This window comes from Ictidomys tridecemlineatus, chromosome 12, assembly GCF_052094955.1.
Source record: "Ictidomys tridecemlineatus isolate mIctTri1 chromosome 12, mIctTri1.hap1, whole genome shotgun sequence".
Lineage (NCBI taxonomy): Eukaryota > Metazoa > Chordata > Mammalia > Rodentia > Sciuridae > Ictidomys > Ictidomys tridecemlineatus.
In genome coordinates, this window is record NC_135488.1 from 78,025,678 (window position 1) to 78,602,393 (window position 576,716).

Below are 576,716 nucleotides of genomic sequence, written 5' to 3' on the forward strand. Positions count from 1 at the left end.
CAAATGTCCTAAGGAAATGAAATCAGTAGGTCAAAGAATTATCTATATTCTCATTTTTATTGCTGCTTTATTCATTATAGCTAGAATATGGAATTAACTTAAGTGTCCATCTGTGGAGAAATGAGTTAAAAAAAAAGATGGTACATATACTCAATGAAATGTTATTCAGCCTTTAAAAAGGATGAAATTTTATCATTTTGACAACATGGGTAAATCTGGAAAACATTATGTTAAGTGAAATAAGCCAGACATAGCACAAGAGCATCTCTTGTTGAGACAAGAGTGCATGTTCTCCCACAAGTAGAATCTAAAAAAAAAAAAAATTGAACCTGTAAAAGCAGAGGCTACAATAGTGATTACCAGGGGCTGGAGGTGGGTATTGGAAGAATGTTGATTAAAGAATATAAAATTTCAGTTAGACACAGGAATAAATTCAAGAAATATATTGTACATGCTGAGCATGGTGGCACATGCCTGTAATATCAGTTTCTTGGGAGGCTGAGGAAGGAGGATTGTAAATTCAAGACCAGCCTGGCAATTTAGTAAGACCCTGTTTCAAAATAAACATTTTAAAATGAGAGATGCAGCTCAGTGGCAGAGTATTTGAGCATGCAAGAAGCCCTGGGTTCAACTCCCAGTACCCCTCTACACACCAAAAAAATTGTACAATATGGTGATTATAGTTAATAAAATGTACTGTATATTGGGGAAATTACTAAGAGAGTAGATTCTAAGTATGTACTTTCAGGAAGAAAAAAAGGAAGGGAATAAGGGAGGGAGGGAGGGAAGAGAGAGAAAAGAAAAAAGAAATAAAGATAATTGTGTAGTAATATATATGTTCATTAACTTGTTTTAGACTTTCTACAATGCATACCTTTTTCAAAACATCATTTCGTACACCATAAACATAAATAATTTTTGTCAATTTTTAAAAATAAGAAGGTAGCCAGGCACAGTGTCATATACCTATTCCAGAAGCTTGGAAGGGTAAAGCAGGAGGATCGCAAGTTTAAAGTCAGCCTCAACAACTTAGCAAGGTCCTAAGCAATCTAGCAAGACTCTGTCTCTAAATAAAATATTAAAAGGGCTGGGAATGTGGCTCAGTGGTTAAGCATCCCTGGGTTCAATCCCTAGTACCAAAAATAAATAAATAAGAAGAAAGAAGAGGAGGTGGCAATGGAGGAGACCACCCAAGAATAAATATCCTCAACAAGAGATGCTCTTGTGCTGTAGCTATACCTCAGCGGTACAGCTCTTGCCTAGCATGTATAACGCCATGGGTTCCATCCTTAGCACTGCCAAAAAGAAAAGAAAGAAGGAAGGAATGAAAGGGAAAGAAAAGAAAAAAAGAGATACTCTGACCAGTGGAGGAGCAAAATTATGGCAAAATCTCACTGGGAGGAGGGAGGCGGGACATGCAAGCTAAATTTGCATCTATCTGATATCTAAATCAAGATGAAACACATTTGGAGATGTCAAGGTAATCACAAAAAGAACTAAAAGTAGGGGCTGGGGATGTGGCTCAAGTGGTAGCGCGCTCACCTGGCGTGCGTGCGGCCTGGGTTCAATCCTCAGCACCGCATACCAACAAAGATGTTGTGTCCGCCGAGAACTAAAAAATAAATATTAAAAATTCTCTCTCTCTCTCTCTCTCTCTCTCTCTCTCTCTCTCTCTCTCTCTCTCTCTCCCCCCCCCTCTCAGACTCTCTCTTTAAAAAAAAAAAAGAACTAAAAGTAGACACTGTTAAAAGAAGTTGCCTCTGGAGAACAAATTAAAGAACACAATGAGAAAGTAATCCGTTAAATCCATAGTATAGGACATTTCGTAGGACAATTGACCTCATTTCTCTAACAAATCAATGGCATGGGAGAAAATGAGAGAACAAATGACATTTAGGAGACAAAACAATCAAATTCAACATGGATACATCACTCAAGATCCTTTATTTGAACAAATTTTTGACAATCAGAAAAATTTTATTATGAACTGGATATAAGATGATGTTAAACTGTTAATTTTTTTGAGATCTAATAATGACACAGTGGTTAGATTTTATAATATCTTTTGTAGTTAGACATGTCGTAAAATATTTCTAGATAAAATAATATGCTGGGATTTGTTGTAAAATAGTATAGCACTAACTCATCCTCCCCCTAAAATAGAGGGAAGCAGAGAAAACATGTTAATTGTGGTAACATGTTAACTGTGGAAGCTGGATGGTGGGTTTCATGGGGTACACAATGCCATTCTCTCTGCTTTTATACAGAGTTTAAATTTTTCCAAAATAAAACACTTGTGTTTTATTGTTTTTGTTTTTCAAAGCAGGGGCCTCTGAGGAGTGGAATGGGATTTGGGAACAGTGGTACCAGCAAGATTATTTTATTTCCTTCAGTAAATATTTCTTGACTCCCTGCAATGTGTGAGGCACTGTTAAGACTCTTGGAACAAGAACAGACAGATCAAAACCACTATTCTCCTGGGGTTCACATTCCAGTTAGGGGAAGGAGACAACCAGCCACAGACATAGTAAGTATAATATCATATGTTATATCCCAGTTCTTTTAACTTTTTATTTTCAGACAGGGTCCTGCTTAGTGCCCCGGCTATCCTCAAATTTTTCAAGTAACTGAAATTACAGGCATTAGCCACAGCCATGGCACCCAGCTTAATAAAGCTCTTTATACCTTTACCAAGCATTTTCACTTTCTTTTTTTTTTAATTTATACCCTACATAACCCAAGTCATTTTTATTTAAAATCATTATTATTCCCACTTGACAGAAAACTAAAACTCTGAAAAAGTAAATGACCTACACCCAGACCCAGAGACAGCATCTGAATTTGAAGTCACATCCTCTGATTATTACTTTTATTACTTTTATTACAGGCATGTGCCACCATGTCCAGCATGGAAGCAGAGAGTAATATTACTATATTACTATTATTACTCCAGATTATTACTTTTATCTGTTGACTCCTGTGTTAGTCAGCTTTCCATCACTGTGACCAGACTACCTGACAACAACAACTTAGAGGAAGAAAGGTTTATTTTGGCTCATGGCTTCAGATTTCTGTCCTTGGTTGGCCACCTCCATTGCTTTGGGCCTGGGGTGAGGCAGAACATCATGGTGGAAGAGTGTGGTGGAGGAAAGTGTCTCCGCTCATGCCAGCCAAAAAGCAGAGAGAGGAGAAGCAAGAGACAATATACAGTCCCCAAGAGCACAACCCCAATGACCTACTGATCATCACCTGCCAATAGTTAGCATCATTCAAATTCTTGTGGAAAAATCTTTTAATTAAAAAATGAAAAAAACATTACTGCTTTTCTAACTCTACTACCTTTCCATAGTTAATTGTTTCCCAGAGTCTTTTTTAATGTAAAAATTAGATTTAGTCAAAGCACTAAAAAAGCTACACCTAGTTAATGAGGTAGTTCAGAAAATCTGAGGAGGAAAAGAAAGTCTCCCACCTAATCAATGTCCAAACACATTTCACAGGGACAATATGTATCCATCATCATTTTTAGTTCCAATGGTTGTCTGTGTAGCTCTAGATAATATACTTACACCTTTATATTCCGATCTTATCACCTACAGATTTCATCTACAGACTTCATCTGTGAAGGGAAGGACTGAATTCATTTGCATTGCCTGAAAGCCCTAGGGTAGGCTCCTCATTAAGTCTGAGGCGGAGATTTGTGTGCTGGAGGTTTCCGGGGACAACTCTGGAGCAGTGATGGTGGCAGGACTGGGCTGCAGGAGGAGCTGACCTGCTGTGCAGTTGAAATAGAATCTTCAGCCCATAGCATGGGAGCTTCAGAGTGGAGAGGGCCCTTCAGAGCAGTCCTGAATTGGGATGCGTAGGCCAAGCTCTTGCACCCCACATTTGACCAGTCATTAGATGCAGTTGGGGGACATAAACTTCAGCAAGGCACCTCTCTTTGAGAACAATTCTAGAAGATCTCAGAGCTAAATTGTCAGGAGCCAGTATTTCTGGCAACTGAAAAATAAGTGTCTTGGCCCTTGTTATGGTTTCAATATGAGGTGTCCTCCAAAAAGCTTGTGTGTGAGACAATGAAGAAAGTTTAGAGGTGAGATGATTGGGTTATGAGACCTGAGCCTAATTAGTGCATTAATCCCCTAATAGAGATTAACTTGGCAGTAACTGTAGGCAGGTAGGATGTGACTGGAGGAGGTAGGTCTCTGGGGGCATGCGTTTGGGGTTTATATTTTGTGAGTTGAGTTTAGTTCTCTCTGCTTCCATGTTCTGCCATGATGTTCTGCCTCATCTCAAACCCCAAGGAATGGAATCAACCACATATGAACTGAGACCTCTGAAACTGTGAGCCCCCAAATAAACTTTTCCTCCTCTAATTGTTCTTGTTCTGTCTTTTGGTAACAGCAACAAAAAAAGCTAACTAATACAGCCCTGAAGTAGGGATCCGAGCAAAGCATTATGGCATCTACCATAGTCCACTCCCACATCTCTGGGATGTGGGTTTCTTTTGGCACTTTGGAGGACCTTGAAAGAATGCTGGGTGACTAAATTACAGACCTTGCCTCTGCAGCTATTCTCAAATCTACCCATGAGACTCACCATTTCTCACCTCTATACCACCAATTTTAGATTCCCCTCACCTTATCTAGTTCCTCTGCTAGTAGAAATGCTTTAATTGGTGTAGGGGGTGCGGAGGGGGTACTGATATTCACCTCTGAGGTATTGCAGTCCCTGATCAAGGCCTTCTCATAGTAGGTTAGTTACATTGTTCACTTACTATCAAAATGGGGCAGGGAAGAAAGAGATGCCCCTATGCATCAGCTGGGTGCCAAACCAGGTCCTTCTTGGCCCCATGTGAAGCAGTAACCTTTTCTTCTCCTGGTATGGGGTCTATTATTCATGGTAGGATGTGGCTCCTTTTCTGGTCTTCCCTCTTTTGCCTTCCACACACTTGCAAGTACCTGTAGGACAGCTCTGTTCCATTGTCACTTGACACTGCAAGTTCAACATCTTCAAAACTAAACTGACTATGTCTTCATCCATAAACCTGCTCTTTGTCCTTCATCCATCCAGCAACTCTTCTGGGAACCCTGCTTTATATTTGGGTCCCTCAATTCCCTCACTAGAGAGAACTGAAGGTTCTGTCAGTTCTGACATCTAGATAACGTTTAAAGTTACCCTCATTCTCCTGTCCCACAGGTGGTATCCTTGTCCAGGACTCATTCTTTCTAACGTGGACTAGTAAAAATTCTCCCCTTTCCTAGTCTTACCCACACTCCCCCCACTAATGGCTCTGAGACTTAGAAGTAGAGGGTACGAGATCAGCCTTGGAAGTGTATTAATTAGGGCCACTTAAAATCAAGAGAGAAAGTTAGGGATGAAGCTCAGTGGCAGAGCCGTTGCCTAGTATGTGCAAGACCCTTGTTTCAATCCCCAGTACCACCAAAATAAATTAATAAATAATAGGATGAAATGTGTGACATTTGCTACTAAACTGAAAGAGAAAAGAGATAAGGACTCTCAGAAGCCTTTAAAAAATAAAACAAAATCCTTTTTTCTCTTTTCTTAACTCTTCTGTTATTTAGACCTCCATGGGTCTAAATATATTATGGTTATTCTGCAATTTTAAGAAATGTGCTTGGGGCCTGGGATTGTGGCTCAGTGATAGAATGCTCACCTAGCACATGCAAGACCCTGGGTTCAATCCTTAGCACCACATAAAATAAAATAAAATGAAGATATTGTGTCAACTACAACTAAAAAATAAATATTAGAAAAAAGAAAAAAGAAACGTGTTTTGTGTGTGTGTACATGGGGGGCAGGGGCTGGTAATTGAACCCAGGGTTTCATGCACTCTGGACAAGCACTCTACCACTGAGCTACGTCCCTAACCTTATTTGTCAATTTTACTTTTTCCACTTTAGAAATTAAATATTGACTTTCTACTACTATGGAAAATGAGGATTTACCATTCTTCCTGTGTTTCCCACACCAAAATAACACATTCTTTCCCCCATCCTCCTGCATAGTCCTATTACAAATGTACCAAGGTAATATTCACAGCCTTCTTTTTTTATTCAATAAATATTTCTTTGAGTTGCTTTGAAATTTTCCAGAGTACACATAATAACACTCCTTAGACCCTTGTGGGTATTGCCATTACCCCACCACTCTGTGGTACTAGGGATTAAACCCAGGGTGTTCTACGACTGAACTGGATTCCCAACCCTTTTTATTTTATTTTGAGGCAGGATTTCATTAAACTGTCCAAGCTGGCATTGAACTTATATCCTCCTGCCTCAGCCTCCCCAGTAGGTGGAATTACAGACATGCACCACCAACACTCAGAAAAGGAGTTGCTTTTTGAGAACATTAGTAGAGTTTCTGGGAAAATAGTAATAAACTCAATAACAAAAACATCAACATTAAATGTAAATTGTTAAATCAGTCTACTGATTTAACTAGTTAATTGTTACTCAAGGTTTATTTATAGAGTAGTTTATGAGCTCTGCATTCTAGTAACTGAGCTAAATACTGGGAAGTAAAGATTAATATGAACTAGTTCTATGCTGCAAGGGGTTAGTCCAATGATATCATGAACTTTCTTAACTATATTTTGCAGTATTCTAGGTCATTTCTAGTTTTCTCGAGAAACTTCTGAATTCATTATTACAGTTAAGAAAACTGACATAAATAGGATTATCTACTATAGTCTATGTTTAATTTTCTCAATGATGGAATCCCTAAGCACCAGCCTCCATAGTCCTTTCTTGCTCTGGCTGGACCTGGATGGCAGGAAGAGGGCAGTGCAAGACAAGTTACTGAGTGTATGACAAAGCCCACCATAAACGGGGACCAGTTTTTGCTAACTCTTATAATATTCCTTTCCTAATAAGTAATACAGTTAAATGGTTGAGAGTAATAAGACTTCTTGCCTAAATGGTATGATTGTTACTTGTACTTTCAACAATCCCACAAGAGAAAAATCAAATCTGCATTATTAATAGTAAGAAATAAACCAAATACCAAGATTTGCATTTATTCCTTGGAAATATGGACCTTATAAGATATATATATATATATATATATATATATATATATATATATATATATTCCAGGCACTGAAAGATGCTGGCATATAAATTATTATATAAATTATTCTTGTATTTTGGGGACTAAGGGAACCTTACTCATCGGTTCACCTTTCACCTAGAATATAGAAGTTGGTTTTGGTTTTAAAGGTGTTTATGCTCTGGGATCTGGGAGAGTATGAGAGAACATTCTGTCTAGATTGCGCCTGTGTGGATAGAGGTGGAGGGGTGTGGAAACTACGTTTATCAACAGGACTCTTAGAACATTATGTGAGCTTTTGGATGGCTGGCCAGCCTCCTAACATGTTTGTGTAGAGAGTTGTTCTCCATGATCTGTTTGACTTCTTTAATCCTCCTGGATTCACTGTTCTTTCCTGTCACTGTTTACTTGCTGACCACTCCAATAATGGCTGTTCTCTGTAAACTCAAGACGGATTTCTTTTGAAAATAACAACCCACTGGGACTTGTTCCAGTCAAACATTCTGAGCCAGCTGTGGGAATTAAGTCTTTGCTGCTCACAGATAAAATGTAATTGAACAAAGACAGACAGGTGTGCTGCTCCTAGAACTCCAACTAGAATGGGAAATGAAGATAATGTGTCAACTTCACAGAGACGATGCCATTGCCATCGTCTCTGTCTCAGATTTATTAATTAGCCCCCAAGAAAGATATCATTCACAAGCTGACCCCTGGCTCGTGGTTGCAGGCTAGCATTTGTGTTGACCTCAGGAATAGATCCTCTTACTGGGAAGACATGGGTCGCTGTTACCATGACAACACAACATGGAAGTCTTTAGGTTCTCTCTGTGTTTTCTCTGAGAAGATAATGATTACTTCTCAGTCCTACCTATGAACTTGGGTTTTGCCTACAAGACCATGAACATCAACCCATAACTCAATCACTACAAGTTTGTCAGTACCAGAAAATTGGGTGGAGATTTAGGTTGCAAACTATGGGAAAACAAGTTTAAAGACATGAAAGCCACAAGAATACAGAACATTAAGCTTAAAACTTGATCACTGGGAGAAAGTCATCCTATTTTAATTAAAAAGGACTTTTACTATTAAAAAATGTGTACAAATTATGTATTCTTACCTTTAAAAGGAATAATGAAAAGTGACTTATGTTTTAAAATCCAGCTCCATCATTAGAGATCCTTTAATGTCATAACCTTGCACCTAATTACTATAATGCACCTGTTGGATCAGGGAAGGATTCAGGGAAAGCAGCTTCAGGCAGGGGCAGAGCAGAGTTTATTTTTAGGGCTCTTGTGAAGCCTTAAATGAAGCCATAGATGAATAAGCAGAAACTTGAAAAGTGCTTGGGAATTAGGCCTTGGGACTGGTGACTGTCCTATGAGGAAGCCCAAGAGAGCTTCCTGGAACATGAAGGACATTTGGCCTAAGCATCCCTGTTGCCTCAGCTGATAGCCAAACAACCAAGAGTCATGACAGTGGGGTAGGCCATCCCAGATCATCCAGTGACCGGTCAACCCACCATTTAACCACAAATGGGTGAGTGGAATCAAGTGAGCTGATTTAGAACAGGGACCCACCCATCTGTTAACATCAACAGATCTATAAAATCATAAGCAGATACTTAGTCAAAAATGGAAAATTTCTCCTGCCAGTGATATGCTTGAAAATGCAATATTGACAATTATAAATACATCATACACTATTTCTATTTCATACATCATACTCTATAATTCTATTTCAAATTATCCCTTTTTTGATAGGGATAATTTGAAATATAATTTTTCAAAATTCCAGTATTTACAGAGTATAAATTATAGTAGTCCTACAAAACAACTGAGAAGTCACATGTATGTACTCCCCCAATATAATACCAATAAGGATAACATGAAAATCACAGAGGGCATTGAGGACAACTTGTAACTATATGTGATTAACTCAAAGTGTATTTAAGATTATCATTTCAAGAAAATCTGAAATGTTCTAAAATTTTATGAGCTACATATGAAATGCATTAGAGGTTTTCTCAAATTTGACAAACCTATACAATTTGCATGGCAATATAGTAAAATGCTGTAAAACTGAAAGACACTTTTAAGCTTTTATCAAATCAAAACAAATTTGTTCAGGCATGGTGGCACAGGTCTATAATCCTACCAGCACAAAAGGCTCAAGGCAGGAGGACCACAAGTTCAAGGCCAGGCTCAGCAGTTCAGCAAGATCTTGCTAAGAGGTAAAGCGCCCCTGGGTTCAATCCCCAGTACCAAAAACATAAAACAAATTTGGACCACATGGAAGAGAAAACATTGGTACTAAGATTACAAAATCTCTGTAGTGCTAATATAAAATTATTGTTTTATGAAGAAGACATCAAAGAAACTGTATCCCAGCAAGTAGGAAAAAAAGTACCAGGGAGATGTGTCAGGCAGATAGTAAAACAATCAAAATATTGTTGTTTTAAATTTGGGAACAATTATGATATCCTGAAAAAAAACAGAAAGTAATTCAAATTGAACATAAGTTGTATTTACTTTGTGCACAAAGAAAAATACATTGTTGAAAATCTAGTTTATACATGTGTATTGTAGGTTTGATAAAACTGAGTACTTCTAGATGTTTATTTTCAAATAATACCGTACAGAAGACCCTGAAAACTCAGGTTCTGGTTTAGAGTTAAGTAGAAATAGTTTATAGAAATAGTTTAATCTTCATGCTCACAGAGGTGAATTACTAAGACAACTTTTGGGACTCAGTATACACAACTTGTAGGTGTTATCGCCCTCACATTGCAAGGAACTTACTGGACAACTCCAGAGGGATCCTGATCTGTCCACTACCTCTATTCCAGGCCTAGACAACAGGCTGCTGTGCCTTCTTTCTCCCTTCATGATCCATCTCCAGGCCCACAGTTCAAAGTCCCTTCTCTAAGACATCACAGTCTTCCCCATCCCCTGACCCATCTGGTCTGGAAAATTCAACTGAAATCTTCCAAATGAGTTCCTATATATAAAAATAAACAAAACTTTCATGCTGGTTAATATTTTCTATCCTCCCTCCCCAATCTACACCCCCCCTATATATACACATTCAATCACTGAGCCACATCCCTAGCCTTATTTCATATTTTATTTAGAGACAGGGTGTCACTGAGTTGCTTAGGGCCTTGTTTTTTCTGAAGCTTGCTTTAAACTCTCCATCCTCCTGCCTTAGCCTCCCTCCCAGGCCACTGGGATTACAGGTATGCACCACCATGCCCGACCAATATATATATATATTTGAAGCATTTTTTTATCTTTTTGATACATTACTGCCTGGGTACTAATGGTATGAGACTGAGCAACAGGACACCTGGCTTCTCATCCTCTCTACCACTAACTAAAATATAAAATATGGGCCTTTTAACTTCTCTAAGCCACCACTCTGCAATCTGCAAAATAAGGAAATCAGACCAGATATATTATGTATAACTGCTAATTACACAAGTAATACATGCATATATTCTCTGTAAAAAAATTTTTAAAATAATGAGGAAACAGAGTCCCTTTAGGACTTCCTCCACCATTTTCCCAATCTAGGACCATGTCCCCACTGTTGCCATCCTGGTATGCCTTCGTCCAGAGTGCTTGCCTTACATCTATGTAAATCCCCACCAGATTTACAATTTTACACATAAATAACTAAGCAGTCTTTGTGCAAAAAGAAAGAATTTAACTTGTGTTTAAATGTCTGTTTTTCCAGATGGGAACATAACACTTTTTAAAATGCAAAATTCACCACGTCTGCTACAAAGAACTCACAACATATAAATGTTAATAAAAGGAGAAATTTCAACATGAGTAACATTTTAAAATCTTTAGTTATATAAAAAGTTTATGAAAAGGAAAACTTTTAGAGGTAGGTATTATGTCACTTAATTATTGGGAATTATTTTTATCATGCCCATTACTAACTCTATTAATAGCCAGATTAGCTTGTCAGGCACACACTGTCCATTGAAGTTTCACTGTGAATAGCAAGCTGTACTTAGGACTGCTTTTTAGGCAAATTAACAATGCTACTTCTTAAAGTCGTCCAATCACTTGGAAAAATGAGAGATTAAAAAGAATAGGCTACTGTCATGACTAACTCTGTGTCAGTTTGGCTAGGCCACAGAGTTCACATATATGGACAAACATTATTCTGGATATTTCTGTATTTTGGATAATATTAAGATTTAAATCAGTGGGTTTTAAGTAAAGTAGATTGTCCTTCATAACGTGGGTGGACGTCATCTAACCAGCTAAGGACTGGATTCAACCATAAGTCTAAACTCTCCTGAGCAAGAGTGAATTCAACAGCAGACCACCTTCAGACTTCATCTATGGTATTAACCCATCCCCAGGTATTCAGCCTGCTGGCCCTGAATGGAACTGAAAAATTCCTATTTCCTAATGACATTGTAGCCATCATAACTTTGCAGCATAATGCATTACTCCTGTGTTTGTGATGATGCTGTATAAACAAACTTCCCATGTTGCAGTTCATACAAAAGTATGGTTTTTACATTACATACACAAATACTTGATGATAAACAACCATGTTACTGATGTCTTACTATACAATAACTTTTTATTATGCTGCTGTGAACATTCATATATGAATTTTGTGGGGCCATATGTCTTCATTTCTTCAGGGTATATGCCCCAGAATGAAATTGCTAAGTCATACAGCACCTCCCTGTTTAACCTCTTGAGGAAATGCCATTTCCAGGAGAGCAACATCATTTTATATTTCCACCAAAAGTATATGAGGGTTCCATTTTCTCCACATCCCCACCAAAACTTATTGTACATCATTGTTATCATAATCATTTCAGTGAGTGTGAAATGTTAACTCTTTGTAGTTTTAATTATCATTCTTCTGATGACTAATGACATCAAACATCTTTTTTTTTTTTTTCGATACTAGGGAGTGAACCCAGAGGCACTTCACCACTGGTGCACATTCCCAGCCCTATTTTGTATTTTATTTAGGAACAGGGTCACTGACTTGCTTAGCGCATTCCTTTTGCTGAGGCTGGCTTTGAACTTGAAATCCTCCTGCCCCAGTGTACCTAGCCACTGGAATTACAGGTGTGTGCCACCTGCCCGGCAAACATCTTTTCATGTGCTTACTGGTCATTTGTAAATCTTCTTTGGAAAACACATCTATTAAGGCCTTTTGCTATTTTTTAATTGGATTGTCTTTATTACTGAGTTGTCATATTCTAGATGCACTGTCTTTATCAGATAAGTTTTGCCAAAATGTCCTTCCATTCTATGGGTTCTCTTCATTTTCTTGATGATGGCCTTTGAAAGACAGAAGTTTTTGTATATTTATTTTTGGGGAGGAGGTCTGCTCTTATTTATTTGCTCCTCTTAAAAATTCCTATTTTTGACTGGCCTCAGAAGTAGCAGTTCTAAAAGAGGACAGCCTGCATCTCTTGACAATCCATCCCTGGCATTTTTCTTTGGCTTTTTTCATTTTCTTGGCCAAAAGTTTAGCATATTGTGCAACCTCTTCCTTATTTTTCTTAGTAGCTGTTTCTTCAGAGCATCATGCCAGCGTTTGTGTTGCAGGACATGGAATAACAAGACATGAGATCTTCAGTGCTTTGGTTTGGAGTTTCTTTCTTATTTAAGATTTTTTATTTTTGTTTCTGTACTGGGCTTTTTTGTTTGTTTGTTTGGTTGGTTGGTTGGTTTTGGAGGGGGTTGGTACTGGGCTTGAACTCAGGAGTGCTTAACCACTGAGCAACATCCCCAGCCCTTTTTTATTTTGAAACAGGGTCTCACTAAGTTGCTTGTAGCCTTGCTAAATTGCTGAGGCTGGCCTCAAACTTGTGATCCTCCTGCCGCAGCTTCCTGAGTTGCTGGGATTATAGGTGTGCATATACCACCATGCCTGACTGTTTAAAGGTTTTCTAACAACATATTGACAGACATCATCTTTGGAGAGTGAAAATTTGTGGATTCTGCTAGCTGTAATGGATCCAAGACAATAAGGCAGAATATTCCTTAAGCCCAGGAATATTCTCCTTTTTTAAACAAATAAACAAGTTGAGAACACTCAAATTGGCATCCACATGCAAACCCAAACAGATTTGAGCCCTCTCTCTCCAGTTCTCCTTGGTCTATAACAGGAATGCCCTTTCTTCAGTAGCAGGCCAACATAACCATGGGTGAAGATACCCTGCCTGGGGAAACCTTGTTTATTGTTCCCTGCACTGAATAGGACCACATAGCCCTTCCATTCTCACCCAGAGCATCAGCAGCAACTTCTGTGATCATATACTAGAAAGTAGCAAGTTTGCTTTCATCATCCACTTTGAGTTTCTGGCTGGGAAGGAGATATTTACCTTCATCATTTTTTTTCTATTTTAATATTTCTATGAAGGGCTATAAAAATATCCAGAAAAATAAATAAACATGATGCAATGAGATCTGTCCTGACATAAAGAACTTCCTTTCACTGCACCGTTTCCCTTCACAGTGGATTTCACATCACAGGAGACAGTGGTGTTGAGCCATTTCCTCTTTTATTACAAGCTGTGGGATTTCTGAATCAGTGTCCTCATTCTCAGTCTTCTCATTTATAAATAAAATTAATTTTCAATACACTGTTTAGAGGAATCATATTTCTTTCTGTTCCACAAAGAGGACTTTTTTATTCCAGAGACCGTAGAGAGGAGCATGGCAACCATCATACCTGTGGGGTCTCTGATGACTGCCCACAAGGTGAACTGAAAAGAAGCCAAATGTTCTTGATTTTGACGACATCTGATTTATTTTCTTTTTCTTTGGTTGCTTGTGCTGTTGGTGTCATGCCTAAGAAACTATTGCCTATTCCAAGGTCACAATTAACATACATTTGTTTTTTCCTAAAAGTTTTGACCTTTTCACTCTGCTAGGTCTCTGATTCATTATAAATTAATTTTTAATAAGGTATGAGGTAGAAGTTCAATTTCATTCTCTTGTGAATAGATATCTACTTGTCCCAACACTATTTGTTTGAACAACTGTTTCCACATCTTGGAAACCTTGTAAAAAAAAAATCAACTAAGCAGGCGGGGGATGTGACTCAGTGGTCGAGTGCCCCTGAGTTCAATCTCTGGTCCCTAACCACCCCAAAAACTCAACTAACCATAAATTAAGAAATTACTTTTGTGTTTTCATTCTGTTGTATTGATTTATATGTATGGACTTTTGCCAGTACCTTGCTGTGTTGATCAGTGTGGCTCTATAATGAATCTTAAAGTCAGGAAGTATGAGTCTTTAAAGTCTTTAAGTTTGGTTCTTTCTCAAGATTGGACATGTGTGAGGTCTTGAGTTCAATCCCCAGCACCATATAAAATAAAAACAGAATAAAAACAAAAAGAAGGGATTGTTTGAGTCCCTTTTATATTCATATGAATTTTAGGATCAGCTTTAATTTCCAATTTTTTATAAGGACAGCTGGGATTTTTATAGGGATTACACAGAGTCTGCAAATAAATTTGCCATTTTAGCAATATTTCTTTTGATCCATGAACATAGATGTTCTTCCATTTGTTTATGCTTTTTTTTTAATCGCTTTCAACAATGTTTTTGGAGCATAAGGTTGCACTTTCTTTGTCAAGTTCATTCCTAAGTATTTGATTCCTTTTGATTCTATTGAGTATGGAATTGTTTTTTTAACATCAATTTGGGGCTGCCAGTGTTCAGAAATACAATATATTTTTGAATATTGATTTAGTATGCTGCAACCTTGCTAAACTTGTTTATTTTTTATTTATTCTTGGGGGGGTTAGTTTTTGTTTTTTTGTTTATTTTGATTTTTGTTCTCAATTCTTGGTGTATTTTATTTTTTTATCCTGTCATGTATTTCTATGACAACTTTCATTTCTGTCTTCTCCCATAGTCACTAGATGAACTTGTTTATTAGCTCTAAGAGTTTTTGTAGATTCTTTTGAATTTTCTACATACAAGATTATGCCACTTTTAAAAGAGATCATTTTACTTCTTTCTTTCCAACTAGATGCCTCATTTCTTTTTCTGCCTAGAACTTGAACCACTAGTACAATGTTGAGCTAAAGGGATGAAAGCAGACATCCCTGTCTTGTTCCTAATCTTAGGGGGAGAACTTTCAGTCTTTCACCATTAAATATGATGTTATCTGTGGGCTTTTTATAGATGCCTTTCATTAGGTTGGGCATATTATTATCATGAAAGGGTGTTGAATTTGTCAAATAAAGAATAACTTGGAGGTGGGGGGGTTGCTGGGGATTGAATTTAGGGACACATAACCATTGAGTCACATCCCCAGCCCTTCTATTTTTTATCTTGAAACAGGGTCTAGCTGAGTTGCTTAGGGCCTTGCTAGGTTGATGAGGCTGGCTTTGAACTTGCAATCTTCCTACCTCAGCCTCTCAAGTCTCTGGGATTACAGGTGTGCCACACTGCACCCAACAAGAATAATTTTTTTTAATCGTTCTTTTTTTTTTTTTACCTTTATTTATTTGTTTTTATGTGGTTCTGAGGATCAAACCTAGGGCCTCAACTGTCCTAGACAAGTGCTGTGTCCCTGAGCCACAACCTCAGCCCAAGAATAACTTTTTAAATTAATCTGAATTATATTTTATTTTAATTTAGATATCACTTAAAGTATAGTTTATAAAATAGCTATATTTATTTATTTATTTCTCTTTCCATATATCTCTAGGCTTACTAAAAAGTGTTTCTCTGGAACTTGGAGAATTCATCAGTTTTAAAACAGTATATGTTAAATCATGTTGGAGTAAGGATACTCAAAGAGTTAAGTAAGTGGGTAAAGAGTCTCAATATCTGCACTCTGGTTCAGAGTAAAATCCATTCTTATGAAACAACTTAACCAATGTTCAGCTTCAGTTTAAATCACTGCAATGGTTTAACCCCAATTAGGATTTCAGAATCATCATTTTAAAACATTTTGTCAAGGACTGAGGTTGTGGCTCAGCAGTAGAGTGCTGAGCCTAGCACATAGGAGGCCCTGGGTTTCATCCTCAGCACCACATAAAAAAATAAGTAAATTAAAGGTATAAAAAAATTGCCAATTATGCCTAGACTGTTGCAGATTCCAAATGTATTTTTTTCTTCATAATTACAACATTTTAAGTCTTAACTTATCTCACAGAAGTATTCTAGACTAATTGTTCCCAGCACAGTATGTTAGGAACTAATGTGTTCAAACACATAACTTGCTAATTGCAATTATGCTTGTTGACTAGCTAGATTCAAAAAACTCACCCAGTAGCATTTTTATCAGCTGGTCACTCCCATCATATTGTAAATATGGCAGCAATAGGTGACTATTTCCACTCATCTCATATTTCACTTTGGTTGGGCAATGAGAGATGTTTGTTTAAGTACCTGGGAAGGTTAGGTGGGAGAAGGAAAGACAGGTAAATATCCCCACAAAGGACAAAACTCAATCACATTATCTCCTGGTTTAGTTATATGAAAACTTCACCTCTCTGATTTCTGTCATTTGGCATGTTTTTTTTTTTTTTTAGAATTTTAATATTTATTTTTTAGTTTTCGGTGGACACAACATCTTTGTTTGTATGTGGTGCTGAGGATTGAACCCGGGCCGCATGCATGCCAGGCAAGCGCGCTACCGCTTGAGCCACATCCCCAGCCCATTGGGCATGTTTTGATGCTAACCATTTAGTATCAGGGATTCTAAAGACAGACAATGGCAAATGTAGCTCAGTAGAATCCTCAATCAGAATTTAGCTAATTTCTAATTTCTGAAACCTCATGTGACTCTGGAGTAGGGACTGTATCTTAGTAACCCCTACACTTCCCAGATGGATACAATCACATTAATGAACAAACAGACAAAAGTTCACCTATTTATATATAACATAAAATAAATAATATTACTAACTCAATAAGAATTGACATTATGAAGCCAGATGCAGTGGTGGGTGCCTATAATCCCAGCTACTTGGAAAGCTAGGTAGGAGGATTTCTTGGGCCCAGGAGTTCAAGGACAAACTAGGTATTAAAGCAAGATCCCATCTCTAAATTAAAAAAAAAAAAAAAATCAGGCTCAGCCCACCCTTCTTGGGACTGAAGGATGTAGCTCAGTAGTAGAGTAGCATGAAAGTGAAAATGCTTAGTAAAGATATAAAGAGCTAGGTGTAGTGGCACACATCTGTAATCTTAGCAACTCAGGAGGCTGAGAAAGGAGGGTTGCAAGTTTGAGGCCAGCCTTAGCACCCTATCTCAAAATAAAAGATAGAAAAAAGGCTAGAATATAGTTGCCAAAGGCCAATGTCTCGGCTTGGCACCAGAATCACGAGCCACCACACAGCTTTGTAGGTTCAAACAGCAATTCTTTATTCCCGCTCTCACACCGCCTCCACACAGGTCCAGGGGCAAACGTGTTCTGCTGTCTGCCCGCACAATTCACCTACTCCACAAGGCTCTCTCCAAATCCCATTTTAATCTCACGAGAACTCAACGGGAACAAGCAGCAGGAACACCCTAATCCCAGCAATAATCTTCAACTTCCAACTTCCCTAAAACCCATTATCTTAAACTGGCAACGCCTTAAACTCAAGGAGCCGGTTACTTCCTCAAACCTGATCAGCTCTAAAACTGGATCCGCCTTGGTCCTTGAGCAAGGTCACCTTATTAAAGCATGCATGCAATGTCCCATCGAATGTCCTCTAAGCAGCATGGGGTACGCTTGGCAAGGAAATTTCGATGCGTCATTCCTACTTGGTAATGGCCCTCAGCATATAGTTCAGTGACAGAACAAACCTGGGTTCAGTCCCCAGTCTTCCCCTTCTCCAAAAAAAGAAAAGAAAAAGGAATAAAAACAGAAATATCAGTTTTAGTGCAAGAATAAACTAAGATGGCTTATCAGTGACATATTTAACTGGACTTCTCTACTACATTAAACAATGTGTGCCCACTCTCCTTCCTTCAATGTTTTGATTAAATTCTATGGGTTACACAAATTGAGTTAAACCAATTTTATGTTTAAGATAATCAAAAACATAATAAATTAATTTTTGCTTAGAGCCTTTAGATAGAAAAGACAAACAATTTAAATGTTAACTTGAAGGAGTGTCTGAACTGATAACTATCTGTTGAGCATTTGTAACTCTGTTGTATGGACATATCAGTAGTACTGGACATTTTGCATTAAAAAAAAAAATGAATTGCTTTCAGATATAAATCCAAAGTTGAGATGTTTAAAAAAGAATTTTAGGTACAGTTACTGCAGACTTTTCCCTTTGTGATGAGTAATATGTTAGATGGAGTTCTAGGAATACCTGAAACCCAATTTTTTCCCCTAGCAGATAACAACTCATGTTAAGTAGGTTTTTTTCTCTAAATATATTCTTCTAGTCTCATCATTCAACATTATCTGCTAAATTTAGCCACAGATGCTTAGGTTACATTTTTTTTCCATAAATGGTGTTCAGCAAAGGCATTCTAAAGTGGGAAGTACACAGTGCACGGTAGAAATAAATCCTGATTTTATTTCTGATTCTCTAACATTAGAGAACTTTTTTTTTTTTTTTAAACTGGGGATTGTACACACGGGTGTTCTCCCACTGAGCTGTTTCCTCAGCCCTTTTTACTTTTTATTTTGAGACAGGGTCTTGCTAAGTTGCTTTAGGGCCTTGCTAAATTGCTAAGGCTGGCATCAAACTTGTGATCCTCCTGTCTCAGCCTCCCGATTTTCTGGGATTACAGGTGTGCACCACAGCACATTGCTGCATTGGGGATCAAGACTTCAACACATGAGCTTTTGGGTAACATTCCAGATCCAAACCAAAACAGGAGCATAGATATTATTTACCCTACACTTGACTTCCAGAAATCTAAACTTTAGGATCTCCAGTAAGTTAGCAATATCTGCATTTGCATAATGCTTCATGGGTTTTAAATAATTTCTATAAATGTTATTCATTTAATCCATATAAATGTTATGTGATGTTACCATTTGTGGAGACAGAACTTCTGAGATGTTAAATGATTTGCTCAAGTTCACACAACTGGTAGAAAAACTAGAATTTAAAGCTCAGATTGAAATCCTATCTTTTATTCCAGGTCCAGCATTTCCCTGTATTGTGATATTATGATAGAGCTAATCTGATGTTTCAAGAAGTTTCTACCCTAATTCCTTTTTTTTCTTTTTCTTTTCTTTTCTTTTCTTTTTTTTTTTTTTGTACCAGGGATTGAATCCAGGGGTGCTTAACTACTGAGCCACATCCCCATCCTTTTTATTTTTTATTTTGAAACAGGGTCTCACTAAGTTACTTAGGACCTTGCTAAATTGCTGAGGCTGGCATTGAACTTGTAATACTCCTGCCTCAGCCTCCTGAGCTGCTGGGATTATAGGCGTGTGTCACCAGCCCTGGCACAAATTCTTAAAATAAGAGTCAAATGGAGGAATCCATTGAAGAGAGTTTGGTTAATTTTTCTGGATTGATTAGAGACCCTGATGACTTATTTTAGTCACTTAAATTTTAAATTATTTAACTTCTTTCTTTAACTGATACTCCATTTATTGATTTATTTGTCTCTCTCTTTTTTAAGTTTTTAAAAAATATTTATTTATTTTTTTTTAGGTGTAGATGGACACAACACAATGCCTTTATTTTTATGTGGTGCTGAGGATCAAACCTGGGTCCCACCTGTGCTAGGTGAGCGCTCTACTGCTGAGCCACAATCCCAGCCCTGTCTCTGTTTTTATCTCTATTAGACAGGTATGTCTTCAATTTAAACATATTATAATATATAACACATCCTGGGTTAATACCAGTTGAGAGAACACAGACTAAAGGAGAAGAACAAATGATAGGTCAGATGACTTTGTGAAACATTAGTTTGACATAGGCCTTGTAAAACATATCTGGGTCAAATTCAGATTTCTAAATGTGGACATCAATTCCCTTATGTGTACAATGGGCTCAGCAATACAATTTTCATATAATTACAGTGATAGTTAACTAAATATATGATGTGTGAGTGATGTATGCTATGTACATAGATATATATTAGAGGTTATCAGAGTAATTGGTACAAAATAAGTGCAGAATAAAGGGCAATTTTACGACTTCGGTTGGGGAGAATTGTAAATAAGTCAGGTTTAGAAGAGATATTAAATATGGCTTACCTCACATTGAAGAGGCTGTAAGTCCAGTAAGCAGCTAATACTAGTTTTACGATTTTTAGGTTCTGGTGTAAGTGTTGATGATCATGGACTTTAGACAATTATTCATTCAACTGAGGATGCATAAACACAGGTCAGAGGACATTTAAATAATTTCCTTAAACAGAAAACAAAATTTAGAGTTTTCTCATGAATGGAGATGCTGCATTTTCAGCTGCAGCCTATTAAATGTTTTATTCCCCAGTTATGTGTTAAGGAGCAAATCCCATGCATGACAGATGGCAGCCCAATTCTGGCTTCTCTAAACTGGTTTTCCTCCTACTCACACCAGCCCAAGATGTGTTGAATCCAGCACTGCCGATGAATCCTGAGCACTAAATACTATTTCACAGTGTGACTCAGTTTCTTCTCTCCTCATCAGTGATACCCAAGCACTGAAAAATGGTCTGAATTCAGAGTCTAGATCCAAAGAAAATTTATATGTAACTTGGTACACAACTGTAGCAGGTTTATGCATGTATAAAAAAGCATAGACAAATGGATAAATCATTTTGATCAGTCATGAAGTCCTTGGCAGCAATTGAGAATTTAAACAGAGTAGTTGAGCTTTAAGTAGTCAACACCCGTTCAGTAAGCAGAAAATCATGGACTAACTTTGGTACCTCTATTTAACTTCCTCCATGTCCAATAATAGCTATTTTGCTTACTAATAACCCTTAAATCCAGGCACTTCTCTCTCTGACTCCACTCCTTGTAAAAGCTAATATCATCTACCCTACATTTAATCTAGACCCTCCCCCATACAGTCTGAGAGATCTTTCAGAATATAGACATGGTCTTGTCACCACTCCATTCCTGCTGCTTAAAAGCCTTCAATGGTTTCCTTTCATTCTTATGACTAAAGTCAAAACACATAGCATAGACTATGAATCATAGTGTTCATAGTCACCACAATGTACCTAGTTTTCAGGGATCTTAGTTACCAACAACAGAAATTTGCTGAGGGCCATTACCAAGTAGGAATGACGCATCGAAATTTCCTTGCCAAGCGTACCCCATGCTGCTTAGAGGACATTTGATGGAACATTGCATGCATGCTTTAATAAGGTGACCTTGCTCAAGGACCAAGGCGGATTCGGGTTTAGAGCTGATCAGGTTTGAGGAAGTAACCGGCTCCTTGAGTTTAAGGCGTTGCCAGTTTAAGATAATGGGTTTTAGGGAAGTTGGAAGTTGAAGATTATTGCTGGGATTAGGGTGTTCCTGCTGCTTGTTCCCGTTGAGTTCTCGTGAGATTAAAATGGGATTTGGAGATAGCCTCGTGGAGTAGGTGGTTTGTGCGGGAGACAGCAGAACGCGTTTGCCCCTGGACCTGTGTGGAGGTGGTGTGAGAGCTGGAATAAAGAATTGCTGTTTGAACCTACAAAGCTGTGAGTGCCTCGTGATTCTGGTGCCAAGCCGAGACATTGGCCTTGGCAGAAATTGACTTTAGTTATTTTAAAAAACAAAGAAATGTATTTAAAAGATACTGCCACAAGAAAGAAATGGTCTCTGACCCATTCAGATAAGAAAGGAAGTTATAAAAGGATATCACCATCAGGGAGACTATGGCCAAGCTGGGGAAATGGATACCACAGCCTGTGCTGCCAACACCCTGGAAAACACTGATAGAGCCACTGCCACACCTGCCAAGACCAAAAGAGAATTTTTTATTGTTGTACTTCTGGCTCCTTATCCAAAGGCTGCATGTGTGTGCACCTGATTGGCTGCGGCTAGGTCATGTGGCCATGGCTCACCACCTGGGTGCTGAGCTGCTATAATAAGAGGCTAGCTGGCCTCCCACCAAAACTCACAGAATGGGGAGTTCCCCAAACACAAGAAGGTGTTTTAAGTACTGAGCAGACACACACACACACACACACACACACAGAAAGGAAGAAAAAATAATTATCCATTATATGCAATGAATCATGATTTGACCCTGTTTTCCCTTCCAGCATCAGCTCCTTCCTCTCTACACCTCAGCAACACTTTTCTCTGTGTAGAATGCTCCTTTCATCACCAGCAGCCATACCTTTCTATGGTCTAGGTCATTGTCAGGTACTGTCTGGAAAAGATATCATATCCATGGATGGGCTCAATTAAGTAGCCATTTACTAAGGCCTGGACATCGTTAAAGAAAGCCAGCCAACTGTGTTAAAGCATCATGAACAAACTTTAGCAGGAAGTCTTTATCAACCTCTCACCTAAAGGAGTAAGGAGATGGTGGTTCCTGGAACCCAGAAAGAACAACTGTTGTCTTTAGCAAAGAAGGCAAGCTAAGCCTGGCAGGGAGGGGGAGAGTAGCCTCCCATCTCCTGTTGGTGCCTCTTATTGGTCAAACCCAGCCTGAGGCCAGAGGGATAGATCAGGATTGAGAAAGATGGAGGGTGGATCTGGAAGGGCTAATGGAAAAAATCCAATGTGGTTGGTGTCCTTTGTTTTAGGTTCATTTCCTTAAAAATATTTTATTCTACTTATAACTTTATGATCATAAGTGCTATAAAAAGTATTATTGTCTATCTTCCCTACTAGATGGTAAATTTCCTGAGGTAAGGGATGGCATCTGTCTTTTCTTACTGAGTTAGGATAGGAGGAATAAAGATAGGAAGAAAGGAGACAGGTGGAAGTAAAAAGAGACTACAGCTATAAATCTCTGATCAGACTTACTCCCAAACTTGCTTTTTTCCTTTCAGACCTGTCACTCCAAAATTTCTTTTTTTTTCCTTCCTCCCTCCTTCCTTCCCTCCCTCCCTCCTTCCTTCCTTCCTTCCTTCCTTCCTTCCTTCCTTCCTTCCTTCCTTCCTTCCTTCCTTTCTTCCTTCCTTCCTTCCTTCCTTTCCTCCCTCTCTCTCTCTCTCTCTCTCTCTCTCTCTATCTTTCTTTCTACCAGGGATTGAAAGCAGGGGCTCTTATCCACTGACCCACATCCACAGCCCTTTTTTGTGTTTTATTTGGACACAGGGTCTTGCTAAATTGCTTAGGGCCTCGCTAAATTGCTAAGGCTGGCTTTCAATTTGCAATTCTCCTGCCTCAGCCACCTGAGCTGCAGAGATTATAGGCCTGCACCACCACATCCAGTTCCAATTTTCTTTTTTTAGTAGTATCAGAGATTGAACCTAGTACCACTGAACTAGATCCCCATCCCTTTTTAATTTTTTAAAATTTATTCTAATTAGTTATACATGACAGTAGAATGCATTTTGACACATTGTACAGAAATGGACTTCTCATTGCTCTGGCTGTACATGGTGCAGAGTCACACTGGTAGTGTAATCAACATGTATATAGGGTAATAATGTCCATCTCATTCTACCATCCTTCCCATCCCCAAAGCCTCTCCCCTCCTCTCACTTTCCTCTGCACAATCCAAAATCCCTTCATTCTTTCCTACCCCCACTCCCATTATGAATCAACATCCACTTTTCAGAGAAAACATTTGGCCACTGGTTTTTTGGGTTTGGCTTATTTTGCTTAGCATGATATTCTCCAGCTCCATATATTCACCTGCAAATGCCTAACCATAACCATAACCCTAACCCTCATCCCCATTTTTTTTCAGTAAATTATTTATTCTAATTTGTTTACATGATGGCAGAGTGCAGTTCATTTCATATTACACATATAGAGCACAATTTTTCAAGTCACTGATTATATACAAAGTATTTCCACACCATTTGTGTCTTCATATATGTACTTAGGATAATGATATCTCATTCTGTACTTAGGATAATGATGTCTCATTCCACCATCATTCCTACCCCCTTGTCCCATCCTTTCCGCTCTCTCCCCTTTGCTCTATCTAAAGTTCCTCCATTCCTCCCATGCCCCCCCATCACCATTATGAGTCAGCATTCTCATATCAAAGAAAACATTTGGCCTTTGGTTGGGGGGATTGGCTTGCTTCACTTAGCATTATATTCTCCAATTTCATCCATGTACCTGCAAATGCCATGATTTTATTCTCTTTTAATGCTGAGTAATGTTCCATTGAACCGTCATCCCTTTTTGAGATAAGGTCTGGCTAAATTGCCCAGGCTGGCCTTGAACTTGAAATCTTCCTGCCTCAGCTCCTGAGTAGCTGGGATTACAGGCCTGAACCACCACACCCAGCTGAAATCTACAAATCTTAAAGTTACTAGATAAAGCAAAGGGAGATGTATTTTAAGAAACCTATCATATGGGATGGGCACATCCCAAATATTATCTAAATAGAAGAGGCAATGTCAACCTGAAGGTCCTGGAAGATGGTCAGACCACCATGAATGTCTTGTGATCATGATCAAAGAACCGAGTTCACCAGGCTGACATCATTCCCATATACTTTTCTGTGCCAATCTTTCACAAATTTTACTTTAAAAAGAAGAACCAGAGTCTCCAAAAGAACTTTGCCACTCTTGAGGTAGCATGAATTCAGCTGACAATGTGTACCTTTACTTTTCACTTTTTCATAAAGCTCTTTCTCTTTGCTAATACCCGATGTGTCCTTAAGTTCTTTTCTGCAATGTGTCAAGAGCGTGGAAGGCCCTCAGTGCCCTTCTTAAACCCCTTATGGTGACATTATCACTGTTTCTTCAGGAACCAGCATAATAACTGATACATAGAAGGGTCTCCATCAGTATTTATTGAGCTAATGAAGCTATCAGCAGTATGGGGCTTTAAACAGGCTAATTCTTATATACATATCTGTAGGACTACCTAAGGGAGACTGAGGCAGGAAGAATTGTTGAGTTTGAGGACAGACTGGGCAATACAGTTAAGATTTGTCTGTTAAAATAAAGAAATAAGTTATAATAATGGCTGCCATGTTTGGTAAGTTAAAAATAGAATTTAATTCTTGGACTTTTAGTAACTAGAATAGGGGTGTAAGGGGGGTCCGGCGGAACGTCGGAGGGAGAGACCACACAAGAGACTTACTCCATGCAATTGGCAAAAGGGGATTTATTGGGGATCCATTCCAGCGCGCTGGGACTCTGTGCCCACTCAAGAAGGGAGAGCAGCCCAGAGCCCAGAGCAAAGGTCAAGCAGAGCTTAAGTACACTTTTTGGAGAGGTTGGTGGGCTTTGCATACATCAGAACAAATCATCATGAGGCGCGGGAAAATTGAACAACAACTCTGAGACGTGATTGGCACATTCATTGGCGGGAACAGGTCCGGTGGGGTGATTGGTGGGTTACACATTCAAACTGATTGGTGAACTGCACAGGGCCCTAGGCTTAATGGCCAGTAGGGCGTTGTTTGAACTAAACAATCTCAGGAATCTGGGTGTAACAGAGGAACTTAATAATACCTGATCTTTTACATTCAAGCTTTCCAGCTTAGAAACTTTACCCTTTCAGGGGAAAATATTCTCCTGCTTCCTTGTGAACCAGATCTTTCTTCTTTATCCATCCCATGAAGGGACTTTCAATTAGAAATTTCTTAGACCCTGACTATATTGAGCTAAAATTCCAACAATTTTACTTTTATTTTGCCCCATTTTTTTCTTGCTCCATCACTAAGTAACATCCTCAGGTTTTGTTTGGTTTTGTACCAGGGATTGAACCCAGGGGTGCTTTACCACTGAGCCACATCCCCAGCCCTTTTTAATATTTTATTTAGAGACAGGGTCTCACTAATTTGCTGAGATTAGCTTTGAACTCGCAATGCCCCTGCCTCAGCATCCTGAGTCTCTGGGATTGCAGGCATGTGCCCACGCTCCTCTCAGTTAACTTTTTTAGTTGCTCTATTTAGAGCTCATTCTGTAGAAAATGTAGAAAGTTAACTTGGGCTTCATGATGACCAGAAAGTCTAAGCCACAGTGCACAATAAACATTTCAATTTAAAGTTTTTTGCTTTTGTGCTATATTAAGATATGCCTTGAAACAGGCACAATGCCATATGGTGAATAACATATGGTACATGACAGTCCCTGTTCATATGGAAAATATGCTAATGATATCCTGTACAGGAAGTAAAAGTGGAACCAGACTTATTTTTTTTTCTAGATAGGTTTATCTGGTATCAGCATTTAAAAATACTGATTTCCAATGTCACCGTGGGAAAAAAATGGAAGCTGAACATAGATGACTGATGTGTGAAGTCAGTTACAAAATAATTCACAGGCTGAAGACAGGTCTAATCCATTCTTTGGGGTATCAGAGACAAGGTAGTGACAAGGCTAATAAGAGACATTTAGAGAAGGCTCTAAGCTCTATCAAGGGAGTCCTTCAAGGATAATCTCTAACCCAGGTCCAAAAAACTTATGAAATCTATAGGAAAGACTCAGCATCCTCAAATGTTACTCTTGTTAGCCTTGTAGATTAAACTTAAATTTTCTGGCTAGGACTCTGTCAGGCCAGTAAATACCACCATTTTATAATATATTTGTAATGTCTCCTTTGACCTACACAATAGTGATCTTAAATATATATATATATATATATATATATATATATATATATACACACATGTTTTTTTTTAAGTTGTACACAGTGCCTTTATTTTTATTTATTTATTTTTATGTGGTGCTGAGAATCGAACCCAGGGCCTTACATACACCAGGTGAGTGCTCTACTGCTGAGCCACAACACAGCCCCACAATAGTGATCTTAAACATATGTAAAAATACCCCAAAGCCTTATTAAAAAAAAAAAAAACAGAGTTGTTTTTAGGCTCTGGTAAAAATAAATAAGTATTATACCTACACGAAAGTCCTATAAGACATTAAAAAGTCTAATTTGGCTGCTCACAATGGTGCATGCCTATAATTCCAGCTACTTGGGAGTCTGGGACAGCAGAAATCTCAAGTTTGAGGCCAGCAGTGAAAACTTAGCAACATCCTTATTAAGTCTCAAAAAAAACTTTTTAAAAGCAGGGTTGGGGATGTATCTCAGTGGTAATGTGCTTGCCTAACATGTACAAGGCCTTGGATTCAATCTCCAGTAACAGAGGTGGGCAGGGGGAAAAATAATAGAAAAGAAAGAAAAAGAACAAAGTTGTATTCAATTAACAAAACAATTTTTTGCTATGTAGGTTTGTCTTACACATTGTGGAATAGCAAGCATCTCTGACCTCTTTTCACTAAATGCCAGAAGTATCCCTCGATCATTTTAACAAACCAAAATGGATCTTCAAGTTTCCAAAATGTCACAAGGGAATATAATGTCTCCGGTGCTGAGAGTGGCTGGGCTGGAGGATTCAGTAATCAGTTCTCTGACTATGATAGTATCACTGTGATATTGACACTCTAAACCTTCTTTTGTTTGGTACAATTCTTTGCAGCAGCTCCAGAAACAAAATCCTTCTAACTTTAAAAAAAAAGAAAAAAAAGCTTATGGAAGGATACTGGAGCAGCTCACCCCGCTGAAGGAACAGCTGAACAAGCAAGCCTAGTGTATGACTTAGGATTAAGTTCCAGTAAACATAATAGGAAACCTAAAATAACAGTGGCTTAAACAAGATAGAATTTTAATTCTCTCTCACACACACTGAGCCTGGGGATAAGAAGTTCAGTGTTGGCATAGCAGTGCTCCTCCTGGAAGTCCTCAGAAACTGAGGCTCATTTTGCTCACAGAACCACCATCTTTACAGTGTGACTCTAGTCGTCAGGGTCCAGGATGGCAGCAGGATACAAGAATGGATGAAGGACAAGAAAAAGGGTGCACATTTGCTACCTGTGGAACGTGGGTTCCAGGACCTCAGATACCTGTAGATGCTGAAGTCCCTTACATAAAATACTGTAATATTTATGCGTAAACTATTCAAATTCTCCTGTATATTTTAAATCACTTATAGTGTGGCTGAAGCTCAATTGTAGAGCACTTGCCTAGCACATGTAAGGCCCTGGGTTCAAACTCCAACACTGGAAAAAACAAAACAAAACAAAAAAAAAACCAGATTACTTATAGTACCTAATTCAATGTAAATGCTGTTTAAATAGGTGTTTTATATAACCACACACACTCACACACAAATATTGTAATAGTTAGGGAGAAAGACAAGTAAAAAGTCTGCGTGTTCAGTACAGAAACAATTTTTCCCTTACATTTAAAAAAAATTAAATATTTTTATTTTTTTATTATCATTATCTTTTAATGTGATGCTGAGGATCAAACCCAGTGCCTCACATGTGCTAGGCAAGTGCCCAGCCCCCTAACTTTTTTTTTTTTTTGTGGTGCTGGGGATTGAACCTAAGGCCTTGTGCATGCGAGGCAAGCACTCTACCTATTGAGCTCTATCCCCAGTGCCCCCTAACATTTTTTATCCATAGTTGGTTGAATTCAGATATGGAGCCCACAGATAGGAAAAGCCAACAGTGCTATCTATTCTAAGGAAATTTCTCAGAAACTGTCACAAGACATTCCATTTATATCTCATTGGCCCAAACTTACTCACGTGGCCATGCCTACCTGCAGGAAGGCTGAAGAGTGCAGTGTTTATGCTGTTTGACTGAGGGACCAGTTGAAAATTCTATTATGAAAAAAAGAAAAGAAAATAGGTATTGGATGACAAACTAATAATCAATGCCCCTTTAAAGAGGAAGGAATCCGAATAGCTGCAGGTCTTAAAAGACAGCATCCTCTGTGCAAATTCAATTTGCTCAGCGCAAGGGGGTTATGACTGTCCTGCTGCAGTCCAGCAACATTCGTGACTGCTCAGCCTTTCTCAGTGTGGTAGGCTGAATAATGGCTCCCCAAACTGTTTCGTCCTAATCCCTGGAACCTGTGAATGTACTACCTTAACTGGTAAAATGGACTTTGAAAATGTGATTAAATTAATGCTCTTGAGATGGGGAGATTGTCTGTGATTATCGGGATGGGCCTAAAGTAATTATAAGAGTCTTTTTGAAAGGGAGACAGAGATCAGAGAGAGAGATGACCATGGAAGCCAGAGGTTGGAGGGATACAAGGGCAGTGTGTTAGTTTTCTATCACTGGGACAAAATACCCTAGAGAATCAACTTAATGGAGAAAATATTTATTCTGGCTCCTGGTTTCAGAGTTTCAACCCATGATTGCTTGGGTCTGTTGCCTTTGAGCCTGTGACGAGGCAGGACATCCTCTTGAGGAGTGTGTGGAGGCTGGAATCCCAATATCCTCTTCAAGGACATGCCCCCAGTACCTAGCTTCCTTGCACTGGGCCCCACCTCCTGAAGCTTCCACACCTCCATATGCTGGGGACCAAATCTTCAACATATCTGGGGACATTCCAGATCCAAACATAACAGGAACTTCTAGAAATTAAAAAAAAAAAAAAAAAAAAAAAAAAAAAACAAGGAAATTGATTCTCCCTTAAAGCCTTCAGAAGGAAGAAACTTTAAGAGATTTTAATTTTACACTTCTGGCAGAGCCAGGAGCTATGAGAAAATATTGTATTGTTTTAAGCCCCATTTGTGGTCATTTGTTACTACAAAGGCAGGATGTCAATACTTGGTAACAGGCTATTTTCTGAGCCTAATTCTAAAATCTTCTCACTATTTTTATGAACTACCCAATAGACTTCCAATAAGTTCCTTTCCCAGTGAAACTAATCAGAGTTGATTTCTATTATCCAACAAAGAACCCAGGCTGGCATGATCATAGGTTGTCCCTCGGGGGTTCACTGATAAGAACACTCAGCACCATCAGCACCTTGGTCTCCATTTGCCTCTCTTGTCACCCCGATGACAGCAAACCTATCTTCAGCTTAGACCACCAGCTGGTTTCTTCGTAAGAGGGCTCAGGCCCTGTGATTGGCAGCCCTACCAAAACCACACAGACTGGGGAGAGGGCAGTTTGCCCAAAGTAATGAGGTAAGTGTTTTTATCAGGGGAAGGAGAAAAACAATACTGGTCAGTCAAAAAACAACATGTTTTTATGAATTTATATTTCTGAGACACAAAAGACATCTCCATATCTGTGAGTTGGGTTGCCAAAACCTAAAACAAAAAGGGGAACGGACCCAGTGCAGTGGTGGCACATCTGTAATCCCAGTGACTCTGGACACCAAGAGACAGTAGGATCCCAAGTTAGAAACCAGTCTGGCAACTTAGCGAGACTATGTCTCAAAATAAATTTTTTTGAAAATGAGCTGGGGATAAAGTTTGGCAGTAAAGTGCCTCTGGGATTAAATTCCCAGTAACTAACACACACACACACACACACACACACACACATACACACACACACACACACACATAGAAAGAGAGACCAATAAGGAACTTTCATTTTAATATAGCTTATTAATTAAATGAATTTGTCTCCTCTTTTTTTTTCCTGAAATTCCACCAAAAAAAAAAAAATGACATAAACCATAAGGGCACATGAGAAACAAACAAACAAAAAAATAATAAAAAAATAAATAGAAAAACCAAATTTCAAAAGCCAGGAAACAAATCAAGGAAAAGCAAATGACATTGCTAAGCAAAGGGAACTAAAATCTAAGCAACTGTAGAGCAGGATATCAAGAAAAAGTGGCCAATTTACCCTGCAGGCATCCAGAAAGGCTGAGGATTTAGAAGCATTATCTATCATGATGAAATGTACCCGAGAACCAACCAAGTCAATGCAGAAGCCATGTCCTTGAACCTCAAAACTATGAGGTAAATAAACCTTTCTCTTTATAAGTTAGTTGCCTCAGGTATTTTGCTATAGTGATGAAAAGCTGACTGATACACTTTTGAAAAATGAATCCCTGCACAATGAGTGGTCTAACCAAAAAGAAGAAAACATGGAAACTGGAAATGTCACACATAAAAGTGGCTTTAGACATTAGTCCTGGAATGACAATCTAGGGAGCAATGATTCCAGAAAGGAGCAGGAGGACAGAGGCCATAAACAGATTATCTGAAATGTTAAATGTAGTATTGGTAATTCATTAAATCTAATGAAACATTCAATTAAATTGATATAAAACTTATTAAGATAGAAATCTAGGCAATTCTTATTTCTAAAGAAAACAAAAGGCTTTACAATGGATCAGTAGTCAAAGTCTACTAGTTGACTTATCAATGACCAAGACTTACATAATAATGTAAATATTAAATATTGAATTAACTAGAAATTAGATTAAAGTTATATTAAGATAATGGGGGACAGAGTATGCATGTATAAGAAATTAACGAATAATGTCTAAACTTTGTAAATGAAGAAATAGCAGTTCATTGATAGGCATTTTCTATAGGAAAAACTGCCAAGGATTTAAAAGCCTGAGGAAAGAAGAGTCCAGAAGTGAGAGGATCTCACTTGTATATATACATATACACAATTAGCTTTGTAGTGCTATTTAATATTGTATATAACTTTGTACAATTTGGATTTTTAAAAAAAGTAGCAAAGCATGATGGCACATGCTTGTTAATACCAGTGACTCAGGAGGCTGAGATAGGAGGATCACAAGTTTGAGGCCAGCCTTAACAACTTAATAAGACCAGCCTCAAAAACAGAGAGAGAGAGAGAGAGAGAGAGAGAGAGAGAGAGAGAGAGAGAATGAGAATGGAATGTAGCTCAGAGGGAGAGTGTTCCTGAGTTCAATCCCCAGTACCCCCCCCAAAAAAATTATGTCAAAAAAAAACACCTGTGAGAATAAATCTAGACATAAATATAAATATTCTCTCCTATTTCCTGTGTGTATAAGTGTATATCCCAAAGATGAAATAGGATTTTAAAATATTTGTTTTTTAAATGTTCATTTATTTCCCACATTTACTATACTATATCTGTTTGGCATTTGACAGCTAAATCAAAAGCCCCCCTCACTCTGCTCTTCTGGGCCAGGTTCACTCAATCACCAATAACATCATGACCTCATTACGTCATCTAGAGACTTCCTTGCTTTGATTCCCCATTTGAGTAATATCCACATTTCACTCGATAAATTACCAGATACACAATATTCTATAAGCAACAAAACAATATTGTATAAATCATTAACAAATATGTATTACAATAAATCTTACAAATTCAAATCTTATTAATCTGGAGTAAACACATTTATAATGTATCTAATAAAATGTATTTTTTGCATGCCTATAATCCCAGCCACTCCGGAGTTTGAGGCAAAAGGATCTGAAGTTCAAAGCCAGCCTCAGCAACTCGGCAAGACTCTAAGCAACTCAACAAGACTGTCTCAAAATTAAAAATGAAAAGGACTGGGGATGTGACTCAGTGGTAAAGTACCCTGGGTTCAATCTAAGGTACCAAAAAAAAAAGAAAAATTATTTTTTGGTAAACAGAACAGTCTGTTAGTGACTTTGTGACAGTAAACATTAACTTAGAAATAAATTAATGAGTATAGGCTCAATATTCACGTATTATATGAATAAAAATTCATCACCAGGCACTCTGAAGGATGGGGTTTCAAAATTGCCTCATGAAATCAATGTATCTAGCCAGTTTAATTTATGGTTCAAGTCAAAATTCATGTCCCTTTCCTGCTAACTCAAATACTTGGGGTAAGGGGAAACAGACTACCTTTATAATTTAAATGATATCTATAATTTTCTTTTAATTTTACAAGTGAAATTAATTTTTCAGTTCAAGGAAGGCAATTATTTATTATATACTGCTCCTTTGCATTCTTCAGACAGGAATCAATAGCTAACATACTAGAAAGCTATTAAAGGACAAATAACAGCTGGCGACTAATATGCCTTCAGGCACAATACAAGATGTTTACAATTGGGCTGGGGTTGTGGCTCAGTGGCAGAGCGCTTGCCTCATACATGTGAGGCACTGGATTTGATTCTCACCACATAAAAATAAATAAACAAAATAAAGGTATTGCATCTATCTATAACTAAAAAATATTTTCAAAAATATTTACAATTTTCTATACAAAGATAAACAGAAACATTTTTACAGGGAAAATAAGAATTAACTTAAAATCACATCTATCCTAGAAAATTCAGACTGTGTCATCATTGAAAATAAATATCACCGTAAACCCAAGAAGGACATAATTTGAAGAGTACAATGAAGTTCCATTTAACACTCACTTGACCGTCTAAATTCCAAGAGTACTTTCTCAGCAAAAAAAATTTTTTTTTAAAAGAAATAGAAGTAATGCAGGCAGTTGTGCTTATTTATTTAGATAAGTTTTATTTTTTTGTGCTGCTAGGGATTGAACCCAGGACCTTGCACATGCTAGGAAAATGCTCTACCCTTGAGCTATACCTCCTTCCCCTATACTTCTTTTAAATTCAATGAGCAACCAGTGGGAGGCAGGTGGGGAGGGAAAGGAGAAATACTGGGGATGATATTGGCCAAATAATATTGTTATATTGTGTGCACGTACAAACATATACAACAAATCCCACCATTATGTACAACTACAATGCACCAATTTAAAAAATTTGGAAAGAGTAATTTTTTAAAAATTCAATGAGCATGTGCCCTTGCCAAAGGATAGGAAAAATCTAAATTGGTCTGTTGATATTGACAGATGTGTGGAAAGAACATGATTTTATTTGAACTGTGTCCTTGACAATAGGCAAAGATGTCAGAAGCATTACTTATGTCACTAGGCCATGAATGGTAAAGCTTCTTTGCTACCTATCAGATCAACAGATAAGCTTAGGGTGTCTAGCCTGAGTGGCAGCCTGATTAGCTCCACCAGTGGCTTTCCAGGTTCTAATCATTAATCTTTTTCAAGGCAGGGCTTTACATTCAAGCTGTTAGAAGAGGGCCAGTTCTTTTTTCCTGCTCCATGAAGAACTTTCCTAGATGGTTATCTCTGTTACATTAATCCAGACAAAGCATGCATTTGGAATGAAAGGAATCTGAATTTAGATAATTTTCCTAACATCTCTGAACTTCACTTTTTATGTCTATAGAATAAGAGAAATAATATCTACATTATGTCTATGAGGCACTACTATGTCTCTACTATAAGGAGTGTATTTATCACAACACATATTATAGAATAAATGCTTAATTTTGGTTTGTGCCCACACTCACTGCCTGACTTCAGAATTGGACTCATAAGTGGGCACTTAGGAGTTCTCTCTGCCAAATTAGATCTCTTGTCGGAGCCAGACAGAATTGGGTTCAAACTTAACTGCCCCCCACATCCTAACTACATGACCTTAGGAAAGTCAGTTAATTTCTCTCAGCCTCTATTTTTCCATTTGTTTTGTTTTGTTTCGATTTTCACTGCTGAAGATTGGAACCAGGGGAGTTCTACTACTGAGCTACGCCCCCAATCCTTTTTATTTTTATCTGGAAACAGGGTCTCAATAGCACCCACCAGCTAGTTTTTCACTGGAAAAATAGAAACATAACACTTTTCCTGTCTACCTTTCCACGATTTTTATGGGATGAAATTGAAACAATATATGTCAAAATGCTTTGTCAGTAACAGAATGCTATAGAAAGGTAAGTTGTTTTATTATTATTGTAGATAATGGAATTTGTATAAACAAGACTTAATTTTGATATTTTTGACACATGGTTTAGGAAAGAAAGAAAGAAATTTTCTCTTTAAAAAAACTAGTTATTACATGGCGAGTTCTTTCTTATTCTGAAGAAATGATAATTAAAATATAACTTCTAGGGATGAGGTTGTAGCTCAGTGGTAGAGTGCTTGCCTAGCATGTGTAAAGCACTGGGTTCAATCCTTAGCATCACATATTAATTAATTAATTAACTAATTAATTAATTAATATTAATTAATTAAAGTGTTGTGTCCATTTAGTCTGCATGTTATGACTGGTAATTTCTTGGATAAATCTCCCTAATTTATTTAGCTCAGTTTTCTTAACTCTACATCAGTCTATATATTTCACTTGATTATTAGGAGGACAAATACAAAAATACAATATCCTTTGAAATACAAATCCTTTGAAAACTTCTCAGATTAGTTATTTTGTCTTTCTTTAGAAATTTGTAAATAATTTGTAAACAATTATTTACAAACATTTGGCAACAACTCTGCAGATGTAGGTACTGAAAGCCTCTTTTAAAATTGCAAGATACGTGAATGTGTTTAATGCCACTCAACTGGACACTTAAAAAATGGTTGGGGGAGCTGATGTAACAGTGCACACCTATAATCCCAGTTACTCTAAAGGCTGAGGCAGGAGGATTGCAAATTTTGTGGCTAGCTTGGGAAACTTAATGAGACATTGCCTCAAAATTTAAAAATAATAATAAGAGCTGGGGATACAGTTCAGTGATAGCGCGCTTGACTAGCACACACCAGGCCCTAGGATCCATCCCCAGTATCAAAGAAAAAAAGTTGGAAGTGTAAATTTTGTGTTATGTAGGTTTTTACCATAATAAAAAAGTTTAAGCATGATACGGAACTAGAAAAAAATCGTAACACTTCCTTGACCATTATTTCTAACAACTTAAGTGATAGAGTGAAACTCAAAATTAAAGTGGTTTTTATTTTTGTTATTGTCATTTTTGTTTGTTTATAGTGCTTGAGATCAAACCCGGGGTTTCATGCATTGTAGATAGGTACTCTAAGCTTCATCCCCAGCTCATCAGTTAAAATGTTTCAAAAGACAAAAAATCAACTTGATCTCACGCAATCATGGAACCAGCCTTGACCTCATATTTCACATCATAGGGGCAGTTGTGTCTTCCTAAGCACTAAAAAGCTTTCTTCCAGAACTATGACTCAACTCTTTATGTTAGTTTCTTATCACAGTGTGTTAGACAAGGCATTTCCACTAAGGAGAATGGTCATGACATATTTAATATACTGTGTTAAAATCTTTTTTTAAAAAATCCATTTTACTTTTAAAAATTTGCTCTCAACTTCAAAAATAATTTTTAAAAGGACAAGTACTGCCAAAGACTACTTTTAATTATAGTAATAAGCAAGGAGCTAATAAGGAGTGTTCAGTTAAAATGGAAGAAAATGATTCTACTTGGCCTTACCTCCACATTCATTCCTAACTTAGCCCAACCATATTCTAATGCAATACATTCAATTTATTCATGGCAAGGTGATAATTAGTATGTAGTTCTAGCAAAATGGGTCTGATTATTTTTTTGATTTGTACCTTCTTTGGTTGGGAATATTGTACTCAATAACTGTATGGTGAATTAAATGACTTGATCAGCCCACACAGCAGAACTAAGTATTTTTAATAGCAAGTTGCCTTTATATGGGCATATTTTTACATTCTAAAATAATGACTCCATTATCCTGGTTACAGTTCAACTTTTTTAAATCTATAAGAAATATGCTGTGGCATGAGTGTGTGGTGATGATTCACAGATTTGAAATAACACCTACTCTCCTTCGATTCTGGCACAAAATGTGTCAGTGAAGCCTGCAATTAGGAAAATTATCCTGAGGCCAAAGGATGGTGACGTCAATCTACACATCCAGATCAGAAATGTGCTCACAAAAATGAATTTAGAAAATAGTTCTACTTTAGTACTGCTTGATGCCTTTGCAGTGTCATCTAAATTTTTGTCATTAATAATAACACTAATAATATCGAGTGAAAAACTGTATAGTTTCTTTTAGTCTTGACAATAGTCCTATTATGGTTCATATTTTATAGATAGAGAGAGGTTAAATAAATTGCCCAAGATCCTACAGCTAGCTAATGGTGAAGCTTAGATTGGAACATGGTCTTCTCAGACTCAATGTTCACTCTTTTGACCAGGAGTAGTTACATAATTTAAAGGGCAAGATTAAGATGTAGGGCCCTTTGTTCAAAGTTACTAACAATTTTGGGACCCAGGATATAGCTCAGTGGTACAGTACCTACCTAGTATACAAGAGATTCAGAGTTTAATCCCCAGAATTGCAAAAAAGAAAAAAATTAATAATTCAAAGACAGCAACAGTGAGGCATTAAACCAGGGATGGAAGACCTTTCTAAGCACCATGCTATTGCACAGGTGGTAGAAGCACGAAGTTGGCCTTGCTCTTAAACAGATTGCTTCCCTTCATCCTGTCCTCATCCCATGCTTCAATCCAATTCAGCAAATATTTTGTCCAAACCACAACTCCACTGTAAAAGATCCTGTGTAGATCCATGAGAGACAGAGGTCCAGCCTAGAGACACACATCTCTTTCAGCCAATCTTTCGACTTGCCATGTTAAACATTATACCTTAAAGTTATATTCAACAATAAAATGTATCCCACAATTTTATGTGAGTTTTGAATATCAAAACTTCACTTTTAATTAGTTCGTTCCTTCTTAAAAACAAAACCAAATGAACCAAACAACAACAAAACACAAAGTTCAGCTTTTGTTCACTGAAGCTTTGAGTATATAACATAGCATGTTATACCGTCTTCTTTCTTGCCGTGACTATTTGCAGCTGCTTCACCATAATGATGGCAGAGGGCTCAGATTCTTGTAATTGTGGGGTCCTGATCAATGAACCCTTTGCTTCTCTGGATCTTCTTTTGAAGATCTTCCCAAAGCTTTCACTTGGCACTTTCATTTGTGGAAAGTCCAAACCTTAGTGGATGGCACGTTCTAAGACAAACATTTTACTATCCAACACATAGCCTGAGAACAAAAGGAGTCTGTTTGTGGTGTGTATAGAGTAATTGTGACAAACAGTTTACATTTCTAGAGAAAGGAATAGGCTCTGTGTGTACATCTGTGGTTGGGGGAATTTGGAGGTAGAGGTCTAGAAAACAGATTTCTGTCCTAGGTGGGACTTTCCAGCTAAATCAATGCCCAGGCTGGACTCTCCTTTCCCTTTCTCTTTTCCCCAGTTGGAGCTTCCTATTTCCCATTGTCACACAGATTTTTACTGTGATTCCCTTTCCCATAAAAAAGAAGAAAAAAAAATTGGTGGTCCCTATTTTTAGTTCCCTCCTACTATGGGATAAGGAGGAAGAATTACAGCCAGCCCCAAACTGAGACTCTTCACACTTCAGGATTTAAATGTAGACTGATAGAATTGATGCCTCCCTACCTCTTATGGATAAAGTTGGATGAAATTATAGACAAACTATAAATCTGCCATGAAAAGGATGTCTAGATGCATCTAAGTATCTAGAATGGGAGTTCTTAATTGTATCAGACCCATTATCCCCTTCACCATCCTGAAATGAAATTTATATGTAATATAGTCTACTTACACATAGGAAAGTTTTCAATTAACATAATGCCTGAGCATAATATGAAGGAGATAGAAAATTAGGTGATATTGGCTAAATTATGTTGTTATATTGTATTTATGTAGATGTATGAATATGTAACACCAAATCCCATCAGTACGTACCATTAAAATGTACCAATAAAAACTGTGAGGAAAAAAAAGAAAATTAGAGTGAGGGTCTGTGTTGAAATAATTATAAATATATTTTTCACCCACATCAATGCCCTGCAGGGCATTTGAAAGTCAGGCAAGACAGTTTTTTTTTGTTGTTGTTGTTGTTGTTCTATTGAGCTGTTCACATCTGTCAATCCTGGTTCCAGCCAGCAAGGGCCAGTCAGCATGCCCTCAATCATGTGATAACCAAAAATGTACCCACAATTACCAAACAACATCTAGAAAGAAGAAATTGTTGCAAGTACTGGTCTGAAAAAGAGTGACTGCCCTATTGGATTCCCTTTGGTTCTCCCTTGTTCAAGATTTCCAGGTAGTTGGGCATGGTGGCACATACCTGTAACTCAAGAGGCTGCAGCAGGAGGATGGCAATTTCAAAGTCAGCCTCAACAACTTAGCAAGGATGTAAGTGACTTAGTCTCCAAATAAAATATTAAAAGGACTGGGAGTGTGGCTCAGTGGTTAAGTACTCCTGGGTTTAATTCCCCATTACCCTCCACCAAAAAATCAACTTCCAGGTAATAAAATAAGATATATTTGCTATCCTCCCAGGGTAACAGCTTCAGGTCTTGGCAAGCCTGAACTCAACAAATATGTATTTTCTATTTGTGTACATCTGTTTTTAGGCCACTAGTTTTAAAAAAGCACACGCATATACATGCACCCCATATTCACTGAGGTCCCTGACCACATGAAATGACGAGGCTTTGTTCAGGGAGTGGCCATGTTATGCACGGACTGATGGTTATGTAGAGTGAGGTAGACAAAGCATTTATTTTGTGCTATATTTAAATTTTAGGGAGGTGGAAATGATGGGTGTGCCAATGTGGGTAGGTTCCTAAGAAGGACTGGCCTTCCACATTTTCTCTTGGTTTTCTCTTGCCTCCAACTTAGACCAGCTAACTTTGACGTTGTATTGTAAATATTTTTCCCCTGGCCAAAGACAGGTAGTCATATCTGCCTTTGTTTCTGCCTGCGAAAGCCAAACAGAGGTACAAAGGGAAAAGAGTCCCCTTACCATCATACCTCTTGACACACACACTCCTAGTAAGGATCTATCAAATATCTTTTACCAGACACTAAAAAAGATACTGAGCATGGCCAAATAGAAAAGGAAGAGTAAAAGGTTGTATGTTCATGGAAACTTTGGTGGGTCACCGGCCAGCATTGATCAGAGGTCAGTCTGTTTCACTGCCAGATGTGTTGACATTTAAATGGAAGAATTCTGAAAAATCCAAGGGAAAACTTAAACAGCAAAATCCCTCTATTATGTTATGATTTGCAACCTAACATTTGACCCTCTGAAATTATTCTCATCCAACACTGTTTACTAGCTTAACACCAAGCACAGGTTCTTATGTTGGCCATTAAGAATAAATTGGGAGCTAGGGATATAGTTCAAGCAGTAGAGTGCTTGCTTAACATGCATTGGGGCCTGGATTCAATTCCTAGCACTGCAAAATAATAATAATAATAATAATAATAATAATAATAATAATAATAATAATAATGAAAACAATGACGATGACAATGATGTGGGTTTGGATTAATGGATGGAAGAGAAAAATGCATTCTATGTGAGGAAAGAAAGCATTCATACATTCTTGTATGCATTCATTTGACTCTATAACCAGTTTAAATTCATTTATATTATTTTGCATGTGCCTTCAGCTACCTTGTCCCTCTGACAATTTGAGATATTCCCTGATTAAACAATGTCCCTTAAAGACAACATTCTTTTTTTTTTTTTTTTTTTTTTTGGTGCTGGGCATTGAACCCAGGGCCTTGTAAGGCAAGCACTCTATCAACTGAGCTATATCCCTAGTCTCCAAAAACAACATTCTTTTTTTAATTTTTAATTTTATTTGTTTTATTTGTTATATATGACACCAGGATACATTACAATTCATATTACACATATAGAGAACAATTTTTCATATCTCAGGTTGTATACAAAGTACAGTCACACCATTTGTGTCTTCATACATGTACTTAGGGTAATGATGTCCATCTCGTTCCATCACCTTTTTTACCCACATGTCCCCTCTCTTTCCCTCCCACCTCTTTGCCCTATCTAGAGTTCACAAAGACAACATTCTTAAAGGCCCTAAACAACTTAGCAAAGCAAGACCCTGTCTCAAAATAAAATAAAAAAGACTATGGATGTAGCTCAGTGGTAAATGCTCCTGGGTTCAATCACCAGTTTAAAAAAGAGATAAAAGAAGGCAACATTCCCTATAGCCCAGGCCTATACCAGTGAAGAGCCAAATTGTACTCCAAGATTCCACTATAAATTTATGAGCATAAACCTCAGGTAGGCCCTTACTATTGCTGGCAAATTCCATTCATCCCTTTCCACTGGATCAGTTTATGATGGATCTACTTTTACTGTCTCCATTATCTCTCTTCTCATTCTCTCCTAAACCTAATAAAGTCAGGTGTCGTACATACCTAATCCACTTCCATTAAAGTGCTCTTATCAAGGCCACCTTGCCTTCACCATTACTACATCCAAGTCTCAGTCTTCATCTTACTTGATCAGTTAGCAGAATATGATCACTCTTTCCTGAATCACTTAACCTTTTTTCCATTTAGCTGTTAGAAGTCCACTTGCCTGATCTAACCCCTCTTAGGTTTCTTTTCCTAGGTCCTCAGTCCTCTTTGTTGAGTGCTCATTATTTCTCTGACCTCCTAAAGTTGGAATGTCCCAAGAGCCAGTCCTTGGACCTCTTCTCTTTTCTATCTTCACTGACTCATTTGGTGATCTGACTGAGTCTCATGGCCTTAACTGATATCTAGTATGTGCTAACGGTGTCCAGCCTGTATTTCTTCCCTGAACTCGAGTCGCAACTCCCTCCTTCCTATTTCCACTTGGATGACTAATAGACATCTCAAAGCTTCCAAGCCCCAAACTGAACTCCTGAACTCCTCTTACCACTGCCCTACCACCAAACCCTGGACCTTTTCTACTCTTCTCCATTTACAAAGATAAAAACCTTGAAGTCACTCTCCATGTGTGTCTTCCTCTCATCCACATCTGCTATGTCAGCAAATCTGTCAGCTCAGCCTTTAATGTATGCCCAGAATCTGACCACCTCTCACCATTTCCACTACTACCACTGCTGTCTCTCACCTACTTTCTCACCTACTTCAAAGATGGTTTCCCAGCTTCCATCTTTGTTCAGATTCTACTTAACGCAATGATCTGGTAAGAAAAATCAGAAAGGGTTACTCTTCTGCTCAAAAGCCCGCCCCCCACCCCAATGACATCTTTAGTAATAAGTCAACTCTGGATGCTCTGCTCACCGCCCACTCCCTCCCAACCACATTCCCTCTTTCCCCTTACAGCTTCCATTCCAACACCACTCTCCCACACTTGGCTGTTCCTTGACCATTCCAGGCTCCTCAGGACCTTTGTGCTAGCGGTTCCTAGGATATTCTTTCCCCAGCCAGGACTCACTCAATTCTTCCCCCAAGTATTACCTTCTGTTACTCATTTAAAATGCAACTCCTGAGCACTTCCTTCCCCTTTTCTTGCTTTATTTTTTCTTGTAAAATGTATTGCCATTTATTAAAACATATATTTATTCTACTTACCTCTCTTCTCTCATTCCCCCAGAATATGAGCTCAACAAGAGTAAGAGTGTTTGCTTTTTTTTTTTTCCTTTTTGTTTTTGATACTAGAGATAGAATACAGGGGTGTTTTATCACAGAACTACATTCCCAGTCCATTTATTTATTTATTTATTTAGTTAGTTAGTTAGTTAGTTTGTTTGTTTATTCATTCATGCATTCATTCATTCATTCTGAGACAGACATTGCTTAGGTTCTTACTAAATTTGTTGAGGCTAGCCTTGAACTTGCAATCTTCCTGCCTCAGTCTCCCATGTGACTGGGATTACACGTGTGTGGAATAGCCCCGTCTACTGTCAGCTGTTTTTGTTGTTTCACCCCAGCACCTGGAAGAGTATCTACATATATAAAGCATCCCATAAATATTATTTGAATAAAAGTATGCCTCTTTCAGGTGAAGCATCAGTTTCAGTGTCGGTGAAATAGAGGTGAACCAAGTTACTTAACACTCTGTACTTTAGGTTCCTCATCTAGAAAATGAGAGTAATAATATATATCACAGAACTATTCTGAGGCTTAAATGACTGAATATTTATGTAGTGCTTAGGATAACACCTGGTGCTTAGGAAGTGCTATATTAAGTTTTTTAGAAAGCCCTATAGATGTATTTATATTTAAAGCATATAGATGTATGATCTTTTTTTTTTTTTTAATTCCTGCCCTCAAGAAGCTCACATAGAATAGAAAGCAAGACATTATCTGCAAAAAAAAAAAGTACTGAGTGTACAGTGGTAGAAAAGATGGGAAGGGTCAACATCCCGTTAGGGTAAAATAAGACTCCTCGGAGTAGCTGATGTTTAATGTGAATCTTGAAGACTGTCAAAGTGGTTAGTAGGCCAAAAAGAAGGGCATTCCAGGCTGAGGACAGGAATAAATGTTTGAATCAGGAGGCTCAGAGGTAAGAATAAATCTGTCCTCCCACCTTCCAGGAAGTGATGATCTGGAGTTGTGCCAAGAAATCCAGCTTGTTTTTCCTATATTATTCTTTAATTTCTTTATTGTGTAAGGAAAGGTGTTGGTAACACTGAATATTAAATTATAATCATTTCACTGTGTAGGAGAAAAGGTTTTGGGGATTTTTACACCCTGGGGAAAGTTTATCCCAATTCGCTTGAAGCATATGGTGAAAAAAACACATAGCTCAAAGTCACCTTAATATCCTTGAAAGACTTTTCAAGTTTCTTAAACTTTTTGATATTTCTAATCTTCTGGTATGATCATTGATAACCATTTAGCTTAAAAGTATATTTGTTTAAAAAGCTTTCTGAGCCAAGGGCAGCGGCACACACCTGTAATCCCAGAAATTTGGAGGCTGAGGCAGGAGGATCACAAGTTCAAGGTCAGCTTCAGCAATTTATTGGAGACCTAAGTGATTTAGCAAGATTTTGTCTCAAAGTGAAAAATAAGGGCTAGGGATGTGGCTCAAGTGGTAGCGCGCTCGCCTGGCATGCGTGCGGTCCGGGTTCGACCCTCAGCACCACATACAAACGAAGATGTTGTGTCCACCAAAAACTGAAAAATAAATATTAAAAATTCTCTCTCTCTCTCTCTCTCTCTCTCTCTCTCTTTAAAAAAAAAGTGCTTTGTTATAATAAAACAGAGATTCAGGAATCAGAATTAAAAAAAAAAAAAAAGAAAAGAAAAATAAGAAGAAAGGGTATATAGCTCTGTGGTTGAGTCCCTCTGGGTTCAATCCCAGTACCAAAGTAAATAATAAAGCTTTCTGAGCTGGGCATAGTGACACATGTCTGTAGTCCCCCCTATTCAGGAGGCTGATATGGGAGACATAGGTAGATGTCCAGATACAACTTCATTCATTTACAATGAGAAATTAAATTCTCACATAGACCAGAATGCTCTCATTTGCATAGTGAGTGCATTTTCTCCTTGAAGTCAAGGCAAAGGGAGACCAATTCATAATTAGAAAGGCATTTCACTAATTTGCTATGAGAAATCTCTGCCGTGGGGATAGAAACTTCAAAGTCTGAATGCACTGGGCATTTTCTCTGTATAGATAACCCAAATATGCTGTCAAATCAGAATCAGAATGTTGCTCAGTAATAAAAGAAAAGGTGAGTAATCAAATATATAGAAATGGACTAAAAGACTCTATGGTAAGCAGAATAAGGCCCTCAATGATGTCCGTGTCTCCATCCCCAGATCCTGTAAATTTGTTGCTTTATGGGACAAAAGGGATTTCTCAAATGTGATTTTATTAGGAATCTTGAGATGGGAAGATTATCCTAGGTCATCAAGTTAGGCCTAAAGAATTACAATCATCTTTATTTTGTTTTTTGTTTTTTTGTTTTCTTTTGCGGGGGAGAGGGGAACCAGGGATTGAATCCAGGGGTGCTTCGCCACTGAGCCACATCCCCAGCCTTTTCTTATATTTTATTAGAGACAGGGTCTCGCTGAATTGCTTAGGGCCTTGCTAAATTGCTGAGGCTGGGTTTAAACTCATGATCTTGGTGCTTCAGCCTCTGAAGTCCTTATAAGAGAGAGGCAAGAAAGTCAAACAAAGGCAGTAGAGGGAGATTTGAAGACAGAAGAGATCAGAGTGATGCCTCAAGGCTCTGTGAGCCCAGATAGTCGGGCAGCCTCTAGAAGCTAAAAAGGGCAAGGAATCTAACCTCCTCTGAAACTTCCAGAAGAAAACAGCATTGCCAACACCTTGATTTTAGCCGGGTGAAATCCATTTAGGTCTCCTGACCCCCAGAACAATAAGAAAATAAACTTGTGTTATTTTAAATCACTAAATTTATGGTAATCCGTTACAGAAGCAAGAGTTAATTAATAGAGCCTGAAACATCTGTTAGGAGTATATTAAACTCTAAGTAATGGAAATTCCTAAATATCAGTAGCTTAAAAATGGTAAGATCTTGTTTGAACAAATTATAATCTATTCTAAAAATAATTTCCAGATTAAACAGTCCAGGATTGGGCTGGAGATATAGCTCAGAGATAGAGCACTTGCCTAACAAGTGCAAAGTCCTGGGTTCAATCCTCAGTGGCACCAAAAAGTAAAATTAGAATATTCAGGACTGATGTGGCAGTTCCAGTCCTTCCCAGGTGCCCAGGCCCCTCCATCTTGTGGCTTTCTCATTCTCAACACATGGTTTTAACCTCATAGTTCAAGATAGTTGCTTAATCTTCAGGCAGAATGCACATTTCTAGGGCCGAGCATAGTGATACATGCCTGTAATCCCAGTGGCTTTGGAAGCTGAGGCAGGAGGATCGCAAATTCAAGGCTAACCTTAGCAACAGTGACGTCCTAAACAACCTGTTGAGACGCTGTCTCAAAATCAAAACTAAAAGGGGTTGGGAATATAGCTCAGTGGTTAAGCTGAGCTGCTCTGCTTTCAATCCCTGGTGCAAAAAACAAAACAAAAAGTACATTTCTAACTATCAGGAAGAAGGAAGAGGTGAAGGAAAACATGCCTTTTCCTTATAAGGACACTTATTAGAAGCTGAACACACCTTGTTTTCTCACATCCATAGACCAGAACTTGGCACACAGTTTAAATAGGTACTGCTAGTTTTGCCCATGTTTCTTTTCTTTTCTTTCTTTTTTTTTAAATTTTTTTGTAGTTGTAGATGGACAGAATGCCTTTATTTTATTATGTGGTGTTGAGGATCAAACTCAGTGCCTCACACATGCTAGGCAAGTGCTCTGCCACTGAGCTATAGCCCCTGCCTCCATATGTTTCTTTATCAGGAATTAAAGACTGACCAGTTCTTTTATTTATATATCTATCTATCTATCTATCTATCTATCTATATATATATATATATATAGATAGAGAGAGAGAGAGAGAGAGATATTAATATATTTTCAATCAAGTTATTGATAATTTAGCCAGGCATGGTGGTGCATGCCTATAATCCCAGTAATTTGGGAGGCTGAGGCAGGAAGATTGCAAATTCCAAGGTCAACCTCAGCAATTTAATGACACCCTATCTCAAAAAAATATTAATAATAAAAAGATCTGGGATTATAGCTCAGTGGTAAAGTACCCCTGGGGTCAACCCGCAATAACTCCACCCTCCACAAAAATTATTTATAATTTAACTCACCTAAGACTCAAGAAAAAAATTTTCAGGAAATTTTGTTTTTCTGCTCTGATCCTCCAGTTTATCCTCAGAAGGCAATCTATTTCCTTACTCCTAAGTCCTTAGAAAGTATTTCTTCATGATATAAAATAGATGATAACCAATTATGAAGGGGAAACATCTGTCATTGAGCTGAGACTATTGCCAACAGAAAAATTTCATTCTCTTGAATAGTGACAGATTATGACAGCCATTCCAATCTTAGAATTGTCTGAAATTCATCACAAATGGGATCACATGTGATATGTAGGGCTGGGGGGATAAGTGGTAGGGTACTTGCCTAACATGTGCAAGCATGTTCAATACCTAACACTGAAAAAAAAGTGATCATGTAGATGGCTGAGTATGAATCCAATACCACCACCTGAAAGATAACTGTGAGCTGGGTGCAGGGGCCATGCCGATGATCCCAGTGACTAGGGAGGCAGAAGCAGGAGGATGGCAAGTTCAGGGTCAGCATCAGCAACAAAGGAATGGTCTGTCTCAAAAAATAAAAAGGGATAGATATGTAGCTCAGTGGTAAAGTACCCTGGGTTCAATTCCAAGTTCCAATAAAAATTAAAATAAATATATCCTTTCAGGGATTCCCCACTACCTTCAGCATGGTCTATACCAGTGGGGTTTTTTTTTTGTTTTTTTTGTTTTTTTTTTTTTAGCAGAGATGAACTATTTATTTAGCTAGAGATGAACAGGAATGGGAGAAGAAAAAGAAGAGAGAGAGAGGAGCCACAAGAAAAGAGACCCTGGATGGAAATTGACCCAGAGGTACCAGACTTTTTCCACATTCCAGAAAGAAATCCAGGACTCTCTCTCCCTTAGATTTATGGACTTACATCATGTTCCCAAGGTCATGCATACACCTACAAGCTTCTTTAAGGATCAACTAACCATTATATGATCTTCTGCTGGTGGCAATAGGCCAGGAAAGGCATAATTACCCGATTACGTAGGTAGGTGCATGCCCTCAATTTGAAACCGTACGGGCATATGACTTCCCCCAAACAGACAAGAACAACTACGCAAAACATCAGGCCCAAAGATCAGGCCCAAAGAGGTATGGCTACCTGCTACTCCAGGTTTTCCTGCCACTGCAAGCTCCACCCCCTTTCCTAACAAAAGGAAAAGGCTTCATCATTTTAGTGCATTTTGACCCCTAGCCCAGCTGCCTACCCGACTCTCACTTTCTCCTTTTCCCTTCAGCTTTGTTGTAAACCTGCGCTAAACACTGTCTCTGCTTTACTGTATATTCTGTGTCTGCACTGAGATTACTGTCTTATCATGGATGATTGCACCCAAGGACCAAGAAACAACTCCTAAAGATTCCACAGTCAACTCTCAATCTGCAGTAACAGTTCTCCATCCGTTAGGCAAAACTTTTATGTACGAAATAATTTTCATCTCCCTACCTCAAAAACAAAGAAAGTTGAGAAACGGTCATAGTCAAGGGAAGTCAAAGGTTCAGGGCTGAGACCCCTGTAACAAAAGATTAACAAAAGAAAAGCAAAACAAATGTATTAAGTGAAAGTTTTAGAAGACATGGGAGGCTCCAGAAATGAAGATCCAAAGACCAAGGAAAAAGGTCTGTTTTTATGTAGAGTCATGCGGAAGTCTGATTAGAAGACAAAGGATGTGAGCTAATGGCAACAAACTGGGTGGAACTTAGCAAGGCCTGTTTGTTCAGTTTCTTCTTGGTATGCCCTTGAGACATTTCTTCACTTCAGCCAGGCACAGGGAAGGACACCTGTCACATGAGAGCTTTCAGGGAAGAAGTAAGCAAAAAGGTCAGAGTGAACTTACTATTTTTGTTTGTTTTTATTTTTATTTATTTATTTATTTATTTTATGGCCTGCTTCAGGGGAGAAAAATGGTGAAGTCAGTTCTAGTTTCCATGGCCTACTTCAAGGGAGAAAGGTCAGAGTGATCGTCCTGCTTCACTTTTCTCAATTTCCAACATGCCATATTTTGAACATCACGTCTTAAGTCCCATCAACTTGAATGTTAATAACAGGGAAACTAGGTGAAGTACACATGGGAACTCTCTGTACCATGTTCAATGTTTCTGTAAAACTGTTCTGTGTGTGTGTATATGTGTGTGTGTGTGTGTGTGTTCCAGTACTGGAGATCAAACCCAGGGCCTTACACATGCTAGACAAGCACTCTACCACTGAGTCATATCCCCAGCCCCAAACCATTCTCAAAAATGGGGTAGATAGAGTACACATAACTGTAATCCCAGTGACTCTGGAGGCTGAGGCAAAAGGATCCCTGGGCAATTTGATAAGAACCAGTTTCAAAATTTAAAAAAAAAAAAAATTAAAAAATGGGGACTGGGATGTGCCCTGGTGGTAGAGCATTCCTGGGTTGTATCCTCAGTACCTAAAAAAAAAAAAAATGGGCAAAACATTTGAACACATATTGCACCAAAAAAAAAAAAGATGTATAAATATGAAAGTATATGCAACATCTTTTGACACAAAATCTTTAGTCATAAGACAAATGCAAATCAAATCACAATACAATACAACTACAGACAATCAGAATGGTTAAAATGCAAAATAAAGTATGGACATAGAGTTCTCAAACACTGATTATGGAAATGCAAAATGATAACAGTTGCTCTAAAAATAGTGTGACAACTTTTATAAAGTTAAACATACACTTTCCCCATAATCTAGCAATTCTGCTACTAGGTATTTAAAAATAATAAAATAGGGGCTGGGAGTGTGGCTCAGCGGTAAAGCACTCACCTCACATGTGGGAGGCCCTGGGTCCTATCCTCAGCACCACATAAAAATAAAATAAAGGTATTGTATCCATCTACAACTAAAAAAATTTAATATATATATATATATATATATATATACACACACATACATACACACATATATATGTTCATATACATATGTTCATAAAATGTAAAATAAAATCATCAACAACAAAAATAACAACAAAATACAATCATTTGGAAATCAATGAAACTTAGGTTATACATGCTGTAATATTGAGGAGTACAGAGTTCTGCTGAAAGCTTGCTCCTTGTCCCCAGTGCCAATCCAGTAATGAAGACATGGTTTTTGAGAAAAAGGGAAAAAAAATTTTATTGCTTTGCTAGCAGAAAAGGAACACAGGGGACTCCTGTCCCAGAGGCTGTGATTCTACCCAATCACAAGTTTCTCTGTTAGAGTTGTAATTCACTTGTTAACTTTGAAGATAGTCCTTTCTGAGATCTTCTGGTGCCATCCCTAAGTCTCAATTACTTCTTTCTTATAGTGGTTGAGTGCTCAAGGACAGATAACTTGCCTAAAATGGGGAAGAAAGGTAATCTTGTTTCCCCCGAGATTAGGGAAGGGGAGAGATTAGGGAGAAGTAGGGAGAGAGGAAGAGAAAGAAACATCCCTGTTTTAAAATAAGTTTTAAGGGCTGAGGTTGTGGCTCAGTGGTATGGTACTCACCTGACATGCATGAGGCACTGGGTTTGATCCTCAGCACCACATAAAAATAAAGATATTGTGTCCATCTAAAAAAGTTTCAGTGGCAGGACATCAAGGGCTATATTCAAAGTATAAAGTGGACCACTATTACAAGAGGATGAAAAATGTATTTTTCTTCTACATTTTTTTTGGTTCAAGCTGCATCAATGTACCAAAAGACAGAGTAATAAGAGAAAAGTATACAAATTTATTTATTTTTAAAATGTTTATTTTTTTAGTTTTAGGTTGACACAATATCTTTATTTTACATTTATGTGGTGCTAAGGATCAAACCCAGTGCCTCATACCTGGTAGATGAGCACTCTACCACTGAGCCACAATCCCAGTCCCACATACAAATTTACTTAAAGTTTTTTTCACGACACAGGAGATTTTGTAAGGAAAAGAGATCTGGAGAACAGATACACCTCAGTGTTTTTATACTGTCTTAAGTCTGATGAAGAGCAGAAAAGTTGCCAGGTGTGGTGGTGCACGCCTATAATCCCAGCAACTCTGGAGGCTGAGGCAGGAGAATCACATATTCAAAGCCAGCCTCAGCAATTCAGTGAGAACCTGTCACAAAATAAAAAATAAGGGTTGAGGTTTTAGGTCAGTGGTAGAGTGGTTGCCTCACACACGTAAGGCACTGAGTTTGATCCTCAGCACCATGTAAAAATAAATAAATAAAATAAAGGTAAAATTAAAAAAGACTGAGTATGTGTCTCAGTGGTTAAGTACCTCTGGGTTTAGTCCTCGGTACCAAAAAAAAAAAGCAAAAAAGTTGTGAGAAAATGCAACAGGATGAAAGGCATATAAACTGAGAGTAGTTAACTGGGGAAAGTTTAGCAAGGCTGCTCTTTGAGGGTCTCCCTCCATCTTCAAAGGTAAGGATGCCCCTTTCCTCTAGGTATAGGGAGAGCATCTCTCACTGGAGGGCCTTATGACTTGCCTCAGGGGAGAGTCCTTCCTGCACCTTCCATTTCTTCAATTCCTTCAGTTTGAAATATGAAGCTGATAAGGCACCATATTTTGGGTTAGCATGTCCTGAACACTGTCAAGGGTAAGATGTCATGATGTCTGCAAACATATTCTGGAATGATTCAGCAAAAGAAAAAAGGGAGGAAGGAGGAGTAAATGTGACAAGATGTTCAAAAGTGGTGAGTCAGGATGAACAGTGTAAGTTCTTCTGTTATTCTTGAAACTGCCCTGTAAGTTTCAACATTGTCAGACCAAAAAAATTATGGGAGAAAGCAAGCTCAGTAATACCATGGTTAAGATGATAGGAATTTCTCTAGAGGTCATTTTTTTTTTTTATTATTTACTTTGCTGAGTGGTGTAAGGCTGGCAAAAGTATTTATGTTGCCTGAGCCCTGAAAATGTGACTGTCTTCATGGAACAGTCTGTTCTCACTGTTTATTAAAAGTCACTCAGGTGGTTCAACTAAATTTAGGATTATGTGTTTGACACCAGTACAACCCAGTTGTAAAAGAAAAGGCTCCGTCAAACAACTTTTTTTATACTCTGTGAGTCCAATGCTCATCTTATTTGTCCAGTTGTTTTGGAATCATGTAGACATTTTTATTCAGGACCAATTTTAAAAGAATTCAGATTAGGCAGTTAATTGTGTTTATTCCAACAGTTCTCCCAGTGCTCAGACATTTCTGGAAATAGCACTTGGGGGCTTCAGAGCCTGTTTACAAACCCCCTAGTAAAATCAGTGTGGCTGCGTTCAAATACATCCATATTTTATTTGGGGCAAAATGAAATCAGAACATATTACCACCCAATTTATTTACCATTCTTTAACTCAAATGGCTGTTGACCTTCTTGAAAAAATCCAATCTACCTTCACAAATTAAAATTTGCCAACATAAAATGTTATTTTTAAAAAAAATCCATGTTTCTAAAACTAAAAAAAAAAAAAACTATTTCAAAATAATATTCCAAAACTATTTTAGGTCAGGAGTTGGCAAACTTCTTGTAAAGGTTCAAATGGTAAATATTTTCAGGATTTGTGGGTCATATTTATTCTGTCACAACTCTGCTGTTGTAGCATGAAAACAGCCAGAGAAAATAATCAAATGAATGCTCTTAGCTATATTGCAAATAATTTTATTTATAAAAGCAGTCTGTGGAACACACTTGCTGACCCCTGATTTAGGTAAAGACAGAATAATTTAAATAAACAACTATTGGGTTACATAATTCTTGGCTTTTTTTTTTTTAAGCAAGAAATTTATTTTTTCTTTTCAGTGCTGGAGACTGAACACAGCACCCTGCACATGCTAGGCAAGCATTGAGTTGCATTAGCAGCTCTTTTTATTTTTTGTTTTGAAACAGGGTCTTACTAAAGTTGCCTGGGCTAGCCTCAAATTTAAGATACTCCTGCTTCAGCCTCCTAAGACACTGAGATTGCACATGTGTACCACCACTACCAGCAAAAATAATGCTTTTTGGGCTGGGGTTGTGGCTCAGGGGTAGAGCCTAGCCTGTGTGAGGCACTAGGTTCAATACTCAGCACTGCGTTTAAATAAATGAATAAAATAATGGTCCATTAAAAATTAAAAAATAATACTACTTTTAAAGCAGATTTAAGCTGCACGTGTTGCTGATGGTGCATGCCTGTTTTGTTTCAGAAAGCTGAGGCAGCAAGATGAAGACTTTGAGCCTAGTCTGGGCAATTGAGTGAGACCCTATCTCAAAATAAAAATACAGGGCTGAGCCAGGCACCATGGCTCATGCTCATGCTTATAATCCCAGCAATTTGATAGCCTGAGGTAGGAGGATAACAAGTTCACACCCAGCCTCAGCAATTTAGCTAGACCCTGTCTCTAATAAAATATTTTTTAAAAGGCTGGGGGTGTTGCTCAGTGGTTAAGTCCCCCTGGGTTCAATCCCTGGTACTAAATAAATAAATGGCTGTGGATATAGTGTTATTGTAAAGTACCCTTGGGTTCAAACTTCACGAATAGGGGGAAGGGCATTGTTTTTGTACTTGCCTAGTACACACACACAAGGACCTGGGTTCCATTCCCAGCTCTGCCCAAAAAAGTGGAGTGGGGTGGTATTGAGAACAGCAGGGTTTTTTTTTTTTTTTTTTTTTTTTTTAAAGAAAGTGTTGTACTGATACTTCTTCTCCCAGAAGGGAAGCAATTACAACACAATTATTGTCTTATCATTCAGTCAGCAGCCAACTATATTCTGATTTTTAAGATGCATCATTAAAATTAAAAGCACAGGGTTTGGGGGTATGGCTCAGTGGGAGAGTGCTTGTGGAGCATGCCTGAAGCCCTGAGTTCTGTGCTCAGCACCACAAAAACATTAAAAATTTATATAGCAGAGGCTGGGGATGTAGCTCAAGCGGTAATCTGAGGTCAGCTCAATTGGTAGTGTTATAGAAAATCTTTGCAATAAAGAAGGGGAACACCCACAAACATGAAACAGCATGCATAATAAATTCAATCTCAAATGATAATGGGACCAAAATTTGTAAGTAAAAAATTTAATTTATCCAAAACATCAAAGAGAACACAAGATAAAAACAATCTGTATAGTATCTCTATTATTGTTTATTAATTTAATTGTCAAATGAAATAAAGCATATTTCCTTGGTATTACCAGATTTTGTTTGTGTGTTTGCTTGCTTGCTTGCTTGTTTTATGGTGCAGTGGACCAAACCCAGGGCCTTCCACATACGAGACCAAGTGCTCTACCACTGAGCTACACCTTAAGCTCCTGACATTAACAGATTTTTCCCTCCTCCCCCCATTAACAGATGTTTTACAAGAAAAAGATTATAGATTTTGGTTTTTCAAAAGCTTGATATTGATCAAAGAAAAATTCTGAGATGTCTTAAATTTAATTGCAAAGCCTGGAGGATGGAGTGAGGAGAGATAAGGGAAGTTAATTGGTTAACAGATAGGAGCCAAAACCAACAAAAGACAGTACCATGTTCTTCAATGTATGTTGAAACCTTGACTCACAACTCCAGGCTGTAGACCACCAGGTTCCACTGCATAGGATTCCAAATAAACTTTCCAGACTATTAACTCCAACCAATCCAAAAACAATAAGGATTTTTCTTTTTGGACTATCCTCCTGTCCCCAAACTTTTCCCACCTCATTTACTCTTATCCATAGCCAACATAGGATCAATGAAATGACTTATGTTTTCCTTCCTCAAATTTTCATTATAAAATTCTTGGGTGTCAGGTCCAACAGACACATTTCCAACTGCTATGTATCTCTGCTGGTGGTGGTTGAGGAACTTGTCCCAGAATGTGGACGTCTTCCTGGCTCTCATCTATAAAGCCTCCATAAACCTCCTGAGAATCATCAGTGTAGAGTTTTGGTTTAATAATATAAAGAATAACAACCAAACAAATGACACTTTTTATAAACTGTAACTTTTCTCTGTACATTTTGTAATATACATTTGAATTAGTGATTACAATTTTCGCATCCTGAAAAGAGATTAAAAAGGGACCTGGACTAACATTTTGTACTTATGGGTTGGTTTGGGGTTTTTTTTTTGTTTTTTGTTTTTCCTTTCTTCTTTTGATGTTTTCCTCCCCACTGTACCAGTGGCTCTCCAATGTGGTCCCTGAACCAGCAGCACCTGGAAACCTGATGGAAATATAAATTCCTGGGCTCCATCCCAGACCTCCTGACTCAGAAACTCTGTGGAGGTGGGGGAGGTGGACAGCCTTCCAGGTGACACGGATGCTCACACAGATTTGCAAACTTCTGGAATAGGCAAGACCTATTGCAGTAGAGAAAGAATCATACTTGGAAATTTGGGTCCCAAAGGCCTATCACCTTCCCATGTTCCACCAGCTCAGATCTAAATGCAAGGAGGGTGAAGGTGGGTTTACAAATGGAATCACATACTCACTCATAACTACTGTTCCTCCTGTCACCCCCAGCTATCACATCCATGCATAGACTTAGCATAGCATTTAAAGTACCTATTCTCCCTCCTTCAGCAAAAACTCAAGCACTGATAATGGAGGTTGGGAACAGGGACAGTTACTGTTTTCATAAGAAGAAATACAGATGCCTAAATTATATCTATGTATCCATTCATGCAATATCTTAGAAATATGTTCTAAGAGATTGCTGTGTTCTTAATACTTCCCCACCAAAGTCATATGTTGAAATAGTGCATCTGTAATTCCAACTACTTTGGAGAAACAGAGGCAGGAGGATGTATCTCCTAGCTTAGCATACACAGGACCCTGGGTTCAATCCCCAGTGCCACAAAAATAAATAAATAGATAGATAGATAGATAGATAGATAGATAGATAAATAAATAAATAAAAGAAAACAAAAAATTGCCTGTAATCTCAGTTTCTCAGGAGACTGAAGCAGGAGGATTGCAAGTTTGAGCCCACTCTGGGCAATTTACCAAGACTGTCTCCAAAAACAAAAAGGAAAATGAAAAGAGCTCAGGGGTAGAGTGCCCCTGGGTTTAATTCCCAGTATCAAAAAAAAAAATCATATGTCGAAATGCAATAGCTAAATAACTAATATGATGGTATTGAGAGGAAGTGATTAAGTGACAAGGGGATTCAGGATCTTGAAGAAAAGCTTGAAGAAGTGGGTTCATCTTCTTCTGCTCTTCACTACATGAGCACACAGTGCTTATTCCTTTTGGTGTTTTTCTTTTTGCCCTTGTTACCTTGTAAGGGTGTAGCAAGGGCCTCACCAGAAACTCAGTGCCAATGTCTTGATCTTGGATTCCTCAGTCTCAGGAACTATGAGAAATAAATTTCTATTATTTTTAAATTACCCAGTCTGTAGTGTTTTGTTGTAACAGCACAAATGGACTAGGACAGAGATTAGAAACTTCGTGTCTAAAGAAGATTCACTTAGAATATGTCCTTGGATAACGATGAGTAATAAAATCTCACTGAAATGACTACACCCACAGAGGTGATAAAAAAAATCTAAATAGGAACAAACATTACTTCTAGTTTCTTCCTGTGTGGCTCTAACTTCTGCTGGGTCAGAGCCTTATAAATTAACAAGACTCTTTATAATAAAGAAAATAAAAATAAAAAAATAAGGACTCCACCAATGTATTTTTTAAAAGTAGTATGTTCACTTTATTGTAATAGGCATTCATTAGTGAAGAGTAGTGACATTTTCTTTTTTTTTTTTTTTTTTTTCATTTTACTGACATCGGGTCAGCTATGCTGTTCAGAGAATGAAACAGCATTATGAGCTAAGATGGGGAGCAGAAGCCTCCAAACAGATGTGGAAACTGAGTTGGTCTTTGAAGTATGGACATTTAGGGAGGAATGAAAATTCCAGGGGGGTCAAACATCATGAGGAATGGTTCAGGAAATGCTAAGCATATTTAAAGAATAATCAATCACACCAATTTACATACAATAGAACATTCACATAGAAAATATTGGAAAATTAAAATAGGTCCAACTGTTTTTTTTTTTTTTTTCTCAATACTAGGGATTGAATCCAGGGGTGCTTTACCATTGAACTACATCCCTAGCCCCTTTTATTTATTTATTTATTTTTTATTTTGAGGCAGGGTCTCCCTAAGTTGTGGAGGGTCATATGAAGTTTCTAAGGCTGAACTTGAACTTGTGATCCTCCTGCCTCAGCCTCCTGAGTCATTGGAATCATAGGTGCCACAGAGCCCAGATAGAGGAGGTCCATCTTACTGCAGTCATAAACCCCAGGCGAAAGAGTTTGACATTCTGAGAGCTATGAAGAATCATTCAAAACTCTAGTGTCATGATGAAAGCAGTGTTTTAGGAAGACTGATTTGACTAAATGTGTAGAGTAAATTATAGTCAGGCTTCTCAATCTGTCATATGCATATGAATTCACCTGGGGATCTTATTAAAATGAAGATTCTGATTCTGTGGGTCTCCCAGCGGCTTAAGAGGCTAAGGCAGAAGATTGTGAATTCAAAGTCAGCCTCAGCAATGGTGAGGCACCAAGCAACTCAGTAAGACCCTGTCTCTAAATAAAATACAAAATAGGGCTGGGGATGTGGATCAGTGGTTGAGTGCCCCTGATTTCAATCCCCTGTACCACTTCCATCCCCCCCCCAAAATGAGAGATATTCTGCATTTCTAACAAGATCCAAATGATGTCCATACTGCTCCTCCCCAGGCCACACTTTGAATAGTCAGAGATTAGAGTATCATCTAACTTCAAGATATCCACTAAGGTATAAAGCTGAAATAGGAAGAGGAAGAGCATCATAGAAAAAAATTTTTTTTCTCCAAATCTCTTATTCTAGTTTGTTTATTTGTAACAAGGAACAGACATTTCTCATTCAATTAGTTTAATAAAATAAATAAATAAATAGCTGAATAAAATTTTAAAAGGATATAAAAATTAGCTGAATAAAATTTAAAAAGCTTATAAAAACAGACACAGGCAAATCTTACAGAAACAAATGCAAAATGTATGTTAGAGTAACGTATGTTGGAAATTCACCAGCACTGCCATATTCATCTTTCTCTTACTATAGGCTTTTGCATCTTTCTGCTTCCTTCTCTTGCTGACTCATCAGTTCACTCATAAGGACTCTGAGTTCTGACTCTGAATGACTTTCAGTTCAATCACCCACCACCACCTTATTATCACCTGAGTCTCAGTTCAGATTCTTAGCAGAGAATCAGATTGGACCAGTTTGGGGGTTGTTCACCACAGTCAAAAGTCCATCTCTGCTTTAGTCATGTTTTACTTGGACACAGAATCTTATATATAGTTTTTCAGGGATTGTGAGTGAAATGAAGGGAGAGAAAGTTGGGCGTGGAAGTCAAACTGGCCAACAGATCTGCTGCTAGGATAACTGGTGGGAGAGACCCTCAGGTTCTGCTGAGGCTGCCATTATTTGTAGAATATATGTCAAGTACTTGCCATGCCCCCAAGACAGGTGATTTTCTGAGCACATGAAAACATAGAAATCAATTCTTTTGGCCTTAAGCTATCCACCACAACTGGACAGTGTGAGTTGCCACAAATTCACTGAGGTTGAAAAAGCGGGTGGTGAGGTCTGAAACCAGCATGGCTGTGTTCTGTCTCCCCTTTCGCATGTCATGAGACTGCAGAATGGACTTCTTCACCCCCACCCCCAAAGGAGGGGCTTTTCAAGAGAATCACTTAGAGAGCTAGATTTGTGGTCCCTGGAATTTGGGAGAACACAGAGAGGGCATCTCACTTTGAAAAGTCTAAACATGAAAGTTTGAGGCTACATTAGTCAGAGATGGCAGAACAGAGTAAAGAAGAGAAGGAAGAAAGAAGAAGAAGAGAGAGATAATGTTAGGAATAAGCTACATTTGCACTGATGTGGAGGTAGGGGGGTTGCCAGAGTTTTAGATCAGGGGGCACAACTCCGGGGAATCCCAACAAACCAGGTCTGACCATTTGCCCTGCAAGAAAACCCAATGGCAAAAGTACTGACAAAGTAAGAAAGGAATTTAATATTCAATATATTCCTACTAATAATACCAAGGAACTAATGTCTTCAAGGATATTGATATGAGCTTCTAGCTCAAATAGAGGAAAGAACAAAAGCAGAGAGCTAGAGTATACATAGTTAAGTAGTCTTGGTCAAGTTGTGGTCTGAGCTCTCTACTTCATGGTTGCCATGTCCTGAGTTGCTTTCCTCGGCCATATCCTTCTGCCATGATGTTTTGCCTCATTTCAGCTCCAGAGCTGTGTTGTCAGCCCACCTTAGACTGAACCTCTGAAACCGCTATAGCTACAGATTCTTTCTCAGACTGCTGGATGGAGGAGGCCTGTGATTTGCTCAGAGTGATGTGAAGATGGGCCAAGATCACATGAGTCTCTCCTAGTCTGTTCACCTATCCATGCTGTCTGGTTCTCTGGATCTAGTCTCCCATCTCCCTGTTATGGGTTGAACTGTATCTCTCAGAAATTCATGTGTTCAGGTCCTCACCTCCAGTACCTCAGAATCCAAGTTAGTTTGGATTGTTGAAGGAGCATTAAAGCCTTAATTAAGAAGTATAGGGTGAGTCCCTCTGCCTTTGTGTTAAGTGTTCTTAGGAAATGGGAAATTTGGGTAAAGAAGGAGACTGTCATGAGATTAGGTGATAGGTGTAAAAACCAAGGGATGCCAGAGATTGCCAGGAAAACCAGAAGCTAGGAAAGAGGACAATGGGGCAGATCTTCCCTCACAAGCCTCAGAAGGAGCCACCCCTGTGATCACTGGATCTTGGTCTTCTTACCTCCAGAAGTGTGAGATAATAAGTTTCAGTTGCTTGAGCCATCTGTCTGCTGGTACTTTGTTATGACAGCCCATCAGTGTTAGGACTCAGTAACTTTTCTCTACAGTGCTTTTTTTTAGTTTTTAGGTTAGTTTTCAGAATCCATTAAACTGTGTCCTTTTACCAATGCTCTTAGGTAGCATTGATGGGGATTTACTCTCAGATTGTTTTATTGTCATCTCCACAGAAACTGCCCACTTACATTTTTAGCACATTCAGCTTTTCAGCTGAATGTGCTAAAAATGTGCACATTGCTACTTCTCAGAGAGGAAATATAATCCAATGCTAAAATCCATTACTAAGTTCTCTTGAGGGTTAATTTAATTTGTTATCAAAGTTTTCCTTATATATCCTTCTGCCATTATTAATAATTTACACCAGTATTTTTTTTAAATATTTATTTTTTTAGTTGTAGTTGGACACAATACCTTTATTCCATTCATTTATTTTTATGTGGTGCTGAGGATCAAACCCAGGGCCCTACACATGCTAGGTGAGCACTCTACTGCTGAGCCCCAATCCCAGCCCCTTTACACCAGTATTAGAAGAACATTTGTGTCTTCTGTGGCTTGATCTCCATTGATTTGGTGTCCTTGCAAATTTTGGAAATATCTTACTTTTTAATTTTTACTTGCAAATCAGTCAACTAATTCACCTGTGGTATCAAAGTGAGAAGTCCACGATAGTTTTATCAGTTTCTGTTTTACCTCATTCCTTGTTATAGCATACAGTAATATAAAAATTTAGAATCTGTATGTAGATACAGATGAATACAATGCCTAGCCTAGGTATAGACATGTAGTAGAATATAAATATACATTTGCCAATTTAAAAAATTGTGGTCTGATTGGTCATTACCTCAGGATGGTCAGGCAGGGCCTTGTTGGGCATAAAAAACTGGTTCCTGCCTGGGGGGTAATTTCTACTCTTGTCACAAAATGTTTATCCATCAGACCTGAAGTTCCTAAAACCCAAAGTGACTACCAGAGAGAATGACTCAGTGAAATGACAAGTTAGAAAGGCAAGATAACATTAATTCCTTCAAGTTTTGGGTGCTACAGCAGTGGGCTGAACTAGAATGTTGTAAAAACTAGCAGTTGCCGATCTCTTGATTTGGTGTCCTTGCAAATTTCTTAATTAGGCTTATCATGGTGTCTCAGCCTTGAAGTTATCCCCACATCTTAAGAGAGTAAGGAAGAGAGATGCATAAAGAATGCACAAGGCTGGGCGTGGTAACTATGCCTATAATCCAGGCTACTCAGGAGGCTGAGGCAGAAGGATCACAAATTTGAAGTCAGCCTCAGCAACTTAGCAAGACCCTGTCTCAAAATAAAAATAAAAAGGAATGGAGATGTACTCAGAGGTAAAGTGCCCCTAGTTTCAACCCCCATTACCAAATAAACACAGTAACCTGAGGTTAACCAATCATTTTTCTACTTTTCTTTCTATTCTCATTTTACAAGGAAAGTAACTTTGAAATGTCCACACTGCTTTATTGTTCTTTGTTTCTGCTTTCTTCAGCTTTTCTCTGCTTATAAAACCAACTGCCTTTGCTTGGCTCCTTAGAACACCCCTTCTCTTTTTTTGGAGTGATGCGTTGCCAGATTCTAGAATCAAAACTGAAGCCAATTTATTTAAAAAATTTTGTCCTTTGATACAGTTAATGACTTGTTAGTTTTGTTGTTATTGTTGTTGTTGTTGTCATTGTTATTGGATTTGATTTTTTTTTCAGTTCTAGGCATTGATCCCAGGGGAGTTCACCATTGAGCTCATCTCTAGCTCTTCTTATTTTATTTCATTTTATCTTACCTTATTTTATTTTTTATGGTACTCGAGGATGAACTCAGGTCTACTTTACCACTGAGCTACACCCACAGCCCTTTTTATGTTTTTCATAGAAAGGGTCTCTCTACATTGCCGAGGGCCTTGCTAAGTTGTTGAAGTGGTCTGGAACTTGTAATAGTCCTGCTTCAGACTCTTGAATCACTGTAATTACAGGTGTGTGCCACTGCACCTAGTTTGTGATTTGTTCGTTTTTCAACTTCTGTGTTTTTCTCAAAATGAAACTGTGCTTCATTTGGGATTTAGGACCCAAAAGAAAGCTCTCTAGAAGCTCCAATGGAGTAGCCCTTTAGAAAAGGATTTATGAATCTAGAAAGAATAAAAGCACAAGAGAAAAAGAGAAGACAAATTTTTCCACTTCTCTAAAAGCCACACAAGATTTCCTGTCAAAAATTTGGGGCAGGCTGGAAGATGGAGGAGTCAGCTGAATAGTATTAAGTACTTTGAGGTCATCAGAAAAAAAAAAAATGTGACTTCAGCAGACTCAATTTAGCTTAGCTTAAGAAGGGACGATAACCATGATCCCGCCTCTACCCTCATCTTCACCATAGAGGTGAAGAGAGAGGACGACCACAAAACCCAAAGGTCTGCCCTCCCCAGCCTGCCCTTGCCTGCCCAGCTTCCTCTGAGCTTCTAAAAGACTCCTTTGTAACCACAGATTCTTATCCCGTTGTTCCCAGCGTGTTACTTTCCATTTTTCATGCTAGCTGTGAAGTTAGTTCACTCAAAACTTTTTTTTTTCTTCTCCGTGTAGAGTCTTCTCTGTGTCTGCACTGTGCAGTATACTCCTTATGGAACTGATACTCAAGTGTTTCTGTGGCAGTGTGGGGCAGTAAGTAATAAAAACTATTAAAATTATTAGAGCCAGGCACAGTGGAGCACACCTGTAATCCCAGTGACACGAGAGGTTGGGTCAGGAGGATCACAAGTTGGAGGCCAGCCTCAGTAATTTAGCAGGACCCTCAGCAATTTAGTGAGACCCTGTCTCAAAATAAAAAAAATAAAAGCGCTAGGGATGTGGCTCAGTGGTTAAGTGTGCCCCTGGGGTCAATCCCTGGTATTACTCTACTACTACTACTAATAATAATAATAAATAAAATGTATTATGTGGTAATAAATGTTATATTAACAAAAGAATGGCAGGAGAAAAGAATTGAGACATGGGAGGGGCAGTGTTGTTAAAACAGGAGACCTCTTTGAGAGGGTGACATTTTGCACCAAGACTTGAAAGAGGTGAAGAATTATGTCATGCAGATATACCTACGGAAAGCACTTCAGACAAAAACAGCACAGTCTTGATAAGGAGCATCCTGGCATACTCAAGAAATGGCAAGGAGTTGGAATAGCAGAAGCACAGGGAGAGGGAGAGTGGGAGGTGAGGTCGGAAGGAGAAGATGGGCCAAATCACTGAGGGCCTTCTAGACTACAGTGAGCACTTTGACTTTTACTCTGAATTAGGTGGAAACCCATCCAGAGGTCAAGAGTGAGACATGAGTGACATGACCTGACTTGTGTTTTAACAGGAAAACTCTGGCTTCTGATTAAGATGATAGGGAGCCAGGAAGAGAGGCCATGCCTGTAATACCAGCTACTGGGGAGGTTAAGGCAGGAGGATTGCAAGTTTGAGGTCAGCCTGGGCAATTTAGTGAGAGACTGTCTTGAAATAAAAAATGAATAGGTCTGGGAAGTAGTTCAGTGGTAAAATCAATGGGTTTTACCTGGATTCAATCCCCAGCATCGCAAAAAAAAAAAAAAGAAAAAGAAAAAGAAAGATGCTAAGGGACAAAATGCAATACTAGCTGAGAGGTTCTAGAAATAACCTGGGTCACAGATGATGAAGGCAGGCAGATGAGGATGGGTGACATAAACAGATTCTAATAAATAACAACCTCCATGCCATAATAAGAGACACAGCACTATGCCTTTAGCTGGCAGTGGGGAAAACAGAAAGAAAAATGAAACATGCATTTGAATATAAATTCAACAAACCTATCATGGGAAATTTGCCTTTTTTTTTTCTTTTTTCTTTTTTTTTGGTACTGGGAATTGAGTCCAAGAATGTTCCATTACTGATTACTGAGCTACATTTCCAGACCATTTTTGGTTTTTAGTTTGAGACAGTGTCTTGTCAATAAGTTGCTGAGGACCTTGCTAAATTGCTAAGGCTGGTCTACAACTTGTGATCCTTCTGCCTCAGCCTCATAAGTTGCTGAATTTGACTATTATTCCATAAATATTTTAAGTTAGATAAATTTATAAGTGCTTTTGAATTTCAGAAACCTTCCAGTATAGACATTCTGTAAATTAGAAGAGCTTTGAAACTCAGATATATGAATTTTGCTGAGCTCCTCAAGGAAAAAAAATGCCCTAGAATAGAAAAACAGGGATTAGTTTTCTTTTTTCAAAAAAAGAGCACACCAAAGATACTAAATGAAAAGAGCTGAAAATATATTGAGATGTCATGTTTGTCAGAGTATCATTTGATAGTTCCAGTAAAGATCGTGTAGCAAAACTCCTTGCTAAATGACACAGACCATTCTCCAATGAGGAAAGGACAATCAGTAGAAATTATCAGGTTTCTTTTTTTAATATTTTTTAGTTATAGACGGATGCAATATCTTTATTTTGTTTATTCATTTTTATGTGGTGCTGAGGTTTGAACCCAGTGCCTCACATGTGTGAGGCAAGCACTCTGCCACTGAGTCACAACCCCAGCCCTTATCAGGGTTTTTAAAAAGCAAAATATAGGGGGTAGGGTTGTGGTCCATGGTAGAGCCTAGCATGTGTGAGGCACTGGGTTCTATTCTCAGCATCACATATAAGTAAATAAATAAAATAAAGGTCCAACAACAACTAAAAAAAATTTTTTTTAAAAAGCAAAATACAATGACGGTAACTTTAAAAGAAGTTAAGAATAGCATATCAGAATGATCTTTCCCTTTTATTATAAAAGAAAGAGAAAAAGTTAAAGAGAGAAAGGAGGACTATAAAAAGATGCTATATATTCATGAAGGAAAATATAATACAAATCTAAGAATAGAGGAAGTAGCAGACACTTTTGAAATGTCATCAAACAGTGCCAATGAATATTTCTGCCAGAGAACAGCATGAGAGAAAATGTTTTATTCAACAATATCCAAGGAAATAAAATTACATTTAAATGGCAGCACCAAAAAAAAAAAATTAATGAAAAACAGAAAGGCAGCTTCTGGGAATAGAAGTGTTATAGTATGTATGTTCTCATAAGTGATTACTAAGATTTTTTTTTTTGGTTTTATTTTCAAAGCTATTTTTATTGAGGTGTAACTTATATCATTCAGTTCACCCCTTTTAGTGTGTAGTTCTATGAATTTTAAGATTTCATCATTTTATACAGCACCGTAATCAAGATAACAGAGCAGCTATCACCCATAAGCCCCCTGACCCTGGCCTATTCCTTGTCAGTTTCTCTTGCCCCTCCAACTATAATGGCCGATCTGTTTTCTGTGCTTTGCAGTTTTTCCTTTTACAGAATATGATACAAATGGAATTATACAGTAGGAACCTTTCCTTCACTTAGCATGTATGTTCAAAGTTCATCCATGTTGTTGTATCAGTTGCTCATTCTTTTTTTTAAATTTATATATATATATATATATATATATATATATATATGTATATATATATATATTCAAAGGACCTTTATTTTATTTATTTATATGTGGTGCTGAGAATCGCGAACCCAGTGCCTCATACAAGCCAGGCAAGTGCTCTACCACTGAGCCACAACCCCAGCCCTGATCATTCTTTTTTTATTGCTGGATAGTAGTCTGTTGTATGGATCACCTTTTCTTTAAATGAAAAAAACAAGTAACTTCAATATAACACTTTATTAAAATTTAATTGAAATGTTTTCCCAACATTTTGAGATACATATAATGAAAGCGGGATATGCACTGAGTTTTGAATTCCTGTATTCCTCTTCTTAACACCAATGTTCCATAGTGTTTCTTTTTTGTCTTGTTTTGTTATTTTACTTTCTTAGTCTTTCTTCCTCCCTACTGAAAGGAAAGCAGGGAACCAGGTGAGAGATGAAAGACAGAGACCAGGCAGAGATATACACGAGAGTTTATTTGTCAGAGCTGACACATAAAGGCCATCTCTCCATAGACAGAGAGAGGCAAAACAGGCTTGGGGTTTGGGACTTTTATGGGGCAGGTTCAGGGATTGGAGCCAGTCCGGTCCTAACATGGGCAGTTAGGGGTGGGGTTGGTTATGAGGGAGTGGTAAGCCTTTCTCAGAAATGCCCTTGGGTGGGAAAGTGAAATTTTTCTTAAAATGGCAGCTATCACTTAAGATGGCCATCCAGATGCTAAGCAAGGACCTTATAACTACAAACTGAAATTTAGAAGGCCAATGACAGTCAGGGAAGTCTTCAGGTGATTACTTAGATATTTAAGAGCTTGATTTTCTCTCTCTCTCTTTAATGGTAGTGGGGTTTTAAATCGGGGCCTAGTGCTGGGGCAGGTGGTGCATGCCTGTAATCCAGCAAATGGGAAATTTGAGGCAGGAGAACCACCAAGTTCAAAGCCAGCCTCAGCAATTTAGGGAGACAATAAGCAATTTAGTGAGACCCTGTCTCAAAATAAAAAAGACTAGAGAAATAGCTCAATGGTAAAGTATCCATGGGTTTAATACCCAGTACCACAAAACCCAAAATAAAAACAGGACCTAGTACTTGCTGAGCAAGCACTTCTCTATTCAGATACATCTCCAACACTGTTTATTTTTTATTTGAGACAGAGTCTTACTTAGTTGCCCAGGCTGGCCTCAATTTTGCCATCTTCCTGCCTCAGCCTCCCAAACAGCTGGGATTACAGGCATGTGCCCCTTCTCCCTGCTAGAGATTGATTCTCAATGGTAAAATGACACAATACAAGCTACAAAGACTTAACAATGAGGTTTTTTTATTTGGCTTTGTTGCCAACAAACTATGATGATTAGCAATGCTATATGTCTTTTAGTCTTTCTTTTTTCCTCATTTTTTCTCCTAAATAATATTAGAGGAAGGCTGTGCACTCCAGAGAGAGAAAGAGATTTTGATAGATTACATACTTTTCTTTGAAAGTTAGGCCAAATACTGACACCACCCTCTTCTCTTCCCCATCAGGTTTGTCTCCCAGCCTCAGGTATATCTGTTGTACATGTGCAGGAGCAGGGGATATTGGGAACTTTCTGTACTTTCCACTCAGTTTTGCTATGAACCTAACATGGATCTGAAAAGTAAAGTTTATTAAAAACAACAGCTGAGCATGTTGGCACACATCTGTAGTCCCAGTGGCTCTGGAGGCTGAGATAAAAGGATAAAAAGTTCAAGACCAGCCTCAGCAACTTAGCGAGGCCCTAAGCAACTTCGTGAGACCCTGTCTCAAAATAAAAACTAAAAAGAGCTGGGATGTAACTCAGTGGCAAATTGCTCCTGGTGATGGTGCATAGCTATAATCCCAGCTACTCCATGTGAGCAAAAATAACCATAACAGGAGCAGACTTCAATGATCAGCATTTGTCTTTATTAAGGAGTAGCAGAATGGCACATTTCCAGGGGAGAAAATGGCAACTGGTTACAAGAGGAGTCTGTTTTTTATAGGTCTTAATGAGAGTTAATCGTAGTAGACTGTTTAGTGTGACTTAATCATTAGAGACTGAGGACGTGCTGGTGGGCAGTCAGGAAACTAGTTGTGCAGGTTAAAAATCTAACTCAGGCCTGTCACATGAGTATCCCAGCATCTGGGGAGGCTGAGACAGAAGAATAGCGAGTTCAAAGCCAGCCTCAGCAATGGAGAGGAGCTAAGCAACTCATTAAAACCCTGTCTCTAAATAAAATACAAAGTAGGGCTGGGAATGTGGCTCAGTGGCTGAGCGCCCCTGAGTTCAATTCCTGGTTACCGCCCCCCCCCCAAAAAAAAAAAATCTAACGCAGGGAAACAGTTGTAAAAGCTTGAAACTGATTGTTACTGGGATGAAAGTCCCAAACCCAGAGCCCGTTGTTTGCCTTCTCCACCCAGGAAACATTGTCACTAGGAAAGGATGAAAGCCCAGAGCCTAGAACCCATTGTTTGCCTTCCCCTCCTCCCCTCCCAGATCACATTGCCCTCCTTTTCTCCCTGGGCTGTCATTCCCCTTTTCTTGGGGGATGTTATTTTCCATATCCTTCACTCCAGAGGCTGAGTCCGAAGGATCATGAGTTCAAAGCCAGCCTGAGCAGGTTAGCCAAATACTGTCACAAAAAATAAGTAAATAAAACAAAATAAGAAGAGCTGGGGATGTAGCTCAGTAGCAGAACTCCCCTGAGTTTGATCCTCAGTACCACAAAAACAAATAGAACTATGCTTACAGGGAGGTTTCCCTGGCCTAACAAAAAGTTATTTTTCAAAATATATATTCTTGGGACTTCCCAAAAAAACTATGGAATTATTTCTGCAGAAATAGGACCTAGGAATCAGTATATCTAATAAGCATCAAGGGAGTTTTTTTAATCTGACCAGTTTGACAGTCATGGCAGCTTGTGGTCAAGGACTCAAATTGTCAGCTCACAGAATGCCAAAGGCCAATGTCTCGGCTTGGCACCAGAATCACGAGCCACCACACACCTTTGTAGGTTCAAACAGCAATTCTTTATTCCTGCTCTCACACCGCCTCCACACAGGTCCAGGGGCAAACGCGTTCTGCCGTCTCCCACACCATTCACCTACTCCACGAGGCTATCTCCAAATCCCATTTTAATCTCACGAGAACTCAACAGGAACAAGCAGCAGGAACACCCTAATCCCAGCAATAATCTTCAATCTCCAACTTCCCTAAAACCCATTATCTTAAACTGGCAACGCCTTAAACTCAAGGAGCCGGTTACTTCCTCAAACCTGATCAGCTCTAAACCCGGATCTGCCTTGGTCCTTGAGCAAGGTCACCTTATTAAAGCATGCATGCAATGTCCCATCGAATGTCCTCTAAGCAGCATGGGGTACGCTTGGCAAGGAAATTTCGATGCGTCAATCCTACTTGGTAATGGCCCTCAGCAACAGAATATTTTACTAGCAGCATTCCTAGAGAGAACTTATTCTAAATGTAGCACCGAAGGGGCAAGAACTTGGAATTCAAAATTTTTCACATAACCTTTCACATTGGAAGTCCACATACCATGCTTCCATCAAAGAAATGTGAATGGAAGGGGTGCACGAGAAGAGATCCATCTTACTTCTGGGAAGAAATTTTAAGAGCCAAGATATAACTTGTTACATTCCCTGTCCCTGCTACGGTGATCATGGAAAAACCCACTGAGATTCCATCAGTCTAGCTCCTTAAGGGACTTTGTGATGAGAACCCCCTGCCCATCTTCAATGGATGTGTAGGATGAGTGAAAAATCAACTCTTAGTGTTTCAAGCCACTAATATTTTGATTTTGAGGTTCTCTGTTATTACAGCATAATCCAGCCTACCCTGACTGATACAGTCTTCAAATTCTACACATTTCTAGGCTTCACCAAAAGACAACAGTATCTCAATTGCCACTCTCAGGAGTTAATATGCATAGGTAAATCTTCTCCTTAGAAAAAGAAAGTTCAAGTTGCCAAATTTAACATCTCCCAATTAAGTATATGCTGACAGATTCTAGACCTTATGCCAGAGCTACCATTTCAAGTTGAAACTCAGAGTTTCTCTTCCTCCCACTCCACAGAGTCTGTGATCTGGAACTTGACAGCACCAATTAGTAGTGGGCTCTGGGAACATAATTTTTCCTGAAATAACTACATGAGAGGATGGGGAATGGCTTTCTCTAAATTTGATGGGTGTAGAACTAGTGCTGTAGTAATTTTGTGTGTCATACTTACTTTGTGTGTGTGTGTGTTGCTGAGTGTTGAACCCAAGGCCTTACATATGATAGGCAAGTACTCTATGTTAGGTCCCTAGACATTAGTAACTTCCAAGAAAAAGAAACTTAAGATACCTTGTTCCTATAACCCCTCCTTCAAGGCCCCTAAATACAAAACTCTGTTGTGGCTCAACCACCTGCACCCAAGGTCATTTCCAGCTTGCTCTTGTTTCTTGTTAAAAAAGATATAAAAACCTCTATTCAAATGACTTTGGCTGCTATGCCTTGCAGAAGAGCAGCCTGGCAATAAACCTTTGCTTGAACTCAGAGATGTGTCTCTCTTGGATATTTGTGCCAACTACTCTAACACTCTACTGCTGAGTTGTGTCCCCAAGCCCCAACCCACACCTTTTTTTTTTTTTTGTATCAGGGATCTAACCCAGGAGTGTGCTACCATTGAGCTACATCCCCAGATCTTTTTTTATTTTTTATTTTTTTATTTTTTAGTTGTAGTTAGACACAATATCTTTGTTTTATTTATTTATATGTGGTGCTGAGGATTGAACCCAGGGCCTCACATGTGCTAGGCGAGTGCTCTACTGCTGAGCCACAACCCTAGCCACCCCCCCCCTTTTTTTTAAAAGACAGAGTAAATTGCTGAGGTTGGCTTCAAACTTGGGATCCTTCTGCCTCAGTTTCCCTGCTGAGATCTACAGGTATGCGCCACTGTGCCTGGTGTCATATTTACTCTTTGGACTCTCAAAAAACTCAAAGAGAGAACTGGCATTAAACGACTAAATTTCTGTCCAAGCTGCAGCTGCTAAAACAAATTCCAACCCTATTTAACCCTTAAGAATCCTTCTAACTGCCTGGCATGGTGACACCCTCCTGTGATCCCAGTGACTCAGGAGGCTGAGGCAGGAGGATTGCAAGTTTGAGGCCAGCTTCAGCAATTTAGTGAGATCCTCCATAACTTAGCAAGACCCTATCTCAAAATAAAAAAGACTGGGAATGTAGCTCAGTGGTAAAGCTCTCCTGGTACCAACCCCTCACAAAACAAACAAACAAAAACCTTCTTAAGTTTGAGTGAAATATAGAGATGATGTACTCTGAACATTAATTTCTGAAAAGTTTAAATCTCAAGGGCAAGTGAATTTGACTTCAGACATGACCTTAATTTGTATGAGGTTTTAATCTGTAGACTTTAAATTTTCCTGGAAGTTTGATCACAAAAGAGATAATCTTCATGTTGACTGCATTTTATTGTTGAAGTATCATGATGGTGCTGGGTAGTCTCATTGCAAGCCTATAATACATGAAATTGGACAATGCTACTGAATACAATTGTTATAGAAAATAAACTAGGGGATGAATTTTTGGTTTTGGAATTTAATTAATTAACTATTTGTGGCAGTTATATAATAAGACCTATTTTATGTCTTCTCCTAGCAGATTCTCTTCCACGCAGAGTTTGATCCTGGAAAGGAGTTTGATTTGGTTTTAAGATTGCATAGTGCCTTAACCATGGTATCATCCTGAAAGGGTAAAGTTTCTAAGCTGGAAAGCTTGAATGTAAAAGATTAGGTATTATTAAATTCCTCTGTTACACCCAGATTCCTGAGATAGTTAAAACAACGCCCTACTGGCCATTCAGCCTAGGGCCCTGAGCAGTTCGTCACAGGGCCTGAACCAATCAGTTTGAATGTGTAACCCGCTTAGGAATGACCAATCACCCCCGCCCAACCTGTTCCCGCCAATGAATGTGCCAATCACGTCTCAGAGTTGTTGTTCAATTTCCCCGCGCCTCATGATGATTTGTTCTGATGTATGCAAAGCCCACCGCCCTCTCCAGAAAGTGTACTTAAGCTCTGCTTGGCCACAGCTCGGGGCTCTGGGCTGCTCTCCCTTCTTGAGTGAGCACGGAGCCTCAGCGCGCTGGAATGGATCCCCAATGAATCCCCTTTTGCCAATTGCATGGAGCCAGTCTCTTGTGTGGTCTCTTTCCCCAACGTTCCGCTGGACCCTTACAATACAAAGGGTTAGAACAATCTAGTACCATCCAATCTTCCCATAGTTCCCTTGTGTCCACCTAAAAAATAGAATCCACAAAGCTTTATCCCAACTTTCTACCAATTTTGAACTGCTGTTCCCAGACAAGCCCTCAATGGTAGAGAGTTTCTCATCCACCAGGTGAGACTCTTTTCTTTGGAAGCACGTTTTAGAGAGAGGGTGGGGGGCAGCTCTGAACAGGAGCTGAGCACGCCCCCTTAGCCTTGAATAATAGGGATGTGTGGAACTGGTGTGCAGAGCAAGTGGTCCTTATCTTCTCTGGGCAAGGAAGTGCCGCTCTGGGATCGGGCGTCACCTAATGGGACTGGGCTGCACCCTGCTGTTGGCTGTAACGCAATCCCTTGCCTTATTTGGGTGGAATAGTCTATGGAATGTCTTCTCTAAATAAATACCGGGTTCAGGGTGCACTCTCTGGCCTCCTGCCTCCCTTGCTCCTCTTGTCCTCCATCTTGGGAACTGAACCCTGAGGTCCTAGAGCCATCCCTTATGCAGAAAAAGGTAGCTTGTGTTTGTATGGTCTTTTCGTTGTCAGCCCAGTTCACTCCGAGTGACTCTGCCACGTGGGATGTGGGCGACATTTTAGTAATTTTTTTTTTTCTCCAGTGGTTTTGGTTTGTTTGGTGCTGTGTATTGAACCCAGGGCCTAGGTGCTTGTAAGCATGCCTTCTATCATGGACTGACACTCCCAGCCCTGTTTTGTTTTGGCTTCCTCTCCTCCTTCTACAAGTCAAATCTTTTATCTTGTGTTCTAGGATAGGTCTATTTGAGGCTCATGCCTTGCTATCTAAACTTGTGACATTGCATGGGGATTTTACGTTTTGCCACTCAGTTGCTCTATTTTTCTGGGAAAATCTGGGGATATTCAAAAACTATGGCACTGTAACTTCCTAGAATTCTTTCTCCGCCCCCTTTCTTTCTTTATGGGTGCTGGGGGTTGAACCCGGGGCCTGGGGTATGCTGTACCACTGAGCTATAACTTTAGCGCTAATTTTGCTTTTTTAAAAATTAATCCACTTATGTAGCAGAGACGATTATGTGCTCACCAAATCCCTTTTCATATTTCTTCTACACTTGCTTGCCCCTCCCCCAATCAAGCTTGTCTGCAAGACGAGTTCTCCCCAGCGAAACATGAGTGGAAGTAACAGGTGTCACTTGGGAGCCGTGGTAGTAAGATTTCTATTTCTTTAGTCTCTCTCTTCCTCTTCAGTGATGAACAGAGTCCAGAGATAGAAGAAGCCTTGATCAAGGAGCCCTGCATGGAGGACAGCAGTCTACAATAGTGTTTACATTAACGGGAAATAAAACTTTTACATGTTAAGTCACTTATCCTTTGGGATTGCTGCCTCAGCATAAACCTAAATTACCCAAACATCTCCCCACCTACTTCCTCTATTAATTATGATCTTTTCATCTCCTTTTCTATAAAAATGTTCAAGTATCTCCTATTCAAAGGGGGGAGTCATCTTCTGATTCTACTGTTACTCAAATTATCATATCTCTTTTCCTCATTTGCTGATACATTTCTGGAAGGAAAAGTCTGTGTGTGGTACCTCCACTTCCATACAATCCAGGCACTCCTTAATTTCTGGAGATCTAGTTACTGATTTTTTTTTTTTTCATCCTTCAGAAACTACTTTCTTTGTTAGATGCAGTGGTGGCACATGACTGTAATCACAGCTACTTAGGAGGCTGAGGCAGGAGGATCACCAATTTGAAGCCAGCCTGGGCAACTTAGGGACACCTTGTCTCAAAATAAAAAAAGTTAAAGGACTGGGATGTAGCTCAGTGGTAGAGAGTTTGTCAAGCATGGGTGAGATCCCAGGTTTAATTCCCAATACTGAAAATAAACAACAACACAACAACAACAACAAACCACTTTATTTCCTTTCTCTTTTCTTTTCTTTTTCTTTCTTTTCTTTTCTTTTTTTTTTTGTACTGGGGATTGAATTCAGGGCTCCTTAACCACTGAGCTACATCCCCAACCCTTTTTAAAAATTTTTAATTTTGAGACAGGTTTTGCTAAGTTTCTTAGGGCCTTGCTAAGTTGCTGAGGCTGGTCTCCAACTTGAAATCTTCCTGACTCAACCTTCTAAGTCACTGAAATTACAGGTGTGCACCACCAAATCCAGTAACCCTATTTTCTTTAAGGAAAGAATCTTTTCTTTAAAAATACCAATGACCTACTACTTGCCAAATCACATCAATTATGTGCAATCTCTCTTCTACCAAGGCTCTAAACTCTGATCAAGTAGTTTGACTTGTTTTTATGAACATAGACTCCTTTGAAAATCAGTGAAAACTATTGATCATACTCCCAGAAAAGTATGTATACATATTTTAAATAAATTTCATAGAATTTTTTTTTTAATCATCAAGCTCCACCAAAGTCCATCCAAATTTTTCTTGAAAATGTCTCTTTCTTTTTTCTTTTTATTGGGTGGGGGTGGGGGTGGGGTGGGAATACCAGGGATTGAATTCAGGGGCACTCGACCACTGAGCCGTATCCCCAGCTCTATTTTGTATTTTATTAAGAGACAGGGTCTCAATGAGTTGCTTAGCGCCTTGCTAAATTGCTGAGGCTGGCTTTGAATTTGTGAAACTCCTACCTCAGCCTCCCCACTGGGATTATAGGCGTGTGCCTCTACATATCTGTTTGTTGAATAAAGAATTCTGTCTGGTCTGAACCTAAGACAGAAACAGAAGATAAAGAGGGTCATTTATCCCTACAAAGTAATTGAGTATTCTTTCAGCTCTCAGTGTGTTTTCCTAAACTGCCCTGAGGTTTTATCTGACCTTTTTTTTTTTTTTCTAATTTCTGTAATGGTTTCTTCCCATCTATTTCCCAATCATCTCTTTCCTCATTTAGTCTTGGAGCAGTTGCTGAGTAATAAACAGCCTTGTATTCCTCTTAGCCTAAACAAAATTATAGCATAACTGAGAAAGGGATATACTCATATTAAAACCTGAGTAATAAAAGAAAAAAGAATATGAACAAGTAGAAAAACAGTGAACTTTATTTGGTGGGGGTGGGGAGGTACTGGAAAGTGAATCCAGGGTGCTTTACCACTGAACTACAATCCCCAGCCCTTCTTATTTTTAATTTTGAGACAAGGTATCACTAAATCACTCAGGCTGGCCTTGAACTTGTGATCCTTCTGCCTTAGCCTCCCCAGTAGCTGGGATTACAGCATTCAAGACCACACCTGTTAAAATGACCTCTTACAGAGATTAATCTGATAACAGTATTTAATACAGGAGGGACTGGTCAAAAGGAGAAGAGTCAAGAGGCTATGTAACAATCCATGCTCTGAATTTGTGAACTACAGAACCAAACTGTTGGAGGAGAACAATAACAAAGGGGTGTAGTGGATGTAAGACATTACATCAGATGCATTGTTTGGATCTCCCTTCCACTGAAAGAAAGCACTTAGCTAATGCCTTTCTGCTGCAACACCTTTGGGATTCACCACAGCAACATTCAAACTGAGTTCATGATCTTCCTAGGCAGTCTCCACCAATAACTGAGCGTGGCAGTATTACCAAGACCATTCTCCCAGTGTAGGACTTCTGTAAGAGGCAATTTTTGTTCCTGAGTCCCTCAATGGGTTGGCTGAAAACTCTGCTAGATCTATATCTGAGTCTGAGGCTCCTCCTGCACAATCCTGTTTTTTCCCTTTTCTTTGTCGGGTATCAGATCAGCGTCCAGGTCTGAAGGCTTTCCTCCCCCTCTTTCCTCCCCTTTCATCCCTCATAGGTGGTGTATTCCCACCACACCGCATCCCCTCATTTCTTATACTTCCAAGTGTGTCTGAGTGTCTGCTTCCTGAAGGGTCTAAATCTATACACTATATATAGAAAAGTCAGATGCATCAGTGGGTCGATTTCCTAGAATCAGTGGTCCTTAGAATAGCCCTTTGCACATTGTGAGACTATAATAAATATTAAGAGACTAATATAAAACATTTGGGAAATATATAAAAATTTTTATATTATAAAATTATACAAGTAAAAATTAAACTATGGGCTTGAATTAATTGTGTTGAGAAAGGGCATATTTTAAGTTAAATTATTTCATGCATTAGAATTTCTTTTTTAAAGAGAGAGAGAATTTTTCAATATTTATTTTTTAGTTTTCGGCAGACGTAACATCTTTGTTTGTATATGGTGCTGAGGATCGAACCTGGGCCACACACATGCCAGGCGAGCGTGCTACCCTTGATCCACATCCCCAGCCCCACATTAGAAAATTTTAAAATGTGGGCTAGAACTGTAGTGGAAGAGCTCTTGCCTAGCATGTGAGAAGCACTGGGTTCATTTCTCAGCACCACATACAAGTAAATAAAATAAAGGCCCACCAACAACTAAAAAAAAAAAAAAAATGCACCAGATGCAGTAGCACGTGTGCACTTGTAAATCCCAGCAACTCCCAAAGCTGAGACAGGTGGGCTACACATTCAAGGTTAGACTCTGTAGTTATTTGGCCATTTCTTTATTTAGAGAGTCCAATTATGTGTATAGATGTGTGTGTGCACTGAGGATTTAACCAGGAACACTTTACTACTGGGCTACATCCCTGGTCCTTTTTATTTTTTTATTATGAGACAGAGTCTCACTAAATTATTAATTACTGAGGATCTTACTGAGGCTGCCCTTGAACTTCAGATTCTTTTGCCTCAGCCTCTTGAGTTGCTGGGATTACAGGAGTGTCCCACCACAATGGCAGAAACACACACACACACACATATATTAGTTGTCAATGGACCTTTATTTAATTGTTTTATTTATATGTGGTACTGAGAATCAAACCCAGTGCCTCACACATGCTAGGCAAGTGCTTGGCCATTGAGCCCCAACCCCAGCCTCATTTTTTTTTTTTTTTTTAAGGAGAACATTTTGATTTCACAACAGAAAGTTGTAATGGGATCAATGGGAGAGACACAGCAGCTCTCAGAGATAAGTGCTGCAAATGGGAGTCAGAATATAAATAAAAATATGTCCTTCAGACAGCAAAAATTCTTGAAACCTCTTTTAAATAGACATTATGCCTTGTTTTCATGAGACACTTCTGAGAAATTGGATAGACATTCCTTTCATGGCAGTGTTGAAAACATGCATGAAGAACTGTCAAGTAATACACCAAGGTGATATTCAGAGTATAACGGAAACACTACATGACAGACCATCTAACACTATCAGCTGAACATAACCATTCTTCCTGTTTTGTTTAATAGGGGAAGTTATTGTATAATGTTAGACACATATTCTGTATGCGTGTCAGGCTGGGGAGATTTGTTGATTGGGTTTTGGTCTCAGTTTCAGTTTTCAGTGCTAGAGTAATTTGGGAATGAAATTTTTGTGCTAAAGTTATACTGAACTAATAAAGAACTATTCAGTTGAAGTCCTGATCATTTTATTTCCACTTTTAACTGTTACTGAATGAATTTTTCTTTTAAGTGAATCTTGGTAGAAATCTGGGTTGAAACATTTCAATGATCTAAATTCAATGTATTGTCTTTCATTGATAAAACATTTACAAACTAATTTCATAGCCTTCCCCTAGCGTGGCTTCTTTTCTGCCAGTTTCTCATCCTGATTGGTTGGTTGATTGATTGCATGTTGATTGCAGTGCTGAGGATCAAATCCAGGGCCTCACACATGCTAGATAAACATTGTACCACTGAGCTATATCCCCACCCCTGTTTCTCATTTTATATGCCTTTCCCTGGAGATTTACTCTTTGTTCTACAAATTCTCAACTTTCTACTTTTTTTTCATATCTTCCACATCTGTTCCACAACTCTCAACTCTCAACCAAAGATGCTGCCTTCTATTTTGTTAAAAAAAAAGAAGACATCAGAAGATGAACATCTTTTGATTGCAAAATCTATGATTCTCCTTGCACCTGGACATTTCTCTTTCTTCCCCCCAGTTTCAATGGCAGGAGTGTCCTTCTTCCTATCATTTTACTCATACTCAAAATCCAGTCCCCCTCTCTCCACATCATCTTTTCCTTTCTAATGACTTATTCTGGTCCAAAACAAACAAGTGCTAGCATGTCTTATCTGTAAAATGCCCTTTTACTTATGTATATTCTTACTTTGCCCTATATTGTATAGTATCTAAGATATATTATATCCTATATTTACTTACATCTCCTTCTTTTGCTTTTCCATACAGAAAAAGTTCTTAAACTAACCTGTCTCTATAAGCCTTTCTAACCAAAAGACTCTAGATTTATTTTATTTTATTTTTTGGTACTGGGGATTGAACCCAGGGGCACTCTACCACTGGGCAACATCCTTAGCTCTTTTTATTTTTATTTTGAGTCAGGGTCTCACTAAGTTGCTGATGCTGCCCATGAGCTTGCAGTCCTCCTGCCTCAGCCTCCTGAGTCTCTGGGATTACAGATATGTGCCACCATGATTTGCAACAAACAAGTCACTCTTGAATCCTCTTCAATACAACTTCCTTGACCCACCATGCCTCTGAAAATGTGCCTGTCTAGGTCACCAATGACCTTTATATTGCTAAATCCATTGGACAGTTTCGATTCTTATATTATTGATTTACCAGCAGTGCCTCTCTCCTCTGAAACATTATTTTCACTGAGCTTTTACAATGCCATTCTGTGCAGAAAAGAGTTAAGATAGCAGACTTGAGATTGCTATGTTTAGAAGAAACTTGATGTTTGGTCCCTGGAAGGAATCTTGGAACTTTGGATTTCAGAAGTGTTACCATTCTTCCATAACTGATAACATAGTTTACTGAAAAAAACAGCCTCTACCTCAGAGCAAAGCCTGTCCAAGGAAGGGACATCACCTTTGTCCTTGGAAAGACCCACAGAGCACTCCTAGGCACATTCCCACCCTGCCAAGTTGTTTATCTACAAATAACTGGAGAGATCTGCTGCGCCAGGTGTCCCTGACTCAGTTAGGCTAGGTAAGGTCCCATAGCATCCCCCTAGCAACCTCCAATCAGCATGAGACAGGGTAAATACCTGGGATGCCAGATGACCCCCAAGTAGTTTATGGTGGTTGATAATATGTTGGGAAACCATGTAGTTCAGCACGAACACCCCTTTTGGCTTAAACCAGTCAGTTCAAACGAATCCCCCTCTTGTAGTAACCAATCACCCCTACCCAACTTGTTCCCGCCAGTGAATGTGCTAATCATGTTTTAGAGTTATTTGATTTTCCCGAGGTGTGTGATGATTTTATAAGAGATGCTGTGATATATGTAGGGGTCCCTGCCTTCTCCAAAGAATGTATAAAACTGCTGCAAACCCTGGGCTCGGGGCCTCTCAGCGTCACCAGTTGCTGTGTGTGCGCATGGAGGACTGAGCTAGCTCGCAATAAACACCTCTTTGCTGTTTGATCGATCTTGGTCTCTGGTGGTCTTTGGGGGGTCCTGAATTCGAGCATAACATTACTGTGCCTAGACTATTTGTACAAATGAAGGGTTGGGGATGTGAGGCCCCTGAGTTCAATTCCTGGTACCCCCCATCCCCCCAAAAAATACAAAAAGGGCTGGGGATGTAGCTCAGTGGTTAAGTGACCTTCGGTTCAATCCCTCATACCAAAAAAACCCAAAACAACAACAACAAAAAGAACCTTCAAACTTGTAATCCCAGTGACTTGGGAAGCTGAGGCAGTAGAATCACATGTTTGAGGCTAGAAACTTAATGAGACCTGCCTTCAGAAACTTAGTGAGACCAGTCTCAAAATAAAAAATAAAAAGACACTAGGGATATAGTTCTGTGGTAAAGTACACCTGAGTTCAATCTCTAGTACCAAAAAATTAATGAATTAATTAATTATATATTTTTAATGGACATTTAAACAATAAAGATATATAGATGCTAAATAAGCATTCAGAAATGATTTTCATGCCAGGTGTGGTGGTGCATGCCTATAATCCCAGCGACTCAGAAGGCTGAGGCAGTAAGATTGCAAGTTCAAAGACAGCCTCAGCAATTTAGTGAAGCCTTCAGCAACTTAGTGGGACTCTGTGAGAAACTAATGTGACTCCATTTAAAAAAACAAAAAAAAAACAAAACAGCAGCTTCTACCTCAAAGCCTGTCCTAAGGAAGGGGGCGTGACCCTTGTCCTTGGAAAAACCCACAGAGCAATCCTAAGCACATACCCAACCTGCTGAGTTGTTTGTCTGTAAATAATAGGAGAGATCTGCTGCACCAGGTGTCCCTGACTCAGTCAGGCTAGGTGAGGACCCATAGCAACCCCCCTAGGAACCTCCAATCAGCATGAGATAGGGAAATACCTGGAATGCCAGATGACCCCCCACTAGTTTATGGTGGTTGATAACATATTGGGAAACCATGTAGTTTAGCACGTACACCCCTCATGGCCTAAACCAATCAGTTCAAACAAATCCCCCTTTTTTACTAACCAATCACCCCTACCCAACTTGTTCCTGCAGATGAATGTGCTAATCAATGTTAAGAATTGTTGTTTGATTTTCCTGCAGTATGGAATGATTTGCTGTGTGATGTTGTGATGCATAGAGTATCCCCCCCAAACCTATAAAATCTCACTGATCAAAGGACCGGGACTCACTCCCTGGAACCGCTGTGTCGGGAATGGTTGTGAGTCCAGGCTCGAGCTTGCAATAAAGACTCTTGTGTGATTGCATCGGATTCGGCTCCTGGAGGTCTACTGGGGTCCCACGAATCTGGCATAACACCTGTCCCAAATTAAAAAATAAAAAGGGCTGGGGATGTGACCAGAGAACTCCTGGGTTCAATCCCCTATACATTATTAGTCATTAGGAAAATGTAAATTAAAATCTCAATGAGATATGAGATACTATTATACTCCCACTAGAATGGCTAAAGTTTAAAGACTGATCAGGCCAAATATGGACAAGTGTGTGAAGCAACTAAAATTCTCAGACGATATTGGCAAAAATGTAAAATAACTACTTTGGAAAACAGTTTATAGTTTCTTAAAGTTGCAGATACACATACTGTATGATTCAGCCATTCTACTCCCAGGATTTTTTTTTTTTTTTTTTTGCATGAACCAAGATGTTTATTGTAATAATATTTTCTTCAAACAAAAACAACATTTAAACAAAAAAGTTGAAACACCTTTATTTACTTCCTTTAGAAAGGGACTGGATAAATAACTGGTTTATTCAAAGAATGGAATACTACTATATAGGTGTTAAAAATTAATGAACTAGGACTGCAATTGTGGCTTGGTGTTAGAGCACTTGCTTAGTACATGTGAGGCACTGGGCTTGGTTCTCAGTAGTACATATAAAATGAAATAAAATAAAAATACTGTGTCCATCTACAACTAATTTTTTTTTAAAAAAATTAATGATTACATTAGCTTCTTTTTATTTTTTTAATGTATTTATTTTAATTAGTTATTCATGACAGTATAATGCATTTATGCACTTTGATATAATATAATTTCTCATTTTTCTGAATGTACATGTTGTCTACTCCTAGGATTTTTACCCAATAGAAAAATAAGGGCTGGAGATGTGGCTCAAGGGGTAGAGCGCTCGCCTGGCATGCGTGTGGCCCAGGTTCGATCCTCAGCACCACATACAAAGATGTTGTGTCCGCCAAAAAAACTAAAAAATAAATAAAATTCTCTCTCTCTCTCTCTCTCTCTCTCTCTCTCTCTCTCTCTCTCTCTCTCTCTCTCTCTTTAAAAAAAAAAAAAGAAAAATAAATATGTATCAGCTTGGCGTGGCAGTGTATGCCTATAATCCCCTCGGCACAGGCACAGGAGGCTGGGATGGCAGAATTGCAGGTTCAAAGCCAGTCTCAGCCTCAGTGAGGCACTAAGCAACTCAGTGAGAGCCTGTCTCTAAATAAAAATACAAAATAGGGTAGGGGATGTGGATCAGTGTTTGAGTGCCCCTGAGTTCAATCCCTGGTACCCCCCACACACAAAAAAAAAGAAAGAAAAATAAACACGTATCTATAAAAAGACTTGTGTATGAATATTCATATCAGCTTTATTTGTGATAGCCAGAAACTGGAAATACCCAACATATGCCACCTCTACTATTTGATATAGTGTCCCCTTTAGTAGCCACTGCTCATGAAAAATGCAGCCATGATGCCAGACTGCTGATACTGTCACTACCACAGATCCAATATCATTCATCACCCCTTCATCTTGGCACCACTTGCTCAGGACTCAAAGTACATGTGGCCTAATCTGGGTCACAAGGCTGTCAGGGGAGTGGGAAGAAGATGAATCACACCCCTTAGGCTTCTGAAGTTAAAGGTAGAAGTCGTTCTACTTTACCAAGACCTAGATAATGGGAGATTTTTGAAATTTGTCAAGTGGGTTCAGAGGCTCAGTAGTAGTGTTTACCTAGCATGTTCAAGGATTGATCACCAGTACCACAAAAATAAATAAATAAATAAAGCTGTAGAGGTGGTGCACACCTGTAATCTCAGTAGTTTGGGAGGCTGAGGCAGAAGGATTGCGAGTTCAAAGTCAGCCTAAGCAATTTAGTGAGTCCCTAATGAATTTAGCAAGACTTTGTTTCTAAATAAAGTGTTATCTATAAGGGCTGGGGATGTGGTTCAGTGGTTAAGCACCTCTTGGTTCAATACCTGGTACCTTCCCCAATTCTGGGGGTGGGGCAGAACCCAACTATAGATGTCCACTATTCTAAGTATTTTGAATAGACCAAGGCACATATATTCTTTGTATAACTAGTTATTGACATAAGAACTGTCTGCAGGGCTCGGGGTATAGCTCAGTGGTATAGCACTTTCCTAATATATGAGGCCCTGAATTCAGTCCTTGGCACTGGAAAAGCAAAACAAAACTGAGTTACTGGGCAGGCATGGTGAGTGTGCCTATAGTCCCAGCACTCAGGCGGCTGAGGTGGGCGGATCACTTGCGCCCAGTAGTTTCATACCAGTCTGGGAAATAAGCCAGACTCTGTCTCAGAATAAATAAATACATAAATAAATCTGACTGACTTGGACATTCAAAGGCAAAACAATAAATCTTCGTCTAGATGTCATATTTCACATAAAATTAACTCAAAATGGATCAATATAAAACATAAACTATAAAATTTTTAGAAAAAAAATTTTTGGAATCTCGGACTAGGCAAAGAGCCCTAGAGGACAACAATTTTCTTCTCCCCTGTGGCACCAAAGATGGAACCCAGGGCCTACTATATGCTAAGCAAAAAGCATTCTCTCACTGACCTAAACCCCAATATTTGACCCCAGATTTTGATACATAAAAGGAAAAATTGATAACTTTGACCTCATCAAAATTCAAAACTTTTGGGGCTGTTGTTGTGGCTCAGTGGTAGAATGCTTGCCTAGCATGTGTGAGGCGATGGGTTTGATTCTCAGCACTGCTTATAAATAAATGAATAAAATAAAGGTCCAACGACGTCTAAAAAAATATTTTAAAAAATTCAAAACTTTTATTCTGCAAAAGAATCTATTAAGAAGATGAAAAGACAAGCTATAGCCAAACATGGTGGCTCATGACTTAAATCACAGCTACTCAGAAAGCTGAGGCAGGAGGCTTGCAAATTCTAGGCCAGCCTGGGCAACTTGGAGGGACCTAGTCTCAAAAAAAAAAAAGAAAAGAAATGAAGAAAGAAAAATGAAAAGATATAAACAGGGAGAAAATATTTGCAAACCACATATTTCACAAAAGAATATTATCTGGATCACATAAAGAACTCTCAAAACTCAATAGTTGTGGTGTGATGGCACTTGGCTATTATCTCAATAACTTGAGAAGCTGAGTCAGGAGGATTATAGATTTGAGGCCAGCCTCAGCAATTTAGTGGGGCCCTAAGCAACCTGTCCCAAAATGAAAAATATAAAGGGCTGAGGATATGGCTCAGTGGTTAAGCACCTGTGGGTTCTATCTTTGGTACCCTGGCACACGCACACACACACACACACACACACACACACACACACAAAATCTCTTCCGATCAGTGTGTTTTAATGCCTTGCACTGAGGCACTAAGAAAGGTAGTTAGGAAAAAAAAGTTAATAGTAAACTACCTCCTCATTTCTTTTTGAGACAGGGTCTTGCTAAATTATTTAGTTTGGCCTCAAACTTACAATTCTCCCTCAACCTTCTGAGTCACTGAGATTACAGGTCTGAGTCACTGCCCCTGTCTTTATGTAAAATTTTAAAGTGTTTGTATTTCTAGCATATAAATCCCTATCTCCTTGAACTTATTTACATTTATTCTCTGTCTTCCCACCCCCACTCCTCTCCTTCCTCCCTCTCTCTTCTCTCTCTCTCTCTCTCTCTCTCTCTCTCTCTCTCACACACACACACACACACACACACACACACACTTGTGTGAATAGGTTGTTGTGTGGAAATTAGGGAAAACAGCCAGGTTCCATGTTAGTGTTGAAATGATGCAGGAACAAGGACAATACACACTTTATGGTAAGATTGTTACTACAGAAATAGCAGAAGCTAGAGTATAAACCTGGGAATGACCATAAAAATGTAAGCCCCCATTCTCCAAAACTGTCTATGAGATGAAACATCGACTTTTTTCTATAGCCTGTAAAAGGGAGTTAACATTAGTTTTATCTGGAGATTTTAGGAAGATCCCAGCTGACATTTAGTTACAATTTAAAAGTTTCTGTTTATGTGTCTGTTAATCTCCTAGACAGTAAACTCCTTGAGGACAAGACTTCTGTCATTCATTTTATGATCTCAAACTTGGCAGTCATACAGTATTTAATAAATGTTTGTTGAATTACTAAATATATAATTCATTTTGGAGAATAAGGAATTTGATATATTGCTTTCTGCAAATTTCAAAAGAGATTCTGCTTTATACAAAGAAACAGATTGTAAATGGTAGCATTTCAAGCATCAGATGTTGTTGAATGTGACTGTCTTTCTGGCTATTGAAATTATTCATGGAGCCAATCCCATTCTCTGTGTATGAGCAAGGCCAGTTCTATTTATATATATAAAACCAGGGGGTAGGTGGAAAAAGTCTACCTCCTCTTTGTACATTAGTTATTATCTCTCCACTGATTCTATTGTTAATAGAACTTCAACTACCATTAAAAAATACAATACATCTCTTTACTATATTTAATTAGGAGAGAAGCTATCACCTCCTACATTATTCACACCAGCTTGTCAAAAAGAAAAAAAAAAAAAACAAAGAGCTTCAGTGGGGCTAAAAGGCTTTTTTGCATTTAAGTGTCAAATAGGTATTTTTTTAAAAAATTAATCACTAAATAAATATAGACTGGTTGGTAGGCATCACTAATCACCTATGTACTTTTGACTTTTTGTTTGTTTTTGTGATGCTGGGGATTGAATCCAAGGTTTTATACACCCTAGGCATAGCGTTTTTCTACTGAGCTAAATCCCCATTCCCACCTATCAGTGTTTTTTTGTTTTGTTTTGTTTTGTTTTTAGTTCTGGGGAATGAACCCAAGGGCTCTTTACCACATAGCTATATCCTCAGCCTTTTTATTTTTTTATTTTGAGACAGGGTCTCAAATTGGCCAGGCTGGCATCAAAACTATGATCCTTCTGCCTCAGCCTTCTGTGTTGCTGGGATTACACTATGTTACATATCATGCCTGCTTATGCCACATGATTTCTAATATTTTAAAGATACACATTCTTTCCTTAAGGGTCTTTCAGTTCCATCCATGGCAGCTGAAGCTAATGCAAAACCCTATTCTGTTGGAATGTCTGGTTAAACATAAAAACAACAAATGAGCCTAGCGTGGTGGCACACACCTATAATCCCAGCGGGTCAGGAGGCTGAAGCAGAAAGATGACAAGTTTAATGCCAGCCTCAGCAACTTAGAAAGGCCCTGTCTCAAAAAATAAAAGGGCTGGGGGTATAAGTCAATGGTTAAGCTCCTGTGGATTCAATTCCTGATACCAAAATAAATAAATTAATTAATTAAAATAAAATGTGAAAAGTTCAATGGTCAAGTTAAACAGAAGATCAGAAATTGCCAAGGCCAATGTCTCGGCTTGGCACCAGAATCACGAGGCACTCACAGCTTTGTAGGTTCAAACAGCAATTCTTTATTCCAGCTCTCACACCGCCTCCACACAGGTCCAGGGGCAAACACGTTCTGCCGTCTCCCGCACCAACAACCTACTCCACGAGGCTCTCTCCAAATCCCATTTTAATCTCAGGAGAACTCAACGGGAACAAGCAGCAGGAACACCCTAATCCCGGCAATAATCTTCAACCGCCAACTTCCCTAAAACCCATTATCTTAAACTGGCAACGCCTTAAACTCAAGGAGCCGGTTACTTCCTCAAACCTGATCAGCTCTAAACCCGAATCCGCCTTGGTCCTTGAGCAAGGTCACCTTATTAAAGCATGCATGCAATGTTCCATCAAATGTCCTCTAAGCAGCATGGGGTACGCTTGGCAAGGAAATTTCGATGCGTCATTCCTACTTGGTAATGGCCCTCAGCATCTCCCCCCTTCTGATTAATTAAACAACAAGCAATGCGGCTTAGGACCGTGCCTGGTAGGTTGTCCAATTCAACATATGGTTCTTACCCGTCATCGGATGAACTGACCTCTAGGCGTCAGTCCCCTGTCTTAGGTTGAATCCACTGCAATCAGATCAACCCGTCGCTGACTACCGGTCCAGCATTCAGCCATGCTTGTGGATAGGCCTAAGCACCAGTGGGGGGGTGAGGTTCTTGCCTCACCTCTGTTGGCCCCCAAATTTAACCTTGGTGCCAGTGGGGGGGTGAGGTTCTTGCCTCACCTCTGTTGGCCCCCAAATTTTAGACCATCACTAGTAGAAGGGAGGAAGATACAGAAATGCCATGACACCAAGCCAATTGACGGCTCCTTTGGAAAAATTGCATCACTGGTGACACCATCAGCAAAGATGTCAGCATTACCACAATTAACATGGGGTGCGCTGGCAAGGAAATTGCATCACTGGTGACACCATCAGCAAAAATATGCCAGCAGTACCACAATTCGCTGCACCAGACGATAGTTCACAATGCATGCAACTGATATATAGTCCAGGCAAGTTCTGCAGGCGGTTCAAATCGGAGGAGTCTATCAATATGTCCATTTCCTCCCAAAGTAAATCAAGTCCTTGATTGAGCATTACTTGTTGAGTTATATTCATTGATGCATCAGTTTATACAGTTTACTGTGGTAGCTATCATAGAAGCTGTAGTTTGGTTTTCTTTGTCTTCACCGGCACTGGGATGGAGATGGGAATTCTGGCAATGATGTTAAAGAGACATTATCCTGAACAGAATTATTAAATATGATGAAAAGGAAAAGTGAAAGTAAACAAACAGATCTGTTAATCACCTTTAAAAACAATAGTAAGCAAACAGATCTATTAACCACCCTTGAAAACAATCATTAACAGCTGTTTACCTAATTAGATTAAACCACTTAAATCACGTGAATAAAAAAAAATTCGGATCCATTTTTTCATGAGCGCTCCTCATATAAAAATATGGACATACACACATACTGACATGCAACACAAAACAGTGCAGACATAACATACAACACATAAGACAATAATAACGGCCTTGTAGCTTTACCTAGGTAAAATCTCCATTGCAATGTTTAAAAACTCCACAGTCAAAAAATTAAAAACAGTCAAAAAACAAAACTGATCAGAAAAACATTAACCTAGGTTTGTATGAGCTCAAAAAATAAAATAGAACTACGATGTGGGAAAAATGCAATAATAAAATAGATATTGAAAAAAAAAAGGCACCGTGGTTAATCACTGTCGCAGATGTAAGAATAGCCAAGCTGGAGCTCTGGATTTCAGCTGTTATGGATTTCAGTCAAATCATCTTCTTTTTCTGTAGAAATTGTTTTGGTTAACCTCTCTGGAATCCAAATCGGCTGCTGTTCTCCCTGTGGGAACACACAAACGGAACCCCGACTCCAGACAATAACTGGGTCGGGACCTTTCCATTGTCCTGTTAGAATATCTTTCCAAAGTACCTTAGGCTTATGTACATTTTTCGGATACATATGTCTTTCCGCAGCACTAAGTCCTGATGAATCCAAATTTAGAAAGTTTAGAGTGAAAAGAGTTATTTTAAGTTTATCTTTGGGGGATATATACCCCTTTCCAATTCCCTCTTTTTGCTTTAATAGGTACGTTTTAATAGTTTGATGAGCTCTTTCAACTATGCCTTGTCCCTGTGGATTGTATGGGATTCCTGTTATATGAGTAATACCAAATGATGAGCAAAATTGTTTAAAAGATTTAGACGTATAACCAGGACCGTTATCAGTTTTTAACTGTTTAGGAACACCCACAGTGGCAAAATTTTGTAAGCAATGAGCTATAACATCTTTAGTTTTTTCTCCAGCATGAAGGGAGCCCATCAAAAATCCGGAAGAAGTATCAACTGTAACATGTAAATATTTTAATTTTCCAAATTCTGGCAAGTGTGTGACGTCCATCTGCCAAATATGGTTAGGTATCAGTCCTCTAGGATTGACTCCAAGATTAACTTGTGGTAAAAAGGTCACACAATTTTGACATTGTTTTATTATATGCCTGGCTTGTTCCTTAGTTATTTTAAAACGCTTTTGTAAAGTATTAGCGTTAACATGAAACCTTTTATGAAAATTTGTAGCTTCTTCTACAGTAGAAAAAATATGTATATCATGTGTAGTTTTATCTGCTAAATCATTGCCCAAACTAAGGGCTCCAGGCAATCCTGTATGTGCCCTGATATGTCCTATGAAGAATGGATCTTTTCTATCCCAGATTAGACTTTGTATAGTGGAAAACAAAGAGAAAACAGTAGAGGAAGGGGAAATCCTACCAGCATCTTCAAGGGATGTTATAGCATTAACTACATACTGGCTATCAGAGAATAAATTAAATACAGAATCTTTGAACATCACAAAAGCTTGTAGAACTGCATTAAGCTCTACCTTTTGAGCTGACTGTTTGGGAACTAAAAATGTAAAAGTTTGATCAGGGGTAACTACTGCAGCTGTACCATTATTAGACCCATCAGTGAATATATTTGGAGCATTCATGATAGGTGTTTTTCTTGTCATTTTAGGAAAAACTACAGGATGCTTAGACCAAAAAGACAACAAAGGATTAGATGGTAAATGATTATCAAATGAAACATTTGATTTACACATGATTATTGCCCAAGTATTTAATTCATTAGCTAACTCATCAATTTGCTCCATAGTATATGGAGTAATAATTTTATTGGGAGAAATTCCAAACACTGTCTTTGCTGCTCTTATACCTTTGAGTATTAATTGTCCTACAGCCTCAGGATACCTAGTAAGAATAGTGTTAGGAGAATAAGATAAATGTATCCACAATAATGGACCTTCCTGCCAAAATACTCCTGTAGGAATATTTCTTGTTGGTAGTACAATAAATAATAAAGGCAAACTTATATCAATTCTATCTAAATGCATATTTTCCATATATGTCTCAATAATTTTTAATGCCTTTCTAGCTTTAGGAGTTAACATTCGGGGTGAATTTGGATCTGATGGACCTTTTAGAATATCAAATAAAGGTCCCAACTCTCCTGTTGGTATGCCTAGATAAGGCCTTATCCAATTTATATCTCCCAACAACTTTTGAAAGTCATTAAGTGATTTGAGTTGATCTACTCGTATTTGAATTTTAGGTGGACGGACCATGGTTGAGGATAATAGAACTCCTAAATAATTAATTGGAAAATTTAATTGTACTTTGTCTATTCCTATCTCTAGATTATAATTTTTTAACAAGTTTGTAAGTGTGGCATAACATTCCAGCAATGTGTTTTTATCTTTATGTGCCAATAATACATCATCCATATAGTGAAATATTTTTAGTTCAGGATTTTGATTTCTAAGTGGCTGGATTGCTTTATTAACATATATTTGACACATAGTTGGACTGTTAGCCATTCCTTGAGGGAGTACTTTCCATTCATATCTCTCATCAGGACCTTCATGATTTAATGCAGGGATAGTAAATGCAAAACGTGGACTATCCTCGGAATGAATTGGAATCGAAAAAAAGCAATCTTTAATGTCTATAGCTAAAACATGCCACGTTTTTGGTAAAGCAGACAATTGAGGAATCCCTGATTGAGCAGGTCCCATAATGACCATTTCATTATTAATTGCTCTTAAATCTTGTAATAATCTCCATTTACCCGATTTCTTTTTGATAACAAAAATGGGAGTATTATGGGGAGATACGGAAGGTTGTAAATGTCCTTCCGCTAATTGTTGTTTGACCAGATCATGGGCTACTTGTATCTTTTCTTTAGTCAGGGGCCACTGAGGAACCCACACTGGTCTTTCTGATTTCCAAGTAATTTTGATTGTCTCAGTGGCCCTTTCTGAAAATCCAACCCATGTCTGTCTGTTCCTTGATCTATTTGAATTGGCGCTGCTATACCTTGTTCTTGTTTTCCTAATCTTTTTTCTTTCCTGATACCTTGTCTAGCCCTAGTAGTGGGCACATTAGGATTGATGTTATTTGTTAACATCAAACCTAGTTGATCTAGGACATCTCGTCCCCATAAATTAATAGGAAGGTGATCCAAAACATATGGCTGTATAGTTCCTTCACATCCTTCAGGATCCTTCCAATCTAATACCATAGCACTTCTATGGGGATTAGTCGCCACTCCTAGGCCTCGAAGCGTTTGAGTGGCTTGTTGTAATGGCCAATGTTTTGGCCATTCTTGAAGAGATATGATGCTAAGGTCAGCACCTGTGTCCAGCAGTCCATTAAAGTCACGACCCTGAATATTTAGTTTTAACATTGGGCGAGAATCTAAATTTAAAGACAACATAGCCCAATCTACACCTGTGGAGCCTAATCCCTTGGAACCTCTTTCTACATTACGACTGGGGAACTTATTATGTAGGCTGGGTATTATTAACAACTGTGCTATTCTATCTCCAGGTGAAATTACTGATATACCTCCTGGAGAACTAGCTATAATTTTTATTTCACCTACATAATCGGGATCAATTACCCCAGGACTTATCATAAGTCCTTTTAATGTAGATGAACTACGTCCCAACAATAAGCCTACTGTTCCTTGGGGAAGAGGTCCTTTTACTCCTGTGGGAATGATTTGAACTCCCATCTCTGGAGTTAATACTGCTCTGGCAGAGGCGCAGATGTCCAACCCTGCGCTCCCTCGGGTTTGTCTGATGAGGGATTTAATGGACAATGTGTCCTGGGCACCACCCTGATGGGGTTTCTGGGTTCCTCCACTGCCCCGTATATTTGTGGTTGTGGGCCCCGGAGCATTGGGCCCCCCGGTCCGTTTTTTGGCAATGAAGCCTGGTGCCTTTCTCCACGATATCGTGGGTAAATACCTGATCCTTGTCCGTTTTTTGATAAGGGAGTACCTTCTATGGTGGTTTGAGAACGGCATTCATTAGCCCAATGTCTCCCTCTACGGCATCGTGGGCAAATACCCGGTATTCTATTCCTTTGATTTCTAGTTTTGTTAAACCCTCCTCTTATGGGGCAACTCCTTTTAAAATGTCCTGTTTGTTCACAATTATAGCATGTTTCTAGCCTGGCATCTAAAGCCTGTTGTACTGCAGCTGCCAAGACTTGCCCTTGTTCATTAACATCTCTACATAATTTAATATATGTGTTTAAATCTTCATGTCTCCATGGTCTAATAACCTCTCTGCAGCAACGATTTGCTTGGTCATAAGCCAGTTGTTTTATTAATGGCATTGCTTGTTCTGTGTCACCAAAAATTTTGGCAGCCGTTTGAATAAGCCTATCTACAAAGTCAGCGTAAGGTTCATTAGGTCTCTGTATTACCTTAGATAGCTGACCTTGTAAATCTCCATGTCCTTGTAAAGTCTTCCATGCCCTAACTGCGTCTGCAGCAATCTGTACATATACAGCAGGATCATATTCCATTTGTTGCCGCTGACCCTCATAAGGTCCCTTTCCTAATAACATTTCAAGACTTCTTTGAGGGTAACCGGCTGCTGCATTTCGCCTAGCTGTCTCCATGCAAAATTCCTCATTGGCAACCTTCCATAACAAATATTGTCCTCCATTTAGCACAGATTTACACATGCTAGCCCAATCTGCTGGCGTCATGTCCAAGTTAGTAATGGACTCCACCATGCTTACCGTGAAGGGGGCTTGAGGACCATAGGTTGTTACAGCCTCCTTTAACTGCTTCACTGTGTTAAATTCTAAAATACGGTGAATTCGCCGCCCTCCTGCCTGTTCAAATACAGGGCATGCTAATCTTTGAGGTCCTGTCTCAGGATCCCATCTATCAACTACGGGGTTTGAGGGCCACTCAGCTGTCTCCATCGGTGGGGCTGTTGGTTGAATTACACCCTCTGGTAAAACGGAGTTAGTGACAGCCTCTTGTTGTGGCCTTTTTTCTAATAACCCCTTTTCCTTTAAATTTTCTCCCTTTCTCTGACTAGCTCGAGAGACCTTCTCTTTTGCTTGACCTAAAATGTCTTCCTCCATGGTCTGAATCTCTAACAATTTACTTAACACTTTTTCGGCTTCTTTTTTAATAATTTCTAATCTTCTATAAAGATAACGCAACCCAATAAGATAACACAAAACAAAACCACAACTGAATGAAACAAAAACTGAATAAAAATTCACTGTATCAATTTTCTCTTTCTCGGGGCTAACAAACTTCAAACCTTGAGCCAACCATTTTTCCCAGTTTGCCTGAGAAATTTCTAGGGATAGGCAGCTTGAAACAAAAACAAAATAAATCAAAACAAGAACACATTGTTTTTTGAAATGGTCACCCATTCTCTCGCCTTCCCTCAGGGGGGAGCGATTTTACTCACCTCCAAATTTCAGACGTTCCGCGTACGGGCCACCAAAATGCCAAGGCCAATGTCTCGGCTTGGCACCAGAATCACGAGGCACTCACAGCTTTGTAGGTTCAAACAGCAATTCTTTATTCCAGCTCTCACACCGCCTCCACACAGGTCCAGGGGCAAACACGTTCTGCCGTCTCCCGCACCAACAACCTACTCCACGAGGCTCTCTCCAAATCCCATTTTAATCTCAGGAGAACTCAACGGGAACAAGCAGCAGGAACACCCTAATCCCGGCAATAATCTTCAACCGCCAACTTCCCTAAAACCCATTATCTTAAACTGGCAACGCCTTAAACTCAAGGAGCCGGTTACTTCCTCAAACCTGATCAGCTCTAAACCCGAATCCGCCTTGGTCCTTGAGCAAGGTCACCTTATTAAAGCATGCATGCAATGTTCCATCAAATGTCCTCTAAGCAGCATGGGGTACGCTTGGCAAGGAAATTTCGATGCGTCATTCCTACTTGGTAATGGCCCTCAGCAAGAAATGGATGAAGAAAGAATTCAAGAATGAGCTCTGCTTCCTGATTGCCAAGTTCTGACCTGCTTTTCTCTACCATTCCCTTCTGTCATGATGTTCTGCTTCATCTCAGTCCCCAAGCAACAAAGTCAGCCATCTATGGACTGAGACCTCTGAAACCATGAGCCCCAAATAAACTTTTCCTCTTCTTAAAAAAAAAAAAAGAAAGAAAGAAAGAAAAAAGAAAGAAAGAAAGAATTCAAGAATAAAAAATAGATATATAATAAAATTATCCAGAATGAGATTGGAAAATGTAACGTAGAGATTAGAATCAGAAGGTACAACATACGCCTAATAAGATCTACAAGGAAAGAACGAGTATAAGAAATATGAAAAGATAGCTCAAAATTTTGCACAACTGAAATGAAATTTGTGGGTGTCTCTGTGTGTATGTGGTACTGGGGTCTAAACCCAGGCCCTTGTACATGTTAGATAAGCACTGTACCAACAAACCCATACTGCACTCCCACTCCCCACATCTGTCTTTTTAAATTTTTGAGACAGCTTCTTGCTAAACTGCCTTAAACCTGGAGTCCTCCTGACTCAGCCTCCTGAGTAGCTGGAATAAGAGGCATGTGCCATTGCAATCAGCTGAATCTTTAGGTTAAAACACCACAAAACCCTTGCAAAATTTTAAAAATCCTATATCTAGCTACAATTTAGTGAAATATCAAAACGTTTAACAAAGCTAGATGTGGTGAAGCATGCCTGTAATCAAAGTGACTCAGAAAGCTGGGGCAGGAGGATCATAAATGGAGGCCAGCCCGGGCAACTTAGCAAGACCTTCTCAAAATAAAAAATAAAAATAGCTGGGGATGTGAATCAGTGATAGAGCGTCCCTGGGTTCAATCCCCAGTACCAGGAAAAAAAAACAAAAAGAAAAAAAAAAAAACCAAACAAACACCACTGTAACTCAGCAGAAGTCTGGATAGTTGATTACAATAGAATGACTCATTAATATTTCTAAAGATTATGCTTCAGGCAACAGAGATTCATCCATTTGCCATTATAGCCTCAGTTCAGGTATATCATATATACAGAAAACTAAGGCAGGAAAAGACAAGACGCTAACAGGCTCTCAGTTTTGTTCATTGCTAGTAAGTGGACCAGTAAGTACATCAAAGGCATACATGTCCAATTGATTATTATTCCTACTAATTCCTTCAGCTTGAGGAGGAGTCTCTCTCTTCAGGATATTTTCTTTGAAGGACCTCTGCATTTTTCTGGTCTTCCAAGAAGGGCATTTTTAGTCTGGTGCCTCTAGTGGTGAGATAAGAAGTCAATGTCTACTCCAGAGTCTGGCTGAAAAGATAATGGGCTGTTATCCTCTGGCAGAGTATCCTGACCCCCAAGAGATTAAAAGTGCTTGGAGCTGGACTGAGAGGTGAAAACCCATACTGGGTTAATCTCCAGTGATAAGCAGACCAAGTCATAAAAAACCCTTACTGGGTTAGTCTCCAGTGATAAGCAGACCAAGTCATAAAAAGAAACCTATGACCTCCCAACTTTCTCACCTGAAAGCATTTCTTCTTCTTCTAAAATTATTATTATTTTGAATACTGGTGGTTGAACTCAGGGGCATTCAACCACTGTGCCACATCCCCAGACCTATTCTGTATTATATTTAGAGACAGGGTCTCACTGAGCAAAAGCACCTTGCTTTTGCTGAGGCTGGCTTTGAACACACAATCCTCCTGCCTCAGCCTCCAGAGCTGCTGGGATTACAGGCATGCAACACCGTGCCTGGCTAAAATTATTTTATTTATTTGTTTATATGTGTTGCTAAGGATCGAATCCAGTGCCTCACACATGCTAGGGACACTCTGCCACTAAGCTACAGCCCCAGCCTACCTGGGGGCATTTCAGTAGTATTTTATCAGATATATGTATTACAATAATGCTTTCTTTAATGTACACTTTAAATATTTTTTTATTTTTTTATTATTTTTATTGGTTACACATGACAGTAAAATGATCTTGACATTTCATATACTTTATATATTTTTTAAAATATATTTTTTAGTTGGGCTGGGGATGTGGCTCAAGTGGTAGCGCGCTCGCCTGGCATGTGTGTGGCCTGGGTTCGATCCTCAGCACCACATACAAACAAAGGTGTTGTGTCCGCCGAAGACTAAAAAAAATAAATGTTAAAAATTCTCTCTCTCTCTCTCTCTCTCTCTCTTAAAAAAATACATATTTTTTAGTTGTCAATGGACCATTAGTTTATTTATTCATTTATACATGGTGCTGAGAATCAAACCCAGTGCCTCACATGTGCTAGGCAAGTACTCTACCACTGAGCCACAACCCCAGCCCATATATGTTTAAATTTTTAATTGTTTTTAACCTTTTCAGTTCAGATGTTTGCTTTAGGGAGCTTTACATCACCTGGAATTCCTTTGAAATCTTAATCCAAACATTCCTGTTCTTTTTGATCCCTTGCTCAAATGACTTCTCTCACTGTCCTTGTACCTTCTCAGGACCTAAACCCTTCATTTCTTAGCTTTCTTTTTTTCAGCCTTCTGCTCTCTTTACTTAGACTTCAACCAACTTACACTTTAACCACTCCATTCCAAATAACTTATCTTTAGAGAACTCAATGAGATAATATAGCTAAAGCACTGGCCTAGAAAAGTGTTCATTAAATGGTAGCTAATATAAACATAGATAAAATTCTCTTCCTTCTTTGTCATTCTATTATACCAGCCATATATGTCTATTATACCAGACATTTATGTCATACAATTCTGGGCAGTTGAATATTATTGGAGAATATCACTCAATTGTGCAAACAGATGACAGTAAACTCATGCTTCTCTCCTTAACAGCCAAGTAATCTTTATCTTTCTCTAATCAGTATTTTGAATTTTGAGAGCACTCTAAGCTTTCTCCAATCTTTTTAAATCTTCCCATCTCTTCCTAATTCTTATTCTCTTTTCATAGGGGGAAAAAATGAAGAAAGAAAGAAACTATCAGGGAACTTCTTCAACTTCAGCACCAAATCTGCAAAAGTTTCATGCGTTTGCACCTATCCTTCCCTGTTTTCCTCCTGTGACAATGAAAGCACAGTCTGGTTTACTGTTAAAAGCCTGACTCCTATTTTCTCCCACTCTGTCATCCACATCCACATACCTTCAATGGCTCTCCCCTTTGGCTTCTTCTTACCTATATTTTAAAATATCTAAATAGACTGCATCTTAGAAAATCCTTCTTTTTATTCCATTACTTTGTTATCTCTCCCTTATTATTCCCACCCCATTAAAAAAAAAAAAGTTTGTCTATATTTGCTGCCTCTAATCTATTCACTTCCCATTGTCCTTTGCCATTGTAATCAGATTTCCATTCCTACATTTCATGGAAACTCGCTGCTTTATCAATAAACCCTTTATTCAGTAAAGCCTTCTCAGGTTTCATTTCAATTGACCTGCCAGCCACATCTGGTAGAATGGATCACTTCCTCCTTTTGAAACTCAATGGTTTTAGTAATGGCCATTCACTTAGAATACCTCATACTTTTCTGCTTCTAGTGAGTGATTATTTTTCCTTATGGTCTTTTCCACTTTTCTCTGTCCATCTTTATGGTTATGGGGATTGAGCCTAGGGGTGCTCTTACACAGAGTTACAAACCCAGCCTTTTTATTTTATTTTTTAAAATCTTGAGACAGGTTCTCACTAAATTGCCCAGACTGGCCTTGAACCTGCAATCTTTCTGCTTCGGCCTCCAGAGTCATTGGAATTACAGTCCTGAGCTACAATACCTGACTTTTCTCTGTCCAAGAGGTCCATCAAGGGCCCATTATTTTCATACTTTCCTCATTTCCCTCCTACCCACCTATATGTTGATTCATATCCCAATTTAGATCATCCTCCTGATGTGTTTTTCAACTTGACACTTATCCACCCTTACGCTTTCTGCCTCCAAAGCTGTTTCTGCTGTGTTCTCTCAGTGAAGAACTTCAGATCTACCCAACTTCCCAAGCCAGATAGCATCATACATCACATCATTTCTTGTTTTCTTTCACTCTTCACATTCAATCAACTAACAAGCCTAGGCCATTCTGCTTGAAATAGCTCTCAAATAACTTCAGCTGACATCCAAGCCATCATTCATTGTGTCATCTTCTTAAGGGGTCCTCCAGTTTTCAATCTTGTTTGTTCCAAACCATTCTCCAAGGAAATGAGAGTGATTCTTCAAAAATGTAATTATTGTTATTATTATTATTTTTTTTTGTACTGGGTATTGAACCCAGGGATGCTTTACCACTGAACTACCCCCCCAGTTCTTTTTATTTTTTAATTTTGAGATAGGGTCTCCCTCAGTTGCTTAAGGCCCGGCTAAACTGCTGAGGCTGGTCTTGAATTTGGGATACTCCTACCTCAGCCTCCAGAGCTGCTGAGATTTCTGGTGGGCGCCAACGCACCAACCAAAAATGTAAATTTTAGCACTAACCAAAAATGCAAATTTTATCACGCCACCTGTATTCTTAACATCTTTCACAAGTTTCTTGTCTTCAGGATAAAGCTCTAAATTCTCCAGCATTTCCTTCTCTGTCTTGTTTCTTCACTCCCCTCTTTTCATACAATCGTCAGCTGGTTTGAATTTCTTTGAATTCCTAGAATACACGCTTGTAGCCTTAGAGCTGTTCTCTCAGCCTAAATATACATTCTCTTTCCTTGTTTTTCTAACCAACTTGCAGTCAACCCTCACAGTTTAACTAAAATATCACTTCCAGGAAACCTGTTACTGATCCAGAGGCATTCTATACCCATCTAAAGACTAAGAGCATTGTCTTGTAATCCTCTATAGTCTATGTCTGCCCTGACTTTAAGTTCCTAAAGGGCAGAAACCAGGTGCCCTTAAACTTTCCATCTTAAGAACCTAAGAAAGCGTTTGGCACACAAAATAGTTCAATTTATATTTGTTGAATAACTTCTTCGGAATGAGGTTGCCAGGTGAATACGAGAAAGGTGGAAACTTAAAAGGGACAGAGTGAAATATTTGTAAGGAAAAGTGGAATAATACGGGGCCCATAGGTTTTTCCATAAACTCTTTTCCTCTAGAAGCTACCCATCCTGCTTCAACGTGGGGATCAAGGCCAATTACTTCGCCTGAGGCCACGGCAACTACAGGCGTCCGAGGCCTGCGGTGGGGAGCGTGCCGTCCCAGACAGGGGAGGACAATAGCTTGGAATTCGGCCTCGTGTTTCCGGTGGGGCAGCCTCCCGCTAGGCGGGTGGAGCCCGCGGGTGGGGGCTCCGAGCCCGGCCCACGGCGAGGAAGCGCGGCTCCCAGCGCTCCCGCTGCCACCTCCACACACGCCGTCGCCCCGCCCCGCCCCGCCCCGGAAGTGACTTGAGGCCCGTCCGGAACCTCTGGGCCTGGCGGCTGCAGCGTCACCAGCGGAGCCGGTGCGGGGCGGGCAGAGCGGCCGCTGCCGCCGCCAACGAACCGGGGACCGCGCGGGGCCCAGCAGCACACCGGCCAGGGGAGGGGGCCCAGCGGTCGGGCCGAGAGCGACGGGCCGCCGGCGGCCGCGGGGCGACGACGACGCGGAGGAGGCGGAGCCCGGAGAGGGGTGGGGGCCGGGGAGGGATAGGGTGGGAGGGGGTGGGGGGGTGTCCCTGGGCTCATGGAGCCGGTCGAGCGGGCGGGAGGCGGGGATCCCCCGGAGCCCGGCGGGCGTCCCGTGCAGGGCCTGCGGGGCTTCGTCCCGCAAAAGGAGATCGTGTACAACAAGCTGCTGCCTTACGCCGAGCGGCTGGACGCCGAGTCCGACTTGCAACTGGCCCAGATAAAAAGCAACCTGGGCCGGGCCGTGCAGCTCCAAGAGCTTTGGCCCGGGGGCCTCTTCTGGACCAGGAAACTCTCCACGTAAGTGGGCACGGGTCTGAAGCAACGGCTGGAGGGGTGTTAACGGGGGATGGGCTCTTTGTCCGGATGGCTTAACCCACAACTCTGTCCTGGCTGGCGCTGCCCCCTTGCAAGTGTTCGCAGGGTCGTGACAGAAGCCTGTGAAGCACTGAAGCCTCCTCCTTCCTGCCCACTTTGCCCGGGGACCTCTCGGGTCCTCAGCAGCCCTCTTCGTCCTTACCAGCTACTACTCCCCAAGCGTTCGTCGGGTTGTTTCTTAAGACTTGCGGGGCCCTGGGGAAGAAGGAGAGAGAAGAGCGGTCCCCAAAGGTCTTCCTTGGAGATTTGCGCGAGGGAGAGACTGGGCAGAGAGGATTTGTCTTTGGGGAACTTTGACTTCCCCACTTCTCCCTGTTTCCTCTGGTTCTTTCTTCCCCGATGATCCCGCCTCTTCACCTCTCCGTTAAGTTTCTACTAACTTTGTGAATGGGAAGGAAGCCACAGGGAGACTTCTGGTTTCTGTTTGTTTTGTAGATTTGATTGAAAAGATAAAATCAGCCCTCAGCTCATTCTTGGACTGTAGAGTAGACGTTTATGTTGAGAATGTTGTCTTAGAATCTAAGGAAAGTGTGTTGCTTCTGTTGTGACATTTCCTTTGGCGAGACGTTTACTATTCGCAGGAAAACAGTGAAGAGTGCCGACAGGATGTCCTGGAAGTTATTAGTATGAGGTATATGTGAGTTTTTGAGTCGTTAGGTGAACATTGATTACCCAAGTCGGTTTGAGGAGTACTCTTGTTTTGTATAAACCAACTGTAAACTAGTGTCACAGTAATGGGGGGGGTAGAGGTATTGGGGCAGTGGGTAGAGACTATTTGCTAGATAGTCATCTGCACTGTCAGCCTTTTATAAAAGAATTTTGCTGTATCTTGTTGGTTGACTGCAGGTAAAGTCTGTTACATTGTATGTTCATTGCATGTGGTTACAGATGGCTGAACACACAGGACATAAGTCACTTGTTCAGTGTTTACCCAAATCTGCTGAGTGAACTGGGTGATGACTCAGGGTTTTGTAATGTAATAGTATTAAATATATTCCTCACAGGATGATTCTTATCTGCCAGTTTTTAGGAGGCCTCTGACAAATTTCTCATCACCTCTGACCGGTTGATGGGAGTAATTACCTTTTTAATTGAAAAAGAGGCAAAACTAAGACTCTTAATTTGCCCTCCTCAAAGAGTGGCCATAAAATTTTGAAGTTAACAGCTCTTCTTTTGTCTGTAGTATAAAGAAGTTTGTGGTGTTAGGATCCAAGGGAGAAAGGGCTGGGGAGAGGAAGGCACCAGAGAGAAAAGAACAACTTTTAGTCAAAACAGAATATTTTATAAATGACTAAAATTCACTTTTTGAAGTAAGCCTCCTAGGTGTTTGTGTTAATTAGACATAGTAAAAATAAAATTTACATTGTTAGTTCCAGAAATTCCCTATTTAAGTCACTTGGTGTACACTTGCCATAGAATACCATTTTTAGGGACTAGAACAGCTCTTTTTAGGTGCACAATATATAAATATACTAGTATGGGACTGGAGTTGTAGATCAATGGTGGAGTGCTTGCCTGGCATGTCTGGGGCACTGGGTTCAATCCTTAGTACCGCGTAAAAATAAATAAATAAAGGCATTTTGTCCATCCTACAACTTAAAATTAAAGAAAATAAAGTAAAAATAAATATGCCAGTGTGTGAGGGCTCGTTTTGTTTGGGTGCATGAACCTAGAATTTAATTTACACAGGCGCAGTAAAATATTTTCTAAAGTATTTTATTTTTAATGAATTTGATACATTGGCACCAATAGTTTATTTTTATGTGGTACTGAGGATCAAACCCAGTGCCTCACATGTTGTAGGCCAGCACTCTGCCCTGGCACTAATAGTTTTGTTACTGTTTGGCTCATTAGATAAAAGTAGTTACTTAGGAAGGACTAAAAAATACAGTGGAGACAATGCTTGATGTTTAGGTCAGGGTTGTAATTAAATGGCTTAATACCTCTGAACCCATAATGTCTTATATATGTAAAGTGTAAGAAGTGCTGTCAGGTAGAATCTAATTTTGGAATTGTGATTAAATGCTGGAAACTGATTCTTGGGACTGCACTATGAAAATTTGAACTCGAAGGCCATATTATGATGTTGGGTGTGTTTTTCTCCTAAATCATGTTAAGATGACTGTGTATTGTGCATATTTTTTAAAGCATCATGTTGCATAAGTTAAAACCTAAATAATGTCAAAATGTGGTGATGGCTGAGTAGTGATCATAAGTCCTAAGAATGGAAAGCAGTAATGCAATTAAAGCCTAGTTTCTCCCACTGGCTTTGGGACTGTGGAACAATTATTTAATCATGTATTTCAGTGTTCTTGTGAATGAAATAAGGGTGTTGGACTAAATAATCCCTACGAATCATTCTTATTCTGTTGTTTTATGATTTTATTATTATTTTACACTTTTTAGTTTCCTATAAGCCGGTGTGTATTTTTCTATAAAGATTGAGCAGTTTGTAAAGTACTTGAAATTGTTACATAGATAAGTACATTCCTAAAGAAGACCAGAGTATGAAGGTCATTTAGGCACTGGGACTGTATCCCCTAGTGGAACTGTACAACCCTAATCATGGGTATCATAGGTGTGTTTGAAGCCAAATTCTGATTGAAATGCTGCTACACTTTTGGGCTTGGGACATCTACATTTGGCCCCCCTTTTCACTTTTTATTTCTTTTTAGTAAATTAAATCTGTTCTGAGATTTGCATGTCTATTTAGCATCTTTGACCAAAAGTGGTTTCTGTGTCTTTTTATTTTTTTGTGTCACTACAGATCAAACCTAGGGCCTCACACATATTAGACAAGTGCTCTACCAGTGAGTGAACTACATTCCTAGCCCTGTATTTTGAGGGGCTGGAATTATAGCTCAGTGGTACAGTGCTTGCCTGGCACGTGTGAGGTACTGGGTTTGATCCTCAGCATCACATAGAAATAAAAGAATAAAATAAAGGTATTGTGTTATTTACAATTAAAAATATTTTTAAATTTTTATTTTTAAATTTTGAGACAGGATGTCACTTAGTTGCTGAGGCTGGCCTCCAATTTGTGGTCTTCCTTTCTGCCTTCAGTGTCCTGAGTTGCTGGGTTTGTACCACCATGCCTGGTGCCTAGGTAATTTTAAAATTGGTCCTGGGATGTAATACAAACTCTTACAGACAATTTAAAGTTTTGGAACTTCCTGTTCCAGGGAGATTTTGTGATAGAACAGGGCAGTTTTAAGAATGGAACAAACAAATTAGAGAGGTTAAGGAAAATAAATAAATTGGAGAAAGTAAGGCCAAAATAGTGGTCTTTGGAAAATGGCAGTGTAGACAGATTATGGATTTAGATAACTTGTGTGGCCCAGGTAGAGAATGAAGAGAGTTGAATAAAGAACTTGAGGAGCTGGGGTTGTGGCTCAGCAGTAGAGCACTTGCCTAGCATGTGCGTGCCCTGGGTTGGATCCTTAGTACCACATAAAAGTAAATACAGGTATTGTGTCCAATTACAACTAAAAAAAAAACTTGAAATGTGTTTTTGCTCTTGACCTTCTGGGCATTACATAAGAAGCAGTGAAGTCTGGAAAACCTCAGTTTATCTAAACCTGGCATTGCCACCAAGATTCTCATCTTGGTCTTATTTGACCTCTTTTTCTGATTGAATGCTGCTACACTTTTGGGCTTGGGACATTTGTAGATGTTCTCCTTTTGAAGGCAAAGTTGAGATGACTAGTGAGTTTTCAAATTTAATATTTACTAGTGGGGTATTTTATGAAAACAATTTTAAAATGGGAGATGGGATTCCTCAAGCAGATTAAAATGGCTTGTTTTTCTTTTTAACACTTCATTGATAATAGAATCCCTTACAAGCTTACCCCATCGATGATAATTTCTTGCTTTTGTGCTTTAGAATTTTGATTTTAGTTAGGTAATATTGTATGGTACAAAGCAAATTTAAATACCTTTTCTGTCATAGTGACAAAAGTTCTGAGTTTTTTTTTTTTTTTTTTTTTTTTTTTGCTACTGGGGATTGAACCAAGGGGTATTCAACCACTGAATCACATCTCCAGCCCTTCTTGAGATAGGGTCTCACTAAGTTACTTAGGGCCTTGCTAAATTGCTCATACTGACCTCAAACTTGGCAATAGGTCCCTCTTCAGCCTCCAGAATCCCTAGGATTATAGGCAAGTACCACCACACCTGGTTTATATTCTGTATTGTTTTATGATTAAATGAGTGTGGAATCATTTCATTTTCTGATTTGTGGCTCCCTTTTAGGTTGAAGAGACAGTTTAATTGTTGTAACATTATGTAGTCTTCCCAGACAGATTATTTTAGTCAAAGCCACATAATGCATTTAAGAAATTTTAAGCTGGGCACAGTGGTGCATGCCTGTAATACCTCAGGGATTGGGAGACTGAGACAGAAGGATCACAGTTTTGAAGCCAGCCTTAACAACTTATTGAGGCTATAATCAACCTAGTAAAATCCTGTCTCAAAATAAAAAATAAGGGGCTGGGGATGTGGCTCAAGCGGTAGCGCGCTCGCCTGGCATGCGTGCGGCCCAGGTTCGATCCTCGGCACCACATACAAGGATGTTGTGTCCGCCGAGAACTAAATAAATAAATATTGAAATTCTCTCTCTCTTTAAAAAAATAAAGAGAGAGACTGTGGCCCAGTGGTTAAGCACCCTGGGGTTCAATCCCTGATACCAATTAAAAAAAAGTTTAGTAGAAGTATTGTTATGAAATATACTGACCTTTTCTTGTGAAAAGTAATAAGTGACTGCAGGAGCATCTGAATTCAGATCATCTAGAAAGCAGGAAATGCTAACTGCTGAATCTCTATTATCTATTAATGTGAGATACTTAATAATTTTTGGGTTTTTTTTTTTTGGTACCAAAGATTGAATTCAGGCTTAGGGCCTCACTAAGTTGCTGAGGCTGGCTTTGAACTTGCCATTCTCCTTGCCTTAGCCTCCTGAATCATGGAATTACAGGCCTGTGCCACCATGTCCAGCACTTAATAATTAATGAGTATCTAATGTGTAAGTACTAAAAGTACACCATAAACACAAGTGCTTTCTATTTGCAAAATAATCTCAAATCTTGACAAATTACCACCTTCATCAATCAACCAGTTAGAAGCTTGGGCACGGTGGTACACACTTATAATCCTAGGCAGGAGGATCACAAGTTCTAAGCCAACCTCAGCAATTTATCAGGACCCTGAGTAACTTTGCAAGACCCTCTCTCAAAAGAGAAATTGAAAGGCCTGGGGATGTGGCCCAGTGGTAAAAGTGCCCCTGGGTTCAACCCCCCCTCCCCCCCCCAAAAAGAGAACCAGTTAGAGAAAGTAGATGAGATGCGTTTTTGTTACTAAATGATTACAATTCAATAGAAACCAAAATTATTTCTTAGAGTAGTTTTAGGTTCACATCAAAATTGAATGGGAAAGTGGAGTTCTCATATAACTTCTGTCTCCCACACTTGTTCACATTTGAATTTTCATAGCACTGTCAAACATCCATACACTTTTTTTTTTTTTTTTTTGTGGTGCTGGGGATTAAACTCAGGGATTTGCACATGCTAGGCAGGCACTCTATTACTGAGCTTCATCCCCAGACCTTTTTCTTTTACTTTGAGACAAGATCTCACTTAGTTGCCCTGGCTGGCCTATAGCTTACAGTCCACTGATTTAGCCTCCTGGCTGTTTGTGGCAGAACTTCCTTTGCCAGTAAATATGTGTTTGTAATTTGAACAGTTTGCTGATTTAAGAATTTTTTAACTTAAAACATTTATTATAGAAAATACCAAACATACTGAGAATGACTAATATAATGAACCTCATCACTCATCTTACACAGTTATCAACTCATGGTAAATTGTTCCTTTCATGCCCCCTTTGTAGTTCTTTTTTTTGGGTGGGGGGTACCAGGGATTTGAACCCAGGGATGCTTAACCACTGAGCCACATCTTTAGCCCCCCTCCCCCCAATTTTTTTTTAATTTTGAGACAGGATCTCACTAAGTTGTTTGGGCCTCTGTATGTTACTGAGGCTGGCTTTGAATCCTCCTGTCTCAGGCTCCTGAGCCACTGGGATTACAAGTGTGCGCCACTGCACCCAACCTTTCTCCGTAGCTGTGAAGCATATTATTATTATTTTTTTTTTAAAGAGAGAGTGAGAGAGGAGAGAGAGAGAGAGAGAGAGAGAGAGAGAATTTTTAATATTTATTTTTTAGTTCTCGGCGGACACAACATCTTTGTTGGAATGTGGTGCTGAGGATCGAGCCCGGGCTGCACGCATGCCAGGCGAGCGCGCTACCTGTTGAGCCACATCCCCAGCACCCATGAAGCATATTATTTCATTTGTAAACATTTTTAGTGTCTTTAAGGGGAAAGGAATTAAAATAAAAACAAAAATCAATACCTAAAATAAATCTTAAAAAAAAAAACCAGTTCATTGTCAACTTTGAATGGTTTCAGGAAGTTCTGCTTCTTTGAAAATTCAGAGGTAAAAAACACAACATTTTCATCTATTTACAATGCTTTAAGGTTTACTACAGTTGAATCACATGGGTAGGGAGTTTAAAAAAAAACAGCAGCTCGTTAATGATCGTTTTCATACAGTTTCTTTTACTCTTTAATACTGGAGATTTAGACTTAATCTTGGGATAGCAAGTGCTCTGTTGAGGGGATTGCCATTTGGAAAATGAATATACTGAGACTCATAGGTTATTACATAGTAGAGGAACTTTTTTTTTTTTTTTTTAAGTGCCTTACAGAGGGTAGACACAGTTTTTGGCATTTGGTGCATATAAGTAAAAAATTTCTGCCCTCAAGAAGTTCCAGTGTACTCATTGTGTTCATTTATCTTTGTTTAGAATAGACCAGGTAAAGTGGTAGCCCCTTAAGAATTTTAGAGGAGGAAAATAGGATTTCCCCTACCCCCAACCTCCAACCCCCCACTTCGGGGTGGTGGTGGTGATTGAATCCAGGTGTGCTTTTCCCCAATTGGCTTTTTTTTTTTTTTTTTGAGGTGGTGGGGGCTTGAATCTGTCATCTTCTGCTTTAGTCTCCTGAGGCGTTCACCAGGCTTACAGGTCTGATAACTGTGCATGACTTAAATTCTAAATGTATTATGTATTTAAAAATTTGCATTCTGACCAGTGGGTTTTTGTTGTTGTTGTTGTTGATTTTGTTTTGTTTTTGCAGTGCTGAGGATTCAACCTAGGGCCTCTTGCATGGGCATGGCGGGGCAAGTGCTCTGCCACTGAGCCACATCCTCAAACATTTTTTTTTTTTCTTTTTAGAGAGGGGCGGAGGGAGGGAGAGAATTTTTTTTAATATTTACTTTTTAGTTTTCGACAGACACAACATCTTTGTTGTTTGTATGTGGTGCTGAGGATCGAACCAGGGCCGCACACATGCCAGGGGAGCGCGCTACCGCTTGAGCCACATCCCCAGCCCCATCCTCAAACCTTGACCAGTGTGTTTTAATGCTTTGTGTTGAGGCACTAGGAAAGGAACTTAGAAAATAATAAATTATCATTTGATGATCTGAGAACTTAAAGTCACTTTAAACACTCCCCCCCAAGTGTTCTTTGCTTCATGTTGTGTTGTAAAATAACATTGTAATTAAAATACATGTTATTAAGTGGATGCAAATTTTTATTTACTTTTATTAGTGGATGCAAATTTTTATTTACTTTTATTAGTAAATACTAATAAAAGTAAATAAAAATTTGCATCCAGGGATGTAAAAAAATACAATAAAGTATTTTTATGGATGCTTATTTATTAGTAATACATCTTCTAAAATAGTTTTGAAACTTTTCTCTTAAGTGAGATTTTTTCCCCTCCTTTAAATATAGAATCCAAATATGTTTTCCTTTAACCTTTGTATAAAATTAGTGTCTAAACAACAAACTGAGAACATGGTAATAAAAGCAACACTACACAAATAAAAGGAGCAGCAGAAATTACAAGAAGATAAGATCTGATTGTTGAGACCCCTGCTGAAGTGTGAAAAGCAACACATAAGTTTTACCATTTGCAATCTTGAGGTTGACTACTTCCATATTCAGCCTATGTGGAGTATTTATTCCCTTTCAGTGCACTCTCTTGATCCCTTGTTCATGCTTTTGTATTGTTTCTACGCATATTCCTTTCTGTATTGAGTTTTTTTCACCTGTTCAACCTTCTACCCCTAGCATTTAATAGTTGGGTATGCATTCATAGATACTCATTAATATTAGAATTACCTTTTAAGAGAGAGAGAGAATTTTTTAATATTTATTTTTTTAAGTTTTCGGTGGACACAACATCTTTATTTTTATGTGGTGCTGAGGATCAAACCCAGCATCCCGCATTTGATAGGCGAGCGCGCTACCATTTGAGCCACATCCCCAGCCCAACCTTTTTTCTTTATAAACTAAAACATTACAAAAATCTAAGAAATTGTTAATTTTGTATTCAAAATGAAGAAAGTGAATCTCAGGGATTGATTTTAATATCAAAAGAAAGGAAATGTATAAGATATGTAACCAAAGGACTGGAGGGAATGAACATTTTGGTCAAGAAAGAGATTAGTGTGTTTTATAATCCAAAACTGGAATTTAGCAAAATAGATTATGCAAGTATTTTACTTTAAAATAAATCTATAATAGTTGTTGTGGTGAAGGATTTAGTGTTAGAAAATTTAGCTGTAGTTATAATTTTTTGATAGGTAAACCATTATGTATTAGTAATGCTAATTTGGCTTTTTTTTATATAATATCTGGCTCTTAAATATTTGAGATTAAAGATAAAGATTTTTCCTTTCTAAGAAAAAAATTAACACTATTAACACAGCATGGAATGGGTATAAAATAGTACTGTATTGCAGACAAGTTGAAGATTGCTTAAGAATTATTAAAAATATTTTATAATCTTCTGTTTTCTAATGGCAGGCAGTCTAAATGGAATATAGAATAGAACATACGTGGGTGTTTCTTTTTCTGGTGATTTTCTTTTTTAAGCAAATTATAAAGTAGAAGGTTTTAGAGCAAGAAATCTTATTAGTGCAGTCTTTTTCTTGTGAGTGTGTATATTTGGACTTATAGTTTTTTTCTTTGTTACTGTATTAATATGACGAATGGATTGGGAAATTTTGGCAGATTCCTGAATAGTTCACTTGGGATAGTTGGTGTTCTGAGGGAAGTGGATTACTTCTAGAGACCCTAATTAATAAAACATCAAATATCTGTAAACATTCAACAAATGGAGTTGCCTCTTTTGTATAAGGCAGGGGAAAAGTTACCATGTAACTGATCCAGAAATGATTTAGACAGGTGATTTTTTAAAAAATCATATTTAAAGGCAGAATTATCTTAAGAACTTTTCACTTTTTTGGGAGGGAGTTGTAATCTTTCATCTGCACATAATTCTTGAAATAATGAGTCATGACCAAGTAAGTTGGTAAATAAGTTTGATTTTTTATTTTAACCACTTCTTGTTTTGGGTGAAGTAGACTAGGATTATTAGAGTTCATTCAGCAATAATAAAGATGACTGTTCATCTCCTTTGTTTTAGTTTTATATGGGTATGTGTGTGTACCAGATTATATTTGTTACTGTGGATTGTGACCAAAAAAAATTTTTTAAAGCCACAGATGTAATGGGTGTCTTGCTGTAATTAAAAGTAATCACCTGGTACTTGTTGAGATACAAGAGATGAAAATGCAGGTTTAAAATGCAGTTTAAAAATATCAGTAACCTGAGGGTTAGAGCATTAGTGAAATGTTGAATGAGTGACATAGCTAGCACCTACCATATACTGAGAGGTCTTAGTGTGGCAGCACTATGCTAAGTGCTTTGCATTCATTATTTCATTTAATTCTCACAAACAAGCCTATGAACTATAGATATATTATTCAAACTTTACCTTTGAAGAAATGAGGCTTAATGAAGGTGTCTTGAGTCTGCTTGGGCTACTCTCAGTATCATACATGGAGTGTAATCCCAGCTTAAACAACTTTTATTTCTTCCTGGAGGTCTGAAATCTTGAGATTGTAGTGTCAGCATGGATGAGTTCTGACCTAGTGGGGAAGGGAGCTTTTTCTGACTACATTAATCCCAAGACTGATTACCTCACCAGAGTCTAGTCTCAGAATACTTTGATGTTGGGAATTAGTATTTCAACATATGGGGAGGTAGTGCATAAGCATTCAATGATTAGTAGAGGCTTTTTAAAAATGTGTAGTTTACTTGATGACTACAGAGATCTTGCTCTTAACTACTGTGTTGGTTTTCAGAAAAAAGTTTTCTGGCTATGTAGCCTGGGAATTCCACCCAGGGGAAGGATCACAGTTAGCCTTCAGGTAGGATTTAGTTAGGTAAGGAGGAACTCAAAAGAAAGCCATTTAATTTGGGGGCACAGAGATGAATGGGCAAATTGATATGACTGTACTCAAAGCATTATTGAAATAATCAGTTACCTGTCTCTCTAAGGTATATGCTCTAGGGTCATTTGTTATTTGTTTTTATGTTCCCTTTGCCTGATGCCATGTCTAGCTCATAAATGACACAAGAAAAGCATTTCAAGAAGTTATTTCCTTTATCCATTCCTCAAGAGAGAAACAACTGGGAAAAGAATAATGACATTACTATTATGTATTAATTGTAGGTGACTTTATTAATCTAGAAATAGGGTCAATTTAAAATAGTCACAGAGTATAACTCTGTACTATAGATACTCTGGTAGTCCAGTGAGTTTTGTGCAGCCTGTGGTGGTTGGAGATAAAGAGAAATATATACCTTTGGTCTCTTTGTCCATTTGGAGTCATCATTATAAAGATAGTGGGCTGGGTGCTGTGGTGCAAGCCTAAAATCCCAGTGTCTTGGGAGTCTGAGGCAGGAGGATCCTGAGTTCAAAGCCAGCCTCAGCAAAAAAGCTCTAAACAACTCAGTGATACCCAGTCTCTAAATAATATATAAATTAGAGCTAGGGATGTGGTTCAGTGGTTCAGTGTCCCTGAGTTCAACCCCCCCCCCAAAAAAAAAAAGATAATAGTTGATAATAGTTGGTTTTAGGCATTTGGGAAATCTTTTTTTTTTTTTTTTGGTAATTGTATGGACAGCATACCTTTATTTTATTATTATGCGGTGCTAAGGATTGAACCCAGTGCCTCATGCATGCTAGGCATGCGCTCTGCCACTGAGCTATAGCTCCAGTCCGGAAATCTATTTTTGAAATTAGTTGGTTTAATGTGTTCAAATATTTACTGTTGGTTTGAATTCTTTTTTTGAAAATTAGTCCTATTGAGCTGTTTGTAATTATAGAAGCCAGTATATTCCTGAAAACACACTGGTACCACCTTTGGTCATTTGGAAAAAGTGTCTCAAATGTTCACTTGGTTTCATTTCTGATTAGAGCTGTGGGTTCAGTAGGTGTGTAGAAGCATGGTCCCTTATACCAAGTAGCTCTCAGTTACCAAAGGAAACAACATAATGTGTGCATACAAAACTATAATATGAAGTAGAACATGAAAAATAGTTATTTGGTATAACTTATTGTGGGGCTAAGAGGACAGAGATAGTGCTTTTGTTTGGGAATGGAGGGAGACTATGAAGGAGGGATTTGTTGAAGGACAGATAGGCTTCTAAGGATATGAACAGATAATTCACATGAAAATAATTATATAATGAGCAAACTTCTTAAAATTATTTAGGCTTATAATTAATTAAAGAAATAGGAATTGGGGGCTGGGGATGTGGCTCAAGCGGTAGCGTGCTCGCCTGGCATGCGTGCGACCCAGGTTCTATCCTCAGCCCCACATACAAACAAAGATGTTGTGTCCGCCGAAAACTAAACAATAAATATTAAAATTTAAAAAAAAAGAAATAGGAATTGAATTGGATGTGGTAGTACACAGTTATAATCCCAGCAACTCAAAGAGGCTGAGGCTGGAGGAATCCAAGTTTGATGCTAGTCTGGGCAACTTGGTAAGACCCTGTCTCAAAGTCAAAAATAAAACAAGAGTCGGGGCTGCTGGGGTTGTGACTCAGTGGTAGAGTGCTTGCCTAGCACATGTGAGGCCCTGGGTTTGATCCTCTGAACCAAATATAAATAAATAAAATAAAGGTCCATTGACAACTAAAAAAATACTAAAAGAAAAAAAAATATTAAAAAAAAAATAAAACAGGCTGGAGATGTATTTAGCTCGGTGGTAAAGTGTCCTTGGATTCAATCCCCAATACCAAAAAAAAAAAAAAAAAAAAGAAAAGAAAAAAGGAAAATACTAATTGAAATGGATTATATTAATATTACATTTTTTAATGATTTTCATGGACTTTAAAAAACATATGTTGTGTTCTAATCCATCTGGGGAACTTATGAAAAACTGGTAATCAGAGCCCCACTCCAGTAATAGCTATTATTTTTCATACATTCATTAGTTGTCTCTGTTTTCATAGCCATATGAAGGAACCTGGGTATTACAGACACACAGAAAATTAAATGACTTTCCCAGTGAATTGACATAGAGTAGTTTGAATTCTCAGCAAATAAAAATGTAGAACCATGCTGTTCCAGATTGCTTGGATACTGTGTTGAAATCAATAAATATCCTATCCAGGGGCTGGAGGTGGGGCTGGGGCTCAGTAGCAGAGCACTTGCCTAGCATGTGTGAGGTACTGGGTTCAATCCTTAGCACCGCATACAAAAATAAATAAAATAAAGGCATGCTGTCCATCTATAACTACAAAAAAAAAAAAAAGAATCCTATTCAGAGTTGATTATAATGTTGGGAGTTGCAAAGCAAGTTTGAATGAAAACATAGGATACTCTTGTTTTTTTCTTTTCTTTTTTTCCCTTTTTAGTACTAGGGATTGAACCCAGGGATGATTTTCCAAGGAACTAACTGAAAGAGGAGAGATGGGCTTACTGAGTAAACCCTTACTATGAGATAATTATGTGTAATTATATGTATTATATGTAATAGTGAGGGTCTTGTTCCTGGAATAAAATCAAAATCAAAGTAATTTATTTTTTATTCTCTAGTTTTTCCCTGCTACTTTTGGCTCTCTCCCTTTTATATATATATTTTGTTTGTTTGTTTGTTTGGTGGACCCTTGGAAAGAGAAGGAAAAGACTGGAACTGATACAGGTACAGGAACGTGTATATTTATTTGCTTTGAGTATGAAGACTGGTGAGTTGAAGTGAGTATATGAAATTATTTGGGGTTTTGTTTTGTTTTTTGTTTTTTTTTGTTTTTTTTTGGTGGTACTGGGGACTGAATCCAGGGCCTTGAGCATGCGAGGCAAGCACTCTACTATCTGAGCTATATCCCCAGCCACTTGCTTATAAATTTCATGGGTCATGGGCTCAGTTGTAGAGTACTTGCTAGTGTGAGTCACTGGGTTTTATCCTTAGCTCCACATATAAATAAATAAATAAATAAACAGACAGATAGATAAAGAAATAAAGGTGTTGTGTCCAACTACAGCTAAAAATTCATGGGTCATGGTATCTCTTCTTATTGTATAATACTTGTCATTTAGCACTAGCCATGAGCTATTAAAGGACAATTTATTTTATTTCATTTTATTTGTGGTACTCAGGGCCTCACACATGATAGGCAAGTACTATACCACTGAGTTTTTTTTTTTAAATTTATTTATTTAGTTGTAGATGGACACAATACCTTTATTTTATTTATTTATTTCTGTATGGCGCTTAGGATGGATTTCAGTGTCTCATCCGTGCTAGATGAACACTTTACCACTGAGCTACAACCCTAGCCCACCACCGAGCTTTTTAAATTTTATTTTGAGACAGGATCTCATTGAGTTGCCTAGGCTGATCTCAAACCTCCAGTCCTCCTGCTTTGGCCTCCTGAGTAGCTGAGATTATTAGGTGTGGCCCACAGCCTGGCTATAAGAGACATTTTAAAATGTCCTTAATATTACTATTTATTCAAAATGTTTTTATTCTAGTAAGACTTTATTGTTTTAACATGTAACTCTTGCATTAGATAAGTTGCTAGTTAATCTTTTTAAAAAAATATTTCTTTAGTTGTCAATGGACCTTTTTAAAATTTATTTCTATGTGGTACTGAGAATTGAACCCAGTGCCTCACATGTGCTAGGCAAGCGCTCTACCACTGAGCTACAACTCCAGCTCTTCTTCTTATCTTAAAAGACCCATTTATTCATTTTACTTTTATGTCAGTACTTTTTTGAGGTTTTTTTTTTTTAAATAACGTCATTATGTTTTTTGGTGGTCGTAAACTGAACTTTTTTTTTTTTTAATATTTATTGTTTAGTTTTCAGCAGACACATCTTTGTTTGTATGTGGTGCTGAGGATCAAACCCAGGCCGCACACATGCCAGGTGATCGTGCTACCACTTGAGCCACCTCCCTAGCCCCTTTTTTTGAGCTTTTGAAGAAAAAAAAAAAAGTCTTTGGGTTGTATTTTTTTTTTTTTGAGAGAGAGAATTTTAAATTTATTTTTTAGTTTTCGGCAGACACAACATCTTTGTTGGTATGTGGTGCTGAGGATCAAGCCAGGGCCGCGCGCATGCCAGGCGAGCGCGCTACGGCTTGAGCCACATTCCCAGCCCCTTTGGGTTGTATTTTGAGTAATGCTTGAGAAAAGAACTGCTTGCTGGTTGGTGAGGAATTAGGGGAAATAAAAGGTTTCTGAGGAATTCCCCAATGTTTAGCTTTTTTTCAGCAGCTCTAGTCCTTCAAGGAATACACCCCCCACCCTTAATTTCTTTTATAGTATCAAAATTTGGGTTATGTTAATTTTGTGTCTCCAGTGTGACAAAGGTGTCTGTCTATTGCAATAGAGCAATATTGTAGCTAAGTTATAAAGCAGTGTTGATCTAATTTTTTCATAAAAGTATTTATAGGGGAGAGTATAACTATAGGGGCATCTGGAATCTTGGCAAGATTTGAAGTAGTTACTAAATTAGGGAATATTTCTTTGAACTCTCCTGATTCATCTTTGTGCCAATTTTTTCCTTTTAATTTAAGACAACCTTTTTTTTTTTTTTGTAGATGGACACAATACCTTTATTTTATTGATTTATTTCTGTGTGGTACTGAGGATCGAATCCAGTTCCTCACAAGTGCTTGGCCACTGAGCCACAACCATAGCCCTGTCTGTGCCAGTTTTTAAGAATAGCTTTTGAATGATTCTTTCAGCTCTAATTTTAGAATAAAATCAAAGGTTGGGGGAGGCTTCAGGAAGTTACTACTGTGTTTATATAGCAGCCTCAAGTATCATTGGTAACCCTGGGATTGAGATTTTTAATATAATGTCTTTTCTAATCCATATGCTTTACTTGTATAGGGTGGTTAAGAAACTTTTATAGTAATAATAGGCAAAGTCGAAATGATCTGCAGTCTCATTGTTCTTCCCCATATAATGTTCAGTCTCTTAGGAACTAAGGTGAGATGATGGGATTATTCCTGGAACCACAGAAAAGAGCTGGAAAAAATTTAGAATTGTTTGAGAAAATAAGAAAGACAGAGTTCTCTGAGTGGACCAGAAATTTTGAGTTGTTTCTGGAAGATAGAAATGCACTAAGGTGCCCTAACTTTCAAAATTAGGCATAGTTTTAATTTGATTTTTAACTGTTGGGGGAGTACTAAAGATCATGTGAGGAATAGTAATGTTCTCATTTCTTTTTCTTTTTTTAAAGAGAGAGAGAGAATTTTAGTATTTATTTTTTAGTTTTCGGCAGACACAACATCTTTGTTTGTATGTGGTGCTGAGGATCGAACCCGGGCCGCACGCGTGCCGGGCGAGCGTGCTACTGCTTGAGCCACATCCCCAGCCCTGTTCTCATTTCTTTTGACTTGTGTGTATTTGTAAAACAACCCTCCTCAAAGGGATATGAATTTAAATATGCAGTGATTCGTTCTAAATAAATTTGAGTTTAATAACTTTTGACTCCTTAAATATTCTATGAGCACTCATTGAATTTTGAAACACCTTTTTCTTAAATTTGCTTATGTTTGGTACTTTTGCTTACATTGTTTCTCTAAAAGTTAAAAATTTGCAAATGTATGTTTTTGAGGTAAAATGCTCAATTGTTTTTGGTAGTAATTATAATTGAATTAATGCTTGGAAACATAACTGTATGTTCTGTAATTTGCTATGTTGTTTCAAGATTCTAAGCAGACCATATCCATTCTTGCTTATTTTAATTTAATTAATTTTTTACAGTACTGGTGTTTAAACCCAGGGTTTTTGAATGCTAGGCAAGTGCTCTACCAGTGAACTACATCCCCAGTCCTTGTTATTTTATTTTGAGACAGAGTTTCATTAAGCTGTCTATACTAGCTTTGAATTTGTGATCTTTCTGTCCCAGCCTCACAAGTAGTTGGGATTACAGGAGAATGCTACCACACTGGGCTAGCATATCTTTTTATTTTTTTTGTTACTGGGGTTAAAGTTGGGTGTGCTTTACCATTGTGCTATATCACCCAGCCCTTTTTTATTTTGAGAAGGTCTCACAAAGTTGTTGAGGCTGTACTTGAATTTGGAATCATCCTGTCTCAGATGCCTGAGTTGCTGGGGTTATAAGCACACACCACCACACCCAGTTTATCATATCCATTTCTAAAACAAAGTGAATAGTACAGTAAACTGGATTCGTACTTTTGTATTTTTTATCTTTAATTATGTTGTAATATGCTGTTTTTAAGTAGTTTCAGGGACTTACAACTGAAGACCAGTTATGAAGACCAGTTATCATAACAATAAGACAGTATAGTTTTAATTGGCCATCAAGTATTGATGAGAACAGGTTTATTATAAACCCTTTGCTGTTAAAATACTTATTTGGTAATCTCTTGAAGTACAGAATAATTCGTTGCTGCATAATGATTAGAATGAAATAATGCTTAAATCAGAGATACTTGAAATTAAGATGTCACTACACCTTTTATGTGTTTGTGGTTAAAAAAAAACCCACATAATATAAATATACCCTCTTAACAATTTTTAAGTGTATGGTACAGTATTGTTAGCTCTATGTTTGTAAACAAGTCTCTAAAATTTTTTAATCTTGCATGACTAAAACTCTATACCAGTTGAATAACAACTATTCCCCTCTTGGCAAATTCCGTTCTAGTTTCTGTTTCTGAATTTGATTGCTTTAGGTACCTCATATAAACGTAGTATTTGTCTTTTGTAAGTGGTTGACTTAACTTCATTCCGGGTTCATCCATGTTATATGACAGAATTTCCTTCTTAACCTGAACAATCCATTGTATATCACATTTTCTTTAATCATTCACCACTGTATAGACAATTTAATTGCTTACACATCTTAACTAATATAGATTATGTAACGAGGAACACAAACATCATTATTTGGCTTATCTTTTCTTGCAGATATATTCGACTTTATGGGAGAAAATTTAGCAAAGAAGATCATGTTCTTTTTATTAAGTTATTGTATGAACTGGTATCAATTCCCAAACTGGAAATCAGCATGATGCAGGGATTTGCCCGTCTCTTGATCAACTTGTTAAAGTAAGTTCATTTTCTATGATTTCTGCTAAGAGTTTAATTTTTGTTTGTTTTTCTTTTTGAGGTTTCAGGAAATGAGAGCCACTTTGGGAAAAGATCACAGAAAACATTAGCATAGATTTAATTTTGTGTATCAATTAACCTTTTAAATAAAAATTTTTATCTCCATGAATTCTTCTTTTCCATAGCACACATTCAAGTTTATATTGTGTGATTCTTTCATTTATCCTAATTATTTCCCCATATTGGTTATAATTTCCTGGAAGACAGGGGCCATTATGTTCTTTGACAATCCAAGATCACACAGCACAGTGTTGCAAACATTAAGTACCCCATAAATAGTGTGATAAAATAGGAAATTTGTTTGTAATAGTGGTGGCGTAAATTTAAATGCCCCTTTTAATCTAGTCCTTTTTGAGCAGCAGCAAGAATCTGGTGTATTGTTCTATTATTATGTTCTGCCAGTGAGTGTCTGAATGGGGAAAAGCAAAAGCTACTGTGATTAACTGTGCTTTTTATGTAGTATGTGACACACACACACACACACACACACACACACACACACAAACATGTTTTTTCTCTTTTTGACTAGGAAAAAGGAACTTCTTTCAAGAGATGATTTGGAGTTACCTTGGAGACCACTTTATGACATGGTAGAAAGAATATTATATTCCAAGACAGAGCACCTGGGATTAAATTGGTTTCCTAAGTAAGTATTTCTGATAAAGTACTTCTTGGGGGGGGCACTTGACTTGAGGGGATTGATCATGATTGAAGAATATTGGATCTCTTGAAATAAGCAATCAAATACACATTTTAATATGCTCATTTTAATGTAACTTGACTCCTTAGAAAATTCATTGCCTTCTTGAAATTATCTGAAAGCACACCTCTCAAGGCTTTCCCACCAAGATACCTTTGACATCCAGTGTCACATAATAACCAAAGAAAATAAGAGCCTGTTGCAGTGGGATAGGCCTGTAATCCAGCAACTTTGGAGGCTGAGGAAGGAGGATTGCAAATTTTTTTTTTTTTTTTTTTGTAGACCTGGAGACTTTTTTTTCCTTTCTTTTTTTAGAGAGAGAGAGAGAGAATTTTAATATTTAGTTTTTAGTTTTCAGCAGACACAACATCTTTGTTTGTATGTGGTGCTGAGGATCGAACCCGCGCCGCATGCATGCCAGGCAAGCGCACTACCGCTTGAGCCACATCCCCAGCCCCTGAGGATTGCAAATTTAAAGCTAGTCTCTGCAACTTAGGGAGACCCTGTCACAAAATAAAAATAGAAAGGACTGGAGGTGTAGATGAGTGGTAGAGCACCCCTGGGGTCTATCCCCAGTACCACAAAAGAAAGAAGATTGTAAAATGTGCATTACTTCTAATGATACAAATTAGATTTCAAGAAATATCTCTTTCTTTCCTTTCTTTCCTGGCGATTTAACTCAGGAGGGCTCTATCACTGAGCCATACCCCCAACTTTTTTATTTTTGAGACCGGTTTTTGCCAGCTTGCTCAGGCTGGACTTGTGGTCCTCCTGCCTCAGCCTCCTGAGTTGCTGAGATTGCAGATGTGCCACTATACCTGGCTTTAGCATTTTTCATTATATATCCGGGTGTGTGTATTTCTTTCTTTCTTTCTTTTTTGGTTGGGTGTTTTTTTTGGGGGGGAATCTTTTCTTTTTTGGAACTGAGTGTTGTATTGAACCCGGGGCTTTTGTGTATGTGAGGCAGGCGCTTTGCCACTGAGCCAAGGCCTCCATGTGTTTTAATTCTTCTAGTAAAAAGGATGCTTCAAGAAGATTCTTTGCATATTCCAGAGCACTCATATTTCTAAAGACATACACTCCTAGTTAAAGAATGTCAGTTTGAGTGGTTGACTGTTTTTAAAATCTAAACACAGACCAGTCTAACTGCACAGACCTTGGTTTATACCATTTCCTGGTAATATTCAGAATTGTTACTGATTATTGGCTTCTGGGACATATGTTCCAACTCTTTAAGACTTCTGCTTTTTGTAAGTTTTGTATTTTATTTTGAATGTACAGAGTACAATATAATCACCTGTCCTTTTAGGTTAATAGTGATTCAGACTTGACTGCTTAATGTCATTTCTCTTTGTTAATAGGGGTTCAGTTGTGACATAGCCCATAATTTTCTCAATTTTAACATTTTTGGATTTAAATGCTCTCAAATATGTGATTAGGTTTATTTTTAGGGACTTTTTTTCTCCACTTTTTTAATAGCTATTGCCTTTCTTTATCTAAACTGTCTAGAATTATTTGTCATATGCTTAAGTACTCATTACCTGAAGAGTACCATTTTATGTCTATTAATTTTTTTCTCTTTTATTTTTTGGTACTAGAGATTGAATCTAGGGTCCCTTAATTACTGAGCCACATCCCCAGCCCTTGTTTTTTTTTGGGAGACAGGATCTCACTAAGTTGTTGAGGGCCTTGCTAAGTTGCTGAGGCTAGTTTTGAACCTGCAGTCCTCCATCCCCCATTACAGGCATGTGCCACCATGCCCAGCATCTTTTTTCTCTTGTCTTTAAATATGTATTCCTGTAGTTTATTTCTCAGTCTTAGACATGTAGCCTCATTATTTCCTGTAGTCTCCTTAGTTAATTTCATTTAAACCAGGATGAACCCCCAGTTCCTTACCATAGACTTTTTAAAAAATGACTGCAGATGGTAGATTATAAAAGATTTTCAGTTCATGGACAAGTGGTGAAAAATGAAATGATATAAATAGAAAGGGTTAAAAAATGACTATAGGTGATCCTGAACTTTGGCCCTAGCTGGATTTTGGACAGTGGTCTCAAGAAGAGTGATCAGAATCATTTATTTTCTGAAGGTTTTATATGTTAAAACAAGGAAACTTTATTGCAACCATAAAGGTAATAAAACTCATCATGAAACTGATACAAGGTGTAAAATATGCTTTTATAAATTTTGCTATGCAAACTCAAAATTTAATATAAAAGCATTATAAAGATTGGTTTTGAGGGGCTGGGGTTAATAAGTCAGTGGTAGAGTGCTTGCCTAGCATGTGTGAGGCATTGGGTTTGATTCTTAGCACCACATATAAATAAATAAAATAAAATTAGGTCCATAAACAACAAAAATTTTTAAAAATTCCTTTTGAATACTCTTTCCCTCAAGGAGGATGGCATGAATTGGCTTGATTAAGCCTTCTTTAAATATGAGTTCAAAGAATTTATGATTGGCATACTACTTCATGGATTTCAGGGACCTTAGCACTGTATTCAAATCAGTTATCTTTCTGAAACTTTTCTGGCTTATTTTTTTTTGACTGCCTCTGAAAGTCATTAGTGAGAGGTAAGGGCATTCAGTTGGTTTGATGCTTTCTTGTCCTTCAGTATGTCCTGTTCTTAAAACATCCCATGCAAGCATTATCCTTTTGTCTTGCCTCTTCTTATAAGAGGCAGCTTCTTCTTACAAGGTTCTGGGTGAGCACTAATAAATATCTGGCTTTCTTCTTCAATAGTCCCAACTGTTTTGCCACAACATTTTCTGTTAGTGCCTGTTGGTTGGTACTTTTCATTTTCTAACCCTGAAATTTTGATGTCTTGCTTATGGTGTCTGAAGCATCAAATTGTCCTTGCTCTTATGGAAACCTTTCTGCTTTAAAATTTCACCACAAACACACACACACACACACACACACACACACACACACTCTCTCTCTCTCTCTCTCTCTCTCTCTCTCTCTCTCTCTCTCTCTCTCTCTCTCCCCCTCCCCCCCTCCTCCCTTTCCTCCCTCCCTCCCTCCCTCCCTCCTTCCCTCCCTCCCTCCCTTCCTTTGTATTGGAATTTGAACCCAGCAGTTTGCTCTGCCTCTGACTTACATCCCTGGCCCTTTTTATTTTTTATTTTGATATGGTTTTGCTAGTTGCCCAAGCTGACCTGGAACTTGTGATCTTCCTGCCTCAGCCTCCAAAGATATGGGTCATCATATCTGGCTGCTCTTAGCATTGTATTTTTTGGTACTTGGGATTGAAACCAGAGATGCTTAACCACTGAACCACAACCTCAGCCTTTTTTTTTTTTTTTTGAGATAAGGTCTCATCAAGTTGCTTTTAAAGCCTTTCTAAGTTGCTGAGGTTGGCCTTGAATTTTCATCCTCCTGCCTTAGCCTCCTGAATTGCTGGGATTACAGATGCTTATCACTGCGCCTGGTGCTCTTAGTATTCTTAGTATTTTAAAGAAACACTGTGGTTCTGCTGAAATCTTTAATTGATTTAAATAAGTAACTCAACTCTGATTGATTCACCACTCCATTGTTGTATATTTTTAATTATTTAAAATAAAATTTATAAATGATATAATTTTTAATAGCTATTTCCTTTCATTATCTAGAACTGTCTAGAATTATTTGTCATATGCTTAAGTACTCATTACCTGAAGAATACCATTTTATGTCTCTATTAATTATTTTCTCTTGTATTTTTTGGTACTAGAGAGTGAATCTAGGGTCCTTTAATCACTGAACCACATCCTTAGCCCTTGGGAGTGTAGTAGTGTAGTTCAGTATAGGTTGTGTGGTTATTAGCACTTACCAGGGCATGGATTTAGTCCCCAGCACCTAATAATAATAATATCACTACTATTATTATTTTAACCTACCTATGCTCATTATGTCTATTCAGTGGCAAATATTATTATTTTTATTATTAAACCTAAAAAGAGAAATAATAGGAAAGTAGTTCATTATAAAACATTTATGTCTCATCATGCACATGCATATTGTGTCATTACCTAAAAAGACACAATATAGTATTCATATTTTGCATCTACTTAATCTGAATATGTTTGGATATTTTTCTAAAATGCTTTCTAGACAAGTGCTCTAACACAGACCCCAACCCTCACCCCTACCCCCACACCATGGTACTGGGAATTGAACCTGGGACAACCTAAGGCCTCATCCAAAATACTAGCCAAGTGTTTTACCACTGAACTACACCTTCATTCCCTTCCCCACACTCCCAAGTACATTCTACATGTGGTTTAGGGACTCAACTAATTTTTGTTACCTTTTATCTTGGATTCAAATAATCAAAAATTTCTGCCTCATTCTTCAGTCCTTATTATTGGTTTCAGTACTCTTTGCCTTATCTTACTTTTAATTTGTAAGACCCAGACCTTCTCATTTCCAATCCAGTAGTCTTTTCTTTGTATCAGTGCTTCTTCGCATTTTCACTAACACCCTCTTCATGTCCCTAAGATATTAACTAAAGAGGTCCTGGAATGAGATATTTCTTGGAAGTTTCATGTATTCTCTTAAATGTTCATATCTGCAGTAGGTTTATTAGGTAATGTTTTTATAAGCAAACATTTCTCTGTATATCTATGACTAAAATTGATGTTCTAGGAAGATGAGCTATATTGTTCCAGTGGTGTGAAGTATTTCACACAGGGCTGTGTACCTTCACTATATAGAGTATATGTTATGAAGTACAGCATCATTGCTTGAGTCTTTTCTTTGAAGTGATAAGTTGTTCAAGTTTAAAGGGTTCAGAAAGAATACTGGTAATCTCCCAGAAACTCAGAAGCTGAGACAGGAGGATTCAAGTTCAAAGCTAGCCTTTGCAAAAGCAAGGTGCTAAGCAATGCAGTGAAAATCTGACTCTAAATAAAATACAAAAATGGGCATGCCCCTGAGTTCAATCCACAATACCTGCCCCCCAATTAAAAAAAAAATTATTGGGAATCTGAAACTACTTTTAAGAGGACTTGGTGAGAAGCTGCACTATAAGAAAAAATTAGAAATTTAGTGTCTCTGTATATAAGTTTAAAAATAGGCTAAGCATTGTGTGCACATCTGTAATCCCAGTGACTTGGGAGGTGGAAACAGAAGGATCAAAGTCCAAGCTAGCCTGGGCAAAATAGTGAGAACCTGTCTCCACACACAAAAAAAGAATATGGTACTTAAAAACATTTTGCAAGATTGTGATTTTCTGTAATTATTTTCTCTAATTTTCTTTAGTCCTTTTACTGTTATACTTTTGTTTTATTTTGAAAGTAACACCTTTATTTCTATTCAGATTAATCTGTATATAATTATAAAAATTCAGTTTGAAAGATTTTCACAGTGTTTTGGTACTTGGTCTTTCTTTATCACACTTGCCTTGAATTGAGGATTCCAGTAGTCTTTGAAGAAGTGGGAAGCCATACAGTGACACTTTCTTTCTCACTCCTCCAAGCAATCCTTTGTTCTCTGAATTTCTAATAATTTTTTATTTGCGTTTCTGCTTAACGTTCTGTTTCATGCATTAATACAGCAGTGCTTTAAATTTACAATCACTGGATAAAATTACTCTTTACAGACATTTTGTTTCCAAAACCCCTTAGCTTAAAAAGAGCCACTTACATGGCATGCTTATTTGTACTGGTATTTTTGTTTTGAGTATTTTCATCTTAGATGTATTCTGACACATTTTACAACAGTTTTGTCAGCTGACTGCATGTTTTCATACTATTTTTAGAATACTATTTTTATAATCTAACTGAAAGATTGCTTCATTTGTTAATTATTTGTCTTTCAAATCTAAAAGGCGTATCTTTTATGTGTTTGTCTTTTCTGAAATGACTGCTTAGCGTGCCATGCATTTGGAACAAAGGTTAACTTCTTTTTCTCTGCTCTTCTCCTTTTCCCTTCCCTTCTTTTCTTCTCCCAGGCTCTTTTTCTCTCCCTTCTATTTTTTTTTCTCTCTGTCTCAAGGGCAAAAGACCTTTTTCTTCACTCATCTATTTTTGCTTCTTACTGGAGAAAGAAGTCATCAGGGTTTTTAATTTGATAGAAAAAGCAGAATTGGAAAGGAGATAAGTAACTATGAACTTGACACTAGCAATATAACAAATGATTATTGTTTACATCATAAAAAATAAAAGCACAAATTGAAAGTTAGAAATATAGGAAGCACACACATTGTGTAGAGTATTGCTGCTAACAAAATGTATGGGAATTATACTTAGATCAATTTTTACAAATGGGTGCAGGTAACTCTTGTTGTTTTAAATATTATTATTTTGGTAGGATATTGCATATTGATATTTTAAATATTATTATTATTTTGGTAGGATATTGAATATTGATAGGGTCACTTTGTCACTGAACTATATTCCCAGCCCTTTTTATATTTTATTTAGAGACAGGATCTCCCTGAGTTGCTTAGGGCCTTAGCCTCCTGAATCTTTGGGATTATGAGCATGTATCCAGCAGTAAATATTGATTATTAATATGGTATTTGCAATGTTTGGGGATTTTTTTTTTAAAATGGTAGTTGTAGGGATTGAACCCAGGGCCCCACATGTACCAGGCAGTTACTCTTATCACTGAGCTAATTCCCCAGTCCCTGCAGTGATTTTTTAAAAAAAATATTTATTTATTATTTTAGTTTTCGGTGGACACAACATCTTTATTTTTTATGTGGTGCTGAGGATCGAATCCAGTGCCCTGCGCATGACAGGCGAGCGCGCTACCGCTTGAGCCACATCCCCAGCCCACCCTGCAGTGATTTTTTTAATACATTGTTTGAGAAACATTCTGTTTACTTAAAAAGAAGTTTTTTTTTTTTTTTTTTGCAGTATTAGGGATTAAACCTATTTCCACGCAAATGCTAGGCATGTGCTTTATAACTAAGTTGTATTCTGAGCCCTTTTTATTTTTATTTTTACATTTTTGAGAGAGAGTATTCCTCAGTTGGCTAGGCTGACTTCAAACTTTTGATCCTCTTGCTTCTGTCTCCAAAGTAGTTGGAATTAGAGAAGTGGAACACCATGCCTAACTGTATAAATGATTTTTTTAATGATTTTTAATATGATATGTTGTGTCTGTGGTACAGTGATGTTTTTTAAATAACTGTTTCTTTCTTATGGTTTTTAGAATTAAACTTAGTAGGCAAATGCTCTACAATTGAGTTATGTATCTAACCCTAAAAAAACTTATTTTAGGGAGAAAAAAGAATAAAAAACTTAGTAATTATTAGTTGTTATAATCAGGTTTATCATCACTTAGAGTAGTTATAAATGGTCTTTTTACAAATGGTAAGGATTACTATAGTTTTCTGCGTTTGCCATAGAGAGGTACTTTTCTCTAATTTTAATGAAAAAACAGTGCTCGCTTCATCAATGATAAAGATGTTATTTGTAACTTTGTTTATGGTGTAATTACCTTGACTTTAATTTTGTATGAAACGACTACTTGGTCATTTAACTGAGTAATATAAGATTTTGAAAGATTGGGTAGATGGAAAATATTTAACTGATTTGTGGCAGGTTTTGTTTATATTTAGAGAAAGTAAAACTGACTCCAACTCCTATGTGCTTGCATAAAAAGAAAGAATACTGTATAGGCAATTCCAATTAAATTATGAGGAGATTAAGGCAGAGAAATGCAGAATGCTGTTGATATAGTTTCCCATTCATTTATGAAAAAGTAAACATTATTCTGAAATCCTTTTTTTAATGTGTGGTACTAAGAATTGAACCCAGGGTTTAATTCCCAGTCCTTTTTAAATTTTTTTTTTTGAGACAGAGGGTCTCTAAGTTGCTGAGGCTGGCCTGGAATTTGCAGTCCTCCTGTCTCAACTTCCCAAGTCGCTGGGATCACAGGTGTGTACCACCACATCTGGCCTGAGGTCAAATTTTAGTTTAAACAAAGCTGCAAGTATTTCTGGCTATGAGCAGTTCAGTTTATTCTCCTATTATTTACTATACATTTCTTTGGTTTAGAGGTGAATATTGTCATGATAGTTAAATAAAACCATGGAGATGAGACTCAAAACTCAAATTTATATAAAATTCACTACATCAATAACTGGAGGCTAAGGTGATTGATTGTCTTCACGTTTCTTTGCTACATAGTTAGCATTTATTAGTGTGTCATAAGGAATGTCATCGTAAGGAGAAATTGCAATCCAGAGAGAATGAACTCAAGTCAATGGTCGAAACTGGAATAAGAACTCATTTTCTGCCCCAATAATACAGTAGCATTTGAAGAATTTCCCATTTTGATGTGATTTCCTAAATCATTAATTAATAGCCACTCAGAGGTGATAGAATCAATGTAAAAACAAAATGAGCACAAAATTTCAATTCTTAAAGACATCGAGAATGCAGTTTATTTTAGCTAAATATGAAGCAGTAATTGTTAACATTTATTGTGTTTAATTCTGGGTCACTTAATAACTGACTTATATATTATCTTATTAAATTTTTGTAAAAGTTCTATGAGAGGTAGGTATTGTTGCTCATTGATGGAAAAACTGTGCTATAATATTGTACTACTAGGAAGTAGAAGAATTTGTATTCATATTCAGATCTGTCTAACGTAAGCCCAAACTGTGAACCATTATATGATATTCTTTTCAACTTAACATGCCATTTCTAGGAGAAATTGGAGTATGAGAAAATCCATCCAAAGCTTAGTCACTCTGTAGATCCCTTTTGATTAAAAAAAGAGTGTTCTGAATTGTTATCACTTTAGTATTATAAATACTAAATCACTTTAGTATTATAAATTTCCAACAATTACAAAGTATGTAGTGATTATTCACTCCCTCTAAAACTTAATGAAATATAGTCTAGTAGCATCTAGCCTTAACCTTTTATTTTATTTTTAAACAGAAACATTGTTCCCTTCATCTTGAGAGATTACAAGAATCACAAAAGGTCACTATACAGATATCACAGGTTAGAGAGATTGTACCCTTTTCTGGATAAAGAGCATAAATCCAATGGTACAGGCCTTATGTATAAGAAGGGGTTGAAATCAGCCTTATTTAGGTGAATTAAATCACATTCCCACCAACCCTAGTCCTCATAATAAGTGAAGTGACGATACCAAGTGTTAATTAACTAGCGAAAACTTGTAGCTGTGCAGCCTTTTATGACTTGCTTTCTAGAATCAGTTTTGACATTAAGTCAAAATTCGTTGGTGTAGGAAGTTACTTAGAAGCAACAGGTTTTTGGGGTTACACTGTCTCAAACCAGTTGTCACAGAAGGAGTGTTAAAAAAATGTTAGTGGGAACACAAACATTAGGAAGTGGTAGAATTGTGTATCTTCAGCTTAATTCTCTGGAAAGATAGTTTATCATTTTAGAATTATTTTTTCAAAATCTGCATTTAAATTGGCCTATTATTTAGTTTGGAACTATAGATGGCTCTTCAAACCTTGCCTGTTTATTCTAAAATTTGTTCCTAAATTGTTCTTCAGTCTAAACTAAAAGAAGACCCAAGATCTGTGCTATTTGTTGTCTTGATAGAAAATATTTATTGAATATTGTAAATAAATGGATAAGCATAAATGTGTATAAATATATGAATAGACAGTCTTGTTATAAGCACCTTGGAAACGTTTAAGTAAAAATCAGAGCCGTGGTCTTCAGGGAGCTTTTAAGTTCAGTTGAGAGAAGTTTGCCCATTTTTTAACCTGGCAAACTTAGATTTTTTTCTAAACTGTGTTTCTGACTTGCTTAGATTTTTTTTTTTTCTTGTTGTTTTATTATTTGTTTTTGCTTTGTTTTCCCTGCAAGAAAGTAGAGATCCTAGCTCTCTGTTGATCAGAAAAAGTGCTTCATGATGGCTTTCTGGTCATGTGGCTCTCTTTAATTTAGAAGTCAACTCATGATTATCTCCTGGTTTCCTCTTCATTTAATTTTTCCGAGTAGTTTTAAAATTAAAATGATTCTTATTGCTCCCAAATAAAGAGATTATAGTTTTCTGTATTGGTAGTATAATATTGGTTATGCATGCTGAGTCTGTTATTCCTTGGAACTAGTTTCTTTGTAGTTTAGTTCTTTAGCTTTCAGAGAAGTTAAACTTTTGGACTAGGGAATTCAAAGAAGGTTAATGAGACTGTTAGGTGGAAACACTGCCTGAACATTACCCTTTTCCTCCATATATATACATATTTTTTTTTGTTTGTTTGAGATTTGAGAACTTTATTTTTACTCATACCTACCATCCTATAAGCAATCACATTTATTTTAAAATTTCAGTTCAAAATTACCTACTGTCCCTGTTTGGCTTGTTTGCAATGTGACTTCTTTTGACTATATTTCTAGCTAATATTTAAAATTTTCCACTCTGGTCATGTATTTAAATTAGTATACATTGACCTTTTCATTAAAACAGAAATGTTCATTTTAAGTTTATATGCTAATTTGTTTTGATATTCCCTTGAGGTTATGAAATGTTGAAAAATAAGTTCCAGCTTTTCATTTTACTCATCTAACTTTGCTAGTAGCTGGTCAAAGAGATGGCTGCTGTTTTTGATAATTGTTGCTGGCAATAAAGTGCCTTGGAGGATTATAGAACTCTTATTAACTGATTACAAAATTTATTTCTGGCAGTTGCTCATAGAAGCTTACCAGATTTGGTATGTCTGCTGTTTGTATTTTGATGTACATGCAGCATAATAAAAATTGAAGTTTCAAGTCACTGAGCACACTTCATGTGTTGATAAGTATGATCATTGCTCCCTATTTTGTAAAGATTGAAAATAATTTGGCCTTTTTCCAGTGTAATGTTTTCTTTGTAGCAGAGAAGGAGCAAAATGAGGGCAGAGGAAATAGTAGATTAGGAGTTTAGGTAGTTAATCCTTGCAGTTCTATTGTAAGAAAGAGAAGGGTTAGTTATTACATGTAAACAAATAATAGCTGAATATATGAACATGTCTTAGAAATTGCTTAATACTATTAATGTTCTTTAAAATAGCCCAATCTAATTTATCAAATGGCTTTTTCCTCCTCCAGTTCTGTAGAAAATGTTCTCAAAACACTCGTGAAAAGCTGCCGACCGTAAGTAGCTTCTCAATTTATAAAGCCTCTTGTGTCTGTGGGCCTTCCCCCAACTTTAGTATGTTTTGAAGAGAAAATTAAAGGTATAAATAGTTTCCAACTTTGTGATGTTAGTCACCTAATGTAGCATATCATTCCCAGCTCTTGAACTGAATTTTTCATGTTTTATTTATAAATTTAGAAAATTTTAAGTTACCCGTTATAAAGAATACTGTAATTTATATATAGCTATCTTTATTTGAAAGGTTTTCCTAAAGTATCATTTGTTATTCAGATCAGAATATTTTCTAAAATGAGCACTGTAGATATTACATTAAAATGTTGTGACAAGAATGTAGTCTAATTTTTTCCTAACTATGTTCTGTTTCAGAATATTTAATTCTGAATTCTTACATTCTTATGATAAATGTCCTATATTATGATTAAAAAATGAATATGGATAGAATTTAAGTCAAATCCAATTTTAGGTATTTGATCTATATTCTTGTTTTCTTCTGATGGTGGTGCTAGGGATGGAACCTAGTACTTCATTCATCTGAGCATACAGTCTACCACTGAGCCACATCCCCAGTCCTGAACTATATTTTTCTTATCCAGCCATTCTAAGGCTTTTTTTCTTGCTATAGATACAGTGGTAGTGCAGATATTTATCACTGACCTGTTATACTACTTAGTCTTGCGCAGATGTATTTTCAGCGAATGTAATGTCTCCCTCATAAGAGGCTTAAGATCTAACCTAAGTCACAAGCCCCCAATGAGCAGTGACATTTTTTAGGCAGTTACCATATTAGCCTACATTTCCTCACTGAAACTTAACTATTACCAAGGTACATACTTGTTCTTGGGTAATTTATAGAACTCCCAGTTTTTTTATTTTGGATTATTAGATTTATATATGAAATTCTTGAAGGTGAAACATAGTGTTTATTTTTTGTTTTGTTTTAACCCATTACACAGGACCTGGCACATAATGCTTGGTGAACTCAACAGAAATATTACTAGAAATGTAATTCACATAAAAGATTGAAGTATGATTCACATTAACACAGGTTTAGGAAAATATAGCAGGATTCATAGTATGTTGGGTAAGCCAAAAATATAAGTAGATCTGCAGGATTTTCCCAATTTCCTTGGGTAGAATTCATATTTCTCAGACATTATTTCTTTTTTTAAACCTCTTAAGTTGAATGGGCAACCATATATGTGTCATCTTTAGCCATTTACCTTAATATTGTACGTATATGCACACTTGAGAGTTTAATTTTGTTACATATCTACCCCAGGGATGCTTCTGGCCATGTCACATAATTGCAGAATATTAGAATCTTTAGTACCAGATTCTTAGTCCAGTCTTCTGGTACACAGAAGGATTTAGCAGTTCCATGAGGGTAAAAAGTGTCCAGAGATTCATCCAAAGGGGTCAAAAGTCCGGATGTGGTAGCCCACACATGTAGTAATATCGGTGACTCAGGAGGCTGAGGCAGGAGGATCAGAAGTTAGAGGCTAGCTTCAGCAACTTAGTGGAACCCTGTCTCAAAATAAGATAAAAGGCTAAAGATGTAGCTCAGAGGTAAAGCATCCCTTTGTTCAATTTCCAGTATCAAACAAATAAACAAGAATAACAAAGGATCCCAGAGATCTCTAGACTGATTCCAATTTTACTCACTTACTGATTTCCATTTCTTATGTAGAATGGGCTCATATAAGACATTTTTAAAATTACTAGTACATAGGACAAAGAAAAAAAAAAAAAACAACCATGCTTAATTTTGTGGGTGATTGAAGGGTTTTTAATCTAATTTTGCCAACTTCACAGAAGTTTTTTAAAGATTTTTTGACAAAAGAGAATTTACTTTATCCCAGGTGTATTAGGATATATATATATATATATATATATATATATATATTATTTTTTGTAAAAATGTGTGTTTTTGTGGGCTATCTTGACATTTGTGGTATGTGATATACTTTATAAAATCCACAACCCTCCTTTTTGTGGTGCTAGAGATTGAACCCAGGTGCTCTACATCTGAGCTAAACATCTCATCTCTTCCTTCCCGTTTTTGGTCAGTCATGAATTGATGTTGTAGAGTTTTTAGCCAATGATCAGACACATGAAAACTTTCTTTTTTATTAGGTATTTTCCAGCAGATGCAACAGCAGAAATGCTAGAGGAATGGCGGCCTTTAATGTGTCCTTTTGATGTAACGATGCAAAAGGCCATCACTTATTTTGAAATATTTCTTCCTACCTCCCTCCCTCCAGAACTTCATCATAAAGGTTTTAAGTAAGTATATACGTATATTAACAAATTCAGTAACATAGCAGGAAATACACATATGAACAACCTAGTAAAGCAGTAAGTTTAAATTTGCAAACTCATCCATTATGTTTATTATACTTGAAGTGTGTGAAGGCTAAAACAGTTGAACAGAAGATCGTAAATAAAGAGAAAATAAGGTTGTGTGACAAGCCAAATAAGAACGAGGGCTTTAGGAAATTAGGAAAGAAAGGAAAAGAGAATAGTAAGAACAAATAGTAACCGGAAGACATTAATGGACAAAGTCAGGGGAGAGAAAGAAAATTGGAAACAGCTATTAGGAGTTGACAGTAATAATTTAACAGTACAACAGATGTGTTAATAGATGAGATCACATTTTATAGCATAAATTAGGAAGGGAATATTCAGACAAGAAATATTCCATTATTTTGTTAAGTTTGTAACTTTCAGTATTATTTTTTCTAGGTTGTGTAGTTATCAGTAAGAATAATAGATTTAAAAAATACAATGGATACCTGGCTTTGAACCACTTTCTATAATCACTTGCTATTCATAACAACATTTTTCTTCTTCAGACTTTGGTTTGATGAATTAATTGGCCTTTGGGTTTCAGTGCAAAATCTCCCACAGTGGGAGGGGGTGAGTATCCTGTTTTTCTTGTTTTTTTATGTTTTTATTTGGAGATAAATAGATCACTTGACAAATAACTTCAGTTTGTTAGAATTTCGATTAGCAATGTTATGATCAATTCTTTTTTCATTTTATTTACTATTTTTCTAATAAAAGTAAACATCTGCTTATCAATATCTAGGAGTATATATTACAAAATGCATAAAGTATAAAAATATTTTCTTTGTAACCTACACTAGATAGTGCTGGACACATGATGGATTTTTTTTAAAAAACATTTTATTGGATTAAAATTTCCTTTTCTGTTTTGTATTGTTGATGATGTTTTGTCATTTTTTTTTTAGAAACATTTTAGATGCCAAATGAGTGACATAAATCAGAACTTAAATTTGGAGATTTTTTTTAAAAAATCTGTCAAATTATCCTAATGACTGCTAGTAAGAACAAATGATTAAGGGGCAGGACTATGATATTTTAAAGCAGCAAGAAATACTCTCCTTAACTTTGTTTTGTTTTGTTTATTTTCAGCAACTGGTAAATCTCTTTGCTCGATTGGCTACAGATAATATAGGGTACATAGATTGGGATCCATATGTACCAAAGGTAATTAAGAACATTTTAACATATATACAACAGCACTGACAATCAACTTTGTATTGTAAAGGAGAAGTGTTTTTTGTATACTAATGCCCAGTGGCACATAAATTTTTTTTTTTTTGGCTCTTAGTAAAAATAGAGATGAGCCAATCTTTTCAGTAAGCAACTGAAACATCAGGGTATCAAGAGTACATGATTTTTGTCTTTGCTATAAGGACATGAACTATAAGTTTCAGAGTGAGTATAGAAGTACTAAGTATATTAAGGGTGTCATGGATTCATACCTTTGAAAGCAAATTTTGGGCATTATATTTGATTACTACTATTAAGGGGTTACACACTTTTTAAATCACAATATATATTTTTCTATAGTAAACTAAGGTAGAGTGTCTCTAGGTTCAGGTGTTTCTTAATATTGCATCTTTGATATTTCACCTGTAGAATTACTTCTGGAACATTAGTAGGACTAGAGATAAGACATCCAGGTGTTTTTGATGTATACACTGATGTTAGAACAGGACTGGAAGTAAGAGAAAGGCTGTGGTTGCCTTGGTTTGTTCTTTCTCTTGCCTTTGGCTATTAAAACTAATTGAAAGGAGAAATACTTCCCCCCCACCTTTGGGCATCCATCAACGAAGATATAGATTTAAAACATAAATTTAATTGCATTACAATGAAATTATTGTGTGACTGATTAAAATACAAATACTTAAGGGAAAAATGAAGCTAGCATTAAAATTTTGAAATAGGAAAGTAATTGGCTAGAGATACTTAAATTTTAGTTGGTGGTGTTGTGCATCCTGGGCGTGGAACAGGAGCATAGGAATGATAATTTGTGTATGTGTAGAGAGAGGCAGGTGGGTAAAAAATTTTCATGTCTAACCACATATTGTTTTGCCTTTTTATGTTGAACTATAAATCTCATTAATTTTGGGAGACATGGACACAGCTGATTATCATCCTTGTGCCTGTGACCTATGTCATATGGTGTATCTATTAATATTTATGTATTGTTTTTTAAAATTAAAGCAAATGACTAAACAATTATAATGTTGCTTAAAGACCTCCAAGATGAGATGAGAGTATACTCAATATCACTAATGTATAGCACTAAGCTATTTAAGAAATTAATTTTGATACCTTAAGTTTTTATTCTTAATTCTTATCCTTTAAAAAAAAACTTTCCTTTTTTTTTTTTAAAGATATTTACAAGAATTTTGAGAAGTTTGAACCTCCCAGTCGGAAGCAGTCAAGTGTTAGTTCCAAGATTTTTAACAAATGCTTATGATATAGGCCATGCTGTGATATGGATCACTGCCATGATGGTTTGTAATAAATAAATTTGTCATCTCTATTTTGCCTTAACCATACAAAAAATTGAAGTTCATGTTTGTAGTTTGGTTGGTCACTTGAATCTTGGATATATTGTTTCTTGCTTGCTTGTTTTCATGTTCTGAGGATTGAACCCGGGGCCTGGGGCTTGCTAAGATTCTTGGATATTTTCTTATGTTGTTCATTTCTGATGATGTTCATGTATATGAGATCTAGAATGTAGTCATAATCCACCATTTGTAAATCTTCTTAACCAATGCATCTTACAAATAGGATGAAAAGTTTTGAGGAATTCAAAATGTCAAACATTTTTCACAGATGTGGAACCAGACTCAGATAAGATACTCTCCCAAGATAGGATTATAACACAGAACTGACCAGAAATCCCATTATTCTTTCATTGTTAATATTCACATAAATTTTTATTGAAAACAAAATTTTACAATTATCTTAGTGAAGGGAAAAGTATGAAGGATCAATTGATTGTCATCATTGAAGAAAATAAAAAATATGTCATAAGTTTAGATTTTGGTGTCATCTCAGGAATGCAGTTTTAGAACAACTATGATTTTCTGACGTTGATAAATTGCTTCTAGAGCTCTCTCCTTGAATTGTTCTGTTAGACATCATTTTTGTGGAAAAGACCAAGTGATTGTTACAAGCTTATAGCAAGAAATTCAAACTCCCCGTTGTTCTTACCATTTTATTGTTAAGAAGAGAAATCCCATTTTCCTAACATTCAGTAAGAGATGAATACAACAACTACATGTTTGCTTACTATCTTATATAAGCAATAAGGTGAAACTCACTTTTTGGGAGCCACAGAACTAGATGGTGATTAATGTAAGCCTTGAGTTCATTTTGCTCTGCCTTCCCACACAGTTCTCATTGGTGGCTACATTTTGTGTTAAATATAAAAATAAAATTAAAAAAAAAAAAAACTGGTCATGGTGACACATTCCTATCATCCCAGCTGCTAGGGAGACTGAGGCAGAAGAATTGTTTGAGACCAGCCTGAGCAACAATAGCAAGACCTATCTCAAAATAAATTTTCAAAGGGTTCTGAGGATGTAGCTTGGTGGTAGAGTGCTGGCCTACCTGGGTTCAGTTCCCATTACTGGAAAAACAGCCCCAGCAATAAAATCTATAATGCTAATTATTGCCAGAAGTTTGCAGATTTTTGCATTTTGCTATAAAATTATTATGGTCTCTGGCCTATTCTAGATACTGGATTTAGAAACATGAACATGGATTTCATTTAGCAGCTAGTCATGTTTCTAATATAATTTGACATTTTAGTTTACTTTTGTGCTGTGTCTTGAAAGGTCACCACAAGACAAAGATTTTAAGTTCAAATTGTAGTTCTCTATCAACTTGATAGAAGAAAGCTATCTTTTTTCCCCTCATTTTCCTTCTAATTTATGTTGTTTGATTGTTTGTTTTGGTAATAGATTGAAAAATAAAAATAATTTTCTTATTTGAGTAAAAAATAGGGCCCAATATAACAAGTTTGGACATTTTAAAGCTTTGGAAGTAATCATAAAATATATAACTACATTTATGTAAAGCATCCCTTACCATTCCAAAGGATGAGGAATTCACTTAATGATTCATTTAAGAAATGCCTTAGGTGCTTCATATTAGCCATCATTAGTTATTTTTGGATAATGATCTTAGTAATAAATTTTAGTATGCATGTTATTTTACTTCAGAACTCTAAAATATATTATTAAGTTGAAAAATATACTTTCCCCCCCAAGTGTTTAATTTAGTTGCTTTTATTTTTAGTAGAATGTTTTAAATTGCATTCGATTCATTGGGGAATTGTTTTGATCCTTATTTAGAGATAGAATTGATTTTTGTCATCAGTGTGAAGGTGAACCACATTATAGATTTGTATATAGGCCTGGGCCTGTTGACCCTGTCTCCTTTTTTTGCAGTGTAATGTAGATATTGACATTTTTATTCTTTTATTTGAACAGGGTGGACCAAGTAAGCTAGTGCAAAAACACTTAGCTGGTTTGTTTAACAGCATCACATCTTTTTACCATCCTTCAAATAATGGGCGCTGGCTGGTGAGTATGTTCAATTTGATCTATAGTATTTAAAAAATTTAAAAATATGGTCATACTTAACTATTGCCTAGTAAGTCATTACTTTCATAGAACATACAGAAATAAGACATACTGCTATGGGTTACTGATGACAAACTGCCATATTTTGCAAAAGACAATAACAAAAATGCCATAGGATCGTCTTTTCTATTTTATCATGTCAGCAGATTTTTTTTTTCTTTTTTACTTCCTTAAAATGGCTTTTTATGCAACAGAAAATTTATGTGGTACTAGAAATTCTTAAAACTAGAATTTGAAACTCATTTGTATTTTATTTATTTGGTACTTGAGAATTGAGCAAGGGACCTTTTTATTTTTATTTGGAGACAGGATCTCGCTAAAATTACTGAGGTTCTTACTAAATGCTGAGACTGGCCTCAAATCCGTTGAGTCACTGGGATAACAGGCATGCACCACCATGCTTGGCAAAACTCATTTTTTATTAATTGTTCTCAATATTTAATTAATAGTGTTTAATTCTGTACAGTTTTGCAGTAATCTTTATATTTAGAGCTGTTATTTCAAAAATCCTTTCTTGAGTGGATAGAGAAGAGCCATAAATATCTACAAGAGAAAGTTGCATCTACCTAGAACTTTTTGTTTCTTTGTTCCCAGAACAAGTTAATGAAACTACTTCAGCGATTGCCAAACAGTGTTGTTAGAAGATTGCATCGTGAAAGATACAAGAAGCCCTCTTGGTTAACTCCTGTGCCTGATAGCCATAAGCTTACTGATCAAGATGTTACAGACTTTGTACAATGCATTATTCAGCCTGTTCTTTTGGCTATGTTTAGCAAAACTGGTAGTCTAGAAGCAGCCCAGGCTCTGCAGAATCTTGCACTCATGAGACCTGAGTTAGTAATACCCCCTGTGCTTGAAAGGTAAGTGCTATACCTGTTTAGTGGAAGGTTCAACTATAGCTCTTAGTCTTGTTATCTGTTCCTTTTCCTTTCTCTGGAATCTGTTTTGCATTTTCAGGGCTTTTATCTATTTTTAGAGGAGAAACAAGAGGTTTTAACATGATTCGTAACTTGATAAAGATTTATTAGGGAGAAAAAAATGAAAGGGAAATGAATAGTGTAAGTATTTTGGATATCTACATATGATAGTTACCAGTTTTTTTTTTTCATAAATTAAGATCTATTTTTTTCCTTCAAAATGTGTCACTGAGTATTGAGAATGTGAGAATGTGGCAGTGAATCAGTGATGATAGGAAAATTTCATTATCTTAATTATTTTCATGTATTGTATAATCTTTGGTGTATTGTATTTATAGTATAAATTTGATTGCATTCATTTTATTTTGTGTGTTAAAACAGTATCTTAAGTAGCTCTCTAATTGCCTAGTTACTCTCACAAACTAGGAGTAGTGTATCCTAAGAAGGAGATGTAGTTTTTTGAGTGTTCAAGAAATTATTACTTCAGCTTTCTATTAAGCATCGTCTTTTTCTGCTGCCTGAACTTGAACCTTACTGTTTTTCTCTAAAAGGTAAAAGGAAACATGTTAGTTTTTGGATCCCAGAGTGATCTACAATTGAATTTCATAAGAATTTATGTAGGGGTCCTTAGTGAAGGAATCCAGACCACAGTCTATTTGAACCTACTGTTGAGTCAGGATATGTAATATAGTCACAGTTACTTAAACACACTATTTAAGATATTTACCAAAATGTGGCTCCATTACCTATACATTTCAGTTGCTTTATGATGCAGTTTCACCCTGTTTTCATTGCAATGAATATTCAAGTTAGGTTGTACCTTACTTTCTCAGCCTCATTTCTTTGGAAGTGCTGGGAGTGTAACTGAGAGCCCCCACCCAAATACATTCTAGGCAAACACTGTACCACTCACCTGGTGTACATGTCTTAGAACAATGAAACTCTTGAACTCATAGAAGATAATTAGTAAATGGTATAGAGAAGGTGACAATTTCCCCTATCTTCAGTTCACAGTGTCTTTTGCTCCTTGATCTCTACTGGGTAATAGAAGCTAACAGTTATGGTAGGTTCATTGATGTTCCCTAGGGAGGAGGGACTTCAGCTATTTTCATACCTGAAATTTTGGAGGAGGATTTCAGTGTTTTTTACTTTTCCTTTTTTTTTGGTACCCAGGCTTGAACTCAGGGGTACTCTACCACTGAGCCACATCCCCAGCCCTATTTTGTGTTTTATTAGAGACCAGGTCTCACTGAGTTGTTTAGTGCCTTGCCGTTACTGAGGCTGGCTTTGAACTCGCTATCCTCCTCTCAGCCTCCTGAGCTGCTGGGATTAAGGTGTGTGCCACCGCACTCGGCTTACCTTATTTATTTTTGGACTGAGTAATTATGAATAATGAGATAAAGTATTTTGTAGAAGGAACAAACTTTATAAACAAAATTGTGTACATTGGTCACATCTTTCTTCTTTAGTTCTCAATGTTTGGATAAATTTAATATATTGAGCAATATTGTGTGTTTAGCCAAAATGTCATTTTTTTGAGACTTTGAACTGTAATTCTGTGCTGTGTTGTGACATGACTTATTTTTAGTTTTTTTTCCTTTTATAAATGCAGAACTTAAAATAAAGCTGTAAGCCCCACATGGTAGTGTACACTTTAGAGTTTTGCATTTCCAAAGATTCTTTAGTGTAATGTGCTTCCTTCATTTTTTACAATAGGACATAGGTTTTTTATTTTTTTTTAAATCTTAGTTATAAATTTCCTTCCTTTCTCCACATAATACATAATGAAATTTCCCATATAAGTGGAATTTAAAATAACTATATTTTGGATACCCCTGCCTTCTTAAAATAGATTGATATTGTTAGCTTTTAAATATTTCGTGACCATTTGTCTTTTTTTTTAATTAAATCTTTGTTATCAATTCATTAGTTACCTTGTTATTCACATTTGTCTTTGTCTTATTCCCCACAGTTCTCTCCCTCTAGTGCCAGTAATATTATCATGTTTTGTATAACTGATTTGTGATTTTAAGCCTTTTTAAAAAGAGCAGGTTACATTTCAGTGAGATTGTATTTCCTATAAAAATGATGAGTGGGTATTTGTAACTTATTCCTGTATTTTAATTTATTATTATTATTATTATTATTATTTGGTACTGGAGTGAATCCAGGGGCACTCAACCATTGAGCCACATCCCCAGCCCTTTTTTGTATTTTATTTAAAAACAGGGTCTCAACTGAGTTACTTAGGACCTTGCTAAGTTGCCTCAACCTCCTGAGCCACTTGAATTATAAGCGTGTCCCACTATACTCAGTTTCTAATTTATTATTCTTAGTTGAACCATTAGGTTAGTATAATGTGGATTAAGGTGGATAAAATAACTCAAGTCCATTAGTTTATTCTCTTCTTCATGTAGAATTTGCATGGATAGAGATGACAATAATAGGGGATTGGAAAAAGATGAACCAGACTATACTTTTTTGTGCATGTACTTTTCCTTTATATGTGTGATTCTATTAACATTGACGGCAAATTTTCACTCAAGATACTCTGTTGATTTATTTTTTACATCACAATGCAGTATATGAATTTAGTATATTTAATGTTGTAAAATTCTGTTTTCAAACTGTAGAACATATCCTGCATTAGAGACATTAACAGAACCTCACCAGCTCACAGCTACTTTAAGTTGTGTAATTGGAGTAGCCCGAAGTTTGGTATCAGGGGGCAGATGGTTTCCTGAAGGTCCAACACATATGCTACCTCTGTTGATGAGAGCATTGCCTGGGGTGGATCCAAATGACTTTAGTAAATGCATGGTGAGCATATTGATGATTTTTTTTGATTCTGTGTTTATATTTTGTAAAAGAACATCTTGAATTTAAAATCTGAAGTTCTTTATAACACCATTCATCATAAAATCTGTTAATGATAACAGCATTACATATGTTGGTGCCTAAGTTTAGATTTATGAGAAATTGTTGTAGCTTATACCTTCCTTTGTTACGTAATTTCCCATAACCTATATATATTTAATGATAGTAAGAGGGTTTTTTTTTTTTTAATTTTTGTTTGTTTGTTTGTTTGTTGTTTTTGTGGTGCTGGGAATTGCATCCATCCCCAGCCCTGATCATATGATTTTTTAAAAAAATTTTTTAGTTATATATGACAGAATGTATTTTGGCCAACTACACATATATAAAGAATAACTTATTCTATTAAGTTCCCACTATTGTGGTGATCATAATGATGTTTTAAAGCTCATTAGGTATTTACTATTTTTCCTTAAACAGATATTTTTAAAACTACCCCATGTTTTGATCATTTACCTTTTCCTTCATCTATCAGCATAAAGGGAATGTGAAGAAATATGCCAACTTCTGCTTATATACAGCTAGTGTCATTTTTCTCATTTTCCCTTTCTGGTTTTCTAGGTTCTGAATGAGCATTTTATTTTTACCCTTAGTTAAAATAGTATTACACTTGAGGTGGAAAACTAAGCAACTTTTCAGTAACAAAAGATTGGAGAACTTTGTGCCTAAACCTAATAAGTAACTATATGGAAAATAAATTTAGTACAACTTCATTATTGAAGTGACAGCCAGTTAAGTTTTGGGTACTTAAAAATGTGAAATTCTAAGGGAAAAATATTCAGAAAGATTGTTTCAGTATTTCCCTCAAGATAATTTTGGAGAGGTGAGCATGCTTGAAGTGAAATAAAATTATATGATTAATGTTGAAAATTTTTTGCATCTTCCCACAGATCACATTCCAGTTTATAGCAACATTTTCTACTCTGGTGCCTTTAGTAGATTGTTCATCTGTACTGCAGGAAAGGGATGACCTAACAGAAGTAAGGATGCTGTCTGGTTAAAAATTATTAAATTCATTTTTAATTCTTAAAGCATGTGCGTTCTTAATGTATATTAGATAGTTTTAAAACAAACTTGGATAACTCTACAAAAGTTTCATTTACTAGAATGGTATAAATAAAATGCCAGACTATCACTGGGTAAGATAGTCTATGTAGCACCTACCATAGGAAGTGGGTCAAAGTTTTTTCTATCAACCTAGGAATAAACTTTCCCAGTATTGGCATCTAATGAAAAGAGACTTTGTGGGGAGGGTTATGGTGTTTTTTTTTTCATAACTATTTTCTGTATTATAATCATGTTAATACTTGATTTGCTTCATTTGGATATCAAGTAGTGAGACACCATTCTTTTTATACTAGCAGTTTTAACTCATTGGTAATAAAGTTGACTACTTTTTTAAAAAAATATTTATTTTTTAGTCATAGTTGAACACAGTTCCTTTATTTCACTTAGTTTTATGTGGTGCCAAGGATCAAACCCAGGGCCTCGAGTGTGCTAAGTGAGCACTCTACTGCTGAGCCACAATCCCAGCCCTTATGTTGTTTTTGACCCTTGTAAAATGTGTTAATTACCTTTTGTTTGGTTCCTAGAAAGTAGTGGATTGAGTTGTTCTAAATTGATGTGTGATTATGGTATTGTTTCTCACAGTATCCAACACAATAATTCAGTGTTAAATCTGTTTTAGGCCATAATTGGGTTTTGTTAGTTCAGAGAAAAAAAAAAATCAAAGGCTATTTGTAATCTCTCTCCACATTTGGGTGTTACAGGTGGAACGAGAACTATGTTCCGCCACAGCTGAATTTGAAGATTTCGTCTTGCAGTTTATGGACAGGTGAGCACCAGCTAATAGCTGAGGCTTGTCTTTCTTTGGATATTTGGAAAATAGCTGTTCTACCCTAGACAGAAATTTCTCCCTATCACTTGAAAAGTGATAGATATTTAATTTGTTTAAAAAAAAAAGAAGCTTATCTAACTATCATCAAATGTTAAACCAGGTTTTAGTTGCTAAAATTATATTTTGTATGGATTATTTAGATGCTTTGGACTTATAGAAAGTAGTACATTGGAGCAAACAAGAGAAGAGACCGAAACTGAGAAAATGACTCACTTGGAGAGTTTGGTTGAATTAGGTCTGTCTTCTACGTTTAGCACAATCCTCACACAATGTTCCAAAGAAATATTTATGGTAAGAAGATTATTTTTTTAGTTTTATTTGATGTTTTAGAATTGAGTGTCAGTTATTTTAAGTGTATATACCATGCCAGATCCCTTTCTATACTAAGGTTTAAAAAACCTATACAGTTGGTCCTTAATATTCACAAATTTTCAATTTGCAAATCTTCCCACTTGCTTAACTTTGTGACCCCCAAATCAATGCTTTTGTGAGAACTGGTGTAGAATGACCAAAAAAATTTGAATTAATTCATACACGGTCCTGGCCTAAGGTTGAACAAGGCCACACTTTACATTCTTTTTCCATTCTTCTAACATAAACAGGTGTCCTTTAAACTTTTTAGTGCCATATTGGTTTGCATTTTCATTAGTGATTTTGCTGTTTTAAAATGTTAAAATGGCCAGGTATGGTGGCATACCCCTGTAATCTCAGCAACTTAGAGAGACCTTGTCTCAAAAAGTTAAAAGGGCCAGGGATACAGATCAGTAGTACAGTGCCCCTGGGTTCAGTCCCCAGCATGGCAGGGATGGTTAAAAATGGTTCCCAAGAATGTAATGCTTAACTAAGGTCTAGTATTCCTAAGCCTAAGAGTTGTGCTGTGCCTAATGGGAAAAAAATAGGCATGAGTTTTATAGTTGTTAACTGTGAGTTCAATGTTAATGAATCAAAAATAAGTATTAAATGAGTGTCCATAAACAGATACACATCAAACAGGTTTATGTACTGATCACTTGACAAAAATGTTGTGACCAGAGGCTCACAACAACCTAATGCTATATTTCTCTTAGAAGTATTCCCAGCAACTTTACAGAACATAACTACCATGAATAATGAGAAATGACTATGTTGTAAAAATTTACAATTAAATATAATTAGAAGAGAAGTTTTGGGAATTATTTATGCCATCACATGATCGAAATCATATCCTTTGAATAAATGGGGGGTGGTGGTAACTGGGGATTGAACTCAGGGCATTCGACCACTGTGCCACATACCCAGCCCTATTTTGTATTTTATTTAGAGACAGGGTCTCAGTGAGTTGCTCAGAACCTCACTAAGTTGCTGAGCCTGGCTTTGAATTTGAGATCCTCCTGCCTCAGCCTCCCAGGCTGCTGAGATCTAAGGGTATGACCTGGCCTTTGAGTAAATTTTGACAAATTAGAAACAGTTGTCCCCATAAGGCATTTGATATTTGATACTGGTTGGTACCTAAATTTTTACAGTGTGGCCTTTAAGAATACTCTTTATGGGGCTGGGGTTGTGGCTCAGAGGTAGAGTGCTTGCCTAGCATGTGTGAGGCAGTGAGTTCGATTCTTAGCACATAAATAAATTAAATAAAGGCCCACCAATAACTTAAATAAAGACCATTCTTTATTTGTACCTCTTTTTTTTTTTCCCTCTGAGATTATCACTGTTTAACATGTTCATCCTGGCTCAGAGCCAACTGCCATCCAACTGCATGGTTACTAAGATTATGTTAGTATAAAGAAATGAACATAAATCATCTCTTGTTTAACAGAGTAAAAGTTGTTTATAGTTTTCAGCATTGTTAATCCAAGTTTAGAACTCATTTCTTCATTTAGCCAACAAGTACAAATTCTGTAACATGATTATAAAATTAAACAGGCAGCTTGAAGTCTTTTTAAAGCAGGGTTAGTTTTATAGTTGTTAGAAGGACAAATTTTAAGTGTTAAAATACTCCAGAAATTTCCACTTTTTGGGTTAACTGTGGTAATTAAACAGCATTTGCTGCTATTAGCTACTGTTTTGTTCATAGGGTTTTTGTAGCAAGTAAAATATTATTCCTTAAATGTTTTGTTCAAGTTAGGATTGTCTTCACAGATTGTTCTTAGACCTGAATGTAACATTATTAAGCAAATTGTATAAAATCAGATGGCTACTTGCTTACTTGTTATTTTTAGTATATTTATCATTTTCTTTTATATTCCATAAGATGTTTAATTTTCTTAAAAATGATGATTAGGCATTTTCATTTTTTTAATATATCTTAACAGGTGGCCCTTCAGAAGGTTTTTAATTTTTCTATTTCACATATATTTGAAACAAGAGTGGCAGGCCGCATGGTGGCAGACATGTGCCGTGCTGCTGTAAAGGTGAGTTTAGTTATTTTGAACTAATGAATTAATGTCTCAATAATCAACAAGTTTGTGTGGTTAATTATTTCAGAAGTGCTTGTATTGAAAATACATAGTGTGTCAGTAGCTGCTTACAGCCCCCCTTCGCCACTAAAAACAATGCTAGTGTATATTTTGTGACTGTTAAATGTTTGCCTTTCATAAAAGTTATTTTTGCAAATATGTTTTCAGTGCTGCCCAGAAGAAGCTTTGAAGCTATTTGTTCCCCACTGCTGTAGTGTTATAACTCAACTTACAATGAGTAAGTCATAAAATTAATATTCTATGTCTTTACAAGTCCAGATATATTTTTTTCTTCAGTTTTAGAACTCTGTTAATGAAAATATATTCCTTGAACCTCTGCAGCATTTTACTCTCTTTATTTTGGGGAAGGAATTGCCTCCCCCAAAATGACTCATCCTTGTTGGCAGGTAGCTTAGCAGTTGTACTCTATTTAATTAATATTTATTACTTTGTTAAAATATCACTTATTCTTTGAGAGAGAGAGAGAGGCAGAATTCTTGTTTGGTATGTGTATTTTTCTCAAGTTTATTTTCCACCTCCTGAGTTGCTATGGCAGGCCTCAAACTTGAGATCTTCCTTCATCAGCCTTTGAAGTCACTGGGATTATAAGTGTGTGCTACTGCACTGGCTAATTGAAATATTGTAAAATTATTTAGTCATATGCATATTTTTTTCATCTGATAGTATTTTGCTATTTTAGATGATGATGTGTTGAATGAAGAAGAGCTAGATAAGGAGTTACTATGGAATCTTCAACTTTTATCAGAGGTATTGTAAGTTTTTGGAAGAACACATTAACATGCTTTTAAGCCCTTTCTGAAAAATTGATTTTAAAATGTGGAAAGCCAAAAGTTTGAAGTTTTTTGATATAGCTTGAAAAAGTCAGAACTCTCCTTTTATCAAAGAAGTGTACATTTTTTATTACTATTGCAATAGTACTAATAACCTATTTGAGTTTTTATTGATTAACTCTGGTGTGAACAACTCATTAATTGAAAAGTTTTTTGGAATCATTCAGATATAAAATTTGGCCATCAGTCAAATTTCAGTTTCCATTATGAGACAGTTCAACAGTTTAAGTTTCATCTCTTAAAAGATAGATACCCATTCTTTTTTCTTTTCCCATTTCCCCTTTTCATTTTTCTCTTTTCATCCTCCCTTTCTTCTTTCTCTCCTTCCCTTCTTTGTGGTACTAGGGATAAAAGCCAGGGCATTATATATTCCAAACAAGTACTCTACCTCTAAGCTACATCCCCAGCCTGAGATAGACCCTTTTGAAAGGAATATTATTTTGGCACATGAAAGCCTAAGCTCAGAAAATGTGTTTTAATGTCCAAAGAGAATTAAATTATTAGAATACAGTTAAAATGGCAATTCTAAATTAAACTCATTTTTAAGAAGCACCATTTTAAGGCTACTTTAGTGGCCAAGCACTGAACTTTGCATTAATTATTGGTTGTTGATCTTTTAACTAAAATATCTTCAACTCTTCCCCCCCCCTTATTTTTAGATCACCCGAGTGGATGGGAAGAAGTTGCTTCTTTATAGGGAGCAGCTTGTAAAGATTCTCCAAAGAACCTTACATTTAACCTGTAAGCAGGGTTACACTCTGTCTTGTAACCTTTTGCATCATCTTCTTCGTTCTACTACACTTATTTACCCTACAGAATACTGCAGTGTACCAGGTGGCTTTGACAAACCTCCTTCTGAATACTTTCCTATCAAGGCAAGCATTTTAAATAATTTAGGATATAAGAATAAATTGGCTTCATTTCCTGACCAATTCAAAATGTGTTTCTTTTCTTGTATATAGATATATCAGTTTTTTGTTTTAAAATAAATTATTAAAACTATTATTATAATGTATTAAACTTGTGTCTCACTTCAAATAGAGCTAAAACTCTAGTTTTCTGTTTATACATAAAACAACTTGGTTTGCCATGTATAATTCTGTGTAATTTTGTTGTTTCACTAACTAACTGCACATAAACTTGCTGTCACTCTTTTAATATAATGTTAAGTGGCTCTTCGAGGTGAATTTTCTTTTTAAATGGTACTGAGTATTGAACTTAGGGCCCGTTGCATGCTAGGCAAGCGCTCTGTCACTGAGCTTACAGCTTTTTAAATACTTAATTTATGTATTAATAAATAAATTTTGTGGCTCTGGGGATTGAACTTCGACCTTGAGCATGGTAGCACTCTACCACTGAACTCTACTTCAGGCTTTCGCAAATCTTTCATTTTGTGAGGGTGAGGGTGGATAGTAGGGATTGAATTCAAGAGCACTCTACCACTGAGTTACCTCCCCAGCCCTTTCATTTTTTGAGATGGGGCTCTTCTGAGATTTACAGTCCTGCTATCTCAGCCTCCCAAGTAGCTAGGATTATAGATGTGTGACATCATGGCCAACCCCTAGCTCCCAGTCCTTTTAAACTTTTTTTGGGACAGCCTCTTACTAAGTTGCCAAAGCCGGCCTCAAATTTGTGATTTTTCTTCCTCAGCCTCCTGAATCACTGGGATTACAGGTGGGTGGGTGCCACCACACCAGCCCTGTGATCCGTTTTTTTGTTTTTTTTTTTTTACAAGTGGTAATGAAAGTGTGATACAAGGTTTGCGATGTTTACGGTGATATGCCACTCTCTTGGCATATTATTTGGTTAGGTTTGGATTATTTCTTTGAAGCCCTTTAAATCATATTTAGACATGTTTATTTTCAGCTTCTCAAGGTAATTAAGAAATGTTCTTTTCTAGGATTGGGGTAAGCCTGGGGACTTGTGGAATCTAGGAATTCAGTGGCATGTTCCATCTTCAGAGGAAGTTTCTTTTGCCTTCTATTTGTTGGACTCCTTTCTTCAGCCTGAGCTCGACAAACTTCAGCGTTGTGGGGATGGAGAACTTGAAATGTCTAGGTTGGCTTTCTTTTATAATCAATCAGTATCATTTAATTGCGATCTAAAAGAATCTTTATGCTTTTCTCTTTTCTGTGGTCATATCTGATGTATTTATATTCACTGTTTTGAAAACTGCCATAAATGTACTTAAAAAAACATTTGAAATAGTGTGGTACAACAAAGTTGAGCAAGATTTAAATATTTTAAAAAGAAAACTCAGGTTTTTTTCATCCTAATTTGTAGTAGAAACTGTTTTTTGTTTAGCAATTTGACTTCTTTCTTTTGAAAGTGTGTAGATATATACCTTTGAAAGAAAAGTCCCTTTTTCCTTGACTGAGTTTAGATTTTGTTATTTCTTTTTAGTAATTTACATTGTTGATGTTAATGTTATTTAGACAAATATTTCTGTGATTTTTTTTTTTTTCTTGTATAGGTGTTTAACAAGAAATAGTTACTTTGAGACCATTAGACTTTAATAGTCTAAATCTTTGAAAGGTTTTTTCTTGGGGGGTACTTGAGATGGAATCCAGAGGTGCTTTGCCTCTGAACCACATTCCCAGCCCTCTTTATATTTAAATGGAGACAGGATCTAACTGAGTTGCTTAGCTCCTCAAGGCCCTGGGTTCAATTATCAGTCCCCAGAATGGGGTGGGGGGTGGTAAGGATTAAGCTGGAAGATCTGCAGTGCTGTTTACCCCTATTATATAGTAGTGGTTAAAAGAGGTGATTAAAATTAAGAGTCACTACACTAAGGACAGTTTCACTTGTTACTATTTAGAGCCTGTTTAAATGCAGGTGGGTCTAGTATTAACAATAAATATATTTAATTGTCCAATATTATTTGAAACAGAATTTTTTGGAGGATCAAACCCAGGGCCTTGTGCTCTCTAGGTAATGCTCTGCCACTGATGTACATCTGCGGCTTTAATTATCCTATACCTTTAGTTAAGTTGGTAAACTGAAGATGTAATTTTATATATCCCCTTTTGATAAAGTTTGTATGTTTTAAGACTCTAGAAGTCTTAATGAGAATTTTGGAATCTTCTAAAACATGATAATATTTTTTTCCTCTTATCTAGAGATGATATTCTACAGAGTCTGACTATAGTGCACAACTGTTTAATTGGCTCAGGGAACCTCCTACCTCCACTGAAAGGAGATCCAGTTACTAATTTGTAAGTAAAAATAACTATTTATTTAATACTGTTTTTCCATTTGGCATACATTTTAAGTTTGAGTCACTTAATGACCTACTGATGGTGTATTATTGCTATTGTTCCTGTATTACTTTAACCTTTTTTATTCGTAATTGTTAGGTCAACAATATCTAAGTCATAATTTAGGTCTCTTTTAAAGCCTTTATTTAGATTTTTATAATGATATCAAAAGAACAACTGGATGTGAGTGAGTTAAAAAGTATCGGTGTGAGCTGGGTGTGGCATCGCATGAATATAATCCCAACAGCTTGGAGGCTGAAGCAGGAGTATTGCAAGTTTGATGCCAGCCTGGGCTTAGTGAGACCTTGTCTCAAAAATAAAAAGGGCTGGGACTAAAGCTCAGGCCTAAAGTATCCCTGGGTTCTATTCCTCGTACTGGCAAAAAAAAAAAAAAAGAAAGAAAGAAAGAGTGGATATACTCGGTTCATCTGTTAGTTTACTGAGTTACTAAGTAAATACTCTTTCTCTAAAGTGGGGGAGGGAGGATGCTTCTTTCTTTTGCCTATAGTCAACATTGCTTTAGAATTTTATAGCACAAAAATACATGGAATGTTTTTAATAAAAATTTCTTCAGTATTATGAATTTGAACTCTGATTTTAATTGCTTTTCAGCATTCTACTATTATGAATTTCTCAATTCATTCTTCATGCTACCATTTAAGCTGAAAAAACTGAGTTAGAATGCAATCAGGATGTGATAGCTTAAGTTTTAGAAGTAGATAATTACTAGTTTCAGTAATCTAAAGATCTTCATTTTTCAACATCTTATTACTGAGCAAGGTTGAAAATCACATTAAAAGGGGTAAATAACTCTTCAGAATACACAAGGGAGAAGTATTTGCTGATTTTGCAACAAAAATCTTAAAAAAGCTTCAAGGAGCTGTTTAAAAATATAGTTTACTTGTCTTTTTCATATTTTGTATAGACATTTTTTAGAGTCATAATCTCTACTGCTGATCATTCCTGGTTTCTATAATTCCCATTCATGACACTCTGAAAACTTTGTATGCACAGCCATTAAACTTTTTAGATTATTTATTAAGTTTAAGAAGATGTAGGGTCATTTTAGGTTAAGGAAAATTGTTTTAAGTTTGCCTAGGAATTTTTTCAGATTCTTAAAATAACTTTTGGGTTTTATGAGTTTTATAATTGAAATTATATATATAATTTATTGTTTATAATTGAGATTATATATAAAACTTTATTTTTAAAAATAGATTGATTTTTAAAAATATTTCAAAAATAAGAGGCCTATAGACATTTCTTTGATCCTCCCTTTTCATTCCCCTTGATGATCTTAGTGTAAAAATAATAACTTAATCATTTTATGGCATGTAAAAAGTTAATTTAGTAACAAATTTAGTATATCAGTGAATTGAGTTCTATATGAAATTATTGACGGTGAGAATCATGGTCATTTAAACCAATAATATATGTAAGAGGAAAAGCACGTATCTTCTGGGGTAGAAAATTTTTAGTTTTGAATGATCATCAGGATGCAATTGCAAAAGGGTCAGCCAAAGATATTTATAGGTTTTCCTTGTTATTAGGATATTAGGTCTATTAGGATATTGGTCTATTTATGTCATGTGCACTATAATAGTGAGCAAAAGTGAAAAATCTGTGTCCTTTTAAGTAAGTGTTCATTATGACAGAAGTTCATGTATTTGATTATTTGTTATAAAGCCAATTAGATTTTTTATATAATGAAATCCATTTTCAATAAGGAAAAGACTATATCCTGAAAATTTTAAATACCATAGAATAAATAGTCCATATTACTATTCATTATAAGCTATGAAATTGTTACTATATCTTAAACAGTTTTCCCAAAAAAGTTGAAAAGGAAAGATAAATTTAAATGGAAAATTTTTGTGTTTTAAAATCTTCTGTAATATAATGAAATCATATTAAATATTCAATAACATAAATAATATTATATTTAAATGCATTTTAAAATAAAAAATATAAAATATTTTCTAAACTTCAATATTTATAAGTTATCAACTAATATATATTGTTAAGGTTTTTTTGTAGTTACTTTATGTAGGCTAATTATGTAAAGTAGAATGTAAAATAAACAATCCTGTCTTTTCATTTGAATTGCCAAAAGAGGGAGTTTATAAAGTCTTCCTTTAACTTTTAAGTAGGTCTTAACAGAATTCTTTCCATTTTATAGTTTGTGTCCTATATATAACATTTTAACTTTTTTTTTTTGAAGAAGTTTCATAAAAATAGCCTTTAAAATTTCTAAAATGCTTATTCTACTATAGTTTAATACTTGGTAAAAACCTACTGTCTAGCTTTATTTGAAAAAAAAATCTAATAAAATAAGTGATCACTTCATTGTTCCATGATATAAAATTACACTGCTTGGTGGGAAGAAAGAATATGTGTAGTATAATTCATAGATTTTCCACAGGTCAGTTTAAAACAGAAGAGAAGACTTGACTGAGGACATTACTTACTCCATAGGAACAGAGGACAATTGTGCTAGATGGGAGAGCAGAGGATGCATATTTGTTATGAATGCTAAAGTGTAATGCCTGAGATGCCTAAGAAAATACCTCGTTAATGACAACTTGATTGTGGAATTATGAGATGCTATTCGTCTTCTGAAAAATTAGATCAGTTTTGAGAAGTACATAGCACTCAAGTATTTTTTTTTATTTAAACATTTATCATTTAAGTTTTAGTTGGGTAAAATATTCTAACTTCTATAATTACTGTCAGTCAGATTAGTCAGTATTGTTTGCCTTCTGTATGTATTTGTAGTATACTCGTTGTCTTCTGGGAAATTACAGTAATGATAAGGTAGAAGCTTAGTTTACTTTTGGGTAAATCTAATTTTCGTTCCTAATATATAAGTATGTGGTGTGGTCTTAATCTCCTTGTTAGGGAGATTACTACTAAATTTGAAAACCTATTTTATGTGCTTGTGTGATTGGAAACTGACAAAAAATTAAAAGCTAAATCCTGAGTATAAAAGCGAATGACCTACCTAATGGTGTCCTCATTGTAATTTTGGGTCTTTAGCAGTGTAGAGTTACTAAATTCTTGTTCTTACTATAAACTTACAGTGTTGTCAAGTATGGGTATAACAAGGATCTTGAGAGTAATCAAGGGTAAAATTTTTTAGTTTAGTATACCTTAATTTAAATTTTTAACAGTTTTGTTAGATACTGTAGGTTGCTGAATTAATTTTAAAGTGGAATCTCCCTATTTTGCTCTTGGAACTTTCAGTTAATTTTTTTAAGAGAATTGTTAGGGGTATAATTTATACTCATGGTTCTACCTTTGTAGTTGTGGAAGTTGGATCATGTCTTTCCAGGGTAAATATAGGAGTTTTAGACACTTGCCTTTAATTCTGAAATTGTCATTTTCTCCTTTTTCAGTCCACTCTTGTTTAATCTCTTGAGGCCTAATCAGCTATCACAGCAATACACAGAACTAACATCTTAAAAAAACAGGGTTACTCAAGGTAGAGGAGTTACCATTTTCATCTCAAAATACATCTTTACTTTGTGCCCCCTTTTCTCTGATAGATCTATTAAATCATTCTTAGTTAAATTATTCTTAGGCTCTCAGTTTTACTAATTTTTCACTAAAAATAAATAAATAAATAAATAAAATTCTTAGGTCTAAGAGTGAGACCAATTCATTGATATGTGAAAGGATGTGTTGCTTTTGCAATGAGGGGCAGGGCTAGCTAACCTCTCTTGGCACCTCCAGGAAACTACCCAGCTCTGCTGGGGAAGCTGCACACAGAAAAGGAAACAGTTACTACTCCACGGTGAGTAACCCTGTTTTCTGCTTATTTCACCTTCTGACTGTTTTCATTGATTTTTTAAAAAAGCTTTGTGTGTCAGATGTGGAAATAGTTTCTATTTTGAGAGTAATTTTAAATCTTCTAGTATAAAAAGTTTCTCATTCCTTAACAACCCTTTGTTCACATGGTAGAGTAAGAACCAATTGTGTTTATGGCAGTGATTGATGCTCAGGATTGAATTGGGAACAGAACACAGAAATAGGCCAACAGAGGCTTGTGAGATACTTGTATCTTTAAAGGGGGGAAAAATCCTGTTAGTGAATTGGTTTTATATCTTTAGTTTGTTTTCATTTGGTAAGGGAGGGATATTTGGGGAAGGGTAAGATGTTCTTAAACTTAGAAACAGGAAAAATTTTATATTATTGCATATAGCTGTTAACACGCCAATTTACTTAATCTTTATTTGTGTTTTTTATTTGTATTATGTAATTTGCTTTTGTGATTAGTTGATCCTTCCTTTTTTTACCATGCTCTCTTTCTCACCAGTGATTATTCTACTCTAACCAAATCTAAAGAAGATTGCCATCTAGTGATACAAATAACACAATAGTGGAAAATTCATAAGTCTTTTAAGTGATTCAAACATTTTAATCCATATTGTTATAAATTGGGTGGTCTGCTACTGTCTAGGAGCTGTGAAACTGGTTTAATATTATTATTGTGTAGATGGTATTATTTATAGTATTTTACCTTGGAGTTATTTTTTAGAATTTTGTTTAGTTCAAGAGGTCAAATGATAGTAGTTTGAAGACGTATGATGGTATTTGACTTAAATTATAGATGCTACTATACCTTTCAATCAGAACATAGATCTGCTCTCCAGCAGTCTGTTCAGCTAAGAATATATACATAAGTGATAAGAGTAGTTTTATTTTTATTTTATTTATTTTATTTGTGATGTTGGAGATCAAACCCAGGGCTTCAAACATGATAGACAAGGGCCATACCACATACTAGATCCCTATTCCTAAAACAGTTTTAAATATCAGTGAGTACATTCTAGGTGCATGTTGACTTCTAGGGCAGCCACAAAGAAAGAGAGAGAGGGAGGGAGGGAAGAATATATATGTATATATACAAATTTTTCATATATTTCTTGGGTAATAGAGATTTCTTCTACAAAATTATTTGATTAAAGATCAGAAGAAATATTTAATGTAAATATCTATTTATACTTACTAACAAATGTTTGCTATAAAACATGCCAATGCAGTTGGTGTTTAATTAATTTGGGGTAGATAAGGAGATCAAATTAAAACTGAATCTTAGATAAATTGGCATCAAAGTAACTTGTGGTAGATGAGGGAATTATTGAAATATATATCTGAACATATTATCTATAACTATAAATTTCAGGTTTTTAAAGCAGAGGAAGTAAATATTTTAAAGTCATGTACAAGGTGCTATCTTTTGAAAATAGCATAAATGAAAATTTCTTGAAATTTTCTGATTGGAAGTTAATTCAAAGCGATATGTAGATTAAAGAAATTAGCATTAGGCCTCTTAGATGAAACTTGTTTTGAATGTGATTACAGTATTGGAGCCAGAAATACACTTCACATGTTTTTATTGTATGCATTTCAAGTGATAATATTAATGATAATCTTGTTTGATATAGAAAAAAATTTGGAGACTAATGTACTATAGATTGCTTTTTATTCTTATTTGTAAGAATAATGGGACTGATTAAAATTCATGCTTGATTCAGTTACCTATGGTATTAGGTATAATGCTGGGTGAGATAGACTTGTATTTCTATTTTAGAAAATCATTTAGGTTTGTAGCAGCAGTGAAGAGGCATCCATGACAGTTTGTGCTCTAGCAGGAAAGAGGAGCATTTACTCTGAGCACAGATCTTTTCTCTTAGATAGTGAAATCTAATTTCAGTAGACTTGAAGTTCATTGTAAAAGAAACTGATTTTACCTTTTAGTAGATAGATTTTAGATATATTTTTGGATTATATTTACAAGATGCTTAATTTTGCAAGTTGCCAGAGATTGAAACTTCTTAGAAGTTTAGTAAATTTGAACGTAAAAGTCTCAGAAAAGCAAATTAGCATATTTTACAATAAAGTATTAGTGAACTTTGAAGTGAATTAGAGAAAAAGAAGCCATTCTTTGTTTTACTCTGTAGTTTGGTTTTGAAACCTGGGAAGGTGTTACTGCTATCCTAGGCACCAGATTATGTGAGGAACATATTTAAATAACTGTCATTTATGTAATCATAACGTTTTTAAAATAGAGAGAACTCATAACTCATTTAATTTTAATACTTTGGCGGGGGTATGTTGGGTGTATTTTCATGTTAAGAGCTGCACAATTCATTGATGATGAATAATGATAATATAATTTCTATTTATTAATTAGCCTTGTATTGGACCTGCTCTCTTCATGCTTCTTTGGTGTTCATATCCATGTTCCTCCTTTTAGAAAGCATCATCTTAGTTTAAACCCAGCTATTAGATTGAATCTTATTATTTTGAAATAAAATGTTGAAAATGGAAGTATACTGTTCATTGATGAAAACATATATTTCAGATGCATAGATTCTTATTCTCTGTTCACATACACAAAAGGTGACTTTTAACCTTTTAATGATTTGACTAGCTGCGTCTGGTTTTGATAACATTCTTTGTGGGAGATCTTTAGGAAATGCAGTATTTTTATATGTCAGTTTCTTAAAAAGCAGTAGCATTTCACTGTAGATATTAGGACATATCCATTTTTGCTAGTTTTAAAAGGGAGATAATAAGTATATAAAATTTTTCTGCTATATGTATATACTGGAATAAAATTTTGAGTTTTAACCATTATTATATAATTAATAAAGCCAAAATTTCTTTGTATAAATGTTTATCATCATCAGATTTAAGCTTTTACATTTGAATATTGAATTAATGATATTCTGTTCCTTTTGGGAGATGAATTTTTTACCCTGAAGACACTAAGTTTACATTTTCTTTAATATGGTTCTTACTGAAGTAGACAGCATTACTCTTCAGAAGTTCAAAGAGTTGAAATATTAAAGACTGGAAGTCTTTGTGTTAAAAGATCATTATCTTTCTGTTAATTTAAATATTTTAGTGATGAGACTTTTCCCCTTTCATCTCTTGTATTGGTATTATCAATAAATGGAAGCACTCTTGTTTCTATACAGGGTACCAAGTATGGTGTCCTTGGAGGAGACGAAGTTGTACACTGGACTTGAATATGGTATGTGAGCCCTAATCTGAGTGAAAATGTGAGAACTATTTTTGTCTATTAGGATTAAAATTGAATAGTTTTGTAATTTTGATTTTCTTAAACTTTCTTTGATTCATAAAATGAATGAATTTCACAGTAATCATTTTTGGGTGAAAATGGAAAATTATATAAACAATAATTCATAAAAGATAGAAAATATGTGTTAGTAAATATGAATACTTTTTGAGCAGACAGGCATGTTTTCCTATATCAGACGGTTTACTTATGTTTAAAATTCTTCTTGAGACTGATACACTTGATGTAAATGATAACATTATGACCCTTATTTTCTAATAATCTTTGTATCTTTCTGTCAAAGTAAATTACATTTTTATTTTACGTGTATGTCATTCTGGGGAACAAACCCAGGGCCTTGTGCATGTTAAGTCAAGTGCTCTACCAGAAGCTACACCTCCAAATGTTAGATTTTTTATTAATACATATGTGAAACTGGGCTGGGGATGTAACTCTGTGGTAGAGTGTTTGCTTAGTATGTTCAAGACTCTAGATTCAAGCCACAGTGCCTAATTTTTCCCCTGAAATAAAGAATAGACTAAATATTTTATGTGTTAATAGTCTGAATCCAACATTAACAGAAATTTAGCACACTTCTGTACAGGTAGATTATTACTAGAATCATTTACATACATTAATTGATAAAATAAATTTGCTTGATTTGGGGTCAAGAAATTCTGTACATTTGTGTTTTCTAGTTAGTGATTAGAGCATTGGAAATACACACAGAGATGTGTCTTTCCTTTTCCATCTTGCTTTCTTCACCTTCCCACTAACAAAGTTTTATAAGCTAGTCATATTATGATATGTGGAATGTTCTATAATGTACAGGGGATTAAACCTGGGGCATTCCACCACTGAACTATACACTCAGCCCGTTTTATTTTTATTTTGAGACAGGGTCTTGCTGATTTTCAGAAGCTGACCTTGAACTTGTTATCCTCCTGCCTGAGCCTCCCAGGTTTAAACATGGCGGTTTTGAAAGTTATTCAGTGTCATGACTAGTCATTAATCCAACTGTGATAAAAAGCACAACCATTTGGATTTTGCCTGAGTTTATATTCATTTCCTTTCTCTGTGCTTCTCCCTCCTTTTTTTCTAGTTTCTCTCCCTGCCACCCCAGTACTGGGGATTAAAACCAAACAAAGTCCTAGCATGTTAGATAAATGCTGTGCCACTGACCTATATCTGTCAGCCTTTTTGTATTATTTTATTTTCAAACAAGGTGATCCTTCTGCCTCAGCCTCTCTAGTAAGCTAGCATTATAGGTGTGGGCCACCATGCCCAGCTTTATACCTTAACACAAACTGTTGATATGAAATTCAGTAGTCTGAGGAACATTCTAAAGATCCTTCTCTTGTTTTTAAAAAAACAGATCTATCCAGAGAGAACCACCGAGAAGCCATTGCTAGGGTCATAAGGAAACTTCTTAGTAAGTATATATATGTATATATATATAATATATGTGTATATTCCATTTATCCATACTAATAGATGTTTATGAATTTAATTCTATAGCATTTGCTTTTGTTTAACATATTATTTTAAACTGTGAGCATATTGGGCAGTGTTTTCTTCCTGAATCAATGGATTGGGGTTCTTCTAGTAATTTAAAATATTTTAACCAAATATTTTTCTTTTCCCTTTGTAGACCACATACTTGATAATTCAGAAGATGATACCAAGTCATTATTTCTAATCATAAAGGTATGTTTTCCATATTATAGTTCTATAATTAATATGATCATGCCTACCTTCATGATTTGTAAATAAAATTTGAAATTCTTTTGACACAGATTGTTGGAGACCTTTTACAATTCCAAGGATCTCACAAGCATGAATTTGACTCTAGATGGAAAAGTTTTAACTTAGTAAAGAAATCAATGGAAAATCGGGTCAGTATTTTCACCTAAAAGTCTGAGTAAAATTTTTTTTTTTTTTTAAGAGATGCTTACAAGCCCTAATTTGTGTATTTTTATTTATCATACAGAAGTTGTTTCCCCTAGAAGTAAAAATGGATTTAAAATATTGCATAAAGGATAAAAACATTATGGTACAGATCACATGAATCCTAAAAAATAGTGTATTTTACTAATTCAGAATCATCTGTCAATTTCCATGATGGTGAACTCTCCATAGGAATTTGGACAACAGCATTTGGGCTGTCTTGTGAGAATGTAAAGAAATAAAAAACTAGGAGGAATTGTCCACAGGCATGAACTTTGTGTAATCTGAGGAAGATACATCTTGTGTTGTATTTGAGCTCCAGTAGAAGTTATTATAAGCTTCTCTGGGAGCACAGAAGAAAGAGAACCTAGGTGGAAAACTGTTCATAGCAATGTTCTTCTATAGGAGACTTTTACTGAAGTTGAATCTATAAAGCTTGTATATTAATTGTTCTAGCTGTTGTAGACAAGCAAATGTTCTTCCAAGAACTACGTTCCTAACCCTAAAAGTTCTTTAACTATCTAATTTTAATATTAAAGAGATCAATATTCAGTTCACTGAATATTGGAAAGCTCTGCAACCTCAGTGAAAAGTAAATACTAAGAGATTGAGAGTAGAAACTGAGAGTACAGTTGAATCATAGGCAAGATGAAAAAACAGAGTCTGTATCTAGTCACTGGTATTAGGATGGAGATAAGTGTGTTTTGAAAAAGATAGAATTATGGGTACTTTAATGTGGTAAAGCTATGAGTAATAATCTGAGTCTAAAGTGTCTTATCTTTGGTGACTGGGTGGAAGATTGTGTGGGCAAAAGCTTACATGATGATTTTTAGAAATATAAAAGATATATTCCATAGTATACCTATGCACTTAACAAGAAGGGCTATTCATAGATATTAATAGAATTGAGCAATTTTCTTGAAAGGCTGCTTTTGAACTTTCAGTATTTAAATGAATAAGGATCAACTCTTGTTCTCCCATGCATGGGTTCTCATTAATAAATGGTCAGAAATAAGCAGCCTATTTAAAAGGGAGAGATTTTTATTAGCCATAAAATTAATTGAGATAATATATATAAAAGCCTAATGACTTTTTTTTATTTTTTTTTGGTGGTGCTACGGGTTGAACTAGGGGCATAGCACATGCTAGGCATGCTCTCTACCAGAGCCACATCCCTAGCCCCAGGCCTAATTACTTTTGAATGAAAGAAATACCTTTACCAAGCACCTGGCTACCCATGGAACTTTTTTTCAAACTAAGTTTTTTTTTTAAGTATTCAGAGGAATTCATTGTTGAAGTCATTTAGGAAAAAATGTTCAAGTGTTTACTACTTTATTTTCTAGCTTCATGGGAAAAAACAACATATCAGAGCACTATTGATTGACAGAGTAATGTTACAGCATGAGGTAAATATCTTTTTCAGTCATGACTTTTTAAAATGCCAGTTTTCCAGATAAATATTTAGTTGTGATTTTCATAATTAAGTGAACTTTCAGTAAATGTTTCAAGATCTGAATTACATTGTTGTTTTCTTAGCTACGAACACTAACTGTTGAGGGTTGTGAGTACAAAAAGATACATCAAGATATGATCAGAGATCTTCTCCGATTATCTACAAGTTCATATAGTCAGGTAAGGCTTATCCAAATACTCTGCCTCATTCACATTCTCAGTTTACTATATGGAATTGGAATATCCCTATTTCAACAATTGAGTTTAAAAATTTTCCCACAGGCAACTACCAAGAAGTTAGAAAACCATAACTGATCTTTAGACTCCCTGAAATTCATTGTTATTGAAAATACTTTTAAAATTCCAAGTATTTTCAAACTTTATGGGTTTTTTTTTTTTTGTGTGTGTGTGTGTGTGTGTTATTGTTTTTGTCCGGGGAGAATGTACCAGGGATTGAATTCAGGGCCACTTGACCATTGAGCCCTATTTTGTATTTTATTTAGAGACAGGGTCTCACTGAATTGCTTAGCACCTTGCTTTTGCTGAGGCTGGTTTTGAACACACAATCCTCCTGCCTCAGCCTCCCGAGTCCCTGGAATTATAGGCTTGCGCCACTGTGCCCAGCTTAAGCTTTTTTTTTTTTTCTTTTTTTTAAAGTAAAACATTACTTGTACTGTTGGTAATTAATTGCTTCTCAAAAAAATTTTTTTAAAATTTAAGATTGTATAGCATGAGATTGCTTAATTAGGTTTTGAAAGCTACTGTATAAAGGCCATATAATTCCTCCTCAGCATTATACTTGTGTTTCAGGGAGCCACTATCAGGAGACTTGAGGGTCAATTCTTTAAGCATAGGACCAAGAAATACCTCCAAGCACAAAAACTAGAAAAAGCAGAGCGATTCATGTACAATGAGCTGTTCTATCCCTGTAAAGTAATATAGATTAGGTGACTAGTTTTTCACAGATCCTTCTAAAATAATGTTTAAAGAATTTGAAATATATAGAACGTGTTTATTTTATTTTGATCACTTATCTATTACTATTGAACTAGACCCATAGGTTACAATATTTTACTGAATATTTGGGTTCAAAATGTATGAAGCTTATACTTAAGGTTTGCATTGAGAAGTTTGCAAGTTCTTTGTTTCTTTTGCACTTATGCTTCTCCTAGAAAAAGTCTTAATTTTCCTGTGTGGACAAAAGAGAAAATCTGACACTGCTTATGTAGAGTGACTCAGAATAAAATGTTTGTTAGTTTGCTGCTTAATTTTAGCCATATTTTTAGCTATGTTACTTAACGAATGATTATTGGTCTCATTCATTCTCCCCTTTATCAAACTATTTATAACAGTACAAATCTTTTAAACCATGAATGTGGTTGATGGTAATGTACTTTTCTTTTGGTAATCATTTACTTGGTTTTTTTTTTGGAGGGGGGCGGTGTATGTACTTCAACATTTTTCTATTAGTTAGACACAAAAATTATCACTTTGGTTTTGATAATTCAGTTGGAATCTTTTGTAGTTTATCTATGTTCTTTGCTTTTAATACTTCCTTCAGGTCAGAAATAAGGCTCAGCAAACATTTTTTGCTGCTTTAGGAGCATATAACTTCTGTTGCAGAGATATTATTCCCTTGGTTTTGGAGTTTTTACGTCCTGACAGACAAGATGTCACACAACAGCAATTTAAGGTACAGGATTTTATGTTTTTGTTTTCCTTAGCAGAATTTCAACTATAGAGAAAGCGAAAAGAATTTTCCATGTATGCACCATTTAGATTCTATATTTGGGGGCTAGGGATGTCATTCAGTGGTAGAGTGTATACCTGGCATCCATGAAGCCCTTGGTTTGATCCCCAGCTCTGCAAAACAAAAGCCAGTTCTATATTTAAATTTTATATTTGCTTTATCACATATTTACCCACCTACTATCTTATTTTTTGACATATTTCAAAGTAAGACTCTGGTACAATTCACCTTTTAAATAGTTACAATCTCATTTTTTCTTCCTAATTATTTACTTATTTATCTATGATTGTAATCAGTATTATCATGGAGAAAATATAGGATGCAGACTTTTTTGAGTAAAACATATGAATGGTAGTGATTGAGTTGACTAGCTGAACCATGGGAAAGGTGGATGAAAAACTACCAAGTTGAGAGTAGCAACCGAGTGAGTTTATCTGACTAGAGCAGAGAAAGAAGGAAATAACATAAGGCAAATATTACATCTCAGAGACGAAGTAGAATCTAGATAAGATACATTGATTTCTTATAAGAGAGAAATGGATTGATTGTTACTTAGGAGAGAGAATGGATAGGACTTGGTGAATTAATATGAGGGTACTAAAAAGGAAGTGTCAATTCTGGATTGTGTAACTGGTTATTTGGCATATCAGAGAGGGAGAAAGAAACAGACTCGATATTGAATTAGTATGTTTAATTTGGTTCCTACTAACTAAGAGGCAATATCAAGAAGGAGTTAGACATCTGAGTTTAAAGATAACATTTCCATATATGCTGATGAGAACCTAGAAATAGAATGAGAAGAGGACCAAGGGGTGTGTACTGAGAAGCTCTTTTAGATGCCAAGTAGAACAGGTACCTGTAGTCCCAGCTCCTCAGGAGGTTTAGGTGAGAGGATCACTTGAGCTTATGAATTTAAGCCCAGCCTATACATCATAGTTAAATACTATGCAAAAAAAAAAAAAAACTGTTGGAAGCCAAGAGCTTGAGATGGAGAAGTCAGAAAATTATCATGAAATGAGGAAGAATCACAGAATGCAGAGAGATCTTTCCAGAAGAATGACTCAGTAACAACAGCTTCCTAAAGTGAATTAAGATGAGCACTAAACATTCTAAACATGTTCCTTGAAGTTATATTGTAAGGCACTGATCATCAAATAGCCCAGTGTCAGTTACTACACTGCTTTTGTAAATAAAGTTTTATTGGAACACAACCATGTCCATTCGTTTTTGTATTATGTGTAGCTACTTTTATGCTGTAGTGACAGAGATGATAAGTTGTGACAGAGGCCCTGTAACAGAAGTTTGCTGATCCCCAATATTGAATGTTGTAGAAAATCCGACTCTTTGGATAGTATATGGCCGCATTTATTCAGAACAGTATATATGGACAAAATTTGAGAGGTGAAATGAGATCCACATTGAAAAATATCTATTAGGTCAGCAAATTTGAGGTTATCAGTGACCTTAGGAAGAACTTGTAGAAGAATGAAATACGGGGCAGGTAAGAAAGGAGATTGGAATCAAATTATAGTGAATGTTTTGTAAATAAAATGTTTTGATACTAATAACTCTTTTTTTATGGAAAAAGGGGCATCTTAGAAAGGGTACCCTCTAAATAAATTGGACATTATGGCATAGGCCTGTGATCTTAAGTACTCGGGAATCACTTGAGCCCATGGGTTTGGGATCAGCCTGGGCAGTATAGTCAGACCTCATCTTAAAAAAAAAAAAAAGAAAGAAAAAAGAAAAGAAAGTGTAGTTGCTGCCATCAGATTCATTCTGTTATTGGATTTTTATGAGTAAAATGTTTATACTATAATTAGCCAAGTTTTTATATACCTAGTAAAATACTTGCCAACTGGGCTTTAATTACTTTTAATAAATTATTTCAAGGCTTATGCCCTAAGATACTGAATGGCACATTTCATGGCCTTTATGAAATAGTAAAAGAATATTAGAACGGAATCTGTGTTCTTAGAAACAGCCATATATTTCTGTATTACCTTATTAATAGTCATTCTTTCAGCAAACCCTCTATTAAATGACTTAGAGAAGGTATTAGTGGATAACACTAATTCAGGTTCTAAAAGTAACATGTTAAATTAGTGAACCTATTTTATGAACCAATATCAAGCATTTAATCATTGTAAATTTAAAAACAACATGAATATGTGTTTGTTGCTACTGAATAATGTCTTTTCTTTTCCATATAAATTTAATTTTTCCTACAGGGTGCTTTGTATTGTCTCCTTGGAAATCACAGTGGTGTGTGTTTGGCAAACCTTCATGATTGGGACTGTATTGTGCAGACGTGGCCAGCAATTGTTTCTTCAGGGCTTAGCCAAGCAATGTCACTAGAAAAGCCATCAATTGTGAGACTGTTTGATGATCTTGCAGAAAAGATTCACAGGCAATATGAAACAATTGGCTTGGACTTCACAGTAAGCAAAAACATTTTTTTCATTTGAGTGTTTTTTTGTTTTGTTTTGTTTTTAAGCTGAAGTTTTATTTAAAACATAAAGAATTGCTTCCTGAAAATGCTGATGAATTAAGTAAAAGGATACAGTACTCTCTTCCTACAAGTTAGCCAACTTATCCAAGTACAGGGTAATATACAGCACTTAATGTTGGTAGAATTTCATAGTAGTGTAGTGTTACAAAATCGTCTGTCTAGATTATGAAGAGATTCTCAAGTGTGCGATGCATAGTTTTGGGTTACCACCTTTACTGAGCAAGAACAAGGGATCCTGCTTCTTGGCCATAACCAAATCCCTCAGAGCCAAAGTTCTTGACATAGCATCTTTTTTTGTGTGTGTGTGCATAGCATCCTTTGCAGTAGATTTCACTTTCTTTCTCAGAGTTATTGATTTAAAACTCTTCTCACATTGGGCACATTGAAAATATTTTTTGTGCTAGGGCTTTCCAGCTCCAGTTATCTTCTTGGCGGCATAAACAGAATCCCCACATCCTGAACACTTCCCAGCACCTCAATATTTCAGATCAGATTAGAAGTGTTTGGATTTGTTGTAGACCTGTGAGGTTGAACACTCTGTAGCTAGATGCCCAGCCTCTTACCGCCATTCATGTTGAGTGTGCCAGTGCCCTGGCTGTAACCGTATCCTTTTGGCCCATACTTTTTTCCATAGCAGGATTTGCAGTACATCTCATGAATTGACACTGTTATGTATTCTAAATTTTTCCTGCAAATCATGCACAGAAAGCAGCAGCTATGGAAGCTCCTCTCATCACACTGCACTTCTTCAGCATGGTACAGAGCCCTCCCACAGGCCCCATACTTATTTCCACCTCCCCAGACAGGCATTTCTAATTGGAGGTAGGTGCAAACATGTGTGGATGGGAGTCTTTCATTTGAGTTTAATGGAAAGACTGCCATATTAAATAAATGCCTTTTATTTTTCAGATATATTTTCAGCAATAATATTAGTGGCTTTTGCAGTGACTTTTTTCTTTGTGAGCTGGGGGAAACAAAGGGGATTGAACTCAGATGCAGTTGACCACTGGACCATCCCCAGTTCCTTTTATATTTTTATTTTTAGAGACAGGGTCTCATTAATTTGCCTAGGGCATCACTAAGTTTCTGAGGCTGGCTTTGAACTTTTGATCCTCCTGCCTCAGTCTCCTGAGTAGCTAGGAGTATAGGCATGTGCCACTGTACCCAGCTGCAGCGATTTTAAAAAAGACATTTGTTTTCTGTTTCCATTTTGTGGTTTTAGTGATCATTACTGTAAATAACAAGGTAGAATAGCAAGTTTGAGCATGTACAGGAGAGGGCCAGGCCATTTTTTACCAAAAGGCAACTGTGGATTATTACATTGTTGTGTTCTCTGTTATTTTGTGTGTGTTCATAGCCTCGTTTTTTCAAAAAGTTGATTATATTATAGGAGATTGGTCATATCTAATGTAGTAAAAGATTGGCCTCTGGGTTCATAATTTATAGTGCGGGATTTTTTTTTTTAAATAAAATAGTTTATTCCTTTATTTTGTTGGAAATGTGGAGGGGGTTGTTTTTTGGGTTTTTTTTTAGTTTTATGGATTTTATTTTTTTAAATACACGACAGCGGAATGCATTATAATTCTTATTATACATATAACATACAAACAGATGAAAAATTTTGGTATATTTGTAATAAGAATTGTAATGCAAAAAAAAGTACATGTATAAAGGCATGAATTGGCATGAACATACTCTATATAGTGTGGGGTATTAAAATTGAATGATTTTGAAATAGGTAAGAATACAAAGATATATAAAATTTATATAAAGAATATAAAAATAGGTAAGAATATAAAGTTCATTAGTGTGCAAATGTAGAGATGTAGCAGATCATATTAAGAACTTCTCAAATGCCATAGGCATACCCCCTCAGAATGTAAGGGTGAATTAAAGAAAGTTGAAAGTAGTTGAATCCCCCTTTCCTAAGGTGATTATGATTCACATCCCTTCCCACTGCTTTAAATGTATTTCATTTTGATCACTCATTCTTGCTATTTGCAATTTTTACTAGATTGTGGTTTTTATTTTTTTTTATTTTTTAAATTTTTCTTTTAGTTGTCAATGGACTCATTTATTATGCAGTGCTGAAAATTGAACCCAGTGCCTCATACTTGCTGAGGCAAGTACTCTACCACTGAGCCACACGCCCACCCCTATGCTTTTTAAAAAATTTTAAATTGAAATATAAGTCACGGGCCATAAAATTTACCTTTAGTAGTTATCTTATTCATATATGTTCATAAAAGTGTATTCACACAGTCATATAACTGTTATTGCTCCAGTTCTAGAAGATTTCATCCTCCAAAAAGAAGCCTGAACTCAATAATAATCACTTCCTATTCCCCTACACCACTAACCCTTGGAAATCACTACTCTACTTTCTATCTCCCTATGAATTTGCCCATTAATAGATACTTCAGGACTGGGGTTGTAGCTTAGTAATAGAGCACTTGCCTAGTACCTGTGAGGTGCTGGGTCCAATCCTCAGCACCACATATAAATAAATAAATAAAGGTATTGTGTCCATCTACAACTGAAAATATTTTTTTAAAAACAGATACTTCAGGGGCTGGGGTTGTGGCTCAGCAGTAGAGCACTTGCCTCACATGTGTGAGGCACTAGATTCTATCCTCAACACCACATAAAAACAAATAAACAAAGATATAAAAATAGATACTTCATATAAATGGAATCATAAAATGTTACTTATTTTGCTTAGCATAACATTTTTAAGGTTCATCCATGTTGTATGTAACAGAATTCTCTTTTTTCCCCAATAAGATTCCAAAGTCATGTGTTGCAATAGCAGAATTACTTCAACAGTCACCGAATCCTTCTATCAACCAGATATCACTTAGCCCAGAAAAAATTAAGGAAGGGCTTAAACGCCAACAAGAAAAGAATGCTGATGCTCTAAGGTAATTGATGAATGGTCTGATAAGATAGATGATATGTTTACATGACTTTTGAGAAAATACAAAAGAGTTGGGAAATAATTAATTCAAAGAGCTCTAATTTTTATTTTTAATCTATGGAGATTGAAAATTAGCATCATAAAAATAAAGGTTAATTGTATTCCTAAGTTGAAGTTCAACATATGTATTGCTTAATAGCTCTTAACAATAATTTGTTTTTTATCACATTTAGTATCAGAGTAATTTTGCACTTTTGAAAGTAGAGTAGTTTGATAACATTTAAGCAGGAGCCTTTCTAACTTGATTTTGGCTATGCCTTGGAATTAGTATATGATTATGCCTATATACTTTTTTTTAAATAGACAAGTATCATTTTTTAAAAAAGCATTTTTTTTGAGTTGTAAATGTTCAGAATGCCTTTTGTTGTTGTTGTTGTTTTTTAAATGTGATGTTGAGGATCGAACCCAGTGCCTCACAGATGCTCTGCCACTGAGTTACAGCCCCAACCGCCTATATACTTTTTGAGACAGGGTCTGTCTATGTTGCTCAAGCTGCCCTTTTACTCCTGAGCTCAAGTGATTCTCCTGCCTCAGCTTCTCTTGAGTACTAGAACTAATAGGTACACACCTCTGTTCTGGCTTTTTTTTTCTAAAATGTCTTTAGAAACTCTTATAGCCTATCTAATTTCAGATAGCCAACATAACATATATGATAGACCATTCCTAATTGGATGCTAGTTATATATTTACTTTTCACTTCAGAATGTCTGCTCAGAAACAATTGTTATTCTCTGTACCCAGCCCTTCTTGTTCTCCCAGTCTGTTTTTATTTGGCTGGCTTCTTACTAGGCCTTTTTACAATCTGGTGTTGGGAAATATAATAAGGATGATTTTGGTTAGAATTTGAGTTTATTTGATGTTTTTCTTAGTATTGTAGTAAAACAATACCTCACCTGAATTTTATTTTATTAAGGAACTATGAGAATTTGGTAAACACTTTACTGGATGGTGTGGAACAAAGAAATCTGTAAGTACAAAAAGCCCCCCTCTCCACACTTTGTAACATGGTGCTAGCAATCGTACTTAGAACCTTGTGTGTGCCAGACAAGCTTTCTACCATTGAGCTATGTCCCCAGCCCTAAAAAAAAAAGATCAAGACATTTATCTTAGATTATAGAGAATTTCTACATGGAAGACTGTGAATGACTATGTCACCAAAAAATCATACTCTGAATTGTATGTTTAGAAGAAAACTAAGAGGGAAAGGGATGGAGGAGAGGTTTGGGGTTAATGATGGCATTATTGTTCTTTGGTATTTTAATTCTTGAGAAACTTAAATATTTATATTGCAAATACCAATATTTTTTATGAGTAATGTGCTTTTTGACTTGTCCCCCTTTTAAGGCCCTGGAAATTTGAACATATAGGCATTGGACTTCTGTCTCTACTCTTGAGAGATGATCGAGTATTGCCTCTTCGTGCCATACGGTTTTTTGTTGAGAATCTCAACCATGATGCGATTGTAGTTCGAAAGGTAAATACTTTTTTTAGCTACTATATTGGGTGTGAGAATATTTATCTCATTGAAGCATATACATACCCTATAAACACACTGAAGATTATTAACTTGAAATCTCTCTTTGTTGATTCAGAGACAATAGCAATTCATTCAGTAAATATGAGGGCATGTTCAGGCATTCTACATTCAATGCTGAAGATACAGTAGGGAAAATGTTTGTAGGCTAATCAGAAAGACTGACTTTGAAAATTTAGAAAATTAGGTTTGCACAAGGGGAAAATATACAGCATAACTTTTTTTATTTTGCTCTCAAAGTATTAGAGGCTTAAAGAAGGGTACTATCTAGTATATTGGAGAAAAATTCTTAAAAAGATGCTTAGGCTGAGATGTGAAAAATGAGCAGATAGTGCCGAACAAAGAAAAGGTTGAAGTTCTAAAGAACTAGCGTTAAGATTGAAGAATGGCAGCTGCCAATGACTCATTCCCAGTGAGATTTCACATTCTTATCATCTGTCATTGGCGAAAGTGTTTTTGTAAGAAATAAAATCCAGCATCTGCTTTGGGTAAAGCAGTCAGTCTTTTAAGAGGTTTTAAAATTTTTGATTCTTGTATGGCACTTGTTTTCTAGATGGCTATCTCAGCTGTTACTGGAATTCTCAAGCAGCTAAAGAGAACACACAAAAAGTTAACTATCAACCCTTATGAAATCAGTAAGTATTACCAAAAATAATTAGTAGTGCTTTTCAATAAAATTTTTCTTGATGTATAAATTATGGTTCTTGGTCTTAAGTATTGTTCTATAGATATTAACACAGAGTATGAAAACAGTGACGGTATGAGACAGTATGAGAATAGTGACAGTAAAATCTAGGGATAACATAAGTAATTACAAAAGTAGATTGACTCTGTATCTTCACTTTGTTTTTATTTTTGTTGTGCTAGGGGTTGAACCTAGGGAAGTTCTCTATCACTGAACCACACCCCCAACCCTTTGTTTTCTTAATGTAGGTATCTCTAAGATTCATACTTGGGCTAATATACACCGTCTACATTTATTATTTTTTTTCACTCACAGAACAATTATACTAATTATTTACTCAGCTGTATTTCAGAAAATTAAAATAGCTATTATCACTTCATTAAAGGTTTTTCTTTGAGTGATGAGATTAGGGACAAATTTGATTTTTTTTTTTTTTTCTTTATACCTTATTGTATCATCAATATGTTTCAAAAGAAAACCTTTCTTTATCCTGATAAATGAACCAATCATTGTTTAAAACATTGCATTTAATCACCACATCTCCTTTGTTTATTTCTAAATTAGAGCATAGATTGAGAAAAAAGCTTAAAATTTTTTCCTGTTTATGAAGGACATTCACTGGGATAACTGACAATTTCAATAATATATGTTGCTAAAATGATTGTATAGGATCAGTGTTAACTATTTATTTTGGAAGATTTGTTTAGGCTAGGTAAATGAATATTCTTATTTATAGTACACACAGAAATACCTTGTAGGTAAAGGGACAATATGTCTACAGTTTCAACTAAAATTGTTCCCCCAATTTGTGTATATATGTGAAGAGAAAGAGAATGTCAAAATTTGAGGTATATGAGTGAAGGATATGTGGGGATTTCTTAAGGTCTGCACATTTAAAATTAATTCAAAGCTAAAATTTTTAACAAAATTAATCCCTCTAATTTTGCTGATAGGAAGAAGTTTGTTGCATAATTCTTCCCCCAAATAAGTATTCTAAAATCATTTAGTGGATAATCATATCTTTTTTCCTCTGGTTTAAGTTACTCCTTTAATTGTTCATTTATATGTAGGGTTTTTTTTTTTGTTGTTGAGAAAATTTTATTAGATGGTGCCTTGTTATAAAGACAAGAGTTATAGTAGCACTATTGATTTGAAAATTGAAAATAATTTTATAAACATTATTTGGGCAGAGGGGATTACCAGGGAAAACCCAGGGGTGTGTAACTGTTGAGCCACATCCCCAGCCCTTTTTATATTTTTATTTAGAGGCAAGATCTTGCTAAGTTGCTTAGGGCCTCGCTAAATAGCTGAGGCATGCTTGGAACTCACAATTCTTGTGCCCCAGCCTCCCAAGCTGCTGGAATTACAGGCATATGCTACCACGCCTAGCTGTGTATAAACGTTTTAAATCAAATTTGATTGTTTTTTGTTTTTTTAGGTGGATATCCTAAACCCACCCAAATTCTTGCTGGTGATAGGCCTGATAATCATTGGCTGCATTATAATAGCAAAAGTATACCAAAAACTAAAAAAGAATGGGAGTCAAGTTGCTTTGTTGAAAAAACTCACTGGGGATACTATACTTGGCCAAAGTAAGTTCTAACTTAGCATATACCTCATCATTAAAAAGCTTTTTATCAGAGTTGGATGTCTATGGAGGTTCAGAGACACTTGAAGGTTTTTCTACTTCCCTCTTCCTCTCTTTCCTTTGCTCTGCCAGTGTGTGTCTCATTCTTGCCTCTTTCCTTGTATTAAAAGTCCTAGCCTTACTTATTTTCTCTTTTTTTTTTAATAGGAAGTATCATGCTCCAAACATTCCTTATTTTAATTATTTGTTTTTATGTGGTGCTGAGGATCAAACCCAGTGCCTCACACATGCCAGGAAAGCGCTCCACCACTGAAGTATAACCCAGCCCAAGTCCTAGCCTTTCTTAATACCATAATTATATTGCAAAAGAGTTTATTAATAGCTGCTTTAATGGCTGGGGATGTGGTTCAAGCGGTAGCGCGCTCGCCTGGCATGCGTATGGCCCGGGTTCGATTCTCAGTACCACATACAAACAAAGATGTTGTGTCCGCCGAAAACTTAAAAAAAAAAAAAAAAAAAGAGCTGCTTTAAATATATTCCTATTTGTAATATGTCCACATGTAAATCAGACCATAAAAATACTTCACTATTGATTCCATTAATTTATATCAGTCAAGAACACAATGATATGATAGATTTTTTAGACGGAGACTTTTTGGCAGGGGAGAGTGGTGTACCCAGGATTGAACTTGGGACACTTGGCCACTGAGCCACATCCACACTGACTTTTTTGAAATTTTATTTACGGACAGAGTCTCTTTTTTGTTGTTGTTGTTTAGTGCCTCTCTTTGTCTCAGGCTGTCTTTGAACTCTCACTCTTCCTGCCTCAGCCTTCGGAGCCACTGGGATTACAGGCATGTGCCACCATGCCCAGCTTCAACTGAGACTTTCATTGACATTCATAACTTGAAACTTAACATCACTTAGACTTTATTAAAAGTTCCTGCTAATATTTTTCATCTGTGTTCTAATTTTTTTCCTCTATATATTACAAATATAAACTCTTACTGTGTAGGAATATGGTTGTTTATGCTGGTGTGGAAGAGCAACCTAAGCTTGGCAGAAGCAGGGAGGAAATGACAGAGGTAAGCATTCATTTCACCATGATTTCAAAAGATTCACATCTTACTGTCAGTAAGATTTATTTCAATCCCAGTTCAGATCATTTTTACTAGCTTAGGTATCTCAGTGAATGTGTACTACTGTCCCAACACCTGTTACTGCCAATTTATACAGGTCTCAATGTATCTAAGGCTACTCTGAATTTAGCATTCTGCTTAGCACTCCCTTGGGTGCTGCTTTTGTATAGTTAGCTGCTAGTTCTTATCAGTTTTGTCTGATGCATAGTTTTTTGTTTTTTCCCTCTATAATGGGATTTTACTCAGCTTTAAAAAGGAAAGGAATTCCAATCATTTTAAATAAACTATAAATAAAAACCATAAAATAATAAGACCAAAACTTAATTTTCTTTATAGAGAGTACCAGTACCAGTGAAATTCATAGAGTGGTGATTTCAGGGGCTTGGTAGAGTAGAAAATGAGTTGGTAAAAGGGTATAGAGCTCCAAGATGAAAAGACTTTGGGACATTTGTTGCACAATAATGTGAATGACCACCGAACTATACACTTAAACATTTATGATGATAATTTCGTTATTTGTATTTTATAAATTGTTTTTTAAAAATATAGTTCACAGTGATAAATCATATTTCTGAGGTTTTTCTATTTTATTTATTTATCTGGTGTGAAACTTCTGGGGCTAAGTGAGGTGGGCCTTTTTGGCTAAAAGATCGTCTGCACTCATAAGGCCTTTCTCCAGCAGAATTCTGTGCTTAATGAAGCTGGAATTGATACAAGCTTTTTGAAGTCAAAGACACTTGCTGATTTTTAACCATATTGCATATAAATGATGGGTACTGAGTAAATAGATGCTCATAGATTAAAGCCAAAACTACTTATTCTTCCTTGAACTTGTTACATTATCACATTGAGAAATAATGAGTTTTAAGTTTATGTCTTCCTAATAATAGTGATCTAATTTAGCTGATTCTGAAGAAAGTTTTCCTTTTAATTTTTGGTGTCATGCAAATACAGGCAACATAATTAAGCTTTCATTTCTCAAGCAGAATGTTTGTTGGTTTAATTCACAGAATGAGATATGATACCCAGACTCAAAGACATCAAGAAAAACTTCCACCTATTCTTAAGGATGTAGCAATTTTAGAAGGGAGGTATTTATTTTGGTTCTAGAAAACATAGTTTTTGTGAGAACTAAAAATTCTTCAGAACAAAATAACAGCCTTCCATTGAATCAAAATCTTACAATTTAAAAAAGTTTTCAGAATCATGTTTTTAAATAGATTTTAATTCCTGAACATTATTCTTTTTTTTTTAACTTTATAGGCAGAACAGATTATATTTGATCATTTTTCTGATCCTAAATTTGTTGAACAGTTAATTACTTTTCTATCTTTAGAAGACAGAAAAGGAAAAGATAAGTTTAATCCCCGACGTTTTTGCCTCTTTAAGGTAACTATATTATTTATATATTCTCTTCTTAAAGTTCAGTGACTGTTTTGTTTCTAGGTTTATAAGGTTTAAATATTGGATCAAAGTTTGAATTTAGCCATCTGTCTTCATAAACATGGCACTGGAATTTATATTAATCATTGATCTTGGCTTAACTTCAAGATTTTTATTTTAATGAATGAAGGAAACTTTTTAGTGTTGTAATGAACACTAGAAGCAAAAGTAATACTATGCATTTTATTCTTTTTGGGGGGTGTGTAATATTTTTTAAACAAAAGATTATTAATATCTTATTTAGTTACATTTTAATGTGATAGGTAAAATGGCAGCCTTATCATTTTAACTCAGACATTGTTAAAGCAGTTCTAAAGGGGAGAATGCTTAGAATCTGAAGCACAATTATGTAAAAAATAATAATCACTTGACTCTAAATTAAGGAAGAATTACCTAATTACTGAATTTTCTTTGTTTTTGTAGGGTATATTTAGAAATTTTGATGATGCCTTTCTGCCAGTTTTGAAGCCCCATTTAGAACGTTTGGTTGCAGATTCTCATGAAAGTACCCAGCGATGTGTTGCAGAAATTATAGCTGGTTTAATCCGAGGTTCTAAGCATTGGACATTTGAAAAGGTGATGTAATTTTATAGTATATGTTTATATAGAATTCTTACCACAATTGTTATTGATACCTAAAAGTGAAATGATATTTATCCATAAAATGTGGTATATATTGGTTTGAGCATGTGCTAAAAACTTTCGATCAATAGACAACATTCAATTGTCATTAAAAATTGGAGTTATTTGCTAAAATAGTGGAGAAGGAGAGTCAGGATATATCATAGAAAAAGAAAAGAATTCTGGTTTCTCTTAAAAGTAGGAAAATCTTGGAGACTGTTCATATTATTGTATTTCCATCATTTTAGCTAGTGCTGCATATGGGCTTCTCCTTTCATGAAGCCTCTCTTGCCTCCCAAATCCTTTCTGTAAGCATCTTTGCTCCTCTGTATTACCCTTCCCAAATTGCTAACAGTTTGAGTTGGAACTCCTTTTTTAGAGTATCACTCTTTTAATTGTAAGAGTTAGTAGCACACCCTGCCCTAAGATTAATTGGTTAAGAAAATGCACTAGACTAAAAAGAACATGGTCAAATATAAAGAATGCTTAAATATGAGATAGGCCACTGTTTCTTCAAAGAGAACATATTTGTTTGGGGTCATCTTTAGGAGTGTTAAACATGTTGCACATGTCTTTGTCCTATGTTTACTAGAGCACTTTGTGGTGGGGGGAGGGACAAGGCAGTACTATGGATTGGACCTATGGTCCAAGCCCTTTCTGTTTTTAAATTTTCAGACAGGGTGTCTCTAAGTTGTCCAGGCTGACCTTGCGCTTGTGATCCTCTTGCCTCAGCCTCCCAAGTTGCTGGGATTATAAACATGCACCACCATGTCCAGTTTGAGCCACTTTTGAGTTACCTATTTTCCAAATCACATCTCATCCTTCTTTTTAAAAAACTGCCTGATGCTTTTAGCAGAAATTTTATCTCAAACCCTCCCTTCCTGTTTGTCTTAAAAAACAAACAAACAGAAAAATACAACTTTTTAGTCCAGCCAGACATGGTGGCACATGCTTGTAATCTCAGTGACTTGAGAGGATGAGGCAGGAGGATTATAAATTTGAGGTCAGCCTCAACAAATTTAGTGATGCTGTAAGCAAATTGGTGAGACCCTGTTTCAAAATAAAAAGGGCTGGCTATCTCAGTAATAGACGCATCCCTAGTTTCAATACTCTATACTACAAATAATTTTTTAAAAAATAATAAATAATTAAATAAAGTCCAGTGAACTTGCAGCATGGGCATCATTTGGGAACTTGTTAGAAAAGGAAGATCTCAGCCCCTCACCCCCAGATTAATCATAATCTGCATTTTTATCAAGACACAGTTGGGATTCTCATTAACTTTTGAGAAGCACACACATATATATTCAGTCTCTGTACAACGAAACTGTTTTTAAAAGGCTATTTATGATAAATACTTGCAATTTGAAGATTATACCCCAGGCTAAATCCTAAATTATATCAAAATGTCATTGCCTTCTATTTTAAGATTCAGTCAAATGGCCTTGATAAACATATAAAAGTTAAAAATTGTGATTTTATTTAGTCCAGTGTACTGTTACTAAAAAGTTTAAGAGGACCCCCTCCACCTATTCTCTGAGAAACAAATGTACATCATAAACATGACACAGTCCCTGACTTTTAGAATCTTATCCAGAAGGGGAAAGATACGTAAATAAGTATGTTGCATATAGTGTGGTAAATGTAACATGAGATAGTCTTGGTTTAGGCCTGGAGTGGAGTTTTGGCATCACTATTAAGGCTCCCTTTCACTTTATTTTTTATTTTTGTGATTTATTTGTTTATTTTATTAGTTTATACTATTTACACACACATAACAGCAGGATTCATTTTGACATAATTATAAATGCATGGGATATAATTTGCTCCAAATAAAGTCCCCAGTATTTGCCCTTACCCTCCGCTTCTTCCCTCCCCTTGTTTCCTTTTCTCAACTCTACTGATCTATTTATTTACCTTTTTGTGTGTGGGGGGGGGTAAAATTAGTATCTTGTGGATATACATAATGATAAGTATAGTATATTCATATATGCACATTGGGAAGTTAGGTCAGATTCATTCCACTGTTTTTCCCTTGTTCTGTCTCCACCCTCCTCCTCAATCCCCGTCTTCTTCTACCTGATCTTTTATTTTCATCCCACCCTCCTCACCCACCCCATTTTTTTCCCCTGTATTTTTCCTTCTAAAAAGAGGACTGCTCAGTAGGACAGATTTTATAAGGAACCATATGAAGTTTCTCCTCTTTTTCCTGTATAGTGTTTTGGGGAGAAATTTTGACCTGTACCTAAATATATACAATGAGAAAATGCTGAATTGCTTTCTTGGATTATTTGTATTTTCTAGAAAGTAATTTAAATGATCTATCAGTTTGTGCATTTCCAGGAAGAGTTATTTAAGAAAAATGTTCTGAGTATTGCTCACTTTTACCCGTGTGTTTTGTTTTGAGTAGGTGGAGAAGCTTTGGGAGCTTCTGTGCCCTCTGCTTAGAACAGCTTTGTCCAACATTACAGTAGAAACTTATAATGACTGGGGAACTTGCATAGCAACATCCTGTGTAAGTTCTCCTGCTTCCTTGTCATGCTTGCATAACTGCTCAGATTTTTTATGCCCTGTGTCTAAATGTAAACCTCATTATGCCACTTGAATCTTAAATCTTGTTCATAGGTTTCTCATCCTCCAAAGGATTTTGATATCTTCTCTACTTATAGTATTTTTATTACAGTGCTGGGTTGGAACCCAGGCTTTTGTGCATGCTAGACAAGTGCTGTACCATTGACCTATCTCCCTGGCCATTTTTGTTTTTTAACATTTTGAGACAGGGTCTCACTAGTTTGCCCAAGCTGGCCTTGAATTTGCAATCCTCTTGCCTCTGCCTCCTAACAGCTGGGTGGCACTCCACCCAGCAGAATGCGTTTTTAATTTGTCAAGTCAAATCACATATTTGAAATGTAGTTGATATATACTAAAATTCACACACTACAAGGTTATAGGTATTATTTTTGACTCCACGTATGTTCATAGCTCAGCACACTTCAATTTAAGGACAATCCATGTACCTAAAAATTTGTCCCTATTAACATGAGCTATGAGAAGAACTACATTTGTTTGTTTGTTTGTTTTAATGGACAGCATGCCTTTATTTTTATTTTTATTCTAATTTGTTATATATAACAGCAGAACGCATTACAATGCATATTTATGTGTAGAGCACAATTTTTCATATCTCTGGTTGGTTGTACACAAAGTAGAGTCACACCATTCGTGTCTTCATACATGTACAAAGGGTAATGATGTCCATCTCATTCCACCGACTGTCCTACCCTTATGCCACCTCCCTTCTCCTCCCTCCCCTTTAGCTTGAGTTTATTTTATTTGCTTATTTTTATGTGGTGCTGAGGATCAATCCCACTGCCTCACATGTGCAAGGCAAGCACTCTGCCACTGAGCTACAGCCCCAGCCGCAGCCCTAGCCCCTACATTTGTATTTGACTGATCAGTTTTAGTTTTAATCCTGTATATTTATGCATTTTTAATATTTCTAAAATAACTAGATACAATTTATTTATAAAATTATAGGTCCTGTGTTTAATTATTACTTTATATCTTCTACACAGGAAAGCAGAGATCCTCGGAAACTTCACTGGCTTTTTGAGCTCTTATTGGAATCACCATTGAGTGGTGAAGGAGGATCCTTTGTAGATGCATGGTAAATAAAAAGAAGACTTAGTTAATACCAAAGATTTTGTGTTAGTGAATTGTCTATGGTCCTAAGTAGTAGAAGAAGTAATTACTTTCTTCTGGATGACAGTGTGATACAGTTCATCATAACTTGTAATACTTACTTAATCTATTTCTCAGTTAGGAACAAGTAGGAAAAATGTAGGCAACCCAAGCATTTCCAGTGTATGGCAGATATAGCCTCTCACTGTCATATCTTCTAATAAGATTGTTTTTTTTTCCTTGACAGTTACTAACTTCTTTATCACATCTTATTTTTCACTTCTCTTGTTAAGAAAAACATAAAGAAAAGTGGCTGAGGATGTAGCTTAGTGGTAGAGTGCTTTCCTAACTGCGCAAGTTCAATCCCTAGCACTGTAAACATAATAAATAAATAAAAATAAAGAAGAGAGTAATCGGGGCTTGAATTGTAGCTCAGTGATAGAGCACTTGACTCGCACGCATGAGACCCTGGGTTCAATCCTCAGCACCACATAAAATAAATAAACATAAAGATATTGTATTCATCTACAATTTTTTTAAAAAAGAGAGTAATCATGCCAGGCACAGTGGTACATGCCTGTAATCCTAGTGAACTAGGGAGAGTGAGGCAGGAGGGTCATAAGTTTAAAGCCAGCCTAAACAATTTAGTGAGACCCTGTCTCAAAAAGTAAAAAGGGCTGGGGATGTGGCTCAGTAGTTAAGTACCCCTGGAGCCCCCACCCTCCATAAAACTGTACAATTTGGTAGGCCATGTGAAACTGGAGAAAGATAGTTGACAATAGAAAAAAAAAAAAGTCAACAAATCTCATTAAAACAAAGAATAGATATTTGGTTTGTGAAAAACCTTGAATGATAATTCTTTTTTCCAGTAGTACAGAGGATTGAACCCAGAGGCACTTTACCACTGAGGTACATCCTAGTGCTCATGCGCTCTCCCCCCCTCTTTTTGTCTTGAGATAGATTATGCTAAATTGCCCAGGCTAGCTCTTCATACAATCCTTCAGCCTCAGCCTCCTAAATAGCTAGGATTACAGGCATGGACCACCATGCCCAGCTTGAATTCTAATTTTTAAAGATTCTCCAGGGGGTTGTTTTTTGTTTGTATTTCTTTTTGTTTTTATACCAGGGATTGAACCAAGGGCACTTCCACAGAGCTACAATCCTGGCCCTTTTTTTATATAGAGACAGGTCTTGCTGAGTTGCTTAGAGCCTTACTAAGTGTTGAGGCTGACTTTGAATTTGCAGTTCTCCTGCCTCAGCCTCCCAAGCTGCAGGCTTTACGGGCATGTGGCACCACGCCCAGTCAAGAGTTTTTTTTCCCCAGTTGTATAGTAGAGGAAATTAAATGTGATATAGAAAAAAATGATGTAGGCAATGTAAAAATAACAACAACAAAAAAAAACTTCATAAAGATGGCATTTTTGAACTATAGATTTGTCATTATCTATTAAGTGATTACATGGAAGGAGTTTTATGTGAAATTCAGACATTGTTTATCTATATTGTTGGTACGTAAATGCAGAAAGGGGCAGTAACACAATGCTTCTCTCCTTTAATTTTAGTCGACTTTATGTACTACAAGGTGGCCTTGCCCAGCAAGAGTGGAGAGTGCCTGAATTATTGCACAGACTACTGAAGTACTTGGAACCCAAACTCACCCAGGTTTACAAAAATGTCAGGGAAAGAATAGGGAGGTAGGTATTATTTTCTCAGTGGTACAGCATTACTCCTGAGTTCTTTTTGTTAAGTTTTAGTATCTAACAATACATGCTCATTATTTCCTGGTGAGTTTCATTGTTTCTTCTTCCTCAAATTTTATTTACTATTTATGTTGTGGGAAACAAGACAAAGCACTCTTGAATATAAACTAGGAAGGCAGTCTGATCAGAGGCCAAAGGTCTACAATCACAGTACCCTGTGTTACACATAGAGACAATCTGAGACGATCTCCAGGAATTATCTTGGGAAAATTAATTTGGTTGGGTCACAATTTTTGAACATCAGTTTGTTAATATGGGATGTCTTATTATTATGTAATTCATTTAACAGTGTGCTGACCTACATATTCATGATAGATGTTTCTTTGCCAAATACTGCGCCAACAACATCCCCTTGTATTCCTGAGTTTACTGCTCGAATTTTAGAGAAATTAAAACCGCTTATGGATGTGGATGAAGAAATTCAGAACCATGTTATGGAAGAAAATGGAATTGGTGAAGAAGATGAACGAACTCAGGGCATTAAACTCTTAAAAACTAGTGAGTAGCTAAAGTTTCTAGAAATTCATTTGAAAACACATTTATTTTGATTCTCCTTTGGAATTTTTCCCCACTATTTTTTATTTGCTAAAATATGCATGGTGTGAAATTTATGTATTTAAGCATACATTGGCATGAAGTGTATTCACACTGTTGTGTAACTATCATCACTGTCTGTCTCCACAGTGCTTTTTATTATGTAAAACTGAAACTGAGTTCCCATTTAAAAAAAAAAATAGCTTCTCATTCTTCCTCCCGTAACTCCTACCCACCATCATTTTACTCTGTCTCTATGAGTTTGCCTTATGCTAGGTAGCTCATATCATACAATATTAAATCAGACAATATTGGTTCTTTTAGATCTGGTGTATTTCATGTTACACAGTATTTTATGGTTAATCCATGTTGTAGCATGAATTGGATTCCTACTATTTTCTTCATACATTTGTCTGTTAATAGGAATATGGATTGTTTTCTACCTTTAACTATCATGAGTAATGTTACTTTCAGTGTTGGTATGTAACTATCTTTGTTAGTTTCTGCTTTCAGTTTTTTTGAGGGCATACCTAAAAGTGGAATTACTGGACTTTATGATACTACTGTTTATCTCTTTGAATGTCAAACTGCTTTCTACAACAGCTGTACCATTTCACTTTGCAGTCATCAAATGCACAAGGGTTCTGATTTCTCCATATCCTTGCTAACACTTGTTATTTTCTGGGTTTGTCTAGACCCCTCTGCCCACTTTTCTATATAGCCATAATAATGGGAACAAAGTGATATCTATCATCTTTTCTAGTTTTGATTTACATTTACCTAATAAGTGATGTTGAACATCATTTTCTGTATTTATTGGCCATTTGTATATTTTTTTTTTGGAGGAATGTTAGCTCATGTTCTTTGCCCACTTTTAGGTTGTTTTGTTACTGGTTGCTATTTACCTGTAGGGTGTTTTTTTTTTTTTTTTTTTTTTTTTGTGTGTGTGTGTGTGTGTGTGTGTGTGTGTGTGTGTGTGTGGTGCTGGGGATTGAACCCAGAGCATTGTGCATGTGAGGCAAGCACTCTACCAACTGAGCTATATGCCCAGCCCTTACCTGTAGTTTTTTCCTTTGTTGTTTTAGGTGCTGGGAAATGATCCTAGGAACAGTTGACCACTGAGCTAGCCTGTCCTTTTTTATTTTTTATTCTGAGATTGTCTCACTAAATTGATGAGGCTGAAATCTTTCTGCTTCTGAGTTGCTGGGATGTACAGACAGGCATGCACCACCATACCCAGCATTTTGTACTTCTTTTAATTCTGGATATCAGTACTTTATTGGGTAGACAGTTAATAAATACTGTGTTTCTTTTTCTTTTTGGTACCAAGGGTTGAATCTAAGGGCACTTGACCACTGAGCATTATCTCCTTTTTATTTTTTATTTTGACACAGGTCTCACTAAATTGCTTAGGGCCTTGTTCAATTGCTGAGGCTGGCTTTGAACTTGCAGTCCTCCTGCCTCAGCCTCCCTAGCTGCTGGGATTGGTGTTTTTTGTTTTTTGGTTTTTTTTTTTTAACTCTCTTGGTAATGTCCTTTGTTGCACAGAGTTCAGGGTTTTTGTTTTGATTTGATACCACGGATTACACCTAGAATCCTTTAGCCACTGACCAACACCCCCCAGCCCTTTTTATTTTTTCAGGCAGGGTCTTACTAAGTTGTTTAGGGCCTCACTAAGTTGCTAAGGCTGGCTTTGAACTAGCAATTCTCCTGCGCACCCTACTAGATTGCTGAGATTATTAGGTGTGTGCCATGTATCAGGCACAAAAGTTCAGTTTTGATAAGTTCTAATTTATCTGCTTTTTCTTTTGTTTCCTGGGACAACAAGGCCAAAGATAGTTTTGGTTCTTCAGGGTTGTCTTTTGGTTTTGTACCTAAAATACTATCAAGGATTCTTAGGATAAGCCACTTGGTCATTATTTTATCCACTTTAGGATTCTTAAATGCTAGTTTTAATATATTCTGTGTTTGGGTTGTTAATAATTTGTAGATTGTTTCATTCTCTCTTGAGGAATTGTGTCAGTATGCTGGATTGGTTGATGGTCTTTATTATGGGTTGTTATACTCCTGATCATATGTGATCTCTTTCATAACATGAAAGAGTTGTGGGTGTGGACATGTAGTACAGTGGTAGAGCGTTTGCCTAGCATGTATGAGGCACTGGGCTCAACATCACATAAAAATAAACAAGTAAAATAAAGTTATCGTGTGCTTCTAGAACTAAAGAGTTGTCAGAGTGACCATTTGACATTAGCATTAAAATATCACTTACTTTGTGGTCTCTAATTTGATTATAATGACTGATTCTGCATGTTTATTTCCAAATAGTATTGAAGTGGCTGATGGCAAGTGCAGGCAGATCCTTCTCTACAGCAGTCACAGAACAACTTCAGCTTCTGCCATTGTTTTTTAAGGTAAGGTTATGGTTGAAATCAGTACATCCCTTTTGACCTGCAAAAGGAAGCATGGGAGAGTGAGGTTGGGGAGAAAGGTGATTTGAATCAATTTGAAACTTGTGAAAGACTTAAATCATTACATAATTACTAGTACTCATATCTTACCTGGGTATAATAATATTGAGGATGAGAATCTTCTTTTGTCCATCATGGTAAATGGGGCCTGAGATATAAAGTACCACAGCAGTTTGTTTTACAGATAGATGAGTTGTATAGCGTTTGAACATAGAGGCATTTAAAAGAAACTTGCTGCTTATTAAACTGTAGGAGGACCACATGAGTAATTTGAAAGGAGATCAGAATTTTCATTTTGAACATGTTTGAGATGTTTATTTTGTGATGATGCTTGTAAGTGAAGATAATGTTTGGGCACTTAGAGTTCAGGTATAAACATAGTTGTAGCTCAATGGAAGAGCACTTACCTAGCATATGTGAGGCACTGGGTTTGATTCTCAGCACCATATACAAATAAATAAAATAAACAACTAGCTGTCCATCAACAACTAAAAACTATTTAATCAATCAATTAATCCATCCATCCATTACACTGAATGAGATATCGACTAATTGGTGTAAATGGAAAAAAGAAGGTCAAAGATGGAATGAGTCTTCACAGACAAACATGGAGAAAGTTCAATTTAAGTATGCCCCATAACTTATTTAAAAATCAGTTATGCTTGTGTGATTATGGGTAGCCAACATATATTTCAGAGGAGAGACCAGTGAATGATAGCTTAACACATGGCTTCTCCCCCCGCTTTTTTTTTTTTAATGTAAATGAGTTTAAGGAAATTTTCAGTAATTATATATAAACTTCCTTCTCTCTCTCTGTCTCTTTTGGGGCAGCGGGAGTACCAGGTATTGAACTCAGGGGCACTCAACCACAGAGCCACATCCCCAGCCCTATTTTGTATTTTATTTAGAAACAGGGTCTCACTGAGTTGCTTAGTGCCTTGCCATTGCTGAGGCTGGCTTTAAACTGAAGATTCTCCTGTCTCAGTCTTCCAAGCTGCTGGGATTATAGCTGTTGTGCCACTGCACCTGGCCAGCCGGACTGCCTGCCCCTCTTTCCCTCCCTCCCTCCCTTTTTCCCTCCCCCCCTTTATAAAAATTAAATGTTTATTAAAGGAAAATTTGGAAAGCTGAAGGGGAAAAATAAATAAACCACCATTTATCATTAATTATTCCCCTACATTTTTTTTAAACTTATTGTTATTTTATAGAAGTAATATATGCTACTGGGCATGGGGGCATGTGCTTGTAATCCCAGCAGCTCAGGAGGCTGAGGCAAGAGGATAGAGAGTTCAAAACCAGCCTGAGCGAAAGCGAGGCACTAAGCAACTCAGTGAGACCTATCTTTAAATAAAATACAAAATAGGGCTGGGGGTGTGACTTATTGGTCGAGTACCCTTGAGTTTAATCCCAGTACCCCCCCAAAGTAGTGCATTCTTATTTTAAAAAGTCTAGAATGTAAAGATGGGCCAAACTCTTTAAATTGTGTGTCTATACCTCAAAGAAAGCTGATACGCAATTTTTTATTTGTATTTCTCCAGATGCTATTTTTGTATACAGTTTTTTTAAAAATAAGATCATGCAGTTGTTCTTTAGCTTCCCTTTTTTTGTACCTAAACTATATAGTATATGCTTTCCCAGATGAATAAGTAGATATTTTATACTTTCTTATGTAGCTCATAAAACTTAATACCCAGTTTACCCTAAAGTAGTTTGTACTTGGTTTTATTGCTGTTACTCACTACGTAGGCAGCCAGAGGTGGAGAGTGTAGTTTTTAACAGCATGAACTCTGGACCCAGGCAGACTTGGCTGATGAATTAATTCTGTAACCATAAGAAAGTAACTTAATCCCTCAGAACATTTTTTTCTGCTCATATGTAAAAAGGGAGTAATAAAAATCACTCACCTCCTAGGGGTGTTATGAAAATTAAGTGAGTTTGTAATAAGTATTCCTCACTATCCAAATTGAGAAGTGAGTGGCAGAATTAAATAACAGGAGTGCCATGTCATCTCAATTTTCTGTTCCTTGCATTGCTGTTAGCAAATGCCAAAGAGTTCAGATGAAATATGATAGTGCACTAATCTGTTGGATCTAAACAAAGAGTAAGGGGTACCTAGGTGTGCAAAGTATTTAAGAGTTGTGTCAGGCACAAGATTAACATGAGAGTGCTCTTATTGGTTAGTGATTTGAAATAAATGACTTTTTACATAATATGGGTGCTATACTTTTATTTTTGGAAGATAAGTCACCATAAGTGAAAACATGATACCAATTCCATTTTGACAAACTATTGTAAGAAACATGGTACATAGGCTGTTTTATTTAAAATGTTTATTTCATCCCAGATAAAGCAGTTTTATATTCATCAAAATCAAGAAATCTTTGAAATACGTATATATCAAAGTAAAAGTTTGAATATTTTTTCCATTTTTATTTTAAAACCTTTATATATCTTAAGATTTTAACAAAAAAGATTTTGTAAACAAAAATAGTTGTGAGATCCTTGGCTTTGGGGTGTGTAGACTTTTTGATTGTGACCTGCAAGTTACTGAACTTATAAGACTGTCTTTTAATTTTTAAAGTGATAATATTAGTATCCCTCATAGAATTGTTACAGGATGAAGTGAAATAATTCCTATAAAGCTCAGTTTGAAGTACATACTTATATTGCTATGTCAGTATTATTTAACTGAATCTTAATTTGATTCCCAGTACCACAAAAGAAAAAAAATTTCCTCTACTGTAGAATAATAGTTTTGCATATGTCAGATGTAGAAAAAAAATTGCAAATATTGTGATAATTGGTGTACAGTTACTTTTCATGGATAGCATTTCTTTGGGAAAATTATTTTGCCCAAAAGTTATAGAAAAAGAGCCTGTAATCCTTTGTTAGCTAAATGGGCCTTAGTTTCTTAGGGCTAACAGTTTACCATCATTTTTTGGTTATGGATTCCCCCCCCCCCCATGGTACTGGGATTAAACCATTACCAGAATCAGTGCTCTACTACTGAGATATACCCCCCCAGCCATTTAAAATTTTGAAACAGGCTCTTGCTTTATTACCCAGACTGGCCTCAGACTTGCAGTTCTCCAGTGTCATTTATTTTGTAAGTTTTAAATAATTTGACGTTCCAAACTTTTGCTAGTTCAAAAATTTTTTTTAAATAGCTTTTGGTTTTTTTATCACTTTTATATTTTTATTGCTTACATTTGTATTTGCTTTTTATTTTATACCAGCTAAGTATCCCTAGTTTGAAAACCAAAAATGTTCCCAAATCCAAAACTTTTTTGAGTTGTCACAAGTGGAAAATTTCACGTGACCTCATGTGTTGATGGGTCAAAGACAGGCACATAGTTTATTCAGCATCCTCAAAGGAAGCAGCTCTTTCAGCTGCTATAGCCAAACTTCATTTCATGGCAAGGCATTATTTAAAATATTGTGTAAATTACCCTGGGCTATGTGTATATGAGGTATAGTTTAAACAAAAATGAATTTCATACTTATACTTGGGTTCCATCTCCAGGATAACACATAATGTTTATGTAGATATTCCAAAATTTTAAAACATTTCAGGCCCCAAGCATATCACAAAAGTGATACTCCACATGTATAAAGTATTTTTGACCTCCACTTTTTTCCATTGATCTCTCTTCCTCTGCCAATTACTGAGGTTTTCTCTGGTAATATCTTGATATCTAGTTCACATTTATCTGTTCTTCCTCTCACCTTTCTCAAAATTAGTATATTGTTCAAAATGTCTTCACATTTACTGTTTTTAAATACTATAGTATGAAGATATATATAAATGGTACAGCAATTGTTTATAAGAACTTGTATTCCCATGCCCCTTTCCTCTTCTACTAGTCTTTGGAGTCACCACTTTTAAGCCTTTGTGCACTTGTCTGTAAAGAAGTACTCTTACTGCTTTTTTCTTGATTAACCAAATTAAGACATGATGGTGTGGTTGAATTACAAGCATGTTATATGTTTCCTTGTCAAAATCTTATTTATTTATTTTTTGCTTTTTTGGGGGGAGTGGTACTGGGGATTAAATTCAAGGGCACTCAATCATTGAGCCACATCCCCAGCCCTATTTTGTATTTTATTTAGAGACAGGGTCTCATTGAGAGGCTTAGTGCCTCACTTTTGCTGAGGCTGACTTTGAATTCTCCATCCTCCTGCCTTAGCTTCTCAAAGTGTTGGGATTACATGTGTGGGCCACCTTGCCTGGCTTTTATATGTGGTGCTGAGGATCTAACCCAGTGCCTCACACATGATACACAAGTGTTCTACCACTGAGCTACAACCTCAGCCCCTTAAGGTGCTTTTTATTTGCTGTTTTTAAAATTTGTTTTAGGGATAACTTCTTCAGTAACTGATATTAAAGAATATACTTCTGGAGAACATAGCATCCCTATTTGTTTTGTACTATATACTGTTTAATGCCATTTTTATATTATATATGGTTTTTTTGTTTGTTTGTTTGTTTGTTTGTTTTGGGTGGTGCTCAGTATCAAATCTGGATCTCATATATGGTAGGGAAGCACTTATCCAGCTACTGTCCTCAGCCCAAATCCCTTATATTTTGAGGGATATTTTAAAAATATGGCTTTAAAGTTTTATTTAGTTCTTATTTGTCTAGGAAAGCCTTGTTTTAATAAAATTGATTTCCAAACCCTGTACAAATTGTCATAGTGGATTCATATATTTAGGATTGTTCCTAGACTGCCTTCACAGGATTTTTGCTGAAGGCAGGCCAAGAGTGGTCAGATAGCAGTGGTGGGAAATGAAGAATGTGATCGGATGTGGGTGGGGGTTCTTAATTAGTGGGAGTCTGCTAAAATTAGACACTGTAGACCAGAAAGTGGAGACCATGGATCGAGCCTATTCAGAAAGAGGGATTCAAAGAGCCTAAAACTTGTCAAGGAGAGGCTTCCTACATGGTCAAATTTCTGTTTGTTATAGACATGCAAAAAAATTTGATAATACTGAACTTTGCCTGTTTCTCCTAAATTGATATAATCCATGGTATGTTTGAAAATTTATTTCTTTTCACAAATTAAAATCATAGTGTATAATTTTTCACCCATCCTAATTGTGAAAAAAATCCAGTGTTGGTTACCAAATGGTGTGAATCTCTGAAGAAATCAGCAATAAAGAAGGGCATGGAGCAATGTCTAGCAAAAGCACACGCAATGCATTTTCATCATTTCTGATGACAATGAATTTCTATCCCTCTATACAAAGGTGTACCAATAAAGATGTGAAATGACTAGGCACAAAGACATGGTAAAAAGTCTGGAAACAGTTCTAGTGTCTATTGCCTCTGGATAGGACCTGGTGAAATGAACTTTTAGGTGGACACAATATCTTATGTGGTGCTAAGGATCGAACCCAGTGCCTCGTGTACTCGGCAAGCACTCTACCACTGAGCCACAATCCCAGCCCGTGGAATATCCTTTTGTTTAGATATCCTACAATTTGAATCATTCCATAGCAATAGGAATAAATACACAGAATAGTAATTTTTAATAATACAGAAAATCAGGTATGGTTTCTAAATATAGAACAACTAGGTCTTAGAGAAATGACTCATTTCATGTTTGGAGCAAGAAATGCACATGGTAAATCTAGGTCATCTTGCTATATCAGAAACCAAGATTCTTGTATTAAGGACTCAAGACCCAATTTGAGGTTTTTGATAGTGAAAAGGGAAATGAGCACCAGTATACAGAGTAACTAAAGTGAACTAAAGCCATCAAATTTATTGAAATTAATTGATTCATAATACTTTTTTTTAAAACCGATGTTCACATTTGTAGGACAAATAGGAAATAATTATTCAGAATAAGGGAAACCTTTTCTATTTATGTGTGTTTTAGATAATAAGGAGGAATGACTATCACCATTTTGCAAACCTATACTTCTTTTATAATGGTTCATCACAAAAAGAAAATTAAATATCTGTGAAGAAACATTGCTTAATGTTGTGCCCAAACTTCAATAAAGTCAAACGTCAAGATCCAGTGGGTCATTTACAGGACTTATTAGAGCCAGCATGTGCCAATACGGGAGTACAGTTAGAGAAGGCCACAGTGGGATAAATTACAAAACAGGATATCAAGAAATTTTAAATGAGAGCTTTAAAACATTTCAGCTAGCCAGGAACAGTGGCACATAACCTGCAATCCCAGCAAAGAGGGAGGCTGAGGCAGGAGGGTCGTAAGTTTAAGGCCAGCCTCAGCAACTTAGAGAGATCCTGACTTAAAAATAAAAAGTAGAAAGAACTGGGGATATAGATATATAAAAAGAACCTCTGGGTTCAAAACTATCCCTCTCCCAACCCCCAGAAAAAAAATCCAGCTAAATACAGTGTGTGACCAATGGTTCCAGAAAGCCAATTGTAATAACATTGATACTACAATGGGGTGTGCGTGGGGAGGGGGAGGTAGTTTGACCACTACCAAATATTTTATAAACAGTTTTATGTATGATTATGTACTTAACAGGTCTCTTTTTTACAGAGATGTTTCAGAGATAACATAATGAAATATTTATGGGTGAAGAATATCTGGGGTTTGCATCACATAATTTACTTGGGAGAAGGAGAGCCAGAGAGAAGGAAAAAATGAAAAAAAAAAAAAGATTAGTCATGAGTTTGTCTTTGTTGAAATAATTAGTTTATGGGGAGTTCATTATACTAGTGGGGAGTTCATTATACTAGTCTCTTTAGTTTTGGTTTGGGTATGTTTGAAATTTTTCCATAGAAGTTGTTAAAAGTAAAATGTAATTTTGGTATATAGAATGCCCTTGTTTTTATTGGCAGTTATTGTTCAATTTATGTTGTTATTGTTGTTCTCTAGATTGCCCCGGTGGAAAATGACAATAGCTATGATGAACTGAAAAGAGATGCAAAACTTTGTTTATCACTAATGTCTCAGGGGTTGCTTTACCCTCATCAAGTGCCTTTGGTACTTCAGGTGCTAAACCAAGTAAGACTGTTTAACTATAATATTCATATCTTTTGGTTAGGATCCTAGTTTACCATTCCAGTATCAGCTGTAGTATACACAGTAACTTATTTTTTTTTCCTTTCATTTTGATTTTCATTTTAGTACAAGAAGCAATATGTATTGACCAAAGAAACAAATCTGTATTCTATACCTAGCTCTGCCATCAACTTCTTTTACCTTGGTCAAATCACACAAGCCAAAAATTACCTTTATACACAAAGAACTAATTATTGAACTTCATTGAATATGAAATGTTTGTGAGGAATGGGAGTAGTGATTCCCTTTTGCCATTTCCCCTTTATTTTATTCACTTTTATTTCTTGGTCTATGCTAGAGACCTATAGTGGTTGGATATATTTCTGGCTGCAATTAGTATACTGTATGTTCAGTTTTGTCTGGGGTAATATATGTGTTATATAATATAGAAATGAACATGCTCTTAGTTTTTAGATTTTTAGTTTAATTGCCACTGAAAAATATTTCAACAGACTAAAATGGTCCATAATTTTTGTAGTGGAATTTAGTTGTTCTTAATCTTATTTGCTTTTAGATGCTAACTGCCACTGAGAGTAAAATAATGTGCATTTCTTAGAAGAATTTATAGTCATTAATTGTAAATAATTCTCCTAAAATTGACTTATACCTTTGTGTTCATTTGCTGTTACTCAGTCATCATACATTCTGAATAACTACCTGAAATAGAACAACTTTTTATACAGAAGGAAATATTAGATAAACTTGCCTAACTATACTGTGAAAGTAGAATTAAATTAGAATATTATGTTATTTATAGGCATCCCTTACTCCTGTTAGTACTACTATCATTATTTATATGTTTTTCTCACTCACAGACAGCAAGAAGCAGTTCTTGGCATGCGAGATATACAGTACTGACCTACCTCCAGACCATGGTGTTTTATAACCTCTTTATTTTCCTAAACAATGAAGATGCAGTTAAAGACATCAGGTGGCTTGTTATAAACCTTTTGGAGGATGAGCAATTAGAGGTAAAATTTATGTTACAACCAATTAAAATTAACCCATCATGGTCTTTCTTTGCAGAAATATTTGTACCTTATAAGATATAAATTATTAAAAGTAACTTGAATTTTAAAAGATCTATGTGAGTACTCTTAATTGATTAGTAACCTAATCATGATTTTCTGTGGTTCAAATGGGAAAATAAAATACTGGACATACTTTTAATGTGTCTTCTCTTTGGAACTGTGCAAATAATATTTGCAAACTGCAGCGTTTTCTATGTATTAGGGAATGATAATCACCCCACATAGTGATTTTTAAGAGATTAATGGAAACATGCATGAAAGCAATTTGAAGAGAGTACAAGTCTGCACTTTCACTGTCAAGTGTGTTGTTGTCCAGTAAACTGAAGATAGAACTGCTATCCTTTTTTGGTTTTTCTTTGATAAAGACATTCAAGTCAACTTTTATGGTGAGGTTATATTAATGTTTGGTATAAAAAGATAGTTTTAGTTCAAATAATCTAATATAAGGAAAGCATCTTGTAATAAGTGTGGACACTTTTGGGGGCTAATGTACCTCAGAGGTAAAGTGCTTGCCTACTAGCATGCCCAAGACCCTGGATTCAACCCTTAATACCACCCAAAAAAAGAGGGAAAATATGTATATACATACATATACACGGAGTGTGTGTGTGTGTATGTGTGTGTATTCATTTCTTGAGGAAAATGTAATTGAATTTTTGTGAAAATTTTACTTCTTTTATGGACTTAAAACAGTAGTATACTTTATTTTATATATTTATTTTTGAGCACTCAGAATAGATTATATCCATAAGTGCTTAGAGCCACTGGCACCAAGGCCAAATTTGGGGCCAACAGAGGTGAGGTAAAGAACCTCACCCCCCACACACACTGGTGCAAAGGCCTATCCACAAGTATGGCTGTATGCTGAACCAGTAATCAATGATGGGTATGATCCAATTGCAATGATACAACCTAAGACAGGAGACTGATGCCTTGAGGTCAGCTTATCCGATGACAGGTAAGGACCATATGTAGAATTGGACAACCTAAGACAGGCACGGTTCCTTAACTACGTGCTTGGTATTTAATTAAACAGAAGGGGGTAGATGCTGAGAGCCATAGCTGGCATTTTTGCCAGAATGGAGTGGTGAGAGGTGATGCCAGCAAGCCATTGAGATGATGATGGTTATGTTAAGCTGTGTATTCAATTGTATATTAGACCCCTGCTGCGCTGGCTACTTTGGAGTTCTCTAGGGGATTCCCGGGGAGTTTGAGTTGGTTGGGGAAGTGCTGGAGGAGGGATTTTCCAGTTGGTGTGGAAGGCTGCGTGTGTGGTGTTCCAGGGAGTTCGGAAATAAAGTTTTTTCCTGCTTGAGTGGCTCGTGATTTGTGCCCAGCCAGACTGCGGCAGATAAGAAAATGGGAATGGAAATTTCTCTACCTCCCTAAATGAGCCCAACTAGCTTTCTTATCTTTTGGGAATGCATGTTGTTTAGTCTAAGAAACTAACAGACTGGTTATAATAATGCTGAGAGGTTTCAATGAAAATATTTAAATTTATATAATGTTTTTTTTTTCCCCTTATGTTTTTTAAAAAAGTTAAGTTAAAGGAATGGAAATGAAAAATTAGAAATCTCAAGTTCTTTCATAACTTCAGTTTTGTTGTTATTGTTTTTGGTACCAAGGATTGAACTCTGAGGGGGCACTCAACCAAGGAGCCACATCCCCAGCCCTATTTTGTATTTTGTTTAGAGACAGGGTCTTACTGAGTTGCTTAGAGCCTCACTTTTGCTGAGGCTGGCTTTGAACTCTGTCTGTCCATTGCCTTAGTCTCCAGAGCCACTGGAATTACAGGAGTGTGCCACCATGCCTGGCATAACTTCAGATTTTAGAGTATGTATTAATCAACATTCTGTCATATTAACAAATACCCAAAACAATGGACTTATCAAGATAAAGTTTTGTTTTGACTTACTGTCTTAGAGGTTTCTTTCAGTCCATGATCTGTTGGCCCTGTTGCTTTAGGCCTCTGGCAGGGCAGTACATCATGGAAGAAATGTGGTAGAGCAAAACTACTAATCTCATCTTTACAAAGTGAAAAAAAGAAGGAGCTTAAGTCCCACTATGTCCCCTGTACATCTCCAGTGTGTGTGTGTGTGTGTGTGTGTGTGTGTGTGTGTGTGTGTGTGTCTCTCTCTCTCTCTCTCTCCTTCCTTCCCTTCCTTCCCTTCCTTCTTCCCTCCCCACGGAGCCACACCCCCATCCCTTTTTGTTTTGAGTCAGGGCCTTGCTAAATTGTTGAGGCTGCCTTTGAACTCAGGATCCTCCTGCCTCAGACTCCCGAGTCTCTGGGATTACAGGCATGTGCCACTGTGCCTGGCAGTGTCAACCTTTTTTTTTTTCCCCCTAAATTTTATTTGATCTAATTAGTTACACATAACAGTAGAATTCATTTTGACACATTATAGGTAAATGGAGTGTAGCTTCTGGTTCTTCTGGTTGTATATAAGTTACACAGATCATGTAATCATATATGTACATAGGGTAATAATGTCTTGTTCATTCTACAATCATTCCTACCTCCATGGCCCCTCCTTTCCCTCCACTTTCCTCTGTCTAGTCCAAAATACCTCTGTTCTCTGCTCCGTTGTGAATTAGCATCTGCACATCAGGGAAAATATTGAGTGCCAGGCTTTTAATATGTGGGCTTTTGGGGGACATTTAAGATCCAAACTGTAGCAGAACACTTGCATTAAAATTTACTGTTTTTTGCAAGTTTCTATTAGAACATTCTTATTATATACATTTTACTTTTTTTATATAGTAGGCTTTTTAAACATATTTCTTAAATAAGCACAACCATGACATTTATTAAAGCCATATATATATGTTTAAAGCAACTGTGATCCTAAATAGCAGTGGTAATTAGCTAATCCTATTCATGATAGTATTGAGAAAAAAAACTTTATAATAATCTGACTGTAAAATGACTTCTGGCTGGGGGCGCATATGAGGGGATTGAACCCAGGGGTGCTTTACCAGTGAACTATACTTCAGCCCCTTTTAAAATTTTTTTGAGACAGTGTCTCACTAAGTTGCTTATATTGACCTAGAATTTTAGATCCTCCTGCCTGAGCTTCACAAATCAATGAGATTACAGGCATCCACCACTACACCCAACTATGACAAATATCTTTTTGAAGAAAAATCTTACTGAATTTAAAGGAAAATTTTTAGAAGTGGAGGGACATTTCCTATATTTAAGGCTAAGTAAGGGGTCTAGAGATATGTAATTCGGTGGAGCGTTTGCCTAGCATGTAGAAGGCCCTGGGTTTGATTTCCCCAGCCCTGCCAAAAAAAAAAAAAGAAGAAAGGTAAATAAATTCTTTTTCCTCACCTTATAAAATTAATTGTATATACACGGTGAACTCTGGACAGAGCACCCCAGAAGTATACCCTACTACTAAGAAAGAGAATAATTCTGGTGGAGGTATTGAGATAATTTATTAGTATCTTGGAAGAAAAGAAAAAGAAGTTAGAATGTCTCGCTACAGTATATTCTAGATATAGTAAAAATGCATGCCCACTTCCCGTGTGTGTGTGTGTGTGTTTGTGTGTGTGTGTGTGTGTGTGTGTGTGTGTGTGTGTGTCTATCTCTGCTGGGATTAAACCCAGAAATTGATTGTTAAACACTTTGATGAAATTTCTATCAAGAAACTTCCAAAGAGAATATGCAAAATTTGCATAAGAGTTCCAGGGAAGGTCCCCACCCCAGGTCCCATATTTCCCCTTTGTTCTCTATTGTTCCTTCAGGCTTAGAATCTCAGTTCTAATATAAATTATTATTCCTACAGGTTCGAGAAATGGCTGCTACCACCTTAAGTGGTCTGTTACAGTGTAACTTCCTTACCATGGACAGTCCTATGCAGATTCATTTTGAGCAACTTTGCAAAACAAAACTACCTAAGAAAAGAAAGCGAGACCCTGGTTCTGTAGGAGATACCATTCCTTCTGCAGGTAATGTTGCTGGTATAAAACACCCATACCCTTTTGGAAGTTAACCAGACTTAAACTTGTATGTGCCCAGGTTTTTGCTAATACTGGGAATAGTTATCCCTGGCATGTAAAAGCTAAAATTGAGATAGCTATAAAGAAAACTGTACATGGCTACATAAAACTCTTTTAATAAATGAAGTCTACAACATAGATTGTACTTAAAACACACTGAAGTGACTGTGACACTACTAAGAGAATCTTAAAGGATCACCATTGTATATGCAGACCATTAAAATGTCCTTATTAGCATAGTTATACTTAACTAATCATTTATTGAAAGAATGAGAAGAGTCATTACTGGAGTTTTCAACATAATTAATATAAAGAAACCAAATGAGAATAACATATAACTACCATGTAATGTTTAAAGAGAAATTTACATGTAAAGAAGCATCTGACCTTTCCACTGCTAACAAGAATAGAAAATACATGGGAAGATTAGTAAGTAGGAAATTAATTGAATTTGTGGGAAGTGCTTGGAATAGGCAGCTATTAAGTACTGAGTATATTAATAATGTCATATAGTTAATAGCAAATTTTAGTAAAGTACCATTAGTCTACTTTGTTTGCTTGAAGTCTATTATTTAATAATGAAGTACCAAACTCTTTTATATCAAATGGCATTGTTTATGTTTATTTCAAAGTCTCTTTTTGTTATCTATACTTAACTGTCCATGTTTCGTGTACACACACACAATATGCTTACAAAAACGTGTACATGCAGCTTTGTTAAGTAACCATGAGCTTTGAGTGGTGATGCACAGCCATAATCCCAGCAACTCAGGAGGCTGACAGGCAGGAGGATTCCAATTTAAGTCCAGCTTTTGCAGGTTTATGAGATTCTTTCTCAAAATAAAAAATAAAAAGGGCTGAGGAGGTAGTTTAGTGGTAGAACTCCCTTAGGTTCAATGCCCAGTTCTCCCCTCTAAAAAAAGGGGAAAAAATTATGGTAATTTAGGGCTGGGTTGTAACATTTTGGTAGAGTGCTTGTCTAGCATGTGCAAGGCCCTTGGTTCCATCCCCAGTGCCCCCCCCCCCAAAAAAAAGGTAATTTGAATTGTGTATGTGCTTGAAGATTCATTTTAAATGCAGAAATTCACACATTGAAAACATTTAGCATAATTTCATTTCATTGTAATGAACGCTATAAGGCCATACATATTTGCCATATATATTGTTGTTTTCTTTGCAGAGTTGGTGAAACGCCATGCTGGGGTGCTAGGACTTGGTGCGTGTGTTCTTTCAAGCCCTTACAATGTTCCCACCTGGATGCCCCAGCTACTTATGAATCTCAGTGCACATTTGAATGATCCTCAGCCTATTGAGGTACGATTAGTTATTCCTTGTTTGTTTGCATGTATGATATTGATGTTTTATAAGAAACCATTTGTATTTATAATTTTCTATGTACCCTGAACTTGCTGCTTTGATACAACTACTGCCTCTGCCAGGACTAAGTCTGCTTTTCATTAATTATTAAACTCTTGCAGAGACTTCAATCCCATGTTTATTTGAGATCTTTATATAGCAAGAAAATTACTGTAGCTTCTGCCCTTCAGTGGAAGTAGAGTATTGTCAGTATTGTCGGGATAGTTCAATTTTATCCTTCTATTTTTCTAACATATCTGGAAAATATCTCACAGGAAGCTAATGTTAAATATGAGATAGTGGTGGTATTATATAGTATTGAACAGCTCTGTTCCTAGACTTAACAATTCAAAATACAAACGATTTAGTCTTTCTCAACCTTTATAAATAGATTTAAGTGTGTACTGAAACTGGTCTAATAGTGTTAAGTTCCAGTGGGTTGTCCTAAAGTGAAGTTAGTAATTCTACAGATGTGTAATGATTTTGGAAAACAAGATTGGCTTGTTTTTGTAGCATTATGTCACAATTTATGAGATCTGGAATCAGCTATGGATTATTACTTAGCTAAAGGTACAGTGCATACAACCCTGGTTGTTCGGAGATGTTAAAATGTATGATGTGGGTTGCCTTCTCTACAGATGACTGTAAAAAAGACCTTATCCAATTTTCGAAGGACACACCATGACAACTGGCAAGAACACAAACAGCAATTCACTGATGACCAACTGCTTGTTCTCACGGATCTCCTTGTGTCACCATGCTATTATGCATAGGAGGTAAGTCAGCAAAGTTCTGAATTCAAAGATGGTGAAATCCTCAGGCAAATGTCATTCTTTGGTGACTGAGAGGTGGATATTTTTATGTATGTGTTCTTAAATTTTTGCTGACATTCTTATATTTGTTTAGATAAAGTTGGGGAGTATTTGTTTTTAAACATGGCTTTTGGGATTGGGGTTGTAGCTCAGTGTCAGAGCACATAGCTTAGCATTTACAAGGCCCTGGGTTCAGTCCCCAGAACTAAAATAAACATACAAACATGGCTTTTGCTATGGCCACTGGAACTAAGTTCCCAAAGGATTTTCCCTTCATGGCTTATTTTTTTAAACGTTAAGCAGAAAATTGATGTGACTGCTTTTGGACCTTTGTAAATGAGTATTTTTAGTAGCATGGGAAGAGTAAGGTAAAAGAAATCTTGTTTTTTTGCCTCTTGTATGGAGGTATGGATGTTCTAGGTTGCCCTGAGCACTATGGATTCTACAGAGTTGTGAGAATATTTATCTGGATTCTGAAGTATTTATTACTTATTCTTTAGGAAGGAATGGTCCAGAAGCCTTTTATTGGGATAGGAAAAATAAAATATAATTTATTGGGTTTTTAGGGTTGAGTGTCTTGTTACCTAATTGAAATTTTTTCCTTCCTGATACAGATGACTAGTCCTCACTTCAGGCTCTTTTCATCAAAAACTCCAGATCCTCAGGTACCATCTGTGGTGGCTCTCTGCAGATTTAAAACTCTGCCTTTGTTGAGCTCTCATAATTTTGATGATTTCCATGTTTGGTCTCATTAGTCTGTGTCCACAGGTTCTCAGCTGCCATTTGGTTTCTTGATTTGTCCATAGTGTTTCCAGAATATACTTTTTGTTTGAGGCATCTGACAAAGTCACAAAGTCTCAGACTAGAAATTATTACCCAGTACGAACATGGCATCTAAGGCCAGACAGTCTAGGAACTCATTAAGAAAAAAAAAATTCTTTTTTTTTTTGAATGGAGAAAACCCATCATTAATACAAGTCCTGTCATTTCACTCATCTCAAATTATTTTGAGTTTTCCCAAATGGCTGTTGGATGGTAGTAGGGCAGTGGGCCATAAATCTGAAGCCTTGAGAGCCTTGGAGAGCCAGAAGAGGAAAGGAAAAGAGGAGGGCAACTCTTGAACCTTACCGATGACTGATGAATTGCTGGACCAAGTCACAGAAGCAAAGTCTGTTTCCCAGACTGGAGTTTTTGGTGCTGAATAGAGCCAGTTGCTGAAAGAAAAAAAAATGGGGGTTTGTTGAATAAATTTTTGATTGATTGTTGTGTGTGTATACAATGTGTGATTTTGAAAATAAACAGCAACAACAGTAAACATCCTGACTGGTTGGTTTTTACCTATATTCTTTACAAATATTGTTTGACCCACTTTGAAAACTGTTATATTTCACCTAATGGAAGACTGCTGTGTTTGTGGAAAATCTGTGATTTTTTTTCTTTTATTTTCTGCAGAATCGTTGAGACTAATAAGGCTTGGTATTTAATTGACTTGTTTAATATATGTTACATAGATGTAAAAGATTGTATAAACTATAGCGATAGCATTGGCAAGACTTTGTACAGATGCAGCCTTTCACACGACACCATTGTGTAGTTAATTTGTAAAGATTCACATGTAGCTCTTTATTATAGTGATTTGGGGCTTTTGTACCCATTGAATGCCTTTTTTTTTTTTTTAAGTTATTTTCTTCATGTTACAAAAGCTGAAATGTGGGATTTTTTTTAGTTCATTTATCATTAGAATGTCTGAATTTTTATGTAACTTGTGTGTGCATCCCAAATTGCTAACACATGTTTGCCTATAACAGATTTATAGAGTGCAAGATATCTTCTAGATTGAAATAATTCACAAGTTGGTGAATGTCATAACACACCCTGTACAGTCTTCCTTAAAGGAACACCACAACATTTTTTAGTATCTACCTGCTGAATGACTCAATCTAAGCACAGCAGTGGTCCTGGTACAGTATTTAAGTGTCAGCATACACAGGCGTAATCCCTGTATAGAGTAGTGCCAAACTGATTATTTCAATTGTGTAACTAGTTAAAACCCAATAAATGTATTGTTTTTAACACCTGGCTTTTGTCTTCATTAACAGGAGAAGACAGTTCTATAGGCAGTGGCTCTTGTGGATTCCTATTGCCGTCCCAGATTTGGATCTAGAATTCATTCCCTCTGACCAAAATGAATTCAAATTATGCCCTGTATAGTCCAGTAGCTTCTAGCCACATGTTTCTTTACATTTAATCAAATGAGAAATTCATTTTCTCAGTTTCAACTAGGGACATTTTAAGCACTTTTTAGCTACATGGCTAGTGGTTGTTACCACATTGAGTAGCACAGATGAACTTTTCCATCATCACTAAAATTTCTGTTGAATAGCACTAACCTAGAAGATTTTTTTCTCAAATCAATATGCCTGCCTAAGAATCATGAGGGAATTTTGTTAAAATGTAAATTCTTATTGTTTCCACTTCATGGTATCAATGTCTGTAAGACCTTACATTGTATTTTGACCAGTTTAGCTTTTTTAACTTAAAACTATATGAAATTATACTTCAGCAGTGGTTCATAAGTGGAAACTAATTTTAAAAAAGATACTGGGTGCCCTAGTATGTTTCTCAACTAAAATCCCTCTGGAGGGGGCTCAGGCATCATCTTTTTAAAGCTCTGATGATTCAGTTTTGCAGCCGGGATTGAGACCACTGATAAAAACCTTTAAATCTCACTGTAGACTTAAAACAGGGTACCTTAGCCTGAGTAATATGATCCCCAGGTGACTCCAGGTTTGGATGCTGCTTATTATCTTGATATTTTCCCCTGTATTATAATGCAAATTTTCTATCAGTGGCCTCAGGAATGAAAGGAGGAAGGGAAGAATGTGATGGCTGATGTTGTCTAAAGTAGTTCTTAAAATGGGACTGGAAGCAGGCATGGAAAAGAGTGTAGGTTTCTATAAGCTTCATGAGAAGGAAAGGAGAAAACCTCTTAGAGGTTGTAATTTTTTTTTGAGAGAGAGAATGTTTTAATATTTATTTTTTAGTTTTGGGTGGGTACAGCATCTTTGTATGTGGTGCTGAGGATCGAACCTGGGCCGCACACATGCCAGGCAAGCGCACTACCGCTTGAGCCACATCCCCAGCCCCTTAATCTTAGGTTTTGAATACATCCTATGCAAAACAAATTGTGTTTCAGAATTTAGGAGGGAATTTTACTCACCCGACTTTTTGGTACTGGGGATTGAGCTCAGAAGCACTCAACCACTAAGCCACATCCCCAGCCCTATTTTGTATTTTATGTAGAGAAAAGTTTTCACTGAGTTGCTTAGTGTCTCACTGTTGGGAAGGCTGGTTTTGAACTCACAATCCTGCCTAAGCCTCCCTAGCCACTGGGATTACAGGTGGGTGCCACTACTCCTAGCTACTCAACATTTATTTATTTTGGTGGTGGTGCTGGGGATTGAACCCAGGGCCTTTGAATGCAAGGCAAGCACTCATATGAGCTATATCTCCAGCCTACCACCTATTCTTCTTGTTATTGTTGTTTAAATATTTTTAGTTGTAGATGGACATAGTAACTTTATTTGTTTATTTGTATGTGGTGCTGAGGATTGAACCTAGGGCCTCACACATGTGCAAGGCAAGCATCTACCACTGAGCTACAACCCAGTCCCTCACCTGTTCTTTTAATGCAAATGACTAATAATTCAGGTGCCACTGTGTACAGTACATGAGAAAAATGTTTTCGAATATACGAAATACTCAGCATTGCCAAGCTCTTTAATGTTGTTGGTGGTGTTGTACCGGGGAATGAACCCAAAGATTCTTAATCACTGACCTACATCCCCAGTCCTTTTTATTTTGATAACAGGGTCTGTCACTAAGTTGCTGAGCTGAGGCTGGCCTCAAACCTGTGGTCCTCCTGCCTCAGTCTCCTAAATCACTCGGGTTACAGGCGTGCTCTACCACATCTGGCAATTTGGGTGATTAGTGTGGTCAGAGACCAATGAGAATTTTGTTTTATTGGAAATATTTTTTCTTCTTCTACGTAGCCATATTTTTAAGTGCTTTTATGGACTTTTGTCTTAATATATCATGATTGCTTCTGAGTATTCCCCTATTGAACATCAAGGTTGTTTTCTGTTCCAATTGCATTGTGATGCTCATTTCCATACCTCTATACCTTAAACCTTTTGTTGGAGCAATTCCAAGGAGTCAGATTTTTAGGTCAAAATCTAAACATTTAATGGCTTTTATTTGTTTTCTTCAAGTGGACATGTATCAATTTGCATTGTAATTATAGTTTGTATTGGAAGGCTGGTGCCACTGCAGATTGGTAGCCCATTTGTGTTCTAACATTATTATTTGCAGGTTTCCCATTTTTTGACTACTAAGACAGTGTTCTCTCCAGGCTTAGCACACTTCACTTACAGATTTTGTATGTATTCTTATGTTAGGTTTAGCCTTGCTTACAGTTCTGGAACTTTGGTGGGTCTTAATTTCCTCTTTTACATCTTTAGAATGTTTCATAAGATGTGAAACACCCCCCCACCCCATTGAGATCCTTTCTTCCATAGGTGTGACCCATGGCAGCAATCCAACCTGAACCAATTGTAACCTTCTCCTCTCATAAGGCCAAATGTCTAGAAATGAGCTGGCAAGATTTAATTCATTAAGAGGCATGTAACTGATCAGAATATCTTCTCTAAATGCCAGCTCCACTCTAGAAGCTAATGAGTCTTTTTTTTTTTAAGAGTGAGAGAGAGAGAAGGAGAGAGAGAATTTTTAATATTTTTATTTTTTTTTAGTTCTCGGCAGATACAACATCTTTGTTTGTATGTGTTGCTGAGGATAGAACCCTGGCCACACACATGCCAGGCGAGCGCGCTACCGCTTGAGCCACATCCCCAGCAATGGGTCTATTTTTTTTTTTTTTTAAAGAGAGAGAGAGAGAGAACCTTAATATTTATTTTTTAGTTATCGGCGGACACAACATCTTTGTATGTGGTGCTGAGGATCGAACCTGGGCCGCACGCATGCCAGGTGAGTGCACTACCGCTTGAGCAACATCCCCAGCCCCAATGGGTCTTTTTTTTTTTAATTATTTTTTAGTTGTAGTTGTCAATACCTTTATTTATTTATTTATTTATTTATTTATTTATTTATTTGTTGCTGAGGATAGAACCCAGGGCCTTGAATGCGCTAGGTGAGTGCTCTACCTCTGAACCACAACCCCAGCCAGCTAATGGGTCTTTTTGATTTTTTTCCTAGGGCTCAAAGTCACCAATACCAACAACATGTTAGGCTGTTACATTGTATCTTGAGCATAGTGGCACATGCTTGTAATCCCAGCAGCTGGGAGGTTGAGGCAGAAGGATCACAAGTTCAAAGCCAATCTCAGCAACTAGGCCAGGCCATAAGTAATTTAGCCAGACTTTGTCTCAAAATATAAAAAGGACTGGGGCTGGAGCTCAGTGGTTCAGCACACCTGGGTTCACTCCCTTGTACCAAAAGAACAATTACATTGCAAGTGTTTGGGAGAATGAAGCTTTTTTTTTTTTTAATTTATTTTTTATTTTGGGGGTACTAGAAATTGAAATCCAGGGCCCTTTACCACTGAACTACAAACCCAGTGCTTGTTATTTTGAAACTGGGTCATGCTAAATTGCTGAGGCTGGCTTTGAATTTGGGATCCTCCTCCTGAGCAGCTGGATTACAGGTGTGTGCCGCCATACCTGGCTGAAGTGTGGTCTATGTATAAACCATTTGGAACATTTTCTTAAAGTTATTTATAAACAATTCTATTGCATAGTCAACCACTGGACAAAATAACCTACTTTATACATTATTCAGCCCTCTAGTGTGTTCTTAACAAAATAGTACAGGGAATTGGGAAAGAAATTTGCATAAATCAAAATCTTTGGTATTTGTTGGTTATGATCCTTAGAAAAACTGTTAGCCAAAATGGAGATTGCGCTAGCAACATTCCAACTAAGTATTTCCCCTGAATGCAGTAAACGTTCCTGTTTTCTGGTCCCAGGTGAAGGAAAGGGCAAATGGTATCCCTGAGGAGGTTAGAGAAATAGTAAACTCATTATGAATTATTTTGCAAGTTGTGTAGACTTACGAGAATGGGAAGATGGCAGTTTTTTGTTCTTACCAAAATAAGCCTAGCTGGATACATTGCATTGTTGCTTTTAAAGATTTTTTTTTTTACATTTTATGATAGTATTAAACAATAAATATCCCATGATTTCTTATTTATTTCCATGGTTTTTTTCCCCCTAGTTGTTGTTCTTCCCCTTGTTAAGTTTCTTCAGTAAATTCATTGATATCTTGAGAGACTTAGGCAAGTTAGAGTTGGTTTGATTTAAATTCTGTTATAATGACTATAAATTCTATGCCGCCAGCCAGGCATAGTGGCACACCTGTAATCCAAGCGACTCGGGAGGCTGAGGCAAGAGGATCGCAGGTTCGAGGCCAGTCTCAGCAATTTAGCGAGATCCTGTCTCAAAAAATAAAACGGTCAGGGAATGCGTCTTAGTGGTCAAGTGGCCCCGAGTTCCATCCCCTGTACCAAAATAAATTCTATGCCGCAAAGTTTCAAATTGGACACCTCCGCGGATCTTGTCTAGGAAGAAAAAATACTGCAGCATATGGAGAAGCTAGACAGGCTGGCTTGAACGCACAGGGACTTGGGGAGGTGGGCGGCGGGCACGGTAGGAATCCCTGGAACCCTGCTGCACTCCAGTCCGTCCTCTAAGGCGAGCCCCTTGCTCTCCCCCTCCTTCCCACTTCGCTTGCCCCTTTTCTGCGCTCTACTTCAGCCTCTGCCTATGGCGGAATCCAGGCTCCCCCCACGGCAAAACGGCGAGCAGAAAAGGGATTCTGGCTCAGAGTTGGGCGGCGGGAGCGGGCGGCCTCGGGGCACAAGGAGACCCGCGCGGGGGACAGGCGGGGCTCGGCCTGAGTGTCGGACCGAGGGGGTGGCGCCCTCCGCGTCTCCGTGACTGCGCCTCCGCGCCCCCGTCTCGCCGAGGCTCCCAGGATGCGCGGAGGCGGCGGCGATGGCGATGATTCCTCCAGCCCTGCATCATCCAGGGTGCCGGGCGGAGCTGGGGTCCCGGCTGCGAGATGGAGGAGGAGGGGAGGCGCTGCGGCCACCCGGCAGGTGAGAGGTCGCTCTTTGGAGGAGGACGAGCCACCCGGACTGGGGAGGCCAGGCCTCCAGGAGGCCAGGCGGGTGAAGGAGCAGCGCGGCCGTGCTGGGCCAGGCCGAGCCGCCCGGCGCACCTGTGCTGGTGCGGCCTTGGGAAAAGCCTTCTCTCCTGTCCTTCCCAGCTCCCAGGCTCTGCTGGGCCGGTAGAAACCCCAAGCTACTGCAGGTGCCCGGACTTAGCCCTCCTCATTACACCAACCTTCAGCTGATTCTTCTACAAGCGTCTTTGGATAGGCTTAGGCCCTCTTTACCATCATCTCTCCCACAATTCAAGATTCCTCACCCATCTCCTGTCCCTGGTCGGCGCCACCCTCCCCTCTCCCGGGTCTCCCACTCCACTTGTTCTCAGGCTGGGATCCTGCCTCAGCCTTCCCATTATTCCCAGCAAGTGACCCAGATCTGACCTTCCCTACCCCATCAGGTGCTCAGGGCTTCAAAAGGTACTTCATCTGGGTAAAAGAGGCAGAGATTTGAAATGATTCAAATCTAGCCTGAATCTTAGTGACCTTGGGCAAGTTATCTAACCTCCTTGAGGTTTTTCTGATCAATACAAATACAATGAGCATATTAAATTTAGTATGTCTCTGTGAGGGTTAGGTGCTGAAAATACCTGCCTTGAGGGAACTTAAGACATTATGAGAGAGAAAAAAAAAAAAAAACTTAGTTGGAAGAATCCAGATCATGATTTGTAAAGGCAGGTATAAAACACCTTAATGTTTACTAAAAAATTAAAACAGCACACTAGCAAGGATTCTTCATACATTTTAATGAAAAATAATCACCTTGGTGTGATACATTTCAATTTTCTGTCTTACTACTAATTTCTTATGGACTCTCCTCAGTAGTTTAAAAAAAATGCATGTAAATTCATTCTTATTTTGGCTAGTGTGCATACTTAAAACTGTGTCCCAGCTTAAAAATTTTCAGATTCTATGGCTTTAATCACATCTTCCAGGACCTGTTTGTAGTCCCAGGGAGAAAAGAGTAGCTTGGATGCTGGCATTGAAAATAACCTTGGTAACATTTAGGATATTAAACAGATATTGATTTGCTACCCTCCCCAGTTTTGTATTTCTGCCATCATAATTTCGTTCTCATTTTGTGATTTTGGTCTCCTCTTAAAAGTTCTAGGATTAAGTACTAAGACTTTCCCTCCATTTCCTTTATTGCTTCTACAATTCCTCTACCAAAACCTTTTCTTCTGTCTTCTTTTTCACTCTTTTCTCCTCCAAGCCCTTGATTCCTTCTTTTGTTCTAGTTATCCCAGTAAGAGTCATCTGTAATTACTTTATATTGGAACTGTAATCGTTAGGCTTGTCAAAAAGCTATACAGAAGTTTCTATGTATCTAATATAACTATATATAAATATGCATATGCAGATATGTAGCTAGATGTAAAGATAGATGTGTATATTTATGGATGTATTAGAATTTTGTGTTCCAGGAATTTTTCAATTAAGAAGGGATTACAATACCTACTTCATAGGATTATTGTGAGGATGAAATAAAGTTTGATAACTTTTATAAAACTTCTACCATGGAGCCTAGAGTATAATAACCACCCAATAAACTATAGCTACTACCCTTATGACTTGGGGATTCCTCCCTTGATCTCTTTATTCTTTTGTTTAGTATGGTGGTAAAGAATGTGGGACTTGTGGCACAAGTGTGTAATCTCAGCACTCAGGAGGCTGAAGCAGGAGAATCCCAAGTTCAAGGTCAGTCTCTGCAACTTAGTGAGACCCTGTCTTGAAATGAAAAAAAGGACTGGGGATGTAACTCAGTAATTAAGCACCCCTAGGTTCAGTGTTGATACTGAAAAAAAAAAAAGGGCTGGAGATATAGTTCAGTTGGTAGAGTACTTGCCTCACATGTACAAGGCCCTGGGGTTCAATCCCCAGCACCACAAAAAAAACAAAAAACAGGCTTTGAAAAGCAATTGCTTAAGCCAGCTTCAGCAAAAGTGAGGCACTAAGCAACTCAGTGAGACCCTAAATAAAATACAAAATAGGGCTGGAGATATGGCTCAGTGGTCAAGTACCCCTGAGTTCGGTCCCTAGTACCCCCCCAAAAAAGAAGAGCAATTGCTGGGCTGGGATATAGCTCAGTTGGTAGAGTACTTGCCTAGCATGCACAAAGCCCTGGGTTAAAAGCAATTGCTTAGGTTCAAATCCAAACTCTGTTACATTGTTAAATGATATCATCTCTCCTTCAGTTTTCTCACCTGCAAAATGCTGATGTTATACAATTTCAGGATTGTGAGAATTTAAAATTCGTAGTGGAGAGCACTGAGAACAGTGCCTGCACATCATAAGCACTCCGTAAAATAAAAATGCTAATAACAATATTGATGAGTACATTGCCATTATTATTTCCTGACATAGAATTTTTTATTTTTTAATATTAATTGAAAAATTTAAAATTTATTGACAAAACATAACTGCACAAAGTGAAGTTGTTGTTCAGTGCCTACAAATAATCTTTTTTCCTCTTTTATCCTTGAGTAATGTTGGTGCCTCATCATCTCATTTTCCTGAACCCTTTCCTATTATTTCCGGGGTCCTCATAACTTCCATCATTCCACTTCTTCATTATTACCCACTTATTTCTCTGAGCACACCAATTCCAGGTGCTCTAAGTTTCCCAGGCCAAATTCTTGCTTCTGTTTTCATTCTTCTTGATTTGTCTACTTCCCTAGAGGAAACCTTTGGTGGAGGCAGAGGGGTAGCAATAAGACACTAGTATTCTGTTCTTCCTGCCTCTTTAAATGGGCTTCTTCCACTTGCTTTTTCATAAATTAACACTAATCTTCCAATTCAGTTTTTTAAAAGGTTTGAAAAACTTGTAAAATGTTTTATTAGTGCATATCAATTATATAGAATAATGGGTTTCTTTTTTTCTTTTTCTTTTTTTTTATGGTATCGGGACTTGAACTCAGGGGTACTCTGAGTCACTTCCCCAACCCTATTTTGTATTTTATTTAGACACAAGGTCTCATTGAGTTGCTTAGAGCTTCACTGTTGCAGAGGCTGGCTTTGAACTTAACAGTTCTCCTGCCTTAGCCTCCTGAGCTGCTGGGATTACAAGAGGGCACCACTGCACCCAGCAAATAATGAGTTTTTTGGTTTTGTTTCTTTTTTTGTTTTGTGTTTTGTTGTGGTTGTTGTTTTGTACTGGAGATTGAACCCGGGGATGTTTTATCATCGAATGACATCCCCAGTCCTTTTCTGTGAATTTTGAGATATGGTGTCACTAAGTTGCTGAGGCTGGCCTTGAATTTGTAATCCTTCTGCCTCTGGAGTCACTGGGATTATTGGCTAGAGTAATAGGTTTCATTGTGTCATACTTGTATATGAATATCAATTAACAATTTTGAGATGATACTGGCAGTTTAACCCTGGGACACTTAACTGAGCTATATCCCCAGCCCTTTTTATTTATTTTTTATTTTGAGACAGCATCTCACTAAGTTGCTTAGAGCCTCACTAAATTGCTGAGTCTGGCTTTGAACTAGGATTATAAGCATGCACCACCACTCCTGACAATAATTTTTTACAAGCAGCAAAACGTCTTTTTTTTTTACAGGAATGCAGTCTTTAAAGTCTTTAATTGGAAACAATAAGAGCTATCCATTATTATTTAATTCTAATTATCAAGAAATAGGGCTGGGGTTGTGGCTCAGCAGTAGAGAGCTGGCCTGGCACGTGCAAGGCCCTGGGTTTGATCCTCAGTACCACATAAAAATAAATCAATAAGGGCTGGGGTTGTGACTCAGTGGTAGAGCGCTTACCTAGCAAGTGTGAGGCCCTGGGTTCAGTCCTCAGCACCACATAAAAATAAATACAATAAAGGTATTGTGTCCGACTACAACTAAAAAAATCAATATTAAAATATCAATAAAATAAAGATAATATTGTATCCAACTAAAAAATAATTTTTTTTTAAAAAAAAGAAACAAAGGTTCAGGATTTACATTTTTTGTCCCATAGAATATTTTTTTCATACTAGAAATTGAACCCATGGATGTTTAACCATTGAGTCACATCCTCACCCGTTTTTATTTTATTATTATTATTTTTTTATTTTGAGACAGAGTCTCACTAAGTTGCTGAGGATAGCTTTGAACTTGTGATCCTCCTGTCTTAGCCTCCTAAATCCCTGGGATTACAGGTGTGCACCAACACACTCGGCTCCTATAGAACTTTTAAAAAGTTGCAGAAAAGTTGTTTTCACTTTCCAGTGGAGAAATTCACCATTTTGTCATGATCTGCATGCACTACAAGGCATGTAGTGGGAATGTAGAAGAAGCAGTCTTCTCTCTTGAAAGACACCAGTTAGTCATACGGAACTTCCAGAGCTGATGTTTGTCTGGTACTGTTACATGATGAGAGGCTTCTGTTTTGGGTAGAAGCCTCTGCTTGGGGCCCCTGTAACCCCTCACGGACTTGGCCCATTCTTCTGCTCCACCTTGATCCAGTGACTAAAGGGTTGATGACTAGAGGCCTCTGGGGTGTAGCTTGAGCTGGTGGTTAAATATTCTGAACATCAGCTGTGGGCCTCCCCATTGCCATTGGTGGTTCCAACAATGTTGGACCGAAGCAAATGCTTGTTGGTTGGCAAGAATAATGCACTGAACAACTTGGTCTGTTCTGCTGAGAGCATCTTTGGGAGCAGGATGGACACCAGGTCACCACAGGTCTTTGGGACAATGCAGACGATTATGTGAGTGTACATTAGATTTCATTGTACAATAGAAATAAAAGGGGGCAAAGAGAGCAAGGGGCAGTGTCTTTTGTCTTCAGCATGTAGCATAAGGCAGGACGGTGGTATGCATATAATTAGTGTGCATTGAGTGAGTGTGCACTCCTGCTTTGTCAGGAGGATATTCCTGTTGAAATAATAGCAACTCACATTTATCACATTACTTAGAGTTTACAAAGTAGTGTGTGTTCTCTCTCTCTCTCTCTCTCTCTGTGTGTGTCTTTGAGAAGCTATGGATCAAACCCAGGACCTTTTGCATACTTGGCAAGCATAGAACCACATCCCATCTCCCTAAGTGGTTCTTTTTTTTTTTTTTTTTTAAGAGAGAGAGAGACATAAATTTTTAAAATATTTTTTTAATACTTATTTTTTAGTTTTGGGCAGACACAACGTCTTTGTATGTGGTGCTGAGGATCGAACCCGGGCCACATGCACACCAGGCGAGCGCGCTACCGCTTGAGCCACATCCCCAGCCCCCTAAGTGGTTCTTTGAACCACTTTTATTCCACTTCTTAAAAAAACTTTATTCAACTTATATTTTTTATTCCACTATATATTTTAATTTTTATGCCACTGTTATTCCAGATACTCTTTGTTACTTTGATTTTTTTCCCCCTCAGAAATGGAGGGAATTGCCCAAAAAATCTCAATATGGGAAAAGAAAGAAATACTGGAAAATAAAGGATTGTTCCTAGGAAAAGAAAGAGGATTTGTTAGTGATGTACGGGAACCTAAATGTAAGGCCACATCATGCACCAACCTGATCTTATTTAAAGCATATGCTGTTTTTTTTGCCCCAGTCCCTCTGCTGCAAAGACCTCCTTTCCTTCTCCGGAGCCTGGGTCCCACTGCCTGCCCCTCACCTTTCACCCAGTTAGCTTCTACTTACTAAAACTCCCTTTCTTCTTTCCCAGCTTCTCCCTGGTTGGATTAGTTGCCTCTTTTCTCCTTCCATAGCACACTGCAACCACAGTAGGCTGCAGTTACATTGTTAGGTTGATCTTCTACAGCTATGCCATGATTTCTGAAGGAGAGGTTATGTTCATGTATATTTTCAGTGCCTGGCATGGAAATGTTTCCAAAAGTATCATCTGCACAGCCCTCTGTCAGAATATCAAGGGATGAAGCCCAGAATCTGCCCTGTAATGAAAAACTTTTTTCTTTTTTTTTTCTTAGTATTGTGGGTTGAACCCAAAAGCACTTTTCCACTCTTTACCACTGAGCTACATCCCCAGCCTTTTTATTTTTTATTTAAATTGCTGAGGCTAGCCTCAAAGTTGTAATCCTCTTGCCTCAGCTTCCTGAGTTGTTGGGATTACAGGCGTGTGCCACCACTCATTAAACTTTTTAACATGCTCCCCAGGTGATACTTAATCCTATTTGGAAACCACTATGTCATAAAACTAAATTACTTGGATGGATTTATTGGGAGGTGATCATCTCTTTTTCTGTGTTGGACTTTGTGAAGAGAAGCTGCTTTCCATGTATGAGGCCAGGGCTGAGAAATTGTAATGCTTTCATAAATATTAATAATAAGATCGTGTAGTAACCCCTTTCTGTGTCTGGGTGTGCATTTTTGTGTACAGGCTTATCTGTCTTGGGCCTCTTTTGTCACACGTCGCTCATCTGTGAGTTGAGGCTCTGACTGTCTTCCCACTGAGCTTTTTTGGAGAACAGAAGGAAGAGACATTTCTCTCTGAAGATGAACTCAACAGACCCCCTTCAGGATGCCCCCAATGCCACCTGGCTCCACGTGCCTCACCCGCAGGGAGGCAACGACACCTCTCTCCAGGAGGATCTTCAGGACCTCATCCACATGGCCACCTTGGTGACCTGCACTTTTCTGCTTGCCATCATCTTCTGCCTGGGCTCTTACGGCAACTTCATTGTCTTCTTGTCCTTCTTTGACCCAGCCTTCAGAAAATTCAGAACCAATTTTGATTTCATGATCCTGAACCTGTCCTTCTGTGACCTCTTCATCTGCGGGGTGACGGCGCCCATGTTCGCCTTTGTGTTGTTCTTCAGCTCAGCCAGTGGCATCCCGGATGCTTTCTGCTTCGCCTTCCATCTCACCAGTTCCGGCTTCATCATCATGTCCCTCAAGACGGTGGCAGTGATTGCCCTGCACCGCCTCCGCATGGTGCTGGGGAAGCAGCCTGATCGCACAGCCTCCTTTCCTTGCACCTTGCTCCTCACACTGCTTCTCTGGGCCACCAGTTTCACCCTCGCCACCTTGGCGACCCTGAAGACCAATAAATCCCACCTCTGCCTTCCCATGTCCAGTCTGGTGGCTGGAGAAGGGAGAGCCATTCTGTCTCTCTATGTGGTCGACTTCACCTTCTGCATCGCCGTGGTGTCTGTCTCCTACATCATGATTGCACAGACCCTGAGGAAGAATGCACAGGTCAGAAAGTGCCTCCCGGTCATCACAGTGGATGCTTCCAGACCACAGCCTTTCATGGGGGCTCCTGGCAAGGGAGGCGGAGATCCCATCCAGTGCACCGTGCCGGCCCTCTACAGGAACCAGAATTACAACAAACTGCAGCACGTTCCCACGCACGGGTACACCAAGAGTCCCAACCAGCTGCCAACCCCTGCAGCCAGCCGACTCCAGCTGGTATCAGCCATCAACCTCTCCACTGCCAAGGATTCCAAAGCCGTGGTCACCTGCGTGATCATTGTGCTGTCGGTCCTGGTGTGCTGTCTTCCGCTGGGGATTTCCTTGGTGCAGGTGGTCCTGTCCAACAGTGGCAGCTTCATCCTTTACCAGTTTGAACTGTTTGGGTTCACCCTAATATTTTTCAAGTCAGGATTAAACCCTTTCATATATTCTCGGAACAGTGCCGGCCTGAGAAGGAAAGTGCTCTGGTGCCTCCAGTACGTTGGCCTGGGGGTTTTCTGTTGCAAACAGAAGACTCGACTTCGAGCCATGGGAAAAGGGAACCTCGAAGTCAACAGAAACAAATCCTCCCATCATGAAACAAACTCGGCCTACATGTTGTCTCCAAAGCCACAGAAGAAATTTGTGGATCAGGCCTGTGGCCCGAGCCAGTCAAAGGAAAGTGTGGTAAGTCCCAAGATGTCTGCTGGACATCAGCACTGTGGTCAGAGCAGCTCCACCCCCATCAACACTCGGATTGAACCCTACTACAGCATCTATAACAGCAGCCCTTCCCAGGAGGAGAGCAGCCCACGCCACTTGCAGCCAATCAACTCTTTTGGATTTGCAAGCTCCTACATTGCCATGCATTATCACACCACCAACGACCTAATAATGCAGGAGTACGACAGCACTTCAGCTAAGCAGATTCCAGTCCCCTCGGTTTAAAGTCAGGGAGGCCAGAGAATCTTGTGCAAATGTTTTTTTTTTGCCTTCTCACACTGTTTGATTTTTGAGAGCCGCCGCAGAACAAAACTTAAAAGATTCAGCTGAAAAGTTGGCAGTTGGGACTTTTCTTTTGTCTGAAATATTAATGTCTTGATTTGATTTGTAATTTCTTAATATTTTAAGATATGATGTAAAAGTTTATTTAGCTTTTTAACCCGGACCTGTTACCCAGTCTTTTGTGCTGAACCTTTAAATAGAGGCCAGGAATGGTGATGATATGTTCAAGTAGGAAATTGACTGACTGGTTGTAATTCTCTGAGTCAGTATTATGGGTCTACAAAGATATTGCTGGATTTTGTTTTTTTATTTTATTTTGGTGCTGGGGATTGAACCCAGGCCCTTGCACATGCTAAGCATGAACTGTAGCACTGAGCTGCACTCTCAGCTCTAGATATGGATTAAAAAAAAAATAGACGAACTTGAAGGTATGAGTTGATTTTTTTGTTTAGTTTGGTTTTTGTTTTCTTGGTATGGGGGACTGGACTCAGAATTACTCTGTCTCTGAGCTACATCCTTAACCCTTTTTATTTTTTATTTTCAGACAGGGTCTTGCTAAGTTGCTAAGTTGCTGGCCTCCAACTTGTGATCCTTCTGCCTCAGTCTCCTGAAGGTGTTATTCTTTTAAGAATGTAAAATTTGATTCTTTGAAGTCCTGAAATAGGGATTAATACACTTTTTGGTAAGCAGGTTTATTTGAATAAAAATAACATTGTTAAAACAAAAAAAATTCACAAATATGTTACCTATATTTTTGTCCTTCTCAAAAATTCACACACAAGCATTAGGTACTTTCCTTTTATAAAACAGTCAACTAAGAAGTTAGTGTATGATTATTGCCATTTCTTATTAGAGACATTATTATTCTGTGTCAATTGAGGTAGCTGTATAGTTCTTTAAATTTTTTATTTTTTGGTACTGGAAATTTAACCCAGGGTACTTTACCATTGAGCTACATCTTCAGCCCTTTTTACTTTATTTTTATTGAGACAGTGTTTCACTAATTTTTTGAGGGTCTGACTAAGTTGCTGAAGCTGGCCTCAAACTTGTTATCCTCCTGTCTCAGCCTCCCCAGTTGCTGGGATTATAGGTATGCACCACCGCCTCTGGCTGTATAGTTCTTTTCAAAAGAAAGATATTTTAGCTTGTTACAAGTGAATTACTATATTTTGGAACGATCTTATCCAAGAATCCTAGTGCATGGGGCCTGCCCCTATAGTATAGGCATTGTTCTTGGAGAGGGTTGTTAGGTGGGAGGCAGTGTGAACTATTGTGTCATTCATTAGGCCATCTTGGCATAGAGATGGGATTGGGAGGTTTTCCTACAGTGTAAGAATATTTATTAAGTACCTGTCAGTATTCAAGTAACTACTTAGAAATAACTCCTTTTTCTTTATTTTTATATCATTGTGGTAGAAAAATTATCAAGGTGATATATTTTCAAACTGTTTTATTTTTCCTCCCACTATTTTTTTTTTTTTTTGCCAAATGGGGATTGAACCCACGGCCTTGTACACACTAGCAGCCACTAAGCAACATCCCCGATACCCCACTCTTTTTTTTTTTTTTTTTTGAGCCAGAGTCTCTCACTAAATTGCCCAAGCTGGCCTCAAACTTGTGGTCCCCCTGCCTTGGCCTCCCAGTAGCTGGGATTACAAGAGTATGCCCCATGACTCCCAGAACCTTAACCTGGAAACTAGATTAAGTATCTCTGTACCTGAAACCAATTTTATTCTATACTCTGTGATTCTTACGATAACAATGTGAACTCACATTTTTATGTAAAATATTTTCATTATACAGTCAGTACTTGACCTCACTGGAATTTTGGGACTCAACTATTAGACTCAAGCATCACACTACAAAACCTATCTTTATAAGATGTTGTATTCAAGAATTACTGTTGCACATTGGGAATTACTTTGTTCTTTTGAATGAAAGACAGTCCATGCATAGCGCCCCTCCCTGAGCCTGTTCCTAAGTAGAGGTCCTGGGAGACCTGGGACAGAGAGTAGATTTTCAACTAGCGTTCACTTCCACCTCATCTAGTGCCTCACACCCTCCAGTATTTACCCGGTCATTTCTATTTCTGAGATTTAAGTATGAACTATAGGATTTATTTGGTTTTTAAATTCACCTTTCAGAACTGACTACCCTACCTACTCCTTTTCTCTCTTCCTCCCTCCCTTCTCTTCCTTTCTTCCTTTGGTTTTCCTATCGAATTTTATAACAGAAGATAACATATTCACTCTCTCACCATTTTTTTTTGGGGGGGGGACGGTAATTGAATGCTATTTTTGGAAGTCACTATTACCTATTTCAATTGTGCTTTTATATTTTAATACAATACTGTATTTATTTATTAATACTCCCATGAGATAGGTTAATATATACCTCTTTTTAACATCCTCTTCCAAGACAATTTGAAGGACTGTGTCAAATTAAGAATCAGAGCTTTGTCTTAAGTCAGAAGCTAGTGGTCCAATCAACCAAACACCTTTATAATTCATAACATAAGTTGAGAAGATCCTTCCCACTTTTTTAAGGTATATGTTTTTGGACAGGCATTTCAAATGTGATTTCATAAAAGGGTATAACAAAAGCAATTTCTATGTATAAAATTTTAAATGTCAGATTTCCTGTGTGACCTTTGAGTTTGAGATGTTTTGACCAGCATGGGGCCCATCTTTGGGAAGTAAAAATTATAGCATAAAGAGAACTAAGCATGTGAATATAAGGTATTCAGTTCTTTATGCTCTTCAAGAAATTATTGATTTAATTTGCATGAAATACATAATGAGCTAGATTCTTAGCTCCTCTTCACGTCTATATCTTAAGTAGATATAGATATTTAGACAGAACTTGTCTCTACATAAGTTATGTATGTCTATCTATACCTATTTAGTAGTAACTAGGTATAGATAGACATCTATAACGTGTCTCTTTATAAGGGCTAAAATGAGAACTAAGAGTAATGAGAATTCAATTGAATATGATTAACTTGCAGGGTATATTAACTAGTTCTCTTGATGCTTTACTGTGATGCAAAGTATGTGAGGTCTTTAAAACATTTTATAATAACTGTTCTTATGTTAACCATTAGGCCAGATTTGTATTTCTGATGCTTTTAATGTACTTTTAAAATAAAGTTTGGAAAATAAAAATATTGAAAATCCTAACATTTTGAACATCATGTTTCAATATGATGACTTTCCTGTTCAGACATTTAAAAACCATGAGAGCATGGCAGTTGGCATGTTTTGTTTTGTTGCTACTGGGGATTGAACCCAGGGGCACTTGACTACTGAGCTACATCCCCAGTCCTTTCAATTTTTTATTTCAATACAGGGCCTCACTACACTGCTGAGGCTGGCATTAGACTTAATGATCCTCCTGCCTCAGCTTCCTGAGTCTCTGTTATTACAGGCGTGCACCACCACACCAGGCTGAATACCCTGGTTTTTTAAAAATGATTCTCCATAATCTGGAGTCTCCTCTTCCCAGACTGCCCTCTGTTCACCGTTCAGGGGCCATGTGTACCTGGAGACTGCAGAGGGATCTTTGACTCTCCCAGAGACACTCACTTTTTCTCTTTATTCACCTAAAGCAGTTGCTTTTCTTTTTCATTAAGGAAAAGATTTCTGGGAGCCTCTTAAAAGAGATCTGCTCCGTGCTCTCCTACTGAAGTGGAGGAAGGGAAACAAAGGTTAGTTAGACACCAAGCCCTGTGGAGTGGTGAGGGGAGAGGCTCTACTGTCAGGGAGGGAGCCTTTAGAGAGGCCAGGCCTAGACCACCCGGAGGACTCTGCTTCTGCGGTTGACTGGAGAATGTGCTCCGTGTGCATCAGCCCAGTGTTGAGAATGTGCTCGAAGCTGTGAGGGGCAAGAGAGCCCACGTTACCTCCCAGAATGGCCACTTGAAGTTTGATGAGTTTATTTTGAGGTGATGGAGAAAGAAAAGAAGGAACTGAGAGGAGAATATCTCTTCCTTTCTGCCCCCAGCCCCAAAGATGAATCTGTACATTGAGAAGCAGATGCTGGCAGTGATTATGTCGATACTGAGTCTCTGGGCTTTCAATACCAGCATCAGTGAATGTATATCTCGAATGTGTACCTCTAGTCTGACCTCTCCCTCGACTCCACGCTGGTGTGTCCAATTGCCTATTTAACATCTCTGCTTGGATCTCCAATAGGCCTCTCAAAATGTAACAGACATGAAACTGAACTTTTGGTTCAATACGACTCCCCACCAAACTTTCTCCTCCCTCTATTTTGTCACCTCAGTAAAGGACACACAGATACACAGGAGCACAGCTCAATTTGGTGTCCTTGACTCCTTTCTTTCTCCTGCATACTGCATCCCATCTGTTTGACAAATGCTGAATCACCTCACAAACATACTCTGAATCCAGCTATTTCTCCTTTCTTCCCTCCCCACGCCTTCTGGTCCATGTCTCCAAACTCTCTCACCTGGACTTTTAAACTGGTCTCACAACAATGTCCCAGCCTTTCTTTTTTTTTGTGTGTGTGTGTTATGGTCTCTTGCCTATGTCACAGCGATCCTCTTAAAGACATAAATGTCACTCTCCTGTTTATAGCCTTCTGGTGGCTTTCCCGTTGACCCCACTTAGTACAAACTTTGAAGTGCTTGCCATGGCCTGTGTTGCCCTAATCATCTGGTCTCTGGTTTCCTCTCTCTGTCCATTTCCTTTCTTTCACACCCTGCCCAACATGTTCAGGCTGCATACGCTTTTGGGCCATTTCTCACATGCCTCAATTTTATCCCATGTCCGGGACTTCCCGCAAAAATCCTTCACCTGGAATGATATTCCCCAGGGGCCTTTCCTAGTCCCCTATTTGTCGGAGACCAGCTCCAACAGGGGGTCTCAGGAGACGAACGGATGGTGAGGAGTCGGCGAAAGAGGGGGTGGAGAAACAACACAGACACCAAAGTGAAGGTGTTGATCCCCCTCTTTACTTGTGAAGTTGATCATATATACTTTTAATTTTGGCAGGCTTACAGTACTTTGTGGTTACAAAACAGGAATCATTATTCAAACAAAACAAAATATTACGTAGCTACAATTAGAATAGAAGAATGTATCTTGGCTTATGCATAAGCAAGCATTTGTACTTTCAGTTCGCATTTTGCTTTGAGCAGTTTCTGCTTAGTTAACTTTTAATAATAGTTACAAATGTCCCAAACTATTGGCCTATACCTTGACTATTCTTTCTTGACTTACTGACTGGAACCGGTGCCATGGTTACGGCAAGGGGTTGACTTGTTATTACTTTTAATCAAACAAAAGTAAGAGCACAAACCATTGTGCACAGGAACAAGAACAAGTTGCCCAGTACTAAGCACTAATCTATCTTCTTAACATTAATTTTTCTTCTCTAGATTTTAATTTAATTTCTCAAAAACTTCCTTGACAGGAATACAGGGAGTTTTTCTTTAGACATTAACAATTTACACTCCACAGCTGAATCATTGCATTTAGAGCAAACAGATCTATGCTTTAGAAGTAGTTACATTAATTGGGAAAGTCATGATTTTTCCTTTATACTTAATGGTCATATGAGAAATCAAAACTATACTTATTAAAGGAATACAAAAACAAATCAGCCCATTCCCAGAAACATACTGCGCTCCTCCAGAGGATGGACGCCTTGCGCCATCCACCTCAGTAGGGCCTTGCCATTGCCTGAGTCAGGGGAGGGGCGCAGCACCTATTCAGTGTGGCTCTCTGTTCCGTCAGTCTCTCTCTCCACCTCACCTGATTTTTCCATAGTCCTGATTTGTTTCCTGACATTATGTTACTGTGTTGGTCTGCTCAGGTTGCCATGTACCATAGACTGGGTGACTTACACAACAAAAATTTATTTTCTCCTGGTCTGGAAGCTGGAAGTCCAAGATCAAGGTACTATCAGGGCTGATTCCTGATGAAGCTTTCTTTCTGACTTTTAGGTGACTGCCATCTTGCTAGATGGCTTCACATGGCAGAGAGGGAGGAAGCCAGCTCTTTTGTGTCTTCTTTTATAAGGGCACTCATCCCATCATGAGGGCCCCACCCTTATGACCTCATTTAACCTTAATTGCCTTCTTAAAGGCTCTCTCTCCAAATATAGTCACATCAGGAGTTACAACTTGAAAATATGAGTGTGGAGGAACACAGTTCAGTCCTCAACTGTTGTATAGAATTGCTTACTCGCTGTCTCCTCGCTAGAATCAAGCTCTACTGGGCAAAGACTGTCTATTTTTGTTCAGCATCATATCCTTAGTACCTTGCAGCCCTAGTGGGCTGTTGAATAAATGAGTCAAACAATAAATGAATGAGTGAATGAAGCCTGAAAGTTCTGTTGACACATCTGTTTCTGGCTGGCTTACAATTTCCCCATGTTTGGTATTTTCTTTATCCTTCTCTATTTTCCCAGAGTGACTGTCAGTCAGCAGGGTGACCGATGTCCTGATGTAGGAGGACTACAGGGTCCTGTTCCTGGCTCTTCACTCAGAGAACTGTTCTCCAGCTCTGAGGGCTGCCAGACAACCTGTGTTCGTTCACCCTGAAATTCCTTAGCTCGTGATGGTGCCTGAAGTTATTGAAGATGAAACAAAATCCTTCTGCACCCACGAAGGAATTGCAGAAGAGAAGAGATAATCGGTTCTGGAGGGAGATTGGAGAGGGATACTACCAATTACTATAAAATATACCACAATTTGAAAAAAGGTGAAGATTTAGGGAAATTTTACTTTCCACAAGAAATAGTTAATAGGCAGTCTCTTTGGGTCCAATGCCTTTGAGATGAATTTTACCAAAGTATCACTTCATTACTCACAGACAACTCAGTCACCTTTACTTCCCCTCACCCAAATAAAGCAGAGTCTCAACACCCTTGTCTAGTGTTGAGCTAGTTCATGGGTTTCTCTGTGTTCAGTTATGTGAAGGTTTGCTCTTTCGACATGGTGCTGCTCCTTCAGCTCCCTGTAGCGTGCTGACGAGGGGGGGATCTTCCTGTTGACTCTCCGTGTGGGAATCTTGATTTTCATGCCAAGTCTGGTGTTCTGCAGAATGCAGCTTGTTCAGATGCCAGGGAGGCCTTACAAAACTGAGCAATTCACAAAGAGTGCTCTATGCCTGTCTCCTGCGGCCAACGTACTAGGGGAGGTTTCATAACCTGTGTCAGTGCTGTAGAATATTTTCCACAAGCAGAGTATCTGGATTATTTGTTTGGCTGTAGGAACAGCATATGTCAAAGAAATTGTAAAAGCTAATATTATTAATATGAATGAGGAAAGATAAAGGAAGTTTTTTATTTTTTTAGGAGTTCGGAGTACCTCTGAATTGGAGTATTTTCAGTTCTTAGAGTAGGGAAAATACAACAGAGGAAAGAATACACCCACTGCACTCTTTTGGTAGGCAACTACAAAGGCTGAATGTAGCTCGGTGGTAGAGCGCTTGCCCAGTATGTGAGGCCGTGGGTCCATCTGCAGCCACATACACACATATACATGGGTATATGGAACCCCAAGAAAATGGCTGTAAAACAGGGAAAAAAATTACATGAAGACAAAACAAATTGATAAAAAAATTCTGTTCCTTTTCTTTTCTGAGCCATTGTAAAACTGCAGGAAATTTTTTCCCCCTCAAACTACCAAGCACAGCCCCCCAAAAGTGTTAATCTTCAGGTGAAGTGGCACCCACCTATAATCCCAGTGACTCAGGAGGCTGAGACAGGAGAATCTCAAGTTTGATGCCAGCAACTTAGCGATAACTTGTCTCAAAATAAAAAGTTCTGGGGTTGTGGCTCAGTGGTAAAGCACCCCTGTGCTCAATTCCAGTTACCTCTTCTTCACCGCCCCCCCAAAAAAGTGGTATTTCATAAAAATAACATACTAGAGAAAAATGACTCTCATATATATATATATATTTCTCTTGCCAGGACAAAATTAATTTCCCTCATTTTACAGGCCCTGTTGTTGAGCTTGTCTGTGTGTTCTCTCAGGTGGGAGGTGATAACAGAGTGGTTCCTGGGGCAGGAGATGTTTCTATAAATAAAAAGCACTGTAGCATAAGTTATGAATATAGACTCTGGAATCTGAATGGAGAAAAGTGTTGGCTCAGCCACTTGTAGTTAGCTCAACCCTGAGTCTCATTTTGCTTCTCTGTGGTTAAAGACATAAGTATACCTCATAAGATTGTCATTGTAGGCTATATGGTGGTTAGCCTAGTGCCTGGTACTTAATTGATGTTCAGTATGTGATAGCTGTCATTTTTGTGATTATAAAAGCACATTCTGGAAGTCACCTGTCATCCTGAAAGTCAGGAAATAATGACCTCTTGGTGTAGCTCAGCAGTACAGTGCTTACCTAGCAGCAAGTTCATTGTTTTGGGCTTTATTACTGAGTGATTTCAGAGAGTAGGTTCAACTTGCTGGGTTTTCAAACACTAAACTGTTGGACTTTTAAATAAGTTTGACTTTTCATATTATGTATTTACTAGATAAAAAACTATTTTAAGAATAAGAAGCTATATAATATTTCTTAAATTCAAGGCAAAGCACACTTTATTCTATTGAAAGGTACTAGAAAGCAGTTTAACAGATTTGAAATATATAGTAGATGATTAGTTGTGAGATTTAACAATATTTTACACTCTTACAAATGTCTTTGGTTATCATTTCCAGAAAATTCTGTCTGATTTACTTGCTTTGGGTGGACATTTTTTGCGTCAGATGTAAAACATACTAAAATGCTTTACAATTTACAAATAAGTGTGGATGTAGGACATGAAAGCCTTATATTTCGTTTATTAATAATTTGATCTTGTTTCTGTTTTTTAAATTTTGAGACTGTCAGACTTACCTTCATTTTCTGTAAATGTTAAAGAGTGGAATTCTAGTCGTCTTCAAACTATAGATTCTTCCAAGAGCTAACCATAAATATATTCTTTTTTCCCGAATCAACGTGAAAAAGTATTGTGAGATACTAAGACCTCAGTGATTGGAGCCATGGTTGGTGAGAATAACCTTTAACCTCTATACCAAAATTCAGATTTGTGTATACCTGATAATGTGTCATCTTAATGCTAATATTTAAAGTGACAATTCCATTTTTCTGGAATGTGACAGGGACATTAGTTAACCTACAATGCTGTAATTTGGTGAAAGTGAAAGATAAAGGAAGGTATCCCCACCAACTCCTTTCTTCTATATATGTAATGCCCTCCTCAGACAATTTTGTGTTTCTGACTCATGAATGACAGCATCAGACCACATTACTATGTGATACTGCGGCTTAATTCTTCTTTAACAGATGGAAAATGAAAATTTATAATATTTTCTTCTCACAACCTACTGGTTCATCTTGCTTGCTTAAACAACCTGCTTTTCAGACTATTTGGCATGGGATAAAGCATCCCCTTCTGGTATAGTGGTTGATGGCTGCTCTACTATGCCTGCCAAACAAGTAAAGAAAAGAAGTGGAGAAACGAATTTTCTCTTAAGCCAGGTCACCATGGCAACATATTTTGAAAACTTTTACCTCAATAGCTCATTGTAATCTACAACATCCTAACTCGTTGAGGCCCTAAGCAATTTAGTGAGATCCTGTCTTAAAATAAAAAAAAGAAAAAGGGCTGGGGATGTGTCTCAGTGGTTATGCACCCTTGGGTTCAATCCCCAGTACCACCACCACCACCAAACCCCCCCCCCCAAATCCATGCATATGAAAGATAATTCTATTTTTACATTTAAATGAAAATATAAGAAACTAGGAATATTCTAGAAATAAAGTTGAAAGTCAGATTTAGGTGGCTAGTATTCATTTTAATTTGAAGCTCCGGTTGCAAATACTAACAATTCAAGATTTGGGCCTTGATTTTGTGGTAAAGAAAAAAGGCTTAAGTCTTTTTATGCTAGTGTTTTGGACCTACTGGGTCAATAATTGAGTCTTATGAAGTACTAGATAGTTTAAATGTGGTCATAAATGAGGCCAGGTCTGTGTATCTGATTAAATGCGAAGGTTATTTCACCAGGGACCGTGCACAGGCGCACTATTCTGGTTTGAGAGAATTTGTTGCCAACATTCCTTTCATCAAGAATACAGACTATGGGGCTGGGGATGTGGCTCAAGCGGTAGCGTGCTCGCCTGGCATGCGTGCGGCCCGGGTTCGATCCTCAGCACCACATACCAACAAAGATGTTGTGTCCGCCAATAACTAAAAAATAAATATTAAAATTAAAAAAAAAAAAAAAAAAAAGAATACAGACTATGGCTAGGCTATAAGCCCCACCTACTGGCATTTTGAGGAAGAGCAGATAAAGCTAAAAGAAAAGTCTTTTAGTCCTAAAGAGTCTGATTTAGTAGATCACCCACTTTAACAGACTTCACCTGGAGAGAGACAATGAGAAGGTTGACTCTCAAAAAACCTCTATTATTTTGAATTAATGACTCCTATTTTAAAGCATCTTTCTTGGTAAGCTATTCCAATACAGTATGTGTGTGTATGTATGTATGTGTGTGTATACATGTGTGTGAGTGTACACACACAAACACACACACACACACATACACAGTAACGGTCAATTTGAATCCTCAACTTGATTGGATTAAGAGATGCAGAAGATTAAAGGCTTTTGAATGTGGCCAGGAGGCTGTGTCTGGGAATGATTGGCTTGTGGAATAGCCAACTGAAATGGAGACACTCCCTAAGCATGGTCCGCACCCTGCAATAGGCTGAAGACTTGTATGGAATAAAAGTTGGAAGAACAGGGAAGCAGAAGCAGATGCAAACTCCTTTCTTGTTGTGGGGGTTCTTGATTGCTGCTTCGATCACCTGAGGAGCTCCTTCAATCTTCCAACTTGGACGCTGCCAGTGATTCTCCAGGGAGTTTCCAGAGCTTTCGTACTTGGACTGGGGAATCATCATTGATCTCTCTTGTTCTGAGGCTTCAGCCTCTTGAACTGCACTGCTACTGGTTCCTCCAGCTCTCCCGCCTGCAAACAGCCATTGTGGACTATCCAGCTTCCGGTTGTGTAAGCCAATCTAATAAATCCCCTTTTTATAATCATACCTCCTGTTGGTTCTATTCCTCTAGAGAACCCGAGAGTTTGGTCTAAATATTCTCAAATTGCTTTCTGGCACTGAACTTTCATAATTCTAATTACCTCCTTCTTGTAGTCTAAATGTGAGGACAATTCTGTTGTTTTAATTCATTGATAATAAGCTGTTTCTGCCACTTGATGTCCACTGAGATGCTGTGATGTGCTGCCTCTTCACATCGACAGGTCATCTGTCCAGGGATGCAACGTTCAAATCTGTGAGTAAAACAAACAAACAAACAAACAACAACAACAACAAACCCCCACAAAAACCCATTCCTCTTTTAAAGTTGATTGAGATACAGTTGGAAAACTGACCAACTTAGTAGCTTTGGTCTTTGATATTATTGTGTTATGGGAGACAAGGGCAGTATTAAGAAGGAAGTTTATCCTTATTAGGAAGTAGTAGGCTAGGCTTTTTCATAAAGTTAGTAACTGGTACCACTTTATTTATTCTTTGAGGTTCTAGGTAATACAATCACTTTAAGAAATAAATATTCTCTCTAAGATGTATTGAAGCCTGAAGAGGCTCCACGGATCTGTCCAGGCTTACATAGTTGTTATGAGAAACATTTGTTCTTTGTTCCAGAGCTCTTAAAACCCTAGTAATTTCCTGAGTGATATGAGTATCTTTTGTTAGTTGGGTGTAGTGGCAGTGCATGCTGTAACCCCAGCTGTTGAGGAAGCTGAGGCAGGAGGATCACAAGTTGGAAAGGAGCCTCAGCAATTTAGTAAGGCCCCAAGCAACTTAGCAAGACCCTCTCTTGAAATAAAAAGGGCTAAGGATGTGACTCAGTAGTTAAGTGCACCTGAGTTCAATTCCTGGTACCAAAAAAAAGTATCTTGTTATTCACAATGAGCTCCCTGGGCTTAAACTAGAGTTTATGCTAATGAGGTGACTTAGAGTGAGACTCAGCCTCTGGATGTCACTGTTCATCAGGGGGTAGGGGAGAGTCTAGAGACTCAGTTCTATAAACATTTGAACTCTTTGAGATCCTGTTTTTGTGGTGCTTGGGTTTGAACCTTGGGACTTGCACATGGTGCATTCCCTCTGAGCAATATATCCATCTCACTCTTTTTTTTTAAATTTTTTTTTTTTTTAAAGAGAGAGATTTTTAAAATACTTTTTTTTTTTTAGTTTTTCGGCGGACACATCTTTATTTGTATGTGGTGCTGAGGATCGAAGTGGGCCGCACCCATGCCAGGCGAGCTCGCTACCGCGTGAGCCACATCCCCAGCCCCTCCACCTCACTCTTGAGGTTTAATAAGCTCCCATATTATTGAACATATAGAGGTTCTTTTTTTTTTTTTTGTACTGGAACTTGAACTCAGGGGCACTCCAGCAGCCACATCCCCAGCCCTTTTTTGTATTTTATTTAGAGACAGGGTCTCACCAAGTTGCTGAGTGCCTCACCCTCGCTGAGGCTGGCTTTTAGACTCTTAATCCCCCTGAGAATTCTGAGCCACTGGGATTGAAGCTGTGCGCCACCTTGCTTGGCCATACAGAGGTTCTGGTAGGGTGCCATACCTAAGAAGGGCATGGAAGCTCTATGTTCTTCTCATCCCCATTCCTTGTTTTAAGTCTCTTCTGTCTGGCTGATCAGAGTGGTATCCTTTAGGACAAACTGGTAAGACAAGTGAGTTCTGTGCACCATTCTAGTGGTTTTTTGAGCCCAAGGAGGGGTCCTGGGAACCTGACGTATGGCTGGTTGGTCAAAAGTGCTGGAGGAACAGACTTGCAACTGGAATCTGAAGTCGGGATAGTCTTGGGGGAAAAGCCTTTTTACTTGTGAGATTTGATGTGAAGTCCTAGTAGAGCTAGAATTGAATGGAATTATTGGATACCTGCTGATGTTGGAGGGGAAAAAAAAAACCCAAACATTCTGGTGACATCAAATGTTTGTTCTATGCTATGTGCAGTTGTTTTATCATAGCTCATACACAGTAAGTTAAAAAGAGAGAATCTATGCATAGGTCTGAATTTAAAGTGCATACTCAGAGGGGGCTGTAGCTCAAGTGACAAAAGTGCTTACCTAGCATGTGTGAGGCACTGGGTTCGATCCTCAACACCACATAAAAATAAACAAAATAAAGGCATTCTGTCCATCTACCAAAAAAAAAAAAAAATTAAAAAAGTGCATGCTTTCTGTATTCTGCTTCCTACTAAAATCTACAAATAATCCTAAAATAGTTAATTTTTAAAAAATATTTATTTTTTAGGTATAGATGGACACAACACAACAATGCCTTTATTTTTATGTGGTGTTGAGGATCCAACCCGGGTCCCGCCCATGCTAGGGGAGCGCTCTACCACTGAACCACAATCCTAGCCCTCCTTAGCCCTTTTTATTTTTGAGGCAGGGTCTTACAAAGTTGTTTAGGGCCTAAGTTGCTGAGGTTGGTCTAGAACTTGCAATCCTCCTGCCTCAGCCTCCTCAGCTGCTGGGATTAGAGGTGTGTGCCATTGTGCCTGGCTTTTTTTTTTTCCCTCCCCTGGTGCTAGGTATTGAACCAAGGTCTGTGCATGCTAAGCAGACACTCTACCACTGAACTAACCCCAGTCTCGTATGCCCACTTTTCTGTCCTTGTTCAGATAGACGTGTTCAAAATATGTGCAATGGGATAAAGAAGAAAAGAAAGGAACTGAATAATCTTCCATTGATTACATGACAACACTGCTTGTGGACATTTTATTTACTTTAAAATAAATATTGTACTATAAAATTGTCCAGACCTAAGATCTGTAGTATACACTAGACAAGTAAAATGGATAGCCAGCACAGTGTGTTTTGTTAGAGTAAATCATTTTAAATCAGGGATTAATCAATTGTCTACACCAGATACTCTGGGAGTAAACACACTCAAGATGAAGAAAGAAATATATAAAAGTTTAGAGAGAGAAGCAACCTATCACAAGTTAAGTTTCTTCAGAGTAACAGTGGTAAAGAAAGCTCACCTGTGAGACTACTGTGTGCCCATTTCTAGTTTAATGCCTGGCAGAGAGCAGCTGTTATATAAAGTTTGTTGAAAGGATTTCAGGCACTAGAATTTACATATTTTACAGGATCTCTCATTTAAACAACCTCCTATATCTTTCTTCATTATCTTTACTTCATTAACTATTTATACATAATTTACATAATAAATCTATTATTTAAAATCTTTTCAGTAAGTACAACCATTATAACATTTGAATAGGCTGGACTCCAACTTGCTTGGATGAGGTTTATTTCAGAATCACATCATCCAAGCAAAGACATAACATAAATCCATTCATAAGACACAACAAAAATGAAAAAAGTGAGACAAATGTCTGCCTTAGAAGTTTATCAATAACCTCTTATATACACATATATATTCACAAAGTGGTTTAGAGTCCTTTTAGATGATCCTTTAGATGAGGTTCAATGGCTGAGAACGCTATAATGAGACACATGGTCAGAAAGAAATCATGACTTTCAATGATCTTTTTTTTTCTTCAGCTTTAATGTCCTTTAGTTGGGGAGAGAAAGAAGTCCATTTTCATCTGCTGTATCTAAGATTTTACAGATCACTGGAGATTCAACCTAAAGAAAAAAAGAACAACAAAGCCATTAAAAAGTTGCATACTTTATTCAGTATTATTTTGCTAAATGAATACATTTGCTAAATGTGTATGAGTCCTTGTTTTGGATAAACCATCCAACATCATACCTACAAAATTAAAACAATTTTTAATCATGTATATAAAATATGAGATAGGAGACAAGGGAGAAAAAGTGTGAAGAACAGGAATAAGAAATCACTAGATCTTATATGTAAAAAATGATAGAATATTATGGAAAAATAATTAGTTGTATTTAAAAGGCAAAGAAAGGGCTGGGGATGTGGCTCAAGCGGTAGCGCGCTCGCCTGGCATGCGTGCGGCCCGGGTTCGATCCTCAGCACCACATACCAACAAAGATGTTGTGTCTGCTGAGAACTAAAAAATAAATATTAAAAAAAAAAATTCTCTCTCTCTCTAAAAAAAAAAAAAAAAAAAAAGAGAGAGAGAGTGAGAAAAAAAAATAAATAAAAGGGAAAGAAAAACGTAACTCAAAAATGGGCCTGATGTTGAAATTATCAGTTATAACAGTTATAAAAAATATGATGAAGCTGGGCATGGTAGTGCATGCGTGTAATCCCAGTGGCTCAGGAGGCTAAGGCAGTAGGATTCCAAGTTTAAAGCCAGCCTTAGCAACTTAGCCAGACCCTGTCTAGAAACAACAACAAAAGGGCTCAGTGGTTAAGTGCCCTAGGTTCAATCCCCTGTACCAAAACAACAACAACAAAAAAACCAAACCTATAACAAACAAAATATGATGACGACAACATTAGAAAAGGCAGATAAAATGTATGACTGAAGGGAATTTCAGCAGATAAAAAGGAAACCATAGAAAAAGAACCAAATGGAAATTTTAGAGATGAAAAATTTATCACAGATGAATTCATTCAATGCACTGGACAGAGTGGGGAAATACGAGGAAATAATTTATAACTTGAGACTGGATAATGGAAGGGACCCCAATTGAGCCAGATATGTATCCCAGTGATTTGAGAGACTAATAGAAGGAGGATTACAAGCTCAAGGCCAGCTTGGGTAACTTAGCAAGATCCTGTCTCAAAACAAAACAAAAACCAGCAAAAGAACTCAGTGGTAGACTGCTGCCTAGTATGTGCTGTCCCGGGTTCAATCCCCAGTACCAGCAAGTCAGCATGGAGGAGGGATTAGAAAGTGGTATTTTTTGGAGAGGGGGATAAGGTGTGTTTAATGGAAAGAGATTGAGAAAATTTTCTTCAGTAACAGATACTGAATTTTTGATTATTTTCTTTTTACTTACCCCAAGAATATACTGACAGGAGTGAGGCTCTAGCATATACACAGTAACAGCATGAGGAGAATCTGATTCTTTACACCTAAAATAGAGAGTACTTTAAGGCACTGCCCAAATGATACAAAATAAGATTGTTTTTTATAGTTATCAACTTAGCCTACAAAGATCTATTCAAGTGAGCCAGCATAATCTCATGCAATTTAAATAATATAACTTAATAATTATTCATAATTATATTTTATATTTATAGAAGACTTTTTAATGTAGGATATAGGTAAAAGAGAAAGGTATAAAGCACGAGTTGATAATTTCAACTTACTTTAGTTTTACAGTCACCTGTCTTGGTTTGTCAGTTATATCACAAATATCCCCATTTCCATAAAAATGTGACACCATCCTAAATTGGAGAAACAAGCTTTATTAAACTAAAAATATCATAATTCAGTAATAGTAATGGGTAAGGAATAACTGTAATGGGTTGGATAAGATGATGGTGATGAGGGTTTTTGGGGTTCTTTCACAGGGACAGTCTTTATATATTTATAAAGAGAATATAAATTAGAGATACTGTACACTGTATTCAATTTGTACAGCATTTCTATATAAATAAATGAGGTGAGATTCCCTTAAAAAAGTTGTTTTAAAAAGTTATCCATTTTCCCAACCAATTATATTGTTTGTTTTGTGGAACAATTGTTTTTACCCTCCATCAAGCTAATCCTGTTGCAATACTGTACTGTAAGAGATAAGTCTAGGTAGGCCAAGCTATAAATCTCAAATGTGCAATATCCCCCAAAAAGCTTTTGATTTTGTTAGTTTTACCTTCCTATACTTCAAAATTTGTTGTACATGATACCATAAAATATTTTCACACAAAACACATATAAGCATAAAACAGACTATTGAGTATGTTAGAATATTTATTTTTAAAAAGATCTTTCTTTTTAAAAAAATTTTTAGAAATTGATGGACTTTTATTTTATTCATATATTTGTATATGGTGCTGAGAATTGAACCCAGTGCCTTACAATGCTAGGCAAGTGCTCTACCACTGAGCCACCACTCCAGCCCCGTTAGAATATTTAAATGACTATATCATAATTTTGCTAACATTGATTTTGGCTTGCCTGAAAAGTCAGCACATTCTGAAAACAATCTCTCAACACCACACCAAGGTATCACCTGAGAAGGACCAAGAATGAGTATTTAAGCCAGAGACAGTGGTGCATGCAGCTTCCCAGCAGCTTGGGAGGCTGAGGTAGGAGGATCACAAGTTTGAAGTCAGCGCTAGCAACTTAAAATAAAATAAAAACAGGGATGGGGATGTAGCTCAGTGGTAGAGCACCTCTGGGTTTGATCCCCAACTTACCCCCCAAAATTTAAAATTTACTGGGCAAGAAACTACAAGAAAAATTAAAGCTTAGTTTTCCTTGGGGGACTGGGGCTATAGCTCAGTTGGTCGAGTGCTTGCCTTCATATACAAGACCCTGGCTTCAATCTCCAGCACCATTAAAAAAACAAAAACTTAGTTTTCCTTGGGAAATGAGATTAATTTATTTGTTATATAAAAATATACCCACATAGCCCAAAAGAGATATGAGATAGTTTTTTAAAAATTTAAAAAAAATTTTTTTAATATTTACTTTTTAGTTTTCGGCGGACACAACATCTTTGTTTGTATGTGGTGCTGAGGATCCAACCCGGGCTGCACACATACCAGGCGAGCGCGCTACCACTTGAGCCACATCCCCAGGCATGAGATAGTTTTAAATACAGCTAGTAATCAATTATTTTCAACCGTTTATGTTACAAAAAGTGCACAACAAAAGGAAATGCCAGAGTATATTTAAATAGAATAACAGAATTAAATAAACATTACCCATGAAAGAGGCAAATGCTTTACATTCTCAGCTCTAATAGAACTGAGCCATTGTCACTAATACCACTGCCAATCATTAGCCTATTACCACCATCACAAAGGCAGTAGCCAAAGTTTACTGCATGCTATTGCCAGGCACTGCCCTTCGCAGGAATTACTTCACTTACATGTCATAAGGATCACATGAGGCAATACCATTAGACAAGAGAAATGAAACTTCTCTTTTTACCTAATTTACCTAAGGTAATAAGTGAAGAGCCAGCCAGCATTTCAGTCCAGGTGGCCAGGCTCCAGAGACTGTGGTCTTACCAATTATACTGTTTTGGTTCTCCAAAAAAAAAGAAAATAATTTAAAAGATGACCCCTGAAAAAACCCTGACCTAGGATCTTGCTTATATGTTTATCAATATTCTGGGTTTTAAAAGTTCTCAGATCCAAAGGCAAATAAAGGTAGTCTTTACCTGACTGTTTGGGTGCCATCGTCCTGAAGATGATATGCTCTAGCAATATTCTTCTTGGCCCACTCAATATGCTCTTCTTGGTTCCATGTCCCCACAACCACCGAGGTTTTCCCACTATCTTTGTCCTAATACATGAAAAAATATTTTTGATAATGCATGCCTGACATCATCACAAAACATTTATGCTGACAACCTGACCCTCTTACAGGGTCTAGTCTTTATTTTCATCTGTACACAGGATATGGGACTTAAATGTAATGATGTTAGTCAAACTCAGTGAGTAGACGTTATCTTCTTCATTCTCTGTTTCTCTGAATAATGACAACTAATTTGTAGTTGGGCTAGATCTAGATGTAGCTGTTTCTAACTCTTACATCTTCTCACTCTTTTCCATCTATCAGTCGTATAAAGTCTTTCCTGGAGATTTTTTTTTGGCATCAGATTCTTTCTTTACATTTTCACTGCTAGCACGCCATCCCCACAACCAAAAGTGTAATCTCTCATTCCTAGATTTCACAACTGCATACTACTATGATTCTTCCCCATCCTGCTTTTATTATTTTTCAAATACTGTGTACTTATATGGATCTTATGTGTACAGTCCTTCTTTATCTTTTCTTCTTCTCCTTCCTATATCTTTGCCTTCCTCTTTTTCTTTCCTTCATATTCTAGGCCAGGCAACAATACACTCCTCATTAGTAGAATGAAAAATCCCTTCAATGGTAAATGAAACAGGCAAGGCCACTGCTTACAATAAGCTAATGAAAAACATAGCTATTATATATTTTATTTTTTTCAGCAACTAGACTTTAAGTTCCTATACAGAGATTAGAGCAGCAAAATGAAGTGTTTAAGAGGTTAGACAGGGAGCAGAATTGCCTGTGTTTGAATTTCAGTTTTACTATTTACTACCTATGTGTTTTTAGGTGAGTTACTAAAGTATATTTTCTGTTTCTTCATCATACCTTTGTTATGAGGATTAAATGAGATAATATGTATTAAGTTCTTAGTGCCCAGCAAAAAATGAACACCATATATTTTTTTGATACTGGGGATTGAACCCAGCGGCACTTTACCACTAAATTTTGAGACAGTGTCTCACTAAGTTGCTGAAGAGCTCACTAAATGGTTGAGGTGGACTTTTTTTTTTTTTTTTTTTTTTGAGAGAGAGAGAGAGAGAGAGAGAGAGAGAGAGAGAGAGAGAGAGAGAGAGAGAGAGAGAGAGAATTTTGATATTTTATTTTTTAGTTTTCAGCAGACACAACATCTTTGTTGGTGTGTGGTGCTGAGGATTGAACCTGGGCTGCACGCATGCCAGGCGAGCGCGCTACTGCTTGAGCCACATCCCCAGCCCTTGAGGCGGACTTTGAACTTGCCATCCTTATGCTTTAGCCTCCTGAATTGCTGGGATTATAGGTGTGTGCTACTGTGCCTGGTGAGCACTGTATTTGTTAGTTACTATTATTTTTCTACCTCCCAAAGCACTGAGCAAAGTCCCTCAGAAAGCTCTAGGTTATATGACCTTGGACAAATTAAGTTTGGTAAAACCTATAGTGCTGTTAAATGTATGTGAAAACCACCATTTTATTGGGAGTGTTAACTGCTGGTCTTCTGGGAAGTATAATTTTTCAGCATGCATGTACATTGCTAGAAATGTGTTTTCTGAATATACAGGCAAAAGTACAGCAACAGAACTATTTAAAAATTTCACTAAATCACTATCACTACAAAAACTGAGAGAACTTAAAGGTCCATCAGTAGGGTCTGGTTAAATACACTGTTAAGCAGAGTCATAATTCTATGTAAGTGCTGAAAAGAATGAGATGTAAAAACATCTCCAAGATGATAAGTGAAAAGAACGAGTACAAAGTAGAAATAAAAAGATCATACCAAAATTTAAGCACTTGCATTTTTTCTTATAGACAGTTAACTATGAAAATGTTAACAGCACTTATTTTTGGGAAGAAGGAGGATGGCAACAAAGAAATTAACTTTTTATTTTTAATTTCTGGCATATACTCCTTTAATTAAAAAAGTCAGAGGGTCATCTGGATTTCAATTGTATGGCACTTCATCCTTTTTCTGTAGTAACAAATGTTTTAGAAAGAAAATATCTGTGAAGAAGTAAGAACAAATGGAAAAAATGCTTAAATGAAACTTCTCAAGTTTAAGTGAAGAAAAAATAGCTTATAAATGCCTCATATGTTTTGGATAATTTTAATGTGGAAGGTGAATTGTATGATCCTTTTTATAATTTTTTTTTTTTTTTTGGTAGCAGGGATTGAGCCTAGGGGCGCTTAACCACGGAACCACATACCCAACCCTTTTTATTTTTTATCTTAAGACAGGGTCTTGCTAAGTTGCTTAGGGCTTTTGCTAAGTTGGTGAGGCTGGCTTTGAACCTACAATCCTCCTGCCTCAGCCTCCCAGCCACTCGGATTATAGGCATGCACCACCATGCTCAGCTTTTCTTGGAATTTAAGATAAGCTTAAAACATCTTGTACAGGAAAATACAATATTTAAAAAATACTAATTATAATCTTTTTCAGGGAATGAAAAAAAGCCTTTAGGAGCAGCCAAGCCAATATTTATTTATTTAGGTACTGGTAATTGAACCCAGAGATGCTTTACCATTGAGCAATATCCCCAGTCTTTTTATTTTTTATTTTGAGACAGGATCTCGCCTAGGTGCTCGGGACTTCCCTCAGTTGCTGAGACTGGCTTTGAACCTGTGATTCTCTTGCCTCAGCTTCCTGAGTTGCTGGAATTACATGTGTGCCCCACTATGACTGGCCCAGTATTTATTTGTTAATTTTTTGTGGCACTGTGGCTTGAACACATGGGCAGGTGCATATTAGGCAAGTGCTCTACCACTGAGTTACTTTTTAATTTTTTATTTTGAGATAGGATCTTCCTAAGTTGCTGAGGCTGGCCTTGAACTTGTGATCATCCTGCCTCAACTTCCCCAGTAGCTGGGACTACAAATGTGTATCACTGTGCCTGGTGTCTTCAATGTTTGCAAGTTACCTTAACAAACAAAATACAACTATCAACAAATAAAATTATTGGAGTTTGAATCTCAGAATTTAAGTAGGTTGGATCAACATGGGAGAATATACTATGTTATTTAGAGAAGAATAAATAATAGGAAGAATAAAAACTTACATATGTACATTTTTTTTTTTTTGGTACCAGGGATTGAACCTGGTACTGAGTCACATCCCTACCCGTTTTTTGTTTTTAAACAGGGTCTCGATAAGTTGCTTATGGCCTTGCTAAATTGCTGAGGCTGACCTCCAACTTGTGATCCTCCTGTCTCAGCCTCCCAAGCCACTGGGATGATAGGTGTGAGCCTATCATCATATGTAAATCTTAAAACACTTTAAATTTAGATGAAATAGTATCTTCTTTTTAGCTGAGAAACTTGCTAAGTTTACCCAATTTTACATATTTATATGTGTGTGTATGTGTAGTTAAGGGATTAAACCCAGGAGTGTTCTTCTGCCTCTGAGTTATATCCCCAACCCTTTTAAAAATTTTATTTGGAGACTGTATCTTGATAATCAGCCCAGGCTTGCCTTGAACTTTTGATCTTCCTGCCTCAGCCTCCTGAGTAGCTACGATTGCAGATATGTGACCCTGCACCTGGCTGATTCTATGGTTAATATACCATTTTGCCATTCATTTTCTTAATTTAAAGGTGAATTATATAAATGATTAATTTTTTGATCAAAGCTAAGAAGGAAAAGACACAACAGCCCATCATTCTACCAGGCTCTTAGTAATATAAATATATGATTAGTTAGTAAGCAGTGTTACTTCAAGATGATTTAGTTACAATTAGGTTTTTTTTTTTTTATTTAACTTTCCAAAATCTGGTAATACTTTGGTTAGTACTTTCCACATTAATATCATCTCACAATTAAAAATAATATCAATTTCCCTCCTTTATTCTTTTCCCCCAACAGCACTAGAGATTCAACCCAGAGAGGCTGTACTGAGCTACATTTTTAGCCCTTTGATTTTGAGACAGGGTCTTACAAGTTGCCCAGGCTGGCCTTAAATTTATGATCCTCCTATCTCAGCTTCCTGAGTGGCTGGGATTACAGGTGTGCATCACTATTCCTTGCCTCTTGTTTTTTTCTACAAAAGATTTTAAAGACTTTAATCCAAGGCTGGAAAATTAGTTTAGGGGCATAGCGCTTGTCTAGCATGCATAAGGCCCTGGGTTCAGTTCCTAACATTAAACAACAACAAAATGTCCTTTAACCTAGTGATAGAATGATATAGAAGTGCTTTTCTATACCTCATGGTACTGATGTACATGTTTTCCATAGCAGAATTCATATTTCCACCAACCAACACCCTAAAAGAAAGAAAACATAGTTTATAAAATGATGCACAGAGAAAGGGGTATTGTGGACTGACTTAACACTACCCATAATAGTGATGAAAATATAGGTAATTTTTTGGGCTGGGGATGTGGCTCAATTGGTAGTGTGCTCGCCTGGCATGTATGTGGCCTGGGTTCGATCCTCAGCACCACATACAAAGAAAGATGTTGCTTCCGCAAAAAATAAAAAATAAATATTAAAAAAAAACTCTCTCTAAAAAAAAAAAAAAAAAAAAGAAAAGAAAATATAGGTAATTTTTATAACCTATAATAGCAATAATATGGTTGAAAATTAGAAATCACCGAGAAATAAGAAAAAATAAATACAAAGAATAAATGCTGCTATGACTTTGTAAATAAGATGAAACAAAAATTCTACTTTTAAATGTATTTCCCTCTGGTGCAGGGGCAAAATTTTACCTTTGTAAAGGAAGATGTTAACTCCAGTTTAAATTGTGATCTCTATATAACCAAAATGTAGGATATAAAATCAACCAGAATCATACATGATTGCCACAGGAAAGGTGGTGTTTTACCGTCAATAAGGAGAATATATTGGTAATGGATTAGATGATAGAAATGTGGAGTATGAGATTCCACAGAGAAAATGTCCATCAGAATTCACCTGAAGATTCTGCCATTCCTGTATAGACATAAACCTCCCCCACCCTGCTTTTTAATTTATATTTTTGGTACCAGGAATAAACCACACCCTGCTGCCATTAAAAAAAAAATTTTTTTTTTGATACCAGCACTTAACCACTCACCACATCCCCAGCTCTTTTTGTATTTTATTTAGAGACACGGTCTCACTGAGTTGCTGTTGCTGAAGCTAGCTTTGAACTTGTGATCCTACTGCCTCAGCCTCTGGAGCCACTGGGATTATATCTATAGATGTGCACCACTGTGCCTCACTGACACAAACCTTTTTGCAGTGTTGCTAGTGACCATTGATTAAATAACTGACAGGTAAAAGTTGTCAGATAAAATTTTAAACTGAAGGTCCACTTCTTACCCCATGAAAGCAGTAAGAACCACTAAGGAACTCTTTTATGAGTTGGTCATCTGTCAGTTTGGATATGTGGGTTGTTCCAACAGTGAGCATTGGCTGAGAGCCAATAGCAATAGGTTTGTGGATCGCTGGAAATCTCTCTTCTTTAGTTGATTGCAGATCTTCCTAAAATTAAGCAGACATGTTTAAGAGATTTTACTCCACATTTAATTTTTCAGTGATAATTTGTTATTTTTAAACTGTAGCACATTTGTAAAATAAGAGTTCTGCTTATTTTAATGTGTTACAAGAAAATGGACTTTGCAACACTTAGTAGTATAGAAAAAGTGCTAAATAAATGTTAGTTTCATCTGCCAGTTAGGAGTATGGAGACCATTCCAAACATAAAGGGATAATTTTCATTTCATATATCTTGTCTCATTATTCTTACTAGGTACTTTGATACTTGGTAGGCTTTGTGTCCATACATTTAGTTTTGGAGAAGCATAAAATAATAATGAACAGGGTTAAGATGAGATGGGTGAGGGCTGGGGTTGTGGCTCAGTGGTAGAGCGCTTGCCTAGCGTGTGTGAGGCCCTGGGTTTGATCTTCAGCACGGCATAAAATAAAATAAAGATATTGTGTCTATCTACAACTAAAAAATAAATATTAAAAAAAAGATGAGATGGGTGAGAATGAATATGAATGTTGGTTACAGATATTCAATATAGTAGATTCTGGTTGTTGCCCCGGAGGAACATGAAATTTAGTAAGAAGACTCAAATGAACTTTGACCAGGATCGAAATATTAAGATTTCATGGGTTGGAGTTGTGGCTCAGTGGTGGAGTGCTTGCCTGGCATGTTTGAGGCCCTGAGTTTAATCCTCAGCACCACATATAAATAAATAAATAAAACAAAAAAATCCATTTACAATTTAAAAAATATTAAAAAAAGATTTCACAAAGATAAAACTTTTGATTAATTCTTGAAACATGAAAAATAATTCATGATTTATGTCTATATCTGTGTATGTGTTTAGTGCCTACATGTACATACATGGGGACTGGAGGAAGAAGTAAAAGCAAAGGTATTTGACTATATTATTTAAAACTCAAGACATAAGCAGGCACTATATTGTGGGTAACTACAGCTCAGAGGTGTGGGCATTATGTTATAGATATTAAGAAAAGATATGCTGTGATCATTTTTAATTTTGGTGCAGAGGACTGAACCCAGGGACTTACTTATGGGAAACACATACTGTACTATTCAGCTCCAGTGCCATGTAATCATATTTTAGGTATTTGATTTATTTTTATTTAATTAAAATGTTTTTTTTTGGTATTGGAAACTGAACCCTGGGGTGCTCTACCACTGAACGACACCCTCAGCCCTTTTTTATTTTTATTTTGAGACAGAGTCTTACTAAATTGCTGAGGTTGGCCTTGAACTTGTGATTCTCCTGCCTCAACTTCCTGAGTCGCTGAGATATAGGAGTGCACCACTGTGTCCAGCTTTATCTATGAAGGCTTTTAAAAAAATTGGTTTTTCTCAACTGACAGATAAAACAACATACATTCAAAGAAAAGTAAATGAGTACTTTTTCCTGTAAGATTAATGATAGTTGGGATTTATGGAACATTTGGACTGGGTTAATTTTAGTATTTACATCACTACAGGAAGGCCAGAAGAGAAAAAGCGCAAAACTTTTAATATAGTACTCCAAATCAAACCAGGAATTAATGTTAAGATCACTTTCCTTTTCCTATCGGATTGACAGTGTTGGTCAGAGTATGTATGATGAAAAAGGTACTCAGGAGGAAGGGATGAAATAGGCCTTTGCTAAATAGTTAAACCACTGTTAAGTACTCATAACATACCTGGCATCTTGCAGGGAGCTGAAAACCCCACTGTAAATAAAACATACTTTCTTTTGCTCTCCAGTTTAATGTAATAACCATATGTAAAACACAAGATTTTGTCATGGAAGTGCTATCAATAAAAGACTGAAAAAATAATAGGCCAATGAAGTATAAAAATTTCTCCCTTCTTGGACTAATCCAATGGAAATCCTGGCTCATTTCTAAAAAAATAGTGTCACTGAAATTACATCTTATATAAGTTTTAAGGTGAAAGGGAAGGAGGGGATGAAGCAATAGTAAAAGGAGAAAAACAGTATCTTCAAAGGCAGGGGGCCAGAAAGAACATGGTCCTTGTAGGAAACTCTAAGTTCTTTAAAACATCTGGGATAAAGCGAATGATGATGAAAGATGGGGCTGAGACCAAATCACAAAAAAAGCATGCATTTTTTGAACAGTGATTTTTATCCTCTGGCATAGATCATGTTAACCACCAAAGATTACATATATAATAAAAGCTCATTTTAGGAAAAGCATTTTCATAAGCTGTGTGGGAAGAATTAGAAAGCGGCTGGGCACAGTGGCTCATACCTATAATCCCAGCAGTTTGGGAAGCTGAGACAGGAGAATTTTGAGTTCAAAGCAGCCTCAGTAAAAGTGAGGTGCTAAATAACTCAGACCCTGTCTCTAAATAAAATACAAAATAGGTCTGGTGATGTGGCTCAGTGGTTGAGTGGCCCTGAATTCAATCACCTGTAACCCCCTTGCCAAAAAAATAACCTAAAACCAAAACAACAACAAAAAAAACAAGAATTAGAAAGGGGATATGTGAGATTGGTTCTAGCCCTAGGAGATGAGGTCCTGAACTACTGAGAGGATTGAATGATAAGAGTTAGAGTTAAAAGAAGAGATGGGTAAGATAAATGACACAAATATTTGACTTGTTCAATATCAGTATGAAAGAGAAAAAAAGATGGAAGATGACTAGAAATTTACATGGCTAGGTCTAGAAGTGAAAAGTGATGAAAACGGAATATAGTGCATCACAAGGGGAAAGCAGCATACAGAAGTGGTTGAAGAACACTGATGAACTAGAGAATAAACAGTGTCAGGAGGTGGACATAGGGTTATGGTCTGTTCTTCTAAGAGGCTTAGCTGAGACAACCACCTACATAATTAAATTAAGTACTTTGAAATTTTAACTACAAAAGAATGTTAAAAATAGTTCCCGAAAAGCATAAGACTTAGGAAAAGAACTGAAATCAATGAAAGGAACTGAAAGTTAAAAATCTGTGCTAAAATATATTGTTTTACAACTATGCTATAAGAATCATCAAAATATTGATATATGTTCTGAAATCTGGAAAAGGAAGCATTGAGAAACTATCATTAGATAATTCTTATACCTCTTTATGTCTCCTAAAAGGCACCCGTAGTATTTCTTCCTGCTGCTCCAACTGTCTCAGAGTGAGGGGTTTAAATGGAGATCCTGGCAGTGATTGGCAAAATATGTCATTCACAGGAGATGCTCTGAACCTGTTCAGTAAGAAGAAAGCATTAAAGCGAAGCACAGAATACTTTAGAGCATGTGTTTAAAATATTAAATGCACATCCTACCTATATTTAGGATGATTGCACAAGAGTGGTGTCAAAATGACAACTTCATATTCACAAGTTGTAACTTCAGCTACTGAAAGAATTTCATGCTTAGATTCAGGATGACATATGTACATCACAGTACTTGATCTGGGCCGGTTCTGTTTCAAACTACAAGGTGTACCATTTCCCATTCCCACAGGATAGTAGGGTGTCATCTGACCTTCGATATTTTTAGTGGGAATCTTAAAAAAACAGAGTATAAAGACTTTTCATTAGAAATTGAGGTGGGGTTGAGGGTGGAAGAAGCACTTATGATTCTAAAAGGAAGAAAACTACATTTTACTTAGAAAGGTAACATTTATTTTCAAGTTCATTCTCTAATGTTTTGATTTTGAAGTTCTTATTTGAGTAAGTGTGTAACTTAATATAGCAAGAAGAAAAATCATTTGATGCTAAAATTAAGATGTTAATTTAATATGCATTTATATAAAGAGCTACAAGATAATATTAATATGAGTTATCCTCAATGATAAGATGTAAGAACTTACTATACTGGGCTGTTTATAGCTTTCACTGAACTCAATAGAGAATGGCTGTTGAGAGTTTAGATTCTACAAGTCTGAAGGTTTATTTATCAAAAACTTGGGTGAAACAGTAAAAATACTTATCTTCTAAAATAGTACTTTAACTCCTAAATTAAATCTATTCAAGTCTAGGAAAAGAAAATTAAGAGAAGACAAGGATTCTTAAAGAGTTATCTCACATGCTTTTTTTCTATAAGAACAAAAGTCTACTATAATGAACTTTTTGTTGTTGTTGTTTTGGGTACCGGGGATTGAACTCAGGGGCACTCGACCACTGAGCTACATGCCCAGCCCTATTTTTTGGATTTTATTTAGAAGCAGGGTCTACGAGGGTTTAGTGCCTCGGTTTTTGCTAAGGCTGGCTTTGAACTCTCAATCCTTCTGTCTCAGCTTCCTGAGCTGCTGGGATTATAGGTGTGGGCTACCGCGGCTGGCAACTTTTTTTTTTTATAGCTTTATTTTATTTATTTATTTTTATGTGGTACTGAGGATTAAACCCAGGGCTTCACATGTGCTACGCAAGTGCTCTACCACTGAGCCACAACCCCAACCCTAATATAATAAACTTTAAAAAGATATTGTTAATAATCTGAGTATGCTCTTAGAGGCAGGAATCTCATCTTGCATCACTTTGTACCATCAGTGCCTCATTCAAAACAGGCAATAAATGTTTCCTGAGAAAAATATTTTGAGAATTTCTCGTATGCTATTGTCTGAAATTAGAATCCTGGGCTTGAAGCTTTAAATTTACTGGCTTATTACTACCATTATGAATTTGATTAAACAAATAAATAATTGTTGGAAAATTAAACATTAGCTTTTGTTACAGGTTTGGCAGTGTTGGGCTTAAAATTGGGGCTCAACTAATATTAGTTTTCTGCCTTTACCCTTTTCTTACTTTTCCTTTATCATTTCATACTTTGAGTTCCATCTTGCTATCCTTCAGAGTCATAGTAAATACATATTTTATCTCAAAGGTAGAATGTCAAATTAAATCTTTTGAAACAGGATTCAAAGAGCACTCCTTGAACCATACGGTATTTAAAAATTGTGTAGCTAATTACAACAAATAAAAAAAAAATAAAAATCATGATTAGGCACTTTGAGGAATCATTCTTTTTAAATAATACTATTTTTTTTGCCATTATTTATTATTCACTTACTTAATAAACCTTTATAAAGTACCTGAAGTATGTGTGACACACTGCTTTGCACTGTGGAGTGAAGAGATTAAAAAAAAAAAACAGTCTCTGCTTTTAAGATGCTTGCTGTCTGGTAGCTTGTTATTTACATATATAGTTTATCTGTTTTATAGGGGGTGAGGAGCAGATGGGAGGAAAAAAATACAAAAGCTGTTACTGTAATTTTTTTGGGTAGTGCAGTGTGTGAACCCAGGGTGCTTTACCACTGGGCTATATCCCCAGTTCTTTTTTATTTCAAGACAGGGTCTCACTAAATTGCTTAAGGCATTGCTAGACTGGCTTGGAACTTGTGAGCCTCTTGCCTCAGTCCTGTGTCATTGGGGATACAGTCTTGTGCCATTGCACCTGGCCTATACTTGTTTTCAATGCTGAGTAGAGGGAACCACTGTTAAGGACTCAAGTGTCATACTGGTATTACAGAATCTTTTCCCAGACACATCATTGATAGATTTACCTATTTTGGTAAGTAAATAGAAGGATTCCAATGTAACTTTTCTCAGAAAAATCAAATATGTTGTATATTTTCTTGTACCTAATCCTTGAGTTATTCCACAGATAAAGACGTAAAGACTGTATTCTAAGGTCACTAAGTTGTATAAATTCATACCTCACAAACAATAAATGTTGAGAGTAAAAAATTAACATTTGTCACTTGCCTCATTGGATTTTTCCTTTTCTTCTGCTTCTCGCTCTGTGGAATAACATAACAGAAAGGTAAATGTAAAGAATGAGCAGTACATACCAATGACTAAGTTTTTAATCAATTTTATAATCTTAAACTTCCTTAAGAAGATCCAAAACATACATATGATTTTGTCTTACTACTTTTAATTTTGGTGGTGCAGGGAATTGCATTCAGATCCTTGCGCATGCTACAGAGTCACCCTACCACTGAGCTACACCCCCAACTACTTTCAGTTTCCTTGAAATAGTTTTTGTGTGAAAGGATAGTCACATTAAATCTTCACAACTTTGCATAGGGAATACTCAATTTCATGAAGAAAATATGGTCAAAATAATATTCTTTTGAAGTATTTTATCTTAGTGAAAAGTTAATTGACCAATCTGAATAATATAGAATAATATATATATTTCAACATTTGAGGAATACATCTATTTCCATGTATAAAAACATTGCTTAAACCAAGGAAAAGACTAACACTAAGATGAATATTCTACTAGATTTTGAAAATTTCATTAATAAGTAGAAAAAAAGCATGTTTGTCAAATTAGAAAATAACAAAAACAAAGACTTCAAAAAAGTTTTCTAAGGGACAGCTCAGAAACATGTTTTAAAATTCACACAGTCTCCAATTAAATCTCTTAAATTTCAATTTGAATGTTAATGTTAAATCAAATTCCAGAATTACTATCAAATCACTGTGTAGAGACCAACCTTTTTCAGATAGAAGGTTCTTAGCCAACATATTCCCAAGGTAGTACTCATGAATATTTATTTTCTATATTAAAAAAAAATACAGTAAGTATTTTACAAATACATTTTTCAGGATACAACTTTAAAACTATCAATTTCATTATGAAACTTCTCATTTATTATGTTGTACACTTTATATTTTGAAGAAAAAATATACCTGGCCAGTTTCTTTCTCTTCATGGTACTGTCGAATGTGTTTTCCATGACATACTTCATAAGTCCAATAAGACTCAATCTAAGAAAGATGAATATATTTAAAAGTATAGAAGTCATATAACTCATTTGAATTACTTTTTATTTTTCTTTTCTTTTTAATTTTTAAATTTTTTTACAGAAATGCAGCACGACTTTTCATTTTTCTGGTCGTATATGATGTAGAGCCACACCATTGGTACCATCATACCAATGGTACAGGGGTAATAAGTCCATCCCATCCCACCCCGCCCACCACCTCTCTGCCCACTCCTCAACCCAAAGTTCCTCCATTCTTCCCTTGTACCTGCCCCCTGCCCCCTTATGGCTCAGCATCCTATAAGAGAAACCATTTGGCCTTTGGTTTTTTGGGATTGGTTTACTTCACTTAGCATGTTTGAATTACTTTTTGATACTTTAAAATGTAGTAGATTTCCCTAAGGATTTATAGTAAAGTTTCATTAAATTACACTTATAATTATGCCTCAAGAAAAATGAAATTTCTGAAACCTATTCATTATTTCCATTGATTAGCTCTATGTAAGAATTATGTAAAGGAAATTGATCTATAATATATCTGAGTCTATAATAACTACCTTGTTTAGGGATAATTTTCTACATGCCTTAAACATAATAATTAGCATTTTAAATTAAAATTCTATTAGGTAAAGAAACTTCCTTTGAACTGAAAAACATTCAAAGTAGTTCGATAAATGATGATTTAATATTGGTATTATTAAGCATCTGCTGCATCTACTGTTATTAGGAATTTAAATGAACAAAATTCTATTTAGCAATAACTCTGATTTGCAACTAACTTAAAATTTGATATAACAAAGTAAAAAGAAATGCAGAAGTAATTTCAGGGGTCTACTGGCTGCTCGAAATTTATTTTCTAGTTATCAAATGAACATAAAATACATACTCTGTAGGAACAACTGCTTTGTTTAAACAGGGGTTCCAAAAGCTCTCTTGGATTAGGGCCTTTATAATCCTTTTCTTCTTCCTAAGAAAGAACTATAGTTTAATACTTACAATTTCCTAGAACTTCAACCAATTCTGCTGTTTGGGTATTAACTCACTGGTTAAATCACAAATGCTTAGAAATAAAAGAAGAAAAAAGTCAAAATCTTTAACAAGATCCTATAGTATGCCACTTCTTTCAAATGAACTGAAGTATAAAGTATGGAGCCACAGAATACCATAGCTTTCATTATTTCAAATTTAAAAAAAGGTTTTTAAGTTATCAGTTTTCTGAATAATTCTTACAAACCTATTTCAGAAATTTTAAGTGCTGTAACTCAAACAAATTCTAGCTATAAAAAAGTTTTAGAATGGTTGAATGTTGTAGGATATACTGGAAAGTTTTAAGATACTTTTTGGTTTCTTATATTTTTACATTTCAGACTTGAATGCCATGTGTATGTGTGTGGTTATGTACGCATATATTTGTGTCTTAAGGACATTTAAAACAAAATTAAACAGGTGTCTTGGACAGATTTCAAATCTGAACCAAACTTAAAAGTACTGAGTTTAATGTTTCTATTTTACAGATTATATAATTGGCTTAATAATTTCATTGAGTGGAAGAATTAAGTTTCAGATTTGTTCAAGGTTCCACAGCTAACTATAGCCTATACCTCAGCCTCCTGGCTCCTAGGCTGGTGTCCTTTCCATTTTACCATGCTGCCTCTCCTGTTTCATCTTGAAAGAAGTCTTTTTTTCCTTTGCCTTGAAGGATGGATAAGAGGCAGTTAGGGCATTTTAGGAGAAAGAAAAGGGAATGAGCTAAGGTAGTGAGAATGCATAAGGTACCTAAAGATTTATTTATAAGAAATTCTTTATAAAACTATCATATATAATATTAAAAATTAAATCTTGTTTTAAAACCCTCATTTCTAGAGAAGAAAGCAAGTGTGGAGTTAAATTTTCATCTAAAACACTAATAATTGACTACTAATTTTTCCAAAATGAATCGCAAAATCAAAGAATTCAGGAATAATAAAAGTGAAAAAGACTTTCATGCTAAAACAGGGTATTACAAATCTCATTACTCTCTTTTAAAGTATGTGGTTACAATGTTTAAATAAATATCTTTGGTAACAGGAATTATCAATCTATTTATAAAAACTTACCTCGTCCCCACTTGTCACAAGGGGAAGTATGCATTTATATTTTTCTTTATGTGCAGTTGTCATGATGACATAATTATCTTCTTTGTACAAAACTCCAGTTGTGGGCTAGAAATAGAATAAAAAATAAACACTACTTTCCCCAGTTAAATTTTATCATATCAAATAGAGCAAAGATTCTTCAAACTAATTTATCATTTCAACAGAAGTTTTTTTTTTTTTTTTTTTTTAAGGGGCACTTGATCAGTGAGCCACATACATCCCCATTCCTTTATTTTTATTACTTTTTATAAATCTTGAGATAGGGTCTCACTAACTTGCTTTGGGCCTTGCTAAGTTGTTGAGGCTATCCTTGAACTTGTGATCTCCTGCCTCAGCCTCTTGGGTCACTGGGGTTACAAGAGTGCACAACTGTGCCTGCTTCAACAGATTTTTAACACACATTTTTCAAAAGCAGGGAAGACAGTCTGACAATGTTAAGATAACAAGATTTATTGTGATATTACATCACAATAGGAAAAAAATTTAGGGCCTCATATATGCTTAGCACATATCAACTACTGAGCTATATCCTGAGCCAAAGACAGAAGCACCATCACTTTATTGTTCCTATCAGCAATTATCATCTGTATCAATTATCATTCTGTATACTCAAAACAATCATTATTACATTCACTTAAAAACTCTCAATTTTGTTGGATGGGATACTTGAATATAATGGAATACAGTATTTTTCATATTTGGAGAATTTACGAATTTATCCATAAAAAAGTTTCTGTAAAAAGAAAATCACTATAGATCCTCTGTGCTGACCTAGCTTTGTGACATACACATCAGGAACCAGCAAACTTCACTTCCTCTGTGAAGAGTCAGCTAATAAATATTTTAGGTTTTGTGGACCATATAGTTTCTTTTGTAACACTGTCACCTCAGCAACAGAGGACATAGACAATGTGTAAACAAATAGGCATGGTTGTGTTCTAATAAAACCTTTTAAGATTAGATGGTGGGACAGTACAATAGCTGTAGTTTTTTGATTCCTGGCACATATCTGTGAAACTGTCCTTAAAGTTTTCTACACTATAAAACCAAACAAATTCACATGGTTCATATGAACTGATATAATTCAAATGAACACTTCAACTAATGTAACTGATGATATTTTACTAAAAAGAAAGTTCAGTCTTCTGGTACATATTCCATTATAATTCAATTCTCTCTTCACTTTTTTCATAGTATGGAGAAACCAATGTACTATTTGGCTCTTCCTAGCAAGGAAAGAACTACTACTTACTAAGTATCTGTTCTTTTCTAGTTTAACAATAACAGCTCTAACCTGTAATAAAACCAGTATAGCTTGGAACCAATGTAATCCTAAACACAAATTCAAATAAGGGCAATGTTTTTCCAAGACAATAAAACAAACGAACAAAGCAACATTAGCTCTATGACATATCATCATCCCTCAGCATTTTGGGGGGGTTTGCTTCCAGAACTAGCCCCCAGACCGAGCCAAATTCACAGAAGTGAAAGTCCTTTGTATAAAATAGCATAATATTTGCACATAACCTCTGAACACCCTCCCTTATATTTCAAATTGTCTCTAAATAACTTATAAAGTAAATAGTTGTTATATTATTTAGGGAATGATAAGAAAAAAAAAGGTCTGCACATTTTCAGTACAGATTTTCCCCTGAATATTTCTGATCCAAGGTTGGCTGATTCTATAGATATAGGATCTGTGACTATACCATTTTAAATGCTTTACATTTATTAATTTGTTAATCCTCAAAACAATCATTATACTCATTTCTACAGAAAATGCCAGAGGCCAGAGCATAAGCAATTTGTCCAAGGTAACTCAGCTAGAAGTAGCAGAGCCCAGAGAACCCAAGTGGGTTGTCTCCACATTCTGTGTGCTTATAACTTTGAACACATTCACATCAGTTTTTATTAACTTTGAAATGATTACTATATGGACTTCTGTTTTATGGTCAAAAATCATTATTTATAGAAGACAATGGAATCAAAGAAATTGGAGAGTTGCAAAGCCAAATTTATGATGAAGGAATCCTCATAAATATTCATTTGGGCCAATAATTTGCTGTTAAGACATAATATTTGCTGGGAATCCTGGCACACACCTGTAATCCCAGTGGCCTGGGAGGCTAAGGCAGAAGGATCGTGAATTCAAAGCCAGCCTTAGCAACTTAGCAAGGCCCTAAGCAACTTAGTGAGACCCTGTATCAAATACAAAAAAAGGGATGGGGATGTAGCTCAGTGGTTTAGTGCTCCTGGGTTCAATCCCTGGTACCAAAAAAAAAAAAAAAAAAAAAAAAGACATAATGTTTATAATGTCTTTTGATGCTTTCCAGATGTATCCAGAATACATGATCAATTGTGGAAAGCATGCTTCCCATTCACTCCGTAGTGGATAGCCTGAGTTTTGTCAAACCATTCATATACAGAAGTGAAGGTGACATCAGTAAGTGACTTAAATGTATGCATGTCTATTTGTGAAGTACCTGCAACTCTGATTTTCACAGCTGAATTCTACAGCAGTATTGACTAGCTTATTAAAATGTTCATCACAATGCTGATAATGGAAAAGAGAACTGCTTTTTTGGAACTCCAGCAAAGAAAGACAATTCTTTTAGTTTTTGTAGTACTGGGGATTGAACCTGGGTCACTATACTCCTGAGTGATTCTTGGTCTTTTTTGTTTTATTTATTGATACTGGGGATGCTACTGGAGATTGAACCCACTGAACTACATCCCAGTCCTTTTTAATTTTGAGACAGGGTCTCACTAGGTTGCTTAGGCCCTCACTAAGTTGCTGAGGTTGGTCGCAAACTTGCTATCCTCTTTTCTCAGCTTCTAGAGTTAATTGGATTGTGCCACCATGCTGGCACCCTATGTTTTTTTTTTTTTGAGAAAGAGTCTTGCTAAGTTGCTGAGACTGAATTTGCAATCCTCTTGCCCCAGCCTCCTGAGTCTCTAGGACTAGAGACTCATGCTCCACTGCACCTGGTTTGGAAGACTTTTTTTTTTTTTTTTTGGTACCAGGGATTGAACCCAGGGGCACTTAACAACTGAGCCACATCCCTAGCCCTTTTCTTATTTTGAGATAGGGTCTCGCAAAGTTGCTGAGGCCGGCTTCGAAATTGCACTCCTCCTCCCTTAGATTCCCGAGTTGCTGTGATTACAGGCATGTGCCAGAAAGGCATTTCTTTCTTTATATATATTTCAGTTGTTGATAGACCTTTGTTTAATTTATTTATATGTGGTGCTGAGAATCGAACCCAGTGCCTCACACATGCCAGGCAAGTGCACTATGGCTGATCCCCAGCCTCAGGAAGACATTTCTTAATGCAACAATTTATCTTTCATTAGTTTAGGAAGGGCTATTTTTCTCTTCAATAATATAGACCAAATGGCAATTCTGCCCCAACACATGTTGCTGAAATGAGTCATATATTCGGATCACAAGGTATACTTTTCATTAGTATCACCCTACTTTTTGGTAATAGAAATTACTGGAAAAAAAACTAAAAAACTAACCTGTGATTTTCTAAGAATTTTTTGATCTACTATTAATATGCCTCCTTATAGCTGGGTGCAGTGGCACATGCCTATAATCCCAGTGACTCAGGAGGCTGAGGTAGGAGGATAGCAAGTTCTGGGATAGCTTCAGCAATTTAGCAAGACCGTGTATTAAAATAAAAAATAAAAAAGGACTGGGAATGTAGCTTAGTGATAAAGCATCACTGGGTTCAATCCCTAACACCTAAATAAATAAAATTTGAAATGTATAGCATTATAGATAGCATAAAACTTTTTTTAATATAACTTAAAAGACATTATTTCAGTGTAAGCGGTAATATCTACTAGTGATTTAATAGAAAGTCAAATTTTAATATGGTGAAATGAATCAAAGAGTGGGGTACTTTAAAGGAACTGAAAAAATATCTTGTCTGGGATAAATTCCTCATGTTTGACATGGTCTGTAAGAATCAAGATTGCTAGAGGATGAGAAGGAAAATTTCTTTCCTGAAATAGGATGTAAAACATAGTCAGTGACACGTCAATATATATAACATGATGTTAACCATGGAGTTTGTCACATTTTTTGCTAGTGCTTGGGAAGGTTTTTCAATAGGAATATGTTCTTTTATACATACACACATATATAAAAACAGTAGAAGTAGAAACTTAGATTTATTTTGTGGTTCAATTTGATGAAATCCATGAATTCTATGAAATAATAAAAAATCGAATACTTTAATGACATAGAGATGACAATTTCAGAAGAAAAATATATACACCAAAAATGGATGATAAAAACTAGTAAGTAAAGAATACCATAATTATTACTTATTACAAACATGAAAAAATTATACCTTTTTGGTGCTTAATACTATTTCTAAGTAAATATGAAAGCAAGAATTATAAAACATTTATTTTGATATATCTGGATGGGAAGATAATTTAAAGCAGATGAGAATTTTAGAGATTAATAAAATAACTTCTAGGGCTGAGGTTGTGGCTCAGTGGTAAAGCACCTGCCTAGCACATATGACACACTGAGTTCAATCGGCAGCACCACATAAAAAATACATAAATAAAATAAAGGTATTGTGTCCATCTACAACTAAAAAACAAAACAAAACAAAAAACAACTTCTAATCCAGTCTCTTCCAATTTCAGATGGTGGAGAGGCAAAGGATCTTACCCTACTTCATACAGCTGCTTAGTTATATATAAATATACAACCAACTGGCTCATTAAAAAAAAATGGCAGTGCCAGGTGAGGAGGGCAGTTGTTTCAACTAAATAGAAGTATTAAAACAATTTAAAAAGACCAATGAAAATGACTCTTAAGGTTTATTTTTGCATGAGGGTCATAGACCTTGTGCCACATCCACAGAAGAATAACTATATTTTTTTTTCAAAATACCTCAGACTTAACCCCAAGTCTTCAAATGTGTCCATCTTAGATTATACCTTATTGCTAGAGAAAAGTAATTAAAAACAAAATTTCAAAATAAAGTTGATAGACATGTGAAACATTGGTATAGCATACACTAAGACCGATCTTTTTCCTTAACTCCTTTTTAGCCAGCAAACACCAGGGCCAGAAAAAAAACTGAATGATAATTTGGTAGTAACTCCTAAAAAGGCTAGATTTAGTCATTAAGTATAGAGGTCAGTAAGTTTTCAGATTTGCATATAAGCGTGCATGCTGTTCTCAATTAAACACAGGTGCAAGAGTAAAAAAGTTAATGACTTTTTAAAAAAACATTTATCACTTATCACTTTCATTCCAAGTGTGCTTTTTGGAATGAAAAGAGAATGGACTAGAGTATTCTTATCCCAATCCTCCGAAGGTTGTATCTGACTTATAACAAAATTTTAAAAAAGTACTTTTAATACTGAATATCTATAGTTTATTGCATTGATACAAAAATAAACCTGACTTTTCAGTTAAATATTTACTAGGTAAATTTGAGAATCATTGGGCTATCAGGACGGAACAGAAGGGTGGAGAAACAAACCAAATGTGAAATACAGTATAAGCAAAAGCGAATATTTGCAAGTAGAAAGCTAAGTGGTTAGAATAATATTTGCCTTGTAAATACTGTCTCCCTGTCCGGTGCTAGGGATTAAACCAACCCGGGGCCTTGTGCATTCTAGGCACACTCCGACTGAGCTCTACTGCCAATTCTTAACTTGGTAAATCTTGTTTTGGTATTATGATACCGCTTAATAATGTCTCAACGAAACAGTAACAGGGTAATATAACAAAACAGTTTCCAAACTTGAATGATTGCAGGTAATTAGAAATAAGATTTTTTTAAACGTTAGAATTAACTACTACACAGTATCACAGGAGCACAAGTTTCATTAGCCTAAGTAGCTACAGGTGAACAGGAAGACCTTCCACTAGCCCCTAAAGGAATTTTCATTCTAGTAGGATTATAATATGTGCTTCACTGGATGAAAATTCATCATAAAATCTCATGAGATCTTAAGTAACAGTTGTAAAACTGCAAGAGGTATTCCACATAGAGGGTTGTTAACATCTCCCAGTCACATGGCCTTTTTAGGAAACAACTTTTAAGGGAGAAGGTTCCTCTGGAGCCGCGCATTTGTGTATGTTTGGGTGTGGAAGCAAGACAGGAAGAACGAAAAGGAGAGGGAATTCGAGTTTGCAGTAGGAATGTGTCGTTAGGGTGGTAATACTGAAGGCTGCTGCTGAAGGAAGAGCTGCAATTGGTTCTCCAAAGGAAAGATGAAGTATGCCTGACGGGATTATAAGAAAGCTTCTTCCACAAGGCGGGAATGTAGGGAAGCAAGGTCTACTGCGGCAGGGTTAAAAAAGGGACAGCAAGTGATTGCTGGATCCTAATGTTAGCATGGAAGGCACCTCCGCATAACGTGCTGAATGAATGAATGGATGGATGAACACGAGGCAGAAGAAACTTGGATTTAGGGAAGGTAAGAGCTTGCAGAAGAGGTTCTGGGAAGGAAAAAGCAAAGGAAATGGATGGGATCTAACCCTTAGCGTCAGAAAGACGAAATGGCTGCGGGATTCGCGACACTGACCAGAGAGAACTCGGTGCCGGGCCAGTTGACTCGGAAAGGGATATCATCGCTGAGCTGGGGAAGCGCTCGGCCGCCGCCGGACGCCTCCAGGAGGCCGCAGAGGACCAGTAACACTGGCCCTCCGGGGACCAGACTCCGCACGCCGCCGCCTCCTTCCTCCATCCTCCGCCGCTTTCTCCAGCCGCCGCCACAACCTCCTCTGCCCAACGAGGAGAAGAGGAGGAGGAGGAGGAGATGGAGGAGGAGGCGGCGGGACTACAAAGCGTCCAGCGAGCCTGGGACCTAACCGCCGCCACGTCTCCTTCCGGAGAGCACGGCAACGCCGCCTCCGCCCCCCGGGCCTCCCGCCACCGTTTCCGGGGCAGGTGGCATATCAACATCCGGGGCCAAGGAGCCATCTGCCTACGGAAGCCGGGACGCCCGTTGCGTTTCTGTGGTTTCCGGCAACTGCAACTTGGTGGTAGGGCTCGAATGCGGTGGGCTTTGGGGACCCGACTCCCGGTGACTTGGTTTCAGACCGGCGTTTCCGGCAAAGAATTGGCCGCACGGCGAGCAGGTGAGTTTTAGTGGCGCCGGCCTCTCCTTCTGGCCTCCTGCGCGACTTTCCAAGTGGGTGGGTGGTGGTTTGGCCCGCACTATTTTGAGTGCGGGAAGAGAGAGCGCCAAACGGGTGCTGTTCCGGAGATGAGAAAATTCTAGGTAGCGACGAGAAGTGGGAGGGACACAGTCATCTGCACTTTGCTTTTCGTTTCTATTTGTATACTCACCTTCTCTCCGCCTCTTCTGCTGTGCGATGTGTTCATCTCAGTACTTAGTAGCTTCTGACCGCGCAGGGCGGTTTTGGGAAACCTGGGATGAGAAAACCTGCTGTCCCCCACGGCAAGAATACCACGGTCCTCCAGAGTTGGCATGGACCGAGACTCTGGTGGGGGAAGGCAGCTAGACATTGCAACCCCTGCATTTTTACCTCACGTGGGGCTCCTCCATTCCAGGATTGAAATGTTATTTTATCATGGAAGTTTCACACATTTCTTTATGGAAGGGGTCAGGGCCAGGTGAATGTGAAGTTATGAGCTAAGTCGCGCCAGACTCATTCTGAAATTAGAAAAAAATGTCTTGGTTTCTTCTATCTCTCTTAAAAAAATGCCATTATCTGTTTTAATTTCCACCATAATAGGTTGTACAGTGTTGGTCATAGACTACTTATCATTCTCAGGCTGGAGAGTGAGAGAAGCTAGACTGTCGTGCTAAATTTGTTAAAGACTGCATGGCCCTCTTCTCAAATTTAAGCCAAATAAAAAAGGAAGAATAGTTCATTTTCATCTCTATAAATTTTCTTTTAACAGAAGGAATCCACAGTATTAAGGGCAGCTTCTGTTGTTCCTGAATCCAAATGTTGTTCATTGATTTGCTTAGCATTTCTTAATGCTAATGTGTGTATGTCAGACCATTGAGACTGGTAAAAATGGCACAGTTCAGCAAGGTAGATTGAACAAATAATTGCAAACTAGTGTGGTAGTAATAAATTAGTTAATCTTTATTTAAGCATTTACTCTGTGCTAAGTACTTAAATAAGAAATTTTTATGTATTATGTCATAACCCTTATGAGGCAGGTACTACTATAAATTATATAGTATAAGGATGTTAGAGTAGAGATTAAAAAAAAGAAAGTGAGAAACTTGTGGTGGTTAGAAAGCCTTCTAGGAGAGATGACCATACAACTGGAGATTTTAAGAATTTATAGGAGTTTGTTAGGCAGATGGGGAAGTACATTTTAAGCATAAGTTGGCCCAGATGGTCCATTAGGGCTTTTTGTTGAGAGAAGGGTGGGTAGGATGGAATCAGCAGCAGGAGACTGGTGCTATAGAGGAAGAGGGGGTCAGTTCAGAGAAGGCTGCTTATGTCTTGGGGAAGTATGTGAGCTTATGTTGAGTACATCAGAACTTTGTAGGGTGGTAGATTTTTTACATTGTAATCACCTGAGGTGACACCTATTTTTCAAATATACAAAGTGTGTAAAGAATAATTCTAAATGAATTAGGTATTTATTTATTTATTTGTTTTTTTGAGTGTTGGGTATCAAACCCAGGGCCTTGTGCAAGTCAAGTGATGTGTCACTGAGCTGTGCCTCTAGCCTGGATTAAATGTTTAAATGCACATTTTTTTTTTTTTTTTTTTGGGTGGTGCTGGGGATTGAACCCAGGGCCTTATGCATCATGCAAGGCAAGCACTGTACCCACTGAGCTACATCCCAAGCTCATAAATGTTTAAATGAATAACAATAACAGGGGGCTGGGGATGTGGCTCAAGCAGTAGCGCGCTCGCCTGGCATGCGTGCGGCCCGGGTTCGATCCTCAGCACCACATACCAACAAAGATGTTGTGTCTGCTGAGAGCTAAAAAATAAATATTAAAAATTCTCTCTCCCTCTCTCTCTCCTCTCTCACTCTCTCTTTAAAAAAAAAAAAAAAAAAAAAAAAAAATAACAATAACAACAACAAAAAAATAGAAAACTTAGGGGAGTATTTGAATGAGCTTGGTGTTTAATGAGATAGGAAGTCCTAAAACCATGAAAGCAAAAAGGTGTTTTTGATTAGTAAAAATGAAAAAAATTGTATGGTCTGTTTTACTCTCTGGGACTGTAGAGATTGAGTCTGCTTTCAGTGGAGTTTATGATTAAGAAGACTTAATGATTTCTGGCATGGATAAATGCCGCAGAGAAAATAGGGTTATGTGAAAGAAAACCTATATAGGAAGTGTTAAAAACTGATTATAAGGGGTTTTGTGGATTTAATTGTGTTCCCCACAAAGATATGTTGAAGTCCTAACCCACAGACCCTCTGTGTGAACTTATTTGGAAACAGGATATAATGGAGATGTAATTCAAGTTAAGATGTGGTCATACTGATATAGGGAGATCCCTAATCCAGTGATTGGTGTCGTTATGAGAAAAATGTAGTCAGGGAGAATGCTGTGTGAAGGGGAAGGCAGAGATTGGAGTGATCCTTCTACAAACCAAGGAACAGGATTGCTAGCAACCACCATACCAGGAAGAGGCAAGGAAGGAACGTCCCCTAGAGCTTTCAGAGACAGTGCATGAGCACATGTGAGAGCATTGCTCTGCATGACAGCTTGATTTCAGATTTCTAGTTTCCAGAACTATGAAAGAATCAATTTCCGTTGTTTTAAGCTATCCAGTTTATGGCAATTTGTTATAGCAGCCTTAGGAATCTAATATGGGGCAAACTTATCATTCAGGAGGCTGGTAGCAGTAGAGATGGAGGAGTGGTCTGATTTGGTATTTTTTTTCATGTAGAATATCTTGAACTTACTGGTAGATTAGATGTGATATGATTTTACAGGGATGAATCAGTGATGATGTCTAGATATCGTTTCATGAGCAACTGGTGTAGCTTACTGAAAGAGGGAAGACTGATAAAAAGAACAGAATGCATTCTGGTAGGAATCAGTGTTTCTTGTTTTACTTTTTATTATGAAATAATTTCAAACTTACATAAAAACTATAAGAATTGTGTAATGAACTCCTAGATTCCCCAGTTGTTAATATTTATCTGATATGTATTTTCTCTTTATTTATACATTAATAATAATAACAGTTTCTGAATCAAGGATCAATTTTAGGTACGTTAAGTTGTACACGTCAGTTAGACATCCAATTTGGTTAAATAACTCTGAAACTCAGTGGGAGGGGAAGTTCAGGCTGAAGTTCTAAATTTAGGGTTATTGGCCTGTAAATATAGTTAAAGCCATGGTACTAACTGAGATCCTCTAGGGGAAAAATGAGGATAAAGAAGGGAAGACAAAGGGAGGTTGAGCAGGAGGATTGTGAGCTCAAAGACAGCCTTAGTAACTTAGTGAGGCCCTAAGTAAATCAATGAGACCTTATCTGTAAATAAAATATATTAAAAAAAAAAAAAAGGACTGGGAATGTGGCTCAGTGATTAAGTGCCCCTGAATTCATTCCCTAATACCAAAAAAGACAGGTGGTGGTGGTGGGGGGGCAGGAGAAGACAGAGGTCATTACATCTCCAAATAGCAATGAAGAATTAACAAATGGACTAAGAAAGTGTGCCCAGTTAAAGCAGAAAGAAACCAGAAAACAGACATTAAGGAAGTCTGGAGAAAGGAATGTTTTAAGGAGGGAGTGAATAGCTAAATGGTTGAGATGTTGCTGAGAAACTGTATTGGGATGTAAGGGATGGTTGAATGTGGCAACATGGAAGAGGAGTACAAGGAAAGGTAGGCCTGATTGAGTAGATTGAAATGGGAGACTTGCTAAGGTCTACATTAATAAAAACCATATGCTTTTGTACTTTGGCAGAGTTGAGAACAGGGCTTCTCAATCTTGGTACTATTGATAGTTTGGGCTGGGTGATCCTTTGTTGTGGAGTATTATCCTGTGTATTTTATGATGTTTAGTAGTATCCTTGGCTTATGTTCAGTAGACGCCAGTAACAACCCTTGGCTCTCCCCAACCCCCCAATTTGTGACACCGAAAATGCAGACATTTCCAAGTGTCCTCATGCTAAATGACCTGGGTCGAGAACTACTGGTTTAGACTCTTAAGTAAAAAACATGAATATTAATGATGAAGTTTTAAATATCAGTGGAACAGGAAAATGTTCAGGGATAAGCAGAGAACCTTTATTTATTTATTTATTTTTGCATTCCAGAACTACAGCTATTCATTACATTTGTAATATAAGTAGTAAATACCTACTTTGCTTTTAATGTAAGTGGTCCTGCATTTCATCTTTAATGGCCATAAGTCACTTAATATTACCCTGCCTTGATGTCATTATTATGTATGTCAGTTATCGTCATAGAGGATTTTGGGTAGAAAGTTGTGGAAGATTGTGCTGAATTTGTATCAATTCAAAAGTTAGCCTTGAATTTGTTATTTTGAAAACATATTACTTTTAGTAGTCTCTTGACTTTTTCATATATATATATATATATATACATATATACATATATATATATGTATATATGGCACAATATACAATTTTAAATTTCATTTAACTTTCTGATTCTTAGATTCTAAATCAATTCCCCTTTATTTGTCAGAGGTACCCTTTTCTCTCAGTGAGGGAGTTGGTCTTTTTTTTTTTTTTAAACCAGGGATTGAACCCAGGGACATTTAATCACTGAGCCACATCCCAAGCCCTTTTTTGTATTTTATTTAGAGACAGGGTCTCATTGAGTTGTTTAGGGCCTTGCTAAGTTTCTGAGGCTAAATTTGAACTTGTGATCCTCCTGCCTCAGCCTCCCAAGCCACTGGGATTAGAGGCATATGCCACTGTACTTAGTTGTGTTGTTTAACTGCAACACTGCAGTTCTGGGCAGAGATCAAGCAAGTTGTAGGTATCATCTAACATATTGTTTGGAGGTACTGTTGTAGATATTAAGGATACTATAAAAGTGATATAGTATAGATTAAGCCTCCCAAATCATTACCAACTAGGCAGGATTATGTATTAGTTACATACAGGAATATAGCCTGTATGTAACTAATTATATTAAAAGGTACAAAGTAAGTATGTTAGAAAGGTACTGTGCAGATAAAGTATTGTGGACATTCATAGGACAAGGTCATTACCTCTGGCAGGGGTGAAAGGTAGAAAGGGTAGAAATCAATAAAATAGTCTTGGCATTTGCATAGGACTTTAACAAATGGTAGCATTTGGTCTTACAGGGCTTCTCCTTTTGATTTCCTTTTTTAGTGTTGTGGTTTTTGTTTCTATGGTTTTTAGTTTCTCGTTTTCATGGATGCCACGTCTTCATGAATTTCTTAGAGGATAACACAACTTTTAAATATTTATCTTCCTCTCTCTCTCTCTCTCTGCTTGCTTGCCACCAGGAGGTGAGCAGTTTTGTTCCACCAGGTACTCTTTGCCATGATGTTCTGCCTCACCACAAGCTCATAGCAATGGGACCAAGTGACTATGAAATCTCTGAAATCATGATCCAAAATAAATCTTTCCTTCTGTTAAAAAAATATTTACTTCTGTTCTCAAAAATAGCTCTAATCCCTTCAGGTCAGTTGTTTGTTTCAATCCTTTTGTGTTTTAAAAGCTTTTCCTTTTTTTTTTTTTTTAAATAATGAGCTTTTCCTAAGTGATCAGAGTTTTAGCTGTAGCTTCACTTTAGGATGCTTTGGGTGAAATGTAAGAAAGGAGTTGCCTTTTCCCTCCTCTCCTTCTACCCTCTACCTAAATACAGAAGGAGAAGGTTTTGTTGTGGAGTATGAGAATGCTCCAATACTTCCTAGGTAGACTGTTAATTTAAACAGCAACAACAACAAAAACGGATGTGATTTTAGCCAAAAGCCAATAATGTTGGTGCTAGACTGTCTATGGGTGATGGAGTGTAGTAAAAGGTTTGTTTGGACATTTTATTTATTTATTTGTTTATTTAATTGTTTTAGAGAGAGAGAGAGAATATGAGAATTTTAATATTTATTTTTTGTTTTAGTTTTCTGTGGACACAACATCTTTGTTTGTATGTGGTGCCGAGGATCAAACCCGGGCCGCACGCCTGCTAGGCGAGCACGCTACCGCCTGAGCCACATCTCTAGCCCCTGTTTGGACATTTTATATAAATATTTTAATTCTGATTTAAGTTCAACAGTCCCTCCTTCTTTCTATTCCTACTGTCTCTAAGGTTGGTACCTCTCAAGACTCTGCTGTCTTAGGGGTCTGTCTCTGAGTCTCTCCTATATTGCTGTAGCCTTCCCACATGTATGTGCATGTGTATTTATTCTGGGTTGCAGTTTTCTTTCCACCAGATTATTTCTCAATGTAATTCCAACTGCATTCTTTCTTTATAGAAGAAAGAATGTTCAGTGGGATTTTGATAGGAAGTAGAGGAAAAATACGAGTGCTTAGTTTGTCTTAAAAAGGAAGTTGTTGAATGAGTACTATTGAGAAAATTGGGCAAAGCATATTTTTGTTTAAACATTTGATTTATATTATGGATGTAGGATGTAGGTATTTAAATTAATCCTTTTATCCTATTTAAAAAAATTTTTAAAATTTTATCCTTTTTTAAAAAGGTGAGACTCTTTGGGGTTAAGACCTACTAGTTAAGGTACAAAATGAAATAACTGCAATGTCTTGTTTATTTAAATTAAAAACCTTAATTCAGTTTTGTTTTCAGTGATTAGCACAGTGCTTGGCATGTTGTATGTATTCAGTTAATGACACTTGTTACGTTTGTTCTACTTAAACTTTTTATCTTTTTCTATCTAAGAAGATGAAAATTAAGTGAGTTAATGTATGTCAAGTGCTTGGAATAGAACATGGCATATATAGTAACTGTTACATAGATTTTAACTGTTATTCTTAACCCAAGAACATCTATTTTTTTTCCTACAAGGTGTTTTCTGATCTTACTTGTTTGAAGTAATAATTTGGTTATCCTCCTTCTTCTTCTTCTTCTTCTTTTTTTGGTACCAGGGATTAAACTCAGGGACACTCAACCACTAAGCCACATCCCCAGCCTTTTTTTGTATTTTATTTAGGGATAGAGTCTCACTGAGTTATTTAGTGCCTCGTCATTGCTGAGGCTTGCTTTGAACTTTCCATCCTCCTGCTTCAGCCTCCCGAGTTGCTGGGATTACAGGCATGTGCCACCGTGTCCGGCATTCTTCTTGTATTTTATATCACATCCTTTATACTAAATAACAGTTATTTGTTTTCTTGTGGGTCTCTCTACCAAATGTGGTTCTTAATAGCCTACCATGCTTATTTTATAAGCCTAATAGTGGCCTACCATGCTTATTTTTTTGGTTGTCTTGTTGACTAGTCAGTCATTCACATATCATTAGTCTCCTTATTTGTGCTGGGTTTTAAAAGATGAGCAGAACTGTGTGGTTAGGGCATGGTACCTAATTTAGGTAGGTGAATGCCAGACTAAAGAATTTGAATTTATTTTGTATGCAGTGAGTAGGTATTTTTGATAACTGACCAGATTAGTTGTTTATTATACAATCCTGAGTGCAGAGTAGAGAATGTACTGGAAAGAGAAAAGAAATTGGAGACAAGGAAAAGAATGTAAGAACTCTTGTTCTTGCTATATTTATTATAAGGTTCCTACAGCATGTAATGTATTTTTTTGGTACCAGGAATTGAGCCCAAGGATGCTTAACCACTGAGCCACATCCTGAGCACCCCTCCACCCATGTTTAAAATTTTTATTTAAAGACAGGGTCTCACTGAGTTGCTTAGGGACTAGCTAATTTGCTGAGGCTGGCCTTGAACTTGCATCCTCCTGCCTCAGCCTCCCAGGCTGCTGGGATCACACACGTGTCCCCATGTCCAGCTAGCAATAACCTTTTACCATCATGTAACTTTCAAGCTGTAAAACAGATAGGCTTCCAGTCTTCCTTACTAACTTCATTTTGACTTCTGTTAAAAACTTGAGAAAAAATAAATTTATTGGAATTTATTTGTGCATTAAAAGATTATGAATGGAATTGGACTTGATAGTGTGTGCCTACAATCCCAGTGATATGGGAGAATGAGGTAGGAGGATTGCAAATTCAGGGCCACTCTAGGCAATTTAGCAAGATCCTTTCTCAAAATAAGAAATAAAATGGGCTTAGCTCACTGATAGAGCACCCTTGTCCTTGTCCACCTGTATACTCTTGGTGGGTATATAAAGTAGTATAGTCATTATGGAGAGTCCTCAAAAATTAAAAATAGAACTACCATATGACTCAGCAATTCTACTTTTGGGTATTTACCCGAACCTAGGCGGTGTTCTAATACTTGCTAAATTGCTTAGACCTCAAACTTTCAATCTTTTTGCCTTAGCCTCCTGAGTCCCTGGGATTACAGGCATGCGCCTCTGAGCTCAACTTCCCCAAAAGACTTGAAATCGGTATGTAGAAGAGATGTCTGCACTCCCATGTTCTTTGAGGCACTATTCACAATAGCTAAGATATGAAACCAACCTAAGTGTCCATCAATAGATAAATGGATAAAAAAAGTGTAGCATACATATGCAATGGAACACTATTTACCCTTAAGAAAAGAAAATTTGTTATTTATAACAACATAGATGGAACTGGAGATCATTATGTTGAATCACATATGCCAGGTCCATAAAGAAAAATGTCATATGTTTTCACTTGTATGTGTAATCTAAAATAATCAAATTCTAAGAAGCAGAGAATAGAATAGTGGTTTCCAGAGGATATCGGGGTGTGATAGTAGTAACAGAGAGATGATGATCAAAGGGTACAAATACTCATTTAGATAAGTGGAATTTTTTTTGATATATATTACATAGCATGGATATGTGTGTGTGTGTGTGTGTGTGTGTGTATGCAGTAAATTATATTTATTGTACATATCCAGATTTCTTTCATCTGTCTGTCCTGTCTTCGTTTCTTTTGTTTAAAATATTTTTTTAGTTGTCAATGGACATTTATTTATTTATTTATGGTGCTGAGGATTGAACCTAGGCCTCACACATGCCAGGCAAGTGCTCGACCACTGAGCCACAACCCCAGCCCTTTCTTTTTTCTTTATTCTTTTTTTGGGGGTGGGGGGTGACTAGGGACTTAATCCAGGGCATTTTCCACTGAGCCACATCCCTCTCCCCCGCTTTTTTTTGGTATCAGGGATTGAACCCAGTGCACTCAACCACTGAGCCACATCCCCAGCCCTGTCTTATATTTTATGTAGAGATAGGGTCTCCCTGAGTTGCTTAGGGCTTTTCTAAGTTGCTGAGGCTGGCTTTGAATTTATGCTTTTCCTGCCTCAGCCTCCTGAGCTGCTGGGATTACAGTAAGTTTCTGTGCTTGTATAGCTCAGCCTCTGTCTGTCAGACATAGAGCTGTGGGTTGAGAGAGTAGGCTAGAGATTGGAATCTATCAAAATAAAAATGGTAATTGAAGCCCAAGATTTGTGTATCCAATAGGGGATAAAGAGTTGTAAATAGAAGTACCATGAAATGTTCTGCCTGATTCGCTTTAGAGGCCTGCTATGCTTGGTCACTAGTGCTTGATGCGTCAGAATGGTAAAAAGGAAGAGAACAGAGATCATTGAATTGAATCAGGAAGTAGTCATTGGAGAGTTGAGACTATAGTGATTGGGTGGAATATGAAAGGACATTCACAGAGTTTACACGAAGTTCAGAGACTACACCACACTCTAGAATCTCACACAAGAGATTTATTGTGGTAACAGGAGGCAAATGGACAAGGCTGCCCCTCCAAGGAAAGCAGCAGCGTGTACACAGCTTTATGGCCTGCAAAAGGAATTTCATAAACTGCTTAGGAGTTTAAGCTGGGTGGGGTTGAAGGTTTAGTGGCACTATTCTTACCAGAAGTTAAGTAGCACTGCTCAGAATCGAAACTTTGGAACCTCTAGATAAAATGGCTCCTGACCTCAAATGGCAAATCTGATGCCAATATTGGTCTAATGCCAATATTGATTTGATGCCAATATTCCTCCCTTTTTGTTTTTATAGATACCAGGGGTGAGGACAATGGTCATTCTTCTGTAGCTTCTTCCTGCTGGTTAGGGGCAAAGAATCTCATTCCTGTAAAGGGGATCAGGGAGGGCTTTAGGTGGGGGCAGAATCTCTCCAAACCACTTAAGAATCCTATCAAAGTATAACAGAGTAAAGTTGGATTGGAGAAGCTTATGAGTTGATAAGGAGTTGGAACACTAGTTAAAATTTTTCTGTGAAAGTAAGAAAGCTGGAATAAGAGAAATTGTTAGGTTAAGAGGAGTTTTTTTTTTTCAATTAAAGAAAGTTTGTTATAGGTAAACCATTTACGAAGAGGCGTTTCAATATAATTAAATAAAACAACCAAAAAAGTGATACTGAAGTATAATATTTTAGAAAGGTAAAATTAATCTTAAGAGTAAAAAAGCCCAGCTGGGCATGTTGATGCATGTCTCTAATACCAGCAACTCTGAGAAACTGAGGCAGGAGGACCACATTTAGAGGTCAGCCTCAGCAATTTAGCAAGGATATCAGCAATTTAGTGAGCCTGTCTCAAAAGGACTAGGGATATAGCTTCATGGTAAAGTGCCTCTGGGTTCAATCCCCAATATTTCCCCCATGCCTCTCACCACCCCCCCCCCCCAAAAAAAAAGATGAGAAGAACTTCCATGTTGCAGAAACCTAATCAGGATGGGGCTTCAATGATCCTAATATAAGCACTATATAGATTTAATGCATTTCTGATAAAAATCCCAATAATATTCCTCTTAGAAATAGAAAAAGCAATCATGAAATTCATCTGGAAAAATAAGAGACCCAGAATAGCTAAAGTAATCCTTAGCAGGAAGACTGAAGCAGGTGGCATCACTATACCAGACCTTAAACTATACTATAGAGCAATAGTAACAAAAACAGCATGGTATTGGCACCAAAGCAGACTGGTAGACCAGTGGTACAGACTTGAGGACACAGAGACTAACCCACAAAACTACAGTTATCTTACATTAGACAGAGATGCCAAAAACACGCATTGGAGAAAAGATAAGCTCTTCAACAGATGATGCTGGGAAAACTGGAAATCCATATACAACAAAATGAAATTAAACCCCTATCTCTCACCATGCACAAAACTCAACTCAAAATGGATCAAGGATTTAGGAATACAACCACACACTCTGTGTCTAATAAAAGAAAATGTAGGCCTTAATCTCCATCTTGTGGATTAGGCCCCAACTTCCTTAATAAGACTCCTGTGGCATAAGAATTAAAATCAAGAATCAATAAATGGGATGGACTCAAACTAAAGTTTCTTCTCAGCAAAAGAAACAGTCTGTGAGGTGGATAGAGAGCCTACATCTTGGGAGCAAATATTTACCCCTCACACATCAGTTAGAGCACTAATCTCTAGGGTATATAAAGAACTCAAAAAGGTAAACAACAAAACAAATAACCCAATGAATAAATGGGTCAAGGACCTGAACAGACACTTTTCAGATGATGATATACAATCAGTCAATCAACAAATATATGAAAAAATGTTCATCATTTCTAGCAATTAGAGAAATGCAAATCAAAACCACTCTAAGATTTCATCTCACTCCAGTCAAAATGGCAGCTATTATGAAGACAAACAACAATAAGTGTTGGGGAGGATGTGGGGGAAAAGGTACACTCATACACTGCTGGTGGGACTGCAAATTGGTGCAGCCAATATGGAAAGCAGTAGGGAGATTTCTTGGAAAATTGGGACTGGAACCACCATTTGACCCAGCTCTCCCTCTCCTTGGTCTATACCCAAAGGACTTGAAAACAGCACACTACAGGGAAACAGCCACATCAATGTTTATAGCAGCACAATTCACAATAGGTAAACTCTGGAACCAACCTAGGTAGCCTTCAATAGATGAATGGATAAAAAAAATGTGGCATATATACACAATGGAGTATTACTCAGCAATAAAAGAGAATACAATCATGGCATTTGCAGGTAAATGGATAGAATTAGAGAGGTTAATGCTAAGTGAAGTTAGCCATTCCCAAAAAAACAAATGCCCAATGTTTTCTTTGAGATAAGGAGGCTGATTCATAGAGGGATAGGGAGTGGGAGCATGGGAGGAATAGACGAACTCTAGATAGGGCAGAGGGGTTGGAGGGGAAGGGAGGGGACATGGGGTTATTAATGATGGTGGAATGTGATGATCTTTATTATCCAAAGTATACATGTATGAAGATATGAATTGGTGTGAATATACTTTGTATATGATCAGAAAATATAAAAAAATAAAAAATAAACAAAACATTGGGGTTTCCTAAATTCAGGGCTCCTCAGCTGAGGAAAAAAAAATCCTAATATAAATGGATCCCAAAAGTAAAATGTTTTCTGTTCAGAGGTATTTGGATTTGGCTGGACTATAAAAACTTCAGAAAGTTATAACTGCCATCTAGGGAGCCCAGAGAACATACACCTGAGTCAGGTGGGTACTGTGTGAATGGACTTTGCTACAAATACTGATGAAACCAATTTTAGAAACTTCAGAAATCTAAATTCACACACTGTACAGAACTTGTGGAAATAATTTACCTGCCGAGCCTTGATAGTACAGAACTTTGAGCCTTGAATCTTATTAAAAGACCCAAAGACCTTGAAATGGCTTCACCTCATGACCAAATCCTGGTTAGAAGAGGATATTCTTGAATGCATGCAGAATGAAATCCCACACAAGCCAAGTGCAGTTGCACATGTCTGTAATCCCAGAGGCCCAGTAGGCAGAGGCAGGAGGATTGCAGGCTCAAGGCTGGCCTTAGTAATTTAGTGAGACCCTGTCTTAAAAAATAAAAAGGTCTGGGGATGTGGCTCAGTACTAACATGCCCCTGGATTCAATCCCCAGTACTCTCCCCTCTCAGAAGCACAAAACAAAAAACTCCCACCTGATGACAGCATCACTTTAAAGTAACAGAGTCATCCCCTGAAACATATCTCTCACTCTCAATATGGCCCACATTCTTTCTTGGATGTGTATTCCTTGCGTAATCCCAAAGGTGTCTCTGTCTTGAGATTGCCACTATTCTTTCTTGGATATGTATCTGCTTCCCTAAATAAACCTCTGTGTTTCTGGAAGAAAAAAAAAGGTAACAGAGTCATGTGTAGACTAGGAAAAAGTAGCTTTTAAGGGTTGTTCTTGGGAAATGTGCACATTTAAATAGTTAGAGATTTCTTGAATTGAAAAAGTATTGTACTTAGAAAGAATTAGATGCTAAAGAACACGTTAACAATTCCTGAAAATAATAGAAAAAAGTATGTAATTATGGACTTCACAAAGAAGCACTGGGGCTGGAGTTGTGGCTCAGTTGTAGAACGCTTGCCTCACATGCATGAGGCTCAGGGTTTGATCCTCAGCATCACATAAAAGAAATAAATAAAAATAAAGCTATTGGGTCCACCTATCACTAAGAAAATTAGAAAAAAAACAAAAAAGCACTGGGCTAATTTCGCAGTACAATTGGGACCTAATCAAAATCCCATGGAAGGGGAACTGGGGTTGTGGCTCAGCAGTGGAGTGCTTACCTTGCACGTGTGAGGCCCTGGGTTCGAGCCTCAGCACCACATAAAAATAAATAAACAAAGGTATTGTGTCCATCTACATTTAAAAACAAAACAAAACAAAAAACCCCGTGGAGGGGCTTCTAGAGCAAATGAAGCAAAAATATATATATATTCAAAATTTCCTGGAAAAACAGTAGTTTGAGGGAATACTTATCATCAACCCAATGAAGATTGTCCTACTGTAGTTCAACACTCAAAGAAATCTTTTATCCCCAATGTCTACTGAACTGAATGCCAAAAGAAGTTTCAGGAAATGTGGAGGAAGTGATATATCATCCAGAAAACTATGTTTTTATTTTCCAAGAAGATGAAATTTCAAGGAGAACCAAAGAGGCCATCCTTGAAAAGATACCACATGTTCTATCAGGATTTATATTTAAGAAGGGAGCTGCAACAGGAATTGCATGGTAGAGATGGGCAGCTCTTCACCCAGGACCCATAAGAACAATATAAGAGCCAGGCTGAGGAGCTGTGGAAACAGTACATACAGGTTGGACATGGATCTCTGGCTTGAGAATTGTTTGCCTAAGGAGTATGCTGCATGTGAAGAGGCAGGACCAAGTTCAGATGTACAGTCCTTATCAGCCAGGAGTATGCAGGAAAAGACTGGAGAGGAGGTGTGGCTCCAGGGTCCAGGGACACATTTGTCAGACTGTTTAGGTCAACTGTCATCCTTTACCATGACCAGAAGAGAATAAGAAGGAGGTGGAGAGGAGGATGATGGGAGCAACTCCTTAGACTGCAGCATTGAATAATGATGAAGACTGAGTCTGAGGGCAGTGGCTCTAGCTTATCTTCCTTAGAACACCCCTTCCTTGGACTCCATCTGAGCTTGGTTCACACCCTAAAAGGTTTGGACAAAGAACTTCCCAGCAAGTCCAGGGCATCCATATCAAAGGCAGGGAACTTGATGTCCCTCCTCATTTTTATTTTCTTGCTTTTTTTCTTTACCTCTTTCCCCTTCTTCCTCCTTGATACAAATAAGAGGTTGGGAAGAATTTGTAGCAGTACTTTATATATCAGATCCATGAGCCTGAGAGCAAGGGCCCTCTTAAGATAATGTAAGCATTAGCCAGTATCTTCCCCTAATACTATCTTCAGAGGAACTCCCTGCAATGAAGTCTTGAAATATATAATGAATATATTGTGGGAGCTCAGAGGACTGGACTGAATATTCCTGATATAAAAAATTTTGCTCTAATTTTCTCCCTGTATGTGGTGGCTGTGACCCACACCCCAAACCCCTTCTCTCTGAAACTGTCCCTTAGGACTTTTACACTAAATTTAGTCTGAGGAGTATTTTTCTTTTTTCTTTTTTTTTTTTGGTAACAGCAATTGAACCCAGGAGCTCTTAACCACTGAGCTACATCCCCAGCCTTTTTTATATTTTATTTAGAGACAGCATCTCACTAAGTTGCTTAGGGTCTCAATAAGGTGCTGAGGCTAGTCTTGAACTTGCAATCCTACTGCCTCAGCCTCTTGAATTGCATGGTAGAGATGGGCAGCTCTTCTCCCAGGACCCATAAGAACAATATAAGAGCTTGAATCTCTGAGGAATATTTGATGGAAGGTAGGGTAGATGCCCTAAGAAAAAATTCAGACTCAGGTATTTCTTTCCCTACTACCTGAAATAAAGAGTTGAACATTCTGAGGGTGGGTAGCAAAAAAATAAATATATATATATATATGCATATTTAACTCTTTGGACTCAAGGAAACTGTTTTTTACTAATTTAAAAAATAGAAATTAAAAAGTTAAAACATGTTTCTAGTTAAAAACATCCAATTTATTTGAACGAGCTCTTCCTTAGGATCAGTGTCTCATGATTCTGGGAACTGCTTTTCCAAGTGATGTCCGAATTTATTCTGGGCAGAATCTTCCAATCCTTTCAGCTGTTCCATGTGAGTGAATGTCACCTTTAGTATTCAGGATAGGAACATACATAGAAACATATAGATGAGTGCACTATTCTGACATTATCAGGTCTGACTTGTATTTATACACCAGTATCACAGTACTTTAATACTTTTGTTTTGCTGGTATTTTAAAAAATCTACCAGAGATCAGTACATTCTTACAATTTCCCTCTCAATATTTCTGTTTTCTTATTTTATTCTCATGAATATTAGCATCATAATAGTTAACATCATTTTTATACAAAACCTATTGAGTTTTGAGTATTTTTCCTAAGTATCTTAGTGAATTTTTATTTATAAGTATTTTTTCTAGGTAAACAATCACTTCCAGGAAATAATGGCATTATTTGTTATACTTCTAATATCTGTTTCTAAATGTGTTGGATGTAATATCCAGAATGATGTTAAGTAGTAATAGCAGTGATAGGTTTTTAATTTCCTTCTGACTTTCAACTTAAGGCTTATAGGATTTGTAACCATGAAAATTATGCCGACTTACATATTTAAAATAAATTATGTCATATTAAGAAAAAAGTTTCTTTTCTAAATGTACTCATACTTTTTTGATTTCTAAAATATAACACCTAGCTAACATTTCTACTCTGAAGAAGAGAACCCTAGTTTCATGTATGTAGTTATGGCAGAATGAAAAAAAAGTTTTGAAATTAAGATTTGAGGGCCATTAAGAGAGACTTGCAGCTATGCTAGGAAGACTTTCATTCTAGATAATTTTGTACCAGAGTTTATAATTCTTCCTAACTTGAAGACTTCAGACCCCAGCTTCTCTCTAATATAGTACTGTTTAACTTCTTCATTTTATTCAGGTTTTTGCCCATCCTAATGAAAATTCCTGGCTCTTTGGAACACAGCCTTACTCTAAATGTTGATGTTATACCATGAATGTGTTCATATACTTTCTAGTCTAACTTCTAACTGAAAGCCTAGAAAAACATGCAATTGGAGATTCCCCCAAATAACCGTTTTTTTTTTGTAACTTATTTGTACATGTTAAATGGTAGAAGAATCACTTTGGTAAGTCCCAAACTCCTTTGGGCCTTGATTTGTTTGTAAAATGAAAAGCTGATTCTCTGTATTGACCTATGATTCTGAGCTGTAGCCTGTGAATCTTGGATAGGCTTATTATATGTGTGGGGATAGAAACATCTGTTGAAATTAACTTTTTTTGTGTAATAATAAGTTATATACTGTTTCACTATACAAAAATGTGAAAGTTTTTTACCTCTTGGAGAAAAGATGCAGGATGTGAAAATGTGGTTTTTAAGTTCATGTGGTTTTTAAAAGAGAGATCTGGATTTCAGCCATTTACTAGCTGTGTAACTGAGTGCAGGTTACTGTAAAAGCTAGCTCAGAGGAGTTATACAAAAAAATGGGACATATTGCCTCCATAAGTAAAGTGCCTACTGCAGTCTATGTATCCTAGATATTAATAAATGCTCGTTTCTTTTCTGTAGCACTAGACATGTGAAATGACTTTAGGAAAATTAAAAATTTAAAATATTAGAAAATATTTAAAATGGTTACTAAGAGACTAATAAATAGAAAAATGGGGAAGGACAATTGTTTGTATTATATAGGACAACAGTAATTTGTGTGAAAAATTTCTGTACTAATTATTAGTCATGTGTAGATTTGAGGAGTTTTATAAAGTTGTCTATTAGATTTAACATGATACTGAAATTCATTTCATGTTGAAAGATTCTATAGACTGTATTGTATTGAGAAAGAAATCTCTTAGAATCTTACAATTAGCTCCTAAATTAGGGATAATTTTATATGAGTTCATAATTTTAAGTATTTTTTTTTCCTATGTGAGTAATAGCACAAACACAGTTGATACTCCTATTTAGGTGACAAGATTCAGGAAAGAAAATAAAGTTGTGTAGCAGATAATCAGGTAATACCATTTAATTTTTTAAACAATTATAATTCCAAAGGCTATTTCAAACATGCAAATTTCATTATATATATGTGTGTATCTGTTTCTGTTAATCTATAATTATCAGCCTATCCCTTTTTTTTCCATTTCAGAATAAGTACAAAATAAATGACATTATTATTAGTGAATGTGATTTGTACTATTATTTTGTACTGTTTAGCTAGCTAAATGAATTATTTTCTATGTAGTGTAATACATTTATTCAAGAAAGGAGAGATACAGCAGACTAAAATTCCAAGGATATTTTTATAATAAAAAAAATGCCAATTTCTTTTGGCCTAAATTTGAAAGTCTCATTTTATACTTGAATAACAAGGAAATTCACACTCAAGGCCAAAATAAAATGTTGTCTGTATTAACATACATTTAAAATTGCACATCATTTTAAGCTTACATATTCTAACCATTGTTATAGAATTATTTTATAGGAACATATTGAAGGTATAGTAATATTTATAATATTTATTGGACTTTTGGCTTAATTCTCTATAACCTCAAGCATAGTATTGTGAAATGAAACAAGATTATTTTACTCTGATACAAACAAGAACTGAACTAAGTCTTTCTATATTTCGCTTCTTTAAAAATATGGAATGCTTCACAAATTTGCCTGTTATTCTTGTGCAGGGGCCATGCAAATCTTCTCTGTATTGTTCCAGTTTTAGTATATGTGCTGCCGAAGGGAGTACTTTGTATGTTTCTAAAGAATTCACTTGTGATGAGCAAGTGTTCAATATCATATAATTAGGAAATCATTATATTATTAAAACTTGAATTTTTTCTTTCTCTGTATGTCAGTCTTCTGAATATATGTTTCAGGACACTTGCACTTAAATTATACATTTAGATGATATCCTGGCTATAACATTAAAAACAATAAGATCTTCAACTAAACAAATTTCCAAAATATTGTCATTGTGTGCTGAAGTTACTCTTTGAAGACTAAATGATCTATTATTTAAATAAGTTAATGATTAGGTCTTTATATGCAACTGAGGTTCTGTTTTTCTTCTAAACGTTCCTTTACTAATTTTTCCAAGGAGAAAAGATGCTCATCTGCATCTTCTGGTACAAGGCTTCTAATAGAATTGGCAAGCTCAAAAAGATACTCTGTATTTCTTCCACTTGGACCAGCTGCATTAAAAATTTGTTCAGCAATGTCTTCCAGAGGGGCAGGACCAAGATAATTAGGATTATCACATGTTCCAATGTATAACAGCACACTGAATGGTTTTGTTGTGGGATCTTTTGGATAAAAAATGACTGTTATGTTTCTGTAGCCTCCTTTCTCTCTGAAGTCAAGGTATGCTTTTACTTCTTCTTCTTTTCCTACTGGCAGTTTGTAAGCAACACCCCAAACACAACCCTGTTGGAAAATAAAAGAACACACTAGTTAGCATTTACAAGCCTAATCAAAATAGGTAAAAATGTGTTATATCTAAGAAAATATCTTGTATAGTAGGCAGAAGAAAATGTAGTTGTTTTGTCTTACTTAGAGTTCATTGAAGAGGTTATACTAAACAATAAAGGAAATCAGCATTTAAAAATCTGAATAATTTCTTTGTATCATAGGCACAACATTTATCACTAAAAACTTTAAATCAGATTTTTTTTTGATCAACTAATGGGACTGAAATGAAAATTTCATGTTTTCATTGGGTCATTAAGAAATTCTATAAAAACATTTGTTTTTTTAATACTGTTTGATTAGAAGTTATAGTTACCAGCTTAAAGCTGTTTTTATAGATGCTTTTCCCTAGTATAAATTAGGAAAGCATTTCCTAGTCTATACCATTATTGATCTGTTATTGGTAGCTGCTTTATTTTTGTATATCAAAGTCCTTTGCAAAATTTAATCTTTAATTCCACAATACAAAATTTTAGATCTGTATGCAAATAAAATGATTAAAAATATTTAAGAAACTGAGAACTATAATTTAAGAGTTCTGACACTTCAAACCTGTTAAAAACACAAGTCTTACTGATAAAATTAGGTAACACAGAAAGTGAGAATTCTTTACTTAGTTCTCTGCTGAAAATATTAGACTTCTAGCAAATGGAAGAGAGACTTCACAGTTATATTTGATTCTTAGTGGTAGTGTGGCTATCTGTGGGCTATCTATTAATGTCAAAGGGGACCACAAAATTCTCAAACTCTTAAAAAAAAAAACTTGCCAGAATGAAAAATGTTACATGTCATTTGGTTGGGCTTTGTTGTTACTTTGCATTCTGCATTCTAACTTTTCCTACTGGCCTAGTTTTCTACAAACATGAAAAACAAAGCCAAATAACTCACAACAAATACAGAAGAGTTCTAGACTTAGTATAGTTTCAATAGTCTGAAAACTATTCATAACATTTAATTATTAGAATTAAAAAACATCTCAACATTTTTACAATTAAAGTCTATATAAAAAGAAATAATTATATCATACCCCAGGATCTTCAACGAGAGTCACAACTCTTCCAGGCTGTTTTGAGAAAGGTTAAAAAAAAAAAAATTTCTGAATCAAATAACCAAACATTAGTGACTTAATGTTGACATGGAATATTTTAACTATATTTACTTTAAGAAGCACTTTTTAAAAATGTGGGTGTTTTTTGTACTAGGGATTGAATCGGTGTGCTTAACCACTGAGCCACATTTCCAGACTCCTTTTGAAATTTTTTATATAGTAACTGGGTCTTCACTATATTGCTGAGACTGGCTTTGATCCTCTAGCCTCAGCCTCCTAAGCCTCTGGGATTATAGGCATTTGCCCCCACACTTTGCAAAACATACTCATTTTTTAAAGATAAAGTTTAAAGTGAGCTAAGTAAGAGAGTCTACCTTTATTCTAAAGTAGAACAGCTTTCTAAAATATTTCCATCAATTTACATGTATTAGTTAAATTCATTTAAAATTAAAGAACAGCAATGATTAAGGCCTATCTAGAATAAAAGGCAAATAGAAGCAGCAATTATAAATAAAAATTCTGGTTTTCCCCTTGAGAAAAACAAGATTTTTAATAGTTTTAGAAAAGAAAAATATAGATAATTCAGGGTGTTTGCCTATACAGAAGTATTTTTCAGACTTTGATCAGATCACTGAAGGATTTGATAGACACGTATTATTGACAGGCCACACCTAGGTCTGAAGCCTGGAGAATGTTCATTTGTAATCCACTTCCCATGTGATTCCAGTGAAATGGTTTTGGGTATATACTTTGAACTACTGCTAACAGGGTATATGTACCATGAGGTATCAAGTGCAAGTAAATGAGTAATTTGCACCTATGAGTTAAGAATTGCCTTTACCTTTCTATTTACGGCAGTAGGTGCTTCAAGGCAGGCATCTGTTTTATATTTCTAAATGAATTTTACATTGCCCTAGTGAGAAGTTAATATTAGAACTGGTCTGCCCAAGGCTTCCATTGTAGCTCAGTGATAGAGAACTTACCTAGCACGTGATGAGGCACTGATTTCGATTCTCAGTACCACATAAAAATAAATAAATTAACAAAAAAAGAACTGATCTATCCATACAGTTTCTCTTATATGGGACAGTTAGACCACCCGTGTTCTAGGCAATTTTATTTTTCCATGTTGGTTTTAACACAGGTCAAGTTATACTCCATGTATGTCTAAATATACTGTCATGCTTATCTAACAAGAAGAAGAAGAAGAACAACAACAACAACAAAAAGCCATAGCTATTGAAAGGGATAAACAGCTAGTAGACTACAAGAAGCAACCCGAGGAGCTATGAAATTAAGAAATGATGGTATTTCAGAAAGATTTTTTTTTTAAAGTAAGCTCCCTGCGCTACCATGTTCCCTATTTAGAGACAGCTCATAAAGTGGGTATTCAGGAGTAGCTTCATAAATAAGGTTTGTTGAGACAGTGAGCAAGACAGACAGACAGACAGACAGACACACACACACACACACACACACACAGACCTGTCACATCAGGGTTTATTGTTGCTGCATTTTCTCTTAGTTTTTATCTCATCTACCAGGTCTAAAGTTTTCTATTATCCACTTCTTATCTTCCTCAGAATGACTAATGTTTTCCTGTGAAACTTTAGTGAGCTTGGGAGATGGATATTTCTAAAAGGCTGTGAAAACCTAAGAAAATTACTGTACCAGAATGAGCTGATGTAAGCTGGAGTAATAAAATTAGTTACTCTGAGGGGAAAAAAAAGCTGGCTTTGTATCATTCCACTTGAAATTGAAATTATATATTATCAAGTCAAAACAAATTTTATTTGTTGTTTCATTTCAGTGGCTGAAAAAGTAATCTTTATTTACAAATTGAAAGCCTTAGAGAAAATCCCGACTTGGAATATTCCATAATTTAAGTCACAAAGGTGATTTAAACCAAAGTAAGCTTTTCTTTTAAAATTTCTTGAGAGCATTATAATTTACATAGTATTTGGGTTCATTGACAAAACAATACACGTAAGGAATTTGATTTCAATCCTAATTCCCCTCTTTTCTTTCTCTCCCTCCTCTCTTTTATTGATCTTCCTTTCACTCCTTTATTTATTTATTTATTTTTGACTAGTATTTCTCCATATATATATACACAGGTATGTTGGTTTTTCTTTATGAAATTCTTACCTAGAGCCAAAGGTTGTCTACTGACATGTTAACATTAGCAAGAAGGCTGAGTTGCAAGCCACAAGTTTCCCTACATGTATGCCTAATGACTGGCACACAGCCTAAATCATTCAGATATTTGTGTCATCTTTGTTCTGTTTGCTTCTTGTCTTTATCCATTTGTATAAAGAATTTGTAATCAAAGGACACATGGGATTTTGAATTATGATTTCTCATTTATTTGTATTTTCCTGTAAGTCTTGTACATTTTAATAGCTGTATAATATTTGCAATAGATGAACTATAAATTAAAAATTATTGTGTTCTTGGAAGTTTAAATTTACTTGTTTTAAATTTACAATAATACAACAATGAGGATGCATATATTGGTGTGACTCATTAAGTACTGTCACATTACTTCTAATTATTTTCAAATTTACAGTGAAATTTTTGATTCTTATTTCCAAGAAATATACCTCTGGAATACAAATCAACATGCCAAATAAGTAGAGAATACTTGAGGGTGAAGATAATATATATCCAAATCTATATCTATTAAATATACAGTAAGAATACTGACTCTTAGGTGGCTAGAAAGATAAAATTCTTGCCAAAAAAAAATGAATCATGATTTATGAATAAGGGCTTAGAGGCAAGAGTAGAACAGGCCAGGGGTTTGACTTTAGCAGAGGGTCCCTCATATATACAAGATGATTCAGAAAGTTGACTATAGAAGTTAGAGGCAGATTTGAAAAGTCAAAGAGCAAAGTTGAGGGCTAGGGATATAACTCGGGTAGGGTGCTTGCCCAGTGTTTATGAGGTCCTATTTTTTTTTTTTTTAAAGTAGAGTTTAAATCAGGGACAATGGAAATAAGCCACTAATATTTGGGAGAAACAGGAAATAAGGAGCTACTAAGGCATTTGAGTAGGAGGTGGCTAGTATGTAACTTTTGTTTCCCTCCAGTCAGTTCTTTACTTGGGTCACAAATGACTTTCTGGCTTTGAATTTTTCAGGGCAGTTAAGTCTACAGGATATAATTAAAGTTCCTTAGCATGATTTAACCACAAACCTCATTTCTTCCCACTTGCCTCCTCAAGATGTACTGAATTATTTAAAACTCTGTAAATGTATTTGCCTAGTGTGTATGAAATGCCCTCTCCCTTCTGTTTACATGGCGTATCTGGCCACTCCCTCCATAAAGTTTTGGCTCAGTTTCTAGGCAAATTTAGAAGCTCCTTCTCAGAATACTCTAAATGCTTCTTTTATTCATTTCTTTTCCAAGTATTTTTGTTTGCACAAGTGTCTCCTACTTATGTAGATACTCAGTTGTAATTGTTGAAAGGAAGACATAGGGTAGCTGAGTAGCTGAAGTTTTGATTTGGATGGTGGTAGGTGGAACAAAAAAACTATAAGAAGTCATTTTAAGGGGCTGGGGTTGTGGCTCAGCGGTAGAGTGCTCGCCTAGCACATGTGAGGCCCTGGGTTCGATCCTCAGCATCACATATAAATAAATAAAATGAAAGTATTGTGTCCAACTACAACTAAAAAATAAATATAAAAAATTGTTAAAAAAAAGAAGTCATTTTAAGGGTAAATATTTGTAATCTTGTGACTATTAGTGAATGATACAGACATGGACTACTGGCACTAATGATAAATTTACTTAAAAATCTTCTAAACCTTGAGCTCTTTGTTGGTAAGATAAATGTTATTGAGAAACAATATATATTTGTAAATTTACTTAAGTGTTTTTTTTGGAAGGTGGGCAATGAAACTGAAGAAAGGGCATGGAGGATGTGAAATGAGGGTCATCATGAGACATATCAAGGGTGTTTTCTTAGGATAATGAGTGGTGTTTCTGATCTAAAAGAAAAGTTGGGGATTTAGTTGAATGTGCACAAGTTTGTCTCACCCATTAAAATTTAGGTTTTTTTTTTTTGAGTTTGTGATACATTCTATTTGTGGGGAAAATGATTTCCCATTTAAAGAAAATCCTTTGGTGAAAAACTGCCAGTTTTATTATATATAAATGAAATTATTAATTAAACTTAAAAATAAATTAATGTTTAATGAAGCTAAAAAGTAAAATTTAACAAAGCAAGTATGTTCAGTATTTTTCCAAAAGATGTCACCTTGTACTATGTATATGTATAAATTAATGATGCCTTTTTTTGAGGACTCTTACTAGGGTAGGTTGTTGTAAAAAATAAAAAAAAAAAGTTTATGTCCTAAATAGTATCTAAATCATTCTAATTTGCTGGATATTTCTCTAGCCATTGTATAACTATCAAACAATTAACATTATATAAGGCCAGAAGTACATTTTAATAAAAAATGTGAAGCAAATTATGCTTTTTTGGGGGGGGCTGTCCTGGGGTTTGAACTCAGGCGCACTTTACCACTGAGCTACATTCCCATACCTTTTAATTTTTTGAAACAGGGTCTCTCTAAATTGCTGAGGGCCTTGTTAAATTGCTGAGGCTGGCCTTGAACTTGTGTTCCTCTTGTGTCAGCCTCCCAAGTCTTGGGGATTATAGGTGTGCACGACCAAGCCCAGTCCTATCTAGTTTTTCAACAGAACACCAGGAAAATACTTTAATTAGCAAGGATGAATTCTTTAAAAGAGGTAAAACTGTTAGCCAATGCAGTTTTCCCCTCTAACTTTCTATATTTCAGTATTTATTATTAGTATTTTCTAAGTACTGGGAATTGAATACAGGAACACTTTTAATACTAAGCTACATCCTCATTCCTTTTATTTTTATTTTGAGACAGGGTCTCACCAAATCGCCCAGGCTGGCCTCCTGCAGCCTCCCAAATTTAGGTGTGTTTGGCTTATTTCAGTAAATTTAAATACAAAGAGATACTGGTTTATATAGTTACTTCAGGTGCATTGGGGCACTCTGGTAATCCAAAGGATTTAGGAGGCTGAGGTAGGAGAACTGCAAGTTGAAGTCCAGCCCCAGCAATTCAGGGAGGCTCTATGCAATATAGCAAGACCCTGCCTCTAAGTAAGTAAGTAAGTAAGTAAGTAAGTAAATAAATAAATAAATAAATAAAAGGGTTGGGGATGCAGCTCAGTGGTAAAGCACCCCTGGGTTCAGTTCCTAGTACCAACCCCACCCCCAAAACCCCAAAACATTACTAGACAGTTTTTTTATTGGGGGCCGGGGAATAGGTAACTAGGGATTGAACTCGGGCACTTGACCACTGAGCCACATCTCTAGCTACTGGGATTTCAGGCCTGTGCCACCTTGCAGGGCTGGACAGTATACATATCTCTGTGTACTATGTAACAAACATATTTTGGTTGAGACCAGAGTAGTAAAATATGCTATTAAAACCACATACAGAACTGGGGTTGTAGTGGTAGAGCGCTTTCCTAGCATGTGTGAGGCACCAGGTTAATAAATGAATCAATTAAATAAAGGTCCATCGACAACTAAAAAAACAAAAAAAACAAAAACAAAACAAAAAAACCCATATAGATACATTTTTTTGGGGGGGGGGTGGTTACTGGGGACTGAACTCAGGGACACTAGACCAGAGCTATATCGCCAGCCCTATTTTGTATGTTATTTAGAGACAGGGTCTCACTGAGTTGCTTAGCATCTAGCTTTTTGTTGAGGCTGACTTAGAATTTGGGATTCTACTTTCTTAGCCTCCCGCCACATAGATACATATTTAAAATTTATTCTTAAAATGAAAGCCCTGGCTAAGGCTTTCTTTTCAGAATGGCAATTTTAAGTGCTCATATAAACTGGAAACTCAAAGGACAATTTATTTAGCTTAGATTTTTTTTTTTAATGTCTTGAATACTGTTGTATAACATTCTTAAAAATACTTAGGTCATGTTTCTCTTGGCCTATAAATGCATTAAGCCACTGTCCTTCTTCAAATTTTTCTGTCCTTGTTCCAGTAGGCTAGTATAGTCTACCTTAGAGCCAAATTCTTATTTTATTTTTTGCAATACTAGTGTCTATTTTATTCTGCTGCCCTTTCTATCCCCCCCTATTTGATTTTAATTCTGTGTCATACAAGCTACTTTAGAATCCTGATTTCTTCCCCTTTCCACACTGCAGTGTTTCTTTGGAATTAACCTTAAACACTTCCTCTGTCAGATTTCCAGTGTTAGATATCATGTTTTTAGGTCAATATTAATTTTTTTAAAACAGTAGTCAAGTTTCAATTCCCAGCACTGCCAAAATCACAGTAGCATCAGCAAACAAAAATATACTCCTTCAAAAGTTAGGAGGCTAACTAAGTAAGTGTCCAAATTATTGGAGTTACAGTTATCACAGATTTAGTTTTATTCATGGATTAGTTTTGTAGCCCATATGCTGTGTAAATAAGCTGTTTCTAATTCTCTGAACACATTGAGTCGAATGTCTTTTTATGACTGACTGAAAAAAAAATCAAAGAAATTTTATTTTATATTTATTATTTATGGGAACTATCATGAAATAAACTTAAATAATGCTGCTTTAGCCCTGTTACTAATATAACAAACAGGGGACTTCATTTAACTTCGGGGTACCTGACATCTAAAATGATCAATAACTTGATACAGTTGTGGAAACCAGTTCTATAATGTTAGGTGTTATAAAAAGAGTTGCAAAGATATTAAAAAAAAACTTAGAAATTACACGCACGTTTAAACTCAAACCAGTGAAAGTCTGGCAAAATGCAGACATGTCAACAAACTTACTGCGAAAAAGCTGAATTTGCGAGTTGATTTTACTATTTCACCTCCATGGTGACATGAAATTTCATTTTCTTGGCACTGTTTTTGTTTTTTTGGCAGAGGCTGCCAAGAAATGGAACCCTCTTGCCAGGCATATCAGGCTAGTGAAAGCTTATGTGCTTGTGCTCATGCTTTTTGTTTCAAGAAAAGAATCGTCAGCATCTTTACGGGCTTCAAAGGAGTGTTCTGGTTTGGAAGAGAAGTAGGGGGCAGGTGGCCAAGGAAGATGCATAGATACAGCAGTTTTACCCCTGACCCACGTGTTCAGCCCTCGGAAAGCTTTTGGATGTGGGTCCCATACAGACCTGCCTGGAGTTGGGGAGCGGTGGTCTGGGGGCTTTGTGGGAACTGACTGGCTTCTCACCTTGCCGGGGACCCCGCGGTGGTCAGTGCTGCCCTGCCAGAAGCGCCTGCTGTAGTTTGTGATGTATCCGACCAGCTTATCCTGATAGGGGAAGTCCACTTTCCAGATCAGGGACCCATAACCAAAAACCCACATCTTGCGGTGGCTCCTGGTGGTGGTAGGGCTGGCAGCGGGAGCGGCAGTGGCCGCGGCCGCCGACCCTCAGCTGCGGTCTTGGCCGCCGCCTGGGACTGCAGCCTACTAGAGGCTAGTAACCGGCTATGCGGTGCGCAGGCGCAGTGACTGCGTTGCAGCTTAGGGTGCAAAGCATACTGGGTTTGTAGTCCGTGGAACGTTTCCTGATTCCGTTTTAGGTGGCATTATTTTTTCCCTGACTCTAGGGGTCCGGAATCATTGGTCTTATGTATATTAAACAATGGATTCTTCTGCAGCCTTTGTAAATCTCCATATTATTCCTCTAGTGCTCCTGTGCAGAGGACTACAATACCCACAATTCCTTTCGGAGATCCATGGCTCTAAAGTTGGAACTGGGAGGGAAGAAGAGAAAAGGCAGGCGTGGTCGGCTTGTCGGGCTTGTCAGATAGGAGGACGTGTACCTGCCCAGAGTCAACACATAGAAAGGCATGCTTTCGTGCTTTGAAAATTGATTCTGCCCATATAACAGCAGCCAGAGTCGCTAAAGCCAGAAATGTAATCCATATTTGACTTTATGAATCTGTAAAAAAGTCTGCCCTTTGCCTTTTAAATGAAAGCAAAAAATTTACAGATGCTTTACACCTGTGAAAAAGCAATGATTTTTTTCCATGCAAGTTGTTTACATATTTAAATTTTACACGAAAGATAACCTTTATCATTTTAGTCTTTCCTGTAGCAAAATGTGGGCTGTTTATGCTCTTTTCTGGGGAGAAATTTTATAGCTTTTATGAGTTTCTTGAAGGGGTTAAGGATACTAAAAAATGTTAAAATCTGGTGGTTAGACTTATGCTTCCAAAATATTTTTTTTAGGAAGAATACTTTGAACTATCATAGAAACCTTACCAAATGACTGCTTTCTTCTTGAGGATTTCTAATTATTTCATTGTCTTTAGTTTTTAGTGTTTAATTAGAGAAGAATGCTGAAACACCCAGGTTCAGAAACTATTTTTTGTGTTCTTAAGAAGTCAGCAGAAGCTACTAAAGAAAAAGAGTAAGAAGTTTTCTTCGTATTTCTCCAAGTCGTAGTTTCATATTGCCTGGAATTTTTCTTTTCCCCATACTCTCCTCTTTTTTTTTTTTTGAAAAAATACAAATATACAAAAAAAAAAAAAAAGAGAGAGAGAAAAACAAGGGCAGTGACGACTATCCAAATACTCTCCATGTAGTTTCAATAATTAACAGTTGACAAGTTTTCTATTTTTTTTTGTTTATTCTTATTTATTTATTTGTGGTACTGGGGCTTGTACTTGGGGCATTCTACCTTTGAGCTATGTCCTCAATTCTTTTATTTTTTTTTATTTTGAGACAGGCTTTCTCTTAAGTTAAACAGTCTGATATTGAATTCATGATCCTTCTACCTCAGCCTCCCAAGTTCCTGGGATTATAGGTGTGCACCACCACACCCTGCTTATATACTTTTTAAAAATTTAAAACATTTGAAGTAAGTTCTTACATTTTATTGCTAACTACTTCTAAATGCATTTTTTAAGAGCAAAGACTCATTTTCCTGATTCACACAATGCCATTATCACACCTAAGAAAATTTATAATTAATGGCATCAAATACCAGTATAATATCTAACTTTCCTTAATTATCTCAAAAATATTTTTTGGGGAAGGGGTTCTTTTTTTTTCCCCTCCAGAAATTCTGAATCCAGTTGAGGTTTTTATTTTTATTTTTTGAACAGTGCTGAGTATCTGACCCAGGACCTTTCACCACCTAGCTACACTCCCAACCTCAGTTGAGGTTTATATATTGCATTTGCTTGACTCTGTACTGTTACCCTGAATAAGGAGGTTTTGAAAAACGAGGAAATATCTTGTAAATAGTTTACTAATATTTAGCTAGTTAGTATAGGAGTCGAAAGGAATGATCCTGCTGTTATAGCACATTTCTTTTGGCCTCTTCTTTCTTTTAGTAGCTAAAAAAATGCCATGTGTATGGGCTCACATCTGTAATTCCTGGAGGCTGAGGCAGGAGGATCACAAGTTCAAAGCCAGCCTCAGCAATTTAGTGAGGCCCTAAGCAACTTAGTGAAACCCTGTCTAAAAATAAAAAATAAAAAAATGGCTGGGGATGTGGCTCAGTGGTTAAGCATCCCTAGGTTCAATCTCTGGTACAATCAAACAAACAAAAAACAAACCTGAAAGAATTATCTAATTTTTATATATTTTTAAAAGATTATCATCTATTTTTTTAATCTGAAAAATATATTTTACAAAATTATTCGGGCTGGGGATGTGGCTCCAGCGTAGCGCGCTTGCCTGGCATGCGTGTGGCCCGGGTTCGATCCTCAGCACCACATACAAACAAAGATGTTGTATCCGCCGAAAACTAAAAAAAAATAAATACTAAAAAAATTCTCTCTCTCCCTTTTTTAAAACAAACAAACAAACAAACAAAACAAAAACAAAATTATTTTGTAACTGAAAGAAAAGCCAGTAAAATTTGGAAAGGGCACCATACTTATTTTTACTGAAATGTTGGAATTTTTTGTTTGTTTGTTTTTTGTGATACTGGGGATTGAACTACTGAGAATGCCTGGCCCTTTTTATTTTGAAATATGGTCTCCTAAATTTTCTAGGTTGGCCTTCAACTTGAAATCCCCCTCTCAGCCTCCCAAGCTGATCCACTAAGATTACAGATGTGTGCCACCACACTTGGCTCCAAATCTGTTTTTAGTGTTTTTTAAATTGTTGTTTGTGTGTGTCTTTATGTATGTGTGTTTTCTACATAAAAAAGTTTTCTTGTATTAAATGAACATTCTTACAAATCGCCATAAGTGTTTAATTTGTTCTTTTTTTTTGTAAAAATTTATTGTAATTGTCTTGGCTAGATGTTATTATCATAGTTTAAAAATATACCTTGTCTCAAGATCCTCCACAGTTAGCTTTAATAACGCATTTTGTCCCATGGTTCCAGATGTGGAACACCTATAAAAACTTAAGATAGGGCTGGGTTGTGGCTCATGTGGTAGAGTGCTCACCTAGCACGTGTGAGGTGTGGGTTCAATCCTCAACACAACATAAAATAAAGATATTGTGTCCACCTAAAACTAAAAATAAATATTAAAAAAAACTTAATATAGAAAATTTAAAAAAGGGCTGGGATGTGACTCAGTGGTTAAGCACCCCTGGGTTCAATCCCTGGTACCAAAGAGAAAACAAAACAATAAACCACTTAAGATATATATAATTACATAATATATAATATAATAATATATAATGACATAACAATATAATTATGATAATGAAAATTATTATTTTATTTATTCATATATATATCTAGATTATGATTTCCCACTTATTTTTATGCACCTGTGTTAATTTTGTTGAAACATTCATAGAATTGAGAACTTGAGGCTTAATGAGATTTAAGCTACTTTAGTAATCTCATTTTCCTATTGTTCTTTTTTAACCTAATCCTTCCAAAGTGAATGAATCATTTCCTTATTCACTGTCCATTACTTACCCTTGCTTATTCATGTCCACATTTTTTGGTTTTACCTTTCCTTCTGCCTAGGAGTATTCTTTTGTCCATTGTCTTCATTTTCAGATTCTTCATATCCTTTAAGGCACAACTCCTGTTGCTACTGAGCTGAAGCAGATTCTGTTTTGATTTCTGTGGCTCTTTATCTGTATTTCTCTTATGATACTTTCCATTTTTGTTCTTTCTTTTTAAAAAACAATTCTTTTTTAAAATTTATTTAAAACTTTAAGACAATTACTTATGGCTTCACTAAATTGCTGAGGTTGACCTCAAACTTTTGATCCTTTTACCTCAGTTCCTGAGTCATTGGGATTAAAGGTACACATTTGCCACCATGCCTGGCTGTCCTTTCCACTTATTTTGGTACCAAGGATTGATCCTATGGGAGCTTAACCACTGAACCACATCCTAAGTCCTATTTATTTATTTATTTTGAGACAGGGTCTCACTAAGTTGCTTAGGGTCTTGCAAAATTGCTGAGACTGGCTTTGAACTTAAGATCCTCCTGTCTTAGCCTCCTGAGCTGCTGGAATTACAGGTGTGTGCCACTGTGCCCTGCTCCACATTCTATCTTGAATCATATATATTTATCATTTCTACTAGGTTGTAAACAACTTGAGATAGAAATTATGTCACTGTTATCTTTATATACTTCTCAGGGCTGATCATCTAGTTGGTGCTTGATATATAACTGGTAGTTGTATAATTAGATGTTCAGTAATAAATGTCTTCACTTATTCCAGTAATGGATCAGTTAATACAATTAGAATAATCCATTGCTAATATTAGCTGTTTAGCCTGCTACAGAATCAACTTCTGCAGTTACAGCTTTGTATTTAAAGTGACCATGGGTTAGTTAAATTTGCTATAGGAAATGTTATGCACTTTCTTTTAACCTCTTTCCTAAAATCTTTCTTTTTTCCTGTATAAATTATGTAGAACATGGTTCTTGAAAATTTTCACCTGTGTTGGGCTAGACATGTTGGCATTTCTTGACCACCTCCTAAGATTATTAGAGACTATAAAGTGATATGGTGGCATAGGCCTATAATCCCTCAACATGGGAGGCTAAGATAGGAGGATCACAGGCTCAAGGCTAGTCTGGCAATTTAGACCCTGTCTGAAAATAAAATAAAAAGGGTTGGGCATGTAACTCAGTGGTAGAGTGCTTGCTTAGCTTAGCCTGTGCAAAGTCATAGTTCAGTACCTTTAAAACTTTTCTTTTTTTTTTTTCACATAAAAAAAAAAGAAAAAATGTTATGGGATTTTTTTGAGAAGGACTACCCCTTAGGAAATAACTGTTTCTCTGAGAATCCTGAATTTAAGCCCAACCTGCTTCCTAGTGTCACTAAAAAATTATTGTTGTGAGAAAGTCATAAACTGTGGTCTTGTGAAAGGTGCTAGACAGGTCTCCTGTGACCTGCTAATCTCTAAGAGTGCAGTGTTGTTTTATTGACCATAGTATTTCTACCTTGTTTTGTAGATTGGTCAAAAGAATGGATGCAGGGGAACTTGAAGTGACCTTTGAAGGGAGATGATGATGAGGGCAATAATGCTTTAAAGAACTTTCTGTGCTAGTTTATGAAAGAAAGCTCAGCTTTTTGTGGCTGTTCTTTGTTTTTTCAGTGTATTTAGTTAGGGGAACTATTTCATAGAGACTGAGAAACCTGAGGAGGACCAGAAGGGCAGGAAAACTAAAAGGACTGCTTTTCTTTGTTTTTCTCAATAAATGCCCTTCACTTTTATTTTTTAAGCTGTTTTAGGTTTAGCTGTTTCCTTTAGAGGAATATGTATAGAAGTTGGGCATAGCTGGTAATTAAGTGGTCCTATCTGCTTAATAGAGCTTACATTTTGATAAGTAGAGTTATTTAGCTCTCTTAACAGCAGTGCTCCAAAGAGTACATTTTGGTGGGATATGAATAGGAGCAGAAGCCTGCTGGAAAAAGCTACAGATACTTCTGGAGGAAGAAGAAAAGAACACTTAAAAGTTTCTTGGTATTTTAAATACTAACAGTTCAAGGAGTACTGATTTGAGAGACTCCTAATTTAGGCTTTAGCATGACAGTAGATTTCTCTGTGGTCTTGTGAAAGGTGCTAGACAGGTCTCCTGTGACCTGCTAATCTCTAAGAGTGCAGTGTTGTTTTATTGACCATAGTATTTCTACCTTGTTTTGTAGATTGGTCAAAAGAATGGATTTTACAGAAGCTTACTCGGACACATGCTCTACAGTTGGACTTGCTGCCAGGGAAGGCAATGTTAAAATCTTAAAGAAACTGCTCAAAAAGGGTCGTAGCATTGATGTTGCTGATAACAGGGGCTGGATGCCAATTCATGAAGCAGCGTATCATAACTCTGTAGAATGTTTACGGATGTTAATTCATGCAGGTAAAGTATATTCAAGTTACCGAATACTGCTTCTACATGCTGGATTAATAAAACACAAAATGATGGCAATACAGGGTAGTATTTGTTTCCTTTTCTATAATTCTAAAATAACTGCTTATCAAGGTTGATAAGAATACCTAGCTTGGATTATGTGAGCATAATGTTCCATCTAGACATCTGTAAATATTGTCCTTTATGTGGCAGTGCTTGTGCCTTGCTTACTTTTATGGAGTATGCTAGGTGATATGGCAGAAATAGTCTTTTTTTTTTTTTTTTCCCTTTGGTTTGGTACCAGGGATTGAACTCAGGGGCACTTAACCACCTACCCACATATCAGTCCTTTAAAATTTTTTTTCTAATATATATGTTTTTAGAGACAGAGTCTCTAAAAAAAATATTAATAACAAAGTTGCTTAGGCCCTTGCTAAGTTGCTGAGACTGAGTTTGAACTTGTGTTCCTCCTTCCTCAGCTGCCCGAGTTCCTGGGATTACAGGCATATGCCACCATACCCGGTTTAGTCTGCTGTTTTAATTTAAGCATTTGGTAGTTACTAATCACATTTTTTTTCCTTCCTTTCCGAACAAAAGGAGTGGTGCAGCTGAATTTGAGGTTGTTTTGTTTGAATTAGTCCTTTTTTTTCCCCCTCCTTTTAAGAAACACTTTTAGTTCTTTAATTTTGGAAAACTTTCCCATTACTTGGGCTTTGTATTTGCAGAGGATATAGTAGGGCATGAATCATGCTCTGTCTTCATGGTGCTTACATTCCTGTCAAGGGAGACAGATAATAAATACCTAACCACTTAAATAAGAATCTTTCAAAAGGTAAAAGTGCTGTGAAGAAAGTAAAATAGTAGTGGGATAGAGAGTAATGTTGTACTTATCTTTACAATGCTGTGTTTAGTAACTCCATGCTTGTAGCTTGGGACCATCTATGGTGGGATTCATTCAGATCAGAGAAGTCAGCTGGTGCTGCCCACTGGGTTTAAATGTTAAATAGCACACTACTAAGTGAAGGGCATGAACTGAAGAAGAGGTTCTGACACTCAGGAGAAGGTGGATGGGAAGAAAACTAATAGTGATTGTACACTGATTTCTAAGTTACTGTATCAGATGCTTGATTTACATTGTTTATCTAGTATATAAATATTTCTGTTAGAGGCCCTATTATACTTATCCTTTTATTTTATGAAAGACCAAGGCTCACAGAAGTCAACTTGGCAAATGTTACCAGTAAACTAAGGTATTTAATAATAAACAAACGTATTTGATTTGAACCCACTTCTGATGTTAACGCTCTTGTTTTTTCCTACTAGATCATACTTCTAACATTTAGTTGAAGAAAACATTTATCATATTGAGTTAATTTAAGCCGAAGTTGAATGTAATACTCCATGTTTTAATACTTACTAAACTATTTACGTTTCTTCCCTGTGTACTTCCAATCAGGTATAATTACTTAAAATTTAGACTTCTGGGATCCATAGCTTATCAGAACTACCAGTCATTACCTTGTGGACAGGAAAGGAGATAATCCTTACTTTTTTTTCAGTAGTGATTTTTTTTCTTTTCTTTTTACTTTTTTTTCTTTTAGAGACTATTTTATACAGGATGATTGTTTAAAGATAATTAGAAAAAGAGACTTTGTGCTTCAAATATCAAAAGCTTAAGATATGTTTGTAAAACCCTGTTTGAAGTTAACTGTAAAGATTGAATTCTCAAATTATCTCTGGTGACAGAGAAAGGCATTGAAAAACCAGCCTCTACCTCAGAGCAAAGCCTGTCCAAGGAAGGGACTTCACCTTTGTCCTTGGAAAGACCCACAGAGCACTCCTAGGCACATTCCCACCCTGCCAAGTTGTTTATCTACAAATAACAGGAGAGATCTGCTGCGCCAGGTGTCCCTGACTCAGTCAGGCTAGGTGGGGATCCATAGCAACCCCGAGCAGCCACCAATCAGCATGAGACAGGGAAATACCTGAGATGCCAGATGACCCTCCCAATAGTTTATGGTGGTTGATAACGTGTTGGGAAACCATGTAGTTCGGCAGGAACACCTCTTTTGGCTTAAACCAATCAGTTCAAACGAATCCCCTCTTGTAGTAACCAATCACCCCTCCCCAACTTGTTCCCGCCAGTGAATGTGCTAATCATGTTTTAGAGGTGTTATTTGATATTCCCACGGTGTGTGATGATTTGCTAAGAGATGCTATGATGTATGTGGGGGGTCCCTGCCTTCTCCAAAGAATGTATAAAACTGCTGCAAACCCTGGGCTCAGGGCCTCTCAGCGTCACCAGTTGCTGAGTGTGCGCGCAGAGGATCGAGCTAGCTCGCAATAAACACCTCTTTGCTGTCTTGGTCTCTGGTGGTCTTTTGGGGGTCCTGAATTCGAGCATAACAGCATGAGTTTGAATGTTCTTTTCTAGCCTAAAAGCTCATTTATAATATAATGTTATATCACTTGCCCACATCAGAATAGTGATGTATATATTACAGATTTTTTTTTCCTTTAGCTACTGAGTGATTTTGGGTATGCTTTCAAATAATGGTGTTTGAATTGGCTGTTCAGATTCATCTGTATTTTCTTTTAGAAATTTTAAGAAACAATTTTATCATCAATGATTATCCTTTTTCTGAGCTTCATATTTTGTAGGGTAAGGTAGCCAAACATAGTTAGCTAGATGAATAGTTATTATAAATGTTTAATACAATTTTTTAGCTCTTTTTGTGTTAGAATTGAATATTATGAATTAAATTTAATTTATGTGTATTATATGCACAGGACTAGAGTAAGGCTATGAAGATAGGAAGTAGGGTTTGTAGAAGGTAGGAAAGCAGCCATATGAATTACTTTAGGAGATGGTAACAATTTGGGGCTCAGTTTTCAATGCATTTGGTTGTTTTTTAATAGCATTCTTAGAGTTGTAACTAATGTCCAGAAATCATCATATTGGGTTATCTGTTTTACCAGCTAGAAAAACTACATTAGAATGAGGCAGAAGGCCTTTTAGTTGCTTTAAAAAAATGTTAATTTTATTTTTAAAATTATTTTAATTATTGTTCTAGACAAGTGCTTTACCACTGAGCCACTCCCTAACAAATACTTTTTATTTAGCAAATAACTCATCTGCTTGTAGTAACTTTTACTTAACTTCATGTTAAATAAGAAAATATGCTGAAATACAAGGAACAGTTGAGAAACTAATGTGACTCCATTTTAAAAAATAAATAAATAACAGCAGCTTCTACCTCAAGGCCTGTCCTAAGGAAAGGGGCGTGACCCTTGTCCTTGGAAAAACCCACAGAGAACTCCTAAGTACATACCCACCCTGCTGAGTTGTTTGTCTGTAAATAACAGGAGAGGTCTGAGGCACTAGGTGTCCCTGACTCAGTTACTAGGTGAGGTCCCATGGCAACCCCCCTAGCAACCTCCAATCAGCGTAAGACAGGGAAAATACCTGGAATGCCAGATGACCCTCAAGTAGTTTATGGTGGTTGTTGGGAAAACCGTGTAGTTTAGCACCTACACCCCCTCGTGGTCTAAACCAATCAATTCAAATGAACTCCCTTCTTGTACTAGCCAATCACTCCTACCCAACTTGTTCCTGCCATTGAATGTGCAGTATGGAATGATTTGCTGTGTGATGTTGTGACGAATAGAGTATCTCCCCAAAACCTATAAAATCTCACTGAACAAAGGACCAGGACTCACTCCCTGGACCGCTGTGTCTGAAGGGTTGTGAGTCCAGGCTCAAGCTTGCAATAAAGACTCTTGTGTGCTTGCATTGGATTCGGCTCCTGGATGTCTACTGGGGTCCCACGAATCTGGTATAACACAGTAACAGAGCTAGAGATGGTTAATGTAAAGCAGAAAGGGGCACACGAGATCAGGAACCACGGAACGAGAATGAGGCACCAAAAGAAGGTTTATTGGGAGGCGTTCCCAGCTGAGATGAGATTCACTGGTCCCGGGAAAAGGTGAGGGCCCAGAAGACAGGCACAGAGGAGGGTGGGGTGGGGGGTTGGGGGGGTTGGCAGGGGAAGGCTATTAATACCTTGGTCTTAGCCACATCATCTTTTCTCCAGAATGTTGCAATAGCATCCTAACAGATTTTCTGTTTCTGCCCTGGCTCTATTCATTCACTATGTCAGAAGGCCCAAGAACCAGGGAAACCATTGTGAATTTAATAGTCTGAGGCCAAAGGCCAGACAGCTAAGGGCCAGGATAGGGGCATGGGTGTAAATCCCAGAGTCTAAAGGCTCAGGAACCAGAAACTCTGATGTCCAAGGGCAGAAGATGGTTACTTAAGATAGGGAGGTTAAGAAGAGAGGAAATTTTCCCTCTGCCTTTTAGTCCTATTGGGCCCACAACAGATTGCATGATTCTTGCCTAATTCTGCACTTAGTCTACTGATTCGAATGCTAATCTCTTTTCAAAACATCCTCACAAATACACCCACTAATTGGTATCATTGGCAGAGTGTTACAGCCTAGTCTTGTCATTGCTGCACAGATGGTTGGCATTGGTCCAGCTTAGATGGACCCAACCCTCAAAGTGTAAGCAAGAAAGATATGCTCATCATGTTTGTCTATCAGGGGAGTCTTTAATTCTCCTACCATTTAAAGTTTCAGTAAGTAGATGAGAAATAGAAACCACTTTGTCTTCCAGTGAGAATAAGTAGAGGTTAAAGTATTAGGAAGTTTGATGAGGGCTGGGGTTGTGGCTAAGTGGTAGAGTGCTTGCCTAGCATGTGTGAGGCACTGGGTTCAATTTTTATCACCACATATAAATAAATAAAACAAAGGTCCATCAACAACTGAAAAAAGTATAATGAGCCATTTCTTTCAAGAAGTTCTCTTGTCAGGTAAGGATGAAATTGAGAGAGTAGTTGATGATGGTCTAGTACAAGTTGGGTAAGATACCTTTGGTAAAATTCACACATTAATTAAGGGAAGCAGTTTTATCATTGGAACTTCCATACCCAATTTAGATTGGGTTCTGAAGACTTTCTTAAAATATTTTGGAGACTTTGTCAAATTGACAATAACTCTTACAATCCATAATATTATAATGATTATAATATTTATTTATTAGTGTCTCACAAAAACTCAGGAAACTAAATATATAATTCTATTGAGCCCCACTGAAGGTTTTGTTTTACTGTTATGGAATCTGAGCTCCAGATAGTCCAAGTAATTTACCGAAAGTGTAGTATAGGTTATAACTGGCAGAACCAGAATTGTAGCCTAAATCTTGTAACTCTTAAGATGTTACCTTTCTGGTCCAGTGTTTTAAAGTTAGCTGAGTATATTTGTTTTTCTATAGGTAAAAATTTTCAAGGTCTCAGGTTAGTAGTAAATTAATTTCAGTATTTCTCATCTTGAATGAGAAATGCCTATTCTTTACTTCACAGATAATTGTATCAGAGGTTTCGTTTCTCTTTCATAGGGTAGGTATGTATGTATATATGTCACTAAGGGTGGCCTGCACTGAAGAGATGGGAATTAGGAGTTGGGGTTGTAGTTCAGTGTCAAGAGTGTTGGTCTAGATGTGTTGAGGCCCTGTTTAATCCCCAACACTGGGTGTGCAGTGTGGTGGAGGGAAGAGGTGGGGATTAAGCTCTATTTCCTTGATGGTGGAACCTCTATGTAAATTATTTGGAATCTTCTGTTTGGGAGATTTAGCTCGTCTCCTTCTGTCTTCCTTTCATCCATCTGTCCGTCCATCAATAAAATGTTATTTGTTTCTCAAATTGTTTCAGCCATTAGATGCCCTATCAGATTGAATCCCATGTCCCTTTGACATGGTTTGATTTTTCTTTTTTTTTTTTTGAGCACTTTTTAATTTTCTGAACCTACAGTATGCACTGGCTCACTTTATATATTCCTTGCCCTAGCCCAAGAATCAAGCATTCTAAGAGACTTGTTTTTTTTTGTTGTTGTTGAATGATATTCAAAACCAAGATCTGTGGACTGGATGTTTTCACTCTTACTGAAGTGTCACTCATTTTGAAACCCTTTCAGTAGACAGAGTTAGAAAATATATTTATAGATATTTATGTATATACATATATATGTAGTTAAACATATAATTGTACATATATAACTATGATTGTATAACTGTACATAATTGTATCTAGCCATCTATACTTATACTGTTTTTTTTTTTTTTTTTTTTTTAAAAGAGAGAGTGAGAGAGAGGGAGAGAGAGAAAGAGAGAATTTTTTAATATTTATTTTTTGGTATTTGGCGGACACAACATCTTTGTTTGTATGTGGTGCTGAGGATTGAACCCGGGCCGCACGCATGCCAGGCAAGCGCGCTACCGCTTGAGCCACATCCCCAGCCCTACTTATATTGTTAAATGGGTTAATCCTGATGTCTAGACCCTAGTATGACATTCTAGGTTCATTTTAGCCTTTGCTTCATAAGCCATTTATTTATTTATTTATTCCATTTTAGTATGCACATACATAGTGGTTTCAGAATTGCTAAATCTCTACATCTACAGGAAACATCTTTATCAAATAGAGAGAGTATAGTGTTATGTATAGTTCCTTTTGTGTCTTTAGTCTTACAGTTTTTAGTCATAACATTATTTCTCAAAATTATGTGGGCCAGCATCTTTTTTCTACCTCCTCAGAATACAATTAAATTTTTATGTTACAATCTGCATTCTATCTTAGTGATACTAGGGTTGGGAATTCTTTTTTTCTTTCTTTTTTTTTAAGAGAGAGTGAGAGAGGGGAGAGAGAGAGAGAGAGAGGAGAAAATTTTTTTTAAATATTTATTTTTTAGTTCTTGGCGGACACAACATCTTTGTTGGTATGTGGTGCTGAGGATTGAACCCGGGCCGCATGCATGCCAGGCGAGCATGCTACCTCGCCTGGCATTGAGCCACATCCCCAGCCCAAGGGTTGGGAATTCTTGACCCAATGACAATAGAAATGAAATCTGGCCAAAGAACATGAACACAAAGGCAGTATGTTGGGGGAGGGGCTTCACCTTGAGGAGAAAGGGAACAGCTCTGATAGATGAAAATCAGGCGGGGCCCCAAATAAAAGTGGGTAAGTGGTTCATGGTAGTGCACATCTGTAACTCCAGCAGTTCAGGAGTCTGAGGCAGGAGGACCCCAAGTTCAAGATCTGCCTTGGCAGCTTAGCAAGAACCTAAGCAACTTGTTAGTAAGGCTCTGCCTCAAAATAAAAGATAAAAAGGACTGGGGATATTGTTCAGTGGTAACATGGATATAGTTCCTGGGTTCAGTCCCAAAAACCAAGGGTTGGGTATGTCTTGCCTTTTATTGAGTTGTTGAGGTAAGGTGGGGAAATATCTTTGGAGGTGTTCTGGTCTCTGTGGTCAATTTGATTAGAATATGAGGGTGGAGAAAGGTATGTTACATAAACTGTTGAAAGAGTGGAGAGAGGCAGGGAAAGATTTCAGTGGGTAACAAGTTTGGATTAAAGTCCTAGAGCCTATATACCCTTTTGTCCCTGACTGTCTCCCTAGGATTTCCTCTTCCACCTACCTCCAGATTGATTAAAAAAAAAAAAATTCTGCCTGCTGTAAATTAGTATACTCTTGTCTTAAAGCATAGTACTTAAATGGTTGAGATTAAATTCCCTTTTTCCCCTAATGGAAGAGAATATGTATCCTTCTTTCTCTAACAGGGACTCCTTTAAAGTTGGTTTACAGGTTTAACTTTCCAATTGTCATCCTTTTTAGTCTGCTTTTCTTCTACTTTTTTTTTTTTAATTAATTGTCATGTTGGGGATTGAATCCTGGGCCTCTTGCCTGCTAGGCAGACACTCTACTACTGAGCTACTTCTCAAAACCCTCTTCTATTTATTTCTCCTCTACTCCTGTCTGCATTGTAGCAGTATCACATTATTTTACTGTTTTTAACTTGAAGACATGATTTAATGCATAAATCCAGGCTACCCTACAATGCTTGTCTTGTTTATTTTTCTAAATTCTTTGTTATTATTACCTGTCCTACTCCACACTCAAACATCTGGAATCATTTTACCAAGTATAAAACCAACAAACAGTTCAAAACCAACATAGTTCTATTGGCATTTTAATTATAATTATATTAAATGTATGAATTATTTTGGGAAGAATTGGTGTCTTCATAATATTGAAGTTCTTAAGAACTCAATGTATATCAATTATTTATATACATATCTATGTGTTCCTAGTTGTTCATATCATTTGTTTTCACAAAACTATAAGGTTTTGTGACAAAAAAATCTTAATTGTATTCCACATGTAATACATTAAGTACTAATCTCTAATTGATCTAAATAAACTCATCTTAATAAATACTAATTTCTGATTAATCTCTGAAACACTTTTTCTGTGATAAGGCACTTTAAAATATGACTATTCTGCTTGCCATTTAGTATTCTATAAAGTCTGAAATTGTTTTCTTTAAATACTTATAGCTTGCTTTTGAACTTTATAGCTTGGTCTGCCTATTTTATCAGTGAGTTATAATTACAAGAAATGCTTAAAATAGGTGACTGCTTTAGGATCATTAGTTTCTATTCTGGTATTTCAGGAAAATATTTTAGAAGTTTTTTTGTTTGTTTTATTACCACTCTCAGAAATGCCTTGATTCAGCCTCCACCATAGAGTCCATACTTCTGATATGGGCTTAGAATTTTATTGTTTTGGTAAGTAAGTCACCTCTCAGTATTATCTTTTGCTGTATTTAAAATTTTTTAATGTAGATATTATTTATATAATTTGAATGTTACTTGAACTTTTAGTTTTTCATTACAAATGCACTCCTTAAATTAACTCAGAGGTTTCTCTTAAACATATATAATTGGTTTGTTTAGGGTATGTTTTATTCTTTCGGAAAGGCAATTTTCACTAACTAAGGCTTCCTTAAGTTAGAAAGGGTATATTTAAAATTGCCTTTATAGTGTTAGTTAAGTACAATGATAGAGGTGAGACCATTTTCCTGGTGGATTTAGAAATAAATTTAGAAATTGAACCAAACTTATTAATGTTTCAGTAAATCTTGCTTAAGCAAATATTTGGTGCTGAATCCTCCTCAGATCTTGACGTTGTGTGACCTTTGATTTCCTGCCCCTTCCTTCCTGCTTCCTACCAAAAATTAGAAAAGAGAAAATTAAAGTGAATGGGCAGAATTTGTGTGGTAAGAAAATCAAAGAATTGTTGACAATAGGATTCCTGTAGAACTTCTCCTTGGTTTACCAGAGTTTTAAACTATGAGACTATAATTAAAATTTCTTTTTTTTTTTAGTTGTTGATAGACCTTTATTTATTTATATGTGAGACTTGAACCCAGCGCCTCACACATGTCAGGCAAGTGTGCGACCGCTAAGTCCCAGCCCCAGCCCCAGCCCCAGACTTATAATTTATAAGTTAACTTTTAATATTTCATTAAATTCCTCTCATAATCTTTTTTTGTTATTGTTGTTATTGTTTTAAAATTTTTGTTGTAGATGGACACAATACCTTTATTTTATTTTTTTTGTGATGCTCAGGATTGAACCCAGTGACTCATGTGTGAGGCAATGCTCCACCACTAAGCTACAACTCCACCTCTCCTCTGATAATCTTTGCTTTTCAAGCAAAATAGTAAGTAATAATCTTCTGATTGATGAGATTTTGTTCTTCCATAGATTCTTCTGAAAACTACATTAAGACAAAGACTTTTGAGGGCTTCTGTGCGTTACATCTTGCTGCAAGTCAAGGACATTGGAAGATCGCACAGATTCTTTTAGAAGCTGGGGCAGATCCAAATGCAGCTACTTTAGAAGAAACCACGCCATTGTTTTTAGGTGATGTATACTATTTAGGGTCTAGATGTGATTTATTATTTTTTAGAGAAACTAGTTTAAATTTATAGTGTGCTTCTTCTATTATATTACTACTTATATGATTCTGAAACTGAAGTATTTTGATTGGTTCCCTCTTATTTTCTACTCTGGGTGGTGGTGTCTGGGACTTTATGTTTATTTAAAGTTGTAAAATCTGTTCTGAATTGTGGTCACCATCATTGTTCTCAGTGTAGTTCTGAAACGAGGTAATACTGAAATTGTAGCAATAGTTACAAGGTTACCTGTGAATGTTTTATGTTGCATTTTCTTTTTCTGAATATTATGAATTTAAGCTTTTATGGAAGAAATCACCAGCTAATCCCTTAATGACAGCTCATTTGTTGCTTATGTTGATTACTATGGAGACTTCTTCAATTGTGGAGTACTTTAATTCCTTAAGTATGATGACCTGAATATAAGTGATACACTTCTAATCACTGTTTTTTTCCCTCCCACCTTCCTTTGATCCTATTTATCTTCAGGGACATTTGTCTCAGAAAGTTGAGTGGAACTGAGAAAATTAAGAGAATAAAACATTTGGGATAGAATCAGTGTATCTAAGACTATAGTTTTGGTCCTGGCACATATAGTTTGTATGTTCATTTATTTACCTTATGCTTCAGTTTTCTCACTTATAATTGTACCCACCTAAGCTTTGTTACTGGCCTAAGAATAAAATTAAATGGCTCTGGAAGTATCTTTTTTTTCTTAGGAACTTAAAAATATTTATTTAAAAATTTTATGTATGGTAAAATTCACTCTCTTTAGTATAGAGTTCTTCTATGACTCTTGATATATGAATAAAATTCTATAATGATAACAAGTAAGATATAAAACCTTTCTAGTACCCCAAGATTCCATCTTGCTGTTTTTAATCAACCCGCCCCACCTCAGTACCCACTCTTCTGTTCTCATTCCTATAGTTTTATTTTTTAAAAATATTTTTCAGTTGTCAATAGGCCTTTATTTTTATTTATTTATATATGGTGCTTAGAGTCAAACCTAGTACCTTACACATGCTAGGCAAATGCTCTACCACAGAGACACAGCCCTTTAGTTCGCTTTTTGTAGAATATCAAATATGTATATGAAATAACATACTGTGTAACCTTTGAGACTGGCATCTTTGACCTAGCATAATGCTTTTGAGATTCATCTACATTGTTACATATACTAGTATTCCATTCCTTTTTATTGCTGAATAATATTCTATCGTATGGTGTCTCATTCTTAGGTATGGTTACCATTGAACTCAAGTCTAAATGTAGACCGAAACTTTACTATTCCACTGTTTCTAATGGGAATATCTTCCCTGTATAGAACTCACCAGCATATAAATAAAACTGAGTTTTGGAAGGAACTCTTCTCTTTGATAGCAGGAGGAATCAAAATGAGAAAAGCCTACAAGAAAGGGGAAATTCAGGAAACTTCTCATTTTTCCATATGAAAATTGTCCTTCTGGAATTTTGTTACCTAACACACAATTAGGAGTTTGTTTTAGTAAGGAAGTCAGTTCCCTTTTTTCTTTTCTTTACCTTGCCTTTTGTTTCTGCTTTCTGTCCCTTCCTTTTGCTCCATACACATGTACATAGTAAGTATTCTAAGGATAGTTTATAAAACTGCTTCCAAAATAAAAACACCTCTATCTATGTCTGTTGTCTGTCTATCTATCTATCCATTCATATTTTTTGGGGGGGGGGGTTCCAGGGAGTGAACTCAGGGGCACTGGACCACTGAGCCATATCCCCAGCCCTATTTTTTTTTTCTGTTTTATTTAGAGACAGGGTCTCTCTGAGTTGCTTAGTGCCTTGCTTTTGCTGAGGCTTGCTTTGAACTCATGATCTTCCTGCCTCAGCCTTCTGAGCTACTGTGATTACAAGGATGTGCACTGTACCTGGCAACATCTTTATCTATAAATAAAGTGAAAACCCAGCTAGTTGGGTAGTAAGTTCTTATTTTGTTAGAGATAAAAACAAACAAACAAACAAACATGGATAAGTTGTAGACTCAAATCCAATCTAATGTGCTTTTATAGAATGATTTCTATGGGAACTGCACAGCATGTACTTTTTACTTTTGATTATTTTTCATTTTTTTGTTCTGAGTCTCTGATTATTCTGTGTAACAGTTAGTGTTAAACATAAACGGTAATATTTAATGAAAGTAAAGTGTTTTTATACGGTGTTATGTAAGATTGCCTATTTCAGTATTTAACTGTGAAATGTGTTATATTTTAGCTTTCATGGCATATCTTTTAACTTTGATTCTGTAGCTGTATTCCAAAATTGGAACAAATCACCATTTGTTTCACTTTTCACTAGTATCTTTATGGATAAGTGATCTTGCCTAAGGCTATTTGTAGAGAAGCCAAGAATTTTGAAATTTAATATGCATCTATCTTAATATATTTTATATTGATCTTTATTCTTGGAATTATTTTGATTTTTTTCAATTGAAAGATTAATCATCTTTCCTAGGAATTTAAGCATTTTTACTTGAGGACATGTTAGTTTCTTAAAACTATGAGTTTGAGTTTTCCCAGGTCAAAAGTATGGAATTCACTAAAAGTTATACTTAAGAATTACTGGATGAGGATATATATAGATCAGTTGGTAGAGTGCTTGCTTTACATGCACAAGGCCCTGGGTTCAATCCCCTAGCATCACAAAAATAAATAAATAAATAAATAAATAAATAAATAAATAAATTGATTAAATAAAAGTACTGATTTTATGTTCAGGTATTTTATCTCTGTTTATATAGTCTTATGTTTCTTGATGTAACTATTTATTCTCTCAAACTCTTTTGTGTTTTAAGATGGTATCTTTTAATTCCTTAGTATAAACATTTATGAATCTAGGATATTTATTATTCTTGTTTTGCTTTCATGCAGTAAAATTTAGTTATACAGTCTGTCAATTTATTGTCATATCTGATAGATTAAAACCTCCAGCATTTAAAGATCAGAAGATCAGTGTTCTTATTTTCTTTCTTTTTTAAAAATTTTAATTGTCGATAGATCTTTATTTTATTTATTTATTTATATGTGGTGCTGAGAATTGAACCCAGAGCCTCACACATGCCAGGCAAGTGCTGTACTACTGAGCCACAAATCCAGCCCTGTCCTTATTTTCTTATGTAACTCTGTTTTTTTCTCCTTTTCTTTTCCAACTTTTGTCATCTGTCTCATATTTGCATTGCCAGTTGAAATAGCATTTTCCTTTGTGTTCTTATCTTAAATAATTTTATTTTTAGTTATATAGTTAAACAGCTTAGAAATGTATCACCAGTTATTTTGCTGTGGTTTTTCCAGCTTTACTTGATTAACTAAATTCTTCCTTAAACAGAGCCTTCCAAAAGCATTTATGTAAATAGTATTGCCTAGGTTCTGGTCAAAATTGAAATAATTATTTCATACTTGAACAACAGTTTGTTTAGGCACAAAATCCTTGAGTCATACTTTAAGAACTTTCTATGTGTGTATGTGGCTATGGGAGATCAAACCTAGATTTTACATATGTTAAGCAAGTAATCTCTCTACATTCCAGCCCTTTCTTAAGAACTTTTTTTTATACAATTACATTTAAATAATATTTTGTTTTTATAGAAGATGAGAATATTAATGCATTGAGAAGGAAAAGCTTATATGAATTATTTTTGAATGCATTCTTATTTTGATATACTGTCCACATAAACATTAAAGTTATATATAACAATTTATATAGAAAGAAAATAGTTAAAAAAGAACTCTTTTTAAGACTTTTTTAAAAAAAATTTGTTCTTTGTTCTTTTTAGATATACATGACAGTAGGGTGTATTTTGACATATATAACTGGCGTATAACTTATCCTAATTAGGATCCCATTCTTGTGGTTGCACATGATGTGGTCACGTATTCATATATGAACATAGGAAAGTATGTCTGATTCATTCTACTGTCTTTCCTAATCCCATCTCATCTCCCTTCTTGGTGATCCATTCTCAGAGTTGAAATCTGAGGCTAGCCCAATTTTCTTTTCTTTTTTGTGTCAATAGTTTTCCATGTCTGTACTATATTAGTTTTCTCTAAGACAGGGTATACCCTGTCAATATTTGGATGCAGATTTTTAGAAAACTTTTAGTAAATATTTGTAGAATTATAACTTTAAATATTTTTCTGTTCAGTTATTATGTTGGTGTTTTGAGTTCAGATTATTCATAAGTTGTTATCTATTTGTTAATCTTTTCTCTCTAGTCTGCTTATTCTTTATTTTTATTTTACTTTTCTTGTTTTTAAAAAATCCTCTGGGGGCTGGGGATACAGCTCAGTTGGTAGAGTGCTTACCTCGCCTGTACGAGGCCCTGGGTTCAATCCCCAGCACCACACACTCATACACACACACTCACACACACACACACACAGAATCCTCTATGTTCCTTTCTAGAAATATTTATAGTGTTTCTTCAATTTCAACTGCATTTCTATGATGATTTTGTTTTCCTAGGTCTTTTGTGAATTCTTTTAGTTTGCATATGTCATTTCCTATCATATAATGATCTTTTACCTTGAACACTTTTATTTTGGTGTTGTGCTGTGTTTCACAGAGGCAATTGCTTCATTCACTTCTTTTTTAAAAACTTAAAGCACAAGTTTAGCTATAATTTTCATTCACTTATTGGAAATATTTTATGATAGTTTTTATTAAGTATTTTTCCTGTAACTTTCTTTCTTTTTCTTATATCTTTTATTGGGATTTGTACTGGTTCTTTTGTGATAATTATCTTAGAAATATGTGGTATATTGCTTGACCAGCTATTTTCAGGAGGTATATAATGGGAAGGAGCTGGAGTTGCATTCCATACTAGCTAGGGTTTTCTTTCAATTCAGGGTTTTTGAGTGTGAGTTTATTTAGCTAGTATCTTTTACCAGTTAATGGGGATTGGCTGCTATGGGTTTTTGCAATGTATTTTCCCTTCTATGATAGTAGAAGCAGACTGTTCTCAAAAATATGGCTTTTTAGTGTGATTGCCTTTTTAGTGTGATTGCCTGTTTAGACTCAACTCCTCTGATTTTCATATTTCAGTTGAAATATGAAAATATTTCAGAAGTTCCTGCTGGCGGCTCAGGTATCTCTTCCTACTACTGGGGATTTATATTTTATACCTCAGATGCAATTTCTCACCTTAGAGATGTGTTGTTTGCTAGCTTTTTCTAGCAAAGAAAGAAAGACATTTGTAGCTAAGACATTTCCTCCCTTCTTCCCATAAGTACACAGAATTGATCTTTATTCTTTTGGAGGTATTTTTAAAACTGTTTTTGATCTAGAGTTCAAAAATTTAAAACTAGGATGAATCCTTGTTTTGCTAAAAACAAAGTATTTTTTTATTTCATTTTCCTTTGCTGATTTTGCATTAATTGGGTTTGGATGATTTTTAAGAAAGTGAGTAGAAATGTGTACATTGTGCTATAATATTAAAATTGGAAGTCCATATTAATTTTTAACCTTAGACAGAAATTCTTGATTTTAGCATTTTTTCAATAATTGAGTAGTTTATTTTATGGTAACTGATCTATAAACCTAGATCAGCTCCTTCTAGTCCTCCTGTCCTGATACAGTACAATCTCTGTTCTAATTAGGTATCATACAGCAATGCTACTGAAAATATCAGTCTGTTTGTATAAGAGACTTGAGCCAGAAGTCATTGTGTTGTCTCTTTCATCAAGGAAGTCTTATCTCAAGAAAAAAATGTCCGCTGAACTAAACAATGTGCTTAGGGATGTAGTTGGTTCATATTCTGATCAAACCTTTATACCTTTTTAAGGACTGATAACAGTCTGCAGATTGATAGCCAGTTTGTGGATGATATTAAATAGTATAGTTATACAGTATGCCTATGTGGCAAACTGGGTTATTAATGCAATTGTCTCTTTGTTCTTCATGGTTATTATTGCTATCAGTCAACTAATTTTATGTGATTATTACTGGTTAGAATGACTGAAATATAAGTATTGCTTCTACATAAACAGCATTCCTTGATCCATATACTTTTACTTTGATAAAGAATCCTCAGTAATCATTTATTTCTCTAAGTCTTTTATTTTTGTTTGTTTGTTGTGATGCTGATGATAAAATCCAGGACGTTGCATATTACTAGGCAAGCATCCTACTGTATCTAGTCCCATTTCTATGAGTCTTAATATGGATCATATTTAGAGAGTTGGCTCCTGTAAAGAGAATCCTGCTGTATTAATGCTTCAAAAACTTGAATAATTATAAAAAATTATAGAATTCAGTGGTATACCTCTAGAATAAGATATAAATGTAGGGATATGTTTTCTTTTTTCTTTTTTTTTTTTAAGAGAGAGACAGAATTTTTTAATATTTATTTATTTATTTTTTAGTTTTTCTCGGCGGACACAACATCTTTGTTTGTATGTGGTGCTGAGGATCGAACCTGGGCCGCATGCATGCCAGGCGAGCGCGATACCGCTTGAGCCACATCCCCAGCCCAAGGGATATACTTTCTTAATCAAATGTTTCTTATAACTTTCTTTTACTGTGGTAACACATGGAAAAGTAATTGCTATATAGTAGGATAGTGAAATTTTAGGTTTTTGTCTTCCAATACATGTGGTTGAGGATGTTTTTTTTTTTTTGGATGTGGTCTCTGATGTCTAATTGCCTATTAGACTTTTTCCTCCTAGAAACCATGAGCCATGTCAGTGATAGCATGTAGAATTAAATTGGGGTATTTTCATTATGTAAAATGAGTTTTGCCCTTGAGGTCAGGGTTTTCCCCATCTGTATACTTTAAGATTATTAACCAGTGGGAAAACATGAGGAAATTAATAATATATAACTTTTCATTATAATTGTAGAAAAAGATTTTCTACATATCAGTAAAATTCACTTTACACTAAAGATAAACATTTTTTTGAATACATCTAAAACTATAGATAGAGGGTGATTTGACATTATGTATCTATCTTTGGTGGCAAAGCCTCAATTTATAATCATTCTGATTATAAGCTTTAGTTATTAAATACATAACTGTGAACAGAATCAGTGACATTCTTGAAATAATGGAAAATTCTGTATCCTTGCCAGTCATGTTCCCAGAGAGAAGAATTACAACTAATGCGTGACATCAATAGGAGTTATATTGGCACTTTATTAGTTCTTTTGTCTTGACTATTGGTAAAATCTTACAAAAACACAAACTTGAAATTATATAGAATAATACTAGCAATGCTAGAAAAAACTGTCATTGTAACATAGTTTCTAATCTAGTGCCACCAGATGTCAGTGTAACCACAGGACCAGAGAAAAACTTTAGTTAAATGGCTTATGAATGGTGCTTTTGGTTCATAAAAGGGGTAGTATGAGAAAAGTTTTACATAATCTAGGATTACAATGGAAAGACCATTTTATTGTAAATTGTGTAGAAAAATGAAGTACTTAATGGAGAATAGAGTATATGTAGAACTCAAAAAAGCATAAATGTAATTAAAATTCATACATAATTCCAGTGTACTAAAAGAATACATATGTGATCTCTGGGATTCTCAGAACTATTGGCAATTCCCTGCTACAACTAGGGGAGTTGGAAAACTCACAGTTATGTTGTTCATTGAAGCCTCATTGACTGGTGTTTCTTAGAATCACTGTCAAAATCTGAGCCTCAAATTTTATTTTCTAATATATATATATAGAACTCACTGTACTGTAATTTGTGGTTGGTACAAACTATCTATAGTACGCAGAGGCACATTAAGCATTTTTTTAAAAATTAGTACTTCATAATTATACATAGTAGTAAAACTCATTGTTACATACACACAACAGAACAATATAATTTTGGTCAAGTTTGTCCCAAGTAAGCATTTTTCAAAAGAGCATTCACTAAGATAATTATATTCAAAAAATATCTGATTTTTTTTTTTAATTTTACTGGTGAATTTTATTTAACCCAATATATCCAAAATATTATCATTTTAACATGAAGTGATGATAGAATTATAAATGAATTTTTAAGTCTTTATTTTATGCTATGTTTTCAAAGTCCCTAGTGTCATTCATTATAGCACATCTCAATTTAGACACATGGCAAGTGGCCACCATATTGATAAACTCAGGTATAGAGAGTGGGGAAGTCCTAAATTTTGATGTTCTAAATTTAATTACAGAGGTCCTGTGGGTGGAAGGGAAAAAGAGATAGAGAAGGTCAAATGCTTCTCTTGTGGGCTGTCTTCCTATCCCAAAGCTTCCCCTATCACAGGAGAGGGGAGAGCTGAAGTTCTAAACCTCGGTTCTTGTGTCCTGATGAAAGAAAATTTAAAGTCAGACATGAAAAGCCAAGTAAGAGAATTTTTTTTTTTTTTTTTTTTTTTTTGGTATTGGGTATTGAACTCAGGGGCACTCAACCACTGAGCCATATCCCCAGCCCTATTTTGTATTTTATTACAGACAGGATCTCACTGAGTTGCTTAGAGCCTCCCTGTTTCTGAGGCTGGCTTTAAACCCGAGATCCTCTGCCTCAGCCTCCCCAGCTGCTGGGATTCCAGGTGTGCGGCACTGCACCTGGCTAAGACAATTTTATTAAGTGAAAGTAAAGTAAGGCTAAAGCAGAGGGGGGGGCCATCTTTGACCAGAGAACAACAAAGCTGCTTCCAAATTTACTTCTGTTTGATGGTTGCCAGGGTTCATCTTCTGTACCCTCCACCAATCAGGAGACTGACTCCTCCTTCACATAAGGTGGGAGAGTTTTTAACCCTTCTTGGCCCTCTCCAGAACTGTCACGGCAACCATGCCATTCAGGGGGCTGTCATCTACAAGTCAATGACTGGACTGACTTCTGAAACACATTAAGAAACCTGTGGCCATAAATCCTAACTTTACAATTTGTCAATAACCCCATTGATCTTCCTTTCTTGACATATTTATTAATTGTTCTCCCTTGTTTCCACCTGCTTATTCTCAGGGTTAGCATACCTGTTGTTCTGCAAGTTACTTGATTGTTCATTAAGGCTATTCAGAGAAGCCCCATGACCCTCCTATGTTATTTTTTTTTTATTTTTTATTTTTATTATTTTTTTTTATTGGTTGTTCACAACATTACAAAGCTCTTGACATATCATACTTCGAACAATAGTTTCAAGTGAGTTATGAACTCCCATTTTTACCCCAAATACAGATTGCAGAATCACATAGGTTACACATTCACATTTTTACATAATGCCATACTAGTGACTGATGTATTCTGCTACCTTTCCTATCCTCTACTATCCCCCTCCCCCCATCTTCTCTTTCTATCCCATCTACTGTAATTCATTTCTCTCCTTATTTTTCTTCCAATTCCCCTCACAACCTCTTTTATGTAGTTTTTTATAACAATGAGGGTCTCTTTCCATTTCCATGCAATTCCACTTTTCTTTCTCTTTCCCTCCCATCTCGTGCCTCTGTTTAATGTCAATCTTTTCTTCCTGCTCTTCCTCCCTACTCTATTCTTAGTTGCTCTCATTATATCAAAGAAGACATTTGGTATTTGTTTTTTAGGGATTGGCTAGCTTCACTGAGCATAATCTGCTCTAATGCCATCCATTTCCCTGCAAATTCCATGATTTTGTCATTTTTTAGTGCTGCATAATACTCCATAGTGTATAAATGCCACATTTTTTTAATCCATTCATCCATTGAAGGGCATCTGGGTTGGTTCCACAGTCTAGCTATTGTGAATTGTGCTGCTGTGAACATCGATGTGGCAGTATCCCTGTACGCTCTTTTAAGGTCTTCAGGGAATAGACCAAGAAGGGCAATAACTGGGTCAAATGGTGGTTCCATTCCTAGCTTTCCCAGGAATCTCCACACTGCTTTCCAAATTGGCCGAACCAATTTGCAGTCCCACCAGCAATGTATAAGAGTACCCTTTTCCCCACATCCTCGCCAGCACTTGTTATTATTTGACTTCATAATGGCTGCCAATCTTACTGGAGTGAGATGATATCTTAGGGTAGTTTTGATTTGCATTTCTCTGACTGCTAGAGATGGTGAGCATTTTTTCATGTATCTGTTGATTGATTGTATGTCCTCCTCTGAGAAGTGTCTGTTCAGGTCCTTGGCCCATTTGTTGATTGGGTTATTTGTTGTCTTATTGTCTAATTTTTTGAGTTCTTTGTAAACTCTGGATATTAAGGCTCTATCTGAAGTGTGGGGGGTAAAGATTTGTTCCCATGATGTAGGCTCCCGATTTACTTCTCTTATTGTTTCTCTTGCTGTGAAAAAACTTTTTAGTTTAAGTAAGTCCCATTTGTTGATTCTTGCTATTAACTCTTGTGCTATGGGTGTCCTGTTAAGGAATTTGGAGCCTGATCCCACAATATGTAGATCGTAGCCAACTTTTTCTTCTATCATACGCAGAGTCTCTGATTTGATATCAAGGTCCTTGATCCATTTTGAGCTAATTTTTGTGCATGGTGAGAGGAGGGGATTCAGTTTCATTTTGTTGCATATGGATTTCCAGTTTTCCCAACACCATTTGTTGAAAATGCTATCCTTCCTCCATTGCATGCTTTTAGCCCCTTTATCGAATATAAGATAGTTGTAACTTTGTGGATTAGTCTCTGTATCCTCTATTCTATACCATTGGTCTACCCGCCTGTTTTGGTACCAGTACCATGCTGTTTTTGTTACTATTGCTCTGTAGTATAGTTTGAAATCTGGTATTGCTATACCACCTGATTCACACTTCCTGCTTAGAATTGCTTTTGCTATTCTGGGTCTTTTATTTTTCCATATGAATTTCATGATTGCTTTATCTATTTCTACAAGCAATGCCATTGGAATTTTGATTGGCATTGCATTAAACCTATAGAGGACTTTTGGTAATATCGCCATTTTGATGATGTTAGTTCTGCCTATCCATGAACAGGGTATATCTTTCCATCTTCTAAGATCTTCTTCTACTTCTCTTTTTAGGGATCTGTAGTTTTCATTGTATAAATCTTTCACCTCTTTTGTTAGGTTGATTCCCAAGTATTTTATTTTTTTTGAGGATATTGTGAATGGAGTGGTTTTCCTTATTTCCATTTCAGAGGTTTTGTTGCTGATATACAGAAATGCCTTTGATTTGTGCGTGTTGATTTTATATCCTGCCACTTTGCTGAATTCATTTATTAGTTCTAGTAGTTTTTTTGTAGACCATTTTGGGTCTTCTAGGTATAGAATCATGTCATCTGCAAATAGTGATAATTTAAGTTCTTCCTTTCCAATTTTTATGCCTTTAATTTCTTTCGTTTGTCTAATTGCTCTGGCCAGTGTTTCGAGAACTATATTGAATAGAAGTGGTGATAGAGGGCATCCCTGTCTTGTTCCTGATTTTAAGGGGAATGCCTTCAATTTTTCTCCATTCAGAATGATGCTAGCCTGGGGCTTAGCGTAAATAGCTTTTACAATATCAAGGTAAGTTCCTGTTATCCCTAGTTTTTCTAATGTTTTGAACATAAAGGGATGCTGTACTTTGTCGAATGCTTTTTCTGCGTCTATCGAGATGATCATATGGTTCTTATCTTTAAGTCTATTGATATGGTGAATTACATTTATTGATTTCCGTATATTGAACCATCCCTGCATCCCAGGGATGAATCCTACTTGATCATGGTGCACAATTTTTTTGATGTGTCTTTGTATCCGATTCGCCAGAATTTTATTGAGGATTTTTGCATCTAGGTTCATCAGAGATATTGGTCTGTAGTTTTCTTTCTTTGAGGTGTCTTTGTCTGGTTTCGGAATCAATGTGATGTTGGCCTCATAGAATGAATTTGGAAGGACTCCCTCTTTTTCTATTTCCTGGAATAACTTGAAAAGTATTGGTATTAATTCTTCTTTAAAGGTTTTGTAAAACTCCGCTGTATACCCATCCGGTCCTGGGCTTTTCTTGGTTGGTAGTCTTTTGATTACTTCTTCAATTTCATCCATTGATATTGGTCTGTTCAAATCGTGTGTGTCCTCCTGACTCAGTCTGGGCAAATCATATGTCTTAAGAAATTTATTGATGTCTTCACTATCTTCTATTTTATTGGAATATAGGTTTTCAAAATAGTTTCTAATTGTCTTCTGTATTTCTGTGGCGTCTGTTGTGATATTGCCTTTTTCATCCCTTATGTTAGTAATTTGAGTTCTCTCTCTTCTTCTCTTCGTAGCATGGCTAAAGGTTTGTCAATCTTGTTTATTTTTTCAAAGAACCAACTTTTAGTTTTGTTAATTTTTTCGATAGTTTCTTTTGTTTCAATTTCATTGATTTCCGCTCTGATTTTAATTATTTCTTGCTTTCTGCTGCATTTGCTATTGTTTTGCTCTTCCTTTTCTAGGGCTTTGAGATGAAGTGTGAGCTCATTTATTTGTTGGTTTTTCCTTTTTTTGAGGAATGACCTCCAGGCGATGAATTTCCCTCTTAAAACTGCTTTCATTGTGTCCCATAGATTCCTATAGGTTGTGTCTGCATTTTCATTTATCTCTAAGAATTTTTTGATTTCCTCCTTTATGTCTTCTGTGACCCTTTGATCATTCAGTAACATATTGTTCATTTTCCATGTGATATTGGATTTTCCCTTCCTTCTTTTATCATTAATTTCCAGTTTCAATCCATTATGATCAGATAAAATGCATGGTATAATCTCTACCCCTTTATATTTATTGAGGGTTGCCCTATGGCATAATATATGGTCTATTTTTGAGAAGGATCCATGTGCTGCTGAGAAAAAAGTATATCCATTCGATGATGGTTGGTATATTCTATATATGTCAGTTAAGTCTAGGTTATTGATTGTGGTATTAAGGTCTATAGTTTCTTTATTCAACTTTTGCTTGGAGGATCTGTCCAATGGTGAGAGAAGTGTGTTGAAGTCACCCATAATTATTGTGTTGTGGTCTATTTGATTCTTGAACTTGAGGAGAATTTGTTTTATAAACTTCGAAGCGCCATTATTTGGTGCATAAATATTGATAATTGTTATGTCTTGTTGTTTAATGGTTCCTTTTAACAGTATATAATGTCCTTCCTTATCCCTTTGGATTAACTTAGTCTTGAAGTCGATTTTATTCGATATGAGGATGGCCACCCCTGCTTGCTTGCGAGGAGCGTGTGCGTGGTATATTTTTTCCCAACCTTTCACCTTCAGCCTGTGTATGTCTTTTCCAGTCAGGTGAGTCTCCTGGAGACAGCATATTGTTGGATTTGTTTTTTTGATCCATGTTACCAGACTATGTCGCTTTATTGGAGTGTTTAAACCATTAATGTTTAGAGTTACTATTGATATATGGTTTGTACTTCCAGCCATATTTGATTATTTATCTCGTTTTTTTTTTTTAATTGCGTTTGTTTCACCATGATTAGTTTTCCCCCCTCCGTCTGTCTTTACTGAGGTACTTCCCACTGTTGGCTTTGGTTATTGTTTTCCGTTTCTTCCTCGTGAAGTGTTTTGCTCAAGATGCTTTGCAACGCTGGTTTTCTGGCTGCAAATTCTTTTAGTTTTTGTTTATCGTGAAAGATTTTTATTTCGTTGTCATATCTGAAGCTTAATTTTGCTGGGTACAGAATTCTTGGTTGGCATCCATTGTCTTTCAGTGTTTGAAATACGTTATTCCAGGATCTTCTCGCTTTCAGCGTCTGAGTTGAGAAGTCCGTTGTTAACCTTATTGGTTTACCCCTGAATGTAATCTTTCTCTTTTCTCTTGTAGCTTTTAATATTTTCTCTTTGTTCTGTATATTGGATATCTTCATAACAATGTGTCTTGGCGTTGGTCTACTGTGATTTTGTATGTTCGGTGTCCTGTATGCATCTACAATTTGAATATCTGTTTCCTTTTTTAATTCTGGAAAGTTTTCTGTGATTATTTCATCTAGTAGATTACTCATTCCCCTTGTTTGAATCTCTATCCCTTCCTCTATTCCAATGACTCTTAAATTTGGTTTTTTTATATTATCACATATCTCTTGTATGCTTCTCTCATGATTTTTAACCAGCCTATCTGAGATGGCTAGCCTCTTTTCCAGATGATATATTTTGTCTTCATTATCTGATGTTCTAGCTTCTACTTGCTCCACTCTATTAATGATACTCTCATTTGAGTTTTTAATTTGGTTTATAGTTTCCTTCATTTCTAAGATTATGGTTTGGTTCTTTTTTTATAGTCTCCATCTCCTGATAAAGATGCTTAACTTCTTCCTTTATCTGTTTGTGTAATACATTCTCAATGTGTTCTTTCGCTGCTTGAATTTGCTGTCTTTTATCCTCTTTAAGGTTCCGTTCCATCTGTCTCAGGTGTTCCATGAGTTCTTTATATGACCATTTTTCTGGTGGTTCTATATCCTCCTGAATATTTAGGCTGCCCTGCATTGTTTGCACTCCTTTTCTTCCTTGCTTTTTCATGCTGTTCATATTGTTTCTTGTTCTGTTTGACTGCTGAGTTTCTGTTTACTCCTATAAATATATTTGAAGCTTGGGAGGAAAGGTATTAGAAGGGATGGGTAGAAGTCACTAAAGAGAATAAGAGTAAGCAGGTAGAATTCAAGGAAGGGGGAATAAGAAAATTAAAAAGAGATGTAAAGACAGGAGAAAAGAAGGATAGAAAAAAATAGAAGATTAAAAGGGATTTAAAGAAAAATAATAATAGTAGAAATGGAAAATGAGATTTAAAAAATAGAATAAAATAAAATAATATGGATTAAAAAACATTTAAAAAGACAGTAAAAAAAAAAAAATTTATAAATGCAGTCCTAGAGTTCGATTAACTGCTCTTCCAGTGGGTGGAGCTATGCCCACCGGGCCAAGTTTCTCCTCTCAGTAGGCGGGAGTCAATCACTGTGCAGTGGTACTTCCTCCCGGATTGGGCGGGTCTCCATTCCTGCTGATCGCTGTGTGGGCGGGGCCTTTTGCAGACCTGGTCAGGGGTCGTTTGCAGCACTGGGTTGGCAGGTGGAGGGTGGTCGTCTGCAGCTCCAAACCGCCAGAGGAGGTTCACAGAGTCGGGCCCTCGGGGCCGGGCAGGCAGCGCCTGCTCCCCCACTCACTGCAAGGGTGTAGGCAGCGGCCGCTTGGCGGTAGCCAGCGGCGGTTCACAGAGCTGGTCTGTGGGGGCCCAAGCAGCCAAGCAGGCAGCGCCGGCTCCCAAGTTCACTGCGCCGTGTGAGCAGCGGCTGGTTGAGGTTCACCAAGCCAGCCCGGGGGAGGGGGGGGGGGACAGGCAGACAGCCAGCAACTGCTCCCAAGTTCGATGTTACGTGTGGGCAGTTCACAAAGCCGGGCTGCGGGGACCCAGGCAGGCCGCTCCTGCTCCTAAACTCGCTGCAGCGTGTGGGCGGCGGTCGGCTTGGGTTCACAGGGCCCGCCCGCCGGGGTCCAGGCAGGCAGCAATGATTCCCAAGAACAATGCATCGTGTGGCCTGCGCCAGCTGCAATTCACAGAGCCAGCTCGCAGGACCCGGGCAGGTCGCTCCTGCTCCTAAACTCGCTGCAGCGTGTGGGCGGCGGTCGGCTTGGGTTCACAGGGCCCGCCTGCGGGGATCCAGGCAGGCAGCAATGGTTCCCAAGAACAATGCAGTGTGTGGCCTGCGCAGGCTGGGATTCACAGAGCCAGCTCTCGGGGACCCAGGCAGGCAACGACCGTTCCCACGAATGCTGCAGCGTGTGGGCAGCGGTCGGCTTGGGTTCACAGAGCCCGCCCGCGGGGGTCCAGGCGGTTAGTGTCCGCTCCTATGCTCACTGCAATGTGTAGGCAGCGGCCATTCGGTGGCCCCCGGTGGGACTGTGCCCCTGCTCTGGGTTGCCGAGATTCAGTATTTTGTGACAATCTGACACCTCCTATTAAACTTACTAGTTCCAGGAAGGTCTCCTTTCAGAGGAAATTTGCTTGAAGTTTCCCAGCAGGACGCATGTGGGTGTATTAATGAGTCTCTCTGATCCCCTTACCACGGAGGCATTGTATGTGCTGCCTCTTCGCTGGCAGCCATCAAATATCTGATTTTTTATAAGTATTTTTTAGTTGTAATTGACATAATACCTTTTATTTATTTATTTATTTTTTTAATGTGGTACTGAGGATCGAACCCAGGGCCTTGCAGATGCTCGGCGAGCGCTCTACCTGAGCTGCAACCCCAGCCCCAAAATATCTGATTTTTAAAAATTTACTCTTTAACAAATGCTATATTGAATAAGATTATTATTTACTAATAATAATTTAGTACTTAAACACGTATGTGTATATCAGCCCTTATTTTCCCAGATGGAATCTTGAGTCCATTTCTTCATGAAGTCTTCATATAGGGCTTGTGACTGAATCTAATGTGTTACATACCACAAATGAGTTTTATCTTTGGTTGAAAGTCTTGGGTGAGACAATGGGTACTTCTGGTTCGTCCATTTCTCATTTTCAAATAATTGTTAAGATGTATATGTCTACTTAGATTACTCTTTATTTTCTTCTTTTCCCCTCTAATTTAGGAAATGTAAAACATTTTTTTCTTTAAAAATATAAAATGTTTCCCAAGAAATTATTGTAGGAAATGATAGTCTCATGTCATTCTTCCTTTCTTAAACTTTTGTACTGAAAGCTTCCTTCAGTACTATGATGTGTGGTTGGAGGCGCAGTGTTTCTACCCTCGGAGCTTGTGGTTTTTCTCTTCTGCTGTCTCAGCTGGATAAAGTCTTACAGTCAATACTTGTCTGAATTGAAGACAGGATAATTTTTCCCACTTCTTTTTGTATCTGGGACATTTTGAGCTCTACCCCCCCAAAATGCAGCATATTTTGTTCCTATTCCTTATTTGTGGACTCTGGATACTGGTGAAATACCAGATATTATGATTCTTCCTTTTTTTTTTCCTTTCTAGGAACCCATGCTACATTTCTAAGTTCTAGATTTACACATTTCCTTTCTCTAATTGAACATTTATCACAAGACATAGTGGTTGCAACTGATGACATGGCTTCTTGTTTCCAATTTCAGGCATATATCTTAGAAATAGATATTTTAAGTTAAATTCCAATTTAGTTATATTCTAAATGTTAGACTGATTCTGTCCAGTTGGAAAGGTGAGGAAGTTCAATTCAATAGTAATTCAACTGCTTAGCCAATCAGTTTTGCTTATCAGTGGAATAGTAGAAGTTGTAGCTGAATTTCATTATGTTGTCCTACGTTGATTAGGTGATTATCAGACCTTTGCACTATTAATATTAGTTCCTGATGCCAAGGGCTTACTATTTAATTGGAAATATTTTAATAACTAGAATTAGTTATTATACAAGGCAAGCTATAGTACAGAGCACAAGAGCAACAGAGTGTTATGAAGGTAGCTTTGTCCCAGTTACTGTTATTATTCTGTTATAAATTCATTTATTTTTTGACTTATCTCCCTCTCCCTGTTTTAAGTTTTAAAGTAGGTTTCAATTAATATATATAAAATGTGACTTTAATATTACCAAGTAAGTAGAACATAGTTCAATTAGATTTGTTTTTGATATGTTTTTGAAAATTTAGTTTAGACTGTATGCACATTGGAAATATTTCAGATATTTGCTGGGGCTGTAGCTCAGTGGTAGAGTGCTTACCTAGCATGTGTGAGGCCCTGGGATTAATTCCCAGCATTGACAGAAGAAATATTTCAGATACATGTTTTGCGAATTCCCATATTGAAATTACCTTTATAATTTATGAAAGTCTCCTTTAAAAATTCACAGACAGCTGGTGTGGTGGCACATGTCTGTAACCCCAGCCACTTGGGAGACTGAGGCAGGAGGATCACAAGTTCAAGGCCAGCTTCAGCAACTTAAGGCCCTAAGCACGTTAGTGAGACCCACTGTCTCAAAATAAAAAAATTAAAAGAATTGGAGACATAGCTCAGTGGTAAAGCTCTTGGATTCAATTACCAGTACCCCTCCAACCCCCAACAAAATTCATGGACAATTTTAAACATATATAAAAGCATAGAGGAAAAATATAGTAAATTGCCATGTACCTAACATCCAACTTTAGTAGTTGTCAATTCAGTATTAGTATTGTTTCCTTTACAGTCTTATTTATTACCCTCACTCATATTTTTTAAGGAAAATCCCATTCATCATATAAAAATACTTGCATACCTATCTCCACAGGATAAAGATACTTTATTATAACTAAATTATCATATCTAAAATAATAATTCATTAATATCAGATATCCAGTTAGTATTGAAATTTCCTTTATTGTTATATATTTGTGTGTGTGTGTGTGTGTGTGTATTTCAGTTTGTTGAAATCTTGATCCAAATAAGGTTCATGTAGTTTAATTATTTGATAAGTTTTTAAGATCTTTTTAAATATAGTGCTTTATCAATTTTGCCTCATGTAATATTTGTTACCTGTTCATATTGATTCTGAAACAGTGTTTAAAGGATGAAAGACCATTGATCTTTTAAGTATCTGCCAGGTTTGATAGTGGTGTTTCAGAAAAATGCAGTTTACAAGAGTTGAGTCAATTTTCCGTTGTTCTCCAGATGCCATCTTGTGCCCAGTTACTAATGCTTATTTTTGTACATGTTACTTTAAGATTTGAATTGGGACATAACGATGATTATGTTACTGCTGATGTGATAACAATGGGGACATACAGTTCCCTGGTTTTGAAATGATTTGTCCTAGGCATTTGTGCCCATAAAATAATTTCTTCCTCTTCCTTTTTCTCATCTTTCCTCTTTCTTCCTCAAAATATTATATAATATTCTTCATATGAAAATGATATGATCATTTTCATATCATGTATAAATCAATTATATTTGATAATATTCAAATATCAAAGAGATATGAAGAATTTAATGTCACAGGCAGTAGAAACTGAGTAGGAAGTTACAACTTGAGAAAAGGCCATTGAATTTGATGACCTGGGTGTCACTAATGATTATTATCAAGGGAATAATTACAAATGAATTATGGGAGTGAAGTTTGCATGCTACTTATGGATAGAGACTTTGTAAGGTCCATGAAGGCAGGAATTTTGATCTCTCATTTGCTTCTGTATTTTTAATACCTCGAACATTGCTTGGTATGTTGTAGACAGTATTTGTTGAACAGCTGATTGGAAAAATGGAATCAGTGAATGTAGACTTAAGGAGAGTGGTCTTTGGGTGAAGTTTAGTGGCAAAAAAAGTAAAAGAAAATAGCATATTGATAGCAGGGGTCATGACAAATTGTTTGTTTTATTTTTAAGACTAAACCAGTTTACAGGTTAAATAGTAGAACCCACCAGAGAATGGGTGATACGAGAAATTAGTGAGGAGGCAATATAACATAAAATATCCTTGTGTAGGCCATTTCCACCAAGTTAACATCACTGATTCAGTCAGGTAGGGATAATTTGCCGTCATTACTTATACATTTATCATTTCTCTCTATATCTTGGTAGGCAGAAGTATTCTTTTTTTTAAATATATTTTTAAGTTGTTGATAGCCCTTTATTTATTTATTTATTTATATGTGGTGCTGAGAATCGAACCCAGTGCCTCACACATACCAGGAAAGTGCGCTACCCCTGAGCCCCAGCCCCAGCCTGGCAGAAGTACTCTTAATGCTTTGATATCCTTTTCTATGGTTCCTTCTTTACCTATATCCCCACTGTCCCCATAGAATACAAAAATACTCGGTGTTATAGTTGCTTGATGGTTGACTCTATGTTTTTGGAAAAGATTTGCATAGTCTTATTTTAGATGTGGGACAGTTTCTAACCACAGTAGTATACTTGCTTTTCTCAGAAGGATTGAGAAAATCTGTAGAAAATAATGACTTCCTTTTTGGAAGTGTACTGTTCACAGTGTTAGATCCCTTCTTCAATTGGATAAAGACAGTATTATTACATTTCTTCCAAAGCAGAGATTTTGGTAGTAAATGTAAGCTATAAATATACTTTCATAAACTACTATTTCACAGTTATTAATCATTAAATTTATTTTATTTTGAAATAATTAGCAAGAGCTGTGAAAATGTTATTTATTTGCTTATGTACAGGTTTCACTCTTGTTATTAGGAAGGGTTTTCAGTAGAGATGTAGAGATCAGCAATTTTAATTTATGATATTAAAAATGAGAACAGTTTTTCTGTCTGACTTCTATACTGTATTTAATAATCATAGTAAAGTTATTTTCTTTTTTATAAGGTCAGTGTAACTCATAGAAAACAAATTTATCTCCATCCTCCTTCATATCAACAACAACCTGATAATTTTCAACTCAGGATCTGGCTAACTATAGACTGATTTTTTGCAAGCCATCACTGCTAATGATAAATGACTTGGATTTGAAACAGATTTTCTTCCTTTTCTGTCATGACATCCACCCCAAATTAGATTGACTTTAGATTGAATATAGAAAAATAACTTAGCTTGAAAAACTTGTTGTTTTTTCCTTGATAAAATGCTTAAATATTAACTTAGAAATAAAGTAAATGATGTTAAACTTATTGGATACATTTCTGAACCTGCCCAGAATGAGGGAATTTTTGATTAAAAGACTTCCTAGAGTTCTTATGAAGAAATAAGCTTTGGTTTGCATTAGTCAGTTTTTCATTGCTATAACCGAATACCTGACAAGAACAATTTAGAGGAAGAATGACTTACTTTGGCTCACAGTTTCAGAGCTTTCAGTCCACAGCCACCAGCTCCATTGCTTTTGGCCTGAAGCAAGGCAGAACATTATGGTGGAAGGATATGCCAGAGGAAAGCTGCTTTGGGACCCAGAAGAGAGAGAGATTGAGATGGGGTGGGGGAAGGGCTGAAGAAGATAAACTTTTCCAGGGCACAACCCCAGTGATCTACTTCTTCCCCCTAGGATCTATTTGTCAGTGTTCCATGTCATCTTCAGTGGATTAATACATTAGATCATAAGGTCAGAGCCTTCACGATCCAACCACTTTTCAAAAGTCTCATCTCTGTACATTGCCTCCTTGGGGACCACACTTTCAACATAGGGAGATGTACATTCCAGATCCAAGCTATAAGTATAAATTCAATATCTAAAACTAATAGAATATTGCCAGGTACCATGACAAAAACCCTATAATCCCAGTGACTCAGGAGGCTGAGGCAGGAGGATCACAAACTGTAGTTTAGCAAGACCCTGTCTCAAAAACAAAACAACAATATAAAAGGGGCTCAGGGTTGGGGATGTAGCTTGGTAGTAGAGCACCCCTGGTATCCCAAACAAACAAATCCCCAGTATCACAAACAAACAAAACCAATCTCACTGCCAGTAAAAAACTAATAGAATATCAATGGCATGTTACTTATCTTCAGTAATAATGAGTATACTTCTTGCTTTACATTTTAAGTATTTTATTTCCCCCATTGTTTCATCTGTCTTAACATTTTTCAAGTGTAATTGTCATCCAAGTAGCTAATGCCTTTCTCTTTTATGCCTGAGAATTGTTGATTCCTATATTCCCATTTCCATCCTCTACTCTAGAAGGAGATATAGAATAATTGTTTAAAATAAAATATATAGCCACGCACATGAAGTTAGGTCTTCTTATACATATCTCAACTCTATTGTAGATATTACTATTTCTCCAAACTTAAAATTTAATAAAAGAATTTAATAGGTGTGGGGCTATTAAATTTTATCTTATTTGCCAATGATTTATGAGTATGTGTGTTTGTGTATGTGTATACTTACTTTATGTAGCACTACATTAGTAACCCCTAAGTATCCCCTCATATGCAGGGAATACATTCCAAGATGCCCAGTAGATGCCTGAAGCTCTATGTTTTCTACCCCCTTCCCTGAAATGAAATGGCTAAGATTACTTAATGACTAATGGACAGGTCCTGTTTACAGTGTGGATATGCTAGATGATTCATGTCATGGGAAGGAGAAAATTAACAGCCTGAGTTTTCATGATACCATTCAGAACAGTAAGCAATTTTAAATTTATACACTGTTTATTTCAGGAATTTTTCCATTTAAAATTTTGGGCTACCATTTACTGTGAGTGACTGAAAAGTGTAGAAAGTGAAATTGGATAAGGAGAACTACTGTATATAATTATATTCTGGCATTCTGTTTTTCATTAACTCCATGCTTAAACTCTTCCAGAATTATTGTGTTCTTCTTAGCAAGATTTTCTGGTAGATACGTTGTGGAAGGTTTAGCCCTACTTGCTTGTTGTACCAACTTGATAACATGTTCCCCCAAGTAGATTGTTTATTCTTACTAAGTAGTATTTATAAACTGTTATATGTACTTGATATTAGACTTAAACATACCTTGTTTTAATGTTAAGTTACATATGTAAATGGAAGTTCAATATTTGTGTGTACTCTTTTTGGGGGTTATCTGTAGGCATATAAATTATTTCTTCGGAGCTTCTATTATACCAGCAATTGGGAGTAATCAGTTTTAGTTATTAGTTAAATAACATATTTCTCTAATGACAGTTTTTGGTTTATCTGGAGTCCCCCTTTAATTCAAATATATGAGAAGATTTTTATTGGTGGATATAAGAATATCTTTTTTAATATTTATTTTTTAGTTGTAGTTGGACATAATACCTTTATTTTATTTATTTATTTTTATGTGTTGCTGAGGATTGAACCCAGGACCTCGCACATGCTAGGCAAGCACTCTACCGCTGAGCCACAACTCCAGCGCATAAGCATATCATTGGTTGTTCATGGTGGTGAAAAAATGTCCAAAATTGAGAATTTATCTTTCACTTTGTCAGTGATTCTTGTAATTTTTGATCAAATGGTAATGATAGCAAACCTTTCGACCTTTTTGAGACTATTTCTCCAGACTGGTACTATTTCTTCTGAACCATATTGTCTTTATTTTCAGAGAGAATGTTTGCTTTTTGTCTCCATTTCCTCTGTGTCTTTTAGCACACTATTGAAAATAATTTTGTATGTGCACAGAAAGGATTAGGTGTATGTAAATGAGTTTGGGTTAAGACATGATTTTGTGATAACTATTTAGGAATGGTCACAGCATTGTGAGTTCTGAGGTGAATAAGTGATGAGAACATTACCAAAGTGTCTAGTCCTATAAACAACCTTTTTGCTGACAAAAATTTTTTTGACTCCTGTGTATCGCAGCTGTTGAAAATGGACAGATAGATGTGTTAAGACTGTTACTTCGACATGGAGCAAATGTTAATGGATCCCATTCTATGTGTGGATGGAACTCCTTGCACCAGGCTTCTTTCCAGGTAATCTCTGAATTTATTATTTCATTTCCATGTAAATTGTGTGTTTTACCCTTTCAAAATGACAGTGCTGTACAGTTTTTGCTTTCTACTTGCCTGTGATTTATGATGGTTAGTGCAGCACAGAAAAGGCAGTCTAAATGCTAATGATCATTCTGAATAAGCCAACTGCTATGGTAGCTGTAGCAACTTTGGGCTATAAGGATTATTTAAATTTTTCAAATGTTGATAGCATAGTTAACAAACATCAGAATATATGGAATGTAAATTGATAAAGAGCAATAGCTTCTTTATAATGGTGTGTTTAGAACCTGTATTATCTCCTTAGTGCTGGGTTAGTAAACTAATTTTGCAAAATTTCATAAGGATTATAATCCTTAGAGATCAATATTTAATCTGTTTACATTTATTGGGCTAGCTAAAAGTATGGTATAATTTCATTGTTTGATCATTTCCTTCCCAACCAATGCAACCATAAATTGTTTTGTTGATTTTTTTCTTCTTCAAGTTTTCCTTTACTGAGAGGATTAAAAAGAAAAACAGAAAAAAAAATACAATAAGAAAAAAAGATACCTTCCACTTTTTTCTTTTTATTTAAAATATGAATCTGTGCTTTAGGAAAATGCTGAGATCATAAAATTGCTTCTTAAAAAAGGAGCAAACAAGGAATGCCAGGATGACTTTGGAATCACACCTTTATTTGTGGCTGCACAGTATGGCAAGCTAGAAAGCTTGAACATACTTATTTCATCGGGTAAGATTAATTCATTAGCCTTTGCACTGTTGATCATAAATTTTAACTTTATATCTTCTTAGGAAAAATAATTCTTGACCCATATATAAATAAGGATATGAAATTAATGGTTTTATGTACATGGTAAATAAGCATATATATATATATATATATATATATATATACAAGTTGCTTTATAAGCCTGATTATTGACTGTCTATTACTAGCAGTGCAATGCATAGCTACTAATTTTTCTGTGTAAGAACATTCGTGTAAGATCTGTCACTAAAGCAGGTTTATTGGCAGTTTGAATGATGGAGCTGCCCTTTCATTTAGGGACCAGAGCACTTCCAGCTTCCTAAGGTATAAGACTAGTTTAGGCCTAATTAATTTATTATATGGTTATTTTATATATTAAGCCTTTATATTTATGTTTTAATAATTGTGTATTTATTTGAATGGGTTTATTTCAAAGCATGCTTATACTTTATTATGTTAATAGCAACACAAGTCTGCTAAGGTTTTCTCTGTGATAACCATTACACATTTAGCATTGCCAGAGAGGATGATGCTAAGAGGGCATTCTTAATTTGTATGACATTTTTGTGACTAGAAGTATTTATTATTTGGGGCTTTTAAAATCTTGACTGTGTACTCTCAAAATTCTAATCTGATGAAGCATGGATAGTTGTGGGGAGGAGAAGTATCACCAGATTTTTTTTCAGGCAATTTATTTCAGTATCTGGGCTTTTAAAAGTTACCCTCAAGCTGGTCATGGTAGTATGCAACTGTAATCTCAGAGTCTTGGAAGACTGAGACAGGACTGCAAGTTTGAGGCTGATGCCAGCAATTCAGTGAGACCCTGGCTCAAAATAAAAAGGATGGGGGATATAGCTGAGTGGTAAAGCACCCCTGGATTAAATCCCCCCCACCAAAAAAACAAACAAAAAACCACCCTACCTTCAAACAGACAAAAAATCTATTTAGACACCAGGAAACTGATTTTCTTAACAAACCTTCAAATATTTAGTTTGAAATATGGAGGGGAAAAAAGCAAATTAACTGCTAGTTTAAATGTCTGTTATAAATAATGAACTTATAAATATTAGAGTTGAAAGGAAATTCTAAAATAATTTCTTCCTTTCTTTTTTCTGGCGTGGATACTGGGGATTGAACTCATGGGCACTTGACCACTGAGCCATATCCCCAGCCCTATTTTGCATTTTATTTAGAGACAGAGTCTCACTGAGTTGGTTAGGACCTTGCTTTTGCTGAGGCTGGCTTTGAACTTGTGATCCTCTTGCCTCAGCCTCCTGAGCCTTGCGCCACCATACACAGCTCCAAAATAATTTCTTTAAATATTTTTATTTTTATTTTTTTTAGGTTAAGAATCTCAGGTTCCAAGTGTTAAGTGCCTTGCCAAAAATCTAGAAACTTATTTTCTGACAGAATAAGAATCAGGGTAGAAACTTTTCCTACCATGAGGCAGACAGTGGTTGGAGAGGATGGCTTTGGGGACTTTCTTAGGGTGTTGAGTTTCCCTTCTGATTTATCTGATTATGACCATCCCTTCCCCCTCCTTAGTTTTATCCCAGGCATCTTCAGCTAGCATAGGATTCAGATCTTCTGACTTCTGACATTCCTTCCTTTACTCTTTAATACTCCTGAGGACTATCCTAATTCTATTAATGCTTCCAGTCCCACAGGTTTCAATTATTAATGTTCAACTAATATTTTGAATAAAATAAGTTAAACTGCACCTCAGAGGTTCTCCCTTCATGCCAAGTCAGCCTTGTCACCTATTTTTTTTGTCCCTTTTCCTTCTTCTTCTTTTCTCCTCCTGAATTATTATGAGTTGCAAGTTGAAAAGGTATTTAGCAATGTTTATAATGTAATTGTGTGTTTCCAGTTCCTTAAAGTGACTTTCCTTTTAGTGAAATATCTGTTTTTTTCTTCCAACGTTTCCACCTATAGTCTTATAGAAATGGGTTCCTTACATTTTCTAATACTTTGAAATTCTCTTTCAAAATGGAACATTGATTTTTTAAAAAAAAGTTAAGCAGGGCTCTTTTCTGATTTAGTCTTTTCTTTTTATTTTATTTTATTTATTTATATAAGACAGCAGAATGCATTACATTTCTTCTTATACACATAGAGCACAATTTCTCATATCTCTGGTTGTATAAAAGTATATTCACAACAATTCATATCTTCATAACTATACTTTGGATAATAATGATCATCACATTTCACCATCATTTAACCCCATACCCCCTCTCTTCCTCTCTAACCCCTCTGCCCTACTTAGAGTTCGTCTATTCCTCCCATGCTCCTGCTCCCTATCCCACTATGAATCAGCCTCCTTATATCAAAGAAAACATTGAGCATTTGGTTTTTTGGGAATGGCTAACTTCACTTACCATTATGTTCTCTAACTCCATCCATTTACCTTCAAATGCCATGATTTTATTCTATTTTATTGCTAAGTAATATTGTGTATATATGCCACATTTTTTTTTATCCATTCATCCATTGAAGGGCATCTCGGTTGGTTCCATAGTTTAGCTATTGTGAATTGTGCTGCTATAAACATTGATGTGGCTGTGTCCCTGTAGTATGCTGTTTTTAAGTCCTGCTTTCCATATTGGCTGCACCAGTTTTCAGCCCCACCAGCAGTGTATGAGTGTACCCTTTTCTCCACATCCTCACCAACATTTATTGTGTTTGTCTTCATAATAGCTGCCATTCTGACTGCAGTGAGATGAAATCTTTGAATAGTTTTGATTTGCATTTCTCTAATTTCTAGTGATGATGAACATTTTTTCATGTATTTGTTGACTGATTGTACATCATCTTTTGAGAAGTGTCTCTTTAGGCCCTTGGCCCATTTATTGATTGGGTTATTTGTTTTTTGATGTTTAGCTTTTTGAGTTCTTTATATACCCTAGTGATTAGTGCTCTATCTGATGTGTGAGGGGTAAAGATTTGCTCCCAAGATGTAGGATCTCTATTCACCTCATAGATTGTCTCTTTTGCTGCAAAGAAACTTTTTAGTTTGAGTTCATCCCATTTATTGATTCTTGATTTTAATTCTTGCGCCACAGGAGTTTTATTAAGGAAGTTGGGGTATAATCCCACATGATGGAGATTAGGGCCTACTTTTTCTTCTATTAGATGCAGAGTCTCTGGTTGTATTTCTAAGTCCTTGATCCATTTTGAGTTGAGTTTTGTGCATGGTGAGAGATAGGGGTTTAATTTCATTTTGTTGTATATGGATTTCCAGTTTTCCCAGCACCATTTGTTGAAGAGGCTATCTTTTCTGCAATGCATGTTTTTGGTACCTTTGTCTAATATAAGATAATTGTAGTTTTGTGGGTTAGTCTCTGTGTCCTCTATTCTGTATCATTGGTCTACCAATGTGTTTTGGTGCCAATGCCATGCTGTTTTTGTTACTATTGCTCTGTAGTATCGTTTAAGGTCTGGTATAGTGATGCTGCCTGCTTCACTCTTCCTGCTAAGGATACTGGGTCTCTTATTTTTCCAGATGAGTTTTATGATTACTTTTTCTATTTCTATGAGGAATGTCATTGTAATTTTGATCAGAGTTGCATTAAATCTGTATAGTGCTTTTGGAAGTATGGTCATTTTGATAAGATTATTCTGCCTGTCCAAGAGCAAGGTAGATCTTTCTATCTTCTCAGGTCTTCTTTGATTTCTTTCTGTAATTTTCATTATATAGATCTTTCACCTCTTTCGTTGATTCCCAAGGTTTTTTTTTTTGTGTGTGTGTGTGTGTGGCTATTGAAAATGGGGTAGTTTTCCTTGTTTCCCTTTCTGAGGATTTCTCACTGACACACAGAAATGCCTTTGATTTATAAATGTGTTGATTTTATTTCCTGCTACTTTGCTGAATTCATTTACTAGTTCTAGAAGTTTTCTGGTGGAACTTTTAGGGTCTTTCAGGTGTAGAATCATATCATCAGCAAATAGTGCCAATTTGAGTTCTTCTTATGTGTATCTCTTTAATTTCTTTAGTCTATCTAATTGCTCTGGCCAGTGTTTCAAGAACTGTGTTAAATAGAAGTGGTGAAAGAGGATATCCCTGTCTTGTTTCAGTTTTTAGAGGGAATACCTTCAATTGATTTAATCTTTTCTTAGTAATGGTTTTCACTTCTTTCTGAAGCTGACAGCAGGTATTGCACCCACTTCTTCTAAGTAAGAAGATTCTAGTTGTCTAGCATGTTTGGAATTCCTGAAGATTCCATAGTTTTTTTTAACTTACCATTTGTATTTTGCGTAGTTTTTATCTATCTCAGGGCTTTGGTTTATTCAAGGTGCATTTATAAATATCCTTTTAAATAAAAGAGAGTTTGAATTTCCCCATCTATTATGATTTTTCTATTGAGTTATATTCCATAAAATTTAAAATAATCTCATGAACATGTGGTAACACAATACTTAACATATTTAATACATTGTTTGCCAATGAGAAAAGTTTGGGGTCTATTTTCAAAACTTTCACAAAAATTAAAGTCATTCTCAACTTTTTAAAATCTTTATACACTGGTATTGAAACAACTTGATTAGTTTTATTATTATAAAGTAAGCTTAGAAATCTATTTAAAAATACCTTTTTATTGTCAGCTTTGTCATGCAATAATCTTGAAGGAAGAGGTGTAATAAAGAGCATAGTTAATATTAATACTAGTTTTAAGTCATAGATTCCATGTATGTTTTATCTATTGGTAATTTTTTTTCATGGATCTTAGCCTAAATCAATTAATGGCATCTATAATGTCTCAAAACTTGGCCTTTTCTCATCTTTCTCAATAAGTCTCAGAAATGTTACCCATATTTGATGGTTTGCATTTTACTTTTATATGTTTACATTTTGAACCCAGAGTGCTTGTTGGAGGAGGGATTGAAATGAAATGCATATTTCATTGACCAGGAGTTGTGTTTTAGTTAAAAATGAATTCTAAAATATGATTGTTTTCTTGCTGACATAAGAGCAAAAACAATATAAATGATTCCTAGCAAGTTAGCAATATGTGTTTATTCAACAATATCCATGGAGAGAGAAAAAATGTACTGTCAAACTCTTTTATGGCTGTTGCTTTGAATTTTATAAGTTTTTTTAACATTAATGAAGATTTTCTGTTAAATGTTTTATTTTGTGTTAGGAGCAAATGTAAATTGTCAAGCGTTGGACAAAGCTAATCCCTTGTTCATTGCTGCTCAAGAGGGTCACACAAAATGTGTGGAACTTTTGCTATCCAGTGGGGCAAATCCTGATCTTTACTGTAATGAGGACAACTGGCAGTTACCTATTCATGCAGCTGCACAAATGGGCCATGCAAAGTAAGTGTTAAAAACAGAGAATAAAAATGATCTCCTAATTAAAAGTTAATAAGGAATAAATCTGGGCCAGACCTTTTACCTCCAGGCAAAATCCTTGGTATTTCCCTCCCTATCCAATCTGCTTGGTGACTAGGTCTGTTCCTAATCTGTCCCCATGTTATCTTTAGCTCCTCTTTTTTTTTTTTTTTAAATATTTATTTATTTATTTTTAGTTTTCGGCAGACACAACATCTTTGTTGGTATGTGGTGCTGAGGATCGAACCCGGGCCGCACGCATGCCAGGCGAGCGCGCTACCGCTTGAGCCACATCCCCAGCCCCTCTTTAGCTCCTCTTGATCTTACTTTCCTTCCATGAGGCAGAATGGTTAGAGATGGGGTACATTCTGAGGCTTTCTTAGGGTGTAGTGTCTCCCCTCTGATTTCTCTGATTATGACCATCCTTTTACCCTTTTTAGTTTTATCTTCAGCTAGGATTCTGATGCCCTCATTCACCTACATTGTCTCCATAACCTCAGAAAGTATTTGAGCTTGTGACCCCTCACAGTGGAGTCTTTCATTCGTATATGCTGAGTAGACCTTCCTATCTTGAACCCTTTGGTTGGAATTCTTTTTATCTCATCTTTCTTAAGAGTTCCTGTGAATTTATCGGTGTTTTTTGGGAAGAGGAAATCAGGAATTATAGGACACTTAGAAACTGGTAACCTAGTTCTATAAGACTATGGCTGCCTATTATATATAGACACCTAAAAGTTTTTTTTAAACATGTCTACAATCTTTAGAGTCATAATTCTACCATAATACTTTTTATAGCTGTTGTTGGTATTATTTAATTTAAAGAATAAAAATGGTCATTACTTTGTTTACATACTAGGAAAACAGAGTCTACAATTTGCTTATTGTACCACTAGGTGGCATGGTATTTCATTGTGTCTTTAAAGGTATTTGTAAGCTTATTTGTGCTTTGAGGAAAAGAGTAAAAATTTTCAAACCCATTTAAACAAATGGACACATTTATTCAATTTAAGAGCTATTAAGTAGACCCTTTATTTTAGCAAGATAATTAGGTTTTAGAATTTTATATTTTTCACTATGCTTCTTCCCCACCCCTTTTCCTGTGCTGAAGATTGAACCCAATGTTCAATGGGTTCATGCTAGGCAATCACTCTACCACTGAACTACATCTCTAGCCTTCTCACTTCTTTTTTTTAAGCATTACTCTTAGATGCAGTTATATGCTGAGCTTTATAGTTGATACCAAAATTCCTTTAGGAATTTACCCTTAATTTTGAGACTTCTGTTTGCCATTAATGACTCCTCCTAGCCTACTTCAAAGGTAACCCTTTCTGAGAATGTAAGTTCTCCTTTAATGTTATCTTAGGTCTAGTTTACATAAGGAAAAATCGCAAAGAGAAATACAATGTTATAAACATACTTTGGAGTAGCCCTGTCTTTTCCCAGAAGTGGGGAAATTTCCTGGCTTACTTAATCCTTACAGTTTTATTTTCAGTTTTAGAAGAGAACAATAGTTCTTTTTTCTCTTCACCTGATTACTAGACCTAACTTTACAAATAATCTAAGAACTTTTAGTGATTTTCCTTAGAACTTTTCTCTACCTAGCATCCAGCTTCTTTATAATTTGCCTTAATTTTTTAATTTTTTTTTTTTTTTGTGTGTGGTGCTGGGGATTGAACCCAGGGCCTTCTGCATGCAAGGCAAGCACTCTACCAACTGAGCTATATTCCCATCCCCAAATTTGCCTTAAATTTCAATAAGCGCATATTTTTTTCAAAGAATATCTTAGCAGAAATTTGAATTTCTTCCTGATGAAAATACTATTCTTTATTTCATGTCACTCATTATCTTTAAAAATTTATACTAATTGGAAAAAACAAAATTAATTGGTACTTTTAGAAGGAAGGTACTTTATTTAGTAATATATATTTAATCATTTAAGATCCTAAAATATGTAACAGAATTTGAATTTTGGAGGGAAGGTGGTAAGTCAGTAATTTGTTAAAAAAAAAAAGATAAAAAATTTACCTGTTTACTTGTAGGAACATTACATAATTCTGTTTCAGGTATATTTAAGGACCTTTATATTATGCAACTACAAGTGTAACATTTGAACTAGTTAGTCATGTAGTAATTACCAGAGATAGCAAGTATACTAAAGACAGAAATACTTCTTTAAATCAATAAATGTCTTAAAATACATGTAATGGAAATGTTGCTTACCCTCATATAAATATGAAAACATTAAATCCTCCTGAATTTGTTTATTTGTAGAATCTTGGACTTGTTAATACCACTTACTAACCGGGCCTGTGACACTGGACTGGACAAAGTGAGCCCTGTTTACTCTGCAGTGTTTGGAGGACATGAAGAGTGCCTGGAAATATTACTCCAGAATGGCTACAGCCCAGATGCCCAGATGTGCCTTGTCTTTGGATTTAGTTCTCCCATGTGCATGGCTTTCCAAAAGGAGTATGTATATCTGCTATATTTTAAGTCTTTTTTGTTATATGGAGATGTGGTGATATTTGGTATCTTTGTTAGTGCCAAATTGCTAACTTTAAAAACAAAACAGAGGGCTGGGGTTGTAGCTCAGTGGTAGAGTTCTTGCCTAGCACACATGAGGCTCTGGGTTCAATCCTCAACACCAGATAAAAATGGAATTAAGATATTTTGCCCACCTACAACTAAAAAGTAAATATTAAAAATAAAACCAGAAAAATCCACTGTGTACCTTATTTAGTATAGCTATAGAAAAAATGAGGTTATAATGTCAGATTGTTGTCCCCTCACCCTCTTTTTTTTATGCTACTATGAATTTAATCTAGAGCCTGGTCAATTTTCCTTCCCTCTTTGGATCTAGGTTACATTTTCTTTTTTTTTTAATATTTATTTTATTAGGTGTAGATGGACACAACACAATGCCTTTATTTTTATGTGGTGCTGAGGATCAAACCCGGGTCCCGCCCATGCTAGGTGAGCGCTCTACTGCTGAGCCACAATCCCAGACCCCTAGGTTACATTTTCAGTGAGGCAATTTCAGGGATTACTTGAAATGTTTTAACATAAAAGTAGGAATTCTCTAATTATCTTTGTTCCTTCAAAACAATTCAAAAATTAAAAATGGGACTTTATCAAGTATGACAATGATTGTATTTCTGGTTATTTTTCATGTGAAATTTATATTTATAAGATTTATTGTAAACTTAAAAATAAAACTTTAGTTTTGTAGATATTGCAGTTTATTATAGTTGATGTATAGCATTTCTTCATGTCAGAATAGTTGAATTTTAAAAGTCTAAAAATTATTTTGTTAGCTGCCATGATCCTATGAAGTAGAATAATTAAAGAATTAATCTGGTTTCCTAAGCTTCTGGCCAATAACTTGTCTATAATACTACTAAAGTTTTAAGGCTGACATTAAGAATAAACTTCATGAGTAAGAAAAGCTGTATTGAGTAATATCTCTTCACAATCCAATAATAGAATATGTTTAGTTGCTATTATTTTTAAGGAAGCAGAAGAAGTTATAGGCATATTTCAAATTTCATTGGCTTTCCTGAATTCATCATTATAGATATCTAGTTGTGATTTAATTTAACTCTTTGCTGAAACTTAAGTTGTTCTGTCTTTACATCTCTATATCTCTTAACATTTGCTATGTTAAATACTAGTTCATATTTTTTGTTCTAAATTAAAGCTCTTCTCTGGAAGCTTTAATAGCAAATGCTCTATCACATTTTAGTTTTAAGATCTGGTTAATCTTAGTATATGGGACTCGCTCTTTGCATAACACTCATGATTCCATAGTTTTACTACATAGTCCTGAAAGTTTTCCCTTTTGGAACAGAGGAGCCCTAACTACTTTAGCTCATCTTTGGTAACTTTGTTTCAGTTGTCTTTCTCTCTGTTATATTTAACATACCCCCAATGTAATGATGGTTTTCATTTTGACCTTTGTCTTATTTTTCTTGAGAAACTAGTTGTTTTGGTCATTTTGGTCACAGCAGCTGAGCCATTGTCTTATAAGTGTAGTTTGAATGAGACCATATGATACATTGCTCAAGTTGTCCCTGAAATACCTTAAAATTATGGTATTCTTTGAGAAATGGACAGTCTTTGTTTCATGCCATTTTTAGGATTTAGATAAATGAAGATTGGTGGAAGAGGTCTTAAATAGTCTTCTAGATTTTAATAGTCTTCTGGATTTTCCAAGATTAGTTCCTTTTTCCTTTGATTTCTGCAAAATTACAAAATTAGTCAATGACATTAATTAGCCAGTGGTTTTGTAGGGAATACTAAAATAGATTTTATCAAATGTACTGAGGAAGTTGAAACATGGACTCCATCCTTTAAGAATTTAAAACCTAATGGGGAAAAATATAATTTAGTAGCATTTGCTCTACTGGCTTCTACCTCTTCACTAAGAAGTGTTTTTAATGTATCCATTTATGGAAGACAAGGTCGGTCGGTCTATCTGTCTATCCATCTCTCTCTCTCTCTCTCTCTCTCTCTCTCTCTCTCTCTCTCTCTTATCTTGGATGACTGTAAACATGTGCTATTATCTTATTGTTAATAATAACATAAATGGCTTTTCATTTTCTTTCACAAGTACTCCAAAGTTGTATTTTTGTGTTTTCTCTCTCTCTTTTTTATCTCTCTCTCTCTCTCTCTCTCTCTCATCTAGGATGACTGTAAACATGTGCTATTATCTTATTGTTAATAATAACATAAATGGCTTTTCATTTTCTTTCACAAGAACTCCAAAGTTGTATTTTTGTGTTTTCTCTCTCTCTTTTTTAAAAGTAGTTTTTAGTTATAGATGGACACACAATACCTTTATTTATTTTTATGTGGTGCTGAGGATTGAACTTAGTGCCTCATACGTGCGAGGTAAGTGCAGTGGTCTATCACTGAGCTACAACTCTAGCCCCTGTTCTCTATTTTTTTCCCCAGTGTTAGGGATTGAAGAGCCAAGTGCTCCATTTTTGAGGTGTATCCCAGTCCACTAAAGTTGTATTTTTGAGGAACTCTGGTTGATTTGCTTTTCATATCTAAGTTACTCTGTGAACTTCAGTGCTGCTAAGACATTCTCTTTTTTTTTTTTAAAGAGAGAGAGAGAGAGAGAGAATGAATTTTAATATTTATTTTTTAGTTTTCGGCGGACACAACATCTTTGTTTGTATGTGGTGCTGAGGATCAAACCTGGGCCACACGCATGCCAGGCGAGCGTGCTACCGCTTGAGCCACATCCCAGCCCGCTAAGACATTCTTAACATGCATTGTGGGTTTACTTCTAGCTTAGGTGGCATAATCCCACTAATGCTTCTCTCTTGCTCTCTAACTGCATAAAAAAATGGGTCAAAATACAAAATAGAACTATCTAGGCACTCTGTCAAATAGACCAAAGTAGGCAGATTATGGAAGGTAGTGGTAATTTGGCGAAGTGACCCTTCTGGACATGAACTTTCTTTTTTTTTTTTTTTTTTTTCTTTTGCCATGTTGTCCTGATGGCAGACCCCAGTCTGGAGCTAGATAGTAGCAGTGGCCCTAGCAGCTGGTATCCCAATAAGACCCCCATGTGCCAGAGAATATAATGGAAATTCTGGAGAAGAGAGAGCTGGAGAGGGAATCCCCTAATTCAGTATATGAGTCTGTATATGTTCAGACTATCCAAGCTTCAAATGCACAAAACAGAACCAAATTATTGAAAGTATGATTTAAATTGTCACCAGCATTTCAAGCTAAGTGCCAAATTGTACATTTGTGGGACTAGGCCCAAAGCAGCATAGCAGACTTTGAGAATGAACTGTTGTTAGAACCACTGTCTATAGAAGTTGAAGCAGAAATTGTAGTCTGAATCTAACTATGTTATATGCCTACTAAAATAAACAACCACAACAACAATAACAACAAAAATCAGTACTCTTTAAAGGATTATAACAAGACACAGGACCTGGATCTGTAAATGTAAGATTTACAGTGTACCAGATATAGTCTAAAATTACTTGATATATGAAGAACTAGTAGAATGTGACTTAATCTCAAGGGAATAGGTAATTAGATGTGAATCCTGAGAAGATCCAGATGTTGGAAATAACAAATAATTAAAAATGGCTGTTATAACTCTGGTTCCTGAGGTAAGCATGCTTGAAATAAATGAAAAGGTAGAAATTCTCAACTGATTAGTGACAATTAGAAAATTCATTACATGAGTTCCAAAGCAGAATGGAAGGGACAGAGTCAGTTAACTTAAAGATAGGCTAATAAAAATTATCTACACAGAGGAAACAGGAGAGAATAAAGATTGAAGGGGAAAACAAAAATAAACACAAAGCCCACCCAGACCCTTGAACGTGAGGAACAACATCAGTATTCATTAAAATGCATTCCAAAAGAGAGGAAAAAGGTGATTAGCATGGAAAAAGTATATAATTTATTAATGGCCCCAAACTTCACAACGTTAGATGAAGACATAAATTTATAGATTTGAGAAGCTCAGTAAACCAAACAGAACAGACCAAAGAAAAACACAAACACCATCATATTAAATAAATTTAAAATGAGGAAGCAGTGTGATGTGTAGTAAGTAGCCCCTTGTCATCACTCACACCAGCTAACAAACTTTGCTTTTTGCTCCTCTTGGAAATTTTGCTCTTTAGAGTGCCTGGTAAAGTGTAATTGAAATGTAGTTTGATAGCTCTCCAAAAGGTGAACTGAGCTATTTTCTTCCATGTGGGAACTTTTGTTAGTTGAACTAGTAAGATAGGTTTTCAAAAAGAAAAGTAATTGGAAAATACTATTTGTTAGTCTCTAGAAAAGTACCAAAACATCAAAATATCTGTTTTATGAGGTATAGTCTCCTATTCTTTCTAATTGACTTTTCATTTGTTTGCCTATAACCTGTGACAGTAAGCTAAATTTTGAAACATTTTTGTCATTATTACTTGTTTATAGGGAGTTTAATTGAAGGGAACCTTTCCCAAGGAACTAAATCTAAAAGATGCTAGATCATATATGCCTGCATTTAATATACATAAATAAAGGAGTTGACTTAAGAAGAGTACATTGCACAATTTTTGGTACATAGAAAAATGTCTACATAAGTTCTCTCTCCCTGCCATCTTCCATTTATCTAGACAACAACATCAATTAAACATTTAGTCTTTCTATTATATTTATATTAGTTAATGTCGGGCTGTTGGCTTGCATGTCAGTCACTGTTCACGTAAATTGAAAATCGCTTGAGTATTTTGGGGCTTAGTATAAAGCTTTATTAATTAAGCAACATTTAAAAAATTTTCTTAATAGGTTTTGTTGTATATTAAAAGAGTTGAAACAAGTAAGCATCTTAAAATTGGGAGTCTTTGCAATCAAGTGTAAACATTTATTAAATTAATTAGAATCACCATTTACAAAGCAAGAATAATTGAACATAATTTTAACTTAAAAATAACTATCATATTTTATTTTTTCTTAATTTTCTTAATGAAGCAATGCAAATTTTATATATCCCATTTACCAATTATTAACAAAAATTTAAATTTTGGTTATAAGACTTGCTATCGGGTAATTTAGAAGATGCCATTTTATAAAATCAACTTGATATTTAAATTTTCAGAGCTTTGGTAATAGATAATAGAGTAAGATTGGTGGTATGAGTTTTGAACTTTTATATCAATATGTTGTTATGTTAATTTGGTGTAAGACTGTGGTATAAAAATGATTTAATTACCACTTATCTGACTTAAGGTGTTAATGAGTAAGAGACTTGTTTTCTCATTTGCATGTTTTCTGGTATTTCTCTGAAATCTATAAATTCAGTACATGTGGCCTTTCTTACACTGTTGGCCTCTTGTGATTAACAAACTTTTATTGCTTTTATAAATAATATAATTAATATTAAAAGGTGATAAAAATAAATATAAATAATAACTTTGGACTTTAAATTTTCTCTGTTATGTTACTAAGCCAACTTGACTTTTTAGCTCTGAATTAGTGTACTAACATTTTTGGTGGATGTTTTGAAAGGATAGTCTCCATCTGAAGCAGTGACCTTTAGCTCTGTTCCCCACTTTGCAACATGATAGAAAAGTGTTTCCTCTGCAAGGTACAGATCTTGAAGCAAAAGCAGTCTTTGTTCTTGGGACTCAAAAGTTTATAGCTGCAGTGATAGGAAGCCAGTCTTTCAAGGGCACAGTTAAGTATTTCAACTTAAATGAGAAAATATAAGAAAAAGATTCCTTTAACTGGGATGGGGAAGGAAGAGGGAAATTGAAAACTTCAGGACAATTTGAACAAATATGAATGCCTTTTATACTTGGTATTGATGGAGATAGTATCTTAGCTGACCTGATGTTGTCTGTATTTCTAATTGATAATGAGCTTTCATAGAAATGGACATAAATATCCATTCTAGTCATCACTAGTGTATACATTGGAGTCATCTATTTTTGTTTTTAGCCAGTGGCTGAAAGCCATTCAAGTAAAACTTACCTATGACTTTTTGATAATTCATTTAATAAGTTGGTTAGATATTTTGTTGGCTTATTGAACATAAAATTCTCAACATGTTTGCCCATTTCTGTTTAAAATAAATAGTTTCAGGGGCTGGGGTTGTGGCTCAGTGGTAGATTTCTTGTCTAGCACGTGTGAGGCACTGGGTTCGATCCTCAGCACCACATAAAAATAAAATAAAGGTTATGTGTCCACCAGCAACTAAAACAAATATTTAAAAAATAAAATAGTTTCGGATTCCAACATGGCGGCGGGCGCGGAGAGATCAAGTCTCTGACCTCTTCAGCTGTGCAGGCATAGGGAGTCGTAAACAGCCTAATTCTGTTTGCTCAGGATCACTAGGCAATGCTGAGCTGACGTGGATCTGGGACGAGCAGTCTGGGCCTCTCAGAACACACACTGAACCCGGATCGGCTGAATTCAAGCTCCCGTTCGCCTGCTTCCCGCAGACAAACAGCTGTGACTCAGCACTAATCCATCCGGCTGAAACAACTGGTCAGCCCTTCTGATCCTACGGAGGTAAATGCCAACCGAGCCTTCATAGGTAGTGGCCACAGGTTTGAAACGGGGCTTGGGAGAGACAGTAAGGACCCACCCGTTGCACTGGTCACCCGGCAAAGGGAAACGAACTGTCGCCATTTGCAAGAGATACCACCATGGCAGAGAACTGACGTCATCAGACTGCGGCAGAGGAGATTACTTCATTGAAACCTGCGGCTACAGGAGTAAACAGTAACTCAGCAGTCAAACAGAAGAAGAAGTAACATGAGCAGCTTCAAAAAGCAAGGAAGAAAAGGAGTACAAACAATGCAGGACAGCCTAAATATTCAGGAGGACCTAGAGTCATCAGAAAAATGGTCATATAAAGAACTCAAGGAACACCTTAGACAGATGGAATGGAACCTTAAAGAGGATACGAGACAGCAAATTCAAGCAGCGAAAGAACACATTGAGAATGTATTACACAAACAGATAAAAGAAGAAGTTAAGCACCTTTATCAGGAGATAGAGATTATAAAAAAGAATCAAACCATAGTCTTAGAAATGAAGGAAACTATAAACCAAATTAAAAACTCAATTGAGAGTATCACTAACAGAGTGGAGCAAGTAGAAGCCAGAACGTCAGATAATGAAGACAAAATATTTCATCTTGAAAAGAGTCTAGCCAACTCAGAAAGGCTGGTAAAAAATCATGAGAAAAACATCCAAGAGTTATGGGATAACATAAAAAAACCAAACTTACGAGTCATCGGGATAGAAGAAGGTACAGAGATTCAAACTAAGGGAATGAGTAACCTGCTGAATGAAATAATTACAGAAAACTTTCCAGAAATAAAAAAGGAAACAGATATACAAATTGAAGATGCATATAGGACACCGAGCACACAAAATCACAGTAGACCAACGCCAAGACACATTGTTATGAAGATATCCAATATACAGAACAAAGAGAAAATATTAAAAGCTACAAGAGAAAGGAGACAGATTACATTCAGGGGTAAACCAATAAGGTTAACAACGGATTTTTCATCACAGACACTGAAAGCAAGAAGGTCATGGAACAATGTATTTCAAACACTGAAAGACAATGGATGCCAACCAAGAATTCTGTATCCAGCAAAATTAAGCTTCAGGTATGACAACGAAATAAAAATCTTTCATGATAAACAAAAGTTAAAAGAATTTGCAGCCAGGAAACCAGCATTGCAAAGCATTTTGAGCAAAACACTACACGAGGAAGAAATGAAAAACAATAACCAAAACCATCAGAGGGAAGTGCCTCGGTAAAGACAGAGGGCGAGGGGAAAAATAATCATGGAGAAACAAACTAAATTTTTTTTTTTAAAAAAAGGATAAATAATCAAACATGGATGGAAGTACAAACCATATATCAATAGTAACTCTGAATGTTAATGGCTTAAACTCTCCAATAAAGCGACATAGGCTGATATCATGGATTAAAAAAACAAATCCAACAATATGCTGCATCCAGGAGACACATCTGATTGGAAAAGACATACACAGGCTGAAGGTGAAAGGATGGGAAAAAATATACCACGCAGACGGTCCTCGTAAGCAAGCAGGGGTGGCCATCCTCATATCGAATAAAATCGACTTCAAGACTAAGTTAATCAAAAGGGATAAAGAAGGACATTATATACTGTTGAAAGGAACCATTCACCAGCAAGACATAACAATTATCAATATTTATGCACCAAATAATGGCGCTGCGACATTCATAAAACAAATTCTCCTCAAGTTCAAGAATCAAATAGACCACAATACAATAATTATGGGTGACTTCAACATACCTCTCTCACCATTGGACAGATCCTCCAAACAAAAGTTGAATAAGGAAACTATAGAACTCAATACCACAATCAATAACCTAGACTTAACTGACATATATAGAATATATCAACCATCATCAAATGGATATACTTTTTTCTCAGCAGCACATGGATCCTTCTCAAAAATAGACCATATATTATGCCACAGGGCAACCCTCAGTAAATATAAAGGGGTGGAGATAATACCATGCATTTTATCTGATCATAATGGAATGAAACTGGAAATCAATGATAAAAGAAGGAAGGAAAAATCCTACATCACATGGAAAATGAACAATATGTTACTGAATGATCAATGGGTTACAGAAGACATAAAGGAGGAAATCAAAAAATTCTTAGAGATAAATGAGAATACAGACACAACATATCGGAATCTATGGGACACAATGAAAGCAGTTTTAAGAGGAAAATTCATCGCCTGGTGGTCATTCCTCAAAAAAAGAAAAAACCAACAAATAAATGAGCTCACACTTCATCTCAAAGCCCTAGAAAAGGAAGAGCAAAACAACAGCAAATGTAGCAGAAGGCAAGAAATAATTAAAATCAGAGCGGAAATTAATGAAATTGAAACAAAAGAAACTATTGAAAAAATTAACAAAACTAAAAGTTGGTTCTTTGAAAAAATGAATAAGATCGACAGACCTTTAGCCATGCTAACAAAGAGAAGAAGAGAGAGAACTCAAATTACTAACATACGGGATGAAAAAGGCAACATCACAACAGATGCTACAGAAATACAGAAGACAATTAGAAATTATTTTGAAAACCTATATTCCAATAAAATAGAAGATAGTGAAGACATCGATAAATTTCTTAAGTCATATGATTTGCCCAGACTGAGTCAGGAGGATACACACAATTTGAACAGACCAATATCAATGGATGAAATTGAAGAAGCCATCAAAAGACTACCAACCAAGAAAAGCCCAGGACCGGATGGGTATACAGCAGAGTTTTACAAAACCTTTAAAGAAGAATTAATACCAATACTTTTCAAGTTATTTGAGGAAATAGAAAAAGAGGGAGCTCTTCCAAATTCATTCTATGAGGCCAACATCACCCTGATTCTGAAACCAGACAAAGACACCTCAAAGAAAGAAAACTACAGACCAATATCTCTAATGAACCTGGATGCAAAAATCCTCAATAAAATTCTGGCGAATCGAATACAAAAACACATCAAAAAAATTGTGCACCATGATCAAGTAGGATTCATCCCTGGTATGCAAGGCTGGTTCAATATACGGAAATCAATAAATGTTATTCACCACATCAATAGACTTAAAGATAAGAACCATATGATCATCTCAATAGACGCAGAGAAAGCATTCGACAAAGTACAGCATCCCTTTATGTTCAAAACACTTGAAAAACTAGGGATAACAGGAACGTACCTTGACATTGTAAAAGCTATCTATGCTAAGCCTCAGGCTAGCATCATTCTGAATGGACAAAAGTTGAAGGCATTCCCTCTAAAATCTGGAACAAGACAGGGATGCCCTCTATCACCACTTCTATTCAATATAGTTCTCGAAACACTGGCCAAAGCAATTAGACAGACGAAAGAAATTAAAGGCATAAAAATAGGAAAAGAAGAACTTAAATTATCACTATTTGCAGATGACATGATTCTATACTTAGAAGACCCAAAAGGGTCTACAAAGAAACTACTAGAACTAATTAATGAATTCAGCAAAGTGGCAGGATATAAAATCAACACGCATAAATCAAAGGCATTTCTGTATATCAGCGACAAAACTTCTGAAATGGAAATGAGGAAAAACACTCCATTCACAATATCCTCCAAAAAAATAAAATACTTGGGAATCAACCTAACAAAAGAGGTGAAAGATTTATACAATGAAAACTACAGGACCCTAAAAAGAGAAGTAGAAGAAGATCTTAGAAGATGGAAAAATGTACCCTGTTCATGGATAGGCAGAACTAACATTATCAAAATGGCGATATTACCAAAAGTTCTCTATAGGTTTAATGCAATGCCAATCAAAATCCCAATGGCATTTCTTGTAGAAATAGATAAAGCAATCATGAAATTCATATGGAAAAATAAAAGACCCAGAATAGCAAAAGCAATTTTAAGCAGGAAGTGTGAATCAGGCGGTATAGCGATACCAGATTTCAAACTATATTACAGAGCAATAGTGACAAAAACAGCATGGTACTGGTACCAAAACAGGCGAGTGGACAAATGGTATAGAATAGAGGACACAGAGACTAATCCACAAAGTTACAACTATCTTATATTTGATAAAGGGGCTAAAAGCATGCAATGGAGGAAGGATAGCATCTTCAACAAATGGTGTTGGGAAAACTGGAAATCCATATGCAAAAAAATGAAACTGAATCCCTTCCTCTCGCCATGCACAAAAGTTAACTCTAAATGGATCAAGGAGCTTGATATCAAATCAGAGACTCTGCGTCTGATAGAAGAAAAAGTTGGCTCTGATCTACATATTGTGGGATCGGGCTCCAAATTCCTTAATAGGACACCCATAGCACAAGAGTTAATAACAAGAATCAACAAATGGGACTTACTTAAACTAAAAAGTTTTTTCTCAGCAAGAGAAACAATAAGAGAGGTAAATAGGGAGCCTACATCCTGGGAACAAATTTTTACTCCTCACACTTCAGACAGAGCCCTAATATCCAGAGTATACAAAGAACTCAAAAAATTAGACAATAAGATAACAAATAACCCAATCAACAAGTGGGCCAAGGATCTGAACAGACACTTCTCAGAGGAGGACATACAATCAATCAACAAGTACATGAAAAAATGCTCACTATCTCTATCAGTCAGAGAAATGCAAATCAAAACCACCCTAAGATACCATCTCACTCCAGTAAGATTGGCAGCCACTATGAAGTCAAACAACAACAAGTGCTGGCGAGGATGTGGAGAAAAGGGTACTCTTGTACATTGCTGGTGGGACTGCAAATTGGTGCAGCCAATTTGGAAAGCAGTTTGGAGATTCCTGGGAAAGCTGGGAATGGAACCACCATTTGACCCTGCTATTGCCCTTCTCGGGCTATTCCCTGAAGACCTTAAAAGAGCATGCTACAGGGATGCTGCCACATCGATGTTCATAGCAGCACAATTCACAATAGCTAGACTGTGGAACCAACCCAGATGCCCTTCAATAGATGAATGGATAAAAAAAATGTGGCATCTATACACAATGGAGTACTATGCAGCAATAAAAAATGACAAAATCATAGAATTTGCAGGGAAATGGATGGCACTAGAGCAGATTATGCTTAGTGAAGCTAGTCAATCCCTAAAAAACAAATACCAAATGTCTTCTTTGATATAATGAGAGCAACTATGAACAGAGCAAGGAGGAAGAGCAGGAAGAAAAGACTAACATTAAACAGAGTCATGAGATGGGAGGAAAAGGAAGAGTAAAGGGAAATTGCATGGAAATGAAGGGAGACCCTCATTGCTATACAAAATTACATATAAGAGGTTGTGAGGGGAATGGGAAAATAAACAAGGAGAGAAATGAATTACAGTAGATGGGGTAGAGAGAGAAGATGGGAGGGGAGGGGAGGGGGGATAGTAGGGGATAGGAAAGGTAGCAGAATACAACAATTACTAATTGGGCATTATGTAAAATTGTGGATGTGTAACCGACGTGATTCTGCAAACTGCATTTGGGGTAAAATTGGGAGTTCATAACCCACTTCAATCTAATGTATGAAATATGATATGTCAAGAGCTTTGTAATGTTGTGAACAACCAATAAAAAATAAAAATAAAAAAAAAAACCAAAAAAAAAAAAATAGTTTCATTATGAATTTTCTCTTATTGTGCTTTTGCATAGATACTGTTTTTCTCCACGTTTTTGAACTTCAGAGAGTGGAGTGGTTGAAAATGTATATGCCCTCAAATAAGATCTAGACTGCTTTTTAGTTTTTTAATATCTCCTCTTAGAACCTGATGATGTTCACTGTTTCTCTAATGAGCTAACTCTGTGTGTGTCAGAATTAATTTTTGATGTTTTTGTTAAACAGTGTTGACTCTTTATTTCCCGCTAGGTGATATAGAGAATTTCTCCAATTTGCTTTCAGGGTTGGAGAGAGAATTTGTTGGAAGTGTTAAGAAAAATACAGGGATATTTCCATATAATTTATATTTTAACTAAAGATTACCTAAGCTTAAGAATTTATTATATACCTGGTGATATGTAATAATCAAGGTCTTATAGAACACTGAAGTTTCTTGCATTTCTAGAGCATGCCCACATACTGGATAACCTTCCCAGAACCTCAGGGCATGCTGACAAAACTCTGTGATTCTCCAGTTTATTTCACAGTTATTATTCTCCTTATAAATAGTAGTTTTCTTGGAAAAGGGTCTATATTGTAACACCACGCCAGTTTTAAAGGTTTTATAATTATGCTCTTGTCCCTTCTAAAACAAGGCAGCATGACTACAGTGTTTGAAAGAAGTTTAGGGCTGTTTTCCAAAACATATTTTGTAGAATCCTTATTCTGTAGATTATTAATAGATACTACATGGGATGAAAGTAATTCTGTAGTTAAATAGGTTCGGAAAACATAGAGTTAAATTATATTAATAGTTCCTTTTCTGAGGGCTTCTGATAATTTTTGTTATTACAGCATGCTTTGTGAATTCTTTAGAGAGCAATGAATCTACAAAGATTTTTAGAATCCTGAAGTGAAGGATATACTCACATTTATAATAAATATACTACTTCTCCTGTGTTTAATAGACTTTGTAGGTATTTTATATTCCATTTATTATTCTTTTTTTCAGATTAATGATTGCTTTAATTTTATTTTTTTATTTTTATTTTTTCAAAGAGAGAGTGAGAGGGACAGAGAGAGAGAGAGAATTTTAACATTTATTTATTTTTTCTTAGTTCTCAGCGGACACAACATCTTCGTTTTTTTTTTTTTTTTTTGTATGTGGTGCTGAGGATCGAACCCGGGCCGCACGCATGCCGGGCGAGCGCGCTACCACTTGAGCCACATCCCCAGCTCCAGATTGCTTTAATTTTAAAGGTATTTCTAAAAAGTGTATGGAGGTTGAAGAAAATCATAGAGCATATAATTTGATAATTTTTTCATAATGGATTATTTTCAAGGACTAAAGTTCCATGCAACATAGTTTGGGAAACACAGGTCTAGTCTCAAAATTTTTCTCAATTTCATTAAGTGTTCAGTTTTCATAATAGAGGAGAGAGATTTCAGGAATTTGCTATATCCTATTCACTATTAGATTTTGGTTTGATATTATTATCCTAGTTCTATCAATTATTGGCTTTGTAACTAAGCTTCAGTTTTTTCATTTAGAATGGAGATAATGATAATAGGACTTACTTCTTAGGGTTATAGGATTCAGTCAAATCTTGCTTGTAACCCATTTAATGTAGTGCCTGAGACAGAATAAATACCCTGTTAAGTTTGTTAATATAAGAAATTACGTGCATACATGTTCCTCTCATACTTAGAGATGGATGATTTATCTTTTGTCCTTGACCTTAAATTTTTCTTAGCATGAACCCATGTCTAGGTGCTGTACTGAAATTTTAATAAGAAATCTTTTTGGTTTTGTAATTTTTGCTAAATAAAAAATAGTAACAGTACTTATCTGTAGCATTTTCTCTAATAAGGTGGTTTTAGAAGATAGAAATACTATGTACTTGAGTTCTGTAGCAAAAATATGCCTTCCACATTGGATTTTTAACTTCTAAGTATATACAGTTAGGTTATTGATGGTTTCAAATGCTTGAGGGAAAAATTCAACCAGTTCCTAAATTGCACATACCAATAATAGGACTGGAAAATTGCCACGTTTCTTGAAATTGTGTATCATATTTAGAATGACTCAGTAGTATCTGAAGCTTTTTGTGCAGCTTTCCTTCATAATTATTGGAATGTACTCAGCAGTTTGTGTGTAGTTTGCCTCTTCTGTAAGTGGAATCAGCATGTAATAATTGTAGGCAAAATAATGAGAGCCTAGTTAAATGAGGTCAAAGTGTTTGAGACAAATTGGTGATAACTATTTAGAACTATCCTTCAGGATTTCCTGTGGTGTAAGACTGCTGGCAACAAATTCTCAGTATATCTTAAAGCAGCCAGAGGAAAAAAGCATACGTATAGGGTTGATTTCAGGAACAATGGTATGAATGATGGCAGATTTCCTATCAGAAACAAATAGAAATATAGTAGACAGCAACAAAGTTATTAATTTTATGAAAAAATTATAGAATTTTAGATTTTCCTTTCTAATTACTATACAAATGATTAACAGTAAAGAAAATACTGTTTGATTTTTTAATCAAAGAAGCACAAATTGAAGAATAAATAAGATAGATTTATAAAGATATATGGGAGAGCATGGGAGGAATCGAGAATTCTAGATAGGGGAGAGGGGTGGGAGGGAAAGGGAGGGGGCTGGGGATTAGCAAGGATGGTGGAATGTGATGGACACCATTATCCAAAGTATATGTATAAAGATGCAAATTGGGTGTCAACATACTTTATATACAAACAGAGATATGAAAGATTGTGGTATTATGTGTAATAAGAATTGTAATGCATTCCACTGTCATGTATTTTAAAACTAAAATCAATTTTAAAAAAAGATATACATAGGTAGAAAACATTCTTACATCCACATGTGGTAGCTTAACTGCTTAAAACATATGAAGTTTTATATATAGGTCCTTAGAAGTAGTTGGTCTCATTTGACTATGGGTTTAGACATTTTATATTTGTTTTAACTAAACTTGAAACTCTTGTTTGTTTTGATTCTATAATACTATGATTTTGATGTATTTCTTTTTAAATTTATAGCTCTTTAAAATTTTTAGTTTTAAAGAAGAATAATTTTATTCTTGGCTATCTGCTAAGAGCCACAGCCAAGTAATATGATGCATGGCATTTTTGGTTGAAAGGTGAAGCCAGCTAGCCATTGAGATGATATGATTATGTTAAGATTTACATTCATATGATATTGGACTCTTGCTGTTCACCTGGGCCTGCTGCGGGACTCCTGGAGAGTTCCCATTGGTTGGGGAAGTGCAGTAGGAGGGAATTCCGGGGGAGGAACTTGCTCTGGGGTTCCGGGAGAACTGGGGGGTGGGGGGAGAACGCCACGTGTTATCTTCCCGGGCGCGTGCCAGGCATTGGCGGCAGTTTCAAAAAATAAAGTTTGTTCCTGCTTGAGTGGCTCGTGATTTTGTGCCCAGCCAGACTGCGGCAGCTATCTTCTTTCAATTTGTCTGTATAGTGAACATATGTTTGTTAAGTTAATTACAGTTAAAATTATATCATAAATATTTTTTAAAATGTTGTTATACAACCATCTTTTTTCCATATTTTTTATTGGTGCATTATAGTTGTACTAAAGGGTGGGATTTGTCATTATATACCCATATATGCACACATATAAAAATGTAATTTGTCATTCCCCAGAATTTCCTCTTTCTCTTCTTCCTCCCTTACCTTGTCCCCTTTCCTCTACTTTGCTTATCTCCCTTAAATTTTCAGGAATCCTCTCACCTCCCCGGGCCACCTTTCTATTTTCCACATATGAGAGAAACAGGAGACCCTTGACTTTCTAAGTTTGGCTAATTTTACTTAACATAATGGTATCAAGTTCCATTCATTTCCTGCAGATGACATAATTCATATATTCATCACACATTCATATATAAACATATATGTATATATTTTTTTTTCCATAGTGGGGATTGAACTCAGTAGCCACATCCACAGCTCTATTTTGTATTTATTTAGAGACAAGATCTCACTGAATTGCTTAGTACCTAACTTCTGCTGAGGCTGGCTTTAAACTTAAGATCCTCCTGCCTCAGCCTCCTGAGCTGCTGGGATTACAGGCATGATCCACAGTGCCCAGCTAAAAATATGTTTAGATATATTTTATTTTAGATGGTATTTTACTTAATATTTATTTAGTTTACAAATGTTTACATAGTGCCGGTTCTTTGTTCCAGAAAGGCTAAGTAATTCACTCAGTGTCTAGCTTCAGAGTTGATGCTCCTTATACTTTGTAATGATACTTGTTTTAATACTCTTCCCCTTTGCTCTCATAACAATTACATCATTTTCAGTCAGTTTTATCATAACCTATCATTATTGGATAATAAAAAAATTTTTGATAAGTTTTTTCAGAGTAACCAATTTAATAGGTATAATATGAAACCTTTTTTCTATAAAAATGCTCAAAAAGGAAGATTAATTTTAAAATGTAAAGCTCTAAGTTAAATTTTTGTTCATTTAAAAAAAATTTCTGTATGATATTTTTCCTCCATTATAAATCTAAAAATATCAGGTGTTTGGTTGGCTATTGCTAAAGAAAATGATATTTTGGAGATTCCCAGAATAAATCATTACTCTTCATGGACAGATAGAATTGTTTATTGATTTTGTTTAGCAAGTATGTTGTAGTAGAGATTCTTAATTGTGCAAAAATATTATAATTGAGAACGATTTTGTCAATGGTATTTTCCTAGATCAAGTATTTATTGAAGACACATGTTTTAAATTATAAGAATAGTACTTGCTCACAGTTGAAAATTACAAACAACACAAGAGGGTTGAAAAAGAGTTCCCATCACCTAATCTCAGTTCACTAGATATATAAAAACCATCCTGTATCCAGCTACCATTCTTCTTCATCTATAATACTATTAATAGTTTTTAATAATAATAGTAATTATTATTATTATCCAAAGTACAGGTAAGAAATGAATTGGTGTGAATATATTATGTATACAAACAGAGATATGAAAAATTGTGCTTTATGTATGTAATAAGAATTATAATGCATTCTGCTGTCATATATAAATTTTAAAAAATTAAAAATTATTATTTGTTATGTAAGAGCCTAACTTTTAATTTTTTTTTTTTTTGGTGGTGAAGCTGTGAATTCTTTGGAATTGTGAATATTCTTTTGAAATATGGAGCCCAGCTAAATGAACTTCATTTGGCATACTGCTTGAAGTATGAGAAGTTTTCAGTGTTTCGCTACTTTTTGAAGAAAGGTTGCCTGTTGGCACCATGGAACCATGTATCTGAATTTATAAATCATGCAATTAATGCACAGATAAAATACAAGGAATGGTTGCCACATCTCCTGCTTGCTGGATTTGACCCATTGACTCTACTCAGCAGTTCTTGGTAAGAAATCCTATGTTAGTGGGCCTTAATTCTTATTTAAATAACTAAGCTACCATTAAGTTTCCCCAGTTTCTTGAGATCTCTGGGTTTGGAAGAGGGAGTGTATATATGTTTATGAGTTTTGACTGTCATGATAGGGTTAAAATGAAGGAAGGAGTTGGGAGCTGCAAATAGTGAAATTAAGCATAGAGGCCTAGAAAAGGTGACTGGTGGAAGTGGGTAGAAAGAGATGCCAGGGAGAGGGATATTTCTTCTGCTTCCGTCTATCCCTTATGCCTCTCTTAAAATGCCTGTGACATAAAAAGGAATGATTGTAGCTGCTTTGAAGATTCTGTTATCTTTCACCAAACTATATTGGATACTCCTGCCCTACAGCATCTTGTCATTTTGAAATTTTTCTCCCTTATTAAAATAATGATTTCTGAAGTGTCTGAAGATATAATGTGTTTACTTGATGTAGTTTTGTAGTAGGCAGTCCTCTATGAGGGATTATTATTAATGCCGAGTCAGGATTTTTGTTGGGCAAGAAGAGGAAGACTATTTGTGCAGGCCTCCAGCCTTTGCAGAAATTGTTAACGACCTGAGACATGTAATTTTTTCAGTGAGAAGACCCTTTCCTGATATTCAAGTCAAATGAAAAAGTAGAATAGAAGTCTCCAGGGAAATAGAAGACATTATTTTGTAGAATTTCAGTAGAACATCTACTAGTTTTCATTTTGTACTTTGAAAACTAGCATTCACTAAAGTAAAATTTAGACAAATGCTGAGACATTTCAGCTTTTTCCCTCTCCAAAGAGGCTTTCTTTGAGAGTTTAGGCATATAGTGCCTGTTCCCACTGCTGGTGAGATTAATTTGTATTTATGTGAACACCCCTTCCTCCTAGTACCGCCTAGTGCCCATTAGGTCTGTATTTGGCTGTATACTAGTATCTCACGTTTTTAATGTGTTTGCCATAGAATTAAAAAATTTTCACTAATGGGACTGTTATCTTTCTGACACTATTGATTTCAGACATATGGTTTGTGAGGAAAAAAGTACTTTCTGTTAGATGGTTTGGGGCATACAGAAGTAAGAGCAAAGTTGAGATGAATGTTCTGATCTCACCTTAACTTTTGTTTATAGTTTATAACAGTTTCAACTCCTTAGTTGTATTTTTTTCCATCAGCTGTTTAATAAATAAATAGTTGTTTGTCAAATGCTCATGGTTGCTATTCCTTTTATACCTTTCCTAATATATTACTTTTTGCAAAGCTTCACTTTTTTTTTAAGATAATTGAAACTTATGGCTGAGTTACTGACGTATTTCTGATTTTTTATTTTATTAGAGCTTTATAGTTATGCAGTAATTGGGTTCATCCCAGCAAACTCAAACATGTGTGGAATTCAGTTTCAATTCATTAGTCCCTCTGTCCCCCTTCTGTCCTTCCTTCCCTCCTGTTTTCCTTCCCCTGCTAGACTTCCTTTTGCTAACCTATTTATTTATATATATTTGCTTCTTTTTACTTATATATAAAGGTGAAATTCCCTGTGGTATATTATACATGCATGTAACATGATTTTTTAAAAATTAATTTTACGGGGCTCGAGTTGTAGCTTAGCGGTAGAGCATTCTCCTAGTACATGTGAGGCCCTGGGTTCGATTCTCAGCACCACATAAAAATAAACAAATAAAATCAAGATATGTTCATCTACAACTAAAAAAAATATTTAAAAAAAAGAATTAATTTTGCATTGCTTTGCCTTTCCTATCCCGCCACTTTGCCTCTTGGTCTCCTCCTCCTATGTTACTGATCTTTCCTCTATCTTTATGATACCTATCCTTCCCTCCCCCTTTCATTTCTTTTACTCAGTCTTCTATATATGAGAGAAAACATTTAGCTTTTGAGTTTTTGAATTTGGCTACTTTCACTTAGCATCATGTTCTCCATTTTCATCCATTTATTGGTATAATTTCATACTTTTTTATGGCTGAGTAGAACTTCATACTTATCTATTTGTCTTAATAGCTCCCCCTTACATGCACACATGTGTTATTAAGGACACAGCTAGTTATTAAGAAAGTTATTTAAGTATTCTTAACTGAATTTCACAATTGGTTTTGATCTCTGGACAGATAGCTGCAGTTGCCCCTCACCATTTTAGGATTCACTCCCAGACAGTGCTGTAAATTGAACTGAACACGTGGGGTAGCTGTGGTCAGTCCAGACAGTCTGATCCCTTCATCTTTTACCCCACGAAGTGCTTCCAAGGCATCCAATTTCTTATCAGTCATATTTACTGTGTTTTTCTACTGAAGCTATAACTCCGGGGAAAAACTCTACTGCTTGTCACTCCACTAGAAACTTGGGAAACAAGTGGGTGAAGAAAAGGGATTTATGCAAAGCCAGCTTTTAGGTAGATAGAGACCTTTATGTTTTAAATCTTCATCTTCAGGGAGCTCAGAGGCCTAGAAAGATTTTATAAGAGAAAAAGGTGGCAACAAAAGGCAAGAATTACACATAGGTAGACTTAGCTAGAGAACCCCAGTTTCAGCCTCCTTGGCATCTTTTCTCAGCAGGATGAATTAAGGCATGGAGGAAAAACTGTTATCAGAAAGTTGCTTTTAATTTCAAAGGAACTGTTTCAGAGCTATTAACTGACACCATGTGACTTGCCCAGTACTTTCAACCTTCATGCCCTTTCTGGTTTTTACTTATTTATTTATCTAATCAAAACTAAGGATACTGCCTGACACCCAGTAAGCATTATTTTAAGTTTCTGTACTCCTGTTAGTTCATGTATAATACAAGGGAGTAGGTGCTATTGTTATCTTTATTTTACAGAGGAGGAAATTGAGGCAGAGTGTTCAACATTCTTGCTCAAGCTCACAAATTAACTCTGGAGTTTTGAGTTAGATTTGAACTCAGACTCCTACATATTTGTGTTCTTAACCACCGTGCTGTGCTACCTTCGCCTTACGAATCCACAGCAATGAAGTAGTATTATCGCTGATTATGTTTTTTTATTCTTTGCCAAACCTAGAGGATTTGTGCCAATTTTTTTCGGTCCTTTCTGCTCCTAAGTTATGAAAACCCACACAGGAAAAGAGAATTAAACCCTGTGTCTTTGCCCAACCAATCAGATAAACTGTGACTGCCTGTATGCAGAGGGACTGTTTAGCTTTATTCTCTTAGAGGGTTTTGTAAAGTATATTCTCATTTCCCTAGTTCTGATACAGCTTCCCCACCCTAAATGTAAATAGTTGAGAATTTTTGTGGTTGTAAACCACTGGTTGTATAGCTGTATTTATTGAATATGTTGGAATGCAGAGAGTTAGGAACCAATAAGCTACAAATTATTTTAAAGTAAGTTGTAAAACTTTCAGCTGTCTGAATTGAGAAAGCCAATTGCATATATTTTGCTACTAAAGATTAACTTTAGTCACTTTATATTCATTAGAAAAAATACAATGGAAAATTTCACTTTAGAAATGAAAATAATATGGTCAAATTTTTGTTCACTGATCTTTTATTTAATAGATAAAGCCAGTGTTTACACTGAATATGATAAATGTTTTGCTTTCTTTGATCAAATTTACACTCAAAGAGCTGTTATAAGAAAAATTCTCCCATAAAAATTCCAGTATGTTGTTAAAGTAGATTTTGGTTGTTTCTTATTTATATTGCATGCAAGCCTGTCATGTAAATTATAAATATCTTTCCTAGGTATCCCTTGTCTTAAACAGTCTTCAAAATGCATCTGACTGAATAATTGCCTGTCACAGTATAATCTGTGAAGTAGAAATATTTTTATCAACTTTAAAGCAAGAATTAAGTCTCCCCCGCCCCCCTCCCCCCGAAAGTAATGGGAGAATAATAGAAAGCAAATGTCATCTGTGCATTTTGTTGATTAACTGTCACTCGTTTATCCTCATACAACTGCTTTGTACAATGTATTTATTGGTCAATGTAGTGCAATAACAATACATTTTAGTGGCATTATCAGTGTTGGTAAAATAAACTCACCATTATATTAACTAAAGCTGTGCAAACAGATTTACTTCTCATGTGTGTTCTGATAACTGAATAAAATGATTTTGTGTTGGGTCACAGTGAGTCTGAAAGCACATTAAAGCAGAAAAATGAAACCATTAAAAAAGAAATAAGGAACCAGAGCCAAATAACCTTTGGTATGGTGCTCCAAGAATGCCAAGGAAATTGTTTGTCTTTGAATATATTTTATCCTTTTATTTATTCTCAGTATTCCTGATAAGTTGTGATTTCACTGAGAACTGAGAAGAAGTAAAATCTTTTCCCAAGGCATTTGTCTTACATTTATTGTATATTTGCATATCTGAGAATCAACAGTTTAATAATTCTCATAATCTAATCAGTCATTTCAGGGATACTTTGACTCTAAATTACTAAAAATAAGTTGTGTTTGAAATGACAAGTTTAGAGTATTGTATATTTTCTATTTTTTCTTCTCCGTCTTTCCCTTCTTCATTTGTTACTGTAATGTCTTCCAAACAATTTACCTTGGGAAGATTTTCTGTTTTTGTAGTAATTACTAGAGGTCCTGTGTTAGTCAGCTTTTCTTTACTGTGACTAAAAAACTTGACACAAAACAACTTAGAGGAGGAAAAGCCTTTTTTGGGCTCATGGTTTCAATCCATGGTTGGCTGACTCAATTGTTTTGGGTCTTAGGAGAGGCAGAGAATCATGGTGGGAGTGCATGGTAGAGGAAAGCTGTTTGTCTTTTGGGTGTGTTGGTAGGGAATCTGTATAATTTTGAAAGAACAAAGGAAGAACTGTTTGTATGGAATCACTTCTTTCAATCCTTAAAGACAAATCTTATTCTAGTACATCTTTTATGTCTGAATCTATAATGAGAAATGTTCTTAGAGAATAGCTGTACATTCCTGGAAATTGGGTATAACTAAGCCATCTTTCTTGTATACTCAGTTTAGCAATAACTTGAGAGTGCTTGGGCTTTGTCCTTTCAGGATTATTAAATGATGTGTGTAAGGATGACCAAACTACACTTGGCAAGATGGTTGGGAGGAGATGATGGTAAGTCCACTATGATACTGGTACTGTTTCCAATGAGAAGGGAAGTTCTACTCTAGTAGAGAATAGAGCTTCCTTTTATTATCTCTTGGACAACTACACACACAGTCAATTTCCTTTCTAGTAGGAACCTGTTGATGATTATTCGTATCCACCAAACTTACCTTTAGTTACATGAATTCTTTCTGTGCCCTATTTTTTGTGCCTTCCTCATTAAGATATAAGCATAGATTTGTAGTATATGTTTCTACAACATAAGGTGAAGCCTATGTGTATTTTGTCTCTGATGACTTGTTAACATCTTATTAATGTAGGATTGACTCAGTCAGCGATGACATTCTTATCTTCACTTTGGAATTTACTAATTGGAAGAGACTACCTCCAACTGTTGAAAAGATGCTCTCTGCCCGTGCCTCAAACTCCTCCTGGGCTCTGCAGCAGTGGATTGGTAAGAAAGAACAATTTTAAACACACTTTACTGCTTTTCCTTCTCATGCTTCTCTGTATTGTAATTTTAAGTTAAAAGATTTGTTGGAGAACACATAATAAATTGGATATAATTTACATTTTCTTATATGGAAAAAGGATTGAATTGTTGGGGAAGATAATTTCCTTTAAAAAATGATATCTGATTTTTATTTAAGTTTAGCCTAAAGATCATATAAGGAAAAGTAGACGTTTACTGACATTTTAATTTTTAAATAAGTATTATGTAAATAAAGTGGATCCTAAAAATCAGCTTTTTAAAAATTTAGTTTGTGATCAGAAATATGCTAAACTTAGTTTTGCTTTTTGGAATATGGGTGGATTTATGTTCTCTCTGAACCATTTTATCATCTCTAAAAGGAAATGACACCATCCTTTACTTACATCTCTCTACTGATTCTGTGTCTGTCTGTTGTCTTTACTGATACTGTGTCTGGCATAGTATAATTATGGAGGTAAGCTGGGTGAAAATTGTGTAAATTTGCTGATATTTTAAATGACAGTTTTAAAAACATTTTCAACTTACCTTTACTCATTAAAACTTTTTAAAGCTAATTTAAAGCTGATTATCAAATTTTTGATTAAAAAAATTAAAGAATATGCAGTGGGATTTTGCACAAGAAAAGTAGTTTAAACATGTATGCAAAGTTTTCCTATTTTTCAGATTTATTTTACTTTGATTATATTTTGTTAACTAGATTATATATCTTATGTTAGAAAAACTATTTCTTCACTGCTATTTTTACTTAAAATAACTCGTCATAAAACATTTTTAAATAGGCTTTTAACAAGTGAACATATGCATATGTAGAAATGTATCTTCTAATTTATTGGAAAACTGCATTTAAGTAAATATTTTTAATCCAAAACGTTCAGGAAGATATGCTCTTGCACCGAGGTATATTTAAACTGTTAGGTTTTTTTTTTTTTTAAAAGGAATCTGATAAGAATCTCTGAGTCTTCTAGTTTAGAATTTCTTACTGATAATGTTGGAAAACTGACTTGCATGTAATTTTTATTTTCTTCTGGTGGTATTGGAGATTGAACCAGGCATGTCCTACCACTGAACTATATATATCCCTAGCCATTTTTTTTTTTTTAGTTGATGGACCTTTTTTAAAAATTTATTATGTGGTTCTGAGAATTGAACCCAGTGCCTTACACATGGTAGGCAAGTGCTCTTCCACTGAGCTACAACTCCATCCCCCATTTTTATTTTTAATTTTATCACAGGTTCTTGCTGAGTTGCCCAGGCCAGCCTTGAATTTGCCATCTTTCTGTCTCAGCCTCTCTAGTAACTGGGATTACAGGTGTGTGTCACCACATCCGGTCACTTGCATGTAATTCTTAATGTTAAGAATTTACTCTGATTTTAACTAATTATTTATGCAGCAGAAGAGAGCAAATATCTATTCAGAACGGATAGAATATGTGACAGTGGATTTGGGAACAAACAGTGAAAAGAGGGAGCATATACCTAATGGGGAAATTATTGCAGTGTTATCAGTTAGTAAAGATATGTGAGAGTTTACTCTGAAGATCTTAACATATGGCAGCCTTGTCCAGATGAAGGTAAAAATTGAGCACGGGTATATTACCTTGCAGTAGACTATATCCATCAAGAGCTTCTTGTTTAATTAGGCACTAGGCAGACCTTGTGTAGCGTAATCATCACCATCTCTTAAGAGGATTTTATGCTGGCTGAAGATTTGCAAAAGCCTTTCTCAAAGGTATTAAGATAGCTAATGCTTTTCTAGTCTATTTCTCTAGCTAAGACCGTTTTTCTTGGTTCTAGTTCCATATAGCCAATAGCCTTGTGGATAGCTTCACTTGGTATCTCACATTTTGACATATTCAAAAGTTAAGCATTATTTTCCTATAAATTCTTCTGTTCTTTCTGTCTGTTCCCTGGTTCAGAAGGTGAGATGGTTTGGGAGTGATATTTACAAAGAGAGTGAGTTTAAGCCAGGCAGCCATTTGGAGCAGTGGTTTTAGGGGTTGAGTATGATTTTTGTCCCCAGAAGAAATTTGACTGCACACAGGTTTTGATTATTACAACTTATAAGGGTGCTCTTGTCATATAGGGGGATGTTTAGCAGCCAGGGAAGCTGCTAATCATCCTACATTTCACTGGACAGCCTCCCACAACAGAGTTATTCAGCTGCAATGTCAGTAGTGGTGAGGTTAAGAAATCCCAATCTAGGGACTGGGATTGTGGCTCAGCGGTAGAGCCCTCCCCTAGCATGGGTGGGACCCGGGTTCGATCCTCAGCACCACATAAAAATAAAGTCATTATGTTGTGTCCATCTACACCTAAAAAATAAATATTAAAAAAAAAAAAAAGAAATCCCAATCTACAGTGACTCTCCAGTCCAGGCTTTTTAACCCTGTCCTGAGATGGCTTTTTAACCTTATTGCAGATTACTTGTGTTCTTTCTCCTACTTGGCCTCTCAGGGTATTTTGCAGTATCTCCTCTCATGGAGATAGTAGGAACCATTACAATGCTGGAGTTACAAGTCTGGGAAGAAAAGATCTGCCCAGTTGCTTGCTTGGGTTTCAAATGGATTATGATTCTCTTCCTTTCTCTAGTTCAGGGCTTCCTTTTTCTTTTTGGCTTTTCAGTACACTCAATTTCTTTATGTTGGTTTTCTAGACTTTCTCCTTTCCCTGGATTTGAGCTATAGGATCTCAGAAAGTGGAACATGGGCAAGATTTTAACTAGTAGGAGTGAGTCCTGAAGAACAGCTCCTTGTTTACCTTTCTTCGTATGATACTCTTGTTTTTACCCCGTTTTCTCCAGTACTTATCATAATATTAAATAACAGCTGCCTTTTCAATATATTTTTAGAACATTTTATGGGAAGATGCATCTTGCACCTCTGCTGCTGTTGGTATGCCCCTAGGTAATGCTCAGCTCCTTAGCCCTGTTAAGTATGCCAGCAGTATCTGTCCCTGCTGAATTTCCTTGCCAGCGTACTCCATGTTAAATGGACTTGCCTTGGAAATTCGCTGTGACATTGTATGTGTGTTTGAGAAAGGTGACCCTGCTCAAGGACCAGGGTGGATCCAGGTTTAGGGTGTATCCTGCAGGTTTTAGGAAGTATCTCTCTCCTTGGGTTTAGGGCGTTCCTGGTCTAAGACAATCTGGATTTAGGGCAGTTCCAGGTTTAAGATTATTCCTGCTGGGAATAGGGAATATCCTGCTGCCTGAGTTCCCGTTGAGTTCTCGTGGAATTCAGAAAGTATTTGGGACGTGAATTGTGTGGCAGAACTTGGATTTCCCCAGAACGTGTGTAGAGGCCGGTGTGAGTTTGGGAATAAAGAATTGCTGTTTGAATCTACAAGGCTGTGAGTGGCTCGTGATCTTGTGCCCAGCCAAGACTGCAGCATGTCCCAATGGAAAAGTTTTCTCCATCTTTTTAAGAAGCCCTTTCCAAGTCCTGAAGGTGCCTTGTTTTTGGTCAAGATTCTCCTTTCCTTATCTTTTCTACCCCAAAGAAGCACTAACTTGCTGTGGTCATTTATAAACAAAAAGGGCAAACCATTCTTTGTTGCTTATTTTTAACTATTCAATTATCTTCAAAAAATTTCTTTTTTAGGAAAGGTAATATATACCAGGTAAAATTTACTGATTGGTTATAGTTTTAGTGACAATCTTTTTACCATGTGCCTTACACATACCTCTTTGAAACATCACTCTGATCCCATACCAGTAGACTTCTTAGTCAAAAAATTCCAGCTGGGCCAGGTGGCACATACCTGTAGTCCCAGCTACTCAAAGAGACTTAGGTAGGAGATCACCTGAACCCAGGGCTTTTAGGCAATATAATAGTTTGGGCAATATAACAAGACCCTGTCCAAAACAATTCCTGGTCAACTTGATTTTATTTCATTCTGAACTTGTTTTTTGATGGGATGGTGGGCAGGTACTGAGGATCGGACTCAGGGTCTTGCATATGCTAGTCAAGTGCTCTCATGCTGAGCTATGTTCCAGCCGTATTTAGTTTTATTTTGACACAGGGTCTCTCTGAGTCGCCCAGGCTGGCTTTGAACTTGGGATTCTCCTACCTGGGTCTTTTGAGTAGCTAGGATTATGGGTGTGTGCCACTGTGCCCGTCTAATTCATCCTGAACTTTTTATTTTATTTTTATTTTTTTCTAGTACTGGGGATTTAACCCAGAGGCACTCTTCCACTGAACTGCATCCACATCCCTTTTTATTTTTATTCTGAGACAGAGTCTCATGAGGTTGCTGAGGCTGGCCTCAAATTTAAGATCTGTCTGCCTCAGTCTCCCAACCAGTTGGAATTAACAGGTGTGTGCCACTGCACCTGGCTATTCTGAATTTTTAATAACCAAGTATATTTAGTTCTATCCAGAGTGTTAAATGGATCTGAATACTATAAAGGATCCTTAAAGATCCCCAGCAAACTCTTGTAATCTTTTTATGCCAGTGTTCTTCTGCTTTGTTCTAAACAGGATTTACAAAGTTTATACACATAATACAATCACAAAACAGTAAAGTAAATGTTAAAAATGGAAGTTAATGAAAAAGGTGGGAATGGATTTTTTTAAAAAGGTTGATCTGTGAGGAAGAAGTATTCTTTTGTGAAACCCAAGGAACATTGTCAGGACTCTTTCCTAAATATGGTAGGCTGAATAAGTATCTACAGTTTGAATCAAAGGGTAGTTTTGAAACAGCAGTGTTTCCAGTTTTGAGCAATGCTCTTTTCTTATGTACTCTTCAAAATAAACCATTTTTGGTTAGGATGCCAATGTAACTACATTGGTAACTTATTTTATGAGATTGGTTGTTATATAAACAAAATTTAAGTTTAGAATAGTTGATCTGTAGTGCTTTCTGGTGCAAACTAATCACCAGTTTAATTGTCTACTCAAGGTATTTCCAATTTAAGGTAGTAAATATTCTGGCTTTTAAAGACTATTTAAATTTTTAGAATATCTGTTTTTCTTTTTTCTTTAGCAAGAGCATGTATCTTGCCACTTAATAAGATATCAAGTTACTTTTTAAAAAGATGGGAGTTGGAATATAATCTTACAATTATGCCAGTGAGATTTTTTTTTTTTTCCTTTTAAACCAGGGATTAAACCCAGGGCTTCCAGAATACTAGGTAAATGCTCTACCACTGAGCTACCTGCCCATCCCTGCCAGTGAAACATTTTAACTTCTCTGTTAACTTTGACTGTGATAGTAAAGATCAGGTGCAGGTTCTTCTTGGATGTCAGACAGAGTACAGAAGTTAAAGGTTAGAGCTCTGGAATTAAATAGACATGCCTCCAACATTTTCTAGCTATAGGGAATTACTTGTATCTCTGAGCTTTGCTATCCAGTTATAAGAAGAATAATAATAGTACCTACCTCATATCATTTTTGCAACAGATAGTGTAATTGTAACAGAGACAGACCTTGGTTAACTAAATTGTGTTTCATTTTTCCTCTTCCTTGGAACAAAGGAAGACTTTACTTATTTATTTTTTTGCCTTGATTATCATGTGATTTGGATAAGTGGGTAAAAGCACAAAGTACTCTGTTCTCACTTACTTTGTGGAGGAAATCCGAAAGCCATATTTTGACATGACATTGACACAAGATGGATATAACTGGGAACCCTTAATTTGTCACTTTAGGAGAATCACCTTACCTGCAGGGAATTTTGCAAATTTGTCAAGAAATAAACCTTTACTGTATTAAGGCACTAGTTATCACAGTGTAACTAGCCTATACCCAAGCTAACCCATTACCAGATCCTATCCCAGATCAGGGTCCAAGGAAAGGTCCATAAAAGCTACAAATATTGGAGTAGTATACTTTGTAATGAATATTCATATGAATGCTCAACTAAAGCCCATCTGCTACTTATTATTAATTAATTAATTAATTAATTAATTAATTTTTGAGATGGGAGGCTCTCACTATGTTGACCAGGCTGTATTTGACTCCTGGGCTCAAGTAATCCTCCCACCTCAGTCTCTGAAGTAACTGGGACTACAGGTAAATACCACCACTCCTGATTTTTCTCCTTATTTTAAATATGAACTTCAAAGCGCTAACTTAAAATTTCTAAATAAAATGTTCAATAAACTAAATGATATGTAAATATAGTGGGGGGGGGTGGGGCAATAAGGGGACTTTTAAAAAAGTATGTCTAGCCATGGAAGCTATGCTTAATATTTAAACATGCTTAAATATCTAGTAAGCATTAAAGCTTATTGTTCTCAGTGGTTCTTAATTTTAGGAACTTTTCCTCTGGATACTTTTCATCTGGGTGAGGCATTGTTAACAAGAATCCAATCAGTAATTGCTTGTAATCTTCAAAAATTGGACACATGATCATCTATTTATCAAGTCTAGTCTCTCAGACATTAGCCATATTATGAACCTTTACAACCTTTAACAGATTCATGGCTTGGTTTTAAGTTAACTATGAATTTATCATTTAAAAAAACCCAACTAAATCTGGCTCTTAAATATAATTATAAGGGTGGACTGCAGGACTGAGATTACTAGATTTGAGAGCCAGATGTAGGAGTATTTTTTTCCTAATTCTTTAAGTGAAAAATTTGTAGTTGATTAAAATTTTAACAGGATTCCATCTGCACACTTAGTATTTTAGCTTCATACAGCCTCTAATTTTAAGTTTTTTAATTTTACTTTTGTGGGGAAATCCTTATTCAAGTAGGCACTAATGAGTTGTATTGCATTTGCTGGGATGTTTTGCTCTTAAAACAGTTTTGTGGGGCTGGGGTATAGCTCAGTGGTAGAGCGCTTGCCTAGCATGTGTGAGGCTCTGCAAATAAAACGAACAAAGCAAAAGTAAAACTACTTTGAAATTACCAGTAGTCTGTTGGTAAGCTAGAATAGTAGAAATTTTTGTCTCAAAACAATTAAAATGGAGTTTGTTTTGTTTTAAATACAAATCTCAGGTCACCAATGTTATTGGAAAGCCCATTTCACTCTTCCCTCAAATCTACTGCATTGGATATGTGTGCAGGAAGATCCCTGAAAATGCTACATCCCAATTAAAACAAAAGAATACTATTTTCTGAATCTCAAATATCCCTTTTAAGTATAGTAAAGAGCAAAGAAGAGATTTCTTCTAATACAGAAGAACTATAATAGAGTTTATGTTACCCCTGATATCAAATGAATAGATGTATCCTTAAATTTATTCTACTTTCAAGACAATTTTTAAGTTTTATTTATAAAGTAGTTCACTTAGAAATATTTTTGTTGAAATTAATGCATCTGTTAAAAAGATATTCCAAACAGGGAAGCAGTTTATTGAGTCCTCACTGCTTCTGGATGGGATCCACATAGAATTCTACCAACCTTTTCATTCAGGTCTTCCAAAATGATGAACTTTATATGTGAACTATATAACATAAAATTTAAAGAATCATAAAAATATGATTATTAATCTGGGCTCTGTGAAGCAAAAATTGTAAGTGGGCAGATGGAACTTTGTTAAAACATTAGCTATAAGTTTCTCATTTTAAAAAAAACTAAACAAAACTCAAAAACAAAATCCTGAAGACTGGCTGTTAAATCTAGTAGTAGGACATTAACTAGGTTCTTGTCTGAAGTATTGTAAAAGCTTAGTTTCTTCCAGGAGACTGAATAAGATGGAAAGGAAGATGTTCTTGTTACAGATGCATGGGCAATGCTCCTTGAGAGTAAGAGATAAAAGTGACTAGTGGGGTGGACCCTGGAATAATATGTCTGTGGAGGGGGACAGTGTTAGGGGCATAGATACCCTCTCTAGCCCCACAGTAAAAAATATTCATGTAATTTTAAAAAAATTATCTAAATCCAGGCATGGTGTTGCATGCCTATAATCCCAGCTGAGATAGGAGGATCACGAACTGGAGTTCAACCTGAGCAATATAGTAAGACCCTATCTCAAAATAAAAAAAATAAAAAGGACTGGGAATGTACCTCTAGTGGTAGAGCAGCCTGAGTTCAATTCCTAGTACCACCAAAACAAAAACAAAACAAAGCAAGATACCCCAAAACCAAACCAAGCCAAAATAACAAAAAATGCAAACAATAGAATTATTTAAGACCTTTATTATTAGGAGTTTGAAGTTTGATTTTAAAAAATCAAGTAGTAAACTTTTTAATTAAAATGAAAGTCTTAAAAATCTCAATTTCAACAGATAGAAACAATTTTAAAATCTTTTAAGTTATATTGAGAAAAATAGGCTTTCAAAACTAACAAGCAACACATATTTATCATTACCAGAAAGAGATATTTTTAGGTAAAAATAATGAAAACCCCGTGCTGCATAGATAATTTATAGTTGTAGTTATCTAGCTGATGAATGCAAAGCAAGCATTTAATCTTCAATGCCGATCTCTTGTTTATTTTTTATTGCTGGAATTTCATACTTATTTCTTCTTCTTGGATGGCACACAATGATGAAGGTGGTAAGCTGACATTTGCTCAGCCCCACCCTACTCAGCTTTAGATATGATTGAATTCTCAGCTGGTGAGTTGGCTGCTTTTGTCTCTTTGTTATCTTGGGGTGTTTGTCAGGTAATTGAAGTTGGAGAAGTACTGAGGTGGCTGCTTAACTTAAGTCTTATTTCCTTGATTTTTCTTATCTGTTGTATTGCTGTCCTCTCTAGGCTGTCTTTGGTGAGGAGGCACCAATAGAATAGTGGTCTGTAACTCCATACATCTTCTGTCTCACTCTTCTACCTTATTCCGCTGCTCTTTGGTTTTCAGCACCCTCCATTACTTTTCCCTGCATGAGAGGGTTAGAATACTGTGATGGGTGTCCATAGTGTCTATCCACATAGTGAGATGTGAAACATCTGAGGTAGGGTCAGCATTGTTGGGCCTCCCCTTTGAGGACCTCTCTAATCCCTCATTCTTCCCTCCATTCCCATTTTTTTCTGGTAATTCTGCTAGTAATTATGTGGAGGTCCTGTACAACATAGCACAGATAGCATCTTCTATAGTTTTGGTCTGTTGCATATTTGCTGTCTTGAACTGGAACTCCACCAAGACATGTAACATTTTCTGCCTTCATACACTTTCCTCCTTCAGAAACATCAAAATCTATAGTTTACAACTCCTATACTATGAAGGTATTTCCTAGGTATTCTTTATGGCAGTTTAGTGTAAAAATACACCTTTTTTTGGTTATAATTCCTGTTGAAATCATCTATATCCTACATTGAACCATTTTATTGTTCCCAAAACCTTTGTTGGGTTACTTGCCTCAGCCAGCAGGAGCCATTGATGTGTACCCCAGCCCTGCACTCCTTATGCCACTGTCCATGGTGCTGAGCTTGGTGTCTGCCCTGCTGAAGGCAGGAGCTGAGATTTGGCCTCTGGTTGTGGTGATGGTGAGTGGGACTGACTACAGAAGCTAGAATGTGATTGGTAACTAGACCAGCAGCAGTGGGTGGGGCTGTTTAGCCCCCTCCTCTGGGGTTCACCCTCTACTCCAACACTGCTAATTGAACTCCACATGTAACATGACTCCTCCAAATTTAACTATTAATAACATGCTGTTGGTCAGAAGCCTTACCAATAACAGTAGATTAGTATATATTTAAATGTTGTACATATTATATACTGTGAAATATTTATGGATAATGAGAGATTACTTTTGTAAGGAAGTATGCAATTTATAGGAGGAAGGAACTGCTCACAGGGAGAGATTAGCATCACATGACGTTTCTAGGAATACTTGCAACTTGTGAGCTCACTGCAATAGCAAGAACAGGTGGACATGAAATTACTCACTAGTTCATGTATTACTATGAAGTTTTTGCAGTTATGATTTAATAGTTCATCTGTAAGTTTGCTTTTTTTAAATTGAGAATGGTGCTATGTATGGTTTGTTTGTGTATCCCAGGTTCAGTAAATTTTGGCTTTATATAATAAGTTTTGTATATATCTTATGGTATATTTTATGTATATTTGTGTATATTTTAAATAATAAGAGACATTTTAGACATTTGTATCTTAACTTTTTCTTGATTTTTAAAAATATTTTTAGGTTAAGTCTGCATTGTTTTTCAAATTGTTGCAAATCTAAATAAATAAATAAATTTAAGTGGACTTGTGCAGTTTAAACCTGAATTGTTAAAGGATCAACATTTTATAAAAGGCGTAGAACCATGGCTATGAGGAGGTTGTTGGTGCCAGGTGTAGAAGATTGTTAAGGGGTTAAGGTAGAGTTCATGGTCCTTGATTTGAAAATGAGATATACCTGTTGTTTTCTTGATGATCAGTCCTTCTTGGCAGGCCTGAGTTGCAGAGTTTAGAACCTTAGAATAAGGCTATTCTAAGTTAAAATAACTATCTATAAGTTAAAGAACTTGCCCATTCATAAGAGCTCTTGTTTTGCTTAGGTTTCTTGTTGGTTTTCAAGAGAAGCTATAGAGATATGTGCTGCAAGAGGCTTCTTCTGTAACATTCCAGAAAGGGAAGGGGAGCTGAATCTCCTGGTTATAAGGAGGCATGAAAAAGGCTGTTGTAGAGATAGCACCAGAACCTGCTGCTGAGTCCCTCTTGTCTTTTCTACTTGCCATGACTCTTTTGGGGGTTTCCATGTGATAGTTCCTCATCAGGATTAGGCCATGGGCACTAGATGAAGCCTCCATTGAGCACATCATTTGCTCCTGACTCATAGCATGTACTGGAGATTGTGAACATTTGGGATCCACCATTTGTATGTAAAGAAGAAGATGATGTGAAATGTCAGCCTTTACCTCCTCTTCTCCAAGTTATGTATGTGATCTGCACTAAGGTGTATGTGATTCTGGGGAAAATGCTTTTTAACATTTTGGGTAGACAAATAAGTAGATGCAGATAGATAAAGAGACAATAACCTTAATTCTCATCTTTTTTTTTTAAGGCATTCTTTCTATACTACATATATTCCTATGACTTGTTTCTTAGTGGCACATTAAGAGGCCACAAAATTGTAATAAAGAGAAGGTTAGGAGTTTAGAATACGTTGAAAGTAAAACATTGATATAGGAAAAGACTTTCTTCTGTGATGATATTCTTCATTTTCTCTTGTGGTGTAGAGAAAAGTAACTTCTTAGTTTAGTAATACTGCTCAATTGTTGCAATGGTAGAAGATGTCCTTCCATCTTGGAGAAACACTATTTACAGTGTGTAGATTACCATTTACTGTCAGTACTGTTTTGTTAATAACTTCCAAAGCCATTCCTATTCTGTCCTTTCCATGGCTTTGTTTCTGGCAGCTATCATTTCTGACATGCTTAATTTCAGTACTCTTCTAAATGTCTGGCTTCTAGTATTATTCTCACAACCACCATTAAATAAAACAGAAGTTTGACTATACCAGGTCTCTTCTTAAAAATCTATTATAGCAATCTAATTTCTCTCAGAATAAAAACCAAACTCTAACAAAGCATATAAGGGCTTTCATAATCTGGCCCCGGCAATGCCTTCCTGTCCTATCCCACTCTGAGTGTTATATATTAAATACTTGTTTTCCCAAATATATCTCACAGATTTGCTAATATATTCTTCATGACTTTAAGGTCCTCTGATTGGCATGCTTCTCTTAAATCTACTGACTTTTATTTTTTAAAGTTCGGCTCTAAATCATGTCCTCTTCCATGTTTCCTGATATTTCTCTAGCCATTTCTTCCCTCATCAGTATATTGGCAGAGTTAAGGCACTTTGCAGGTTTCCTACATTTGTTGATTTTTTAAAAAAAATATTTTATTAGTTATTGATGGACCTTTACTTATTTATATGTGGTGCTAATACTTGAACCCAGTGCCTCACACATGCTAGGCAAACACTCTACCACCGAGCCACAACCCCAACCCCATTGGTTGATTTTTGAGAGCATATCCCTTAAAAACAGAAGAGCATTTTTCACGGTCTCCACATCTGATCATAAAAATACTTTTTTGGCCTAAATCTATGAGTGGGATGTTTCCTATTACATAAAGGGAAGACAAGAGGACTGCCCAAGATATTCTAACTCAGTCCAAAAGCTTTTGAGGACTAAGTGGTGGAAGTTCACCTTCTACTTAATTGCTTCCAATGACAGTTCATTTTTAAAAGAAACAATTCAGTGAAAACCTAAGGATTATTATGGAAGACCCCTAAGAACTGTTCATCTCATTTAAGTTCTCATAATCTCCCTTATTTGTGAGTTTGGAAATTATAGAAAATAATATTAAGAGAATAATAAGGAATTTGTTTTGATATGATTAGGTAGAGTGGCCTAAATTGAAGATGGAAAGGTAACTTAGGCAGAAGCTTCTGATACCTCGTTCATTTGAGAACTTCTAGCCATTCAGTCTGTAATTTTACTTCCAAATGTGGGGCACAGGCAGAAGTTTTCAATGAATAGAGTCTATTTTGAAACATTTCTATAGGTAGATACTTATAAATCTAGCTGTTTAAATTCATTAATTCCTTAATTAGTTTTAATAACCTGTCAGCTGTGTATCAGTAAAAATTTAAGTAAAAAATTATGTGAATTAGGGGCTGTGGTTGTGACTCAGTGGTAGAGCACTTGCCTAGCATGTGTGAGGCACTGGGTTCGATTCTTAGCAACACATATAAATAAATAAAAAATAAAGATCTGCCAACAACTAATAAAAATATTAAAAATATTTTTAAAAATTATGTGAATTTAAAAAAATAAAGAGAATGTAGATGTTTAGTGCAGTGACTAAAAGGGAATGTTGTAGGGTCATGGGAGGATGTAGTGTCTCAGAGAAGGAGAGCCTGGAAAATCTTGTTTACTCAAAAGTAGAGGTAAAGTTTTGCTAAGAAGGTTGAAGTGAGAGCTCAATAGGAGACCTGATGATTTGGAATTGTTGCAGAAAAAGACTTGACTGATGGAGGTTGGAAGTGATAACAATTCATGTGGTTATGTAATCTTTCTTTTCCAGTATGGTTTATTCTTCTCTATATTGAGGGGCAATAGGAAAATGTTTAGATCAATCCTGGGGATTGTCAGAGCAGGTACAGAGGAATTAGTACCTGCCAGAGCAGGAATTGATAAAACAGTTGAAGTGATGGGCCCAAGAATCTAGTCGAGATAGAGGAAAAAACTGAGAATTGAAGGAACCTCATAGACTATCTGGGGGAAAAGTCAGAGCACCTAAGGTCTCAATAGGAGGTAGGAAAGGAGAACAAACTTTGGAAGGATAGGAAGTAGTGCATGTTGGAATATAGAAAAGCATGGATCTGAAGTGTTGTAAAACAACTTTGAGAACTCTACAGTTATTTCCTAGACCTTGTGGCAGATGTGGCAAGTGAGTGGAAAATGAGAAAATTCTATTTTAGAAATTGGTCAAGGAAGTAATATTCTTAGGAGGATTAGACTTCTATGAGGACAGGAAGGGAGGGAGAGTGTTCTATACAGTATTAATGGTAGGATGGGGAGTCTAGAGGACTTTATGGAAAGGTTTTAGAGAGAGTTCTTATGTTCTTTGTAATATTGAGCTTGATTATTCTCCTATTGTCCCAGATTTCAGTGTTGTAGTTTCCTAAACAAGTTAGGGAAATGAAGAATAGATTTTTAATTTGGGGGAGATTCTGAGACCAAGATTCATTCTTTGATTTGATAAATACAGGAAAATGCTAAAGCTAGATAATTTTAATTATTCTTCAAATATTCCAGGCTCCAGAGAGACATCTTAAAGATGGAGGGAAGGAAGATGTAATTGCTAATCATTGATTACGTTTCTTTTTATTTTATCTAATAGGTCATAGTTATAAGATTGAATGTCTTTCCCGCCCCCATTAACACACATGACCCAGCACTTGAACATATGTATTTACATAGGTTAGCTTGATGCTTCCTAAAAAGTAGGGTGCATGTGGTTGACCATGCAACTGTATGTGTTGTGCTTTTGTGAATTATAGTTAACATATGATTGGTGGTCCTATGATTGTCTAGTTTTAACTTAACCAGTTTCCTCAAATTGATTAACTGTCTTCTGCAGAGAAGTGGTATTTTATGTGGATAATACTAAAAATGCAAGCACAAGTGAACAATGAAATAATTGTAGAGCTGCTTCCTCCTGCTCTTTATGAGCCATGTTAAATGGTAAAAATGTCAACCCACTTAGGTCACTAGGGACAAAGGTGATGGTGATGGAGCAGATGGGAGGATATAGATCAAAGGGTATAAAGTTGCAATAATGTGGGATGAATAAGTCTAGAGATTTACCATATGACATGAGCACTTCAGTTAATAATATTGTGTTGTATATTGTACATTTACCAGAATTTACATACTTTTAGCACACACAAAGGGTACATATGAGATGATGGATATATTGATTTGCTCAACTATAGTTATTACTTCGTTAAGAGTATCTATATTAAGATCAGTGTAACAAAATTTTCTACACCTTAAATATGTACATTAAAAATAAAACAGTGAAAAAAAGCTAAAATAAAGAGACTACCATATAATTGGAGCTGACAAGAACTTCAAAATTATCAAGAAAAATATTTAAAAAATATGATCTCACCTTTACTAATGTTTCAAGTAAGCCCTGCCCTTAAGGTGTCAGTTGGGCTAGGGTTGTGGCTCAGTGGTAAAGCGCTAGCCTTGCACTTGCGAGGCCCTGGGTTCGATCCTCAGCACCACATAAAAATAAATAAATAAGTGAAATAAATATTTTTAAAAAAAGAGAGAGGGAAAAAAAAAGGTGTCAGTTGCCTGAAAATGTTAGCTAATAAAAAACTCATAGTCATCAAGATGCTAATTTAATGTAAGCATCCAGAACATGAAGTCAAACCCTGTGATTTTTTTCATCAGTGTTTAAGTCAGTATTTACAAAATTTACTAAGCATAATGATGAACTCTTAGAACTCTTTGAGCTTTCTTATTCAGTAGTAAAAAACAAAAACTCATATATCTTTGGGGACACACATTTTTCTTGTCACAGTAAAGCTAGCAGTAATAATACAGGGACAAAGTAAAATGCATTCCTTGTTGGCATATATTGTTTAAAGGAGCATAGATAGTATTGTTAAAGAGTTAAGCAGGGGAGGGGTGGGAGAGGGGATCCTGCAGGTAGAAAGTTTGGTATACTGAAATAGAAGATGATTTATGATATTTATAACACACTTCAGTTTAGATATTTGTTAAGGTTCTGTTTCAGTACGAGGATAGACAGTTACATTTTTGAGGGCCACTTAAGGAAAGATATACCAGAGAAGATGTGTTTACAACAGTCATGACTTTCTGGAGGATGATTTTTGGAAAAGTTAGGTAAGAATGACCACTGATAGAGTGGCTGGCTTTTGTATAAGAATAAGGTAATGGAGATAACATTAAATGAGGTTAATACAGAAAAAGGGCTGAAACCAGAATTGCGTGAAGTAATACTGTCATGGGTGATTTAAAAAAACTTGACCTTTAAAATATGTGAGTCCTTAGAACTTTATAATGAGATGAAAGTGACCTTTCACACCTCCCAAAGTTTGTTCATTATCATGGAACATGATATAGGAAAGAGTCCTTGGACATAAAGATGAACTAACTACCTGCTTTGCTTTTATGAAAATACAGTTCTTCCACTTTTCTTGCCCCTTTTTATCTTGGTGATAAGTAGCTATCAGTACTATGCAACCTAACACGTATTTTGTAATAATTCTGTTGATTTAAGGAAGAAATGACATTTTAACTGAGTGAGAGAAATAACTGCTTTCTAAGAGGAATTTTTGCTATGTGGAGATGATTTTGAAAATAGATACTAGGAAGTATTTCTTTTGTTACATGATTTTCTTGCTAAAAATAAGGTACACCACCTAGAAAAAACTTAGAAACAGTCCCCCTGGACTTTGAATGCATTTACCTAAAGTTTTTAAATGTAAAGCTTTTTTAATTAGCTTATAAATTGATTGATATGGGGAACAATAGAATTATAAGATGAATTTTGTTTAAAAGTTTTTTCATGAGGTAAATGGGATAGAATGAAGTCCTTATTTCAGTTAGGACACAATGTACTTGATCCATTTGGGTTTATCTGCTTTTTATAAGATATTTTTTCAGCTGTGTCAGGCTTAACAGCCCAAGGATCTGGACCCAGAATTGCTAAATTTTGAAATTGCTAAATCACTAAGAACTAAGTTAAAACTTGGTCATTTTTGCTTTTGTTAAAATATTAATATCTAAAGAGTTTTTATGCCTTTAATAAAGAAATGAAGTTATTTCTATAAATAAATATTCACACATTGGGTTCTCAAATACTTTTTTCCCAACTATTTTTTTTTGGAGGCGGGCACCAGGAATTGAACCCAGGGGCACTTAACCACAGAGTCACAACCCCAGCCATTTTTTGATTTTTTATTTTGAGACAGGGTCTCACTGAGTTGCTTAGCACCTTACTTTTACTGAGGCTGGCTTTGAACTCTCGATACTCCTTCTTAAGCCTCTCGATCTGCTGAGATTACTGGTGTGTGCCACTGCGCCTGGCTCCTTTATTTATTTTTGATTGGTCCTTTCTACATATGCATAAAGGTAAAATTCCCTTTGGTAACCTTATGTATGAATATAACATGATTTTGTAAAATTCATTCTATAACCTCCTTTTCCTTCCTTCCTCCCTCTTATTTTTCTTCTTCTGCTCCACTAATCTTCCCTATATTTTTTGATATCTGATCTCCTCTACAACCACCATCTTTCCCTGATTTTTCTAGCTTCCACATATGAAAAAAACATTCAACCCTTGATTTGCTCTCAAACACCTTTTACTGATTGGGTGTGCAGTCAACGCATTTGGAGATCATTAGACTTGATCATGCCTAGGATTTATATGGTATTTTGTAATTAATAAAATGCTACAGGGTGTTCTGGGATACATTTGTAATTCTAGCTACTAAGGAGGCTGAGGATTGTGAGTTTAAGACCAGCCTGAGCAATTTAGCAAGACCTTGTCTCAAAAAAAATAATAAAAAGGGATGGGGATTTAGCTCAGTGGTAAAGCATCCCAGTGGTCAGTCCATAGTACCAAAATCAATCAATCAATCAATCACTCAATCAAAGTACTTTTGCCAGTGTGTCATAACTTGAACCTCACTAATAGCCCTTTGATACAGGGATGTGTCATTGTGTTCATTTTATAGAGGAAGCCTTATACTCATTTTATGGTGGGGGGAACTGAAGGTCAGAATGTTTAAATGACTTTCCCAGGGTCACACAACTAGTTAATAGTGGCTCCTCAACTCCATCACAGGTTTTATTATTGGATAGTGCCATTTCCATTTATTGCCACTATACTAGTTACTCTTTACATTGATTGCCTGTGCTGATCTATTATTTGTTTTTCAGAATTCTTAGGTAGTCACTTTTTATATTTCCTCTAGAGGTTTTAGTTATTTTCAGTGGTGGGGAAGGGGAGAGATACTATGAATAAAGAAAAAAGAGAACAAAGGAGTGGAAACCAACTTCAAACACAATATATTAATGATGAAAATATAAATGTTAATAGAAGACCCAGAAGTCAAATGAATCCCTTTGATGTGGAAAGCAATACAAAAGAGCCAAAGAAATAACAGTCCAGGTAGATTTTGACAATTGTGTGAGGGCAGTCTAGTGATGAATGATTGTGAAGAATATAGTGGATGTATTTGATGTAGTTCTGTGCTATAGTAACTGTTGGCATTAATAAGTGCAGTTAATTAGGGTTGTGGAGTTTGTTTTAATCGTTGTGTCCAGTTTTGATTTTATTTTTTTTTATGGTGCTGAGGATTGAACCCAGATTCTTACACATGCTAAAAGCAAGTGCTGTATCACTGAGCTCCAGCTCCAGCTTCTTCTGCTTTCGCTTTTAATAAAATTTCATATAACATGTAGCTCATTTTGATCATTGCTAATGCATATAACAAAATGAACATAATTGAAATATTCTATATAGAAATAAAAAGTTAAAGGTTGTTTGCCTGCTAGATCTATAGATAAACTGGGTTTAACATACCAAATAGAAAATGATTGGGTCAGAAAAAAAGAGTTAAAAGTGTAGCCTAGTTTTCAGACATCATTTTCTAAGATATGATCAGTACCACAATCCAAGAACTATAGAAATTTATGTAACAGATTAACATATATTTTTAACAGATTTTCTTGAATATATGTTTCAAGGAAATTTCCTACAGCTTCCACAGTTTATATGGTAAACTCAAGGCATGGCTTCATCTTCTTTTAGCCTAGTGGCAACATGTCTAGAAATACTATGCATCACTGAAACTTTTGTAGGAACTTTGTGTGCTTTGTAATTTGCATAAATGGTTATAAAATTTCCTTGTTGTTCACTGTCACATTAAGCCCAAATGGCAGTTAATGGCATAGTTTTGCCTGTGTTGATAATATACAGATGAAAGTCTCTCTCAGTTCAATTGAATACAGTTCTTACCTGTATTTTTTTCATTAGGCCAGTGATCTGTTGTGCTATCAGCATGGTGCATTTAAAATCTGAACCAATATCTGAAGTAACTATACTTTTCTTTCTTTCTCTCTCTCTCTCTCTCTCTCTCTCTCTCTCTCTCTCTCTCTCTCTCTCTCTCTTTCTTTCTTTTAGTAGTTTTGGTGATTTAGAAGATGTAGAGAATTATTCTGGGCTTTTAGACTTGGAATTAGAACATTTGGATTTAGTTAACAATAGCTGTCTTGTTGATATGTGGTATTATGTGGGCAAATTACTTACGCTTCCACTAACAGATGTATACTGGTCCAATTTGGTTTGCTCACAAATGGCTAAGCTTCCACACACCTTAGAATAACCATATGATTTATTAAGTTGTGACGATGGTTCTCCAGTGGTGTAGTCTGATAACCTGGAAAGGCTTGGTGGCACTGTAGGAAGCTTTGGGGCAGCCAGAGAAACTGACTGACAGTGTAGTCTGTCAAACTAGAGAAGCTGGGGTAGCAGTAAGGATCCCCTATCCCTGAGTGAGCAGCTCCCATCCTTTATCTTCCTTCTGTGTATGCAAGAAATGTCCACATTAATAAGAATGTACAGAATGAAGATTCTAATTGAATCTAAGCCGATGTTCTCTTAACCATCTTCACTTTAACCCACAAAGTAGATTAACCACTGTTGTCATTTCCTCTCTCCTGTCCATCTGACTGTGCCCATGGCATGCTCAGTATTTGCAGTTGGTAGGATGCTTCCTAGAATGCCAGCATACTTTTGTCCCTACCAACTGACTTGTGTGCTTACCAAGAATTAGTGTTATGCTTATTTCTGAAATTTTTATTACATTTGTTCATCTTATTTTATTCAAGCAATTTTATTACAAATTGAACAAACCATTGAATTATGAGTATGAAAAGAGAATTATTATTTCTATTAGGGCAAAGTGAAATGTGGTTACTATTGTTATCATCATCATCATCATTATTATGTATTTGTGTTTTGAGATGGGGTCTTGCTGTGTTACCCTGCCTGGCCTTGAACTCTTCAGTTTAAGCAATCCTTTTGCCTTAGCCTTCTGAGTAGCTGATGGTATAGGTGCTGACCACAGTACTTGGCTTAAACATAATCACTGAACAGAAATGGATGTTGAATTAGATGTGGGTGAGACAACTAAAAGATGAAAAAATATTGTAAAAATATAGAAGGAGTGTGTATTCACCTTGTCTCATACATATCTTTAAATCAATGCTGTAACTTAAAGAGGTAAAGCTGCAGGCTGCAGATGAGCATTATGGATGTGGTTTATGTATATATTTTCAAATTAGAGTGTTTAAAGTATATATGGTTTGTTTCCTCCTTTAAGATGACTTTCCTCTAACAATTATCGTTCCTGATCTTACTGAGTAAAAGTACGCTTGATAGTTGAACACAGTCAGCCTTCTTGTACCTCTGGGAAACAGGTGTCTGCAGTTTGGGCATGCCCTCTTGACGTGGTTCTGATTATTCCTCTAGTGCTCCCTTATTTTTTTTCTCATATTTCAAGTGAAAACTGTTAGTCAATTTTCCATTAATTAGCTTTTGTCTACTGTGGCTTTAGCAAACACCCACCCATACATAGAGGCTTTGGAGTCAGATGGATCTGAGTTTAAAATCTGGCTTTGCCGTTTATTAGCTCTGTGACCTTTGGAAAGTGTAGCAATTTGGATATGAGGTGTCCCCAAAACTGCCATGTTAATGCAGGGATGGCCAAAGCTGAAAAGACCATGAGAACTGTAACCTAATCATTGATTAATTTGAGGGATTAATAATTTGAATGAACTAATAACTGGGTAGTAACTGTGGGCAGGTGGGGTGTGGCTGGAAGAGGTGGGTTAACTAGTGGCCAGCTTTGGGGATTTAAATTTTATTCCTGGTATCGTCTCCTCTCTTTTTGCTTTCTGACCACTATAAGGTAAGCAGCTTTCCTCTACTATTGCTCTTCTGCCATTATGTTGTATTCTGAGCCCAGAGCAGTGGAGTTGACCAACCATGGACTGAACCTCTGAAACCATAAGCCAAAATAAACTTTTCCTCCTCTGAGTTGTTCTTGTTGGGTATTTTGGTCACAGTGATGAAAAGCTAACACAGAGAGTTACTTTTAAATTTCTTCTTAAACTTAGTTTTTAAAAAATCTTTAACATGGTAGTATAGAACTCAGGATCTGGGGTGTAGCTTAGTGATAATGTGTTTTCAGCACACATGAGGTCCAATGTTCAATCCCTAGTACCAAAAGAGTACATAAATAAATCAAAATACACACATATATACACCCTTCATAGGCCTCATAAATATAAAAAGAGTATATGTGAAGTGTATGGCATGTGACATAAAAGGCACTCAATGAATGTTTCACTTTTCTCTGTGCCACTATTATCACATTTTATGTCATATACAAAAAGAAGAAATTTTGCAAGCCACACATCTAGTGAATAGATCTTGAGACCATTTGCAATGAAGCAGACTAAGAGAGAAGTGGCATTGTTGCTTTGAACTTCTATCTTTTCTAAAGTTAGTTCATCCATTTCTTAAGTGCCAACTAATATTGTCAGATATTTAGAATTTGAAAATTTAGATCTTAATGTCTTGGGATGCCAACTTTGAATGTGTGACCAACAACTGGAGAGAGAGGAGCCAGATGAAGGCTGTAGTAGAAAAAAATGAATAAGGCTTATGTGATCATGCTAGCCCCAGCAGTTGTCTTTCAGAGTCTAAGCAACATATCACTTCTCCTTTGCTTCCCAGAGGACAGAGGGGGAAGTTATTTGTTTTAATATACAGATATATCTTTTTGTTAAAAAAAAAATGTTTTTCCAGCCAGGCATGATGTAATCCCAGTAATCCCAGTGACTCTGGAGGCTGAGGCAGAAGGATTGCAAGGTCAATGTAGTGACCTTAGGCAATGTAGTAAAACCTTGTATCAAAATAAAAAGGGCTGGGGATGTATCCTGGTGGCAAAATGCTTGCCTAGCATATTGAATGAATGAATGAATGAATAGAAATTTTTATTGTTGTTGTTGTTCATCTTGCTTTGTCTGTCTCTCCAGCTGCTGTTCCATCCCTAACACATCTTTGTCGTTTGAAAATTCGGTCCAGCCTAAAGCCAGAGCACCTCCTCTCTGACAGTTTTATCCAGCAGCTGCCACTTCCCAGAAGCCTGCACAGCTATTTGCTCTATGAAGAGGTTCTGAGGATGAATGAGATTCCAGAACTGGAGTCACTCATGATGGAGAAATGAGTGAAGCAACTTAACACAGCTCATTGAAAACCATCAAGACAAAAGAGCTGTGGAATGCAAAAGTGTTCATGATTTTATTTCACAAAAGATGATGTTTGTTTGTGTGGTTGGATAGGTTTTGCGGACAGTAGTAAATAAATGTGAATGTTTACAAGTGGGCTCAGTAAAAACATATTATAAACATCACTGATGCTACTTTATTGCAGTTCATCACCAGTGCACACTTTGTGTTGTAAAACCTAACCATTTTCTGCTTTATTCTGCTAATGAACTGTGATGCTGCTTCTAGTGCTAGACATGGCATATCTACCTATGATTCATGTTTACCTGGTGCTAGGAGCTAAGAATGGAATGTATAACACTTCACTTGAAGTGTATACAACTGTGGTTTTGAATCTGTTAGTATTGTTATTATTTTAGTTGGGGCTGAATATCTTATGTTTATTAAAGTTTTTCTATCTTGTCACATTGCATTGTCATCTCTTAAGCCTGTCACATTTATGAAGAATTGATATTCATTGACTTTTCACATATAAACTCAGGGAGAAAATTTGTTTTAAAGGAAATCAATCATATTGCTATTCTCCCCTCAAGACATGCTCATTTTTTTTAAAATTAGGTTAGATTAGGGATAAATGAGCATATTACTTATTTAGAATATTAATGAGACTGAGAGGCACATTTATGTAGTACCATCTTTAAAGAAAGGTGTGTATTTTTGAGTAAATTAATATCAAATATAATATTTACATTGCATTCAGCCCCATAATTAGTTCCTATGAAACAGTAATAGCTGGTTCTATTAATATTATAGTATCTTTTCCTTCTTATCTAGATAGATTATTAAACATCCATGAAATAAAGACCTCAGAATCCTACATTAATGAGGTGTCATCACCTCATAGGCTTTTACAGTTGCTTACTTGAAATCTAGAGTCAAGAGGAAATAAATGCAGGACCAAGTGCACTGTCAGAAGAGGCCGTGGAGACTAGCCTTGGGAGTGGTCTGAGAGCATTGCTGTCATGATAGACAACTAGAGAGGGATCTAAAGGAGACAAATCTTCCATCCTATTGGGATCCAGTGATTAAAAGAGATGGGAGTATATCAGCAGGGTCCTCCTCTGATAGGCCTTTGCTCTTTGATAAAAACAGGGATGAAGGTGGGCTGACTCAGGGCAGCATTACCAAGATCACAAGAGATGACTGAGCTTTTACCTTCGACTTAGAACTACCAGTGGTGTGGAGGTAGAGTTTTTAGGTATAAAGGCGAAAATAAGGTTAGATATGGAAAACCAAGTGGAGGTTCTGGTAATTTAAAAAACCAAAATTTTATGTACTGTGGTACTTTTAAAATGTCATAACCTTTATTTTGCAAACCCTAAGTCTCTGATTTTTAACATAACACCAAATTTTTGTTATGGCCAAATGTATATAGATGTTTAAATTTGCAGGTGAATCTTTTTTTGTTGTTGTAATTGGACACAATACCTTTATTCCATTCATTTATTTTTATGTGGTGCTGAGGATCGAACCCAGGGCCCACGAGCGCTCTACCGCTGAGCCACAATCCCAGTCCTGCAGTTGAATCTTTTTATGTTTGTGTTCAATTATACAATAAAAACAATTAGGGAAAGCAATGAGGGCGGGTCCCAGGTGGAATTCTTTCCCTGCTGGGCTGCTGCTGTGCCATGGGACTCAGTGCAGACTACTTCCAGGAAAATTGCAATAGGACCTGGAGTCAGAGCAGGAGGAGGTGGAGGACATGGCTCTGAGTGGTCGCATCACGATCCCTGGTGGTATCTGCTAAGTTCAAGGGGACGCCACCGCTTCAAAGACATCAGCTGGTGAATGTATTTCTAGCAAAGGAGCTCCTGCATATTTATGCCTATGAGCAGAAAACTTTGACTCTAGACCAGTGGTCCCATGAGCAGTGGAAATGAGGGACCGAGTCCTATGCAGCCATTAAATGATGAATCAAGACAAAATAAAAATAATCCACAAGTTATCCTCATGCTCACTTTTGAAGATCTGAAAATCAGTATAGATGGCCCCTGACCATTTTTTGGCTTTACAGTAGTTCAAAAGTGATACCATACTTTGAATTTTTCCAGGCTGGTTGTATGCAATATATTCTCTTAGGATTCTGGAAAGGCTGGGCAGTGGCAGTCAGTGAGCCACAGCTCCCAATCAGCCATGTGATCACAAAGGTAAACAAACAAATGATATTCTACAATGCACTTTGTTGCTAAGCTAGGATGCTCAGTAAGTTAGGTATAGTAAATGCATTTTCAGCTTAAATGGTATTTTCAACATATGGTGGTACTTTTGAAACATTTAAAAGCCCTTGGTATTTAAAACTGGTAAGTGATTTTACCTTATTGTATACAATGTATCTTTCTTTAGACAAATTTGTTATAATAAAATACTTGCAATTTTTATGAGAACTATAATTTAAAAGCATATAAAGGTAGGTGATTTGCAGTTATAGCTCCTGATTGCAGTGCTACATCCAGTTAGTGCTAGTTCCCCTTAAGCTGTGCCCCACATGCCCAATAATGCTTTGATGTTGCAGTTTAAGGTCACAGTGAACCATATGAAAAACCCTGATACAATAGTTTTCTAGTAGTGGCATGTACTACCAGAGCAGGGTATAAACCAAAGATTTTAATAGAAATGGCCAAGATTTTGCTCCACCTTGATCCCATGTTTTCCTTAAGTATATTGTCTGCTGATCTTTTCTATCAAATATCTTTCTGTGACCATTTCATGTAATAACAGTAATGTAGAAATTTTTTCTTACCTCCTTTTTCCAAATAACAAGTATCTTGATGTGCTGCTTTCTGGTGACCCTACTTCCCAGAGGTCACCTACACCTTTCTTGTAGGTCATCTTCCCATGGCCACCTGTAACAATCTTTTTTTTTTTTTTTTTTTTTAAAGAGGAGGAGAGAGAGGAGAGAGAGAGAGAGAGAGAGAGAGAGAGAGAGAGAGAGAATATTTTTTAATATTTACTTTTTAGTTTTTGATGGACAAAACATCTTTATTTTATTTTATGTGGTGCTGAGGATCGAACCCAGCGCCCCGCCCATGCCAGGCGAGCGTTACCACTTGAGCCACATCTCCAGCCCCTGTAACAATCCTTGACTTGCAGCCTGTGTCATATTTATCACATGACCAGTTAACATCTCTTACTTAAGATCTACTCTAACTATATCTGATATGGTGATATTTTATGAGTCTTTGAGTGTCGAATGAGGTATAATTTAAAGACATGAGTACTTTTGATTGGTTACTCCCTGATATTCTTATGTTTTTGTTGGTCTTCAAAACATACCATGATCTATAACTGTAATAAGAATGTTTATAGATAACTACATGTCTTTTCTAGAATTTGATGGTTCTGTCAAGTGGACTTGGTGGTTCAATCAGGGTGGCCTCTAGAAAGAAGTTCAGAATATTCATTTAAAAGTTTGCCTTTGATTTTATACTTCTCTATATCCTCAAAGGTATATTGCTTTTTAGTTATTTTCCTTGATAAGTCATAGAAATGTTTAAGAGGAAAATCTAGTATAATTATTGCTAACAGGGGCCTAGTGAAAGATTTTATGGTGAGAAATGTTTGAAGGGCTACTGAAAATGTGGCCATTTTAAGATTTATGACCAATTTTTAAAAATCTAACAATTCAGGGAAACAGCTTGTAGAATTATACACCAACTTCTTCCAGTTTCATGAATTCATCCTCTCTATAGAACAAATGGAAGCTCAATTCTCTGGCTTCATCCAGATATGCAATTTAAAGAAATCTCTATGCCAACAGGATCCCTACAGCTTTTCCTGTCAACTACGAACATCACACTGGCACCCTGTGTACCATGTATTCTCCTACACTCAGCACTTTTCTCCTCCTTTCTCTCTTATCCCCGTCACACATAACTGAGGTGTCAGGACTAATGTGAAAATGGGGCCCAAACCAAGAGATTACATTAGTCACAACCCTATAATACCTGGGATAATTATTTGAAAGTGAGAGTCGGTGCACCTGCTTTCTCTTAAGAGCTAATGTTGGATCTCTGATGTCACATGTATGGATTCCCTCTTCGAGAAGGCCAAGTTTATGACTTCAGGTAAATATGGCCCATATTTGGTGGCTTCTACACTGTCATGATAGTTTTAGAAGTATATTTGGTTCTCTTTTACCTTTTTTTATTCTTAAAATTTTAAAATTTTTATTTTTTATGTTACTAGGGAATTGAACCCCAGGACACTTTACCACTGAGCTACATTCCCAACCCTTTTGATTTTATTTTATTTTGAGATAGAGTTTTGCTAAGTTACTGAGGGTATCACTGAGTTTCTGAGACTGGCATTGAACTTGTGATCCTTTTGCCTTAGCCTCCTGAGTTGCTGCGATTACAGGTGTGCACCACTGCACCTGGCTCACTTTTTTATTTATTTATTTTATTTATTTTATTTTATTTTTTTTATTTTTTTTATTTTTTAACAAAACATTTAAGGAAAATGTATTATTCCTAAGTTCATCTGTTCAAGTTTCTTGTTTTTCTTTCTCTTTTATTTTTTTTCTTTGAGGTAGAATTTTTATGTTTATTTATTGTTACTGTTATGACTAATGGTCATTGAAAACAGTACCTTGCAGTAAGAAAACCATTTTTTCCCCCAGTAAAATCCTGTAGTTTTAATGAGATAGAACTGATTATGCTTAGTGTTTCTGTGACAAGCTGGTTGAAAATGTATAGCCTCTATTTGCAATAACATCAATAATTTATACCGAGAGCATGCCAATCTGAGTTCTATTTTTATGGCGAAATACTTTGAAATATCTTGGGCACAGATTGTATATATCTCTTGGAGTTGGTTTAGTGGATAAAATGTATCTAAATTTTAAATAAAGGACATCTTATTAACTTGTGTTGTTATACTAATAAATCTTTAAAATTTTCTCCTATAGGAATAGCAATAATAGCACATTTTAAGTGTTTCATTTAAAAAGAAATGCATAATACTCAAGAAAAATAAAACCCAGAAAAAAAGAAAGGGAAGAAGGAAGATGGAGCTGTAGTCCTGACATCTAGGCCCATTATTGGTTAACCTTTGAATTGGAGTATTTTCTCTCAGGTTTTTATTTTATATTTTTAATCTGGATACAAATTTGAGGACGTTTTTTAAAAAAATGTACATGTAGTTCAAATCAAACTATCTTTCACAATTTCATGCTCAGCTCGATTCTTTACAATATTAATGAAACATACAGCCAAGGTAAGCCCAGGAGTTATCACAGATTCTGAATTGATGAGAATGAGAAATGAGACATCACCTGGTTGATTCTCTACCTAAAATATCTACACAAAGCAAACAACCCCTCCCTCTAATTTCAAAGGAAAGAAGAGGTGGAGGCAAGATCTTTGTTAACCTGCTCAAGCATCTGGTCTCAGCCCAGGGTAGTCATATAATTGCATGTCCTTTGCATTACTCTAGTATGTATGTATGTATATGCTTTTAATGAAGAAATTTAGAATACAATTGTAGTAAAAATTCATACCTCTTGGCTCCTTTTTCATGCATAGCACTAATAGATGAAGCAGAACGGTGGTAATTGCCATTGGCGCACTGAGACTTGTGAATGGCATCTGTTTATGTCTCTTTTACCATCAAATGGTTAGCATAACCTTCTCTTCACTGCTTTCCTATGTGGATGATAAAAGTCTATCATGAGTCATTATAAGGTGCTAATTTACACTCTCTAACATGATGAAATAGGTGAAGAAGAAAGTCCATCTGGTGACTAAATATGACTGTGATTTGAACTGAATAATTAAAAAGAAGGCATAATATTTCTGAGGTTATTATGGATTATTGGATCAAATAATATGTGCTGAAGTTAGCAATATTATTGTTTTTGGGGTGTTTGTGTGGTGCTGGGATTTTGGCGAGTGTTCTACTACCACCGAGCTATATCCCCCGCCCCCAAGTATTTTCTTAATTAGATAACACTAGTTAATAATATGCAGTCTAAATTTTGGTTTTGACACTTAAAATTGTTATTTACTTTTAATTATATTAGACAATAAAATGTTCAAACCCTTATGGTCTTCATCTTGCTTGTAATTATTTGGTTTATTAAACCCAATTTTAAATGTCATGCTGTGGTATTTATGTGTGTTGATGTAAGTGCATACTTATTCTTTTTTTATCTTTAGTGGGAAATACCAAGCATATTTAAAGATAGAAAATTATATATTGAAATTCCTTTCCTCACCAGTTTTTTCCTCCCATGGCATTTTAAAGCATACTGTACACATATACCACTTGTAAATGTATTAGTATGTGTCTATAGAAATTGAGAACTCTCCTTTTAAAAACAATGCAATCATCATGCCTTTCTAAAAAAAATGATAGTTTATTAATTCTATCCAATATCCAGTCAGTATTTACTATTTTAATTATCCTCTAGGTTTTTTTTTTTTTTTTGGTATTGGGGATTGAGCTCAGTAGAATCCATTTGACCTAATTATATAAGATGGAAGATATTTAATCCTGACCTTAGTACCTCTCCTTCCCTCTCCTTCCCCTCCTCTTTACACACCCTCTATTCTCTTCCTTTCTGCCATTTACCAATACTTACTTTATAATTTAATTTCTTGTGAATGTACATAATGGTGATATGCAGTCTGGTGTATTCATATATGTACATAGGAAATTTATATCAAAATCACAGTTTTGCAAGGAATCTTGTCTGTCTTTTGAGTAAAATACATATGACACACATGAAAAGTACTTCAATTCAGAGCTACATTTTTTTAGTGATCTTAAATCTATGTATTTTATTTCATATATGCTGAAAATCTTTTCAATGATGCTAAAATTATTCATCTTATTTAAGAATCACACAATAGTTTCAGAATAACAATTTCTATAGTATTAATAATATGATTATTATTCTCTCCCTCCATGCCAATTCTTTTTGTCATTTAAGCATATCTCACTAAGGATGTAGAATTATAAAGTAATTTTACTGTGTTATAATTTTACTGTGTTATAAAGTAATTTGGATGCAAGGGATCACGTGTTTCATTTTCATTGTTAGGCATTTTTAATTTCAATTTTTGTGAGAAATATTTACATGATTTCAAAGACAAATTACAGAAAAATAAACATATTCAAAGAAATATAACCTATATTTCATCTTCTCCATCTTACTTTCTTCCTCTCACAAAGGAAGCCTGTTTTTAGATTATTTTAAAATTTATGGGGCCAGGGTTGTGGCTCAGTGGTAGAGCGCTTGCCTAGCATGCGTTAGGCACTGGGTTTGATCCTCAGCACCACATGAAAATGAAATAAAGATACTGTGTCCATCTACAACTAAAAAATAAATTTAAAAAATTTTATTTTAAATATAAGCATATATTTTGAAATCCCTATTTGATAAACAGAATGGTGGATAGCATTTTATTCATAGTGCTTTTATTTTCAGTTAAATCTATCTTGGTGATAATTTCATAGTATAGTTTACCAGGGCTATCTTTCATTTCTCTATCATGGTATTCCACTGTGCAAATATGCCAGTTTATGTAGATTATTCCTAATCTTTTCCTATTGCAAATGGTGTTGCAATGAGTAACTTTGCATTTTTTGTATTTTTGCAAATTTAGCTTTGGGAGATTATTAGAACTGTGATTCCTAGATCAAAAGGTAGGTGCATGCAAGTTTGCCAGATGTTGCCAGATTCCCTTCTACCAGCAAACTGTGTATGTTAGTAATGTATGAGAGGCGTGAGAGTGCCAGTTTAGAAAGTTGTCAAACTTGGATATTTGCCAGTCTCATAATTGAGAATTGCATGTAAATATAGAGTTGTGTGTATATGTGATGTTAGGAAGTGTTAGGCAGGAGATCTGAGCTATACCCCAGACATCAATTTTTTTTTTTTTAATGAGAGAGAGAGAGAGAGAGAGAAACAGAGAGGGAGAGAGAGAGAGAGAAAAAGAGAATTTCAATATTTATTTCTCAGTTTTCGGCGGACACAACATCTTTCTTTGTACGTGGTGCTGAGGATCGAACCGGGCCGCACGCACGCACGCACGCCAGGCAAGCGCGCTACTGCTTGAGCCACATCCCCAGCCCTCAATTTAGTTTTTGATTTGCCTTTCTCTTATTATGTACAAGACAGAGTATTTTTTAGTACTGATGGCAGAAATTGATTCAATTTCGATTATTTCCATGTGGCTGTCCAGTATTCCAACAACATTTACTAGAATATCTATCTTTTCCCTATTGATTGAAACATTGCCATTATGTTTCTATATGTTCTTTTCCATTTGCCTGTCATTAATTCTGCACCTGTACAAAACTGCTTTAATTATCAAAGATTAATGAAGGTTTTGATGCCTGGCAGGGATAACTCTTCCTTATTGCTCTCTTAGGATTTTCCTGGTTATATTTACTTGTTTTACTTCTGCCTGGTAAACTTTAATAATTCTTCTAGCTCCAATAAATTACTTTATGATATTTTTCTGCCATTAGTATGTGCTAAATTTTTAGCACATACTAGTATGTGCTAAAAATTTATTAACTAATTCAAAGAGAAGTACCTAACATTTGTGTGATGTGTCTTCCTATGCAAGAACATGGTATGATTTTCCTGTTGTTCACACCTACTTTTGTGTCTTACTGATGTGCTTCTAAACAACAGAATGTATTAGAAGCCTGGTGCAGTGCCTGTGGTCCCAATTCCTAGGAGGCTGAGAGGGGGATTTCTTGAGCTTGGTAGTTCAGGGCCAGCCTGGGTTATATAGCAAGACCCCATATCTTAAAAAGGGAAAATACAACATAAAAATTCCTGCAAAAACTCTAGAATGTGTTAGAATTAATGATTTAAGAGGCCAGGTCATAAAAAGCAATACAGCTTCTGCTCTGTTCTCTGTCTCTGTTTCCTCACCTTTGGAACTTAGTTTGGAAGAAATCTAGGCTACTTAGAAGCTACAAATAAGTTTTCTGGCCAGTAGCCCCACTGATAGTGTTAACCACCAGACATGAACAAGTCTGTAGATTATCCTAGCTTACCTTTTTTGAGCTACTCTGGCTAACACCAAGTGAAATAAATTTGAGTTATCCTCACTAATCTTGCTTAAGGCTTTAGGAAGTTTTAAGGAAGATAGATAGCCTGAAGTTACTTAGTAGGAAAGAAATATGTATATACTATGAAATGAAGAATAATGTGATAGAAAATGGATGAATAAATTGCTGTAAAATTTGAGAAAAGGAAGAAAACACTTTTACCATCTTCAGGTCAGAGTGGTTTCAGTGTTCAGAGAGGCCTATCTAGGTATCCTGGTCAGTTTGGGCTGCTATAACAAAATACCATAGAATTCTATGATTGGTTTAAACAGCATACATTTTTTTCTCATAGTTCTTGAGGCTGGGAAACCCAAGATCAAGGTGCTAGCAGATTCGGTCCCTTGTGAGATCCCAATTCCTGATTTCCATATGGTCTCCCTTCTGAATCTCCACATGGTAGAGCTCATGTCACCTCCTGTTTTTATAGGATACTAATCCCACCAGGTTGACCCTATTCTCACTGTCTAATTACCTCCCAAAGACTGCATGTTTATAATATCATCAAATTAGGGTTTACTATGCAAAATATGAATCTTGGAGGTACACAAACATTCAGACTATGAGGTCAGGGTAGAAAACAGACAAGAATGTAAATCTCCACCAGGTTCCAAAGACCTTTGTGTCAACTTAAAAGGTGAATTGAGTTAAAATAAGTGTGAGAACAGAGTTTACCTGAGCCAAAATGAGGATGGCTGCCTAAGGAAAAAAAAATCTAGTTGCTCAGGATAAGTGCTCCCAAAATGGTGTCCAGGGATTCTGATTTTATAGATTAAAAAGAAGAAGAAAGAAGTTACAGCAAACTGGTTGTTAACAGTTTCATTGGTTGGCAAGAATAGCACTGGACAGTGGCTGGCAGCAAGTTACTTCTGTTATACATTCCAGGTAAGAATTTTGATGAGCAGGAATAAGGCATTCTCCAACTTATTTATTACTCTAATGGTTGTCAGTATGTCTACAAGAAATGACGTTAAAGCTGTTAAAGGTTAAATTAACCAGATCACGAGACTTTGGAATGAAGGAGGGTGTAATTGCTACCCACACCCATGTTTGCCAGACCTAATAGGAGTTTTCAGACACCACCCCCACACTCAACACACAAACTATTTATGTCTTACTAGTAATCCAAAGGAGATAAATATCTATTTTTCATGATTTCTCTTAGACCAACTTCACTTGAAATTATTATTGATCCTTGCAACCAATTTGAGCTCTCATTTCTCACAGTCTTTAGTTCTCCAGCTGCAAGAGCTCCTAAGATAATTTGCATCACAAACTCTCAGAATTACTAAGGAGGAATTCTTCAAAATTGAGATTGTACTCCAGGGAAATGGATGTGAGAGCAGTTTTACTATAACAAGAATAACCATCAATATTTTAAGTTTGACTCAGACTGAGAGGAGGAGACGTCAGCAGAAGGAATTTTTGCTCATACTGTATTAGTGGTGCAGTGTTGGGCAATACAAAACAAGAATTAATCATGATTGATTTCTTGGCTTGCAAAAAAATGCAAATAATACTGATCTTGACTACATTTCCAGAATATTTATAAGGCTAAACCAGATGCTTTTAACTGGTTCAGAGGACAGTTTATTCATTTTGTCCTATTTTAATCCCCTAAAGTCTGACTGTAAGAAAGAGGGGACATTTATGACCCGTGACTAATACCTAAAAATCATGATGGACAATGGCTGTTTTCATTTAAGAATTTAAGATCTACTTGAGGAAGGGGAAAGACCTTCAGTGGTCAGTAGGGTATTTTAAAAATTTAATAAACTGCTATTACTGCTTTGGTAATAAAATGTAATGACTTGTTAGACATAAAAATTACATGAAATTTATTTGAAGACAATTTGGGGTTCCAAATGAGGAATTTACATGTGTAATTATTCATGTGAATATACATGTGTCAATGTGAAAAGTAATTACTTTATTAAAAAAATAATAGGGCATGCTTAAATTTTCTTCTTTTTATATGTTATAAATCTTGAAGACTATATTTCTACAAAGTATGTGGTTCTGGTTGTTTCTTTATGTCTTCTCCAACGTTAAGTGTTACCATTTTAGAAATCTCTGCCAATAAGATAGCTTAAAAATTATCAAAGATTTCCCTGTTTAGAGAAGTTTATATAATATTTTAAATTAACATTCTAAAAATTTATTCCAAAACTGTTTTTTTTTTCTTCAGACTATAGATCTAGGTGTCCTAAGCCTAGCTGAAATGACTTGCAAATATAGTCAAGGCTGAGGGCTACTTGAATATATATATATTTTTAATATATATATTTTTTAGTTGTAGTTGGACACAATACCTTTATTTATTTATTTTTATATGATGCTAGGATCGAACCCAAGGTCCTACACTTGCTAGGTGAGCACTCAACCGATAAGCCACAACCCCAGCCCGAGTTACTTGAATATTAAGAATCCATAGCATTATGTTGATGTCAGTTTCAGAAGATTATTGATTAGAAGACTGACTGGTAAAGCCTCTGCCAAATGAGCCATTGGCATCATATCCCTAGTAAAAAAAATAAGTTGGCAATATAGGCATTTATAGGACTTAAGGTAAATGCCTAAGAAACAGAAAATATGAAAATTAAAACATTTAAATTTATATCTATCCATATTTATTATATCAGTGTTTGATTCCGATTTTCCCCTAAAACTCAGATATGTAACTTCTGTTATTAAAATATTTTCTAATTCTTTTCTTACCATCTGAAATCCAGATTTCTTAGTATGGTATCACGATTCAGAAAAATCTGTTCTTAATATCATCTCCTTTCCCATAGAACATAATAAAATAATAAACATTATTAAACTTTAAACTATGTACCAGATATTGTGGTAGGTGCTTCGAGTTACATATTATTACTATTTTAAAGATGAAAAATAGGTTTAGAAAATGTAAGTGATTTTTCCAAGATTAAAAATCTTCTCCCTTCCTTGCTTCACTACTTGTAATAATTAATTCTTTTTTTTTTTTTTTTTTTTTTTTGCTGGGTTAAGGTCCTCAGTTGGCAGCTTCTTCCAGCAGAATATGGCATGGCTTCAAAAAAAAAAGATGTATTTGCTCTTGGTCTTGGAGGAGCCATAAGAGTTCCAGTTGTTTCCATAGCCTGTTTATTTCAAATAATAGTGGTGGAAGTGAACTTTAAACAACAAGATAATATCCCTCTTTTGGACACTTGGAGAATATTACAATGCCCAAGAAGGGAAATACAGTTCCCTCTAGAATATTTCATTGGATAATAAAACTCTTGAGCTGCTTGCTTTGAGTTGATGATCTATGACAGTGTGTGTATATTATTTTTATACTCCATGGTGAAATATAGCAATAATAATTCAGGGCATAAGGGACAGTAAGAGATTGTCAACTATTATTGTCTTTAATAAAATGAAAATCTCATTGGAAAATGATGGAGAATTAATGACTTAAGACAATAAGCCCAAATCACTGCACCCTGTACAAAGAAATGAAAAGAACATCTCCCTTCTCAATAGCTTTTCTTCCTCTGAGTCAGAAGAAATGGTTTGGAAGCCAAAGGAAGATCTAAGCTCATTGGGGAGAATTCTGTGACAATACCAAGTGCTGGGATCCCTAGGTCCCTGCTGTTGTATATGAAGGGCCTCTGAGCTCTCCGGAAGGTGTCAGTGCAGCATAGTGTATTTGGTTGCCAGTGGCAATGCCTGATGTCCAAACTCCTTACCAGTGTGTGCGTGTGTATGCTAACAAAATTTTTTTTCATGCGCCATTATTTTTAAATGATGTATGAGATCCACTAATTCACTTAATTTAATCAGGTCCCAAGGGAAATGAGTCAGGCACTTGAGGCTCGTCCTACTAACAAAGGAATAAAGGAATTTTCTACGGCATTACAGGTACTAGATTGAATATAGTTTCCCATGACAACCATTTAGTAAGTCTGAGATTAATGGTTACATTCTGCAGGAGATAACATTAAAGTTTTGTAGTTTTGATGTCTTAAAGAGACATAATACAAACACTATAGCAAGGATACATTTCTTTTGATTATAAAAGACTAAGCAGGGTAATTATAGAGATGGAATAGTCTATCTAATGGCCTCTGTCTGACAAGTGATTTGAATTTCCATCCTTTTGAATATTCCCAGCCTGTGTCTTTCTCTAAGAAGTTCTTCTAATGGTTATACCACCAGAATTTTGTCTTCATGCTGTACATGTAAGAACTGTTATTGATCTTAGCAGCTATTCATAGGACCATACAGAGAGTAGCTAGAATTCAGAAAGTTTTTGTCTTAGCTATTTGTTTATATTGTTCTTATAACCTTGAGTATGCCATCTAATTCTTCATGCTTATTTGAAAAATCAGAAGCTGAGCTTCAGAGGTTCTTTTTTTTTTTTAAAGATGTAATAATTGTAAATTACATTGAAGAAGGAAGTGTTAGATAATGATGAAGCCTGGATGAATGGATGTTTATTTTATAATTCAACCATATATGATCATTGTCTTAGCTCACTAGGGGCTGCTATAATGAAATGCCACAAACTGGGTAGTTTATAAACAACACAAATTATTTATCTCAGTTCTGGAGATTGAGACATCCAAGATTAAGGCCCCAGCAGACTCAGTGTCTGGTTCAGACCTGCTCTCTGGGGCATAGATGGCACTTTCTTACTATGTCTTCACATGGTAGAAGGGGTCATGGATCTTTCTCAGGAATCTAATTCCATTCATGGGTTCTGCCATTATGACCCAGTCACCCACCAAGGGATCCAACTTCTAGCATATTCATTATGGGGTCTAGGATTTCAACATATGAATTGTTGGATGGGGGTGGGGCACGAACATTCAGACCATAACAGTTGTTATTTCACAAACTTCTTTTGCAGTTTTTTTTTTTTATGGGCCATTTTTTCCTTTATTCTGAACAAAGCTTCATGCAAGATCTCTAAAATTTTTGTTTCCCCAAATCAAAGATTTTGAAACTATTTATAGTTGCAATAAAGGCTTAATAAAGGCTTGTATTTGGGGGGCTGGTGTTGTAGCTCAGTAGTAGCACGCTTGCCTAACATGTGTGAGGCACTGGGTTTGATTCTCAGCATCATATATAAACAAATGAATAAAGGTCCATCAATAACTAATAAAATTTTTTTAAAAGGCGTTTATTTTTCTAGGTATTCATACAATTTAATAAGAGATATTCTTCTGCTATGTAAATGCAGGTCTTAAAATGGCCAATTTCTCCTCATTCCCATTAATTCATTCTTTTGTCAAAATCCTTTACAGTTCTTCAATATTCTAGGGTCAAAACATGGTAAACTGATGTCAGCTAAATCTGACTTTTCACCCCTAAATATTCTTTAGTTTATCCTGACTTTATTTCTCTCCAATTTTAACTCTACTCCAGTTAGACTAATTGCCACATGGTAGCCCTTGCCCCTCCTTGAAATGTTTCCTGCTCTTTCCCTCTGTTGAGCCTTTCCATTCTGCAAAACACAGTTCTAGGCCGCTCTGATCTCCCCTCCACATGAACTCTCCCTCTCTCGAGTTCCTATCTTGTCCTTCATTCATCCCCCTCTCATTTTTGTTTTATCTCCAGTCTAGATTGGGAGATCTTTTATGGATACAACTCTAATTTGCACATCCTTGCATCTCCCCAGCTTCTAAGTATTTCGAACACATGCATAGTTAATTGGCAGGTGTCATGGACCAATTGTTCAACTCTATCCTATAGTATTGGGAATAATGTTTAAAATATATCTAATGGGAATGTTTCAGTGAAGTCATACATGATTACCAAAAGCAGACAAAAAGATAAGACAGATCAGCTTTTTAAATGGCCATCTCCAATGAAATTATAAATTAAAAGTTTGAAATTCTTACTACAAAAGAGGAAAATTGTGTGTATTTATCTGGAACATGAATTTTCTCTTTAGTGCCTTTCAGGGAACAAGAAATGAAAAATTACTAGTACAATATAATTTCTAGTGCAATTAAAAAGAAGTTCTGCATAGCTCTGAAAGGGGCTAGTATCTATTTTGGCAGACAGTTATCAGCTTAAACTTGAATTTTCCGTAGCTATCTGCTTATTTATTCAAGTATTTCTCCACAAATTTACCATTCCTTAAGTATGTTATTTCATTTATTCATTTGTTCTGTATTTACCAGAGGCTAAAACCAACCATGGTAACAAATGAACAAAGTGATAATTCTATAGGCAGTAAGTAGGGGGCTGAGATATGATGAGTCAGGGAAGAACATTCTGAAGGAGAAGAATAGTAAGCCAAAGCTTTGCAAATGGAAAGGAGGCCAGTGTAATGGTCCCCTGAGAAGGAGAAGAAAGGTAAGAAGAAAGATTGAGGAGCAGGGAGAGAGGCCCAATTAATCAAGGCCTCTTATGCCACAAAGGAGTTTGGATTTTACTTCAAGGGCAGTGGGAAGCCTATCAGAGCATCGATAGGATTGGCTTACATTTTCAAAATCATCTCTCAACCTACTGTGGGAAGAATGAATTGGAAGGGTCAAGAGTAGAAGGAAAAAGGTGAGTTAAGAGGTTGGTGCCATAGTGGGCTGGACTAGGCCATCAGCAGTGAGCACAGAGAGAAGTGCATGGTTTTGAGATAAATTTGGAGATGGAACCTGCAGATGTTGATGACAGATGGAATATGGGAGGGAGGTGTAGGAGGATTCAAGGATAAATCCCACAACTTTATGTCTATATGCACCCTGCCCTCAAGTTTATGGTTACTTTTATTAAAAGCTAAGTCTTTAAAATCTTAAGTAATAATAATAAAAAAACTAATAAAATGAATGTATAAAAAATGGATTTATAGTTTTAAAAATGTTGTGAATCTTGCTTCAAATTCTGAACACTTGGTTTTACAGTGGCTTTTGTCCAAAAGCAATAAAATTACAACATGTACATTGGGTGCATAGCTGGCCATATTGTGGGATCATTTAGAAAAGGATAATGAAAAATGGTTCTGTCTCCTGAACCACTTCCAATTGTAATATAAGTTCTACCAGTCCAGCTAATTTTATATGCACAGAAAGTGGTACAACTCCACGGGAAATATAAATTTTTCATTGACTAGCAGCCTGTAACTGCTTTAAGTGTAATTACACATTTTTCATTTAAGATCAATTTCACAAAATCGTTTTTATGACCTAAGGCTGCCTTCTTAATAATTGGGTGCAGCTAATTTATTAGGGTTTGCATGTGGTGGTATCGGTGTCGTTCTTACCTGGGTTTAATTTAGAATCAGGCTTCATGTGGATATGTAAAGGACTCTCTGGTTTCATAATTTTCCCCTGTGCTAATCCAGTGATCCCTGTTTTGTTTCTCAGCATACAGGATCTGTAGAAAGCCCATGATAACCTGTCCTTAAAATAGCTTAGTAGACAAATGAGGATATTTTCCATTTAATTCTAGGGAAGATGCCCCCTCAGAACATAATTAAATCTGGTCTCTCTCACTTGAGGCAGCATGAATAATTCATGGAGTTTGGGCATAATGAGGTTCTAGGCTTTGGGAAATTTTTAGTTTATGTGCAAAGGTTAATTTTTTTTTTTTTAATTAAAGGAAAAGATCCTATGGAGTTGCCTTTTAAACCAAGACTCAAGTGCCCAAGGAGACTGCAGTAAAGGAAGTTAAGGGTAGGGTGGAGGACTCCGTCGTTTTTTGTGGTGGGAAATGTATTTGTGTACACACTTAATTCAGTATGCTTATTTGAACTTGCATCTCCTCAGCAGCTTCTACCTTTAATGTAAATATGGGCGAGAGGACTGATCTTTTTACATGGCTGGAGTTGAATTAAACAGCTGCATCACAGAGCTTGGGTTCCTTTTGCTCCTCCCTAGGAAAAGCTTGGCTTTTGGGAGACAGTCCTCTGGCTGTGCTCTTAGTCAGGATTCCTAGAGAAGTAGCTGGCCGATTTGTCCTGGCAAGCTCTGTGTGGGCCTGGACTTCACTGTCTACTTCCCTTTAATATTGACAGCCTGGATTTTTTAGTCTTCTTTCTGTAAGAAGTAGTCTTCCTTTTTTCTCAAGGATGCCAACAGGAAAACATTTCAGTTGCTAAGAAAATGATGATACCTAGTTCCTGCCTTCAAAAAGTTTGCAATTTAATTAGGAGATGAGACAGGTCTGAATCTCACCAACAGGATAGCCGTCTAAGGTATGGGCCAGGGCAAAACTGATGCTCATGGGAGGGAACGATCACTTTATATTGACTAGAGCATGTGGAAAAGGCCCATTAGTGATGGTACTTTGCATAGGATTTGAATGATTTAGGGGACTTTGGATGAATGGTGAGAAAAGGAAAGGACATCTTAAAAGGCGCATGATGGGAATGAACATGGCCTGGTAGGTGACAGAACAGGGGTTTCAGATTAGAGAAGTTTGGCCAGTGTATGGAGACTTTGAACACTGGGATGAGACATGGGCTTTCTACAGACTGTATACGCTGGATCATGGAGGCAGGGCATAAGAGATGAGGCTGGTGACTTAGGTTTGGATCTCATTGTGAAAAGTCTCATGTACTTCAGGAACTCAGACTACCTCCACAGGAAACAAGGAGGAAGCTATTGAAAATTTTAATGTGGGAGAACTGAAATTCTCTAGCACATGTTTCAGAAACATAACAGGATTGAAATGTGTGTAGAATTGAAGGGGAAGAATATGGAAAGCCAAGATACCAGGAAGAGTGCCATCACCATGCCCAAGTGAGCAGCTCTATGGGCTGCAGGTGATTTTTCAGACGTTTTCTCTCACAGGTGTGTTTGTGGGGATGCAGATGGGCTCATGATGCAACTGAATATGAATACAGAATTCTTCTGTATTTACATCATAGAGCAGCAATTTAGGAGGTTAATTATACCTGTTAATGATTCGACAGATTAAAATTCTGAGAGTTTGTGGTCTGGCAGAATTGTACCTCCTTATATTTTGTTGTTTGCCAAAAGAAATTTTTTTTTTTTTTTTGGTTACCCTGATTTCCTTCTTGTAAAAGTTTAGTTGGAATCCCATAAAAATATAGCGGAACATTATTTACTGCAAATCACTAATATAATGGGCCTCTGGTGCCTTAAAGAAGTTAGTTTATTCATCAAAGAACCTAAATTACACCCATGAATGAAGTTAGAAGCTGCAGAATTGGGCTCACTTTCATAGAGGATAATAAATACACACCTTCTTGAGGTTTGGTTAGATGCAGTGTGAGGATTATTATTTATTTAGTCTATGGGGGGGTGGGATTCCTTTTCCCTCCCAATCATCTACCTTCAATTATAACAATTCCTGGGACTGCCTAGGTGTGACTTGAGTTTAATCAGGGCTAAGTATGTGGAGCAGCTTTTTAAACATAGGTTTAAACTGAAGATTCTGAGAATTTTTGTTTAAAAGGAAGGAGAAACCCACCATTCTCATTTATCTTTGTTTTCACTACACAAGTCTCTGGTTTCTGTGGTACCAGAGTCACAGCTTCTGGATTCATCCTTAAAGAAAGGGAAAGAAGTAGCCCAGGTTGGACACAAGCATAGTGATTAGGAAATGGAATTTTCCTGTTATCGGCTGAGGGATCAGCTGCTAGCCTTGGCTTCCTGCTAAGTTGGACATTTTAGCTGCGAGACAAATCTCATACAGGGTCTTTAGGCCAGGAGTTGGCAAGCTTTTTCTGTAAAAGGCCAGGCAGTAAATATTTTACACTTTGTAGACCATATGGTCTCTGTCATATCTATACAACTTTGACTTTGCAGCAAGAAAAGCAGTTGCAGTCAATATTCATACAAATGAACATGGCTAGGCACCAATAAAACTTTATTTACAAACTAGGCAGTGGCAAGATTTGGCCCATGAGCTATATAAGTCATTGACTGATGTCTAGGCAATAAATATTATTAGAGAAATGGGTGGAGATGATTGCATAATTAGACTATTATATTACATTTTCCATCATGGCTTTTCATGTTTTCCTCTGGGCACCTGCCCACAAATATAACTGAAATTTATAGAACTTTCCAAACCCTACATCTTGTTTTATTTAAGAACTCAATGCTGCCAGTTGCGTTGGCACGTGCCTGTAATTCCAGTAGCTTGGGAGACTGAGACAGGAAGATCTCGAGTTCAAAATCAACCTCAGCAACTTAGTGAGGCCCTAAGCAATTCAATGAGACCCTATCTGTAAATAAAATGCGAAAAAGGGCTAGGGATATGGCTCAGTGATTAGCCCCTGAGTTCATCCCCAGTACCAAAAAAAAAAAAAAGAAAAAAGAAAAAAGGAAAAAATGTTAAGGTGAATAAAAGTAGTGTCCAAAGTGCTAAAAGTCATTATGGGTATCTCAGTGAATTTCATTTTTGTTGATGGACCAAATAAATGACTTTTAATCATAGGGCAGTGGATGATCACAAAAATATAAATATTTCATATGCAGGTAGAAATTTTATATTTTTAATTCTCCTGATATACCCCAAAGAAGACTAGTTTTGTTTTATTTACATGGCTGTGAACCCTCAAGTTTCTCTGTTCACATGCCATTGATTTTCCAACCTCTGGTTTTATCATTACCCAGAGGTTATGATTCTATACTCCAAATTGCTAGTTGTTGGTCTGCCTTTCTACTCTCCTCCAAAAATCTCAGAAAACCCATCATTTCAGGTGCTGTGATGCACCTGCTCATATTTTCCCAGTCTCACCTGTCTCATGCTCCAGCAGCAGGGTTCTGAGTGAATTTACCCAGATACAATCTGCTTTGGCAGGGGCCCTCCTGTCAGCCTTCTGCTCCCCACTCTGGGCTTTCTAATGGAATATTGCTGCAGGCACTCAGTCCTACTCCTCACAACAAATAGTAAACTTCTAATAAAGGAGAGTGGGAGCCAGTGCATCAGTTCTCTCTGTGATGCTGTCCTGAAAGACGGTTGATGTAACTTCTCAGAAGTGCAGTCCTGCAAATCAAGCAAGCAGTCATTTAGTACTGGCCATTTCAACCATGCATCAATATAGTGGCTCTTAATCCTGTGCTTCACTCTGCTTGCTCCTCACTCCTGCTCCCTGGGAATGTATTCTCTAATAAAATGCTTGCATACAGATTTTCTGGTTTAGGGTCAGCTTTCTGGCAAACCCAGACTAAATGTTTGACCTAGTGAGAAATAGCTGACATACCAAAGGAATTGGAGGACCTGAGGTCACATGTGCAGGAGGGCAGCTTGTGGGTATTTGGTCTGGGAGGAATGTGTGGAATATAAACCTGAGGGATGCAGCCTTTCAGCTGATTCCTCAGCAGACTGATGGCACTAAGAAACTGGTGGTGGTGGTGGTGGTGGTGAGTGAGGTGGGGTTGACCCTGGTATTGTAATTGGTAAAGGTTTCTTACACTGTGTCTCACTGGTATGCTCACCTCTATCCCAAGAAGAAGGTGAAGCCTGAGTTAGATATTGGAGCTGTTATGTGTATGACAGTTATGTGTGTGCAAGAGTGCTATGGCTTCTGCTAACAGCATCGTAAGCCTTAAAACTATGCTGTACAACCAACTCTAACCCATGACAGGCACTGAAGCCAGAAGGCCTCTAAGACAGCTCCTGAGGAGACTGTGATCTCCTGAAGCTACAGGGGATGCTGTATTGAGTTGTTAGGATCTGGCTGAGCTGTCAAAGAGGCTGAAAAAAAAAAAAATAGTCCCTGTAGGTCTTCGGTATCAGAGTCAAGGCCTGGATGAGAAATGAGTAGGACCCTGAAACTTGGGATGGGGACATTCTGTGGATTTTCCCAAGAAAATTGAATCCCCAGATTTTCCTGAAGCCTCATGGGTAGCAGAAGCAGCCCCTTTCCTCCTGTGGTGGAGTGTGCATTGACCTCACCTGCTCAGACCTTTAAGGTCTGCTTCTTCTGCCTCCTGTTGTTTTCAACTTGATAAATAAAGGAAGGTCTCCTAAAGTAGCCTAAGCATAGAGGAAATAGCTTACCTGTCAGAAGTATTGGAGGTCCTGGGAGGTTCTGCATAGGAAGGTCTTTGAGACTGTGTGGGGAGTGGTGTGTGGAGTCGAAGGCTGGAGGGGGAGACTTAATTAACTGGGGGCCTCTCCTGAGACTCTGGACTTACTGTCCTGGCAGCGAGTTCTGGAATCAGCACAGAAAGCCACGTGCACAGTCTCTGCTTCACTTCTCTCAGTGCTAGCCCCTCACCACATCACTGCTGATTTCTGTGATGCCTGGAGGGCCCATTTTGCTGCCTGATGGTCTCACATTGCAAGGTTTTTGCCCAGAATGCAAAATAACTTCTGGCTGAAATTTGTTCTGCCTTATTTTTCTGAGCCCCCGGGGAGGAAGAATGGCGTGCACTGCCCTACATTTTCTAAAGCATTCTCATCTCAGCACCAGCAACGATGCCTCCCTTCTCTGTGAGCAGCCTTGGCTGGCAGCCTTGGGAGACTCTGAGGATATCACTCATAGAAAGCATAATGTGGCACTGTTGTGGAGGCTCAGTGTTTCCAGCTGGGTTAGTAGCATCTCTGAAGGTGGCAAGAATTCCTAGGAATCCCTTCTGACCAAGCCACAGGGTGGTGGGGGAGAAAATGAGGAATGTTATGGCAAAGCAGCATGCCCTCTGCTCACTCTGGCCTTGTGCCTTAAAGGAGAGGTATGTTACCCACGGCTCACTCGGATCAGCTATCATTGGTGTGAATAATTATCACTTTCCCTCCAGTAATGGTCCTTCCAGCTCATTTGCCCAGCAGTAGAGATTCCAATCCAGTATTATCTTTTTCTTTTTTGGTTGGTTGTTTCAAACCAGCCTCTAGGATTTTTCTATTACTTTTCTTGATCACATTAGTTTCATGCTTCAGCTGTTTGTGCTTCTGTAACTGCATGTGCATTTTTGTTTCCAATCCCAGGCTGACTTCAAACAATATCATCAGAGTTAGAGCATTAGAAGGGGGAAGAAAAAAGAAGTCTCTGAGTCGACTGAGTAGCAGAAAAGGAGTAGGACAACATCTGGCCATCAAAAGCCCCGATAGCTCCAACCTCCTGGTTCGCAAGTGAATTTATAGACCGAGTGTATTTGCAGGTTCTCATTTGCATGTGCCACCAGTCTCTTTAGTTCTGAGATAATGATAACAGATTACCCCTGCCAGCTTAGTTTTCTTGTTTTTGTGAGGACTTACTGAAAAAGTGTGTATTTTGTCACCTTAAAACCTCTGCGAGAAAAACAATGGAAACACCACTCCTGAGCTGTGTTGTGCTGGGTAAATTATTTTACTTCTCTGAGCTTTCTTTGTCAAACATAAAACCTTGTTGGACTGATATGAGGTTAGAGTTTATTAAGAACTCACACAGAACATATAGTAGACATATAGTAAATGATCATTTTTTAGTTGACAATAAGGCAGTTTGTGTATACTGTTAACACTTCCCCGCTTAGTGACTGTTAACTTGGACTGGGTGGCATAGACATCAAATTAGATTTTAAAAGCTCAGTAATAATCCTTTGGAGGGAAGGAAAGAGCATAGTAAGTTCCACTCATTACTATCAAACAATTTTTTTAACATGCTAAAAAGAACCCCCACTAAACAACATTATCAATTAAATGGACAAATCACTGGGAGACATACCAGCCAAACAAAATCAACTTATTTGTCTATCACAACTATTATACAAGATACAGAAGCATGACAAGTAACAAATTTGTTGGTCACTTAGTATTGCCCTGCTCTTGACCATCAATATTTCATCTTGTCCTCACGGCGCCGTGAGAGGGAGGCACCACTGCTGCCCACCTGTTACTGTGCCTGAAGGGGGATCACTTACTTGCCCCATAGTGTTTGATTGAGGGGGTGGGCCTCTGTCCAGGTCTGATTGACTCAAAAGTCCTGCCCACCACGTCCTGCTGCCTCCATCCTCTGTGCTTTGCCTGGGTGACCTTTAACCCAACGCAAGCATTGAGTGCTCCCTCAGCTGCAGTGCCCTCCCAGCCCATGGGAGCCTGAGGCTGAAGGGAAAATGTGCACCATTGGAGGCACAGATCAAAAACACCTCCCATATTTTGAAACAAGTAGAAAAAAATTAATAAAACTTTACAATTGAAAAAAATGCAGCTGGGATATAGCTCAATGGTGGAGCACGTGCTTACCAGGTGTGAGGCCCTGGGATCAGTTTGACCCCCAGCACCACACACATACACACTTCTCCAAATTCCCCATGACTATATATAAAACCAAGTGTAAGCAAAAATAACCAAAACGGTTTTGGCACCATAATGAAAGCATAAATAACTGGGATGGAAACAGACTTCATGGGTCAGCAGTGCCTTTTATTTAGCAGCAGAGTCAGACATCAGAGAGGTTCGCTTTCCGGGTAGAAAATGGCCACCAGTTACAGGAGGGGTCTGGGTTCTTCTAGGTTACACTGAGAGGTGACTTAATCACTTCAACAGAATGTGTCAGTTTGGCCATTCAGGAAAAAGGTTGTAAAAATTTGAAACTTGTTTTTATTGGGAAGGGATGGAGGGTCTCTGTGCTTATCCTTTTCCTCCAGGGGGGCATTGTATTGTAGTGGATCAATGTTTATCCAGGGACTGCCATTTTAGGAGTGATGTGTGCTTCTTTCCCAGGGATTGTCTTGTCACTGGGAAAGGATTTATTGGGGAAAGATCAATGTGTTGCCTTCTTTCTCTCTCCCTCTTTCTGTTCACACTATATTGGGAGTTTAGTTTTCCATATCCTTCACCAACCATTGCCCCAATCTGTTCTCACCACTGTTCTCAAAAACCTGCCAAATGGGAGATACAAAGGCCCCCTAACCTTGTGACCTTGGGCTGATTGGGAATGAATGATTCTCATTATAAAAGAAAAAGGGGAAGGGAGAAAAGGAGAAAGATGTGGAAAGTAGAGCCAATGATCTGCAGAGAGGCTGTGGGGTGGGTGAGGAGAAGGGGAGGGGCACCTGTAGGCCTGTCCTGGCACAGAAAACTATAAGATGCTGCTCCATTTCCATTTGAAGATGTAAATCCTTAGAGTGTAAACTGTCTATGTCTTGCTGAATTCTTCAGTAAATTATGTTAAACCCACATGTTTTGAGTCACAGGAAAAAAAAAGTGGCCGAGCTCATGATCAGTGAGTGTTATGAAGAATAGCTCCATTTCATCAGGAGCCTGGAGGCTGGGGGCCATTAGAACCTGACCCCTAGGAATTTGAAGAAACAATGGAGGTACTCTTAAGGTCTCCACAGAGCAAGGAAGTAGGGGTTTGAGTCAGCCTTATCTAAATCTCCAGGGGAGGGAAGCCCCCAGCAAAATTCTGAAGAATCTCAGGCAACTAGAATATTCTAGATAGGGTAAGGCCTTGAACTTGGCAGATGCTCACAGGATTGCAGATTTGCTAAATGTTTTTCTGTTTCTCTTTTCTTGATCTTAGGTCCAGGATCACTGTCTTTCTCAACCTATTGTATCACCTACTTTCTCAAAGCCTAGGGAGTATGTGAGTCGCCCCACCTTCCTGGCTCCCTTTACGTTTTATATCATCTCTTCTCCCAGCTGCAGGAGGGGGATGTCCAGCCTATCAGTTCCTGTGTGAAGGAATCAGCACCCTTATATCCCATCCTGAAGTGTGTTTCCCCTTAACCTGAGTTGAGGGGCAGTCGGGACACAGCATTCCTTGGTGTTTATGGCTCTGCTCTGCCACTGTCCATCCAGTTAGTAATGGCTTTGGAGAAGCAGGGGAAGATGGTCCTCCAAATTCTCTCTAGTGGGCTCTGCTGGAAGGGAGAAGTGGGTAAGTCCCTCTGATTCCTGAATTTCCCAGGTGCTCTGGTCTCTACCAGAAAAATCTCATAGGACTAGTAGGCACATTTATGACATTTTAATTGAAGGGACAGGGGAAACTTAGAATGGCAGTTCTGTGTGATCTTTATCTTACTTGAAACTGTCTAAGGTTGGACATCTTTTCAGGCCTAGAACTTTGCTAGGAGGGTATTCCCCTGACCTATCCCTCTTTCTTTGCAGCCTCAGACCTACATGCATCCATCTTCAAGTTCTTGAGTTGGGTATACTCAAGAATCATACTCCATGGGGTCCAGGCAGCAGGTCTGCCTCCTGGGAACTTCTTGAGATTGTATCAGTAAGCAATGTCTCTGGCTTTTGTTAAAGGCCTGGGGTGGCCTCGGGTCCTATAGGTGAGGGTCAATATAGATCTTCTAAAAGCAGTTCTGTTTTTCTACCAAGAAGGCTTAGCAGCTAGCTTTTTTAGTGTCTCAAGAGGAAATTCACCTTATTAAGGTAAGAACTCATTTTTCTTAGGGACAACACAGTTGAATCTCATGGGAGGAAAAACATTTTCCCCATTCTGCATGGCTCTGGCCTTGCAGTTTTAAAAATTAGTTCCATTGTTACTGTGCTGGAAAACACTTAACTCTTTCTTGCTTCAGCAGACATTGGCTTACTTTACCAAGAAAGTACACTTGCTTTTTTCAATACTATTGTTACAACTGAGGTATGGCACCAATTTTTACGGCTTTAATTCCACATTGCCAGTTTATGAAACTTGCATGATTTGGGAGTGAAGAATATGTTACTGTCTGACACACTGACTAAATCTGTTTGAGCTACTGTAATAGAATACCATAGACTGGGTGGCTTATAAATGACAAAAAATTATTTCTTACAGTTCTGGAGGCTGGTAAATCCAAGATCAAGGTGCCAGCAAATTTGGTGCCTAGTAAGAGCCTGCTTTCTTGCTCACAGATGGTCATTTCTTGCTGCAAACTTACAGGGCAGAAGGGACAGGCAGCTACATGAGACTTATTTTATAAGATCATTAATTCCATTCTTGAAGGAAAAAGGTCCCTTCTCCAACTACCATCACATTGGGTATGAGGAAGGATTTAACTTATTAATTTTGGTGGGGGGACACATTCACTGTGTATCATATATATTATCCAAAAATAAATGTATTTATAAGTACACAATTCTGGCCTGCCATTGTTAGGGGCATGAAGTAGAAGATATAATTCTTGTCCCAACTTATTTTTTCTTGAAGAAAATTAAGCACACAACAGAATTACAGAGTAGACTTGTCTTTCCCAGTAGATCTTTTAGTACTTAATATTCTCCTTTCACTTCCACAGCCCAGTAGGTGTATTCTGTGCCAATCAAGCCGTGTTTCTTCCCGTTCCCCCAATGTACTCTGTCTGTTCATTTACAGATGAACATAACCTTTGCTAACAGCAGAACCTACAAACATAATGTTCTTTTACCACTCAGAGCAGATGCGTACTGTCTTCAGAAATGATTGGTTTGAATTATGCTGCCTCTTTTGACACTTTCCAAATGTTTCTAATCTCTACCTCAAGACTCTCCTCTTTCTTCAGTGAGATATGACCATTAAATAGAATGTTTATGGTGTGCCATCCACTGGGCCCAGCCTCTTGTGTATTGAGAGGTGTCCTAGTTAAAAAACAAAAACTCTAGAGTCAGACAGTCTAGGTTTCCAGCCTTGGCTAACTCCTTGGCACTCATCTGAAAAATGAAGATACTTACAGTGTTTTTCCTCATGGAATCCATGAGACGATTAGGTAGGTGATTACTCCTTAAGAGTTAGCTATGTTATTATAAATAATCTTCCTAGAGTCACATGACTACAAGGTTACCCGGCAGGCCTAGAATCCAGGCCTGGCTGACTGTTTCACTATCCAAAATGAGATATTTTTTTTCATTGATTGGAGAAAGGAGGTCTTTTCTCCCTTAAATTTCCATTCAGAGGGAATCTCATTAGATGCTCTCTTTTTTTTATGGTTTCCCCTTCCCCTCCACATATATTTATGCTTGCTTGTTCTTCCTTGGAGGAAGAAGAACAATTCATCTGGTTGGTTAAGTGTCTATGAAGGACCTGAGCATATCCCTTCCGCCTTTCTCTGCAACCTCTCTGCCAGTAGAAGATTTCTAGTCTCCTTGGCAGACTTGCTGGTGGGGAGAGTGTGTGCCCCAGGTGTCCAAAACTGCCAGTTCCTGGATGAGTATGTATTTATTTCTTGTGTCTGGTGTTAGTAAGCCCACTGTGGCTACCTGCCCAAACATGTCCTTCCACCTAGGCCTTATCAATAGATAAAGCTGATGTCTTGATACTCATATGACTGTCTCCTCATTAGTACTGGACTCAGATTTGGAAAAGGGAGATGAAATTAATTAACCCTTCAGACCCTAGTTGTAATCTTCAAACAGACTACCAAGTTCTGCTGATTCCTAGTCTTCTAAACCTGATTTTTTCTTTTGGCTTTTCTGCCACTTCCTTAATGTGAGCTTTCATCAACATTGTGGTATCTTCATAACTTTTGTCCTTGCTAATATAATACTCTTGCCTCTGTTTTAGCCCAGTCCTCTTTACTTCCTGTACTCCGGTTTAGCCCCAGCGTGTGGATATGCTCTTGACACCCTCCCATCACCAATTCTTAAGGGGCTCCCCTTCTTACTGACCTGTCTGCCTCAAGTAGAGGAAGTTCAGTCAGTGAGAGCTCAAGGTGATATTCTTGGACTTATCAGGTTCTTCTTTTATTCTACAGCTTTGCAGATAATGTTTCCTCACTTTACACTGTTCTTTTCCTCTTCTGCATCTGGCCACCACAAGTTCTTTGGCAAGTGACCTAATGGCCATCTTCTACAGGAAGTTGTCCCTTTCCACTCACTCCATTCTTCTTTCTTTCTTTTTTTTTTCTTTCTTTTGGTACCAGGGATTGAACTTAGGGGCACTGAGCCACATTCCCAGCCCTATTTTGTAGGGTCTCATTGAGTTGCTTAGTGCCTCACATTTGCTGAGGCTGGCTTTGAACTCGAAATTCTCCTGCCTCCCAAACTGCTGGGATTACAGTGTACACCACGGTGCCTACTCACTCCATCCTTCTGTGGGCTCTATAATGTTTAACTCACAGGTTCACCAATGTCTGTGTTTGTTTCTCTACCATCTTAGTGAGTGAGTGTCTTCAGTACTGAGCCCAACTTTTTTGTCCTTTAAAAGAGTTGTGCTTTCATGACTTCTTGGTTCAAGTTGACAGGCACATTACAGAGGAGGAAATCTGAGTAATGAATAAACATATGAAAAGCAACTCAACCTCCCAGTGATTAGGAAAAATTCAAATTAAGACCCCAAGTGGATGGTATTTCACTTTAAGGATTGATAAAATTAAAAAGTCTGGAATCAAGTGCTAGCAAAGACATGAGCAGTAGATCCTGTCATATGCTGCTTATAGGAGCAGTAGTTAGAACAACGATTCTACAACATCTAGTACATTTGAAGGTGCATGTGTGCTGTAACAATTCTATTTCTAGCTATATACTCTGGGATAACTTCTTGCACACAAAAAAATGCAAGAATGTTCATTGCAGCATTAATTATAATAATAAAAGTTAAAGGTGTTTAAATGTCCATCAACAGATTACATAAATAATAAAACAGTATACTCCTGATAGAATATGATTTAGCAGAGACTATAAGTAAATTAAAGTAAAGGCTAGCAACATGAGTACATCTCATACACTCATCATGAGTGAAAAAGCCAATTATAAAAGCATACTTACAGTATCCCATTTATTTAAAGCTTAACTTAATAAGCAGGAAAAACATTAATACATAATTTAAGTAAAAACATGTGTAGCAAGAACATAATGGAATATTTGTGAATGATAAATTTACTCCCAGAGGTTTATGGAATTACCTATGGCAGGAGAGAGTGGAATGAGCTTCAAGGGCTTTCACTGTATTTCTAATGCTTTGTTCTTAAACTGAGTAACTGAGACAAATGTGTTCACTCTCTTGTCCTTGATTACTCTATTATCCTCTGTATCTAATTTTTGAGCAGAGTCTTTCATTACTAAAAGAAAATTAAAAACAAACAAAAAAAAACAACAATTAAGTATCAGGGTTGGACTTGAATTCAAATCCTTGTTCTTCTCTTTACTAGTGTGAGGAAAGTGCCTTAAACCCTCTGAACTGTTTCCCCATCTGTAAACGGAAGACATTAATTCCTTAGAGTTGTGTTAGAATCTAATGAGATAATGCAGGTCAAGCAGATAGCAGTGTCTGGAACATGTATTGAACATTTCCAATCAATGTTGGAAATGATAATTCTAAGAAAGCTCCTGATATACACTTGCTAAATTTTAAGTGAAATAATGTCAGTTGTTAATAGTAAATGTATCATCTGTTCCCTTCCTGCCTATCAGAGTCCCCCAGATCTCAACCCAAAAGGTGAATGATCTATTCAATTTTTCATGTTTAGAGTTTAATTAAGTTTTTCCTTTAGGTTATGGCTACACAAGTCAATATTTGCTTTTAAGGCTGGGTTAATGTCCCTGACTTTTTAGATAATTTAGATAGATAATTGAGGTGCTTCAGGCAGAACCTGTCTGAACACATAGTTTGTCTAGCACAGAGGAGTGCTTGTGATACATTAAATCTCTCTCTCTCTCTCTCTCTCTCTCTCTCTCTCTCTCTCTCTCTCTCTCTCTCACACACACACACACACACACACACACACTGCAGTCTATCCTGCACACTACATTACACTATTTATTTATTTATTTTGGTACTGGGGATTGAACCAGGGGTGCTTAATCACTGAGTTACATGGGCAGTCTTTTTATTTTTTGAGACAGGGTCTCCCTAAGTTGCTTAGGGCCTCAGTAAGTTGCAGTCTTTCTGCCTCAGTCTCTGGAGTTGCTGGGACTACAGGCGTGCACTATCTTGCTATGCTGCATTATTCTTCTTGCTTTGAAGTTTTCTAGTGGGTTTTAGGTTACTGTACGCTAACTGTAAGCCAAGTCCTGCAAACTGAGCCATGACAGCCCAAGTCATCTCTACTGCCCAGTATAAGCCTGACTTTTCAGCCTGTCTTTGCTCCAGCCAAAGCAAGTGATTGTCTTGTCCCACCTCCACACCTGTGCTGCTGTATCAGGCCTAGGACAGTCTTGGAACATGCAAGCCTTGTCAGTCTGACTTCCTTCCCCATGGGAGAAGGCAAGGAACAAAAGAAAGGTTCCCTGTATGGGGGGCACAGGAGAATAATTCCCCAAACCAGCATGGTAGAAAGAAGGCAGGTATCAGAGAGCTGGGATAGAGCAGACAACGTGCAGGATTTATATAATAAATTTTGTAATAATTCCCTCCTACCATAAAATTGAATAATAGCTGTAAAATCAATTAGGAACATCATGACTTAATGTTCTAATTAATTAAAACCCCATGGAGATTCTAAAAGTCTAGTAAACAATTCTTTCTGTGCTGCAAACCTTGCCCAAATATTCTGGAGCTAGAATTCCAAGGTTTGAATCTTAATTCTGTTGCTACACAGAGAGGTTAAGTAGCTTGGGATCCTTAGTAATTGCTCTGTTTTTTTGTGCCTCTCTAAAGATGAGGGGCAATAAGAGTGCCTATTTTATAGGATTGTTGTAAAGATTAAATCAGTTTATGTCTGTAAATCCAATATTCCTCTTAATAGAATGCAAAAATTATTAGTCATTATCCTCTGCCTAATTTGGTCAGGCTAGAAATGGTCTTTGGTATATTAATATAAGTTGCTGATATTTTTATAGGATGGTAAGGGAATTTGGGGTGCTTTTTATGCAGTGCTGGGGATCAAACCCAGGGCTTTCCCATGCTAGCTAGACATCTGCCCTACCATTGAGCTACATACCAGGTCCCAGTGGTTGGTATTTTTAAAACACAAGCATAATTTGACTGTTTTAACAGGATTATTATTAGTAGACTGACAGAGATTAAAAAAAAAAAAGCACTTGATCGTAGATGAAAAGACCTGATAGCAGGCTTTTGTCAGGATCAGGGTGAGATGATAGCTTAGACAAGGTGGTAACAGTTGAGGTGGTAAGGAGTCTGCCCATCAACATCAAAATCATGTGTCTATCCCTTCTTTACTTTGTGGTACCCATATTTACAACAAATGAAGTGTCTTTGTGTGTGTGTGTGTGTGTGTGTGTGTGTGTGTGTGTGTGTATGTCTTTGAGCTGTACTACATTCATTTTATCTATGTGTTTGTTCTTTGGTGAGCACCACATTTATTTTTAATAAGGCTCTGTGATATGTGTGAACATCTGACAGAGTAGGTCCTCATTTTTGCTCTTCATTTTCAAGGTTGACTTGGATATTTATGTTCTTTTATTCTGCCATATGCCTTTGGGAGTAAATGTATGAGTTCCTCAAATCGGAAGTTTTGTTTGGGATTATACTAAGTTTAGGAATTAATTTGTAGAGAATTGTCATCTTTGCTATTACTTTCATGCATTTATATAATTTTCTTTATGTCCTATAATTAAAGTTTTAAAATATTCTCCATAAACATCTTATGTATTCATCCTTAGGTTGAGTATGTTATTCTCTATTTGATTATGGCTGGAATAAAGGAATATTAGTTTTTTAAAATTGACCCTATATCCAAAAATTTTGTTGCAGTTTCTCTTTAGAACTTATAATTTTTTCTGTTATTTTTTTGAGTTTTTCTATTTTCTGTAATTCATTATAGTTTGGAACTGAAGTTCATAGTTATTTGCCTGCAAGTTGAATTCCTATTTTAGTAAAAATGAAAAATTCAAAATCCCTCTTTTTTTTTTTGTAAGGATAAAAAAACCCTATAATTTCAGGAACTTAGCAAAACTACAACTAGAAATAATAAACATTTTTGTTCAATTAAAATTACACCAACCACATTATCAAACACAATATCTTTCTTACTGGTAATTATAACACCAGAAACAATAAAAATATACATCTTTCAATTCACATATATTCTTAGCATAAAAATTCAGAAATATATATAGAGATCTCAATCACTAATTTTTAAGTTTATTATAGTGCAGGTAAGTGTTATTTTTAAATTTTTGTTCATAATACATACCCATCTGATTAACGTTATATGGTTTTCTATTTTGCTTATATATCACATATATCAGTTTAACACATGGCAGGAAATATATGTCAATAGTAAAATTCACCATGTATTTAAATATTTAAGAAAAAGTCTGTAAAAGGCATCCATTTTCAATTTTGTTTATTTACAAATTCTCTCACATAAAAGGATGCAGAAATTCATTGTCTATTACATGATATTCTCTCATTTAGGAGTTTGAAATGTTCCAAGTGAAGGAATAAATTGTATGCTAACCATGTCTCCTGAAAAATTAGAAGGCACATAAATGGTCAAAGGAAAGGAAATAACTACATAAATTATGGAATACTTACTTGATGGAATATTAGCAGCCATTGGAATTTGAAAACTATACAATAAAGGAAGAAGTATCTATGCTGTTAAGGAGAAAAATCTATATAAACAAATATCTTGAATAGATCTTTTTTTAAAATACCTTTATCTTATTTATTCTGTACTGGGAGTTGAGCTCAGGGGCACTTTACCACCGAGCTCTGTCCCCAGCCCTTTTATTTTTTTGAGACTGTCTCACTAACTTGCTGAGACAATGAATTTGTATGTTCTTATGTACAATCTAGAAAAAAGTGTGCCAGTGTTTCCACAGGACTGTTCCCAACAGAAATAGTATTCCTTGGTATTTTATAAGGCTTAAAAATAGTTCCTGCTGTTAGAAATTTTAAAAATTATTTTCCAGTTCGAATATTTAGTGAGTACTAAAAGGTAATATGACTACATATACTATTATTTGAGTAGCTCACAGAAATTTATTTATTTTTATGTGGTGCTGAGAATTAAACCCTGTGCCTCACATGTGAGAGGCAAGCGCTCTACCACTGAGCAACAACCCCAGCCCCTCTTGGCTAGATCTTGTTTTGGGCCAAGTAAGAAAATAAATTAATAGTTACTAGGGTGGTAAGATCATGGGAAAACCCTTCAATCTCCAAATTTCCTGTGGTAATTATAGTTTTTCAGATGAAAAAAAAAAGAGCATCCATTTATGTGGGTTTATAGAGAAAAATTGATTGCTGGCCTCACACTTGCTATGTTCCCACCTCAGCCTCTGGAGTGAATGGAATTACAGGTTTGTGCCACTAGGCTTGGCTATAACATGATTTCTAATCTTGGAAAAGAAATCTGTATCAGCGCATCGAACTTTTAGTAACACCAAGGAGGTCTTGTTCCAACACAGATTTCAGGGCCCTGCCTTCAAATATTCCCATCCAGCAGGTGTGGGGTGGGATGGAGAATTATACCTAATGAATTCCTAGAGATGTCAATGCTGCTGGTCCAGGGTCCACACTTTTAGAATCACTGACTTGAGAAGAGGAGAATGTTGTGAATGAGAAAATCAGAAGTCAGTGCTTAAATAACAAAGCTAGTAAGTCGTAGGACCAGCATTTAACTACAGGTTTGTCGAACTCCATGGTCTGTCCTTTTTATGCTCCATTTGCCCATGGAGTGCCCTATTACTCAACCACAATGTGTCTTGGCTATCTTGTCAGGCTTATCCTCTCAGGCTGCATCATGGCTGGCCAGTCAAGAGGAGACACATGTTTAGCAGTTTAGCACTCTGGGCTCCAAAATTCAGAAATTAAGATCTTGTTGGTATTCCTGAACTGACTTGAACTTATGGGAGATTCCTGACATGTGCAGAGCTCTGGACCAGCTGGTACATGAAGTCGGAATGCCAACTTGCATAAGAAACAGAATTTCCATGGAAGTAGACCTGCCTGTTTGGCTTGACCAAGAATATTCTCCCTGGAGAAATGTTCTGTGCCTGAGAAACCCAATTATCAGGAGACTGCTTGGTGACCATGGAATCAAGACTAAGGGACTTAATGAATGGTTCTATGTCACCAGGCTATGCCAGCTCTACCATACTTTGCATGACCTTACTTTCCATACCTGGTGCATACATTTCCAGAAAAGAGACCGCCATACCAGGGGATTGGTATGGGAACTGACTGACCATGCGCTAACTGGAGTGTTAGCGCAAGTGACCAAGTGCTCCACAGATCCCTGGATGAGGTTCCAAAGGGACCTGACACTCCTGGTCCCAGATGCATCCTTTCTCCTCTGTTCCTAAGACCATTTAGTCCTCCTTTCTGTGTTTTGAGTGTCTTAATATCTTCATTCAATCTGATGAAAGTCAAAATTTGTAGATCTGGGAACTGCTTTCCTCTTCAAGGTGACCTTGCATGTGTCTATGCTGTTCTATTTTTAATTCATAATTATAGTTTAACTCTCAGTGGGCAATCATTTCTACCTAACTAATGGCTTGCTTTTTGGTTTGTATTATTAAATTCATGGAGATAACTGTTTTTTTTTTGGGGGGGGGCTTTATGGATATAAGCCCGAAAATACTGAAATAGGGTAAAGATTATAGTCAATATCTAGAGTGTTAGTGCAAAAAGACTGGCACAAACGCAAACTTCACAAATCAGCTCAGTGCTTTATTCAGGAATGATATTTCTCACAGGAGCAGGGGATGCAGGGACAAAATGATGCTGTGGTGGGACCCAATTTCCTGGTGGAAAATAAGCTCCCAAACAAAGAAAGGGCCTAGGCTTATAAAGGTTATTCTGAGAGGTGGTCTAGTGAGCATATAAATTTTCTTTGGGCACTCAGGAATTTGAAGTTTGTTCTATCAATCAGTGAAGGGGTCAGTTTTAGTGCTTAGGAATTTGGGGTCTATTTTATGGGGCAAAATGGAAGGGAGTCTAGGATCAGTGGTCAGTTTCTGGGGTTTATCTTACTGGTCCTGATGGAGGACCTGGGGTCAGTGGTTGGTATCTGGAAAGGATTTGTTTACAGAAAGATTAATGCTTGGGCCTCTTCCCAGAGACTGCCTTTCCAGAGTTGATGTACACCTCTTCCCTAGGGTTTGTTTTATCACCAGAAAAGAATGTACTGGGAAAGGATCAATGCTCTCAACATATGCCTTTCCTTCTCACTCCCATTTTCGCAGGTCTCACTACTTTTGGGGTTTGCCATTTTCCATATCTAATAGGGAGGAAGGGCAGAGAGATCTCTTCTCTGGTTAACTGGGTAAGATGCGGATGGAGAGACATAAGTTTTGTTCACGAATAAAAATAGATTCAAATAAACACAATGAATTTGTTGACACCACTAGATGTTTGCCCTCACGGGGTTCCTGGCCAGAGTAGGACATTTGCAAGCCCCTTTTGCATTCTCCAGATGAGCAGTTCTCAAAGTGTGGCCCCCTCCAGCAGTAGCAGCAGCAGCGAGATTGTTAGAAACGCACATTCAAGGGCCCCACTAGGAACCACTTAATAGGAAATCATGGCAGTGGGGCTCAGCAGTGTGAGTTTTAGCAAGTCTTCTAGGTGATTTCAATGCTTGCTACAGTTTGAGAACCACTGCCCTAAACCTTTATGTCTAAGTTACTTGGAGAAGGAGCTTCATGTGTTCTAATGTACTCCATGTGCCGATCACATGGACGGTTAATATTACATTGTCTGTACAATCCTTTCTTGGAGAGATATATCCATTTGTATTAGTAGTCCTGATGAAAGGTAACTAGGGCCTGTCTAGGATGCTCAGGACAAAGAGGATTATCGGGCAGATAAGAGGGTTATTGGGCAGATCACACCCATGGGGAGCACCATGGGCCCAAGAACCTGAATGGTTTGCATTCAGATCACTTCTTATGGCCTGTGTGACTTAGGGAAGTTACTTAGTCTTTCTGTTCCTATTTGTAAAATAGGGATTATAATAGTATCATCCAATAGGCTTGTATAGAGGAATAAAGCACTCAGACTGCTTGACACATGAGTGCTATATAATGCATATTAGTTGAAGATAAACATTTAGAAGACGTCATTAAGTCAAAGGAAAGTTTTACAGATGGTTTCAAGAGCAGCTAGGGAGTCTGAGAGGGCTGTGGAGGATCTTCTTGGAGATCATCCATGAAAGTGCCTCTGTGTTTTCCACTCTATCACCTTCTGAGGTTGGCTTGCTTGCAGCACTTGATGGTCAGTGCCTGCCTAGAGGTGCCCTAGTGGTGAGAAACCCACCAACACCAATGGTACAAAACTGTTACCATCGTTCTGTTCAAGTATTACATTCTCAAGATGAGCAGTTCTCAAAGTGTGGCCTCCTCCAGTAGCAGTAGCAGCAGCAATAGCAGCAGCAGCAGCAGGCAGGGAGTTTGATTGTGGGGAAAAGCCACAAATCTTCCTTCATGGAAGATGGTTTCTTGGTTATTTAGGATCAACACAGGCATTTGTCTCTAAAGTAGGGTAAACTCAGGAGGGTCCCCACTTTTTCCTCCTAGAATTATTTAAAAGTTACCTCTTCCTAGGAGAGGCCACAAACAATAACATGAGACAGTTTTGCCGTTTTTTTTTTTTTCAGAAAGAAGACCTCACCTAGTTACTTCCTATTGAGGAGATGTTTGAGACTTGAATTACAGGACATTCCAGTTTAGAAGTTTCTTTAATTTAGAAGTTTCTTCCTTTATGTCTGGGACTGCATTTTTTAAATTTTAAATTTAAAAATATCTTGGCAGGTGGTGTATAAGCACTCAGGAATTTTACACTCACAATTTGTTTGGTGTGCTGGTAAGGTGTTTCTTCAGGGTGTAGTTTTTCTTTCTTCTGATTATAGCATAATTGAAAGATTTTTATCTATCAATTCATAGGAATTTGGGTATATCCTACCTGTCTTTGTGCATTTAGCAGTAGTTTCTGGATCTTATTTCTTACAGTTTTAACAAGGTTTTTTGTTTTTGTTTTTCCTTTCAATGGAATCTTTCAGTATTTTCCATAGCTATTTCATTGAAGGAGAACAGACATTTAGTTTGTGAGTACGTAAAGAGGGAACTGATATCAAATTATACTCAAGGTCTTTAGGTGAAAATGTGTTTTGAATAACAAAATAGAGGCCTTACACAGTAAGAGAAAAAGGCTGCATGTCTTTAATTTAGATTTGGAGTATAAAGATTTGATTTGAGATCCAGGTCCATGCTGGTCAACCTACTGATTGAAACAGATTATTATTTCTAAAGTTTATTTGCTTTTATACAGATGTGAACAGAACACTTTGTACAACTCCAGCTCTTGCCAACAATCTTTTAAAAGACAGATATTTATGGGGCTGGGGATGTAGCTCAATGGTGGATTATGCACCAGGTATGTTCAAGGCCCTGGGTTCAATCCCTGGCACTGCAAAAACAAACAACAACCAAAAGACCAACATTTATCTTACCCACTCCTCACCCAGTATTGTATTTGCTTGTGTGGGGGGCACAGGCCATTCAAGGCATGGTTTGTATTCTAAAGAAGCTTTAAAAATTGAGATAAAAAGACAGAACTACCATGCATGCAGAAATTTCATGAAAAACTATATATTAGAGGAAAGTATATGTTCCCCACCTCTGGCTTTGTTGAGGAGGAAATCTTCTGAGCCCACCCCAGGCTTCTCTACTATTTTTTCAATCCATCTTCAAGGAAGGGGGAGAGTGACTCATATAACAGATAGAACATACTCCATTCTTCTTCCTCCGCTGATGAGCCAACTTGTCCACATACAGCATGAAGTCTCTTCAACGCTTCTCTTCCAAAGTGTGTGTCTCATCTGGGCGTACATCCTCCTATTGCCCTGGGTCAAGGCTGCCTGAGATGGGGGGTAAGTCTGTCTAAATAGATGAGGGGTGGGTCTTAGCACACCCTCTTGGTTATAGATTGGATATTTTCACCTCCTATTTAATCTATTTAATCTTTGTTTTAACTCAGTTTTTACGGTAACCAGATTAGAAAGAGACCTGAATAATACATGATACTAAAGTAAATATCCATGGTGCACCCAGGTGGATCGTGAGTGGTTGTGGAAGACTTTGTGAGGATTCATTAGAGTTGGATTTTAAGGAACAAAAATAGAAAGGAGAGGCAGTCTTTCAGTCTTGTTTGCAAATTGCTTTAACTTTTAGGCTAGTGAAATAGCACAATTATTTTCCTATGTCAGATATCTCCATGGGAGTAGAAAAAAGATTTTCATGAATATCACAAAGGAAAGGAAATAGAGAGGGAGAATTCCAGGTTTTCATACATTGTCAGGTTTGTGGAATAAAGCAAGATTAGATTCACGAATGGTCTAATAAAAGATCCTCTAAAAAAGTGTTAGTTGCCCAAACTCAGCAGTCCATCTCATGCTAGTCCTTGGAGAAATGAGGACAGTCTGCCAGGGGACAATGGTGTGTTTCCATCTTGCTAATGGTGGCAGAATCAGAGGCCGAACATGGAACACAGCCTTCTGAAGACAGGTTTGAAGGCAGCTCTTCCCAGGCAGTGTGACTGCAGGCAAGTCGTCCCAGTGCCCTTCTTGTCCCTCGGAAGCTGGGATGAAGTGGATGTTTCTGAAGGCCACTGACAGCTCTCAGAATTTCTGTTAGAAAATTTATGTTAACTAACCTGGGAGCTCTGTAAAACCTTGTGGATTTGGACACACACAAAAGAATAGAAAATGTCTATTATAATCTCCAAATTAACCTCCTTACTGTGTTTTTCAAAGAGATCTCAAATCCCCATTTACATGCTGCAATGGTAAAAAGCCCCTCGAAGTTTATTTGAAATCTGAGCGGATAACGCAAGGGATTGATTTTCAGTAAATATGACAAAATGACCAAGAGGGATTCAGGACAGTGTCTTGCCCACTGTGATGTTTAAGAAAAGGTCACTGACTCCAGATGAGTTTAAGGCGTCTTTGGCATGTCACAAGCATTCCTGTTCCTTCCTCTTTCCTCTCTCTTCTTCCATATTCTACACATCCCCTAAATCTATGCCAAAACAAATGACCAAACGTTGGAAGAGGACAGTTGGGGTCCTGCTGTGTTTATTTTTGCTTTATTTGTTCTGGATATGGAGCTAAACCTTCCAGTAGATGAACTGTATCAAGGTCTTTTCACTTCATATTGTGAAATTTGTTGTTATGCACCGTTGGTTCTATTAAAAATAATGAAACGAGTTTAACCTAAATTAAAATGCATAGTGTGGACCCCTCAGAGGGGGCTTTTGAAACACCCAGGCACAAAATGTTGCACAGACTTCTTGTTAACTAAAAAATTATTTTAGCAAGCACCCCTTCCTGAGGCCTTGTGTAGAAGCTGGGTCGTTGTGAGCCTCCCAAGCTGTAAGGTAGGTGCTTGATATTGCACGCATTTATCTCAGTTGCCAGGAACTCCATATTGCCATCTGTCTCAAGCTTTGCCAGAAGCTACCTGTGGTTTAAAGGCCAGAAAGGTCTAGACAACAGGGGGGCTTAGGGAAATAATGTGGAAATAAAATACTGCCATTTTTTTTTTGCTAACTCTCCTCTTGACACACCGTGTGGGGTGTTCAGCTTTTTCTCAGGTTTCATGCTGTGAGGATACTTTCATGATGTTATTTAAAAAAGACAAAACCAACTCCCTACAGTGGACCCAGTTATAACATGGTGTCTAGAAATATAGTTGTCAGCCCTTGTGCTTGAACTCTTGGCTGAGCTTGGGATGAAGAAGTGAACCTCTGGACAAAGAGCTTTCCTTATGGAAAGGCTGAGTGTTCACTGAAGTTTGGGCCCTCTATAGTCAAAGGAAACGATTGAACTAAAGCCGTGGTCAGGAAGGGTTCAGAAGGATCCTCTTTCAGGCTGCACTTCTGCTAATTGTCTTGGTGCATTGGAATTAATGCTGACATCTGTCTCTTCTGCCTTCTGCCCCTGCATTCTGGAAATCAGATTTAAAAACTGTGGCTATTCGATGAACTGTAGATTACGAAGGGCTTAACTGGGTATGAGAAGGGGAACTGGAAGTTGTCTAGGTAAATGAAGATGGCATAGTGAATACGTTGCAGTTTCTACTGCAGTCTCAAAAAATCAAAGCCTAAGTCATGAAATATGAATTTGAATAAAATGAGTAGGTGAGTCTAAATGATAATTAGCCAGCACCTCTGAAAGATAAAGCATAGGCCAGCTCTCTTGTTACTTGCTTTGTTACTTTGACCAAGGTCAAGTAGTTATCTTGCCTCATTGCTTGTAAAACATCCAGTTAGTTAGGATCAGTGTTGGCTTTAGGGTCTTTGGAAGAGCTGGGCACTAGAAAATGGGGAGATGAAGTCATGGATCCCCTCTATCTCCAGCCTGCTCTGCTTCCTTGGGCAGCCTCAAGTGAGTAAATTAGTGTTAAATGTACTTTTCAAGGGTAAACATCTCTTCCTCTTTCTTTTTGTATTTTTCTTCTGGCTAATGATGGAGACAGCTGAGTCCAGGTCCTTGAAGGGTTTTTGGTTTTCAGTTTGGTGAAAGAATAGTACGAGACTTCAACAGGCAACTGCATGGGTCAGAGGTCTCCGTGTTTGTTACCAGTGTCCTAGGTCAGAGGCCTGATTCTACGGTGTTCCAACTAACCAGGTCTGGCCACTCACAGCAGAAACCAAATAGAGAAGGTAATGGTGAAAAGCAGGAAAGGAACTTTAACCAATGTGGCCATATTGGGAAGGTAAAGTGAGATCCAGCATCTCAGCCCTGTCTTTGGGATACATCAGGCTTAAACAGAGGAATAATTGGGATGGGGGCAAGAGGTATGTGTAATTAAACAGTCTTGGTCAGATTGTGGTCTAGTTGATCTTTATCTCAGTTCTAGTTCTGTGAGTTGGCTCTAGAAAAGTCCTGATCTCTAGAGGGAGCAATCTCCATTTGCTATTCAGGATGTTTTTCTATCAGGGCTGTGCCTCTGGAAGGGGAAACCCAGTTCCCATGAAATGATTACTCCTATGTAGAGGGGAAGTCTCATCATGAGGTGACCCATCTGCCAGGCTCCATTGTTACTGGAAGGGTTAGGGCAATGGCTGAAAACCTCTAGACATCTCTCCAGGGGTCTGAAATAGGATGCTGTAAGTGACTTTGCAAATCTGGCTTCAGTTTTAAAGGGGGAATAAGATAGATTAGGTACATTTAGGGCTTATAAACCAGTATTCCCAGTTTTTACATGAATATTCCTTAAATGATTAGTGTGCCTATGTCATAGGTTAGCAAGTTACAAAGTTTAAGGAGATAGATTCAAAATGAAGGCAGAGATACTAAGTTTTATTCTGCTCTCAGGTATCTATCCAGTGGGCACCTGTGGACCTAAGAGGCAAAGGCAGTCTAAGTCTCTGTTATACCAGGACCCATTATGGTGGATCATGAATGAAGGTAGCCTAAGAAGAGAAGAAATGGTAGAGAACACAGCCATCCTTTGTTCTAAACTCTTTTAACCAGTTTAAATGCAAACTTATAAAAATGGCATCTGTAGGTAGATTCAGTCTCAAATTGTCAGTTGATAGACTCTAGTGTGGACAGCTGGTGGAATCCAGGTAAGTTGAGGGAGGTGCTGACTAGAATCTTCTAGGTGTTCTTTTTGGGGTTGGAGGTGGGCCCCAATCTGAATTGTAGCTTTTTTTTTCTTTTTTCTTTTTTGAAAGGCTTCAGCCTCATTAGAGCATATCCTGGAAAATCAGCAGAATTTTAACTGCCTCAATTTCTTTGAGTCAGCATTGGATACTGATGTGCTCTCAGTCACACCTTTGGTTTGTTTTGCAATTCAGAATTTGGTTTCCCTGCTGTGGCGGATGCCTTTGGCTTTGGTTATAGTGCAATAAATTCAAATAAACATTTATGAGGGTAAGTAATCATATTTTATGCAAACAAATTATTCTTCCTTAAAAAGTCACTTTTTAAAAAATGCATGCTATTTCTTTTCTCAGTCAGCACTATCAAACTAATAAAAGTTATTGTACCATCAAAATTCCCTTCATGACTGTTTATTGTTTCATTTATGTTAAATTTAGAAGGCTGGTCTGTATTTTGTTTATTCCCCTCCCCCTATTAAAATTTTGATGCCCTTATTACTAATACAAGAAATCATGATTATTTTACATATTGCATAATTATGGCAAAGAATAAATCAGAGGTGGTTACTCCTGAGACAGGACAATGTTCATTACAAAGTTTGTATGGGTTCCAAAGCCAAGGAAACCCAAGAATTACCAGCTCATTAACCCTGGAAAATTGTAATGTAAAGTGTCGTTTTGGTCAAAGTATAACACTTTTCTGCCCATCTTAGGTATCCAATCTGCTTCCTTATCAAGGAATGCCTGGGCTGCTGCTGCTGCTGACTTTAAGTGAGATATAATGGAGAGAACCCATCCTCAACTCCCTCTCCTGAGGGTGAAGAATGAAGTGAAACAGACTGATTCCCCCCAGGCACTCATCTGAGCATGTGCGTTGGGTTGCAGGAAGGTGCTTCTAGGAAAGAGAGTGGGAAATGCTTTTAGTGCTGAGGAAAATGATGGGAAAGAAGGATTAAGGGAAATGGTGTGTGTCATTGTAAGGTCCAGCCCTTCTATAGCATTCTGCTGGAAAAGACCCAGGCAGACAGCATTCATTAACTGTCCTCTGTGGGTGGCCCATTCTATGCCATATACAAAAGTCTTTTAGGAGCTTGCAGTCTGCTGGGGCAGGAGGACATCTTGAATCATCTGAATTCATGGAAGAAACCCTCTAAAACCTGTATGGGTTTATGTTACATTCTATATGAGCATATTGTCTGGTTACTTCTTTGGTATTATCACACCACTCTCTGGTAGAATCTTTGCTTCTGCATTCTCTGGCAGATTCTGAAGATGATAGCATTTGAGTGGACAAAGCCAGAGTTTGCAAGTCATCCTTCTAAAACTGGGGGAGGCAATGTGGAAACAAAATGAATCCAGACCTGTTCTAGGAGAGCCAGGTCTCAGTCCTAGTTTGGCCACTTACTGTGTGTTTCTGGAGAGATTACTTGATCTTCCTGCTTTAGTTTGAATCTTGACCGTCCCCTGAAGACCTATGTGTTAAAGGCTTGGACCAGGGTGATGCTGTAGGAAGGTGGTGACACCTTTAAGAGTTGGGGCCTACTAGGGGGGTCTTAGGTCATTGGGGGTGTGTTCTCAAGGGGGATGGTGGTACCCTTTCCTCTGGCTTCTTGGCCAAGAGAGGACTGATTTGGCTGTACCATAGTGTGCTGCCTCACCAGAGGCCCAGAGCAACAGGCCAATTGATCAAGGACTGGAACCTCTAAATACAGAGTCAAGATGAACCTTTTCTCTTTATAAGTTGATTATCTTAGGTATTTGTTACAGTGATGGAAGCTGATCAACACAGTTTTCTCATCTACACAATAGGGTTAATAAGTTGCTACTTCTTGGGATTATTGTGAGCAGTAAGTAAGAGAACACCTATAAAATATCCATCATAGTGCTTGGAATAAAATAGGTACTCAAAAAAAAAATAGTAGCTTTATTATTTTTATTATGGTGATTTCCCTTCACAGTAACTCTAACATAAAACAGTTAAGCTGATTTGCATGTACTACTTAGAAATGCAGTTCACTCTGGTTATTTAAATCCATTTTTATTCCATATTCAGTTTGAAGTATAGTTCATGTCATGAATATTACTTCCAGTCTTTAAATGAGAAACACTCAGAAAACTATTGCTGGCAATGTATAATAATGATATTTTTGACTTATCATTAAAATAACCAGTCATACTTATAAATATCTAAGTATAATATTTTCCTTTCTACCGAAGGGCAGTATTTTTCATTTGTTGCAGTTCTACCTCTGAAAATAAACAACATAGCATAAACATACAAGCAAGGCTGTCTGGAGCCTAAAAATCAGTGAAAATAAATTTAACTTGAATGAATGCACACTTACCTCTGTTTGAGAAGATGTGTGAACCAGGGGGAAAGGTGCTGAAAAGTAACTAGCCAAAACGGGGTGCTGCCTTAAATTCTGGCTAAAAACATTGTTATCATCATCATCAAGCTTACCTAACTTATCTGACTTAATATCCTAAATTTGTTGTTGACTTCCATAAAAATGAGGTTCTACCCTGCAAAAATACTAGGGGTCTTGAATTCACAAGTGGAGTTTCTGGCTCAATGGAGAGCTGCTGTTTGGTTGAGAGGTGCCTCAACAGTTGAAGATGTGTCCATTACCTGTAGGAGCCACAGTCTCTGGTTCTGGTACCAAGTAAGTACCACTTTATCTGTGTGGTTTCTACCTCTTTCCTCTCTAGCAGATTTCTGTTTCTGGGCCCCTCTTCCTGCTGTGATTTCCATCAACCTCCTGTCCTTCTCTATTTTGCCATCATCTCCTGAGAACTACCCTCTTTGTGATTACAGTCTCATTGATTCTTCGTGTTTCCCAACTGCACTTTCCCAGCTTGCAGTTCTCTGTCCTTCCCGGGTCACTGGGCTCCTTGCATCCATTCCTGAAGGTCATGGAGTCATATTCTGAGTTGCCTGTCCTCTGGGCCTTGACTTGCTTGGCCTTGAATTGGGTTTCTAGGAGTCTTTTTACCTGAAAGTAACCCCTGCAGCCCAGCTGGGCCCCATATGAACTGATGCTCTATTTTGAGCCTCACCACAGCTGAGTGCATCCAAGGTGCTCATTGAAATCTATGGAAAAGAACAGTCCATTCTCTCTCTCTCTCTCTCTCTCTCTCTCTCTCTCTCTCTCTCTCTCTCTCTCATTTCTCATTAGACTCAGAAACCTGCTTGGTGGGCCAGATGACATCTCAGGGTGTATGTGTGTGTTTGTGAGGGGGTGGGAGGAAGGAGAGGAGAGAGGGAGGGAGAGAGAGAGAGGGAGGGAGGGAGAGAGGGAGGGGGGGAGAGAAGAATGCGTAAGATCAATCTCTCTACCTACAGTTGGAATAAGATTTTTTGTCATTTTAAATGCTGGTTGCTTTAAGAGTGTGTGCCTGAGCTACAGTCTGAGATCCATTAGTGGGTCTTTAAATCAATGTAGTAATAAGTTGCAGTCAGCTAGATATTTTTTCTCTAAAAAATTAAGCAGAATAAAAAGAATCAGAGCATTTTAGTAAGGGTAATTCATCTCTATTTCTCTATTTACTTATCTGCTCTCATGGTTGTGTATGTGTATATTCTGGGTTTGTAATATAAATGTATTTCTTATTGCACTCAGAAAGTTTGAAAGCCACCGTTCTAGTAAAATTAGAGTAAAATTTTACCCCAAAAGTATGTTTTTTTTGTTTTGTTTAAAAAAATTCAAATACTTCCTTGTGATGGTTTTATAAGCATTACTATTGCCCATCTGGCTCCATCTCAATTTGTACAGGGTCTGCTTAGGGTAGGTGTTCAAAAGAAAAAAAATGAATTGCATAATAGAGTTATCATCTTTACCACTATCCATCGTCCTCTCTGCAGACTAGAGAGTCCAGCATTTGGGGCTCAGTAAATAATCAAGAGAGGAAGATGGAAAAGGTTGCTGGAAGTTAAATTTGGGAGTTTAGAGGACAGAAGTATGGATGGAAGGAAGGACAGACAAACATATAAACAAAGCTGGAACCCAGATAGTGAGAAATTCTTTAAGATATGGAAGATGGGGAGGAGGGTGGCAGCAGAAGGGAGGTGTAAGGGAGTCCTTGAGAAACTTTGGTACATGGATGTATAATAATTTTACATTATACGTTCTATGCTGTACTTCCAAACTTCCAAATCCTCTTATAAATACTTATTTGGCTCACAACATTGTGTCTATGGTATTTTTCAGAGAATGCAAAAGATGGTGGTCCCAGGACTTTGGTGGTGGATGTGAGAGAGCTGGCTAGGATCTAGAGATTAGCCATGAAGCAGCACTGACACAGGCTTCAAAGTTAGATCTCTTTCCCTAAAACATGACAGGGGAAAACAACATTGGAAAAGATAGGAAGAATAGATTCTGGTATCTGTGGTGCAGATGTCTTCTAGCCAGGAACATACATATGGTTGAAAAATTGGGGCAGTTTTATTGAGAGATAGCTCAAGCTGTGTTGAACTTCAGGGCATCTTAGGGAAAGGGTGTGGAAAGGACTTACAGGGATGTATCTTGGGTGATTTTGGAGGGTTTTAAGAAAGCAAAGCTTTGTTAGGATTTTATGCTGACAGGTAGTAGGGGTAATTCCATGACTGAATATCTTAACTATCTTATCTGGAGGGAGGCCAGATTATAGCAAGACTGAAGCTGTAGTTGGTAATGAAGCTGCAGTTCCCCACATCTACCAGGAGAGGGAGATGTTTTCTACTTTGTGGGTTGGCCAACCTTTTTGTTTATGGTCACTCGTGGAATGGTCATGGCTACGCAGCAGCCTTGTCTGATGCTGATGTTCCAGGAAGCTGTTTATGTTCTAGAGAAGAATACCAAGGCCTAGCTCTGTGTGCCAGGCCAGCTTCTGGCAACACTAAGGCCTGGCTGATAATTCCAGGCCAGCTCTTGGGTATCAGGGGATGCTTATTTCTTAGTAGTATGATTGTTTGAATTATTATATTTGAATATTAAAAGACAAGATTAACCTGGGGAGCTGTGAGACTGAGGGCATCAATGTAACAAAACACATTTGTGTGATTTCATGTATGATACAGTTTATGTGTACATAAAAGTTGCCTAGAGAGTTGCTTAATCCATGGTGATGTATATGTTAAGTACTAAGTTCCCTCCTTAGTTAATTGATGGAAATTTCACAATTTGTCTTGCAAATTCAAATTACTACTCTCAATCTTGCAAATTGACAAATTAGAAACCTGGTCATCTGAGTTAAAATTCTGTAGTATCACTTGAGTAATAAGGTCAGATGTCTTCAGCAAGAATGGAGCTGATTACCTCTATAAATTGAGAACTTGTAGGTATGGAGTTGCAGACCTCTTTGTGTGCGAAAAGCCAGAAGCCCCGGGGGATGGTCTGAAACAGGCAGTTCCTGTGAGGTAGATGACTGGGCTGAGGAATGGTGTTGGCAAAACAAGGTTTGTCTGGCTAAATTCGCCTAAGCTCTATTTGAAAGACAGCCAGCTGGGTTTCAAAGGAAAACTTAGAACTACATGAATCATTGCACACCAGAGTGGGTTAATACCATATCACTAAGAAATCACTCACAGCCATGGTGACTCATATAACACAACAATATGCAGACTTTAATTCCAGTGCCATATGGCTTTGGATTTACTTTTTTGCCTTTGGGGATTGGGTTGGGATGGTTTTTGGCTTTTTTTGCATAGAGAATATCATAAAAGCATGATACTATTTTATTAGAAGAATAGAAATTTCAGTGAAATATAGACCTAGGACAGAAAATGGAGATGGAAGGGGATATAACAAATGTGGAATAACTTCTATTGTGCATTCAGTGAACACTGTGGGATATTCATGACTTCTTTTTGTGGCTCCTGAGGCAGTGGGTAATTTCAGATGCTCTACCTCTGCTCTGGGACTGGAGCTTTCAGTGCAAACCTGTTTCTGGGTATTTGAATTAGGGTTGGCATGGAATGCATAAGTCTAAGTCAAGAAACTGGCTAGATGAAAGACCGAGTTGAGTGGTGATCTTTTTAATAATCTAAAAATATATAATATATTTTTAAACAGTTATAATATGTCAGGTCTGGGGTAAGGATGATCTTATATAATCTGAATTAATCCTTATAACAACCTTTTGAAGTAGATACTACTAACACTCCCATGTTAGAATGGGTACAATGAAGCTTTGCAAAGTTAAATTGTTTGTCCAAGATAACACAGCCACTAATTACAAATTTTAGACTGATGTATATTACAGTGTTTGGAATATTAAAAAGTGTTTTAGGAGGATCATCTGTTTAGATTTCCACATACAATTAAGGCAGCAAGTACTCACTGAGCGCTTATCTTGCAAGGGACAACGCCAGGCACTGATCTGCAAATAAGTCACTTACACAAGTGACAGCATAGAAGGGCTGGAGGGATGGTCAATGACATGGAAGGACATGGGGCATGTGTCGGTAGTGATTGCTACAGGAAAAATGAACCTATAGAGCACAGAGCATTTCTTTTACATGCATCTTATGATATCAGATGCTATCTGCACATCCCTGTGAAGAAGGTTGTTTCCCACTTTTCAGAAAAGAACTCTAAGGCAGAGAAGCCTTACTCGACTTCCTTAAAATACACAGGGGTGAGAGCTGTGTCTTCTCAGTGTCAAACTCATTGCAGGCCTGGGAATGTAGCTCAGTTGGTAGAGTGCTTGCTTCGCATGCACAAGGCCCCAGAACCACTAAAAAACAACAAACAAACAAACAATCAAAAACCTCATTGGACATTGCCACAGATGCTGGGCAGCTGTCACTAAATACAGAGAAAAAATTTTACTAGAACCTCTCTTCCCTAGTTAAGTCAAATGTTCACACCAGTGTCACCTGTGAGCCCTCAGCTGGCCAGGTTCTGGGATTGATACCCCTAAAAATTCTGCAGTTGTCAGGACTATACAATTAGGTACCAGGCTGGTGACTCTGTCTAGATTCTTGGCCTGAGGTCCTTGTTCTTGCCGTCTGCCTTTCTGAACTCAGGTCTGTGCTACCCTCTGGCCTGGACACCTGTGCATGCATTTAACCCTGCCTCTTGGCCCCTGATGCTGTTCTTTATCCCCAGGTGCTCTGTCCCATCTTGGACTTGTGCTTTCTTATGCCTTTCAACTAGACCCTGTGCTTTTTTATGTCTTTCAACTCTGTGGATTGGAGTGACTCAGTTATCCTTGATTTTTTAAAAAAAGATTTTATAATATAAATACAACTTTTTATTTTTCAGATACAAACATATATGCTTTTAAAAATACATGTGTTTCTCTGCCATTAGATCCTGAGACACCCTTGATATTTCTCAGACATGCTTCTCTGAGATTTTACATTGGGATTATTATTATCCTCTAGAATATTGATTCTGAACCCTGGATGCCCATTAGAATTCCCTGGAGAGCTTAAAAGAATGTCTGGGCCCCACTCCAGAGATTGATTTATTTCTCTAAAGGGTGGGCCCCAGCAACCACAAGAAATCCTAGTATGTAGACAGGCTTAGGAACCACTGAGCGGCACCATCAGCATTTTTAATGTTAGGTGAGACATTAAGATTTGCCTTTAAGTAGGGCTGCCAGATTTAGCAAATAAAAATGCAAGAGGCTAAATTGAATTTGAATTTCAAATAAACAGCAAATAATTTTTTTTTAGTATAAGTATTTCCTATGCAATATTCAGGACATATATTTAGTAAAATTCATTTGTTGCTTATCTGAAATTCAAATTTAACTTGGAATTTTGTATTTTACTTGGCAACCTTACTTATAGGAAGAACCCCCATCCTTTGGAGAATATTTTTTACTGTGTGTGTGTGTGTGTTTTTAACTGGCTTATGAATACTTGAATAATATTGTTCTTCATGCTCATGCTTCATTGAAAAGAAACCTGAAATTAAGTTTGTGTGCTTAAACACCACCCCCACCTAGAAACTGTGGTAGAGAAAGCATTATAAGAAGCAAATGTTTCAGCTAGCTCTGGGTTTCTAACTGGCAAGCTCCTTACTTTTGGATGCTCTGTTTTGTGCTTTATCAAGGCGAACTTGGGAGACCCAGGGACAAAGCATCCTAGCATAACGGGTAGGAGCTTATCCTGGGATGAAGAGAAATCATGCTTTGTCAAATGGGCGCAAAGTGATTGGGAACCAAAATTTCATCAATAATGCATTACATTATTTTGAAGACATTAGAGGTAACTAAGCGTTTACAAGGTTTATGACAGTCCTGACATTTTAATGGGCCCTTAAAGGGAGTGAATTATTAAAAAGCATACTTCAGATGAGGTCATGGACTCTTTGAGTTTAAGGATCAATAGAAATAGCCTGTGTGTGCCAATATGGAGAAAGCTATGCCAGTAATGGGTGCTCTTGGGTTATTATATTAACATGGGACAACGAGAACCAGCCTTCTCCTTTCTGCTCATCTCCCTCAACAAATATCAGGAAAAACAGGTATAGAGCAAGGATCCAGTCTCATCTTTTCCAGTTTTCACGTGGAAAACACACACAAATGTGGATCATTCATTGATTATTATGCTAAAAATAATGAGAAGAAAAAAGAAGATATAGTATCTTCTGTCTTCCTTGTCTTTTTCTTAATGATCTGATTATTTTGCCTCAATTTTTTTTTGTTGGAAAATTTAGTGTATATCTGTCTGTGAACATCTTGTAGACTCCACATGCTAAGAGAGTAAACTTAAAACTTAAAAAAACCCTTTTCTTCAAATTGAATATTCTGTGCAGATAAACACAGAAATTTTCCTTTGGAGAGGGAGCTAGAACCTAATTTTGCTTGGTCAATCTCTCCCACCTTTACTTGACGTATTTCTGTAGAACTCCTACAAATTCTGTTGAAGCTCAGGTTGAAAAATCACTGTGGTAGACCAATCATCGGATGTACTTGAACTTTTCCCTCAGCTTTAAGTTGTTGTAAAATTTGTAATCGTTATTGAGATGGTTGTTATGAGGGCCAGCCCTTGTTCCTCTGTGCAATCTGTAGAACATGGCAGCTTAGGACATTTACTATCAAAATCTTGTTAGCAGAGAGCTCAGTTTTCATTGCATTCTTGCCAATAAGGGGGTTATCTAGAGACTGCATTTAATGGTAGTGGAAAATGGTGCTTGTCATTTACTGCAACTCGTCCTCCTGAGAGTTGTAGATCGTAAGTACTTAGGGTTTTGGTAGCTGTGTGTTGTAATGAAGCAAGAAGGCCAAGAGCCCTGAGCACAAAGGCAATTGAAATGTGGGAGAAACACAGAGTTTGCAAGAGTCTTGAGGGCAGTAAAGATCTAGTCTCCTGCTAACAGCAGGATTCACAGAATCCAGTCTCCTACATATGCTCTGGTTTTGACCTCTTGCAAATTAGGAACCAGGGCTAAACCTATACCATCATTTCACAATGATGAGAGAAATGAAGGAGCAATGGGACAAATATCAAAGGAATTTTAAAATTTAGGATACAGAAAAAGACATCTAAAAAGGCTTAGGGCTAGGGGTATAGCTAAGGGGTAGAGCCCTTGCTTAGGTGAGGCTCCTGAGAGTTTGATCCCCAGAAATGCAAAAATAAAAAAGCAGCAGAAATAGCTTAATAATGGGAATATATAAGTTATTCCCATTTATGTATATATATATGTGTGTGTGTATATAGTATACATTTTAATTATACATAATGTATATACATAAATGTGTATGTATATATATGTGTATGTATACACACAGACACATATTTTTCCACATAGAAATGTTCTTAGGGTAATTCTAGAGTTGGTTTGTTATGGTTTGAATATGAGGTGTCTCCCCAAAACTCCTGTGTTAATGCAGTAAATTCAGAGACAAAATAACTATATTGTGAGAGAGCAGTGACCTAATCAGTCCATCCTAGTTTGAAGGAACTAACTGGGTGGTAGCTATAGGCAGGTGGACCATTGCTAGAGGAGGTGGGTCACTAGAGTTGTGCCCTGGAAGGTGCCCATCTTCCCTGGGACCCCTTTCTCGTTCCCTCTCTTTGCTTCCTGGCTTTCATGAAGTGAGCAGCTTCCTTCTGTGTCCTTCTGTCATGATGTTCTGCCTCACTTTGGGCCCGGAGCAATGAATTGACTATTGACTGAGACTTTTGAACCATGAACCAAAATAAACTTTTCCTCTTCTAAGTTTTTCTTGTTGGATATTTTGGTCGCAGAAATGAAGAGCTGACTAAACCATGGTTAATTCTGTAGCTCATAGCATCATCTAGAACCCAAATCTTGGGCATCTGTTCCACCGTATTTGGTATTTGTGCTCTGACTTGTCAGCATAGGATTTCAAGGTGCTAGGTATGTTTCAGATATCACATGCAGGTGGCGATTTTGATGGAAAAGAGATCTTTTGTTATGCAGGTCTCCTTCTGTTCAGGGACAAAAAATATCCCCAGAGGTCCCTAGCACTTTCCCCCTCACATATCGTGGGCCACCATGGTAAGAAATATCCAAGTGTAAATCACGCAGAGAAAAAGGAAAAATTTGGCTTGAGCAAATCATGATTCATCCCCTAGATCTTAGAGAGGATTCCAGTCTCCTAGAAATATTTATCTCTTCTGTTGGTTATGAAGAAAAGAGGAAAGAAGTCTCAATTTATAGCATCTACTATAGGTCTCGGGTATGTCATTCTTTGCCATTGTTTTGGTGATACTTCAGTTATCTCTAGTAAGCCCTAGGGATGTTATAAGAATTTAAAAATCAGGTTATTTTTTGTACATTTTTAAATGTTTATTCAGATTATTGAATTAGTTAAGGGTAATATTAATTTTTAAAGCAAGAAGATTTCCAAGATAACTTTAATCTTATATTCATAGAATGGTACTGTGAACTATTTTTTAAATATTTTTTTTAGTTGTAGTTGGACATAATACCTTTATTTTATTTATTTATTTTTATGTGGTGTTGAGGATCCAACCCAGTGCCTCACATGTGCTAGGCAAGCGCTCTTCTGCTGAGCCACAACCCCAGCCCCTGAACTATTTTTTAATAAAAGCAAATAAGCTAAAGAACACTTTTGATTAAAAGTCCATATTTTACATTACACACCATAATAAGCTTCAGAAGTGTTCAAGTTAAATATAAATGAAAAATAACTCCTCATAAATTCTAGAGAAGCTAGAGAAATAAAGTAGTTTTTTTATCAGAGGAAGATGTGAACTGTTTGATGCAATAGAAAGCAATGGAAGTAGTAACATAAAAGTATTGATATATATGAATATAAAATGAATTTTTGTATAATAAAAAAGGAAACTAATATAAATGGACAGTGGCTGGAAAACACTTTAATCAAAGGTTAATATTTCTAATCTGTGATTTTACATTCAAATTTATAAGAAAAAGTACACCTTAAACTAGGATAATCAAAACAAGGAGACAATTCACAAATGTGAGAACAAATTGAAAAAAACAGTTTCATTTGGAACCAAAGAAATTCAGATTAAAGCAAACTTGACATGCAACTTTGTACCTTCTATCACGATTTAAGAGAGAATAATTATTGTTGGGGTATAGCTGGTACACTTATTCATTGATAATAAATTGATATATCTTTTCAAGAGTAAATATGACAAAATATGAAAGCCACAAAAATGTTAAAAAGTCTTTTTTCCCCAGTAATTCAAATATGCAAAGTTTTTCCAACCTAACTAAATCAAGAGTAGCAAAAAGTGATATATTCAAAGATATTCCCTGTAGTAAAAGCTTTAGTAGAAAAAAACTGAGAACCACTGTTTTATATGGTGGAAATGGGTTAAAAAACTTGTGATATATCCCTATGATCAAATATTATTTGACAATTAAAAATATTAACTCTAAAAGCATTACAACAAGGGAAATGCTTACGATAAGAGAATGACAGAAACAAGAATTGCTCTTATATTATAGCAGGTATATAAAACATTTCTACATAGAAGGGAAGATGCAAAGATGGAAACCATATCAGGATGATGGGTTACTGGTGATGTCTTCACTGTATAAATATTTCTTTAATGTAACTGAATTATTTATCTATTCATGGGTTAAAAAAATTGTCCTCAAATTTAGTAGCTTCTGTGTATTAAAAATTTGGGAGCCATCTAATTGGATGGTATTGGTGTAAAGTCCCTGATGAAGTTGTAGTCAGTAGTTGTAGTCATCTGAGACTTGACCGAGGCATAAGTTGCTGCTTCAGATCTCTCTTTCATGACTTGGCAGGAGGCCTCAGTTTCTTGTGCTGTTAGTCTCTTTACAGAGGTTTTGAATGTTCTTTGCTGCAGTCTGGCTGGGCACAATTCAGGAGCCACTTGTCAAAAGAAACGAACTTTATTTTTAGAACCACACAGGCCAAACAAAACAGCTCCTCAGGAAAACCTTCAGAGCCCAACTGCCACCACGGGCTTCCCACAAGCCTCTCTCACAAACACAAGCCTCTCCACCTCCCACAATCCTCCTGATCTTGAGGCCGATTGGCTGGGTCGCATGGGCGGAGCCAAAAAAGTCCCCCAATGAGCAGCTCCGTGGTCTGAAAGGGCAGGGAAACAGCCCATGAGCATCACTGCAGAGGAGCCAATCAGCTAGATGTTGCTGGGGCCGCTGTGAGCCAATCATCAGCTGGCAGTCTGAAAGTTTGCTGGGGCCCCTTCGGCTGTGGCTCTCAACAGTTCTTGTGACATGGCAGCTAGCTTCTCCTAGAACAAGTGATCCCCGGGGGGTGGATCTTTTATGACCCAATATCCCATCATACACCATTTTATATGTTTCATTCTAGTTGTCATAAAATAGTAAGTTTAGCTCATATTTAAAAGGAAGAGAATTGGCTTCGTCTTTTCATAGAAGTCTACCAAAAGGATTGTGAACATATTTAAAATCACCACAGTAGCTAAAATTTCTTGTTATTAAAAGTATACTGGAATAGCCTGCTGTGGTGGTACATGCCTATAATCCCATGACTCAGGAGGCTGAGGCAGGGGGAATCTCAAGTTTGAGGCCAGGGAGACCATCTCAAAAATACAAAGAGCCAGGGGAATAGCTCAGTAGTAGAATGTCCCTGGGTTCAATCCCTAGGACCCTAGGGAATACTGAAAAATGCTGAAACAGAAAAGTGAATAATCCATTCCACCCGTATGAGCTTTGACTCTTGCGTGGGGGAAGTATGAAAACAACAGTGAGACAAAGTGGTCTACAGTGACCAAATTAAAATGCCTCCTCCCGAAACAAAACAACAACAAAAACCTTAGGCGGTATTCCCAGGTGATGGTAATTATTTCTGTCATTCTGATGGTGAGAGCACTGTTACTGATGGTTTGCCCCTCACGTGGGTCCAGAGGGAAGAATGGCATCTTGCTGGCAGATGGCAAGAAATTTCCTCTTTTCCTAACAGCACTGCACAAGCTGAGCATAACATTTTCTCAGCTATCTCTGAGGGGCCCTACCTGCCTGAAAGGTCTGGTTGTTAGATGTACATTTCATCTGAATGAACAATTACCTTTGAGCCATGGCAATACATTTGGAACTCAATTTTAAAAAATACTGAACAGGACACGAGCTGTGGTCTGTGGCCTGTAAATACTAAGAAGGTGTGGAAAAATAAAAGCAAATGTCGGCTGGTGCTAGAGTACAAGTAGGTAGACCAGAACACCCTGTTTGAATTGTGAAACATTTCCTCTGGTTTTATTTAGCTTTCAATTTTCCTTGAGGAGTATGGACTGGTTACCTGGGTTGGCTGTTTTTCATCTTCTTTTGTCGTCCTGTGCAGCTTTTGGTGACTTTAAGTGTTCCAGGAGGGTAAGTGAGAAATGGGACGATGCTAATGGTGGTGACAAGAGTAAAAAACTCTGATGTTTCTCTGAGGGGGAGGCTGGAAAGTTTGCTACAGATAAAAAAGAATGTTTTATTCCCAGTCATCCATATGATGCTGGGAGCTGAAAGGAATTTCTATTACTGGAGTAGTTTGGTTGCTCTCAAAAGAAAGTACCCTAAGTATGCAGGGGTGCAAGTCATTTAATTCAGGAAGCTTGGATTTACAAAAACAAGTAGACTTCCATTGGTTCATCAGAACCCAAGTTCTCTAGTCATGATCTGTGTGAACTGTCATTTCCATCTACTCATGTTTCTTCTGTATAAGCTGGAATATGACTGTTGTCACATTGCAGAGAACCAGGGTCTTTCTGTCCCTTCAAATTCAGAAAGTGTTTATTCATTGAACACCGATTTACCAAGCACCTACTATATGCTGGTGATAATGTTTTTCAGAACACACAGCACTTAACTTCCAGCACCTCTCTCAGAGGCTGTAGTGTTTATGTAGCCACTTGATAGTTGGCACTGATAGACCCAGCCTAATTTTCTCTTAAAATTGGGAGACATCTCGCCACAAAGCCTTGAAAAGCTAATTTCAGCTTTACTATAAATTATTGCAAATTCTGAACTAGTTTGGAATGCCTGCCTGTGCCTTGAACTCACCCATACCTGGCTCTCTCTGGCCAGATAGCAGCCCTCTCTGAAACTTTAGTGACACCTCATAAATCTTGGCCTTTCCTGGCCAGATAACAACCTTCTCTGAGGCTCTAATGACCTTCACAAATTCTAATGCTGGGGCCAGCAAAAATGTAAACTAGCCTTCGTATTATGCTCGTCAGAGTTTTGTTATCTGTAACCCTCCTTTGTGTAACTTTCTGGGCTATAAAGCTGGGCTGCAAGAAAGATGCAGGGCTGTCTTGTTCCCGTGGATTTTGGTGGGAGAGGCAGCCCGGCCGGTCGAAATAATAAGCTTGCTTTAATTTGATTTTAATTGGAGTCAGTGGTCTTTTCTTGCGTCCTGGTCTAACAGCACTTTTATACAATTAATGTAAGACTATCTATAAGTAGTTGTATGGCTTGTTTGGTAACAGTGAGCGATCCTGGGTGCTGGGGGGTTGATTATTCTGATTTTGCCAATCACTGTTTTTAATTTTGGTAGGCAAACTTTTCTTCCCTCTATAGGTGAATAACTCTTGCACAAAATTTCCCTCAGTGACATGATGCTGTTAAGATCTTCCTTTTCCTTATTGGCCATTCCGTTCATCTTCGCTTTAAACTGAGAATAACTGACAGTTCTGAGCGCTGAGGGTAAAACAGCGTTACCATCTCTTTACAGACTGGTCCTTTACTAGAACATGTTCTGGTAGACCTGTTAAAAATACAAACTTTAAAGCAGAAAGGATAATGAATTATAAATGAAATCCCAAATAATCCCAAATTATAAATGGGATTTAAAGGAACTTCCAAATAATAAATCTTGAATACACATCAAGACATTTCAGTATTGGTGTTCCTCAAGAGAAACCTCACTATTCTGTATTCCTCTATTAAAGAAATAGAAGATAAACAAATATTTTTAAAAATGAATGATTTTACTGTGAACCATGGAAACCCTGACTTCAGGCTTATTTTTCTCATGTCACAAGCTGACATTATTAGGTCAGTGGCTCAATGATATTACAGCTGGCAGGCATCTCTAAGATTCTCTTGGCTCTTTTTTTTTTTTTTTCCCTCATCGTAGCAAAAGGTCTCAGCTGACATCACATATGTGTTCAAGGCAGGAAGAAAAGGGGAAGAAAGGATAGTGCCAAACCTGACTCTTATATTTATTAGGAAAGTGAAACTTTCCTCCAAGGCCCCTGCCTGACTTCCCTTGACAGGTCATTACCAGAACTGGGTCTCATGGTCTGTTAGTCAATTTTCTGTCACTGCAACAATTATCTGAGGTACATCAACTTATAAAGAGGAAAGGTTTATTTTGGCTTGTGGTTTCAGAGATTTCAGTCCATGGTTGATTGGCCCTGATTCTGGGTTTATGGTGAGGCCACACATTACGATGAGAGTGTTTGTCAGAGAAAGTCCATTAACCTCACGGCCAGAAGTAAAAGAGAAAGATAAAGAGAATGTTGTCCTATTATCTCTTTCAAGGGCATACTCCCAATAAGCTAAAACCTCCCACTAGGCTCTCGATAGTGCTACCACCTCCCATAGTGCTGTACCCCTGGGGTGGCACAAAGGTCTTTGGGGAACATTCAAGATCTGAACTCTAGCACAAGGCTAACCCTCAACACAAAAATGTCTAGAAAAGGGGTCAACAGGGTGGTCAGGATTGATAAAGACATCAGAATTCATTCCCTGGGATGGGTCATAGTCTTCCCTCAATCAAAATCAAGATTTTTATTAGCAAAAATAAAGAGGATGGGAGGGATTGTTTAGGCAACAACTAACAGAGTTCTTTCTCCCAGTCATTGTTGTTCCTGGGAACCTAATGGAATGGGCTCTTCCCTGAAAGCACTGGAGAAGATCACTGTTTCCACTGGATTCCCGCTGTGAGCAGAGCTCAGCAAGCACCACAGACGCCCATGCGGTGAGTGAAAGCAAGTTCTCATATTATGGTCTGTCCTCTCAAGGTCACTGTCTTCTCTTCCACTCACTTCTTTTTTTTTTTTTCCTCCCCTTATTTTGTTTCTTGGTGCCAGGGATTGAACTCCGGGGTGCTTAACCATTGAGACACATCCTCAGCCTTTTTTTTTTTTTTTTTTTTTTTAATATTTTATTTAGAGACAGGGCTTTGCTAAGTTGCTGAGGCTGGCTTTCAACTTGCAATCTGCCTGCCTCCGCCTCCTGAGTGCTGGGATTACAGGTGTGCGCCACTGCACCTGGCTCCCCCAACTCCCCCCCCCTGCACTTTTTTTTTAATCATACATAGTGATGGGATTTAAAATCATACATAGTGATGGGATTTGTTGTTACATATTTGTATGTGTACACAATTTAACAATGTAATCTGGCCAATATACCTCCCCAGTGCTCCCCACCTCCACTCACTTCTTAAGATTGTTGCGGACCAACAAACTTAACCTTATTCCACAATCTCCCTCTAAGCTCTGTTCTCAAACCTTTTGATGCCTGCAGAGCAAACAGCGGAGCTTTTCTGCTCGCCACAGACACTTGCGTGCGCGTGTGCACACACGTGCACATGCAAACACACACAGACACACACTCCACACATTTTTGGACTGAAATTAGAGGACACAATGGAATGTTGGTTACAGGTGACTATTTCAGCTAACCAGGTGCTCTTTGGGTTCAAAATTAAAAAGAAGTCTCTAAACCCTAAACATAATGCATGATGAAAATATTTAAAGTTGCCGTTGCAGCTCTACCCAATAGAGAGGAAGTACAGTTTTTAATCATTTATGGCAGATAATAGGGTCTACACATTGTCTTTTTATTCCAGCCTTGTCTTATGTTAATGTTCTCTTGCCCCACAGTGTTTCCTTCCCACTCCACTGACAGTGGATTAGACTTACAGTAGTCCTGTTTTGGGGCATAGATGTCAGAAGTAGTTGGGAGGGTAAGAGAGAAAGGAGATTGAAGACATGTTTTGTCACTGTGTCCTTTGGAGGCCATCCTCTTCACCAGAACTTGCCTGCATCAGTGCAGCAGAGAGTGGCCGTCTGCTGAGTGCTGCGCGTGGCCATTATTTGACAACTGTGAAGCTTCTGTTGAGTTGTTGTTTGCATTATCTTCTCAGAGAAGAGGTGGGCCGAGCATTCAGTATTAAGACAAGACTTCTCAGGATCAAGAAAGGACTGCTGACCTTGACACGTCCCAGACTGGGATTTCTCCCTCTCTCTTTGAGGACAGGTGTGTTGGACTCAACCAAAGGAGTTCTGTGTAAGAAGGTCCTCCCTTTATTTTTCCATCTAGGGGGTAAAGAATTGTATTGGCCTTTAATGAAAGTTTGCAATTATGTTCCAGATCCCAAAGTGGCTATATTACTGATGTTGTCCTGAGAGGAGGACAGACAGTTTGATTGTGCTGCTTTCCCTCGAGTCAGTTGGGGGGCCAACTGTTCAGAATTAGTGGGAAACATTAGATAAAGCCAAGGCAGGACACTTCTTTGGGGACAGAAGCACATTCATCTAAATTGAAATCTAAGGTGAGTCTTATACTCAACGACAAAGACCCAGACCCTAGCATTAAATTAGAAACAAGTGAAGGATTTGGGAAAATCCCCCAGGCTCTTACAACTGGTTCATTCTTGTGTGTAAACATATAAAGGAAGCTGAGCTGATGGTATAGTTCAGTGGTGGAGCTCTTGTCTTGCATTTTGTTGCCTGGGCTCAAACCACACAACACACACACACATGCACGCATGCACACACACAGCATGAGGAAGTTTTCTTCCAGTCTTTGTGCTTTAACTAACTCACACACAAGTGAGTGAAAATACAAACTCAGAGTTTTTAGTAAGGAAGCTTTGATTATCATTATATCCTTTATGCATTTAATAGAAAACATTAAGAAACATGGAACTTATGCTTTTGGCTGCAGGTAATTTTAAATGAAAAGCGAAGTCGGAGCTGTTTCCTTCTTTTCTTCGCAATACACTTATAGGTTTAAGAGTTTTCAATTTACAGTGTGGAAAATAATTGAAACAAAATATTTTAAGTGATTTGAGCCATTAGTTCTCTATTGATTCAGCTTATTTTAAAGGCTGAAGGAAAGGAAGAGATACCCTAGCTTTGGAAAGTTAAAAATTGGCAAGAATTGTCTGAGAATACGCACTTTTTTCCTAAGTGAAATGAGAATCTGTAACTAGAAGAAGCCTGTTCACTTCTGAATCCTTAGATAGGATCCCATACATACCAGGACATGACCACGTACAATCCTTTCGAAGCTAGTGAGTGCTGTTTAAATTTTTTAAAATTAAATTTCAATATTTAATTTTTTTTTAATTTGGAAAGTTTTAGAGTTATAGAAAAGTTCCAAAGATAGCACAGAAAAATCACACATGCCCTTCATCCAGCTCCCATAGTGTTAATGCACTAATGTACACCTGTCAGACACCCACAGGTTAACACTGGGACCTGCGGTCTGAACTCCAAAATTTATTCAGAGTTCACCAATATTCCCACTGATGTCCTACTGCAGTCCCTGAGGCCCTACTAATTCTGCATCGCATTGAGTCATCTGATCTCTTTTAGAATCTCTGTGCTTTGGTGATTTCTCCACAGAGGTGCAGTGCCATTTCACCATGTCATGTTGGGGTATAATCTGTCAACATGTCCTAGCACTGGTGCACCCCCTAGAGAGACCTTTCCAAGCTACCCTCATCCGAGGAGGTGTTTCTAGTTATTCTCGTTTCAGCACTTGTGTTATTTCTTCAGAATCCTCATCACAAGTGGGGACGGGTGTGTTGGACTGTTTGTAACTGGAAGCACAAACTGTGAAGAACCACATCTCTCTTGTTCACCTCTGTGTCCCCAGCATCTAGCACAATACCTACTCAAAACTGTTTCCTTCATAAAGAATACACTGTGGTTTTCTTAGTGAGCATTTCGTAAGCATTCTTATAAAGAGTACTTATTTCTCCATCTGTCATCTGGTGGAATTCTGAGAACTGTCTTCTCATGTCACTTTTCTTTTCCTTTAGACTTTGCCCACAGCACTTGAATAACTGAAATGCAAAATCAAGAAGCAGACAATCAACACTTCTGGAATCTTTCATTTCCCTCAGTCCCTTTGACTCAGTTTTTCTCTATCTGCCTGGCAGGTGAAAACCCTAGAACGGGAGGAGGGAGAAATCCTCTTTCTATAGGGGAAGTAAGTACTTTCATCCCTGATGGAACCAGTTTGTTTTCATGAGCCTTTGTGTCCCTGGTTCCTGGTGGGGTGAGTTTCCCTCCCTAATGTGCTGTCAGCACTGGCCCAGCGAGTCCAGGCCTGCTCAGCTGTCATGGGAAAATCCCGCTTGGGGCTTTACGGGGAAGGATGTTGTGGGTGGAAGTTGTCAGTTTTAACCTTTCTAGACTCAATTATCTTATTTCTATTGTATGTTATTTCCTGAAATTGAGCTTTTACAAGTGTGGTTTCCAGAATCATTTTAACATGACCTTTTCATGGATAATCAGGTTCTCAGGAACCTGCTGTGGGAAGTCTTTTAGCTGCAGTGTGGTTATGCCTGTCCTTATGGAAACCCAATTCCAGTTCACAGATGAAGAAATGGAGGCAGTTCTTGTGAGGGGACTTATCCACAATGTAAGAGGCTGCGCAGCAAAGGCACGATGAGACTTGCTGTGTTTTTTTTCAGCTGTTTCGCTGCTGCAACTAAAAGATCAATTGACCAGATCAATTTTAGGGAAGGAAAAGTTTATTAGAGGGCTCACAGTTTCAGAGTTTCAGTCCATGCATAGCCAGCTCCATTCCTAGGGGCACAAGGTGAAGCATCATGGCGGAAGGTTGTGGCAGAGGCAAAAAGCTCACTCGGGGATTAAGAAGGTGGGGGAGGGAGGAGAGAGAGAGAGGGGGGGGGGGAAGGGAGGGGAGAGTGAGGAAAGGAGAGAGAGGGAGAAGGGGGAGAGAGAGGTAGGGAGGGAGGGAGAGAAAGAAACTCCATTTGCCAGATACAAAATTTGTACCCCAAAGCCACGCCCCCAATGTCCCACCTCCTTCAGTCATTCATCACCTGCCTTCATTTACCACCTAGTTAATCCCATCACTGGGTTAATTCACTGATTAGGTTAAGAGATTTTGTTTTTACTTTGTGGGGAAGGATGTTGTGGGTAGAAGTTATCAGTTTTAACCTTTCTAGACTCAATTTAGATGTGGTGTCCCCTCCCTGCAAAAGCTTATGTGTGAAACAAGAAGGTGTACTTCTCCTCTAAACCTTCTTGTTTCACACATAAGCTTTTGTGGGGAGGGGACACCACATCTAAACCATAACACTGTACATGTCTCTAGTGCTTCATGCTGTTAGCACTGTGCCTGAGGTGGCCATGGATAATACTATTTTTTTTCTGGGGATGTTTTCTATCACCCTGATTGAGGAGGAATTAAAAACATTTTTATTTCATCCTACGACATAGGAATGTTGTTACTATTGGGGAAATGTAAGTAAAAACAAAATCTCTCAACCCAGATTTCCTCTCCACAAAGGTAGTAGAGAAAGCATTTTCTTATCGAATAAGCCTTAAACCAGAATGTGATGCATGTCACAGGCAATTCACTACAAGATTGCAAAAACAGAATCTCACCCTTTTATATAGCCAAGCAGTACAACCCATTATACATAGGTTTTGTTTTTGTTTTTTGTTTTTTTTTGTTTTTGGTTCTGGGGATTGAACCAGGCCAGGGCCTTGTGCATGTGAGGCAAGTCTCTACCAACTGAGCTATATCCCCAGCCCTACAGATAGGTTTTCAAGATAAACAATAACTAGTTGTCAAGTCAAAGGGCTCCATAGTGCCATTAGTCACACATAGTCATTCTAACTTTGCCTGGTAATTGGGGTTTCCACCTGTGTTAGCTTACTGGCTTTAAGCAGAATTAAAAACATATCTTATAAAACAGGAGATTTTTTTTTAAACTGGAGCCCAACCCTTGCTGAAGTTAGACTCCTGTCTTCCCACAAACTGGGCAACAGGGGTCCTGCATTCCTGAAGCTTCCATTTCCAGACAATGGCTCCTCAGTGCTTGGAAAAAGACATTCTCAGGTCATAAGGCAGACAAAAAGGCTACATACTTTTCAAAAGGATTTAGATACATTTCAAAGAGAGGAGAAAGTAGTTACAATGATAAGTTTTCTAAAGTAAATGTTCTAAGTAAAAGGAGGTGGGAGAAGTCTCTTCCCTTATTTTTAGCAGGCAGATTTAAACTGCTTATTTTAAATTTTTATTTGTCCTTACATTACTGCTGGCTCCAATGAAACATCCCAGCAGGCACTAACCATGGGACAGCCTCTACAAGCAGAGGCCATGTTTTCTAAGTTCAGTATGTAGAAGAATTGTCGTCGGAGAAACTTATTTCAACTGCAGATTCCTCTTGCCTCCAGCCCTAGAGATTCTAATTCATTCTATCTGAAAAAGGAAACTGAGTCTTTAGCACTTATATGTGAATTCAATACGATGGTTCTATAGCAAGATAGCCTGAGCTCTGGAATCAGACCCACTTAGCTTTGGGTCTTTATGAGCCTCAGGAAAGTGATTTTTCATAGCATTAAGGCCTATGCATAAGGGCATTTACTTGTCAGGGCTGGGTGACAATGTAAACATTCCCAAACAGCGCAAGTGGCATATGCTCAATAAATAGTATCTGCCATTCCAATGATTATTATGCAAGCCATGAACCATCATTATATAAATGCTTTGAAGTGGACCTTTAGTATAAAGTTGAAAGGTCACAAGGACTGAGATATCTGTGCGATTTAAAGGGTGAATCTGACCTCATGAATGCATTAGATCACACTTAAAAAGAATTGCAAGTAACAGAAATGAACTTGAGTTAGTATAAGTAAGACAGAAGAAAATGGGACAGGCTGGGGTTGCAGCTCAGTGGTAAGTGCTCACCTAGCATGCACGAGGCACTGGGTTCAATCCTCAGACCACATAAATGTAAAATAAAGATATTGTGTCCATCTAAAAAAAAACTTAAAAAATTAAGTATTTAAAAAGGAAATGGGACCTATTTATTGTGAGGATACTGGGTGGCCAGGAATGCATATTTGGGAACTTAGGAGGCTTCCTTAGCACCTGTCCTGTGGGGCTCTTCCTTTCGTCTGAGTATGTCTTTGGGAAGCTGCTTCATTTTCTTTCCCCTCTGTAGAAACGTCCTGCCTTGAATATGAACTTGAGGCTGGGCGTGGAGTGCAGAGCCTGCCACCTCTAGCTGACAACCATGAAATGACAATCCTGAAGATTATAAGCCTAGGGACTAAGGGTGGAGGGTGAATCCTGCCTCCCTGGCGGCATTGAGGAGGTCCCTCATCCACCTAGACTGTCCCCAGCCTCAACTGCCCCTGGTGGACTTCCTGTTATTCGAGGCAAACAAACCTCTCTGTTTTTAAGCTACTGGAGTCCACTTTTCTGCTCCTTTGGGCTGAGCTCTCTCCTTACTGGATTGGGATCCTGGGGAGTTAGGACCAGGTAGCAGTCATTCCAAAATTGCAGGGTGGGGGGTGGACATTTGCCTGTCTGCTCCTCTGGCTGCATGTTTTGGGGGAGATTGTGCCAATTCTGACTTGATCTGCTTTTTTGGTTTGACCAAAGCCTCCTCCTCCTCAGGGTAATGTGAGTTGTTCAGTGAGTTGTGTGTGGGTGGCTGGGGTGACAGTCTACCTCCCTGAGACCTCTGCCTTGTCCAGTTTTGGTAAGGAGTGATACCCCACGGGGAACCATGTCTGTCCTGTCCAGCTCTTTTTTCTGTTTTATACTGTGGAGGTACATGTGTCAAGCCACGGACACCACCCATATTCATGTCCGTATTAAAGATGTACCAAGGAGGTGATCACAGGTTCAGCTCCCGCCCTGTTCTGTTTGTACCATTGGTTAAATACAAATTATTTCTACCCCAGCTTAGTGTTTTGAGGTACGATTTCTTGCACGAACACTGTATTTACCTATTCCCTGATGCTCTTGTGATCAGCCATCCTCTTTCGAAGCCATCTCTTTCACACTGTAACTAGTTTTTCTTTCTGAAGGTCTCTGGCAGAGGAGCACACAAGCTCCCAGACATGGATTGGAGTGCCTCATAAATATGTAGGACCATGTCTCAGGTGACAAGCTGAGTCAGAGCCTGCCTTTCAGTCTGGGCACAGCCACTTGTGCTTTCTCTTCTTCTGAACTACTCTGCAGGACTGTCATTATCATTTAGCACCTGCCCAGCAGGCAGAGGCCTGGAGAGGTCCAGCCTACATTAAGCCTGAACCATGTACATTAGCTCTGCAGTGAATGGGATGATGGGCACAGACCCACTCATTATCCAGACATGGACCACATTTTCCATTTTCTTCTGTCCCCCAATTTGTCTTTCTGAAGAACATCACAGGGAAGAGAATCTAACACAGGATTCAGATATCTTGAATCCTCTCATCTAACAGCACTTTATACTCCAAAACCCTATGAAGCCTTAAAACTCATTAAAATTTTTTTTTCATCTTGTTTTATCCTTGATTCTCTCTGTCTAGAACAGGGTCTATGCATCCAGGCTTCTAATCTTTATAAGATTGGCAGGTAACCTAGGAGCAAAGTGGACTGTGATTCTAAGTCCCTTGAGCATCCCTTGCATTCTCATCTGGAATAGAGACATGGTAATAGAGAAACATTTCTCTCTACTACAAGGAAAACAAAGTCAAGCCAAATGATGAATGGTGGAAGACCATAGGGAACTGTGGGGACTGTGGCCAGCTAGAGAGTGTACAGCCTGTGTGAGGAAGGTAGCTGCAGCTCAGATCCTGCTGATGAAGTCCATGTGGGAGTACAGGTCCAGTACTGCTGGAAAGTCACACATTTTTTGGGGGGGGGGAAACTCCTAATATTCAAATATTAGTTTAATATTTAAAACAAACAATACTGTGGATCAATTAAAATGTCTAAGAGTCACTCAATTACAACCTTTGGCTCAAAAGATGAAGTTGGAGCTCCTTAGCTTGATATAAACTCCTTCACAATTCCACTCTCACTGCCTGGAGTCTTGTTTCTCACTTCTCCTCAAAGCCTGCATAGCTGCTCAACACGGAACTTCACATTTGTGCTTAGATATTGTTCCCATGACTTGGTGCTCTTGCACATACTGTTCCTTCCGGGATCATTAAACTTTGTAAGTAATTCATTCTTAAAAGTTCATACTACAGTCATCTCCTATTCAAGACTTTCACAACCCATCTGTCACCTGCTGATTAGTGGAAATATAGTGTCTCTGTTTTCTGCTCATTTTGAGCAAAGTGTACAGTTTTCCTACCGAACTCCTCAGAGTCTTGGTACTTACTGGGTGCCTGCCCATCTCCTCAGCTCATCACTGAGGTTGTCTATAAATAAATAAAACTCACTTTGTGCTGCACACCTTGGATTTAGTTTTCTTGCATGATTCTTTCACGTCAGTTGTGGTAAAATATTTGTGTAAGGGTGACATCAGGCATCACTTATGTTGGTGCACATTTTGAATGACCTAAAACATAACTACTCAGTGTTTTTGATGTATTTGTATGTTGCTGATCTCTCAGGACAAGAATACCCTTCTTCTGCAGAGAAGGACAACTAAAAGCATTCTCCTCCTCCTCAGTTAGAACATTAACACCTAATGCCATAGGTTCTGAGCTTTGTTAAGGGCTTATCTAATCAGGCAGGGGTAAGAAAGAGGAGGGGGTTATATGGAACTTGCTTTTTACCATTCCTTTTTCCCAGTGCTATAGCAGGATTAATAGGGGCGTTAAACCAAGGATGAACCCATCTGCTGTTTCCATTGGCAAAGAGGTAAAGGGTAGTTAGCTGTGAAATTCCACTTTTATTGAAGTTTACTATTCTAAGTACACTTTCAACCCCTCCCGCTGGCCACTCAGGCCACTTGACATTTTTCTCATCTGACAGCGTGGAGAAAGGAATTTGGTAAACGTCTCTCTTGGGGTTAGTTTTCAAAGAAAAGGAAAGTGTGCTAAGGGTAATGGCTAAATTATAAATTTAGACCAACCTATAATTTAAATAAATCCCTAATAATAACAGACTGAGAGCTTGTCAGGCTGCGTTGGGTCTGGTTTGTTTTACATGGCTTATGACAATGGAACCGCGTAGCCTAGCCCTTTAAGTGCTTTTACCCATTAGCTTCATCAAGTAATTGCAGGCTTGGAGGCATCAATAACAACAAAGGTTGACACCTTGGGAAGGAGAAGTGAATCTTTCCCCTTTACAGATCTGGCAGGAAAGAAAAGCGCCTTGATGAATGTTCTGTGGACGTGTGGATGTTCAGAGCCCAGAGAAAGGAAGGAAGAAGGGTGCACACAGAGCCTCTTTGATTTGCTTAAATGAATGCGGCCTTTCATTTCTACTTCTTCCTCTTGGCTCATTCAGCTTACAATGGTATCTCCGTGGGCACAATGCTGTCATCTCAGCATGCATATTCTTCAGAAAATGCTATTTCTCAAAAAAATGTAAATTTTAAAAAAGTTGTAATGAGCACGGGGAAGCAAATATCAAGAAATATCTTCCTAACTGGAGTTCAAACATGAAGCAATGAGCAAGTACAGGAGAGAAAAAAAAAAAATCTCACTTACCTGAAACTGGAAATTCTTTCCCCCCAAATCATTCAATGTGAAAAAGTTTGCATTTTTGGTTGACACTCATCTTAGAAAGGTCACAGTTTCTTCTGGTTGGAAATATCTATTTGTGTCTCTGGAATGAACAATATGGAAATCTTTTGCCGTAAAACAAGTTTCAGGTCAGTTCAAACAGTTAAATTTGCGTCTAGAGTGATTTCACATTACGAAAACAATGAGGACTTCAGAGCTTAAATCACCAGAGACTGTGTTCCTTGGGTGAAACAAATTATTGGGAGCTTTCTCCGTGTTATTAAAAATATACATTTTTACTGTCAGTTCAAAATTCACTTAGAAAAGAGTTTGAGTTGCATCTTAAAATCAGACTGCTTTGGAGGGCTCATATTTTGGAGGAAAGAGGCCATAGGTAAATCTGTTTTTAATCGTTCTTCTTGCCTGTAGCTACACGTATCATTCCTCAAGGTTGTGAAGGGTCCACACGGGCTGCCTGTGAGAATTACCTGGGGAGCTTTAAAAACATCTGGATGCTTAGGCTTCCCTCCAGATATTAAAACTTAAGATGGTGGAATGGAAGAGGCGTTGCTTTTGTTTTTATTCTTAACATTCTCCTCAAGTGATTATCATGTGTATTCAGACTCATGCATTCTTGGAACCATGAAGATGGGGTGATTTGGGTTGTGTCCTCTTAAGAGAGATGTTTAAGTCTAAATCACCCATTTGTCTTACTAGTGTGTTTGGGCTGCTGTAACAAAGTACCATGTCCTGGGTGACTTACCAACAACAGAAATGTGTTTCTTACAGCTCTGGAGGCTGGAAGTTCCAGACGAGGCTGTCAGCATGTTGGGGCTCTGGTGAAGGCCGTCTTCTGGGTTGCAGACTGCCCGCTTCTCCCGGTATCTTCACATGGCTGATAGAAGGTACCAGAGCTCCTTGAGGTCCCTTTCACAAGGGTACTAGTTCCATTCATAAGGATTCTACTTTCACGATCCTTCCAAAGACCCCACGTTCTAGTAAGATCAATCACATTAGGGGGTTCGGGTTTCAACATACAAATTTTGGGAGGACTTTTTTTTTTTTTTTTTTTTTTTTTTTTTGGTGGTGCTGCAGATTGAATCCAGGGCCTTATGCATGCAAGGCAAGCACCCTACCAACCGAATTTTATCCCCAGCCCTTGGGAGGACATTTTTCACACATGGTTCATCCTAATATTACCTGGTAATTGGAGTTTCCATCTTCTTATCAGGAGAGCCATAGAGAGAGAGACACACATAAGGTAGAAGCCATGTGAAGGTGGAGACAGGATTGGAGTTAGGCTGCTCGAGGGCCAGGGATGCCAAGGGTTGCTGGCAATGACCAGAAGTTACAAGAAGAAAGAAGAAATTATCCTCACGAGACTTGGGAGGGAACATGACCCTGTTGAGACTTTGATTTTCAACTTCTTGTCTCCACAACTGTGGGAGAATACATTTCTTTTATTTTAAGCCCTTTGGTTTGTGGTGGTTTGTTATGACAGCCATAGAAACGAAATCTACCTGCTATTCTCCATCATTTAGGAGTGTGGTATGAACTTGTAAGAAGTAATAAAAGAAGATTCATTCATCTAAATGAGACTCATTATCCTTGCTAACCCATGTGATGCACATCATGATCCAAAGTACATGTATGAAGACACAAATTGGTGTGAACATACTTTATATATAGCCAGAGATATGAAAAATTCTGCTGTGTATGTATAATAAGAATGGTAATGCATTCTGCTGTCATTTATTTTTAAAAATTCAATTAAAATATTTAAAAAAATAAATGAGATTCATTAGATCATGAAAGAGTTTCCAGAAAGAGATTTTGGACTGTTGCTAGATATTAAAATTGTGTGGCTGAACACCCCAGTGTACCCAGGACCGAGTAGATTGTAGAGATCAGCTGTGTTTCCTGTGTCTGTTCACCATGGCAAAGCTTGTAAGAATGTGCTTGGAACTCTGATTCTTGAAAGAAAACAAATACGACTGCATTATCTGTGGGAGAAAGGATACTGCTTTCAAATAATAGGCCATTCATTCTCTTTGATAGAAAGTGCAGTTTTCTTTAGTTAGAAATTATTTCTAATAGCAAGAGGCCCATGCATTCAGGAAGATTTTCTAGTTAAATATCTAGCCCACCTGTGTTATTTCCAAGGGGTAATAACAGGATTAAGTATGTAGCAGTCGTATGAACAACTGGGGGGTGGGGTGCTAGGAAGCACAAAAATTCCATCCTATTTATTATCCCATATTCTATGTTTTTTTTTTTTGGTCTGAAATTATACATATTTGATTATGTCATTTTATAGAGCTGTTATAGGATATTACACAAACTATAGAAATGCATTTTTTTTTTTTTTTTTTTTTTGCTAAAAGTGCTAAATTTGATGTGAACTGGGGGCAGGTATTCTGGATGGCCAATAGTTGCCTTTATTCTCTGTATGTCCTTTCTGCAGCTGTCCCTTCCCTTCCTCAAATTGAACAAGAGCAATCATATTAATTCAGCTTCTGGGGAATATTCTGCAGACTAACTGATAGTCATAGAGCACTTTTCAAATTAAAGACAAAAAGCATTATTAGTGTAGAATACTATCATGAACTGGTAGCACATAACTTCAAGGCACCAAGTCATAATTACCTCATTTAATAGATGAGATTCTTATTGCCCTTGAACTGGGCTAGAGCTGCACTGATTTGTGGCCACTGTTCCTGTTTTGTGACACATGATTCCAGATTACCTGTGATTCTTCTCATAGAAAGATACCTCTTAGTTTTTGGCTGCAGCAGTAAACAAGGGAGGGGTATACTGACCATAGCCTCTTGGGCAGCATTGTTTACACACCATCACAAACCTCTGTGTTTTAGAATAACTGATGCTATGTCAAAAGGTCCCATGATGTTGTCCAAATCCTTTTCTGGGCAAAGAATGGTAGCAGAGGCAATATTTATATATCCAATTTCTCTGATTTCTTTTCTAGCCAAAGCTTCCAAAGTTACTAAGTTTTAGATTCCATCTGAACTTGGCTTTGTGCAACGCAAAAATACTCCACACTTAAAAACTACTGCCACAAAGTAATAGATAAGTCCAAGGTAGATAATCCTCCCCCAGCACACAACTTAATAAATAAGCCATGCAACTCTCTGAATACTCATACTGATTTTTCCTAAGAAATCCATTCTATTCAGTCTTTTAATTTCCCCAGTGTTCACAGCTACGCTGGCATTTTCAAGAGATAAGCCCACACACTTTTTCCTTAGGAAAAAAAAAGAAAAGAAAAGATTTGACTAAAGCAAAATGTGTTCTGTGGTAAAGCATTATTTTTACGCAGTACCTTTTGCTACCTAGTTTTTTATATTATCAAAGGGATGAATCTTAATCCTGTAAATAACATGGCTGCTGATCACACCAAAATTGGAGCCGTCTCAAGTGAACAACTGTCCTCCTCTTAAGGCCAGTGTCAGCCATTGAATGACACCCAAGGGGATTTTGAAAATCCTAAGTCTCCAAAGCAGAAACAAAGGGAAAGACTTGTCCAAGATTACATTAGAAACAACCACTTAATTATAATATCAATTTGCATAATGACTTCTCTTTTAGCGGTGGTTTCACTGCTAAAATCAAATGGTATTAGGAAAAAAAAAAATTTCCAGCTGCCTAAGCTTAGATGGTATCCCAGGAATTGAAGCTTGTGCAACAAGGAGCTGACACTTCTTTACAGGCAAAGCCTCTGTAGGCCTGTCTGGAAAGCTAAGTCTTCTTTTGAGGACATTCTTTCTTCCTTTCTTTAAGCAGGATCCTTCACACCCCTTCAGTTATTGGGACTGAGTTCTTAAAACTGTCCCTGTCAATGACAACTAAAGTTATCTGCCCAGAGCAGAAAGAAATAATAAAAGAAAAATAAAAACTTATGCACTATCTTCCTTAGAATGAGTATTTATGGAAGAAATGGGAGAAGGTGGAGGTGTTCATATTAAAAAGATACCCCGTAGTGTCTGGTAAAGTTAAACCCTAGTTTTAAGGTAGTTAAACCCTACCCTGTGACTACACAATTCTACCGAGTATTTACCTCCAAGAAACAGAGCATATATTTACCCAAAGACTTGCATAAGAATTTTTAGAGCAGCTTTATTTATCATGATTTCAAACTGGAAAACAACTCAAATGTCCATTACCAGGAAGGTAGAAAACAAACTGTGTATATGCATATAATAAATGAAGTTACTACAGTTACTCACGACATGGATGAGTCTTAAAAACATTATATCGAGTAAAAGAAGTCAGGTACAAAACAGTACATAGTGTGTGATTCCATTTGTGTGAGAAACTCTAGAGCAGGCAAACCTACCTATAGTGATAGAAATCAGACAGAGGCTGTCTCTGGTGGTAGTGGGGTGGCCTGGAAGTGGCGTGAAGGAACTTTGGGTGGCAATGGAAATGTTTTATATCTGGAATAGAATTATGGATATGTGGTTATATATGTTTGTCAAAAATCATCAAATAGGCACTTAAAGCTTATGCATTGTATTATTTATAAGTGTTCTCAATTAAAATAAAAAAGAAACAATAGAAGTTCTAGCACATTTTCTACAACATAGATGTGCCATGAAAAATAGGCTTTGCCATCACTGCCTTTAAGGGTGTGGGGTGAAGATATGCTCATGTGGTATTAAGGAAAGCAGATATTGGTCCACCATCAGGGCTGGAGAACTCACAGAGGATGAGGTGGAATGTTTTCACCGTTATGCAGAATTCATGGCCATATAGGTCTCAGATTGGTTCCTGGATAGACAGAAACATAAAGGATGGAATATAGTCAGGTTCTGAACAATGGTCTAGACAACAAGCTTAGTGGGGACTGGAGCAACTAAAATTTAGGGTTCACAGTGGGCCATGCCCGTTCCAGGGCCTTTGTGTCTGAGGCAAGCCCATCATTGCTATAGGATGGAAGAGGCTAGATACCTGAGAAATTTTCACACCTTTTGTGTGCAAACCTGGCATTTACAAGAAGAGGAAATTACCAACCACAATGCTGTCTGCAGAAGCTTTTGCTGACATCCTCTCTGACAGGCTAAGAGGAACTTACATGCCATAGATATGATGGGGTTTTCTGCTTAATTATGGTAAGAGTCTTCTGGGTGGGGGTCTCTGGCCTATTTCATCATGACTACATTGCTGTACCATGGTTGTGTCTAAGAAGAAACGAATCTGTAGGCCATTGCTAAATGGTTTATATACCTAAAACACGAACAAAAAACAAAAAACAAGACATACACATTTAAAAAAACTGTTCCCATTTTCTATTGTGCAAGTCCCCTGGCTGACTGACAGGTAGCAGCAGTCAGTGCATTAGTGGGTCATTGCAGTGTGGGAAAATTTTGCTCTCAAACTAATGGTTCATGTAACTGTGCTCCCCAGGAACTGATAATCCATCAAAAATAAATGTTAAGACTCTAATAATTAGTTCTAGTACTTTAACAGGACACACAGAAACAATGCATCTTTTTTGCCAGAATTGTCAGATGTATTTTGAGAAGCCCAAGAGCCATTATCATTTCAAGTAATCAGCCATTCAACCAAGTAGTGTCGTGGTGAGTGGAATCTTCTAAATTTGTTGGGAACTGATAGGTTGACAGTTGCATGATCTTTTTTATCACTCTTTATCAGCACTACTTGTGCATCTAAAATCATGGAGGAGATAGATGTGTCTCCACTAGGCTGTGTGCTTTGCCCTGGAAAGCCATGCTTGAAAACTCTGCTATAGGTGTGTTGGCTAAATGGACCTGCCCAGGGCATGTGTTCCTGCCTCGAGCAGATATGGTCAGCCAGTGGTCCTCTTAGAGTCATTAGAATTAAGGAAATTCAGAAATATAAAACCAGAGTTGCGAGCAAGCTCCAGCTGTGTTTAGGTTCCAGGTTTCTGAGTCCAGGCATCTCAGGATCCTAAGAGGAGGCCTGAGGTGAGCTTCAGAGATGAGCTGTGACCAATGAGAGCACTTTATCTCCAACACTTAGAAATGTTTCCATTTCTTATTTAATATTTGGTTGCGTTTGTCACTGACATAAAGTCATGTATTGGGAGACCATTGGGCTCTGGATGGTCTTCCTGTTTATTTTCTTGCCCATTTGTTTCTTCAAGGCATTCATGAGTGTGCTCAGGAGTTTCATCTGGAACTGCAGGTGTGAGTAAAAAACCAAACACGAATGACCTCAGAGTATATGCATAACTGACCCCTCACAGATGGAGAAATGCATAGTTTTAGCCGATCTACTCCTTAGGTGACAAGATGGGGGAGCAGCATCTTTACTGGAAACTATATAATCACCGTCTTTCTTCTCTAAAATTATAATCAAATAGCTTTGGTGGGATTGGAGAGCAGAGAAGGAGGATGGGGATGGAAAGGCTTAAAGGAAAGGTTGTGAAAGTGTATGGGGCACTTGGGACCTCAGGTGAACTCTCCTTGTATTGGCTGGGGTGGGAGGGGAGAAGGGAAACCATAGGTGGTGACATTGGCTGGAGTGTTCAGAGGGGCAGAGGAGTCTGTGAGACAGAGGCCGTCCAGAGCCTCACAACCTCAGCAGTATGGCACTATTTATAAACGGGTACCACTGTAGTGATGGTTACGTGACACACTTGCAATTTCAGGTCTTTCATATTTTTTAGACAATAAAAGCTAAAGGCTAACAATAATTCAAGCACACTTGAAAAGCCATATTTTAAAGATATGTATTTAACTAACTCCTAAAACTTAAATGTAATTGAAAACATGACATCTATACAATAATTCACATCAAGTTAAAAAAGAGGTTCTAGTTCTCCTGAGTGGAACTGGTCGGTATTTAGGTATACACATACTTATTTTTATTAAAAAGCCTGGAAAGAAATAATGAGATGCCTGTTCACAATGTTAACACCACAAAACCAGTGCAAATAATATAATATAGTGAATTCGACTCATGTATAGCTTATTTTATGAAAGTGTAATTTTTTTAAAAACTGGCTCAGCATTCAATATTTTAAGTAGGAAGGTGGTGAATTAGTGCGTGTTTGTTGTAAATTTTGTTTTAATGTTTATTTTTTAGTTTTAAGGTGGACCCAATTTCTTTATTTTTATGTGGTGTTGAGGATCAAACCCAGTGCCTCACGCATGCCAGGTGGGCATGTGACCACTTGAGCCACATCCCCAGCCCTGTATTTTTTTTAAAAACAAAATATTCAGTGGAGTAGAAAGGATTTACCACACTTTTAAAGAACAGAAAGTTTCTATCTTATTGAAGAATGTTTCCCTTTTAAAGATAATATAAAAATATTTATACACAGGAAAATGCACTGATCTGAATTATATGACTTGATGAAGTTTTTCACACACACACACACACACACACACACACACACACACACACACACACACACACACACATTTGTTCCCCCAGAAAGGTCCCTCATGTTCCTTGACCACAAAATACATTTATTTGTTACCTCTCTTCTGTTTTCTGTTATTGTCAATCAATTTGCCTTTATTTGAACTTTGTAAGAATGGAATCATTCAATTTACCCTGTTTAGAGTCTGACAAGTTCGGTATGATGTTTTTGAAATCCATCCATGTTGTGGATATTCTGATGTGTTCTTTATATTGCTGTGAGTGATTTAATTCTATCAGTTTGTTATTGGTTCTCCTGTGGCTGAAAGTTGGTAGTTTTCAGTTTGGGGCTCTGAGGAATGGAGCTATATGAACACAGTGGTGCAAACCCATGCACTCCGCCTTAGGGATGGTGAGTGGATGGTTGTAAACCTTTCTTCCACCCCCTCCCCTGACTCTTGTTATTGGTCAGATTTGGGAGCTTCCATCCAAGATGGCAGGCATCAAACACTGACTATCATTCAGGGCATTACATTCTCAAATCCACTTAAAACTTGATTTTGCAAGCTGAGAAACTTTATTTCCTTTTAATGACCACCAATGATTGGATAATTGCTGGGCTAGTTTTCCCCAGATAGAATTCAACTTGCCTTCTTCTTTGTATTGTGAAGTCCTAATACAGGTTCTGAAAATTTAATGAGAAAGGGAGACTTGCTGTGCTTCTGCTGGTAATGGGAGAGTCTCATAAAACACCTTATTTGTCTACTTTTCCATGCATAATCTTCTGGCTTTGTTAATTAACCGCTGAAGCCCTTTTTAGAGGTAGCTACACACTTGGGAAGCTTCTGTTCCTCCTGAGGCTGCTAATATCTTTGGATAATATTTGTTTTCTTAAGAAATGGCTTCTTAAGCTAGGAATTCTCAAGACCCTCATTTCCTTGTCCTGTGAGTAAAATTTCAGGCCTTAACTTTGGCACGTTTCCAGGGAATTTTCTAATGCTGTGGCTGTTTTATCACCAAGATTTCTTCCAGGCCTGGGCTGGCCAGTGCTCAGTAAAGTTTGCTGCTACACTCAAATCAAGCCACATTCTGAAATCAAGCTGATGGATCACTTCATTTAGGAAAGAACCTCTCATTCAATCTCTAAGAGGAAGGACATTGCAATTTTTTTTTAATTCAAAAAAATTGAACTGACCCATAAAACCATAAAGATATATATTTATAAGGAATCATGTAATGTTTCAATACAAGTACACAGTATGTAATGTTAATGTTTAAGTCCAGATAGGCATGTCTATCTCCTCAAATGTCTATCACCTGTTTACAGTGAAATAATTCAAAATCCTTTCTTCTAGCCTTTTTAAGTATATAATACCATGTGGTCATCTATAGTCACGGTACTGTGCAATAGCACAGCAGCACTCATTTCTGCTAGGTAACTATAACTTAGTACTCATGGATCACCCTCTCCACCCTCAGTCACCGCTCTCCCTAAGCACTGGCAACTGCCATTCAATGTGACCATCTGGACACAGATGCTTTCCAAACCTTTGCTAAAAACCAACTCTTGACGAAGCTGCTTTTTTTTTTTTTTTTTGTTCAAAGAACTACTTTGTGTATCTCAGAATATATTTCATCATCCCTTGCACCCCTCTGGTTATAAAAACCCATTTTTTCTACTTTGATTAAGGAAATACACAGACTTTTCCAGGTGTTTCCAATGTTATTTTTCTCTACTCAGTGTTCTGAGGAATTAGAATTATTTTTTTTTATTTTGATGAAACACTAAAACTCCTCTTAAGATAGTTCTCCCACCGAGTATGATTTTTGAATAAATTGATGTATTCTGTTTCCTCCTGCATAGATGCATACAGTCAAAACTGCAATGTCATTCCTCTTAGAGATGAGATCATGGGTTCTCTCCTAAGTGAGGTACACTTATAATGTGCTGTGGTCCTTCTCAATCAATTGAAACTGTGGCTGCAGTGTGAAGCCTGACCTAGGTGACATTATTTAATGGCTGGTATCTGCTGCTTTTTGATTCAATGTTTTTTTTTTTTTTTTCCTCCTTGAAAAGGTAACACATGTTCAGGAAAACATCTGACACTTATTAAGAGCAAGCTGTAAGTGACTGAGAACATTAACACATGGTCCTCTTGAAGCATTCTGTGTCTTAACCTCCATCCTACCAAGAGTATGAGTGGTGGTGGTGGATTGTCAGCCAGAATGAGTATCCTCAGGACAAAGGAGCTCTACGCCCTAAGATGCATGGCTATTGGAGCAGTGAGAACTTCTGAGGTCTCAGGAAGGCTTGCTTGTCCCAGGTGTTCTGCATTTCAAAGTCTCTGGGCATCATTCAGAGTCAGGGGTTTTCCTCAAAATATAGTACTCAGATCTTGCAGGCAACTGACAGATACAATACTTCCCCAAGCATGGAACAAAGTCCAGTCTGAGCTCTCTAATGGATCCAGGTAGGTAAGTGAGTAAGTAATAAGAGTGCGATTCTTGCCAGACTTGGATTTTAGTCCTCAGTCCTTAGTTGGGGAGATGACAGTTATAATGGAGAGAGGAGGACGAGGTAATATCTGAGGAGCAAATTCTTGTTTCATTTTGTGCTCTGTTGCTCTCTGTAATTCTCTACTGCCAGCAGCAAGTGCCTCAACTCCTCCCATACCAAGACTACATTCTGTTTGCCATTTCTACAGAATATGTCTCTTCCAGGAGTTTTACATTTCTCATTTCATACTTTCGGCAGCGCCTTAGAAAGGTCATTAGTAAACTTGAATTGCTGATACAGGATCTAAGTAACTCTATTTTGGAGTCCTTTCATAGTGTGTTTCTTCTCAAATTAAGGTAGAAGTTTGTTTATTATTATTGCTGTTGATGGTTAACATAGGATAGTACTTTATACTTATCAAATTACTTCAGTATTGTCCTTTTTTTTGGTATTAGTGATTGAACCCAGAGGTGCTTAATGACTGAGTAACATCCCCAGCCATTTTTATATTTTATTTTGAGATAGGGACTTACTAAATTCCTTAAGGCCTTGCTGAGGCTGGTTTGGAACTTGGGATCCTCCTGCCTCAGCCTCTGAGCCACTGCCATATTATCTTTTGATCCCTCCAGAAGGAGGAAAATGCATCTACATGATATTAAATATTTAACCCAAGGCAACACAGATCATATGATTGGGTCATTCTCAAGCTCAGGTTTTTTTTTCCTTGACATCTACCTTTTCATTAGAGACCAGCAGACTTTTCCGTAGTGGTCCAGGCCCTGTGAAAGTGCTTCATGAGTTTGCACAAGGAGCATAGTATCAGAAGAGATCTTCTGGGTGTTGAAGAAAATAAAACAAGGAAAAGAGAGAAGCAGGGGCTGATTGAGTCAAGAAGCCATTGACTATCGTGAAAGAAACACTGGGCTGATGCTAAGTAACAGCAAATAGAGCGATGATGTATTGAGTGGTTTTTATTCGAAAGTACAGTGAGAAGCCAGTGTGGGCTCTCTCCATTAATCTCAATAATAGCCCTATGACGAAGATCCTGTCATCATCCCTATTTAATAGACGAGCAAACTAAGGGTCAGAGAAGTTAAGTCCAGGGTTGTATAGGTAATAAGTAATGGAGCCAGGATTAAATAGCCAAGTGCTTAAATATCATGCTGCACTACTTATTATTCAAATCCTGTTAAAAAGTCCACTTGATCTCAGCTCATCTTTACTATGCAGAAAAAAAAGACTAGCTAGAGTTTATGGGTATCACTTCCTTGGAACACTTACATTTGTCATGACAAATTAAAAAGTTACTCTTCTGATTTATTGAAAAACGACAGCTAACTATCTTTGAGTGCTTATGAGGTGCCCGTTTTTGTTCCAACACTTTACCTGCATTAACCATTTAATCATCACAACAGTCTTTGATGATATTAGTATCTATTTTTTACATTATCAATTTATTTTATTAAAATAACATTCTAAGTAACTTCATTTCTATTCCAGAAATAGCACAACTTTATATTTTTGCTACACAGGAATTACTGCTTAATTTATCTTATCAAAGGCAGAATTCATCCATACAAATACACAAGAAACACTTCAGTATTATTAAAAAACTCAAATCCTTTCTCTCATGGCTTAATGACATGATGCTGGTATCTATTAACATTTCCATTTTACAAACAAGTTCAAATAGGTTCTGTACTTGGCTCACAAACACTGAAATTGGTGTCTGAATCCAGGCCGGTTGGCCTGATCATCTAAACTTATAACCACTCTCCTGTTCTGGCTCCAAGCAAGCAGATCTTATGAGCCTGGTTAGTGAGTATCACAAGAGATCTTCTCCTACTCACAGTGTGTGGCACACTTGGTGTCTGAGCCTGTAAATCCAGGAGATAATTTCTGGACTGGGAACTACTTTTTAATGAGTGTCACCCTGTAAGGTTTCTTAGAAGACAGCTGGCCGATAACCTGGGGATAACCTGGGCCCCAAATTTGCCATATTTTAAAATATTACAAAGGGTCTCTCTGGAATATAATGGAGTGCCATTATGTGCTATCCATGTGACCTACAAGGTCCCAGAGGGAGGCCAGCATCAGGAAGGTAAGCAATGGTTTCATTTATGCAGAGGTCTATGAACAGAAAGAGAAGGAAGGAGTTGTGAGGGGAGGACGGGAGGCCAAGGTGGGTAGGAGCTGGGGAGAGGGGCATGCACCCAGAGGTCACCTTAAGCAGAGGTCTCTGGTGGGAGCAGTGAGAACAGGGAGCAGACGAAGAGCAGGTGGACCATGGAGAGAATGGAGCGGTCACAGTTAATGTGGGAGACAAAAGGGGTGTTCAAGGAGATGCCCCTGGAGGAGTCCGGTGGTGGGTTGTGGAAGGTCAGCCATTTGCTTGCAGACGTGTTAAGCAGTGAGTTGAGAAACTTGAGAATTGAAAGAGGTTGAAATACTGGCCCGGCTTCATTTCATTTCTTTTTCTTTTTGTTCACAAGATTAAGTGGATAATCCAGAGAGAACAAAAGAGGCCCCAAACAGAAATAGTCAGGCCTGAATGTCAAGGGAGGGAGGAGCCACTTTTACCTCCCTTTGATAATCTCACTGAGTTCCTGTGCCCAGCCTCGGGGGAGGGGACAATGTCATTTTGTGGCTGGAACTTGTCCCAGGCATGAACACAGTGTGCCTGCAGCTCCTCTCATCCTCTGTCGCCGGATGCCGAGATGTGGACCTGAGGCCTGCTTCTCTCCATACTCCCTTGTGCTCCTTCTGAGCTCATAGTCTTAGAATCTTTCTGGAAAGGACCACGTGGGCTCGTTGGAATGGCATCTAATTTTATGGTGTCTTTTCACTTCTCTGACTGTTCCTTTGCAGTCTTATTCTTCCTTTCCTGGCACTTTTAGTTCTGTTCATTCTTCAAATGCTGTTATTTTTTGTGCAGCCTCAGCTAGACGTCTCTCCCCCTGCACTCCCACACTCGACACAAACCCCTTTAGAACCATGCCTTAATCTGCCGTGCATGTGCCCATGGCTTGGTGGCCGGATCTCTTGAGCAGACTGCTTCCTTAAAGCATGGCAGAGGAAGTCTGGGAGTCAGGGAAGCTGGTCCCAAAGCACCACAGGAACCAGTAACCTTAGTCCTTTCTGGAGTCAAAGACTGCAGCTCCCTCTTTGCCTGATCACCATAAAATAGATGGCCAAGGTTATACGGGTGGGTGAGGGAAAGATAAGAAAATAGAAGTGAATCAGCGCAACTCCATCTTCAGCCCTGGAAAGACAACAGCTATTCCTGCCGTGCTAGTTACAAAGAAGGCACATTGATTATGCTCCTGTAGGACATATTCGATCGTTATCATTGATAGGTCCCTACATAGAAAGTAGGTCAGTGGGCCGTCCTGCTGAGTCTGCCTCTTCTTAAATAACAACCACTCAACACTGACCAATCAACAAAATGTTATTGCAGAGATTCTTCAATAAGAATTTAATTTCCTACAGCATTTCCCAAAGTAAATTGTTCATGAAGTTTAACATAGACACATATATATTGTGTATAGATATAAACATGTGTATATGCATATGTATGTATATATATTTCTATAACATCTTTACAATTTTTTTCCCCAAACACCCATGCAACCACCATTTAGGAAAAAAATAATAGAACCTTATCATCACCCTTTTGCTGTCTCCTAATTGTTACCCTATTCTATTTTGTGTCTGCCTTCTTTCTTTCAACCCTATGTTTTTAGATTTATGCTTGTGAATAGCTAAAGTTCACAACAAGTAGAAGTTTAAGAACAAGTTCATTCAGAATACACCACAATTTATCCTATTTGCTGTTGATAGGCATTTGTACTATTTTTATTTACTATTACAGGTAATGTACAATAAACATTATTGTATGTATCTTTGTTTCTTATAAATGTGTATTTCTGTGAACTATATAACTTGAAGAAGGAATGCTAGGTCAAATGTTCTGTGTGCCTTCTGATTTAGTAGATGATAATAAATTGTTTCTTTAAGTGGTAACACCAATTTGGATCCCTACCAGCGTGTTAAGAGTTCCAGTTAATCTACATCCTCACCATAGTTTGCTATAGTATCTTTTGAGACCAAGAAAATAGTTGATCTGGTGGTATATGATGACATTCTATTGTGGTTTTAAGTTGCATCTTTCTAATCACTAATGATGCTGAACGGTATTCTGTAAATTTATTAGTTGTTTGTATTTCTCCTCTTTTGAGTCATTATTTAAGACTCATTGCTGATTTTTCTTATTGATTTACCATGACTTTTTTATTCAGGATAGAAGTACTTTGTCAAATATGTGTGTTGAGAGTATCTTCTGTTTTTCACTCTCTTTAAGTTGTCCTTTGATGACAAAAGATTCCTTTTGATAAAGATAATAATATATTCCATTTTTAATCTTTTCCTTTATGTTTGTCCTTTGTGGGTTTTGTTTAAAAAGGGTTGTAACAACATGGTCTCATGTTATCATCTGTGAGCTTTATTGCTCTGCCTTCCTTACTCAAATCTAATCTATCTGAAATCGATGTGAGTGAGTGTGTGTGTGTGTGTGTGTGTGTGTGTGTGTGTGTGTTGTATGACCTAGGGTCTAAAAGTCATTTTTATAATAGGAATATCTCATTTACTCAAAACCATCACTTCAATCTCTGCCTCCATAAGCACACTGCCTTATTTTACCCTTCTTGCTCAACATTCCCTCTGCTTCTCTGTCGTAGGGATACACACAATGACATCCATTGGAATAATCCAGGATAAACTTCTTCATTTAAGTTCATTACCTTAATCACATCTTTTGCTTCATAAGGTAAAGTTCACTCTTTTGCCCTAGTGAATGATATTCTCAAACTCTGGGGATTCGGACACAGACATGACTTTTGTGTATGTGGGGAACCATTCAGCTTGCTAATAGTCTATCTGAAGACTTGCCAATTCTGAGGATTTTTCCTTCAAAGAACTAACTTTTGATTTCATAGTTATTTTCCCCATTTCATTTGTATCTGCTGTAATCTTTATTATTTGCTTTATTTAGGTTTGATTTGTTCTTTTTATTCAAATATCTTAAGTTGGAAGCTGAGTTTATACATTTAAGACTTTGCTTCTTTTCCAGTATAGGTATTTGAATCCATAAATTTCACTCTTAAGAGCTGTTTTAATCCCGAGTCCCATAAATTTGGTAAATTGTTTTTATTTGCTTTGAATTATTTTCTAATTCATTTTGAGATTTTTTTCTTTTTTCTTTTGGCTCATGTGTTATTTAGAAGTCTGTTGTTTAATTTTTGAATATTTGAGAATTTCTTATGTAAATGTATTGTGGTCAGAAAACACCTTATGATATCATTAATTTTAAATTTATTGAAACTTGGTTTATGTCCTAGCATATGATAGACTGTGAAGCATTATTCTATATATATGCTTGAAAAGGATTCATATTCTACAGTCATTGGGTAGAGCATGCTATATGTCAGTTAGCTAAAGTTTGTAGATAGTATTGTTTGAGCCTTCTCTATACTTGGTGAATTTCCATTTATTCTTTCAGCTGTAGAGACTGGGCTATTATAATCTCTATTATTATTGAATTGCTTATTTTTCTTTAAATTCAGTTTTTGGCTCATGTATTAAAAATTTATCGGTGCATAATAATTTCACATAACAGTAGGTTTCATTGTGGCATATTTGTACATGCTTATGACATAATTTGATCAATTTCATTCCCCCATACTTCCCTTTGCCCTCTTTTTCTCCCTCCCCCTAATTTTCTTCCTCTACCCCTATTGGTCTCCCTTGCATTTTCTTGAGATCCCCTTTCGCCCTTTTTCTTTTCTAGCTTTTACATGAGAGAAAACATACAACCTGTAACTTTCTGAGTCTTATTTTGCTTAACACGATGCTCTCTACTTCCATCCTTTTTTCTGCAAATGACATAATTTCATTTTTCTTTATGACTGGAAAAAACTCCATTGTGTATGTATACCACATGTTCTTTATTCATTCATGTGTTGATGGACATCTAGGCTAGTTTCATAATTTGGCTATTGAGAATTGTGCTGCTACAAACATGGGTATGCGTATATCTCTATGGTATGCTAACTTTAGCTCTTTTTGGGTAAATACTGAGCAGTGGTAGAACTGGATCATATGGTGGTTCCTTTCCTAGTCTTTTTTTTTTTTTAATTGGGGATTGAACTCAGGGGCACTTAATCACTGAGCTACATCCCCAGCCTTTTTTTTTTTTTTTGTATTTTATTTAGAGACAGGGTCTCACTGAGTTGCTTAGTGCCTCTCTTTTGCTGAGGCTGGCTTTGAACTTGGGATCCTTCTGCCTCAGCCTCCCAAGCATCTGGTATTGCAGGTGTGCACCACCGAGCCCAAATTTCCTAGTCTTTTGAGTAATCACCATTCTGATTTCCACTGTGCCTATACTAATTTACATTCTCACCAACAGTGTATAGAAGTTCCTTTCCCTCTATGTCCTTGTAAGAATTTGTTGTTATTTATATTCTTGATGATTACCATTGGGTCTGAAGTGAGATGAAATCTCAGTGTGGTTTTTATTTGCATTTCCCTGGTGGCTAAAGATGTTGAACAATTTTTCATATGTTTGTTGCCATTTGTATTTGTCTTGAGAATTGTCTGCTTAGTTCATTTTCCCATTTACTGATTGGGTTATTTGTGTGTGTGTGTGTGTGTGTGTGTGTGTGTGTGTAGTTTTGAGTTCTTTATATATTCTGAATATTAATCCTCTGTTAGAAGAGTACTTAGCAAAGATCTTATTCCATTCTATAGGTTATTTCTTCACACTATTGTTTCCTTTGCTCTGAAGAAGCTTTTAAATTTGATTCCATCTATTTATTGATTTTTTTGGTATTATTTCCTATGTTGTAGGAGTCCTATTGAGGAAATTGTTTCCTGAATTTATATGTTGGAGTGTTTCTCCTGTGTTTTTTTTAGTAGCTACAAAGTTTCTGGTCTTATTCACAGGCCTTTGACCCATTTGAGTTGACTTTTGTGCAGGGTGAAAAGTAGGGATCTAGTTTCATTCTCCTACATATTGTTACTGAAGGTTGTATTGTTCTTACAAGAAAAGATTTCAACCGATAAATGAGGCATAGTAAAACTATAGCAAAGTTTATTAGAAGATAAAGAAGTGGAGAAAACCACCCTCAAGGGGGATGATGAATTCATCTCAAGGAGGAGATTGACAACTTACTTCTTTGTGTCTCAGCTTTTATTAAGGTTAAGCATCCTGCCCAAGTACCACTCCTAGCTCTTAATTGACACACATGTTACTCCCCCTAAGTGCCTAAGAGAAACCCATGGGGGAGGGAATAATTTACAATTCCAATAAAATTAAGATGCATGTCAAAGACCTAAAGCTAATTTTCTTGGCCTGCGCTGGCTGATTTTATTGGAACTTGTTTTCTCAGAATTTGAGGTTGTTTTCTCAGAACTTGAGCTTTCTAGCTTCTGTCAGGGTAATCTGTCTTTTTCTTATTGGAGGAGAAAACTTGGGCAAATGCTTCTCAGCCTTGAGAATAATTTGATGCTTGTTATGGGCTACTATCTTAAGACAGAGCAGGGCCAGGATGACTTTGCATATGTTGTTTCTTTAAAAACATGTTGAGAGTCAGCACATAGGCTTAGGTCTGTAAAATGAAACCTTCATTTTCTATATTTCCACTGATCACATCTACCTATCACTAGAGCTAACCAGTTTTCCTAGCACCATTTGTAAAAGACTGTCTTTTCTCCAACTTAGGTTTTGGTGCCTTTGTCAAAGATCAACTGACTGTATTTGTGTGGGTTTCTTTCTGTATCTTCTATTTTACTCCATTTGTCTATGTGTCTCTTTTTATGATAGTACCATGCTGTTTTTGTTAGTAAGCTCTGTAATATAATCTGAATTCAGGTTTTGTGATGCTGTCAGCATTGCTCTTTTTATTCAGAATTACTTTGGCTCTTCTAGGGCTTTTGTTCTTGCAAGTGAATTTTAGGGCTGTTTTTTCCAGTTCTGTGAAGAATATCATTGGTATTTAGGTGGGGATTGCATTGAATCTATAGATACCTTTTGTTAGCATTGCCACTTTTAACAATATTAATTTTCTTTGTTCATGAACATGGGAGATCTTTCTATCTTCTAGTATTTTTTTTCTATTTCTTTTTATAGTTCTATAATTTCTTTTTCATTTTAGACAGGATCTCACTAAGTTGCTTAGAGTCTTGCTAAATTGTTGAGGCAGGCTTTGAGTTTGCAATCCTCCTGCCTCAGCCTTCTGAGCTTTTGGGATTACAGGCACGCACCACTGTTCCTGGCTCTAGTTCTGTAATTTTCTTGTGGAGATCTTTCATCTCTTTGGTTAGATTAATTCCTAGGATTTTTTTTTTAGGTTAATGTGAGTATAATTGCTTTCTTTCTCAGTAGGTTCATTGTTTGTAGATAGAAAAGCTACTGATTTTTTACATGGCTACTTTGCTATTTTTTTTTTCTTTTTTTGTACTGGAGATTGAACCCAGAGGCAATCAACCACTGAACCACATCCCCAGCCCTTTTTTATATTTTGTTTAGAGACAGGGTCTTGCTGAGTTGCTTAGGGCCCACTAAGTTCCTGAGGATGGCTTTGAACTTGTGGTCCTCTTGTGTAAGCCTCCCAAGCTGCTGGGATTACAGGCATGGGCACCCATGCCCAGCCTACTTTTTTGAAGTTTGTCAGATCTAGAAGTCTTTTGGTGGAGTCATGAGGGTTTTCTTAGTATAGAACCATATCATCCATGAATGAGAATAATTTGGCTTCTCCCTTTCCTATCTGTATACCTTTTGTTTCTCTCTTTGGCCTAATTGCTCTGGTTACAATTTAGAGTACTGTATTGAATAGGAGTGGTGAGAGTGGACACCCTTTTCTTGTTTATGATTTTTAGAGGAATTGCTATATTAGTAAGTTTTTGGTCATTGTAACCAAAATACCTGACAAGGCCAATCTAGAGAAGGTAAATTTTATTTTGGCTGACAGTTTCAGAGGTTTAGTCCATGATGGCCAATGCCATTGCTCTGGCCTCAAAGTGAGACAGAACATCATGGTAGAAGGGTGTGGCGGTGGAGTACTGCTCCATTCATGGCGATCAGAAAGCAGAGTGGGGGTAGGGGAGAGAGAGAGAGGAAGGGGTTAGGAAAAGATGAACCCTTCCAGAACACACCCCCAGTGACCAATCTCCTCTCGCCACACGCCACTTCCTACAGTTAAGAACCAGTTAGTCCACTCAAACTAAAGGAACTGAGTAGGTTAAAATTCTCACAATCCAATCCTTTTGCCTCTGACCACTACTGCTTTAACACAGAAACTTTGGGGGACATCTCCTATCCAAACCATAATATTCTGCCCCTGGCATCCAAAAGCTCATGTCCATTTCATAGTGAAAAATACATTGAGTCCATTTCCAAGAGTCCCCAGAGTCTTAACAGTTCCAGTGTTGCCTAGAAGTCCAAGTCCCAAGTCTCATCTGAGATCCAAGGCAAATTCTTGCCTGTGAACCCCTGTAAAATTCAAAATAAACATTTCCATTCCAAAAGGGAGATGTAGAGACACAGAACAAAGGAATGGGACCAAAGCAAGACCCAAACCCACTTGGGCAAACTGATTTGGTAACTATGCATGTAGCCCTCTAGGACGCATGGTAGGGAGATAGGCTGTCCAAAGGGCTTGGCAGCCCTGCCCCTTTGGCTTTGCCAGTTGTGCACATGGCTTCTCTTTTAGTCTGGCTCTCTCTGCAGCCATTAGCTTTTCTCAGCAGCCAGTCCATATTACTAGCTCTCTTAATTCCTGAGATCTTTGTTCCAGTTTTGGCTTTACTTTCATGGCTTCACACATCACCCTCTCAGGGACAGCTTGTAGGACCGCCAATCGTGATACACCTTGCCTGGCTTCCTGGGCCTTTCTTTGAAGTCTTGGTAGAAGTCTTCATGACCCTCTAGCTCTGGCATTCTGCATTCCTGCAGAACCAGCATTACAAGGACAAAACCAAAGTCTGCCACCAGCTCAAGCAGTAGTCAGGTTATCTTGGACCAAGCCTACAATGGCCTTTGTGTGCTTGGGTGCTTCAGTATGGTAAAATAAATCCCAGGAAAACAACTTTCCTGAGATGCCTTCAAGGCTTCTTTCCTATCGTCTCTGTGCAAAGTATTTAGTATCTCCTTAGTGGATAATCTCTTTAGCTACCATACCTTACTTGACTCCAGTTTTACATGCACTTTTCTGCCCGAACTTTGAGTTTTTCCAATCCCTTAACTCTGCTTTCTGATCCGGATTCTCACAGTAAACTTGGTTAAAAGCTGCTAGCAAAACCCATGCCACTGCCTGGATGTTGTTGTGTCTTGAAATCTCTTCTACTGGATGAGTCCATTTCCTTTAAGTTCAGTCTCAGGACAAAATGTAGACGAGTTCTTTGCCCACAACGTAACATGAATGACTTCTACTCTGATTTCCTGTAGAGTCCTTATTTCCCTCTGAAACTTCATGAACACAGTCTTTACTGTCTGCATTGCTATTGATGTTCTGATCTTCTGAGCTCCCACCAGAATCACACATTAAGCTCCAGTCACAGTGTTCTAAGTGTTCTTCATTCTGCATCTCCAAGCCTTTTCAGATTCCTGAAAACCATTTCCAAAAACTTTGAACCACATGGTCAGGTTAGTTGCAGCAATGAACTCACTTTTGGTACCAATTTCTGTGTTAGTTTTTTGTTGCTGTGACCACAGTACCTGACAAAGACAAGGTAGAGGAGGAAGACTTTATTTTGGTTCATGTTTTCAGAGGTTCAGTTCATGGTGGGTTGGCTCCATTGCTTGGGTCTAAGGTGAGACAGAACATTAGGGTGGAAGGGCATGGTGGGGGAGTGCTGCTCTGTTCATGGTGACTAGGAAGGAGAGAGAGAGAGAGAGAGAGAGAGAGAGAGAGAGAGAGAAAGAGTGTGTGTGTGTGTGTGTGTGTGTGTGTGTGTGTGTTAGGGGTCACAGGAGAAGATGAATCCTTCCAGGGCACATGCTCAGTAGTGAACCTCCCCCACCATGCCCCATGTCCTACAGTTACCACGCAGTTCACCCATTCAAACAAAGATGGACACAATTCAATAATAAACTTCACATCTGAATATTACTGTATTAACACGGAAGCTTTTGGAGGGAACACACCATATCCAAACCATGATAAATTCCTTTGGTTTCTCCCTATTCAGTATGACAATGGCTTTGGGTTTGTCATACATAACCTTTCTTATGTTGAGGTATATTCCTTTCATTCCCGGATTCCTCATTGTTTTTATATCAAAGGGGTGTTGAATTTGTCAAAGCCCCTCGCCCCACTTATTATCATGTGGCTTTTGTCCTTGATCCTATTTCTGTGGTAAATTACATTTATTGATTTGCAGATGTTGAATCATCCTTGCATCCCTGAGATAAAACCAACTTGATAATGATGTATGATCTTTTTGATGTGTTGCTGAATTCTATTTGCATTTTTAAAAAGAATTTTTACATCTATGTTCATAAAGAATATTGGTCTATAACTTTCTTTTTCTTTTTTATAAAAAAGAAATTAATTAATTTATTTTAATTAGGTATATATGACAGCAGGATGCATTTTGTTTCATTGTACACAATTGCAGCACAATTTTTCATTTCTCTGGATGTACAAGATGTAGCATCACACCCTATATACAGTCACACATATACCTAGGGTAACAATATCCATCTCATTCCACCATATTTCCTGCCCCCATGCCCCTTCCCTCCCTTCCTTTTGCCCAATTAAATTTTCTCCATTTTTCCCATCCTGTCCACCCCCCATCTGCCCCTCCCCACCCCCATTATGAATCAGCATCCACTTATCAGACAGTGCATTTGGCCTTTGTTTTTTTGGGGGAATTGGCTTACTTCACTCCATCCATTTACCTGCAAATTCCATAATTTTTTTCTCATTTAATGCTGAGTAATGTTCCATTGTGTATATATACCACAGTTTCTTTATTCATTCATCTATTAAAGGGCATCTGTGTTAGTTACACAATTTAGCTATTGTGAATTGTGCTGTTATAAACATCAGTGTGGCTGTGTCCCTATAGTATGCTGTTTTTAAGTCCTTTGGGTACAAATTGAGGAGTGGGCCAGCTAGGTCAAATGGTGGTTCCATTCCAAGTTTTCTAAGGAATCTCCATACTGCTTTCCAGATTGGTTGCACTAATTTGCAGTCCCACCAGCAATGTATGAGTGTGCCTTTCCCTCCACATCCTTGTCAACAATTATTGTTGTCTGTATTCTTGATAACTGCCATTCTGACTGAAGTGAGATGAAATCTTAGAGTAGTTTTGATTTGCATTTCTCTAATTACTAGAGATGTTGAACATTTTTTTATATATTTTTGATCGAATGTATATTTTCTTCTGAGAATTGTCTGTTCAACTCCTTAGCCCATTTATTGATTGTGTTGTTTGTTTTTTCGGCATTAAGTTTTTTGAGTTCTTTATATATCCTGGAGATTAGTGCTCTATCTGATGTGCATGTGGCAAAAATTTGCTCCCAAAATGTAGGCTCTCTCTCACCTCATTGATTGTTTCTTTTGCTGAGAAGAAGCTTTTTAGTTTGAGTCCATCCCATTTTTTAATTCTTGATTTTATTTCTTGCATCTTAGGAGTCTTGTTAAGGAAGTTGGGGCTTGATCCTACACGATGGAGATTTGGGCTTTCTTTTTTCTCTATTAGGTGCAGAGACCTAATTCCTAGGTCCTTGATCCACTTTGAGTTGAGTTTTGTGCATGGTGAGAGAGAGGGGTTTAATATCATTTATTGCACATGGATTTCCAGTTCTCCCAGCACCATTTGTTGAAGAGGCTATCTATTCTCGAATGTATGTTTTTTGACACTTTTGTCTAGTATGAGATAATTGTATTTATGTGGGTTTGTCTCTGTGTCTTCTCTGTGTCTTTTGTACCATTGGTCTATAACATATTCAAAACACTAGAAAAACTAGGGATAATTCGAACATACCTCAATATTGTAAAAGCTATCTATGTTAAACCCAAGGTCAACATCATTCTAAATGGAAAAATAAATGAAAGTATTTCCTCTAAAAGCTGGATGCCCTATTCCACCATATCTATTCCACATAGTCCTTGAAACTCTAGCTAGAGCAATTAGACAAAAGAAATTAAAGGGATACAAATAGGAAAAGAAGCACTCAAACTATATTTATTTGCTGATGACATGATTCTATACTTAGAGCATCCAAAAAACCCCACCAGAAAACTTCTAGAATTAATGAATTCAGCAAAGTAGCAGGATATAAAATCAATACTCATAAATCAAATGCATTTCTATACATCAGTGATGAATCCTCTGAAAGAGAAATTAGGAAAACTACCCCATTCACAATATCCTCAAAAACAAAAAAAACAAAAAACACTTGGGAATCAACAAAAGAGGTGAAAGACCTCTACACTGAAAAATACAGAACAGCACATGAAAGAAATAAATTGAAGAAGACATTAGAAAATGGAAAGATCTCCTATGCTCTTGGATAGGCAAAATTAATATTGTCAAAATGGTCATAATACCCAATGCACTACAGAGATTCAATGTGATTTCAATTAAAATTTCAACATCATTACTTAAAGAAATAGAAAAAGCAACCATGAAATTCATTTGGAAAAATAAGAGATAGAGACTAGCCAAAGAAATCCTTAATATTAAGAATGAATTGTTGTGGCTCAGCAGTAAAGTTCTGGCCTTGCACGTTCGAGGGTCTGGGCTCGATCCTCATCACCACATAAAAATAAATGAATAAAATAAAGGTATACAAAAAATAATTCTTAAAAAAAAAGAGTGAAGCAGGAGGAATCACAATACCAGACCTTAAACTATACTACAAAGCTATAGTAACAATAATGGGATGGTCTTATTTTCTTTTCTTCATGTGTCCTTATCTGATTTTGGTAGTATGGTAATATTGACTTTATAGAATGGATTTGGAAGTGTCCCCTATCTTTGTATGTCATGGAATAATTTGAGAACCATTGCATTTGTTCTTCTTTGAAGGTCTGGTAGAATTCTGCTGTCAATCCATCAGGTCCTGGGTTTTTCTTTGTAAAAAAAGTAAGTAAAGTAAAGCTTACTTTATTGCTTATTATTGATCCCTTTAGATTTTCTATATCTTCTTGGTTCAATTTTGATAGTTTGTGTGTGTCTAGAAATTTACCCATTTCTTCTAGATTTTTCAATTTGTTGGAATATAGATTTTCAAAATAGTCTTCTGGATTTCAGTGGTATCTGTTGTAATCATACTTTTTTGTCTCTAATTTTATTAATCTGGATCTCCTCTCTCTTTGAGTTAGTTTGGCTAAAGATTTATTGAAATTGTTTATCTTTTCAAAGAGCAAACTCTTTGTTTCACTGATCCTTTGTACTTTTAAATTCTCTATTAATTTATTTAGGTTCTGATCTTTATTTATTTTTTCTTCTATTGGTTTTGGGATTAGTTTGTTTCTGTTTTTCAATGATCTTGAGATGAATCATTAGGTTATTTGGAATATTTCTGATTTTTTTTAACCTAGGCACTCATGGATACAAACTTTCTTCTTAGAACTGCCTTCATTGCATCCTGCATAGTCTGTTATTTTGTATCTCTGTTCTCATTTAATTCTAAAAATTTTTAAATTTCTCCTCTGATTGCTTCTGTGACCCACTCATCATTCAAAGGATATTATTTAATCTTCACGTGTTTGTATGATACTATAAAATTTTCTTGTGTTTTATTTCTAATTTCATTCCATTGTGATCTGATAACATGTGAGAAATTAGTTCAGTGTTTTTGTACTTGCTATGACTTTTTTTATGGTCTAAAATATGATTTGTTTTGGAGAAAGTTTCAGAGGCAGCTGAAAAGAAAGTGTAGTCAGCTATTGTAGGATGAAATATTTTACAGATGTCTGTAAATTTATTTGATATATAGTAAGTTTTAACTCTGTAGCTCTTGGTTGATTTTATATCTGTATGACCATTAGTGAGAGCTATTTATTGAAATCATCTATTATCATTATACTGGGTTCTACCTGAGTCTTTATATCAACTAATATTCCTTTTATGTAATTAAGTTTACCAAGGTTCAGGGCATAAATATTTATAATTATTACCTCTTTTTGTTGGATCATTCCCTTTACCAATATGTAGTGATCTTTTCCATCTCTTCTGATCAATTTTGGCTTGGGGTCTGCTTTTTTTTTGATGTGAGAATAACTACTCATGCTTGCATGGAATATCGCTAGCCATATCCACGCTTTCAGTGTGTGGATATTTTCACCAATGAGATATGTTTCTTGCAAGTGATATAGAGTTGGATCTTGCTTTTAAAATTGAGTCTGCCTGAATCTTTTAATTGGAGAATTGTGGCTCACATATTTTGAGATTCTGTGGTTACATATATAAACATGTTTAATTGTTATACTTTTTTGATGATATGACTTTTTATCAGCATAAGATGCTTTTTATTTCAAAAAACATTTTGTTTGAAGAGAAAGGACTACAAATATGAAAGGAGGAAGTCAAATTACCCATATTTGTAGATGATTCTGTATTTAGAAAACCCTTAAAACACCACCCAGACTCAGAACTGATAAAAAAAAAACTCAGCAAAGTATTAGGACACAAAATAAAAATACAGAAATCAGTAGTGTATCTACTCATTAATAATAAACTTGCTTAAAAGAGATCAGGAAAACAGTTCATTCATAATAGTGTTTTTATAAATAAAATTTCTAAGAGTAAACCTAACTAAGGAGGTAAAAGATCTTTACAATGAAAATTATAAAAAAAAAAACAAAGAAAGAAGGGAAAAAAGACACTAGAAGATGGAGGCACTACCCATATTCACAGATTAGGACAATTAATATTGTTATAATTATATGACTACCATAAGTGACTCAGTGTAATCATCATCAAAATACCAATGTCATTCTTTACAGAACTAGAAGAAAACAGTCCTAAAATTTGTATGAAATCACAAAAGATCCCAATTAGCCAAAACAATCTTGAGCAAAAAAGCAATGCTGGAGGCATCATGGTATCTGATTTCAAATTATACTATAGAGCCATAGTAATGAAAACAGCATGGTATTGGTGTAAAACCCAGCACATGGACTAATGGAATAGAATGAAGGACCCAGAAGCAAACCTATCCATCTGTAGTCATCTGATTCTCAACAAAGGTACTGAAAATGTACTTTGGAGAAAAGACTGTCTCTTCAACAAATGATGCTAGGAAAACTGGATTACCACACGTAGAAGATTAAAACTGGACCCCTATCTCTCACCCTGTACAAAAATCAACTCAAAATGGATCAAAAACCATAACATTATACCTGAAACTTTGAAATTACTAGAGAATAAGTTGGGAGAAACACTGTAAGATATTTTCACAAGCAATGGGCTCCTGAGCAGGATTCAAGTAGTTCAGAAAACGAAACAAAAATTGAAAAATGAAATTCCATCAAATTTTAAAGCTTTACAGCAAAGGAAACAGTCTGAGTGGAAGAGACAACTTACAGAATGGAAGAAAATCTTTGCTAGTTATTCATCTGATAGAGGATTAATGAGAAAAATATGTAAAGAACTAAAAAAAAGTTAACAAAAGACCAAATAATTTAATCAAAATAGGCAAATGATCTGAACAGACACTTCTCAAAAGAAGTACAAATGGCCAATAAACATACAAAAATTTCTCAACATCTTTAGCCATCAGAAAAAATGCAATCAAAACTACCCTGAAAATCCATCTCATATCAGTGTGGCTATTATCCAAAAACAAGAAGAACAACAACAACAACAAAATAACAAATGATGGTAAAGACATGGAGAAAAAGGAATCCTTAAATACAGTTGGTGGGAATGTGAATCAGTATAATGAAAAACAGTATGTAGGTTCTTCAAAAATGTAAAATAGAATTACCATATGATCCATATACTAGTCCTGGGTATATATCCAAAGGAAATAAAGTCTTTTAAAAAAAAATTTGTTTCTAGTTATACATGATGGTAGAATGTATTTTGTCATACATACAGGAAGTATATTTTCCCATTCTTGTGGTTGTACATGATGTGGAGTTACACTGGTCGTATTCATATATGAACACAGGATAGTGATGTCTGATTCATTCTACTGTCTTTCCTATTCCCATCCCCCCTCCCTTCCCTTCATTCCTCATTGTCTAATCCAATGAACTTCTATTCCAACCCCTTCCCTTTGTGTGCTAGCATCCACATATTAGAGAGAACATTTGGCCTTTGGTTTTTTGGATTGGCTTATTTTGCTTAGCATGATAGTCTCCATTTCTCTCTGTTCATTTATGAGCAAATGCCATGATTTCATTCTTCTTTATAGCTGAGTAATATTCCATCGTGTATATATACTGTCATTTCTTTATCCATTCATCTGATAAAGGGCACCTAGGGTGGTTTCACAGCTTAGTTATTGTGAATTGAGCTGCTATAAACATTGATATGGCTGCATTACTGTAGTATGCTGATTTTAAGTCTATTGGGTATATGCCAAGGAATGGGATAACTGGATCAAATGGTGGTTCCATTCCAAGTTTTCTGAGGAATCTCTACCTGCTTTCCAGAGTGGTTGCAGTCCCACCAGCAATGTATGACTGAACCTTTGACCCCACATCTTTGCCAACATTTATTGTTATTTATATTCTTGATAATTGCCATTCTGATTAGAGTGAGATGAAATATCAGTGTGGTTTTAATTTGCAAGAAAATGAAGTCTTCATACAAAAAGATACCTATATATCCAGATTTATTTTTGCACTATCCACAATATCAAAGATATTGCTAAAGAGAACACTTTTGAGTATGCAAAAGAGCACAGAGTTAAGGCTGTTGCATGTCTGCACAACCATTTTGCAATCCCTTGTGCAGCCTCAGGATTGGCTAGGAATGTGGTACTGGCTGCACTTTCTCTGATGGGTGCTGTACATGGGCACAACCTCAGTCAATGATATGTTTGCCCTAACTACAACTGGAACTTTAGCTGGTAGAACTGTTAGCCCTCTTAGCTTGTCTGCTGCCAAAAGTGTAACTTCCTCTGCTACTGCTACGGGATATTGGCATCCCCCACCTCTCCTCTTTGATGCTGCTCCTCATCCTCATGGCCAACCCCACCTTGGCAAACATCCTTGCTGACTGAGTTGTAATGGGCTTAGAGCAGCCCCGGGCAAGAATAATGTGGTCTCCCACTGTTTGAATCTAAATATTGGTAGTTTTTTTTTCCCCCAACAGCAAAAAGTTTTATTTAAAGGATAGAAGAGAGAGGGAGGGATGAGAGACAGAGATAGAGAGAGAGAAAGAGACACCTTCAGAGAGGAGGGAGAGGAGAGGGTCCAGAGTAGACACCTGAGGGTAAAGGTCAGTAGTTGTTTTTTTTTTTTCATTTTTCATTTTTTTATTTTTTTAGTTGTAGATGGACATAATATCATTTATTTATTAATTTTTATGTAGTACTGAGGATCAAACCCAGTGCCTCACATGTGCTAGGCAAGAGCTCTACTGTGAGCTACAACCCCAGACCAGGTCATTAGTTTTTTAAGTATAAATGCTTCTCATTTTTTAAATTGATTTTATTTTTTTTAACTACACAATAGTGGAATGTATTACAATTCTTATTACACATATAGAGCACAATTTTTCATATCTTTATATAAAGTATGTTCATGCCAATTCATGTCTTTACACATGTACTTGTGTTTTTTTGCATTATAATTCTTATTACACATATATACCACAATTTTTCATATCTCTGTTTGCATATAAAGTAGGTTGACACCCAATGTATGTCTTCATACATATACTTTGGATAATGATGTCCATCACATTCCACCATCCTTGCTAATCCCCTGCCTCCTACTTTTCCCTCCCTCCCCTCTTCTCTATCTAGAATTCATCTATTCGTCCCATGCTCCTTCTCCCTACTCCACTATGAGTCAGCCTCCTTATATCAGAGAAAACATTCGGCATTTGTTTTTTTGGGATTGGCTAACTTTGCTTGTGAATGCTTCTCATTTATTGTATACCTTTGGCTACTTTAGAGTGCTAAAAATTTTGTTTTGGTTAATTTTGTTGAGACTTATAGTTGATTTTGGTGGAGATAATTAATGACATCCTCACTTAGCCATAAATGGAACTCTTATCTTCTGGCTTCAAGTATTTTACTTAAAGGACTATGGACTTTAATATATGTGTGGAGGGGAAAATGATTTTGTCTCTGGGGTAGGCTGACAGACTCAGAAAATAAAAATATAGTTGAATTTGAATTTCAGACAAACAATGAAAAAAAAGCTTTTATATAAGTGTGTTCCAAATATTGCATTGAGAAAACATAAAAAAATTGTTTTTGGAAATCTAAAATTTAAATTTTTCTGAATATCATGTGTTTTATCTGGCAGTTCTGCTTTGGGGAGTTTCAAGTTTTATCACAGAGAAAGTAATATTTTAGTTGAAACTTAACAATATGCAGGTAGTGATCAAAGATGAGTCACCATACTGTTTGGAAAAGCCAGGTCCAGTCCAACCCAATGGAAAGAACCATTTCATTTCATGGAGTCTAGAAATTGGGGACTGGTATCTACAAAACTTCAGGTTTCTTTCTGAAGCCTGAAGCAATGTAGCAATTGTGGGCCCAAAGGAACATCATTTTACAGAGAGGCTAAGAATTACATTTAGGTTGGGAAAAAAGAAAACCCCAAATTTCTTTGGAATACTCAGTTTTAAATCTCATCTGGGCTTAGTAAATTCTTTTCTGGGATCCCAGAACAGGAGAGTCCAATAACTACATTCTTATTTGAAGTGGCAGGATTAAATATCCCACTTTGTGAAGGCCTTGGAGAAGAATTCACATGTTACTTGAATGAATAAATCAATGTATGAAGCAATAAATGAATTTTTTAATAGGATAATAGCCTGATTTCTGGTATATTCTAATAAGAATTCTTTACCAGGGTCTATGAATTCCCTTGGAAATGTAAATGGGCTTCAGAGAGACTGGGACCTCCCAAATTATATTTAAAATGTTCTGTATATGGATATACATGAAATTTGTCTGATTAGAATCATGCTATGCACTACTGAACCCATCAGCTATGCGTGCTATTGAGCACTTGAAATGTGGCTAATTAGAAATGAAATCGATATCAAAATTGAAAAACGGGGCTGGGGATATAGCTCAGTTGGTAAAGTGTTTGCCTCACATGCACAGGGTCCTGTGATCAATCCCCAGCACCACACACACACACACACAAATATATATATATATATATATATATATATATATATATATATATATATATATATATGAAATAAAAATCTCTTGAATAATATTTAATATTGATTACATGTTAAAATAATAATTTAAGCATATGAAAAATGTTTTAAGATCAATTTCATAAGTGAAGCTATTAATAATTACTTGGAGTCAGATTGTCTTTAAATGTAAGCATATATTCAATTACACCACTCACCAAACAAAAAAGATTAATGCAGAAAGTGTTGGGTGTGCTGGAGCACCCCAACTAGCATTCAGTGCACACACTATAAGCAAATCACAATCCTAGGGCAACCATGAGTCCCAAAGTACCTTCGAGGCCACATGACTTGTCTTAGCTTCTCTTCCATCTACAACTAAAAAAAAAAATATTTTAAAAAAGATCAATTTTATTTTAAAAATATAGATTCTAGCAAATCCAGCCTACTATATATGGCTCACATTATATTATCTATGAGACAGCACTGCTGTCTTTGTTTGTACTGCTATAACAAAATATCAAAGACTAGGTAGTTTATAAGTAATATAAATTATTTCTCACAGTTCTTGAGGCTGGAAGTCCAAGATCAAGGTGCTGGCAAGTCTGGTGTCTGCTGAGGGCCCCGTCTTTATTTCCAAGATGGTGCCTCAAATGCTATGCTGTATCCTCTCGTGGTAGAAGGGTGAAAAGGGAACTCATTTCTCTCACATCTCTTTATTAATAATCTCATTCATGAGGGCTCCATCCTCATAACTTAATCACTCCCTAAATGTCTTGCCTCTTAGAGTATCTCATTGGTGATTAACAGTCATCACACGGATTTTAGAGGAGGCACCATGGCAACCATGTGCTAGTGGGGTTATCTCCTCCTTGAATCTCAGAGGAATATGTGACTAGGTATGCTTAAGAGCTCTTCTAGGTAGTTTAAGACTGACATTGGATCAAGCCCCATCACCAGATGTTCATGTAATAGAACCAAATTATCTTGACCAGTGGAGTTATTTCACCTTGGGAAATTATTATACTTGTCATAATATTGTTGAAGACGTTGCCCATTTATCTATTCATTTGGTAAATGTGTCAGATACTGTGAAAGGCCTTGGGATACAGTGAACAGAACAGAGAAAAAAGTTTTGATCTCATGGAACTTGTATTCTAGATCGTGGGGGTGGGAGGGAGTGAACAAAATAAATATGGTACATGGTATTTGAACAGATGGTAAGTGCTATGCAGAAATATCAGCCAGAAATAAAAGGGCATGGTGGTGGCAAGTGCAGGGGTGAGATTGGAGGTTTGCAGCTTGAAGTGGGATTGCAGGGAAGGCTTCACTGAGACAATGAGCTAAACCTAGTCAGTGAGGAATGGAGTCTAGGAATGGCCAGGGAAGAGAGTTTCTGACTGCAGAGGGGGAGCTACAAGGGTCCAGGGCAGGTGCAAGCCTGACATGCTGTGTCAACAGCAGTTTAGGGTACTCCTCCATAAAAACACACATGAGAATTTTTTTTCTTTAACACTGATGCTGGCTTAGAACTTCTGAAGAATTGGAATGTTTCATCCTCTCTGGTAGCACACATGCATAGCTGAGCTTTTGATTCTTCAACTCTCAAGGTGCTTGGAAGCAACTTGACAGGCCCTTGTGAACTGTAGATAATGGATTTGCAGTTTCGTCATCACCTGGCTTTGTGTTTCAGCTTTAGTTTTTATTTCCCTAGAATTCCATGCTTTGCCCTCTCATTCCTATTTTGCCATGATTTGTGTGTGTGTGTGTGTGTGTGTGTGTGTGTGTTTTGTAGGAACCTACCTCACCTGCTTGATAGAAAGAGACAAGGAGCAATTATGGAGCAGGAGATATCCAGTGAATGGTGATATATCCACAATTTATCAGTGTTAAGTCACCCATTCTTAGCAAATATCAATCACAGTGGGCTACTCACTGTGAAATGAAAAGGAGTGACTCCATATGAAAACATATCTCCTTTTAGATCTTTGTAACTTAAAGAGTCTGTTTAATTGCAGTCTGGCTTACTCATTACCTTTGTGCCTTTGTGTTTTAATATTATTGTGAGTTTGTTAAAGGTCTTAATCTGATTGTAAATCACAATGTGGAAGCATTCTGCAATGTCACCCTCCACTCCTTATTCCTCCTAATGATGGTGGCAGCATGTAAAATTTGCAAGAGTAGCATTCAACTCCAGGATTTCGGGCTGGCTGTCTCTTTGGGTGACAATCAAATTAATATAATCCAAATTTCTTTTTTCCAAAGATGTTTGTGTGTCTTTCTTGGAGACACCAGGGACTCCTTATCACATGCTAACACATGAAAAAAATTTGAATTTGGCGACTTTTTTCTTGGATGAGTAGAGCAGATGGCTTGCTAAGGAGGAAGGCACATTTGTGACTGTCATTGAACATTTTCTGTGTGGACAGTCTGCATCTCTTGGAGATTAGTTTGTTTCTTTTACTATTGTCATCCATGAATTTTCTTCTCTTCCTTAGTGACTTGGGTATATTTTTTGTGGTTGAAAGGAGAAAAAAAAATGACAGTTTGGGTTTGCAGAATCTCTGAGGTCATTTGTACCCAAAGAGATAAGAAAGTTTATTAAGTGTGCACCTGCTGAGGTACTAAAGGGAAGTAGAAAGTGTTTGTCCTTCATCTTTATTCATGAAGCCCTTCAGGGTGACGGGAAAGGAGACTGGCGATTAGGAGACCGGGCACTTTCAGACAGTCAGATTGTGCAGACACATTTGGGTTGGCGAGTCCCGGCTGCCTTGTTGATGTGCATTCAGGGCCGTGCCAAGCCGTCCACCTTGGTGTGTGCTGCATTATTAATGCTTTCATAAGGGCATTCATTTGTATGCTGTGGGGGAGGCCAGGTTGGCACAGTCTCATCTCCACCGAACCCTGCCTATTCACTGCTGTGACACCAGGGCTCTCAGAGTGATGCAGAACTGAGCAAGCACAGCTGGAAGACAGCAGATTGTCTGGAACTAGGAAAAACACGCCTTTAGTCAATTTTAAATGAAGAGGCTTTGTTTACGTTTTCTCAGCTCCTCTTACAGAGTTAGTCAAATTTTAGATTCCCTCCAAAATTAAACAAGTGTCAGGAGCAGATGGTGGGTTTATTTTGCTTCATTCAACCTGTTCGAGGAGTATGAACTTGGGGAGAGATCAGAGTGACGCAACTTTTCATGCTAGATTGTCAAAAGAAAGCTGGATGTATGGCTTCCTCAAAGAGAATAATTTAGATGCATGTGGAATGATGACTGGGGTTAGACTGGTCCTCTGTGTGGAGTTGGCTTCGTCATCTTGTCCTGAGAAGCTGGGCTAGTGCTGACAGCAGCTAAATAATGCAGATAAAAAGACAGATTTGGGCTTGTTTGTCTAGCTTATATTCTGCTGGGTTTCATGTAGGGGAAAAGATTTAGTAAACCTGGATTTCATGCTAATACAAAATAATTTGGTGGTGTCAATGATCTATGCATTAATGACTCCAACTTTACTTCCATGTTCAAGCCAATTTTGGGTTGTCTTATTGGCTTAACTTTTGTTGTGTGTTCTATAACTGTCACAATTTCACTGGGTGCGGGGTTGGGGAGAGGAAAGAAGGGAGAGCTACTTTATTGGAATTTCAAACACATTGAAGACCTTGTTTTATTGCTTCTCATTTGAACTTGCATTTAGGCAAGGCTGACATTGTGGGAAAACCTAAATAATTTAGGCAGTTTTACTTCTGATTCTGTAGACAGTTCTTTTCTTTTTATAGAAGTAATTGTTTTTCAAATGCTTTGAAAAACAATTAGACATAATCACATTGAAATATTTTCTTTCCTTTGGAGATTCTTATCATCTAAATGAGGCATTTCATTCAGAAACTAATAGTGGTTAAAATAGAGGTAATGATTTTTTAATGGATAATTTGAGTCTCTATTCCCTTCTTTTCACCCTTTCCCCTTGATAGCATATCATGAGTTTTTAAATTATCCAGATAATTACTTCAATGCTCCACTTAATATTGCATTTGCAGAAACAGCATGTAGTACCAAATTTTTAGGTGAGTGTTAGAATATTCCAAATCTCATTTTAATCTGTTATTCATGTCAATTGACTGAAGAAGTCAATTTCTAATTAATAATAGAAAAAAATCCAGATCAATAGATGCCTAGATGGTTGGTGTTCAACTCAGACTTTCCTCAAACTTTCCCATTTCTTGCTGAATTGGAAATGGCTGATGTTCTGTAGTTTCTCAGTAAGGCTTCGGTCATAAGTTAACTTAATAAGATACCAGATGATTATAAGGCAAGTGTTTGGCCAGATTGCTCAAAGCTTCTCTTAATCTTGTTGTTAGTGTTTCCAGACCTGTGACAAGCATCAAAAACGTAATAGCCAATTTTAAAGAAAGATGTTCATTAATAATAATTAATGAATAAAAAAGAGAATCTGATATTTTAAAGCCTACATCCAGGGAAAAGTTCTCATTACTTATTGTCATGGATTTGCTGGGAGATGTATGCATTTTTAGAACTTTATAGCATGATAAACTAAAAAGATGCACGACAAATGGTTGGTGAGGGATTGTGAAATGATCTATGGAAGGACTTGCCTGAATGTATTAATGGAGTAATTTGTCACAGAATGATTATGTGTGTTCCTAGTTACAACTAGCTGGGTATTGTCTGCCCTCAGCCTGAAATTATCAAGAGTTGAAAAGAAAGTGAACTCCTCATTTTTGTTTTTGTTTTTTTAAAGAAAAACTAAAAATGTTCAGAAATAATGATCTAGTTTGTACTTAACTTTTGGGAGAGCCTGTGTTAGCTTTTCATTGCTGTGACAAATATCCGATATAAATCAACTTAAAGGTAGGCAAGGTTTATTTTAGCTCATTATTTCATAGATTTCAGCTCACGGTTGCTTGGCCCTGTTGCTTTGGGTCTATGGCAGCATAGTATATCATGGTGGAGGGTGTGGCGGAGGAGGCTGCTCACTTTATGGCAGTGAAAGAGAAGAGAGGGCATGGTATTCCGTATCCTCCTTAAGGGAATGCCCCCAATGACCTAATTTTCTTTCCATTAGGCCCCACCTCCTATACATTTTTCCATCACCTAATAGCACCACAGATTGGCAGCCAAGCCTTTAGCACATGGACCTTTGATAGACGCTCCAGATCCATACTATATAAGCAGAGCTCAAGATATAAAATACAAAGAAAGCGGGTGTTTTCTAAGTTTGCCTAATGATGAATCTGGAATCCATCATATTAAACATAGTTTGGTATTCAATTCATGAATATAAATATACTATCCTATGTATGACTATAATTGACATTTCATGTATTTTAAGTACTTGTCCTAAATAATGGAGTTAACAATAATAGCTACTATTTTCTAAGTTGGTCCCTCTGTGCCCCTGTCTCAAGCATCTCTTGAATTCTGTTAAGATCAGCAGCTGAAGAGGTGTCGATTTTATAGATGAGGAAACCAAGTTTCAAAGTAGTAAGGCACTAGTTCCAGGTCACGGTTCTGGTCAGCACATTTGAACTTGGATCCGTCTGATTCCATTTTGCTGCCTTCTCAGAAACACAACCCATAATTAAAACAAAAACCAAACCAAAACCAAAACAAAACAAAACATCACTTTAAATTTGTTTACATGTTTATATGATGATATATAGTTTTACTTTTTTTATACTCAAAACCTGACTTTTGAACTCTGCCTATCATCTCCATTTAGGTTTTCCTGATAATGTTGTCCTACGTTGACTAAGTTACTTCTTAGTTGGTGGCAGGGGGTTGAGGGAGAAGCCAAGATACCTCACAGGAAACTGAAAAGACCTAATTATTACAAATATCTAAAAATCCTTAGAAAAGGGGATGAACTGAGTTGTAATTTTTTTTTGGGGGGGGTAGGGGGTACTGGAGATTGAACTCCAGGGCACCCAACCACTGGGCCACAGATCTAGCCCTTTTTTGTTCTTATAGGGTCTCACTGAGTCGCTTAGGGCCTTGCTAAATGGCTAAGACTGGCTTTGAACTCATGGTTCTTTTGCCTCAGCCTCTCAAACTGCTGGGATTACAGGCAATGAATTAAATATGTTGAAATCAAATCATTTTGTACAATTATCAGTTTAAAGGATGACCTATTACCTGGAAAATGAAAGTCTAGGCATTTAAAAGTTCGGTTTAAAAAAATGGTGATTATTCAAAATTTATCCTGTATGTTCTCAACTTTCTTCTGTAGTTGGGCAAATCTCAAATGACAGTTGGCAAGTAGGCTTAGCTTTTTCCCTATGGGTCTAGCCAAGTTTGTTGGAGAAAGGAGAGGAGGTATATTATAAAGGCAAATATATTTTCACATTGTTTTTGTATAGATGTCATTTTAGCACTTTAGTTAACTATTTTAAAGTTACTATTCAAAGTTTTAGGAAAGTGAAAAGTGAAAAAATTAAGTATGGACAATGAACATTTTTTCATATATTTGTTGATTGATTGTACAACATCTTCTGAGAAGTGTCTGTTCAGGTCTTTGGCCCATTTACTGATTGGGTCATTTGTTTTTTTGGTGCTTAGCTTTTTGAATTCTTTATATAACTCTAGATATATAACTTTATATAATTCTAGTTCTTTATATAACTCTACTCTAGAGATTAGTGCTCTATCTGATGTGTGAGGAGTAAAGATTTGTCCCCAAGATGTAGATTCTCTCTTCACCTCACAGATTGTTTCTTTTGCTGAGAAGAAACATTTTAGTTTGAGTCCATCCCATTTATTGATTCTTGATTTAAATTCTTGCACCAAAAGAGTTTTATTAAGAAAGTTAGGGCCTAATCCCACTGATGGAAATTAGGGCCTACTTTTTCTTCTATTAGACATAGAGTCTCTGGTTGTATTCCTAAGTCCTTGATCCATTTTGAGTTGAGTTTTGTACATGGTGAGAGATAGTGGTTTAATTTCATTTTGTTGCATATGGATTTCCAGTTTGCTCAGCACCATTTGTTGAAGAGGCTATCTTTTCTTCAATGCATGTTTTTGGCACTTTTGTCTAATATAGGATAATTGTAATTTTGTGGGTTAGTCTATGTGTCCTTTATTCTGTACCATTGATCTATGAGTCTGTTTTGGTACCAATACCATGCTGTTTTTGTTACTATTGCTCTGTAGTATAGTTTAAGGTTTTATATAGTGATGCCACCTGCTTCACTCTTCCTGCTAAGAATTGCTTTAGCTATTCTGGGTCTCTTATTTTAAATGTTAATCAAAACTACTCTAAGATTTCATCTCACTCCAGTCAGAATGGCAGCTATTATGAATACAAAAAACAATAAGTGTTTTCGAGGATGTGGGGGAAAAAGGTACACTCATACAGTGCTGGTGGGGCTGCAAATTGGTGCAGCCAATATGGAAAGCAGTATGGAGATTTCTTAGAAAATTGGGATTGGTGATTCCACACCATTTGGCCCAGCTATCCCTCTCCTTGGTCTCTACCCAAAGGACTTAGAAACAGCATACTACAGGGACACAGCCAAATCAGTGTTTAAAGCAGCACAATTCACAATAGTTAAACTGTGGAGCCAATCTAGATGCCCTTCAGTAGATGAATGGATTAAAAAAAGTGTGGCATATATACACAATGGAATATTACTTAGCAATAAAAGAGAATAAAATAATGGCATTTTCAGGTAAATGAATGGAGTTAGAGAAGACAATGCTAAGTAAATTAGCCAATCCCAAAAAACCAAATGCCAAATGTTTTCTCTGATATAAGGAGGCTGATTCATAGTGGGGTAAGGAGGAGGAGCATGGGAGGAATAGACGAATTGTAGATAGGGCAGAGTATTCTAATCCCATACTCCCTCCCTTGAGTATGGGATTAGATTTCTAATCCCATACTCAAGGGAGGGAGTATGGGATTAGAAATGATGGTGGAATGTGATGGACATTAATATCCAAAGTACATGTGTGAATATACTTGGTATACAACCAGAGACATGAAAAATTGTGCACTATATGTGTAATAAGAATTGTAATGCATTTCCGCTGTCATATATAAATAAAAAATTAATAAAAAAGAAAATTAAGCATGGATATTAGAACTTTCGGAGGAGGTTTAGTTTTATTAAATATGATCATTTCTGATGATGAAGATGATGTTAAAATTATGAAGAACAAGAGATCTTTGAATGTTCTCACTAAAGAGGTTCAAGACGAGAGATGGGTTGCTCCTCTCAACACAGTAGAGTAGCTACAAGGAAAGGAATGGTGATTTAAGCAATAGAAAAATACATTAGCCAATTCAAGGAAAATGTGATTGGTTGTTTCAACAAAGATTGACATAAGGAAGGAAATGGCCCCGTAAAATGGGTTCAGAGTGTGGGCACAGCGGGTATCCGTCTGAATCATGTGTTGATTCCCTAAGGCCATTTATTGAACATCTATCTTGTGAATTTGTTATATTTTAGAAGATATTGGGATAAACCAATAAGGAAAACGTACAGGTTATACCTCCACTCCTCCAGATATTTCACCCCAATAGGCTATGTCAGGATAAAAATTGAGAAGCTCCTCTATATAGACACACACTTCCTTCCCGTGCATAAAAATGAAGGATGGAAACATGTGAAGCCCAAACATATATGCAGAGAGAAAGAGGAAGAACCAAAGGGACCTATCTGGACCTTTGGACTCTGTGCCTTAGCTGATGAATATGACCTCCTACAAAGTCATGTCTCCTTCTTGTAACTGAGGGACACTTGAGTATCAAGATCTGGCTCCGATTTAGGACTACTGGGAAAGGCCACCCCAGCTCCAGAGGAAAACCTCTGTTGGTCCTGTATTTAGCTTGACTTCTCCCTCTGCCCAGACCTGTCTCCTCCCCATGTTTCTGTTGTACCAACCCCAAGAGCCCTCCTTGTTCAACACGCCGCCTGCCAATCTCTGCCTCACACCTTCTTTCTGGGAAGCCCAACCTGTAACAGCTCCTTGGGTCTATGAATGGCAGGGCCTTCTTTTCAGCTGCTGCTCTGCTTCTGTCTGACTTTCTTCTTTCTGCCATGCTTCCTCTTTACTTCCCTTTCCCTTGTCTATTCACTCTTCTTTTTTGTCATGCTCCTTTCTTTCACCAAAATGGAGATATAAAGTAAGCTTATTTTATATACGTATAGAGTACTGTTGATTGCACTGTTACTTTTTATTGGTTCTTTTTAGTTGTACGTGATAATAGAATCCATATTGATAAGATTATAAAAGCATGGAATATATCTTCTAATTAAGACCCCATTATTGTGGGTGGACTCGGTGGTGGGCTTCACTTAGGTATTTTCGTACCTGTGCACAGAAAAATTATGTCAGATTCATTCTACTGTCTTTCCTATTCCTATCCCCCTCCCTTCCATTCATTCTCCTTTGTCTAATCTACTAAACTTCTCTTTTTCCTCTCCCCTCTTTATGTGTGGTTTAGCTTCTACATATTACTAAAAATATTTGACCTTCGATTTTGGGGATTGGCTTATTTTACTTAGAAGGAGAGTCTCCAGACCCATCCATTTACTGGCAAATGTTATAGTCATTCTTCTTTATGGCTGAGTAATATTACATTGTATTGCACTCTGTTCTCAAAAAATATTTTTCTATTTCTCTTTTCTTTCATATCGTACTCTTCTTCCATTCCTTCTCATTTCTGTCTTGGAAAAATCTGTAACTCAACATTCATCGTCAAAAAGAAACAAAAATTTGGCCCAAATAAACTGTTGCATCTCATTTTTGACCTTTAGCTAGGGATGGCTGATGGGATTCATTGACTTCATTGAGGAGGGTATATTTGAACTGAACCCTAAATGACTAAGATCTGATTGTAGGATGTTTTGGGTAGACGGAAGAGTGAGTATAGAAATTCAGAGGTGGAAATGTACTTTCATATTGAGGAACAGAAAGAAATCCCCAGTGGTGGAAGGATAATGAATAGATAGAAGTGTAGAGAAAGTGGGCCTGGTAATATGGAATCTTGGGGGATTTTATTCTATATGGTTACAAAGCCACTGGGATGCTTTCAGCTGAGTGTGACAAAGTGGAAGTTATACTTTTAGAAGATTGCCCTAGCTGCTGGGCAGAGGCAGGCAGAAGCTGGTAGACTTTTGCAGGAACCTCAGTGAATGATGATGGTGGCTTAGATCTTGGTCGTGGAGGATATGGAGCAAATAAGACTTGCTGATGGATTGAAAATTGAGAAATTGAAATGCGTTTTAGATATCTAGAGCAGAGCAGCGGATAGGTTGGATAGTAGTATCATATAATGAATTGAGAAAGACTGGAAGAAGGCTGGGGGGAGTGTTGGTAAAAAAAAAAAAAGAATCCCTCCAGGTTGTATAAAATTTAAAATAAAATTTAAGATATGTCTCACAAGATGTGAAATGGATTTTTTCCTATTGTTTGGGATTTTAGATTAGGTGGGGAGCTGAGGATAGGAGGTAAGTATTGCCATCACTTTTTAAAGAGTTGTTTGACCACCCTCACATGAAATGTCCCTAGATGGCCAAGATCAGGTTTGCTCCTTGTCCCATCCTATCCAACAGAGAAGAATTCTTCAAAGGTCATCATGGAAGCTGCAGAAGTAAGATGAGGTGACATTTCTTTCCTCCTTCTCTGGAGGTCAGAATGTGCATTTTTCTCTTCCACAACCTGAGAAGGCTCAGAGAGAGTAGAGTTGCTTGTTGGAAGGGAAACACTAGCTTTCTCCTTGAACATGACCAAATTGACCTTGCAAGTCCTGTATTCTTTCATTTTCCCAAGTCTCATAGGTTGCAGGGGTGAGAGGAAAGTGCTGCTGGTGCTTGCTGTGTGTTGTGTTTATTGCTCTAGGTTTCTGTACGACTGCATTGTGAGATAGAGCTTCTACTGACCTTAACAAGTTTCAGATTGCATAGGTAAAAGAAATGCAAATGGACAGATTTTCTTACATAAAATTAATGTTAAAATCTTAGCTTTGATAATTAAACCCAATGTCCTCATCTTTTAGTTATTTATTCATTTGGCACTGGGGATTGAACCCAGGGGCGCTTAACCACTGAGCCATATCCCCAGCCCTTTTTATTTATTTATTTTTTAATTTTCAGACAAGGTCTTGCTAAGTTGCTTAGAGCCTCACTAAATTTTTGAGGCTGGCCTTTGCAATCTTCCTGACTTAGTCTCCAGAGTTGCTGAGATTACAGGCATATGCCACCATATCCAGCATCTTTTAAGGAAGCTAGCTGAGGGCTCCAAAGGCTAATTGGCTGTACTAAGTTACAGTCAAGGTGTGACAATGATGGAAGCCCAGAATTTTGCCCCTTAGTGATTGTGAGTTTTTTTTTTTTTTTGCATCAACTATTTGTTGTCACACGAGTGTGAAGGAAACAGAATGGATTTTCACTAGTTTGGGGATTATTTAAGCCAGTTCTTGCAGAAGATGGCCAGGAATAGGAGTAAGAACAGGATTTTTTTGTTTGTTTACCACTTGCTCAGAGATACTTATCCTTTGCTTCTCTGAAATCTTTAAGTTTGGAAATTCTCTGAGATTGTGGCTTATGTAGAAAAATGCAGTTGAAGTGCTGCTGATCATATTGTGTCTTTCCCTTCCTCCTGACTTTCTATGCCTTCTCTCCTATACCATCCCTTTTTATTCCCCTTTTGTCTTGTTGGCAGGTTGCAGACCCTCACCGTGTTAAATACATTCCTCCTGAACTATGCCTTAGCTGCCCCTTGCATAGAAAGAAGAGGGAAAAAGCATGTGTGTTTCACCTTCACAGTGACATATTTCCCTTGGCATTGCATTTAATTAGATTATAGTGAATGTCATGCTGTGCGGTGCTGTGTTTTATTAAGGCCAAAATGTGGTTCCATGATAAAACATGCTGTAAGTCCTGCAGTGCGGTGCAACATGAAATTTGTAGCAACACCTGCGTCTGCTACATCGTAGATGGTAAACACAAAACAAAATGTCTGTGTGAAGGAGAAAAAGGCCAGAGGAGATGCTATTATCCAAGTAAAAATACTCTCAGCTTGAAGCATAAAAGCTAAGTTAATGGTAGAAAATTTTGGCTTTTATAACAGTGTCAGAATGGAGCTTTTCATTGTGGGTTAGCTCTGCATCCTAGTCCAGGCATTGCTGAAGGTCTGAGGTCACTGAAGGATTTGGGTGTGCATTTGGCCCCTCATCCGTTGGTTCAACGAGTATTTATAGATCACCTGCCTTTTACATAGCATTGAGGGGATACAAAGTGTGTGGTCCCTTCCTCAGGGAACTTGTCTTGCTGATATACTTAGGAAACATTATTTACCTTATTGAAGTAGATTCTGGCTACAAAGATATAGCTTTCAAGAAAGACTCTGATTCAACAAATGATTATTGAACCCTGGATGACTGTAGGGAAAGAATTAGAATGGGTTATTTTATGTTCTACTCAGAACCTTGACTGTTTTTTTTTTTTTTTAAATCAACAGTTGCTTTTACTTCTCCTTATTTTTGCATTTTCTTCTTTTACCAAATAGAGGAACTTATTTTCTCACCATAATTTGTAACTGATATGTGCACATTTTAAATCTGAGTTTATCTCATCCCTTGACTCTATTTTTTCTCCTTCCTTCATAGCCTTATTTCTCTCAGAGAAATAAGCCAAGAGATAACAAAGTGGCATAGGAGGAAACCACCTGGTGGAAATGTATCCTGCTGTTTGTCCAAGGACACCGTGCTGGTCCTTGGTATCCGTGGAGCATATGCTGATTTTATGTAGCTCATGCTCAGTCCTGGGCTGAGCCAGCCATTCACAAGCCAGGTTTGTTTTGAGTCTGATACCATTAAGAAGTTTGGGTGAATGTTGATTATTGGTGTGTGTGAGTTCTCAGTCCAGGAGCCAAGTCTAATTAGTCAGGGGACAGGAGATTAAAAAGCAGCACTGAAAAGAACACAGTGAAGCCACCATTTCAGGTCCTCTCTTTTATCTGAAACCTTGAAACATCAAGAAATGGGACCTTGGGCTGGGGATGTGGCTCAAGTGGTAGTGCGCTCGCCTGGCATGCGTGCAGCCCGGGTTTGATCCCCAGCACCACATACCAACAAAGATGTTGTGTCCGCCAAAAACTAAAAAAAATAAACATTAAAATTCTCTCTCTCTCTCTCTCTCTCTCTCTCTCTCTCTCTCTCTCTCTCTCTCTCTCTCTCTTTTAAAAAAAGAAAGAAAGAAATGGGACCTTGTTAGAAATGGGACCTTGTTGCTAACTAGCACCTGTCCTGTCAAAAACTTGGGCTGTGGATTTTCCCAGTGAGGCAGGGTTTTGTTCTATTACAGGGCTGGTTTCTGCCCTCCTAGAATGTTTTTCAGGAGGTAGTTGGTAGCTCTCTTCAGTGGGAATCACAGCAACTAGACAGTTATCATTAGACAGTTTAGTGATGAGATGCGATAGTGGGGTTACTAGGATAACAGTTTGATCTCTCCGAGTAGTGAGCCCCATTGAGGTCAACCTTGGTAGCCAAAGAAGAGCAGTCCTGGTATTCATGAGAAGTTCAGCCCAGAAGATGATCTATGGCTGTAAAGCAGATACCACTACAAAGAGGAGTTACTGACAGAAGATGATAAATAACACATCTAGATTATACATGAGAAGAGGCTTAAATCTTTCGAAAGCTAATGAATAGATGACAATGATAGCTCAGTCAGTGCTGAGAAATAATGACAAGTTGCTGGATGGTATAATACAGGACTAATTTGTGCACCATTCGGCATATGAGATTTAAAAAAAAGTCAAAGAGTCAAGTATGTGTAACATTAAATATGAATGATTGAATGAAGATGGGACAAAGTGAAAGTCAATTCTGTATGTGCTATTAAATATGAGCCTGCAGTACCCATGGGCATGTTTTTTTTTTTTTTTGAGTCTCTTGAAGGATCAAAGGGTACCCGCCCCTGAAAGCAAATGTGTGTGTTTTTTAAATGTGAAAAAGAGTCAATGTAAATATATATTAAAAAAAAACCCACAACAACTTTAAAAATGAATAGCATATTCAGAAAGAATTGCTAATGTGACTTTTGATTCTGAACATTGGGAACAGTGTGAGTAGTATTGATATTTGGCTCCGGGAATGAGAGGCAGAGAACCAAAGAACAAAGAGCAGCTCTAGTCAGCAATGGACGAGAGTGGAATGGCAGATAATGAGGACAGGAGTGGAGCCAGACACACGGGCCTTAGATCTCTTGGAGGATAAGAGACAGGAAAGGGCGCAGTCAGGACAGAGAAATGTGGAATCATGACGTCTTTGATGCGTCTCCTTCATATCAGTCTAGGTATGCTATAAAGCAGACCATGCAAAGTGCAGCCTTTGAGTTCCATTAATGATGATGTGACAGAAGACAAAAGACCTACATCCATATGCAAACCCTTTGAAGAGCGAGATGTCACCAAATCTTTTGGTGTTTATTAAATTGTATGGAATAAGTGCTTGTTAGAGGCAAAGAGGTATTTCTGACCAGTTAGCAATAGACAAACCACTTTGTATTAATTCAGGGAAAATCACTTGTCTGCAAGTAAATGACGTGATGATTAGAGTGGATTTTCTGATTTATGCAAATAAGAGTAGCATCACACGTGTCTAGATACCTTAGCCTCACTCCAGATGTGTAATTGCTGTCACCTGACAACAGACATTGATGAATTTCGTCTCACAGGGGTGATCAGAAAAGGTTCTCAGGAAAACAAAAGTTTGAATATAGGGAGATGAGATACTGTTATTGCTATTACTTAAAAAATAACATTCTTAACTAATTGAGCTTTGCTGTCTCCTGGTTTTAAGTAAACAGTTGGAAGAGTTTTTATTCTATTTTAAAGAGAGAAATAGGATAATCAGAAGTAACGATTTTTTTCTGCATGGGTGATACCTAGGCATCTGTGGAATAGTGAATGATGCAATCCTTCACCATTTCCCATCTTCTGAGAGAGTGCTGCCCTCTGTGCCCTCATATTCTTTCTGAAATTAGCATCTCATCTGAGATGCAGGGATCTAGAATGGTGGGAAGGTGAGAGAAAATTTTGGCTCAGGGATTACTAGTGCCTCTTTTACTACTCATGATAGCCACTTGGCCTCATTAAAACAACAAACTAAAACAAAGTGACAACCAGATAAACTATTTGTGTCATTTACAATAGGGGAAATCTTTGTCTTTGAAAGAGCTGTTGGCTTGTATTTCCAAGGCTGGCTTCATTGGACTTCCCTGGGGGAAGCTAAAAGGTTAGGTTCTTAGGAATGGCTGGGACCACAAAGGCAATTTAGTTGCCTTGAGAGAATATGTTAAGACATATATCAGAAGCTTTATTTTTCTGCTCATGAATGTATTTATTCTGTCAACTATTTCTTTTACTAGGTGCTGAGGCTATAGTGTTAAGCAAATCAGATTTATCGCTGGCCTCTTGGAGCTCATTCTAGTAGGGAAGACAATGTAAATAATGCTACTAGGTACTCACATGGGGGTATGTAGCTTCACAATAATGCAGGTGCTCTGAGCCAGGGTACCAGCTTCTGTACACGTGGACTCGTGGATAAGGAATGGCTTGACTTGAGACTGCAGGGTGGAAGGTGAAGAGCATCCAGTCATGAGGATTCTCACAAGTATCACAGTGTGGAAGGAGCAAGCAAGGATTTCTTCAAAGTTTCTAGATAGAACACTCAGAAGAATGGGCTTTGGGGCTCCCTGCTCTATGAAATCCTAGTTCTACTATTTACTAGCTGAGTGATCACGGGTAGTTAGCTTCTGTGAGCCTCAATTCCTGAGAAGAGGGTTTAAAAAAAAAAAGCAGTAAAGGATAAAATAACATCATGGGGTTGTTTTGAATTAAATGAGCTATTTCGGGTCAACTATTCTAAATAATAGTTATTTTTACCAGGCAACATCATTCTAAGTTCTTACAATTTTTAGAGTCAGGAGATTCTTTTGGGGGAAGTTAAAAATTTTATTGAAGTAATAAATACAGGTGGTGAAAGAGTCAGAATTCTATAAGGCTTCTAACAAGAAAAAGTGGGCTCCCCATCTCCACACCTGACATGCTGATTCCCAGGAAGCAATGGTTTTTATCTCCATGTTTCTCAATACCATGCCTGTCTTACTACTTTTTGAATTTTCAGTTTCAGATATTAGCAATTGACTTTCTTCTAGATAGAATAGATTTAACTGTGGCATGTCTTGTCTCCAACTCTGCCACATATATGTTAGATGTGTAATGATCATTTCAATTATTTATCAAACACATTCCCAACTTCTCTAGTGCCTCATAGGAGCAGACAGAAATCAACAGACATTTGATATGTAAAAACCTCCCTCTTCCTGTTGTATTTTCAGTCTTATAGTTATACGAGTGGAAATAGTGAGTCGGTAGTACACTATGATTAACTTTTCTTTCTTTCACAATATTTTGTTTATCTTAAAGTTAATAATTATATTTTGTTTATATATTTTCTTATCTTTCTATGTATTAATTGCTGATTTTTATCTCAAGCCTCCTCATCTGTGCATAGCTTATCTCAACACATTTAAACACATTTGACCATCAAATTTCATTTAAAAAAAAAAAAAGCTCTTATAGAATTTATTTTGGATTTGCACTGATCTGCACTGTTTGCTTTTTAGGCCTGGAATATAGCTATTATCTTGCATCTTCCTTCTCTGTGGACTGAGATTGCCCTTCACTTCTCTGTTCTCTGAATTTCCTTTTCCCTTGATTATGTTTATTACTCATTCATATTTTGTTTAATATTCCAATAGTTTCCTGAGAAAAGATAAAACATGGAATAAATTTTAAAAATATATGTTTTAGTTATACAGGGACACAATATCCACAATATCTTTATTTTGTTTATTCATTTTTATGTGGTGCCTAGGATCAAACCCAGTGCCTCACATGTGCGAAGCAAGCACTCTGACACTGATCAGAGCCACAACTCCAGCCCTGGAATAAATTTAAAAATTTTTTTTGTATCTTTATTCTGTCCTCACATTAGATTGATAATTTGGCTGGATATAAAGTTTCTGGTTGGGAGTATTTTTTTCCCTCAGTATTTTAAAGACATTGCTTCATTGTTGTTTAGGTCCAAGAGATAATGTTTTATTTATTTTATTTTTAATTAAAATTTTTTTTATATTTATTTATTTTTAAAATTTGTTCTTTTTAGATATACATGATAGTAGAGTGTATTTTGACACATTATATATACATGGAGTATAACTTTCCATTCTTGAGGTTGTACATAATATGGTGTTACACTGATTGTGTATTCATATATGAACATAAGAAAGTTACGTCCGATTCATTCTACTGTCTTTCGTATTTGCATCCTCTCTCCCTTCCCTTCATTTCCCTTTGTCTAATCCAATGAACTTCTATTCCCACCCCCTCCTTTTGTGAGTCAGCATCTGCATATAAGAGAGAACATTTGGCCTTTGGTTTTTTGGATTGGCTTATTCACTTAGCACTATAGTCTCCATTTCTATCCATTTATTTACCAGCAAATGCCATAATTTTATTCTTCTCTATGGTTGAGTAATATTCCATTGTGTATTATACCATCTTTTCTTTATCCATTCATCTGTTTAAGGGCATCTAGATTGGTTCCATAGCTTAGATATTATAAATTTAGCTGCTACAAACTTTGATGTGTCTGTGTCACTATAGTATGCTGATTCTAAGTCCTTTGGGTATATACCCAGGAGTGGGATAACTGGTTAAATGGTGGTTCCATTCCAATGTTTCTGAGGAATCTCCACATTGCTTTCCAGAATGGTTGCATCAATTTGCAGTCCCACCAGCAATGTATGAGTGAACCTTTTCCCCCCACATCCTCACCAACATTTATTGTTACTTGTATTGTTGATAATTGCCATTCTGACTGGAGTAAGATGAAATCTTAGTGTAGTTTTAATTGTATTTCTCTAATTGCTAGAGATGTAGAACATTTTTTTCATGTATTTGTTTTCTCCCTATTTTCCATCTCTGTTTTATTTATCTTTTCCTATCATTCTCTCAAAATTATTATATCCTATGTTTTGAAAATTTCATTTCTGTTGTCATACTTTTAACTTCTAACATCTCTTCTTTTTGTTTTTGAGTTTTCCTTTTGAAATACAGAATACCTTTCTTGTTTTATGGATACAAGATATTCTTCTTTCTGATGATAAGTTGTAAGTTTTGTGGAAGTTTCCTTCCTTCCTATAGCTCCTAATCTGCTTTTTACAGATGCATTCCTCAGATGTCTACTGATTCTTGGCTATCTGCTTATGTTTAAGTGTGAGGAACGAGGACAGATTAGAAACTATGTTCAAGCAAATGGAGCTTTTCTGCTCTGGTTTTCTCTACAGGGAGATCTGGCTGGACTATTTCCTTGGAAAGCCTCTGGATAACAGTTATCAGTGTTCTTAGGTCTGTTCTCTTAGACTAGTCAGATTTCCAAGAAGGATCTTCCTCTATATGAGTGTGTGTGTGTGTGTGTGTGTGTGTGTGTGTGTGTGTGTGTGTGTGAGAGAGAGAGAGAGAGAGAGAGAGAGAGAGAGAGAGAGAGAGAGAGAGAGAGAGAGAGAGAGATTGATTTACTTTTGTATGTGTACCTGCCCCAGCATTCTGAGAACCAAGTAGAGTAAGAGAGAGTGAAGGTCTGAGGGTCTTAACAATGCTATATATATTATGTATATATTCACTTAATTTCTCTTATTTTAGTACAGTGCCTTCTACCTCAATTGGGCACATATCTCCCAGTGCAGAGACCCTTCATTGTCTTCTGAAATAAAGTTTTATTCATCATCAAGAGAATAAAACTAGCTCCATTATTCACAGTTAGATATGGAGGAAATTGAAATTAAAACATTTTTATCTAAGGGTGATTTTAGTAATGTTTCAATATGACTTATTTTTATTATCATCAGCACCAATAACACATTTTCTGTTGTATGGATTCAATATGTTGAGACTTTATGAAAGGCAAGTTCAAATAATATTCTGTATGTTCTTCCTCAATAGTGATTGTTAGTTTTAATAAAACTATAATAGTAGCTTAAAAAGAATGATAATAGTTCATTCTCTCTCTCTCTCTCTCTCTCTCTCTCTCTCTCTCTCTCTCTCTTCTCATATTGATTGCCAAGTTTGGAGATTATTTAGATTCCTTTGTCTTCCCCCCCACCCCAGTATTGGCTATTGAATGCAGGGCCCTTGCATATGGTAGGTAAGCACTCTACCACTGAGCTACATCCCCAGCCCTTTTTACTGTTTATTTTGAGAAAGAGTCTGACTGAGTTGCTAAGACTGGCCTTGATTTCCCTGCCTCAGGCTCAAGAGTAACTGATATTACAGGTGTGTATCTGGCTTGAATTTTTAATTTCTATTTCTCTCCTCAGTATGCTTTGCTTCCATTAAGTTAAAAAGAAAAGCTAGGAAATAGAAAAGATAGGAATAAACTGTCCAGTCAACATTTTTGGATAAGTTCAACAAACATTTCTCAAATGTATTAGACATTTGGGGTTATAAAAATAGGTCATAGTCTTCACTCTGACTAGCTCCATTATTCATAGATACTGAGGAAGTTGAAATTAAAACAGACAAGAATTTTTGATTATCTGTATGTTTCATTTGATCTACCCTTTCTACTCATTTAAAAAAGGTTATTGTAATTTTTTTGTTTTACTTTTTTAGATGATGTTGAGATGTATGAGGACAAACGTGGTAATGCCTGTGCCCAGTCAACTTTTCTTATTGGTAAACAAATGACTGAAATCCACCATTAACATTCATGGCTTTCATTTAAGGATCTAAGTTCTGTTAGAATATACAACCACATAGTCATTGGACCCTCAGATTTTTTTTCCTGTCAATAGGTTTATCAGGTTGGAAAAGAAGAGAATCCAAGGCTCTTGGTCATCTGCACGAGGGGGTCAGGGCCTAGTGAAGGGGATTCAGGGAGGACTACATCTGAAGAGGCAGGCCCACAGCTCCAAAAGCAGGTCACCAGTTCCTCAATGTTTTTATTCATTCACTTTGGGAGTCTTTAAAAGAATATGTCACCTATTTTGTTCTTTTCAAGGAAACTAACAATCCTTGAATGGTCTATGTTATAATACTCAACCAACTAGCAGGTTTTATTAACCAGAACATCTTTGTTGCCAACTACACTGGTAGTTAAGGTCTATGATGGATTATTAGTTCATGCAGGGAGGAGACCACATGTGTCTTTTATTTTCCTATTAATGTCAACACCTGTCCCCTGGGCAGGGGGTTTGGGACCTCAGTTGAGGTTGTTGATTGACAGAACAAAGATGTTCTGACATCTTGCTTCATCCCATCCTGCATGTTTTCTCTTGGCTGAATGATTTTGAGGCTATTTTCCCCACTGAACTCTCAAATATCCCCTGTCCCCCATCCCACCAGACCTGTCAAGTCTTTATTGCGTCTTGTAGTTGGAATTGCTGCCTAAAAGCTGAAAATAACTCCAGTCAATGGTTTGTGGATTGTGGGTACTCAGACCCTGCTACCAGCATTTACTAACATAGGAGCTGGCGTGTCAAAAGGCCTCGGGAAGCTTTGTAAACATTGTGTTTGGGGAAGTGAAGAGATTCTGGTTTCTCACTTTTGCAGAGAGCTGTCAGGAAATAGTCCTGTAGAGTTTGTTGAGGGGCAATAAGTTCAGACAGGATGCCCTTTTAAATAATCATTCTCCCATTATTCCTTTTTTGCCCATTACAAAAGAATGACTGTACCAGAATGGTTAATATGTAGGCTCCAGGGTCATTCTGCCTGGGTTCAAATTTAAATTTCAATATTTACTGACTGATTTTTGAGAATGTGACCTTAACCTTTCTATACCTCAATTTTCTCATTTCCCTATTTGTAGAATAGGGATAATGATATCTATCTCATAAGGTTACTTAAATGAGTTAATAAAAGTTAAATGCCTAAAATATAAGTGCCCAATAGGTGCGAGCCATTATCATTATTATCCAGATAATATAATCAAAATGCTCTCAAGAATCCAGGGGATTTGGAGAACCCCTGACCTCCAAGTCCCTCTGAATTGCTTCCCACTGGGAAGAAAATAAAGATCTGCTCTTTGTAAACCCTCATTGTCACTAGCTCACTAATTAGGTTTCTAACTCATCATAGCCCAGAGGAGGACAGACAAGATTGGAGTGTGGAAGAAGGGAGTTGTACCTAAAAATATCAAGAAATTTTGCTAAAATGCATTGTTGCTATGGAGGCAGCCAAGTGTGAGAAAGCAGCAATGGACGTGGGGCTAGGTGGCCTCTGCCCTGGGCAAACCACTTAACCTCTCTGTCTCTCTGATTCCTCACTCATAAAATGAGGATAATAATATCTGCCTGCTGTGGAACTGACGTTTGTCTTTCCAAAATTCATGTCAAAATCCTAATCCCAAAGTGTGACGTTATGTGGAAAAGGGGACTTTGGAAGACAAATAGATTTGATGAGGTCATGACAGTGAGGGCCTCATGATGGAATGAATGCTCTTGTAAAGAAGGGGTGGAGACACAGGATCTTTCTTCATGCACTTGCCAAGGAAGTCTCACGTGAGGACATAGTGAGAAGACAGCCATCTGTAAGTCGGGAAGAGAACCCTCCCTAGACACTGAATTCGGTAGTGCTTTCGTTAGCTTTCTTGCCCCTGTGAACAAAAGACCTGACAAGAAAAATACGAGGAGGAAAAGTTTATTTGGGGGCTCATGGTTTCAAAGGTCTTAGTCCATAGTCGGCCAACTCCATTGCTCTGGGCTCCAGGTGAGGCAGAACATCATGGCTGAAGAGTGTGGTACAGGAAAGCAGCTTAAGACTTGAGCTAGGAATCGAGGAGGGCAGAACGCTCCCCTTAGCATGGACAAAATGTAAACCCCAAAGGCACACCCCCATCAATCCACCTCCTCCAGCCACATCTTTCCTGCCTATAGTCACCACCTAGTTAATCCCTATCAGAGGATTAATGTACTGATTAGGTTAATGCTCTCATAAACCAATCATTTCATTACTAAACTTTCTTGCATTGTCTCACACATGAGCTTTTGGGAGGCACTTAATATCTGAACCATAACAGGTGGAACCTCTATCTTGGATTTCTCAACTCCCAGAGCTGTGAAAAATAGATGTTTATTATTTAATAAATGTTTTAGGAAATGTTGGTTGTATACAGTCTATGATATTTTGTCATAGCAGCCCAAACTGACTAATACACTGCCTCATGAAGCATTTTGAAGACTAATTACACACAAACATGTATGCTTTCATATGTGTGTGCACATATGCACTCAGAACTGATATTCATTGAGTAGTTAGCATAATGCCTAGCACAGAGCATATATTTAATAAATATTTGCTGTTTTTATTTTTTTTTAGGTTACACTATCAATAGTTGACTTTTCTTCTGAAGTCTGTCTGGTCTAACCTTATAAGAAGGTTCAGTGTATCTGTGCTCCTGAAATCATGAGAATTCAATGTACAATTAAGGGAAAAGCCATGAAGAATGCACCAGAACTTTGAGGCTGTGGCCTCTGAGGATAGGGATAAAAGAGAAAGAAAAAAATGGGTGCCTCATTTGGAGCATTAACCTGGTAGAGCGGCCCCTTTGACAAGTTGAAATTTATCTAACTATTGAATTTAGGGTAATCCTGAACATCTGGGCAGAATATAGTAAAAGAATAAATCTTGAAAAGAGAGCTCTTTTCTGAAGAAATTGTCTGAAGACAATTGAATTCTCTATTGGTCATTTTTCTGGCCTTATCCTACCCTATTAGCTATTCTCTTAAATTAAAAATCTTCCCTTTGCCAGGTGTGGTAGTGCATACCTGTAATCTCAGCCACTTGGGAATCTGAGGCAAGAAGATCACAAGTGTGAGGTCAGGACCACCTAGACCCTGTTTCAAAATAAAATAAATAAATAAAAAGATCTGGGGATGTAGCTCAGAGGTAGAGCATCCCTGAGTTAAAACAACAACAACAACAACAACAACAACAACGACATAATCCTTTCCCTTGAATTTGGGATATTATCTTTCAGAATGTCTTTTCTCTATGATGACATATTTTAAGTCTCCTGTGTGAAATGGTCCTTTGCTTATCTCTCAAATATTCATGCTCTTCCAGGATCTGTTGTATTTCTTCCCTTCTACTCATCTGTGGTGGGGAGAGCTATTTATTTAGCTCTCTGGTTGTTTTATGTGCACCCAATCTCTTCTTTGTTCTTAGTAATAGAACCTCCGTTTTAAATGGACACATGTCCACCTTGGAAAAAGACATTGTTTCCCAGCCTCCCCTGCGGCCATGTGGTATTTCAAGGAAGATTTGTTTGTTTTCTCTCTACCCATCATCTTCCTTATGACCTCATGTGAAGATGTGATGATAAAGCTCTAGAAATACTCCTGGACCCTAAGGTGAACTTGAGGATGGAACATAGGTTTTAGGGTAGAGGGGCAGAAAGAGAAAGCCCTGTTAGAGAGTTGCCATATCAGCCTTAGATTCTCTGCCTCCAGACTTCGTTTGTATGGGAGAGAAAAATAAATTCACATCTTGTTAAAGTTTTTGCTATTTATTCCTTCCTGTTATATTCCGGGCACAGGTGAACTTCAAAGAGCATGCAGGCACGAACCACCAGGTGGTTGGTGAGAGGCAGAAGGATTGATGTGTAGAGGCCATACTTTATTTTGTGGGTATCACCCAAGGCTCTGAGATTCTTCTGCAGCTATAGGGACATGACAGAAGACTGATAATGACTGAGATGAAACTGTCTGCCAGGTCAGGGGCTCAAAGTTAGATTCAACTTGGCATGAAAAAGGAAATATTTCTTAACATATATCTTAGTAGAGTCGGATTCATCTTCCTACATCCATAGATGATCTTTTGTATAAGACATTCTTTAGTCTCCTTTATCCTCCTTAATATATTGGGGACATTTTTTTTCCATGTCAACAAATACACATATCTATCACTCCTTTTATTGAGCTCATGGTAGTCTCCCATCCAGATGTACAGCAATATATTCAACCAATGTCCTTTCTTCTTTACCAGTCCTTGCCAACCAGTATCTCAGAAGGTATATTGGATTCTGGTGGCTATTGTCCATTGTGCATATATTGGGTGACTTGTTCTGAATCTGACTCCTCTCTGGTGGCTTTAAGACTAACTTGGTGGCATATCTATGATCCTTGAGTAGACTGTGGTAGACGCTCTCCTGGCCCTTCCTTAGGCTTTGCTAGTCCTTGGTGGTACAGGCCCTCTGGAAGGACCCCAGCCCTCTTTGTGGAATGTACTGTTGACATCCATGAATATTCTCTTGCTATCCATCCTTTAAAGGCCAGCTCAAATACCATCAACTGCTCAATGTCTTCTCTGACCCACTCTCCCATCTCCCAAATGTTAGAGAGTTGCCATATCAGCCTTAGATTCTCTGCCTAAGACTTATAAGAGTTTAGCCACTTTCTTATGCTTCCCTTGTGACCTTGCCATTTCCTATCCACCTTTTTAGGTTCATAGCCTACCCTGTCACTCCCCATAGGTCTTGAGCTCCCGAGTGGAAAGATTGCTACCTGACTCCTTCTGAATCCTGGTGATCAGTGTCTTTTCAGAACCAGGCCTTAGGAGGTATTTGTTGGATAAAGGGCATCCATTGTTGATTTTCTTTAGGATAATTTACTGTTTATGGTACCCTTGAATCTTGGTATCATTTTGAGACTTGTCATTGTAATAAAATTTCAAGGCCCCAGAGGTAAATTCTGAGTGTCTGAAGACACATCTGCTATGCGGCAGAAGCAGGTAGCAGGAAAGCTGAGATTTATAAGCGGTTTGGTGGGATGGCCCTGGGTTGTTTTGACCCTTCAAAAAATGATGAGAGCAAGAGCGGCTTTCCCACTTGCCTTAGCAGCTGGAGACTGTCTCAGGTTGCTCTTGATCTGACCTCATCCACCTGTTAGGTTTTGTTAGCTCTAAAATATCCAATCAGAAATGCAATGCCTTAAAATGATCAGACAGGCCAGACTGACCCAGGCCAAATCCTTTTAACCAGCTGACACATTAGGAATCCAGGGCACGAATTTCAGATGTGTTCGCTGCCAGGTGGGGCTTCAAAGTGACGGAGAAGAAATAGATTACTTCTTGCTGGGTGGGGATGTCTAGAGAGCTTAACGAGGCCCAGCTCTGGGCTTTGCAGTCTGCTGATGGGAGACCTGGTGTGACAGGCAGTTAATGTTTAAGGACAATGAACTGTCAAGCTGTGTGATCACCGCAAGATGGTCTTTTATGGTCTCATTGATGAGTCATCCTCTCTGGGCAATCAATTTTTAGCTTGCTATCCTTGCTCTGCTTTCCCTATGAATAAGTTTATTTATAATCTTCAAATCCTCTGTTCCTACCTGGTCTCTTGTTTTGAACTTTGGCTGGGTACTGGCTGGAAAACTTCAGGCTGTTCAGGTTCGGGTTATGTATTTCAAAGTCAAATCGTCTAGACATCTGTTATAGAAGTCGGTGTGGCTCTGCTGAGCATGTCACTTGGGAGATGAATTTCTTTATGGCTGGCCTGGCATCGTTAATTTTAGTAAAAAGTTTTTGCATTGTAGTTTTATACACTAATAGTCTGGAAGTGCTCCGCATTACTAATCCCCCAGGCCTAGGGAAATGAAAGCTTCTGACAGAGCCTGTGACAAGAAAATATCACCAGCTCCAACACCTGATTACTCATTGATGTTTCCAGTGATTCTGCCAGTGCCTGCGCCATCTGCTCCACCTTGAAGTCTTTTCTCACTTGATAGGAGAATGTAAATATGCCAATAATGCTGAAGAGCATAACAACAGCAACAACAGTAATGATGATGTTAGTGGCAATGGCCACCATTTATCACACCCATCAGTCACTGGGCTAAGTGCTCTGGGTGCCATCAGTGGTTCCCATCCCTGACTGCATGTTGGAATCACCTGGAGCATTGATAACCAATCACACTGGGGTCTGAACCTCTTTCAGTTAAATCGCAGTTTTCTTGTTCAACATTATTTCCCAGATTTCCTTTTTGTAAACATTTTGAAAATGACAGATTAATTTCCTATGATTATGAAAGTGATATATACATACATAATAATTGCAGGTTTTATCTTTTAGCAACAAAGAAGCCAAAAAATAAAATTAAAATAATATCTGATTTCACCATCCTGCAAACCTCTATTGACATTTTTAAAATAACTTTATTGAGGTCTAATTGACATGCAATAAACTGTGCGTACTTAAAGTATAAAAATTGTAAAGTTTTGACACTCTATTGACATTTTGGTATGTTTCTTCTGATATGTTTTTTTTTCTTCCTTCCTTTCAATTTCCTTTCTCTTCCTCTCCTAAATATGCAGACCACTCAAACATGCAATTGGTATTATACAGCATGCACTTTAAAAAAATCTTATTGTCTTTGTTAACATTTATGATGATTATTTTCCTGTATTATTTTATTTTAACAGGTAAGTTTAATTCTTGCACCAGATTCTATTGTATGACTCCCTTGTTTAATTTAACATTCCTTTGTTGTTGAATAGTTATATAATTTCTACCGTTTTACTATTAGAAATAAAGGTGTCATGAGCTGCTATAAACTATCCTTGCCAGTTTAGACTATTATAGTACAGGACTTTGGTCAAGTTGGAAAATACATTGTGCCTCAGTTTTTCATCTGCAAATGGGGCTAATGTTAATACCAACCATCTGGGAAGGTCGTTGTGATGAATAAATAAAATATTGCCTTAGCATGGCAATGTTTGGCACAGCACCAGCATTATATTTTTAATTTTTGACTTTCCTTTTTATTGGTGCAGCATATTTATACATAAGAGTAAGGTTTGTTTTTATATATTTATACATGTATACACATAACAGTATAATTTGGAACACTCAGCACTTTAAAATGTTCAACGTACATTAGCTATTTGCCGAAGTCTGGCTGGGCACAATTCAGGAGCCACTTGTCAAAAGAAACTAACTTTATTTTTAGAACTACAAACGCCAAACAAAACAGCTCCTCAGGAAAAAAACCCTCAGAGCCCAACTGCCACCACTGGCTTCCACAAACCTCTCCCCCACACCAACCTCACCACCTCCCACAATCCTCCTGCTCTTGAGGCTGATTGGCTGGGTCGCATGGGCGGAGCCAAAGAAGTCCCCCAATGAGCAGCTCCGTGGTCTAAAAGGGCAGGGAAACAGCCCAATGAACATCACCGCAGAGGAGCCAATCAGCTAGATGTTGCTGGGGCCGCTGTGAGCCAATCATCAGCTGGCATTCTGAAGGGCAGGGAAACAGCCCAATGAACATCACCACAGAGGAGCCAATCAGCTAGATGTTGCTTGGGCCACTGTGAGCCAATCATCAGCCGGCAGCTGGAAGTTTGCTGGCAGCTGGAATTTTGCTGGGGCCCCTTTGGCTGTGGCTCTCAACAGCTATTGTCATTGTCATTTTTTTTGGCATTTAGTTATATTTGTATGTATCCTTTCTTCCATAATAAATGGAACCTATTTGATCTCTAAAAACATATGTTGTGCTTTTTTTTCTCCTTTGGAAGTGACCCCACAGTGATAAAAATGTGTCAAAAATCTATGCATATTTTTGAATAAAGTCACTGAATCCATTCATCAGTCAACCAACCAATTCAGCCTTTTAAAATGGGTTTTTAACCTCCTTAGCTCTCATGGCTCCCACCTCCATTTGCTCCTTACCTTCTCCTCTGTTGTATTCATGACCTCTTAATGCATTCTGTTTACAGGGGACCAAGGTCACAGGTGACCCACAGCAGGGGTGCTCAGGAGGTTCCATGACTGTTTCCTCTGAGCATTTAGTTGCCTTAGAAAGGACTGAGACTTTCCAGAAGTGGAGGGAACTGGAGATTGGAAGAAAAAAATGTGGAGAATAGATGATTTTGCTCAAGAGAGGTAGAACCTTGGAGAGAAGCAGCAAGTTAAGGTAATGGAAGAGGGAAAATGTCAGCAATGGTCAGGTCACAGAGTGCTCTGGTCTGAGAGAAGTAGATACGAAGCGGCAGGAGTGGGATTAGGAGAACTAAAGCTAGATGGTGTGTTTCCCTTTTCATGTACCTTTGTAAGTTAGAGAAGGTTTTCCACAGCTCCACATTATTGTGCAACTTTGGATCTTCTGAAGGTTGGGAGGCAGCCCTGAGCAGGTAGCTGCCAGCATTTGCCACTGGATTTGATTGAGGTCTGTGCAACAGACCTGGGATTGGGGTGGGCTCATGGCAATAGGTATTATCTCTTCCAATATTTTGGTTTCCGTATCTCTGTGGCAGGATAATTAACTTGACTGCTAATTAGTGTTTTTCTTCCTTTTCCCTTTTCGGCAAGTTGCTAAACCCTTAGCAAGCCTCAGAATCAGGTTCAGAAATTTTTGATCATATGGAAAACAGAAGCATCTAGGAATCAATATCTGCTTCTTCTTTTGGAACAGCTTAACAGAAAAAAACCATCATCCCTGTTTTTCTTGAAAGGGAAGGGAGAGAGGAGAGAAAGATTACCAGAAATTGTGGTCTCATCTTCATCCTAGACCTACACCTGGGCTCACAGTACCACCTCGGAAGGTTTCAGGAGCTCAGAAGAGACAGCCATGCAGCAAGCCTAGGAAGGTGGACCTGAGACACCAGGAGTCCCAGCCTCAGCAAAGATTCTATGACCCTCTACATGGCATGGAAGCAGGGAGCCACCATATTTCAAGGGACCACAATGGGCTTGATCAATGAGGATAGTACTGATAGTTACCATGGGCCAATAGTAGTCCCTACTGCCATTTCCTGGTGCTGCCTCTTGTTTCTCCATTTTGGCACATCTTTAGGAAAAGAGGCATTGCCAACCATGTCTGACTGACATCCCCTCTGGTCTGTCTGGCAAGATGGAGATGCACAGTTAGAGTTAAAGTTGATTATAACAAATTAGAGAAGTGTGCATTTATTGCAAGTCTAAGTTTTCACACCTACTGAGATTGAATTCTCTCTGCATCTCAAAACTGAAGACAACCTTTCCTCTTTTTACATGGAAGCAGATATAGTCAGAATGACTATAAGGGCTGTAAGTTCCACAAGGGCAGCAGTGACACCGTTTGTCTCCAGTAAGTATTGGTGGAAGAAATGATGAGTGAATAAATAAACAAACTATAAATGATTATTTTTTTTCTTGATGTGCTCAAGAGGGAAAACAGGGACATACACTGACATCAACGTGATGTCATTCTCTACTTCTGGGGCCTGATGATTACTCTCAACTAATTCACCTGACAAAGAACTGGGACATGAACAATACCAGAGGTCAGCAAGTGCTCTCTGAGGTCCCCTTAGTAACAGGCTGCTCTGCGAACCACAGAGTTGAAGTCAGGAAAGGCAGACATATTTAATTACATTTCTTTAGGCTCACCGGCTTGTCATTAGGCCTGTTGCCTAATTTCCTTTAGGCTCCTGCAGGTTCTTTCTAGACACACAATCTAGGAGATATGCCTGCTTGGTAAACATCCCCAGGTGGCAGAGAAGGTCACATCCAAGTCCTGAGCCCATCACCAGGGACATGGCTTGTCTTGGATCTGGCACCCCTTGGCTGCACAGAAGCAGCCTCCTGTTTCTTATTGACCCCTCCCCCATTTTCCACAGTGCATGGAGCATAAAGCCCTGACTCAAGCCATTTTCCCCATTAGCACTACCTGTGCATGAATGCCTCATTGCATTCCAAATGTCAAACTCTAATGGAATAATAGGCTTTAACCTAGAGCAGACAGCAAGGCTGATCAGGTGTTAAAGAAGGATTATTAATGAAAATGAGAAAAACGGTATATTTAAGACAGAGTGTCAAACGAAGAGAACAGTGGGCTGGGATAATGGTTTCCTGCTGCTCACGGGAGGCAGCTGCAGAGGCACCCTTCATAACAGACCTGGGGTTCGCTGTCTCAGGGAGGGATGAAGATTGCACCTTTCATCACAGGAGGGCAGCACATCGCCTGAGCATTAGCTCCTTGCTCCTCACTGAGTCCCTGAGACAGATGTCACAGAGGGCGGTAGAAGAGACTCTGGCAGGAGGCTGTGTTCTGGAACTACCTCAGCGTGGGGTTGGAAAGCCAGGGTGATGCAAGCTGCTTCAGGACCAGAAAAATCCCAGAAAAAATCCCAGAAAAGACTTAGAACCAGGAGAGCAGAGTTGAGCAGAGAGAAGCCTCACTTCAGTCCTGAAAGTGAATTCCGTTCATCTGCCACATCCTTGCAGGGTGACCTCAGGAAAGGTCCTTAGCTATTCTGGTCCTAGTTTTACACGGACAATACTATCAAGTTCTGCCTCCCTCAGGTGTTTGTGGTACTGTGGTAACAGATGTGAAAAAGCTCTCAAATGGAAAAAAATATATTTCACTCAATAAGTATTTATTTAACAACTTGGCAATTTTGCATCCACAATGTGGGAGGCACTGTGTTAACATGCAAAGATAAATATGTAAAAATGGGAAACATGGTTTTTGAATCTAAATGAGTGCATGGTAAAGCAAGCGATGATAAATTTGCAAAGTACAATTTAAGAGCTCTAAGGCTTCAGAGAGGAAGAAGAGTTCATTTCTGGCTTGAGACCTAATAGAAAACTGATTATGGAAACAGGTAGCAGGAAAGCTAGACTAAAGCCTGGGTAGACAGGGTGGAGGCAGCATTCCTGGTGCAGGGAATAGCATGAGAAAGACATAGAATGGAAAAGGCCCAGTGGTGTTCGAGGAATGAAGAGTAGTTGGATTTTTTTTTTTTTTTTTGGAGTGAATGGGGCATCAGGGGACAGAGAAAGATAAAGCTGGAATCTGAGGAAGCTACAGGACTCAGAGGATCATGAATGCTAGAATGACATGTGAGAATTGTTTTCATAGCCAATGCAGGACTCTTAATTTGGTTGGACCATATAGTGCAGACTGAGCAAGGAAAGATAGAAGGCCCCTATTAGGAGGCTGTTGGAATAGTTCAGAGGTGATATACTAAGGCTGGACTGGGAGGATGACAAGGAAATAAAAAGGAGGGAAAACAAGAGATAAGAAATGGGAAGAAAGGAAAACCATCAGGTGCCTCAGTGGATCTGAGCATCCAGGGAGGAAAGAAGATTAGGCTTAGAAAGGAGAGGGGCTGAGAATGAACCTCAAGAGGTAAGGTGCATTTGGATGCAGAGGGTTTTTTTTTTTTTTTTTTTTTTCCCATTCAATGGTGTCTGGCTTTATTCAGTGGGTACATGGAATCCGAGGAGCTTCTAAAAGAGTTAATAAAGTGGTTCAATTTACTGTTTAGGAGTCAGAAAAACTGGTGGCAGAGAGAACTGTCAGAAAACTTTATTGTTCAGATTAAAAAAAAAAAAAAAGGTAGGTTGTGACCCAGGGCAAAAAAAGTTCTTTTGGAGTTAGAGCTTACAGGAGAAGAGAGAGGAGGTGAGGATGACTCAGTTTTCTACTAAATAGGTGGATGGTGACATCCGTTACTGGAAGCCAGGAACATGGGCAGAGGAATAGGCTTGTGGAAAACAGTAATTAATGCAGTTTGGACCTGCTGAGTTCGAAGTGCTTTTAGAACATCCAGGTGAAAAAGTTCAGGAGACAGCTGGAAATAAAGACCAAGAAGCTCTTGGGAGACGCAGGGGAGGGAAACTGACAAGAGTCAGCAGCAGCACAGAGGTATAAATAGAAGCACATCTTATAGGTTAAGAGCAGCACCACAGATGGGCTCCAGGCTCAGCCAGCCTTTATGAGGCCTCTTAGTCTACATGGAGAGTGAACAGCCACCACACCTTCCAGTCTTTAGAACCCTGGGGGGGTCGGAAGTGAACTCTTGTTACATAAGCGGGAGTCTTGGCAAAGGGCTTGGATGAAGTGGGGTGATTCAGTGGCCTGTTATCACAGTGATATGCTCACATTCTGTGTAAAGGAAATTTCTACATTTTTCTTGATCATTTCTTTATTGCTTATGAGTCTTTGGAGGAATAATCTTCCTCCCTACTCTTTGAGCTAAACTCTTTATCTGAATGTATTATCAGGAGAGACATTTCTTTAAAAAAACCCATATATATTCATTGATGCATAGTTATTGTACATATTTATGGTGTACGCTGACATTTCGATACGTGTATGCAATGTATAATGATCAGATCGGGATAGCTGGTGTAGCCGTCATCTCAGAAACATGTCATTTCTTTGTGCTGGGAATATTCAAAATCCTCTCTATGAGCTATATAAAAAATGTTCAATTGATTGTTGTCAACCATAGTTACCTTACTGGGCCATATAACATTGGAAGTTATTCCTCCTATCCAACCTCACCCCTGTACACAATAGCAGCCTTCTCTCCTTCTTCCACACCCTTCCCAGTGTCTGGTGGATCGATTTATCATTCAGGAATGCTTTTAGTATAGGTAACCAACAGAGGTTCAACACTTAGGGGCTTGTTTTCTTATTTCACAAGGAGTCTGCAGATCGGGAACTGAATTTCTTGGCTTGCGGTTGTCACATGACTTCTAGGCAGCAAGCAATATTGCCTACCCGCATTGTGGGAAAAAAGGGAGGATACCATCTATGTTGATTTTTTTTTCTTTCTCAGTCAGGGAATCATATGCCTAACCAAGAATTCTGCAGAAGACCTCTTCTTATTTCTTATTGGCCAGAACTGTTGGTCACTCCAGCTGTTTGAGTGTTTGGAAAGTGAATATTTAGTTTTTTTGTTCTATTCTTTCTAGCTGAGTCAGGCAAGGAAAGAGGCTGGGAATGGACATTTTGTTTGCCAACCAAGAGTGTCTGCAGCACATTTCACATAATCATGCCACTTTGTCTCAATCACGGCATTGATTGTTGTTAAAAACTGCAACTATGTAAATAATAAAGCCTTAAAAATAATCTCTGACCATGGCATCACATTATTTTGCTTTTAAAAGTTGTTTTTTTTCCCCACATTTTCAAACATCCACATTTATTCCGTACGACAGAGGAGTTAGAATTCGTGACCTGAGTGCCAGCATATCCTTCAGGGCTTCCCACATTGTGTCACCAGTGAGTAGGGACTATAGGAGGGTGGAGTGGCACAGTGCCACCGTCAAGGCTCTTTCCCCCATTACTGTTGTAGTTCTTCCTTTCCTCGCCATACAGCCGGATAGACTATAGACAGAGATAAAAACAGCTTTATTGGCAATAAACAGGTCTTAAGGCATTCAGGAAACTTGCTAAGGAGAAAGGAGGTATTCAGTTGTAAATAAACAAAAACAACAGTGCAACCAAGCTACACCTCCAGCTGTGGCCCGATCGGACACTGGGTGTCTGGAGATTCTCCTCATGTCCAGTGTCACCTGTTGATTAAATTTGACAGTTAGCCAATCCCCCCAAAACAAATGCCGAATGTTTTCTCTGATATAAGGAGGGTGACTCAAAGTGGGGTAGGGAGGGAGAGCATGGGAGGAAGATTACCTCTAGATAGGGAAGAGGTGGAGGGAAAGGAAGGGGGGAGGGGAGTAGCAAGGATGGTGGAAAGAGATGGTCATCATTATACAAAATACGTGTATGAAGATGTGAATTTGGTGTCAACATACCTTATATACAGAGATATGATAAATTGTGGTATAAAGGTGTATTAAGAATTGTAATGCAAAAAAAGAGAGTTCATATATAATGGCATAATTTGTCGTGAACATACTTTATATACAGAGTTATGAAAAATTGTGCTGTGAATGCATAATTATGAATGTAATGCATTCCATTATTGTCATGTATGTAAGAAAAAAAAATTTGACTGCAATTCCTGACTACAAGTAGTGGGACACCTGCTGTCCTTCTTCACACATTGGGACTTCCTGGGGAAGGAACATATGTTTTCCCTGTCACCTCTCATTCTAGTTTTTCCTCTCTTAAATATTTCAGTTTAGGATTCACTTCACCCAAATGATGATGTATGTGTCAAATAGTATTACGAATCTTATCACTTGGGGCTGGTTACTGCCCTCATACTTTCACCATCTCAAAACATTGTCTTGAGACATTGTCATGTATCTCACTCAGACTTATCTGAGCCCTGGTTTGGTGCAGCAGATAGCCAGGCTGGGGATGGGGTGAAGCAAACACCCCTGACTCTGAAATGAGCATCTCCTGAAATTTTAGACATAGGGCCCTCAGCTCCAGTGTGGCTCTGGGGATGATATCCCATCACAGAAATGCAAAATGCTGGAAATAAAATAATAAACATTCCTGTTCTTTAAATCGCCAAGCCGTTGCCATCTCTAGCCATTTTTCCTCTCAGCATCTCTCTGTGGCTCATTTCTTATTATCTTTTAGGATACTGATTACCACTCTTTCCTCCATTCCTGTTCCCTTATTTCCTGTTGGCTCAGACAGGCTATCCCCTCTGACCTTCACCCTGCATGTGAGAGGCCATGAAGATTTTTTGGCTAAACAAGGACCTTGCTCTGCCTAAGAAGAGCTCAGTGCAGTCCCATAATTATGGCCTAGGAATCCGTGGAGAAGTGATTGATCAGTGTATTTGGATGGTGTCTCTGAAGATGATCAAAATCCGGAGGCAGTTGACTACACTTTGAAGGGACCTCTGGCTGGGAAGTGATGTGTGAGTGGACAGGGCACTGGCCTGGAAGCTGGATAGCCCAGTGTTGTAGAGTTGGCTGAGTGCATGCTTGCAATTTTTTTGGAGAGTGGGGGACTACTGGGGATTGAACTCAGGGCACTCAACCACTGAGCCACATCCCTAGCCCTATTTTGTATTTTATTTAGAGACAGGATTTCACTGAGTTGCTGAGTGCCTCCGCTATTGCTGAGTCTGGCTTTGAACTCACGATCCTCCTGTTTCAGCCTCCTGAGCCACTGGCATTATAGGTGTGCACCACCGTGTCTGGCTTCTTACCATCTTGAGTCTCAATTTATTCATCTGTGAAAAGGTATTGAGCTTATGTAAGATAAGATCTATGATGCTATCTTTTAAACTGTACAGCACTTGAAAGTCTTGTTGTTGATATAACAACAAAAATAAAGACAGATCCAGAAATGATGGCTGAAGCACATTTCTTGTCTAAGCACAGGTTGTGTGCCAGCGATAGTATGACCTTGATTAAGGTGAGGGTACCAAAGACATGTTGGGCAGGAAAACAGGATGCCATGTTTTCTGCTGAACAACCCACTGCAGGAAATCACCTGCTTCCCACAGAGCTCCTCTCTCAAGAGCATCAATTAGGAAGGGGCTGAAGTGGCAAGTCCAATTAATGACTAATTGTCAAAAGTGCTAGAAGAATTTCAACCAGGTTCCTAATGATCACTTAAGAGACCATTTGGTGCACGTATGAAGCAGTGAAGCAACCTGAGGAAAATACACAAAAACTTCTTACCTCTTGGGGGCTCACATTCAAGGGCATTTTGAAAGCATCTCTTGATTGGGAGTCTGCTGAGATGTGGCTGCATAAATAATACTTGGACTCCCTCTGTTTATGTCCTGTCTTGGGATTTTATTTTCAGTGTCAGCAAAAAAGAACAGGGTGGACTTCTATGCAGTATTTAGTGTAAGTTTAGTGCTGAGAAAATGTTTGACACTTGGCTCTGTTGGTTCCTTTCTATTTATGAGCAGTTGTCAATCTACTTTAAAATAAATGCTTTGCCTAACTGTAGAATCTCTTCCTTACTGGCTGATTGTGACATGGAAAATTCTAGTCAAAAAAAAAAAAAAAAAAAACCCAAGGATTTTTCTATCAGAAGTGCTATATTCCAGGAAATTAATTCTAATGAATGGAGCCAATACATTTGCTAGGAGCTGGGATGGGAATATGGCTTCTTGGGTGATGGAGATATTCTTTAGAGCTGTACTTTCTAGCATCACTGGGAACCATCTGCACCCTCCTCAGAGAAGCACAGGGGAGTGTCTGCAAGGAGTGGCTTGTTGAAATGAAGAAGAGATGCTTCTATCATTCTAGTTTTAGTTTGGAGGCATCTAATTAGAATGACTGGGAATGTCACTTGTGAAATTTTTAAAAAACTACAAATCTCATTTAGTTTATAGAAAATAGGAAAAGTGAAATCAACAAAATCCCTAATTAAGAAAGTGAGACATAAAATATTAACCTTCTGGTTGTTTTGATTAAATGTTTCCTTTTCTTTCTTTCTTTCTAATTTTTTTCAGGGGGAGGGAGTATAGAGGATTAAACTCAGGGATAATCGACCACTGAGCCACATTTCCAGCCCTATTTTGTATTTTGTTAATTTGGAGACAGGATCTCACTGAGTTGCTTAGCTCCTCACTTTCGCTGAGGCTGGCTTTGAACTTGTGATCCTCCTGTCTCAGCCACCTGAGCCACTGGGATTATAGATGTGAGTGCCTGGCTTAAATGTTTCTTAATAGTGCTATTAAAGAATTATTTAATTTGTTTGCTTCTAATGCTGCAGAATCATCTGTTCTTTCTGTTCTTTGGGAAAAACTTATCATGCTGGTTGCAAAGAAAAGTAGTGGTATTTGCTCTAAATACTCTCAAGTCAGTCCCAAAGTAGTAAGGTGGCACATTCGGTTTTTGTGGTTCAGGACTTAATACCTGAGGTAAATTCCTTTACCATTCACGGGGAATTGAGGTGTAAATTAGAAAAAAAAACACAGTATAACAAAAGAGTCAAATGCATTTTCTATGGTGTTTTAATTAGGGATGCTGTGTAACAATGACATTACATTTTCAATAATGGGACTGAATTTTAGGAAACTGGTACCATTTATCAGAAGGTGCTCGAAGCTGTGATTCAGCTTCATGTAAATGCCTACATGAAGGGTAATTATAAATGTGGCTAGAACCAACTTCTGGTGACTTGAGAATATTACATCATTCTTTACTGTAAATGTTGATGTCAGTGTGTTATGATGTCTGTAATTCACCTTAAATGCTTCGGCATAGACTGAATAATATTAAAAATGTTAGTTAGTTTAAGCCACATTTTAGGGGAAACCAGTTGCCCTAATTGGACATTCATGATCCAGGAGTGTCTAGTTAGCAATTAATCAGAAAAGGCCATACTCGAGACAGGGCTACTGGGAATATCTTTATATTTATTTTCAATCAACCCTAGAGGCTTTGCTGATTAGTACAATAGATGGTAGTCATGGGATTTAACAGGTAAAATTAATGACCTGTTAATTAGCATCATGGGCCTGGGAAAAGGCTCTCTTTAGTGAAATTAGTGTTAGTCAACAAGTATGAGTCAGTTAAAATACTTTGGAGACACTTTTCACCCTTTCTCAAAAAAGTATCCAAATCTAACAAGCCATATTGCCTGAACTTTTTTTTTTTTTTGGTGATGCTGGGGATTGAATCCAGGGCCTTGTGCATGTGAGGCAAGCACTTCACCACCTGAGCTATATCCCCAGCCCATTGCCTAAAGCTTTAGGCGGGTCTCAGTGCCTGGTGCTCTAGGACAGGGATTGGTGGGTTTTTCCTATAAAGAACCAGAGAGTTTAATGCTTTGCTTTGCCAGTCAGATGGCCTCTCTTCCAACTACTCAGTTCTGCTTTTGTTAGGTGGCTGTGAACTTTATTTGCAAACTTTCATGCAGGGGCTCTGATGTAGAAAATAGACTCTGGTTTCGGCAGGTAAAAGGACATTCGAGGCATGGTGGGAATATTGGTCATCCTTTACTTGGAGGCGGCCATAACCATTAGCCAGCTCATGCTCAGCTTCAACTTCAGACCCCAATTTTACTCTTCATTTTGTTCCCATTATCCCCATTTTACCGAAGTCTCTTTATATGCAGGTCAAACAAAGAAAGCACACTGCCAACAGGTTACATAAGGGTGGACGCGTGCTCACAGTTAATGTTTATGACCTTGAGTCTGTATGCTGAATCAGAGTGTTTCTGGCCTGGATTAACCATAACAGCCCTGGCTACACACCGAAAACATAACACAGCCTGCGGGAAGTTTTGGAGAGGGAGCCTTCATTTTACAGCCATTTTGGGCCTGCCCCAACACAAACCCAGGCCTGGATTTGGCCTATGGCTGGATGTTTGCCAATCCCTATAGATACTATTTCATATGCCCCAGATGAATCTTTTAAACCATGTCAAACTATCTAAAATGATGGACTCTTGGGATGTCAGTGAGCATTTGGAGAAAATTGTATGACAATTTTGCAATTACTTGCTGATAAATGTTTGCATGTGTGGTCAAATTTGGTCCCAGACTTTCTCCATTATATGCTAATAGCAGGGAATTAGATAATCCTCATGTATATAAAAAAAGTCTTCTGGTTATGCTTATCTAACAACTTCATGGTTTTATAGACCATATTAGCCTAGACCATGACCTTGTTCTCCTTGATCAAGGTCAGGATGCTTCTCTTAGGTGATGGCCCATTACTACAGTAGTTTAGGATTGTGCTGCACATGGTAGGTGCCCAAGGTAAGTGCTGATTTGCTGAACCAGTGAGTAAAGATTGATTTTTTGGCAAAGTTTGAGATGGGCTATTTCCTGGGATCCTGAAGCGCACAGCATTTAACTATCAGTATGAGCATGAGAATTAGGTAGACATATGGATTAAAAATTGTATAAATTTACAGTGTTGATTTTGGTGATGTTAACCCACACATTTATCATCTGATGATAAAAGTCCTGCTTCATATCAGGTTGCGTGGAGTAGGAAAATGAAACAAAAAATTTTGAGCTTTGTATACAAATTAACTTTATGTCCACATTATTTATTTTAGTTAGTATGGCTTGGAGTTGAAATTTTAATTTTCAAAGTGAGCTAATCTTCATTGTAGATAACTTCTAGAGATAATTGAGCTAATAAGGTTGCTGACTGTAATCGGGAGAATGGGGATAACTCCCTCCTTCTTATTTTGTTTTTCTTCTCCTTACCTTCTAGTGGGAGTTTTCTTGTTCCAATGTTCGTTTCATCATTTGAAAATTAAACAATTATTTATTAAGTCCATGTATTGCATTGTGCTAGCTGCCCTGAAGACACGAACTTGAAAAAGATGTCCCTGACTTTGAGGTCAGAGGCAGGACATGAGAGAAGACCTTTTCCTTTGGGGAAAATCATGCCATGCTTCATTTGATCTGGGCGTTTAAGGACAGGTAGGACTGATGGATGGGAAGGGCTTGCTGGAAGAATGGGATGTGAAGAGACAGCAGATGGAAGTTCTCTGTGTGTTCTCATGTACGTAAATAGTCTAAGGTCAGGCTTGGGGGTAGGGGGTCCATTTTCATGTATATCTCAGGGCGTTTGTGAAAGAGATGATAAGGAAGCTTGGGTGTTCCGATTACCACTACTCATGAGGATCTCTTTTTTGAAGAAGAGTATCATTGTAGAGAGGCAAGTGCTTGACAGGTGATGTAGCTTAAGTGTGGACTTCTGTTGACCATTCTGAGAGGACAAGAACCAGAGCATAAAAATTGCATAAGGTTGAGCGTCACCTGTCGTGGAGAGAAAGCTGAGTCACTAAGGGTACTTAGCACCCCCGCCCCTCAAACCAGGGGTTAGTTTGATAAACCCTGGAAAAAGAATGAGCTGAGATGCTAGTAGATTGCTGAGACCTGGGCTCTGTTCCCTGTGATCCTCTTGTCTCTCACGACTGAGACCATCGAGATGTGGAAAGCTTCCTTGACAGTATTTCTTCCTGTCTAAGAGTCAGAATATGCAGACTTCTCAGGTACACTCCAAATCTTATCAGTGGACATTTCAGGTCCACTGATGCAGAATTTAGGTGTACACAATTTAATCTTTGCAATGACATTGGAGCAGATCTCCATAACATAAATAAAATAGGTAAATAGTCTGAGTGGAGCAAAGTCAGGCATAGCACTAAGGTCATTTTGGTCCCTAGTCTCTTACTTTTTCTACCACACCACTGCTGCCTCAACAACTCGATGTGCTCTATCTCAAAGCCAGCTCTGAATGTTTGTAAATCATGGCATATATTTGGCATTCTTTTGGATGAACATACTAGAAGCTCCTTGAGATTATTCCAAAGCCAAGAGAGAGTCTTTTCTGCATGTGAGAATGTACACTTGCCACCCAAAAGTTTTCAAGACAGAGGAGATGGTAGGTATTTCAAGTATTCCCTGGCTTCTGTTATAATCACCTTGGGTTCTGGGAAGATTTTGTTCATGTTTCAAACCTTCTTTTCCTGAGGTGCTATTCTGGATGGTCAGGTGATGAGCAGGAAGTTTCAAAAGAAAGAAAGAAAGAATGATACGTTTCAGGTTTGCTCCTTAATGATGTTCAAAAGAAGCTAGAGTAGGTGATCTGCGGGCAGGATACTTTTTAATTTCCATTTAAAGTGGGGAGCAAGCCCGTGGGGAGCCAGCCTGACCTCATTTAGCTGGCAAAAGATAGGTGTGTGCATAGCTAATAATGAAAGTATCTTACATTTGTAAAGGTTTTTATGCTTTGAAAGTTCTTTGACATACTTTATTATATTTTTGATCCTTCCAATACTCCCAAGAGGAGGCCAGAATTATTATTGCCTCTTTGGGTATAAGGAAAATGAGACATAGAAAAATGCAGCAATATACTCAGTGCCACTAGTAATCCCATAGTCACATTGGCACAATTATAGTTTTAGAGATCACATCTGGTGCTGTTGAAAACAACCACAAGCTAGGGTGGAAAATTCCATTTTAAGTCAAAATGAAATCACTACAGTACTGGGTATCACTCCCAACTGCACCGGCTTAATTTCCCAATCAGGCAAAACACTTCATCCCTCTGGACCTTCCTCTTCTTTCTGTAAAATGAAGATGGCAAAAGAGCCCCACGTTTCCTCTAGGTCTTAACACTCTGTGCTTCCTTTGCTGTCCATGGGCACATTTCATCACACGCTTCCTTACGAAACTTCCAGGGAAGGTCAAGTGCATTTTAATTTACTTCCCAGAAATGGCTGGGATAGTTAGAATTTTGTAAGCGTGTCTAAAAACCCTTCAGATGAGTTCCTTTTTCTCAAGAACCAGGTGAGGGAAACTCAACTCAACTAATAAGGTCCATCTGTTTCCTTAACAATGAATGTCAAGTATAGCCACGCTACGGTGTCATTAAAAACGCTCTCGAATCGTTTGGTAGAGATACTTGCAGGAAAAAAATGGAAAGAATGAAGGAAGCAAGAAGTTATAAAATGTGAAACGTGTGTTAGAAAAGAAATGGGCACCTACAAGGTGCAGAGGCAGAGCATTAGAGGTAGGAGGCCTTCAGAGTTCCTGATTCTGCCTCCGCACATGGTGGGCCTGGATCCCATGCTTCAAAGAGGTGAAATAATCCCCCAAAGTTACACAGCCAGCAAGGCAGGGTCAGGGCTGGAACATGGAGTCAGTTTTTAAAGGCTTATGATGTAAGGGCTTCAAAACTGTTATCTCCCAATGTTATAGGATAAACCATGTCCCTTTCCTGTCACCCAGTTTATTTGCACTGTTCTCACCCCTAGGAGCTAGGATTGCAGCTTTCTTTGGAGATGGAGCCTTTGCAGAGGTCACCAGGTTAAAGAGAGGTCTTTAGGTGAACTCTGATCCAATATGATTGGTGTCCTTACAAAAAGAAGTTGGACCCAGACAACTATATGGGGGAGATCATGATGGACATGTGAACACAGCCATGTGGAAGCCAAGGAGAAAGTTCTGGATTGGATCCTCCTCTTATAGCCCTCAGAAGGAACTGACTGCAAACACCTTGATCTCAGACTTCCTGACTCTACAATCCTGTCATTAAAATGATCCAGGTGAAATCACTACAGTACTGGTGCTTTGTAACGGCAGCCCTAATGTTATAATTTAGATAGGAGGTGTCTCCCAAAGCTTCATGTCTGAGACAATGCAAGAAGGCTCAGAAGTGAAATGATTGGCCTACAAGAGGCTTAACCTAATCAGTGCATTAATCCCCTGATAGGGATTAACTGGGTGGTAACTGTAGGCAGGTAGGGTGTGGCTGGAGGAGGCGGGGCATTGGGGGGGTGTGCCTTTGGGGTATATATTTTGTGAGCTGAGCCTAGCTCTCTCTGCTTCTTGATGCCATGTTCCCAGTTGCTTTCTTCCACCACACACTTCTGCTGTGATGTTCTGCCTCATCTCAGGCTGGGAGGAATGGAGTCAGCCATCTATGAACTGAGACCTCTGAAATGGTGAGCCCCAAATAAACTTCTCTTTTTTTACGATTGTTCTTGTCAGGTCTTATGGTCACAATAGGGAAAAGTTGATTAAAACACCTAGCAAACCATCTTATTTGGCCTTTACTATTTTCCTCATGTGACAGTTCACCAGGCTGAAATGCTGTGAGCTGCAGGAGTTGTGTCAATTCCAAAGTCAACACATCTTTGCTGTGTGAAGTGGCTCTGCGGGGTTGAAGGGTCAAAAGTCAAATGGGCCTCCCCATACACTATTTTGGTGTAAAATTGTCCATTGAAATCTTCAAAGCATTTGTGACCACCCAGTTTTCTTTAGAGTTGAACCATATGTTTTTTTCCTTCTTTTAAAAGAGAAGGTTTTTCCTCAAGTGCTTTCAACTGTGAGAACTGGTAGGTCGTGGGTATAGGTAGATAAGCCCTTAGCTTTAGCCTTTGGAGAAGTTAAACACTCCAGTGCATCAAGTGGTTTGTTTCTCTTTGAACCCAAATACCTACAGCTGCAACTAGAAATCATCATCTGTCAAGTGTCAGGTCACAGTTATGCACAGGTTAAGACACCGTGCTTCTTCCAACATCAGGAAACCCACTGTGAATGGGGTTAAAATGAGAGGCTAGGAGCCCCACTGCAGTGATATTTAGCAGTGCTAAAAGCTGCACAGGCTGAGAAGATGTGCATCTGCGCTTTGTTTTTCCACTTCTTGGAATGGAATTCCAAAAAAATAATTTTTCTGCACGGTGGTACATAGACTCTGATAGTTTGTTTTTCAAGTAAATCACTGTTTTGTGGAAAAATTTTGTTGAATCATGTTTGGCAGAGAAAGCATATTTAAGTACTCAACTTTTGTTTTGGTCTCTCAAAATCTCTCAACTTCAGCTTCCTTCACTGTGAAATGTGGTAAAACCTGCCATCTGGGGCTGTGGTGGGGATGAAATGAGATGTGTCTTGGGAGATTTTGGAAAGTAGAAAGCCTTCCACCAAAGTAAGATCGTGGTTTGTAGGCAGACTCTAAATTTACCCAAATAAACATGAAGATAGCCTCAGAATCCATTCATTCCGAAGTCATAGCCAAGGCCCCTCCCTTGGATTTTTCAAGTCCAGAGTAAGTGCATCTGTGTGCGGCACCCCTGCACTCTGTGGAGAAGGGTGGAGTAAATTCAAGGTCTTGATGTTATTAACCAGGATGCTCCTATGTTCACATTGACAAATGGCTTCCTGCTCCATCTAACGGTTCCCACACTTTGTGTATGTGTGTGTGTGTGGGGGGGCTTCTGGCTCTATGGAGTCAGGCATCACTTGTGCTCACACAGTCCATAGTTTGAGGTTAAAAAAAAAAGTGTTGTACACATAACATTGAACACACTTGCTCTGGTAACATTGTTCTCTCTTCTAACAATCTGGGTGGGTTTATGAGAATCAGGGAAAAAGAACAGAAAACAGTCATGAGATTTGGGGGAGAGTTGATGGGAGAGGGTGGCAGAAGATGCATGTGGAAGTGAGGAGTATGGATTGGAGTTTAAGGTGATGGTTGAGATGGTGGCTGGGGACAGGCTTTGCCGGTTTGAATTCCAGCCTCAGTTTTCTCACCCATAAAATGGGAGTGATGAACTTGTAATGGTGGAATGAGCTACACTGAAGATCACTAAGGCCCTGGCTTTGCAGATAGTGGGGCTCTGTGCTGGCTGTTTCTATGCTTTTACTGTGGGAGTCTCTTTGTGTGACATCTCCCCAGTTAAGACCAGCCCCTTGAGGATCTCTTATTTATCTCTCTCACATGAATATCATTGAGTGACTGAGACCTTAGAGCTATAGAAGCACTGTTGCCCTTCACTGTCTCTTGGCTCTGTCTGTCCCTAATATCATCGAGGAGAATGTGGAAGTACTTTAGAGGGGACTGTTTTGGCCAGAAGTTGGCAGGGGAATGGGGTGGACAATGGTTTTGTTTTTAAAAATGTTTGGTTTTAGGTGTGGAGGAGACGTGCAGATACAGCTGGTTATGAATAGCTCCTTAGCGACAAACTGCAGCAAGTTTTAAAAGTTAAGGGTCAAAAGAGGCATTGGAGGTTTGTTGTTATTTAGAATGTGTAGCAGGTGTCTGCCCAGAACAAAGTGGCTGAATATAAAATTTGCCTTGGAGGAGCAACATCAAGGATAAGGTCATTTCTTTACAGATATTGAGTGGCTCATTTGTTATCACAGTCCTGTGCTGTCCTGCCCGAGCCGTTCTGGCTCTGCGTGGCCTCGTGGTTGCCATTTTCCATCTTTTCTCTCCTCCCACATCAGGGTTGTTGGGGTAGGTGCCAGTCTGGATCCTAAGACAGGGAGTCACAGCAGGCAGGGGCCATTTGTCCTTATACTTCCTCCTTCCACCCCTCTCTTATCCACACTGATGGTGACACTGTAAACACTCGGTATATGCTCGCTGATTTTAGTTCCTGTCTGCTTTCCTTCTTCCCTTTTTCTCAAAGCCTAACTCACATTTGCAAAGCTCTCAGGCTCATGCATCCGAATACATTTTTCTTCCGTCACAACTACTAGATCAGCTCACGTGCTATTAGGAATAGTAAATAAACATAATTCAGTGGTTTTTACACCCTCCGTGGGTTTAAATTTTCCCAGCTCTGTTTTGAAGCCTTATTGATCTGTAACAGGAAACCTGGGGCTATTATCATAAATCCAGTAGAATAGAGGGTCCTGCAAATCTCTTCAGAGGCAGGATCTTGTACACTGTCACACCAGCGCGGTCATGGGGAAATTGAACTTGGTAGCTAAAGGTTGGGCTGTTTAGTGGGGACAGTCCGTCACTGCTGGATGATACATTGGGGTCAGTTGTGAGGTTTATGTTCTGTGGATTTCTATATCTATCCTTTTGCTTTTTGGTCATCTTGGATTTAAGAAAAATGGTTTATTGGAGTAGGAGGCTGAGGCAGGAGGATCACAAGTTCAAAGTCTTCCTCAGCAACTTAACAAGACTCTGTCTCAAATTAAAAAAAGGGCTAAGATGTAGCTCTGTGGTTAAGTGCCCTTGGGTTAAATCCCTAGTATCCCTCCCCCTCTCCAAAAAAAGTTTTTTTTTTTTTTTTTGGAGAATGTGGTTTGGTTGTTTTTCAGAAGTTATATAATTTAAATTCTTGGTTGCAACAGACTTGGAATGTTGTAGGAAGATCCATACAATTAAAATGTACATTGGGATGTGTGTGTGTGTGTGTGTGTGTGTGTGTGTGTGTGTGTGTGTGTAGTATTAGGGATGCATACCAAGGAGCGTTAGAACCAGGAAGGCTATTTCTTTTCTTTTGGAGGTACAGAGGATTGAACTCAACCACTGAGCCACTTCCCCAGCCCTATTTTTTGTATTTTATTTAGAGACTAGGTCTTACTGAGTTGCTTAGTGCCTCACTTTTACTGAGGCTGGCTTTGAAGTCATGATCCTTTTGTCTCTGCCACTGGGATTACAGTGCCTGGCAGGAGGGCTATTTCCATGTCCAAGATAAAGACAAAATAATTTACTCTTGTCTCCCAGGAGGGGTAAGTGAAACCTGCATTTCTGCACTTCTGGCTCTGTTTTGGTGGCATAGTAGACATGGCCTACTTCTTTGGCATGCCGTGTATAGGGGATTACATTGTGGATGTGTACTTTTTCTGCCTTGTGAGAAAGATCTATCAGGCAGAACTGTGTTGGAACAGCACTTTGTTAGCCAGGTACATTCTTGCACAAAGCAGGGGACTAGGTATAGTCAGTGTTTTCTGTCCATGTGTGAATGAATGTAACATTGATAAACACTAAACTCTATGGAAGGTAGCAATGAGAGAGTTTTAACCAAAGTTGAAGGAAGGATTATTATAGAGATTAAAAAAAATTCATGAAGCAGCATTTCCCAGTGTGAGTTCCATGGAAGACTAATCCAACTGCCTACGGGGATTTGTCTTCCATAGGCAGTTGGAACTGTGTGGTGAATGTGTTTGGGAAATGCTATGACCATTCCCTTCTTCTAGAAATTCACTATGTAAATTAACTTGTTAAAGGTTCTGAGAAGTCCTGCACTAAAGCCATCTACTTAACTTTGTTTAGCTCAGTGTTTTCCAAGTATAATTTAGTTTGGGATATGTTTCTTTGCATAATACCAATGAATATCCTGAATAATGGTGTTTCTTTCTAACATGTTTTGAAAGTGCTATAGTAAAACACAAGCCTTCGGGCTACTGGGGAGAGAATTATTTTAAATTGTACTAATTCTGGCAAAATTATTTGCTTCCCATCAAAAGCTATAAAATGCCCTATACTCAGTAATGCACAGAAGGTGATAATTTATAGTAGCTCCTCTTCACAGACTGAGCATTAGGGAAGAAATGTATCCTGGGGTTTCTGCAGTGGCACCAAATCTGTGTAGAAGCAAATAGAACAAGAACTAGTTTGATTTGCTACATAAAATCACAGTCTGAACTCTGAGTAGCTGCATGAATAGAATCTGAGGTTTCTCTCTTTTCATTAAGCAATTATTTACGAGTTTCCAGCACCATGTTAAGCTCTGAGGATGCAACTCTGAAAAAGACACAGCCCTCTCTTTCTAGGACTAGTAAGGGAGACCTTTAAGAGTGCAGACCATCGGGGATAGCATGTTGGGGAACCACAAAGGAGAATTACTCCATTGAGTCTTGTCCAAAAGAAATTGACAGCCAAGTGGAGGTGGGACAGATTGGGAGGATTAGCAAGAGTGTCCTGGGCAGAGGTAACAGCCTGAGCAATGTCTGGGGGGAGAACAAGTACAGTTAAGTGTGGAGATCTTGGAGATAAGTAGAGCTGGAGCGCCATGTGTTAGATGCTGGATGAGGAAGGGGCCTGGCTACCATGCTGAAGGGTGTCTTGTATCTCTGATTAGTATGAGAGACTAGTACAGAAAGATAAATGGTCTATAGGGGACTGTCTTGGGCATGTGGGCAGCTTAGGAACAGGAACTGGATCAGTGGATGATGTAAACAAGACAGACAAATAAGGAAGAGATTGTCCTGGACAAGTGTCTCCTAAACCCACCAGTCTATGGGTCTCACCAAACCCAGGTGAGGAGAATCAGCAATTAGGCCAGAAGCACACTGGAGTCACACTCGAGTGTGCATGTATCTCTTTATGTGTCCATGCTTTTTTTTTTTTTTTTTAGCTGATTTTATGTTATTTATCACAGTCTGTATTAATGTATTCTCAGCTGATCCTCGTTTGTTCCTGCATTTACTGTACAAGAATTTATTGAGCTTCTGGCAGTGCCAGGTGCTGAGGATTTAATACATGACACAACAATTACAGTCTCTGCCCTACAGTCAAGAGTTGGAGACTGACATTACTCAACTAATCATACTAATAATAAATGCAAGTTTACAACTGTGGTAAGTGCCACGAAGGGGAAACACATGGTGTGAGGAGATCTTGGGGCCCAAGGGTCAGGAAAGGCACACACGGCGGGGTGAGCTTTCTGACAACAGCTGGAGAATGAACAGGAATTAACCAGGCGCAGGGCAGGGGAGAGCAAATTGCAAGTGTGGCAGGTGATGACATGGTACATTTAGGAGTTGGTGTGGCTTGAGCCCGTGGAGCAAAGGGGAGCAGAGCCATGGAGACTGGAGAGTGACGAGGTCCCGGACTCTACAGAGCCATGCAGATGGGTTAAGGGATCTACTTTGGTTCTGAGAGCAATGGAGAGTTTTAAATAAGAGTTCACATCACCAGATTTGCATTTTGAAAAGACTGTACTGGTCACATTGTGGAAAATATATTGGAAGGAGCCTGAGTAGACACGGACATGTAGACCTGGCTATCGTGGAATCGACTCTAAAGATGGGGGGTGCCAGGACAAGGGTGGTAGCAGCAGAGGTGGACAGAATTGAAAAAATTCAAAAGCCATTTAGGAAATAGGCTTTACAGACGTGTGATGTGTTTTGTATGGAGCAGTAGAAGAAAGAAGTAGTCTCTTAGACTATGTGCAACCCAGGTAGAGAATACTGGATCAGACTGCAGGAGAAGGGCCCTGCAATCAGTGTTGGTCACGTGGCTGTGAGGAGAGGACGGCTCTGGGCTAAGATATAACCTGGGAGAATTGGTACTTAGGGAGTGGCTGATGCTGTGGTGCATGTGAGGAGTCTCTATGGAGGAAGACTGAGCTGGGGAAAGTGTGGAGGCACTCCAGGCCAAGGAGGGTGAGCCTTCAGAGGAGCCCGAGAGAGACCAGTCAGAATCAGCAGCAGCAAGAGGCATGAAAGACAAAGGAAGAGATTATTTCAAGAAGCAAGACGCTATCACCAGTGGTTGCCATGGAAACATCAAGTAACATGGGGAAGAACATAAAGACTGGGTTTTGTAATATGGAGGTGATCATTGGCCTTCACTTCTAACACGCCTTGTTAGAGAAGGAGGAAGATGCCCGAACGGAATGCCTTTTATAAAGTCGGTAGTAGGGACTCCTCAGTCATGAATTGCAGAGAGAAACAAATTGGATGGATTTGGTAGCTGTGTGTAGTCACAGACCTGAGGCTCAGAGAGAGAGACAGAGACAGAGACGTACACACACCAAGGAGACATCATCCTGTATGCAATGATATGGAAATAGGTCCTTTCCTGTGGCCTCATGGGATAGACATATGCACACACTTGGAATGTGTGTATCTGAAGTTCCCTGAGAGTAGGGTCATGTCTACCTTATGTCTGTTTCATCTTTGAATATTGAGTGTTCAATAAACAATTGTTGAATCAGCATGCTTAAAATCTCTTGAAATACATTTTAAAAGGCTAAAAATGCTTAACCCAAATTTTCTTGTATTGATGGAGTGAAATAGAATTATAAGATCTTATGCCAAAAAACCAAAAAACTCCTACTTTTCTATTTCTTCTTATAGAGAAGCTGAAAAAGAAATAGAAATGCCCCTTTTATCTCCCAGAAGGCCACAACTGATTAGCTTGGGTAGATATTGAGGGCCTTTAAAATTCCTGCTAAGGTTGAACTCCTTGAATGTAATTTATTTTTTGTTTATCCTCTTGGGCAATGAGAGTAAGCATTTGTTTCAAACTTCTATTATCCCCACTTTATTGAACCACTCTGCAAAAACTGAAGCATGATTTGTGGTAATGTTTCATAATAGCCAGGATTAATAAAAACGGGTAAAAAGTTTTGCAGGTTCTTCCAAAGACAAGGCTCTAAATTTTGGGAGAAGAAACGATATTATGGGTTGCAATCCACAAAGTTGCTGAGTTAATTCAGTTCTTTATTGGCTTATCTTTCTGCCATTTGAGGGAGATAATCATGTAAAAATATTGACTGTTTCATGCTTAAAGGCTATTTTGATCTTGTGTAGCCATTGAGAGTTTGCTTTGTAGAATGCCATGTAATTTGAAAAGAAGGATCTATACTGTCTCATTCCCTAGAGCAATAGTGTCCCCCCAGCCTCTGCCAGGGCAATAGTTTTCACACTGTGGTCTTGGGATCAGCAGCAGCAGCACCACCACCACCACCATCACCACCACCACCACACTTGGGGAATTTATTGGAATGTAAATTCTGTGATTTCACCTGGACCCACAGAATTATGAATTCTGGGTTTGAGTTTTAGTGATCTCAGCAGCACTGCAACGGGGGCTGATGCATACGGATGTTTCAGAGCCACCGTTCTTGGGGTCTCAGTGTCTCGGAGTGTACACGTGTGGACAATGAAATATTACACCCCAAAATGAACATCAAAAACTCTTGAAGGGAGGAGCATTTTACCCACATCCTTTTGCACAACTACAATGGCCTGGGGTCTGCCTACAGAATGGTCAAACCTGTGCCTTAAATCTGAAACTCATGGATCCCAGGAATAGTAGTGTTGATGATTTATTCTTTGCTCCACTAGTTGAGGAACACACAGATGTCCTACTTAAGGTACCATGTGAAGAACAGTTACTACAGCCAGGCACTGTGCTAATAAGTGCTTTGTTTACTATATCTTTTAAATCATTAAAACCACCTATGTGTAGACATTTTAATCTTCACATCACATAGGAGGAAACTGAAGCTCAGAAACTACTGTGTTTGATGGTCACCATTAGCAAAGGGGCTTTCTCATAAGCATGGCGCACATTTACCAAAAGCCGTTACTGTGGGATGTTAGGATTTCAACTCATGAATCTGGAGGGGAGGGGGACACACAATTCAGTCTAGAGCACTTTCCTTTCTCTCTTATATTCTCTGCTGTGACATTTCACTACAGATTGGAATACATTTTGTTATTAATAAGCAATTTGAAGTTCACAGTATTAATGGTTACTCTGATTTATGCTGTTGGTTTGTATCATAAAGTTTTATTTTTTTTTCTTTGTTAATTTGCATATTTTGTGGAAGATGGAGAGGTTTGCATTTAGGTGGCTGCATCGTCTTATGGCAATGTTTTGCCACCTTGGCATTCTTGTTCTTCTGTGCTGGATAACTCTTTCTTGTGGGGAACTGCTCTGTGGGTTGTAGGATAATCAGAGGCCTCCCTGGTGCCTACTCACTAAATGACAGTAGCAGACCTTCTCTCTGAGTTTTGATAACAAAAACTGTCAGTAGGCATTGCTAAATGGCCCCCACGGGGAAGTCCCCCACCCTTTTGGGTATCACTGTTTTTCAAAAACTCCTTCCATCTCTTTTTTGCTCTACTTCTGTACTTTCTTGGAACTTTTCTCAGTTTTATGTTTTATTTCTAGAATCATGATTCTGTTTTTGGTTCTTAGAGAGTTCCTTTAAAAAAAAATGTAAAATGAAATCCTGTTTTCCCAAGAACGAGATGTCTTTTCTTTTTCCTTTAGAACATTATGTGTAGTTGTTTACTTATTGTTTTGATTTTTGCCTCTAGTAGATTTGTTTCCTCCAATTTTTTTTTTTTAAATCCTACTGGTTGGTTTTGTTCTTTGTTAGGTGAGTTTTTCTAATGTCTGATCACCTTTGGTTAATTATTCATATTCATACTGGTATTCCACAATTCTGATCTTTTTATGTGCATGAGGCATATTTGGTGGTCCTTCGTGTAGGCTAATTAGATAGTACCTCCCCAACCCCCGCCATTTCATTGGGGAATCCCTAATGTCAGTGTCTATGGATATTTTTTGTTGACTTGATTTGTTTCAATTTCTGCTTATAGTTAGCATTTTGGGAGGGGATTCAGTGAAGCGAGCAGAAGTGGAGGATTGGGTGTCAGAGGTGTGATCTCACCTTGCAGTATGCAGACTTTAGTCTCTGGAATCCATAACTGCTAGCAGCTTGCCTCTTAGTGACAACAGGGGACATGTCAGCATTTTTTAGTAAAGTGCTTCCCAATCTTTGTGAAGTTCCTCTGACACTAAATCCTTCATGGTTTAATCTCTTCAGATAGTAAAGCCTTGTACAGGGGTACAGAGGGCTTTCTGGGGTTTAGTTGCCCCTTTAAAAATCTTTGAGCCAATTCTTTTCCATCTTACTCTTTTCCCCTTTCTTAAGGACACCCAATGCCTGCAGTTCTTGAGCATTTGGATATTGCTGTTTGATCCCTCATGTCCCCAAGGGCACTTAGACTCTTCCTGATGTGTTTTCTGGTTTCTAAAACCTGTTGGTTTAATGGTGGGGTGTTGAGATAAATGCAAATATATTTGTCTCAAGGAATGGTTCCAGGATCCCCTGTGTTTTGTTTAAATATGAGGTATCCTCCAAAAGTCGCATGTGAGACGATGCAAGAAGGTTCAGAGGAGAAATGGTTGGGTTGTAAGAGTCTTAACCCAATCAGTGAATTAATCCCTGATGGGATTAATAGAGTGGTAACTAGAGACAGGTGGGGTGTGGCTGGAGGAAGTGGTTAAATGGGGGTGTGGCTATGGGGTATTTATTTTGTATCTGGAGCTGGAGTCTCTCTGCTTCTTGATCTTCATAATGTGAGCTGCTTCCCCCTGCCACACTCTCTGCCATGATGTTCAGCCTCATCTTGAGCCCCGAGAAATGGAGCCAGCCTTCTATGGGCTATAAGACCTCTGAAGCCGTGAGTCCTCAAATAAACTTTTCCTCCTCTATAATTGTTCTGGTCAGATCTTTTAGTCACAGCAGCAAAAAAAAGCTGGCTAAAACACCTTGCATGTATGGAAGTCCTTGGATGCTCAAATTCATTACATAAAATGCTGCAGTATTTGCATGTCACCTACATACATCTTCCCAGACACTTTAAATCATCTTAGATTACCTAGAAAGTACTAATGTAAATAATCATTAATACTGTATTGTTTAGGGAATAATGACAAGAAAAAAGGTCTGTACTTGTTCAGCATGGATACATTTTTTTTTTAACAATTATGAAATCCCAGTATACAGAAGGTTGACTGGACTCAGAAGCATGTTTTTTTGCAAATAAATGAACATATCTAGTCCCTTGCGTTAATTGGAATTCCAACATTATCATAATTTGTTGTTTTAAAAAAAATGTCCTTAAACCAGAAGCATCAGCATTATTTTGAAACTTGATAGAAATGCAAATTACTAAACTTTATCACAGACCTGAATCAGAAAATCTGGGAATGGGGCCCAGCTATCAGGTATTATTACCAGCATTCCAGGTGATTCTGAGGCAAAGTTTGAGGTATACCATCATAGGAGGAAATATAGAAGTTTCTAAAAATCAAGACATCTGTCTAAATTATCTGTTACAAGGTTCAATGTTCTTTTAATCTTTTTTTTTCTCCAACTTCAGGAAAACTGGTTAGTGTTTCAGACTTTTAGCTTCTATGACATCTGAGAACTGAAAGGGAATTTTAATTTGAAATATAATATTTGACTTTGCACATTTACTATTTTTTTTATTATCTTCGTTTTTAAAGATAAACATTTTTTTTTCCTAAAAGACTGCTCATATATTTAGAATAATTTTTATTTTTATGGTTTTCTTTTATACTCTATTGCACCTTAACTTGAATTTAAAATGTATTTCAATGACTTATTTCAACTTTTTTGAATACTTTTTACAGTTATTTCCTCAATACATTGTAGAACTCTAATTAAAATTCTTTATATACTCCTATTTCCTCTCAACTCATTTTCCAAATGTCAATGTCTTCAGCTTTTTCTTTCCTCATTTTTAACTACCTATCAAGAATAAATATTGGAGATGATTTTTTTTCCACGTTAGAATACTTGTCATTACTTTTAAAGTTATAGAAGATGGAATGGGATAGACAACCTTTTTCTTACTCATAGGTAAGGTTTACCTTTCTTTGTCTTCCAGTGTTAACAATTAGAGGCCACAAATTCAAACAAAGCAGGGTCTCTGGAATCCACAACTGCTAGCAGCTTGCCTGACTCTTAGTGACAACAGGGGACATTGCCAGTCCCCCCAACCCCCAATCATATCTGTCTTGTGACATATAAGGGAAATGCTTCTTACAATAAACTGAGTGACTACATTTGTATAATCCGTGATAGTTTTCAAAAATATTACAATTTGCCTCACCCATCCTATGCAGGTAGAGTCAGTTGTTTTTATGTTTTACAGATGAGCAAGTAAGCTAAGTAGCTAACTGGGACAAGTTAATTGTGAAAGTGCACCAGGATTGCTGTAATAAAATGCCACAGATCAGGTGGCATAAAGGAAAAACTGATTTGCTTGTAGTGTGGAGCTGGAAGTCCAAGACCAAGGCATGGGTGGGTCTGAGGCCTCTCTCCTCTCTCCTTTCTTGGGTTTTGGAAAAATTTCTGTTAAAACCCTCCAGGGTCTGTGTGTCCAAATTTCCTCATTTCATAAAGACTCCAGTTGGGTGCACTAGGGTCACCCTCAAGGCCTCACTTGAACTGAGGCCTTGAACCGAACCTCCCTCAAAGCCCTGAATCTAAACGCTGTGACTGCAACACATAAGGTTAGATTCAGGGAAGAACTGAAGTGCCTCTTCCCTGCTCCTGCAGGTATTGAGGGTCTCAGAAGCCTCTGCACTGCAGGGATTCTAAAAGGCAACACCTGGCTGGAGGACTTGGCTGATCTGATCATTCATTGGCTGATCATTAGAAAAAGAGTAAAAGGTGAATCCAGGTCATGGAGCCACGCTATGTGGGAGACTAAGGTAGGCTTATGGAGGAACCTCCCAGGATGGGATGCCCAACTGGCTGTCAGGAGAGGGGGCTGCTGACAGGTATTTGGTGACATTAGGCCTGCAGAGATGGAAGAGGCGTGAAAAGCTACTGAGTTGGAATAGGGTGTTCCATTGACTAAATCAAATGACTAAAGAATTGTCAGCCCCCTGGTCAGCTTCGTTGACTCAGATACTGTGAATTTGAGATCACTGGTAACAGAATAATTGCAGAACTGTCTCTCATGATGCCCAAGAACACAACGAAATATGATTTTCAAGACTTTTGCCTCTTGGCTGTCAAACTAGAAGCTATTGATTATAGTCATAAAGTTTCTAGGTTTTCAGTCTCGTATGAAGTCCAATGATGGACTAGCAATGAAAGTGATGAATAGGCATCAAATACATTTAATATTAAAAATTACCAAAAATCACTGATTTTTTTTTTTTTAGGGTAAATGACTGCATGAATTCAAATGGGACAATAAAAGAAAAAGGAAAACCAAAAACAAACCAGAAAGACTAAATGTTAGCATTTCTCAACTCACTCAAAGATTCAAAAAATATGTAGTTTGATTCCTCCTGTGATAGTAGAAGCAAATGTGACTCCATTTCGTTTTATGGCATCATCCTGTAAGACAACCATGCCAAGTAGAAGGGTGATGACTGGGGCAAGATGTTCTTTTCCTTTTGCTATAAAACCTTTAAGAACACGGATCTACCTAATGGGGTATTGTTTCTGTAACTAGGGTATTGGGGCTCTGTTTCTGTAACTGGGGTGACTGGGCTAACTGTGATTGGTTAGTGCTTGATTGCACTCTCCTGCTTCTGTGACCTGGCTTGCTTGCATTGGCTAGACCCCCCAAACATCCCTTTTGCAGTTTTCAGGCTTATAAGGAGCGCCCTTGCAATTGTTTGGGGCTGATCAGGGGAACAGCTTTATGTTCTGATCAGCCGCCACCGGTGTGTTTCATTCAATAAAGGCTTGATTCGATTATACGTGAGTGGTCTGGAAGTCAGTTTATGAAACCCCGGGATGAAGTTTTAACTCTAACGCTTCCATAGTGAGTAAAAAGCAAGGAATATATACCTTTTCCTCATCTTTCTAGGACAAAAAAGAAAGTATTGAACAATTGTTAGATTTTTTTTTTATCATTAAATACAAAGGATTGAACCCAGGGATGCTTAACCACTGAGCCACAACCCCAACACTTTTAAAAATATTTTATTTAGAGACAGGGTCTTGCTAATTTGCTTAGGGCCTTGCTCAGTTGCTGAGGCTGGCTTTGAACTCACAATCCTCCTGCCTAAGCCTCCTGATCTGCTGGGATTACAGGCATGCACCACTCTGCCCACATAGATTTTTTTAAAAAAATATTTTTTAGTTATAGGTGGACACAATATCTTTTTTATTTATTTTTGTGTGGTGCTGAGGATTGAACCTCGTGCCTCATGCATTTAGGCAAGCGCCCTACCTCTGAGCCACAACCCCAGCCCCCGCAAGCACAGATTTTTTCTACCTAGAAATATTTGATTATTCTGAGTTAATATACAGGGTTTAGTCTTTTGTTATATAGACTAATGCTCTACCAAAAAAAAATCACATGTATAATTTAAAATTTTCCAGTAGACTCATTTAAAAAGTAAAAAGCAATAGGTAAAATCAATATCAACTATATATTTATCCCTATATAAGCCAAACATTGTAATTTTAACAGTAATCAATATAAAAACTTGTTGAGGTATTTTTCTTTTGGGTACTAGGAATTGAATCTGGGAGTGCTTTACCACTGAGCCACATTCCCAGTCCTTTTTATTTTTGATTTTGAGACAGGGACTCACCAAGTTGCAGAGGCTAGCTTCAAACTTGAGATTCTCCTGCCTCAGCCTCCAAGTCTCTGGGATTACAGGTATGGGCCACCACACCCTGCTTGCACTCTTTTTCTCATAGGCAGCCTTTGAATTGGATATATATTTTATACTTAGAGCAGATCAGAGCTTGAACTTGGATTTTCCATGTGTGATGGACTCAATAGCAGCAGTTGGTTATTTGACTGTTATGGATAGCTCAGATCTAGAAGAATCATGTATTTCATATGAATGTAAAATAATGTGTTTACAAAACATCTTTCTATGGTCTGGAAATATACTTTGAGATTTTCCCAATATCTCTTTGTAGTTTGCCTGATTACCTTGAAGGGTTTTAGGGATAGAATCTAAAACCATTTTCAGACTCAAATGACATTTCTTTGTGAAAGCCAGGAGAATTACAAGTGTTTGAACAAATGAGTTTGTTTTTCTTTCTGTTTGACACTAGAAACAATACATTTTGAATTTTAATTTAACATTTGCTCTGTATTTTCTTCCCTTGTGAAAGAAAAACACTGGTATTCTTTGAAGACCTGGGGAATTAGAGCAAGAATAACCACACCATGTTGAGTATGCTTGGGTAATTATAACATTTGCTTTAGTGTATTGGGGTGGAGTGGGATACAGCCTGCCAAAGATTTCCTCCATCCCTATTCGTTGGTGTGGCAGTAGTTGGGTGATTTCCTTGCTTTTAAGAGTGAATAGTAGCAGAGAAATCCACTGGACTTATGGGGATATTTGGCAAGACACAAGGGATGTCTTCTGAGTGAGTGACAGACTGAATCAGGGTGAGATAGGGCCTTGACACATGCTTTCACAACCGGAAGGTATTTTTTAATTATTGAACAAATGTGTAATGCTTACCAAGCACTAAAGGCTATACAAGTGCCTTATAAATGCTAATTCACTTAATGATAACTTTATGACATGTGTGCTATTATCCCCAGTTGACAGGTGAGAAAGCCGAGAAATAGAAGAATAAAATGACTCATCTGTAGTCTGATCGGTGGTGAGAAAATGACTCATCTGTAGTCTGATCGGCAGAGCCAGGAATCAATGTAGGTAGCTGGCTCCACAGCTATGCTCTTAACAGTTCTGCTTCTCTGAGCTGCTCCAACTGCCTTTGAGGGCCTCCTTTTGGACTCCTTAACAGGGGGTCATTCTCCTGAAATCCAATGTTGTCTTGGCAAAGAGGGTACTGTCCCCCCAGAATAGGAGATTGAGATGGCAAATTTATCAAAAATAAGAATGCAGCTTGGGATAACTCAGTGGTACAGAACTTACCTGGCATGCACGAGGTCCTGGGTTCGATCCTCAGTCACACATACATGTGCCATATTTTTCTTACATATCTGAGTTACAAATATGAGTTTCATAATTACTATACAAATATAATTTATTACCATTAGTTATGGTTTAGATATGAGTTGTTCCTTAAAAGCTCATGTTTGAAAAAATGCAAGAAAGTTTTGAGGTAAAATTATGGCTTATAAGTGCATTAATCAGTGCATTAATCTATGGTGAGGATTAACTGGGTGGTAACTGTAGGCAGGTAGGGTGTGGCTGAAGGAGGTAGGTCCCTGGGGTGTGCCTTTGGGGAATATATTATGTTCTTGCTGAACAGAGCTCTCTTTCTGTTTCCTGGTGCCAAGTCCTGAGCTGTTTTCCTCTGCCATGACCTTCCATCATGATGTTCTATATCTCCTAGAGCCCAGAGGAATGGAGTTGGTGGCTGTCGATTGACTGAGACCTCTGAAACTGTGAGGTCCCAAATAAACTTTTCCTCCTCTAAAATTGTTCTTGTCAGGTCTTGTGGTCACAGCAATGAAAAGCTGACTAAAACGCCATCAATGATTTATCTCTGGGGTCTGTTTTGTTTATGTAGAGACTCTTCAGTTTTGGGGAATTCTGAAGAATGATGTGTTACTATGATGATAAAAGATAGAACAGAGAGAATCTTCTGGGCTTTGGGCAGAGATAAAGCCACTCTCTTTTCACGACAATGATTGCCTAAAGTTGAGTGCCAGCTCTCCTCTGCTTCTCCTGTAAGCGGCTAGCGCTAAGTCAGGCAGTGTCTTAAGGAGAAGCTGCTTCCATTAGATATATTTCTGGAAGAGCTGATATTGGCTGCAGCTCAGTATGAGTACAAATGTTGGATATGGGCTAGCTCAAAAGATCAGGGATGAGAGGCTTAGAAACTTCTGCAACAAGATTGAATGATGCAGAAAGAATTAAAAAAAAAATTTCCCTTCTGTGTGAGCTTACGAGAAATACATGCCACACCACCCATGTATTATTTTTCACTACAGACATTAAGCTCTCTAGTTGCTTAATAGAGAACATGATCATTCACTTAGCCATTATTTTTGTGTGAGGAGATGGTTATCTTTCTACTGGTTATCTGTCTCACAAAGATCCTAATGCAACAAAGAACTTTTTGGTGTTTTCACATCTGTTGGTCTAGAACAAGGGTTGGCAAGCTTTTTCAGTGAAGGGGCAGATAATAAGTATTATAAGGTTTGATGGTCATGTACAGTCTTATGTGTTGCATAATCTTTGTTTTCCTTAATTATACCTTGAAAATGTAAAACTTTTCCTTTTAGCTCTCTGTAGTGCAATAGTCTATGGACTGGATCTATCCTATACACTGTACTTTCTAAAACTTGTATTGCTACAATACAATAATGAATGTGAGTTTTGATAGGGGGTTTGATGAACAGAAATTCGTCTACCTATGGTGTCCTCTAACTTTATTTTTTATTAAGAGAGAGAGAGAATTTTTTAATATTTATTTTTTAGTTATCAGCGGACACAATATCTTTGTATGTGGTGCTGAGGATCGAACCCGGGCCACACGCATGCCAGGTGAGCGCGCTACCACTTGAGCCACATCCCCAGCTCTGTCTTCTGACTTTAATGTCTATAGTAGTAAGTCAATTGTGTTGCATTTTCAGAAAGTAGTATTTTACTAAAATTGATAGTCTATAACCATCTGAGTTATTCACTCTATCTTCCTATATTTAATGTGTATGTATATATGCTCATATACATACATATGTGTACACACTTGTATTGATGTATAAAATTGATTTCCTAATGTAGGACTCAATTTTTTCTATACATTGAAACAAAATCTAATTAATTATGGAATAAAAATTTAGTATGTATTATTGGACCTTGGGGTGGCATTGATAATAAATCATGTCCTTCTCTAGTTTTAATCCAATCAACAAAGCAATCTAATGGAGATCAAAATGTTGGGTTGCTGCTGGTAGATCTGATGAATATAGCTTAGACATGAGCTGCTCATTATTGAACTCTGGAATGAAAGAGAATTGCTGGCTAATCTTGGGCTGCTCTGCATTACGGAGTCTTCTCAAACAGGGCAGAATCTTTGCCGTCATGTCCCAGATGCCTGTGTCATTGCTGGGAGGCATATTCTGGAAGAGAGAAGGTCTGAGCTCAGCACGTCCAGAGCCCATCCCCACTCAAAATTCGCTCATCATCCCAAGATAGTCAGAAACAGGAGGCAGAGCCTTTCCAACTGGGGCACTAGTTTTATTGTTCAAAGCGGAGACCCCCACAGGGGAGAAACTGGTGCTCATTTGTGAATAAACAAGTAAAATATTTTATATAAAACCAGATGAAGAACAGATTGGCATTTTAGTTTTTTCTTACTCTGAAAAGGTAAATATGGTTTAGTCTATATGTGTTTTGTCCTAGTCAGTGACATTAATGATAGTCTAATGATTATTATGCTGCTAAAATGCTGCAACTACATCCAAGGGGCCCAATAATAGTATTTGCTTAATACTCACTCTGTACCACTGTGCTTGGTGGTGGGGAGACAGGTGGCAAACACTGCCCTGACATTCAAAGGCTCAAAACTTCTTTGTAACTTCTGTCTGCTTAGAGTTCATTGAGGTCATTGGATGTGTAAATATTTCTTTTTAGTCAAATTTAATCCGGAAACTTAAGTCCGTATGGCAGTTTGTTCGATTTCCAAATTGTTTTACTTGAAAAGCATTTAAAGTCATGATTGCTTTTATTTTACATTTAATGAATTGATCTTAATTTTTTTTCTTGAAGGAATATGCAACAGCAGTATAGGAAATTGGGTGGGACAAGCAAGTCCATTATTATTAATGGGTACTAAGTAAAAATACAGCCTGTAGCATGTCACTGCTCACTAAGAAGAGAAGACAACCTGTACCAATTCTCTTTTAGCCCTGTGTCTACTTAATATACAAAAATGTAGTGTTTTGGCTTTCCTTTGTATATATGGTCAATGAGCAAGAGAATTTTTGAATGGCAAGAAGGCTGTGTAAAAGACCAGGAGCCAGAGATAAGATTTTTATTACATCACTTGAGTAAATAATGAAATGGTGGAGTCATAGCCGGGCCTCAGAAGGAATAAGGGCACTGTGGATTTGGGGTCATCTTAGGTAATGCATGGAGGAGTCAGAACTAAATACCCCACATCTGTCATATGAACAAAACACAGGAGCACTGGGGGGCTGGAATTCGTTTTAGCTAAAGTGATGTGATGTTGTAAATTCTCTTGTGCTCTGGGCATGGTGGCCCATGCCCGTAATTCCAACAACTTGGGAGGATGGGGCAGGAGGATTGCAAGTTCAAAGCAAATCTCATCAACTCAGTGAGGCCTTAAGCAACTTAGAGAAACCGTGTCTCAAAAAAAAAAAATTAGAGTTTGGGAATATGGCTCAATGGTTAAGTACCCTGGGCTCAATCCCTGGTACACACACACACACACACACACACGCACACACACACGCACACACACATGTGCACACACACGCACACACACATGTGCACACACACGCACACACACATGTGCACACACACATATACACACACACCCCCCCCCAAAAAAAGGTTAACTTTTGCCTATTTGGTTATGAATCACAGTAACTACCCTCAAAATCATTGCTAGCTAAAGTATCCTGCCCAGTTCTTCGAGAGCTGTTTTTCCTCTCTCTCTATACTTAGTCCTATATCTTTGGAGGATTATTTGCCTTATGACTATTCTCATCCTTGTAACAAGGCAGCCTGAGACTTTTGAGCGTTTCTTCTTTTCTCTGATACACCAGCGAAATCAATTTACCTTGATTTAGGACTTCTGATTTCACCCCAGGACATAAATGACTCAGGGCTGACCATGCTTCCTGAAGTGGATTTTTAACCTTTCTTTACTTAATATATTTATGATAAGGGTCAGAGACACTTCATTCAAAATTAGCAGGGGGTCTAATAGCTTCTGAGAGTGAAAGATTCTTTTCTTGCCTTTTAATTTAAGAAAGTTTAAGATAACCCAGGAGTAGAAGTGGGCTGGGAGAACAGAGTGGGCCGAGGTTTGGCAGAAGTGTTACTTGGTTGCCCAGTGGGGACAAAATAATTTAATAGAGAACAGATGATGTGAAATAATAGAGTCCAAAAGATCAATTGATAGGTTCCACTTACCAGGAAGGGAGCCCTCCTCCTGGAGACCTACATCCTTTTCTCCCCATCCTAATAGAGAGGGTGAGATGCCATCCAGCTGTCACCTTGAAACATACCTCTTGGTAATGACTGCAGAATAGTGGGATATTTAAATGCTTTGTGTGGGAACATGTTACTCCTTTCTTTTTGATATGGTGGTTGGGGATGGAGGTCATGTGAGTTATATGCCATTAAAAAGAGAAAGAAATGACATTGCACATGTACTTCCAGTATAGATTCACAAAATGATACTGTTATTCCACAAAGGAGGGCTCAATGCTATAAGCCACAGAAATGAAAATATTATGCATGTTGCTATGTACATATGTGAATATTGCTAGAGTTAGCCCGTAAACTCACTGGGACACTAATTCTGTTTTATGGAATGAAACATTGCCTGATTCTAGAATCAAATGTAAAACCACTAAAGATCTTTAAAAAAAGCCTATAAAATTTCTCCTTAGACAACTGTGTATCCAGTTAATATGATACAGTATATCCATATTTATTGTCTGTAGAAAGATTTTATGAGGAATTTAGTAAGAGAAAAGATTACCCAATGGATTGTGCATTGTGCTTCTACTTTCCAAAAAGCACATGTTTGTATAAAAGTTTGGAAATATATGCATTAAAATATTAATAGTAATTATGTGTGGGTGGTGGGATTATAAGGAGTTTTATCTTCTTCATTTTTCAATTTTTCTGTAAACGAGAAAAATTTTATTGTTTTATTTGTGTGATGAGAAATTTAAAATGAGAAACAATTCCTGGTAGGTTGAATCTATGTCTCATAAATCTGAGGTTCCTTTATTCTACCTGAAGTGTAGAACTTCTGTACTCAACTTTACTGAAATTTCCTAACTCGGGTTCACCATTTCCAATGCCTCTGCCTTCTTTAACGACCTGCTGACCAGTGACCCTGAGCAGCCGGAGCTTCTCAGTGGTTTCTCAAGGCCCTGATTAGGATTCTTATTCAACGGCTTGTCATACTTGTGACAAACTAAATCATATCTGAAAGGGAGAAGGCATGAGGGATTATTCCTGTGGCTGATCTTTCTACCTCCACCTGTTTAAACATGATGGAGCTCCAGTGTCTCTATTTACACACAAAGCTTTTCTTCACATTTCTAGAAAACCATATTTTTTGTCATAAGGGAATCTTCTTTTAAAAAATTATATTCAGGACGACTAGCTCAGAAATGTAGGTGTCCTTGCCTATTTACATGCATTAAAATCTGACCATGTTTTCAAATATCTTGCTGGCACAGCTGTCCTATGAGCAGAAAGTCTAGTACCTTCCACTTGGAGTTCACCTATCCTTACCATTCAACCTCTTTCTTCCCAAGAACTCAGGGGCTCCTTCACTCAAAATGAATATCTCCCAAATTAACAAGATTGATTACAACTCTAGACAGAGCATGTGGAATGGATCCATTGTTCTTGAGAGCCACAAGGTGTCAGTGTTAAGGTTGGTTCTTGAGGCTTGCAGTGCCTGGTCCCTGCACTGGACAGTGTGCCCAGCCTTGGCACTAGCATTACTGATCTAGTGCTTCCTCACAAGCATGGTCATTGGTTCCCAAAGTATAGGATGTAGTCATATGCTCTTCCTCATCAGTCCTCAGGCCCCAAACGCTTCATGTTTTGTTCTTGAGCCTAAGTCCCCAGCCAGAGTCTCCTGTCTTTTCATGCTACTGTATGTTGGTTGGGTACTCCTTGGTTTGCTCTACCAGATAAATCTAGCTATAAACCTCAGAAAGCAGGGATGCCACAATATTGATGCTTCTCATCTCCTGCCTCCCAATGCTCTGCCATCCTTAGGAGAGATTACCTAGCAGGAGGCTGTTCAGCGTTTGAGCCCTGTGTTGGCAGATTTTCAGTAATGGAAGTTGGGTTCCTACCATCCCCAGAGGATGGGAGATAATTTCTTGTGATGGTCACATTTCCAAACTACTTGAGAATGACATTCCCGGCTTATAAGTGATTTACATTGCAAAGGGACAGATAAATAATTTTTAATTGCAAATTACCTAAAATATAATATGTTCTAAGAAAAGAGGAATTAGGCCTCTTCCTGACCATAGCTCCTTATCTAAAGTTTAGACAAGCTGAGTGGAAAGTAAGGCCATCTTTATGGGTGGCAGTTTTCATATCACAAAATATGACCAAAAAAGTTTCTAACTCATGTCTCCCCGACCCACATTCTATTGAGGGTGGCTTTCCCTATATCTATGGGGGTATGAATGAGTTTTCTATGGCAGGGGCCAACAGACTTCTTCCTTGTGGCAAATTTTGTCATATAATGGACATAGAATAAGGTACTATCCCACATTTGGTAGTAATCTTCCTGGTGAGTGGATAGTTTTCAAACAATGCTTCCATATAAAGAGAGTAAAGAAATTACACCTTCTCATTGGAATTCTAGATGATAAGTTGGTTAGTCTATATCTTCTGGTAGAAAGAAAAAGTTGTTCATTGCAACTTAATAAACAAACTGAAATTGTTACCAAAAGCTCAGCCCTTGTCCCCGATGCCAATCCAATATCCAAGACACAGTTTTAAGAAAAAGGAAGAAGTTTTTGGCTTTGCTACCAAAGGAGAAACATAGGGGACTTCTGTCCCAGAGGCTGTGATTAGGCTCATTAGGAGGGATGAGGGTTTTAAAAGGGGTGATTGAAAGGCTACATTGCATGTGTTCTCTCTTGTTAATTTGGAAGATTGCCAGTTCTGAGATCTTCTGGTTCCATCCCAAAGTTTGAATTACTTCATTCCTGGGGTGGCTGTGTGCTCAAGGGCAGATAACTTTGCATAGGATGCAGAAGAAAGGTAATCCTGTTTCCCTGAGATTAGAGATGGGGAGAGAGGAACAGAAAGAAACATGCTCATTTTTAAAAATATGTTGCAATGGCAGAGCAGCAAGGGTATATATTCAAAGCATAAAGAGGACCACTGTTATAGAACCAGTGTTCTTTGTATACCTTCAGGTCAGCAACACAGACTGAGATGTCTTAGCTCTCATCTCAGTGCCATTTTCTATAATATGAATTTAAAATGCATTGCAGTATATCTCATTTGTTCTTATTCGATGGTTAAAGGAACACATCAGGAAGCTTATGAAATTTATTTGGTTCTTAGATTTTTGAGAGGCTTTTAAAAATTCCATATAACTTATTTAAGGTCTCCATGAGGCATTATGTCCAGAATTATTAGCTCTGTTTAGATCAAGACACAATAAAAAAATAAGCTCTTTGAAATTAGGAACTTGTTCTGTTGTCTCTGTCTGCCTAGCACGTTAGGTTCTACAAACATGAATGTTCCCAAGCACCCCCATAAGGGACATAGTGTGTTGTTTGTTCTATTCATCACCAGTGAGAAGTAACTCGACATTTCTATTGCTAATAACTCCCTTGCAAAGTATATTGATACTTCAGTCATTTTTGAACCAAATCAACAAATAACAAGTACCTGTTCTGTGAAACTCACCCACGCAGATCTTGCTTGCAAATGATGTAGACTGCTGAGGAGCTAAGATACAGACATGTGGGTAGTGGAATAATGATAGACTACTTAAGAAAATGTTCAACATATCAACAGATTTCATCCTGCAGGTATGTGGATTTACAAAATGAACTCTGCAGACATTAATTACTTTAGGCAGTGAGAGGATGAGAAGAACATGCAGGAAATGAACCTCATCTTTCTCCCTAAGCCTGCTTTGTCTTTCTTCCAATCTCTTTTGCTTAGCATATACATCTCAATTTTTTCCCCATGAACATACCGCTTCTCTCTTCCTTGCTGTCTTATGTCCATCCTTCATTATAGATTAAAAAGATCCATGCTTAATGCTCTAAATTCACCATATGGTACATTCATGTTTCCATATTAGCTCTCTTCTCTTAGAATGCCTTTAATTCCAGGCACCTTCTCACCCCTTCCTTTTACCTTGATGACTTCTCTTAGTTAAAACTCATGACCTCTTCTAGAAAGTTTACTTAGAACTCCTTGTCTTTCCTGGTTTCCCTAGAGCCCCACTTTTTAACATGGTGGGCAAAGCATGGTGGTGTGGCACTCAGGTTTAAATTTTTGTTCTGCTGTGTTCTGACTTGTAACCCATTTCTTAACATCCCAGAGAAACAGTTTCCTCATCTTTAAAATGATGTCTATGATTAATTTTTTAATATGAGAATTATGAGTTGTTAGTAAATTTTTTTATTGCCATGACAAAATACCTGAGAAAATTAACTTTAAAGGAGGAGAGATTTATTTTGGCTTCTGGTTTCAGAGGTCTCAGTACATGGTACTTGACTATTTTTTCTGGACCTGTAGTGAGACAGAAAGGAGCGGTAGAGGAAAGCTCTTCACTTCCTGTGGCTGGGAAGCAGAGAGAGGAAGAAGAAGAGATTGGGAACAAATTATGGTCCCCAAGGGAACTCTCTCCAACTTGGCTCTACATTCTCAGTTTCCATCATCCCCTAATAGCCCATTAAATTATAAATCCATCATGGAATGATCCTGTCACCTTCCACAGGTCCCATCTCTGAGTGCTCCTGTCTTGGGTACTAAGTCTTCAGCACATGAACTTTTGGGGAACATTTCAGATTCAAGGGCGTGTGCTGTAGGCATGTATATAAAAGAAGACATGGGGTTTTCTTTGCTCACTGGAGCATATTCATGCTTAGAATTGTATCTGGCACATGGTAGGTTTTTTACAGAGCCTCCAAATAGAAGTTTTAAGATATTTTCCTTTATTCATTCATCTGTTGAAAGGCACATAGGTTGGTTTCATAGCATAGCTATTGTGAATTAAGCTGCTGTAAGCATTGATGTGGCTGCGTCACTATCGTACACTGATTTTAAGTGTTTTGGGTATATACCCAGGAGTGGTATAACTGGGTCAAATGGTGGTTCCAATACAATGTTTCTGAGGAATGTCCATACTGCTTTCCAGAGCGGTTGCATCAATTTGCAGTCCCACCAGCAACTTATGAGTGAACCCTTTCCCACAAATCCTTGCCAATATTTATTGTTACTTGTTGATAATTGCCATTCTGTGAGAAAGAATCTCAGTGTAGTTTTAATTTGCATTTCTCTAGTTGCTAGAGATGTTCTGACTTTATAAATGGATTATTCCACTGATGGATTTATAATTTAATGGGCTAGTTTCATGTATTTGTTGACCATTTGTATTTCTTCTGTGAAGTGTCTGTTCAATTCCTTTGCTCATTTATGGATTGGGTGATTTTTTTTTTTTTTTGGTGTTAAGTTTTTGAGTTCTTTGTACGTCCTGGAGACGAAGATTAATGCTATCTCTGAGGTGCGAATGGTAAAGATTTTCTCTCATTCTGTAGGCTCTCTGTTCATGTTCTTGATTGTTTCCTTTGCTGTGAAGAAGATTTTTAGTTTGATACCATCCCATTTATTGATTCTTGAATTTTACTTCTTGTTCTTAAGGAGTGTTATTGAGGAAGTCTGTTCCTGAGCTGATATGATGGAGAATTGGGCTTACTTTTTCTTCTAGTATGTGCAGGGTCTCTGGTCTAAGGCCAAGGTCTTTGATCCACTTTGAGTTGAGATTTATGCAAAGTGAGACATAAGGGTTCAATTTCAATCTACTACATATGTATTTCCAGTTTCCCAAGCAACATTTGTTGAAGAGGCTATCTTTTCTCCAATATATGTTTATGGTGCCTTCATCTAGTCTGAGATAACTATATTTATGTGGGTATGTCTCTGTGTCTTCTATTTTGTTCTATTGGTCTTCAATTCTGTTTTTGTGCCAATACCATGCCATTTTTCAACAAATAAATGGATAGAAAAATGTGGTGTATATATATTCAATGGAATATTACTTAGTTATAAAGAAGAATTAAATTATGATATTTTCTGGTAAATGGCTAAGTGAAATAAGCCAGTCCCCCCAAAAACAAAGGTCAAATGTTCTCTCTGATATGTGGATACTAACCCATATAAGGGAGGATAGGGAGGGGAAGTATAGATGTTCATTGGATTAGACAAAGGGGAATGAAGGGAAGGGAGAGGAGATGGAAATAGGAAAGACAGTAGAATGAATCGTACCTAACTTTCCTATACTTACATATGAATGCACAACCAGTATAACTCCACATCATCTTCAACCACAAGAATGGGATCAGAATTATAATGGGTCACACCCCCTGTATGTATAATATGTCAAAATACACCCTACTGTCATATTTTTTAATTTGCTTTTTTAGATATATATTTCACTAGAGTTTATAATTGATAGTAGGAATTAAACTTTGACATAAGCTACTCTGCCATTAAGAAGAACTAAAAGTCTTTAGAACAGACTGATTTTTCTTGCTTTTATTCTTTAAAACTTTAAAGTTTACACATAATAAAGTGAGCCCTTTTAGGGTAGTATATAGTTCTATGAGTTCCTTCACACATATATTTTCTTGTTCAGTAATTATTTGGTGAATGAATGAATGAGGCAGTTAGTATTTGGCACAAAGTTTGCTGTCTGTCTATACTTATATGACTTACAGGACACATACACGGACATATCTCTATCAGTACTATAGCTGTAGCTACCTTTCCCTAGAACTCTGTGCATGGATTTTTTTTGGCACCACATCTCTCACTAATTCAGTGCCATTATCAGACTCCATTGGGGAATCCCTCTCTTGGGCCCTGTGCTTTAGTCCTGTTGCACATTGTGGGTTCCACTGACAGACATCTTGTAGGCATTGTTAGAAATGAAAGCTCGTAGGCCTCACCCCAGACTTACTGAAGCCTCCCCTCTGGGGTAAGGCTCAGGAATTTATATTCCAACATGCTCTCCAGCTGGTGTTCCTGCACATGAGTTTGTCAAACACTGCTGTAGACAGTTCTGCTCTCTCCTTTTTGTACAAATGCCCTCTTGATGAAGTACCCCAGTCTTTGGACATGCTTCAAACCTAGGCTCTAAACCTGTCTTGAGTCTGCTTCCAAAATCTGAGTGGGTCTCTTTCGCAGTTTCATGATGGGACAGGTGTTGGCAGGGGCTGTGGATGGTGCTTGGTCATGCCAGGGTGTCTATACATATGTGTGTGAGGCCCCTCGCTAGGCAGCACGGAGCTGGGGAAGGAAAAGAAGGACGGTGCACTGTAGTGTGGGATAGTGTGGGGTCTTGTTTTTTTTTTCTTCTGCTACTTCTAAGCTTGAATGTGCCTTTTCAGTAATTTTGAATTTATATTTATTGAGATTGTAGGAGAGAACATGTTTTATAACTGCTAGCTGATTTCTGTTACTTAGATATTCAAATATATGGTATGTGGACTTGATAAGGCCCACAAATGTTGAGTTTGTCCAGAATTCTAAATGTTAGTTTCCTTTCCTGTGTCTTCTACTTGGTGGGGAATGCCTTGGGGGAAAGGACCGGGTCTCATTTGACCCTTAACATCATTATCTTATGGAGTGTCTGGCACAAGAGACTTAGTAAATGTGCCATGAATGGTCAGTGAATGAGTACCTTTAGGCAGGTTGAGGTCATCCGGGAAAACTTTGAGAGGGAGAGGCCAGGCCCATGTGGTTGGTTCTTAGGCAGGGTCAGAGAGAACACGGCACAGTTGCAGTGTCCTTGAGCAGGCCATGCTCTCTACTATTGTCACATAAATTGTTGGAATTAGGGAAAATTTAGAGGGTAGAACTGCCACAGTGTGGCTGGGCACAATTCAGGAGCCAATTGTCAAAAGAAAAGAACTTTATTTTTAGAACACACGCCCTGGCCACACCACACGAGCTCTTCAGGAATTCCCTCAGAGTCCAACTGCCACCACTGGCTTCCCACAAGCCTCTCCACCTCCCCCACTCCTCCTGCTCTTGAGGCTGATTGGCTGGGTCACATGGGCAGAGCCAAAAAAAAGTCCCCCAATGAGCAGCTCCGCGGTCTGAAAGGGCGGGGAAACAGCCCAATGAGCATCACCGCAGAGGAGCCAATCAGTTGGCAGCTAGAAGTTTGCTGGGGCCCCTTCGGCTATGGCTCTCAACATAGAACATCAGTATGAATTGATTTCTCAGATTCAACAAAACAAAATTATCTTTATCGTCCATCCAGGATTGTTCTTGTGGACTAAATGTTTATATGCCCCTAACATTCGTATACTGCAGTCCTAATCCCCAATGTGACTGTATTTGGAGATAGGGCTTCTGAAGGAATTAAGGTTAAATGAGGTCATAAGGGTGGGGCCCTGATCTGGTAAGACTGGTGGCCTTATAAGAAGAAACACCAGAGTTTTACTTCCCCTCCCCTTCTCTGAATCCATCTTTAGCATTTCTTTCTCATTCTCTATGTACACCACTGTGTAAGACCATAGTGAGAAGGTGGCCATCTGCAAGCTAGGAAGACAGCCCAACCCAGAAACTGAGCCCGGCTGGAAGCTCGACTTGGATTTTCTAGCCTCCAGAATTGTGAGAAGGTCTATTTGTGTTGTTTAAACCACACAGTGTATTTTGCTATGCCAGCCCAAGATGACCAATACAGTGAGAAAGAGTATCAAAAGCCATAGATTAATTAGATGTAATAAAAACAGCTGTCAAACTAGTCTGAAACCCTGGCTTAGTCCAATTAAGTGTTCAATACAAACTAATTAAATTAGCAGTTCCCAGGTGTTGACTGTATAGACAGTATAAATTATGCATCGAGGCAGGAAGCTCTGTCTATCCTAGGACCTTATTTTGGTGGTTCTTGTTTTATGTGTGACATTTGGTTCTGGTTTTATTATAATGCCTCACGTCAGATATATCAGAGTTGTAGCATAATTGAACAATTGCATGTGGTTATTGAATATTTAAATGGATTTATATTTTTATTTTTTTTCTTCCTTTGAAATTCTTCTTTAACTAACAAAGGCCACATCCCACACACATTCTCAGATCTTGCTGGCTCAATATCAGGGAAAGCTGGAAAACAAAAGCTTTACAAATATAAGATGTATTATTAATGCTTGCTACTGTGAAATGTTGATAATAAATAGGAGCTGATGGCATCCACTGCAATTTCTCACTCAATTTTGATGATGGAGAAAGAACATAGATTTCCCAGCAGAGTGAAAACAGGTTGTCTTGGTTTTTGTTCTTCTTGCCAATAGTGGGTTACAGTTCCATTGTCTCTTGCTAGTGTTGGCATAATACATTTATTTGGACTGCCATTCAGTTGTCATTTCAAAGGGACATCTGACATTTGGACTGTTCTTGAGTGGCCATTGATTTTTTTTTTTTTTTTTGCTTCTAACATTTTATCTGATTCTCTTAATAAAGTTGATTGTCTGTAAGATGTGATCAACGAACCAATATTTATTAAGAGCCTACTTTGTGTGCCAGATACTTGACCACCTTGGGATGAATTTGTGAAGCATCGTGAAGTGTCCTGGCTCACAGAGAACCTAGAGTCCAACTGAGAAATTGGGACACGTGCAAAATCACAGTGGTTCTCAACAGCCATGTGTGCCGAGTGCCAGTTTCACTGTGCAAAGGAGGCAATCTTGGGGACAGAATTTCTTCCAACTGAGAGTTAAGATAGTGTCCAACATCACTACAGTGTCTTTTTGAGCATTGGTTTTCAAGGTATTTTGACCCTGGATTATAAGTATGAAAAGCAATTTATATCACAACCATACTCCTGTGTGTGAGTATGGTTGTGATGTAACTTAAGTTTCACTAAATCATATTCAACCCTTTTGATCTACTATGCCCTTTGGTTGATTTTACTCTATTCTATTTATTTTTTAAAATAGTTTATTCTATGAAAATATTTTATGAAAAACAATGTTAGTTGAAAACTCAACAAGTTGTTAAATGCCTTACTAATTGGTTAACATTTGGCATTCATGTTCTCCAGAGAGACAGACCAGTAGACACACCCCCCCCACACACATCCACTTTATGGATCCTACATATACACACACTAAGGAAATGACTCATATGATTATGGAGGCTGAGAAGCCCTAAGGTCTGTCATGGGCAAACTGAAGACCTGGAAAAACTGATGATATAGTTGCAATCTGAGTCCAGAGGCCTGAGGACCAGAGTGAGTTTGATTCTAGAGGCAGGAAGACTGATGTCCTAGCTTGAAGACAGGCAGAGTAAGATTTTTTTCTTCCTCAGCCTTTTTTTTTTTTTTTTCCTGATTAGACCTTCGGTGGTTCGAGTCCCATCCACACTGGGAAAGTCCATTATCTTTATTCAGTCTTTGGATTCAACTCTTTATTTCATCCAGAAACTTCTTCACAGATACACCCAGAAATAACATTCAACCAGATATCTGGACACCCTTTGGCCCAGTCAAGCTAACACATAAAATTAACCATCACATACCCACAACCTGAAAAACACTGCCTTAGAATCCTGCAGCTATTCTCCCTCGTGCCACCTGCCCTATAACAGAAGGCTCCTGAAATGACCATTTCTTTTGCGGTGGAATAGCATGGGGTACTTTTTTGGTATCTGTGTAGTACAGTTAGTCCTTCTGTAGCAATTTGAGAACTTCTCTCCCTTCCCCTTCCCACCCCCCAAAAGGTCATGATGGTGGCTATTTGTGAGAAGATACAAGTAAAGGAGAAGAGTGGGACCCTTTGCTGAGCTTTCCATAATCCAATCATCTCGTGGCTTTTTAATCAGGTTTGCTTTTTATTCTGAGGGAAGTTGAAAGGGGTGTGTAGAGATGGGTTTGGGATGAGGGAGGAGGATTTTAATATTTCCATACCCTTGAGGGATTCTCTTTCTCATAGAAGATTAAAGTGATTATTCTTATAGTCACTTGAATATTAATATCTTCAGGAAAGTTCTTCCTGGACAAATTTATCTCATGGTAGCTGCTCCTTAGGCTATCACCAGGTACTTTGCCGGAATAATGTTTCATTAAATGTTATCATTTGTTCATTCACTTAAACATTCACAGAGGATCTTCTATATTGCAGGCCTCCTGCTTTTTTTTTTCCTCTCCCCTGGGATATCGTGACTTGATACCTGAAAGCTTCAGAGTTTTCTTGGGAAAAGATAAAAATGCAAAAACATTCCGTGGAAGTGCTTGGAATTTAATACAGGGGGCTGTGGGACATAAAAGATGCAACCCCCAACTTCCTGTGGAAGTAAGATCAGTTTTATGGAGATAGTAATGGTAGGAGAGTGCTAGGCACAGAAGCTCAACTTTCATAGTGGGGGAAAAGGATAGGTGAAACATCATAGATATAGACAGATACATACATACATACTGATATGTATCTATTTCTATCTATCTATATATTATACCCAGTGCAAGAAGGTGCAAAAAGCTTACTATAGGGGAGGAGAGAGAAGAGACTGGAAAAATGTAGAGAGGTGGGATGATTTAGGAGCTTTATGCCATACTGAGGGATTTGGGCTTGATCTATAGATTATTTTATTAATGTTTTATTATTTTATTAACGTTCCCCAGAGAAACAGAATCAATAGAAATATACATAGATACATAAAAAGAGATTTATTAGATGGGATTGGTTCATGTATTATGAAAATTGGGAAGACTCATGATCTGCTGTTTGCAGGCTGGAGATCCAGAGAAGATGATGGTGTATCCAGTTCCAACCTGAAGATCCAAGAACTGGAGGTGGTGATGTCTGAGGGCAGGGGATGATGGATGTCTCAGTTGCAGCAGGAGGCAATTTGCTATTCCTCTGCTTTTTTGTTCTATCTGAACTTGGTGCTGCCTACCTTCAATGATGACTGATGAGGGTGATCTTCTTTACTCAGTTAATATTTTCTGGAAATGCTCTCACAGATACACCCAGAAATAATGTTTTGCCATTATCTGGGCACACTCTAGCCCAGTAAATTGACATACAAAGTAATTATCACTTGCATTTGAGAATTATTAGAAGAAAATTAGTATGATTACAATTCACATTTTGGAAAGATTATAGTTACTCCACAAATACTGTGAGGATTTGTAGTGGTCCCCAAAGTTCTCATTGACAGACCACACACTTTTAGAGAAGGGAAAGGAGATGTGGAGTGTAGATCACTGTTTCTGAAAGTTTGGTGTGTGTTGGGATCACCTGAAGGACTTGTTAAAACATGGTTTGGACATGAGGTGTCCCCAAAAGCTCCCATGTTAATGCAGGAATATTCACAGATTGGATTGTGAGAGCTGCAATCTAGTCAGTTCATCCTAGTTAGAATGGACTAACTGGTGTAGGTAGGTGGAGAATGGCTAGAGAAGGTAGGTCATGTGGGACATGCCCTGGAAAGGATCATTTTCCCTGAAGCCACTGTCTCTTTCTCTGTTTCTCTACTTCCTGGTGACCGTAAGTTGAGAGGTGCCACTCTGCCATGCTCTTCTACCATGATATTCTGCCTCATCTTGGGCCAAGAGTCATCGGCCATGAGCTGAACCTCTGAAACTATTATCCCCAAATAGACTTTTTCTCCTCTAAGTCGTTCTTGTTGGGTCTTTTAATCACAGCAGTGAAAAGCTGATTAACACACAGGTTGCTGGCATCTACTCCCAGAGTTTCTGGATTAGTAGGTTTGGAGCAGGGCCTTAGAATTTGCATTTCTAGCAAATTCCCAGGTGAAGCTGATGCTTCTAATTCAGGAAAATCATTTTGCTTATCTATCTATCTATCTATTTATGTGGTGCTGGGGATTGAACCGAGGGCCTTGTGAATGCGAGGCAAGCACTCTACCAACTGAGCTATATCCCCAGCCCTCACTTTGCTTATTGAATGCTGTGGTAGGAAGGATAATAGCCTTTAATGATGTCCATGTCCTATTCCCTAGAGCCTGTTAATGTTATTTTACATGGCAAAAGGCAATTGAGGTTTCAGATGGAATTAATTTATAAATATTTTATTTAGTAATTCAGTAAGTTAAGGGTGTTAAAGAGCTATAACTAGGAAGATTATTCAGACAGGCCTGATATCATCACAGGGTCCTTAAAATTTGAAGAAGGAGGGGTAAGAGGAGAATTGGAGGGCTATGGGACCACTGAATAATACATCCCTGGCTTTAAAGATGAAGGGAGGGGGACCACAAACTCAGGATGCATGTAATGTCCCATTTGAGGAAGCAGGTCATGAACTTGGGATGCAAGTAGGGTCCAGATGCTGGAAAAGGAAAGAAAATGGGTCCTTTCTGGAGAAGGGAATACATGTCTCCTGACACTTTGACAGTAGTTCACCAGGACAAATGTCAGGTCCTAATAAAACTGCAAGAAAAGAAAGTTGTGTTATAAACACTAAGTTTGTGATAATTTGTTATAGCAGCAAAAGGAAATTCATAACAGATTCCTTTCAGGTACTGCAGTAGGTACTGGAAGTACAGAGGTGAAAACCAACTTAGCCAACTTCCATATTTTTTTGGACCTGCTTCCAACTTGGGACCAACTAGAAAAAGCCAAATATGCTTCCCAAGCCAATCACATAAATGCCTTGCTTCCTGCTTCCCCATGTCAGCATCCTCAACGAAAAGATATCCAAAACCCTGGCTCCCATTTTCTTACTATAAAGCTCTTTCATTCTCCTGCCTGCCAATCACAAGTATGGTGACTGATTCCCTTGCTATAGCAAGCACTGAATAAATATCCACTGTTTGTTCTTATTGGAGTGACATTTGTTTATTTCCACAAGAGATAGTATTCTCCTCCCTGTTCCCCTTTTCTTACTGATTATTCTAAGGCAGTGGTTCTTTTTCTCTTTGTGTTACTAGGGGTTAAGCCCAGGAGTGCTTTGCTACTGAGCTTCATCCCCAGATCCCTCTTTTCTTTAATTTTTAATTTTGAGACAGGGTTTCACTGAATAGCTTAGGCTGCTCTTGAATAGGCAATCCTCCTGCCTCAACTTCCTGAGTCATTGGGATTACAGGTGTGTGCCACCATGCCGAGCACATGCAGTGGGACATTTGGCAATACCTGGAGACAATTTTGGTTACCATGGTGAGGGAACGGTGTTGGCATTGAGTGAGTAGAGGCAAGGTTTGTTGCTAAACATCCTGAAATGTACAAAACAGTCTCCATCATCAAAAAGAATGTTCTGAACCAAAATGCCATTAGTGCTGAGGTCGAGCAACTTTATCCTAATTATAGAGATTTCTGGCTCCTGTACAGGGAAGAGTGGTGTGTGTGTGTGTGTGTGTGTGTGTGTGTGTGTGTGTGTGTGTGTGTAAGGAGGTTTTTTACGTTGGTAGGATAAATACTAAAACAAGACAAAGGCAACCAGCATTCTATCTACATTGACACTGACTAGGCTCTGTCTTGTAGCAGACAGCCCTTGTTTCTGTTTCCAAAACAGGATATGACCTCTCTTTCCCTGAATGAACAGTAAAGCTTAGCATTTTATTTTGTTCCTCTACCTATTAAGTCTAGCAATTTGTAGCATATGTAAAGAAATGCCAATATACTTGTATCTATCTTTACATACATGTGTGAGATGACTCTTACATGAAATCTCCATTTTTGTAATATAGAAATGATCTTACTTCATAGTTAGATTGTGCACCAGCATGTGTGCTTGCACACCCCCACACAAATTGGCTTTTAGCTGGTTCAGTGTACAAAACAACTTCCCCAATTCTCTCTCTCTACCCTCGCCCCAGTCATATGGGGCTATGTTTTAGTTTGAGCTTTGTGTATGGGAGACACTCTCATCTCTGGATCTTCCAAGCTGATTTGAAATGCAAGCTGTCGAAACCCACACATTCTCATGCATTTAAAACAGAGCTGTAGTTTGAGATTTCTTCCATAGATTGACCTCTAGTGTTTCCGATTGACAAGCTCAGGAAGAAAGAGGAGAGGTAAGGTGTTAACTGGGGAGAGAAGCATTCTCAATTCTTTTGCTCTGACATTTTGCAAGCTCACAGGTTAATTAATCAATTTCATTAAAAAAGAGTTTGTTGCCATGGTATCATGAGGCATAGGAATGCTACCATATTAGAATTTCAAGATATTTTTAATCATTGTATACCTTCTTCCATTTTTTTTTGAACTGGCAAAGTCCTTAAAATTTCTTTCTTTCCTTTTATTTAAAATGTGGTTTTCTGAGATTGAGGCACTAATTGAAACCGAGCTGCTTCTCTTCTTTGAGAAGAAATAAGATCATGTTTGGAGCTCTGGTTTGGTGCAGTATTTGATTAAAAGATCCATGGAGGTCATTGTACCAGCCTGCCTTCAATGCATGTGTTCTACACAAGAAACCACTAATTTATCACCAGAGGTATGACCCAGGAGGAGTTTTATCTATAATGTATGTAACATATGCTTGCAAGGTTTCAAAATATTTCCAGGAACATATTCAGTCTAGCATTTTCTTTCCCTATAGCATCCCAGAAATATTTACTGTTTGATAAAATAGGTGACATTTTGCCCTAGATGATATTTTTCTAAAAGTGCCAAGAGAATTTAAAATGTCCAGTTTCATTTAAGGAAAACAACCTGTTAACTATTTGAAGTAACAAGCAAACCTCAGATCATATAAAGAGCCCCTTTCTGATATGCTTTCTGACTCCTAGTTGTTAAAAATGTGGAAAAAGAAGGTGCAATGTAGTTTCTGAATTAGGTCAGAATGAAATCTTTTTAATTTTTTTTTTATTAAAGTAGACCAGGAATAACAATAATAGAAGCAAGGCAGACAGAAACACTCTCCTGCATCTTTTGAAGGATGTGAAAATGTGTGCAGAAAAGCTTTCTTTTCTTTTTTTGATTTACTATAAAGTATCTCTGCTTAGTAGAATTTGGAATCCTATTAAAAAAGGAGAAATGAAATACATGGGCCATATAAATGTGCATCTGCCTTTTATAAGGGGTTAGTGTGTTCTCCTCTGTGCCTCATTTATGCATAGTTATTAATGTCTAATCTGTGGCTTAAATTGTAGTGTTCATTTACAAGATATGCCCACTGATAAGATGTATATTGGGGAAGCTGACATCTCAGGTTTTTCATGTAGCTCAGCACTGTTAAGTGTTGGTTCTGGAAAAGCCGGTGTTTTCAAGGACAAAGGTAGTTTCTCAGCAATGCTATCTGTAAAGAACATCTCAGAAATTGGGGGTCTTTCAGTGCAGCACCCTTATACACCACCAGTAGGAATTCTCATTTCCATTTGCAGACTGGCTATAGAGCCGCTTTGTGACCTATTCTGGCCACTCAATTTCATGATGGCCCTGTCCTCCTAAGGTTCCACATGAGAATAACAATTAGAATTGCATGGAAGCATGGTTCTGGACAGCCAGTCTACATGAGTGAGAATTCAGCTCTGCAGCATAAAAAGTGCCCTGTTTTTAGCTATCTCCTGTATTTGAAAAAAATCATACATTGCAAAAAGTACTGAAAAATTGTCAACGCATAGCTTGGTGGCATATTGGTAAGTTTGATTGCTGTGGCTAGGAGTTTTTGAATTATAATGAAAGTATTGTTGTAAATTAGACTTTTGGCTAGAACTATTGATCCAGGTAAACTCTGTCTGGTGTTGCATTTTTGTCATAAAACTTGTGTCCTTCAGCTGCAATTGCACAATACCAACTCCAGGCTCTCTGTAATCTAACAATAGTCACTCAACTAGTATTGAGAGCCCCTTAAGAGTTAGTGCTCTAGCTAGGAGTTGGAGATACTATTAAAAATAAGATTAAGTTTCTGTGTTCAGGGTTAAAAGCTTAGAATCTACTGGATGGAAGGACATAGACAAGACAATAGGTAATCAAAGTGTGGTATTTATATAGGTAGCCTCTTTTCACTTTGGTTTGGAATGAGGGCTTACTGCAAATCTATTGCAATCTGCCAGGAAGTTCTCCTAGGAGATGAACATTTAGTTCTGTCTTAGTCCATTCAGACTGCTATAATAAAATATAAATTAGGTAGTTTATAGATTACCCAGAAACTTATTTCTTAGTTTTAGAGGCTAGGAAGTCTAAGATCGGGGCATGGCAGATTCAGTGTCTGATAACGACCCGATTCCTGGTTTACAGATGGTCGTCTGTAAAACATTCTCTATATCTTTAGATGATAATAGGTCGTCTCCCTATCATCTCACATGGAGGAAAGAGAAAGGAATCTCTTTGGGGTCTCTTTTCTAAGGGCACTAATCCCGTGAATCAGGGCTTCACCCTTATGACCTTCCACAGACTCCGTCTCCAAATGCTCTTACATTGGGGATAAGATTTCAACATATGAAATTTGAAGCAGGGAACAAATAGATTCAGCCTATAGTAGTTCCTTTTCCAGTTGCTTTAGGAACACATAGGAGGGATGGTTTATCACAGCATGGGGGAGTCCATATCCAGATAAACCTATATCTATGCTATATTCTAAAGGGCAGGTTGATATCAGTAATAAAGGTACTGAAGCTTCAAGGAGAAGGGACATTAGGGACAAAGACGGAGGGAGACAATCTGGGAGATGTGTGGCTTGTTTGTGGGAGCTGTGCTCAGATTGTGCATTTGCTGTAATGGAAATGTAACATGAGGTTGAGAATCATTTGTTTATTGATTTACATAGGCAGGGATTCTCCCTGGAGTGTCTCAAATGCATGTGACATGCATGAACACTGAACTTGCATCAGTACACTAAAAGATGCAGAGCATTACACATGGCGGGATGAGTTCCTATTAATTGTGGACTGGGATAGAACCAAGAGAGCTGTTCGTTCCGGAAGGTAGGAAGCCTGGTGGGGGTTTATGAGGTTGGCTGGCTGGCTGGCTGGCTCTGAAGCCAGATTTAGCTGTGGCTAAATGACCTTCCACAGAAGTCATGCACAGTCATTTATTCTATCTCCCAACATAAGATCTATGTCTGTTAAACAGAGTCACACAATCCCGGTTCTACTGCTCATTTTTAAAACAATTAGGGGTTGTTAGCTAAAGTTGTATTAGGTGACCCTTAAATATACCACAAGGTCAGCTTTCATCCTACTTTGGAAGAAGATATATGTGAGAATGTTGATGAGGGCTCAGGGAGCCCAGGAGAATGACAGAACGGTTTGCCTTCATTTTCATAGTTCTATTCAGAGAAGGCAGTGATTTTTTTCCCTTGACAATTACATTTTACTTTCCCATAAAGAAAAATGGTGCCAAATCTGGGTGTCATAATGTCTCCCCCTTATATTTTGTGTATGCCATTTACCACATTTATGAGCCCCTGGGCATTTTGCCAGGAGTCAATAGCTGGTCTTTGGTCAGTAGTCAGCATTTTCTGGGTACAGAGTCCCATAATGGGAGTGTTGATGGGGACAGGGTCAGTGTTGCCAAGAGGGCCGGGTGCTGTTCCCCTGGGAGAGGCAGCAAGGCTGAATGAGACGGCACTGGAGCAGTTATTTGATTGGTTGCCATGAAATCTGTAGGATTCAGTTCTCTTCTCCTCTTGGTAAGATCAAGCCACTAATGTTTTAACTCATGCTCTTTACAGAGCATTATAAATTCCAATGGAATGATGATTTAAAACTGTAAAAAAAAAAAAAAAGTCAATAGTAATTAGCATAAGCAGGTATGTCTTGGTCCTTTTGGAACAAATCACAAAAGTACTACAGACTGGGTGGCTTATTATTCAACCCCAGGGCTGCAAAGTCCCTAAGAATATTCTTTATCAATCCCCAAGAGTGCACTTGAGGACTCAGTGGAGAGGTTTGGGACATTTTATTACTTATTCCTTGGTGGTGGCAGGCCAGGGTAGAATGGAGGGCCATGCTATACTTACCAGCAGGGGGAACATGAAGGATAGGTCACATGCCCACTGTGCAGGTGGCTTTCTTAAAATGTTTTGTGAATGTATTCCTTTACTTTAAAACCAAGATCACTCTCTTCAGATCCTCTCCTAAGGACTAGAGATAAGGGGAGTGGCCAGCTCTCCCTCTCCATTTCCCTCCTTACCACATTCTTTTAGAGACCTTATTATAAGCTTCACAGTCACTGATTCATTTTTAACCAACACTTATAAACAACAGACATTTATTTCCCACAGTTCTGGAGGCTGGTAAGCAGAGTAGCCCAATTCATGATGGCTTGGAAGAAGAGAAGGGGAGAGGGGGAGAGAAGGAGAAGAAAAGGGCTGGGGACAAGATCTACCCTTGCAGGGCACATCCCTGTGACCTACTTCCTTCAAATAGGCCCCACCTCCTACAGTTTTCATCACTTCCCAATAATGCCATCAAATTCCTAATCCACCAATGAGATCATAACTCTTATGACTGGGTTATTTCCCATAAGCTCCCCCTCTGAACATTGTTACCTTGGGGACCAATCCTTCCACTCATGAGCCTTTGGGGGACTCTCAAATCCAAACTATACCAGGTACTAATCCCACTCAAGTGCTCTGCCCTCATGATCTAATCACCCGTGGAGGCCCCACCTCCTAATACCATAACCTCAAGGGTTTATAACATATGAATTTTGGGAGGATATAAACATTAAGACCATAGCAATGGTGGGTATGATGGCGCATGTCTGTAATCCCAGCGGCTCATGAGTTCAAAGCCAGACTCGGCAAAAGTGAGGCGCCAAGCAACTCAGTGAGACCCTGTCTCTAACTAAAGTACAAAAAAGGGCTGGGGACATGGCTCAGTGGTTGAGCTTCTCTGGATTCACTCCCAGTACCAAAACAAAAACAAAAGATCATAGCAGTTACATTACATTGAGGCTCAAGAGGTCACATATTTAAATAATTTAACAATAATTTTTTTAGACAATTGAATATAAGAGACTTTAAACCAAGCATTTAAAAATTACTACCCTTGAATTAAAAATCTTTCAAAATGTGTGACACTTTTCATGGCTTTTAAAACTCTGTGTGACACTGTGTATGATAGTCTGTGGAGTTCCATTTTATTTTATTTATTTTTAACTTTTTAAAAATTTCTTATATGACACTATGGAATGCATTACGATTATAATTATCCATTCACAACACCATTTTTCATAACTCTGTATATAAAGTATGCTCACTCCTCCATTTTATTTTTTTTAATTAAGGGCCATATAGTAAATAGTTTTATGCCTTGTGGTAAATACAATCTCTGTCACCACTACCAAACTTTGCTGTTGTAGCATAAAAGCAGCCATGGACAATTTGTTAACTAATGAGTGACTGTGTTCTAATAAAATTTTATTTACATAGATCAGAATAGAGCTGAATTTGTCTCATGGGCTATATGAGGGTTGCTAGCTCTTGTTTTAGCCTAATTTCAAAGGAGTAGGAAATGCAAACCAACTATTTTTCCCAGAAGGTACTGAACTAGAGTATTTACGGAAGTTTAGTAGCTCCAGTACAATCATTAGATAGATAATTAGTTGTTTAACCAGGTTTGGAATTTCCAGAGGTGAGTTAATTGTGTAGAGTATAGTGGGTGAGGGACAGGTGTTTTTAAGAAAATGATTATTTATACCCTCAGCTAGGTTAAAAAAAAAAAAAGTTGGTTTTAGTGAAGTCAAGAAATCTTCAATCCCAGTGGCTTGGGAGGCTGAAACAGGAGAATCACGAGTTCAAAGCCATTCTCAGCAAAAGCAAGGTGCTTAGCAACTCAATGAGAGCCTGTCTCTAAATAAAATTCAAAGTGAGGCTGGGGATGTGGCTCAGTGGTTGAGTGCCCCTGAGTTCAATCCCCACCACATAAAAAGAAATCTTCACATGGAATAATAGTTTGAATATTGATAGTAATAATAATTTAATAGCAATAATAGTTTGAGTCTGAAGGATAATTGATGTTGGTCAGCAAGTGGGACACTTGAAAATTTTAGAGGTGGTCCAGCTGTTTTTAAAGAATCAGAGGTAGAGGGGAGATGGAGAAGAAAAAAATCTTCCATGTGACTACTCCATTCCCTCTCTTCCCTTCTCTTCTGGATGGATGCAGAGTCTGCTTCAGGACACCAAGTCCTTGGGGGATGATGGGTTACTAATGGGAGGATCCTGGGTTCCTAGCTAGCTTTTGCTCTTGATCACCAGATTGGATTTCACATGAGAAAGAAAGAAACTTTCATTGCATCAATCGGCATTAATTTCTTTCATTTTTTCTTAACTTTATAATTGATGCATTATTATTATATTAATAGTTGAATTCATTGTGACATATGGGTACATGCACATGATGTAATTGGTAAATTTTGTTCTCTAGTACTTTCCCTTCTTCTACTGTATTGAGATTCCCCCTTTGTTTTCCTTATGAGCATTACTTTCTAATACATGTACCTGACTTTAGGCTCTGATGTACATGGAATGTGAGAGAAAAGAACTTAAAACCCAAACCAAGCCAAAACATTTAGAGGGATGCAGAGATCTTCAAGGGAAAGCTAGATGCCTGATTGTGATGATAACAGGTAATCAAAACTGTGAACAATGGCAATGACAACAGTATCACTTCTCTGGTCTCTGTAGATTGGAGTCTTTGCAACTCCATCTTGGTTACTGGGAGCACAGAGATCATCCTGGCTGGTTGGGGTAGCCACACAGTAGTGATGACTCTATTGAACTCTGCCTGTGACTTCCGGGACCTTTCCCACATGGATTGCTGTTGTCCACTGTCACTTTCTCTGCTATGATTTTCAGATCCTGTATACACAGCCACTTGGTACTTACCTGCTCCCTCAGTCTCTTTAAAGGTCCTGTGGGATTTGGGAGTCTCATCAGCCTCATCATTTCCTTAAGCCTAGTTTCCCCACGTGAAGTATATGAACACTAACAAACTATGCCTCAAAAGGGCTGGTGTGAGGATATTAAACAAAATAATTCAGATGATTAAACCAGTTAGCATTTAAGGTCTACCATGTTGTAAGCCCTCAATAAATGTTAAATCTTATTATATTGTTACTGCTTGATTTATTCAGTAATCTGATTCATCCAACCCAAAGAAAGGAAGTTATTTAGAGCACTCATTCTCAAAGTGCCATCCCCAAACCAGTAGATCAGTGTGGAAATGTTTGACTAGAAGCTCTGGAGATGGGACTCAGCAAGTGGTATTTTAAAAAGTCCTCCAGGTCATTTTGAGGCACGATAAAGATTGAGAACCAATGCTTTTGAGCAGCTAGGGCATTCCTCTAGCATCTCTTTACCCATTTTAACAATGTTTTATTCTTTTCATTCTGAAATAAAATTCTTAAGAGTTAATTTAGAGCCAGTGTGGTGGTTCACACCTATAATCCTAACAACTTGGGAGGCTGAGGCAGGAGGATTACAAATTTGAGGCCAGCTTCAACAACTTAGCAAGACCCTCTCTCAAAATTAAACTTAAAAAAATGGGGAGGGCTGGAGATATAGTTCAGGGGTAGAGTGCCTCTGGGTTCTATGGTTCTATGCCTAGAAAGTAGGGGGTAGAGTGCCTCTATGGTTCTATGCCTCAAAAGTCAATTTCATTTAATTTCTTTAAAAAATATAATAAAAGCAAAGAAAGTTCCCCAAGCCATTAAACATTGTTGTCTTCAACTGCCAGCAAGAGAGTGTCAGCGTGTCAGAGAGAGCATGACCCTGGGATCCAACCCTGGATACTTCTGCTACAGACTGACCCCTGTGGTTTGCCTTGCTTTCACCAAGACTACAGAATATATTTAACAGTCCAGTGACCTTGCAGTCTAAATGCCTGCACTGACAGGGTGCTGGCAGGTTTACAGCTCTAACCTCTTACTGCAAAAGACCAGTCAGATTGAATCTTTTTGCTGTTGGGAACGGAGGTGTTGGTTTAAAAAGCGGCTCCGCTCTGCAGCCATCTTCTTAAATTTCTTGGTAGATGGCTCAGAGTCTGGGCTCAGATCCAGAATGGCTTGTCTGTGACTTCTTTGGGTTGATGTTCCATTTGTGCTTTCTGATGTGACTGTCCTTTCCCACTGGGCTTGATTAGCTCCTAAAGCCTTTATAAGAGAAGTGAAAGGAGCCACAGATATGTCCTGGCCATTCTGACTCTTATTGGTCCTATCATCCTGCTTCTTTCCACTTTTCTTCCTCTGTGTGCCTTGTTGACTATTAGAGTTTAGAAGGAAGGAAGGTCTTCCGGCCTGACCTCTTGCCCAGGGAAGAGGGAACTGATTGATGTCCTCTCACCCAAAGCCATCCTGTTGTTCTCATTTCCAAGGTGGCAAGGCTGTCTTCCCAATCTCTCCCCTCTCCAGTCTTTCTAAATGGATTTTTCTTTCACCCATATTATGTTGGTATAGATAGTCCTCTTTGGGAACAGGGTCATCTTGGTGAATAAAGGCTTTTCTTCTATAAGAGGGAGAATGACCATTTTCAGTCTATTGGTGATGGTGGAAGCAAGAATTTGTATCCTCAGAACTGCATGGCCATTCTCTGGAGTAAGATAGTGGATATTATGAGTCCTGTATTTGGGTTTCATATAAACATCTTCTTTAGAGATGGGTTACTTTCCTTTCCTAAAGTTATAGTTAATTCAGGAGAGGTGACTTTATTTCTGGGGAGGACTGGGAGCTCCAGCAAATTTTCTAACATCCAGTGGCATTGGGTGGGGGTGTCAGGCTGCAGGCCTAGACTCCTGGGCCAGCCAGCTGTCAAACACTCCTAATTAGCCTATTTGAATACCAGCCCCAGCTTTCAAAGATGGCCATTAGAGCCAGCTCTGGAACCCTCTCTAATTTCCTTTACCAGAGTCCCTTGTCTTTTCCCTCTGCTCTCTGCCTGCTCATCGTTCATGATTATCTCATTCGGTTTTAACAGATTGCTGGAAAGCTTCAAGGCAGAGCGGTTTCAAAATCAAAGTGCACTTCTAGTGAATGGGTTTGTCTAAAGACTAAAGGATCCCAGCGCGGTGGTATGCGCCTATAATCCCAGTGCCTCTGGAGGCTGAGGCAGGAGGGTTGTGCGTTCAAAGCCAGCCTCAGTAACTTAGCAAGGCCCTAAGCAACTCAGCGAGACCCTGTGTCAAAATAAAATAGAAAAAAAGGGCCGAGAATGTGGCTCCATGGTTAAGTGCCCCTGGGTTCAATCCTTTGTACCAAATTAAAAAAAAAAAAAAAAAGAAATCCAAAAGAATTAAACTCTAATGATAAAATTGCAGGCATCATGTTTAAAATTTTTCCAAGACAGGTTCAGGTATGTGTGCTAGATTGGTGGTCTCCAGCATCCCCTGTCATTCATCTCCTGTAATAGCAGACTGCTCGTCTGACCAGGGACCACTCTGACTCCTGTGTGGAGCAGACTTCAGGTACACATTTTTATTTGCTTTTTCAGAACATCAAACTCATGATAAAATACACAGTCTGTGTCAGGTTCTGGTATGCGTGAATGAGCTAAAAATACCTTGGGTATTGACTGGTGAATGTTAGAAATCAAAACTATTTAAAGATAAAGAAAAAAGGGAAAGATGGATAAAGTAAGTTGGGGCAAGAGAGAATAGATGTAAGAAGTTGATTTAAGAAGTTCAGTCAAACATTGCCTACCTATAGGGCATGTTCTCAGAAGTGAGTTGCAAGGTAATTTCATCATGCAAACACTGAGTGTACTTACACAGACTATCGTGGCTACAATGTCATTAGGTGATGATCTAATTTTATGGGACTATTGTTGTATATTCAGTCCATCATTGATGGAAACGTCATTACGAGACATATTACATACTGTTCTTTGTGCCAGACAAAGAAGAATGTGTACAATATCATTCCATCTATATAAATTATAGAAGGAGCAAATTAATCACTTGACCAGAGGCACATTTCATATTTACATAGAAAGGGGACAAGGAGAAAAGTGGAGATTATAGAGAGGCCTGAGGACACTTGGGGATGATGGATATGTTCATACATTAATTGTGATGGTTTCATGATTTTTAGATAGTTAAACCTTTAAAAAGCTGTGGTTATTTATTTATTTATGTATTTATTTTTTAAAAAGTTCTCTTCATTCTGTGGTTGAATTCTGGTAAAGAATGTTTGTTCAAATAACAACCATATCCCTATGGAGGCTATTTCTTTATTCTCCAGGCACTACTAGGTAGGTGACAGAGACAGATGGAAAAAAAAAAAGTGAGATGCAACTCTAGTGGGGTTAGTATCCTCGTTCCTTCTCTCCTCTTTCCTCTTCCCTCCCCAAAGTCACTAGAATGTGAAAGGCTACATCTGCTCCTGCAAAAGCTATTTTGCAGTGCAATTAAGCATTCCTCACCTTAGCTCCCCAGGAAGCTGGAGACTTGTGTGATCACTGGCATAATGGATGGTGCCCAACATCCTGGCCCAGGTGTGTGGAGGCTGTGTACAGATCCACGTGGGCAGGAAGACGCTGCTTCCTGGCACACAACACGAGGCTGCCTGTCCCTCCTTGGGCCTCTTCAGAACTCAGAGCAGCTGCTACCCTCTAGGTGACCGGCGAGTCCTGCCATCATTCACCTGCTCAGGCCAGCTGACAAATGGAGCTGGCACATTGCAGCCTGAATAAATAGTTCTGCAGCCCATCTCTGGTTCCAGGCCGTGGAAAGAGAATCATGCTTTGCGTAGCTTGACGGGCTTCTTTGAGGCTAGTGAGAAAACTGTTTAGGATTCGTATCCATACTCCTTCCAGCTTTTCAGAAAGCTTGAATGGCTGCTAGACATTTTTCTCTAATACATGGTATCCATTTCCCAGTGTGGATATAAGAATTAACCAGTGCATTCTAATCCCCCTGGCACATAATTATTTAGTTTCTGTCATTTTGGTTATTAAAAAGTGCATCTGTTAATCTATAGGAATACTTAAGCATAATATCAGCAATAATAAGTAGTAATAAGTAGTACATTATTTAGTTGAGTTTGACCAGTCTGTAGCATTTTAGAATGAATCATTAATAAAATAGCAACACTATTATACTTTTGGACATGGAGTCCACATTGAACATTTTGAAACTACTATGTTCTCCTCTGACTGGTTTATCTGAACATTATTTCATCAGAGATCTCAAATTTGTTTGCTAATGAATACCTCTATAAGAGGAAAAATTATATAGACTAACTTTCTTTGTAGTCTTCCAGCTTAATTGTACAACTATATTGTTGCAAATGGACTGAAACAGCCTATTTTGTTTTTTTTTTCCTCTCCATAACCAGCTCTGAATAGATGAGCAGAAATAGCTCTCTTCATGTCAGAAACGTTAATTAAACCATTCTGAAAATAAGCATGTGCAGTATTGGCAGGACTGTAATTTAATCACATTTCTTGATCAACTATCTTGGTGCTTCCTTGCAGGGCTGGAGGTTAGGATTTGCTGTGCCCTCCACAGGAGGGGAATATCTTGGGGATTTGGAAGATGGTGATACTGAATCTTTTGAACTCCCCCAGTAAAATGGAATCAAGGCTAGAGGAAGGCATATGGCTTATGAAATGTCCTAAGAGTCATTCATGTGAATAGGTCACTATTTACATACATATCTCATATTTTTAAAATTGTATTTAATAAAAATGTATAGAACTCATGTATTTGACAAGGATGCTCTAAGCATTTACAGAGATCTGTTCTTTTTTAAAAAATATTTTGTTTTAGTTGTAGTTGGACACAATAACTTTATTTTATTTTTATGCGGTGCTGAGGATCGAACCCAGTGCCCTACCTGTGCTAGGTGAGCACTCTACCGCTGAGCCACAACCCCAGCCCTGATACCTGCTTTTTTAATCCTTACAATAATCATATAAAATAGATTCTCCCATTAGTCTCATTTATATATGAGGAATGTTAAGTAACTTTGTCAGCCTGGTTTGAACTCCAAAACCAGCTCCAAAGTCTAGTTCATCAATACTTTTTCATCAGAATCAGGAGTGCATATTTGAAAGGAGCCAGATTCCTCTTCAGGTCCCTTTAGGCATGCTCCTCACTTCTGCCTCCAGCCTTCCAAATAAATCTCTCCAGTGTAATGGTCTGATCTCAAGTGACTGGCCGTTCATGTGTTATTCTTCAAATTACCTGTGACATTCAGTTGTTCTGTATTTTCACCCAGAATTGATGGAAGATCCTACCTTCCTGGCTTGCTTTTTAAAACAAAAACAAAACACACACACACACACACACACACACACACACATATACACACACACAAACAACAACAAAAAAATTGATCTTATGCTTCTCGATTACTCTTGGGCTTCTTTGCCCTTTTCTTCCATACTCACCAGCAGTCCCTTCTTCTGACATGTTATAATAGGGCACTCTCACAAGTCATTGACACTGAAGAATAGGAGCTCAGATAGAAAAAGAAGCATATGAAAGCTACGTTAAAAGATTATTTGGGTTTTGATTTCTTGGTGGTCATTCTGAATCAACCTCTTGGGACCACACCCCAAAACACACATCTCTCCTTCTAAAGAGGGAGAGAGAGAGTGTATTCTCATCGCTGTGTAGGTTGGGTGTTCAATGTAGCTCTGAGAGTTTGCATTTTTCAACTGGGGGAGATGATGAGACCTACCTGGTGGGATCAATACTCTCATTAGAAAAATAATCAATATCAAAGAAACTGTAATATGATGTTAACATATTACATTGAAAAGCAAGGAAGAAAAAGTTTTCCAATAGAATGGCATTTAATTAGGTTATAAACTGTCCTTCGGTCATGTCAACACTAGCTCACCGGAGTGATTCTACAATAAAATTATTATTTTTCTTGTTAGGTGTACATTTATAAAGATCTGCATGCTCACAAGCTTATTGAATTACAGAGGTCCCTTTGCTCTCCTGTTCGCTGTGCAAATGTGTAATTACTTCAAAGCGGAATGTGGGTTACAGAACCACCTAATCCACTTTTTGTTGGTAGTGATTCATTTACGTGGCTCTGATATTGGTCATTCATCTTTTTTCCCCCTTCTCTTTTATCCATCTGTGGTTATTTCACAAGTTTGGTTTAGCCACTTCCTTAAACATCTTTAAAATAAATACTGTGATGGGTCACTTACGAGGAAATCTAAATTTCTGTAAGAGATTTTAGCTATTAAAAGCCCTACCTTTAAATAACTATTGATCAGTATGTCTTTTAAAAAGGTTAGAGAAGGTCTGGCAGCATTGAATTAATTTGCTCACTTATCTTTACTTAAGAATAATGGGAGGAAAAAAACCCAAACCAGAAATGGTATCAGCTTGGGACTGTGGTTGAGTCCTGAAAGCACAACCTGGTACCCACCTTTGGCAAGAGGTGTGGGGGTCAGCTGAACGACAATGAATAGATTCTTTATGCTGCTGAGGATTTTTAAGTCACACCAGAATTCTGATACCTACCCTGTTTTCCTCAGCTCTGGAAACCTCTAGGCTAGAAATTCCCCTGGTCCCCATGGCTCTGGCCAGTTTCCTGTGTCTATTGATTGTCTCTTGAGCTAACAGGAATCAATATGATAGAAAATCCTGATACATATAGAGTTTCTCTCTCAAGTCATTTGCTTTTACTTAGAACTTTCATGACTACCATAATACTGTCCTGATGGCATCTTTTAATGATGGTTTTAAGTAACTTCTTTCACAATGGGGCCTTTTATTTCTGTGACTTTCCATATATTTAGGGCATATGTTTGGAGGTGGCATTGGTATGGCCTTACTGTTATCAAAATCTATCCATATTTGTTGGTAAACAGCCACTGTCTTGAGCTTGTGTCCCATTGCTCACTGGTCATCCTGGTCCCACACCAGCAACTTCCCCCCTGCCTACCTCCCAGAACTAACCAACAGGAATCAGAACAAGATGTCCCCAAAACCCAGCTCAAGTGCTGGGATCAACACCCTTCCTGACTCTTTGCTGTCCTGTGCCATTCTGGGTGTTAACGGTTGTTATTATTTAAATTTTATATTCTAATTTGTTATATATGACAACAGAATGCATTACAATTCATGTTACACACATAGAGCACAATTTTTCATATCTCTGGTTGTACACGGTGTCAACTCTTTTTGAACTTCAACTTACATATAGGAAACTAACAACAGGTGGGATTGGCTTTGGGCTGAGCCAATCAGCAACTAGTGAAGATGAACACAAAGATTTTGCAGACCAAACCATAGTGTAAGTTATAAGACTTTGTTGTGTTCTAAGAAATAATGTTAGAGGGACATCAAGCTTCATAGTGATCTTCTGGAAGGAGGAATTAACTATGAAACATCTGTTTAAAAGAGATGAGGCTGCCTCCAGCCGACTATTCTCAACTGTCAGGTCAGTTTTTATTCCCTCTTACTCTGTGAAAGTTGTGATGGTTATATCCTGAATATAGAATATGATCAAGCACTAGCTTTGTCTTGATAAAGTGGCTCTTGCTGATGTGTGTAGGTAGCTGGTGACTCAGAATCAGGCCTTGTCTTGGTCACAAAATGTAGGTCAAATTCAGGGCAGGTTGGAAGCTTTCATATAGGACTTACGTATGTCAGGTATACAGATTACCTAAAATGAAGTTATACATATATCTACAAAAGCCTGGGTACAGTACAGTGTAAATCACCCATCTGAGTATTCTTAATGTATGGCAGACTCGTTTTAATTTGGACACTTCTGAGAATGGATGTTTTTATTAGCTTGCTGGCTATTTGGGCAAAGTTGAGATTCAAGTCCATGATTCAAATAACATATAACATTTAAGTCAGCTACTTTTACTGCATTTCCACATTCTCTCATTTGGTCTTTCCAAAAACATTGTGAAGTCATTGTGAACTTAACTGTCAGGATGAAGCTCAGAAAGGCATCCCTTTTCATAGCAGATGTCTCAGAGAACTTGCTATGTGTGCATTTCTCTGTGTTTCAGGATGTGGATGTCATATCTTAGAAAATCCCATGCTCTAGGAGACCTTCAGTGATACACAAAATTATAAGAGGTTATGAGGGGCAAGGGGGAGGGGGAAAAAAGGGGAGAGAATTGAACAACAGCAGAGGAGGTAGAGAGGGAAGATGGGAGGGGAGGGGAGGGGAGGGGGGATAGTAGGGGATAGGAAAGGTAGCAGAATACAAGTCACTAATATGCCATTATGTAAAAATGTGAGTATGTAACAGAAGTGAGTCTGCATTATGTATTTGGGGAGTTCAAAACCCAATTGAGTCAAATGTATGAAAGATGATATATCATGAGCTCTGTAATGTTTTGAACAATCAATTAAAAAAATGGAAAAAAAAAAGAAAACAGGAAGGAAAAAAAAGGGTTGTTGCCTTAGTGATTTTTAAAAAGAAAAAAAAACTGGGCTGGGATTGTGGCTCAGTGGTAGAGCGCTCGCCTAGCACGGGCGGGACCCGGGTTTGATCCTCAACACCACATAAAAATAACGGCATTGTGTTGTGTCCACCTACACCTAAAAAATAAATATTTTTTTTTAAAAAAAGAAAATTCCATGCTCTTAGAAAATTTCTGTTTTAATGCCTAATATACCATTTGTATTTTTCTTTGATAGTAAGTGGATATATAAGCATTATAAAAAGCAGAAATATTTAATAAAGTGGTTTGTGGAAATGGATATTGTGTGGGATTAGGAAAAGAAGAATAGATAGATTCAAGACATGAAGGGTATTGAGGTCATGAGGCTGCCCTCTGTAGGTCAAAATAAGTTCCTTGGTGTCTATTTGTATTTTTAGGTTGAATATTTAAGAGTAGGCAGATTGAGATTTGAAAATATTTGTCAAATGAGCTGTCATTATTTCCAGGTCTTTTTAAAAATTCTAATTTGTTATGTATGACAGCAGAATGCATAACAATTCATATAACACATATAGAGCACAATTTTTCATATCTCTGGTTGTACACAAAGTAGAGTCACACCATTTGTGTCTTTATACATGTACTTAGGGTAACTGTCCATCTCATTCCACCATCTTTCCTACCTCCATCCCCCCCTTCCCCTCCCTCACCTTTGCTCCATCTAGAGTTCATCTAATCCACCCATGCTCCCCCCAAACTCCCACACCGCCACACCCCATTATGAATCAGCATCCTTATATAAGAGAAAACAATTGGCACTTGGTTTTTTGGGATTGGCTAACTTCACTGAGCATTATATTCTTCAACTCCATCCATTTATCTGCAAATGCCATGATTTAATTCTCTTTTAATGCTGAGTAGTATTCCACTGTGTTTATATACCACATTTTTGTTATCCATTCATCAACTGAAGGACATCTAGGTTGGTTCCACAGTTTAGCTATTGTGAATTGTGCTGCTATAAACGTTGATGTGACTGTGTCCCTGTAGTATGCTGTTTTTAAGTCCTTTGGGTATAGACTGAGGAGTGGGATAGCTGTATCAAATGGTGGTTTCATTCCCAGTTTTCTAAGGAATCTCCATATTGCTTTCCAGATTGGTTGCACCAATTTGCAGTTCCACCAGCAGTGTATGAGTGAGCCTTGTCCCCCATATCCTCGCCAACACTCACTGTTGTTTGTATTCTTAATAGCTGCCATTCTGACTGGAGTGAGACAAAATCTTAGAGTAGTTTTGATTTATTGCCAGGTCTTTTACATGCAACTTCTTTTCCAATCCTTGAAATGATGCCACAAGAATGATGTTAATCACATTTTATCAATGAATTATCTGACATTTTGTGATATTATGAAAAATCAGCTGGCTAGAATCAGAGATTTGAGCACACTCTTGCACTTCTGTGGAACAAAGTGTGGAACATTCACTTTTATGAATATGAAATACTAAGAGCCAGTCTTTACTGGATACCTGCTCTCCTTTTTAATTTCCAACTTAGTTTAGCACTGAGAAGATGAATATTGAATTTTAAAATATTATAGTTGATTTCATTGAAGTCAACAAGGAGCTATAATGCTTATAGTATCATATTTTAAGGTATCTTATACTGTGAATATGGTGTCAAAATTTCTTATGACAGAAAGAGAAACTTTAAGCAGTTGGAAAATAATTGAAACTATGATGAAGAAAAGAACTCTGTTGATGCGACAGTATGTTGAATACAAATACTCTTATATGTTAAATTCTTCATTTATAAATAAATTATAAATACTACAAGTGTCTGATACACAACTAAGGTTTTTGTTATTAAATGCATGCTGGTCCAAGTTCCTAGGAAACGTCATTTATTGCATTGACTGCATGACAGCAGCTGCTTTTTGCAAACCACAGATTCTGACAGGAACCATCAAGCAGTGCTAATTCAGAGGTCAGCTACTGCAAGGTGATTCATTAGCTCCTTAATCATACAAATATGGCCAAAGCCACACTCCCTCGGTGTAGATAATGGAGACAGCAAACAAGTTCTGCATGCACCAGTGTGCTGACTTTTGAAAGCAATCTATCCTTGTAGGGCGAGGCTCCTCTTCTTTTTTCTGAGGTGATGATCACCCTATAACCGTAACCCTCTCTGCCCCCTAAGATAGCAGCTTTGCTAAATATCGTTTTTATTCTAGTTGCTCAAGGGTTTGCTGTAAGCATTAGAAAGCATCAGATCTGTCTTACAAATTATTTAAATAAAATCTGAAAAGTGATTTGGCCAGCAGAGTTTGCATAGACCTTGCCTGCATTTCCACTTAATGCAACTCTCACAGTTAACCATCTGTCTCGTTGGCCAGGGGAGCAGAACATTCACACTATTTCTCTGTCTTGTTTCTTTTTTAATTTAAAAATACGAATGGTATTTGCAATTTTATTTTGGTAAGAACACTTCACATGAGATCTACCCTTTTAATTGTGTAAATACATTATTGCTAACTTTAGGCACAATGTTTGTACAACAGATCTCTGGAATTTGTCATCTGGTGTAACTGAAATTTCATACTCACTGATTAGTGAATCCCTGAATCCCTCTTTCACGTAGCCCCTGGAAACAGCTATGCTATTCTTTGCTTCTGTGAGTTTGATTACTTTAGATACCTCATATAAGTTTATTGGCTTATTTTACTTAACAAAAAGCACAATTAAAAATTGGCTAAGCACTTGAATAGACATTTCTCCAAAGAAAACATAAGTGGCCAGTAGGTACATGAGAAATCACTAATCACCAGGGAAATGCAAATTAAAACCACAATGAAATATAACCTCATACTTGTTAGGACGGCTGTTTTAAATTAAAAAAACAGAAAAGAAAAGGTAAGTGTTGGTGAGGATGTGAAATAAAGGAAATCCTTGTTAGGAATGTGAAGTGGTACAGATGCTATGTAAAACATTTGAAATCAGTACTCTAAGATATACCAGCCCCCATTCATGATAGCACTATTTGCAGTACCCAAAATGTGGAACCAACCTAAATGTTCATTGACAAATGAATGGGTAAAAAATAATTTGGAATATAAACAAAATGAAATAGTGTACAGTCAGAAAAAGAATGAGATCTTGCCAAATAGGACAACATGGATGAATCTTGAAGGCATTGTGCTAAATGAATTAACACACTAATTTTTTTTAGAAGAATTATAGATCCACTATGATTAGGGACCACAGAACCACAGTATTCTCTTGCTATATGTCCATTGAGATGTATCCTTCCATCCCCTCCAAAGGTTGAAGTGGATCTCATTCTCTAGTCCAACTTATCCCAAGGAATTACTTCTTTCTTACTACAAATACTTAAAATTTTAGAATTGTTAGCACTTCTACAGAGCATTTCCTCAGTGGTTTTCTGTACATTTACATTTCCTTTTCTTATCTCTGAGTTTTTTTTTTTTTTTAACTTTCTTTGTTGGAATCAGAATTCTTGAAGAGTTGGAAAGCTTTCAGAGTGTCAGGATTAAGAGAAACCAGAGAGCAGTGATGTAGCTCTCCCTTCTCCAAATAAGTGTTTGCTACATCAACATATCTGCTCTATGACTGGGTCTAAGCAGAGAGTTGTGCTCAGAAGTGAATGTAACATGAGTGTCACAGAAGTGGCAGTATCTTCATCAGCAACATTGCTAAGGCTTGAGCATACATGTTACAAGAGTCTTCCTCCCACAAAAGCATTCAGAATTATCTTCTGAACTCTATATAGAATAAAACAAGAGAGGCCACATGTTTTCCACTTCCTTGAGTTCCACTGCCTGATTTTAATGGCTCTGTAGGTGGAAGGTTGCTGTATTTCTAGAACATGGAAGCATAATTTGAAAGTAGTGTCTATCCAAAAGGAGTTACAAAAGTAAAAGGTAGAAGTTCAACACTCATTTTTACACGAGACAAACCAACAGTCTTGTTTTCATGCAAAAACCAAGGGAGTAAACAGGGAAGTTTTGTTTTGCTTAGGATTATCTTTGATGGTTTAATGAGTCTTCACAAAATTTCAGGTGCATTCCCAATTCTCAGCTCTGCCCATAACTGCATATTTTAATTACTCTGGAGCATAGAAGGAGATTTTGTTAATCCTTAGCTGTAACATGCTTGAGTGATTTGAATACTTCAGACCCCCAGCCGGTGGTATGTGTGTTCGATATTGAGGCTACATTTACTATGCAAAGGGCCAAATGAGGACCTGTGAGAATGGTTTTCAAAATGTGGTCTCAGCATAAGGGATGCATTGTTAGTCAAAACAACTCTACAAATGTCCAATGGAATCTACAACCTCCTATAACCTCAAGCCAAATACTCATGGATAAGCCTCTCAGGATGAAACCATCACTTCTAATATGTTTTGGCATATATTTTTTATAAGTTTATTAAAAAATTTAAAAAGATTGAAATAAATTTGCTATGGAGTAGAGATGTCCTTCACCCAGGTGTTTTATTTGTAAAAGATCAATTTATATCATGAATCCAAATAAAGACTGTTTCTTGGGATTCCAATTTCCTGAATTGGGTTATGGTGACCCCCCCCCCCTGCTTTTATCCCAGCTGTAATTTTTGCTTGAGTTTGGAAGGCAATGCATATTAGTAGGGGATGAAGAAGAGATTGATTTGCAAGATTGCTTAGAAACTTGCATGCTGAGCAGTCCTACGTGCCTTTGGTTCTGTTTTCTGTTATGGTTTGTCTGGGAACTAGCTCTCAATTCTGAGTTTGCTGTGGCAGCTGAAAACATTTTTTGGAAGTCTCTTTTCAGAAATAGTACCAAAGGTTAGTTTATTTTTAATTTCTTTTTTAAAATTTCTTTTTTGGTAACTCCTTTTTGAAAATGAATTCTATTTACCTCACTTACAAAATTTTATTTCAAATGATGTTTGGCCACTTGGAACATAAAAAGGATGTTAAGGAAATAACATAAAAAGGAAACTGAGGAAATCTATATAAACTATGGACTTTAGTTAACACTAATGTTTGGTATACTAATTGTGACCCATGAATCATGCAAATTTAAGGTGTTTATAGAAGAAATATGAGGTATTTAGAAACCCTATTTTTGTAATAATTCTATCATTATAAAATGATTCCATAATGAATAGTCTTTATAAAAGGACAAATCTCATGTTCAGGGCATGTTGCCTATTTCTGATACCTCTCATTGAATGAAAAAGGAGGAAACAAGGAATAAAGCAACAGTCCGAGTTTTATGCTTAGGATTTTATGTAAATATTCTCATTTAATTCTCACAATAGTCCTATAGCAGTAGTTATTATTCTGATTTTTATGGGGAAGAAAGAAAAAAAGATACTCAAAGATTAAATGACTTGGCTAAGGAAAAATAGCTATCTATGGTAAATATTAGGATTCAGATCCATTTTCTTCTGGGCCTAAATTCTCTATACCATATTATCATTTATTCCATAAAAATATTTTGTAGGCTTTAAAACAAATTCCCAAAGTACAGTTTCCAAAGCAGTATCAAGTACAAATTGCCAAAACACAACTACTTTGAACAGGGCAACACTGATCTGGATATAAAATTCCTGTATTTATCTTTGAAATTAGTCATATTCTTTTATAATTATTCTAATTTTCTGGTAAAGTCCTTAATGGTGACAGATCTCTCATATTTGGAGGAAATATTTTGTTTTCAGGAACAGTGGCTCTCTTGGACCATGTCCCTTTTTGTCACTGGGCCAAAGCATCCATTTGGTAGAAAGGCCAAAGGGGTAGAAATCAGGTTAATTCTTGGAAATGTGGGGCCCAAATGAATGCTCTCTGTTAATGGAAGATCCAGAACTTCTGCCAACATCTTGGCTTCTTCAGCGGCCACAGTGACCATGGAGTGAGTAATAGAGGACCTGTTGATGATAATGACCTGTAGGAAGCAGTTTTTCAGGCCTGTGGTGAGGCCTGTGGTAGACTCCCCATATCTACTGGCTCCATAGAACCAGTCACTCTCCCAACTTCTGTGAGTATTGACTGCAGGCAGCTCACCAATGAGTCAAGTCCCCCCTCAGGAGTCACCCTCTGACGGAGGGACATGCTTTACCTGAGTTTTGTTCTGTCGGGCTGCCTGCATCCATTGGCTGACTGTGTGGGGCTTACAAAGCCCTACCTTTGCCTAAGGGCAGGGCCTTTCTGAAGGAGCGATCAGCTCTAGCGATCCCCCGCAGTCACCTGAGATCTCTGACCTTCTCGGTTTTGTTTTGCTCAGTTCTACTTCCTTCACTCTAAGTGTTGATCCAAGGGTGCTTCTCAGTAAACCATCTGTATCCAAATCTCAGAGCTGCTCTCCAGGGGAGAACAGTCTATGCAACTTCTCAATGCACTACTGTCTTCTCTCCTTATGGGAAGAATCCAGTGTGTTTCATTTGAAACAGTCTTCAAGGTGTATACATCACTTTTTCCAGGAAGTCTTTTCTAACTGGGTTAGTGTCCCCTGTAGGAGTTCCTTCAGCCTCGGGTATTTGCCTGGTATAGCATTTATGCCACCAACATGTAATTTCTTTTCTCCCATAAATCCCCCACAAATGTGATCTCTTTGAGGATTGGAACTGTGTCTTGAACATTTCTTCATCCTGAATGCTTGCCTTGGTGCCTTGATTGCAGTAGGGAACCCAGAAAACATTTGTGGAATGAATTGAATTTAAATGTGATAAATTAGTCAAGCCCCTTTTAAAATATTATATGTATGTTGGGTTTGCTCCAAAGTTTATTTGTCGTGCATCCCTAAGTTTGATAGGGTCATTCTGAAAACTTTATTTCTTGATTGTCAACACCAGTTGACTTTAAAAAACTGGGCAAAGAGTTGGAAGGACTAAAATCCTGGAAGAAAGAAACTCTGAAAGAAACAAATTCATCCTAAAGAAAGAAATCTAGAAAGAAATCCTGGAAACGGAGATTTGCCTCCAGAGCAAAGATTTTAATTTTTAATTGATTATGAAATAGAGATATAAATACTATAGAAATTGATCTAGAAGCTATAATGATTCCTTCCAACCAAAGAGTCACTAATTACAACTGGAGGAAATTTTACTGTGATCTCAATAATATAACTTTGTTTTTATGGATAATGGAATTGTCACATAGCACTCAGGGCTTACACTAAGCCAAGGCACAATAGCCATAGTCTCTGGCTCACTGTACTATTCGTACTATTCGTTTCTCTTTCCTCTGATTCTCCATTGCCTGTTTTGTCTGTGCCATGTATTAAGTGTTGGTCATGGATGGGTCTCAAGTACCTGGCCTTTGGCACCTTGAACAAAGGACAAACTAGAACACACAGACATACTAACCAGAAAAATCTCTGCGACTTCTCATTTTGAAACAAAGCCTTTGTGAAGATGTGGATTTCTTAGGCTCACAGAGACTTAATTTCTGGGCCCTCTATCATCTGCTGCCTATCATGAACAATGGCCTTTAATCAATACCTTATATTGTTTCTCACTCCCTAAAGCCTGTGATGGATGTTTTCTCTTGCCTTCTCTTACTCTTCATTTATTTCAAGTCCCAATTTGGTGTACTGCTTTGCTTATTGGTCTAATATTTTATAGTGTTTTTCATATTACCATAACCTTACAACTCAAGTGGAAGAGGAGAATTTATAATGATGGAATGTATTTGTGTAATTACTGGCTGCTGAAATTTTCACCTTGTTTGAGAGGCAGGTAGATCTAGTTAACATTGTAAATCTCCTTTGACCCTGGAGGAGTTTTAAATCTCCCTTCAATCTCCTTCATATCAGCAATGCTCTCCTCATTACTAAAATAACCTAGGAACTAATAAAGAGAAGCAAGTTGTTTGGCTTGTGTCTTATTTAACACAGCCAGTTTTCTTACTACTTTTCATATCCACACAACTTTATATTCAATCCCATAACTACCTTTCTCTGTGTTGAATGCTAGTAATTCAATTTTGCTGATGTTTAACTCTTCACATGTCTTCTCAGTTGGAATAAATGCTCCCCGAGAGAAAGATTCCTGTCTTGTATATTTTTAATCTTTTAAAATGCTCATATTTGCAAATAACATGCATATATGCTTTGCATATAACATGCTAGGCTAAATATATATTTATTATATTAGCATTCACTCTACTTCCTTTTTATTTGCATAAAGGACTAGAGAAGGCTAAGAGCTATGTTTCTTGTACTCCTTTTTAGCTTGGGTGGTGATGTGATATATTTTCATCCAGAAAGATATATGCATGGGATTGCAAGAGGGGCAAGAGAACGTCTTTCTAGAGATGACAGCTTGCAAGCCAGCTCCTAGGGATGAAGGTATTTTCAGCATCCAGGGGCCATGTGACACTCTCAGGCAACCAACCTGTAGGTGTGGGGCCACAGATGGTCATAGTAGTTCAAAAACCTCTGAACCATAATGAAGGGAGCATGACTTTAAAACAAAACAATCCAGTCAGTGGCAACTCCCTGATTTTAATTTCTCTAGCCTTTCAATGATTTTTAAAATACCCAATTTCTTATTAAACCTATTCTTATTGAAATGCTTAAAGTGTTTTCTGTTTTGAACCTTGACTGATACTTTAGCTGCCCAATATCATTTGCTGATGATGTAAATATACTTCATGCCCCTACAAGATTATGCAAAAAAAATTTTGCATTATAGTTCTGCTTGTTTTTACGCTTCTAATTTCAATGGACTACCAAGGCTTTAAAAATGTGAAGAACTCATCTACACAGTATTCCTTTAGCCACTTTGATGGCTCAGTGAGTTCCTGGATACTGTAAAGGAAGCACAAACATAGAGTTGGTCAGTAACAAAGAATTAGAGTAAATAAGATACCATAGACTCTAGAATTTTGAGTTAAACTATGAATATTTATTGGTAGCTGAACCTTTTCAAGAGGATCTGAAATTATTTACTCAACATCCCAGTTTAACAGTGAACAATTCAATTTTATTTAAACCTGCTAAGTCTCCCCCGAGTGCTTTTGATCTTAAGGCACAAATCCACATATTCTAAGGTTGAGTATTGTGGACTATTTAATTTTCTGAGTGTAATTTTAGGGAAATTATATCTTTTACAAATAGCTGACTTATCATGGGAAGAACTCAAAACACATTGAGAGATGATTAATGAAGCATGAACCATAAATCCTTTGGCTGTCCCCAAATCACACCCCCGATTGTGGAGGCAGGATGATATCCCAGTAGTCTTGGTTCTAGTCCACTGTGCTGTCTGCTATGCTGCCTTGTGCTGTTGGCCTTTTGGATCTGTCAGTACCTGAATCCCTTTTATTTGCACTTTCTGCCTTTCTTTCTCATGCACATCTTCCCTGCTGGTTTGTAAATGAGGACTCCATCCATTTGCTTGGCAATCTTAGCTTTCCTGAGTATAATGGCTGCTAATGTTAACAAGGTACTTTCCTATCTACAAATATCTTTCACAAATCTTAATTATCTCAGCCTCACAACCTTGTGAGGTAAGTAAGGTAAGCAGATAGCATGTTATCCTCATTTTACAGACAAGTATCCAGGAAACAGTCATTATGAAGAACGGGATGGTGGTTCCTCAAAAAAACTAAAAATAGAACCAGCATATGTTGCAGCTATCCCACTTCTGGGTACAGATACAGACACAGATGTTCTTTAAATGAAGGATAGAATCAGTTTTGAGTTTTAAAAAAAAGACTTCTCTATTGTTAATTATATTCTATGAAAATAGTTATTACAAAGTTGAACCATTGTATCTAAAAATTAAAGGTCAATAATTTTTAAAATGCCTAAGATTCAAGATGATCTGTGGTAATGGGTGATCCACAGGTGGATCTTTATTATCTGCTTTCGCAAATTAATGTGTTTTATGAATAGGAGGTTTAAAAAAGTTATTTCCCAGGAGGATTTTTGAACTTTTACTAGTCTTTACAATCTAGATTTTGAACCAATGGCAAAGGGATTATCCTGGTCTCTGGTTTCTTGACTATTCTGGTCCACTGGCTGTTAATTATTCAAGGGCAAAGAGACTATGACTTATTTATTTGCAAATCAGGTGCAAAGTGTCAAGAACAGACAAATGTCTACTAAACTACACTGGTGCTTCTTAGCCCAAAGTTCCTCTGAATTCATTATTTTTTTGGGGGGTGGTTGTGGTTTCTGGGGATTCAACCCAGGCTTATGCTAGGCATGTGCTCTACCACTGAGCTACACCCAGCCATAATTCACTATCTTTTAAGATACTTCATCAAATGCTTAACCTCAAATGCTAATGTGTATCTCCAGCCTTTCATTTGGAATTCTCTTTTAGTATAAAAGCAATCAATTTTTCCCTGGCATGATGGCTCTTTATAAAAGCTTGCTGTTTATCAAGTCTGCTCCCATTATTCTCTCTCCTTACACAGTTAATTCTCTCTTCTACTTTATTTTCCTTTTGTTAGCTGCTATTGGTAAATCACAAAGTACAGGCAGAATACCAGTGGAACATTTTCCTCTTCTGTTCTAGACACATGCTCTTTAGCCAGAACATTTTTTAATGTAAAATTGAGAGGAATAGATGAAACACTGAGTCATTCTTCAGGACTCTTGGAAAACCTAGTCCTGTGGCAAGCACTTTTCTTTCTTACTGGTCCTACCTGTGTTTGTACTGGGCTATCCCATTAGACACAGGATTCAGGGTCCTGACTACGCTGGCTCTTCCATTCAACTGGAATGTCTGATAGCGCTAAGAATTTTCAGGGAACAAGAAAACCTGAGGCTGATGCCCTCATGCTTCCTATTGTCATTATACTTTCACATGTTCCCTTCCTTTTCAAAGGAAAAAAAAAGCCTTCTATTTTTGAGGAGTTCAATTCAGAGTAGAATCTTTTTTGGTATATTAAGTTCTGAGTATTTTTTTTTTTAATTATCTCCTACTGTTCACATTGTTCTAAAAGTCTAAGAGGAACAGACTTGGCATCTACTTGCTTGTCTTTTTCTTGAGAAATTCCCAGAAGATTCTTTTCTCAGAAATAGAGGCTTCATTTGTGCCTACTCCTTGTTATTAACGCTTAACGAGAGAGAGTTGGCAACACTAAAGCAAACAGCTACTAGCAATGACATTTGGGTCATCAGTGGTTTGTAGATGTTGAGAATGCACTATCTCAAAATGGGACTGTGTGGAAAAGCCAAATTCAAATTGATAAGGGGACTGTACATGTGCTTCATTTAACTTCAGACAGATTTTTGACGACTTGTGTCGTATGCAAATGTGTACAACAATGCTTGAAATTGGATTTCCATTTCCCTTAATTAGATTAGTGCAAGACCTGCATAATAATCAACAGTTAGTAGTCTTGCTACTACAGGAGTTCAGAATTTCAAAATGATGGCTGGTTTGAAGTTTGGTCTGACCCAGGGAAATGGCCAGTTGGCTGCTTTGAGGTGTAGCTAGAATTGGTTTTACTGGTTGTGATTCAAGTACAGCACCTCAATTTTCTTTTATTCAGATTGATGGACATAAAAATAGAAACGTTTTCAAAATTTTGAAGAAATACTTAAGAAAAAAACTTTTTTTTTAAATTAAAGACTGTGCTCTAAAAATAAATAAATAAATAAATTCAAGTACTATTTTTTTTTCTCCTGAGTTTTTAAGAAAATGGGTAATGAAACCTCACTGCATGTTTTCTCTCCAACATGAATAATAGGAATTTGAAATCCATTATAATTACAATTAGGGTGTTTTCTCTCCAGGTTTTAGATATATACAGTGTGTGGTCTGCAAAGAGAACAGCTTTACATAATTACAAAAGACAAGGAAGATTGGTTTCAGAAAAGCCAATGGTGGAACAGACGATTACACATAAAATTCTGGGCAAGAAGAAAATGACAATACAGAGAGAGAGTGCGCGCTCAAGAGAGCGATACTAAGAACCCATTCAGATATCAAGAAAACCCAAATAGCATTTATCCAAGCAGACAGCAGCTCTGCAGTGTTCTATTAAGCAAAAGGAAGGCAGATGTTCCATCTTGTCCCTGTTGGGAGGTTTTCATTTGTAGCTGGTGATGTTTTTAAATAAGACTTTCTAAGTACTGCTTTCCGAAAGGAAAGAAAATTTCATGACAGGCTAGAGGAGTTTAGGCCACTCTGGTAGCTCTCAGATGTGCAGTTCAAACTTTGACTTAGAGGAAACATGTAGAGAGATGGAAAAAAGTTCAAGACCTCAGTTAAGGACTCTGTGACGTCCCTGCCACGAAGTAGGCTTTGTACCTTTTCAAGACCAAGTTTCTCCGTTTGTTAAGCAGGATTATGGTAACATACTGTGAAACTGGTATACCTCTTAACTTTACAGATTTTTTTTAATCTGTAAAATGAGATTATTTTATGGCTCTAGAGAATATCTAAATAAAGGAACTTCATTTTTTTTTGATGTAAGTTTCAATTACTTTACATATTCTGGCTCTGCTATTTGTCTTTCATTTTTTCTTGGAGTGTTAGTGATGATGAAATAAGACCATGTATAGGTAATTATTTTAAAAGGTATAAAGGGCTACCTAGAAATCCAGGTGGGACTCATTGTTAGTCAACATCAGGTCTCGGAAAAAATTCACATTTTTGCTCCAAATATCTATAAATCATCCATCTATTCTGAGGCACTATCTTGGGGGCAATTTTGTTAGCCCCAAATAAGTAAGCTGTGGAGAGAGAATTTGAATTCAGATCAGTCCAATCAGGGTCCATAGTACTCATGACAATTTATAAATGTGTAAATGGAATGTCTAATAATTAAACAGCAGGGGAAGGAGATGATGAAGTAATTTAATCTTTCATTTCAGGTTCTTTACCCTCAATGGGGTAAATCTTAGACCTTCTTCCTTACTCCTCCTAATAGGTATTTATAACATCAATGAAGAAATACGCCGAAGCATTTGTTTTTACCAAGGGAGTCTTAGGGGTTATAGCCTCAGTAATTATTTGATTAGGCAAAATATATATTTCCCTTATCTGTTATATGAGACCTGTGCAACTAGAGTTTTAACAGTGCTAGAAGTCTAAATGTGTTTTTGAAAATCTGTAAATGGCTGAGTTTGCCTTGAATTTTATATTCTAAATTATTAGTAATCTCACAAAATCCCAAGAAGATAAGAATCTATAATAAGATCAGCTTTAGTATTAAAGATGAAGTGTTTATAATGAACTATGAATTGTGGTGGTGGTGGTGGTGGTAGTGTTGGGTGTGTTTGTATTTAACTGGGAAGAGGTAGGTGCAATGCTATGGGCGGGACCTTGTTGGTAACACGTCTGCAGTGCCATCTTTTCTGAGTCAGACTGGAGGCAGAGTTTAAACTCCCATGGAAGCTGGCCACAGAATGAGGTCAACATTTGCTAGGACCACGTGAGTTAGATTCAGGTCTATGCTCAGGATCCACAGGTACTGTTGTGTCTAAAAGGGAGAATGACCTGATGCTGCGTTAGAGACTGGATGTAGAATGGAAAGAAGTGGAAGGAACCCAGGATGTATCAAAGGTTTCCAACTTGGGTCCCTGGGAATGCGGGAACAAGGAATAGAAGCAGACTTGGCAGGGAAAAGTTTTTATATTGGGACATATTGTTTGTGAGAGAGATGGCACTGAGCTAAGGATGACAATAGCCTCTCACAACAGTATTCCTCGAGGGTGGATATCTGAACTTGATGTGAAGAGTTGGGATTTATTAGCTTCATGCTGATGGGGGTCACTTATGGGAGGAGAAGGACATTGGAATAGAATAGCCATGAGATTATTTTATCATTAGATTTTAAACAGAGGCAGGTACAGAAAGAAGAGGGGGAAATGGCACTAGAAAATAAATTGGGGTGCAGTCCTGGCCAATACAACTGCATACTCCTGCCTCAGGGTGTTAGCCATGCTCTCTGCTGGAATAGTTCTTCCCCTATCAAGTGAATGGGTCATTATTATTACATCACCCTTTTTAGAACTTGGCTGATATGGCACCCTCTAGGTGAAGCCTTCAGTGACTGCCCCACATAAAACTGCAATCTCCCCTATGTTCAGCATTCTCTATCCCCCTGCCCTGCATTATTTTTTCCTAATGTACTTTTCACCTTCTGCCATACTATAAATTTTGCTTAATGGTTGTTTAATGTTGCTCTTTATCCATTAGAATTCAAGCTCCATGAGGGTGTGGATCATTTTATTTCTGTACTCTTTGGGATGGCCTGACACACAGTAGGAGCTCCAAAAATACTTGTTGAGCGAATGAATAAGCTCACAGAGACCTTAGGACACAGATCTCTTGTGATCATTAGCCTGGAAAATGCAGGAGGACCCATTTTTGGTGAGAGTAAGAAAAAGATGATGAGCTAAAACTCAATAGCAGGGAACTTGCAGCCATGTTTTGTGACTAGAAAATGTTTAAAGAAGACAAATGGTAAAGCAATTTGTCTTCCAGAGAGGATAATTTAGAATATTAATGGGGCTGCTGATAAGTTAGTCAAGAAAATTAAGGATGTGCTTGCAGTGTTTGTGCAGGTAGAGATTGATGACAAGAAAGCTGGTTTGGAGGGACAGTGGCCTGTCGGGACAACAGGCAGACTCTGGCTCAGTTCAGCTGGGCATAATGATCTCTCATGTGTACACAAGGTTGTTGTAAATGGGAGGTCAAGCCTGGCTTCTTAAAAGTTTTTTCAACTCTGCTGAAATGTCCAACTCAAAGTTAAGGATTCGACCAGAGATACTACCTGAGTGGAGAAAATGAAAAGAATAAGTATTTTAGATTCATTCAAAATTAAATAGTTTTATGGGAAAAAATATTCAGAACAATGGAACTAAAATTCAGAAAAAATTTAAGGATAAATAGAAATATATTAAAAATTCAGTTTAACTTAAAAATCATTACTGCTGAATTTTAAAAGGATACAAACTAGTTGTGGGCAAACCTTTTAAAGATCCCTCTGAGATCCTCAAGGGCTCATGGACTTCCTAATAGTGCAACTTTCCACATTGAGAAGTTCCCTGGGTTTCTAGCACTTGAACCGAAATGACATTGCGAGGTCTGGGGAAAAGCCTGCAATCTTGGCATGAAGTACAAGAGATAAATGCTTGGTTTAATTACATTCTGTTCAAATGATGAGTGGACCAACATAATGCGTATTTAAAGTTTATATTCTATCATATTGGTAAAGCTATATTGTTATATTGTGTGCATGTATGAATATGTAACAAGAAGTCCCACCATTATGCACAATGATAATGCACCAATAAAAAATGTGGAAAAATAGTTATATTATAAAACGCAAATGACTGCATACTGTTTACATATATTAAAAACTTTTTCTGGAAGGAGAGTTTAGATGAATATACATTCTCAAAAGTGGTAATACCTGCTTTATCTTTTCAAGGGCTGATCATGTTCAGGGAGCCTTGATTTTTGAGTCTAGTCAGTAAATACAAGTCTGGATAGTGGCATTGATGCAGGGCTGGCTGGTCTTAGCTAGAAGAAACATTCCATTCTTCTGTAGTCTGATGCCATTCAGGGCTCTTTAGTTACAAGCAACAGACATCAGTTCTGGCTAATTTACATCAAAAAGGAATTTCTTGAATGGTGTGGGGTGAACAAACTGTGGCTTGGAGAGAAGACCTAGTGTCAATCTTGGAACAGATAGGAGCCAGGCAGCTCTGGAAGCTCTTGGTGGCAGAAATGTGTGCCTGTGTCTTGCCCAGGCTGAGCTCTCAAATCAACTTCTTCCAGTTATTCTCAGTATTTGCATCTCATAGATCATGGTTCATATTCTAGGAGGGGAATATATTTTGTACGGTTTGGCTAAGGGAAGACAGGGCTTCTGCTTAACATTTACCCATTACCTGATCCAACAGGGAAGAGGTAACTCTCTGTAATGAAACCACAGAAGGTGAAATAGATGTTGGCAGTGGAACCAAGGTCCAAAACTACTGTGGATTAAGAGAGCCCCACAGGTAAACAAACTGCTTTCTCCTTTAGGTGGCCACAGTAGTCTAAATTCTATGCTTCACATTTTCTCTTGGACACCTTTAGTTCCTTGATGCTTTCTTAGGTAGATTATGAGAGTGCCAGTAGAAGATTAGTGGAATCTTTTTTTTTTTTTTTTTTTTTTTTGGTGTGTTCTATGAGGAGATTATGGGGGTTTCTAGCTAATCTATAAGTGAACAAAAATAGGGTTTAGAGTAAAGGATTTAGGCAGGAAGCTATTAAACAGTGACCTAGAGCTCCTGCTTCCAATAACTTAAATGATGTCATTTTACGTCTCAGTGGGAGTCTGTCTTCAGCTTGATTCACTTTCAGGAAGTCTTTCTACCATAGGGATTTATTTTTGCTAGGATTTTATTTTGCTATAGGAGTAGTGTATAACAGAAAGCCCCCAGTCTTAGTGGCATGCAACATTTATTTCTACTCAATGATCTGAGGTCTATTGGTTCTGATGGGCTCTGCTGTGCTCAATTGGGTTTAGCCGGGACTGGCTGAGCTCATCTCTGGGCTGCTGTTTGTTTTAGACTTGGTCTAAAAATGATCTTATTCTGGAACCAGTGGCTCCCCAAGATATGCTGTTCTTACGGTAGGTATAGACATGCAAGGATACAGAGGTGCCAGACTCTTAAATTCTTAGCATGGAACACACATGTGTTATTTCTAACCATGTTCCACTGGCCAAAGCTAGTCTGGTGACCAGTGTCAGGGAAGCCATGGCAAGGGTAGAAACAAAAGAACAAATTGTCAGCAACCAGTACTGTCTTCCACAGGCTTTAAGTAATTCTCTTTTTATCTTCAGTCGAGCTGCATATGAATGGCCACAGAAAGTAGGCAGCTGAATGTTCTAGTTAGAAAAAGAATAGAAAGCACACAGGCAGAGATTACTGATAGAATGAGAAGGAAGAAAATCTTTACATGGAAATCCATCCATTTAAATTTTGGTTTGTAAATACACTGTTAAAGTAAGGATTTAGGATCCAGCAGTATGAGAACAGAAGCACAAAGGGAATAATCTATACATGATAGAAGACTTGAATAGCATGGTGCAAACTTGAGCATCCAGATCAGACCCTGAGAGAAGAGCTTCTATTCTCTTGGCATACTGCTTAGATTTTAATCACATGCAGTGAGAAGGAACTGGAGACTCCTTTGAGGACCAACTGTTTACATATATGGTTTGCACATAAACCTATATAGTGAAATCCTTGATTCAGAGAAGACTCTGCAAAAATCTTTGACATAAAACTATGCCTATGTGACAGTACCTACTACAATATTTTCCAAACATAGTATGCATATATATTTTTTTCTGGAGTGGCTCATGAATCTTTTGCAATGAAAGATTTGGTTATCTTTATTATGCCTTTGGTTGCAGATACCAGAGCTGGGTTGGCAGCACCTAATTATTAAGGTCAAAATGCTGACGCTTGGGCTGAGGTTGTGGCTTAGTGGTAGAGTGCTTGCCAAGCATGCGTGAGGCACTGGGTTCGATCCTTGGCACCACATAAAAATAAAATAAAGATTATTGTGTCCACCTACAACTAAAAAATATATTTTTTAAAAAATGTTTATGCCCCAAAGTATGCAAAACCAGGGAAGCAAGCTAGATTTTTTACAGAATGCCATATGTGTGTCTGTGTGTTTATGAATATGGAACATTTTATTCTTTTATATTCCCCCAAAGTCTGCACACTCCAAATAAAGCAATTTATTTAAAATATAAAGTTACTAAGCAATGCATATAGCTATAGAACTAAATATTTGAGCACAAATAATGGAAAGGCAGGTCCTAAACAATATTATGATTACCCCTACAATGACCTTCCAGTTGACCAGCACTGTATTGTGGAGGCAGAATACAAGGTGGTAAGGTATTAGGAAAATACATTCAAAACATACTTTTTGAGCATGTTTTAGACACTGGCTGGTCTCACAATTTAACCTCAGTCACAGAACATAGGATGCTGTCTGAAGTTTATTTTTCTCTTAGAATCGTATGTCACCTCTTCTTTCTTAATGTGCAATCTCACTGGAACATCATTTGTCTCACCCTATAAAATGGAAACAATAACAAACAGAATCATTAATAGTAATAATAACAGTAGTACAGAATAATAACACTGCTACATGTGTTTCTCTAAAGACAAGAGGTTTTGTAAGAGAAAAGAGCCTTATCATTGGTAGCATGTTGCATATTGCTATTTATGTTTAAAGAAATAACTTGGGCATCGTTCAGTTTTAGGGTAAACTAAACTGGGGCAAACCAAACATTTCAACAATTGAATACATGTAGAAATGTGGAGTAACATTTTATGATGCATTGGTTTCCTGGGGCTATCATAATAAATTAACACAAAACTGGTGGTGGCTGAAAATAACATAATTTTATTCCTAAACAGTTCTGGAAACTTGATGTGCAAAGCCAAGACTTTGGCAGGGTCATGCTTTCTCTGAATGCCCTAGGGAAGAATCTTCCTTTGCCTTTTCTGAGCTTATAATGTTTCCTGGCAATC

General features: G+C 37.5%; 5 protein-coding genes, 1 non-coding gene and 2 pseudogenes across 17 annotated transcripts; 3 read left to right on the forward strand and 5 right to left on the reverse strand.

Moving 5' to 3' along the window:
* The first annotated feature begins 97,745 nt into the window (after positions 1–97,745).
* On the forward strand, positions 97,746–196,127 carry Psme4 (proteasome activator subunit 4). Of its 6 annotated transcripts, XM_078029175.1 has the most exons (49): positions 97,746–98,003; positions 115,447–115,587; positions 116,177–116,293; positions 124,139–124,219; positions 125,234–125,299; positions 127,364–127,408; positions 129,546–129,695; positions 130,265–130,328; positions 130,848–130,922; positions 132,119–132,241; positions 134,231–134,323; positions 134,978–135,243; positions 137,934–138,120; positions 139,065–139,154; positions 139,944–140,008; positions 140,212–140,362; positions 142,366–142,464; positions 142,678–142,747; positions 143,210–143,277; positions 144,020–144,235; positions 145,261–145,418; positions 146,480–146,575; positions 153,604–153,659; positions 155,080–155,136; positions 155,356–155,411; positions 155,501–155,599; positions 156,995–157,057; positions 157,188–157,283; positions 158,665–158,796; positions 161,085–161,294; positions 164,150–164,286; positions 165,256–165,309; positions 165,687–165,816; positions 166,430–166,511; positions 168,000–168,153; positions 169,165–169,234; positions 170,552–170,677; positions 171,155–171,307; positions 173,763–173,867; positions 174,928–175,019; positions 176,596–176,727; positions 177,083–177,291; positions 179,656–179,741; positions 186,662–186,790; positions 187,663–187,818; positions 191,673–191,835; positions 193,067–193,200; positions 193,881–194,018; positions 194,669–196,127. In XM_078029175.1, exons 1-48 carry the CDS (start codon positions 97,762–97,764, stop codon positions 194,013–194,015), a joined length of 5,679 nt encoding a protein of 1,892 aa, XP_077885301.1. In that variant the 5' UTR covers positions 97,746–97,761; the 3' UTR covers positions 194,016–194,018; positions 194,669–196,127. The 6 variants fall into 6 exon arrangements, 5 of the variants coding, with proteins under 5 accessions (XP_077885301.1, XP_077885302.1, XP_077885303.1 ...); XM_078029176.1 differs by lacking the exon at positions 125,234–125,299; XM_078029177.1 differs by lacking the exon at positions 124,139–124,219.
* On the reverse strand, positions 161,578–162,175 carry LOC101957125 (cysteine and glycine-rich protein 2 pseudogene; annotated as a pseudogene).
* A 4,610-nt stretch (positions 196,128–200,737) lies between the features above and the next one.
* Positions 200,738–212,598, forward strand: Gpr75 (G protein-coupled receptor 75). 2 transcript variants are annotated; one of them, XM_005322001.5, is made up of 2 exons: positions 200,738–201,225; positions 207,621–212,598. In XM_005322001.5, the coding sequence occupies exon 2, from the start codon at positions 207,737–207,739 to the stop codon at positions 209,360–209,362; it is 1,626 nt and encodes a 541-aa protein (XP_005322058.1). In that variant the 5' UTR covers positions 200,738–201,225; positions 207,621–207,736; the 3' UTR covers positions 209,363–212,598. The 2 variants fall into 2 exon arrangements, with proteins under 2 accessions (XP_005322058.1, XP_040126607.1); XM_040270673.2 differs by lacking the exon at positions 200,738–201,225 and adding an exon at positions 205,375–205,995.
* A 10,598-nt stretch (positions 212,599–223,196) lies between these two features.
* Positions 223,197–248,870, reverse strand: Erlec1 (endoplasmic reticulum lectin 1). 2 transcript variants are annotated; one of them, XM_005321996.3, is made up of 14 exons: positions 248,709–248,870; positions 242,106–242,210; positions 240,896–240,976; positions 239,936–240,013; positions 239,740–239,803; positions 239,000–239,034; positions 236,576–236,799; positions 236,365–236,494; positions 233,123–233,284; positions 232,021–232,080; positions 227,714–227,838; positions 225,693–225,770; positions 225,380–225,455; positions 223,197–224,086 (listed from the first exon to the last, which is right to left on the reverse strand). In XM_005321996.3, exons 1-14 carry the CDS (start codon positions 248,868–248,870, stop codon positions 224,015–224,017), a joined length of 1,452 nt encoding a protein of 483 aa, XP_005322053.1. In that variant the 3' UTR covers positions 223,197–224,014. The 2 variants fall into 2 exon arrangements, with proteins under 2 accessions (XP_005322053.1, XP_040126609.1); XM_040270675.2 differs by lacking the exons at positions 236,576–236,799; positions 239,740–239,803.
* A 72-nt stretch (positions 248,871–248,942) lies between these two features.
* On the forward strand, positions 248,943–369,343 carry Asb3 (ankyrin repeat and SOCS box containing 3). Of its 5 annotated transcripts, XM_040270672.2 has the most exons (11): positions 249,151–249,264; positions 257,546–257,612; positions 282,223–282,431; positions 292,090–292,248; positions 315,378–315,490; positions 316,106–316,241; positions 321,404–321,581; positions 323,868–324,065; positions 341,399–341,656; positions 347,020–347,153; positions 368,687–369,343. In XM_040270672.2, the coding sequence occupies exons 3-11, from the start codon at positions 282,236–282,238 to the stop codon at positions 368,875–368,877; spliced, it is 1,563 nt and encodes a 520-aa protein (XP_040126606.2). In that variant the 5' UTR covers positions 249,151–249,264; positions 257,546–257,612; positions 282,223–282,235; the 3' UTR covers positions 368,878–369,343. The 5 variants fall into 5 exon arrangements, 4 of the variants coding, with proteins under 4 accessions (XP_013212655.3, XP_077885306.1, XP_005322057.3 ...); XR_013428987.1 differs by lacking the exons at positions 257,546–257,612; positions 282,223–282,431 and adding an exon at positions 348,425–348,501 and having other exon boundaries at positions 248,943–249,264; positions 368,687–368,821; XM_005322000.5 differs by lacking the exon at positions 257,546–257,612 and having other exon boundaries at positions 249,124–249,264.
* On the reverse strand, positions 266,608–276,634 carry Chac2 (ChaC glutathione specific gamma-glutamylcyclotransferase 2). Its single transcript, XM_005321999.5, has 3 exons — positions 276,361–276,634; positions 269,104–269,139; positions 266,608–268,034 (listed from the first exon to the last, which is right to left on the reverse strand). Exons 1-3 carry the CDS (start codon positions 276,493–276,495, stop codon positions 267,651–267,653), a joined length of 555 nt encoding a protein of 184 aa, XP_005322056.1. The 5' UTR covers positions 276,496–276,634; the 3' UTR covers positions 266,608–267,650.
* On the reverse strand, positions 267,251–267,357 carry LOC120885128 (U6 spliceosomal RNA). Its single transcript, XR_005727641.1, has one exon. It is a non-coding gene; the product is annotated as a U6 spliceosomal RNA (small nuclear RNA).
* LOC110597819 (Y-box-binding protein 1 pseudogene) lies at positions 355,602–356,355 on the reverse strand (annotated as a pseudogene).
* Positions 369,344–576,716: the final 207,373 nt, after the last annotated feature.

What these genes read in the sequence shown, in the direction of transcription:
- Psme4 (XM_078029175.1), top strand. Translation starts at nt 97,762, where the DNA reads ATGGAGCCGGTCGAGCGGGCGGGAGGCGGGGATCCCCCGGAGCCCGGC. An exon ending in GGAGATCCAGTTACTAATTT is followed by an intron (nt 146,576 to 153,603) that starts GTAAGTAAAAAT and finishes GTTTCTATACAG; the next exon opens with GGTACCAAGTATGGTGTCCT. An exon ending in GGATCCTTTGTAGATGCATG is followed by an intron (nt 175,020 to 176,595) that starts GTAAATAAAAAG and finishes CTTTAATTTTAG; the next exon opens with TCGACTTTATGTACTACAAG.
- Gpr75 (XM_005322001.5), top strand. Translation starts at nt 207,737, where the DNA reads ATGAACTCAACAGACCCCCTTCAGGATGCCCCCAATGCCACCTGGCTC.
- Erlec1 (XM_005321996.3), bottom strand. Translation starts at nt 248,870, where the DNA reads ATGGAGGAAGGAGGCGGCGGCGTGCGGAGTCTGGTCCCCGGAGGGCCA. An exon ending in TTGTGACAAGTGGGGACGAG is followed by an intron (nt 240,977 to 242,105) that starts GTAAGTTTTTAT and finishes GTTCTTTCTTAG; the next exon opens with GAAGAAGAAAAGGATTATAA. An exon ending in AAAGCAGTTGTTCCTACAGA is followed by an intron (nt 240,014 to 240,895) that starts GTATGTATTTTA and finishes CATCTTTCTTAG; the next exon opens with ATTGAGTCTTATTGGACTTA.
- Asb3 (XM_013357201.4), top strand. Translation starts at nt 248,943, where the DNA reads ATGGAGGAGGAGGCGGCGGGACTACAAAGCGTCCAGCGAGCCTGGGAC. An exon ending in ACTCTACTCAGCAGTTCTTG is followed by an intron (nt 341,657 to 347,019) that starts GTAAGAAATCCT and finishes TTATTAATGTAG; the next exon opens with GATTGACTCAGTCAGCGATG. An exon ending in GGCTCTGCAGCAGTGGATTG is followed by an intron (nt 347,154 to 368,686) that starts GTAAGAAAGAAC and finishes CTGTCTCTCCAG; the next exon opens with CTGCTGTTCCATCCCTAACA.
- Chac2 (XM_005321999.5), bottom strand. Translation starts at nt 276,495, where the DNA reads ATGTGGGTTTTTGGTTATGGGTCCCTGATCTGGAAAGTGGACTTCCCC. An exon ending in ACCGCGGGGTCCCCGGCAAG is followed by an intron (nt 269,140 to 276,360) that starts GTGAGAAGCCAG and finishes TTCTCAAAACAG; the next exon opens with CCTGGAAGAGTTGTGACTCT. An exon ending in CTCTCGTTGAAGATCCTGGG is followed by an intron (nt 268,035 to 269,103) that starts GTATGATATAAT and finishes ATTTTCCAACAG; the next exon opens with GGTTGTGTTTGGGGTGTTGC.